Consider the following 576,716-nt stretch of genomic DNA (forward strand, 5'->3'; position numbering starts at 1 on the left):
TATGTGTAAAAGTGAAAAACCTCTACAACAACCACATGAGGTAGCATTATTATCATTAATCTCACTAGTCAACTCACCTGAGGTAGTGGGAACTACTCACAACCACCTCTCATTTCAAGATAAGAAAAGAAAGCTTATAAATTGCCTAACTTAACCAGCAGGTATCAGAGACAGGATTTAAAAAAGACCTCACTACAGGAACACCTCAAAGACATTGCTGGTTCCGACTCAGATCACTGCAATAACGTGAATTATTCTACTGAAGCGAGTCACACAAATTGTTTTGGTTCCCTGCCACATATAAAAGCTATGTGCGCACTGTACTATAGTCTACCACAGTCCATTAGGTCTTGAAAAACAATGTATATACCTTCACTTTCAAAGATTTTATTGCTAAAAAAAAAGTGGCAGACACACAAAATGAGCACATGCTGTCAGAAAAATGGCACTGGGGGCCTCCCTGGTGGCACAGGCGTTTAAGCGCCGCACTGTGAAGCTGTCCGCAGCCTCTGCAGTGTGGGTCCAATCCCAGCAGGCCAGCAAGAATCCCACATGGCACGGCAGACCTCTCCTGTCTCGCCCGCTGCTCCCCTCAGCAGTGTGTTTCATCAGTCTGCCTGTTCTGTTCCCTACTCTGTCTCTGGTGAATCCTCTCGCCCACCCGTGCATCTGGCCTGTACCCTAGCACTTGTATAAATAAAAAGGAAAAATGGCACTGATAGCATTGTTCAATGCAGGGTTATCACAAACCTTTAATTCCTGAAAAAAAAAAAAATGGAATATTGGGGAAGCATAATATAGCAAGGTACAACAAAATGAGATATGCCAGTATTAAAACTTTATTTTTACTAGGATAGAAAAAGCAAGGCAATAATGTTTAAGAAATATAATATTCACATTAGAGACACACTTTGACAATGTCTGAAATTCAGCTTTAAAATATGCCAACAGGGCCTCCCTGGTGGCGCAGCGGTTGAGCGCTGGGTTGCGAAACTGCCCGCGGCCTCTGTGGCGCCGGTTCGATCCCCGGCTGCTCCCCGGCCACCAGAGGAGGGTCCCACATGGCGCGCAGACCTCTCCTGCCGCCCGCCGCTCCCCTCAGCGGTGTACTTCGGTCCTTCTGCCTGTTCTGTTCGATCCCCGGCTGCTCCCCGGCCACCAGAGGAGGGTCCCGCATGGCGCGCAGACCTCTCCTGCCGCCCGCTGCTCCCCTCAGCGGTGTACTTCGGTCCTTCTGCCTGTTCTGCTCCCCGCTCTGGCTCTGGTGAATTCTCTCACCCTCCCGCGCTTCTGACTGTGCCCAGTGCATGTATAAACAAACAAACAAATAAATAAATAAATAAAAACATGCCTCTATTAAAAAAATAAATAAATAAAATAAAATATGCCAACAACAACAAAGTGGGGGAAGAATTATGAAATGTTGATAATTATCAAAACTGGGAAAGCGGTCCATGGGATTCATTATACTATATTCCCTATTGTATATGTTTAAATTTTCCATAAAAAGTTCACTCATATATGGCTTCCCTTAGTGCAAGGATGGTGGGAAAGCAGGGAGTTAGTAAAAACAAGGGAGACTCGCCCCAGGAACAGTGTTCAGGAGATATATAGGACCAGAACTCAGACACAAGGATTAAGAAACACAGTTAATAATACCAAAACCGAATAAGGACAACACAAAAAAGGAAAACTACAGGCCAATCTCCCTAATGAACACCGATGCAAAAATCCTCAATAAAATTTTAGCTATCAGAATCCAACAATGTATCCATAAGATAATTTACCACGACCAAGTAGGATTCATTCCAGGGACATAAGGATGGTTTAACATCCGAAAATCAATCAACGTTATCCAACACATCAACAAAAAGAAATATAAAAACCATATGATAATATCAATAGATGCTGAGAAAGCTTTCGACAAAGTGCAACACCCATTCATGATAAAAGCCCTTGAAATTCTTGGGATACAAGGAACATACCTCAACATCATAAAGGCCATCTATGACAAGCCAACAGCCAGTATCATCCTCAATGGTGAAAAGCTGAAAGCAATTCCATTAAGATCTGGAACAAGACAAGGATGTCCACTCTCACCACTGCTTTTCAATATAATACTGGAAGTCCTAGCCAGAGCAATAAGACAAGAGAAAGACATACAAGGAATCCAAATAGGAAAAGAAGAAGTCAAACTATCACTATTTGCAGATGATATGATAATATACATAGAGAACCCCAAAAACTCCACAGAAAAACTAATTCAACTTAGCAATCAATTCAGTAAAGTGGTAGGATACAAAATCAACATGCAAAAGTCAGTAGCCTTCCTAAACACAAACAATAAATCTGAAGAAGAAGAAATAAAAAAAACCATCCCTTTTATTATCGAAACAAAAAAAATCAAATATTTGGGAATAAATCTAACAAAAGAGGTAAAGGACCTATACAAAGAAAACTATAAAACACTGTTAAAAGAAATAGAAGAAGACACAAAGAAATGGAAAGACATCCCCTGCTCATGGATTGGAAGAATAAACATTATTAAAATGGCCATCCTACCAAAAGCAATATACCGATTCAATGCTATTCCAATCAAAATCTCAATGGCATTCTTCAAAGAAGTAGAACAATTATTGATGAAATTCATATGGAATCACCAAAAACCCCGAATAGCCAAAGCTCTACTGAAAAAAAAAAGAAGGAAATGGAGGCATCACACTCCCAGACTTCAAACTATACTACAAAGCCATAATCATCAAAACTGCATGGTATTGGAACAAGAACAGACATACAGACCAATGGAATCGAACAGAAAATCCAGAAATAAACCCACAGATTTATGGTCAACTAATCTTTGACAAAGGAGCAAAGACTATGCATTGAAGCAAAGAAAGTTTGTTCAATAAATGGTGCTGGGAAAACTGGGTTGCTACATGCAAAAGAATGAAGCTTGACCACTACCTCACACCATACACAAAAATCAACTCAAAATGGATTAAAGAACTAGACATAAAACCTGAAACCATAAAATACATAGAAGGAAATATAGGCGAAACACTACGTGATTTGCACATCAAAGACATCTTTACAGACACATCACCCAAAGCAGTCATAGTGAAGGCAAAGATAAACAGCTGGGACTACATCAAATTAAAGAGCTTCTGCACAGCAAAAGAGACAATAACAAAAACAAAGAGAAACCCCACCAACTGGGAGAACATTTTTGCACCCAACACTAATGATAAAGGACTGATCACAAAAATCTGCAAAGAGCTGATGAGACTCAACAACAACAAAGAAAATAACCCAGTCAAAAAATGGGCAGAAGAGCTAAAAAGAAACTTCTCTGAAGAGGAAATGCAAATGGCCAACAGACATATGAAAAAATGTTCAACATCACTTGTAATCAGGGAAATGCAAATCAAAACTACCATGAGATACCATCTTACACCAGTGAGAATGGCACATATTAAAAAAACTAGCAACAACAAATGTTGGCGAGGTTGTGGAGAAAAAGGAACTCTCCTGCACTGTTGGTGGGAATGCAAACTGGTCCAACCACTATGGAGAGCTGTGTGGAGATTTCTGGACCTACTAAACATAGAGCTTCCATATGATCCAGCAATTCCACTCCTAGGTATTTACCCAAAGGACACAGAAACATCAATTCCAAAGAACACCTGCACCCCTATGTTTATAGCAGCACTGTTTACAATAGCTAAGCTTTGGAAACAGCCCAAATGCCCAAAAATAGATGACTGGATCAAGAAGATGTGGTACATATATAACATGGAATATTACTCAGCATTCAAAAAAGATAAACACATGCAATTTGCAGCAACATGGATGGCGCTGGAAGGGATCATGCTCAGCGAAATAAGCCAAAAAGAAAAAGAAAAATACCGGATGGTCTCACTCATAGCAGGAATCTAGAAAACTTAAATAAGGGATCAGGAAAATGAATAACTATAAGAAGGTGAAAATCAAAATCAACAAAAAACTATGAACCAGAGACACTTTTTGGGGGGTGGGGGCCAGGAGGGGAGGGATTGGGGTCAGAATGGGGCATGTGCAGTTGTATGGGGGAATATAAAAATAAAATTTATTATTTAAAAAAAAAAAGAAACACAGTTAAGGGCCTCCCCGGTGGCGCAGCGGTTGAGCGCTGGGTTGCGAAGCTGAGCGCAGCCTCTGCAGCGCCGGTTCGATCCCTGGCTGCTCCCCGGCCACCGGAGGAGGGTCCCACATGGCGCGCAGACCTCTCCTGCCACCCGCTGCTCGCCTCAGCAGTGTACTTTGGTCCTTCTGCCTGTTCTGCTCCCTACTCTGGCTCTGGTGAATTCTCTCACCCTCCCGCGCTCCTGACTGTACCCAGTGCTTGTATAAATAAATAAATAAATCTTAAAAACAAACACCAATTAAAAAAAAAAAAAGAAATACAGTTAAGGACTCCCTGGTGGCACAGGGGGTTAAGCACCACACTATGAAGCAATCCGCAGCCTCTGCAGCACGAGTACGATCCCCGGCCGGCCAGGGAGAAACCCACATGGCGAGGCAAACCTCTCCTGTCTCACCCGCTGCTCCCCTCAGCAGTGTATTTCAGTCAGTCTGCCTGTTCTGTTCCCCACTCTGTCTCTGGTGAATCCTCTCACCCCCCACACCTCTTGCCTATACCCCAGTTCTTGTATGCATAAATAAATAAATCTTTAAAAAAATGTTTTCGAGCTTCAAAATTGGCAAAGATTAAAAAAGTTGATGTTTATTCTGTGAGGAATAAACTAGATCACTATGATATACACAATGAAAATACGTGAAGAAATTGAGAAACTGGAAAACACAAGTTGGGGAAATGTGTATAAGGAACTTCTTTCACCAACAGGTTTATGTTTTCCGAGGTACTACCACCAGTAACCTGCTTGTCTGCTCAAAGGTCCATGACTTTGTCTAGGTCCAGGAATGATTTTTTTTTTTTAAGATTTATTTATTGGGCCTCCCTGGTGGCACAGCGGTTGAGCGCTGGGTTGCGAGGCTGCCCGCAGCCTCTGCGATGCCGGTTCGATCCCCGGCTGCTCCCTGGCCACGGGAGGAGGGTCCCGCTTGGCACGCAGACCTCTCCTGCCACCCGCTGCTCCCCTCAGCAGTGTACTTCGGTCCTTCTGCCTGCTCTGCTCCCTGCTCTGGCTCTGGTGAATTCTCTCACCCTCCTGCGCTTCTGACTGTATCCAGTGCGTGTATAAATAAATAAATAAATAAATCTTTTTTAAAAAAAATATTTATTTATGCATAGAAGAACTGAGGTACAGGCCAGAGGTGCGGGGGCTGAGAGGACTCACCAGAGACAGAGTAGGGAACACAACAGGCAGATTTACTGAAATACACTGCTGAGGAGAGCAGCAGGCAAGGCAGGAGAGGTCTGCTGCACCATGTGGGTCACCTTCCTGGCTGGGGATTGAACTCGTGCTGCAGTGCTGCAGTGGCTGCGGGTAGCTTCAGAGTACTGCATCTTAACCCCTTGAGCCACCAGGGAGACCCCCAGGAATGATTTTAAAGAAACTATAAAAGTCACATGTTTATTCAACTCCAGACTGAAGTTAAGAGATTTGAAGGAACAAGACACAATGGTGAATATCAACAGACTAAACTGAGGAGTACCTGAAAACAGACCTTTTAATGTAAACTGATGTTAAGGATATAGCGCTTTGTAAACTTAGCACAGAGTACATGCTGTTTTCCATCTAGTAAGAATCCAATTCTTAGAAGATGTGAAGAATTCTTTTACAACTTAGCTATTCAAATCAGCCTACAATCTTTTTATCTTTCAGTGCTAAACTTTTCTTAAAACTTCAAAAAAAACAACTGATGTTTAGTGCTAGATATATAAACTTATAAAGTAATTTGATAAAATCTAGGAAAATTGTAATCTTTGACAAAAAATCCACTTGTAGGAATTTATCCTAAGAAGCAGGTATAGAAAGAAGTATACAATGTCCCGCGCTTCTGACTGTACCCAGTGCTTGTATAAATAAATACATAAATAAATAAAAATAAATCTTAAAAAAAATAAAATAAATAAATTTTAAAAAATAAATTAATTAATTAAAATATACAATAGATATATGTCCTAAACATGGGACAGTTGCCCAAGATAAAAGCATTAAATAAAAAAAGTTGGGCCTCCCTGGTGGCGCAAGAGGTTGAGACGCAACCTATGAGGCAATCCGCAGCCACTGCAGCACGAGTTCTATCCCTGGCCAGGGAGCAACCCACGTGGCGCAGCAGACTTCTCCTGACTCTCCTGCTGCTCCCCTCAGCAGTGTATTTCAGTCAGTCTGCCTGTTCTGTTCCCCACTCTATCTCTGGTGGATCCTCCCACCCTGCGCACCTCTGGCCTATACCCCAGTTCTTGTATGCATAAATAAATAGATCTATAAATAAATAAATAAAGTTACAAAGAGTAGATATATTATGATCTCACTTCTATAAAAAAAGAATTATTTCTGGACCTCCCCTGGTGGCGCAGTGGTTGAGTGCCACGCTGTGGAGCTGTCCACAGCCTCTGCAGTACCGGTCCCATCTCCGGCCACAGGTGAGGGTCCCACATGGCGTGCAGACCTCTCCTGCCGTGCCCGCAGCTCCCCTCAGCAGTGTATTTCGTTAGTCTGCCTGTTCTGTTCCCCACTCTGGCTCTGGTGAATTCTCTCACCCTTCTGTGCTTCTGACTGTACCCAGTGCTTGTATAAATAAATAAATCTTAAAAAAAAAAAAGAATTATTTCTCATGTTAGTATACACAGTAGAGGAAAAAAACTTTTGGATAAATATAGATCAAATTCTTAAGTGTGGTTAACACTGAGACATGGGGTTATGGGCGGTTAACACTAAGACATGGGGTTATGGGTTCCTTATTTAAAAACAAATGAATTTAACTGTGTTCACATATTACTTGTATAACTGGGGGAAAATGTCAAAAAGTGAAGGACTCAAAATCAAGAGATTCTGAGTGACAAAAGTATTGTAAAAGAAAGCGGAGAGGGATTAGGAAACAAATCCTAAAGTGAAGTCACAGGTCAAGAAATGAAGGAGATGGAGAGGCCTAGGAAAATGAGCCCTAGGAAACACACCAGCAGTTTCTGTGGGAAGTGGGACCCTGAGAGATGGCAGCACAGAAGTACCCTCAGGGGCACAGAGAGCTGAACACAAGTGTGGCAGTGGAAACTGACTTCTTAGACTTCTGACTCCCCAAAAACATTGAGCAGCCTACAAACAGTAAAAGAAACTAGAGGTGGTAGCTGGCATAACAGAGTACAAAATCAGACCTGGAGGAGGCAACACTGAAAACCATGGACCATGGCAAACTGGTATCCATGATAAGGTGGAAGATCTATAAAACAATGGGGAAGAGGGCCTCTCCGGTGGCGCAGCAGTTGAGCGCTGGGTTGCGAAGCTGCCCGCAGCCTCTGCAGCGCCAGTTCGATCCCCGGCTGCTCCCGGCCACCAAAGGAGGGTCCCCCATGGCACGCAGACCTCTCCTGCCGCCCGCTGCTCCCCTCAGCAGTGTACTTTGGTCCTTCTGCCTGCTCTGCTCCCTGCTCTGGCTCTGGTGAATTCTCTCACCCTCCCGCGCGTCTGACTGTACCCAGTGCTTGTATGCACAAACAAACAAACAAACAAATAAAAAAATCTTTAAAAAAAAAAAAAACAATGGGGAAGAGAAAATTAGAGAGATGGGGTGGGGGACATAGTGGGATCAGAGGAAACAATGAAACCAAAGAACTTAAGTTCAAGTCAGAATCACACCTAAAGGATTTTTTCCCAAATGTTAGTTTTTCTTCCAATTTTTACATATCATCATATTAGGAAGAAAACCTCTACTTGTGTCACTGAGTCTCATCACAAAATCACCTCATCCTGGTTCTGGGTTTTTCTCTTTTTTTTTTTTTTTAAAGATTTATTTATTTATGCATACAAGAGCTGGGGTACAGGTCAGAGGTGTAGGGGGTGAGAGGAGTCTCTGGAGACAGAGTGGGGAACAGAACAGGCAGATTGAGCGAAGTACACTGATGAGGGGAGCAGTGAGCGAGTCAGGAGAGGTCTGCTGTACCGTATGGGCTGCTCCCTGGCTGGCCAGGGGATCAAACTCATGCTGCAGAGGCTGCAGACTGCTTCACAGGTTGCGTCTTAACCCCTTGCGCCACCAGGGAGGCCCCTGGGTTTTTCTCTTGACCACTAAGTGACCTGTGAGGAGAGTGGGGCTCCTTCTAGGTTCCTCACCCATCCATCTCTTCCAGAGTTAGTGGGCTGCTATTAATGGAGCAGAAGTTCTCCCTGTGTGACTCTGCCTTCTCTGTGTGCATCCTCTACTGGCCAAAAGTTTGGAATAAGGGGTAACTGTCACTCCAAACTGAAGTAATAGCCTATGAGGGCATAAAAACAGCATGAAATTAGAATCAGAAAACCTGGCATTAAGTCCTAACTTTTATCATTGGCTTTGTGCACTTGAAAGTGAGTCACTGCGGGCCTCCCCGGTGGCGCAGCGGTTGAGCGCTGAGTTGTGAAGCTGCCTGCAGCCTCTGCGGCGCCGGTTCGATCCCCGGCTGCTCCCCGGCCACCGGAGGAGGGTCCCACATGGCGCGCAGACCTCTCCTGCCACCCGCTGCTCCCCTCAGCAGTGTCCTTCGGTCCTTCTGCCTGCTCTGCTCCCCGCTCTGGCTCTGGTGAATTCTCTCACCCTCCCGCGCTTCTGACTGTACCCAGTGCATGTATAAACAAAAAACAAAACAAAAAAAATAAATAAACAAACATGCCTCTATTAAAAAAAAAAAAAAAGAAAAAAAAGAAAGTGAGTCACTGCACCTCTTTGTATTTGGTTCCTTATCCGTGAAATGGGGATATCTGTCTCAGAGTTGTTGGCAAGGTGAAGTAAAGTAAATATATGGGAAAGTATTTTATATCCTATACCATACACATGCAAGGTATACATAGGCCAAAGCAAACATTTTCCATTTCCACCTATACTAATTGTCATCAATGATGCTATAAAACTGTAAGCACTAATTACCTCTAAAGTACCTATGTTGGCTGAAATTGTCCATGCCCATATTGTAGTTAACTTAAATTATAGCAATTTCCCTTTCACATCTTAATACTGCTCACGAAATGTTTAATTTTACAGTTGCTTGCCACATATAAAGTACGTTATGCTTTGCCTCAGTTTTCTTTTTTATTTCATATCAATTTTTATGTTTAACCTATCTACAGTTTCTCTTCATAATTTCCTTTTCTGCAATCTGAGATGTGTATCACCTGAATAAAGGAATAACTGCATCATGTAAGTTTCAACAACATCACTCACAACTAGCTTTGTGGGACTTCTATGTGGCCTGACCAACTGTGAAAATTAAATCAAAGTAATACAGAGTGTATTCTCTCAACTTACTTTACCACTAGAAAGAACCATGATAGTAACTAAATGAATCAACACAATTCCATAACTTCTAAATTAATAACTCAGACACACAGCCTCCTAACAAAGAATTAATATTATCAATTTCAGTGTCAGAATAGTACTAGGTTGGACAAAGAACCAATACATATAATTTCAGAGCCATTGAGTTCAAATTCCTGAGTTAGTCTAAACAAATAATCTTATATCTGGCCCAAATCGTAACATCCTAGTGTTAGATCCATTATCCATTCTCCAGCTGGTCAGGACTTGTCTGGAGACCTTGTGGCCCAAACTAGTCACTCTTTTCCACACTTGAGGGCAAAGCATTCAGAGAAATAAATGGCCAGTGGAAGATCTAGACAATACCAATGAAGAACTGTCACATTCTCTTCCAAGGGAGACCCTAACAAGACCAAAAGAGAGCAAGTAACAGCCCCCCAGTCTCAAAACTATTAATGTAGTGCCACCCCTGGTGGTGCAAGGGGTTAAGACGCAACCTATGAAGCTGTCCACAGCCGGGCCTCCCCTGGTGGCGCAGGGGTTGAATGCTGGGCTGCGAGGCTGCACTTGGCCACTGTAGCGCCGGTTCTATCCCCGGCCCCTGGGCGAGGGTCCCACATGGCGTGCAGACCTCTCCTGCGCCCGCTGCTCCCCTCGGCAGTGTGCTTCATCAGTCTGCCTGCTCCGCTCTCTGCTCTGACTCTGGTGAATTCTCTCAGTGTGCTTCATCAGTCTGCCTGCTCTGCTCTCTGCTCTGACTCTGGTGAATTCTCTCACGCTTCTGACTGTACCCAGTGCTTGTATAAATAAATCAATAAATCTTAAAAAAAAAAATTAAAAAAAAAAAAGCTGTCCACAGCCACTGCAGCACGAGTTCAATCCCCAGCCAACCAGGGAGCAAGCCACATGGTGCAGCAGACCTCTCCTCTCTCACCCTCTGCTCCCCTCAGCAATGTATTTCCGTCAGTCTGCCTGTTTTGCTCCCCATTCTGTCTCTGGTGAATCCTCTCACCACCACCAACCCCACACACCTTTGGCCTGTACCTCAGTTCTTGTATGCATAAATAAATCTTTAAAAAAAAAAAAACCTATGTACTAAATAAACAACATATTTTCTTTCAGCAACCTGGAACTACAAAGGTAGAAGGACTACTTCAACTAGAATCTAATTCTTATCACACCATCAGCTCCACAATGATTTCCTGTCATTTCATATGCAGAGGTCATTCATTTGTTCACTCAACATTTACTGAGTAGCTACTCTGTGCCAAAAATGGTTAGGCACTGGGATATAAAGATAAACAAGTCAAGGTCCTGCCCTCAAGTAGGTCACAACCTAGGAATGGAAAACACAAAAATACCACAAGACTATAGTGTGATTATGAAAGATGCTTGCACAGACTTCAATGGTCATACAAAGGATAGACATTCAGCTTAATATGGAAAGAATCAAAAAAGGCTTTTGAGAGATGGGGGTGTCTGAATTACTGGTAAATTCAAGCCTAAAAGTCAAACAAGCAATAGAATGGGGGAGAAAATTAGCAGGAGGAATACCCTGAATATACTGAAATCTTCAAGGAATTCACTATAAGGGGAGTCTCAAATGCCTGTGAATTGGTGCAGAGGAGGGACTAGAAGAAAAGACACAGAAGAGGCCAGTCATAAGAGGTCCTTGTGGGCTGCTGAAGTCAAGACAAACCAGAACCTAGATATTCATGGTATTTTTGAAGCCAGAGGAGTACGACTTACTTCTAACTGGAGTTAAAAACCATGTTGAATGGAAAGAGTAATTTGACAAAGGCAAGACTGGAAGAGATTTAGGGTTAGTTATTTCAAACCACTCCTGGCTCATACTTATCTTTCTTCTGACTCTCACAGGGCAAAAAAAAAAAAAAAACTGAACAAACTCATAAGAAAGCCTGTGAACCTTCTGTTCATCAAAAACATCTCTAAACAGAGTGCTAGATTCAATCAAAGCAGCCCAAATTAGAAAAAGATAACAAACCTCTCCAGCATCTGGAACCCTTCAGGGAAAAAGACCAAAGCAGACAACACCATTGGCATAGCCTAGCACTATGTCAGTGGGAATGTCCACAGTTCCCAGCATGTCAAATAGTTACCTCCTGGCTTCTCCATACAAACTGCTGGGGGAAAAATCTACCAGTGCCAAGAATGACCTTGGACTTTACAATGTGGAATCCTGCCCACCAATTCTAGATAAAGACTGTCTCTCCAATTCATCTGTCCAGAGTGCCAACAGGTACAGACAGAGTGGCCTGACTTCCTCAGCAGACAGGAAACTGGGTCTCTCGTCCAAGTCTACACCCAGTTGCAATCCTACTACCAATACTAGAGAGAATAGTGCCCCCTATACAGCAAACACTGACCACATATGAGGCAACTTTCACAACAGGCCTTCATCTCCAGTCTTCACTGGAACATGCAAAGAACGTTATATCACTTTTCAGATGAAATATAGTAAAATCCAAGTTCAGAATGGTTAACAGCTTACCCAGGTTAAAAGAAAGCAAGAGGAAGAAGTAAGAAGACTTCAAAGATCATGTTTTTCCCACCGTACTAGACATCTCAGAATTTTTCTGAAGAAATAAAAAACTCTAAGCCTTCTTTCCAATAGTTTCTAAAGTTTATACATTAGACTAAGAAGTAGTCAAAAACATTTCAGGAGCAGCAGACCTCTTCTGACTCGCCCGCTGCTTCCCTCAGTAGTATATTTCAGTCAATCCAACTGCTCTGTTCCCCACTCTGTCTCTGGTGAATCCTCTCACCCCCACCACCTCTGGCCTGTACCCCAGTTCTTGTACGCATAAATAAATTATGAATCTTTTTTTAAAAATTTCAGCAATCACTTTGCCTTCAAAGCAACAAATAAATCAGTTTTTATTCTATTTGATCAAGTGAATTGCAGCTGGAAAATGAGAGCTATTTCACAGAATTTATTAACTAAGTGCATTGATTTTAAATGTCTTCATTTATTTCTGACCAAGATATATGCACAGAAAGATAGATAACACAGGAAAGGATTTCATTTTAATATACTGGAAAGGAGTTTAACAATTAAAGCCAAAAATTCAAATTTACACTGTATTTTATGCATAAAAATTAAGAGGTAAGCAATTTCAAATAAACTGAGCATTACCTCAATCTTATTCCTCCTGTTCTAGGGGACAGCACACAAACTGATGTGCTGACACTCAGCTTACATACAATGAACCAGACAAAAGAGGAAGAAATGCCTCATGTTCACAAAATCACAGTGGGAAGGAAAGTGGGATGGCTTCCTAGAGAACCTGAGTACATACACAGTATTTATATATCACTGCTTATCCAAACACATGCAGAAACAAAATGTTTACATGGCTCATCTACAGGAGTAAAGCTAACAGTTACATTTAAATAAAATAATGTAGGGCCTCCCTGGTGGCGCAGCGGTTGAGTGCTGGGTTGCGAAGCTGCCCACAGCCTCTGCGGCGCCGGTTCGATCCCCGGCTGCTCCCCGGCCACTGGAGGAGGGTCCCACATGGTGCGCAGACCTCTCCTGCCGCCCGCTGCTCCCCTCAGCAGTGTACTTCGGTCCTTCTGCCTGCTCTGCTCCCCGCTATGGCTCTTGTGGATTCTCTCACCCTCCCGCACTTCTGACTGTACCCAGTGCATGTATAAACAAAACAAACAAACAAATAAATAAAACATGCCTCTATAAAAAATAATAAATAAATAAATAAAATAATGTAAAAACAATCGCATACTATTGTGAACCATTATAGTTAAACTTTTTCAAAGGAAACATACCAAGATATTCAATTGTATTGATAACACTTTAAAAGATTTATTTACTTATGCATATAAGAACTGGAGTACAGGCCAGAGGTGTGGGGGGAGAGAGGATTCACCAGAGACAACAGAGTGGGGAACAGAGCAGGCAGACTGACTGAAATACACTGCTAAGGGGAACAGAGGGTGAGTCAGGAGAGGTCTGCTGCACTATGTGGGTCACCTCCCTGGCCAGGGATGGAACTCGTGCTGCAGTGGCTGCAGATAGCTTAATAGTTCTATGTCTTAACCCCTTGCCCCACCAGGGAGGCCCTGTATTGATAACACTTTATATAAAAATTTTATTCTACAGCTTCACTGATTAAGTTTCTCTTTCTTCACTCACTTCTGAAATAAGAAGTACTACTATTAAAATGTCAAAACTATCATCACTGTGGAAGTGCTCAGCACAGTGCCTGGTATAATTCATATATAATATATTGGCTTACAAATGAATTTATTACCTGAGAAAATTTGAGAGAGGCAGAGAGAAAAACAATACATTTCAAGGGATATAAATGATTTCAAGTCATTTATTAAATGATTTAAGGAAAAAAATCCCCAGAACTATCAGTGCAACCGCAAAGTCAAGGATCACCTGAAATTTTATAGTAGATTCCAGCCCGAGAGTATTTCCTAATTCTCTAAACTCAGAAGGTGCAACCACTCTGATACTGTTGTTGTTATTTTTTTTTCATGTAGGTTTTTTTTTTAATTTTCTAGAGGCATGTCTTATTTATTGTTTGTTTGTTTGTTTGTTTGGTTTATACATGCACTGGGTACAGTCAGAAGTGCGGGAGGGTGAGAGAATTCACCAGAGCCAGAGCGGGGAGCAGAGCAGGCAGAAGGACCGAAGTACACTGCTGAGGGGAGCAGCGGGCGGCAGGAGAGGTCTGCGCACCATGTGGGACCCTCCTCGGGTGGCCGGGGAGCAGCCGGAGATCAAACCGGCACCGCAGAGGCCGCGGGCAGCTTCGCAACCCAGCACTCAACCGCTGCGCCACCGGGGAGGCCCTCATGTAGGTTTTGACATCTCATCTACAAACAACATGCACCAACTTTTGCCTGAATACATCCAGAGTTCTGGTGCACAGCTGCAGGTCTCAGAGTTTGCATATTATGCCTTTCAAAGACATATATATGAAAGTGTACAGACTAAATTCATTGAAAAAGAATAACATTTCTAGTGAAGATAATGTCCTGCGAGATGATGAAATGACAGACTCAAATTTAACACTTGCAATGTAATGACTCCATGGCAGTAGGCGAAAATGAGGTTTCGTGTATTTAGGGCTATTAAATAGTTTTTGAATAACACAAACTGTTAGGGTTTTCACAATCCTCTTTAGAGTTGCAAGAATTAAACAATGACACAAAAATTAGTGAAAACAAGCTCTTAAATTTATAAAAATTGGATTGAAAACCCCTAGAATTTACATATATTATGGTGTCTGTTTGTCTATCATTATAAACAATAGCTACAGTGCTGAAAAGAAAATGAGTCACTATTCAAAAACAAAGAAGGAAAAAAATGAACAGAGGAAAGCTTTGGCTCCAAATGCCACAAAGAAATTATTTACTTAAAATATTGTCAAGGACAGCTACCAGTCTAACTTGAAGAAGGAACGACTCACACTGTCTTCTACTAGGAAACAAACTTACTCAGTCCCCAAAAGTCCCTCCCAGCCCCCTCCATCTCAGAATTCAGCCAGATATAGTCAGCCACATCCACTAGCAAGCAACACGAATTCTAACAGATCTGAGTCACCTACTCCCCCGCAGTAAGAGGTCATTCTCTATCAGAAGCCCACTCTACAAAGTTCCCTGATCATCTCCTAGGCTGCCACCACCACGGTCCACATAAAGCTAATCCTCCAATCTCAGAAGCCTACCAATCGTCCTCTACATGCCTCAAATCACAACTCTGCCCTGACCCTAATGCCATGGTAGCCAACACAATGCACACCGTGACACTCTTGTGGCAAGTTCCCTGCATGAGAACTACTCCATAGCAAGTTGCATCTAGGCCCAGAGAACCCTGTTCTGCTCAACTCCCCTGTGCCCAGTTGAGCTCCTGCCTTTCCAGGAACTAATCAACGGTTACCTCAGAAAAACTGAACTCTCAATGCCTCGACGCCCCAACCAGACCCTGATTTGCCAATTTACTGACCTCGGGGGAAGAAAAAGGAAGAGATGCAACCCGATGCGCCTTGGGGACCAGGCACACGGAGGTCCCTGAAATTCCAAACGTAACCCCCACCCTCGACACACACAAACACACACACACACCCCGCTATGATCAGCCTCCAGGGCGTCTGCACCAAGCGCCAGGAGCGCACGCCGGTAAAGTCTCCGCTCCATTAGACTCCGTTTCTCGGCTACAAAAACCCTTAACATCGAGCCACCGAGGCCCCGGGTCCAGGGCAAGACCGCCGCCAAGCCTCGGGCCACCGGAGTTTCCAGCGTCCGATCCAGCGCCCCAAAGCCCGGGTCGGCAAGACCTCGGCTTGCTGCCCCAAGCGCTGAGCACCAGGGGTCCGGGCCGAGTCTCCGCTCGGCCCCCATTGTTGCGGGTCCCAGTGGCCCGAGAGGGGAGTCGGGGGCCGGCACCAGCACTCACCTCCCGCGCCGCCGCTCCGGGTCGCGCCGGGCCGGGAAAGGCCGAGGGGCCACGCGTTCTGTTGCGCCCGCCTCGGCGGTGTCTGTGGCGTCGGGGGCGGGGGCGGAGGCGGCGGCTGAGGCGGGAAGCAGCCGGCCAGGCCCCGGCGCCACGGACTGGCTCTGACCAAGCGTCGGTCTTCTCCGGCGGCGGCGCTCGCAGCCTCCGCTTGTGGTCCGCGCTAGAAAGCTTCCCCCTCTCGGCCCGCACGCCCGGCAGCCCGGACGGGAACACGAGCCGCGGACAGGAAAGTTCCGCTGAGCGTCTGCGCGAGTCCCTTCTTCCCCAACGCCTGCTAGAGTGAGACTCCTCCCTGAATAGAGTCGTCCTTTGCTGCTGATGACTGTTTCAAGATTGCGGCACGGAAATCCCAGGCCTAAATCTGGATCCTAAGTGTGGGTCCGCCAGAATAGGTTTGCACTCCGCCAGCCACCCGAGAGGCACGCTGGCCACTTAGTGCTTTATTTGAATCGTGGTTCCTCCTCTTTGCTCTCCTGGGGACAACATGGGCTTGTTAGGATTGAATGAGATGATACCAATGCCTGTCGCAGAGATATGGAGCTCAACATTGGGGCACAGTCATTGCTGATGCTACCAATGACGACGACGACGACGACTACTACTACTATCGTCTCTTAGAGAGGTTGTGAATAGCTCCTCAGGGACTCCTGAAATTGATGCGCACCATTTAACTCTCAGTTTTCCACCTTCCTCTCCCACCTCCTGTTGACTAAAGCTGTCTTCAGAACTCCCTGACGGAGAGACAGGGACAAGAAGGAGCTTTCTTGTCACCTACTGAGGAAAATGAGGATGTAGACCATCCTTCTCCTCTTGCTCCTCCTTCTCCCAGTAAGTGAATGTTGCTAAGATGATGAGAAAAATATGAAAATGAATCTTTTTAAATAAAGGTTTGGTTTTTTTCCCTTGTACAATTAAAAGTATAAAATCCGTTCTCCCTTTTCTTCTGGACCTTCATACGTCAAGACATAGTTATTTTTGGAGCAAATTAGGTTATAAAAATACAAGTGTGTGTTCCCAACCTAACCATGGGAATTTAGATCTGCAGAAAGTGCTCCAAATGCTATCATGGTTTTAACTACTTCGCAAATCTCCATTCTTTCGGCCCTTTGACTTCTGAGACTCAAAAAATTTTATCTCAGTATCCTTCTGCCTTGTCTGAAGAGCCTTTACAGAAAGGTTCTGATACCGGTCACTTACTACTCACTGAAATTTTGTCAATGTGTCATACACATAAACATATGGATTAGATTACCCACTAGAATTAAGGAGAGGACTTCTTGGTGACGCAAGGGGTTAAGACACAACCTATGAGGTTATCTGCAGCCACTGCAGCATGAGTTCCATCCCCGGCCAGGGAGCTATGGTGCAGCAGACCTCTCCTGACTCACCCGCTGCTCCCTTCAGCAGAGGATTTCAGTCCATCCACCTGTTCTGTTGCCCACTCTGACTCTGGTGAATCCTCTCACCCCCACACCTCTGGCTTGTACCCCAGTTCTTGTATGCATAAATAAATCTTTTTAAAAAAAAAAAAAAGGAGAGGGATCTGCTCTTCAAATGGCATCTGGAAATGGCAGACTCATGGGTTGAAAGCAACAATCCCAAAGCCTCTAGAGGGTTTCTGCTTCCTCAACTAAGGGGAATTCATTTTAAGCTCTTAAAGTACAAAGGATCCTTCTAAAACTGGTTCACTTCTCTCAGCATTTTGAGATCAGATCGGCACTCTGACTCCTCTCTGGACCAGGTCTTGCATTTCCCCCAATTGATCTATTAGTTTAGACTTCGTGTCACACATAAAAATTGAGCTCAAGGGTTGAAGCAGTGAGAGTCCTAATGATGTCCAAAGGGAGGAGAAAGAGATCATTGAAACTGGACAGAAAATTAAAAGGAACTGAACAGAGACTTGAGAAAGAAGTCTTATTATTTACCTCCCTGTCCCTCCTACAAAGACCCAATAAAAAAACCTACATTTACCTTCCTTCTCTGTCAACTAGGACCAGGACTGGCTCCCCTGGTGATAGAAACCTCTTCCATTCCTTCCTCGTAGGATTCTATTGTCTGTCTGTGACATCACTATTTCCCTGCCCTCAGAGATCTTCCTGACTACTTGTATGATATTTTGCCTGCATAAAACCTTTGGGGTTCATGCTACCCCAAATTTGCCTATAGGAAAATGAATTCTATTAAAAATCCCTGGGATGATTTACACTCATAACTGACTATTGATGGCTTTGCCTTCAAGTAAAGTTAAAAAAATCTGGGGTCTTCCTGCTTGAATTAGACAAGATTCACCAGACTCTTAGTAATCAGATATTGGAGCTAGGCCTGCTCCATCACTGAACTTACACCTGGAAAAACTTTTTTTTTTAAAAGATTTGTTTATTGATTGATTGATTGATTGATTTATACATACAAGCACTGGGTACAGTCAGAAGCACGGGAGGGCGAGAGAATTCACCAGAGCCAGAGCAGGGAGCAGAGCAGGCAGAAGGACCGAAGTACACTGCTGAGGGGAGCAGCGGGCGGCAGGAGAGGTCTGCGCGCCTGGAAAAACTTTTTTTTCCACCAATTTTTTAAAGATTTATTTATGTATACAAGAACTGGGGTATAGGCCAGAGGAACAGGGGGTGAGAGGATTCACCAGAGACAGAGTGGGGAACAAAACAAGCAGATCAACTGAAATACACTGTTGAGGGGACCAGGGGGCAAGACAGGAGAGGTCTGCTGCACTGTGTGGCCGGGATCGAACTCGTGCTGCAGTGGCTGCAGTTAGCCTCATAGGTTGCATCTTAACCCCTTGCACCACCAGGGAGCTCCTCCAAAGTCTATTCTTAAAACAATGCAGTGAAGTGAATGAAAAAGTATTTCCAAATTAAGCTTGGAGGATTCTGGTCTGTAAAGTGTGACTAATAAAAACAGGTCTGCCCCAAGTGGAGATTCATTTAGCACACATTTATTGTCTATACTTTAAATGCTGCCCTAGGCCCTGGGGGACATAATACTGAACAAGAGAAAAATAGGACTCTACCCCACAATAGCTTACCTTCTATATAGGGGAGACAAATAGTAAAAAAACAATTTTAAAGTCTAATGAAAGCTAAAAAGTGTGTTCCAAGGGGTTAAGTCTCAGCACTATCAAGCTATCACCAATCACTGCAACATGAGTTTGATCCCTGGCCAGGGAGCTGACCCACTCGGCACAGCAGACCTCTCCTGTCTCACCCGTTGCCCCCCCTCAGCAGTGTATTTTAGTAGATCTGCCTGTTCTGCTCCCCTCTCAGTCTTTGGTGAATCCTCTCACCCCTCGCACCTCTGGCCTATACCCCAGTTCTTCTATACATAAAAAAATAAATCTTCAAAAATAAAAATTAAACAGATACCATAGAAACAGTTGTTTTTTGAAAGTCCTGCAGAGAATAATTCCATTGTTTCCTAAGTTCTACCAGCTTGATCAGAGAGGACCATGACTATCTACCCAATAAAAGTAGCTGTTCAGTCACCATTATACCTCCATATTTTCTCTATCTGCAGAGAACTTAATGCTATTTCCTTCTTTTTTTTTTTTAATAGAGGCATGCTTTATTTATTCGTTTGCTGGTTTGTTTGTTTGTTTTGTTTATACAAGCACTGGGTACAGTCAGAAGTGCGGGAGGGTGAGAGAATTCACCAGAGCCAGAGCGGGGAGCAGAGCAGGCAGAAGGACCGAAGTACACTGCTGAGGGGAGCAGCGGGCGGCAGGAGAGGTCTGCACGCCATGTGGGACCCTCCTCCGGTGGCCGGGGAGCAGCCGGGGATCGAACCGGCGACGCAGAGGGCGCGCGCAGTTTCGCAACCCAGCGCTCAACCGCTGCGCCACCGGGGAGGCCCGCTATTTCCTTCTTAATTATACTTTTTTATCTTTTTTATCATCTCTCTCCCCTCACAAGATTATGCAGTGCATAGTACAGGGATTTTGTCAGTCTTACTCACTAGGATTTCTGAAGACCTAGAACAGGTATAGAAGAGCACAATAAATTTGCATAATAAACATAAGTATGTGTTGAGCCCACCGTTATTGCAGGCCTGTGAGACACTAGGAGTACAAGGAGAGAGTAGGGGGTAAAGGCCCTTGGAGCTTTTGGATGTCTAGTAGAGCTTACCTGAATTGTGATACCCTATAGAATGACATCTTTTTTTTTTTTTTTAAGATTTATTTATCCGTACAAGAACCGGGGTACAGGCCAGATGCGCTGGAGGGTGAGAGGATTCACCAGAGACAGAGGGGGAACAGAACAGGCAGACTGATGAAATACACTGCTGAGGGGAGCAGCGGGCAAGGCAGGAGAGGTCTGCTGCACCATGTGGGACCCTCGCCCGCTGGCCAGGATCGTACTGGAGCTGCAGAGACTGCGGACAGCTTCACAGTGCAGCGCTCAAACACCTGCGCCACCAGGGTAGGCCCTAGAATGACATCATTTTTACAAGGATGGTACAAATCATGGGCCATGGGAAAGTAGAGGGGGGAGGGAAGCACTCCCTTACACAAGGCAGGGGTGTAGTGCAATGGAAGAAGACTGACTGAAGAATGACTTTGGATTAAGATGAGGCCCTGGACAGTAAAACAGCAAGGGGAGAGACATGGATATAGAAAAGACTAGAAAGAGATCATCCTAGCTGTAATTCAGGATTCATGTGGGCAGGCTGAGCTTCTTAGTATATAATTCCTGACAGCTCAGTCAGCGGTCACGCCCAGATCATTTCAGAATCAACATTTTGGTGGATTAGGTTCCATTTTAACCCACTTTCTTTTATTACGGCTGGTGAGAAATGTGAGGGCCCTTATGCTCCAGAGCCATGAGGATTTTCCCATTTTCTCCATATATGGATACTCCAAGAGCCAGTGCTGACTGTATGGCACAGCAGACTTCCTGTCTTGTTCCCTGATCTCCACAGCAGTGTATTTCAGTAGATCTTCCTGTTCTGTTCCCCACTGTCACTGGTGAAGACTTTCACTGCCACCCCCTCCCACCGCTGGCCTGCACCCCACTTCTTCTATGCATAAAATAAATCTTTTTTAAAAAGAATTTATATATGTATATTTTATATATATATATATATATATATATATTTGCATGGTTAGAAAGTAAGAGCATTTACTTGTTCCAGGTGTAAATGACTCTTAAGCTGGTGCTTTTCTGGGAGCAGATTTCAAGAGGAAGGAGGAATTATGCCTTTACAAAGTAAGTCCTTAGTACATGTTTTGTTTTGTTTTGTTTTTGAGTAGGGGAAGAAAATGGCCCCCACTTACAGGCTCTGAGGTCTTTAGGGCACTTGGAGGGTCTGGGAAGAGCTGTAACTCCCTCCAAGTAACGCAGGGTTCTTCCTAAGGATGATGTGTGTGTGTGGCGGGGGGCAAGGAGGATCAACTCCTTGAAAGGAGTTGATGCTATATGACCTTTGGCAATTATCTTAGCCTCCCTGAGATGGATTCTTCATCTGCAAAATGGGAATAACATTCTTGTAATATGAGAAAGTAATGAGAGGTTATAAATGCTTTTTGAAAGTGCAAACTGGGGCCTCCCTGGTGACGCAAGGGGTTAAGCACCGCACTATGAAGTAATACTTAGCCTCTGCAGCACGAGTTCTATCCCCAGACGGCCAGAGAGAAACCCACTCGGTGAGACAGACCTCTCCGTCTTGCCCTCTGCTTGCCTGTACCCCAGCTCTTGTATGCATAAATAAATAAATCTTTTTTAAAAATGAAAGTGCAAACTACATCTCAGGTTTATTTAGTTCAGAGAAAATTTAGCTACTATCTTTGCTATCTTATTTTTTCTTTAATTTTATTTATATAAGCACTGGGTACAGTCAGAAGTGCGGGAGGGTGAGAGAATTCACCAGAGTCAGAGCAGGGAGCAGAACAGGCAGAAGGACCGAAGTACACTGCTGAGGGGAGCAGTGGGCGGCAGGAGAGGTCTGCGCGACATGTGGGACCCTCACCAGGCGGCCAGGGATCGAACTGGTGCAGAGGCTGAGGGCAGCTTCGCAACCCAGCGCTCAATCGCTGCGCCACCAGGGAAGCCCTGTCTTTTCTATCTTAAATCCATTTCACCACCTCCTTCTAGAGAATATTACCAGCTCTTGCCTCTATGTGAACTTGACTGAGGTTCCACAGACTCAGTGGCATTTTTGCAATTATCTTGGCTACAGCTCCTATGTTTTTCTTATTGGAAATGTGTCTAACTCCTCTAGATGGGACCAGGTTGGTCCTTCTTTTTTTTTAAAGATTTATTTATTTATGCATACAAGAGCTGGGGTGCAGGCCAGAGGTGCAGGGAGAGGATTCACCAGAGACAGAGTGGGGAACAGAACAGGCAGACTGACTGAAATACACCACTGAGGGGAGCAGCAGGAGAGTCAGGAGAGGTCTCCTGAGCCATGTGGGTTGCTCTCTGGCTGGCTGGGGATGGAACTTGTGCTGCAGAGGCTGTGGATTGCTTCACTGTACAGTGCTTAACCCCTTGAACCACCAGGGAGGCCCACCAGGTTGGTCCTTCTTAGTAACCTCAAAGTCTAGTAAGGATTGGGTTGCTCAGCATGTATTGAACAGAATATTAGGTTGTCTACAGGCCTCATTTGCCAGAAGGGAATTCATTTTAATCCAAAAGACCCTGGGGATTTGTTATACAAAGCTGAAAAGCCCCTGAGACTCCTGGGGTATATACAGGCTTACAAACATAATTACCATGCAGCCTTAACTGAAAATAATCTATCTGCAGAGGTTCAGAGGAGGAAATATTTTGTTCAGACATTCCAGGAATCTAATCTCCCCTCCAGTCTCTGCTCATGCAGCACCATTAGCCTACTCCAGAGCAGTCACCAAAAGTGTTGCTAATCACTGGATGTTCAGTAATGTGTGGCTATAAGGTAATCCCAGTTAGAGGCCTACCATTACTTCTTGCTACCCATCCACTCCCAGTTAGTAAACTCCCTCTGCGTTAATGCCTGACCCAAATGTCATCTTCTCTGAAAGCCAATCTTTATTATGGGTTTTCTTAGCACTTCATCCCACAAATCATTATTGGGCATGATCTATTTCAGCCCTGGAGAGAGTGTTATACATCTTGGCTCCTCTCCTAAGGGCTTATGCCCACTAGGGAGGCAGACTAGTTAACACCACTCCAAGAGGAAAGCACAGGGTAAATACCCTGAGAGTTGCAGGAGACAACTTTAGGTTCTACTTAGTTCATATTCCCTTCCAAAACTGCCCACCCACTCGTGAGTAAAGTCTGGAGATTATGTTTGTACTATGTCTCAGTCTCTTAGCATTAGTTGATTGGCCCAGGGGATACCTAATTTCAGATTGCAGCATGGGTTTGATCCCCTTGCCGGCCACGGAGCAACCCACATAGCGCAGCAGACCTCTCCTGACTCGCCCACTGCTCCTCTCCCCAGTGTACTTTGGTCAATCTGTCTGTTCTGTTCCCTAGTCTGTCTCTGGTGAATCCTCTCATTCCCCATACCTCTGGTCTGTGCCTCAGCTCTTGTATGCATAAAATAAAATAAATCTTTTTTTAAAAAAAAAAAAGAGTGTTGGCTATCATCACAATGATCCGACCTAAGGCTGTAGTGGCCAGGTAGTTTCCCAGCTCAGACTGGGCTGAAGGGAAGGGTGGAGGTAAGCAGCCCAGGCCGGTAAAAGGAGTGGGAATTGGGTAAAGGATGAAGAAGAGGATTCTGAGTAGTGGGAACAGCAGTGGCAAAGGCCAAGAAGTGAAAACTGCATGAGTACTATGTAAAAGAGATGAGGCTGAAGCTAAGTTTGTTTCTTTGTTTGCTTATTTTTAAAGATCTATCTATTCACGCATACAAGAACCTGGGTACAGTCCAGATGTGCGGGAGGGTGAGAGGATTCACCAGAGACAGAGCAGGGAACAGAACAGGCAGACTGACTAAAACACACTGTGGAGGGGAGCAGTGGGAGAGACAAGAGAGGTCCGCTAAGCCAAGTAGGTATCTCCCCAGCCAGCCGGGATCAAACCCGCGCTGCAGAGACTGCGGACAGCTCCACAGCGCTGCGCTCAACCGCCTGCGCCACCATGGAGGCCCGCAACTTTAATTTAAATTGCAACAAGAGGGCCACACTGGTGGTGCGAGGGGTTAAGACACAACCTATGAAGCTAACCTCAGCCACTGCCACACGAGTTCGATCCCCAGCCAGGGAACAACCTACATGGCGCAACAAACCTCTCCTGACTTGCCTGCTGCTCCCCTCAGCAGTGTATTTCAATCTGCCTCTTCTGTTCCCACTCTGTCTCTGGTAAATCCTCTTACCCCCCTCCCACCCTGCACTTCTGGCCTGTACCCCAGCTCTTGTATGCATAAAAATAAAATAAATCTTGGGCCTCCCTGGTGGCGCAGTGGTTGAGCGCTGGGTTGCAAAGCTGCCCACAGCCTCTGCAGCACTGGTTCAACCCCCGGGCCACCAGGCGAGGGTCCCACATGGTGCGCAGACCTCTCCTGCCACCCGCTGCTCCCCTCAGCAGTGTACTTCGGTCCTTCTGCCTGCTCTGCTCCCCGCTCTGGCTCTGGTGATTCTCTCACCCTCCCGCGCTTCTGACTGCATTCAGTGCTTGTATAAATAAATAAATAAATCTTTTAAAAAAAATAAATAAATTGCAACAAGAGTGGAATCTAGAGGATCACATGTTGGTGGGAGGGGGGAGGAGCGGGATTATGCAAAAGGTCCAAGAAGGAGAAGTTGGTGGTCTAAATGGAAGGTGGGGGGAAACACAAAAGCAGTCTGAGCTGTTTAGGAAATGGCTAGGTCTTGGTAATTGAAGGTGGAGATAAAAGACAGGGAAGAGCTGGGGTGAATACCTGCCTGCATGGGGGTTGCCTTTTGTGCGGAGGGGAACTTTCCTGAGAAGCAAGAGAAGCATAGCTAGAGAGGGTACGGTGGTTTAGAGTCACGTTGCTCAAAACTTAGACTAGATGCAATAGCTCTGGCCTAACTCAGGGGAACTTGTTAGAAATTCATATGCACAGGGCCCAACCCAATCTATTAAGAAGGTTAAAGTTCAAGAGGCTTTCAATGATTAAGCATCTGATGAGTTTTCAGTGTAGGCCCCATTCCTTTTTTCTTTGCTTTTTCTCTACCTAGTTTAATCTCTCATGAACCACTGGGAATTTTAAACCCTTTAGCACCAAAATTTATAAATGGAGATCCTTGGGTTTTAGGGGATTGTGGAGATCCCAAATGTGTATGCAGACTTTGATGTATGTGGGCAATATTCTGGAAAGAGGATCCATAAGAAGGTAAGGACCTATAACATAAATGAAATAAAGGACAGAAAGTGGGGGGAATTAATGAAATAAAAAGTTATTTGAAAAGTTAGTTATTTGAAAATAAAACCAACAAATAGTTTGATAAACTGACCAATTAAAACAGAGAAGATTCAAATTACTAAAATCAGAAATTAAAGTGGGGGACCTCCCTGGTGGTGCAAGGGGTTAAGTCACAGCATTATGAAACTGTCAGCAGCCATTGCAGCACAAATCCCTGGCCAGGGAGGTGACCCACATGGCACAGCAGACCTCTCCTGACTCGCCCGCTGCTCCCCTCAGCAGTGTATTTCAGTGAGTCTGCCTGTTCTGTTGCCCACTCTGTCTCTGGTGAATCCTCTCCCCCCCACTACCCATACCTCTGGCCTGTACCTCAGTTCTTGTATGCATAAATAAATAAATCTTTAAAAAAAAGGAATTAAAAAACAAAACAAGGGCCTCCCTGGTGGTGCAGGCAGTTGAGCACTGCACTGTGAAGCTGTCCGCAGCCTCTGCAACGCGGGTTCAATCCCAGCAGGCCGGCGAGAATCCCACATGGTGCGCAGCAGACCTCTCCTGCCTCGCCCGCTGCTCCCCGCAGCAGTGTATTTCGGTTCGTCTGCCTGTTCTGTTCCCCGCTCTGTCTCTGGTGAATCTTCTCACCCTCCCCCACATCTGGACTGTACTCCGGTTCTTGTATAAATAAATAAAATCCTTAAAAAAAAAGAAAAGGAATTAAAGCATTCAAATTGTAGAGGAAGAAGTAAAATCTCCTTTTGCAGATGATAGGCTCTTTTATAGAGAAACCCTTAAAGAGGCCCAGATTAGCAGGATGCGGCAGAGGACTCTGTGGCACGACATTAGTGACCACCACCTCCCTACCTGGCCACAGCAATCCAGACATAAACAGCACAGCCACGTTTTGGCAGCAGGCTACCACTCTCTGCTGTACGCACCATCAGCCAACAATTCCACTTACGTTCAGTTTCCTGTGGCCAATTACACCAACTCCTCGCAGCCCTTCCAAGTAGGGGTTACAGAGGGACACACCTTCAACCGGTAGTATGCCTACATTTATACCACCCTCCTCATCCAAATGAGACCCTACCTGGCAAGCTGGGCCCAGCAGCATGGGGTCAAAGTAATGAAGCTGTGGGAGCCGCTGCATGAGAAGTGCTATGTGGTGGGGACCCCCTTCAAGGCCAGGCTGGTTCAGCCATTCAACTTGCAGTCAGCAAGGAGCACCACCTGCTTCCCCAGTCTCCTCAGAGCAAATATATCCACCCAGATGATGAGCTGGTCTTAAAGATGAATTGCAGTAAATCAAACTGGAGGGCACAACTGTTTGTATACGCTATAGGTTTTGACAAATGTGTAAGAACACGTGTAGTCTTATTTTTCAATACAATTTTATTTTTATTAAAGTAGTACAAGCTCAGTGACTTCAAAGTCAGATTACAAAATAGGCTTATATGAAAAACCAATTTCTCTTCCCTGCCTTCCCCACCCTTCCTAACCCCAGGGGCATCTTTCTCAAGATCTCTTCATCTTCGACAGGGCACACCCTTGGCACTGAGGGAATAAACCTCTTCTCTGGGTCAGGAATGTCAATAGAGGGAACAAATAGCCCATATGGGGCCAAATGACTGGACTGTCTGAACATACCTTCTGCCCTTAAAGTCAACCAGTCACCTAAAGTAAGACATTCTTCTACTAGTATTTTGAAATCCCTGCTTATTTTTTTACGAAACCCCAATAATCCTTTTCTGAGTTTTGCTGAATGAGGAGAGCTAAAACTCAACACACAAAGGTGACTTTGATGCTAAGCTCCCTGGGAGGAGGAGTCAGGCTCCAGTTAGTTGGATAGCCTAAGGAAATTGTTCCCTCTGGACTTTGAGGTCTTGTGAATAACCAGGGGACTCGACAGATGATCACTACGCCCTGCCTATGCTGGCAGAGGGAATCTGGGGTGCTGCTGCTACTGCTTAGCTGCCCTATCTGTGGAACTCTTCCTGTGAGCCAGGTGCTTCATTGCACCCACCCAGGTGACAAGCAATATTGACCCATTTTACAGATAAAGACTTGTGACTCGAAAGGGTCACACAGCTAGAAAAAGAGGAGGGTCAAGATTCTAAACTAGGGTGTGCGATCTACTTCCCTGGGGCTGGATTCCTGAGCCTCTGTCCTGCTTTCCCTGCAATAGATACTCTGGCTGGTGTGTGGGTGTGTACGTAGCAGGGAGGGTCCCACGGCTCCAGTAGCAGCAGGGTGCGGCTTACGAAGGCCCCAAGATTTCAGGCTTCTAGGTCCACCATAGGGTGAAAACCATCTTGCTGACATCCTCTTTAATGCTAGTCGCTCCTGTATGACTAGTGATTCTCTACGTTGGCTGTGAATTAGTCACCTGGACAGCTTTGAAAAACGATGATGCCTGTGCCCAATCTATAGAAATACTGATTTAATTGATTCAGAATAATCTCCTGGCACTGGTAGTTCATAAAAGCATCACAGGTTATTTGAATGTCCTTTCAGGTTTGAGAATCTCATACTAGCCTACAGGCTTACCAAAAGGCCTTGTTTGTTCACTCTGACCCTAAGGAATAGCTGCTCTTCTTTGCCCTACCTCCGCAACCATAACAGCAGAACAGGCTTTGTTCTCAGCTACAATGCAGTTTATCTTTCCCTATAGCAAGGATCACAGCACCATTACTTTGCTCTCCTGCTCTTCAAGGCCATGATGCTTCTCATGGATTCTTTGGATCAAAAGTCCCTGGAATCCAGCCTTGCATAACTTGTAGGATGGGGACCCAGCTATGCTGGTATCCATCTGCTCTGTATCTTAGAGGAAAAGAAATGGGGCTAACAGGGTTCTTTCTCCACCCAGGCTGTCCTGGGCATCTTCTAGCTCCCAGGTAAGGCTGGCAGTCCCATGAAGTCAAATTTGTCCTGCATTCAAAAAAAGACAAGGACAACTCCTGGGCCTCCCTGATGATGCAAGGGCCTAAGTGTTAGCACTATGAAGCTGTCGGCAGCCACTGCAGAATGAGTTCAATCCCCAGCCAGGGAGCTAACCCAAATGGCGCAGCAGACCTCTCCTGTCTCATCTGCTGCTCCCCTCAGCAGTATATTTCAGTCAATCTGCCTGTACTGCTCCCTACTCTGTCTCTGGTGAATCCTCTCACTCCCTGCACCTCTGGCCTACACCCCAGTTCTTCTACACATAAATAAAAAAATCTTTAAAAAGAAAGAAACGAAAGAGAAAAGCAAAACTGGGAGCAGAGGAGCAAGAAAGAGGTGGGCTAGGGGATGCACTAATACTTGTGAACAAGCTGAACCAGACCAGGAAGTCTAAGTGGTAGTGGGGGAAGATACCAAAGCAGGACGCTAAGGTGGTCATTAAACATGTCATTCCTTGGTCTGTTTTCATCCAGCATAATGTCTGGGCTTTGTAGTTACAGATTCATGGCAGGCTACACTTGGAAGGGTCTAGAAGCTGCTTGGCACATGGTCTTCAAACTGTGTCCCTTGGAGCCCTAGGCGGTTCCTCAGAATTGGTAAAGACTTTATAACCCCATGTCCTTTTATCTATTTAATGACCGGGTTTGCAAGATTTCACAGAGGAAAAAAGGATCTGTGGTTAAAAAAAAAATACTAACAAAATGTGAGACCATCAATGCTTGTCCCTGGCCTCCTTGGGCTGTCCTCCTAGCTCTGGGGGGCTGCCATGGCCCCAGCTCTGGGACTGGCTGCTGCCTGAGCTCCCATGGGGATTGCAGGTCCCATGGGTGCTGGCGCCAGAGCTCTGGCTCCCATAACGGTGCCAGTGGGCAGCAGTCCGGAGGCTCTGGCTGTGGCCGAGGCTCTGGGGGCTGCTGCTGACCTGGACTCCTGATGCTGAGAAAGGGATCAGAGGAAGCAGCTCCAAGGGTGATCCTTGACATGTCCTTCACAAGACCCCACTGCTGTGCCCCCTGCCTGTGCTGAGACATTGCTGGAGTGTGTCCAGCTTTCCTTAGTGATTTCCCTGAGGAGTTCCCAGAACACACCGTGGTGTCTGTCAGAACTTACAATATCTGCCCACCTGAGTCATCTTCACATCTGAACCTGAAAAAATAAATTTTTTGCCTTGAAAGAAAACCCAAAAGCCAAAAAACAAACAAGCAAACAAAAAAACAAAATGTGAAAACCATAAATTAGTAAACTTTAAAAGGATGGATGGGGGCTTCCCCGGTGGCGCAGCGGTTGAGCGCTGGGTTGCGAAGCTGCCCGCAGCCTCTGCGGCGCCGGTTTGCTCCCCGGCCACCGGAGGAGGATCCCACATGGCGCGCAGACCTCTCCTGCCGCCCGCTGCTCACTCCCTGCACCTCTGTGTACTTTGGTCCTTCTGCCTGCTCTGCTCCCTGCTCTGGCTCTGGTGAATTCTCTCGCCCTCCCGCGCTTCTGACTGTACCCAGTGCATGTATAAACAAACAAACAAATAAATAAATAAATAAATAAAACATGCCTCTATTAAAAAAAAAAAAATAAAAGGATGGATGGGAAACTTACCCATAGTCACCCCTGTCTCTTACTCCTCAGACCAGGCCTGTACCCATAGCATACCTGCTGGCTTCACAGATCAGACAACAGGATGCCCTCTGTTGGAAGCATGGCTTGACTATATAAAAAATGGCCAAGAGGGACCTCCCTGGTGGTGCAAGGGGTTAAGATGCAGCACTATGAAGCTATCCTCAGCCACTGCAACATGAGTTCAATTCCCAGCCAGGGAGGTGGCCCACATGGCACAGCAGACCTCTCCTGTCTCACCTGCTGCTCCCCTCAGCAGTGTATTTCAGTACATCTGCCTGTTCTGCTCCCCACTCTGTCTCTGATGAATCCTCTCATCCCCTGCATCTCTGGCCTGCACCCCAGCTCGTGTATGCATAAATAAATAAATCTTTTTAAAAAATGGCCAAGAGAGGAGTTACATGGGCTAACATCACTCTCAACAGAATAAACATCCCCAAGATCCAGACTCGTAGATCCTCAGAGATAGTAGGAAGCTATTTTGGCTTACCTGTCAAAGCCCTCAAGATTCTAGTCTATTCTTCAGGGTTCCAGGCTGCCCCACCACTTCCTAGAATAGCAGCTTTTTCTCTAGGGGCAGTAGCTGGGCACAATCATTCAGTCACTAGACCCTGGGCAGTGAGGGCAGGGCCTGTCTTCCCAGCTGTGTGCTACAACCTCCATAGCCCAAGGGACAAGGGGTACAGAACTTCTGTTCACTTTTTAAAAAAAGATTTATTTATTTATTTATTTATACAAGAACTGGGGTACAGGCCAGATTCGCTGGAGGGTGAGAGGATTCAGAGACAGAGACAGAGTGGGGAACAGAACAGGCAGACTGATGAAATACACTGCTGAGGGAGCAGCGGGCAAGACAGGAGAGGTCTGCCGCGCCATGTGTGACCCTGGCCGGGATCAAACTGGCGCTTCAGAGCCTGTGGACAGCTTCACAGTGCTGCGCTCAACTGCCTGTGCCACCAGGGGAGGCCCTGTTCATTTTTTTTTAAACAAGACTTCCATCAAGTGGTCTTGCCTTCACCCCACAATTTTGACCTTCCACAATGATGACTGCATTTCCACACTTTAGGTAGCAGTCTTCTCCTCCCTCGTTTTTACTCTCCTGGGTTGGCTGTTCTGGCAATGACAGTTTCCATACCCTGCAGAGTGAGTTCTGGGCACTCCCACTATTCTCCCTAGTCCTTCTGAGAGTCCAATAGGTGAGGGTGCTCCGAAGCCATTGCTGCTGCTCTATCTACTCAGCTGGGGTGGGTGCTCTCCTCCCCTACTTACCTGGGTCTCAGCGACAAGCCAAAGACCAGAGCCCCAGGCCCCAGCTGATCTTCCCTCCTGGCAATGACCATGATGTGAGGAGCTGTTCCCATTCTTAGATCTTCCACAGATCCTCTCATCTCCCCTGACTTGAGGCTGAAGGAGAGCAACTCTCCTCCAGGAAGCCTCTCCAGACCCTACATGCCTCTCCACATCCAAAGGCCATCTGAAGCCTTCCCTCCCCCAGATCAAGCCTACTAGTCCCTGGTTGTCCTGTGGGGAGGCAGTCAGCTTTGTGACTTCATAAAAGGCTATCATGTGACAAGGCTGGGCCTGGTAAAGCAGGAGCTGGGCAGAAGGGTCTTTCCCCAGGAACATCATGTGACTTTTCAAAGACAGACACTCTTACCTCTGAGGGAATGAAGGAACTACCTCATGGTAAGAGCCCAGGATACTCTCTCCATTGAAAAACACTCTCCCTTGCTGACTTCAGCTCCCAGCTCTAACTGGGTGCCCCTGCCTATAACTGGTAATACCCTCAGAGGTCCAGGCCCATCGACAGCCAGGTATGGGAAAGGACAGGAGAAGGGGGTTACTCCAGGTAGTAGTGTTGTGTCTCTGACTTCTGAATTGGGGATTAGAGGGTAATTCTGGAGGCTACCAGTCTACTAGTGCCTTAGCCTCCTTAGACAAATGCCATTCTTCTCTAGGCTTTTCAGAGTGAAAGAATTGGTGGAGTGAGCAGAAAGCTTTATTTGACCTGAGTTTTCTTTTTTTTTCTTTCAAGGATTTATTTTTATTTATTTATGTATACAAGAATTGGGGTGTTGGCCAGAGGTGCAGGGGGTGACAGAATTTACCAGAGGCAGAGTAGGGAGCAGAACAGGTGGATCTACTTAAATACACTGCTGAGGGGAGCAGCTGTTAAGACAGGAGAGGTCAGCTGTGCCAATCCCCTGGCCTGCTGTGGCTGCTGATAGCTTCATAGTGCTGAGACTTTAACCCCTACACCACCAGGGAGGCCCAGAACTCATTTCTTATTTAACTAAGGAAAGCCTGAGGTCTTCCAGCAGGCAGTACCAGGGGCAAGGAGAAAGTATCAGGGATAAAGTAGTCCTGAAGAATCCCAGCAGGGACAGCCACAGCCAAAAAGTAATCAAAATAGGTATAGCCATGACTTATCAAGCACTTACTGTGAGCCAGACCCCTGGCTAAGTATTTTATATGCATTATCACATTGAATCCTCAGAAGTTCCAAAAAGGAGGTGATATAACCATTTTCCAGCTGGGGAAAGTGAAGCTTGAGAGTTGACAAGATTAAGTAACCAAGGTCTCCCCCAGGTGTTAAGTGGGAACAACAGTACTTGGACTAATGTGGGTTTGTTTACCTCCAAAGGTGCACTAACTACTGACCTGTCTCCTTCTGCAAACTCTTCTCATTAAGAGAAAAATAAACTATTTTTTCCTCCTTAGTCATTGGTCATAGAGTTAAAGAGAGAAGGGCAGACAGGAAGAATTTGATTCTAATATCATCCGGGTCATCAGCTTTTAGATAAGGGAGCCTTGACTACTCATCATGTCTAATCTTTAATGAGACTCGTTGGGGGAGGTGATTGTTCTGATTTGCTTCTCTGAACATTCTGCAGATGAGTTAAGTGAGGTCCCGGGGGCCACAGGAGGGGAGTCCTCAGGGTTAAGCAATGGTTCTGTGTAGGGTTGCCAGATAAAATACAAGATTTTCAGTCCAATTTTGATTTCAAGTGAATAATAACTTAAAAAATATAAGTTGTCCTAAATATTGCGCAGGGTTCCTCACTCTGGATGGGACCCTGGTAAACAGGAACTGGGTGAAGAATTGGACTTCCCTGTTTGTCCAGTTTGGGATTCTCAGAACCTGGCAGCCCTGAGCTTCTTCTTGGTGGCTCTTGGAACTCCTGGACACTGGCAAGATAGCAATCTTGTTCTTCCAAGTGGGAGAGAATGTGCAACAGCGCGCCTTGCTCCTGATCCTTGAAAGTTGCTGGAGGAGGCACAGGGGCTATGGGGAGACTTTAGTGTGGGGATGGTCTGGTGGGAGCACATGGGACAAATGAGCCTGGAAGGAGGTGATGGGAGAGAAGGAGTGGTGGGAAGATGGAGAGGGCAGAGAGGAGGAAGGGGAGGGGCATCTTGAGGTCCCAGATGACTTGGTGCTATCAATTTTCCTAATCCAGTGAGTGGGCATGCTTGGGAACAAGAGCAGGTGGAAAATGTCTAAGTCCATAGTTTTTTTTTTTTTAAAAAGATTTATTTATTTATATATACAAGCACTGGGTACAGTCAGAAGTGCGGGAGGGTGAGAGAATTCACCAGAGCCAGAGCTGGGAGCAGAACAGGCAGAAGGACCAAGGTACACTGCTGAGGGGAGCAGCGGGCGTGGCAGGAGAGGTCTGTGCGCCTAAGTCCATAGTTTTTGGTGCTGGGGTCAGGGTTGGGTTGCCCTTGTCTTTTCTCTGCCACTAGGAAGCCCTGCAAGAACAACTCCTTGTCCTCTCAGATGGTGGGTTTTTCTTTCTGAGCCACAGCACAGAGCGGGTGGGTAAAGACAGGGCAGATAGGGACAGAATCTAGAGATGTTCTTTCAAAGAGGTCAAGGAATCCCTTTCCATTCATTCAAGAACAATATGTCAGGCCCAGTTGGGCGAACGAGCCTGAGCTATCTGTGACTCTGTGCTTGTGCATACTTAGATCTGAAAATGTTGACCATGGGACTGGTGCCAATGCACTGGTGAATGTGTCACACGTATGTGTCCTGTGAAATGTGTCACTGAACATGCTTGTAATGTGGATCTGGGTAAGGGTGCTCTCTCTTCCTAGAGTAGGAGTTTACACGTGTGTGGTTGCGTGTGTGTTCGTGTGTGTGTGCGTGTGTGTGTTGCCAAGGGTAGGGGAGCTGCAGGCATTACAAAATAGTGATTCTGGAGTGAGCAGCTGCTAGACAGGCCCTGTATAGCTCCTGCTCTAATCCCCAGCTTCTTGGGCCTTCCCAGATGCCCCTTACTCCCTTCACTGATTCAGGCCCTAGGCTGGGGTTCTGAAGAGGAGCAATGCCATCTGGTGGCGGGCTGAGGAGGTGCCAGGACAGGTGAGCTGGGCCCTGTATTCTCAAGGGCTCTGCCTTCAGGAACTAAACTAACCTGGAAGTCACCACTGCGTTGGCTAGATGGTGGACAGAGGAGGATATTTAATGCTGTAACATTCATTCCTCCTGTATTTTAGGCTCATTACCGAGAAAGGCATGGCAGGAAAGTCAACTGAAGGAGTAATGAAGGACAGGTATAGGGAAAGTTGTGTGGGGCCTCTGGACCCATGACCCTGGGCCCTATTCCTTGGACCACCTCTCTGGTCTCAGATTTCTCATGTGTATGGGTGGCTAGCCACATCTAACCTGTGGGGTGGTAGTGAGGATTATATGTAAAAGTGTGGGTAAAGCCATTGGCTCACTGCCAAGCCTGCTGTCAAGTTAAAGGAAATGGTAGTGGCTATTATTAATATAGGCTAAATTCTAGAAGTGCAAAGAAACAAACAAGAGTTGTGTGTCCTGGCAGGTGAAAGTGTTGCAGAGAGGTAATATGTCTGCTGTGATGCCATTCCACATTCTAGAGTTTCGTGTTTGGGTAGCTGCTCTACATCTGGACATCCAGGTCTGACTTGCTTCTTACCAGCGGTGGAATCTGAGCATGGTAGCAGGGTTACTTTGCCCTTTGTTCCTCATGTGAAAGTGTTTGCTGTGAGGACGCCATAGAAATGCATAGAAGTTTGCATAGGGCTCCCAACGAGCAGGTAGGATCGTGTCAGGGAGAAACTCTGGGAAGTTGTGGGGCACATTTTATCGTTCATGTCCTCTCAAAGGGATCACTGACTAAGAGTCAGGAGTCTTCCTACCTCTGCTACTGGGTTGTGTGTGTGTGTGTGTGTGTGTGTGTGTGTGTGTTTTAACGTTAGGCAAGTTACTCTCTCTGGGCCTTAATTTTCCCAGCTGCAAAATAGAGGAATTAAATTAGATGCTCTCTGAGGTGAGCCCTGCTTCAATTATGGCCTTTGGATTTTTCCTATTCTCTGCTTTACAAATAATACTTAAAAAAAGATTTATTTTTATTTATTTATGCATTCAAGAGCTGGGATGTAGCCCAGAGATGCAGGGGGTGGGATGTGGGGTAATGGTGTGGTGAGAGCATTCACCAGAAATAGAGTGAGGAGCAGAACAGGCAGATTGACTGAAATACACTGTTGAGGGCAGCAGCCGGTGAGACAGAAGAGGTCTGATGCCCCATGTGGGTTGCTCCCTGACCGGGGATCAAATGCCTGTTGCAGTGGCTGTGGATAGCTTTATAGTGCTGAGACTTAACCCCTTGCGCCACCAGGGAGGCCCACTTTACAAATAATACTTAAGAAAACTATTTGTTGATCCCAGATTTTGAACAGAAAGACAAAATCTGGTGCCTCTGTTGAATGACTTGAGGTTTCTGATAGGATGTGGGAACTATTTTCTCAGATCCTGGTATGTTCTAGGTACCAGGGTCAAACGGGAGAATAAACAATGGCTCTGTCATACAGGGCGAATCGAGGTACTGAGACGGTATCAAGCTATTATAGCCCCTGGTTGGAGAGGATTGGGTCCCTCACTTTTCCCTTCTGAAGCAGCCAATCCATACATAGTAGTTCGCGTTTTTTCCTGAAAACTACAAATCCCAGAGATCTTTGCGCAGGGGATGAAGTGCTCATGCACCAATCAAGATTTACAGGGTCCTGTCCGAACTTCATTTCCCAGGCGTCCTCGGGACTCGTCGATGTTCCTCCGCTGGCGCTGGCGTTCTTCTCCCGCTCAGCTCGCGAGCCTCGCGCCAAGTCTGTGCGCGCGCGCGGCACGTAACACGCGAGTGACGCATAATATGTGGGCCGCTCTGGAGCCGTAGTCGCGCTGTGTGTGAGTGAGGGAGAGTGAGTGCGGGACCCGAGGCGGTGTGCGTGAACTGTGGCCGCTGGAGGGGTCAGGGGGGAGCGGCGGAGCCGCCCGGGAAGGTGAGTGGGGAAGGGAGGGAGCCGGCTCTCTGGGAAGGGCGCGAGGAGACCGGGCGCGCGGACGAGAGAGTGGGCGCCGTGCTGGGGGAGGGGCGGCACCTGCCTGGGCCGCCGGCGGGGAGGGGGCGGGCCGGGGCCGTCGGGGAGGCTGGGCCTGGGGCCTGACAGGACTTTTCCTTCTCCAGATTCTTGGCTTGGGGGCGGGGCCTCCACGTTCTTCCTGCTATCCCCAAAAGACGCTTCCTGAGAGTTAACTCTTCCGCCCCGAGTGGGGGGCATGGGTGTGCCCGCCCCTGCCCGGAGGAGGGGGTGCCTCTCATTTCCCTCGTCACCTTTTCCCTCCCAATCCTCCTAGCCTCCATTCCGTACGGGCTGGAGGGCTCCATCTTCCCTACCGTACGGCGGCCCCCTTCCCAGACTGTCTCCGCCTCCAGCTCCAGCCACCTGGGCGGGTTCTCCCCTCCTTCGTTCTCGTGCCACCTCCCCCTGCACCCGTCGGGCTCTCGGACGGGGCGGTGTGGGGGCGGAGCTTTCCGGGCACTCCTCCCACCTCCTTGGTTGAGGGGAGAGGGTGGAGGGAGGTGTGCGCGTCCTGCTGCGTGGAGCCAATTCTTTGAGTGCCCGCCAACTTCCCGGGAGCTTAGTTCTTAGGGTTATTAACATTTTCAACTGGGTGGTCAGAGACGTTTGCTTAACTCCCTCTTCCTATGCGGTTTCTGTTTCGCTTCCTCTTATTGCAATGTTAGCTCTCGGGCTTCTTCGCATTTGTTGAAGTAGTTTTGGAGCGTTTGTTGTACTTTTCGAGTCCCCAAAATTTTCGTTCTTGTCCATGTCACATTGATCTCAGTTTTTCCTTATTCTGCCTTTCAGTGGAGCCCTTTAATTAGTCCGCATGATTTAATTATTTATATTAGCATCTTCCTGTGCTAAACGCTTTGTTAATGTACAGAATAAGAAGTTCATTGCCAGTGTTGTCCTATAATTTTCTTTTTCCATTTTACTGGTGTTTACCTTTGAAGTTTATTCAGGCTTGCATATTTAGCTCTTTAGGAATCTGTTTTGGTTTCTTCTTGATGATGTCAAGGTTTAGTTTTGTATTTAGCGGTTACTATGCATTTTCCACTGGTGATGTGTTTTTGGGTGTTATGGAGATAATGGGTACAGAATTTGGGGATTAATAAAGGAACTCACTTTATGGTCAAAATCTCACATACTTCGTGAGCACATTGGTACTGTTGTCAAATTTAATAATCTGGTAGAAGATGAACCACATGTTAATTTGAAGTGACTGATGTTGGTGTATTGCTGGTTTTTTGTTTTTAAGGAGATGGTCTTGGATCTAAATTAAAATTTAGTATTTAACAGGAATTGTTACACATGATCTCACATGTCAAACCAGTTGGGATTTACTTGACGCTATATTGAAGCTGTATACATGGATTTTATTTCAGTTTTTTTTTTTTTTTTTTTAAAGAAGAATGCTCAGACTTGGGATTTGTAACATTTTGGATTTCTCCTTAACATGGACTTCATTTTAGACTTTGGGATAGTTTCTGACCAATAGGCCATTCAGTATTGTGTATTAGAGGACAACTTTTATGGTTAAATTGCAAAGTAGTTGGGAAATGGTTGCTCTAGGATAATAATGTATAGTGAAAAATCTTTTTTTTTTTACCTTTATCTCTCAGAAAGTCAGTTACCTGCCAAAGAACAGATATAATCCATGTTTTGTTGTATTCTTCCAGGAATATTTTATTCTAGGGAGAGACACACACACACTTTACTTTTCTCAGTTGACAGTATATTTGAAAGTGGACCGAAGTTAGGAAAGGAAATATTTCAAAATTTCTCCCAACTTTTAGTATAAAAGATTTCTTTTTCTTTTTTTTAAGATGTGTTTATTTATTTACACAAGCACTGGGTACAGTCAGAAGCGCGGGAGGGTGAGAGAATTGACCAGAGCCAGAGCAGGGAGCAGAACAGGCCGACTGACGAAGTACACTGCTGCGGGGAGCAGTGGGCGGCAGGAGAGGTCTGCGCACCATGTGGGACCCTAGCCTGGCGGTCGGGGATTGAACCGGCGCTGCAGAGGCTGCCGGCGCTCAACCACTGCGCCACAGGGGAGGCCCAGTATGATGGTTTTCTATAGAAAAGTTGAGAGTAGTAAATGAACACTTGTTTATATGCCCAGATTCAACAGTTAATATTTTGCCACATTTTCCTCCATAGGTGTGTATTTCTTTATTTTTTGGAACTATCTGAGAGATAAGTATAAGTTGCTGACACATCATTCCTAAAAACTAAACACTTAGGCAGGCATCTTTAGGATAATATCATTGAACTTTTTTTTTAATAGAGCTTTATATTATCCCATTGAATGGTCAACATTTTCACTTAACCCTCACAACAATCATTTCCGTTTTACAGATAAGGAAATTGATATTTGGAGGCGTTAAATAACTTGACCAAGATCTCACAGGTATGTTGGCAGAGTTGAATAATTGAAACCCTTTTCCAACTACCAGTTGTTAGTCTTGGGTACTTCTAAGAGTCCATTTTCTCATCTGTAAAAAAAGATAGGGTGGTTATGAAAATTCAGAATAATGTACAGAAATTACTTGGCCAAATATCATTCCATGTTAATATTCACTAATTAGTTACTGTTTTGTTACTATTGAACAGGTTATAAATTCTGCATACCACTTAAAGGACTCACTTTAAAATGTGAATTGAGTAATGCACTTTTACTATGTTGTGCGTAACAAACTATATTTTTTGTATATTTTTATATTTTGTATAATAGCCTTTCATTGATAAATCAGTTACCAGTATAATTGAAAACTGGTAAAATCAGTTACCAATATTATTTTAGTCTATTGTAAGTATATTTCATCTGGACAAGTGATTATTCCCAAGTTATAATTACCTCAGGCATAATTAATCAGAAGTTTTAAAAATAGTAACAGAAGTACATATGTGTTTCTAAATTGGAATAATAGAATTTTAGTATTTAAATACCCTTGAATTGACCTTTATTAGTAGTAATATTTTCTTTAACAATGTGTTCTTTTACACTGATAGTTATTCAAGAAGCATCCCTTCTGGATATTTTTTCATTCCTAAAAAAATTGGTAAAATTCACATACCATGAAGTAAGCATTAGTCATTTAAAAATGTACAACTATATTTATTGAATATAAACAAAAGAAAAAAAACTAAACATTTAACATTAAAAAAATAAAAATGTACAATTCAGTAGCGTCCATAGATTAGTAATGTGCATCCATCTTAGTAATAATGTATCTTCTAAACCACGAACACAGCATTTTTTCCCCCCATTATTTAGGTCTTTTCTAGTTTATTCTGGCAACGTTCTGTAGTTTTTAATGTAAAAAAGTCTTGTGTTTTTAAAAAATTTTTTTTTTAATTTTATATATTTTTTTACATCATTTTTCATTTTTGCACAATGTATGCATTTTCATCTTGGTTATAGTCCCCATACAGTTCCCACCCCCACTTGTGCTTTTTTGGATTAAATTTCTTTTTTTTTTTTTTTTAAAGATTTATTTTTATTTATTTATATAAGCACTGGGTACAGACAGAAGTGCAGGAGGGTGAGAGAATTCACCAGAGCCAGAGCAGGGAGCAGAGCAGGCAGAAGGACCGAAGTACACTGCTGAGGGGAGCAGCGGGCGCAGGAGAGGTCTGCACGCCCTGTGGGACCCTCCTTCGGTGGCCTGAGAGCAGCTGGGGATCGAACTGTTGCTGAGGAGGCTGCGGGCAGCTTCGCAACCCAGCGCTCAACCGCTGCGCCACCGGGGAGGCCCTGGATTAAATTTCTTAATATTAGTGCTGTTGTAGGGCCTCTCCGGTGGCGCAGTGGTTGAGCGCTGGGTTGCGAAGCTGCCCGCGGCCTCTGCGGCGCCGGTTCGATCCCCGGCTGCTCCCCGGCCACCGGAGGAGGGTCCCACATGGTGCGCAGACCTCTCCTGCCGCCCGCTGCTCCCCTCAGCAGTGTACTTCGGTCCTTCTGCCTGTTCTGCTCCCTGCTCTGGCTCTGGTGAATTCTCTCACCCTCCCGCGCTTCTGACTGTACCCAGTGCATGTATCAAACAAACAAACAAACTAAATAAATAAAGCATGCCTCTATAAAAAAAAAAAAAAAAAAAAAGGGAAAAAAAAATATTAGTGCTGTTGTAAATGAAATTGTTTTCTTAAATTCCTATTTGGATTGTTCATTGCTAATGATTTTTGTGTGTTGTAACTGTTGATTTGTTAACTCCAATATTATTTTTGTGGATTATTTAGGATTTTCTGTATATAGGATCATGTCATCTGCGAATAAAATTAATTTAACTTTTTTCTTTCCTACAACTTGGATGCCTTTCTTTTTCTTGCCTAATTATTCTGGCTAGAACACTAGAACAGTGATTAATATAATTGATGAAATAGGGCGGCTTTTTCTTATTTCTGATTTTATTTTATTTTATTTTATTTTATTTTATTTTTTTTATAGAGGCATGTTTTTATTTATTTATTTGTTTGTTTGTTTATACATGCACTGGGTACAGTCAGAAGCGCGGGAGGGTGAGAGAATTCACCAGAGCCAGAGCGGGAGTCAGAGCAGGCAGAAGGACCGAAGTACACTGCTGAGGGGAGCAGCGGGCGGCAGGAGAGGTCTGCGCGCCATGTGGGACCCTCCTCTGGTGGCCGGGGAGCAGCCGGGGATCGAACCGGCGCCGCAGAGGCCGCGGGCAGCTTCGCAACCCAGCACTCAACCGCTGCGCCACTGGGGAGGCCCTTATTTCTGATTTTAGAGGGGAGACTTTCATTCTTTTATGGTTGAGTATAATGTTAGCTGTGGTTTCTTTCCTTTTTTTTTTTTTTTTTTTTTAAGCCCTTTACCATGTTGAGGACTTTTTCTTCTGTTCCAAGTTTGAATTGAATTTTGTCAGATGGTTTTTCTGCAATGGTGAGATGATAGTGTATTTTTTTTTTCCTTCATTCTTTTAATGTGATGTTATACTAGGTGTATGTTGAATCACCCTGTATTGTTTTAATCCCACTTGGCCCTGATATTTAATCCTTTTAATATGTTGTCATATTTCACTTGCTGGTATTTTGTTGAGGGTTTTGCATTTACTATATTCATAAAGGATGTAAGTCTGTAGTTTTCTTGTGATATTTTTATTTGCCTTTGGTATCAGAGTAATGCTGCCTTTATGGAGTAAATTAGGAAGTGTTCTTCTTCTATTTTTTGAATTCGTTAGAGATTGGTAGAAAGTTTTCTTTAAGTATTTGGCAGAGTTCACCAGTAAACCTCTTTCTTGCACTTTTTGGACGTGACTTAAGCGATTAGTTTTGTTGTTATCAGATCTTACTGCTTTGTCCAGTCTTGAGATGTTTTACTTTAGCATAAAATTTTTCTGTTGAAAAAAATTGGTTATTACCCTACTTTACCCCCCTGCCTAGACTCTTTAAGATTGTCAAGGTCGAGCCTCCCTGGTGGAGCAGGGGTTAAAGACACAGTACTATCAAGCTGCTGCAACAAGAGTTCCATCCAGGACACCCAGGGAGCTAACCCACATGGCTCAGCAGACCTCCCCTGTCTTGCCCACTACTCCCCTCAACAGTGTATTTCAGTATATCTGCCTGTTCTGCTCCCCACTGTCTCTGTTGAATTTTCCACCTCCACTCCCGCATCTCTGGCCTATAGTATACCCCAGTTTTTGTATGAATAAATAAATAAATCTTAAAAAAAAAAATTGTCAAGTTCATGAAAAACGAAAGACTTAAAAAACTGTCACAGTCCAGAGGATAGTAGGGAGACATGCTATCTACATGTTATGTAGTATCCTGGATGAGCTCTTGAAACAGAAAAAGAACATGAATGAAAAAACTGGTGAAATCTGAATCAAGTCTGGAATTTAGTTAATAATACCCCATTGTTAAGAAGGTAATATTGGGGGAAACTGAACTGTGTGAGGAGTTCTCTGGGAATTCTCTCTACTCTCTTTGTAACTTTTTGTAAATCTGAAATTATTCCAAATTATTTTAAAAAATTGCGTAATTAGTGGATTACAGTAAAAAACAACACACAACACAGCCTGCATTTCCTCAGGTTAAGGTCAGAAGTCCATGTAAGTCTGTCAGACCTGCATCATTTCCTTTTTGTGAGTTTGATTAGAAAGTCTGGATTCTTCTCTGCAGAACAAAAGACTTTTAATTCTGTCTTCTTTCTTGGGAAATATTTGTTCTCCTTTGGAGTTATTGGGTAGTACAGGTAACATGAGTCACTACTTACTATTAGAATTCCCTGTACTTTAGTAAGCTATATTTACATTTTAGAAATATATGTGTATTTCTTTTGGTCTTATATTTTTAGAAGAGAAAGCAATGATCCTAGGTCACCTACCCTTTTTTTTTTAAATTTATGCATACAAAAACTGGTGTGTAGGCCAGAGGTGCGGGGGGTGAGAGGATTCACCATTGACAGAATGGGGAGCAGCATAGGCGGATCTACTGAAATACACTGCTGAGGGGAGCAGTGGGCGAGACAGGAGAGGTTTGCTTTGCCATTAGGGTCAGCTCCCTGATCAGGAATTGAACTCATGCCACAGTGGTTGGTGACAGCTTGATAGCTCTGAGACTTTTAACACCTGTACCACCAGGGAGGCCCTAGATCACCTACTCTTTATGATATGAAACTTTTTATAGAATGATTGATATTTCTATGAAAATGCAAGACCTGACATTTTGTTCCTTAGGATACATTGACAAAAAAATTGATTTTTAAACCATCTAATTATTCAAATGTCATTTATCATTTTGGAACCCCTTATACAACTCTCTTATTTGTATGGATGTTTCATGAAGCTCTTCTAAAATCTCTCTCAGTTACCTGTCCTTCTGTACCCCTAGACTCACCACTGGACCCAGCACCTTTCTTTCTCTGCCTCTCTCAAACCTCTTAACCTACTTGCAGGAGATCAACTGTGAGAGAGGTTAGTTAGAAGGATAAACACGTCCCACTTTAGTGTTGGTAGTGATGTCCATTTTAGTTCTTGGCCTTTTGTTAAGAATTAGCAGTAATGTGTTGTTTATCTTTCATAGAACTTCCCCCCGAAGACTTGCAGGAGCCAAATATTTTTGCTTTTATTATATTTTTCTTTCTTATTTGAATTTAAGAGCAAATATTTTAGAGAGTAGTTTTTGCTACATTTTGTATTTTAGAAAATGTGGCATCAAAGTTTTGGATCTCGGAGATCTAGGCCTGGGATTATTATGTGTATATGTGGTATATAGGTAAATGCATTTTTTAAAGATTTATTTATTTATGCATACAAGAACTGGGGTGTAAGCCAGAGGTACGGGGTGGGAGGTGGGGGTGAGAGGATTCACCAGATTGAGTAGGGAGCAGAACAGGCAGATCTACTGAAATACACTGCTGAGGGGAGCAGCGGGCGAGGCAGGAGAGGTCTGCTGCGCCATGTGGGTTGCTCCCTGGCTGTCCAGGGATCGAACTTGTGCTGCAGTGGCTGGGGATAGCTTGACAGTGCTGTCTTTAACCCCTGCGCCACCAGAGAGGCCCCTGTAAATGCATTTTTTAAGGGAGAAAGGAGCCAAAGCATTTGTCTGATTTTCAGAGTTGTTCCTAATCCTTTTTTTTTTTTTTTTAAAGATTTATTTATGCATACAAGAGCTGGGGTACAGGCCAGAGATGCAGGGGGTGAGAGGATTCACCAGAGACAGAGTGGGGAACAGAACAGGCAGACTGACTGAAATACACTGCTGAGGGGAGCAGCGGGTGAGACAGGAGAGGTCTGCCTCGCCATGTGGGTTTCTCCCTGGCCAGCCAGGGATCGAATCGTGCTGCAGAGGCTGCGGATTGCTTCATAGTGTGGTGCTTAACCCCTTGTGCCACCATGGAGGCCCAGTTGTTCCTAATCCTTTGAAGGTTAAGAATCATAATTTTGATTTAGTTCCATGTCCCATTTGACAGTTGAACAAACTGAGTTTGAAAGGTGAAAGGACTTGTTCATTCTCACTTGAGTGTTAGCTCAGAAACCCAAGCTTCCCACTGTACCACAAGTAAAATTACCTTAAAGATCCAAGGAGTAAATTTTTTTTTTTAAGATTTATTTATTTATTTATTTATACAAGCCCTGGGTATAGTCAGAAGCGGGAGGTCAAGAGAATTCACCAGAGCCAGAGCAGGGAACAGAGCAGGGTGAAGGACCGAAATACACAACTGAGGGGAGTAGCAGGCGGCAGGAGAGGTCTGCGCCATGTGGGACCCTCCTCAGGTGGCCTGGGAGCAGCTGGGGATAGAACCGGCGCTGCAGAGGCTGCAGGCAGCCTCACAACCCAGCGCTCAACCGCTGCGCCACCGGGGAGGCCCCAAGGAGTAAATTTTCTTTGCTTTTTTCCTTTTGAGTTCTTATCTTTCCCCCATCCCCCGCTTTTCTTTTTATAGGAAATATGTCAGGTTTATTTGTCTGTGTTCACTTATTTATTTTTGCTTCCTTAGGCTAAGCCATGACGACAGTAGCGGTACATGTGGACTCCAAAGCTGAGCTCACTACCCTGCTGGAACAGTGGGAAAAAGAACATGGCAGTGGGCAGGACATGGTACCTATCCTTACCAGGTATGAACAATTGAGTCTTAAAAGAGATTAGTTTTTTTTTTTTTTTTTAAGATTTATTTATTTTTCATTTATACAAGAGCTGGGGTACAGTCCAGAGTTGCGGGAGGGTGAGAAGACTCACCAGAGACAGAGCTAGGAGCAGAACAGGCAGATGGACTGAAAACACTGCTGAGGGGGGCAGCAGGCGAGACAGGAGAGGTCTGCCTTGCCATGTGGGATTCTTTCCTGCCGGCTGGGAATTGAACCAGCGCTGCAGAGGCTGTGGACAGCTCAACCCGTTGCGCCACCGGGGAGGCCCAAGAGATTAATTTTAATAAAAGGAAAAGCTAAGTAATAGCATGGGAACATTTCCACCTTGAGTGAATTGTAGATTCATCTTTTCCCTTTTAGAACTGGTCTTTATCGCCCTACTTTTTTTTTTTAAAGGACTTTTTTGTTTTAATGCATACAAGAACTGGGGTGTAGGCCAGAGGTGGGGGAGGGGTGAGAGGATTCACCAGAGACAGAGTGGGGAGCAGGACATGCGGATCTACTGAAATACACTGCTGAAGGAAGCAGTGGGAGAGACAGGAGAGGTCTACTGTGCTATGTGGGTTAGCTCCCTTGCTGGGGATCAAACTCAGGCTGCACTGGCTGGCGATAGCTTGATAGTGCTGTGACTTTAACCCCTGCACCACCAGGGTGGCTCTGGGACATAATTTTATTGAATGAATGTGTTGAGGAGAGAAGTTGAAAAGACCAGGGAGGAATGTTCATGGTTTTTCTAAACAGGAGGTCACTGGAATGTGGGATGTTTAACATCCAATCTTTGATACCATAGCAACAAAAAGAGCTTTTTATTTATACAGTGATGTATTTTTTTTTAAAAGATTTATTCATTCAAGAACTGGGGTACAGGTCAGAAGTACAGGAGGGTGAGAAAATTCACCAGAGCCAGACCGGGGAGCAGATAGGCAGACAGACTGAAGACACTGCTGATGGGAGCAGCGGGCAAGGCAGGAGAGGTTTGCTGCGCCATATAGGGTTCTCCCTGGCCAGTGGGGAATTGAATCGATGGGGAATCTAACTGGTGGTGCAGAGGCTGCGGACAGTTTTCACAGCGCGGCACTCAACCGCTCGCCACTGGGGAGGCCCACAGTGATGTATTTTTAAGGGATAATGAAAACATAATGATCTTTTGATAGCTTAAACAGGGGCCTTACCTGCTGGCCTCAGGGTTAAGTCTCAGCAGTATCACCACTACAGACTGAGTTTGATCCCCAGCCAGGGAGCTAACCCACATAAGGCGCAGCATACCTCTTCTGTCTTGCCTGTTGCCCCCCTCAGCAGTGGATTTCAGTAGAGCTGCCTGTTCTGTTTCCCACTCTGTTTCTGGTGAATCCTCTCACCTCTCCACACCGCTGGCCTACACCCCAGTTCTTGGATGCGTAAATATAATAAATCTTAAAAAAAAAAAGAACTGTGAATAACATGGTATTTGAAATGAAGCCATAGTGAACGAAAGAATTTAAGTGTTATGCAGTTAACATGTGAATTGTTGATGTAACTGAATGGAAGAATGTCATGAATGGGATGAAAAGTTGGTGGTAGATTCACTTAATTGCTCAAAAAATATTTATTGGGTATGTATACTAGAAATACTCAATAATTTTATTGTCTAGATTATTTCAAATTCATTTTGTGTTTGACCTACAACTTGGTCATTATGCTATAATGTTTAGCAGTGCAAATCCTAAAATACATGTCTTTAAGGAGATAATTATCTGGGAAACAACTAATGGGTAAGACATGCTAAGTAATACAGAATAGTATTTTTTTTTTTTTTTAAGATTTATTTAAGCATACAAGAACTGGGGTACAGGCCAGAGGTGCGAGTGGTGAGAGGGTTCACCAGAGAAAGTGGGGAGCAAAACAGGCAGATATACTGAAATACACTGCTTAGGGGAGCAGTGGGTGAGACAGGAGAGGTCTGCTGTGCCATGTGGGCTGCTCCCTGGCCACCGGGGATCAAACTCGTGCAGCAGAAGCTGCCAGCTGCTTGACAGCACTGTCTTTAACCCCTGTGCCATCAGAATAGTATTTAATGAAATATAAATTGGACAGTGTGGTTTGTAAATATTATAAGGGTTATAAAATGGAAAGGACTTGAATGAGTCAGTTTTAATCAACAACTGTTTGTGTTCCTTTTGTGTGAGACATTTCCCTGAATGTCAGCTTCTCATTTGTTGCTGAAAGTATCACTGAGAACAGGCACCCATCCTCAGGGATACTTGCAGAAGACTATATATAGCCAACAGTGGAAGGTTAGATTAGAATCCTGAGTTTTAACTTCGATTATGGGGTGTGGTAAAGCTTCCTTGGGGCAGGGATTGAAAGATAGTAAGAGGTAGTTTAATGAATGGTGCAAAATAACTAAAATGGTACTGAGAGGGGAAGGAACTGGGATATGGACACCACCCGAGTTCAGGGTGATTGTAATAAGAATAAAAAATAAAATTTTATGAAAGTTCTTAAAAAATATTCAGAATTAGATAGGGAGTTTGATAGTAGGATGAATTCAAAGTGCACAGTAGCCCCCTCATAATCTGTGGTTTTGCTTCTCAGGGTTATAATTATCTGGCATCAACCGATGTCCAAAAATGTTATGTACAGTAAGATATGTTAAGAGAGACTGAGAACACATTCACAGCACTTTTGTTACAGTATATTGTTATAATTGTTCTGTCCTCAGTTATTCTTGTTAATCTCTTACTGTGCTTATTATAAATTAAACTTTCATTGTAGGTATATGTACATAGGAAGAAGTATAGGGTATAAAGGATTTGGTACTATCTGCAGTTTCAGGCATTCACTGGGGGTCTTAGAAGTTGAATACCAGAAGACTCCCTCCTGCACATTTCGATCAATATTTTCCCTAATTTAGTTGTTTTTCTATTCTTTATTTCTAGTTTTTCACAGTGACACCTAAATAACTTCCATGTCAGGCTTTGTTCATAATAGAGTATGTCAATTTAGTTAAACTGCAAGGAAATTCTTTAAGGTAGGGACTGTTATATTCATTTTTATAGATAGGTCACAGAGAGGTTAAGTCGCATAGTTGCAAGAGCTATGATTTGAATCAGCTCCAGTGTTATATTGAGTAGTTTTTACTGAAGATGCTAGTAGATTCTATGTGATTCAAACATTTTTTTGTGTTATTTCCCGTTGTGAAAAAGAGAATTTTCAGAGTTTAGAGGGGAAGGCGGAAAAAGTAGAACTACTCTACAGGTTAATAAGAAAAATACATAGAGAGTGGGCAAGAATTTTTGCAGGAAGTTTAACCCTTAAGTCTAGGAAGTATAATTTTGTGGAAAAAAGCATAGAAGAGAGTTTGACTTAGGATAGAGCTCACTAGATATTAGAAGGTATGATAGCCTTGTATTTGAATTGTAATAGATTAGAAAGTCAGATTTGCTTAGGGTGCTTGTCAATAAGTGATTTTTCTTGTTTCAAAAAGAGTGCATGAATAAAAAATCAACTGTCAATACATGCAGCAACATGGATAAGCAAAACATGCTGAGCAAAAGAAGCCAGGTATAAAGACTATATAAGACTCCATTAGGCAAAAATTAATCTGTAGTGAGAGAAAGCAGGTGAGTGGGTGCTTGGGGGCAGGGTGGGAGCTTAGATCAGGGGAAAAATGTTTTCGGCTGAAGTAATAGCACATGGAAAGGCCTTGAAGCATATATACAAACTTGAACTCTTCTGAAGAGCAGAGAAGACCATGTGACTGAAGCTTAATAGAAGAGAGTAGAGGAATAAAAGTGATCAGAGATTCAGGCAGGAGCCTGATTATTGTAAGCCATGGTGGTTTGATTCAGGTTACTGTGTTAAGTCAGACGTTGGAGGACGAATTTTGTCTGGTCAAGCAGGGAAGCAAGCAGCAGGGAGATGTGGGAAAAAGCTGTTGCATGTAGACCAGGCAGTTGACGATGGTGGTCTGGACAAAGGTAGGAATGATCACAATTTAGAAAAATGATTAAAGTCAGGAAATATTTTGTAGGTAGGGCTCATAAGAATTATTGTTGTGGGAGATTACGAGGAAAAGGAAAGTTTAATGATGTTGCCTTGATTTGGGGCTTCTGAGAGGGGTGGTGTTTTTGAGACAGGGAAGTGGACAGAGGAATGACTTTGGGAGTAAAAATTATTTCCCGGGATGGCTATTTAGATCTCTATGTTCATCAAGAAAATACTATATTTTGGGCCTCCCCAGTGGCGCAGCGGTTGAGCACTGGGATGCGAAGCTGCCCGCACCTCTGCAGCGCCGGTTCGATCCCTGGCTGCTCCCCGGCCACCGGAGGAGGGTCCCACATGGCGCGCAGACCCCTCCTGCCGCCCACTGCTCCCCTCAGCAGTGTACTTCGGTCCTTCTGCCTGCTCTGCTCCCCACTCTGGCTCTGGTGAATTCTCTCACCCTCGCGCGCTTCTGACTGTACCCAGTCCTTGTATAAATAAATAAATAAAAAATAATAAAAAAAAAATCTTTAAAAAAAAAAGAAAATACTTTATTTTAACTTACTGTTTTTATTTTACACCTTGACTGTTGACTGTTGTGGAAGCAGTGCATTTTTTGGTGTGTTTGTCTAGAGTTGACCCTGCTTCCTTTTTTTGCTAGGATGTCGGAATTGATTGAAAAAGAAACTGAAGAATATCGTAAGGGGGATCCAGATCCATTTGATGATCGACATCCTGGTGAGACTTGTGTTCTTTTAAGCCTGGCTCTGATTTTCTTTCAAAACAAATTTGCTTAATAGGAGTATTTTTTAAATGAAGTAACATCTTTTCTGCTAAGTTTTAAGACCTTATTTTGTTAGTTTCACAAGGTGGAAACAGTAAGGAGAAATAAATATCTGGGAAAGTTGAAATATTTATAATATTTATAGATTAAATAGAACATAACTAACTTGAACTAAATTGATATGATTACAGAAACAGAGAAAAATACCTCTGTCTTTTAAACTGAAAGGTGTTAGCCTCTTTGCCTTCATCTTTTTAACAATGGTAATTATCCTTTTACTGATAGGGAAATGTAATTAAGAATGTCATCAGTGTCTTGCTTTTAGTTATGAAGTTGATACTTGGAAAATTTAATAGTAAAGAGACTTTCTTGATGTCTACTTTAATGTCTTTATTACAGTATGTGATATCATGCTAGTTTGGTTTTATTTGGGGCTAATTTAATAGGGACCTTGATAACCCAGCCTGCTTTGTCATGGAATTTGCCATATTACAGAATTATGTGGGATTTGAAACTTTGCCATTTTATGTTCTAAGGTAGATTACCATGGGCAAAAAAAAAAGTCATATATGGGTCCACCCTGCACATTAACTTTCTCTGTATAAATTGGTCCTTTGTGGAGGGAACAGTTTGAGATTTTATATGTTGAGTGATAGTGAGAATGAATGGGAGTTATAAAAATTATATTGTAAGTTTACCTGAATGTTCCAGGGCTTATTTTTATCTGAGCTTTTAAGGTAGGCGTGTCATTTAGTATCCAGTTGTTTTTGTGATTTACCTGCTGCTCTTTTCCTCAGCTTCCCAACTTACAACTTCAGGGGACAATTTATTTAACCCACATCTTCAGTTAGGCTGTTAGAGCATGAAGTGTGAAAGTGAATGTGAAATAAGAAGTAAAGTTAATGTATGGGGTTATGAAAAGAATTAAAAGAGAAATGGCTTTACTTAATGATATTGCCTTGGAATGGATGAAATGCTAATGAGGAAAAAAGGAGAGGATGATCTATGTATTTTTTCATTAAATATTTAAAGATTATTTTTCTTTTTTACCTCTTATGTTAAACAGTATTTTTTAATAGGCATCGTTTTTATTAATAAAAATAAGGTCTTGCTTTCATCATATGTAAGCAGAAAAAGCTAGGTAATCTGCAGTTATTGGTTGTTTTTATGATAACTGTCTTTTAACTTTTTGTGAATTACTTTGCAATACTATTTCGTTTGGTAAAAACTTCCTGTTAGTAGTTTGCATATTTTCTTCATCTTAAATTGTACCCTTGACTAAATTTGCCAGGCTAATGCCCTGAAAAGAGATGAAATAAAATGGATGGTACTTGTCTTAGAAACAAACCCCTGTTTCTCTCAGCCGTTGACAAATTCTTTTACCTTCAGGCCCTGTGTTGAGGAGATCCTAGGTTTCTTGGCATCATCTCTTTTCCTAGCTGCTCAGAAATTAAGATGGCCATGGTTACTGTATCTTAGAGTTGGTGATTGCTTAGTGGGATCCTTCTCCTTCTAATGTAGATGGCATAGGTTTTCGGAAGTATCTCTGCTGCTGTTGCCATTATAGTTGAAAGAGACTGCATTTGGAGCTAATCTTCTCCAGGCCACACATCAAAAGAAATTGTGCTTCCTCCCTTTCTCTGCCTGGAAAGTCAGGGATTTTCTTTCTCTTAAACTTTTTATAACTCTTTTGTAGACCATATATACTTAGTGATGCTGATCTGGGTCAAACGCTCATTCATTTAATTCAGCATTGCTATGTAGGTATTATGCTGGGAGATGGGAAGGTTAGAGAGCAGTGTCTCAGGTTTTTATATTGTCACTTTTAATTTAAAAAAAGTTTCTTATGAAATCGAATTCATTAAAATAATCTTTTCCTTGTTTCTGTTAATTTTTGCTAGCACTTAGTAGTACAACAATGTGACTGCCTTTCCATAGGTCTAAGTTGCTTGACTGGGATGACTTACTCATTCCTTTGTTCCTCCTCTTTTGGTAGGTCGAGCTGATCCAGAGTGTATGCTGGGCCACTTGCTGAGAATACTCTTCAAGAATGATGATTTCATGAATGCAGTAGGTTTGCTTCTTTCTTTTTTCCAGATACTGTCATTAGCAGGCACTGTACCTTTATTATTTTTGTAAATGGTTTGCTTTCTTCTGAGGCTTTGATCAAGTTGGAAATAGTGGGTAGATTTTTTTATTTGGTATTGGTTCAGTGATATAAGACTAAGTATGGGCTTCTTACCAAAGTCCTGGCTATTGCCAAGGTGTTTTATCTTTGGTGTGTACTTTGTTCATTTGAACATTGGTGAGGGCTCCCTAGGAAGCTATGTTAATCATTGGGCAAATATGATTTTGAGTTTGGGACTATAGAATTACTCTTGGGTTCCTGGATGGAAAATAAGAACAGTATAGGGCCTCCCTGGTGATACAGGGGTTAGTGTCTCAGTGCTATCAAGCTATCGCCACCTATCAGCCTGAGTTTGATCCTTGGCCAGGGAGCTAACCCACATGGCGCAGCAGACCTCTCTTGCCTTGCCCACTGCTCCCCCCAGCATTGTGTTTCAGAAGATCTGCCTGTTCTGCTCCTCACTCTGTCTCTGGTGAATCCTCTTACCCCCTGCACCTCTGGCCTACACCCCAGTTCTTGTATACATAAATAAATAAAAACAAATCTTTAAAAAAAATAAGAGTGGTGTATACAGCATGATTCTGCAGTGACACTGGTATATGTGCTGGCCATATACTAACTAACAGTTGTTGAGTGATAAGGGAGGGAGAGTGTGTGTGTGTGTGTGTGTGTGTGTGTGTGTGTGTGTGTGACAACTCTTGAACATAGTTGCTCAGTTAATTGTGACTTTATGGAAGTGGAATGGCATGGTGCTGTGTTGGGGCTTTGTCATTGCTCAATGACACTTTGACCTTAAGGTATTTTGAGCCTCTAAGCTTTATTTTCTCCAAATTTTGTTTTCCAAATCTATAAAATTGGGGTGATAATTCACCTTAAAATGTTTTGTAGTCCTTGGATGTAATAAAGTGTGAAAGTGCTTAGCAGAGAACTCGGCACATAAGGACTCAGTATTAACTATAAATGTATTAATTTCCACATTCATTTCTGTATTCCAGTATCCTTTTCTCAGCTTCTGATCACTTCCATCTGCCTTGTAGACATTGCCACCTGGACATCCTCCACAGGCGCCTTGATTTCCACATATCTAATAGTTGCTTCACAGCCTGTTTTTCTATTTGCTAGTCTAATAGTAGTGTCCTTGTCTGTCAGGTAAAAGCTATCCTTTATTCCTCCCACCTCTCTCCTTCAGTATATAGGTCTTGTTCACTTTCCTTAAATCTTCACAAATCCCCATACTACTTTCTGTCTTAGTATAGCCACTATCATTTCTGTCTTGGTTACTGTAATAGCCTTTTCACAGGTTTTTCTTATTGTTTTGTCCTCCTCCAATGCATTCTTTACTTCAAAACCTAGAAATCTTTCTGAAATGCAAAAAGTGATCAAGGTATCCTCTTCCTTAAATCCCTTTGTTGTTTCCCATTGCTCTCAGGATACATTTTCTTAGTTTGGTATATAAACTAAGAACTAAATTCTTGCCCTTTGGCCTTTTTCTCCTTCCCACTCTCCCTTAGCTACTCCTACTCTTGTCCTTTATATTTTGATTTAGAATCCCTTATGCTTTAAACCCTTTTCTAATTCTTCTGGAGTGTGTGGCCGCCTGCATGCTTCTCTAGCATCCTGTAGTCATATTAATTTTCATAATTCCCTGTTGAATTACAAATCTTTTTTTTTTTTTAAGATTTATTTATTTACATATTTATACAAGCACTGGGTATAGTTGAAGCTCAGGAGGGTGAGAGAATTTACCAGAGCCAGAGCGGGGAGCAGAACAGGCAGACTGATGAAGTACACTGCTGGGGGGAGCAGCAGGCACGGCAGGAGAGGTCTGCGCGCCATGTGGGATCCTCACCGGCGGCCGGGGATCAAACTGGCATTGCAGAGGCTTTACAGCCCAGCGCTTAACCACTGCACCACCGGAGAGGCCCGAATTACAAATCTTTTGATGTCTTTTTTTTTTAAGATTTTATTTATTTATTTTTGCATAGAAGAACTGGGCTATAGAGACAGAGTGGCATTCAGAATAGGCATATCCGGGCCTCCCCAGTGGCACAGTGGGTTGAGTGCAGCACTGTGAAGCTGTCCGCAGCCTCTGCGGCGCAAGTTTGAGTCCCAGCTGGCCAGGGAGATTCCCAGATGGTGCGGCAGACCTCTCTTGTCTTGTCCACTGCTCCCCTCAGCAGTGCTTTCTGTCAATCTGCCTGTTTTGCTCCTCACTCTGTCTCTGGTGAATCCTCTCTCCTCCCCTCCCCCCCACTCCCCCCACCCCGGCGCCTCTGGCCTGTACCCCAGCTCTTGTATAAATAAATCATTTTTTTTTAAAGATTTATTTATTCATTTACACAAGAACTGAGGTACAGGCCAGATGCGCGGGAGGATGAGAGGATTCACCAGAGACAAAGCGGGGAACAGAACAGGTGGACTGACCAAATACACTGCTGAGGGGAGCAGCGGGTAAGACAGAGGAGGTCTGCTTTGCCATGTGGGACCCTCGCTGGGCGGCCAGGATGGAACTGGCGCTACAGAGGCTGTGGACAGCTTCACAGCGCTGCGCTCAACCGCCTGCGCCACCAGGGGAGGCCCTAAATAAATAAATCTTAAAAAAACAAAAAACAAAAAACAGGCATATCCACTGCTAGGGGGAGCAGCAGGTGAAACAGGAGAGGTCCACTGTGCCATATGGGTCAGCTCCCTGGCCTTGGATCAAACCCAGGCCTTTGCATTGGGCCTCTGCTTGGTAGAGCTGAGACTTAACCCGTAGGCCACAGGGAGGCCCACTTTCTGATGTCTTAGTCACTGTTGTATTCCAACACAGAACACAGTGCCTTTCTATAGTAGCAATTCAATAGGTATCTGAATGACAAAAGGAGAGTTTTATTAATATGTTAATAATGTATGTTTATATATTATAAATAATTTATAAAATACAAAATTAAAGTTTTTATTATTAACCATTTTTAAGACTCAAGTGGGAGCTTATCCTGCTTTGTTTTATCCTTCTGAAAAAGTATATATGAGGATTGGAGGTGATTTCTTTCTGTGAACTTTCATTTGTATGGTTGCTGAGTTGTTTAGGGGATGGGGGATTTGACTTCAAAGCTGCAGAAGAAATTTTATCGTCATGACTCAACAGGATCGTAACTATTTATAGTAAAGATTTAGTATGTAGTATTAGGCACAGTCTTCTTTAATATCCTTTAAGCAAGCAATGGGCATTTATTAAGGATTTATTAGACTTCATTAATTTGACTAGCTTGAATTTCAGATGAAAAGTATTCCTTCTTTACAGCTGGTGAATGCATATGTTATGACAAGTCGAGAGCCCCCTTTAAACACTGCAGCTTGTAGACTCCTTCTGGACATCATGCCTGGGCTAGAAACTGCTGTCGTCTTTCAAGAAAAGGTACTTATTAAAAAAAGAAAAGTCATTTTTGTTTTTTAATTAAATCATCATCTATTTGATTTGTGTTTGTTAAAATGTTCAGTAAAATGTGTAGAAGTTCAAGAAGTCAAGACATACAATAAGGAACATTCATGTGTTTTCAGAATGGAGTTGTGACCTTATCCAAACTCTTATTCTTTATGAGTCTCTATTACTGTAAGAGACTTACTACTCTGAGGAAGGCCATTCTGTTATTGATCCTAGTTAAATTAATTTAGCTAATAAATGAAAACCTATATTGTGCTGTGTTTTATACTAGGTACTGGGAAATTTTTTTATTTTTTAAAGATTTATTTATACAAGAACTGGGGTACAGGTCAGAGGCATGGGAGGGTGAAAGAATTCACTGGAGACAGAGCAGGGAGCAGAACAGGCAGACAGACCAAAGACACTGCTGAGCGGAGCAGTGGGCGAGGTAGGAGAGGTCTGCCGCGCCATGTGGATTTCTCCCTGGCTGGCCGGGAATCGAACCCGTGCTGTGGACAGCTTCACAGCGTGGCACTCAACCCGCTGAGCCACCGGGGAGGCACGGGTACTGGGAATATTTTGTTAGCAGGATAGGAGCTTAAATTCATATATGTGTTTGGGAGGGCAGTCACAGGTAAACTTATAATCACAAATAAGTGTTCTGAGAACCAGAAAATGGTAGTGGTTGTATGTCTACTTCAACTGTCAAAAATTAGTTGCTCTATTTTAAAAGCAATACAGATGTATGTCTCAGCATTAAAAATTAGCTGTGTGAATTTGGTATGCCACATACCTTTTTTATTTTTAAATATGTTAAGAATGTAATCTGAAAAAATCTGGAAGTCTTAGTGTAGTTACATGTATAAACCAAATGAAAGATCTGGAAACAGATTTTTATTTAACCTTTAAGGAAATTTTATTATGGAATTGTGCCACAAAGTATTTTAAAGAATAACATAGTTCTGTATTTTACAACATTGTATACAGGCTTAAAGATTTAAAGATTTAAAAATCTTGTTAGCTGCCACCCTTGGAGAACCCCCCCCCAAAAAAAAAATCTGTGTACTTGTCAAAAATATTTTAATGTAAAGTCTTTCAGAAACCAGCATGACAATGCGTTTATAGCAGTGTATATGTATATGCAAGAATTATAGAAGATTTTACTTGTGCTTTGTATAAGTTTCCTGGTTGTCATGGTACAATAGAAAAATTATCTTTGGTTCTTTATAGTTTTATTGTTTATTTAGAATGAAGTGAATACTCTGGATTTCAGGAACACTAAAACATTTTGAATAATAAAACTTTTGCAAGAAGTTTTCGTTCTTAATAACTAATTTCTCCTAAATTGAGTGAAATGAGTTTATTCAAGTCTACTTGTGTATTAGGTTGGAAATAATAATGCCTTGAATCCAATGTCTTAGAGCACAGATTATAAACCTTTTTGATGTTTTCAAACCACACACCATTGAATTACTTGTAAATCAAACTTTTACTTGTTTTATATATATTTTTTAAGATTTATTTATTCATGAATGCAGGAACCAGGGTACAGACTAGATGTACGGGAGGGTGAGAGGATCCACCAGAGACAGAGCAGGGTACAAAACAGGCAGACTGAAATACACTGCTGAGGGGAGCAGTGGGCGAGACAGGAGAGGTCTGCTGCACCATATGGGTATCTTGCTGGCTGGTGGGGATTGAATCTACGCTGCAGAGGCTGTGGACAGCTTCACAGCTCTGTGCTCAACTGCCTGCGCCACTAGGGGAGGCCCAAACTTTTACTTGTTTTAAAAGTCATTTGATTCTATCTTGTAAATTAATGTGTCTAATCATTTATGGACAGATTGATACTGGTGTTTCACAAAGCTGCTGTTAAAACTCATTGCCTTGTAGCACTCTTTTTTCAGATTTTGTGAAGTATAGTACCTAACAGGTGTTAATTTTTTTTAAACTCAATTTTAAGTCTGTTCAGGTTTTCTGTTTCTTCTTGAATCAGTTTTGGTAGATTGTGTTTCTAACAGTTTGTCCAGATCATGTAAGTTATGTAGTTTGTCAGTGTATTCATACTATCCTTTTATAATCCTTTTTATTTCTGTAAAATTGGTAGTAATGTCTCTGCTTTTATTTTTAATTCTAGTAATTTGAGTTGTGTCTCTTTTTTCCCTTGATCAGTTTACCTAAAAGGTTTGTCAGTTTTGATGATCTTTTCAAGGAAACATCTTTTGGTTTCATTGATTTATTTTTTCTATTTGCTACTTAATCTCCACTCTATATTATTTCCTTATTTCTGCCAGTTTTGGATTTCCTTTGCTCTTTTTTTAGTTTCTTGAAATGTATGGTTAGGTTGTTGATTTGAGGCTTCTTTTTAAATTATATTTGCTGCTCTAAATTTCCCTTTTAATAAAGCTTTTGTTGCATTCCATATGTTTTGGTATGTTGTGTTTTTGTTTTCATTTGTCTCAAGATATTTTCTTTTTCCCTTGTGATTTGTTCTTTGACTTATTGGTTGTTTAAGAGTGGGCTGTTAATTTCCACATAGGAATTTCCTTGGTTTATTGATTTCTCATTTCATTCCACTGTGATTAAAAAAGATTATTTGTAAGAATTCTTTTTTATTCAGTCTTATTTTGTAACCTATGTGGCCTATCCTGGAAAAGGGTTCATGTGTATTTGAGAAGAATATATTCTGCTCTCATTAGGTGGAGTGTTCTCCCAAATGTTTATTAGGTTTAATTGGTTGATAGTGTTGCTTAATTGTATGATTTTTAAAAATCATTGTCTATAGAAGAATGAATAAGAACTCTTAGAAAAGTCCAAGACTGAAAGGAAAAAATGACTTTTTGGAAAAAGAACCAAAGAACTCTTGGAAATCAAAATTTAAAGCTAATGAATTTTCATGTTTTAAAAAATTTTTAAAATTTTATTTTTGTGTAGAATAACTGGGATAGGCCAGAGATTTGGGAGAAGGGGCAGGTGGTGAAAGATTCACCAGAGACAGATTGGGGGAACAGAACAGGTGGATTTACTGAAATACACTGCTAAGGGGAGCAGCAGGTGAGACAGGAGAGGTCTGTGGCAGCATATGTGGGTTAGCTCCCTGGCCATGGATCGAGCGCAGGCCTTTGCGGAGATCATGCTGAGACTTAACTCCTAGGCTACCAGGGAGGCCCCTAGTGAATTTTCAAAGTTATTAGAGGAGTTAGAGTTTTAGACAAAGTTGAAGCTAGAATTAATAACTGAATGATGTGACAGGAAAAACAGTAATGAAGCTTATAGAAATAAGAAATGAAAATTATGAAAGAAGTTGAGATAGGGAGACTAGAAGGAGAATGATCAAAATGTGTCTAAAAGGAGGTTCAGGAGAAGAGAATAAAAAATAAGGTAAAAGGGCCTCCCCTGGTGGTGCAGTTTTTGAGTGCTGGGCCGCGAAGCTGCCTGTAGCCTCTGCAGCAGCGGTTCGATCCCTGGCCTCCAGCAAGGGTCCCACATGGTGCAGCAGACCTTTCCTGCTACGCCTGCTGCTCCCCTCAGTAGTGTATTTCCTCAGTCTGCCTGTTCTGTTCCCTGCTCTGGCTCTGTTGAATTCTCTCACCTCCTGCGCTTCTGACTGTACCCAGTGCTTGTATAAATAAATAAATAAATCTTAAAAAAAAGAATAATAAGGTAAAGGCACTATTCAGAGAGATGAGGCTAGAATTTTACAAATCAGTGAAAAACATCAGATTAACAAAGTCTGATGAAATATACCAAAGACAAAGAGACAGTATTAAAAGCAACCAGAGTAAAAAACATTCCTGCAAATAAGCAAGCAAAGCAAATTTACCATACCATCAATAAAGGCCAGGTAATAGAAAATGTCTTCTGAGTACTTCTGTAAACTAGAAATATCACCAAAACAAACAATTTTGAAGCAGAAAGGTGGTAATAAAAATTCTGGGCAACATATGGATGGTAAAAGGGTAGTTTGATTTAGTATATAAGTTTCTTATATAGTTTGGGAAAAGGAAACAGTAAAGGATACTTATTATAGATGGTAAATATATTTACATAGCAATAAATATTTTAAAACAGAACTCCTTAAACTGAATTTTTCAAAGTGTTAACTTAAAAAAGTTTTAAAATGTTTAGAAATAGGTAGGAGCATGACTTGACCCTAGGGAGATTTTTTTTTTTAAAGATTTATTTATTTGTACATACAAGAGCTGGGGTACAGGCCAGAGATGTGGGGTGGGGGTGAGAGGATTCACCAGAGACAGAGTAGGGAACAGAACAGGCAGACTGACTGAAATACACTGCTGAGGGGAGCAGCGGATGAGACAGGAGAGGTCTGCTGTGCCATGTGGGTTGCTCCCTGGCTGGCTGGGGATTGAACTCGCACTGCAGAGGCTTTGGATTGCTTCATAGTGTGGTGCTTAACCCCTTGCACCACCAAGGAGGCCCGTAGGGGGATGTTTCTTAAGGTATAAAATCTATGGAGTTTAATAGAAAATATTGTTATACATACATAAAAAATAAGTTTATCATACAACATTAGTAAAAGATATGAGTATTTCACATAAATGGATATGAAAAAGCTGAATGTCATTATTAAGGAAATTTTATTAAATGAAATATTTTTACGGGCAGTAGACTGCATGCAAAAAGTAAAACGTCTGATGGCGACCAAGCATTGACGAAGGCGTAGAAAAGATAACTCACTGTTCGTGGAAATGTGAATTGTTGCAGTCACTTTGGAAAATAGTTCAGCCACTTCTAGTAAAGTTGAGCACGTACAACCCTGTGACTTAATCCTTCTGTTTCTAGTTGTTTAGGGATACTCTTGCACAGAGTGATAGTTACTTAAGTCTGTGAAATAGCGGCAGCAGAATATGGAGGTGAAGAATATCTGGAGGTACATTACCTGGGATTAGAATCCAGTTCTGCTGTTTTTTAACTTTGTGGCTTTTGATAAATTACAACTTCATTGTGAATCAGTTTCTTTTTCTGCATATATATTACTTCTTCCATTATAAGTTATTCTATATAAAGTCTGTCTTTGGTTAAGTTTTATATAAGTGAAAATTAATGATGAATGTAAGAATGTAATGTTGAGTAAAAGAAACAAGTTGCAGCACAATGCAGTTTATACAGTTCAAAGCTTATAACAACATTTAACAAAAATTTAACAAGAAAATTGTTGGGCCTCCCCTGGTGGCGCAGCGGTTTAGCAACGGGCTGCAAAGCTGCCCACAGCTTCTGTAGTACTGGTTCGATCCCTGGCCATCTGCGAGAGTCCCACATGGCGCGACAGACCTCTCCTGCCATGCCCACTGCTCCCCTCAGCAGTGTATTTCCTTAGTCTGCCTGTTCTGTTCCCCGCTCCGTCTCTGGTGAATTCTCTCATCCTCCCGTGCTTGTACCCAGTGCTTGTATAAATAAATAAAATTGAGAAAAAAAAGAAAGAAAATTGTCAGATTTTCAGGAATGTGGATGTCCTTGGTTTTTGGGCTAGAAGGTATACCTGGGAGATTTATATTTCTTAAGCTTGGTGGTAGATCATCGGTGATTGTCACTTCTTTGAATGGATTGTGTGTGTTTTTATGTATTGTATTTCATAGTAAAAGCTAGCAAAGTAAGTTTAGAATATGTGGAGTGAAGCACTATTTTGATGGAAGATTTCTTAGCATTAATGTTAATTGTGCATTGTGAACTTCAAAGAGGGATATAGAATTTTTAGCGCTCCCTTCTTGGTCATGGGACCATTTAGGGTAATAATAGAAAGTTAGGATTATATTATGTGATAGTTTATCTTTAGTTTGAGTTTTAATTGCTAAACAGAATTGTTTTACAGAGCAGGAAATTTATTTGACTAAACCATCTACTATTGAATATTTAATTACTTGCATTTTTAATCTTAACAAACAATACTGAAATATTTTATTAAAAATCTTTTTCACTAGACTGAAATCTTTTATATCTTTAATTATGAAAATGGATTCCTTTTTTAAAAATTGTATTTCATTTCCTTTACTGTAGGAAGGAATTGTTGAGAATCTTTTTAAATGGGCCCGAGAGGCTGATCAGCCGTTGAGAACATATTCTACTGGACTGTTAGGAGGTGCGATGGAAAATCAAGACATTGCTGCCAACTATAGGGATGAAAATTCACAACTGGTAAGGACCATGTTAGAATGAATTTTTGCATAAGATAACTTGAATCGGTAGAGTTTAACTAGCATATGAATATTCTAGTTTCCCTTGGGTTGTTGATTTCTCATTTAGTTCCATTATGATTAAAAAAGATTATTTGTAAGAGTTCTGTCTTTTTTAATTTATTAAAAATGCCTATTATTATATATTGCTTTATATTGGAATGTAGTTTTAATTTCAACATTTCTAGGTTTTTATAAGAGCATGATTTAGTTTTTTTTTTAAAACATGAAAATAGGTGTTTAACTTGACAAAGATCCTGATAGCTTATATCATATAAAGAATAGTGCCAGGCCTCCCTGGTGATACAGGGGTTAAAGTCTCAGAACTATCAAGCTGTTGCCAGCCACTGTGGCATGAGTTTGATCCCCGGCCAGGGTGCTAATCCACATGGCGCAGCAGACCTCTCCTGTCTTCCCCACTGCTCCTCTTAGCAGTATATTTCAGTAGATCTGCCTGTTTTGCTCCCTACTCTCTCTCTGGTGAATCCTCTGACTCTCTTCCTCTCCCAGTCCCCACCTCTGGCCTACATCCCAGTTTTTTTTTTTTTTTTTTTTAAGATTTATTTGTATTTATGCATATAAGAACTGGGGTATAGGCCAGAGTTACAAGGGGTGAGAGGATTCACCAGAGACAGAGTGGGGAGCAGAACAAGTGGATTTACTGAAATATACTGCTGAGGGGAGCAGTGGGCAAGACTGGAGAGGTCTGCCTTGCCATGTGGATTAGCTCCCTGGCTAGGGATCGAACTCATGCTGCAGTGGCTGTCGATAGCTTGATAGTACTGACTTTAACCCCTGTGCCACCAGGGAGGCCCACATCCCAGTTCTTGTATGCATAAATAAATAAAAATAAATCTTTAAAAAAACTATTTAAAAAAAAGAATAGTCCCATTTGCTTTGCCTCCTCAACATTTGGATTATGAAAATTTTCAAGCATATAACAAAATTGAAAGCATTTTACACTGAACAGCTATATATATACCACTTAAAGGTATCAGTTTACTGTATTTATTTTAATATACAGTCACTCATTCCTGCTTCTTTCTATCCATTTACCATTCATTCTCTTTAAAAAAGTGCAGTTCATAGTAAATTGCAGGGCCTCCCCGGTGGTGCAGTGGCTGAGCGCTGGGCTGCGAAGCTGCCCGCAGCCTCTGCAGCACTGATTCGATCCCCGGCTGCCAGCGAGGGTCCCACATGGTGTGCAGACCTCTCCTGCTTCCCGCTGCTCCCCTCAGCAGTGTACTTCGGTCCTTCTGCCTGTTCTGCTCCCCTCTCTGACTCTGGTGAATTCTCTCACCTTCCCACGCTTCTGACTGTACCCAGTTCTTGTATAAATAAATAAATAAATCTTTAAAAAAAACAAAACAAAGTAAATTGCAGATATAATTCCTCTCTTTATTTTTTTTTATTTTTTAATGTGTTAATGGTATGTATTTTATTTATTTTTAAAAATTAATTAATTTATTTATTTATACAAGCACTGGGTATAGTCAGAAGCGCGGGAGGGTGAGAGAATCCACCAGAGCCAGAGCGGGGAGCAGAGCAGGAAGAAGGACCGAAGTATACTGCTGAGGGGAGCAGCGGGCGGCAGGAGAGGTCTGCGCGCCACGTGGGACCCTCCTCCTGTGGCCGGGGAACAGCCGGGGATTGAATCGGCGCTGCGGAGGCTGCGGGCAGCTTCGCAACCTAGCGCTTAACCCGCTGCGCCACCAGGGAGGCCCTCCTCTCTCTCTTTTTTTTTTTAAGATAAATTTTTTTTAATTTATTTTATTTTATTTATACATACAAGCACTGGGTATAGCCAGAAGCACGGGAGGGCGAGAGAATTCGCCAGAGCCAGAGTGGGGAGCAGAGCAGGCAGAAGGACCGAAGTACACTGCTGAGGGGAGCAGCGGGCAGCAGGAGAGGTCTGCGCGCCATGCGGGACCCTTCTCCGGTGGCCGGGGAGCAGCCGGGGATCGAACTGGTGCTGCAGAGGCTGTGGGCAGTTTCACAACCCAGCGTTCAACCGCTGTGCCACCGGGGAGGCCCGCTCCTCTCTCTTTTTAAAAACCAGTATACTAACGACATTTTTAGGTTAACTGAAAAAATAAACACTTAGCAGGAAAAGTAGGAGATAAAAGAACCTGAAAAATAGATTATATAAATATGTATAATGTATATAGCATTATATAATAGTACAATTAGAACAGATATAAGTTTGAGCAACCATGTTATTTCAAACACACTTTCTAAAAATTGTTAACATATGTAGTTTCCGCCTCTTCAAGTGTGATAGTCTAGCTCAGCTTGATCCAGACAGATCAATTGTGAAAGCTTTGTTTTCATGTGCAAATCTTCTGGTTGGCGTTCTCTGGGAAATTTTATGGGAAAGGAGACTTTTAGCCATAGTTAATTTTGTCAAGTTATAGGAATCATGTCAACATACATACTAGATTTTTACTAATATTTGTCATTGGAATAGCTGCATGAATGTCCAGTTCTCCTTAAGTGGAAATAAGAATTATTAAGAATCACTTAAATTGTGATGCAAAAAAGACAACACCTTTTATTTCACTGTCTATTGATAGGTAGCAATAGTGCTTCGAAGACTGAGGGAACTACAGCTTCAGGAAGTGGCTTTGCGGCAAGAAAGCAAGCGACCCAGCCCACGAAAGCTGTCATCTGAACCCCTTTTGCCTCTTGATGAAGAAGCTGTGGATATGGACTATGGTGATATGGCTGTAGATGTAGTGGATGGTGAACAAGAGGAAGCCTCTGGAGATATGGAGATCTCCTTCAATCTTGATTCAGGCCACAAGACGAGTAGCAGAGTGAACTCAGCAATCAAACCTGAGGAAGGAAGATTGAGAAAAAGCAAGTCAGCAAGACAGGGTGACAGGGAGAACTTTAGGAAAGCTAAGCAGAAGTTGGGTTTCTCGTCATCCGAACCAGATCGCATGTTTGTTGAGCTATCTAATAGCAGCTGGTCAGAAATGTCCCCCTGGGTCATTGGCACCAATTATACCCTTTATCCTATGACTCCTGCTATTGAGCAGCGACTTATTCTTCAATATTTGACCCCTCTAGGAGAATATCAGGAGGTAAGCTTATTGGAGAGTAATGTTCACACACTACTGTGTTTATTTCTGGGATATCTTATTGGTAGCATTTTCTACATTAATGTGCTTTTACTCTTATAGAGAAATTTTTTTGCTCCAAATTGGTAATGAAGTCTTATTCAGATCAATTCTGATAATGCTGATTTGATCGAACTGTGTTCTTACATTTATCTTCATAAAAAGGGGGGGAAACAGTACCTCATTTCTCTAATCTTGTATCCTTATAATGGAATAAGAAATAAATGAAAATAAAACCAAATGTTAAGACTTGTTTTGATCTTCATTTCAGTTACTTCCCATTTTCATGCAACTTGGATCACGGGAGTTGATGATGTTCTATATTGACCTGAAACAAACTAATGATGTCTTGCTTACGTTTGAGGCACTCAAGGTAAAGTTCTTAAAAATATTAGGTCACTGAGCATTTTACTGACATGGCAGTACCTATGCATTTTGGTGTACAGCTCTGGGTTTTACTGCTCAGGACATTTCTGTTGTCAATTCTGTTAAGGTAGTAATAAATGAAAAATTCTTTCTTTTTTTTTTTTTTTTTTTTAAGATTTTTATTTATTTTTGCATAAGGAGCTAGGGTGTAGACCAGAGGACCAGAGGTGGCGGGGGAAGGGGGGGCGGATAGGGTGGGGGGGGGGGTGAGAGGATTCACCAAAGACAGAGTGGGGAGCAGAACAGGCGGATTGACTGAAATATACTGCTGAGGGGAGCAGTGGGCTAGACAGGAGAAGTCTGCTGCTCCATGTGGGTTAGCTCCCTGGCCAGGAATCGAACTTGTGCTTCAGCGGCTGCTGATAGCTTTTTAGTGCTGAGACTTAACTCTTTGCACCACCAGGGAGAACCCTAAATGAAAAATTCTTACTTAGGTAGAAGAGATGAAACTTACTGAGTGCCTCTGCAGAAATTCAGGGCTCAGTCCTGGATCTAGACCTGAGAGTGGCTTCAGTTACTGCTAAATAGAAGTAGAAAACTGTGTATAGTACCTTATATCATACTTCCTTTTATATATTTCCTCTGTCAACCAACAACACTTTTTATACATTCTTAACTATTCACATATTGTATGATGATAGATTATCTAAGGTGATAAACAAAATATAAACCAGAGGATGAGTAAAGAAATGGAAGCAGACCCAAATTTAGAAAAGATAAGTGATGTCCCGAGTTGCAAAGGGACTGAATGTGGGAGGGTAGATAAGCCTAACCCACCAAGTTCATCCCTATCCAGTGAGAAGGAATAATTAAGAACCTCTGGAGAATGAATAATAATCAACATGACTGTCATGTAAAGTTCTACCTTCTGTGATTTTTTTTTTTACAGTATTAAGCAAGTCAGTGTCATTTCTTTAGGTATTATAGATGTTATGGAAATAGTGTGGGGCACAAAGGAAGGAGTGTATATTCTCCCTGAAAATGAGATGATACTCTCTCTAGGTCTTTAAAGTCACAAGTTCAGGGCCACCCTGGTGGCGCAAGGGGTTAAGCGTTAGCACTATGAAGCAATCTGCAGCTACTGCAGCAGGAGTTAGATCCCCAGCCAGGGAGGTTACCCACATGGCATGGCGGACCTCCTGTCTCACCCGCTGCTCCCCTCAGCAGTGTGTTTCAGTCAGTTTGCCCGTTCTGCTCCCCACTCTGTCTCTGGTGAATCCTCTCATCCCCTGCACCTCTGGCCTACACCCCAGTTCTTGTATGCATAAATAAATGAATCTTTAAAAAAAAAAAATTAAGTCACAAGTTCATTTGATACTCCAGAGCTGTCAATTACAACTTTGTGTGATGGTGGAAATGTTTAAAACCCTGTGCCAACAAGGAGACCCAGCAATATTGATTTTCTTTGTTGTGAGGGAGTAGTTACCTTCCTTGAAGAACTTTGAATTTAGCAGTTTAATGATTTATGAAGAGCTTGTGTGATTTTTCTAGATTGTTCCATGGTAACCTGTGTCCCTTTTGTTTAGCATCTAGCATCTCTCCTGCTCCATAACAAGTTTGCCACAGAGTTTGTTGCTCATGGTGGAGTACAGAAATTACTGGAAATTCCTCGTCCTTCTATGGCTGCAACTGGAGTATCCATGTGCTTGTATTATCTTTCCTACAACCAGGATGCCATGGAAAGAGTAAGTCAGTCCACTTAGGTATATAGGAATGGGATTGGGTGTGGGAACACTAGCACATTCATAGAATGACTTTTGGGTGAGGAAAGGCTGAATAGTTGCAGTAAATTTTAGTGAAAGAAGTAAGGAGCATGAATGTTTGGTCTTCACAAAGCATTCTAAAAATGTAAAATTGTTTAGGTCTTTTTTCCTCCTGTATATTAAAAAAAAAAAAGCAAGCTGGATTGGGATCTATGAGCTTTTTTTTGGCCATTTGTGTTGTATCAGGGTTAGAATTAGCATTTATGCTCTTTTCATATATCCCTTAGTGGAGTTATATTTTGCATTTTTAAGTCACTCTATTATAAAAGCAACAAGTGATAGTTCGTGTATGTTAGCAAATAGTTTTTTTTTAAGATTTATTTATTTATACATAGAAGAACAAGGGGTACAGGCCAGAGGTGCGGGTGGTGAGAAGATCCACCAGAGACAGAGCGAGGAACAGAACAGGCAGATTGACTGAAATACACTGCTGAGGAGAGCAGCGGATGAGTTCAGGAGAGGTCTGCTGCACCATGTGTGTTGCTCCCTTGCCGGCCGGGGGATCGAACTCGCGTTGCAGAGGCTGTGGATAGCTTCATAGGTTGTGTCTTAACCCCTTGCACCACCAAGGAGGCCCTGTTAGCAAATAGTTTTCATAGAAATAGAGATAGTTAAATCATTCAGTTGTTCTTGGGACTCAAAGATTCTCTGTCTGGTTCTATTTTTCTGTTTAAGACTTTTTTACTTAGTGATTTTAAAAAAAAATGTAAATGGGGCCTCCCCGGTGGTGCAGCGGATGAGCGCTGCATTGCGAAGCTGCCCGCAGCCTCTGCAGCGCCAGTTCAATCCCTGGCCACGGGGTGTGGGTCCCACATGGTGCGCAGACCTCTCCTGCCGCCCGCTGCTCCCCTCAGCAGTGTACTTCGTCACTTTGCCTGTTCTGTTCTCCGCTCTGGCTCTGGTGAATTCTCTCACCATCCCGTGCTTCTGACTGTACCCAGTACTTGTATAAATAAATAAATAAATCTTTAAAAAAAAAAATGTAAATGGGTTGTACATTTGAAAAATCCCTCAGTGCCCCTAGGGAAGCTCTTTTTTAATTCTTAAAATTTTTTTCCTTCAAGATCAACGTTATCAAAAAACGTATGTGATCATTCGAGAATAGTAACCTAATCTGTGTACACTACAGTGTTAATAATGTCTGAGAAAGAGTAAGAGGTACCAGGAAATCTTCGGGAATGCTTTAGAATTCATTATCTGAACCATAGGAGACATCAGAATGTGTGTGACTGAATCAGTGAGTGAATGGGTAGTAAAGTTGTAGACCGTAGAAGCAGAAGACTCAGCGACTTTTTAGCACTTTGAGGAAATCCCTTACCTCTCTGAACCTCTTGCTCTTCTAAGTGCAAGTCCTGATACCTACATAATAGCATCGAAACATAAAGGATTTAAGCATTTATACAGTTTGGCACTACATTAAATATAGGTTGAGGGCCTCCCCTGGTGGCGCAGCGGTTGAGTGCTGGGCTGCGAAGCTGCCTGCAGCCTCTATAGCGCCGGTTCAATCCCTGGCGGCCGGCGAGGGTCCCACATGGCACAACAGACCTCTCCTGCCGTACCCACTGCTCCCCTCAGCAGTGTATTTCGTTGGTCTGCCTGTTCTGTTCCCCGCTCTGGCTCTGGTGAATTCTCTCACCCTCCTGCACTTCTGACTGTACCCAGTGCTTGTATAAATAAATAAATAAATATTTTCAATAAATAAATAAATAAATAAAGGTTGAATTTAAATATTTATCTAAATTTAAGTTGTTTAAGCTTGGAATGACTTGATCAGGAGTGACCATTGTATTCTGCAAGCTAGCTTTCTATACTGGTGAATTTTTTTTAAAAAGATTTTAAAAATTTATTTATGCATACAAGAGCTGGGGTATAGGCCAGAGGTGCAGCAGAGTGAGAGGATTCATCAGAGACAGAATGCAGCACAGAACAGGCAGATTTACTGAAATACACTGCTGTGGGGAACAGCAGAAGAGATAGGAGATGGTCTGTTGCGCCATGTGGGTAGCTCCCTGGTCAGGGATTGAACTTGTGCTGCAGTGGCTGCTGATAGTTTCATAGTGCTGAGACTTAATCTCTTGCACCACCAGGGAGGCCCTACTGGTGAATTTTTCATCCTTGTCAAAGTTTCATCCTTCGCCCAAATTTTTAAAAAATTATGTTTTGTTTTATCTTTTTTGCAGGTGTGCATGCATCCCCACAATGTTCTCTCTGATGTGGTAAACTATACCCTGTGGTTAATGGAATGTTCTCATGCCTCAGGATGCTGTCATGCCACCATGTTTTTCTCAATCTGCTTCTCTTTCCGGGCTGTGTTGGAGCTTTTTGATCGATATGATGGTCTTCGTCGTCTGGTGAACTTGGTGAGGTTCTTCAGTCACTTCTTTTAGTGAAGTGTAAGGGTCCTATTGCCTTGACTGCCCTTCAGAAGCTACTGATTGGAGGAGTTTTGCTATTATTCTTTGCAAATGAAGTCTTTTTCCCCCTGCATTCACTCACCAGTGGGTAAAGATGCCACTGTAGATTTGCCTTGTATATGTAACCTAGGAAGAATTGCTGTCAGTTAATCTCAGTCTTCCTAAAAGTAATGGTTTTGTGCCTCTGTGTTTTTCAACATGATTGAAAGTTATATGATTTTGCAATTGGGTTTAATGTTTTGCTTTCATATGACTTTTAGTACATTGTGTACTTCATTGTATCTGTCTTGTTAAGTTTACCAAAATCTTTTTCTTCTTTATACTTTTTTATTCCTATTTGTACTTATACACACCCCTACCCCCTTTTGCCCCATTCTTTTGCCTCTTTCTTAATAGATCAGTACTTTGGAGATTCTAAATTTGGAAGATCAGGGTGCACTTCTGAGTGATGATGAAATATTTGCTAGCCGCCAAACAGGGAAACATACCTGCATGGCCTTGCGCAAGTACTTTGAAGCTCACCTGGCCATTAAATTGGAACAAGTGAAGCAGTCACTTCAGAGAACTGAAGGGGGTATTCTTGTCCATCCTCAACCCCCTTACAAGGTGAGTGAACTGTCTCAAAAGGGAAAGTTGTTAATATAACTGTGGTATTTTGGGCTGAAATTCACATTCAGATCAGTGGAGTCTGCAGATTACACAGTGGAGTACTCTGTTGGATTATCCTTACCCTATGTGGAGATAGAATACTTAAAAATTGATATAGTAGGTGAATTCCAAGGACTTGCTCTCAATTGAAAGTTGTTACATAGGATACTAGAACTGAAACATAAATTGAAGTGTGAGTAAAAGGGCTTTTATGAGAAGTATTATCTTGCTTCCATCTGTGTGAAATGTCGTTTTTGAAAGGGTATGACTCTAATTCCACTTTTCTATCATTTTTGAGCTTACTTGATATGTTTTAAGACAAAGGTTAGTATCTTCATGTTTTGAAAATCACAAATTGAAAGGAAACTAATTTTCTGTGGTATATTTTTTTCTCTATTTAATCTGTGAAGTATGTGCACCAACAAATTGAACATTTATCTTTTTTGACAAGATGTATTGTGAGTCTAGCTATACAGAAAATGAAAGATTGAACATTATATATTCATTATTTCACAAATGGACTGTTGACTCAAAAATGTGGGATTTGGGCCTCCCTTGTGGTGCAAGGAGTTAAGTCTCAGCACTGTGAAGCTATCTGCAGCCACTGCAGCATGAGTTCGATCCCCAGCCATGGAGCTGACCCACATGGCGCAGAAACCTCTCCTATCTTGCCTGTTGCTCCCCTCAGCACTATATTTCAGTACATCTGCCTGTTTTGTTCCCCACTCTCTCTGGTGAATCCTCTTACCCCCTACACCTATGGCCTGTACCACAGTTCCTCTACGTAAAAATAAATAAAATCTTTAATAAAAAAAGAGGGCCTCCCTGGTGGCTCAAGGGGTTAAGCACGGCACTATGAAGCAATCCGCAGCCTCTGCAGCACGAGTTCCATTCCCCGGCCAGCCAGGGAGCAACCCACATACCGCAGCAGACTTCTCCTGTCTTGCAAGCTGCTCCCCTCAGCAGTGTGTTTTAGCCAGTCTGCCTATTCTGTTCCCCACTCTGTCTCTGGTGAATCCTCTCACCCCCCACATCTCTGGCCTATACTCCAGCTCTTGTATGCATAAATAGGTAAATCTTTCAAAAAATAAAAGAAGAATGTGGGATTTGAAAACTTATTACTTCATTATTAAAACTTTTGGCCCATTAGCTATGCTAGAGAAGGTAACAGGCAGATGATAATAGTTCTTGAATATATTTCTCTTTATAGGCATGTTCGTATACTCATGAACAGATTGTGGAAATGATGGAATTTCTGATAGAATATGGCCCAGCACAGCTTTATTGGGAACCAGCTGAAGTCTTTCTCAAACTTTCTTGTGTCCAACTTTTATTGCAGCTTATTTCTATTGCCTGCAATTGGAAGACCTATTATGCAAGGTGGGATCAGAAAAAAGGTTTCAAATGAAATTAGATTCTGTTTTTTTGCTAAAGTTGATGTTGGTTAATGCATAGTGTACACTTAAACATTTATTGAACTGATTTGAAATTTTGGACACTTGGATCTGAGAAACTAGATTAAGTATGATATTTTTAATGTTTATGTTTGTGATCTTGGAGATTATAAATATTGCACAATAGGCAGGGGTCATCATGATGTGTACTCTTAGAGAAGTTACATAATGTTCGTAGTTATAGTGGCAGAGGTGAGGTTGAAATCATGTCTTAAGACTAGAGTCCACTGCTCTTTGGGACTTAGACTTTAAATGTTTCTCTTTCACATAAAGCTCTTTTTTTTGCTCTTGTTATCGATATTTGCAATTCATTTAAAGGCAGTCATCACAGCTTGGTGAGGCTAAGAAACGGACAGCTGATAGAATTGGGGTTGACTGAGTATTATTTGAAGATGATGCAAAAGCAAAACTGTATCTTAGAAAAGATGTAATATGAAGAGAATAGTAAGAGAGTTTATAAGTAGTGGTTCTTTACTTTCTTTTGCTTTTCACCCACTGCTATGAAAACAAGGACTTTTTTTAGGGTGTGGTGCATGTAGCTTCTTTGCTAAATCCAGGATACTAAATCTCGAAGGATACTTTTGAAACAACCATTTTCAACCTTTTTAATCTTGAACCCTTGTACTGTATTAAAAGTTATTGAGATCCCCATATAACTTGTTTTTGTGTTATAGCTATTAATATTTACTATGTTAGAAATTGAGAGTGAGGAACTGTAGAAACATTTATGAATTTATTTAAAAATAACATGAATCCAATGATGTTAACTTTTTTTAAATGGAAAATTTTCAAAATAAAACCAAATGATTTCAGCAAGTTTTTAAAATGTCTGGCTTTAATCAATGTCATATATGCCTCTGTGTTCAACCTTTTGTGATGCCACATTATCATATAGCATCTAGACAATACCACCTTTACCATGCAATGAAAGTGAGAAATGAAAATAACATCTTAGTATTATGAAACAATTTTTATGTCACAGGACTTCTGAAAGGGTCTGAGACCCCTAACCACACTTTGATTACCATGTTTTAGAATATTAAAGTAGTCATTATATTTACTTGGAGAATTTTGTTTAAAAGATGATGAAAGCTCAAAAGATAACTAGGAAGTTTTAAATACATTTTTTAGCCTATTAAAATGCTTATTTGGACTAGTAAGAAAGCATAAATATTTAGAAAATGTCCTTTAAAAGTTAATTTTTTTAAACTAAGAACTTGTTTCTGCTTCGAATATACAGAAACTCATGAATATTATTCTGTGTTCCTATTAATTCCATCATACTCTTTTTTTCTATAACATACAAATATACACAAATCAGTTGTTAGAATTTAATCAAAATATTTTTTAATGAAATGTTTCAAAATACAGTAAGATACAAAGAATAGTATAAAAGCTATTTTCCAAGGCTGGCATTTTGTTGTATTTCCTCCTTTTTCAGTTCAGTCTTGCTCGAGTAACCAATCTTCTGAATTTGAAGTACATTCTCTCCAAGTTTTTATATTATATGTATTTGTGTCTATATACACTATCTTTGATATTATACAGTGTATGATGTGTGCAACCTGGATTGTAGGGTATCTGCATTTTGTCTTATTGAATACCAAATTGCTTTGAAAATGATCATACTGTTTTCTTTTCCCACTAGCAGTTTTCATGCCAATACTTGGTAAAGTCAGATTTAAATTTAAAAAAATAATCTTAGTTTCTTTTTTATTAGTGTTGTATTTTGGTTTTTTTTCCTTATCCTTTAGAATTTTTTGAAAACAACTGTCGACGTCTGCAGAATATTTCATCAGTGTTCCATAATTTAGTGCATGTATGTCTGTTATTTGTTTTCTAATTCTTTGTTATTTTAAATAATGAGATAATGGACATCTTAATATATAAATACTAGTTTATACTTCATGAGGACACATTCCTCGAGGTGAAATTCCTGGACTGAAGGTTATTAACAAAAGTAATTGTTTTATATTTCCAGATAATTTTCTAAAAATAATGTCCTAATGTCTACTACCAAAAGTTTGAAAGCATTTGTCTGTATACACTTACCAGCACTTGGGGATTATCCTTTGTTTTTAATCTTAGCAGTGTAATAGATGAAAATTCACCCCCACATGTTTTGAAATTAATATCACAGTGATTTACAAATCTTTGGATGCCATGGCTAGGGACAGAGCTATGCAGGTAGTGGTTATGATTCATTGTATCTGTTTCCCTTATTTTTAGCTGTTTTTGTTTCTTGTGGCCAAATCCTAGTTTCTCTTTGACTAATTCTTTTTCCTATCCAGGAATGACACTGTGCGCTTTGCTTTGGATGTTCTGGCTATTCTCACTGTTGTGCCAAAAATCCAGCTCCAGTTGGCAGAATCAGTGGACGTTCTGGATGAAGCTGGCTCCACTGTCTCCACTGTAGGTAGGTTGTAACTTGCCATTTTTGTTGCTTGGTCTGAATTTGTTTTCCTTTGCTATTCTGGTCGTGCTAACTTAGGTGAACCCACGAAGTGGTATTAGAACAGAAGGTAGAAAGGAGGGTACCTTGTCTCTCCCTTGTCAGTTGTGCCATACAGTTTCAGAAAAGGGAATTGTATTAGTAAATTCAAGATTCTGAGTGGTACAGGTGCATTCCTGAGAACTTTGTACTCTGGAAAGTCTTGCACTATCATAAGATTTATGGGGAAAATGGGTTGGGGCAGACAATAAAAAACTTTATTAACTTCGTAATCACAGACTTAAAATCAGTAATGGGCAAGTAACTCAGAATGGATAGATGCTATCATATCCAAAAACAAAGGGAAAGTATACTTTGTTTGAAAAATATACTTCATTAAGAATACAATTGATGAAGGCTGTAGCTAAGACGAGCATGGAATTTAGTGTGACTGACCTTGAGTCCTGTGGCTTACCACTCTTAGGAGAAAACCCAAGGCACAAACACTTCTTTTTCATCTTTTTCATATATAGCAGAAAGGTTTCTTGGCTGTCACTGTAGCAGCAAGTCTGAGCGCTTTTTCCTTTCCTGCAGAAGGTTTTAATTTATTCCCACTATTTTTGCTTCCCTTACCTAGGAAAAATTGCATATGAACCTTGGTGACTTCTACATAATATTGACCCTCATTCCCTTATTTAATAACTGCATGAGGTACTGCATTGTAAAAATACATTGCGGTAGAACTGATTATATGTTATACAGACAATTCTTTGTACTTTAGGGGGAAAAGTGGTAGTTTTAAGTGGAACAGAATGAATAGACCCCTACTTTTTGGCTCTAGAACAACTGTTGAAGTTGGCCATTCGTTTTATGAGAAATGTCTTTTTCCCTCAATAGGTATCAGCATTATTTTGGGAGTAGCGGAGGGTGAGTTTTTTATCCATGATGCTGAAATTCAGAAGTCAGCACTTCAAATTATCATCAATTGTGTATGTGGTCCAGATAACCGAATTTCCAGTATTGGCAAATTTATCTCTGGAACTCCTCGGAGAAAGCTGCCTCAAACTCCAAAAAGTAGTGAGCACACCCTGGCCAAGATGTGGAATGTGGTTCAGTCCAACAATGGCATCAAGGTGCTTCTGTCCTTACTGTCCATCAAGATGCCCATCACAGATGCAGACCAGATCCGGGCCCTGGCCTGCAAGGCCCTTGTGGGCCTGTCTCGTAGTAGCACTGTTCGGCAGATCATCAGCAAACTGCCCCTTTTCAGCAGCTGCCAGATCCAGCAGCTGATGAAGGAGCCTGTGCTGCAGGACAAGCGCAGTGACCATGTCAAGTTCTGCAAGTATGCCGCTGAGCTCATTGAACGGGTGTCAGGAAAGCCACTTCTTATTGGCACTGATGTGTCCCTGGCAAGGCTGCAGAAAGCAGATGTTGTTGCCCAATCAAGGATCTCCTTCCCTGAAAAAGAGCTGCTTCTGCTGATACGAAACCATCTCATTTCTAAAGGGCTGGGAGAGACCGCAACTGTGCTGACTAAGGAGGCTGACCTGCCTATGACTGCTGCCTCACATTCTTCTGCCTTCACCCCAGTCACTGCTGCTGCTTCTCCTGTCTCTCTTCCCAGAACTCCTCGCATTGCCAATGGCATTGCAACTCGACTGGGCAGTCATGCTGCTGTGGGTCCATCTGCCCCTTCTGCCCCTACTGCCCATCCTCAGCCACGACCTCCCCAGAGTTCACTAGTTTTGCCTGGCCCATCTTATGCCGGCAATTCTCCTTTGATTGGTAGGATCAGTTTTATCAGAGAGAGGCCATCACCCTGTAACGGCAGGAAAATGAGAGTGTTGCGGCAGAAATCGGACCATGGCGCTTACAGCCAAAGCCCAGCCATAAAAAAGCAGTTGGACAGACATCTTCCTTCCCCACCTACTCTGGACAGTATCATAACAGAATATCTTAGAGAGCAGCATGCTCGCTGCAAGAACCCAGTTGCCACCTGCCCACCTTTCTCTCTCTTTACTCCTCACCAATGTCCTGAGCCAAAACAGAGGCGGCAAGCGCCAATAAACTTTACCTCAAGGCTAAACCGCAGGGCATCATTTCCAAAGTATGGAGGGGTGGATGGCGGATGCTTTGATAGGCACCTTATCTTTAGCAGGTAAGGAGATGGGAATTGGAATGATTCTTCTAAGTCAGAGTGTTTAGTCAATATAAGCATGGAGTGATTAGTCCAGAAAGCCATTTGTTGGTCTGAAATACCAAAGATGGTCTCTTTGTATGAATACATGATCAGTGTAACCCCTTTTGTCAACCATGGGCTCCTTCTGTGATTCTTGACAATACATTGATATGAGATACTCTGTTTATGTTACAGCTAGTATATTTTCTAGAACTCATGCTGCACACTGTCCCTGACTAAATTCCCAAACTTATTTTTTTGTGCTAGTCCACGTTGTCTCCTGGTAGTCCAACAATGGCATCAAGGTGCTTCTGTCCTTACTGTCCATCAAGATGCCCATCACAGATGCAGAGCAGATCTAGGCTCTGGCCTGCAAGGCCCTTGTGGGCCTGTCTCGTAGTAGCACTGTTCGGCAGATCATCAGCAATCATCAGATCATCATTTTTTTTTTTGCAGACCTTACATAAAGGTCGTGGGATCACAGGTTTTAAACATGGGGATTTTTGCTGCTGTTCAAATTTGTGGGTGGAGATCCTTTTCTCATTTGAAATGAAAATGAACTGCTGAAGGTCACTGTGATGTTTTAGGAGAACCTATTTGAAACATAAATGCTCTTTTTTGCTATCATCTTTACTGCAAAGTTTTCCTTTTTCCAAATCCCTGCACTTTGTCTCTGATTCTCTATTTTTGCTTAGGTTTCGTCCTATTTCAGTGTTTCGAGAAGCCAATGAGGATGAGAGTGGCTTCACTTGCTGTGCATTCTCAGCACGGGAGCGATTCCTGATGCTTGGCACCTGCACAGGCCAGTTGAAGCTCTACAATGTGTTTAGTGGACAGGAAGAAGCCAGCTATAACTGTCACAACTCAGCCATCACACACCTTGAACCTTCCAGGGTAAGGTCTCTTCATAGATGTTTCAATCCTTTTAAGTTGGGTTGGTTAACTGTGGGTAAATTGGCTGCCTATATTTGTATACAAACTCCAAAAGCTTTTGGAGAACAGCCATGCTCAGAGGCTTATGTAGTATCTATGGCGGTTTCTGTGTTACTTTGGTATAGTAGGTGCAACAGAGACTATTTGGACTGTCTGGCCCTTTAAGTAAGTTTGTTAATCCCTGTTCTAAGACCTGTTTTGTTTGATTCAGGTGGATGCTGAGATTATCAGTTATGATCATAAAAGTTTGCTTTTTATGTCAGAAATGTTAAAGTACTATAATTTCTTTTTTTCTTGAAAATAAGCTTCTATGATTCCATTGGATCATAGTTTTGTTTCTTTTTATTTTAGGAAGGTGTTTTTTTTTTTTTTTAAAAGATTTATTTTTATTTATTTATTTATACAAGCACTGGGAACAGTCAGAAGCACAGGAGGGTGAAAGAATTCACCAGAGCCAGAGAGAGGAGCAGAGCAGGCAGAAGGACCGAAGTACACTGCTGAGGGGAGCAGCGGGCGGCAGGAGAGGTCTGCGCGCCCTGTGCGCGCCCTGTGGGACCCTCCTTCGGTGGCCGGGGAGCAGCCGGGGATCGAACCGGCACTGCAGAGGCTGCGCACAGCTTTGCAACCCAGTGCTCAACTGCTGCGCTACCGGGGAGGCCCTTAGTTTTTTTTTAAGGTCTTACTATAATTTTCTTTTTTTTTAAATGGATTATAGTTTATCAATACTATTCTGTGAATGGAAATGGCACTTTGGCTTTTTCTAAAAGTTAGGAATGTTAAGATAATGCGAGGATAATTTTCCTGATTTTAGAGTATAAAATTCACTTTTTATTGGGCTTTCTATATGAAAACTCTTTAAGAGTCCTTAAAATTGAACTGAGGTTTTTAGTTGACTATTATTTCATATGAGGGTCACTGAGGAATATGGCCAAATATTAAGGAAGGAGGAACCGTCTTTGACAGCTTTTCCGTTTCCTCCCCACTCTTGGAACTGTTGTATTTTATGTTACTAGTTCAGGAGGAGTTAATATTTTCTTAAGTTTAGTTTTTAGTATACTGTAGGTACAGATAGTAAAATCCTAGCAACTTCTGATCATTCTTGATTGTTGGAAGTTTTTGTTTTCTCTTTAACCCAACAATATTTTTTAAACTGGTGTTTTAAAATGCTAATGGCAGATAATGATGCCTGCACTTTTATAAAAACATAGTTACCCACCTTGGGCCTCCTCCTCCTCCTTTTAGGATGGGTCCTTGCTGCTGACATCTGCTACTTGGAGCCAGCCTCTGTCTGCGCTTTGGGGAATGAAATCAGTATTTGATATGAAGTATGTATTTACTTTTATAATCTAGTTCCTCTGTTTTCCGTTTTATCTGATTAATACCCTCCATCTGATTTTTAGGCTCAAAAGCTTTTGGGGAAAGAAGGATACTGTGAATTATTGCTAACTTCTCACTTTCTTATAAGTGGCTCATATTTTTATCTTTCTTAACCTAGATATTCTTACCAGGCATATACATTCTCATTACATAGTAGATGCTTCACTAATCAAAATCACACATCTTTGTATTTTCTTAGTTCACATGAAAGTTGTACTCTTTGATGGGACACATTTCAAAAGCCCATGTACTCTATTAACCATGACTATAATCAGATAATGTCCATTAAATATGTGTCCTATTAGTCATTTCTTTAATCAGGTGGTCTCCATTAATTTGGATTTACTTGGACAAACTGGCGGGGGAAGGAATTTTCTTTTTAATCTTAAGCGTGCATTTATATTCTCTTTGGGAGAAAAAATCTTCAAGTGAGTATGGTATGGTCAGCAAGAACCTGAGGATTATCTTTATATTCAGTTGGTTAAAGACATATGCCTTGGCAGTCTGTCACTTTCATGCTTCTGTTGTTTGTCTATAGGCATTCCTTCACAGAAGATCATTATGTTGAGTTCAGTAAGCACTCTCAAGATCGGGTCATAGGCACAAAAGGAGACATTGCCCATGTGAGTACCTAAGCATCCACTGCCTTCAAGTTGATTCTGCCTAACTGGGAAAAATGTAAAAGAACTGAACATGAACTTAATCTGGCAGCCTGAGAAAGATGTCATTTATATAGTAGATATTTTCAAATATTTAATAAGCTTTAGATGAAATGGCATCCTTGCTTTTATGGTGCCATACTGGAGAGATAATAAATAAAAAAGCAAATACATAGTATATCAGGTGGTATATGCTGCCTAGGAAAAGAAAGCAGGACAAGAATAAGAGGAAGTGCTTGTTGATGGTATGGGGGAATTTCTGTTTTATATGTTAATGTCACTGATTCGGTAATAAGGTGCTTTGAAAGAAGTGTGAGTTTCATGCAGAGAGCTGTGGAAAGTATTCTAAGATAAAGGGAATGGCAAGGGAGAGGAGAGATTGGGAGCTGAGGTTGATGGGGAGAGGGGTTGCATATCATGTAATATCTTTATAGGCTATTGTTAGGATCATTGGCTTTTTCTCTGAGTGAGTTGAAGACATTGAAGAGTGATCAGAGGACACTTGACTGGCTATGAAGTCTTTAAAGTGTGAATCTGGTTTCTGTGAAAGAAGCAAGAGCAGACTTTCCAGTTTGGAGTGTATTTTGCCAGTCCACATGTGAGAGCTCCAGGATAGGAGATATAAATAAAGGAGTTGTCTATAAGTTGATAGAATTTGGAAGTGTGAACCTGAATGAGATCATTAATGACACTAGAGAAGAGAAGTAGTGTGGGGATAGAGTCCTGCCACATGGCCAATATTGAAAGGTTGCTAAGTGAGGAGGAATATGGGAAGGAAGCCAACAAGAGTGGGCCAGTGGGCCAGTAAGGTAGCAGGAGTCCCCAGGAAGGAGATGTACCCTAGAAGGGCAAGGTAGACTCTTTTGAGGAAGGATTGATAACTGGGTCAGAAACAGTCAATTGAATAAGATAATTGAGAGGTGACCTTCAACACTGTGGAGACCATTATTAACCATGTTAGGAGCTAGTTTGGAACATGGGTGAAAATCTGATTAAAGTGGATTCATAAGAAAAGAGGAAAGAAAAGAGACTGAATATACACAAGTCTTGAAGTGTTTTGCTGAAAAACAGAGCAGAGCAGTGGGGATAGTAGCTGGCTATGAGTGGGTGAAGGGAGTGTTTTCCCATAAGTTTTCATATGAAAATGCTACAACATCTAAAAAGTTGAAAGAGGGCCTCCCCGGTGGTGCAGCGGTTGAGTGCTGGCTTGCGAAGCTGCCCGCAGCCTCTGCAGCGCCGGTTTGATCTCCGGCTGCTCCCCGGCCACCGGAGGAGGGTCCCACATGGTGCGCAGACCTCTCCTGCCGCCCGCTGCTCCCCTCAGCAGTGTACTTCGGTCCTTCTGCCTGTTCTCCCCGCTGTGGCTCTGGTGAAATTCTCTCACCCTTCCGTGCTTCTGACTGTACCCAGTGCTTGTATAAGTAAATAAATAAATAAATCTTTAAAAAAAAATGTTGAAAGAATAGTACACATACCTGGATTTCATCGGTTTATTATCTTGCCATACTTTTCTCCTGTGTAAATATGTGTGTTTGTCTGAATCATTTGAAAGTAAGTTGCGTGCTCGCTTCGGCAGCACATATACTAAAATTGGAAAGTAAGTTGCAAACATCATGTAGCATGTATATCCTAGCAATAAGGACATTTTATGTCATAATCATACTCTGTTTTCAAATTTAAGAAAATTTATAGTAATTCCTACATATCATTTAATAACTGCTCCATACTTGGCTTTCCCAGTTGTTACTGATACATTTAGCTTCATTTTTTTTTTTTGGAATCAGGATCCACCCAAGATTCACTTACTGCATTTGGTTGTTATGTCTCATTAATGTTTTAAAGCCAAGACATTTCTGCAGTTTACATGATGTGGACTTTTGAAGGGACCAGGCTAGTTGTCCCGTGATCTGGATTATTTGATTGCTTTCTTGTGGTGTCTCTTTATTCTTCTATTAAAGGAGCGAATTTTATTTATTTATTTATTTATTTATTTATTTTTTTAATAGAGGCATGTTTTTCTTTCTTTCTTTCTTTCTTTCTTTGTTTTGTTTGTTTATACATGCACTGGGTACAGTCAGAAGCGCAGGAGGGTGAGAGAATTCACCAGAGCCAGAGTGGGGAGCAGAGCAGGCAGAAGGACCGAAGTACACTGCTGAGGGGAGCAGCGGGCGGCAGGAGAGGTCTGCGCGCCATGTGGGACCCTCCTCCGGTGGCCGGGGAGCAGCTGGGGATCGAACTGGTGCCGCAGAGGCCGCGGGCAGCTTCGCAACCCAGAGCTCAACCGCTGCGCCACCTGGGAGGCCCAAGGAGCGAATTTTTTTTAAAAAAATTGGAAATGTTAAAAATATATCTGTAAGCTGGTAGGGAAGATCTGGTCTCTGTGTGGGGTGTACAGTGTATACTTTGGAACTTTTAGTATTGTAAGGGTAAAATATACATAATGGGAAGATTGTAAGGAGAAAGGGTTATTTCACATTGATACCTTTTTCCAAAAAGTAATCCTTGAGAGTATGCTAGGGTTATCATGTTGGTTGATTCACATGGATTATTTTTCAATTTTAATCTTAGGAACATTTCTGTTTCTTAAAAAGGCGGGTAGGGTGGTTAAGAGGGTTTCCCTAATCCTGTTGCAGTCTCACTTCTCATTTTTTTTTTTTTAAGATTTATTTATTTATTTATACCAACACTGCGCATAGTCGAAGCGCGGGAGGGTGAGAGAATTCACCAGAGCCAGAGCAGGGAGCAGAGCAGGCAGAATGACCGAAGTACACTGCTGAGGGGAGCAGCGGGCACGGCAGGAGAGGTCTGCGCGCCATGTGGGACCCTCACCCGGTGGCCAGGGATCGAACTGGCGCTGCAGAGGCTGCGGGCAGCTTTGCAACCCAGCGCTCAACCGCTGCGCCACAGGGGAGGCCCTCACTTCTCATTTTTTGGGGAAAGAGACTTCCCATTATTCATTTTTGTGGGAAAGAGATTTTTCAAACCTTATTTGGGAACCAGAGCACTTAAACTTTGCTTGGATGGGTGTGATCTTTCTACTTCTAGTTAATTTACAACATTAGGGCTTTTGTAATTTTGATGGAATTTGGAAGCATGAGAGAAATACTTTGCACAGCTTCTCTTTGAATTTGTAAATGGATGGATTGGTCTGATTTTTCTCTTCCCCACCCCTTCTTCTCTAAAGATTTATGATATTCAGACTGGCAACAAGCTGTTGACTCTGTTTAACCCAGATCTTGCCAACAACTACAAGAGGAACTGTGCCACCTTTAATCCTACAGATGATCTTGTCTTAAATGATGGCGTCCTCTGGGATGTCCGCTCTTCACAGGCCATCCACAAGTTTGACAAGTTCAACATGAACATCAGTGGTGTTTTCCATCCAAATGGACTAGAGGTTATCATTAATACTGAGATTGTATCCTTTATACCATCCATGTGTTGTTATCTAGTTGGTAATGCAGAAATAATTTACCTTTCTTCCAATACCTGGTTCAAGTATCCATAGGTAATACTCTGGTTCCTCTCCTTTGATTTGAAGTTTTAGTGAATTGCCATTGGACTCTAGTTGATGTTGGAAATTACCAGTGATTTTGAATAGCATGTTTTCTTGTTTTGGGAAGAGTTACTGGATAGATTATTGTCTTCTTCTTAGCTATTGAATTCATCTTTCTCTGTCTTCATAGGGATTGCACTTTTGTGCTGTATAAATCAGTTGGTAGGTCAAAGAGTAAAAGTGAAGTGATATGAGAGGAAGGGAGCATATGAGCAGTAAGTAGCAATACCACATAACATTATCAGGGACATTATTCAGTAATGCATATTTTACATGCTTTAGTTTTACCTGATTTCACTGATTTTTAAAGTATCAGTACCGGTAGTAGGAAGGTAAAAAAGTGTTATTTTAGAATTTCCCCCATGAAGTTAGATAAGTTTTGTGTAAAAATGGTTTTCCTTGACCATTCTCCTAGTGGGACCTTCGTACTTTCCATCTTTTACACACTGTTCCTGCTCTAGATCAGTGTCGTGTGGTATTCAACCACACAGGGACAGTGATGTATGGAGGTAATAAACTTTTACTTTTTTTTCATTGTTCTCTTTCTCGTGCCTTACATAGTTTCATACATCCTTTTTGGAAAATCTCTCTCAAATGTGAATTTGAAACCCCGAAAGTTGTAATAAAAATGAAAATGATAATATAAATGGTGGCAAATGAGAAGATGAATATAATGTTGATTTAGGATGAAAGATCCCTGACATTAATGATAACAAATAAATCCTGCATGGAAAGAAATTTTGTTCAGTAATTTGCCATGTGTATCATTACATAATGAAGAAGAACCCTTACATTTGTTGTTGTCTTGTGATTGTTGTAAGCTTTCAGCTGTAACATTTGTTGGGAGCTAGTTGAAAGAATGAGAATATTTGTCACATTAGTTGGGTTATGAAAGGATGGTACTTAGAGAGGAACTAACTAGATGCAGAGTGAATTTACAAGAAAATTCACTGAAATTTTGATAATCCTTTAATATTTTCTGCACTTGTCAATAGAGGATTCTGATTCTAACAGTGTTTTGCTGCATTTCCTCCTTTCCTCTTCCCTCTCACCTAGCTATGTTGCAGGCAGATGATGAAGATGACTTAATGGAAGAGAGGATGAAAAGCCCATTTGGATCATCCTTTCGAACATTTAACGCAACTGACTACAAACCTATAGGTAACCAGGAAAGGGCAGACTGGTCATTTTGTCATCTTTTACATTCCTAATTTGAAATCCTTTTTTTTTTTTTTAATGGAAAAGCTAAATTTTGATTGGAAAGCAAAGGAGTAACAAAAATATGGACAATCACCTTGAATTCCTCTTGGGGGCATGTTTTATGGTTATAGCAGTAGTCCAATCCCAAGTCTTGTCATACTCTGTTTTCCAGCGACCATTGATGTGAAACGGAACATCTTTGACCTGTGTACAGACACCAAAGACTGCTATCTTGCTGTCATTGAGGTAAAGGGAGCCAGCAGAAATGTTGTTTTGGTCTGATATTTAGACCATTTTCAAGTTATACTACAGGTACTTTGTCTAAGATGTGTTCTAAAATTGATGCAGGTCTGAGGGTAGGTTATTGATAATCTACCATTGGTTTGGGAGACATACTATGTAAGAGAAGTAATGAGAAAATCTCAATATATAAAACATCACTGAGCATTCCATTTCCTATTGTCCTGAACTCACACTGTAATTCCTATTTCAGAGGAGTCTTGATCTCTTGCCCGAGCAGGATGTGTTTGTTCCAAGTATGGTGTCACTGTTTCCCTTGTTGCTCAAGCCTTCTCATCCGCTTTTCTTTCTTTCTGTTGTCCTATGTATATATTTTCAAAGTCAGGTCTTTGAGGTATTGGAATCTCTGATAGTTTACAGGGTCAAGGTACATGGTACCAGTTAGAGCTGAGGTGTGGAAGTGGGCCTCCTGAAAACTAACCGCTCTGTGTGGTATGATGTTCTGTTTCAGAACCAAGGCAGCATGGATTCTCTAAACATGGACACGGTGTGCAGGCTATATGAAGTAGGCAGGCAGCGTCTGGCAGAAGATGAGGATGAAGAAGAGGACCAGGTACGTGATCTTTGAGACTTCTTTCTGCTCATCAGTGCTGTATAGATTATGCTCATCTGCTTTCCACTATAGGGATTTTTTTTTTTAAAGATGAACCTTTGCTATCGGTTGCCATATTATGAAAGCCTGTTATGTCTCCTTGATTACTGAAACTTAGAGAAAGCAGATTTTTGTTATTACAAAACTTTGACAGTTCCTTATGGTAAGTTAATTTGCAGATTAACTGATCTCTTTATAAGTTAATTTGCAGATGAGCAATTTCTGATTTTGTTTCAAGGATATCTTTGAGCTCATGCTTAAGACCAGTGCCCTGTTTGACTTTAGGATAATCAGCTTCTACTCTCCCAGTACTAATAAACAGAAAAATCACTCTGCTGAGATGGATCATAGAAATGGCTAAATCTTTGTAAAGTTCTGGTTTGTATCTCTTAAGTTTTGTAGTTTATTTCAGAGTAATAGAGTGGATCTTATAGGTACAGAGATTTTAATGCTCTTGAGAAATTAAGAGTTTATAAAATGGGGGTATGTAGTACTGTGTCTAATGGGTCTTAGCTTTTCTTTTTTTCATAGGGGATTTTAATTTATGATCGTAGTTTCTACGTGCTTGCCTGTGTGGCATTCCAACTTCAGTTTTGAAGCGTTTCTCAAACTTTTGGGTTTCGGCAGATCTTTCCTGTCTTCTGGGCTCATACCACATTCTCTTTCCAGGTGTATTCTCTCCAGGCCAGGATCTTTTGTCTAATCTGAGAAATATTTAAAGTATTTTTTGATGCAAATCTAATATTATGGGCAAAGGACTCATATTTTTGTCTGACAAAAGTTAGTATTAAGTAAGTATGGGTGTTTGTGCCAGTTTTGAGTTTTAGGTGTGTATTCCACTGTTGTACTTCACAGGTATAAATCTGTAAGTTTGTCCTCTAAAATGGATTACTGACTACTTTTATTACATGGGAACAAAAAGCTAAAACAAACATATTAACAGTTCTCTGTGTGTGCTTTTTTGATTTCCACAGTGGTGTACTGTTCCAACTGGTTAAGCACGCATTTTATTAGAGCCTGGAGATGATTCACCATCCCCCAAAATGGGTTTCTGAGCAGACTAAGGAAAGGAAACTCTTGTGAAGTACTTGGGTTGAGTAGTTACAATGTAATCAGAGCAGAGCCTTTTTCAGGGTTTGCTTCTTGACCTAGAGGCACTATGCTTTCAGTGCGCTGTCATCCCTCTTCCCTCACACAGAAGAAAGTTGACATTATTTTTTTTTGGATACCATGGGAATATTATTTTTTAAAGTACTTCAGTGAATATGACATCCTCCTACAATAGTTTTTTTCCCCCTCTTAAATAAACTTTATTTTTCCAAAGCAGTTTTAGATTCACAGCAAAATTAAGCAAAAGTGATGAGTTTCCATATATGCTCTGTCTCCACATGTATAACCTCCCTTATCCCTAATCAGAATGCTACATTTGTTATAATTGATGAACCTATCTTGACATATCCTTGTCACCCATATTCCATAGATTACGTTAGAGTTCACTTTTTGGTGTTGTATTGAATTATACAAAATATAACATGTGTATCCTCCATTATAGTATCATACAGAATATTTGGCAGTTTCAGTGCCTTAAAAACTTTCTATGTTCCAAATATTTAGACCCTCCCTCTGCTTAGCACCTGACAATAATTGATCTTTTTGTTGTTTCAATAGATTTGCCATTCCAGTGTGTCATACAGTTGGAATCATATGTTATGTAGCCTTTTCAGATTGGCTTCTTTCCTTTAGTAATATGCATTTGTTCCATGTCTTTATGATTTGATAGCTCTTTTTGTTTTAGTGCTGAATTATATTCCATTGTCTGGATATACCAGTTTATTTAACCATTCATCTACTGAAGGACTTTTTTTTTGCAATTTCAAGTAATTTTGGCAATTATGCTTTTTTTTTTAAAAGATTTATTTATTCATGCATACAAGAACTGGGGTACAGGCCAGATGCATGGGAGGGTGAGAGGATTCACCAGAGACAGAGCGGGGAACAGAACAGGCAGATTGACGAAATACATTGCTGAGGGGAGCAGTGGGCGAGACAGGAGAGGTCTGCTGCGCCATGTGGGATTCTCGCCAGCCAGCCGGTATTGAACCAGCATTGCAGAGGCTGCGGACAGCTTCGTAGCACTGCGCTCAACTGCCTGCGCCACCAGGGGTGGCCTGGCAATTATGCTCTGACATTAATTTTGAATAAAGTTTTGGCAATTAGAATAAAGATCCTATAAAAATCCCTATGCAGCTTTTTTTTTTAATAAAAAGACTTTATGCATACATGAACTGGGGTGTAGGCTAGAGGTGCAGGAGGTGAGAGGATTCACCAGAGACAGTGGGGAACAGAACAGGCAGATCTACTGAAATACACTGTTTAAGGAAGCAGTGGGTGAGACAGGAGAGGTCTGCTGTGCCATGTGGGTCAGCTCCCTGACGGGGATTGAACTTGTGCTGCAGTGGCTGGTGATAGCTTAATAGTGCTGAGACTTAACCCTTGCACCATGGGGAGGGCCCTAGATTGCTTGTGTTTTTATGATGTTTTAAAAGTTCTTTGAATATTTTGGCTAGCAGTCCTTTATCTAATATGTCATTTACAAATACTTTCTCCTAGTTTGTGGCTTGTTTTCTGTTCTCTTGACAGTGGCTTTCTTGGAACAAAAGTTAATTTTTTGTTAAAGAAGTTCAGCTTATCAATGATTTCTTTTATGGATTATGCTTTTGAGGTTGCTTCTAAAAGTCTTTTTATTTTCCTTTAGAGTTTTTTTTAATTTATCACCAAGCCCAAAGTCATCTGGATTTTCTCCTGTGTCATCTGCTTATAGTGATCCATTTTGAGTTAATTTTTGTGAGGGTTATAAGGTCTCTGTCTAGAATTTTTTTTATATATTTTATGTGGATATCCAGTTTTCTAACAGTTTATTGAAAGGACTTTTTTCATTGTGTTGCTTATGCTCCTTTGTTAATTAGTTGACTGAATTTATGTGGGTCTATTTCTGGTTGAGCTATTTATTTTTTCTCTAGTACCACACTATCTTGATTATTGTAGCTTTGTAATAAGTTTGTGTTGTTTTCTTCTGTTTCAAATCTAGAAATATTCAAAGTAGTGTCAGTTCTACTTTGTTCTCCTTCAGTATTGTGGTGGGTCATCTGTTTCTCCATACAAACTTTAGAATCAGTTTCTGGGTTTTCACAAAATAACTTCCTGGGATTTTGAATGACTTTGCTTTGAATTTGTGGATCAAGTTAGGGAGATTTTGACAATGTTGAGATTTCCTATTCAGGAGCATGCAATATCTCTCCATTTACATTCAGTTCTTTGATTTGTTTCATCCAAGTCTTGTAGATCTCTTCATCTATATCTTGTACCTTTTTTTTTTTTTTTGATTTATACCTCAAAAATTTGAGGTATTTCATTTGTATTTCAGAGTATTTCATTTGTTTGGGTGCTATTAAAGTGATAACTGTTATTTTGCCTTTTAAAAGGACAGGTTTAGGGCCTCCCTGGTGGTGCAAGGGGTTAAGACACAGCCTATGAAGCTGTCCGCAGCCATTGCAGCACGAGTTTGAGCCCCAGCCAGCCAGGGAGCAACCCACATAGCGTGGCAGACCTCTTCTGACTCACCCGCTGCTCCCCTCAGCAGTGTACTTCAATCTGCCTGTTCTGTTTCCCACTCTGTCTCTGGTGAATCCTCTCACCCCCCACACCTCTGGCCTGTTCGGCCTGTTCCTCAGTTTTTGTATGCATAAATAAATAAATCTTAAAAAAAAAAAAAACGGACAGGTTTATTAGGGAAAGGAGAAAGAAAAAAAGGCATCTGCAGGTGGGCAAGAGAACTGCTTCTGTTTTAATGTTAGTTTGTACTTGTTTGTTGCTGGTTTATAGGAAAGCAGTCTATAGGTTGTGAATTAACCTTGAATCCTGCAATCCTGCTATAGTCACTTAGGGTTCCAGAATTTTTTTGTCAAAATTATTTTGGACTTTCTACATAGGCAGCCATGTAAGGTACAAAGACACTTTTCTTCCTTCCTTCTTAATCCTTTCATACTGATGTTGACAAATAGTGATCCTGATCTTGATTCTCATCTTAGCAGGAAAACTTGGAGTTTCTCACCATGAATTAAAATGATAGTTGTGGTTTTCTATAGATGTTCTTTTTTTAGTTGAGGAAGTGTATTTCCATTCCTATTTTGCTGGAAGTTTTAAATCATAGGTTTTGTTAAAATAGTTTTAAATCACTGAGCTTTGTTAAAGTCTTTTTCTGCATTTATTGATAATGATCATGTGATTTTTCTTTAACCTGTTGAAGAAAGGAAATACATTAATTGATTTTAAAATATGAGCCGGTCTTGCATAGCTGCTCTATATCTTACTTGGTTGTGGTATGTAATTCTTTGTATAAGTTGTTGAATTTGTTTTGCAAAGATTTTCTTGAGGATTTTTATATACGTGTTCATGAGAGATATTGGTCTATAGTTTTCATTGCTTGTAATGTCTTTGACTTTGGTATTAGGATAATGCCGGCCTCATAGAGTGAATTAGAAAGTATTCTGTGTGCTTCTATCTTCTAGCAGAGATTTCAGATTAATTTTTTTTTAAATAATAAATTTTATTTTTATATTCCCCATACAATTGCAGCCCCCCCATTCTGACCCCAATCCCTCCCCTCCCGCCCCCGCCCCCCTAAAAGTGTCTCTGGTTCATAGTTTTTGATTTCAGATTAATTTTTAAAGTAATTTGGTAGAATAATCATTAAACTCATATGGACCTGGTACTTTCTGTTTTGGAAAGTTTTGAATTATTGATTTAACATATAGAGGCCTATTCAGGTTGTCTGTTTCTTGTGTACATTTTGACAAAATGTGTTTTTTCCCAGAATTGGTCTCGCCCCTCTAGCTTATCAAATTTGAGGTCATGGAGTAGTTCATAGTCTTCTTTAATATTCTTTTTTTTTTTTTTTTAAGATAGATTTATTTAGGCAAGCACTGGGGTACAAGCCTGAAATCAGGGAGGGTGACAATTCACCAGAGACAGAGCAGGGAGCAGAACAGGCAGAAGGACCGAAATACACTGCTGAGGGGAGCAGAGGGTGAGACAGGATAGGTCTGCCGTGCCATGCGGGAATCTCCCTCGCCAGCTGGGAATCGAAATGGCTCTGTAGAGGCTGCGGACAGCTTCACAGAGCTGTGCTCAACCTGCTGTGCCACGGGGAGGCCCCTAACATTCCTTTTAATATTTCTTTTTATTTATGCATACAAAAACTGGGGTGCAGGTCAGAGGTGTGGGAGGTGAGAGGATTGATTCCTCAGAGACAGAATGGGGAGCAGAACAGGCAGATTGACTGAAATACACTGCTGAGGGGAGCAGCGGGCGAGACAGGAGAGGTCTGCTGCTCCATGTGGGTTAGCTCCCTGGCTGGTAATCAACTTGTGCTGTAGTGGCTGCCAATAGCTTGATAGTGCTGAGACTTGACCCCTTGCATCACAGGGAGGTCTCTTTTATTATTCTTTTAATGTTCATGGGATTTATAGTGATGTTCCTGCTTTCATCTCTGATGAAATTGGTAATTGGTGTCCTTTCTTTTTCCTTAGTTAGCTTGGCTAGAGCCTTAGGGATGTATTCTTTTCTTTTTTAGAGATTTATTTATTTATGCATACAAGAACTCTGGCCATAGGGGTGCAGCAGAGAGAGGGAGGTCCTGTTGTTCTTTTCAAAGAACTGACCTTTGGTTTGTCAGCTTACTGTTTATTTCCTATTTTCAATTTTATTGATTTCTGCTCTTTATTTTGGGTTTAATGAGCTCTTTTTGCTAGTTTCCTAAGATGGAAGCTTAGATGATTGATTCTACATTTTTCTTCTTTTCTAATATGTGCACTCAAAATTTTTATAAATTTCCCTCTGTGCACACTGCTTTTACTGCATCTCATGAACTTTAAGTTGTGTTTGGAGTATTTTTTCATTTAGTTTTGAGTATTTTTATTTATTTTTTAAAAGATTTATCTATTTATGCATATAAGAACTGGGGCACAGGTCAGAGGTGCTGGGGGTGAGAGGATTCACCAGAGACAGAGTGGGAAACAGAACAGACAGACTGAAATACACTGGTGAGGGGAGCAGCGGGTGAGTCAGGAGAGGTCTGCTGCGCCGTGTGGGTAGCCCTCTGGCTGGGGATCAAACTCATGTTGCAGTGACTGCAGATAGTTTCATAGTGCTGTGCTTAACGCCACCAGAAAGGCCCAGTTTTGAGTATTTTTAAATTTGATGTTTTTTTTTTCCCCTTTGATCCATGTGTTATTTGGAAGTGTGTTGTTTAATATACCAAGTATTTGGGAATTTTTAGAATTTTTTTGTTATTGATTTCTAGTTTAATTCCATTGTGGTCTGAGAGCAGTCATTATATGATTTCTTTCAAAGAAATCATATTCTTTTAACTATGTTAAGGTGTGTTTTATGGGTATGTTTGTAATGTGGATGAGTTATGATTATTTCTAGAGTTCTCTGATAGAGGCACATTGCACTATACTCGTTATGAATACCATAGTCCTTGTGGATTACATAGTGCATTTCATGTTTGAAGGACATCTGTTAAAAAACAGTTTTTACTCTCAACTCCTTTGGCGTTTTTGAGTTTTCATTAAGAGATATGTTAGTGGGATTATACCATATCTATTTAAGCAAGTTTCCTTTGTAACCTTAATTCTGTTGATTCATGTGTTTTAGCATCTTACAGTAGTGTTGCTATATTTACTGTTTGCATCAGATTTCTCCTCCCCACCTCTTCCTGTGCCAGCTTGATTTTTTTTTTTATATCTGTATCTTCGAGAGTACTGATTCATTCTTCCATTATATCAAATCTGTTTTTGTTGCTTTTTCCAAGATTTCTTTTTTTTTGTTTTTCCTGTTTACTTTTTTTTTTTTTAAAGATTTATTTTTATTTATTTATTTATACAAGCACTGGGTACAGTCAGAAGCGCGGGAGGGTGAGAGAATTCACCAGAGCCAGAGCAGGGAGCAGAGCAGGCAGAAGGACCGAAGCACACTGCTGAGGGGAGCAGCGGGCGGCAGGAGAGGTCTGCACGCCTTGTGCGACCCTCCTCCAATGGCTGGGGAGTGGCCAGGGATTGAACCGGTTCTGCAGAGGCTGCAGGCAGCTTCACAACCCGGCACTCAACTGCTGCGCCACCAGGGAGGCCCACCAGCTTGATTTTTTAAAAACAAACTCTCTTTTATGTGCTCTACCTGATTTTAAAATGGAGACTTCATTTTCATGAATCATTTGCTATTCAAAGTTCTGTCCTAGTCTAGATATCTGCTCTCACATCTTCTGCGATGTTCCAGGCGTGACTAAACATAACCCAGGGGTGCAGGCACCTGTTACCAATTACCAACACCTTTGAATTTGCCTTTCCACTTTAGTGAAATTAAGAAGCTTAAATGGTCATCTGCTCGCCTATAAAATGGTCCAGAAATAAAATGCCTATTAAATGGTTATTTATTTACTACAAAGTTTTAGAGATATAATTTATATGCCATAAAAACAATTGGCTTTTGCCCATATGTTTAAATAAATTTGGAGATTAACTTGAAGAGATGAACTGTACCACTATATTATTGAATGAAAACATACACAATCTATTTCAGCCATAAATATTTGGTTCCTGGGGTTGTGAGGCTGCCTATCGTAAGGCTTTTGATGAAAGCAAAGATAAGTCACTTATATTGAAATTTTGGTATTTTTTTTTTAACTTTTATTTCTGTATTGTTTTAGGAAAACAATTAGGAAACATTTTTAGGAAAAAAATGGGTAGGTGCGTGATGTGGATGAGTTATTTCTAGATTTCTCTGATCAAGGCATGTTGACGATTATTTCCTATATTTTGAAAAGCCAGTACATTTCAACTATTTGTAGTTATATTTCAATTTATTGAAAGAACACAGGGAATAATGTTCTTTTTCTCCACTCCAATTTGAACTCTGGATGCACTATGTGCTGTGCTTCCTGTATGTTCTCCACTGCATAGAAGTGGAGAGTGTAAGAACCTTTATTGGTACATACTTGCTGCAAGCCTGGTTAGTCATTCCTGAAAGGGCTTTATTGCTCTCCCCAAACACTGAAAATGTATGTGAGCTAGATGCTGCCAGTGAGGGAAAAAAAAATACAAGTGTTTGTGACCCTGAAATGAACATTTAGGTAGATTTCCTTTTTCCTGTCATGGTCATATAGGTTTTCATGGGCTTCTGGGAATAGATGTCAGCAATTTCTTACGCTAAAGATTAAGTAAATGTTGGATTTGTGGAACCCTGGAAGAATTTGGAATAGTATCTATAATTCAAAGCTTAGATCTTGGTTGACTTGTTTTCTAGAATTGCTCTTGATTTGGGAACTTTTTTCTTAGTTATCTTGAATTAGTTAAGCTCGGATGTTTTTATAGAGAATGACCTTCCTAAATTTGCTGGTTATTATAGATAGCTGTTTGAACCGTTTACTCTAAATTGTTACCTATCCTTTCAGCTGTGGGCCTTTAAAAGTTCTGCTATTCTGAGATATTGAAAATTTATGTAAATTGCCACAGTCACATAATTCATAATTGGGACAGTCAGGGTTCTAAGGCCAAGCTTGTTTGACCCCAAAGCCTGAGCATTTTCTCCTATTCCAGACAGTGATGAGTGTGCATGTCAATAACTATGCATTGATGAATTAATTTCTGAATCAAAAATAAAAGCTATACTGTCTTAAATTTAAAGTGTAATTATTCTGAGGCTTTGGAGACACAGTGCCCTTGATGCTCTTTTCTTTAAAGTACTTGTTTTTCACTGTGGTACTTTGTTAATGGATTAGAACTAAGTTTGGTCAAGGTCATGAAATACATACCTGGAAAAAAAAGAGGTAAAAAGTTGTAATCTGATAAGCACTTTGGGCTGTTCTCTGGATTTTAACCCTTTTGCCCTTGTACAGTTACTTGCATGAACTGATGTGCTTATAGTGACCAGGAGTTGTGTCTTGGTGTATCATTACTGCCTTCCAGACTCTCGGCTGCTTCCAAGTAGATGACTGCTGCGTTAGTCTCTCATGTGGAATACTGTGCGGTCCAGACTGTGGAACAGTGGATAGAGGTGCATGCGTGCGCACACACTCTGGCATACACAATACACAAGTTAGAGGCACTGGGGGTATTTGTATTTAAAGGGATCAGTCTTTCCCATACAACTGACCAGAATTGTTGAAGTTTTAATCACCAGGTCAGACAGCATATGAAAAAGTCTCTGAATGGTGTTTCCAAAATAATTTAAAGCCTGTAAAAGCAGATACCCTGCTGAATGTGAGCCTTGCATGCATTATAGTGGATCAACACTAGTGGCTGGACAAGCATGAAAGTGGTTGGCATGCAGCAACACTTTAAAAATGTTTTGAAAATATTTTTTCTTATGTTGGACTTGTTTCATCTATACTTTCTTCAGTATGTTAAATATATGTGTTATTGCAGGAATTAGAATTCTTTTGTTCCTGACATGGCTGACAAGTGATGTTTGAGCAGAAGGATAAGTAACTGAATGTTGGTCACATTGATATAAGGACACCTGTCATCATCCTCAAAGCAGATGCATCCTTGCATCCTCTCCTACTTGAAACAGGGTAACAGTTTAGATTCCAGTGCAGAGTTGGAATCTGGCAGATGTTAGGAAACATCAATTTGAAAGCCCCACAGCTAAGTATTTCATTGGTTTTCATGCCTCCAGGAAATTCTCTTAAGAACACAAGGATGGATGACTTCTCTAGCATACTGTTTTTTGGCTTAGAACAGAAATTGTGGGTATCTCTTAGTGTTCTCTATTGTAAAAGTCTTTTATTGACTGTTTGGATTATTGGATGCTTAAGGTAGCACTGTTAGAGGTTTACCCACATCCTTGGTTACAAGAATTTGAAGGGCTTGGGAGCCCTCCTAGGCAGACGTGTTCCTTTGTTTTGTTACAGTGTTGCTTTTTAGATACCAAGTAGGAGGAGCTTTTGTTCCAGTGTTTCAACTGACTTCACTTGGTTTGGTTGATGCAGGAGAGAGATAAGCACCTCCTAGGATCCATTATTAATTAGTTATAGACCTAGACTGTTGATGGCAGAGACCTCTGTGAAGCAAGTTGTCTGCTTCCTTGGATAAGGTGTGCCTGACCTGTAATTTTTTTTTTTTTAAAGATTTATTTATTTATACAAGCACTGGGTACAGTCAGAAGCGTGGGAGGGTGAGAGAATTCACCAGAGCCAGAGCGGGGAACAGAACAGGCAGACCAATGAAGTACACTGCTGAGGGGAGCAGCGGGCAGCAGGAGAGGTCTGTGCGCCATGTGGGACCCTTGCCCGGCGGCCGGGGATTGAACTGGTGGAGGCAGAGTCTGCGGGCAGCTTCACAACCCAGTGCTCAACCGCTGCGCCACAGGAGAGGCCCCCGACCTGTAATTGTCTGAGTGCTTGGGGAGCGTTTTGGGATATTGGTCATTGAGAAATCTAGTTGGCCCATGAAGTCTGTGTTAAACTAGATCACCACTCTTTACTCACGTTTCCGCCCTTGCCTTTGAGAAAGAGGGACAGACTGCCTTGGTAGCCTGTGTGGGTCAAGCTAATGAACCTCATGTTCTCTTACCAGGAAGAGGAAGAACAGGAGGAAGAAGATGATGATGAAGATGATGATGACACCGATGATCTAGATGAGCTTGACACGGACCAGTTGCTGGAGGCAGAACTGGAGGAGGATGACAACAACGAGAACGCAGGGGAGGATGGGGACAATGACTTTTCTCCCTCTGACGAGGAGCTAGCAAACCTCCTCGAGGAGGGAGAGGACGGGGAGGATGAAGACTCTGATGCAGACGAGGAAGTGGAACTGATCCTGGGGGACAGTAAGTCTAGGGCTGACCATGAGGCTGAGCCTTGGCATCCAGGGAAAGGTCCCTTTGCTGTGCCAGCCCAGCCCAGAGGGCAAACCACACCAGGGCTCTGTGTCCTATAACTATAGATTCACCACTCTGGCCCCTTGAAGACAAGCTACTTCATATCTCTTTTTCTCTGCTCTCCCATCAGACTCTGTAAACCGAATGGCTGTTACCATCTTTAAAACAGAGGTTGGCAAACTTTTTCTGTAAAGGCCACACAGTAAATAATTTACATTTTATGGGCAGTGTGGTGTCTGTTGCAGCTGTTCAGCTTGGCTGTTGTAGTGTGAAAGCAGCCAGAAAATAGGTTGTAAATTAATGATTGGCTGTGTTCTAATAAAAAGTTATTTACAGAAATAGGTGGTGGGCTTGGTTTGGCCCATGGACTGTAGTTTGTCAACCTCTGCTTTCGAGTATCGACCTTAGAATGGAAGGTTAAAGTGTAGTTCTCTCTGAGGGGCAGCTGCTCTGGGGTGCTGTACCTGCTCCTTTCTAAAGTGATAAAGAAATAAAGTCCTCTTGTGGAGGAGCCCTTTCCTGCTGTCTGCTTTTCCTAATCCCGCTTAAGAACAGGGGGCAAAGGTTTCTCTTTGGCTGCTGTTTTGTTCCTTTTTTCCTTTCTTACTCCAAGTTATGAAAAACAAACTCCAGTTTTTTCTAGTAATTTTGCATTAGGATAGCTTTCTGAAGTCAAGTTGTCCCCTAACTTTGCTAATGAATCCTCATAAACCAGTGAGTAGTTCTGAGTCGGCTAGTTCTTCAGCTATTTTCTGCATGTTTCCAGGACCTATTTGACAGTATCGCTGTGATGTATGTCACTGTGATGGGTGTCACTGTTGACAGACTCATGCTTGCTGTGGTCCTGGTTCTTCCTAGTGCTGCCCTGCCTGAATGGGGAGTAGTAATCCCTGTGATATCCAGCCATTTTTCATGTAGCTAACCTGACCAGCATTCTCACAGTCACAGTAGGTATTCTGTCTAATATGGTAGCTGCGAACCACATGTGGCAATTAAACTTAATTAAATTAAAAATGCAGGTCCATATTATATGTCATGAGAAACACATTTGAGTCCCATATTTTCATGCCCACATTTTACTTTCCCTATTTTAAGTAGTAATGTGGCTACCATATTGAACAGCACAGATACAGAACATGTCATCACAGAAGATAATTCTGTGCTGACCTCGACCCAACAAACGCTGTGTTTCTTCATAATATATGCTTATTTTTTATAATCGCTGATGTTTGGTGTTAGAGTGTGTGTGTGTTTTTGTATGCCTGTTGTGTGTGTAAGGTGGGTGGCATGTATATTTAAACATCTATAAAAGATTCTCCTATTCTGCAGTGACCTGAATCTATTTTCTTTGGGATCAATCTTATATGTGTTTCTAACCCACAGGGTTGAAGGCCTTTGGCTTGGGGAAGACTTTCTTATATAAGTCCGCTTGTCAAAGTTGTGTGTTGAGGAAGGTCTCTGGAGACTGGGAGGGGGAGTGCCTTGTGTTTGCCCATCTACTGTTTATCAGCTTCCATTTTCCCATTCTTGGAGGTTGAGGTGATTCATCGGAGGAGGACTTAGCTTGTTTCTAGCCATGGTCAAAAAAGCCAGGTAAGGGGGACTGAGGGGCAAGAGACGCCTGACAGTATTGATGTGAATAAAAGGACAAGTTTCATTGAACTTTTTTTGTGTCATCTATGAATAGTAAGATGTGGGGTGGAAGTGCTATTCACTTAGGTAGGCCAGGGAGACAGCAAGCCATAGTCCAACACGGGAGAGAGTTTCACTTTGATGTTTAATTTGTATATAAAGCCACTAAACTTGTATTTGGCCTGTAAAATGACTGCTTCATTTAAGCCTTTAAATCTTCAGTTTAGGAAACGCCTTTTTTAAGTCCAAGAGGTAACCTGGAAAACTTATGAATGAGAATGTTACTTTAACTTGGTGGGAACATCTGATGTGAAAATGTCATAAGATGACAGCTTGAGCTCTAGAACTGAGGTGCAGTGTGGAGGTGGCACCGGCAGTGTGCGCGCGGTTGCTTTCTATATTTTAGAGACACCCCCCCCTCCCCCGCCCGCCAACAGCAGCTTGAAACAACAGGGAGAGCATGCTGTGCCCTTGGTTTGCTGACATTTTTGTCTCACAGTAATCCATTAGAGGGTTACCTTTGAAGCCCTTTTAGGATATGATGGAAGTCATTGAGACTGTAGAAAACCACACCCCGTGTGCCTCCACATAACTTTGTCCAGGCCTGGGATCCCACAGACTCAGTGACTGATTGCAGATGCAGAACCCCAGCCCTCGAAGAGAAAAACCTTGACTCTTGTGATAGGTTTCACTCGGTTCTGTCCCCACATAAATCCTGCTTGTTGTAGAGAAACAGGCTTAATAGACACTGCAGGGATTGATTAAATTCAGACTGCCAATGCTAAAGGGTTTTTCAGAAGGGGTGGACCTGCCCGGGGTTCAGATTGGGTCTCTTCAACACTTGGAGAATGAGAAGCAGCTCGGGAAGGTAGAGGGGGAGTTTGCCACCTGAGTGCCCAGATACGCTGTGCTGATGCTCACACCAGCTGCATTTACAGCCCTCAGCTGCCTGCAGACTTTCAGGTCTTAGCAGCTGCACAGCTGATGGTTTGGCATTGTTGGCTTCTTGACTGCATGATAAAGGAAGTGTTTGGAGGTCTGCCCTGGGCCCAGGACACCGTGCTCTGCTTGGCTCTGGGTTGGAGACCTTACCCTTTCCTGCTGGAACTGCCTTTTTGATCTCTTGAAGCAAGAAAGCTGGTGAAGCTTAGTTTGATTCAGCTGTTGGGTATTCATTCTTTGACCTCTCCATCCTGTTCTCCATTCCTAAGTTGAAAGGCCATGTTTGTGCCCTTTTAGACCCAGGAACCGTTTTTTCCAGCCATCTCTTTCGCTTTCAGGACTTTCTTGTATGTATCACGGCCATGTTTTTCCTTGGTTTTACTTCCATTTTCTTCCTAAAGATCATAGTGACTAAAGGAAGACAGAACCTGAGAACATGCGTTGTTCTTCCTCTGCTTTCCCCAGAGTTGGTGTCTTGGCTATCTGGGAAAGGCAGGTAAGGGATTTCTCTGGACCCACTGGCTGGCTCTCTCCACATGGGAACCCTGTAACTTAGGGGCATTTGTGGGGCTCCAGCTGAGGTTCTTATGTTTACTTCCTGGGGACCTTGTTCAAATTGTTTGCTGTGTTGTAATCACAACGGGCATGAAGACCTTTCCCTTCTCTTCACTCGGTAAACTAGAGTCCTCATGAGCAAGGTGCTGTATTTCTGATTTTGGTCATCCAGAGCCGCCTCCTGAGGGTTCTTTTTGCTACCACCTGGTTTTACTCCTTAATGGATCCTGTCAGAGGTATTAGTGTGGTCTGTTTACTGCCTGAGAAGGCACATGGCCCAGCAGAGGGCTGCTTGTGTGCCAGAGATGGTCTTGCCTTCCACGACATGGCTGCTCCTTGCCTCCAGCCTAGAATTCCTAGGCACTCCTTTGGCATTGCTGTAGGCTGGCCTGTACATTTTTTGGAATTTGTTCCCTGTATATTACGTTCAGAAATTGCATAGGAATAGGAATGAATCCTATGTTAACTAGTCTCTGCTTATGAGAGTGGACAAAGAATTTAAGAAAAAACTTACTATCGCTGGGCCCTCCCTGTCTTTCTAGTGGTCTGTGGGGTCAGGCAGGCCTGTGCTCATCCCTGAAGGACTCCAGAGGCCAAATGAGCCACAGGGGCTAATTCATGGGTCCCTTTAGCTGTCACTGGACATGCATGGGTGAGAGTTACAAAAGGGGCTTGACTGGTCCTTTTTGGGCCTCCCAGGCTGGAAGAATCTCTTGGAAGCAGAGGGTACCACATCCAGGCCCTTTGAAAGGTAAGAGAGTAAGAGATCCCAAGGGTCACCTCTTTGGCAACAACAAGTATTCTCCAGAGCCAGCTCCAAGGAGTTAATTGATGTGTTTTCTTTCTGGAAGCTGGCAATTAGCCTTGTTCAGGTAGAAATGCATGTGTATGCAGGTACTTCCTACCTGAAAGCGTCCTAAGCCTAGTGCATAATCTAGTTTCTCCCTTTTCTTACCTTTCAGCTGACAGCTCTGACAACTCTGATTTGGAAGATGACATTATCTTATCTCTGAATGAGTGAGGAGCCATCACCACACGGAAGAGATTCTTGGCAGGCGAGAAACTGAGTCAAAAGAATTCAGAACACCTTCCCTTCCCTTTTCCCCAGGGCTGTCTGTCTTTTAAGGAACTGCATGCCCTGCATTCAGAGGATTATGACTTATAGTCTCATTGGAATCTGAGAGTCCTTCCAAAAACAATAACAAACACAAAAAAGACTACAGGGGTTAGGCCCTATTCTGCTCCCCCCCTTCTGAGATGGACGTATCTTTCCTCAAGGGAAAAAAAAGGTCTCTGGGGTTATTTCACAATATATTTTCTTTGTATAATGTTCTTTACTTAAAGAACAAGAAATAGTTTTTTATAAAACTTAAAAAGGAAAAAAAAACAACAACAGGCATTTATAACTGAGGGTATGAACTTACATCCACCAGGTGTCCCGTCCCTGTACTTCATTTTCTGTGAAAGGAAATGATGTCTAAAGAACAATATAGAGGCATTTTTACACACATATTTAAATGAAAAGGAAAATCGTGGTTTCTTAAATTGATAAGGATTAAGAATATTTTATTATAAATATAATATATGATTTTTTAACCTGTTTTGTTGCCTCATAAGCGGTCAGGTTAGTTTTCCTTCGTGCCAGAGGTGGGAAGGCGCTGCTTGCTGGCTGAGTCGGTACCGACAGTCACCCTCCTGCATGGTTTGGGGGCAGAGCAAGGTCTTTGGATATTGGTTTTGTGGCGTTGAGGGAACTTGGGATATAAGTTCACACCCTCTGTTTTTCTTTGTGATTTAGTTTTTCAAAGATCTTTTTTTCTTCCCTTTCGCCCCAATATGGAAATTACAAATCAAAGGCCTTTTTCTTTAATGTAAAGTGTATTTATTTAAAAAAAAATACAAAATAAACTACAAGTCTGTCTTTGTTTATGGCCTTTCCCTGTTCTCTTCCTACCAAAGTGGGGTCTGTCCCCCCTTGCAGGTCTAGCTAGGCAAGAGGACTCCTGCCGGGAGAGGCGGCCTGGACAGACCCTGTTCTGCCCAGACGCAGCTCTCCGGGAGGAAGGGCAGAGTGTCTTCCTGGCTGTCGCTCTCAAAGGGAGCATCTACCCATAAGTGCCGTCACGCAAGGGGCGGAGGGGTGAGTTCAGGGCGCTGTCTGCTGTGGGCGTATTTCTTTTTCTGGGGTCTGAATCAAGAAGGCAGCTCCAGAGTCCAGATTTGGTAGAGGCGGAGTTAGGGGGCTGGGGCCGCTTTGGAGGAATAACGTAGGGAGAGCGAAGGACTGAAATTATCCAGCCTCCCTTGAGGTCGGGTGACTGTCCTTACTCTCCCCAAGGGACAGCTCGCCGGAGACTCGAGCGGCTCCTCAGCTGGGGCAGTTGAGGGGCAGCTCAGCCTTGGTCGGGCTGGCTCTGCACATACCCCACGGGTTTCTGAAACTGACCTGTGGTTAAGCTGCCACCACCGGGTAAGTGCCAGGTGCTCGCTCTCTTCACTCCCCTTCCTGCCTCACTACGTTTCCTTCCCCAAATAAATAGAAGACCCATGTTTCTTCCTTCTTTTGATTTTGCCCAATTAACGGCTTTTTGGTTTTTATCGTATAGGTATTCTGTAGCTAAAGAGAATGCTCTGCCTTTGCCAAGAGAAGAGGGGATGAATTTGGTCGTGGGGTAAACAAGCAAGACGAAACAGCTAAAACTCACCAGGGGCTGGCAAAGCCCTGCTGGGCTTCGGAGCACCACGCAATTTATCACACACTGACGTGGGCCGGTGTCACACGGGTACCTCGCGGTCCTCTACAGAGCAGAGGTCTCAGCGCTTACGGTGCTTCATGCCTCGGCTCAAACGGGCTGCTAGTACCTAACCAGTGAAGCAGTCTGACTGCTGGCGCTGAATGCGTTAAGAGAAAACAGGTTAAAAAATAGCAGTAGAGACTCGAAGTCTAGTTACTAACTCAACTGAGCCACTGTCTCCCTGAACTCTGCCCAGAGCTCTTGGGAATGCCCGCTGGTCTCTCAAGTGGAGCCGAGGTCTCCAGTCGGAAAGCAGAATTCTGGTTGACTTGACAACACACCCTTAGGAAAGTACCCTGGGAGGCTAAAGAACTATCAACCTTCTTGCTTATTCTACCAGGGCTGAAGAGCTGAGGAAACACACAGGATAGCAGCAGACCAGCCGCCAGGCAGCCTGCCTTCATTTGATCTCTGCTCTTAAGCAACACCTCAGACAGGACTTGAGCCCCCTGTGGAGGCGCTGGCTACACGGGGTTAAATCACTCTCTCTGGGACAGTCTCATAAATCAGCCAGGACCTTGGCCTACACACACTAGTGCTGGCCACGACCTTTTTGGATAAGGTCACGGGACTGGTGATGTCTCAACAGCCAAGGGAAGGAAGTGGTTAAGAGGGTCTGCGGAGGAGGAGGAAGGTCACACAGAGGGTTGTGGTTCTTCACCAAAACTGCAATTCTTTTTTGGGGCCAGAGAGGACATGCCCCCGGGGTGGACAGGGAACAAGTGAAGTACTTTCTCCCATCGGGCATTCTACGGGTCTCGCGGGAAGCTAGCAGGTGTATGTATCCTGGGTCGCGCGCATCCTCTCTGGGAAGCTTTAGACTCGACACAAGGCAGATCTGGCCTGTGACCCGGGCACTTGGGGAGATCTGCAATGTGCCTTCACACCACCCCATCTCATTTGCTCCAAGTGAGAGGCGGCCACTCCTGCTCTAGGGGTACCCAGGGGCCTTGCAAGCCTTCGACACCCCCCATCCCCGCTCCCTGCCCCAGTTACATGGCAGCTGTGGCCAAAGCTCAAGTACAAACAGGCAAACACATTTAACGCTTCCTTGGGTTCATGTTTTGTTAGGAACGTGCTTATTCTCTCATGGGCACCAGCTGAAGCCCCCAGAGCAGCACTTGCCCAGACACTGCCCCTTGTCTTAAATCTCAACAAGGTATCATTAAAAAAAAAAAAAAAAAAAAATGCTCCTCACATTGTGGGAGGGGCACGTACTCTCCATACAGCCCACGCCGAGCCCCAGCCTGCAGCTCGGTCTCTCCAGACACCTCAGTGGTCAGTCTGGCTGCTTTGCGACGGTAGCAGACCAGTCCTGGCATGGCCAGTAGACCCTGAGGTTCTGGACAGGTCATTTGAAAGCTTTCACTCGAGCTGTTCTCCTCAGCCCTGACAACGATCCTTTTGGAACATCCAAATCCCCACACATCCTGAAGATGGTAACTGGGCTGTGTTCTGCGGTGACAATTTCTCTCTGCCCTGGTCCCTGACACTGCTGGCTTCCACTGCCGGAGCCGGCCGTGCCGACTGCCTGACGAGAGCCAAGTGAAGACAACATTTAGCAAGAAAGGCTCTTTGAAGCCACCTTTCCCTCCCGGCGCAAGGATGCCTCCCGAGCTTAGCCCGAATGGCTTTAGCGCGAGCACTGCCCAACCCTCAGCGGCCGGGACCTCATTTCCTCACAGAAGCACCTGTTTCCCGGTGCTGACACACAGAATACCAGGCAAGAGGCCCAGGCGCACAAGCTCACCTGGGAACCACGTCAGTTAACAAAGGCATCTTCCTAACCTGCATCACAAGAGTCCCGCGTCTTAGGTTCTTCATCCAGGGAGTCAGTGTCTGCACAAAGCTCTTGGTGTGACTGGGCACTACAGGCCTGCCCCGCGGACACATCAGCCCTGAACAAAGGATGAGCCAGAATTCACACACACCAGGAAACGTTCAAGAATGATCAAGGACAGGCCCTCCCTCCCTCCCTCCATGCTAGCGTTTGGCTTCCAGCGGCCCAAGGAGTCAGGACAAGGGCGGCGGCCCGACACCAATACCCCAATACCGCACCTCTTCTCCCCAGGCCTACGGGGCCGCACCCCGCCACCACGGGCTTCCCCACCTGGGCGCTTTGCCCAATAGCAACAGCTCGAACTGACGGACACGCGCATTGTTGCGGGCAGGAAAACAGAACCCCACACAGCCGTAGCTGCAGGCTACAGACCTGAAGCTCACCACCTCCTTTCGCACGGGCTCTGCTCAGGCTGGCATCCCAGGGTCCAGAGCACAAACCGAAGCCCACCTGCTCTCAGTTAAGATTAGAAACTAATGTGATCACGGTCCCGGCTCAGCCCAAAGAGCTGAGGGGCTGAGAGCCACGAACGCAGCAAGGACGTTTGCGATCCGGCGGTGCTGGAAGAACCCCCGGCATTTACCGCATGCAGCCAGGTCTTCTATTCTTTGAGGAAAAAACACTTGATTAAGCCAAGACTCTGAACAGGATTAAAAATCCATCCTCTGACAAAGGCTTTACTGACAACTTTCCATACAGTTAGTCAAAAAATAAAAAAATACAGAACACAGCAGACAGTATCTCGTACACTAGAAATCAACATGACAAGAGTCCCTTCTCATCGCTGTAAAAAAAACCCCAAAACCTAAGAACTCAGTTTTGGTGGCGGACAGGACTTTGGTCGTCCACCCAAGGAACCAAAATAACCCAGCAGAGAATTCGAACCAAGGGAGAGGAGGGGAGCGGACTTTAAAATAACTGCTTTTGTGACACAAACATGGAGCTGGAGCAGACAGGCTCTGGGCTAGGCGGTGTCCCTCACTATGACTATCACCATGTGTTCTTCTTCTAGCTTGCCCAGTGTCCTCAGTGCTGACTGGAGGTACTGCTGTGAAAAGTCGCAGGGCGGGAAGGCATAGAGCATGCCCGTGCTGTCTCTGCCCTTGGACCCTCCCACCGGCAGGCTGATCACCCCCGCTGCCTGCTTCTGTTTTAAGTAGGAGACCAGGTTCCTGAGAAGCCGCCTTTGTAGGCCTGGCTCCACCGCGGGCATCCCCTCAGTGCCGGGGCCACTGGGGGCGGCCTGGGTGGCAAGGAGCACCGCATAGCCATTGGGGCTCCCCTGCTTGATGCGTCGAGTGACCTCGTCCAGCTTGGGCTGGTCCAGCCGGAGGCGCTGCGCGATCTTCAGCTGGGTCAGTTTACTCCCGGAAGTGTGGTCTTTGAGGAGGCCGCTGATAACACCCTGGTCTCCCTCTAGGATGTGCATAGATGTCGGGAAGCAGCTGTTTTTCAACACCAGAAGCCCATTCCAACCCAGCTGCAGTGTCTGGGCATATTCTGAAAGATTCTTGAGCTTTTTGGTCTCATGTTTTGGCTCTTCCAGAGGCTTGGGCTCGGCCTCAGTGGTCCGATGATTGCGCTCGCTCTCCCGCGTCTTCTTCCCGTGTGAAGAATCCGGAGCCTCGTGGTGGTGGTGGTGGCTCCGCTCCTCAGCCCCATGTCTGCTGTTGCTGAGGGAGTTGCTGCTCGACTCCTTGGTCCCCTCGCTGGAGTGGTTTTCCTTGCGGCTGCGCTCGGGGGTGCGGTCCGAGCCCCGGTCGGCCTGCTGCCCACCACCCTTGGTCCTGCTCCGTTCCTCGTAAGGAGAGTGGGTGGTCCTCCCACGGTCACTGGAGAGGCTCCTCCGCTTCCGCCTCTCCTCCCAGGGCTTGGGCAGGCCCCGGTCCCCATCGCCCCAGCGCTCACCACTCCGGCTGCGCATGGAGCGACTGTAGCCCTCCAGACTGTTTCTGCGGTCAGAACTTTTACTGGGGCTGGTCCAGTCCCCTTCCAAAAAGGTCCGGTCTCGGTCGGAGTACAAGAGATGCGGAGGGGTCCTGTCTCGGACTCGCAGGTCAGCATCCAAGTTCCGGTGCCGGGTATATCCATCCGGGAGCAGCTCATAGTGCACAGGGAGAGGGGAGGGCTGGTACTGCTGTGGATACCTTGTCTCCTCCGCTTTGGCAAAATCCACCCGCAGCCTGCGGTCTGGACCACCTAAAGGAAAGCCCCGCATCTTAGCACAGGCAGCCTGGGCTGCGTCCAAGCTCTCGTACTGGATGTAGGCAAAGCTATCTCCTTTGATGTGATCAATGGTCCGAATGCTCCCAAAGCGGTCAAACTCCCGGGCTAGAGCCGCCAGCGAGGTGTTAGGTCCCAGGCCACCCACCCAGAGGCGAGTGGTGGGGTTGGCCTTGCCGTAGCCAATCTTAATGGGGTTGCGGCCAATCACCCGGCCCGACATGGCCACCTTAGCCCTGTGAGCCATGTCCAGGTTCTGGAACTTGAGAAAGGCATAGGCACCACCCTGGCCACGGGCGGGCCTTTTGATCACCACCTCCTCAATGATGCCGTATTTCTCGAAAGCCCGTCGCAGCTCCACCTCAGACACGCTGTGGTCCAGGTTCCCGATGAAGAGGTTGCGCGTGGCCCGCTGGTCGTCCTCAGGCATCAGGTCCTCCTCACAAACCGCCGGGTAGCCGTAGGGGCGCCCGCGATCGTCGTACAGTCCGTAGTAGTCCAGGGCCCGCTCCCGGGACAGACCTACCGCCGCGGCAGCTGCAGCATCCAGGGCGAAGGCTGCCGCGGCGTGGCGGGCGCGGGGCTCCCGCAACGGCGGGGCGGCCACCGGGGACAGCGAGCGCTGTTTGTACTGGTAGCCGCCGTGCAGAGGCAAGTAGCCCAGAGGGTCGGCGGGCGCGGGCGGCCCCGGGGGCGGGGTGGAGGCCGCGGCGCTGCTGCTGCTGCTGCGCCGGCTGCTCCCGCCGCCGCCGCCGCCGCCGCGCAGGTACACCGGTTCCACCTTGAGCGGGCGGTCGTAGAGCAGCAGCTGGCGGGCCAGGGCGTGCTGGCGGGCCTCGCGCGCGTCCTGCGGGTGCCGGAAGTTCACGTAGGCCACGCGGCCCAGCTCAGGCGTGTGCGACAGGCGCAAGCTGATCTCGCCAAAGCGCTTGAACTGGTGGAAGAGCCGGTCCTCGAGGTGCTCGGCGGGCAGCGCCGGGCTCAGGCTGCTGATGAGCAGCGTCTTGTACTCGGGCGCGGCCGCAGACGAGCCGGGACCCGCAGATTCAGCCCCGGGAGGCGGCGGGGGTGGTGGCAGCGGGGACGCGCGGGGCGACGCACCTGAGGCGCCCGGGTCCCCCGAGGCCTTCCCGCCGCGTCCCCCGCCGCCGGCGCCGGAGCCCGATGAGCGGCCGCTGCTTACACGGTGATTCGCGTCCCCGGCGCCGCGTCCGTCGCGATGCCCACTCCCGCCGCCCCCGCTACCGCGGGGTTTGTCGCGGGCCCGCGTTGGAGCGGGGTGCTTGGCGCCGCCCGAGGCCTTGTGCGCCGCCCGCCGCCCGCCCGCCTCCGCCTCCCGTTCGCGCTCCCGCGGCCGCTTGGCGGACGATGACGAGCCGCGCCCGCTCGGGCTGGAGTCTCGCTCGCTCTGCCTCTTCATGGCGGCGGCGCAGCGGGCGGGCGGGCGGCCCGCAGGCCCCTCACAGCGGCGGCGGCGGCGGCCGAGGAGGCAGCGCCCCCGGCGCCGCCATCTTGGACAAAAGGACTCGGCGCGGCGGTGGCGGCGGGGCGGGGCGGGAGAGGCGCCCAGGGGCTGGGCGTCGCGTTATCAGGCTGCGCCGGTCGGGCCACGTGACCCCTGGCAGGCGGGGCGAGAGCCGCGCCGGGTGTACGTCATCGGGCCGCGTCTTCCTCGGCCACGTGACCTCGAGCGCGGCGGAGCAGCGAGCTCTGGCGTCACCATGCGGCCACTGTGGCCGAGACTCGAGATCGGAACCCTCGCGAGAGCCGGGATGGCCCTTAGCGCTGGAATTGCTTGGTCTTGTCGGAGCGGCAGCTTCCGTGGGTGCTAGGGCTCTGGGCCTTGATACAGAGGCGTCTTTTGGTGGTGAACCCCCCCAATTCTAGGGCTAGGTTTAGGCTGATCCCCTATCATCAGCTACAGGGTCTCCTGACCGGAGCCCAGGATTGTCAACCCCAAGCATTTAAGACCCCATCCAAGTCTCTCGGCCCACATCTCCAGCATTCTCTGCTTTTAGGTTCACTTGCTGCAGTCCCTGGAAAGGCCATGAGGACCATAGCCATGCATGCAGGCAAGACTTGCCTGGGCTCAGGAACGGGGTCTAAATAGGTCATGGGCGTCCAGTTAGCGGGCTCTAAAGGCGGGGTCACAGAGCAAAGGGCCAACAGGCTAAACCAGTTCACACAGCTTCCAGCACTTACCTCTTGCTGACCAGTGCCCTCTTGTCCACCTCCACGGGCAGGCCTGCTTCTCCCAAGACAGTGATGGGAGTTCCTGCCCAGGTGCCCAAGTTCCTTAGGGTGGCTCCATTCACTAGGGAGGGTTGCTTGAACCACTGCAGAACCAGACCCAACTTCAGCCACAGAAACTGTGGAGGGAAAAGAACACACCCAGCCCTTCCTCCCACAAGGAGAAAGCAGCAAAGACAGCTAAGAGGGAAGGTCTTGGCCGGAAAAAAATTCTAGCTCCATCCATGGATTTTCCAAACATCTTTCAGAAGCTCAAGACACTTCTATCAGGTTTTAGTGGCCCATCTAATTCTCCAAACAGAAAGTCTTGTTTGTGGCTCAACATTCTTGCTTTCTTCTTACAAATGGTACTACACAAATGTTAGGATTTTGATTAGCTACTGCCAGTCACTAGTGGGCTGACAGGCAAACACAATGATGTGCATAAATGATGTGACCTGAGATCTGACAAATTTCTTAGAAAGCACTGCATCTTAGCATGTCCCTTCAGGAGGTCTTTGCGCACCAGAGGCTCAGATCAGGCCACAGCTCAAGCCAGCAATTGGGTTTCCCAAATATCAACCTCAGAGAGAAAAGCTAAAAAAGTGGACTCTGGGGGGGCCTCCCTGGTCCCACAAGAGGTCGAGCACAGCACCGTGAAGCTATTGCAGCCTCTGCAGCATAAGATTGATCCCTGGCCAGGGAGCTACCCACATGGCACAGCAGAACTCTCCTGGCTCTCCCGCTGCTCCCCTCAGCAGTGTATTTCAGTAGATCTGCCTGTACTGATCCCCACTCTGTCTCTGGTGAATCCTCTCCCTCCGCACCTCTGGCCTGTACCTCAGTTCTTGTATGCATAAATAAATATTTAAAAAAAAAAAAAAGCAGACTCTGAGGACAACCCTTCCGGACCTCAAGTATCATGCTTATCTTGGGTAAAGAAAGGCAAAAGGCAGCCGTTCACTTCCTCTTTGGCAAACAGACTCCTACCAGTATTGCAAAAACCCAATGAGGTAGCAGAGGCTACAAACGCAGATCACAGGTTGAGGGCCAGAACAGGACAGTGATCGGTGGAGGCAACCAGGCCAAAAGCATCTTTAGAAATGTGACAGTTTTAACATGCAATTATTGAAGACATCATGGCAGACAACCATACCAAATATACCCTCAGTCCTGCTATTACTGAGCCCCAACATAAGTCTCTTCCACATGTATCAGACTCAATCCCCCATGCCTCCCAGCAGCTCTGGGACATCCTGTACAAGCCTCAGCCCATCAGGTAGTGTTATTTCCAGCACTGGTAGTTGAGGGACAGATGTGAATGCCTGAAAACTCTTTGAAAACTGGAAAAACCTTCATTAGGGATAAAACCCTACTTCAGTATTCACTTTAATTCTCAAAGAACAGCTAGAAATTTTCTTCCTTTAATAAAAAAATCCCAGACACACTTCAAAGTCCTAGAGTAAACCAGCAACAGAATAAAGTGAACCCCCTATGGGGGCGCTGTAGAGCCAGCATCATCAGGAAAGCTCCAGGTTCACACCTGACATTGTCAGGAGCCCACCTAAAAAATAAATTACAAAAGGCCATTTGGGGAAGATACAGATGAACTGTTGTTTTTTTTTCCCCCCTCAGCTGCAGCAGGGATCAGGCAGACTACAAATCAGTCCGTGAACTGGCTGCCTTGGGGGCATATTTAGGCATCAGTTCATTAATCTTCCGGATGTAGTCAGATTTTTCTGCACAACCTTTACACGACTCCCCCCAGTCATCCAGGATCTTCTTTAGCTCTTTAACTCGGAGCTTCTTCAGGTCCACTGTGCTCAGGTCGATCTGTTTGTCTGGAGGAGAGAGCAGGGAGAGTAACCAGCTGGGTAGGTGTAAATAGTTCCAGGGCGAGTCCGTCTACACTGTCAAACCATCCCTTAAAACAAGAAGCTCTACTGGTTGTAGGGGGAGAGATACTTCCAGACTCACTCAAGGTACATCAGTGCCTGCTGCCCCTCAGAAGGGGACCTGGCCCTGAGTCCCCTCAGTATGAAGCCTGGTCTCATGTCCACCACAGACAATGCAGTGTCGCCAAGGTAGTGACTACAAGGTCCATCCAGGAGGAACCCTATAGGAAGACTGTGGCTTCCATTCCCCCAAGTGCCTCTTACATAGTCAAAGTAGAAGTGAAGTCACTGCAGAATGACAGCTCCACGCTGGTGACAGAGCAGAAAGATCTGCCAGCCCCAACTAACAAACACAGGCCCTAGTCAGGCCCTTTAGTGGGGAGCTTTCTCTATGACCACTTGTAAACACAGAGACCCTGAGCCAACTGTACATGTCCCAGGCTTGACACAAATGGGCAAGCACAGGCCCTTGATCCTCATGTCTTAACATGTTGGTACTGTTTAAATTTTACAGAAAGGCCGACTATTCTCAGCCCTGACTCTGAAAGCCTGGGCCATTTTTTCTACCAGATACATATTCAGCAAGGGAGGCTTTGGTGCTCATAACTCAGGCTTGCCTGTTTGGACACAACAGTTCTTTACAAAATAATAGTGATTATCATGCCTTCAGAGCTCAATGGCCAGAATAAGCATGTTAAACCCAAGTCAGACCACATCCCTTCTCTGCTCCAAAACGAATGTTTCTAAGTTCACTCACACTAAAAGCCTCATTTTCCCCAACCTGCAGGGCCCTGTTACCTGCCCACCTATTTCCTTCACCTCCTTGCTCTCCTGGTAGCGGTCCCCCTGGGTTAATCCCCACCTCCTTCAGAATTTAGTAAATTGTCACTTGCTCAATGAGGTTATTCTGACCTCCATCCACCACGATGCTAGATCTGCATCCCCAGCACCATCTAATGGGCTTAGATACATCTTTTTCAGATGGCTGTTGTCTATCACCTCCCTCTCCTAGCTAGAAAGTAAACTCTGAAAGCCTGACCACAGACGGTCCATGGTGTTTGTTTTAAAGGCCTGGCCACACTTACCATACTTTAGTTCACAGATCTGGCTGTCCTTCTTCTTGAGCTTCTCACAGATCTTCTCCACAGGAATGTGGTGAGCCAAAGGCTTCGACACCTCATTGATGATCTTGGTGGCTGCATCATCGGTGGCCCCAATGTAGTAACACTACAGCAAGAAAGGACAATGGTCTTCAAGAAGTGCCACTCAAAAGCCGTCTCCTCCGAAAAATACTTGTATCACGAAACGTCTTCTTTCTCTACCAGGGCCTCATTTCCCTGTGCCCTGCCTGTACTGGCAGGTCCAGTCACTGTAAACCCAGGGCTCTTAATACATATTTAGTCTTAGAGCTGACAGCCACCAGATGAATTTAAAAGTCACCAGATTCAAACCTTTAAACAGAGAGACAAGAAAACCAGATACTGCCAGGGAGATGAAAGCTACAGAAGCCACTGTTCTGTTAGCATTTTGTCTTCAACCCAGCCCTCACCCATTCTTCCCCACAAACACGCCAAGCTCACTTTGGCCCAGATACACTCACACGGGCGATCCCTAGGTTAGGATGGTCTTCCCCTTGATGACCCTTCTTTAGAGATCCTTGACTATTCTGTCTGAATCAGCACCCACACTCTCCACCGTATCTTTCTGGACCATTTTCTTCATGACATCCATCTCACTGCACTGCCTGCTGTCCTGATGACTACCCTCTCCCCTAATACTTCCAGTGCCCACCACACTGCAGGGGCTGTAATCAATACTAACGGGACTTAAAAAAAAAAAAAATCACTCTCAGTCCACCCAGCTGGCCTCCTGGGTGGACAAGTGGGCAGGGTCATCTGCTACTCACCAACCGATTCTCTTTGCTTCTGGCATCTCGGCAGAACTTTATAAGTTCTTTTTCAATAGAGGCTGGTGAGAATGTGACATCTCTGTCTTTAAGGTCCTGGTAAAATCTTCCCAGATAAGAAATACAAACTGGAAAAGAGAGGGAGGGGAGATGCTCAGCCATCACCAAGTCGCACCCCAGCCCACCAGAAGGAACTCCGCCAGCAATTTTAACAGGAGACACGGAGAGGCAAGTTTTTCCATCACCGGTTTTCTTCAAGTGCCCACTGGTGGGCAGAACTGAACGTCGCTGGGGCCCCCTGGTCCACCCAGGGGATGCGGGGATCGCGCATCACCCAGTGACCCACTTGCGGCTCCTCCCTGCTCTTTCCAGAAAGTTTAAGCCGAGATTGAACGTGTCCTTGAGAGGGACTCACTGTGACCTCAGAAAGGGGCACACTGGAGCCGAACAGGAAAACGCTCAAAACGCTGCTCATTCCCAATCGCAGCGCGGAGCCTGAGGTGTGGGTGGTCTCGCAGCGCCCCCGCCCAGGCGCGGTGCCCGCGGCCGGCCCCGGCAGCTCCCGAGCGCCTTTGCCCAGTGGGGGGGACGCACAGGAGCCCCGGCGTGACTCAGTCTCAGGCCAAGTTTTCATCACGATCCAGTCCCGCCTTTCCCCGTCGGGCCGCGTCTCCCAGGCCGCGGCGGCCCCTCCTCCGGGCCCCGCCGGCCGCCGCCCCCGCCGCTCCGCGTTTGGTTAGCGTTCGGCCCCGCCGCCAGGCCGGCCTCGGCGCGCGGACCCCGCCCCGCCGCACCTTCGCAGTCGCCGGGCCGCAGCGCCCGCCCGCCCGGCAGCACGCTCAGAGCCAGCGCCACCGCCAGCCCGTGCGTGGCCAACATCCTCCACCGCCGCCGCCGCCGCCGCCCGACTGCACCGCGCCCGCCGCGCAGCGCTGCCTACCGGGTGCCGGCCGCGCGCCGTAGCTCCCTATTGGAGGGGATCCTGAGCGTCATCCCGCACGCTGGGGCTCTATTGGTCCACGCGCCGCGGAGCCCAGACGGGCGGCTCCACGCTGCCCTTCCCCATTGGCTGGCGGCGTCGCCCGCCCGCGGCCCTAGACAGTTGTCGGCCGCTGATTGAGCCAGGGCGGTCCGCAGGAAGCGGCCGCGGAGGCGGTGGAAGCTGCCGGGGCCGCCATCTTTGGTAGGGGCACGGCGCCGGCTGGGGTGGAGCGCGGGGGGCTGAGGTGGGGTTCGCTCCCCGCCCCACGCCTACTGAGTGGTCTCGTGTATCCCCTGCTCTGGGCCACACGCTGGCCGGAATAGCTTCCCGGGCTCCCCGCTCGGGACCCCAACTTGGGGGGCAGGTCGGGGCTTCTGGAGTGGGCCGCAAGCCCACAGGGTTGGCGGGGAGGGCCGCCGGCCTCGCGCGAGTCTCCCGAAAGTTTTTCTCCCTTTCCCCGGGTTAGCGGTCACGTGAGAGTCCTCGGGGCGCGTCCGCGGAGGCTCGGCGCCCGCCGGGCGTAGCCGAATCTCCCCGTCAGCTCAGCCGCCCGCCGGCTCCGCTGCCCGTGCGAGCCGGGCCGCCTTGCCCGGCTGAGGGGGCGCCGGCGGGGTCCCTCGACGGGAGCACCTCCCGCAGGCGGTCACGTCGGGGCTGCCGTCCTGGACCTCAGGGAGGCTCCGGGCCGGGGGTGGGCGCCCGGGCTGCGGGATCGGAGCCACCTCGCCTCAAAGAGGGGAGGGAAAGGGTTTGGAGGGTGGCCTCCCACTCCTGCGAGAGCTCCCGTTTCCTCACCAGCCGCGGAGCCCGGCCGAGGTGCTGGACCGCCGCCTCCGGTTTCCCAGATGAGCGCCCGGGGCCCTTGGCTTCGGCTCTCCTGGGTCAGCGGGCAGACATCCGTCTCCTCCGACTGCCCTCGCGTCAAGTGCGAGGCTGGGCAACCTGTCCCGGTAGGCAGGGCGTGTGGAAGGTTGGTTCTGTGCTCTCTGCCGAAGGGAAGTTTCCGTGGGGCTACAAGAGCGCGGAGCCCAGTGGCAGGGGTTGGGGAGGGGCACTGCGCTGTGCCATTCAGTGAATTCAGTGGGTCAGTATCAGGTATTCATCTTTAATGCACATCACAGCAGTCAAGGGAGTGGGGGAAGGGGGAAAATCAAGTGGCAGATATTTACATCTAAAATTCACATTACTGGTTGGATTTAGAACATGCTACCACAATATATACAGTAAAATACCTCTTGGGACACTGGTACAAATTTTTTTCTTTCAACTTTGCTTTCTGGTACAGGTAAGATCATTTTTAAATCACTTTTTTTTTTTAAACATAAATACACAAAAGATGGTTAGAAGTTTTGTTATTTTAAATAAGCACAGAATGCTGGAGGTTAAAAACACATTTATAGGGCGAAATACCAATTGAACATCACACTCTATACATTTTTTGCTCAAATTCCTGTACAAATACACAGCATTCAAATAGGTATTTACAAAGAAGCTTGAAACAATGAAAAACAGTATTTCACAATCTAGTCAGAGGATTCTCATCTATGGCCTCCCACTTCCCCTCAGACTGGCTGATTCTCCAATAAAAGGGGTTTGGAATATGTCCTTTTCATCCAGTTAGGGAATATATAGAGAGAACACACAAACCTGCCTCACCTTACATAAAAGCAAGGCCAAATAAATCCACACTCCCCTTCCTACCCTCCCGTGACACCAAGTGGAGAAGGTAGATGTGTGTATGTGATGACTGTCTTTCCAGGGATTGAGGTTCAGAAGTGCCCTAAAATCTAAATATGTCCTCCTATCTAAGAATCAGATCCAAAGCTAGCCCCCCAGCCCTCTAAAGTTCACGAAGACCAGATAGTTCCAGCCTGCCCTCCAAGACCGAGGGCTGCCAAGACAGGTCTACGTCAGCCTTACACTATCAACACGGACAATAAACACTTCCAGCAGCCCTGAAGGTATCGTGATCCTCCATCTTTCCTAATAAATTACTTGCTGGCATTCCTGTTAACAAAGTTGGCATTTGTTTCTAAGAGGAAAAACACCCTGACCATGGCCTTTTCTGTTTGGAAAAGGGGGCTGTGATGGAGGGCCAGGGCCAGCCATGGAGGCCAAACAAGCCAGCAGAAGAGAACTAGGAGAACACGCCAGCTCAACAAGGAGAAGGCAGCCTGTGACCATCAAAGTTATGAACTCAAGCAAATGAAAGAAACAAATTTTGTAGACATGGTTTTTTTTTGTTTGTTTTTAAGTAACTTAGAAGCACCCTGGTAAAATACTATTACCACCCCACCCTATCCTCCCAAATAATAAACTAAGAGGAAAATCAGTGCCCTGACCTGAAAGAGTTTCCTATAAAGACACCACTGCGCTCTGCCCAACAGACAGGGAGGCTGGAGAAACTGCCCACCTGCCTGCCCTGAACCCTGAGTGGTGGTCCCCACAGGCCTGGAGGGGTGGGTGAGGGGGGGCCCTGCACTTGTCCACTTGGGAGAGGATAATTCAACCTGTGTGGCTGTTTCCAAAACAGAAAGCTCCCTCACACCCTTTTTACCAGGGAGCTTGTCGAACCTGACCACATTTCCTCAGGGCTTGGAAGCCTGGCTGGGCAGCCAACCCCACTGCTAGGAGGTAGTGCTGAAAATCCCTGATTCAGGAGCTGGATGACAGATATTCTGGCCACTTCTGAAAGCTCAGAGGATTTCCGGCCCCTGCCGTACCCCAGCCTCACTCCTATACCAGCTCACCGTTCAACACATGGCCTCCTGGGCTGCGGGGAGGAAGGTGGCTAGGGTAGTCCCTCTGGCTCCACACCTCACTTAAGCCCCAGAAGCGAGTAACCTCTGCAGATCCAAGGTGGTTCCTGCAGGGCATGAGGTGTTTGCGAGTGGAAGAGAGTAAATGGTCAGAAATAAAAATGATGGAGAGAAAATTCCAAGGTAGGTTAGGAGGCAGGGCTGGCCCACGGAAGCCTGGCCATGTGCTCTGGATATACAGTTAGGCCAGGTCACATGCCTGAGCTGGCAGGTTGGCCCAGCCAGCCCTTCAGTTGCACACTCCCGGATGGAAGAGTGAGCAGGTGGGCAGGTGCAGAAATGGCTGTAGCCCCGCTGTCCGCCTGTGACATGGAGTCCGCGTGGTTCTTGCAATCCCTGAATACAACCATGAGCTCTGTCCACAGCAATGGAAGAGGTCCTTAGTGCAATTTCCATTCTTCTGTGCATCTCTATCCTGGAGGGAGGGCCTGGGCACCTACCCCAGGGGCCTGCAAAGCTGCAAAGCAATTCTGTCTGTGCAATATCTCCACATAGCTCCACGTGGGCTGGAACTGCAGGAGAAAGAAAGCATCTACTGCACAAAGAAAGGAAAACCCAGAGAAATGGAAATGTAGAAAATGAAATAAAAAGAGAAGCCACAACCCTTCATGCTGCTGCAGCCTCTGTACATGGCAACACACGAGTTCACGGCAGTAGAACGTAGACTTGGGGTGATTTTCTCTCCTGAGTGCCAGGCCTCTCTGGCTCCCTGGGGAAGGGGTCTTGCTTTTCAGACCTGCGGCAGCTGCGCAAGCTGCTCACTGAGGGTGCGTCTGAGCCGCCTCCCTGCCCCTCACTGCTCCCCTCTGCCATGCTCCCAGCTCATGCGGGCCTGTTCTTCTTTGATGCTCCCAGGGGGCAGAGAGGGCTTGCGATGCAGGCCCCGAGGCCTATCAGCCTCTTCTCGAAGCAGCACACCCTCATCATGCTCCAGGGCTGGCAGGCGGGGGTGGTAGGGCTTGGGGGGCAGCGCAGGCGGGTCCATGGGGTCCTGAGGGATGACACATCCTGGGGCTGAGTGGCTTCGGCATGGTTGGGCCTTGATGGAGTCCAGGACGGCGGACTCGGAGAGACTGTAGTGGACAGGGAGGTAGGACGGCTCAAGATCTTCATCAGCATTCCAGGCCTGACTTGGCATGGAGTCCATGGTGTCGGTTCGAGGTGGAGCCTCTGAGGAGTGCCCAAAGTTACTCTCACTCAAGGAAGACACACCGCTGCTGGCACTGCCGGACAGCGTAGAATTGCTGCCGTCCAGGCCTGATTGGGGACTTGTGGGGGAGGCCGGGATAGGGTGAAGAGGAGACTGCAAAAGAAAGGGTGTGCATATTGGCATTCCTCTCCCCAGACAGGCTGACTGGCCCTCCATTTGAAGAGAAGACCATGAGTCTGTTCATTAATGAACTTGAAAACAACCCTCATCAATAGCATGTTTCCTGTTTCCTCAGTGGAAACCCCTTAGTTCCCTCCTGCCCCCGCAAAGTAACCTGCTTTCTATGCACAAAAGATTGTCCTGCCCTGGCTGCTGGGCATTTCTGCCCCTGAGGCCAGGTCCCAGGCTGCGGGCTGTGGCTCTGGGGTACAGACAGAGGGCCTAGGTCATCATGCCACTTGGGGAGCTGACAGAATCCTACTGGTGATGACCCAGATGAATGCATTCTTCTGCCAAAATATTTTGAGTTTTTTCCAGTTTGCAGGAAAATTAATGTTTTTTTTTTTTTTTTTTCATAAAGCTTTGTGCCTGATACTTTGCTTTGACTGGACTCTAGTGTAAAATGCTCTATGATCCACCATTGGAATATTTCTTTACCTCTTGAACTGTGTGGTATGTTGATACATTGTGGTGTTGGCAGAGAACTCCCCACTCCTACCCCACCCCACATTCTAACTATTCACCGCCCATACATTCTGGATACTCTGTGTTGCTGTCTCCAGGATTCTCTGACTGCCCTGGCCCCCACTGCATTTGTTGTAGGACACATTGGTCATCGGCAGTCTGGGTATGACCTGGCCACCCAGCGTCTGCCAGGATGGGTTCTTGGGACAGAGCAGCAGGGGAGGACTTGAGTTCTCTCTATAGGCCTTATGGGTGATTCTAGAGCAGAGATGACTCATCTCACAGCCTTGTAGGGCTGTCACTTCAGTACATTACCTTACGCAAGGTCCGGGCAGGGAGGGCCGGGGGGGTGTCACCCAAGGGGTGGTGGAAGGCATCAAAGTGTAGGGAGTAATGACCTGCAAAGGGAACAGAACCAGAGCCTCAGCTGGGTGCCTCCTGGGCTGCATGCCAGCACATCTTGCTGGACCAACTGGGCAGATGTGGGAGGAGTCTGCTGGGGACCCCTCAGCATTGAAGGCCATATGAAAAGCATTCTTTCATTGAAGTTTTCCAAAACACAGGCTGATGAGTAGAAGATACCCATTCCACACAGGTGGTCAAGAAGTTCAGTTATGCCAGAACCCAAGGAAAAACAGACCATAGGCAGAGGCAGCTCTCTGGCCTACTGTTGGGTGATGATAGGCTGGTGAGTATCAGTTTCAGCGTGATCAGTTCCATTGTCTTCAGTCTCCCTGTTTGGGAGGCCTTTCTGAGTTCACCTGATATGCTCAGAAATCTCACTGACCCTAAAAGCTCAGCGGGGTCCTTCCTGTGGCAGGGGTGTTTTTTCCTTGATTAGTCAGCCCAGAGAATGGCCCATCTTCTCAGTCTGGAGGGCCACTGCCCTAGACCCTGAGCAGAGTGAGTCTGAGACCAGGGACTATCTGGGGGACCCACTGGAGGTCTTCTTACCATGCAGCAGGCTTCGGGGAGGCACTGGGGGGGCCAGGATGCACCCCATGTGGGCAGACAGGAAGGGTTGGGCCTCTCGGGCTCCGCTATCCAGGCTCCAGCTGCTGGGGGCTGCTGGCACCGCTGAAGGGTGAAAACAGATGGCATGAAGGGAGGTTACTTCTTGAGCCACTCTGTGGGAGAAGCCCATCCTACAGTTTATGTCTTCTTCAGGTGTGTACTATGTACCCAGCACATGTGGGAATGATATGCTAGCCCCTGGGAAGAAAAATAATGGCCAAGTAAGATGCTAGCCCATTAGGGAGAGTGGCCATGACTGGAAGTCACTCAAGAGGATGGCAGAAGAATGGCATTTTAAGAGTGCTCAGGATGAGGCAAGCTGAAGGAGTGAGGCAAGGAGTGAACATCCACAGCCTCTCGGACTGTCCAGGAAGAGAGAACAGGAGAGGAGACTGCAACAGACTGATGTAAATGAGAAAATGGAGAGAGACTGTGGGTCACAGAGCTTCTTACCAAAGCATCAGGGCTCTTCTACTGGCCTGGCCCAATGGGAAAGCAGAGAGCAGGACTGGTGGGGGAGGGTAAGGCAGAGATTGCCTCCTTCTATAGCTGGTGTATGGCCAGGGGGTGCACAAGAGCTGCCCCCAAATCAGGCCCCTTAAGGGTCTGTGTTAACACATAGAAGTTTGGCTCATCACCACTGCTTCTGTGCCCACTGGCTGCACTGGGATGTTCGGGAGTTTTTTAGGCAAGGACAAGGTGTTCACTGTGCCCATCGGAGGAAAGAGCCTTCCTTGTGGCCCAGGTTTAGCTGAATGCACTGCTGCCTGAGAGGAGGGAAGGCTGCTTGGATGCTCTGGGGTATCTAGAGGGGCCCAGTTGGTGGCCGTCCACATGCCATGGTTCCAAATAGAGCAGGCCTTGGACAAAGGGAAACAGAGTACCCACCTCCACTAAGGAAGGAGCCCAGGTGCCAGAATGCCGGCCTCTCAGCCACCGCTGGGGTGAATGACTTTGCAGGAGGGGAGAGGCTGGGAGGCATGGCTGGACCTTGGGGTCCAATGGAGCCACTCTGCTGGAGCAGCAGAGGACATGTGAATCCTGTTGGTCTACTCTTCCTGGAGAACAAATACCACTGAGAAGAAATATGCGTTTTCTCTGAAGGAAGCCAGGCAAGCATAATCTCCCTTTTGGGTTGTCAGCAGCAGGAAAGCAGCTCACAACCCAGGGGCCTACCTAAGGGCTTTGTTCTGGAGGCAGTCACAACTAATGTGGGCCTGAGTACCTGGGATTTAAATTCCTCTTGGCTCAGGTATGTTTGTAAATGCCGGGGCCTAATGGGATCTGGGAGGTTCTGGAAGGAAAGCAGTTGAGGGTCTAGCTTTTGAGGAGGATGTGGGCAAGAAGGTCTGGGTTCCATGGTGGTCTAAGGATAAAGTAATGTCCACCCTCTTCCTCATTATTGGTCAGGAGCTGTCATGTGCTCGTACCAACACACAGGCCAGATAAATTCCACCAGATTAATGGCCTCAGTTCTAAGGATGATTGCTTAGTCTCACGGGATGGTTGGTGGTTGGTGGCAAGAGGGTGGGTGTGACAGTGACAGGGTAGGGAGGTACTCAGTTGTCACCGAAGAGAGGAAAGAATTCTAATCTAGGCCCCGGAAGAATTGTGGGGCTGCAAGAGGACACCCACAAGGGCCCCAAAGAACTTGTGGGCAAGAAGGTTACGGGGGAAGAAAGCTGGCAAAGCAGCAAAGGATCACAAAAGGGAGCCTGTTTGAGCTACTCATTGTGAGCAGAAACCATCAAGTTTGCCCTGTAGCCTGGGGCTGGTGAGCATGAGACTGGTGGACCTCTGCAGTGCAGCAAGCACAGCAGAGAGGCGGCAGGAAACCGAAGATGAAATGATTTATCCTGAGGGGCAATTCCCGCTGTCCCAGTAATCTCAATTTCCCTTTTAACAATGGTCCAGCACTTTCCCTTGGTGCCCAGTGCTGAGGCCCATAGCCCTGAGGCAGATGTGCCTGATTTGGGAGTCCTTGTCTGGCAAAAGAGCTCACTGCAAATGAGAAGTAGAGTCCTCGTGGAACTTGGAATCCTGCTGGCAAGAATAGAGACAAATACAGATAGTTCCTACCCTGGAGGATCAGACAGAGACTTAAGAAGTTATTATTCTGGCTTATATGTTTCCACTAGGCAAGTGGCTAATTTGCTGCCCACGAAGTGCTGGCCTTGTAGTATGAACGCGTTTGTTCTGGGTTCAGTCTATTCTGAGACAACCCTTTTTCCTTCTCACACCTGGAGGCAGGTGTGTCCAGCTTTTGCTGCAACCTGTTCTGAGGCTTGAAGCTCTTCTGTGTCCAGTTGGCATAGGGTTCTGGTCTGTCCACCAGCACCTATTTGAGCCCATTTGTGCTCCTGGATAGTCCTGTGATTGCTCCACATCTCAAGTGAAGAAAAGTCACTGTGAATTCTGGCTTTTGAAGCCGAAAGGGCACTCTGTTTTGGGGGCACAAGAGCAGAGGTCCAGGTAAGTCCCTTGTTTTTGGTATGTGCAGCTTTGAGGCATCTTCAGTCAGAATTCCATGCCCTTTGTGGTTGAGCACCCAGCGTTGATGCATGCCTGAGGTTATGGGTTTCAGCCATGGGGCTGAGGTCATGGGTTCAGTGTCTGGTCCCCTTGAAGAGGACAGAGACATATCCTCCATGATGAGCAAGGGAGGAACAATGACAGCGGGAAAGTTGACAGCACTTGGTGGAGAGGTGCAATGACAACACGATGACAGCTTTGTTCTGATGGGACAGCAGATTATACTGTTGTGAACTGAGTGTGCCCTGAACTCCAAAAGATAGAGGAGAGGGAAGTGGAACCTATTGGGAGAGGGGCTAATATGGGGTCAGGGTCTGTGTGACAGATAAATTGGCACAGTCCCCATAAATATATTGCTCTGTTAAAATTAACTCAGGTCTTCACTTCTGGGGTTTCGGACCAGGGTCACACAGTTTTTCCATCCGCCTGCAGGAGCTGAGACAGGGCAAAGGCCCACTCTCTAAACAGCCTCTATTCTAAGGATTGCCTAGTCTCATGGTACAGCTTTAAATCCATATATCTTTGCCAGCAGCTGCTGGCCAGAGTGGATCCAGGAGGACTGGAATCCCCCTGTGCACCCAGGGCTTCCCTTGGAGAGGACTGTTTTTGGGAAATTCACTTTGCCATGGCCTGTCCTTCCCAATCTTCTTGGGACTTGCTTGGTCACAGGTCTGTTCTGCGGTCCAAAGACAGGTCCCTGGAAGGGATAAAAGGCTCACAGGACCGGCTGAATTCTGGGGCTGGTTGGATAGAACCCAGAGGAATGGTTGCTCACAGTTTGCACAGTCTAAGTTTTCATAAAGGTGGGCTCATGGTAGGTGGCAGTTGGGGTCTCTTTGCCCTGGGGAGGGAGAGACACATACAAACTAATAGGATCCAAACATTGGCATCAAGCCAGACGTGTTAAACAATGAGCACAGTAATTGGTCAGGACTCTGGATAGATAGACAGACTGCATGTTGAAGTGTGCCTTGGCCAGCTAGTACTTGGGAACAAGTCAGCCACTTGGGGACAGACACAGGGGAAGCCACCTGCTGAAGGGAATAATACCTTTTTCAGCCACAGACAGATTGGGATCACTGCAGGGTTTGCAGGCTCCAACCACTTGCTGGAACAGGGCCCGCTGGAAATTCGGCAGCTGAGGAAAGGAGAGAAACATCAAAGAGGGTAAAAACAACCAGGTGTAGCTTGGGGGACAGTACTGTAGGCCATAGGAATCAGGACATTCCATGATCAGACAGAGGGAAATCAAAGCAGTGGTATGTCTCATGCCTGAGATTTGTTGAAAACTTCAGACCAGTTCTAGGAAAACTGTCCAGTGGTATCTGGCTCTGAGTACTGCCATGTGTAGTGTTAGAGGCACTGGCCTCCAGTGTCTGACTGGGCCCCAAGCCCTCTTGTGCATGGCCAAGAAAATACATGTGGCACTGCTAGGGAGACCCACCGGCAGAAATGGTTAAGGAATGCTTTTCACCCATAAGCACTGAAGTTTAGTCTCCTGGAGATCTTCCCCCAAGCCCCACAGGCCCATGTTGTACTGAGGGTAGGGGAAAGGGCAGTGCCCCAGTAGACCCACTCTCTCTACCTGTCAGGATGATCAGGCCCAGGGATGTGGCAGTGAGAAACCCCTGGCACTCAGGGAATAGGTAATAGCTGCTTGGAGGTGATTTTCATGGACTCTGAGAGAGGGGCGGGGAAGGAGTTAATCCCTTCCCATTCGAGGCCCCAAGCAAGGTATTTGGAAAGCTATGCAAATAGTGTGGAGGGAAGTCCCCAGAGGGTTAGGTTAGGGTCTCTAGACCCATGTCCACCACAGCCTTCTTGGTACAATAAAGAACCAATGTCCAGACAGCCCTCTGCCAGATTGTTCAGGGAAAAGGAGTCCAGGAGAAGGAAAGGTAGTCACACAAACAATGGTGGTTCCAATCCTGCTGCCTTTCTACCCACAGCTGCTGTCTGGATTGTTAGTCCTCAGATTCACTGCAGTCCCATCCAGAGCCTAACAGCCTTCTGAGACTCTTAGGACTGAAGGAGGGAGGCACAGAGGTCAATGCAGACTGCCCAGCAAATGCAACGAGGGAAGGCTAGGCCAACACACTTGCGGCAGAGGGCAGTCGGTAGGCAGGGTCTACCTGTCCATTCTCCAGGATGGCTGCTGGATACATGGCACTGCTTGGGCGGTCCCGGTGTGTGGGCAGCAGCAACATCATTTCCCGGGTGTGGCGGTACTTATCTGGCAGAGAGGGAGAGCCTGTAACCAAGTGAGAACAATCACGCACAGATGACAAGCCACAGATGGAGGGCCCAGTGGGCAAGCTTCCCAGGGAACCAGGGCAGGTCTCCCCTTGCAGTTGAGGTGAGGATGAGCTCAGCAAGCACAGGAGGAATGAAGCAGAGCCTGGTGGTTTGATGGTGGTAGGGGCTGCACCCGGTGTCCTGTCAGACATACAGCTGGACACAGTGACACAGACCCGCTGCCAGAGCCTCGTCACCACATTCAGAGGCAGAGCGTGGAGCTGGGTTCCGTCACCACATTCAGAGGCAGAGGACTGGAGCTGGGTTCCGACAGACTCCTTGAACCCAGCACTCTCAGGAAATGGGCTAGATACCGGGCTCTCTCAGGGGGCCCAGGCAGGGGCAGAGACCAGCTTGCAATGGAGCCACCACACAGAGACAAGAGACAGTCGGATAACATAGCAGCACAGTTCTTACTTTACATACTGTGTCTCCACAACTTACCTTCTCCAGACACCACTCAGATGGCCCCCACCACCTTTTCCTAGAGGTTCCTTCCTCCCAGATTCCAGGCCCCCAATGTCTGGTCTCTGCTTTCTGGTCTTCCTAATACAGCCCTAGACCTTCATTAGGCCCCAGGCTGGCTGGGGGCCCAGGGCCCTGCACATAAGTGATTCTCTGTCCTGTTCTTCAGAGAATTCAGGGTTCATGAAGCTTATCTGGGAATTGCGGGGGCTCTAAACCAGGCTCTCGAGTTGACTTGGTTCATGCTCTTCTCCTGTGAGGCCTCTATGGTGATCTCTGGCCTGATGAGCTCTTGTGGAAGCCAGACCATGACAGATGTTGTGTGGCCCAGTCCCCATCAATGCAGGGAACCTGTCAATCTGTGATCTTCAATGAAACATTCCACAGAAGCAGTGAGTTTAATTCACTGGCTTTCATGGGGATGGATAGTTTCGAAGGCCCTTCAAAAATGCACCACTCATTGTGCTAGACACCAGCATGTCCATGAGAAACTAGTGGGGTCTTCTGGATCTCTTAGAGGGGGTCACCTGGACACCAGTGCTCCCTTACTTATCCACTGGCAGCCTCTGGTTTCTGGTTGAAACTCCTCTCTAGATAGAGTTGAGACCATCCCATGGGCTGCATCTGGATGGTGAACCTGCAGCTCTGGGGGCTCTGGGTTCCTGAAGCCCAGGGTTTCTGGATTCTTCCTTTGAGTATGATGTGTAGACACTGTCAAGGCACATTAAGAAAGCTCTTCTTCGACCAGCTTACCCTAGGAGTGCTTGAGAAATTCTTGTACTCATTTTAGTCCAAGAAAATGAGGCATAAACACTTTGAAGAAGTCAGTATAATAAACCCAGTAATGCAATTATTATTTATGCAACTTCTTCCACAGCTGGTCTAAGAGATGAAATTTGTAGAACCCCAGGGCTGATTTCTAAGATCTACTCTTAAAAAATATTCTTTGTGGGTAAGGGGATGAACATATAATGAGTCTTTTTTTCTTTAAAAAAAAAAAATAAGGCCAAGTTAATTATCTGCATATGGTTAATGGTTTCAATGTTCTCTTCTAGAACTTGTGCTCTGAAGGAACCTTAGAAAAGATGGCTGCGTAAAGAAAAAGAAGAGCTCCTGATACCACTGACTTTTATAGTGTCTTACCAGCAAGAACTGTGAATGCTCCCTGGTCACAGCTCTGAACAGGTCTGCCGCCCACTCTGTGTGCACAGCAAAAGATACAGCACTGTCACCCTGACTCAGTTACATCAAACTCACATCTTACACCTATGCCACACTGGGAATGCAGCTACAACATGGCATATATTGCCTTATCACGCCGGCCATTGTCCTTGACCTCACAGTCCAGCTCACCTGGCTATGCCCAGACCAGAACATTCAATATCCTGATACATGCTGGGAGTCTAGGATGGAGGGACGGCAGACTGCAGGCCCCAGGAACTCCACTAGGGTCTGCATCCAGATTATGGAGTCACCTCTGGTGCTATAACAAAGAGGTGTTCTGGGTTACCCCTTTGCATTTCCCTCCCACTGCCTTCCACCCTGCACAGCCAATCTCATTTTAAGAGAGAGTGATGGATAATTTTCATGAAAACATTGGAAACCACAAGGGCTTTTGACACCCAGGACGTCTAAACTATTTGAATTGCAGCCTGGTAAACCCCAGAGAGGGTATGACCCAGCATGACTGATTTATTCAAAATAAAAATCCCCTGCTTTCTGTCCCAAGAAGTCTTTTGACCACCAGGGGGAGCTACTGACTTATAAGAGTTCAGACTGTGACTTGCTGGCCATTCACCTTGGAGTTTTCTGAAACAACAGAGACCACAGCAGAGTGTTACTGGGCAATGCGAGGAAGGTTACTGGTCTCATGACCACTCCTGGGGGTGGGAGAAATGACTCCAATACAAGGGACTCTCCTAAACACCTTCTCCAAGTACACCCTTCCCCAAAGGCATAAATCTCCAGTTGCCAGCTCCCTTCCTTCTATGCCCCTAGGGCACTACTAATGTAGCTATAGCATTTATCTGAAAATATCAGTCTTCCTCTGTGACACTGGATCTAAATCTTCTCTCACAAGGTCTAACAACATACTTAATACATGTTGGGCCTGCAGTTTTCTCCAGAGGGGCCTGCACATGAACTACATGAATGTTGTAGCTTAACAGTAATTTCCTGCTCTTCCGTAATAGCCTGAGCTCACCACCACTGCCTGCCTTGGGCCCAGTTCTCTTTAACCACTTTGTTTTCATTTGTATGTAATATCTACCCCAGAAAGGGAAGGAACTTCTTTTCAGTGTTTATATGAGATTCTGGAGTTTGGCCTTTGTGAGTTTGTCTTCAGAGATGATAACCACCTTTTTCTCCCCAAACACACATGCCACTCCTCACATCATGAGGTGGAGTCTCATTCCTCACTGTGGACTGGCCTTAGTGACTTGACTAGTCAACAGAATGTGGCAAAAGGGACCTTTTGAGACCTCCAAGGCTCAGTAATAAGAAGTCTTGCACCTTCTGCGTGGGTCTCTTAGAATGCTTGCGCTGAAGAAAGTCAATTGCATGCTGAGAGAAGCCCAAACCACATGGGAAAGATGTATGTAGAGATTCTGGTTGACAGCCCCAAACCTCCAATCTGACAGTCACTATCAACTGTTAGTCACACGAGGGAGCCACCACGTATGTCCAGTCTGGTTGAGTCTTTAGATGATTCCAGCTCCATGAGAAATTTAATGGCAAGTGAGCCCTGCTAACCCGCAGAATTGTGAGAGACGATAATACATTTTTGTTTTAGTCACTAGGTTACGGCAGGTGGTTTATCATGCTGATAGATAACCAAGTGATTTGAAATGAAGAGGGATTAGTTCCAAACAGTGAGAAAATAATTTTTTTCAATTCAATTCATGTTGCAAGAGCCAAGCAGACTCCTGACAGAGCACTCATGAAAACACGATGAATGAACACATCAGTGAACAGTTAGGTGGAAGGACAAAGGTGATCACAGCCAGATTGCAGAGTCCCTGATGTTGTCTTTGTTCTCTCGAGGGCACTGGGTCCCAGGCACAGCCTAGTAGTGTCTGGAGAATGTCAGAGCAGAATTGAGTTAAAATGTTGCTCCTTTGCTGCCGTCTGTTTTTATCAACAATCACGGTGCAGAAATCTGTCTCCAGCCAAGAATGCCCAAAGACTTAGATATGGCTGAGTATATCTTAAAGAGAGTTCAGGGTAGGAAAAAAAAAACATATCATACAACAGGTTAATTATAAAATCTGTTTTCTGCAGTTCTACTCAGGAGTATTTGCTTTAAGACACTGCAAATGCTGATTGGCTTCTCCGGGTTTCCTTCCTTTTTACGCCCAAAGTCATCTTTCAGTATGCCTTCTTTATAACACAAATCACTGTTTCTTCCTTATGTTTGCAGTCTTCACAGATCAACAAATCTTCACCATGTACCCACTTGTTGGTCCTATGGTTGTCTTTAATGATCAAAAGGTTGCTTCCAAATGCTGGCTTCCAGGGGTATAGTTCGGAGGAGACCATCTGACTACAAATGCTGGCTCCCCTTTTCTGAATGCCATAGTCCATGTGAGGAAGGCAACCGTGAGGTTTAAAATGAGCATCAGAACAAGAGGTGGTGACTATAAGACTTGTACTCTAAATTCTGCTTGGCCATGAACTGGTTGGATGGACCCTCCATGTCATAAACTGGTGCTATTTCTCTTTGTTTTCATAATAATAAAAGAGCAAAGAGATTCCATCCCTCTGAAGCATGGAAGTAATAGGCAGTGACTCTTGGCAGCTCAGACTACTCTCTTCTGTTGCTATTCTGCACAGTCCATCCTGGGACGCACTGGATCTTAGTTACCACAGCTATTTTCCATGTCACCGAAAATGTTTCTATCTAAAAGGACAGAGAATCACATTCCACTGCAGGAACTAGGATCAGAATGCAAAAAAGATGCTGGCTCTCAGAGAACAGCATTCATCCAATTGAAAAAGAAATCAAGCAATAATTGACAAAGTAAATAGAATAGCTATTTTATAGACCTATCTCTCCTGATTAAGTGTTTCCCCACTAAAGGACTTTCAGAATAACATTTTCCAGGGTTAATTTTAAACTTTGTATTTAATTTTCCTGGTTTGTCATTGTGCTTGATTCCTCAAGACAAGATTTACTCTACCTTAACTTTGATCTTTATTTTTGCAAACACTTCAATGAAAAAGAACTTTGTGTCCTCCTACTGAGGTTGAGATATGATGGCTGGCTTGGTGGTAGCGCAGCTGAACCACCACTCAGAGAACGGTCTGAAGCCAGGCAGAGAGACAGATCTGGGGACAGGAGCCTTTGAGTCTTTAGTGCTAAAAGCACAGGTGAACATTTGCTAAGTCAAAGGGCTGCTTTCAAAGACATAGCCACAGATGCGATTAGGGTAAGTGGGGCTCATGAGGCCCTCTCTTCTCCCTTCTGAAGCAGCACCCTGCTATCCTTACCTCGGGCACTGGACGGGGCAGAGGTAATCATCTGGGATGGTGCTGAGTGAGTAGAACTCAGGCTGGAGGAGGAAGGGCTTGCCTGGGACGAGGACAGAACAGAGACGTTGGTGACTGAGCCCTGGTACCTGGGGTTGGGATACGCGAGCTGCAATGGGAGAGAAATGAGCAGGATAGAGGTCTGAATGGCCAGGACTGTAAGAATGGCTTAGAGTTGGCATCTCCATGTCATGAGGTGCCCAGGCCCAGTGTCTGATGTTGTACCCAAGGCCCTGATGGGGGCCAGGCAGAGGACCAGTACTAAGGACTACCCACACCACCCAAGAAGCTCTGGTGATGGCACTCATGGAGAAAGCAGGACTTAGCCATCAAGAAGGCCAGACAGAAGGGCAATTTGGTAAAGGATCTTTTCCATGGATTCGCTAAGAACAGCTAGGACTGAAACCGGATTTTCTTCTTGGGAAATAAGGTCTGGGAACTGTGACATGGAATAGTGTGGAGGGAAGGCAGTTTTGCTACCTTTAGGTACTCTGAATTCAGGAACCAGAAAAACAGGCAGGGTTGCTGGCCCTCATACCAAACCAGCCAGCGGGGAGGCAAGTCCTCTAGGTATGGTGCCCTGGCCCATTCTCCTTTGCCATCTCTGGTACCTGCATGTGGTGGTATAGGTCCTCAGGAGCCTCGCCCATGGAGTTGTCACCCAGCATCACCATGTTTCCCGCTTCGCTAGAAGCGTGTGAGGAGAGCGAGGATGATGAATGGCGGCCTGTGCCCATCAAGTTCATGGGGCTGTGAGCAGAAGTGGGAAACAGAAAGGTGTCAGGCATGGAACTGAAAAATGGTGCTGGGCGGTAGGGGAACAGTACAGGGGGCTGTGTGAAACAGTCCTCCTCAGTGCCAGCCATTTCTGGTTTGGAGGGTTCCTCAGCTAATGCTCATACCCATCTAAGACCTGGCACAATCCTGAAACCCACCCTGATGCTCAGGGACCCCTGGTCTGGGAGGGTGGCACAGCCTCTACCTAGAGGTAGTGGCTTATGGCCACTCAGTAGGATGACATCATCACTTTCTCAAACAAGAGGAATAGGAGGAGACAGGCTGAGTCCGGTCATGGATTCCATGTCCTCCTTGACAGAGGTATTAATCTAAGCCAGAACCCACCCCATGATGGGATATGCTCCTAGGTCTGGGCTATCTTCCTGGTATGGAAAAGCTATCAAAATAGTTGGCTGTGAACCATCTGTTGGCTTCTTTCCACGTATGCACTCATAGGCTTGCCAAAAGCCTTCCTCTATCAATTCTAGGCAGCCCCTCATTCATTCACTTCTTCTTATTTACTGAGTGCCCAGTCTGACTTGCTGCTTACACTAAAAAATAAAACCAATGAAAGGCCCTCTCACTGGTTCCTTTCCTGGCCTGGCCTTCCTTGCCTAGAGATTTTGAGTATCCCCAGGGCAGAAAAGAAGCCCTGAAGCTCAGGAGTTTTGATGTCCACATCACCATGCTGTTTTCTTTCTTAAAACTGAGTGGTTATTCTTATTCTCCTTGGGATCAAGTCCAAAGGCCTGAATAAACAAGACCCATTCAGCGCTGGTCTTGGCCCCCTTCCATGGCCTGGAATCCTGTACTCCAGCCACTTGGCTCTACTTGCAGTGCTGACCAAGCTACTTCATTTACTACTCACCGCACATGTCAGTCCCTTTGCCTGGATCTTGTTCCATCATCCTCCTAACCCCAACTCTTTTCTGCCTAGTGATTATCTACTTACTCTCAAGAGCTCTCATCCCAAATGGCCCCTTCTTGAGATCTCACAATACTATGTCTACTATTCTGTTATGCAGGAGAGAGAGTGACTGGATGCAGAGTATGGGTCCCCTGGCAGGAGTTATATAAGAGTTTGCTATAGACATGAGTAAGAGGGCATGTGAGTTACACATAAGAGCTAATTAAGATTTCCTCACTCTGATCTTTGACATTTAGACTTACCTCTGTGGAGGGGACCCTCCCCAGCCCTAAGGCCTGTGTTGTGCCTGTGCCATACCTGTGCCGATGGGTCATCTTGATGCTCTCGGGGCTCATGGGGCTATGGGAAGCTAGAACATTTCCCCGTGGGGTGCTGGTGCCTGAACATGCAGGACTAAGCTTGTCCAAACCCGGAAATTCCTGTTGAGGAATGAATGCCCCTTGATCAGAGAGTAAAGAATGAATCATTAAGGGATAAGAAGGAAGAGCAGGCTGGTGATAGAAATGTAAAAGAAGAAAAAAATACCATATACTGTTGGCTAAACCTGACTGATGATTTCTTTTGGGCAATGATCCCTTCACAACTAAAACATTCTCTAACTGCACTGGCGTCTGCACTAGAGGCTGTGGGGTACCAGGCTGACCTCACTAAGGCTGTGACCTCACTAAGACCTCACAGGGCTGTGCTAACAGGCTTTCTCACCATAGAATAAGTAGAACAAGAGGTGGAAGCAGGAGAGAAAGAGCTGATTATCAGCTGTCAGTCAGTGAGTACCTCTTACATAAGGACTGGGTTTGTATTTTATTGGATTGCTAAGTGGCCCAGCTCTTGGTGACCTGGGTTAAGCTGTCTGTGACACAGTCCATAGGGAGACAGGATACAAAATGCTGATGGAAGTAATTTCAAGACAGCACAGTTCTATTTTAGCATAATTAAATTCTTATTAAGTACATAGGCATCGTGGCAGAAACTTTGATCTTAAAGCCTCCTGGGTGACAGGACATTGGTTTATACTTGTGATTATGAGGAGGCAGCATAGTTGTCCAGGTTTCCTCAAGTCCTTCACAGTCTGTGGCTCCTAAGTCCAGCAGGGATGTTTCTGAAGAAGTAACAAGTTTTCTACTTTCTTCTTCCAAAGCATACAGAAAACTAAAATATGCTTCTGCTGCTGGAGAAGACACCTCCAGTGTGCATGCAAGACCTTTATGTAAATGGGTGAGCATTTTGTGCTTTTTGCCACAGTGACCTGACTAAAGTAAAAAGCTTGAATGGTAGATATCCCCTTCTCCCTGTCCCTAACCTGCCTGGCTCGTCTGTTATGATGGGGAAGTTTGCACAGAGCAGAGACCAGTCGAGCCGGCAGAAGACACAGTGGAATGAGAGGTAATGAATACCCATTAGATCTAGTGACACTGCCAAAATCCTTAACTAAATGGACATCCTAATTTCCTAATTTTAAAGGGAAAATAAGACTTTCTCTGCATGTTCCAACTTGAAATACCATAGGGAAATCATTCAGAAAAGAGACATTTCAGGTTTTATGGGCTTCCCTCTGGAAAATGAGCCTGCTTCTCAAACTACAGGCAAGTTTCCTTTTCTTTTTTTATATTTCATGCAATTATTCAAGACCGAGGCAATTCAATCCCAAACAAGTCAGGCCTACTGAAACTGAGTGGTCCAGCCTCCTCAAGGTCTCTGCGGCCAGTGGTTATCTGAAGGGTCATCTGAAGAAACTTCTTATTTAGGATGGCCTTGCCCAATACTGAGTGGCTCAGTGTCCCTTGGCTCCCTGTCACCCATAGATAGCTATGGGTCTTGGGTAATGAGAAGACAGCAACTGGGCTCATATCCCTTGAGATCTAGTAGGCAGCTTACATTACAGAGCAGGAAGGCTCCAGAAAATACTTTATAGACTAGAGTCAGTATTATGGTTGAAAATGTGAGTGAGGATGTGTGAACTGGGGGCTCCAGATGACTTGAACCTTATTTTCAATCAACCAGCATTCTCTGTAAGACCCCTGAAGGAAACCAATCCTGGAATATATGCCCTGATTCTGCTTGTATGCTTCCCTTCTTAGGCCAAACGCTACAGTGGGGGCCTACAAGCCAGGTCAGGTCAGGGAGATCTCCTAAGGCCTACACCAGCTCCAGAACCTGCCAGACTCCTCTAAGAGCAGCCAGGACCAAAGTACTGCCACCCTAGTGACATTCTCAATGTCAGCCTGGGTCAACAGACATGTTGGAGAGGTTGCACGGAAAAGAGATGGGGGAGAGGGGAAGGGCACAGAGATGTGACAGGGAGAGAGGGTAAAGATAGTGTGGGCGAGAGTTGGCTCAGGCTACATCTTACCTCTTTAGGTCTTGGGATGAAAAATATCTCGATAGAAATTCCTACATGTGGGCCATCTACTTTAGCTCTTTCTTCATTGTATGAAAACCTCTCTTCATTAGCACAGGGCATTGAAAAAAATGTTTTTTGCCCATGAATCTGGCTCTACTTAGAGAGGTGGTGAATGAGAGGGTCTAGACATCATTTCCCTAGGCAAAGCACCCGCCTCTGTCTCTGGCCTCTCTGTGGTGGTGATGGCTTTTCCTTCACATCCCCCTTCCCTCATCTACCTCCCCCACTTTCCTTTGGTTTGCTGCACAGACATGGAGGAAGTGACACATGGTTCTTCTGAAGCAGGGGCAGGGATGAGCTTACATGGTAGAGACTGGCTCGCATCATCTGGAACTGATCGATCAGCTTTTTATGCAGAGGTCGCATTTCTGGGTGCACAAACTTCTCATGAACTGCCAGCCCCACTCCAAGGACATGAACCTATTCAGGTGACAGACAAGGTTACTTGTTAGCAAAGGAGTAGCCCTTGATAACTGCTGCCATGCAGTGTGCTGAGCCTTTCCCTGCTAGCCACGGGCCTCCAGGCCCAGCAAGACATACCTGTTCCTGCATGAGCTCCTTGAGCTGGGTGATCTTCTCAGCATCTCCTGGGTGCTTGGTGATGTAATCTTTATCAAAAAAGGCCTGTGAAAGGAAAGGGAGAGTCAGGAAGACTCTTCCCAGGACTACTACTACTAATTCCCAAGAATTTTGTCTGAGGGTGTCTCCTGTAAGTTTTGGGCCTCCTTATAGGTACACAGCAATGGGCTTCTAGCCTCACTTACTTAAACCTCCTGCAATCACCAGTGTGTTGTTTTCCTCGAAGAACTGAAGGTGACCAAGTCATTTAAGCATGGGTGTTGGCTGGTCTCAGTCCCTCATGGATCCTGGATCGCTGGGGTAAGGCAGGCAGGCAGATGGCTAGGGTGTGGGATTAGTCTCTTAGCCAATCCATAACTCACTAATTGGGAAGGGCTGGCCTCCAGGGTACTTCTTAGTATCTTTCCGTAATCAGATGGATTACCCATCCATCAGAGTTCAGAAAATAAAAGGGAATAAAGGGTTCTACCAGAGAGCTATTCTACAGAAATAGGGAGTGGCAGGGAACTTCAAGCCTCATCCTAGGACCAATCTTAGTCATCTGAGGCACAGCCAAGAGAGGGTTAGCTAGAAGTCTCAAGAAGAGACACTGGAGAACGGTCTTTCCAACCAGGCTCTGTGTTTGGTCCAGCTCACCTCTTGGTAGCGTGCGATGCCTCCATTGACAGCTGCATCAATGACACCATTCAGGCACATGCTGAGCAGGTTGATGTTGCCATGCACCTGCTTGTGTTGATACTGACTGATCAAGGCCCGCAGCTCCTGGTTCTTATTCTCAACCACTTGGATGGCATTCTCCAGAGGGCTCACCTCCACCTGGGGGGACATCCCAGGTACAATGACAATCCCTCCCTTACTTCAGTCCTGAGAGCAGGGATCTAAGACCTGTGATGCTCATCCTCCACCCTGGCTCCTTGGGCCTCCCTGGGCCCTTTCTAATTTCCTTTTCTGATTTTTAGGCACAACAAATAGAGAAGAGCACAAGTTCTGATTTCAGAATGCTGGCTTTCTGAGCCTCAGAGAATACCGGTTTCCTCATTTCTAAACTGGGAGATTAAAAATACCGACTGCTTATGGATGTGTGTGAGGAGCAAATGAAAGGTGTTCAAATCCACCCCCACTGCCCACCCCTGCCCAGGATTGGCCTGGAGAGCCTAGGTCAGACAGGAGGCTGAAGCTCTCTTTCTTCAGTCCTGAGAGGAAGGTCACCAAAGCCAGGCTGATGTAGCAGCTGTGAAGATCAGCCCCATCTGGAATGTGTCTCACCAGTTCCCTCCTCTCCACTTCGAACCACCGAGAGATGCCCGGCAAGCTGTGGGTCAGGGTCAGTGTGGTGCGCTCAATCCACAGGCTCTGCAGGGAGGGCACAGGCAGGTACAGGTGATCAAGTAATTTTTGCCATTCCTCGACTGCTTGTAGGATACGACAGTGACAAGTTCTTGAGAAAGTAGGGCTTGCCCCGACCTTGCTATAAACACTGCCCCTACTTTAGGTTTGTTCACCTTGAATTCATTCTCCTTGTCCTTGGGACCTTTGTGAAAAGGCCTGTCATACCGGAACTTCCTCACATTGTTGACACGGTAGAAGCTCTTGACACGATCCGGGACCCTATCCATCTGCAGTACATCCACATAATCTGGTATGGGCGTCACCGCATAGATCTGCAAGTCTGGGCAGGAAGTGAAGGAGAAACCCAGACTTGCCAGAGAGATGACTCTGAGGGGCTAACACTTGTCATCTCTCCAAAGGAGAGCAGAGCACCAGAGCCCCTGTTCCCAAGCACAGTTAAAACAGATCTCCCTACCTGCACCCTCCACCTGCTCCAGGGGGACTGTCCTGAGCACTTAGCCAGGCTGAGATGGAAACAGCCAAGTGTCCAGGGCCCCTTTAAGGAAAAAGGGGCAAAGGGTCAGAAGAATGCAGGTGCCCTCTCCAAAGAGTGAGAAAGTTGTCAGGGTCTGAGCCTGCCTACAAGGTGAGCCATCTTTATTGCAAGACAGCCTTTTACTACTCATTGGAGTGATTATGAACACATGGGAGTCCCCTGCCCTCCACTCTCTGAGGCGAGCTTGCCACAGTCATGGCGACTGTCATGAGGTTTCCAAGGAAGCTGTGTGAGGGGGATGAGGGGCACTGAAGGGAGTGTTTGCCTTCAGACTTCAGGTGCAGGCACTCCCCCATCTCCTTCCCCACTCAGCCCTGGGGCTCTGCCTCGTTTCTCCTGAAAAAGCAAAAACAAAAACTAGGGAGTGTGCAGACATGGAGTGGAACCAGACACAGAGCCTTGTGGAATCCCTGTGGCAGGTCTTGGTGGGACCCCACATGACCCTGGTACAGTGATTGCTCCTGGCTGCCTAGGAGGATGCCTTAAAAGGCAGGGTTGGGACTCAGGTGTTGATAGCAGACAATGTGAGGGGTAAAGGTGCCCCGCTGATGACGAGGCTCCCCCACACTCAGGGCTAACGGTATGCTGCGAATGCCTCTGTGAGGCACAAAGGCCCTGCTAAGGGTGTGGGTCAGTGATGAGGACACACTCTGGTGCAGGACTTACGTGTAACCTAGCCTATAAGCCAACAACACGGCATAGGGGCAGCTGGGCCCTCCCAGGGCCCCAGCCCTCCTTCCCCACCGAGTGCTGAAAGATACACTGGGCGTCACACTGCAGGATGGCGTCGTCAGGGTGGTTGGGATGCTGCATGGCGACGGCCTGTGGGAACTCGCTGAGCATCCTCTGTTGGAAGGCCTCCAGCCTCTCGTAGTCATGGCCACGGCACACATATTCTTTGTTCTGCCACAAACATTAGAGAACACTCTATGACTTGCCTGTAGTCTCCACGTCCACACGAGTGTTAGCAGTTACTCATGTCACAAACGTGTGAGGAGCCCTGTGGCAGGTGTGGGGCACAACACTCACTCCCTGCCCTAAGGGGAATGGTGGTCAGAAGGGAGAGGGACAGAAGAAGGGAGAATTGCACTATGAAGTGGCAGCCTGGGGGGAGGGAAGGAAGGCTGTAGGAAGCCTGGAGGCGGGCAGGGAACCTAACCCAGAAAGGGCTGCAAGGTGGGGGTGGGATTTTGGAGAAAGTCACACCTAAAAAAGGACCCAAAAAAAGACCTGAGAGGTCAACCTGGCTTAGCCTGGTAGAGAACCATGGGGAAGGGTAGTCTATGTGAGTACAGTCACTACCAGGACAATGGTCAAGACAGGAGAAGGTCCAGGTGGAAGGAAGGTGCATGTGGAGAATGTGGGAGGGTGGCTAAAGAGGTCTGCAGGACCGTGCCAAGGTGATCACTGTGGGCGCCATCAAATAATTTTAAAAAGGGAGGAGGCAACCAGTTGTGTGCTTCTGAAAAATCATCTAGGAGAAATAGTCTAAATGTTGTCCAGTCCAGTGGTTTATTGCAATGATAATAACCTCAATGGCAGCAATTCCTTTGCAAAATAACAGCAGAACAAAATCAACATCATTCTAACTACAGATTTCTTAAAATCCTGTTACCTTGTACTTGGTCTGGGTTAGATCTCAATTTTTCTCTTAAAGAACTGAAGCCGTAATAAGACATCCTCAACCCTAATGCACTGGTCACAGCTGGTCAAGAGTGAGTGGCTTGAGAAGATTCCTCTGAGCCCTTTGGTGACATCTGTCTGCCTACTCCATGGCCTCACCCAACCCACTCTGATAAAGTGATGTCAGGCATTGCCCCCTCCTACCCCATCCCTACCAGGGCCAGCCATAGGCTTCCTTCCCATCTTACTATGGGAGAACTCAGCTGAGGCTGAACTACATGTCCAGATGGATCAGAATAGAACAGTAATATCAGGAGGGAAATTAAGGTCAGGAGCAGCAGGCTGGCCTCTCTAGAAGCACAGAGACATTTCTAATCTTTTTGTCTTGATAAACAGAATAGACAAAGGTAATTGTGCAGAATGGGCTTTTTTATATAGACTCACAAATGCACAATCCTGACTAGTGTCTATTCATGGGTCAAATGAAGAGAAACAGAAATTCCCCCAAGAAGGGAAAGCTGGATGTTTTCCTGTCTCCATGTAGATTAGTAAATAATCACATTTGTGAAGCAAGGCAGGCAGATGGTCCAGGGAAATCAAGCTGACAGAGCTAAAGTAATAGATGGGCTATGTGTTCAGGGAAGATGAGGGAGGAGTAGCAGCCACATCTTCTGGGGAAGACCCAGAAGGAAGAAGGCACAGAGTATTGACCTTGAAGCTGGTTGTCAACATTAAGCTTGCTGGGATGGGAGCCTCACCAGCCACATATGACAGACCTGACTGCCATCACTCTGTACTTTGTCCTTGCCGCCAACAAGGCAGTTACCACCACTTGGACTTACTCCATTTGCTACAGATGAACTGAGCAGCTGAGGGAAGGGAAGGTAGCATGGGACTAGGCCAGGAAGATTTGTATGCATGAAACGTAGTCCTTACAGATGTTCCTTTGGTGGAGATGGGGATGGATTGACAGGTGACATTTACTACTACCCCTTGTTGTTCTTCCTCCATTACTGACACTCTCAAAAAACATGTTTGAGCATTCAGACTGTCATTTGCAAGCATTATTTAGATGGCTCAGATGCAGGTTCTATGTCAAGTCCTACTTGTCAGAAAATTCTGAAAGCCCTGAGACAGTGCTGTGCCCCGTGACATGTGCAAGGGGTGGGGGAGTCAGATGGAACATGCTGGACAGATCCTGTTTGGCAGGGATAGAAATGGGGGACATCAGGGCCTGATTTTATACTATCCAAAATAATGATGTTTTGGAAAATCTGGCTTAAGGTATACAAATTGTTTATGTAGACAAACAGAATAAAATGACAACAAAGAATAATTAACAAAGATAAAATGAGAAATTAGGTTATAAGGTCAGAATCACTAGTTTGTCAAGGAAGTTTTAGCTTCTAATTGTGTCATTTCTCCTTCCCCTTCTGCTTTCCTGTGCCTCCATTGCTGGAGTATGAGCTATGCTGATGGGGTCCACAAACATGCCACTCCTGAAAAGCCTCCAGTCCCTAGAAAGTGAAGCAGGCCCAGTCCTTCTGAGGAGGTCTTCTGCTCATTCATACCATGCTCTGGAACAGAATTAATCTCTCTGGGACCTACAATGAGGCAGAGAATACAAACTGCACCTGTCAGTGTTACTAGTTCCTACAGAAATCATTTTTACTTTTAGTCTAGAGTGATTACTGCCAAGGAAATGGGAAAGTTGACCTGTTTCATATCTACAATATGTTTAGCCTGGACTCTCTTGCTAGCAGGCTCTTTTTTTTTTTTTTTTTTTTTTAAAGATTTATTTATTTATTTATACAAGCACTGGGTACAGTCAAAAGCGCGGGAGGGTGAGAGAAATCACCAGAGCCAGAGCGGGGAGCAGAGCAGGCAGAAGGACCGAAATACACTGCTGAGGGGAGCAGCGAGCGGCAGGAGAGGTCTGCGCGTCATGCAGTTCCCTCCTCCGGTGGCCGGGTAGCAGCCAGGGATCGAACCGGCACTGCAGAGGCTGCGGGTAGCTTCGCAGCCCAGCACTCTACCGCTGCGCCACGGGGGAGGTCCTAGCAGGCTCTTTTTTTAAGCAGCCATTAAGACTAACTGACCTTTGATGTGATAGTAATCTCATTAGTACTCACTGGCTAAAGCAATTCTCTATCAAGATGGGATTGCAAATGTATCAAAGGGATCCTATGAATTTTTCCAGCTGTACAGGGAGATTTATGGACTTAAACTTTAGTAAGATATTGGAACAGAGGCCAATTAGAATTAGTCTTAGGTCTCAACTGCAGTCCCAGGGACCCTTCCTCAGCACAGTTTGGTTAAGGTCATCTGAGAATGATGAATTCCTATGAGCTACAACTTCTAAGCCCACGCTGACTCCTCCTGGAGCTTCTGTGTTGTGCTGAATAAAGAAAAATAGTAACTATTCAACTGGTACCAGTATGTCTACACTTAGTTTTCCCTCCCACTCTATCTATATCCCAGCCTTCCAAAATGGTAGAAATGACTGCCATCATCCTGGCTTAGAGATCTGGCTGTCTGAAAAAGGCTTTCCATAGCCAAATCCAAAGTTTGGCAGCTTACATGGGGCCCCAAGAGTCCAGGGGGGCTATCCTCTGGGTCCTGTCAAATCAGTAGTTCTCTATCCTGGCTTTACCATATACAGTGCAACTAGGGGAATAACCATCATCTTAGGCAACAAAACCCAAGAGGCCAGCCTAGTGCTTAGGTGAGAACTGTCCTGTATCCTGTCTGACTGAGAATAGTCATCAAGGAGGAGCAATTCCAGGCACTGGACACAATAGTGGGAATGTTTCCAAACATACCTATAGGACTATGTGAGACCCTGGTCATTTCCTGTGGGAACTCAATTGGTTTGGTAAGAAAAACTCCCTCACACATTCCAGGCAGCTACAAAGTAGTACAGCAGAATGAAACAATTTAAAGTGGGCAGCCAGTTCAGTTAACTAAAACCAGGTGCCTTTTGTTTACAGGTCAGTCCTTCAAAAAGAGGTGTTCAAAAGAAGACGAAAACAACAAAAAAAACAGGCAAGGTTATAAATTATGTATAAAATACAAGTTTTTTTGACTACCTGAATGAACTCACCCGAAGGAAGAAAGGAAACTTCCTGCCATAGAAGCCGACCCGAAAGAACTCAGGCTCTAGGCGCTGCTGTTCCATGATATTGTCATAGTAGCTGGCCTCCATTTTCTGTGAATGAGAAAGGCGATGCCTTCAGGTTGCCTTAATTATTACTGGCATCCAAAGCTGTCTTTTAGAAAGAGAACATAGCAACTCAATCTAGAGAGAAGTAACCCCTGGCCATGATCAGCCTTTCTCCAGGAGCTGAGAGATAGAAGAGGAAAACCTCCTCCTCCTCCTTCACTGCCATGTGATGGTGGGGTGAGGATAGGTCAGCCCACTGAGCCCAAAGAGGTACCTCTTTCCCAGTGTATGGATCCAGTTCCACAAAGACCCAGGCTTCCTGTACTCTCAGGGGTACATATTTAACATGAATTTTTTCCCCCAGGGATTTCTGGTTTTGACTGATATACACACTATACCAATTGACCCCTGGCTAGTAGTGTTGCTTATAGGTGTCTAACAGCAATTCTTAGTGCTGTTGCATATTATTCTAACTGCAGTACTCTTGTTCATCTATCATCTATCTAAAGATGCTAATGGAGTGAAGAAGGCTCAGTTGCCAGCATCACTGATACTGGTTCCAATTTAGATTTAAAATTAGATTTTAAACTTTAAAAGTTGAATTAATATCCATGACGTTTGGTACTACCAAGGCCAGTCTTTTTTAGTCTTGGCTCACCTGGCTTCACATTAGAAAAACTCACTGAACTTTGACTGGGAAAATAGCTCTAAAGCATTCATCAAGCCAGCCTGCCAGGGAGCAGCTGTCTTCAGAGACAGGTCAAGAAGCCAATGCTGGAGAACCACATCTGTTATACAGACCCAAATCCCAGTCTGGATCAGGGAATGCCCAGAGCTAGCCTCGTTGACAAGGGTATGGAAGGAGGATAAACTGAGACCACTGACCCCTCTTTGCCAATGAACTCAGCAGCTGTTATGATTCAGAACCCAGGACTGGCAATCAGAAGAAAATTGGTAGACACCCTCAAAGTTCATGGGGGCATTTTGTTTAATCTTTTAAAAATATATTGCTTCAAAGAAGGGAGTAAAAAGGTACTTGAAAATGATTGTAAGTGAAAGCAGAGGAAGATTGTATAAAGTTTTCACATGAAGTATCCTTGAAAAATATCATTTAAGAAAAACTTCTTCATAAAGTTGAGCTGCCACCCCCACCTTGAAGCCTTCATCCTATCAAGCTATTGCTGCTTCTCCCTTCCCTAAGCCCAGTGGCCCCTGGGGTCTGGATCATATACATCATATGTCATGTGTGTGTTTTGGTTCCCCAGTCAAACTCCAGGTGTCTTGAGGGCAAAAACCTTGGCCTCTGCTTCTTCTATACTGCCAGAGCACTAAACCAAGGGTTGCACCTGCAATGAATGCTCATTCAGAAACTGATGCCAGGAAAGTGCTGGCACTTACTGTGAGGCCTGGGGGAGGGAAGGGGTAAAACTCACCCGAATCCAGCTTAGGCTCTGGTAGTCGTAGAGGCTCTCATACTGACATGCCAGCTCCCTGCACAGTGGGATACCAAATTCCCAGCTCTGCATCAGAAACAGAAATAAAACTTCAACACCTCAGACATTCTCATCTTTCCTCCTGCAGCTCATATATCACAAAGAACATGTGCTCAAAACCAATCTGTGAGGCATAACATATAACACTGGTTTTCCAGCATAAGACACAGCATTTAAAGTTTGTACTCAAGTGTCTCCACCACTGAGAGACCTTTCCCTGACTACCTGGTCAAGAACAGGCACTTTCCTATCCATTCTTTGTTTCATTGCTCTGAAGTTATTTTTAAAAAGTGCTTTTTTTGTTGTATTAATCTCAATGAGATAATAAACTGCATGAGGGCAGAGACCCAGCTCACTTTATCCTCAGAGCATGGAACATTACCTCATCCTCAGGCATGAGCAGGTACTCAAGATTTATTTAATGAGTTAATGAAGGAATTAACACCTTTAAAAATATATACATAATTTTATTACAATTAAAAAAAACAACACTGCAACATTCTAAAATTCCCCAAATTTACTACTGATTCTATTCTAACAAGTTTGCTGTACTACCATATACAAATCAAGAAGTTAAAGAAGCCATTAAATACTTAGAAACATTTAATATGAGAAGCTTTAACATAACAAAATCTAACCATCTCAAAAACTATAATCTGCATTTAAAAAATATTGTCTCTATAAAGAAGCTCATCAGCTATACAAACATCTATAGTTTTTATACTGAAGCTACTATTGAGCTGCACTTGAATTTACTTTTATCATTACTTTTTGCAGCAAGTCTTTGGCATCATATAAGCTGACCAATAAATATTTCAATGCAAATGTTTAAACAATAAGGACTATATTTTAAAAAAATGTTATTGAAATAGCATTAGGGAGAAGGACAACACTATTTCACTCGCGAGCAAAGAAGACTGAAACAAACCAAAGAGAATTTTAAATAAATATAGTCTATTTAAAATATAATGCCCCAACATAATGTCTCTGCCTCAGTGCGCTAGAAAACTTCTTGCACCCCCGCACTGCAGCTTTTAAGGGCACACATGGCAGTTCTCTCTCCAGTTCCAAGTGCTGCTTCAGCAGGTTTCAGCCAAGGGCTCACAACAGAGATTGCCTAGCAGGCAGCTCCCTAGGGGCGGGCTAAGCAGCTGAGCTGTGTGCAGACTGCAGGCCAGCCTGCCAACAATGGCCTGTGGGGAACTGCTCATATAAGTGATAAGGGCCCCATGTGGGGCTCAAGGCACTCTGCCTGCTGACAGTAGCTTTCAGTAGAGCAGGTCTTCTCCCCACTGGGATCAATGCTCATCTGCCTTGCTGGCCTCTCTGCCCTAATTTGTACCCTGCTGCTCCAAGCTCTCCCCTCCTTCCTAAATATCTTGAGATAATGAGTCAGGACCAAGAGTTTTAAGATACTCTGGTAGCCTTGAGAGGCTGAGCTGGAGCACCTGAGGATCTGGAGGCTTTGAGAGTTGTCTCTGAAGATGGGGTGGGGGGTATATGCTGTAGGTAAAATGCATCCCCATCTACATCTTTTCTCTTGATTTACTTCTTTTGGCAGAAGGCAAAAGATTCAGATACCTTACCGGTATCTGAATCCAATCACTGCCACTAACTCTGGCAGATGTGTCTTTTACACATCCTGTTGGCCCAGCCCTCCAACAGGGATGGCATGAAAGTCACACTGACTTAGGACTCTAATCAAAGTGGAAAGGAAGACAAAGGCCTGGGGCTCCAGAATGGCAGTTTTTGTACTTGTTTACACACAACATATTAGAAGCAACATTCTTGTCATTCTTTATAGGAGTGTGGGCAATAGCAAACCCTTAGAGCAGGAAAGCCCAAACCCATTTCCACAGAGAAGGCTGTTCCAGTTCTGATGGTTTGTATGCCAGATAAACAGGGGCAAAGAGACCTCTCTTCAGCTTCCCTTCCTGTCTCCTTCTGTTCTGGGATGAAGGACCGGCTCCTAAGTTCAAACACCCACACCCTTCTTTCAACACCTCTCTGCTTCATCCTCTTCCTTTAGTTTCCCTCTCACCTTGTCTGACCTGGAGAGCTAACTCCCTGTAGCCAGAGCCTGACACATCTTAGAGCAGATTCCTAAACACCTCCTCATTAGGTAGAATGGCCCAGGATTAGGCTATGGTCACAAGTTGAACTTCTGAGTCCTCTAGGTACTCAGGATATAAACATAGGACCAGAGGGGGCTGGGTTGCCTGTCTAAAGAAGATACCAGAGAGGCTGGGAGAGTGTGGAAGCCAGAAGAGTTCTGGCTGTGAGGCAGGACTGCTGAGGGCTGAAACCCCTTTACCTACCCCTCCCCCAGACCCTTCTTTTTTGCTGGCTTGGTGCTGCCACGGTAGCTTTTCTTCTGGCACCAAGAACTACAGAAACACTTTTCCTGCTGCAGCCAAGTTTTGCTTTCTGTAGCCATTATAAAAACAAAAACAAAAACAAAAAAAAAACAAAACACAAACCCTGAATGCTTTCAAGAAGAACCGGTTAGTCTTACACACAGAGTGTATCAGGTACAGAGGCATGGGAACAAAGTTGGACCTTTTGAATAAGCCCAAGAGAATGAATCTGGTAAATACCGCCTTGAGGATGAGCCATGAAAGGCTTCACCGAGTGGTCTGTACTCAGCACAGAACCTGACCCCCCAGCAATTCACAGCAGAAGTGCTGCTGAAAGGGGTGGGAAATCCCTGAGACAGTGGTCTATGGAACCTCCCTTTCTGCTCATCTATAGTACATCATTCTCTTGTCTATACTAATCTTTAAACCTGCTTTTCTAAACATTACATGAAGAGGAGACCATTAATGCTTACATGTCCCACCGTAGGTGCAATTAGATCAGCATAACTCTCTGTTTCGTACTCTGTGCCCATAGAAAGAAAAGATAACTAATACACTAAAAGCACTCATTTAAACTCACACCGTGCTTATGCTGGATTCCCTCTGAGTGGGAAGAGCTTGCTGGGAATGTGGGTAAGTAGGTGGACTGGGTGACAGGAAGACAGGCCTAAAATTGTGCTGGTTTGGGGCTCTAAGTCCAAGACCAGCAGGAGAGGAGGCTTTGGTTGGCACTGTGGATTAGTTACATGTGGCTGGCTGAGCGCTGAGCAAGTGCCTCCCTTCTGGGCTAAGTTACACGAGAGCTTCTGTGATTTGGGAAAGTACTTACTAGTACATTTCCTGCAAGGGTGAATCGTGAATGTTTTTGACAAACACAGAAGTCATCTATGTTATGTAAAACTGATGAATATTTTCTGATGTATGGGTCAAAATCATTAATGTTATTTTTTTTATGATGAGAAAACATTGAAACAATTTCCATTTGAGTCAGGTGTTCACAGACAGTACAGTGCCTTGAAGGATCCTATTTCAGCTTTTCAAAGAAATGCTCAAAGCAGGGTAATGAGAGGACATCTCTGGCAAATTATGCAACCTCAGTCTTTCCAGCGTGTGGATCATACCCAATGGTAGGCTTGCTCAGAGAGTCCCTGTAAGGAATGGGAGCAGTATGACTGGGAAACCCCAAAGTAGTCTGAACCAATGTTAACAATTCTACAGAATCAAGTTTGGTGGAGAATAACTCCAATGAGAGAAGCCCAGGCTGTGAGGAAGGAAATGAAGATAAGAACATGCACCATTAAGAGGCAATACAGGCCTCCTTTGGCTATGGCTAAAATCCATTCATTTTTACAGTTCATATGTTCTATGGCAGATTAGAAAGCTACACAATTTTTTAAAGTAAATCTAATAAATATAAGTGGGGGCTCAGAGCTCTGGCTGTTGGAGTAGTAGCATTTATAGATATACAAAGTGGCTATGTGGGGACAACTCTTATACCCCTTATCAGGAACTGACTTCCAAGCTACTGAAGATGTTATTTTTTTTTTCTCCAGAGAAAATCATGTTGCCTCCAAATCTGACACATGTGTTTGGGCATCCACCCACTCACAGGCCCACACATCATTCTGCAGTTGCTGCCATGCCCACATTGTCAAGATGCCATGTGCACTGCAGACACTGAGGGGCTGAAAGGCTTGACTCATGCCACCTACCTTGCCTTTATTGAAGTAGTGGATGATTTTGCGGCACAGGCCCTCTTTCCGCTGCCACTCTGTCTGGGATGGGTAGTGGAGGAATTCCCGCAGTGGCCGTTCTTCCCACTGCAGTAGCTCACAATAGAGGAGCAATGTGAATGCAGCCTCTGTAGAGAGAGGCAATATGGAGGTCCAGGTGCTTTGCCTCAGGGGCCCAAGAGCAACCTGGTGCCAGGGAACTGGGCTAAGCAGAATACCAGGGTAAGGCATGTATAGTCCAGGCCAGGGACACAGATGAGAGTGAGGGCCCAGCCAGTTAATAACTCTTGACCACACCATGAAGAAGCCAAAAATCCTGACAGACAATTTGATTCCAAAGCCCAGTTACCTGTTTTGGGTTCCAGATAAAATATAGTCCAGTTATCTGTGAGTCAACACACAGGTTACCTTCCTTTGGGAGAGACAGACACATCAGAGAAGGTTCCTGGGTTCCTTTTTACTTAATTGACTATGCTAGAGGTGAAAAATGACCATGACTTCTCTCAGCTCCCCCTAAACTAACCTCAATGTCTCCAGCTCAATTTTATGCTCTCAGTACAGCCCTGGGAATGATACTTTCCCCCTTCCTCTCTACTGTTTTCTAGACAGATCAGAGAGAAGGAGTGTGAACGACGGTAACTGCGTGATGGGACCATGCTGATGCTGACCCCAGGGTGGAGGTCCAGAGACACCTTATGTTATATGTGGAAGAGTTAGAGAGGATTATATAAAATGGCAGCAGCTAAATAGGGTGGCTCCCTAAAGTCTAAGGAATGAGCCACACTGAATTATATCCATTGCTCAGGGTCCTGCTACAATCTATTCTTTCCTATTCTTTTAGATCATTTTAGTGGGTATCTCCTATTTGCAAGTTAATTAGTTTTAACTTCGGCCTGGCTTAAGGCCTCACTCAAGTCTGCTCCCCATTAGAAGAAACTCACTTCTAATTTATTTTGTGAACCATCTCGTTTTGACTAGGCCCACACTGCCTGCAGTCACTCTCCAGGCCCCTCCTCACTCTTGCTTCTTTGTGCTCTGGCCACAGAACCGTCCTGCTGGTATGCCCATGCTTGTTCACTGGATTCAGTTTGCCCTTTATCTCAGGGGACAAGTCTGTGAGGCACTCAAGGCTTCCCTTTGGAGTTCAGGGAACTATGAAGTCTTTTTCTTCCCTGTCCATATTATATTCTTTTCAGATGTCATTCCCAAGGGCACTAGACACAGGCTCAGTGTCCTCTCTCTATCTAAATCCTTGACCTAGTCTCTTAGCTATGGCCTGCCTACAGGAGTTTAGTAAATGACCACAGACACATGGAACTTATTAGAGTCAATCATTTCCTTACCCTTTCAGAGGGTTCTTAAATGAAGTAGATGCACATAATGGCAGATTAAACCCAATAATTTCAGATTTAATTCTTGCTTAACTGTGTGGCCAGGAAAGGCGGCCTCTATACCAGACACTACTTAACATCTAGAGATAAGAAAGATCCTGTGTTTCTACAAAAACCCATCTAATTTTGGTAGTGTTTATGGGTAAGAATGACTTGATTTCACTGGTCTATCCACAAATTCAAGTCCTATGGCCCAAGCGCTAAGACTTAGAGTCTGGTCACTGTAACAAAAAAGGTGGTTATTTTGGGGGAACAAGGTGATTAGACAGGGCACACACACACATGCATATACTTTCTTGTCTCTGAGTAGCTCTCAGTAAACAGTGTGACAGGCATGTTAAAATGTTTTTTAAATTTGTTCTATCAGGAAAGGCTTAGTAGTGGATTAAATTGTAGAAACAATAAAAGGGTCCCATCTGGCCTGTCAGAATGCCAGACAAATGCTCTTCATACTCTCTGCTGGGAGCTCAACTGCTGTGCGGTTGCAGGGAAAGAGTCTAGGCAGGTCTGCTAGCAAGTTCAGAAGTCCTAGGCTCAGCAGATATTCCTGAGCTATTATCTCATTTAACTCAAGCTCTCACTTAACTCAAGATCCTAAGAAAGTCTTTGCTCATGAGGAGGGACAGTGAGCACAGAGGTGCTGAACCTGGCACACCAGGTTTTCAGGTCACATTTGAGATCTCAGAGGGTGTGGACAGAAGGGCAAGGAGAGCGGTGCAGCTTCAGGCAGCAGAAGACATGACACTCAGGCACAAGCAGAAGTTCTGCCTGCTTTCTCTCCCTGAGGAGCTAGGGGGCAGGAGTGAGGTGAGGGTGCTTCATGGGTCCCACACTGCTGAGATCTGGCAGGCACCATCCCAGAGCCTTTCTTTGCCAGTTGTGCATATCACCGGGTCTGCCCTCACGGGACACATGATTCCTCCCCTCCCACTCACCTGTGTAGTTTTCAGCCTGCAGATGCATGTCACAAAGCTTATGAATGTAGCGGATATACATCTCTTCTTTGTTAATCTCAGATTTGTAAAAGTTCTGTAAGAGAGAAGGAAATAAACATAAAACTGAATTTCCCCGTTTTGGTCACACCTGCGCTCCAGGCAGTTGGTCAAAGCCATGTGTGTGCTGGGCAGGAGGAAGAGGGCAGATCATGGAGGTAGACAGCATTAGAAGAGAAGGGACCAGTCAGAAGGTATACCTACTAGGGGTGGAATTACTGGCAGCTCTGGGCAGACTGAGAATTAGGGTATGTCAAGGCTGGCAGGACCTTGCCAAGAGGACAGGCTAGAGCACTGTCCAAAAAGGACATTTAACTCCTTTTCTCAGTGGGAAGGTGGCTGATGAAGTGCAGGTCTCTGAGGTACCAGTAATGGAACTGATGCGTTGACTCAAATGCTTAGGTTTATAATCACCGCCTGTAGAAAGACCAAGCTAACCACCCATGTCCTCTTACCATCAGGTTAACAGTACAGCCGATCTTCTTATTCTCTGTTTCCTCTCCTTTCATGCAGTCTCTGGAAGGGAGAGCACAGATGAGTGTCCCATGGCATGAAGCAGCGCCTTTGAGACAACACAAATTGCAGTGCCACTGAGGCGTTAGTATAACCAAGCACCAAATTAGAAGGGCCTTTGACAGGAACTGCCTCCACAGATGACGACTGTACTGTGAGCTCCCTCTGAGCTTTAGACCCACTGTTACGGTTCAAAGATCTCTAATCAACCAAACCCACTGCTCTGCTGGCAAAGTGTAGAGCTCAGATATTTTGTCAGGGCATTAAGTGGCACCATACCAATGTCCTTAGCACAGATGAGTGTGTAGGTAAAGTAGAAAGCTGAATCCTCAAGTTACCCAAATGGGAGGCACAGCTTTTCTTAAAGGGCAAATTTCATGTTATAGGACAGTGCTGATGAGAAACCAAGATGCTCCACTCCAGGCACCAGTTAGCTTCAGGACCCTGTGCCCACACAGCCATGGCATGGCCACCACATTCACTACCACCCTGGATGCTTCTCCTTGTGGTCTCCGTCCCCCTCCAATTAGCAGCAGTAAATCTGGAGCTTCTTTCTAATTTAGAAGTAGTTCTGTCAGGGCTGAGCTATACTCGTGCTGAGTAGGGCTGAGGATAGAAGGGGTCAGAGCTGGCCTATGAGACACAAGACAATAGGGACATGGAGAATGGATCCTTTCCAAGGGATAGAGGGAATGTTCAAAGCCAAACTTCTCTGGGAGGAGAATGAGAACCAGACTGGTAAATCCAGCAAGAAACCTCCTTGTATACATAGCCAGCCAATGTCCCATTTGTACTCCATGCTACTCTGGGAAATATATAGTTCCTTATGCAGCTGTGTTATCAGCTCTAGGGAAAGGCTGCATAAGGAGATCTGGGTACCACTAGGGTCAGGTGGAGAGTGTGCCTTTGCTTTGCTCTACTGATACACACAGGGCCAGAGAAGAACATCACAGCTGGGAGTCAGGAGCCTGTGGCCAAGTCATTATGATGAACTCGGTTATCCTCACCTTCCAGCTGTAACCTTCGAGGTAACTTCTTTGAAAGAAGGGACAGTGAAAATCCACTCCACTTCTATGCATTCTGCAAAGCCAAGTGTCCTTTCTCCCACGGAGGGTTACTGTCAGAGCTAGCAGCTCTGTGGTGTTGGGAATCAAGGCCCTTCTTTCTGGGTTTGCTGGGTTAGCACATTTACCCCATAAAGCATTGGTTCCTTTGTAGTCAGATAGAGGGGTCCTGAATGTGACACTGCAGAACCTGTCCTTTAGTGCTAGCAGGGACAGGAAACTACTGTGATTTTTCAAGAGGAGGGAACTTAAGAGCCATGATTAACTTGTTCCAAGCAAACCACAAGGAGGCAGGAGGCACCTGTCTCTCCAGTAAGTTGGTACCACAGAGGCCAGTGAGATCTGGCACTTAATGATCTGCTTTTTCTAGAAAGCATCTGAAACATTTACCAAGGCATTATCTTCCGCTTGGCCATAGTCAGAACTTTGCAGTAAAGTCAATGAAACAGAAAAGCACTGGCCTCAACACTGTAATGCCAGTGGCATTCCTACACACAACTGCTCTTCCATGCACTGCTAAAAGCAGAGTCTTCTGTGTGGCTTTGTATTACTTCTGTGTGTCACCAGAGAGGACATCTTTTAAAGTCCCTGACTTGGGCGGAGTCACTGATTCCCCTTTCATTCTTTCTCTGGAGGATGCGCATGGAAGATTCTTCTTAAGCATCTGGCTGTGGCTGTGTGCAGTGGGCTGGCTGTGGCCTAGACCAGTGGTTGGGCAACCTCAGTGTGACTGGGGGGGCTTAGGAAAGGCAGGCTTTATTACCTCTAGTCACCTCTTCCAGGTGGATGGTGCACTTATGCATCCTAAGGGCTTGGCAACTCTAGCTCTGTCCCTGTTTGTTTGAGGCTCTACTTCCTAACCTGGGAAATAGAGTTGCTATTGTTTGTATATATTTTTAAACTTTCAACTACTATTTTCTTAGTAAGTTCTCACTCAGTTGAACTACACTGGGGTAGAAGAGGATTCCTTGGTTCTTGCTTGGTCTTCCACAGTCTATTCAGTATGTACTGCACATCTCACAGGGAAACATCAAGCCTCCATGCAGGGAGGCAAGATAAGGTCCTGCCCTCAAGGAGTTATCTTTCTTCTGTTGGAGGAATCAGAAAGGTGATGAATAATCATCATCCATTCATGTGCTCTTAAAGAGGTGTGCACACTGACCTAAGCAAATTCCTGGCTAGGAGAACCACCTTAAGGGGCAGGTTGGAAGACAACTTTTGGAGGGCATAGCACAAGAGATGAATGAAGGAAAGGATGTGAATGGTGACAACATCAATGAGGAGCTGGGGCATGACTCTGGAGTCACATATAGGTGATTCTGGCAATGGCACTTCCTTGTAATAGTGTTTCCTCATTGTGAAAACAGATAATTCAGTGATGCTTATGGGATTAGAGACAATGTTTCCAAAGCACAAAGCACTAGGCATGCTTTTAATAGATGGGAAACACCATAAACATCAGTGTTTCCTTTCATGACAACAGGAGCAGCACTGGGAGGTTGGGACGGAGGGCATGGGTATTGGGAACTGGCAGGTGATAGGGTGGGAGAGATGGTCAAAGGCCTGTATATGAAGAGCCTTTGGTATCTTGTGAAAGAATCTTTGTTTTATAGGTAACATCATTGAGACAAGAAATAGAGGAGAATGAAATTGGAGTTGCCTGTGCAAAGTAGGTAGAGAAATCAAACAGGCAGTTAGAAGGAGGCCTTGGGGTTTAAGCCATTTGCTGCCCTTTCTGGTAGGTCACAGCAAATAGGGCTGGCCTTTATGAAACACTGCAGTAAGGGGGAGGTACAGAGTTTTGTCCACTCTCTTCCCTGTCTGAGGGCAGGTGTGGGAGAGGATGGGGGATGTGGCATGAACAAAGGAGTTCTTTGTTCTAACAGGGGCCCCCAAAGGCCACATGTATACTCCTAAGGTCCCAGGAAAAATGAACTGAAGCTCTCACAAGCACAACTGTGCTACAGAAAAGGGGATGCTCAAGATGTAAGCACATTTCTTAGGAATTACATTTCTATATCCAGGCCAGTGTAGTTGACACCTTCTTCTGCACATGCAGGGTCTTTTGCATAGCAGAAATCTCCATATAGCAGTAGCGTCTATTCAGCAGCAACTGAACGTGACTGAAATTCCCTAATTTCCTGATCCATGGGTTGAAAATGCTCACCCTTGGTGTTTGTGTATTTTAGGGCTGGGTTCCCTCTATAAAGCCTCCCTATTTCTTATAATAACCTTCCTTGAGGCTCACAAAAAGCACCTTTAGTCACCACCTGAACTCTGATGAGAGAATAATATGGCTGCAGTGGTAGCTTCATGTCTTTTTAGACTCATTCAAAAGTCATGATGTGACTGAAAAGCATGGAATGCTTTTGTGAAAAAAAAATTTACTGAACTTGCAGAATGATCAAAGCATAAACCTCTCTCAGCTCACATGCTCCTTCCACTAATCTGCTCATGGTCAGGACCAAGGGACAGAAATAAGTATTAGGGTAAAGAATTGAGGCATGGAAAAGTATGACCCCAGTCTCTAGGAAAGCCAAATGAGAGTCCCCTGGTCATTCTGTATCATCTGCCATCTGGCTTTGAGAAGGTCAGCCCTGAACACCTATGGTTGTTCTTGCCTTTTTCTGGAGGCAGCCCTTCTCTTCCGCATGCTGTGCTCATTCTTCTCTGAGTCTTGACTTTTCCGAATGGAAGGCCAGACAGATATATATCCCTCAGATGCCTCCTGGGTACATGTGTCCATATCCAAGGGGATCCCAGGGAGCCCTTGCCTACCCCGGGAGAAGACTCCCTTTTCTCTCCTTGGCCATGACATCAGTACTCAGTTACCAGAACATTCTCCCCCATAGGGGAAATGATCTCAGTTTTAAAGTCAGGGGATATCCTTGCTGGGAAGAGTATCCTGACCAGAGACAAGGTCAGGCAGGTGCCTGAGAAGATACCTGTAGTCAAGAAGGCGTTCCATGAGGCGGGTGACTGAGGTCACAAAGGAAATGCCAGTCTCACGCCATGTTTCCTGTTCAACCTTCTCCAACAGGCTATTGGTGGAAAGACAGGGGAAACAAACAAAAACACAACTCATGAGCCTCTCCTGAGCAATACAGTAAGGTCCCAGAGCCTGTGGGGCCTGTGATGGATCTGGAGACAGCAGACTTACCACACTGCGGTCTTACCTGGGGTAGGGCCCAAACAGCTGGGTTCTACTCCATGAAGCAGAAAGCAAAGACAAGGCAATTATTAAACTGACAGCAATAATTGAACATATCTTCCTGCACAAGTTACTGTACATATTTCCCTAAACAAGTTCTTAAGGATGCCACTGAATAGAAGGGGGGGGTGGGTTTGCAAAGCCCAGCTCCTTTAGGTGTACAGTTTGAGGTCTGTTTTGAAGAAGCAGCTGATTAAGAGCCCACTGAGGGATGGACCTGGCTTTGCCAGTTTGTTGACTGCCTCTATTACTGATTAGAGGCATCCTCAGCAAACATACAAACCAACCTTTTCATGTAAATCAAGGGAAAGAATCACACCAGTCTTGAGGGCCCAGCATGAGGAACAATGAGTCCAGAGTTAAACTTAGTTGTGCACACAGCCAGGGTAAACTTCCAAGCAAAATGTACCAGAGTCAAGAGCTAACAGCCCATCCTTTTCTCACTATGAGTCCATGCTCCCGATACCACAGGGCAGCCTTTGACTTCTCCGAAGAGCCTGGCTTCTGAGATCCTCTGCCTTCTCAGGGGTCTTTCTTAGGGGGTAATGACCTGCACTCTTTTTGCTTGCTCCAGTTTCAGGTTTCATTCCTGAGTCCCTTTCACACTCTAACTCCCTAAGGTCACAAAAGTCACCTTGAGCGGAGGACCCAGCTAGAGACGCTGCACTGGGGATTCACGGCCAGCAGGGTTGCAGGTAATGTGCCACTATGATGTTGGCTGTCTTCCCACACAGAGCATCTGGCTGAAACTAGGCTTCTGGGAAGGTAGTTCCCATGTGACCCATGATGCTAGAAAGGAAAGCAGGGCCATGCACTCTAGCCTCTGAGCTCTGTGGATACAGTCACTATGTCAGCATTTCCCAAATTGTTCTACAGAGTTCTGCGGTCCCAGAGGACAGGGAGAGGTACTCGGTGAGCAAACAAGCACAGGTGGGGCTGGTCACTACACCTTTCTTTTGGAGATTTTTCACATATTTCTGCACTTTCTTTCTTTCTTTTTTTTTTTTGAGACTTATTTATTTGTGCATACAAGAGCTGGGGCAAGGCCAGAGGTGCGGGAGGTGAGAGGATCCACCAGAGACAGAGTGGGGAACAGAACAGGCAGATTGATCAAAGTACACTGCTGAGAGGAGCAGTGGGCGAGACAGGAGAGGTCTTCCTTGCCATGTGGGTTTCTCCCTGGCCAGCCCAGGGATTGAACTCATGCTGCAGAGGCGGGCGGATTGCTTCATAGTGCAGTGCTTAACCCCTTGGCCACCAGGGAGGCCCTTTTTTGCACTTTAAAGAGGCCTGTTCAGTTTTTTAAACTGAGTTTTTTCTAAACTAATTAACCCATGATGCTTTATTATTTTTTCTAGCATAAATATCTTAAACAAAACACAAATTGGGAAATGCTGCTCCATGGTTGTCAGTGGCTTTCAGTTTTCAGACTTGATTTTAGAAGAGTTTGTGAAACACTATTTGGGCAGATAATAAGTAATTACAAGTTATTTTTGTGCTTTTTCCTTTGTAGTAAAGTCATCAGCTAGTAGTTTAGAGATTTCTTTGCTTTATTTCCACAATTAGAAACACCTTCAGCTGAAAGAGGAATTCTGAAGGATGGATTCAATTTCACAAATTATAAATATTTAAATCTCAAATAAATTAACCTCTACTGCACGACTCCACATGGAATGAAGTGGACATGGTATAACAGAAAGATCCCGTCCCTCCCTCCCCGAAACTGGAAGATCTTGCTTCCAGAGCTGCTTCTTCGTAATCATGTATCTGAGGGCAAGTGAATACTTCTTTGAGCTGTTTCATCACCTATTCATCAGAATAATATCTGCCCTGATCACCTTACAGGATTAAACAGTAAGAATGTCAACATATTTTGTAGGCTATAAAGTTAGAAGCAATTATATAGTACAGTTACGGGAAAAATGTTACAGGTTTATCTCCAAAATGGTACTGAAACAAATAGAGCATCAAAGCTGGACATAATGAGTGAGATGGGAGGGGACTTTAGAGGTATAAATGTCTTAATATTTTGTTTTTTAGGAAGATAAAATACCCAAGTTCATTAACTACTGGCTCCCCTGAGTTCCTCCTTTGGACTTAGCCTATGGCAAGTCCTGTAAGGTCTTTTGGCCTCCATTAAATCAAGACAGAAGCTATGGATGCTGGACCTGGGAGAAACCTTGAGGCCATTTAGGATAGCCACCCAGTTTCACAAACAGGGAAACTGACCTGGAGAGGAAGTATGACTTGTTCTAGTCACAAGATCCAGGGAGGTGTTTTTAAGCTGATTGTACTATACTACAAAGCAAGGATTTACTCTTTTTTCTCCATAGAAGTGTCAGCATTGAGCCCTCACTGAGTCCTCATGAGCTGTTTAGATACAGTGTTTGGGTACACTGTTTGGATGCAGTGTAGGGTATGAAGATATACTTATGAAGATGGTCTCTAGGAGCTCAGAGTTATCACTTCTATCTCTTCAGTCAATGACAGCAAGCTCTCTTGCCACTTTCTTGTTGACAGAAGGTAAACACTGCTTCCATCAGAAACAACCCAATACCCATGCTCAGAAGCCTGCCCAGTACAGGCTGCACCCACACCGTTCATTAGCCCACTCTACCCCCTTCCCCAATGTGCTGTGCCTGGGGCTGAAGCAGCTTACAGTAGGCCGAAGAGCTCCCTGTAGCTCTCATCACCTTTCCCTTCTGACACCATGCTGTCCAGCTTGTCAATCAGCTCCGCCTCCACCTAGAGGGAAGCAGAGAATTTGTAAACCTGAGCTGACCTCAGAGGAAGGATGGGAAATGCAACCTCTTTGGTAGGTGAGGATGGTGGGGACTGCTTACTGATTTTGTCCATGCACCAAATAAATCCTAGGGAAGGCAGGGTCTCATTTACAGCACCAAGAAATCACAGTGCCTCCCCCAATCAAGAAGGTCTCCCACTCCACTGGTTTAAATAAGAGTGGGAACTTACAGTCTCAGATACTCTATTCCCAGTTTAGAGGCAAAAGGCAAAGATTCCCAGGAAAGCAAAATATTTTGGATCCCAAAGGGGCCTTTGTCAGGTACTTTTTAAAAAAATGTTAAATCAAAAGAATTTGTATGTAAAAATACCTTTAGTTAGAACTTTACCCTCTAGTCTGTCAGTCAAGAATGAAGTTTTCTAGGGGGCTGGCACTCACTCTAATGGCTGGCGTAAGCCTAGACTGAGATGTGCTTCCATTAGACACACTCCTTCAGGATAAAGGTACCAGTGTTTGTATCCAGAATCTAAAACCCTTCAGGTCATTGCTATTGTCACTGCTTTATTACTGGGGGTGCTCTAAATTTATTCCTGGATTCCTAAATTGTGAGGAACAATACAACATTTGTTCCAACCCCACTGATCTGCAAGGCATTCAACAGTGCTCAGCCATTTTTCTAACAATTCTCACTGGATTTACTCTGAGATAAGAAAATAATTTTAAGTGATAATAAGATAAATTTTTTAGACCATTCATTAGCCTTTAAAATGTGGTATTATGGTATTTTTTTTTAAAGAACTTTATTTTTTTTTTTAAAGATTTATTTATTTATTTATACAAGCACTGGGTACAGTCAGAAGCATGGGAGGGTGAGAGCATTCACCAGAACCAGAGTGGGGAACAGAACAGGCAGACTGACAAAATACACTGCTAAGGGGAGAAGTGGCCATGACAGGAGAGGTCTGTTGTGCCATGTGGGACCCTCCCGGTGGCTGGGGATCGAACGGGCGTTGCAGAGGCTGCGGGCAGCTTCGCAGCCCAGCGCTCAACCGCTGTGCCAGCAGGGGAGGCCCTATTATGGTATTATTTTATAGAGATTTTATATAAACAAAAAATTGCATTGCTGCGTTTAATAATGAACTATAGTAGAACCATTTTCTTACTCCTCACAGGGTCAAAGAGTCCTAAGACAATGAAGCAATGAAAGAATAATTGAATTAGGGAATTCATTGAAGCCAATTATGGTTTCTGAAATCTTATCAACAGAAAACAAGAATGGAAGAATATGGCCTTTTTTATAGTGGTCTGCTACACAACAAGGAAGAAGACCATCGCATGTTTATTGCTTGGCCCAATTAATCAGTTGCTGAATACACATTTCAGAGAAAATAAAAGTTTGAGACTAGGGGTTCTTAGGAATTGGTATCATCTGGCTCTCTGTGTGAAGAGGTCAGGAAGGACTTGCCTGGGGGTCCATGTGAAGTCAGGTAGAAATGAACCCCTTGTGGGACAAGTGATATGAAAATATTGTCTTCCAGTCTGTGGGAGGCCTTTTTGGTTTTGTGATGGATTCTTTGAGATATAAAAGCATTTTAGTTGGAAGTAGTCAAATGAAAGACTATGTTCTTCAAATAAACCATGTAATTAGTGATTATCAATTTCAGGATTGAGGAATTACCTTTATTATATAGCACTGATATTCCTGAAGTGATACCTTATTACCATTCATTCAAAAGACATTGTCTTGAGGCATAACCAACTGCCGACTCTGGACAAAACATACACCTCTCTAAGCCTGTTTCTTCATTTGTAAGACAGTAAGGGTGGTTAACAATCCTCTTCAGTGTCACTGTGCCCTAGCTCTGGAAATGAATATTACTTTTGATTTTCATCTCCATGAACTCACCATATCTAAGGCACCACGTTATATTCTAAGAAATGGAAGCACAAGAAATACTCCTTGTCCCTAATAGCTCATCATTTGGTAAGGGATGCAGGGATAACAGCTGAACAGCTCAGCATGGCCAGTGCTTGGATGGGGCACACACAGAAAGGGTGGACTGGGGTCTAAGAAGTCAAGATATAACAGTTTCAAGAAACAGTGTAAAAGTTTAAATGTTTTGCTTTTTGATCTAAAAATTACAGGCCAGAACTTTTCTTAAGAACAGGAATGGATATAGTTTTCACAATATTCACAACAGAAATTTGGAATGAACCTGAGTTTCTAAAACTAGGAGCCTAATGAAGTATACTGTGGTCAGCCATGCAACGGAATGCCAGGCAGCCTCTAAACTGATAGTGTAGCACAGAAGAGCATTACCTGATGTAAATGGAAAGTAATGACAAGGTACTACTAAAAAGGAAGATTTTAAATCAGTATATATAAGGCTGCAAAAAAAGAAACACTGTACAAGTGATTCCATGTTTTAACTTAAACTATGCATTGATAAAAATGTCTAAAAAAAGATATACCTGCCTCCCCTGCAGTTGCTAATAATAATAATATTATGGGCTACATTTTTTCATTATAGTTTATTTGCATCTAAAATACTTTGACATTAAATACATTTTTGTAATTAGAAATATTTTTTAGCAGGTGGTAAAATAGGAAAATAGTTAATAGTGTAGCACAGAAGAGCATTACCTGATGTAAATGGAAAGTAATGACAAGGTGTTACTAAAAAGGAAGATTTTTAAACCAGTATATATAAGGCTGCAAAAAAAAGAAACACTGTACAAGTGATTCCATGTTTTAACTTAAACTATGCATTGATAAAAATGTCTAAAAAAAAGATATACCTGCCTCCCCTGCAAGTTGCTAATAATAATAATAATATTATGGGCTACATTTTTTCACTATAGTTTATTTGCATCTAAAATACTTTGACATTAAATACATTTTTGTAATTAGAAATATTTTTTAGGGCCTCCCTGGTGGCACAGCAGTTGAGCGCTGGGTTGCGAAGATGCCCATGGCCTCTGCAGCGCCGGTTCGATCCCCAGCTGCTCCCCGGCCACCAGAGGAGGGTCCCACATGGCGCGCAGACCTCTCCTGCCGCCTGCTGCTCCCCTCAGCAGTGTACTTCGGTCCTTCTGCCTGCTCTGCTCCCCGCTCTGGCTCTGGTGAATTCTCTCACCCTCCCGCACTTCTGACTGTACCCAGTGTTTGTATGAATAAATAAATAAATAAATCTTTAAAAATAAATATTTTTTAGCAGGTGGTAAAAGGTAGGAAAATAGTGAATAGAGCCAAAATATGGAAACCACAGTTGAAATCAAGATCAAAGAGCCATTAGATTTTGGTAGTTAGAAAACTATGGGTAACTTTCAAGAGAGCAATTTCAACAAAAGTGAGTGTATAATGTATACTAGACTGAACTGAAAGGGTGGGAAATGGAAATGTGGGGGGGGGAAGAGTAGTCCATTCTTTAAAAATATTTGATGGAAAACGGAGGCAGCAGCAAAATATTTCTAGCAAGGTTTACATGGCTTGCTGAATGTCAATGTTTCATGACAGACTTATTGGGGTAAAGAACATAGTTCATCAACTGAGACTTGAGATGTATGAGACAAATGACTTCTAACTTAACCGTCCACAAAGCTAACTTTTTTAAAACGATTTATTTATTTATGCATACAAGAGCTGGAGGATAGGCCAGAGGCATAGGGAGAGGACTCACGGAGACAGAGTGGAGAACAAAACAGGGAGCTGACCGAAGTACACTGCTGAGGGGAGCAGTGGGCTAGTCAGGAGAGGTCTGCTGCGCCATGTGGGTTGCTCCCTGGCTGGCCAGGGACTGAACTCGTGCTGCGGAGGCTGCAGACAGCTTCACAGGTTGTGTCTTAACCCCTTGGGCCACCAGTGAGGCCCCGAAGCTAACCTTCTTTATTCTGTGGAATGCCCTGCTCTTAGTACACTGAGATGACCTATGGTGCAGTTCTGGAATAGCTACTTCTTGGTAATTGGGTTCTCTCATTAGGCAGCTTTGCATTTTGAAAAATTAGTAGGCACAGTTTGTGACAAGATAGAAAAGCAACAGTTCTTTTTCTGTTTGAAGCTATTATTTCCCTAACTTCTGAAGATATTAGAGCTGTATAGTCTAAAAATGTATTATTCTTGATAAAAAGCATCTAAAAAAGTCCTAGAGCCATTATTAGACTTAATTATGAAAAACTGAATGCTTCCCTAGGATTAAGGATAAGACAATATATCCATTATCATCACTCTTATTTATCATCACTCTTATTTATCATCATCACATCAGATGGAGGTCACAGTGCAATGAAGCAGAAAAAAATAAGAGTCATACAGATTAGAAAAGAAGAAATAAAACTGTATTTGCAGGTTACAGGGTTATCTAAATAGATAAATCCCAAGGAATCTACAAAGAAATCTAAAACTAGTGAGCTTAGCAAAAGTGCAGAAGACAAGGTTAATATAGAAAAACAATTGTATTGCTATATCCTCATCAGCTGAAAAACAAAATTTAAAAATCAGATTAATTTATAATAGCAACAAAACCCAGGAAATATTTACATATAAATCTAGCAACAGATTTGTATTATTTGTGTGCTGAAACTATAAAACATTAATGAAGGAATTTAAGAACACCTAAAGGAAACAGAGATATATATTGCCTTTATGGGTAAGAATTATTAAGTATTATTAAAATATTAATTCCTCCAAATTTGATCTATAGATTTAATATAATCCCAATCAAAATTCTAGCAGCATTTTTTGTAGCTATTGACATGCTGATTCTGAGATTTATAATAAACGGTACTATAATAGCTAATTCACATTGAAAAAAACAAAATTGGAAGATTCACTGCACTTAATTTTAAGAGTAATTATAATGCTACCATAATCAAGGCAACATGGTAATGGTGAAATATTAGATATATAGGTCAAAAGAAAGACAACTGGGTCCATAAAAAGATCCATATCACAAATATTAATTTTTGATAGGAACAATTTTTCAACCAAAGGTGCTAGACATCTATACGCAAAAAAGAAAAAAAGCCCTGATCTTTACTTCTCATCTTATATACTAACATTACCTCAAAACAGATCATAGATTTGAATGTGAAATTATAAAGCTTCTAGAAGAAGCAAAGGACACACAATTTTGTGGTCCTGAGTTATAGGTAAGATTGTCAAATATGACCCCAAAAGCATGATCTATACAAGGAAAACATCAATAAACTGAACTAAAAATGAGTACTTTTCTTCTGTGAAAAACACTGTTTAGTAAATTAAAAAAAAAAAGCTAAAGACCAGGAGAAAATATTTATAAAACCATATATTCAATAAAGGACTTAATTCCAAAATATATAAAGAACTCTCAAAACTCAACAATAAGCAAACAAACTATGCAATTAAAAATTAATGAGTTTTGAATAGTCATTTCAGCAAAGAAGATATAAAGATAATAAATAAACATTAGAAGATGCTGAACATCATTAGTTATTAGGGAAATGGTATACAACTATACATCTATTAGAATGGCTAAAATAAACAGAGATAATATCAAATGTTAGTGAGTATAAGGGATCAACTGGAACTCTCATAGCTGCTGCTTATAAAATTGACAAACACCACACAATACCCACACAAGTCCTATTCCTAGGTATTTACCCCAAGAAAAATAAAAGTATATATTCATACAAAAATCTCTAAGGAAATGTTTTTAGCAGCTTAATTCATTGTCACCAAAAAAGGAAAAAAAAAAGTGGAAATAACCCAGCTGTCTTTCAAATGGTGAAGGAATTAACTGCAATGGAAAACCACTCAGTGACAGAAAAACCAATATATGTGACAACATGGATGAAATTCTCAAAGGTGTTATACTAAGTGAAAAATCTTGACTGCAGTTGTTGCATGACTATGTGCTCGCCAAAATTAACAGAACTGTAAATCAAAAGTGACTTTATTCTTTGTAAATTAAAAAAAAAATTCAATTATAATTTGCCTGGTCTTATTATTCACTGTAATCATCTCTCACTCTAAGACCACTGGCTCATTCCAGAATCACAGGATTGGGGAGGCGCTTACTGGGAAACTGGTACAATCCTGAGGTCAGTACAGAAATGTCCTCTATAGGCTTCCTGGAAGCTTCTGTTTGAAAACCACCAGTAAAGGACTCCCTAATCTCCCAAGCAGGTCAGCTTACTATAGAGAGTTCTTGTTAGAAAGTAATTTCTTTTATTAGCTGAAATTGGCTCCCTACCACTGACCCCTATTAGTCTTAGCTCTATTCCCTGCAGCTGTAACTATAAAGGCAGAGGCCATCTCTTCTACCTTAGGGTGGCACAAGAATGGCACACAGGGATAGCCTGAAGCCACTGTCAGAAACTAAGAGCTTACACCTCCTGAACCCATCCCTCTGTGCAGAAGTCTTTGAACTGGTAGGCTACGCTGAACCATGAGAAGTCATGCGGTCTGGGCTCTCGCCTTGGAGACAGCACACCCCCAGAACCTTCTCCTGAATAAAGCTGGGAGGATCAGTCATTCTCTCCTTAATCAAAATTCCCTTTCACAAGATAGTCATTCCTTTTCTATGCTTCTTTTCTGGCCTCTAACTTCACGAAGAAATCCATAAATCAATTCTGGCTATCAAGTAAGGGAAAAACCCTGTACAGGGTTTAAGAAGGCCAAGCTATAGTCAATTCCCACTGAAACCACAGCCTGACAGAAGGGGCCCATTTCAGAGAACACTGAACACTGTCAGGTGTCATCTTACCTGTTTGAAGTTGCCGTTTTTCCTCTGCTCCCAGTCCATCATGTCATGAAAGATGGGAATCATGATATTCCGCACTTCTGGTTGTGGGACCAGGGTTACACCCAGAAAAGGACCAATCATTCCCGGAATAAAGTGGATCTTATGTTCACCTGAACAACAAAACCCAACAGGTAATAGTTTTTTTTTTTTTTAATTTTTAACATTTATTTATATATATTTTACATCATTGTTCATTTCTGTACAACATTTGCTTTCTCCTCTCAGGTGTAGTCTCCGTAAAATTTCCACTACCAATTCACCTGTGTGCCATCATGATAGCCTCTTGTTCTCTTCTCTCCCATTTGATCCCTGCCCCTCCCCTGCAGAATGTCTCTGATTTATAGTTGCCTATTAATTTTATTTATTATTATTTTTTTTCCTGATCCCTTATTTGGTTCCCCTATAATCCTCCTAAAAGTGAAACCATCTGATATTTTTCTTTTTCCTTGACTTATTTCACTGAACATAATCCTTCCCAGCTCCATCCAAATTGCTGCAAATGGCATGGGTTTATCTATTTTGATTGCTTAATAATATTCTGTTGTGTATATATACCATATTTTCTTGATTCACTCATTTCTTTTTGGGCATTTGGGTTGTTTCCATATCTTACCTATTGTAAATATTGCTGCAATAAACACAGGGGTGCAGGTATCCTTTTGATTTAATGTTTTTGTGCCCTTTGGGTAGGTTCCAAGGAGTGGAATTGCTGGATGATATGGAAGCTCCATCTTTAGCAGACTGAGGAATCTCCACACAGCTTTCCATAGTGGGTGGACCAGTTTGCACTCCCACCAGCAGTGTAGGAGACTTCCTTTTTCTCCACATCCTTGTAAGCATTTGTTGTTGCTAGTTTTTTTAATATGTGCCATTCTCACTGGTGTAAGGTGGTATCTCATTGTGGTTTTGACTTGCATTTCCCTGATTATGTAAGTGATGTTGAACAATTTTTCATATACCTCCAAACACAGGTAATAGTTTATGATTGTTTTATTTTTTCCATGGAAACTTCTGAACTGGAGTCACAGTGCATGCTTTGATCTGCACTGGACATTTAAGAACAAAAACAAGCTCTCCCCTCTGGAGATACCTGAGATACTCCTTTTCCTGTCTTTTTTTGTTTTTTTTGGTGGGACCCTCAATGGCGGCAGGGGAATGAACCAGTGCTACAGAGGTTGCAGGCAGCCTTGAGGCCCAGAGCTCAACTGCTGTGCCACTAGGGGAGGCCCCTTCTCCTGTCTTTTTAGAGGTTAGGGATAAAGATGGTACAGCCCAGTTAAAACAAATGTTTGACAGAATTTACTAGGAGGTTTCACTAACTACCTGAAAATCATTTTGAAATCTAGATTCACTGCTCCAGAATGAATGGGATTTCTAGTAATCGTTATCCCGATTGCAGACAATCTGGTCACAGCATTTATTTAGCAAAGACAATCCATATATTTCTGCTTAAACACAATGCAGTATCCCTAGGGTTTCCATCTCGAGTCCAGAAGCATGTAAGTGATGAGATGTTCATTCCCTGATCCAATTGCTAGACATCTGAAATCTATAGGTCTTTTCATTGCCTGCACTCATGCATGGCCAAAAGGCTCCCTCTCGAGTTAGTAGGAGTCTCCTGTATAGTATCACTCTGATTGAGAGGCCTAGGCTCTCTCTGCCTTGACTTCACATTGAATTTCTTATGGGAGCACTGTACTACTCCGAACAGCTCAACTCATCCCTGAACTTTCTTAATGCAGCCTTTCCATGGGAAGTGGGTCATGTGGGTTTTCCTGTGACTGGCCTGTCATATGGGGCATGTTCCCAGAAACCAAGGCCAGTCTGAGGAGTGTGGATCAGAACCTTTCTTCTTTTTGCAATGGTGAAACAGCATGAACTGTCTTCCAGAGCTCTGCTTTCAGTTCTTCAGATACTAAGAAGGAAGCAAACTGTGCGCCTTTATGATTGCTACAGAAAAAAAATCAGTTCTTGGGGACCAGAAAATACCATTTTGACCAAAAACAATGAGATAGGAATAGATTTGTCAGGTAAATTTGGCATCTTTTTTTTTAATTTTTTTTTCTTTTTCTTTTTTTTTTTTATAGAGGCATGTTTTATTTATTTATTTGTTTGTTCGTTTTTCGTTTATACATGCACTGGGTACAGTCAGAAGTGCGGGAGGGTGAGAGAATTCACCAGAGCCAGAGCAGGGAGCAGAGCAGGCAGAAGGACCAAAGTACACTGCTGAGTGGAGCAGCGGGCGGCAGAGAGGTCTGCGCGCCATGTGGGACCCTCCTCTGGTGGCCGGGGAGCAGCCAGGAATCGAACCAGCGCTGCAGAGGCTGCGGGCAGCTTCGCAACCCAGCGCTCAACCGCTGCGCCACCGGGGAGGCCCAATTTGGCATCTTTTTTAAAAAAAATTTCTTCCATTTTGAAAGCCCATCTAAGGAACAAGGCTGAGTCTGCATACTCCAGTCTTAGAACGTGGTACAGTTAATGTCTTGTGTTCCTAGAAATTTAATGATAAGATCTATGCTCAAGCTGTGCTGGATACATGGAGTAAGAGCAGTACAGATCAGTCACAGGAAAACCTACGTGACCCACTTTCCATATAAAGGCTGCATTAAGAAAGTTGAGGGATGAGCTGAGCTGTATGGAGTAGATACAATGCTCCCATAGGAAATACAATGTTCCCATAAGAAAAATAATGTGAAGTTCAAGGGGTAGACAGAGAGAGAAACTATCAGGGTGATATTATGCAGGAGACTCCGGCTAACTCAAGAGGGAGCCTCTTGGCCATGCATGAGTGCAAAGAATGAAAAGAACTATTTGGGAAACTGCATACTTTCTTATGGATTGGAAGACTCTACTGTTGGCAGGAAAGCCTTGCACCTTGCTTGCTGGCTCTAGACTAAGTGGTTAATGGAAGACTACATTTTTATGACTATCATTCCTAAAGCTTCAGAGCCATGCATTTAGTTGAAATTAGACTTTAGGAAAAGTAACAGCTTCTCTAACATCCTGGCAGACCACTCTGAAGACTATAGTACCAAGGGATGGCCCACCTAGTCCCTAGAGCAATTCAAGGATTCCACCAAAACTGATAATTTTAACTCCAAAGCAGTAAATGTCAAAGAAGCTACTAAAAGAAAGGATCTAAAATCAATCTCATCTAGAAGCTGTGATTCTCTACTAACACGCAACTGATGTCAGGAACCTGATCTGGATGCCTAATACCAGAGACGCAAGAAATATTTCAATCTTTATTAAAAGGAACAGCTTGGGCCTCCCCAGTGGCGCAGCGGGTTGAGCGCTGTGCTGTGAAGCTGTCTGCAGCATAGGTTCGATTCCTGGCCAGCCAGGGAGAAACCCACATGGCATGGTGGCAGACCTCTCCTGACTCGCCAGCTGCTCCCCTCAGCAGTGTCTTTGGTCTGCCTGCCTGTTTAGGTCCCTGCTCTCTGGTGAATTCTTTCACCCTCCTGTGCCTCTGACCTGTACCCCAGTTCTTGTATAAATAAATCAATCTTTAAAAAAAAAATAAAAGTAACAGTTTAACCCTTGTTCATGTGCTGACTATTTCCAAGATCTATGCTTTTGAGCCTGTAACTTCTGGATTGCAACACAAAGAACACAAAAGATCCTATAGGCGTGAGTTCTCAAATTGGGGGATAAAAACTATTGGAGCTCTCATCTTCTTTCTTTCCTTTTGACTTCAGTTCTCAAAAAAGGGATTGTGCATATGTATTAGTGGGGCCTTATTTCCTAGCCTAACTCTTCTGCAAGGGTCTTAGTGCACATGTGCTACACCATACATCTGAGGTGTTATGTGAAAGATTTCCTGGGTGTGAATTAACATTTATAAAACTCAGAGGAAGTCTTACCACTTCTTACATGTAATATGTACAAGGAAAAAAGGAGAGAAAAACCTACCCAAATTCTGCCACATGCTGAACAGTTCATAAGCCATCATCACGCGCATGTCCCCATACCTGAGAATAGTAACACAGGAGCCAGCTATTAGTGGGAGAAAGTTCAGGAACACAGGAACACAATGGGGCTAGTCTGTTCCTAATGCTTCCAAAAAACTAAGTTATTTGGCTCTCAACTGAACTTTCACACTCGACTCCTTGGGAATTTTGTGGACTTCTGAAGGTGCCTCTCATGGAAAAAGCCCCATCTGGTAGGGAGATGAATAAGAGACATATGTCTTACTTATCTAGAATCTTCTTCCTCTTGGCTGAGGTGATGATTTCTAGCTGGAGGCTTGGCTGGTTTATGAACAGAACTGCCAAGCTAAAATAAGAATTCCACACCTAGAGAGGCAGAGAAAGAAGAAACATATGACAACCTAAATCCTTAACCTTGCAAGGAGAGATTCTAAATTTATGCATATAGAACAGAATTCATTTTACAATTAAGATCTTGATTTTTTTTTCCTTCTAAATATTTTTGCAAATAGGACATTTTCTTTTCTTTCTTGACTCCTCTGAAGCCAATAGTGTTGATGCTGGAATAGAAAGCATACTCATGGGTATCTGGCTCCCAACACCTCCAATGGGAGGAAGGGGTTCCAAGGTCATAGTCTAATCACTACATGTTTGGAAGCTGATGCCATGAACGTTAATAAAGCAAAAACCAGTGAGTGTGCACTAGCACCCAGCCACCCAGATGAGTCCCTCTCAAATTCCTTATCTGCAAAACTGTGAGCAAAATAAAATGGTTCTTTTTAGTAAAACAAAAAAATAAGTATGGTTGCTTTTTAACTTTCTAGGGTTATTACAAAGATAGTGATGAACTTCACAAGTTCTTACCTTAAAGTCGAAATCTGTGTCTGTGAAATTCTTGTGTAATGCAGAAGACAGGTACTGGACAGTAGTAACTATAATACTGAAGTAAGGGAACAAGGCATTGATGGAGTTAAAAGACTAACACTGGCATCTAACAGCTTAGCATCAATTTTTTATGGTCTATGTGTATAGTTCCTGAGTATGACTTGCTCCCATGTAAGATATGACTCTACAGGAAAGAGCTAGATGGTGTGAACCTACAGAAAAACAAGCACAAAGAATGCCCCGTAGCTGGCGGGACAGCACAGGGCACCAGTGAGTTCTAGACTCAGCCCAGACATCACATTGCCTTAGTACTACTTTTCTTGGAGCCCCAGTTTCCCTGCCTATTAAAAGGAGGGGGGTAGAGTTCAGTGGCTCTTTAAGGTTTCTTCCAGCTCCAAGAGTGATTCAAAGTATTTTGGTGACTTGGGTAATTAACATATATTATGATTAGCAGAGGAATGAAGAATTTTATTATTTTACTTGATAATAGGAGTACATAGTTACTAAACCTCTACTTTGTCATATACTATTATTTTCCATCTGTAAGTTATTTGATTTTAGCCTTTGGCCTGGAATCAATCTCTCAGTTTTAGCCTGGGAACATATAAAGGAACAATGGGAGCCTTGTTAGATCTTGCTTGTTGGAACTGAGGGCACAGATTAAGGCAGAGAAGAAGTGAAGTGAGACAGGTAGGTGAGGATTAGATATACAGGGCCTTGACTGCCCAGCAAAGGGGCTCTGGTTCAGAAGAGAGGCAAGGCAAAACCAGTACATTAGAGAAATTAGTCTACCAGCAGAGTGGATGACAAATTTCAAAGGTAAAAGTCTTGCAATAAGAGGCAGCTCCTATAAGATGGGTTGGGGAGCCTGAAATACTCTGAAGGGCTAAAAGACAGAAACAAGAGGGATTCAAATGGAAAATTCACTACTTTGAGAAAATATCTATGAATTTGGTTATAACTATTCCTCTATTCTGTATAAAATGTTTGCAGTTTTGAACAAGAGAGCTCTATAAAAGGTATAAAGCAGAAAGAACATGCTGATACCTTGCTAATATATCTAATATAATTTCACTATGTCCTATATAAAGCCAACATAAAAGGTGGAGCAATGGGAGAAGGCACTAGGTTACAGATTGGAGGCCAAATGGCCTTCTTTTGAGTGGAGGGAGGCCAGATGAGCCAGCATATTATCACTTGCCCCACTTGTCTGGTTTGTCAAGAAGCAACACTGGTTAGATACAGGAGTGGGGCAGGCAATTTGGGGTCAACCTTAGAGTGAATTCTGTGACCAAAGTCAGAAGTGGTCAGAACTTCACAGTCAGGTACTGAGGTGGGTAGTTAGCACTTGCAGTGGGAGGCAAGCACTGTCTGGCAGAGAACACAAATCAAATCAAGAGAAGGGCTTGGGATACTGCCTGAAACTAGACAGCAAGAGAGGTCAGTGGGCACTGGGCAGGTTTTCCTGAAAGAGGAACCCTTCTCTATCCTTACCATGACATCATCTACCGGGCACTCAGACTCCATTTTTTAACAATTTTAACTATCTTTGACTATGTATTCTCCTCAATTTATGGTAAATCGCCAAGTCCTCTGATTGTGGTTCCAAATGTTTTTCACATTTACCCTCTTCTCTGTGCCCAGGGCCTTGGCCTTTAGCTCTGTCTTGCTTTCTCTATCACATACTCCTTACACACTTTCTTTAGTCTGAAAACAGCTCAAAGGATGCTCTTGCAGGGTCCTTCCACACGTACTTGCTTGTAAGAAGTCTCATCACCATCCAGTCTCGAGGAAAGACACTCATCTTCATCAGGTTCCGGAACACACAAAAAATCTTCAACAGGAATTCCTGATGAGAGAGGAAAATTTAACAGGAGATACCACCACTATCACTGTAGCATGCATTTCTTCAACAGGCCTTTCCTGACCTCTAGAAACCATAAGAATGGGTGGGACTAGGTTAGATTCTAGTTCCCTTTGTATACTGCTTTTCTGTTAGAGGGCTGCGATGAGGGAATTCAGGCATTCTCATTGGCCAAGTATGAGCAGATTTAGACTGGGCGGAACAGAGGCATCTCTGTTTCCATGCAGCCCAGCACTGAAAGCCCAAAGCAAAGGGAAGGCTTTGTCCAGCAGAGTCCAGCAGAACTGGCGTCCAACCAAGTCTGAGGGCCTCATTCTTTGGGGGCATGGGGCATGGTCCCTGAGCACCTGATTGTAAGAACCTGTTTTCTTAAATATTAAGAACACATTGGAAGGAGAAGCGCTTTAGCAATAGATCAAAGATACTCAAAAATCTGTTCCAGATAAAAGTAATGAGAATGGTGGCAGACCAAGGGTGTTATTCAAGAAAAATGTCTGAATCTTAGTAAGAACAGTGAGACCTGTTGTATTTTAATTTGTCCTATAACCATTATTTCTCTACCCCCACAGTAGTCTTGAAAACTACTATGGAACCACAACAGTAGTGAAAATCAGTAGCCCAGCAGTCACTGGATAGGACAAAATGGAGCTTCCTCCAAAAGCTCCAAACCCACAGAATTGTTACTTTTTGATCTGCTTGGCAAGTCCCTATGAAAGCCCCATTCAGAGGACTTGTATGACCTGGCTCAGTGAGAAAAGCCTTATCATTAAGGGTGTTTTTTTGAAAACAGTCAGCCATAATGATTTAACAGCCCAGCTGCATGAAGCAGCCTCATCATTGGGGCAAGCAAGGAGGGTTCAAACAAAAGAAAAATCGGGCAATGAGGTATCTAGAGGGGCTTCTGAAAAGCTCTGACATATTTCTGTGAGTCTAGAAGGCCACACATGTTCAGGGAGAGGCACATATTCTCAGGAAAGACCTAAGAAGCCCAATCTCTCACATCTGGCTGACTTTGAGACTCTATGCAAAGAAGACATGAAGGCAAACAAAGGCAGAGATGTGAGCTGCTGGAACACTCACCGGAGGCAAGCCTTAACACACATACACAGCCTCTTAGCAAGGTGTGGAAGACTTAATAATTTAAAGCACTTAAGAAAATCTGTCTAGTTATTAGCTTATCACTAAACTTACTGCATGGAAATGTTAGTGACTTCATACACCAAAGGATACAGACATTAAAGAACTGGTCCAGGAAAGTCACTAAGAAAGCCTACAAACATCAACAACAACAAAGCCTGGGGATGTTGGGGGAGGGGAAGGAAATCTGATTTTCAGAGTTGCCATACTATTCAAATTGTCCACTTTTCAACCCAAAATATAAGAAATGAAACAGGGAAGTATGGCCTATACACAGGAAGAAAGAAGGCAACAGAACTGTCTTTGATGTATTCTCAAATGTTGGAGTAGGAAAAAAATTTTAAATCAACTGTTACAAATGTGTTCAAAGAACTAAAGGAAATCATGTCTAAAAAATGAAAGTACATGTGAAACCATCCAATATTTTTCTTTTTCCTTCTGACTTATTTCACTGAGCATAATTCCTTTTAGCTCCATCTGATGTTTTCACTTATAGCAGGAATATAGGGGAACAAAATAAGACATCAGTGTAAAAAAATAATAACAATACAAACACAACAAAGCTAAAACAGACAATTATAAACCAGAGACATACTGCAGGGGAGGAGGAGGGATTGAGATCAGACGGAGGGAGGGAGGAGCACAGGGGACTGAGGTGATGGTGTAAGGGTGCATTGCTGAAGGAAATTCTATGGAGACTACACCTCAGGGGGCTGGGAAGAAGCAAATATTGTTTAAAAATGAACAATGATGTAAAAAAATTTAAAAAAAAAAAGGAAAGTACAAGGACAGTATGTCACCAAATAGAGAATATGAATAAAATGGATAGAAATTATTTTGAAAGCATCAAATAGAAATTCTGGAGTTGAGAAGCAGCATAACTGAAATGAAAACTTCACTAGAGGGGCTTAAGAGAAGATTTGAACTGGCAGAAGACAGAATGAGTGAATTTAAATATAGGTCAGGGGCTCCCTGGTGGAGCAAGGGGTTAAGTCTCAGCACTATCAAGCTATCAACAACCACTGCAGCATTAAGTTCGATCCCTGGCCAGGGAAGTGACCCACACGGCACAGCAGACCTCTCCTGCCTCGCCCACTGCTCCCCTCAGCAGTGAATCTCAGTGGATTCATCTGTTCTGTTCCCCACTCTGTCTCTGGTGAATCCTTTCACCTCTGGCCTGTACCCCGGTTCTTGTACGCATAAATAAATAAAAATAAATCTTTTTAAAAAATAGGGCCTCCCCGGTGGCGCAGCGGTTGAGCGCTGGGTTGTGAAGCTGCCCACAGCCTTTGCAGTGCCAGTTCGATCCCTGGCTGCTCCCCAGCCACAGGAGGAGGGTCCCACATGGTGCGCAGACCTCTCCTGCCGCCCGCTGCTCCACTCAGCAGTGTACTTCGGTCCTTCTGCCTGCTCTGCTCCCCGCTCTGGCTCTGGTGAATTCTCTCACCCTCCCGCACTTCTGACTGTACCCAGTGTTTGTATGAATAAATAAATAAATAAATCTTAAAAAAAAATAAATATAAATAAATATAGGTCAATTGAGGTTATCCAGAGGAAAGATAATTTCTGCTGGGGGAAAGCCTCTGGGTAGTTTCAGAGGCATGCTTTCTATCCTGGGTGAGAGGTCAGTGCTTTGTGCCTACCTTGAGTTCATCTTTGCTCTGGAAGTTGTCCAAAAGATGCTGGTAATGGGTGTCACACATCTGGCGGAGCAGAGAGAGAAGGCAGGACACATATTCGCCCTGGGAACCAACCCAAAAAACACTTAGTAGGGCCAATCATAAAGGCTGTGTCCCCCCAGATCCACATAGGGCAAGGAAAGAAGGAAGGGTCTGAGATGGCCCCAATGACCATGAAAGGGAATGTGACAACTCTAGCCCTGAAAATGAATTTTCTTTTCTGCTAAGGGAGGCCTCGATGGTTTGAGAGCTTTAGTAAGACCTCTGAAGCATGGGGCTATTTGAAAAACCTTAGCCTGTAACAAAGAACTATGATAAAGTAAGACAGATATACTAGTTTTCTCCTAGGAAACTTTCTGCTAAATTGTCCTTTTTCACTATATGTCACTACAACACCATAGTGAGTGTGGAGGAGCTACTTAGAATAGGGTGCTCGGCCTTCTTGGGAGACAATTTGGACTCTGCCCAAATTGTAAAAGGCTGGTGCAGCCTTTTGCAAGGATCAACTTGAGGATCGCCTGGACCTTACATGTGGTTACTGGACCAGGAAGATGGAACACAGCAGATCAACACAACTGTCAGGAAACCAGAGGAGTCAAAACTGATCTTTATGAGAAGAGAAGCTACGGGCTTTAAGACAAGTAAAAATTTAAGGATAAAGATGAGCCTTTAAAATTTCATCAAGTTCTAGCTGGGACACATGGAAGAAAATCTGCTTTAAGGACTCTTTTAAAAGACTTTCACCTTTTGCAATGAGGCAGCCAAGCATGGCCTCCTCTTAGAAGGTTGCCTCCTCAGAAGGGATAGAGGACAATTACTTAATTTGGATGATTTTCAAATGTTTTAAAACTCATGGGAATTTGACAACTTTTTTTTGTATCTTAAATCCATTCTAGACCCATGAAATCACTATTATATGATGGATATATAGATATTTAAAATATACATGCACATGAACCTCAGTTTTATCTGAAAAATGGGCATAATAAACTATATTCACAGATCATTGTGGGATCAGATGAATTAATGTACACAAAACATTTAAGAAAAAATTCAGTACATTAAAAGATGCTCAGGAAATTGTAGTATTATTGTCTCCATTTAATCTATATATGATGAATCACTTCATTAATATTGGTGAGTTATATTGTAAAGAACATAAATCGAGGTTTTGCTCACAGCAAGTCCTGTGTCACTGCTGGTTAGAAGCGTGGGTGTATAAAGGGCACATTAGGATGCATGTGCTCTCAACAAGCACGCCTAAGAGAGCAAATGTTTTTTCAAAGCCAACGCTCTAAAACGCATGCTTGTCCTCTGCTCTCCCAAGCATGCTGGAGCTTAGCTTGCTCCCATAGAGCATTTTCTTTAAAGAGATCATTGTGATGTCCTACCTTCCAACTGGAAGATTCCATGCAATCTGTTTATCATGTTCTAACATGAGGGTTGAGAAGTGTACTCTGGTCTAGAAGTGGAGAATCTGGGGCCCATGGCCCCATCTCCCTGACCCAGTATGTTTCCCTTCTAATTAGATCATCAACAATCATTATTCAGTAAAGCCAGTGCAATTATATTTCAACATTATTCCTGATGCTGGACATTTAGATACAAACACTATAGATAAAAGCAACTAAAATGTAAATATAAGCAAATTCTGAGAAAATCATTCTGTCATGCACATCATTTAGGAGAGTCTGTTCCTAGAGGGAACAGACTTTTATTTTTTACCTTCAATCTTTTAACTACATCTCTGCTTCATTCCACTTTATTGAAAATGACTTGGCTCAAAGTCAAAGACCAACAGATACAGTGTGCAGGAAAGCAGGACAAGAAGTGTTCCCTGAACCTGCTCTAAAGTAGACTCTTAGAATTATGAACCTAGACCTTTCAGAGTGGAGATGGAAGTCAGATTTGAGAAGGGAGAGGGCAGCATGCTGACAACCATGCAGGAAGGGAGGCTGAGATGAAGGTAGTGGGATGGTGAGATGGGGGTTGGCATGGAGGAACCCCAGGTTAGAAAAGAAAGAAAAAAACCTGAATGTTAGTTACTAACAGTGATCTCGGCTGTGCACTGCGGGCACCGCTGCCCTCTTACCGCCTCCTGAGCATGCGATTTGCTCATGATGGTGAGCAGAGTCTGCAAGAGCACATCCAGGAGGCTCTCCACCATCATTTCTACCTCCTCCATGACATCTGCCTCCTGGAGCAAGCAGCAAGAAAGCACACCATTAGCACCAGGCTGGGCTGACATATAGCTGGCAATGCCTACTAGTCAGCCACGTCAGGAGTGGTCTTTAGATTGTGTTTTCAACACTGAGCTCTAAGTCTCACTAGTAAAGAGTGTGAAGGAACCCAGGCCAGCAGCTTTGAGTGGAGGTGAGGCACACCTGCCGCTGTTAGCCTGTCAGGGTGGTTAGGCCTCACCCTAATCTAGCACTGCTGTAGCACCCAAAGTTCGGTACTTCAGGCAGATACATTGATTTCAAAGTCCAAAGTGAAAGCAAAGGTCCTGAATTAAACATTTTCTCTGATTTCCCTAAAAACGTCCAGAGAAAGCACAGCACTGTTGACTAACACTATGAGAAAATAGTATTCACAGTAACAGGCTGTGGCAGCAGCACCTCACAGCTGCCATCATACATAGAAGTTTCTCAGTCCTTCTGAGAACTGTTTTCTCCTCAGGTGATCTCAATCTTCACCAGCCCTGAATGTTGTTCAGAAAGGCTGGGTCTCAGTTCTAGCTCCTCAGCATTCTTGCTCGTGCTCCCTGGTCCACCTGGAAGACCCTGGTCTTAGCATCTTTCTCAGGCAGCCCCATAAAAATAACAGAGCATGCTTCCTCACAAAGGGCTGCTTCCCAGATGCCAGGCTCTGACTTTAGGAAATTTGTGCTTCTCTTTTACAGACCTTTCGCATTTAATCTCACATCCTGTAGATTGATCTTAATGATCCCACTAAAAGATTCCTATTGCTCCTTTCCAAGCCTCCAGTGCTCAAATGTCCATCTGTCCATCCAAACATCACCTATTAAGAATTTAACACATGCCAGTCACTGAGAACCTGGATATACAGAGATGAACAAGAAAGATAGTATCTCTGCTCTTATGGAGCTAGAATTTCATCTAATCCCCTATCCATCCACTCAATATAACTGCACTATGCCTCATTTCACTTGATAAATTTGAGTATTTCTTGGAGCCAAAGTTGTCTTATGTATTGAACTGATCAAAAGACTCTTACCTGTGCAGTCTGAGTAATTGTAAGCAACTAGTTGCACCTGACTTCTAGCCCCACAAACACAACCAGATTATCTCCTTTAGATTTCCACCAGGGCCTGTTCTGCTTTCATGGCTTCTTTCTCTTTCTCCCCCTTCAATTACTCTTTTTCCCTTAGCAATAAGTCTCCTATCCCCTCAAGTCTGACCTTGGGCTATTCTGGCAGCGGACCTTGTGTGCTTGGTGTTGCCTCTTTGAGGCCTGGTGTGAAGAAGAGCTGCCAGGCCTTGCCTGGAGCCAAGAGCCAACAACAGAGCCACTGCAACCATCACAGTCACTCGCCCAAGCTGGGCCTCTGTCACCAGATGGTATTTTAAGTCTGGACACCAAAGCACCCTATTGGGTCTCTGAATCCTGTAGCGTTTGAACCAGGCATATTCTTTCCTTTTTGGCACCTCTCCTGATTCACATGGATACACTAACCTTGAATATTCTTATCACCTGGCTAGTGACTTTCATTTTAAATGCCCTTGAAATTTTATTCTCTAAAAACCTTATCTCAATAAAATGGTATAGAGAAAAAAAACCAAACGCATTATTTTTCTTAATTATTTTCTTTATACTTTGCTGTAGTTTCCAAATTCTCTATAAGAAATATTCATTTCTTTAACAATCACACAAATATAAAATAAAAAATATGATTAAAATTGACTCATCCTTACTCATGTCTGATATAGGTCTTTCCTTCCCTCCTCCCTCCCTGTCTCCCCTGGCTCCTTCTTTTACTACCATAGATCTCCTTTACAAAGAAAAAACAAAGAGGAAAGAAAAACAGGCTAAAGCATTACTAGTTGAATTACCTCACCCTAAGTACAATTCTACCACCCCATGAGGCTCAGAGCTCTTGTGAACGACATTTCTCTCTTGCACATCCTGACCTCATCTGGCACAGTATAGGAATGCCATATGGGTGGAATCAAGCTGCCAGGAAACTGACAGAATAGTCTGTATGAGCAAGCTGCTTCTGAGTTGGAGCCCGCATCATATGCTCATGGCGGAGATCCTCAGAACACTTGAAGGAACACAGGATTAATACCTTTTGAAAGATACAGAACATGGCACAGCATTGGGCTTTCTGGTACTACATACAACTATGTTCCTGGGTGGATTCAAGGTAGCGCAACTTTTTAAAATAGCAAGACTACTGTGCTGAGGAGCCTGCTGGGCACACACAGGCTCTGTTCACTTGGGCACTCCCTGTCTCTGATGAAAGCCTCTCTGACTGAAAAGTACACAAAGCAATCTTTGTTGGTTTGGCTCTGGCTAAAGACACAAGATGAGGGCAGAGCTGAGGGAGGCAGAGTGGGTGTGCGGCCACTACCAGAGAGCTGGTCTTGACGATGGAGAAGATACTGCCAAGAATCCCTGAGCAGATCAGCAGCTCTTTCTGCTGCCTCAGGTGGAGGTGAATGTGATGCAGAACCACAGGAAGCAGGATGCGGCGGGATTCTGGGAGAGAAAACACACAGGTGAAGAAGCCCTTCAGAGAACTAGATACCTCTGGAAGTCAGTGGCAATACAGAACTAAGCTAATCTCAAATTAGGAAGGGCTGGCAATGGAGGCAAGCTGGTGGTCACCCCTTCCCTTATGAGAGCCTAAAAACCTACTCCCTGGACATTGTAAGACATCCCATAGTATACCCTTCCCTTTTTCTTTCCTTTTTTCTCATTCTGAGTTTTAGTATATGTTGTCTTTTGTGCAGGTTTAATATTTGAAGATTGTTTCCAAATGAAATCTCTTTAATGACTAGACTTCAAATGAAAAGCATAGCTTACAGTGAAAATGCCATTTAAGTGACACACCTAGTTCTATGGACGACACTGACTGAGCCCATAGACTTGATATGGACCCTAAGTGGTTCCTCTTTACAATGCTGGCAAGGGGGCCTGAAACTTCCACACCCCTAAGTTTTTACTCTGGCACTCTGTAGGCCTCTTTCGTTTTCACTTCAGGCTTGTGGGGCTCTAGGTATGTTCACGGCAATGGAGGAAAATATGGAAAACCTGTCACAGGCTTTGAAAATTATGTAACCCTTATTGCCCACCCTACTTGCATAAATTCAAGTGTTTTTCCCTTTCTTTCAGTGTAACTAGAGTAGCATTTTCACTAGGAAATGACTATATTTAGAACCCTGAATTCAGGAAGGTTGGATCCAAGTCAAACTCTTTTATTAACTCACACCAAGACCCCAGGAAGGTTGCCTTCTCCTATGGGCTTGATTTTCCCATCTGTAGAATGAGGTGCTAACAGCCTTTTCTGCATTTACTTTATAACTGTGGTAAGAAGAAAAAGCAAAATACAAGTGTGAACAAAGCACCCCTATGTGGTCAGTGATTGTGTGACCCTGTAGGCGTCCTCATATCTGGCCATGAGTAGGTTCATAACTCAGTCAGATCACCAGCAACACAAACAACCCATGGCATTTTAGACTTATTGTTCATGTTTGCCCACATATCAGTGTTCCAGATGAAATTCAGAAAGGAAGTGTTTTTCAGTTGAAGACAAATAACATGACACACAAGAGATTTTGGGACTGCCTTGTCAAATACTTACAATACGTTCAACTAAGATAGAGTGACAGCTGCTCCATGTTTAAAGGATACTTGGGTAAAAGAAAAGTGTTTACCATATTTTGTAGACCAAAATGTCAAAAAGCAGGATTTATAACAACTAATAACTGCCTACAGACAAAATAGTAGTTTGTTACTGGAACCTGCTGAAGAAGAGTCCAGTAAGTGACATGCTCTGAGAATATGTGTGTGGGTTAAATATGTGTGTGGGTTAAATAACCACTGGTGAAAATCTCCTGCTCAGGGAAGATGCTGCAATCAAGAATTCAATGAATGTGAGATGCAAATGAAAATTTGGTGGTGGCTTGTTGTCGCAAAATCCAATTACATAGTTCTACCACCACATAAAGTTTAAAAATAATTTTTAAGTGACTGTGGAAATCAGCAAGTACATGTAAAAATATTAGAAATAAAGTATGTCAACAAGGGCAGCTTGCTGCCTGGCTTCCCATATACTCTAGAAACATCTTCTTTAAGTAGCGCATAAAGCTTAAGTGTGTACAATGGCCTTGGTCATAGTGTGTCCAAATTGATAAAATCTTCAATCCAGGGACTGGAGAAGAGAGAAGTGTTTATCATAAACAACTACTGGTAGAGAATAGTTGACTTTTCTTGGAGGTAGATTTACCATCAGCAATATGCCACATTGGCAGAGTTAAGTCAGAGGGGATAACTATTTAGTACTGCAAGTAAGTACAGCACTGGGGCTGAGAAATCATTGTTGTTATACTGTAAGAGTCAAACTTAAAAAAATTCACTACTAAAAATTCTAATTATAAAAATTCTAACAATAATTTTTTTTTGCTAGCACATTTTATTTATTCCCATGTCCTAGAAGTATATTCTATGAGTGACATTTCACTTAAAGATCAGACTTATATTGATCTTAACATTTGGCCAGTAAATATTTGGTAGCACTGCAGGGTTGAACTTGATAATGTTTAATGCAGTTTTAGGAGTTAATCTAGAGGTTCCTTCTGAAAGGCAGCCTGGACTACTGATGGTATTTGTTAGGCTGTCATGAGCTCTTGGGGAGCACAAAGGACTCCGTACATCTCTGTTTAATCCTTAGAGGCGTCTTCAAAGAGATGAAAAGGGATCCATCTGACTGGTGAGGCAAGGAAATCAGTCCTCAGGGTCTACTTTCAGGGCCTCTTTTTTATTTACTGGATGTCCTTGTTTCCTCAAGCTAGAACCTTCTCTCTTGTGACCCCTCTTTCCCATCCTACTGGGGGTATGGCAGTGTTATAATTTGTTAGACTTGTGGGCCGGGAGGTTGCTCTACAAGCTACCCATGGCATGCCCCAGGGTGTGGGTCCCCAGAAAATAATTGTGAGTGAGGCAGTAGGCCTAAGTCTTGGCTGTATTCTCTAAATTTATTAAAAAAAAATAAACCTGCTGCATTTTAAGGGCCACTAGCTTCTTGTATGATGGTTGATAAAACTGAACCTTTGATTCTACCACTTGTCTGATGCCCTGAAAGGACAAAAGTAAGTCTGACTCTCATCCCAACTTCATTTACCTGAAAAAGAAAACAGGCGACTGTCCACAGTTCTGGCAATAGATTGCAGCTTTACGACATCCATTGACTGCCCAATGTGCACAGTGCTGGGCATGCTCCCCAGTGTCCCTCTCACAAATTCTGCCACTTCCTGCACGGTGAACATTTGGAGCAGTTCATCAAAGATGGTTGGGAAGGAATTGAGAAGTGCAGCCTGCAGAAGCAAGCAAAGCTGTAGTTAGCAGGGAGTGAAGTGTGTTTCTAGCTTATATGCTCAGACAATAAATTAAGGCCGTAAGAGGCTGAAGAGGGTTTCCAGAACCCCTTCCTTTAGTGTCTCCTCCCCAACCTTTGACTTCACTCATTCACACTTAGGGTATGGGGCAAGAAGAACCAGAAAGGAAATCAAGACAGGAGAAAGTGCTGGGGACCAGGTCACCTCAGGCTTTTATAACTTGCCAAGCTATTTCCTAAGAGAGGAGAACACAGAGAACTCAACTCAACATGGCTTATACTCATAGTTGATTTTGCTCAGAAAATGGATTTAAAATTTTGTCTTTATGATCAAGATTTTGATTTTTCAATTGTTGTCCCAAACCAAAACCAAAACCTATCAAATAAAGTATGGCAGAGAGAACTTTGTGCCTCCAAGCAGCCCTAGTTGGACTCCACTCACACCCTGCCCCACCAATCCAGCTTTCAGAACTGGAACATTTCCCGAGGATAACGACGTTTATTTGAGAACATGAAATCGGAGCACTTTGTAAGTTATTTCCTTCATAAGTGATGCCTGGTAGTCTCAAGTGTAAACCCAAAAGGATGGTGAATGTGTGATGGAATCAGTCATGAGGATTACTGATGATAGTGGTAGAGACCAGCGACCTAAATGGTCCTGGCAAGGGGAGTGTGTGTGTGTTTAGAGACTTCGCTGTTAGAATCTTGGCTCTGGCAGACACACCCATGGAGTGCCACTTTGAGGACACTCTGATAATAGTTCCAAAGCCTTGGGGAGACAGACTACTACAGGGGAAAGAGACAAGCACTAACCTCAAGTCTTAAAAAATTAACACAGTGACTAGAAAAAGTAAAATCCCTAATACATTCTGAATATCCACTGCAAATAAGATGTTCAAAAACAACTAACAAAATGGCAGCTAAGTAAATCTGGTATAAAGAAGTTTCCTGGGAATAAAGTTGTGCCTCTTCACCATAAAGCTGTTTCATATTTGGCAGCTGGGACATAGCTGGCTTTGAAGTAACAATTGCATTTTGTTCTATTAGGTATTTCCTTGTAAATCACACATGAGCCTGGCAGGGCTTCACTGACTGGAAACCAGAGGATACAGAAATTACCTGCTAATACAGACCAGAAAACTTCCCTGCAAGGAACAACACTTTCCAGCAACTCACATACCTGAGTGAAAAGGAGTGTTTCTGAGTTTCTGCTGTCCAGACTGAGAACAAACCGGATGGACTGGAAGAGTTCTTGGATGCTGGATCGGAACTGCTCCTCTTCCATCCCACAGGTGGCTCGTGAGTACAGGATCCTTGATTGCACAATGAACTTGAAAAGGTATTCCAAGGCCTGGAGGTGTAGGGGAAAAAAGAGATGAAAAGGTTTTAAAGACGTTTAGAAATAAACAGAGGTGAATGAAGGGCAAAGTAATGGTAAATTCTATGATAGAATCAGGTGGTAGACAATTTTAACTATGGTGTCACACACTTTATTTTTAAATTTTTCTCAAGAGGTCACTGATCAGCAGCTATCTTCTACTGAGGATCATCACATGATTTCAAGACTATTTTCTGAGGTTCTGGAATTGAGGAACCACAGCCTTCTAGAAGAAGTGGAATTCAAGAACATATAGGATCAAAAGAAAATTAAGTTTCTCTCCATTTTTTTTTTTCAGGTTTGGAAGTAAGAAGCTCCAAAAGCACTAATATAAGAACTACTCTTGAATTTATTCCAAGAAGGAAGATTATTTTAAGAAGTCTTCTGCATCTTTGAGACAGAGCTTGACAGCCTTCTCATCAGGGGTCAAGTTTGGAGAAAAGTTGCCCAGGTTGCACAGCAGCTGGCAGACTTGACATGCTGACTCTTTACCTTCCTCCAGACCAGGACACCTGCCATATACAGTTCATGATCAATACAGAAGATAAAATTCTCATAACATGTCTTGGGAGCAGAATCAGATCATGGAGCATTCCTGTAGTTTGGCCCATGCTTGTGAGTAGAGTAATTCTATTTTAAGAGAACAGATTTTAGATTCAGGACTATCTGCTTTCTAATCAAAGAACTACCATAGCTGTACCAGACACAGGAAAGGCAGAGACATTGGGGAGAAACTTCTCCAAGGATGAAATAGTGGAGCTCAGTTACTTAAAATATATAACAGGAAACAATTCCCAAGAGATCTTTCATAATCTCTCCATCTGTCAGAAGGTTTGGGAATACAAGACTTTTTTTTGTGGCCCACACAAAACTCAGCTGGCACTGGAGAATGACTAGTTAAGTGTGTCTCCCAATGTTTACAGCAGAAGGTAAGTTATAGCATGTGGCCTCATTTCCATAAATGCTGTAATTTCTGTTATAGGAGCATTTAATGCCTGGTCTGTAAAGAACTTCGAAAATCTGTGATACATTCTGTAATTTTAAAAAAGGAAAATGTTTTCCTCCTTATCAGATTTTCTCAATTTCAAACAGCTACCATAAGAGATGTATTGAGTGGCTTGAAATTAGTTTCAATGTGAGAGCCAGAACTGAACAGCATAGTTTTTTGCACCTTCTGGGCATGAGGATTTAGTTTCTCCATTAAGTTCTAAAATAAAAAACACCTTGCAGAGAAGCACAAGGATGGTGCTGAAGATGACCTTGTGAAAAACTTGGACAACCATGGAAAACAAATCTACTTCTAGTCATCTAGCATAACCTGACTTCCACTTCCCCACTCTTGATTTTTAACATCATCACCTGCTTGGCCAGGATCAGGAGACAGATGCAACTGGGGAAGGAAAGGAGACTGGAAGAAAGAGTAGAAGGTAAGGGATGTACAGAATTTGTTTCAAAGTTCAAGGATGCTCCCAACCCCACATGGAGATAATGGAACTCTGTTCTTTTCTACTTAAGTTAGTAAATCTGAGAGGAAAAGAGATCCTCAAAGTTATTACAGCCTTTCTATCATCAGGGAGAGCCACTGTACCCTCTTTCCTCTGCTTCTTGGTAAGGATCTCAGGCATTCAGAAGTGAATAGTGTGCCGTCTTCTTGGAGCGTCTTGTTAAAATCTATCCTCAAGCCATCAAGGATAACCCCCACGGGTCATCACATGGGAATAAATAATATAGCCACATAAGAAAGTAAAGAGCTTTTTATTTCCATCTTTCTTGCAGAACTTTTTTTTGAAAGCTCATGACTCAAAGTGAAGGGAAGAGATGGGACATGAGTGGCAAGATATGCTGAATCAAGAGGTTTCCTGGGCCATACGCTACCGAGTGAGAGGTGCCAGGAGCATATGCATCCTGTGAAGAAGGATGAAAATAGGACCAAGTCAGAGATATACTACTTTGGTGAAGGGGACCAAACTGAAACTCAATGAAGAGGGGATTAAGATGTATTCCTATCTGATGCCTTTCAAACCAGGCTGATGGAAGAATGAGTATGGAAAGTGCTCCTTCAAGATTATTAACTTAATGCTTCCTTTTTCTCATCCAAACCTGATCTTTTCCAGGAATTCTGCACCTCCATAAGTAACCCTGCCATCAACCCTGCTGCTCTAGCCAGAACCCCTGGGAACCAGCCTCCGCTCTCCCTTTCTGTCACCTCTCACATCAGATCTAACATTTGTAAGCTCCTGTGTCGGTCACATTTGCCAATTTTTGGTTGCTTGAAAACTCAAGCTTTTACCCACCCAGGCTTTTTAAACATGCTGTTTTCTCTGTCTTGACTGTTTCTCCCCCACCTCTTACCACTGATTTCAGTTAAAAGGTCATCTCCTCAGAGAAATTCTCTCTAAACTCTTGATATTAAGGTAAATATTCCTTTCTAATAGTCTATCCCATGAATCTATTTCCTTTACAGTACTCCTCAAATTTTTTCCCCACTAATTTTGTATATTTATCTGTTTTACATGTTTATTGTCTATCTTTCCCCCACTTCAATGGACTAGCCTGTTCTGCTTGGACTCCTACTAACTCCCCAGTGGCTAACATAGTGTCTGATACATGGCAGGTTTCAAGCAATATCAACTGACTAAATGACTCTTAGGAGAAAACAACTTCTGTGATGCCTTCTCCAGTATCCATAAGTAATTAATTTATGGAGTCACACAGAACATTTTGTATTTAACTCAATTTTTATCCCTTCAAATATTATGTAAAGCACCTGACAGGTGCTGGGGTACAGAGAAGAACAGAACCCACAGGCCCTGCCTTCACACAACATTCATATCCTTGCTCTACAGCGGTGTTTGTGCCTGCTCTCCCTTAGGACACTGAAGATATGTTCTTCAAAGGAAAGTCTTACTCCTTTTTGCATCCATGACCAATGCTAACTGCTCTGTTACATGTATTGTGTGAAAGACAGAAATGAGAATTGTGGCCTTAGAATTTAACAAAATATACAGAGAAGAGCAGGGAAAACACAGATCTATGATTTGATTTTGCCTCTTCATCTGATGATGCTCAGGGAAATGACTTTCACCTGTTACAATGTGGACAAGCACAACAAAATCACAGGTTCAATACTACTTTATGAAGGTGACATTAAAAGAGGACGGAAAAAAAGCAGAACTACCTTGATGCCATTCTTTGAATTCATTTCCAAATTATAAAGGGTGGGGAAAACATGATTACAAAACAACAAAAATATAACTCAAGTATTAGAAAAGACAGGGAGAGAAACAGAGAATGCATGGACTCATTTTAAGTGAGTTCCCAGAGGATTCTACAGCTTTTTCAAGTGGTTATCTGAAGACTTGTTGGAGCAAAAGAGGAATCAACATTCTCAGATGTGGCTCCTTACAGTAGAAGCAGTAGCCATGAAGTGAAGTTACCCTGTAAACTGGAGCTGTGCCCAACTAGGGTTGCCTTGTCATAGAGACTCTCCAAGCCAGGGTGTTGCCATGGGGGACCCTGGATTCCATCAAAGGTCAAGATTTTAAGATTATCTTCATCTCAACACAGCCACACACAGTGCATCCACTCAGCTCTTTTACTTAAAATGGTTCTAAAAAAAAATCAATGTTTAGTTATTACTGAAGATGGAAAAAGTATTGGAAGGTCTTCATTCTAATCAATGTTGCCATCTACATTGGTTTAGGAGATACAATGTTTTAGCCAGTAGAAGCAAAGATTGATCCTACTGGTAGAAATCAGGCAGGAATGATGTCCAGGAGCACTGTGCACACCACCCCTCCCTCTGGCTTTAAGACTAAATCATGAGGAAAAAAGATCTTCAGGGGCAGCATTCACACATGAATAGATGAAGAAGATGTGGTATATATACATAATGAAATATTACTCATCTGTAAAAAAGGATGAACTCTTGCCATTTGTGACAACACCAATGGAACTGGAGGGTATTATACTAACTTAAATAAGTCCTAGAAAGACAAACACTGTTGATTTCACTCATGTGGAAGATAAAGAAATAAAAGGAATGAACAAAACAACCCCCAACCCCCTATAGTATCTTTTTTATTGAGGTAACACTGTATATAATTTAGGGGCATATGTTCATACCTCTTCAGATGTGTTACCACACCACACCCACCACCAAAGCACCCATTCTCCTCCACCAGAGTCCACTGGGCCCCCTCCCCACTTTATGTCCCACACCCTTGTCCTCCCCCCTCTAGCAGACTCAATCCTATGATTATATTACTAGGGTTAGTGGTTTTTTTTTTTTTTTTTTTTTGCTTTTCCCTTTATTTACTTTTTTTTTTTTTAAAGAATGCTATTTTTTTTTATAGAGGCATGTTTTTATTTATTTATTTGTTTGTTTGTTTGTTTGTTTTGTTTATACATGCACTGGGTACAGTCAGAAAGCGCAGAAGGGTGAGAGAATTCACCAGAGCCAGAGTGGGGAGCAGAGCAGGCAGAGGGACCGAAGTATACTGCTAAGGGGAGCAGCGGGCAGCAGGAGAGGTCTGCGCACCATGTGGGACCCTCCTCTAGTGGCCGGGGAGCAGCCGGGGATCGAACAAGCGCCACAGAGACTGCGGGCAGCTTTGCAACCCAGCGTTCAACCACTGCGCCACCGGGGAGGCCCCCCTTTATTTACTTTTTTAAGTGAAAAATACGTTTTTATTTTTTTGGTAGCAATCGTTATTTATTTATTTATTTTAAAGGTTAACAAAAGGTTTATTTACAAGGGAAGGGGATCGAGGAAATGTACAACTCAGGGAGAAAAAAGGGAGATAAATTCTTAAATGTGTCCTACCCGTTCCGCCGACCTGGAATCCCAAATGACCCGCCAAGACCAAACCTGCCTGGCCAAGAGCACGAGCCAAGTGTGCCCAACCCCACTACCGTGGCTGGTTTTTATTTACAAACAGAGAAAATGGCTGCTTAACTCCGCCCTTAGGCCCTCGCAACTTCCCTTTGGGGATCCTGGGATTTGTAGTTCCCAGTGTTTTGGTGGAGTGGGGGTGGCATCCACAAAGACAGTATGGATTAGCTTAGGATATCCTTTCCCCCTAACAGTTGCCCCCTTTCACTTTTTGCCACCATTTCTGTTTTGTTTTTTTTTAATAATAAATTTTATTTTTATATTCCCCTATACAATTGCAAATGCCCCATTCTGACCACAATCCCTCCCCTCCCGGCCCCCGCCCCCCAAAAAGTGTCTCTGGTTCATAGTTTTTTGTTGATTTTGATTTTCACTTTCTTATAGTTATTCATTTTCCTGGTCCCTTATTTAAGTTTTCTAGATTCCTGCTATGAGTGAGACCATCCGGTATTTTTCTTTTTCTTTTTGGCTTATTTCATTTCTATGTTGTTGAAGGTCAAATGTATGGATGCTGGGGTACAGTTTCAGATGAAAATTTTTCTCAGGGTTCCCATTGGAAAGCAAAGCAGTCACTCCGAGTATTGTCCAGTGTGGAAAGCAAAAGTCCTCCATTCCTGGGAAATAGTTTATCAGTCCAAAAAAACCAAAAACAAACAAACAAACAAAAACCCCATCTGGAAGCATTAGCCAAAACAAAACAGCAAAGCTATCAAATCACAGGAAAAATATTAAAATTGATTCAACTTATGCAAAAACAGGTTCTTTCAACCTTGATCCCAAATTTTTTCAACAGTGTAGCAAAAGTTTGCAAACCAAATCTACTTTTAAACCGTATTACCTATTTTTGCATAAAATCATAGGGCAGAGTAACCAAACAGCAACTTTAGCTGGCTTTGTTAGAATACTCCATAAAGGATCAGCGTGAACTCTTGACATCCAGTCCATGTAGGCTTCAAGAATAAAGTTGGTCTCATCAGACTCCACCTGGGCTTCCTCTTCTTGAGGGTACCAGGGCTTTTTCTTTTTCCGTGTTGTCCAGTCCTGCCCATGGAGGCAGCTTCCTCACCTCCTTGGGGGTCTCTGGAGCCTACGGACAAAGCAGCGGGTTCTCCTCTTGGTCCAGCTCTGTTTCACCTTCCTGGAAGATTCCACTCAAAGCCACATAATGACACTCATGGCCGACCGTTTTTGTTTTAAGCAGACAAAATCTACTAGGGTTAGTTTTGGTTTGGTTTTGTCTGCTACTTTGTTTTGCTTCTTTATATTCCACATAAGTGAAATCATCCAGTATTTGTCTTTCTCTTTCTGATTTATTTCACTTAGCATAACTCCCTCCAGTTCCAGCCTTGTTGTTGCAAATGGCAAGATTTCATGTCTTTTTATAGCTGATTATTATTCCATTGTGCATATGTACCAGATCTTCTTTATCCATTTATTTCTTGTTGGGCATTTAGGTTTTTTCCATACCTTGACTATTACAAGTGGTGCTGCAATGAACATGAGAGCATATAACCCCTCAAATTAGTGTTTTAATACTTTTTGGCTAAATACCAAGGAGTGTAATTGCTGGATCATATGGTCTATTTATTTTTAATATTCTGAGGGAAGCTCCACACTGCAAAACAAAATCTCTTAAATTATGAGAACAAAATAATGGTTATTGCTGGGGAAGGAAGGTGAAGGGATGGGTAAACTGGGTAAAGGAGGGGGCCAACTTTGTTGGTAGAGAAAAACTGAACTTCTGGTGGGGAGTCATATAGAATACACAGATGTTAAATTACAATGCTATACACCCAAAACCTATATTACACTATAATGTTATTTCAATACACACACACAAAAAAAGAGAGAAATCTTCAGGGTTAAAATGGCGGGGAGGGGAGATAAGGGGAAGTATGTTGATGAAGGTACTCCTGAGAGGAGGTCAGTATACTGGGATGCCTCTACCTGTCCTGCACACTGAAACATTGAGATCACTCACAAATAGCTGCAGGTTGGGCCCTTGATGGACAGTAAGCTCGATACATTACCCTCATGGCTTCCTGAATGTGATCCTGCCGAATCAATTCTGCTGAGCAGTCCATGTACCACTTCAAACAGCGGATGAGCTCCCTGGGAAGGAGAATGGTTTTAGAAACCCCACTTTAATCCAAAAGCAATGCAGCTTGAAATGTTTGCAGCCCTGAATTAGCCACATAGGAAATAATTTCCAGCTGATAAACTACAGTATAGTGATGGATCCCTTATAGTTATGGAACCTTCAGATCATCTGAGACCAGACAACAGTCCTTACACATAAAGAGTGGCCTCATTTTAATTAGCAATTACAATCACTCTTTCTCATTCTCCCTGAAACACATTTATTTTTTGACTACAATAAAGTCTTCCCAAAGCTTTGAACTGTATATGTATTTTCGTTTTGCCTAAAATTGCTGTCTCTAGAACATACAACAATAACTAGTAAATAGCAAATTCTGAATAAAGCTGGATACTTCCACGTGTCTCTCCTTGCTCCACCTCCATCTCATCTTGGGTCCTAGTCATTGGGTAGACTGGGATGACATCTGCATTTACATGGCAACAGAGTGGAGCAATCAAGAGGGCCAGCACTGGTCAGACAGTAGGGTTCATATGTGGTCTAGCTTATATCCTTGGACATGTTATTTGGTCCCTCTGTGCCTCACTGTCTTTATTTAAAATATGGAGGAAGTAAGAATACATGTCAAAGTTACTGCGAATGTTAATGAATGACACATGCAAAGCATATAACAAAGTATTTGCTTTCCATGTGACATCAAAGTGTCAGAGTTCCAGTGACTCTAGAGCCTCACTCGAATTTTATTTATATTTTCAAAAACTAAGTACATAGAAGCAAATGATGACTTTTTTTAATGCTTTAATAATTTTATATAACCTGTGAGTGTTTACTATTCATATTATCTCTTAACTCACCCTTTTATTTTCTTTGACATTTATTTGTGGGTACTATATTTAGATATTTACATATTTCTCATTGGGAAAATGTGAAACTTATTTTTAATACCCTTGCCATCATTATTAGAAGAAGTATGACAACTATGTAATAAACTTTGGCTTAAAATGTCACCTAAAAGCCCACAAAAAACATCATAAAAGACTAAAAGCTGCTAAGATCATAAACAAAGCTTGAAAAAAAAAGGCCAGTTGAACAAGTAGTGGTTATCCCTGAACTCTTTTAAGCCTGTCTTTATATACAAATACAATTATTAATAATGATGCCAAAGGACACTTACTTGTATGCCAGTGCTCCAGCGAAGTGCTTCTGGATGTAAGTGTCCATCACAGGCCGGAAGTGGAAATACTTGATGTCTCGGAGCAGGTTGATGATGAACACCTGGGAGAGAGAGAGGGGAATCAGGCTTGGTGGAGGCCTCAGACTGGTCCTCAGCAGGATGGGGCTTCAGTGGGACTAGTCTTCTTTAAGGAATGGCAAACTATCACTGTTTTATCTAGTGCTCCCCAGGGAGGCTGAATATAAGATATCCATTCTGTGTCTATATTTCTGTCTTGTCTGTTTTACTCCTACCACTCCCAGACTCCCAATCCAGACTTAGAGCTCAGCCATTTGTGCTCGTATTACTGTAAGTCTCTCTCTTCACAATAATGTTTGTACAATACACACATGGGAAGTCAAAACAATACTGTATTGGCGCAAACACTAAAGTGACTCAAAACACTTGGAAAAGAGAGAAAGATTGTCCTCTGGGCCAAATCAGTCTACAAATGGCTGTGCCCTTAAACAGTAGGACTAGCTGGTGAGGAAAGCGAGGAAGAAGAAACACCACAAGTGCCATCTTAACTCTGGCGTCTTCACTTCATCCATCCAGAGTCTACCTAGTCTGGATGTCTACCTAGTCTACCATCTGGAGTCTACCTAGACTCCGAGTGTCTGACTCTCTTGAATATACAGCCTTCTTAGGGACTGAATACATTAAGCAGAATACACTAAACATTCAAATCACTGTCCATTCTCACTATGCAACCTTCTGAGATGCTACTTCCCAAAGAGCAGCACAGAGGGAGAAAAAGTAGTTTCCTATCAACATCCCTTTTAAAAATCCTGTTCTTAACTTGTGTAGCAGGAATACTAGGTGCTTCTCAGTTTCTCCATCCCTTCCTATCTATGCTAGGCACATGTATTCCTCTACTTACTGATATCTAATGTGTCTCATTGCTTGTCTGTTTAGTTTCATCACTTCCTACTTTCATCTTCCTACTTTATAAGTGAAAAAATGAGTTGTCTGGTTTTCTATATTAGTCCCTGGATTGATGGTGTAGCTCATTATTTCTGGGGTCAGGCAACCCTGCATTAGTGATGAGATTTAATATCAGAACTATAAAGTTCATGTCACATATAAAGGAGTAAAAATGTAACCCCAAAATTATATAGAGAAAAATAAAATTCACAATAAAATAAAAAAACAACTACAAAGTTGAAACCTGGACCTAAGTATGGTGAATTCTTTAAATTTGAACTTGTAGGAATCTACAAGTCTTCCTTAGGTTGACCTGGTGCCACTCCTCAGTCCCTTATCTATAGGAAACATCTGTGCCTTGTGCTAATTCACTCTAATAAATTGTTCCCCTTAGATTTCTAAAAATACGTGACAGGAATTATTAGTAAAAATGAAGAAATGGAGAAACTTACCAAAGACTGAAACACCAATAGGCCATATTTCTCTGTATTATCATCCAAAATCACAAAAAGAGTATCTAAGATATCTTGTAGAAACTGTAATAGCATAAAAATCAGAAGGTTCATGTCTTAGGGATTTGTACATATTGTCAAACTTCCATACACCAATGAATTTCTCTACCAATAAACAGAATCAGAGCTCTCCTAAGACCTCAAAGAGTCTAGTCCCTTACTCTACTTCACTAAAGGATAACCAGGTAGATGTGGAGGGTTTGCGTATAGACCAAGGGGCCATGAGAGAGATCTAGAGAGGCTTTTCCTGAAGGATAAGTGCTAACAATGTAAGGAAAGTATAATCACCTAAAAAATATGGGATATCCATGTAAAATTGCAAATTTGAAGTAAGACTACCTAAGTGATTCTGCCACACTCATTTTGAGAAAAAGAATTCACTTTCCTAGAGCCCCCAAATTGTGCAGGAGTCCCATACTCTCTACTGCTGTCTAATGCTATAGAGGACATTTGGATAAGGATATGGCAAGTAGACCTTACCTACAGAAACTATTTCTTTGTTTAGAAATTAGTTTCCAGGAGAAGGGAAAAAAGCAGCTGATAAGGACTATTAATGAGGATAAAAGATCTGAAAGCACAATTTTGGGAGGTTTGCTTTTTTAAGCATGTGCCTTTCTCTTTCTAAGGTACAAAAACCAAGGAGAGAATAATAAATGTAGGGAGTGTTCACAGCCCTTAAAAATCAAATCTAACATTCTGTTGGTCAAAGACAATTAAATGATACAATGTTTACATTTTATTTCAGAACAACAGAAGGTGGGAGGCAAGATGGGATGTTGATGGACAGAACTGGTCTTGGCTTGATGATAGCTGGGGTTGAGTCATAGGTACATGCAGGGTTATTTATACTATTCTGTCATTATAACACTAGCATAGTCTCTTCTTTACTGATGCTAAACTAGATATGCTGGTAGGTTGTTCTCCTGTCAGGAATATGACAACTCAGCCTTCATATTACAGACTTTTCTTAACATCTTTTCTGTTTACTTGTTAATATTTTAAATATGTTTAAAAGAAGCTAATGTCCTGACTATGAATTTATCTTATGTTTCAAAAATTTGTTAAATTGTTTGTGAAGAGTTCCTTTTAAAATGTATGATACTGTGATCAACTGATTAAAAACATTCATACAATATTTCATAAAAGTACACAGGGGTACACAGACTTTAAAATTGTTCCTCATTTGGAGACAGATGTTTTGTATTAAGTCAAGGAAGCTGAAAAATGAAAGCGTAGCTGTTCCAAGTGACTTGGTGCTTGCAATGATAGAGCTAGAACACTTTTATTGTTGCTTTCTCGAGCTTTAATCTCCATATTCCATTCCACTGCTCTTGCACCTGTATTTTTCTCAGTAGAGTTCAGTCCATTGTGTAGGATCCACCTGGTGGGCTTTCAACACCAGTAAGTGTCTAGGGATTTTCTTGAGCTAAAACCAGTTGGGCAAACACTGTATAGTGCCCTACAGAGAATTGGGATTGGTAGTGTTTCTGTGAACTGCCTAAGGTCATTAGATGGGAAATCTTCCATGGGTACCTGGAAAAAAGCAGCCGAGGCAAGGAGCAGGAAAGGTATCAACTCTAAATTAGAGAGCAGGCAAAATCAGCAGTTATAGGTCAACAGTGAACCAAGTAGGAGAGTGGCCTCAAGGGGGTGAAGGTTCAGGTGAGAGATAGTCAGGGCCCATACAAGCTAATGGAGAGAATTCAGTGACCATACTGAAAATCAAAAAGCAGAGTCAGAAAGATGTTGGACAGGGTTTGTGGTAAAGGATTACAAAGCAAGGAAATGAGAAAGAGACCCAGGGAACAGAGAGGACATCTAAAGGACTGTACGCAGCACAGAGCACTGGAACTGTTTCTATGAGAAAGCTCTCAGCACTGCCCTTTACGATTTTGCTTTCTAGGAAGAAAAATAAGTCAGAAAATAAGGCTTATCACATAAATGTAGTTTTAAATGGTAACAAATCTAATACCTAACTTTTAAAAAGCTAACTAGATTAAGAGGGGAAAAATGCTTTTTTCCTATTTATCTAACTATGTATCTTGAGAAATGACTTAGAGGAAACCAAAGAGAATTAAATCTTTCTGCCCAGATTTCTGTTCATGAAAACCATACCTTAACAATTTCTTCTCCACTGACATGCCGCAGCCGCCCTAGGATGTCCATGATCCGGTCGGGAAAGGCCTTCCATTTCAGCAGAGCAAGGAGGTCCACTAGAAAACAAGCCAACAAGATGGTGAACCCTGGCTATGCCAAGGACAACTGAAGCCCAAATTCTTCCAGACAAGACAGGTGGGACTGAGAGGAACAGAAATAGCTGCAAGTATCAAAATAGCCTCTTTGAGTGCTAAGATCAGGGCAAAGACACATCTCTACATCCTACATATTTACTATGGAGCTGTTAAAACCACTGGAAACCTCACAGGCTGCTACTGCCAGCTTTTAATAACAAAGAATGCCCTCACTATGGCATGAAAAAACAGTAACTTCTATCTCCCTTAACACACATGAGCAACATGCAACTAGCCACTGAGTGTGGCAGAGGTACCAACCTACAGGCACGATCACTTACCGTTCTGGGTGAGTTTGGTGGAAGAAAGTTGGGTGGAAATGAAGAAAGACTCTTTGGTGCTGCGCTGGAAGATGAGGCTGGAAGGGATGTTGGGGCAGCCATTGTAGTCCTCTTTGCAGCAGGGGAGGCCCAGGTACAAAGCATGATTGTTAAATGTGCTATTCTCATCACACTGTAGGCAAAAATAGAGAATACAGAATGTCTTCTGGTTTATGGTCAACTAAATCTTTGACAAAGGAGCAAAAATATGCATTGGAGCAAAGAAAGTCTGTTCAATAAATGGTGCTGGGAAAACTGGGTCGCTACATGCAAAAGAATGAAGCTTGACCACTACCTCACACCATACACAAAAATCAACTCAAAATGGATTAAAGTCTAGACATAAGACCTGAAACCATAAAATACATAGAAGGAAATATAGGCAAAACACTACGTGATATGCACATCAAAGACATCTTTACAGACATATCACCCAAAGCAGTGATAGTGAAGGCAAAGATAAACAGCTGGGACTACATCAAATTAAAGAGCTGCTGCACAGCAAAAGAGACAATAACAAAAACAAAGAGAAACCCCACTGACTGGGAGAACATTTTTGTATACAACACTAATGATAAAGGACTGATCACAAAAATCTGCAAAGAGCTGATGAGACTCAGCACAAACAAAGAATTTAAAATCAGTATTTAAAATCCTGTCAAAAAATGGACAGAAGAGCTAAAAAGAAATTTTTCTGAAGAGGAAATGCAAATGGCCAACAGGCATATGAAAAAATGTTCAACATCACTTGTAATCAGGGAAATGCAAATCAAAACTACCATGAGATACCATCTCACACCAGTGAGAATGGCACATATTAAAAAAACTAGCAACAACAAATGTTGGCGAGGGTGTGGAGAAAAAGGAACTCTCCTGCACTGCTGGTGGAAATGCAAACTGGTCCAACCACTATGGAGAGCTGTGTGGAGATTTCTGGACCTACTAAACATAGAGCTTCCATAGGATCCAGCAATTCCACTCCTAGGTATTTACCCAAAGGACACAGAAACATCAATTCCAAAGAGCACCTGCACCCCTATGTTTATAGCAGCACTGTTTACAATAGCTAAGCTTTGGAAACAGCCCAAATGCCCAAAAATAGATGACTGGATCAAGAAGATGTGGTACATATACACCATGGAATATTACTCAGCATTCAAAAAAGATAAACACATGCAATTTGCAGCAACATGGATGGCGCTGGAAGGGATCACGCTCAGCGAAATAAGCCAGAAAGAAAAACAAAAATACCGGATGGTCTCACTCATAGCAGGAATCTAGAAAACTTAAATAAGGATCAGGAAAATGAGTAACTAAGAAAGTGAAAATCAAAATCAACAAAAAACTATGAACCAGAGACACTCTATGGGGGGTGGGGTGCGGGGAGGGATTGGGGTCAAAATAAGGGGGTTGCAATTGTATGGGGAATATAAAAATAAAATTTATTTAAAAAAATAAATAAATAAAAATATTTGAAAAATAAATATAATGTAAAGTAACGATCTAAAATTATTCATTTTCCATAATTGCCAATCAGTTGCCTAATTACTGCTTACAAAGAATCCTTCCATCCACCATTAATTTGTAATGTGTACTTTACATTTTACTCTTACACAGTAAATATCACATATTCAATTCTTGAAGAAAAAAAAAAAGAATGTTTTCTGGGCCATATCTATATAAAAATCAGGTCCCTTGGGGTTTCTGAGATGTTTGTTCTTATCTTCTTGAAGCTGAAGCTTGAGCCTCAGATCCTCTCAGAAAGTGCTTTCTGTTCAGAAACTCCCCAGAATGGCTCACATACTCTTTAAAGAGAATATGGTGACGGTGGCCTCCACCTGGTATGTCGGCAACTTAGGGTGGCAGCTGTGTTGTGACAGCTGACAGAACCATGATCTCAAACTGCAGGTCTCCGAATGTTCTAGCCAATGCCACAAGGACACAAAAGGTTGGTAATGGATTTTCATTACTAGTGGAATGGGAGGTGGGAAACAAACAGAGTGCTAGCATAACTGTGGGATGACAGCCACGGTATTTAGAAGACAAAAGCCTGCCCACAGCTGTCCTGAGGTTACCACCAGCATAATATCCTGGTTCCTCTGGCCTGCATTAATAATGAAAATGCCTAACGGAGAACCTTGCATGAGTGTGACCTCAAAGGGTTGAAGGTTCAGATGAGAGACAGCCAGGCGCATACCTTGTACACATAGAGTTCATGGATATCATCTGAAAGGGTGGTGCCATCATCCCGCATCAGGGGAGAGAATGCAAAGCCAAAGAGTTTCTTTTCCCCTTTGTCTTTTGCTGCAATTAGAGCCAAATGTTAGTTGTTTGTGCCGTCTACCTCCTTTTAACTGAAATTCCCCCTGTGCTTATCAACTCTGCTCTTTACTTCTTTGTCCCTTCCCTCTTTCACTAATTAGGTAGCAGCCTGACTGAAGAAATGACGATAAATGTGTTAGACTGAGTTTCCACCTATTTTCCAAGGTACATAGGTTATCTAGACCCAAATAGAAACTAAATTACTGGTCTTGATAGCCTAGGGTTCTTTAAGAAGCAGTTTAATATGTACAAAGGAAACACCAGAAGGGGAATGAAACTGGCAACTATCCAGTATCTGGGTCAGACCGCAGGAAGAGACAGACGAACTCCACGGTTTTGAATCCTCTCCACATTATAGTCTCTGACAACATCTCATTTTTCAGTACCCATTTATTCAGTACTCCAATAATAAGAACCCTCTTAACTTGATTCCATAAAGGAAAGAGTTGCATTCATATCCTCGAAGGAATGTGGAGAGAAGTCTCACTCACTGGAACAATGTCTGAACTCGAAGCGCAGGTGGGAGCCCCGGAACCGGTCGATGGGGATGGGCAACTTGATAATCTCTCCCCAGCGAGGACTATTACTATGGTAGAGGACGAAGGAGTGGTAGGAACTTCTATTTGGCTCCCCTGAGCCCAAACTGATGCAATCCTGGAAAAGAGAAGCAAAGTAAAGTGTCACCTTCCTTGAGGAAGCCCAGGAGTTCTCTGTGTCATTAGGATACTTGGCTGTCTACTGCGCAGTCCTCATTTCCCCACCAGGCCAAATATTTAACGAGAAAATGCATCTGGAATTCAATACTTTTGGAAACAACTATGTAGATGGTATAAGGAATCAGCAGTTGCAAAGCTCCTTGTCAACCCTGTGGCAGAAGTAACCACACACACAGCTCAGTAAACCAGAGGGAAGTTGAGTAGTGCATCTGAATCACTTAGGCAGGCTCTTCACCCTCACTAAGAAAGACAACAATGAACATCAGGGGAGAAGTCAGCCTTAAGTGGTACTTTATAAGATTAGAAAAGTTACTAAAAAGAGAGAGACAACAATTAAAAAAAAAAAAGAAAAGTAACTAAATTATAAAGTGGAGAGACCTTGTTTTCTAGTCTTCCTCAGCTCAGTGTTGCACTGGCATTCTAGGTCATCCCTGCCAGACTGTTTTTGGATAGACACAAGGTAGCTTAGACTTAACTTGACCCCATTTCCCAAATCTTGCCATGAAGATGCCGCTGCAGGACTGCCCAGGCCCTTCCCGGAAGACAGGAAGCTGCAGGCAATACAATCAAGAGTAGTTCCCTGTCTGCACAGGGGTGGTGTCAGCTCTGCTGACCTTGGTATCATACTTGCAAACAAAGCACATGCCTTAGTCCTTGAGGTGGGTTTGTAAAATGACACACAAACCATTGTTTCTGCCATCATTTTAACATTCTCTATTTCTCTCTAGCTTTGGGAGTTGATCTTGACTAATTTTACCTCTTTTCCTTCTGTAAAATGTGGATGCTCATTCCTGTTCTGCCTGTCTCACAACAAGGGTGTTGTCAACATGTAGAAGTGAGGTTATAACAGATTGATTTGCTTTCTACCAAAAGTGAATGATGCCTTCTTATTTGCCAGGGATTTCATCATGACATAACTGAGGGGAAAACTGACATACTGACAGTAGAAAAACAGCACTCCAGGCCTTCAGTTTCAATGAAGAGTGACAGGATTCTTAGACTGTCCTGGCTGGAAGTAATGCTCTAGGGCCTGAGGCTGCTGTCCCCTGTCACATAACTTGGAACCAGCCAGTGATAGCCTAAGTCCTACCCTTGACCAAAGAGCAAATGTAACTTTCCATATTAGCTCAAGGAATAGAGTGGGGCTTAATAACAATCACCAAAAGTAGACAGTGATGCAAGAGAGAATGGTAGAAGAAGTAACATGTAGGACAGAACTAGAGGGAATAGTTCTAATTTGGAGCAGGAAGAATTCAGGTCAGACACTAGGAAGAATTCCTAATAAGGCTGTATGACAGGGGGAGTCATTATCAAAGTAACTATGGGATTTCCTTGAAGAAAGGACAAGGCATAGAAGAATGTATATTAGGGTAATTTGAGTTCAGTCCTATCTGAAGAGAACAGGTCTCTGGAAAAAAATCCACGGAAGCAAGAGAATATTACAGGATTAGCTGCTATCCCAAACTGACTGGCAAAACTTACCTTCAGGATTTCTCCATCGGCGTAAAGCACATACATGGTCACTTCAATATTCTTTTGTACACTCTTTCCACCTCTTTCAAAATCCCCTTTCTCCAGTGTTAGGTATAGGTCATTGCGGATGTCACCTGTGGGGAAAGAAATGCCATGTCTTAATGATGACAGAAGCCACACTGCCCCATTGCCACAGAGGACCAGACTAGCATTTGGATCCTCCTGGGTTCAGGTGGGTGCTCAGGGCATTCCAAGCTTGGTTAATAATGATGGACATTATACAACTATCAGTGCAGCAGTACTCAGGTTGGTTAGTCATGTGTTTTAAAGTCTGAATTTTAAAGGTGTTCACCACAGCTTTTCCAGGGTGGGAAGAAGCAGGACAGAGATTCTTCTCTCAAATTGTAGGCAACTGCTCAGTTTCTCACTCCTCTCAGGAGAATAGCGTAATCGAAGTCACCCAAAGAGGGAAAATTTTAGAATCAAAAGGAATAACGCTTATTTTAATCATGTCTACATCTTACTTGCTAATTGCTTCTCTTTTCTCTAAAAAAAGTAGTTTCTTTTTTTTTTTTTTTTTTTTTGGTAGGCTTTCTGTTTGTAAGCCTCAATATTTCTGAGTCTAACTAGAGCATATATTACTTCTTCCTTCTGGAGACCTGGCTTCAAATCCCATTCCTTGCTGGAGTACCAGGCAGATGTCACTGGACTATCTATTGGCTTTGCTTCCTTTTGTTGCAGGTGCTCTGGGAGCAGATAACTCTCCAGAAGCTCAGGTGCTAAAGCACTGGGACAACAATCTATTGTGCTCTTGTTGCTTCCCTGTGCTCGGAACACCAACCCACTTGGCCCACATCTGCTGCTCAAGCCTGGGCAGGAGAGATTCAAATTGCAAGAAGTGACCATAGTCACAGCTGTCTTTTTTTTTAAGATTTATTTATTTATTTTTTAGAGATTCATTTATTTATTTATACAAGCACTGGGTACAGTCAGAAGCGCGGGAGGGTGAGAGAATTCACCAGAGCCAGAGCAGGGAGCAGAGCAGGCAGAAGGACTGAAGTACACTGCTGAGGGGAGCAGCGGGCGGCAGGAGAGGTCTGCGCGCCATGTGAGACCCTCCTCCAGTGGCGGGGAGCAGCTGGGGATTGAAATGGCGCTGCAGAGGCTGCGGGCAGCTTCGCAACCCAGTGCTCAACCACGGAGCCACCGGGGAGGCTCACAGTTGTTTTTTTTAAGGGGAGGGGGTGGAATTACCTGCTGATACTCATTTGGGCTGCTCTAAGCTTCTAAATCTGTAACATGACCGGTTTTATTGATGTATTTAAAGGGCTTTTTTTTTTTTTAAATGGTAAAGGTTGTGTAGAGTGTGGGAAATCCTCAAAGGAAAAAGAATGGCACAGGAAAACAGGAAAGGCCAAGGTGAAGATGGCTGAGCCATCTGAAATCAATTGAGAGGTGATGAACAATTAGCTTGCAAAGTAACAAGCCAATTCAGAAGACAGATATTCTATTTCGGTTCTTAGAAAAACCAGCACATCTAAATATGTTCATTACCTGGAATGACAATCACAGAAACAAGATTTGTTTTGTGTTAGCAAGTTAGCTTTCTGGTTTGGTCAGATACACAATGATGGCTTGGACACTGACTACCTCTCTCATTCTGGAAGTGTCTGTGTAGCTTTTACACAGGAAACCATGACAGACCAGACTGGTGTATTATTTTGACTTTTGGGGTCTTCATGACCAGACCATTTACTCTTTAGGTCGCCTTCCTATCCTGGGAGTTCAATCCTGAAATCATGGTTAACTGGTCACATAATGAAGCTCTCAAAATATGTTGGCTCAAGTGGGGAAGAGCAGCACATGTGAAACAATTATTCTGAAAACCCTGAGAACTTCCTTTAATGTGTGAAAGCCATTATGTTCTCAAACAACCCTGAGGTTATAGCAAAGGAAAGAGGAAAATGTGTTCTGAAAATCACATGCAAATGCAACTGCTGAGTGGAACATTCTTGAGGGTGTATATCCTTGCAGTCCACAAAAATTTTCCTTTTGGGTTGAGCAAGGCCTCTATTTTGAATTTTCTGAAGAATTTGGAACTTTAAACTGTCTCCTTTGGACATCTCTGCTTAGGCCCTCCTAGCATATCATTAAAATAGCAATCAAGAATGCAGGTAGGATTGGGGGGGGGGGGCAAGTAAGGGGAGCAGGGAAACAAATTCATCAGTCTGCTACTGAATAAAATCCATCCTAAAAGTAAAATTCAAAATCAACTGGGGAACTTTACTATGGGTTATTGTGATTATAATGGGATAAATCAGTGTTGGTTATACCTTGGATTTTTAACAATTGAACCAGACATCTCAGAGCTGTCTTCTGATAAAAGCCTTTTAGTTACTCATTAGCTTTTCTATGGAATTTAAGTAATTATTCAATTTCTAGGTTGACTTGGCACAAAGTGAATAGTCTATAGAGAACTGACGTGTCTAATCTAAAGAACATGTGCTTTGTTTAAAAATTACCCTGGCTTAAACAAATACTCTCTGAAAATTCTTCTTAAGATAATTTGTGTGGCTTTTAAAAGCAGATGTTGGCTACCAGCAATAGTGTTCTAGCTTGCACATTTTTTAAAAAAAGCGAATTTCAATTTTCTTTTCTTTTACTAGCTTAATAATATTTTGTTAGATTTATACCTAAAAATCATTTGCTTTTGTAAATAATGTCACCTTGGTTTTTCTCCCACCACCATCCCTCTATATACCTTTGGCCCTCTTCCCTGTCATTCCTAGTTAATCTCAGAGCCCTCACTTTGTTAATTACTCTCTCCTAGTATTTCTAAGTATGTTACTTTGTCAAATTGTCTGCTATGTAAATGTCCAGTATTTGTCTTTGTCATTTTAACTTGTTTTACTATACATAATTCCCTCAAACTCCCTCCTTTTGTTAAAATGGAAGCTTTTCAAATCAAAACAACAATGAGATACCACCTCACACCAGGGAGAGTGGCTATATTAAAAAAAACCCCAAAATTGGCAACAACAAATATTGATGAGGATGTGAAGAGAAAGGAACCCTTTTACACTGCTGGTGGGAATGCAAATGGGTCCAGCCACTATGGAAAGCTGTGTGCAAGACCCTCAAAGTGCAAAAAATAGACCTACCTTATGACCCAGTGATTCTATTACTAGGAATCTACCCAAAGAATGCAAGAAATGAATTTGAAAGGAAACTTGCACTCCCATGTTTATTGCAGCACTATTTACAATAGCTAATATGTGGAAACAACCTCAATGCCCCAAAACAGATGAGTGAATCAAGAAGATGTGGCATATATACATAATGGACTACTACTCAGCAATCAAAAAAGAAGATAAACTCATGACATTTGTGGCAACATGGATGGAGCTGGAAGGGAAAATATTGAATGGTTTCACTTACAGGTAGAGCACAGGAAAACCAAATGAAGGGTCAAGAAAAGAACAAAACTTGTGAACTGACCATATATTTGAAGCAAGCAGCAAAGAATGGAGAGGGAGAGGGGTCAAGGGAGGGGAAAGAAGAGCACAAGGGACTATGGCGACAGTTCACAGGTATTATGGTGGTGGGAGAACTATGGGGACTACACCTGAAGGAAGAACAATGATTTAAGAAAATAAATAATTAAAAAATGACAGCATTTCATCTTTCCTTAAGGTTGAATAGTATTCCGCAATGCAGATATACCACATCTTGATCCAATTATCTATCAATGGGCATTTAGGCTGCCTCCATGTCATAGCTATTGTAAATAGTGTGAAATAAACATTTTAGAGCACACAGGATTGTTTTGCATTGATGCTTTCTTTGGATAGATGCCCAAAAGTGGGATTTCTGGGTCATACAGAATGTCCCTTTTTAGTTATTTAAGGTAAATCCAGATCCCTTTCCATAACTGCTACATAAGTTTATATTTCCATGAGCAGTGTAACAGAGTTCCTCTTTCTCTGCATCCTCCCCAGGATCCCCTGTTGGGGGAAAATGTTTTTACAAACAAGTTAACCATTTTACAATAAACGTGTCCTTTAGATTAACATTTTCCTAGCAATATGTGATAGAGAATGCTAATTCAAATTTGGATGTTGTCTTGATGATGAAAAATGACAGAATTGGTCTGTGTTTTAAAGAGTGAGCTCATAGCTTCTGGGAAGTTTCTCTAGGCCATTTTAAACACAAATGTTAATTTCAAATGGAAGGTCTAGCCCTTTGCACTCCGAACCATTTTACGATATTTTGATTTAATTTCTTGTGCCATTTCAAGATAAAACTTCAGGGAAACATGCATGTCTCAAAAAGTTGTGTTGAAATAACCTCAATTCCCCGTAATCACTAATAAATTGCAATGTCCCCTGAGAGGGGACATCCGAGTGATATGCTAGAATTCCGATGTCCCCTGAGAGGGGACAGCGGAGTGCAAAGGGCTAGATATTCCTACAGTTTTCATTCTTTTAAAACTTTTTATTTAAGAAGAATGCTTTTGGTGATTGTCTAGCTAAGAAAATTTATCAATAAAAGCAACTGTACCCTCTTAAGTTACAAATGGAAACAGCTTGGTTTCATCTGATCTTGGCTGCTCTTTATTTAGAGAACAGATCTACCTAGACCAAGGCTGTTCTTAGTCAGAATAGGTATTAAACTGTCTTATGAGTTGCAATTTTGTAAATTATGGCCTCAATTTTGAAAATGGCATGTTGTGAAAGTTAATGTTCCTGGGGCCTCCTTTTCAAAAGCTCTCTGGGGAATTGTTAAAATTGAATTTTCCACTAATTCTCTTGAAACTAGGAGAAAACATAAGAAAGAGCAAATGTGAAATGTTTCAGGGACTTAACAACTCAGGCTCTCCTGACAGATAGCCCCCCCAGGGTTCCCTACCCTCTGGCTGTCCCTACTGCATGTTCCATGATCACAAGCCTACCAATGGAATCATGACTGGCTTAAAGTATTGTCTTCAGGAGGCTTCAAACTGTAGCACGAACTTTCAGAAAATATTACCAGGAAAAGGATGTGGACAGGCACATTACAATGGGGATGGGGAAGTGAAGTCCTGAGCAGTGGTTTTAAAGGTTAGTTTGCAGACTAATGCCTGGCTGATGGTATTTGAAACACCTACGGAGCTTACTAAAACTAGTCTTCTATAATAATATCTGCCCCTTGAGATTCTAATGAGTCTTGGGTGGGTAGGGGTTCTGAGAAGATGCTGATGAAGTTTGGCTGAGGGTAGGGGGTTGGGTGGCTCTTAGCATGGAGGCATTCTGGGAGGGGTATGAAAGGGGAGGCTTTTCTTTGGCGAGTGGGAGTAGGTATTATTGAAGGCAGTCTTGCCCTCCCTTGTAAGATGTCCTCTTCCCGAGTTGGAAGAGTATCTTATAGTATCAGTAATGCCTTCTATCTCTGAGGGCTTAGTGCTTAACTGACATACAAGTGAGTTTCTTGAATGGAAAGATAATGAATGAAGTTGTTCTTGTTAGAGGAGCTCAGAATAAATAGTCTTTGTACCTTTCACAGTTTCACACAAAAATTAATGTCAGATGTTGGTAAAGCTGCAGGTCAAGGAACTAGTGGGCTTATGAGTAGGCAGAGGTTGGCAAACTTTCTCTGCAAAAGGCCAAACAATACATATTTTAGGCTTTTGTGTGTCACACAGGTCTCTAACATTTGTTCTTGGTTTCCACAACTCTTTAAAATGCAAAAAAAAAAAAAACAAAACTCCACAACATTTTCAGCAGACAGGCCATAAAAACAATAGGCTGTTGGCTGGATTTGGCTCAAGGGTAATATAGTTTGCTAATACCTGGGTTGGAGCATTTATGTATCCAGAACAGCCCCACTACACTGAAACCACACACCAAAATCCAGATTATTATAAGTCTATACATACAGCTGCTGGGAAGGAGCAAGGCAATGCATTTGAGGATATCTCATTATGACAGGCATTGGAACGAAACATTCTGGGGGTCTTACAGAGTGAGAGATCTTAGATGGAATCAGCACTTTTCTGCTACCAGAAATCTTGGGGGCTAACAGAGCTGCTATGTGCTATGGTCATTATGTTCACTAGTATCAGGCAGATGCATGCCTCAGTGGTCAGGTCTGATCTTCCAATGACCTACATTCTAGCATGACTCTCTTTTAAACTAGAGTTCACAAAGTGTTTGTAATTCTCTTCTGAGAATTGTGAAAGAAGCCTCCATAGAGGTTTAAGAACTTCTAAGGTCCAGCTCAGGCCCAGGCTATGTGTTAGAAAGAGAATGTCTTACCAGACATTTCAGTCTCACTTGCAGTTTTGTTGGCACGTGGTTTCAACCCATATGATATTCCACCCCAGGAGAAATGGTCCAGGACAGTCCACACAGGTTTGGCACTTAGTATTATTTGGATTCTTTATTCATTTTCCTTCTGCATAAATTATACTACTTATCAAGAAGCTTTGGGTTCAAGGATAAAAGTATTTTATATTATAGTTTTTATACCTTAATTATTTCTAGATATGATTAGCACTTCGTAGATAGTGCTTTCTTTCCCTTAAGACCTTGTGAAACAAAGACTTTCTACCAGCAAACACAGAGGCCTGCTCTGGATGATGCCAATTCTGTCTCTTGACAGAACAGGGGTGCATTTCCTGATAGTGTTCATGGGGATGTGGGGACATTAACCACCATTCAATTTAGACAGTTTCAGGTATATGGCCTATGTTTTATTTTGTAGTAGCTTTTATTTTGAGGAAGAGACCTCCAAAAAGGACTATTGGACAGATTTCTGTAGAGTATCCAGGAAAGAGAGATTCTTTATTTTTCTAACCATTTCTTCAGTGACAGATTTTTACTGATTTCTATTGCTCCAAATTCAGTGAAATTCTCTGACAGGATGACAGTAATGGGCACAGTGTGATTTCACTATATGTGGTTATTCCTTTTTGGGCCACAGATGTGATGATCATTCAACTTACTAGAAGCAGATATGACCATTCCTAAACCAATCCTTAGAGAAATGGCCAAAGCCTGATTTGATACCCCTACTGACTGCAACACTGTGAATCGACTTGTAGTAAATACTTTCATCACTCTCTTTGAGGAGAGTTTTCTTACAAAAGTCATGTCTTTGAGTTGCCCTTTGTATGAGATGTGTCAAGCAGAGCTGAAAAAGAGAAGCTTTCTGCCATTTTGATTTTTTTGTAGTTTGGGATAAGCATATCTTCTTTTCAGTGGTACTAGCTGATCTGTTTCATAAAAATTCCTTTTATGTATCTACACACTTTGGACTTGTCAAGTTTTTTAAACATTCCAATATGTCTTTAGTTTCTTCAGTTCTTCATGAACACCCAAAGAAACTCACAGTCCTCTAGTCTGAGTTGGTAGCTTCTCTTTTTATGTCTTGTGGTTATCCCAAAAGGTGAGGTTGATGAAGGATTAATAATGTATATGACACCCCAACCCAGTATTGCAACATTCCATGAAACAAATGAAGATGGAAACAAAGCAGGCAAAAGGCAGACAGGACACACAAAAAGCAAGAACTTACACCCAACTATCTTCATCTCTGCACCAGAAAGAAAGGGGCGAGAATAAGAGGACAGCACAGAAAGAAACAAGAACAATTAAGACAAACAGGAAAAGAGAAAAAAACATCACTTGCAGGTCAGTGATGAGGCATGCACTTCTCATCAGGGGTCAAAGCAAAGAACAGAGTGCATTTTTGAGCACAAGGGGAAGTGTGAGAGGGTCCCCTAGAGGATGCCATGCCTGCACAGTTGCCTTCTGAAGGGTAAGTTCAGGACAACCCAGAGAAGAGCAGTACTTGTGCCAGGTCTGGCCGAGGGAGAGGCAAAGCCCACATTCTCTAGGACCTAGTTCTTAAAATGGGGCCCAGACCAGCAGCATCACCATCATTTGAGAGCTTGTGAGGAATGCAAATTGCCAGCTCCCACTCCAGTCCCACCGTAGCAGCAACTCTTGGGGTTGGCCCAGCCATCTGTTTTTCCAACCTCTGCAGGTGACTGTCATATACTGAAGTTAGAGAACTACTCTTTAGGAAAAACTGAGTAATTGACTAGAACTTACTAAATCAAAGGACAGACTTTTTTTTAAACTTTATTTATTTATTAAAGATTTATTTATTTATTTATACAAGCACTGGGTATAGTCAGAAGCGCAGGAGGGTGAGAGAATTCACCAGAGCCAGAGCGAGGAACAGAACAGGCAGAGTGATGAAGTACACTGCTGAGGGGAGCAGCGGGAGCGGCAGAAGAGGTCTGTCGTGCCATGTGGGACCCTTACCAGGCAGCCGGGGATTGAACCGGCGCTGCAGAGGCTGTGGGCAGCTTCGCAACCCAGCGCTCAACCACTGCGCCACCGGGGAAGCCCAAGACAGACTTTTTTTGACAAGACAGAAGAACACTTAACTAATAGGAAAGTTGGCCCATATGGCTCATAATAAATGATACTTAAAAATTCAAGTCTTAGGGGGCCTCCCTGGTGGCGCAAGGGGTTAAGTACTGCACTATGAAGCAATCCGCAGCCTCTGCAGCATGAGTTGGATCCCTGGCCGGCAAGGGAACAACCCACATGGCACAGCAGACCTCTCCTGACTCGCCTGCTGCTCAGTCAATCTGCCTGTTCTGTTCCCCACTCTGTCTCTGGGGAATCCTTCTCACCCCCCACATCTCTGGCCTGTCCCCCACCTCTTGTATGCATAAATAAATAAATCTTTTTAAAAAATTCAAGGCTTAGGAAGTAAGTTAAAAATGTACTGTCCACAAAATCAGGATAGAGCTCCGTATTCCTACTGATTCTGGGAACAAACTTTCCAGGAAAACTGTGCGTTTGAGAGGGACACAGAAGGTGGTGTCACATCACTGCTGGCTTACACATGGTCTGGAAGAAATGTGGTCACTTCTCAAGCAAGAGGATTTTAAATAATTCAGTTTAGTCTCCTGGCTGACAATTTTCTTTGAAGTTCATTTTGGCTAATCCTGACAAGTAACAGGGAAAAATGTTAACTTCAACTTGTTCACCTGGGACACCTGTCCTGTTCCAGTTTTTCTCACCTGTCTTCTTGAAAAAAATAGAGGTAAGAAGTAAAAGTATGCTACAGAGTTATCTTTTGGGATGAACTAAAATAAGTAGGGGGAAGGAGGAAGTAACCATGGAAATATGGTGATTAACCAATAAAAGGCTGTTAAACGCCCAGTTTCCAAATCAGGCTTAAATTAAATTAGGCATACCTAATCTCTTCTATAATCTAGAGTGAAATTTCTTGGGTTAATGTGCTTTATCTTGGACCGCCCAAAACAATAGCAATGGTGTTCTTGGCTCTCATTATCATGAGTCATGAGCAGAACTAGAAAGCTGCACAGTCAGGGCCTGAGCTGTGACACAGAATAGGACATATGCTGGCAGAGCAGTCGTGAGTGTATGTACACACCCATGGAGAGCAATGGGAGACTATCAGAAAGATATTTTTTAAAATGGTATGTTGGATACTGGTGTGGTTAGGATCTTATTTGAACTCTGTAACTGCCAGAGTTACAGCACTGATGATATGCTTTGACAAGGACCTATCTGGGCAATCCCAGCAACAATAAAGAGACCTCTCCAAGTGAGCATTTGGTAGTTGCTGCCAAATGCTGGGTAGTTTTAAAATAAGGATCACAGTTTATAAGTAATTCTAATTTTTCATTTACTCTAATTTCTCCAATGTTAAGTGTAGAAATGTTCATAGTTACACATAATTTATTTCCTTTTTCATTTTCCCTATGTCCATAAGTCAAGAAGAAGATGTAAATTCCTATAAACTTGGTTATATAGCAATGTAAGGACTGAGGGACTGCTACAGCCCAGGCACAATATTCCCATAAGTGAAGGGTGGACGAGCTGCAGGTGGCAGGGCAGCCAGGGTTTGAAAAGACTCACCAAGGTCTTTTTTTGCCAGAGCCAGTTTTCCAAGACAGGATAACTGCAATATAAAAAAAGCTGCACACTTTTCCTGTTACTCCTGTGGGCCAGCCAGCTCTCTTACCTAACCCAAAGAGGATAAACCCACTTGGTGATATCTTAGCTCGCAACCCTGGTGGTCTGTGAGGAAAGCTTTTTACTTATGGGGAAGAAAAGTAAAGGGGGAGGGGTAGAACATTAAGCACAAAGCACTGCCTCCTGCCTATGAAACAATCCTTACTTTCAGCTCCAATACTTAGAATTCCCAAGAAAGACATCTCAGCAAGCAGCATAACCATAGCCCCTACTTGGTTTCCCAGATCATCAGATGATTATCCCTTAACTGCCAGGAAAGGGAGACCCCCTTAGGTTCGGCTGGCTTCACCAATGTGTGATACTGCTGATTTCTATGGTCATATCTAGCATACCCAGAAGTCTTTTATATGCCTGTGTACCAAATATACAAGAGATGCAGAGTGCTCAATAAAAAGACTTCTTTCCCTAGATAAAATCTGGACAATGTAACTCTTGCGATCAGTTTGCATAAAAACTTTTTTTTTGGCTGAAGGTGTTCCTTTCTAGTTTCTACTTACTTGGTTTGAAGTCTATGATTGTATGACGGCTATTAAGAAAGGAGCTATCTAAATCTCAAATAAGTAAGTTCTCAAAAGAAGTAAGGATTGTTAGTGTATCTCTTAGTATATATGACTCCACCTCATGAGCCTGGATAGCTAATTAAAAAAAACGATTACCAGATCAATTTTGATAACACTTATTCTTTCTTCAATGGTACATTGCCAAGAAGACATGCCAGGGACTATGCCTGTGCTCTTCTCCTGATTATCAGGATGGGAGAAATGTCCTGTGAAGGACATCACCTTTCCAATAGCCAGAAGGGGCCTTCAAATTAGCTCGAAGTCTCCTTAGCATTTAAAGATAAACATGGGTTGACTGGGTGGCATAGATTTGCCATCCCAAAGACCCTACTGTGTACATGAGCAGGAGAAGCAGCTTGTTTTACATTCACAGTTTCTATAGAAAGGAAATGAAGATAAAACAAATCTGAGCATAGTGTGGGAAGTTGAAGGATAGCTGGAATCTATTACATGGGTCTTCTCTATGCTCAGGTTTGACTCCCCTTTGGGTATGTGCTGGCAAGTATTTCCAACAAGAGAATTTAGAGCACCATGAATAACTTTAAATAGCTGATACTTAAGAGTGGTCACAATTAGTTCAGTTTAGGTTGGCCTGGCCCTAAAAACAAAAACAAAACAAAACAAAAACCAAACAAACAAACTTTTGTGGAGTAAAATTCTCAATGGCAAGAATAGGTCCACTTCTATAATCCATCCAGACAACCAGGTAATTTCCTGTTTTGATTCTTCTTCTTGTTTGCATCATCTTTGGTTATCAGAACCACTGCCATCCATCTGGGCCACGACTCTACTCGTCACTCACTCTCTACAGCCCCTCAGCTCTGGTGTCCTGTTTAGATCCACATCTATAGCTTTGCCAGCATCAGCCTGGCTAGCAAACATAACCCTGAGACTGACCTGCTGGAACCACACTTGAGGGTCAAACCCATTCCCAACTTACTGCCCTGGCTCTCCACTGGGCATTAGAGGAGGAGGGTGAGACAATTCCTGAGAAACTTGCCAGGTGGTACTATAAACAGTGCCTAATTTATACCTTTTGCCTGATCCATTAAAATGTATCTGCTATTCTTATATAAATTGGAATTCACTGATACTACAGGTACTCATATTGGTATATTCTTCTCCCTGAAGAGGAACTTCTTCAGTTCTCTTTCAAGAAAAGTAGTGGAAGAGAATAGTGTAAAAGGCATACCCATGAAAAGTTCCATGTTAGTTTCTACTACCAGATTTCCACAAGAGACAACAAAACCCATGTGCTGGACTGCTGTGGTGCACTGGTGAATGTGATATGGTGGGGCGGTGGGGTACTTGTGGAAAAGAACAAATACCACCAAAAGCCAAGGACTCACTGGCTACAGACTGCAGTCAGCAACCTGACCTGGGACACAGCATGGTTCACCGCCTGTGCACAAGAGGAACACTGAATTCTACCTTCCTAACCTTTTTCCACCCCTGCCCCAAGAAGTTCTGCTTACCTGGCATGATGACATCTGGAAATCCCAATTTTCTTGTAATCGCCAATCCCCTACTAAATATCATGGGATTTTCTCTCCTAATCTGCTCCATGTCACCACGAAGAAGTTGTAGAGAAATGATAAGACCTGCAAAAACAAAAGCATTTTCTTACTCAGAACCTGCCATCCTGTATTACTAGCAAAAAACAAAAAGCCATATTTTTCAGACCAAAATATGTGAAGTTCAGCATTTTTCTTGAGAAAAATTTTGAAGCACAAAGTATGCATTATTCTGAAGAAAAATTCTAGAGAAATGAAGAAATATAAGTCAAAATGACCTCAATGACCCAGAGAACCAGTCTACTGAACACAATCTGAGATCTAGAATATGGCATTGTCTTCCTCTGTTCTCCAACATCCAGCCAAGGACATGGCTTGGTTGTAGTAAATAGTGAATAGGAAGACTGCATAACCTAAACTGTACTGCTGGGACTCAAAGAAGTCTACAGAAATAATGGTAGACTAGAAACAAGTATGGCCAAAGAAGACCTATGTTAGGGTGTTCACTCTGACACAATGAATGAACTAAGAGGTACTGTGTTTTTGTACTAGCAGTATGCCAAAGTATGGAAAGCAACTTGCTGTACTGGCTTGTGAAAAAAGCAGAAGAGCACATATCACACCACTCTTACAGGGAACCACTGCACTGCAAGTAAAAGAAGGGGTATTTTTTGTGCAGCAAACTGTAATGACCCCTCAGATGAACTCATTACTTATATCCTAGGAGTTTTACACAAATAACAATTTCCCCAAAACCACCTCGACTTTGTCCCCACTGTTAAAAGGTTGCAAGGTCAATCCAACAGTCAGGAAGTTCCTCTGAAACGCTTGAATAATATTAGCTATTAACAACATGATGAATTTAGGTGTGCTCCGTGGCTCAGCAGGAAGCATCCTTGTTGATCTAGAAACCCGGAGTTGAAACAGAAGAGCAACATCAAGAAATGAGAGAAGATGTTATGATAACTAGGACAATCAGAAGAGTGGCTAGAATGGACACAGTAACAAGCAGAGTTGTAAAATAAGGAGGACCTGGAAATAAGAGGGGAGATGGGATTGCAAAGCGGAGAAAGAAAGCAGTCAAAGAGAAGTCACATACACTGTATCTGTCAGATCAAAGTGATCTGGTGTCTAGGAATATGCACTCCCAGAGCTCAGTTAGGGAAGGAAACAATCCAATAGAACCTCAAGATGATCTCATTGCTTCAGCTAAATTCATGATCCCCTGGTTCTACACATATGATGTCCCAGCTTTCATCAACACAAGGATTATAGTGCCCTGTAAAGCAGATATATGGCATTCCAGTTGGCATTCTGGTTAGATAATCTGTGTTTGGGACTTTGCGTACTATAAAGTCATTTTTTGCAGCCTGACTACTTGGTAGACTCCCCCCAACCTAATCCCAGCTCATTTATCCACAGTATCTTTACAGAGCTACCAAATCTCATCCTCTAGTTGTATGGGAACCCACTGACCTAGGAGCACACAGCTCAGGATGAGGAAGTTTCTAGAATTTGACATGGGGGTTGGAGATCCAAGGGGGGAAAACATCAACAGGCATACTCTAGTAATATGTATTGGCAAGGATTTATTCAAATATTCCCTGGCTTTCATCTCCTCAACTTCTGCGCAGCCAAGTTGGCCTAGAGATGCAGAACACAACTTGTGAGGATGTAGAAGATGCTGGGCAAGTCACATCTAGCTTTCAAAATATCCAAAGGGATCCTAAGCAGCTGCCCTGTACTTCTAAACATGACAAATAAGAGGAGAAAGCTTCAGTTTATGCAGAAGAACAAGGAAAAAGGTACACAAAAAATGAAAGGCCTCCACCAAATGGAGGCCTTTCTAAGTGCATAAAGACCTCTCAAATAGGCCATCCTCACTGAGCCTCTGAAGTCTACGGGGACCCCAGGTAGAGGGATGGGTGACTTCTAATGGTGTTTAAATATCCAGTGTTTCTGAGTCCTAGACAAAACCCACAGAAGTTGAAGATGCCACAGTCCCTGCTTACTCTGGACAGTAGCCAAAATTCAACATCTTAATCTGGTGAGGTAATGGTGGAAACTGCTATTTCAGTTGTTTCTTTAATGTATTGTTATCACTATCTCTCTTTGAAATGTTCTCCATGTTTTAAAAACGTCATATCCTACAACCTGTAGCCAAGGGAAGCTCTTTATATATCAAATAAATAAAGCAAAAAACACCATAAATATTGATGTGAATGATAGTTTTTCAAATTTCTAGTAACTTTTCTGTATTTTTAAAGTAAGGCTTTATTTGCTTTTTGCTTTAGTCTAGTTTTAGGTGAGGAATGTGCACCCTCTTCCATTTTCAAGCAAATGCATGGAGCTCCTTGGCAGCTAGGCACAACATTACAGGGAAAACAATCATTTCAAAACAGTGAGAAAAGCTCTGTGTATCCGCATGCTACAGAATCTTAGAGGAATCAACTACTCCCAATTGAGGGTCCCCAACTTTGCAGCCTCTGGTAAGGGGTTCCTCTGATGACCTTCCTTGGTGATTACCTGCTAACCCTGATAGAGAAAAAAAGTTCTCAACAACTTTAAAAAAACTGCTATAACTATTGTCATTTAAGGCCTACTTTTTATTGACAGTAAGTCTATGTAAGTTAAAATAAAGGTTACATAAAAGAGGCTATGAGATAAGTTAGAGGTAAAAACTGTAAGCAGAACACGGTTCTGTAGCAATTTTACAGCTATTTTCAAAGGTATATAAAAGCACACAGGCTTTTAAATAGTTCGTCTTATTTACTACAACAACTAATATTTATTTAGAAAACACATTCTTTCTAATGTGTAGAATTATACTAATATTTAGATAGACATTATTTAAACAAAGATTTAAAAGTAGGGAAAATGAAAAGGAGAACTTGACTAAGATGAAAGCTATTTTGAAATAAAATTTTCTAGACTATTTCCAGAATGACTGATATTGGCAGACTCACAATTAATTTTCATTAGTGTCAGGCTTTTGTGATGCTAACACTAAAACATGAATAGAAAAAGTGATATTAGTATTTGTCTTTTTTTGGGGGGGAGGGCTATGTGTAATATTTGTTCAGAAAACGTAGACTTTACAATGTGACAAACCCAGCAATACTTTTTCCCCTCCGACGTTAAATTGGAACTCAAGTTACCTATTAAAGCACATAGAATCCATCATAGATAGAACAGAAAAGTATTGTGGTCACAATTAGAGAATGCCTCAAATTATCCAAAAAGAAATAGCAGAAAGTGCCTGAGCAGGAGAATAAATGTCTATAGGGAACTGAACTTTACATATGGCAACTGATCGATGAGCAAAGTCAATGGAGACATATATGATTAGCAACTGCCAACGCAACACATAGTTTTCTATCCAGAGAAGGACATCACCATGGCTGGCGCTGGGGGCAGAGTACTTGGCACTGGACTTGCGGATGATATTCTCATGTATCTGGGACCACTCACTCTCGTTGTTACACCTGCAACAGAAGGACAGGAGTTAATGATCAGCTGAAGCATTTTAATCATCTGGTCTCATGATCCAATTTTGAAAGACAACTTCAAATTCCCTTTCTTAAATATATGAACCAATGGTTTACTAAATTAGACAAGGTTTGATTCTTGTTAAGGCACAAAGAAGACACACACTTGAGGAGGGAAGGGTAGAAAGACCAAACTGAATCTCTACAAATATTTTTAAGTGGCAAAATATCCTACTGTCTAAAGTAGCTCTCCCCCACAAGAAAATTTTTATTTTCTAGTGCCTTAAAAACACGTGCACATACACACACCTGTAGGCCTTGAAGGAAAGTTCCTGATAGGAAAAAAACAGGTCCTCAAGTACTGCTATTTAGAAACTTCCAGGCCTTGCATCATTCACTTAATACTGTCATTCTATTGTCATCATACTAGCCCCAGAGAAAATCTTGCTAAGTTCAGGGCAAAGTGAGTATTATTTGCTTATGACTGTATTTCAGCCACACCAATATAAGTTTAGAAAAGTATTGGGTTTGATTCACTGTCAAATCCTCTGTAGTCAAGGGGAAAGAGGACTGGGCAGAGAAGGCTAGATGCCTAAATATGTAAAACTAAAGTTCTTTCATAGGAACTTTAGGATTAGGACAAGACAGAGTAACAGTATTGCACCCCTTGCTAATTTCTGCTATTTCTGAGTTTTACCTCCCAGAGGGCAATTTTAAGAGAGCCACAAGCACATCGCCATTTGATATAGTTTAGTAATACAGACTAGGAATTCCTCATCCTAATACAGTTATGTTGATGAAACAACTGGAATGAATCATTGGAAACAATTGGGTAATCTCTTAAAAATTCCATTTGACACAGGGAGTCCCCATAGGATGGCACCCCCTTCCTCTGTTGGATAGGAAGAAATGGACCCACTGACCCCAGAATGAAAAGGAGAACTTGACTAAGATGAAAGCTATTTTGAAATAAAATTTTCTAGTCACTCAAAGGAAAACCCACAGAATCACATGGTTACTCAGAAGTGTCCAGTTCAGCACAGCACAGCCACTCCAAGAGAAAACCCAACTAAGTTACATAATTTGCCATTCAGCAGTGGGAAGCCAAGCAGATTTCTAAATGAAAAGATTTGTATAGAGGCCAGAGATAAAGGTTGGTCGCTAGTTTGATTTTGTCACTCAATTAGTAGCTCTTCAGACTTCTAAATTAGTATAAATAAGCCTCACCTACTCAGTGATATTGCAATGAATGATCAAAGATCAGGTCCTCTCCAGAGCTGTGAGGATAACTTCCTGCTTGCAGAATTCCTTCCAAACAAAGGAAGGAGGAGAGAGAACTTTAAAATGATCACTTGTGATTTAGCAACTCCGTTGGAAATCAAAAGTGAGAAGTGCTGGCAGCAGCACATCCAGCCCTCCATGTCTGACATGCATACTGCCTCATCTTTTGCAACCAGTCAATACATCAGAGAAGGGCCCAGCTGGTGAGAATTCAGACTTGTCTTGCTGTCAGGTTTGGGTTGTTGTTTTTTTTGTCACTTTCTAGGTTTATAAGATCAGTAGTTACTTTAACAGAAATCTGACTACAATTTGTCCTCACATTTCAAGTCTGGATATTAACTCTCTCTCCCTCCAACACATGGCATAACTTCATTACTTTCCCAATAAAACACCGGTTCTTTAGGTAGTATAGAGGAGCTAGTATTTTGTGAACCACATAAAATTACAAGGTGTATTATTTCACTCACATGTACCTTTTCTCCCAACACATACAATTCAGATGCCAGACAAACAATGATTTGTTCATTACTTCTCTCCCTTCTTACCGCTTTACCTTTCAGTGGCCTTCACAGTTGTTTTTTTGTTTTTTTGTTTTTTTTACCATTTTCTTCTTACCCTACAAGTTTTCCTGGGCAATCTCACCTACTCCCAGTTTCAATCCTCAAAGCATTGCTTCCAGCCCAGACTCAACCTTAAGATCTTTAAGATATGTAGGGTCACAAGAGAGCTCACTCACCTGTTTGCTCCCAGACATTCCCTCTCACTGAGTAGAACCTATCAGTTCACTAAAACCAAAACCCTTCCAGCTGTTACCAAGTCCTATGGATTTTACTATTTTAAAATCTGTGACATCTGAGCTCTCCTCTTCATGGCCATGGTTTAGCCATTGTCAACTCTCTTCTGGACCAGTATAACTACCTCTTAACTGGTCTTTTGAATATTTTCCTTTCTAAAATTGCCAAGATGAGCTACTCAAAACATCCGTAAAGTTAGAGGATGTGGTATCATCAGCCTACTTTAAACAATCACTAGGATATTTTGTTTAGAAAAATTATAATGTAATCATTTATTAAATCAAATGAGCTATGATTATAATGAAGCATGATTATATCCAATCAAATTAATATTTAGAGCATGATTAATGATGCTGACAGTTTATCCTCAATCATAAGATGCCTGAGGAGCTGTGATCTAAAAGAGGGCTGTGTGCCACTACAGCTGTCCACTTTCCCCAAAGCAGAGATAATAAGCACAGGCAATGAAGTAGCAGTTCAACTACTACATATCCAAGGATTTTATTCAATCAATAATACAGCAGTGATGAGAGGTTTTAGGTTTTTTACATGAGGTCTCCATTCGCCCAAAAGCACCAGAGCAGGTGGGTAACTCAACAGAATTCTGGATAATGTATCATTCACTCATGTATAGGGGCACACTTTAGCATCTGTCTCTTCCCTACTACCACCTTTTTTTCTGGATTTCTGATGGGTTACCCAAATTTCTTTCTCCAAGGTAGGTGATCCAAAAGAATATTCAAGAAATTTTAAAGAGTTATTTGTAAGATCTTTACGTTTGCATTTTTAGAATGCAAGTAAAGGAAGCGTATTTTCCCATATCCCACATACTTCTCATAATATACCATCTCATACTATCTCATATGAGACGGGTATTACGTTCATTCTACAGATGAGGAGAGTCTACACATAGATGTGTCTGGTTCCAAAAGCAGGGTGGGGTGGGTAGAGTGGCAGAGGCTGCAGAGTATATTCTAACCCTAATTCCTGCACCAGGCTTCAGGGTACCTGTCTTCTTGATGTTAGGGAACATATCTGTGGTGTCTGCCTTTTCCTAGCTGCAACTCTTCAGTGCTGACTCTGACCTAGAACTTAATTTACCATAAGTGCTCCAAGTTAAAATTCTCTTTGGGTGTGATCTGCTTTATTTTGGCCTTATTTGGTTCATCCTAATTGAACAATCTCTAAGACCAAGTTGACAATTCAACCAATCTGGTTCTGAATGGTGCTATGGACAATAAGAAACTGCTTTTTATTTATGAAAAATTTAAATTATTTTTAATTTTACAACATTTAAATGATTATTTTAATGCAATTAAAAAGACAAATAGCATGTACATAATTATAGTGTTTTAGCAGGGATATTTATTTCTATTCCCCTCTTCAGGTAGTAGAAGGGCTTACATGTGTAGGATATCTGCCCCTTCATTCACTCTCCTCACAGAGGAATGACTTGTGACTTCTTGGCCTAGGAGAAACATCTGAACCTATGGGAAGCATCTGGGCATGAACATCTCAGTTCTGTCTCCCCACTCTCTCGGGACCAACCTGTTAGCAGAGAACACAAAATCTCTGCACCACCAGGCTTCATAATCACTATGATTCTGAAAGTCTTTTTAACTCAGGGTTCATGTTAATTGCAAGTTGTAGTGGGTTGAATGGTGGTCCTTAAAAAGGTATGTCCTTATCCTAATCCCTGGAACTTGGGAGTATTACTTTAGTTGGAAAAAAAGGTATTTGCAGGTATAATTAAGTTAATGACCTTGAGATAAGGAGATCATCCTGGATCATCTGAGTGAGCCTAACTTCAATGACAAATGTTCTTAGAGAAAGGGAAACATAAGAGACAAAGAGAAGACACAGACAGAAGAAGAGGAGGCAATGTGACCACAGAAGCAGAGACAGGAATGATGAACCCCAAGTCAGGGCATGGTGACAGTCACCAGAAACTGGAAAAAACAAAGAACAGATATTTCTTAGGAGCCTCCAGAAGGAATATGGTTCTGTTGGCATCTTGATTTCATACTCTGGTCTCCAGATTGTGAGAATAAACTTCTGTTGTTTTAAATCACCAAATCTGTGGTAATTTGTTATAGTAGTTATAGAAAATGAACAAAATGTGGTTCATAGATCTAAACCATGATCTCAAATTTAAATTATGCTATTAATAAAGGTTATAAGATTATATTACTTACAAATACACACACACTATAAATATGTTATCTATAGTACTCTATACTCACTTGAAATCTATAGTTTGATTGTTACTGATCTCAGAACCAACTTACTAATATCTATTAACCCCTCAAACTGCAATAAACAGTATTTAATTAAGATGAAATTGTTAAATAATTGGGAACAAAGATTGACCTTTGTGCAGTATCTCTTTTGATACCTAGACTTTATGGTTTTTCTCTTTTGGATAACTAATATGATGCAGTGTATGCTAACTGTACTGGGATCAGTCTGGCTTGTGCCTTAAGGGATTTATGGGATTTTTCTATGAATAATATTTATAAATGTCACATGGGTGATTGAAAGATGTATTCTCTTTCTTGGACAAAAATTTGTTTAGAGTCGGGAGGATCATAAACCCTAGTAAGCTGGGATACTCTGTTTAACCTCTATCCTGGCACCAAAGACATTCCTTTTGACTATCAGTATGTCCTAAGGTAGGCAAGAAATTATGCCCACTATATCAGAGGTAGGAGAACAAGTGGCTAAAGAGCATGATCTCTTAATCAGGTTGCTAAGCACATGCCCTTGCCCTGGGATTTCTGACTTTTTAAATGCTTGTATACAGCAGATTTTATACTGCATGGTCTATGCCTAATATGCACCTTTCTGATGAATGGTTATACATCCTACATTTATTTCTATTAGAATTGCCTGTTGGTTAGAAATGTCCAAGCTTTTATTAACAGAAATATTAAATCACTTTTTGACCTATATTTTGACTTTGTCATTATTGGTTGATAAAAAGTATGATACCTAGCAACAATAAAAACTAAATATTGACAACAAAAATTAACATTTTAAAAATAACACAAAAAGCTTATGATATGGAGTCTATCTCTAGCTTAGCATTTTTGTTATTGATGCTGTTTTTGAATTATTACAGCCTAAAACAAAAATTTTAAAATCATATTGGATTACTACCATTCTCTTGTTCTTTCAAGAAATGTCATTAATTTGGTGAGTCACTTACTGATAGCACTTGCCATCATCTCTTTGCTATAAGATGATGAAAACTCACTCAGTATACAGCATTGGTATGAGATTTCAATGTGATTACATTATCAAGAAGAGCACAAAACACTAAATAAACGTACACTGCCACTGCTCTCAAAACAGGTGACATTTTATTTGACCACCATGGAGCAATTAAATTATTATTGATGGAATTATATTGGACCTGTAGTTCAGATATGAAAGTGGGACCTGTCAATAACCAAGAGTCACTAGTAAAAAATAAAACAAAACACAGGACACTCCTTTCAGGTGGCAGGCAGCATGCCCGTTACTTGGCTACATCTCATTTCCTGAGTTATCTCACTTATCTTTCCACTTTTTCTGTTTTATTTACTACTTCATGTGGGATCTTTTTTTTCTGTTGCTCATATATTATTTTATCCCCCTTTTTCAATTTTGTAGATGAGGAAATTGAAGTCTACAGAAGTAGGATGATTTTTAAAAGTCTAACAGCTTCTATCTACTTATCATGTCATATATCTTCATCATCTGTCTGTCTATCTATCTATCTATCTATCTATCTATCTATCTATCTATCTATCTATCAAAGTATTACCACTCTGAGCTTGGGAACATACATACTACTGACAGACTTTTGAGATAACAATATTGTTACTGTAAGACAGCTCTGTTTGTATGTTCTTAGAGCCACTGTTCTTTCATGTAACTCTTCCTGGTGGAGAAGCAGAATGAAAAAGGGAAGCAAATGCAGATGTGTTTTCCAGTCCCGTGTAGAGAATACTTGGTACTTCATGCCAACACCTAGATCTGTGTTTTTTTTTTTTTTTTAAATAGAGGCATGTTTTATTTATTTATTTTATTTGTTTGTTTGTTTTGTTTATACATGCACTGGGTACAGTCAGAAGCGCGGGAGGGTGAGAGAATTCACCAGAGCCAGAGCAGGGAGCAGAGCAGGCAGAAGGACCGAAGTACACTGCTGAGGGGAGCAGCGGGCGGCAGAAGAGGTCTGCGCGCCATGCGGGACCCTCCGCTGGTGGCCGGGGAGCAGCAGGGGATCGAACCGGCGCCGCAGAGGCCGCGGGCAGCCTCGCAACCCAGCACCACCGCCGCGCCACCGGGGAGGCCCAATCTGTGTTAAAGACTCCTGTCATGAGCCTCTTACCTCTGCGAGAACAGAAGTCATTCTGAGCTTTCTTTACTCTGGCTCATTACTTAACGAGTTCTGTTTTTACAGCAACACTAACACAGAAATCCAATTAGGCACTGAGGCTAGAGAGTGGGCACTGAAATTCAAAACAGAGCATTCCATGGGCTTTGAGTCCTTCTTGTCTATCTGTACAGACATTTGATACCAGTGCTAAAACACAGCATATCTGAACATCGATAACGAACACAGAAATGATGGTCCTAGATGGATGATGGTCCACTGAAAACTGGGAAGACCTAGGCTAGGAGAGAGAGAGAAATAAGCCCTGCTTAAAGTTATTATACATAAAGACTTGAATCTTTTCTCTGTATCAAAATGTGGACATCTTAATGGGCCCTTTACCCATTCAAGAATGAGTTTCCATTTAAGAATGGCTCATAAACAAGTACCTCAACTTAAGAAATGTCATGGATAAGGTGGCTATGAAACAAAAAGCACAAAGGTGATGTTTTATGGAATTGCCTATGTGTGTCCCAAATATAAGAAGAGGTTTCCTTCTAGTCCACTCACATAAGAGGTTGCCACTTTATGCTGCTATCTTCACCAAGCCTTTTATGTTAGGGGGCATTCTTTGGACGCATATCACAGCACTCTGTTGGTAAGTTACATTAGTTTGAAATTACCTCACTCAGTTCAAGTTTAATGTGAACTTCATATTATGAAGTTAATTTGACAGAAGAATTGGTGAAAAAATTTTAAAAGCAAAACGACACAGATTTAGTAATTATTCTTGGGTATGATATCTAAATTGAAGTACTAGATATTATTGTAAATCTCACCTTAAAAGCAGCACAGTAAGTAACTATCTTTAAGGTCACATGCATGAGTCTATAGGACAAATGAAAACACAAAAAAATCAAGTGTGCATCTGCTCAGCAAACATGTAATTGGACCTCAGGATGACTTTTCAGTGAAAGCATCATCAAAGATTCAAAGTGTGATGTATTGAAACCAATTTGATGGATATGAAAATAATGAGCCTTAGAAAACTGTCAGATGACTCGGAAAGTGGTTCCAAAGATGACAAAGACCTGATGGTATGGTGGGATATGGAAAATGTGAAGAAAATTTTCTTTTACCACGTGAGAGTGAAGAAAAAAATCATATACATCTGATTGAGTACATAATATATAATATTCAACTTATATAATGATTTAAAATATAACTGATATATTTAATGTTCTAAGTAGTTATTACGTTAAGGTTAGCATAAAAAAATATTTGGGCTTTTTTGTGTGTGTGAAGTTGGAGAGGGGTCACCATGATCTCAGAAGCATCGTGTGATTTGTCACATGCATTATTTATGGACACCCCCCACTACATCCTGACACTGGCTTTAGCTCTTTGGCTTTCCTCTCCTTTTTTGCCCAATGCTTGTGAACCCATCCCCCCAGCTAAGAGATACATATGATGTCTATATCAGACTGAACTGCACATAGTGTTTTATTTGTGATTTTCAAGGCTCTTGGCTCATTAGAAAGCGCCCTAGTTTTCATGGATCAGCTTTTTGTTGTGATTTTCTTTAAAGGATGTGGTATCTTCCCACACACACATAATATTAAACAACAACTATAAAGCCAGATCAGTGAACATGGCAAGAGATATACAGGAGACTGCCTTTTCTCTGGTTGAGGCCAGCTCTGAATAATGAAAGAAATGATGAGAATTTCAGCAGTTAATAAGATATTTTGCCAATTCATTGATTAAAATTATACAAGATGTTCTTATTCTTGCAAAACCCTATCCTAGCAAAGGCTAAAGCGCTTTCAGTAGCAATGATTAAACCCCTTAAACTTTCCACTCAATCTAACAAACATTTCCCCTGAAACTTATTGTGAAATATTGCTTCTCCTGAGGGTGGATTGACTGTGCTGATGTGGATTTAAAACACTAATCCTAGAGGATCTTATACTGCATACAAAACCAATTTCACAACATGCAGTTGAAATCTGTTTGAAAGTCTCTTAATATTTTCAAGTAGAGAAATTATCCAATATTTTACTCTATTAGTTCTTCAAATTAAAAAAAAATTACCTTCTCCATTAAAAACATCTTCCTGTGACTCTTTAGAACTTAGAAAGGAGCTATGAAAAAGCTACACACAAATCTCACTTCTTGCAAAGTGATATGTTGGTACTGAAAGCTGTTGTTTTAGAAGTAATTAAGCCAATTAAGCCTGACAGCATGATTTCAAGAGAGATGTTCTGCAGTCCCTATCCACAATGAGAATGTGCACTGAAGAAAGGAACGGCTGATACATGCAAAGGGATGCAATTCTGGAGTGTGCCCTATGAACACCCTGCTCTTGGCATGGATACAGTGGCGTAAGATGCTAATAATGTTAATTCTGGACTCTTGTTCAGTCCTTTTCAAAGGGAGGAAGATATATCAAGAAGCAAATCCCACCACCCATCAATGAAGAAATGTGGTATATGGACAAAATCTGTGACTGCTGCATGAAAGGAACTTGCCAAAATATTCTTTGTAAGTTACAATTTCAAAGGAAACTCCTTATCCATTAAAGTCCACAACTTTAAACAGAACACAGCTTAGGCAAAATAGGTTAAAAGGAGATCAGGCCTTTTATTTTGAAATTAATAAACTGGAAGATTATATAAAAACCTGTATTAAGTGTAATTGTGAATTAAATTCACTTCATTTCTGAATAAGATGAAACAAACAATACAGAAAAATATCCACACAATATTATGGTGATGATACAGTAACATAATGATCGACAGTATAGATTTAATCAAGAAAAGAAATACTGGATTAAAACCAAAAGAAGATAGATTTTTAAAAAATTCAGTTAAAATAACTTGCTTTAAAAAGTTACCAAACTTAGCACTGATCATTCTTTTCTCAGTGCTATTATTCATGCCTAAGTCTTTATAAACAGAGAGAGATGATATTACCTGGATTCTATGTTTGTTTTCTTCATTCTGTTTCTTTCCCCCCCAGTGCATTACAAATCAGGAGATGCACTGCTTCTAAAAGGTAGACCCCTTGCTTGACAAACAATAAAAATAATAAAGCTGTGCCTGGTCGTATGTAATTTAGAGATTTGTGGTGGCAGAAGTGAAGTGTGAAACCTCTTCAGAAAAACTGGCTTTTTGTCAGAGAGAGAGCAACCCGACTGATCATTTTTTGAAAAAATCTGCATCAGTAGCCAGTTCAGTTACAATAGTTGGTCAAAGTATTAAACACGAAAGACATTTTTATATCCAAGTCACATGAGAAATTATATTATTAGCTTTTCTGTAAATATGTAAGGTTGATTAATCCTGGACAGAAGAAGAAACATGCGCCATGGGTCTTTTATTTTAGGATAGAGAGTTCCAAACTCAGCTGCTTCAGTATCACCTGGGGGAAGCTCATTAAAAATTCAGCTGCCTGGACCCCATCTTAAGTCTTAGATCAAAATCTATGCTTTTAAAAAAAAGAACTCCCTATCCTACATAACCTGATGATTCTGTGTTCCACAAGGTTTGAGAATTACTGCTCTCAAGGGCAGAGCTTGGATGTCTTATGCTGCACGTCATTAACATTTCTATGTCCATTACTCACGTGTAAACCTTAAGAACAAAATCCTTTTCTTCCTTTAATTCTGTGAGTGACTGTAGGACATCCAGGATACTTAGGACTGCACAGCCATATGGTCGCCTGTAGTGCAGGTGAGCAGGGCCCTTCTTTGAGTCATTCAGGAGCATCCGGCCTGGGGCATAGCAGAAAACACAGTCAAGATTGAGAACTCCATGCTTCTCTCCAGCATCCACTGGTTGTCACCCAAGGATGCCAGGGCTGCAGGCATCTTAGAGCTCCTCTAAATTGAAGACTACTTTAGAACTGAGTTAAGCCATCCAAGAATGATATGTATGTAGTGGCAAGCCAAACAGGCATCTGCCCAGGGTTCTTCCCTGGTACTACATCAACCAATCATCCTTATTATCTACCTTAAACAAACACTAACAGACCTTTATTAATCATATGAGAATAAAACAGTGGCTTCATGAATTTCTTTAAAAACTATTTTGCTAATATATTTAAACTTCTTAGGCATATTAAGGATACAAAGTTTAGTATTTTTAGCTGCCAAGTAAACTCTACGTATACATAGCTAAAGAGGACAATGAGTTATTCCCGAAGCACTACTGGAGCAAGCAGAAAGTGGACGGGAACTTGCTTTTCCTGCTTATCAAGTGTGTGCCTAAAGTGGTAAGAAGACCTGCAAATGTAAAACTGGATGGCAAATATGGCAAAACAAATATGGCAACAAACAGAGCAAAACAAGAAAGCACAACAAAAAATAGTTTGCTGGCAAGGGATTAAAAAATACTGTTTGACATTGATTCAAAAGAACACCTGTACACCTATGTTTATTGCAGCACTATTTACAATAGGTACAACCTGAAAAACAACCCAAATGCCCAAAAACAGATGACTGGATCAATAAGATGTGGTACATATATACAATGGAATATTACTCAGCAATCTAAAAAGATAAACTCAAGCCATTCACAGCAACGTGGAGAAGCTAGAAGGAATTATGCTCAGTGAAATAAGCCAGAAAGAAAAAGAAAAATATCGGATGGTTTCACTATAGCAAGAATATAGGGGAACCAAATAAGACATCAGTGTAAAAAAAAATAACAGTATAAAACACAACAAAGCAAAAACAGACAATTATAAATCAGAGACATCCTGCAGGAGAGGAGGAGAGAGAGCGATCAAAGGGAGGGAGGGAGAAGCACAGGGGACTAAGGTGATGGTGCACTGGTGTACTGGAGAAGGAAATTCTTTGGGGACTACACCTGAGGGGGTAGAGGAAGCAAATATTGTTTAAAAATGAACAACAATGTAAAAAATTTTAAAAAGTTAATATAAAAAAAGAAAAAATATTGTTTGATTAAAAATGTACAAAATATGCTAGAACCCAAATCAATGAAGGAAAATTTGGTTAGTCATATACCCCAAATTATCTTATAAACTGGAAATAAGGATGTGCAGAACAAAAGCAAAAATCACTTTTTTCATCTTCGGTGGAATGGAAGTGAGATATGTATCTACTACAGTAATGACAGTAACTCTAGTTTTGTGGAAAGTAGCATAGATACATATTTTTGGATACATAACACTGCAAGGGCCATTTACCACCTATTAAAAGCTGGCAACGCTAGTAACCTATTATGATATCTCTGAGGCAGAGGGCTGGCCCAGAGTGAAGCAATTATGAAGAGACAATGTCAAAAAGTAGACCACTTGAGATTTGGTTCAAAATACAAATATGGAGCACGAGATTTCAAGTGAGAAAACAACTCAGCTATTGTAGCATGTGAGCTTAAGTTCTAATACAAACAGTAATAATTCCAATACTGAAATAACAAAGCTTATACAAGGTAGAAATTTTTCCGAGTTTGTTTTAGTCACACAAATAGGTAAGATAGACAGTACCTATTCGTATCACATGAGCAACTATATATAAATCTCTCTTCATATCTTTGCTGCTCAGATCCTACAAAAAAGAAAAAAAAAAGTAAATTAAGGCAATGAGTACACAGAAAATTACTAAAATTTCAGTTTGAATCTTATAATGGTTTGTTTTTGTCACTTTTAGCCTGTATAGGTGATAAGGGAATTAATGCATATAGCAGTTTAGCATTTATAAGATATCTTACATGCCTTTAGATGTTTATTTTATTTACAATATTTTCTAGCTCTTATTTAGATTACCTAATTAATCAAATATTTGTAAGAATTCTCACATTAGAAGTCTTCATGATAGCACTTTCTCTGTGATTTCAACGTCATATAAAAACATTTTGTAAAAAAGAAATGATCAATGCAGAAAAGGATAGGAAAATACCAAAAACTCATTAATGACTGAAATTCTAAAAGTTTATTCTCTACTTACTTTACATTTATCCTACTGTCCACAAATGAGTTTTACATACTAGATATGTTCCCTCGAAAAGATTAATTTGGTCTTAGTAAAACCTCAAATTTGATCTCTATTTCTAAATGTAGATATGTATCATTTGTATTTAATCTTAAAGATAAAAATATTTTATTTGCAAAATTTTAAGGGCTTCCTTTAAACAAATCTGATTTAGAATAAGAAACTTTAAACATGAATCATAAAAAGAATTTTATACATTAATTTATGTTTGGAATACATTTTGAAAGAGAATGGTGATGAATATATAATTATATTTATATAATATGTAACATATTGCACTTGAAATAATAAAACTTTCTTTAACATATAATGTTTCAGACTTTTCACTAGATCATCAACTTGCTGCTCACTCCTAGCCCTTGTTGTGAATTGACGATTAGTGGGATAATTATCACTGTACTTAATGGGACAGGTTCCCATGATTGCCCTTTTGCTTCTAGGAAAAGATTCCTTAATTTCACTTCCTTTTTATTTTTCACCTTTTGATAGGTTTTCGATGTTTGTCTCTTTTCAATAAAGCAGGAAAAGGGAAAAGCAAATGGCAGTCACGATTTTGAAAGAGTTTTGAGATCTAGAGTGCCCAGATTTGCTTTATTTTTAAACCCTGCTGCAAGGTTAGAACTACAGTGAGGCAAGCAAGGCATCTAAGGTGTGAATTTAAAGGGGCCTCCCTCTTGATCCTGTGATTTTGATCCCTCAGGATCCTCTTCAGGATCCTGTGATTTTATTCATCACTGTAGAGTGGCCCTGAACATATGAAAGGAGACATTAAAAAGTAATGCGTAATGGCGAAGCTGAAGCTTTCAGATTTTAGGTTGTTATAATATTTTGCCAAATTTTTGATGAAATAATGAAATGCTTACAATGAAACAGGTTACAAAATAACATACAATGATATCTCTGGAATCACAAAGATACATTTTTATACGTAAGTTTTATTTTTATATTAAAAAAGATGTTTCAGGCTCTATTTCACTAGCTCTTTTAAAAATGGAATTTAAAATGATATCTTCAAAATAGTACTATATTTTGACATTTATTAAGATGACTACCATTAAATAACAGAAATTGAAAAGCAGATTACTATTTTTAAATATCTTTTGAGATTGAAACATGTCTATTACTGAAGCATATAAACATTTCAAAGTGAAATGGTTTCTTCAATATACCTTGGATTGTGTTAATCCAAACTACTCAAATGATCAGGATAATTATCCCAATATACCTAGAGAATTCAAGCCAGTTGCAAAAATGACCAAACAGTAATCAGATAGGTTGTACACAAGGTTACAGGACTATGTCTGCTGGTTCTATCTAAGTGAATAAAAGGAAGTAGCCTTAAGTGTAATTTATGGCATTATCCTAGAAGGGTAGGGGCTCTTCCTGATTATGGTTCTACATGGTACTCAGAACTTTCTATGGTATTTACTTGAGGTCAACAAAAATAAGGTAATAATCAGTACAAGAATTTTTTTTTTATTTATACAAGAGCTGGGGTATAGTCCAGAGTCACAGGAGGGTGAGAGGATTCACCAGAGAAGAGCTGGGTGCAGAACAGGCAGATGGACTGAAAGCACTGCTGAGGGGAGCAGTGGGCAAGACAGGAGAGGTCTGCCTCGCCATGTGGGATTCTCCCTGGCTGGCCGGGAACCAAACCGGCGCTGCAGAGGCTGCGGACAGCTTCACAGCTCTGCGCTCAACCTGCTGCACCACCGGGGAGGCCCCAAGAAAATGTTTTTAAATAAAATTATCACTCGTGAGTTCCATATAATTTCAATGAAAAACTGCCTTATTAAATATAGGTGCATGATTAAGCACAGTTAGCACAGTTACTAAACATACACTCTTTAAGGCTAACTACATCAAGTGTGGAGATCCACGTTAAAAAGATTCAGAAGACCTGTAAAATCAAGATGGAGAGAGGGGGAATTTAGCCACCATTCATCTGGTGAACAGGGTTTGAACTCATAATTACTCACTGGAACATACCCTCCAATCTTACATCACTAGGAAGCTGGCTCCCAACTAGATGGTGAACAGAGAGGGCAGTCACTTAGTGTTCAGTCTTTCAGACTCAGTTACTGATGTTTCACTTGAAAAATGAAAAATTCAGTTCACTTCCCTGTGCCTGGACTGTCTCCTTTCTGTCAAAATAACAGGATTTACAAATTTAAAACAAAGCTAATTTAGCCACGTTTACTGCAGGAAAGGAGGCAATACTTTAATATATAATGTTATTACATTAATAAGTTGGTACTTACTAATACCAAGGAATCACTACCTAAAATTCTATTTTGGGAGAGTATAAATAAATTTAGGAAATATAATGCCAACTTATGCAAGGAAAACAACACAAGACAATTCTCTGAGTCACTTAAGTATAGTAAAAAATTAACATACTCATATATTCATGTAATTGCTGAGATCTTAGTGTTCGCTGGGCACTGCGTGAGGCACTGGGTATCTGATAGTAATGAGTAAATACACACTCTCACATGATCATACATGCAACCAATGTTTATCATGGAAGTTAGCAAAATCCTCAGACATTCTCAGAAAAATAAAACACCTCTTTTCTAGATAAAATCCTGCTTACACAGGAACCTCTGAAATCTACAAAGTCAGAAAAAACAGGTTTTATAGAAAACAGGACTATGCCATGGATAATATGAATCTGAAGTCCACCTGAGTAATCCTGCTCAGTTTTTCTGGTCCTCTTTATTGAAGGTAAGGTATGTTAATGGGCTGGCACTGATCACAACTGTGACTGCATTTTCTTTGAAACTTTGTGTGCATATGCCCAACTAGAAAACTCAAGTCTTATATAATGAAACGAATAAAAAAATTCCATCAAAATTATTATTTCATATAGCTAAAAGTAAAGCATGAAAATCCTGGTTAAGATAATCTTGCTAAACAATTTCTGTGGTTTTTAAAGAACTCTAGGATTGTACTGAAAAGGGAACTATAGAAGTAACATTTTTAGCAGCTTTGTGCCTTCCCTTTGAGGCAGAATAGGAGCATATCATGCATGTTGAATGTTACGTGTATCTTTGATTTGTAAAGTTAGAACTACAGCTTAGGCCCCTGGGCCCTTCTCATTAAAATCCTACTAAATGAAAAATTTTGATCTATTGTAATCACATTCAAATATCATCATAATTAAGTTCATTTTTCAAGAGAAAAGGACTATACTCAACATATTCAAGGACAGAGTATGCACACACACGTGCACACATACACCCCACACTCAGCTCCGTTCTCATAATATCAAAGAACAAAAACAGTGATTTATCTCCCTCTTTAACCAAATAATATCAGAGATCCAGGATCTAGAAAAAAACTTCCTCAGGTCACTAAGACATTTTAGACTGATGGGTATCTCATTTCTTTCTAATTGTTTTAGAAAGACAGCCCCAGAGAACTACCTGTTCAGGCACTCTCACCTGAGAAGTTCTCCCACAATTTTCTAACATAACCCCCTGACATTTTTAGCTTCAACAAACTTTACACAAATATTTTAAATTTAACAGATAATTTCATAGACCTTTTTATCCTTTCAAACAAACTCCTTATTCATAATAAAATGCTTTCCTTTTTCACACACAAAAAATAAACCCCATTAACTGCAATTTTCACTCTTTTCCTATTTAACAGAGAGCACTGATTTTCCCAGACTAAACAATCTCAACTCTTTTAACAGTCTCCATGGGTCAGCTTTTCCTGCTCTTTCTTCCTGCATATCTTGTAAGCGTTCAATGCTGAGTTCAAACAGACAAAATATCATTTTAGTTTAGCCACATTTATAAATCTTTTAGATATTTGGAACATTTCCAATAAAAGCTATTTCTGTGAAAGTGGTTTCTGATTCTGTAATAACATCGCTTGAGGTCTTGAAAGATAAAGTTGTAGCAAATGAACAAATAGGTCAGATAAATAAATCTACTTTTATCTTTCAGAGGAAGCCACATATCAGACTCCTAAATAATCTCATTTATATTTAAGAGGAAGACCATAAACTCTGATAGACCTATCACCTACAATCATGCACTACACTAAGAGTTGTAGCACTGTTAGATCATAACACCTCCCTGCCAATAGATTTTGATGTATCTCAGTATCATTGCTAAAGATCAAAGAACATACAATAGTTAAAACTGGTTTAAAATTATGATACGATCTTGTCTTCTTCTTCACCAAATAAATTAACTCAAATAAAGCTGTGAAGTTTAATTGGACAACAAAAATTAGTAAATCAGAATAATTTGATGAGTACATAAGGCAATGTGTTACTGTGAGGCTTAGAAATTTCCAATACACAGATTCTTTTTTTTTCCAATACACAGATTCTTAAGTGTTCTCTGATTTGATGAATCCATGCTCTCAGCTATTATGTATAACAGCATGGGTGGGTATTCAGAAAAAAACTAGAGGAAAAGATCCTCTATTTGGTATTTGAAAGAGTAAAACTATTTTGTTTGTCTCTTTATATGCACTCAACAAAAAACTGTAAAGCTGCAAATTTGTTGGATGCCTTTAGAGAAACTATACACATCAGTGAAACTCTCAATTGCCTTGAATAATAATTGTAAGGAAGATTTTTTGCAGGTATTAAGTGTTTATTATATTAAATACCTTATAAAATTTACATCAATAAAAGATATTTAAATGTGTCTTTAATGAAAAATTCAAATAAAAACTATAGCCAAGTTCAGTTTTCTTTAAACATTTCATTTAAACCTGACAGAAATATAAATCAAGTGCTGTTCTCCCCCAAGCATGGAGAAATAAAGATAAATGTGTGTTTCCAGGGTGACAATGTCCACATAATAGGTCCCTGGTTAGTCAACAGTAGAGAAGGGAAAGAGAATTTGCACATACTGTAAAAAGGGCACACATTCGTTCTATCTTCTCTGGGTTCCTTGGCCCACCATTCTTGTTCAGTCTCACCAGAAACCGCTCACTGAAATGTAGGAGAGAGAGAGAGAAAGAGAGAGAGAGAGACAGAGAAATGTAAGGGACCATATGCTCCAGAACAAATAAAAAGGGCAATCATAGAGAAACCCTAAACACTTTCAGAACAGCTCACAGTGACAGGTAAGGCCAAGGTGCATGTCTAGTGGCAGGACACTTTCTTGCCAAGCAACATGCAACAGACATTACAAACTACGCAACAGGTATTGCTGTTTATATGCTGGTTGTCTCTCTTATTTTCCCCGAAAGGTATGTGCTCCATGAGGGAAGCAATGAAGATTATATTTGAAAATTTCACCAAACTCACTCAGAACTCTAGGCATAGTGCTAAGTCCATAACAAGCACAAACATTCTCTGATGTGAACATTTAGATCATGATAAAAATATTCCTCATAGTAGATCTCAAATAATCTACATTACTCAATTTACATCTTCTTATGAAAATCATTATAGGGCTAAGAAAAACTGTTACAGGGACTTACAAAAATTTGGATGAAGGATTAAAAAAGAAATGATGTATTATATATAACTAAAGTTGAAATTACAGTTTAATAGGGTCATTAAAATATTTTATTCCCTAAATAACACATGTTAATTCCTGAAGGAAATTTTTAGATTAAAAAACTTCAGAAACAGTGTCTGCAACATTTGAAGAAGTGTCTCCTTGCTATCTCATCTCCTTCCTACCCCTGCCCATAGCCTCATGTTTCTTCTTTTCTCTTCATCTCAAAGTTCCTTACCGATTGCCACAAAAATAAACAAAGAAACAAAAAACCCTGAGCCATAGCAATTCTAAATGCAATTTACTTATTCCACAGTCATACACTCACTACTCATATGTGATATAAATGAGTAAATATTAAATTACTGTACTAGAATTACAAGCTATCTTATAATATCAATTGCACAGGTTACTTAGTATTTCATATAGACATCTTTTTATTGAGTCAGAAAATAGTTATTAAGTTTGTATGTTAAATATGGGAATACAAGTGTGAACAAGATACACTCATGTTCATGGTCCTTGGAGAAAGATAAATATGCATAAATGAAGCTCAGAAAATATTTGTGCCAGATATAAATCTGAGATCCTTTAGTCAGGAGATTTCCAGGGAATAATGAGGAATGTGGAAAGGATGAGGAAAAAAAAGAACTTTGGTCAGAATCCTGAGAGATATTGATAATTAAGAAATAGGCAAAAGCAGAACTAGCAAAGTAGACAATAGGGACAAAAAAATTAAAAGCAACAGAAAAATAAGGATATAAGTCAAGGGAATAAAATGCCTGAAAGAGGGCCTCCCCGGTGGCGCAGCGGTTGAACGCTGGGTTGTGAAGCTGCCCACAGCCTCTGCAACGCCGGTTTGATCCCCGGCCACCAGAGGAGGGTCCCACATGGCGCGCAGACCTCTCCTGCCGCCCGCTGCTCCCCTCAGCAGTGTACTTCGGTCCTTCTGCCTGTTCTGCTCCCTGCTTTGGCTCTGGTGAATTCTCTCACCCTCCCGCACTTCTGTCTGTACCCAGTGCTTGTATAAATAAATAAATAAATCTTTAAAAAAAAAATGTCTGAAAGAGGAGGGAGGGGTCAACAAGGACCACTGCCACCGAGTATCACACGAGACAAGGGAATAACAGAGCCTACTGGATATTAGAACAAAGATCTTTGTAGACCCTGGAATGGTAGAGAAAAACTGACTATGAAGTGTAAAAGTGGGGAAGCAGAAACAGTGGGGTTTTGATCATTCTTTAAAGAATGACTCTCAAGAAGTGGAAATGAGACTTTGTAGTTAAAATGGGCATGTTGATGGATGGAGCTGCAAGGAATCACGCTCAGCGAAATAAGCCAGAAAGAAAAGAAAAATACTGGATGGTCTCACTCAGGCATGAATTTAGAAAACCTAAATAAGGGACCAGGAAAAAGACTGATTATAATAAAGTAAAAATCAAAATCAACAAGCAACTATAAACCAGAGACACACTACGAGGTTGGGGGGAGAGGAGGGATTAGGGTCAAAATAAGGGGGATGGGAATTGTATGGGGAATATAACCAAGATGAAAATACACACATTGTGCAAAAAATGAAAAATGATGTAAAGATCATATAAAATAAAAAAATACTTCTTTAAAAAAATGGGTATGTTGACACCATGGAATATTACTCAGCATTCAAAAAAGATAAACACATGCAATTTGCAGCAACATGGATGGAGCTGGAAGGGATCATACTCAGCGAAATAAGCCAGAAAGAAAAAAAAATACCGGATGGTCTCACTCATAGCAGGAATCTAGAAAACTTAAATAAGGGACCAGGAAAATGAATAACTATAAGAAAGAAAATATCAAAATCAACAAACAACTATGAACCAGAGACACTCTATGGGGGGTGGGGGGCAGGGAAAGGAGAGATTGGGGTCAAAATAAGGGGGTTGTAATTGTATGGGGAATATAAAAATAAAATTTAAATTAAAAATAAATAAATAAATAAAAATTAAAAAAATAAAACATCAAAAAAATGGGTATGTTGAGTTGAAGGCGATCTTTTGTAAAAGATGAAATAACACAATTGTATACACTCACTTTTTAGAAAAGGTAGCAAAATTCAGCAAAGCAGCATAGCAGCTTCAGAATGGTGCTGAATAACACATGTGGGAAAAGAAAGAAATTTGACCCTTGCCTATAAAAAATAAATTTGAATGAAGCATAGGATTAAATACAAAAGCTAAAAATACAAAATTCTAAGTCTGTGTTTTAAATATGGAAAAGGAGAAACATGAGGGAAAAAATGAAGACAAATACCTGTGCATATCCTGTTCACATCTCTATTTCCATATTTAATACATGGTAGTAAAACTATGGTGATCCTAGATTACTGTGGGAATAACATGAATCAGAGAAACACAGTAAGCCTGATTTCATCAAAATTAAAATCATCTTCCTAGCAGCAGGAGCAGCCTAGCCAGTCTGGCTACCCAGATTAACAACTATGTTGGTGCTGGTGACTGGAGTCACTGGGCTGTGGGCCAGCCCTCCTGAGAGAGCAAGTCACCCTGAAATCATAAAGATTGTGATAGAAAAGATTTTTTGTTTCACTTGCAAGAGGAACAACTAACAATTAACCAGAGGGACACTACATCAAGAGTTCTGAAGCTTGCAGGGTGAGACTGAAGTACCCTCTTGCACTTCAGAGACCAATACAGATTGTACCAGAGAGGACACAGAGAATATTCGTGCTTCACTGAACAGAAGATGGATATAAAGAAATGCTGGAAGGTTGTGGTTGGGGTCAGGGGAACACAGATGGTAGGGATGCTCAGAAGGGGAAAATCAGAAATCATATGGAGGCACATGTCCTTGATATAGGTGAAGAATATATAGAGGAACTGGGGTGTTCCACACAAAGTGGGACTCCAATAAGGTAAATAGAGAAGGTTCTTTAGATTATATTATCCCTCCCTCACCCTTTGGGACTAGTACTGTCCCCCTGAAATGCACTAACAAAGGAAAGACTAGTGTCAGATCTGGGACCCCAGAGAGGAGGGATACTGGCAATGCTACAAACATAAACTAGCATCCCCATGCCCAGCACATTCATAACAGCAGCAGGACCTCCACAACCCTCCCCCATTCTGCTGACACAGCAACTGCAAATACAGGTTTCAGAACTTACAGAAGACAGGACAGGTAAAAAAAAAAAAAAATCAAATCAAATATAGGCATAGTACCATGTGCTGGAAAAGTCAAAGTAGTTCAACACCTAAGTTGTGATACATATATTAAAAACAAATAGGGAAATTTAAAGTAAATAGTGGGCAGAGAAAAAAATATAAAACATGTCAACTTGAGACCTCAAGGAAATATGATATCAAAAGGAAAGATTAACTTTTCAGGATCCAACCACAAAGACATGGATTATTATATCTCCTATCAGAGAATTCAAAGTTGCCAGAATAGGGCCTCCCCTGGTGGTGCAACGGTTGAGCGCTGGGCTGCGAAGCTGCCCGCAGCCTCTACAGTGCCAGTTGGATCCCCGGCCCACATGGCGCAACAGACCTCTCCTGCCGTGCCCGCTGCTCCCCTCAGCAGTGTATTTCGTCGGTCTGCCTGCTCTGTTCCCTACTCTGGCTCTGGTGAATTCTCTCACCCTCCCACACTTCTGACTGTACCCAGTGCTTGTATAAATAAATAAATAAATCTTTAAAAACAATAACAAAAACAAAATTGCCATAATAAACTTAAGAGATAGAAGAACACTTAGACAAGTCAAAGTGACACAACTCAGAAAAGCTAACTAAAGAGATACTACCAAAAAAAAAAAACTCATAAAAGGAAATTAATGAATTCAGGAATAAAATTAATAAACAGAAGGCAGAAAGTGAATCTTTAAATAAGAAATATCAGACTCAGGTTGTAAGAAGCTCAACAGATATAATAAAAATTCTAGAGAAAGCTACAAAGCATAATTGAATAAATGACTTGGGTAGAAGAGAGAAATAAGATGTAAAAAACTATGAAGCAGCACTACAAGAACTATTTGACTCAATTGGGGAAAAAAAAACATAAAAATAACAGGTATCCCAAAAAGGGAAGAAAGGTAAAAGGGAATAGAGCTTATTTAAAGAAATAAAGAGAAAACCCTCCCAAACCTGGGGGAAAGAACTGAATATGCAAGTATGAAGCTAGCAGAATACCTGGCTATCTAAATATGAAGTGATCTACACTGAGACATATACTAGTGAAACTATCAAGGGTTTAAGACAAAAAAAATAATAAAAGGCAAAGCAGATAAAGGCAGGTAATCCACAAGGCTTTCACAGATTTCTCAGAGTCACAGCACTACAGGTCAGGAGAGAATGGAATGAAATATTCAAAATTCTCGAAGATAAAAACTGCCAGCCACGAATACTGTACCCCAAAAGACCTTCTTTCAGGTATGGGGGAGAAATAAAGGTATTTGCAGAAAAACAAAAGATGAAGAAGTTTGCCAAAATTAGGCCTTTCCTACAAGAAATGTTGAAAGGAGTGCTCTAATCTAACAACAACAAAATCAACAATAACAAAATGAACAAGGGAATAAAAATAGCTAGGAAAAAGATATTTATAGATAAATACAGGCAAAAAATAGAAAACTAAAGACAAAATGCAATAGCAAGTCCTTGTATATCAACACTCACCCTTAATGTAAATGAACTGAGCTCTCAATCAAAAGACATGGAGTGGTCAGATGAATTAAAAACCAAAGCCCAACTAAATGTTGCTTACAAGAGGGTCACTTAATCTACAGAGACAAACAAAGTGTTATTAATTAAGGTGAAGAAATGGAAAGTGGTACTCCAAGCCAATGGAAAATATAATTGGGAAGTGCTTTAATCAACTAAAATGGGCTTCCAGTCAAAAGGACAGTAACAGACACACATGAACATTATATAGTAATTAAAGGATCAAAATAATAGGAAGACATGATAATTATCAATATATATGTGCCCAACACAGTAGCACTGAAATATTTAAAGCAAATATTAAAAGACTAAAGAGAGACATTGACAGCAACACAATAAAAGTAGGGGACTTTAACACCCCACAAACACAACAGACAGATCATCTTGACAGAAAATGCCCAAGGAAAAAATGAAGAAAGGGAAAAAACACAAATCTGTGGAGAATTAACAGCATGCTATTAAATAACTATTGGGTTAATGAATAAAATATTTGGAGATGAATTAAAAATCCCTATGGGATGCAGTAAAAGCATTACTAATTTATAGCAAAACATTCACATTTCAAAAAACCAGAATCACAAATGAGAAATGTAAGTTTGTACCCAAAAAAGCAAAAAAAAAAAAAAGGGGGGGGGGGGAAACACAAAGTCAGTAGATGGAAGGATATAATAACAGAGCAAAAATTAATGAAACACACATCAAAAAGATACTCAAAGAGATCACTAAAAGAGAGTGCTAGTTCATTGAAAAGATTAACAAAATAGACACACCATCAACCAGACCCACAAAGAAGAGAAAACACAAGTAAATAAAATCAGCAATGAAACAGAAGTTACAATTGATACTACAGAAATATAAAGGATCATAAGAGAGTATTCTGAGCAATTACACGGCAACAAATTGGAAAACCTAGAAAAAATGGACAAATTCTTAGAAATACACAGCATTCCAAGACTGAATCAGAATGAAAAAGAAAACCCAAAGAGACCCATCATGAGGAACAAAAGTAAAACAGTATAATCAAAAGTCTCCCCCAAAACAAAGCCAGGGACCAGATGGCTTTAATAATAAATTCTATTAAAATTTCAAAGAAGAATACCTACCCTTTACAAATTCTTCTGTAAAACTGAAAAGGAGGGAGAATTTCCAAACACATTCTATGAAGTCAACTTACCAGAATTCTAACACCAGACAAGAACAGCATATAGAAGACAACTATAGACAAGAATCTCTATGAACACAGATGTAAAATTTCTCAACAAAATCTAGCATCTAGCATAAAGAGTTCAACAATACATTAAAAAAGAATGATACACTATGATCAAGTGGGATTTACTCCAGGGATGCAAGGATGGTTCAATATATGAAAATCAATAAACATGATAAAACACATGAACAGAAGGCAGGCCAAAAATCACATGATTATCTCAATAGATGCAGAAAAAGTATTTGACAAAATTCAACATCCTTTTATATTAAAAATCCTTTAAAAATAGGTAGAGAAGGAATGCACCTCAACATAATAGAGGCCATATGTGATAAATCCACAGCCAGCATCATACTCAATGCTGAAAAACAGAAAACTTTTACTCTAAGATCACGATGTCCACTGTTATCATTACTGTTCAATGTAGTGTTACAAATCCAAGCAAGAGCAATTAGACAATAAAAGTATATAAAAGTTATCCAAATTGGAAAGGATGAAGTAAAACTATCATTACTTGCAAATGACATAACATAACTAGGAAATCCCAAAGACTCATAAAAAACTACTAGAAATAATAAGTATAGGAAAGTGGTAGTTACGAAATTGATACACAAAAATTTATTGTGCTTCTGTATGAAAACAGTGAACTAGCAGAAAGAGAAATCAGTGAAACAATTATGGTAAAAAGAATTCTATGCCTTGGAATAAATTTAACCAAGGAAATAAAATGCTTGCACATTGAAAACTCTAAGACATTATTAAAAGAAATAGAAAAAGACACAAAGAGATGGAAACGTATCCTGTGTTCATGGACTGGAAAATTAAACATCATTAAACAGCTACATTACCTAAAACAATTATAAATATATATATAAATTTTCTTTTTTTAAAAAGATTGATTTATTTATTTATACAAGCACTGGGTACAGTCAGAAGCGCGGGAGGGTGAGAGAATTCACCAGAGCCAGAGCAGGGAACAGAGCAAGCAGACCAACAAAATACACCGCTGAGGGGAGAAGCGGGCTCGGCAGGAGAGGTCTGCGTGTCATGTGGGACCCTCGCTGGCACCCGGGGATTGAACCAGCGCTGCAGATGCTGCCGGCAGCTTCGCAGCCCAGCGCTCAACCGCTGTGCCACCAGGGGAGGCCCTATATATATGTAATTTCCTATCAAAATTCCAATGAGATTTTTCACAAAAATAGAAGAAAAAGTGATGAAATTTATTTGGAAATACAAAAGATCCCAAAAAACAAGAACACTCCTGATTAAAAATAAAAAATGGACATATCATGCTCCTGGCTTCAAACTACCCTATAAAGCAAAAGTAATTAAAACAGCGTGGTCCTGGAATAAAGACACACAGAAGGGAACAGAATGAGAATACAAAAATAAAACTACATACATATGGGCAACTGATTTATGTCAAAGAAGCCAAGAGTTTGAAGTGGAGCAAAGAAATTCTCTTCAAAAAGTGATACTGGGAAAACTGGATGTCACATGCCAAAGAAAGAAATTACACTAACATTAAACAAAATACACAAAAATTAATTTAAAATGAATTAAAGACTTGGATGTAAAACCAGAAACCATAAAATACATATAAGAAAACATAGGCAGGATGCCCCTTGGCATCATTCTTAGAGAAGTATTTAGGGACTTGACACCGACAAAGGACAAAAGCAAAAATAAACAAATAGGACGATATCAAACTAAAAAGCTTCTGTATAGTAAAAGAAACCTATATAAAACAAAAATAACTTACTAAGTGGGGAAAAATATCTGTACATTAATATATCCAACAAGGGGTTAAAAGGTCACTACATAAAGAACTCATAAAACTCAACAACAACAACAAACAACCTGGAGGAGGGGAAGATGGCATCAGAGGAGGTTCCCTGCTTTGCTCCCGGGAGAATAAGCTAAAGTAGTCCAGAGGGCGACGATGAACCCAAAGGGCGCAAAGGAAAGAGGAAAGGCCGATGCACCACTGCTCTCACCATAATACTACCACTCTCTGATTGTCTCTCAAGGGAAGATGTACACCAAGCAGGCCACTGTTTGGAGCTGCTATATAGCCATGGAGAAGGGTGCTATTTGGAGGGGCTACATTAAGCTTTAGTCCAGAGATAAAGAGTAAAAAAAGCCAATTTCTGGGTGTAAAGGATTGCTAGCCTAGCAGAACACAAGCATTTCTCTTTCTCCTCTACAGTAAAAGGAGGCTCCTATGGCACAGTGTCTATCTTTACACTCCCTAGAGTCCTTCATGCTTCTGGTTCCCTCTAGCCTTTGTAATAATTTGTGAAACTTTTCTTACTAAAAAAAAAAGCTAGGTATACATCTAAAGATTTCCTGTTTTGCTAATTTTGCAATGGGTAAGATATATAAATGTTGCTTTCTGCTAAAATTCAGAATGTTTGAAGACAACTATCTATCCAGTATTTCCTGACTTGGCAACAGATATTATACAAAATAAGTGATTAAATATAGTTGGGAAATAATGCATTAAACACAGACAGGTTTCTACCCTCTAGGATTTCTCAGAGGCTTAAAATGTTATGTGTTTTAAGTACCAACAGAACAGGTGATATCTTACCTCACAATCTGCTTTTGTGTACAATGGAGTCTGTATGAACAATTTGATAAATGCTGATCAAATTTATTTGCCAACCAGAGCTAAAGCAAATACTATTTCCCACAGATGTGCAAAAGAGAAAATTTTATTCATGAGATATTACAGACATTCACACCTCTATATGAAAACAACAGGTCAGTTTTTCTCTTAAATAATCTGGTTGAGAAAATTCTTTCAAGAGAAAAAAGAGATGGTGTTAAATTCTTCTTCAATAAGCAACATAATAAAAGAACTGCTCTAAATTTAATTGTCTTTATGACAAACTATGCAAAAACAGTATAAGAAGTTACATCAGTCTTTTTCCTGGTCCCTTATTTAGGTTTTCTAAATTCCTGCTATGAGTGAGACCATATGGTATTTTTCTTTTTCTTTCTGGCTTATTTCACCAAGCATGATCCCTTCCAGCTCCATCCATGTTGCTGCAAATTTCATCAGTTTATCTTTTTGATTGCTGAGTAATATTCTATTGTGTATATGTGTACATGACACTGTGTATATGACTTCTTGATCCAGTCATCTATTTTTGGACATTTGGGTTGTTTCCATAGCTTAGCTATTGTAAATAGTGCTGCTATAAACATAGGGGTGCAGGTGCCCTTTTGAATTAATGTTTCTGTGTCTTTTGGGTAAATACCTAGGAGTGGAATAGTAGGAATTTAGAAAACCTAAATAAGGGACTAGGAAAAAGACTAATTTTAATAAAGTAAAAATCAAAATCAATAAGCAACTATATACAAGAGACACACAACTGGGGTGGGGAGGAGAGGGTAGGATCAAAACAAGGTGGGGGTCCCCAGCCGCCGGTGAGGGTCCCGCCAAAAAAAAAAAAAGATCACTTGCTTTTATGAAAGTTCATTTACACTCTTCTCCACTAATGGTAATTGGTGAATCCCTACAGTCAATATTCAGTAACTGCCAATGAGGTGGCAAGCCCATGTCAGGAGCTGAGTCAGAGATAGTCTTTGAACCTCAGGGAGGGTACTTCCTGAAGATTCTATTTTGGAAATATAAGCAGGCTCCTCAGATAAATTCAAAGGAATTCTCTCAACTCTCTGAATTTAATCTTCTTGTTTCTCTTTTGGTCTTTTGTGGAGATTGATGCCAAGTATTAACATCACTCATGATAACCTGCCGGTGCTTAGAAATTGGTAAAGAGCCCCAAGGCCACACTACATGGCACAAACCAATACATTAAGAAATATCTACTATTTCCTCACAGATTCATTTTCCAATTTAGATCACTGGCCTTTATTCCTCAAGTTTTTCTACTTTATTCTAAAGCACAGAGAGCAGAAATGCACAAAGGGCTTTCATAAATTCAAATCAGTGCTGTGATTTTCAAATTTATTTATTTTTATTTATTTTTATTTTTTTTAAGATTTATTTATTTATGCATACAAGAGCTGGGGTACAGGCCAGAAGTTTGTGTGGGGGGGGGTGGTGAGAGGATTCACCAAAGACAGAGTGGGGAACAGAACAGGCAGACTGACTGAAATATACTGCTGAGGGGAGCAGTGGGCAAGTCAGGAGAGGTCTGCTATACCATGTGGGTATCTCCCTGGCCGGGGATCGAACTCGTGATGCAGTGGCTGCGGACAGCTTCATAGGTTGTGTCTTAACCCCTTGTGCCACCAGGGAGGCACCTTATTCATTTTTAGTATCAGCTTTTTCCTTCCTTTCAACAAACTCTTACTCAGTTTACCAACAAATGAAAAAATTTAGAAATTGAGCTACTTTGGTTGAATCAGAGCTTGGAGAGGTAGGGGCAGGAATCTGCCCTATTGAGGCCTCTCACTACCTAATCTTGAGAAACTTCAGGGTTCCAAAGAACATATTTTAGTGACTAGTACAATGAAGAATTCCTTTCAGCCTCCCTTCCTCCCTTTTATCCATTCACTAATGAATTCCTACCATGTTCCTAAAACAAGAGCTAGATTCTAGGAACACAGTAATGAAATAGTCTCTCTCCTCAAGTCTCTGAGTCTACTGGGAGAGACACAAACCAAAAACTAACACAATGTAAAAATGCTAAACTTGCACAGGAAGTGTCTGAGAAGCTCAATTTGGGTGAGGGTAGGCTGTCCAAATGAGATTTTAAAACATAGTATTGCAATATTTCTAGGTATATGGCATTTGGAGGAGAATGCACCGAGTGCAGATCGAAATATAAAGCTGCCTGATGATGTGGAAATTCTGTCCATGAGTTAAGAGGGTGGTGGAGAGCCAGGGAGTGTCAAAGGTGCCATGTAACAAACAGAGGCCAAATCCAGATTGTAGACTTATATGAGAGAGGTTTCAAAACTTGACTATCCCAGGAGTACCTGGAAGCTATTTTAGTCAGAAGTGGTATTTTATTCAAAATTCATAAGGAATTCCATAAATCTTTTAGGGAAACCAGAAATGCATTAATGCATGTAATTAATATTAATGTAATTAATAACATCTAATTGAAATGAAGACCTAATTCTAAACAGGAATTAGTTAACTACTGAAGAGTAAATGCAACTCAGTAAATCAAGGAAATCAAAGATTCCATTTACTAGCTTATTAGCTTTATATTAGGGAATTTATTAATATCTGGTTTTTATTTATTTTTAATTGAGGTTATATTGGGATTCCTCCATCAGGTATTACCACCATAGTGTACCCACCACCAGCTCACCCATATTCTACCACCAGACCAACAGTGGAAGCTTATTTTAAAAATGATTATTGGCTCTATCCCAGATCTTCTGGATCAGAGTCTCTGGAGGGAAGGACTCCTAGAATTCCATCCAAATAAATACATTTGAAGAATCTGTATTTTAAAAAAGGTCTTGGTTGGCTGTTAGGATTAGCAAGTTTGGAAAACCCTATCAAGGGCTTTAGAGAGGCCCTGAAAGAGCAACCATGAGAAGCTAATTTCGTAATTCCTTAGAATAATCACCTGGTAACAGAAACTACTCCAAAGACAACCAGTGTTGCTATAGTAAGCTATGATGCAATTCTGGAACAAAAGGGAGATGAATGGATGTCAGATATATTTAAAGAGACTGAGCTGACCAGATTTAGCAGTTAATTAGAGGTAGCAGTCTATCAGAGAAGAAACAAAGGAAAAAGTAGTTCAGACAGCATGCCGAATTTGAGGGCTCTCTGGGATATATAGATGAAGAGAAAACAGGCAGCTGAAAATACAAGTCTGAAGCTCAGGGGAAAGATGTGGGTGGGAGATACAGCTCTGGTACTCATCAGTTTTCTACAGCAGCAGCAACAGAAGTCACTTAATGAGTGTCTTTTGTGTACGAGGCATTATATAAAGTGTGTATTTTCTTGCCTAATTGCATTTAATTCTCACTCAGGTATTTCACCTCTAAAGAAACGGAGAGTCAAAGGGGCCAAGTTCTTGGCTTGAGATGAGGATATAGAGAATGATAAAGTTGGAACTCAAACCTGAATCTGTTTTTTTTTAATTTTTATTTATTTTTTTTTTTAGAGAGGCATGTTTTTATTTTATTTATTTATTTGTTTGTTTGTTTTTTGTTTATACATGCACTGGGTACAGTCAGAAGCGCGGGAGGGTGAGAGAATTCACCAGAGCCAGAGCAGGGAGCAGAGCAGGCAGAAGGACTGAAGTACACTGCTGAGGGGAGCAGCGAGTGGCAGGAGAGGTCTGCGCGCCATGTGGGACCCTCCTCTGGTGGCCGGGGAGCAGCCGGGGATCGAACCGGCGCCGCAGAGGCCGCGGGCAGCTTCGCAACCCAGCGCTCAACCGCTGCGCCACCAGGGAGGCCCAAACCTGAATCTGCTTTACTTCAAAGTGAATGGTTTACATGAATTTCATTTTATGAAATGAACATTGGGAGAAAAAAGTATGTGGTAGTGGTGGTGGTGGTAGGGGAAGTGGTTTCATGGGCAAATATATCTGGGAAATTCTACATACCACATCTTGCCATGGAGACACATAGTCAGTGTCTCCATCGCATAGGTTCCCAGTTACTTCATGAAGGAAGCCAAGCTAGACCCAGGATGTCTATTATCCACCTGGGGCACCCTGACCCTTCTGATCAGAAAGTCTGTGTTGGGCTCCCCTTAGAGCTTTGCTGGTAGTATACCTAATCTGTTTGAAGTTCACGGCATTCCCACACGGAAGATGGAGAGATGATGGCAGCAAAGTTTTGCGTGATTAGAACAAGTAGAGGTTCTTGAATGACAAACACACCCCCCAAAACAGGCTCTTTTTATTTTTTCTAAAGCAAAAGAGAGATTTATATGAGTAAACATGTTACCACAAAAATTTCAGTTATAATAGCATTTTTCTAATTGTACTACCCCTAGAGGGCACTTCTCATGAAAATCAATGAAATCATAACATCAGTTATATGGGAAGCTCCATAGTTGTTTTTATACTCTCACAGTCATTTTACACCCTTACACATTCTGTTTTTATGCTTTCACTGTAGGATTAGGCTCCCAATTCTATCAATAAAAGGCAAGTAGATGAATAAATGGGAGTGAAGTAAGAATCTGCTGACAGGCCAGCACAATGCTGAGACAGTTCATCTTTGCCATCGCCAACATTTAAGTTGTAATGTTTCTAAGGCAGATGGACATCTATATTGGGTACCTGGGGAGCAAGGGGGATTGACCCTACCTTCCATGTGTTTTTTTTTAAAGATTTATTTATTTATACAAGAGCTGGGGCACAGGCCAGAGGCATGGGAGGGTGAGAGAATCCACCAGAGATAGAATGGGGAGCAGAACAGGCAGGACTGAAAGCATTGCTGAGGGGAGCAGTGGGAGAGAGAGGAGAGGTCTGCCGCACCATGTGGATATCTCCCTGGCTGGCTGGGAATCGAACCCGCGCTGCAAAGGCTGCGGATAGTTTCATGGTGCTGCGCTCAACCCGCTGTGCCACCAGGGAGGCCCATTCCATGTGTTTTGATAATCATGCCTATAGGGATTACAGAAATGCCACATTTTTATACTTTTCAGCTGAAGGTCATGCAATCTAAAGTATTAAAGAAAAATAATCATGCTAGCCTTTGATGCAAAAAATGCAAAGCTAGTGGCTGCTTCTACGTATTCAGCAACTCTGTTGTCTGGGGTAGACAAATGCACCTTTTGTAGGTGGATCCTTCATAATTTCTCAAGGGTAACCCAGACCTAGTAATTCTGAAGTTCTGAACAAATCAATAAATGAAAGAATAAAACAAAAATAATTTAGCTAAGTACTCTTTCACCCAGTATATAGAATGCTACCTCTTAATTTATCTGACTTTATTTTAGAGAATTACATGACCAAGCACTATCATTGAAAAACAAAGCAATTAAGAGCAAATCTCTGATAATAAGACCTAGTATTTTCCTTTTTGTTTATTAAAATGTTTCCCAATTTATTTACTATACAAATTGGAAAGATTCAAACAAAAGTTAAATTGTGCTTGCTCTCTAAAGCCTCATGATAAAATACTGTCTTGGCAATAATAACATTGAAAATTAAATTTTCATGAAAGAACATATTCAACATAATGGTCATGACATTTCCTAATGGATATTCTAGTTACGGGAAAAAGGAACCTCAAAAATTCACTCTTTCACCAGCAGGATCTGATTGCAAGTAAAACAAACTATGAACAAACAAATATCACTCTCTTTGGAACTCAATTTCCACAATTTTCAAAGTTAGACTTTGAAATGTCTATATAGCATGACAGAAATTAACACCAAGGTTTTGAACAGAAAACAGCAACAACCAACATGTATACTACATTTTACAGTTTAGCAGTGCTTTCTCTTATAGTATACGGAATGTAAACAGCAGGGAAGAAATTCTCTAAAGTTTTCATAGAAAGGATAACTTCCCAATCTCATTTCCTTCCTCTTTCATTATCCATACATATACTGGTAATATTTTTGTGCATTTCAGTTCTTCATTCAAAATGTGAACAGTTTTGCTTTTCAAAATTTCATTCCTTTACTTCCTATGCATGCTAACCTATGTTCAGCATAACACAGGGTAAGAGGAATATGTATCACAGATGGAACAAAAATCACAGTATTCATCAAAGGTTTTTCTTGGTATGTCATAGAGAATACACATATACTCTTACTGATCTGGCCTGTTGTAACTACTTTAAATTCTCTGACTAAGGATAAGGACTATGTATTATTTATACTTATTAACTTGTTCTTACCACTTTTTTTTTTTTTTTGCTATTTCTGTGCCTTAGCAAGGACAAGTTTTGCTGTTTAATCTATTCTATGTCATGAGGGAATCCTGCTAGAAACAGCAAAGCTGACAGAAATACACACACTGACAGAAATACACACACACACATACACACACATACACACACACATAAGAAATAGAAAAATCTTGACTATTTTCTGAATGGAAGCAGAAAATTCAGCCAACCTGAAAGTTACATCAATATTTAAATCTGGGGGGGTGGAGCAACATGGCGGCAAGGAGACGCTGCGAGTAAGATCTCCCATTAAAAAAAGTTAATAGGGAGGAAAAGCGGCAGGTCCCAGTGAGAACTGGGACACGGAAGATAAACGGGTGACTCCAGCAAACTACCCGAAGAAGAAAGTGGCCATAAAAGAGGACTAGAAGGGAGGGAAGCGCAGAACCCTGCTCCCCTCCCCCGCCCACAGAGGCGGCACTCTCCAACCGGCAGAGAGGAGGAAAACAACAAACCAAAACGGCCAACAAGAACAAAGGACGCAGCAAGCGGGACTGTGAGTGGAAAGGAACTATTGCAGCCACCACACCCCGTGAACGGGAGCTGAGGCGAACCCTGCAGGATCCGCCGCGGAGGTGAGCTCCAGGCGCCATTAAAGAGAGCCCCGCCCACCAGGAGGAGACCAGCACCAGCACACAGCCCCGGCCGCCCGGTAAGCTTGCGCGAAAGCGGCGCTCGGATTGCAGCTGCCCAGGGCCCTGCGCCTGCGACCTAGGCTCCTAGGCTTGCGGGGAGACGGCGGAGGCCCTCCCTGAGTGAGCAGGAACAAGGTGCCCAGGCAGGGGAGCGGGATTCAAAAGGCGCCATTCCCTCGCCACTGATCTGGGCTACAGCCCGCGTCCTGGAACTGAGGGCTTTGGAACTGAGACCCGGGCGGAGGCCCTCCCTGAGTGAGCAGGAACAAGGCGCCCAGGCAGGGGAGCGGGATTCAAAAGGCGCCATTCCCGCGCCACTGATCTGGGCTACAGCCCGCGTCCTGGAACTGAGGGCTTTGGAACTGAGACCCGGGGCACGAAATTAGGGGCGTGGGTTCCCCACGACGGTGGGGCACAAGGAAGACACAGCACCCCAAAGCCGTTGAGGTGTACCCTACCATCCCCGCTCTGCTCCCTGTCCCACGGGGTGGAAAATCAGCTCCCCAAGGGCTCTAGGAGAGATCTCTGGCGCCACCTAGCGACTTGACCCCAGCACAGGCTACTGAAGGAGCTAGTGGCCAGCTGGGGAGTTAGCCCACAGGGAGAACAAGTAGTCTGAGCCCACAGGGAGAGCGAGCACCCACAGCCGGGGCAGACCAGGCGCGCAGAAGAGTGTGCCTGAGACCAGAAGCGCAGGGAGTGTGTCCCACATCACCATTTTAGAACAGGGACATTTCTTCAGTAAAGACTACCTGCAGAAGGCTTCCTCAGGAGCCAGAGGTGAGCGGGGGAAGTTCGCCCACGCCAGACCCCCTCTGGCCTGCAGTCCAAGCCCAGAGGGGAGCAGGAACCCACCGCCGGGGCAGACCAGGCGCACAGGGGAGTGTGTCCCCACATCGGCATTTTAGAACAGGGACCTTTCTCCAGTAAAGGCTGCTTGAAACTGACAGATGACTCCTGGAAGAACCAGAGGGGAACAGAGAAGCCCACCCAAGATGCCGGCAAGTCCCAACAACACAGTGTCCCAACGCATACGGCAAATTAGAAAACAGACAGTAGGGAGGAGAAGAACCACACGCAACCTAGCAACTCTCCAGAGAAAAAGCACACCACAAAAAGAAAGCCAGCCCCCAGATTGCAACGACAATAACTTGGAAGAATTTCTGAGCCTTCCAGAAAGAGAATTTAAAATTGCCGTGATTAAAAAACTGACAGAAGTCATAAAGGAAAACAATGATAAGGGAAAAATAATCAACGATCAGAAGAATGCAATTGAGTCCCTAGAGAGGGAAAACAATGGTCAGAAGAAAGAAATTGAGTCCCTAAAGAGGGAAGTAAAAGAAATGCAGGAGATCAAAGAATTAATGGAAGAACTAAAGAATTCTGGGAAAAGCAATGAAAGCAGAATAGATGAAATGGAAGAACGAATAAGTAATCTTGAAGACACAGAAATAAAAAGAACCAAAACAGAGAAGGAAAGAGAAGTACGAAGGAAAAAGAACGAAGAAAGACTTCGGGAACTATCTGACTCCATGAGGAAAGGAAATATAAGAGTTATAGGAATACCAGAAGGAGAGGAGAGAGATGTAGGAACAGAGAAAATATTCAAAGAGATAATTGAAGAGAACTTCCCAAATGTGAAGAAGGAGCTGAAAATTGATATACAAGAAGCAAGAAGAACACCAAACTTCCACGACGAAAGGAAAAATACAGCAAGACACATAATAGTAAAGCTCCCAAGAATCCAGGACAAGGAAAAAATAATGAAGCTGGCAAGAGGGAAGAAACAGATAACATTCAAAGGAAAACCAATCAGGCTGACATCAGACTTCTCCGAAGAAACACTACGGGCAAGGAGAGAGTGGAGGGACATAGTCAACAGACTCCAAGAAAACAGATGCCAACCAAGAATACTCTATCCCGCAAAGCTCTCCTTCCTCTTTGAAGAAAGAATATGGACCTTCCCAGACAAACAGAAACTCCGGAATTTCATTGCAACTAAACCCCCACTCCAAAAAATACTACAAGGAGTCCTAAAGCCAGAACCTCAGAGCGACGAATAACAATGAAAGAAGGCCCAAAAAAAAAAAGTTATTAAAAGAATAAATAAATAAAATCAAAGGAAAGACAAACACAATGGCAAATACAGATGTTAACATATCAATATTAACTCTAAATGTAAATGGACTATATTCTTCAATAAAAAGACACAGAGTTGCAGCCTGGATTAAGAAACAAAACCCAACCTTTTGCTGTCTCCAGGAAACACATTTAGCTACAAAAGATAAAAATAGGCTCAAAGTTAAAGGATGGAAAACAATCCTACAAGCAAATGGACCAAAAAAGAAAGCAGGAACAGCTATACTTATATCAGATAAAACAGATTTCAAACTCAAAAAGATAAAAAGAGACCCCAATGGTCACTACATTATGATCAAGGGGACAATACTTCAAGAAGAAATAACACTCATTAACATATACTCACCAAACGAAGGAGCACCAAAATACATCAGACAACTGTTGTCCTCTCTGAAAACAGACATCAGAGAAAACACATACGTAGTGGGAGACTTCAACACACCACTATCAACAATGGATAGATCAACAAGACAAAAAATAAGTAAAGAAACCAAAGCTCTAAATAAAGACCTAGAGCAATTGGGCTTAACAGACATCTATAGAACACTAAACCCCAAAAAAACGGAGTACACATTTTTCTCAAGCGCACACGGATCATTCTCCAGGATCGATCACATACTGGGGCACAAGACAAACATCAACAGATACACCAAGATTGAAATCATATCAACCATCTTTTCTGACCATGAAGGCATCAAACTAGAAATAAACCATAAAAAGAAGGCAAGGAACTTTCCTACCTCATGGAGATTAAAAACCACACTACTGGAAGACCATTGGACTAATGAGGAGATCAAAGAAGAAATTAAAAAATTTTTTGAATTGAACGACAAGGAGGACACCAATATCCTAAATGTATGGGATGCAGCAAAAGCAGTAATAAGAGGAAAATATATAGCAATAGAAGCTCACATCAAGAAACAAGAAAGAACGCAAAGAAACAACCTAATCTGGAAGCTCAAAGATCTAGAAAAAGAACAACAAGAAAACCCCAAAACCAGTAGAAGAAAAGAAATAATAAAAACCAAAGCAGAAATAAATGAAATTGAAACTAAAAAAACAATCCAAAAGATCAATGAAACCAAGAGCTGGTTCTTTGAAAAAATCAATAAAATAGACAAACCCCTAGCCAGGCTCACAAAGGAAAAAAGGGAGAAAGCACAAATAAACAGGATCATCAATGAAAGAGGAGAAATCACAACGGACACAGCAGAAATCAAAAGAATAATCAGTAACTACTATGAACAGTTATATGGAAACAAGTTTAACAATCTAGAGGAGATGGACAAATTCCTACAACTCTACAATCACCCAAAGCTAGATAAAGAAGAAATAGAACACCTAAACAGACCAATTACAATTAGCGAAATTGAAATGGTAATCAAAAACCTCCCCAAAAACAAAAGCCCAGGACCTGATGGATTTACAAATGAATTCTACCAAACATTCAGAGACGAATTAGTGCCTATCCTTCACAAACTCTTCCAAAAAATTGAGAAGGAAGGGACAATACCAAACACGTTCTATGAAGCCAACATTACACTAATACCAAAACCGAACAAGGACAACACAAAAAAGGAAAACTACAGGCCAATCTCCCTAATGAACACTGATGCAAAAATCCTCAATAAAATTTTAGCTATCAGAATCCAACAATGTATCCATAAGATAATTCACCACGACCAAGTTGGATTCATTCCAGGGGCACAAGGATGGTTTAACATCCGAAAATCAATCAACGTTATCCAACACATCAACAAAAAGAAATATAAAAACCATATGATAATATCAATAGATGCTGAGAAAGCTTTCGACAAAGTGCAACACCCATTCATGATAAAAGCCCTTGAAGTTCTTGGGATACAAGGAACATACCTCAACATCATAAAGGCCATCTATGACAAGCCAACAGCCAGTATCATTCTCAATGGTGAAAAGCTGAAAGCAATTCCATTAAGATCTGGAACAAGACAAGGATGTCCACTCTCACCATTGCTTTTCAATATAATACTGGAAGTCCTAGCCAGGGCAATAAGACAAGAGAAAGACATCCAAGGAATCCAAATAGGAAAAGAAGAAGTCAAACTATCACTATTTGCAGACGATATGATATTATACATAGAGAACCCCAAAAACTCCACAGAAAAGCTAATTCAACTCATCAATCAGTTCAGTAAAGTGGCAGGATACAAAATCAACACGCAAAAGTCAGTAGCCTTCCTATACACAAACAATAAATCTGAAGAAGAAGAAATCAAAAAGACCATCCCTTTTGTTATTGAAACAAAAAAAATCAAATATTTGGGAATAAATCTAACAAAAGAGGTAAAGGACCTATACAAAGAAAACTATAAAACTCTGTTAAAAGAAATAGAAGAAGACACAAAGAAATGGAGAGACATCCCCTGCTCATGGATTGGAAGAATAAACATTATTAAAATGGCCATCCTTCCAAAAGCAATATACAGATTCAATGCTATGCCAATCAAAATTTCAATGTCATTCTTCAAAGAAATAGAACAATTATTGATGAAATTCATATGGAATCACAAAAAACCCCGAATAGCCAAAGCTCTCCTGAAAAAAAAAGAAGGGAATGGAGGCATCAGACTCCCAGACTTCAAACTATACTACAAAGCCATAATCATCAAAACTGCATGGTATTGGAACAAGAACAGACATACAGACCAATGGAATCGAATAGAAAATCCAGAAATAAACCCACAGATTTATGGTCAACTAATCTTTGACAAAGGAGCAAAGAATATGCATTGGAGCAAAGAAAATTTGTTCAATAAATGGTGCTGGGAAAACTGGGTCGCTACATGCAAAAGAATGAAGCTTGACCACCACCTCACACCATACACAAAAATCAACTCAAAATGGATTAAAGAACTAGACATAAGACCTGAAACCATAAAATATATAGAAGGAAATATAGGCGAAACACTACGTGATTTGCACATCAAAGACATCTTTACAGACACATCACCCAAAGCAGTGATAGTGAAGGCAAAGATAAACAGCTGGGACTATATCAAATTAAAGAGCTTTTGCACAGCAAAAGAGACAATAACAAAAACAAAGAGAAACCCCACCAACTGGGAGAACATTTTTGCACCCAACACTAATGATAAAGGACTGATCACAAAAATCTGCAAAGAGCTGATGAGACTCAACAACAACAAAGAAAATAATCCAGTCAAAAAATGGGCAGAAGAGCTTAAAAGAAACTTCTCTGAAGAGGAAAAGCAAATGGCCAACAGGCATATGAAAAAATGTTCAACATCACTTGTCATCAGGGAAATGCAAATCAAAACTACCATGAGATACCATCTTACACCAGTGAGAATGGCACATATTAAAAAAACTAGCAACAACAAATGTTGGCGAGGGTGTGGAGAAAAAGGAACTCTTCTGCACTGTTGGTGGGAGTGCAAACTGGTCCAACCACTGTGGAAAGCTGTGTGGAGATTTCTGGACCTACTAAACATAGAGCTTCCATATGATCCAGCAATTCCACTCCTAGGTATTTACCCAAAGGACACAGAAACATCAATTCCAAAGAACACCTGCACCCCTATGTTTATAGCAGCATTGTTTACAATAGCTAAGCTTTGGAAACAACCCAAATGCCCAAAAATAGATGACTGGATCAAGAAGATGTGGTACATATATACCATGGAATATTACTCAGCATTCAAAAAAGATAAACACATGCAATTTGCAGCAACATGGATGGCACTGGAAGGGATCATGCTCAGCGAAATAAGCCAAAAAGAAAAAGAAAAATACCGGATGGTCTCACTCATAGCAGGAATCTAGCAAACTTAAATAAGGGACCAGGAAAATGAATAACTATAAGAAAGTGAAAATCAAAATCAACAAAAAACTATGAACCAGAGACACTTTTAGGGGGGCGGGGGCGGGAGGGGAGGGATTGGGGTCAGAATGGGGGGGCTGCAATTGTATGGGGAATATAACAATAAAATTTATAAAAAAAAAAAAATAAAAAAAAAAGAACTAAAATGTACAAAAAAAAAAAAAAAACATAGAGGATGCACTTCAAGATACCTACTGTAAAGGCATATTTGGGGGACACAGCACCAATTGCAAGGAAAACAAAAGCAAAAATAAACAATTGGGATTACATCAAAATTAAAAGCTTTCGCACCTTCCAAGGAGCTATCACAAAAGGGAAAATGTAGCCTACAAACTGGAAGATGTTCGCACAGCACACATCTAACAAGGTGCTCATTTCCAAAATGTACATAGTATTTAATACAGTCCAGCTATAGCAGGGTGGTCCCCAGGAAAAAGGGAGGTTTTAGGTTTCCTGTCCCACCCAGGAAAGTATGGAACTGAGCAGGGAAGAGAGAAAGCTGCTAAGGGGTCTGGGAGAAGGAAGGGAGAAAGATGGGGAGCAAGGAGACTTTGAGGAGGCACGTGGTACAAAGAGGCATGTGAAGAAATTGCATTTGTTTTTTGGTGTTGGACTCGTTGAAACAGATGTGGGTGAGAGATCCATATGGAGGTTAACAATGGTAGCATTTATATTGATTTGATTTTTTTTCCAGACTTTCTCACCACTTTTGACCCTTTCTCATGGTCCCCACAAGGAGGTTCCTTAAGACTTGTGGCAGGTTTTGGGGCCTCGGTGGCCCTGTTTTGGACCAACCCTCTTTGGTTGGGCTTTTACCTACAAAGGGATGGGTAACTTTGGGTGGTTAATTTGGAAACTTTTTTTTCTTTTTTGTATTGTACACCAATTGTATTAACTTTTTTTATTAATTAAAGTTCTTATGCAAAAAAAAAAAAAAAAAGAGGTAAAGGACCTATACAAAGTAAACTATAAAACACTGTTAAAAGAAATAGAAGAAGACAAAGAAATGGAAAGACATCCCCTGCTCATGGATTGGAAGAATAAACATTATTAAAATGGCCATCCTACCAAAAGCAATATACAGATTCAATGCTATTCCAATCAAAATCTCAATGGCATTCTTCAAAGAAATAGAACAATTATTGATGAAATTCATATGGAATCACCAAAAACCCCGAATAGCCAAAGCTCTACTGAAAAAAAAAGAAGGAAATGGAGGCATCACACTCCCAGACTTCAAACTATACTACAAAGCCATAATCATCAAAACTGCATGGTATTGGAACAAGAACAGATATACAGACCAATGGAATCGAATAGAAAATCCAGAAATAAACCCACAGATTTATGGTCAACTAATCTTTGACAAAGGAGCAAAGACTATGCATTGGAGCAAAGAAAGTTTGTTCAATAAATGGTGCTGGGAAAACTGGGTCGCTACATGCAAAAGAATGAAGCTTGACCACTACCTCACACCATACACAAAAATCAACTCAAAATGGATTAAAGAACTAGACATAAGACCTGAAACCATAAAATACATAGAAGGAAATATAGGCGAAACACTACGTGATTTGCACCTCAAAGACATCTTTACAGACACATCACCCAAAGCAGTGATAGTGAAGACAAAGATAAACAGCTGGGACTACATCAAATTAAAGAGCTTTTGCACAGCAAAAGAGACAATAACAAAAACAAAGAGAAACCCCACCAACTGGGAGAACATTTTTGCACCCAACACTAATGATAAAGGACTGATCACAAAAATCTGCAAAGAGCTGATGAGACTCAGCAACAACAAAGAAAATAATCCAGTCAAAAAATGGGCAGAAGAGCTAAAAAGAAACTTCTCTGAAGAGGAAATGCAAATGGCCAACAGACATATGAAAAAATGTTCAACCTCACTTGTAATCAGGGAAATGCAAATCAAAACTACCATGAGATACCATCTCACACCAGTGAGAATTGCACATATTAAAAAAACTAGCAACAACAAATGTTGGCGAGGGTGTGGAGATAAAGGAACTCTTCTACACTGTTGGTGGAGTGCAAACTGGTCCAACCACTGTGGAGAGCTGTGTGGAGATTTCTGGACCTACTAAACATAGAGCTTCCATATGATCCAGCAATTCCACTCCTAGGTATTTACCCAAAGGACACAGAAACATCAATTCCAAACAACACCTGCACCCCTATGTTTATAGCAGCACTGTTTACAATAGCTAAGCTTTGGAAACAACCCAAATGCCCAAAAATAGATGACTGGATCAAGAAGATGTGGTACATATATACCATGGAATATTACTCAGCATTCAAAAAAGATAAACACATGCAATTTGCAGCAACATGGATGGCACTGGAAGGGATCATGCTCAGCAAAATAAGCCAAAAAGAAAAAGAAAAATACCGGATGGTCTCACTCATAGCAGGAATCTAGCAAACTTAAATAAGGGACCAGGAAAATGAATATAAGAAAGTGAAAATCAAAATCAACAAAAAACTATGAACCAGAGACACTTTTTGGGGGGTGGGGGGCGGGAGGGGAAGGATTGGGGTCAGAATGGGGCGTTTGCAATTGTATGGGGGAATATAAAAATAAAATTTAATATTAAAAAAGAAAAAAAAATATTTAAATCTGTGGGCCTCCCCGGTGGTGCAGCAGGTTGAGCACAGTGCTGTGAAGATGTCTGCAGCCTCTGCAGTGCAGGTTCGATTCCCAGCTGGCTAGGGAGATACCCACATGGCATGGCAGACCTCTCCTGTCATGCCTGCTGCTCCCCTCAGCAGTGTATTTAGGTCATCTGCCTGTTCTGCTCCCTGCTCTGTCTCTGGTGAATCCTCTTACCTTCCCGTGCCTCTGGCCTCCACCCCAGCTCTTGTATAAAAATAAATAAGTCTTTAAAAAAAAAAAAAAAAGATCTTTGAAGACCCTGGTTCTCCTTTGGTTAAGGAGAGGCTCTCTTTTGGTTTCTAGACTGAAAGCACTGCTGAGGGGAGCAGCAGGCAAGACAGGAGAAGTCTGCCGTGCCATGTGGGAATCTCCCTGGCTGGCTGGGAATTGAATCTGCATTGCAGAGGCTGCGGACAGCCTCACAGTGCTGTGCTCAACCCGCTGTGCCACTGGGGAGGCCCTTCAAAAATCTTTTTTTCTAGGTATTGATTTTGGACTTCCATGTCTTCCTTTGCATTGTCTAATTTTAGCAAGAATTCTGCTAAGTTGGTTTTGCTGAATCAGGAAGACTGTAGCAGTCATTTAAGTGATCTCTTGGCCAGAGTAGATGGAGTGGATCCTTTGAGAATCATCTTCTGCTAACCAACAACTAGTGGGAGAAGGCATCCAAGGCATGGACTCAAATGAGTACTGGGGATAGGGATGGGAGTCACTAACCTGCTTGACTCACTCTACCTGTGCCTTTGGTCTTGAGGCAGGAGTAGAAAGGGGTAAAGGAGAGCCATTAATCTGAATTCAGGCAGATTCAATACAAAGTCATTTTTGCAATTATAGACTTAATGCTTAGAAGTCCATCTTGAGAAATCTAAAAAGCCATTTGTTCATTTGATACTGCAGGCCCTGTAATCTTTTTGCTTACACATATAATACTCTAAGAAAAAGAACTGAGGAAAGAATTAGCATGTATATATTATGGCAATTTTCTATTTGTCATTTAAGTTGAAAAACTTATTCAAAAGTTTGCTCCCACTTTAATAACAAAGAATTTTCCTTCAAACAGAAGTTGTCTTCTTTTCCAGAGTCTTGGTGATTTCACCCTCTACTCTGTACTGATTTTCTAAGAGAGGCTAATTAAATTTAACCATTAAGGAAACTCATTAACACTTCTTAGTAAAACCTAAAATTATACTCTCTTATAAGAACTTGGCTCTTTTTTTTTTTTTTTATAAATTTTATTGTTATATTCCCCATACAATTGCAGCCCCCCATTCTGACCCCAATCCCTCCCCTCCCGCCCCCGCCCCCCTAAAAGTGTCTCTGGTTCACAGTTTTTTGTTGATTTTGATTTTCACTTTCTTATAGTTATTCATTTTCCTGGTCCATTATTTAAGTTTTCTAGATTCCTGCTATGAGTGAGACCATCCGGTATTTTTCTTTTTCTTTTTGGCTTATTTCGCTGAGCATGATCCCTTCCAGCGCCATCCATGTTGCAGCAAATTGCATGTGTTTATCTTTTTTGAATGCTGAGTAATATTCCATGGTATATATGTACCACATCTTCTTGATCCAGTCATCTATTTTTGGGCATTTGGGTTGTTTCCAAAGCTTAGCTATTGTAAACAGTGCTGCTATAAACATAGGGGTGCAGGTGTTCTTTGGAATTGATGTTTCTGTGTCCTTTGGGTAAATACCTAGGAGTGGAATTGCTGGGTCATATGGAAGCTCTATGTTTAGTAGGTCCAGAAATCTCCACACAGCTTTCCACAGTGGTTGGACCAGTTTGTACTCCCACCAACAGTGCAGAAGAGTTCCTTTTTCTCCACACCCTCGCCAACATTTGTTGTTGCTACTTTTTTTAATATGTGCCATTCTCACTGGTGTAAGATGGTATCTCATGGTAGTTTTGATTTGCATTTCCCTGATGACAAGTGATGTTGAACATTTTTTCATATGCCTGTTGGCCATTTGCTTTTCCTCTTCAGAGAAGTTTCTTTTAAGCTCTTCTGCCCATTTTTTGACTGGATTATTTTCTTTGTTGTTGTTGAGTCTCATCAGCTCTTTGCAGATTTTTGTGATCAGTCCTTTATCATTAGTGTTGGGTGCAAAAATGTTCTCCCAGTTGGTGGGGTTTCTCTTTGTTTTTGTTATTGTCTCTTTTGCTGTGCAAAAGCTCTTTAATTTGATATAGTCCCAGCTGTTTATCTTTGCCTTCACTATCACTGCTTTGGGTGATGTGTCTGTAAAGATGTCTTTGATGTGCAAATCACGTAGTGTTTCGCCTATATTTCCTTCTATATATTTTATGGTTTCAGGTCTTATGTCTAGTTCTTTAATCCATTTTGAGTTGATTTTTGTGTATGGTGTGAGGTGGTGGTCAAGCTTCATTCTTTTGCATGTAGCGACCCAGTTTTCCCAGCACCATTTATTGAACAAACTTTCTTTGCTCCAATGCATATTCTTTGCTCCTTTGTCAAAGATTAGTTGACCATAAATCTGTGGGTTTATTTCTGGATTTTCTATTCGATTCCATTGGTCTGTATGTCTGTTCTTGTTCCAATACCATGCAGTTTTGATGATTATGGCTTTGTAGTATAGTTTGAAGTCTGGGAGTCTGATGCCTCCATTCCCTTCTTTTTTTTTCAGGAGAGCTTTGGCTATTCGGGGTTTTTTGTGATTCCATATGAATTTCATCAATAATTGTTCTATTTCTTTGAAGAATGACATTGAAATTTTGATTGGCATAGCATTGAATCTGTATATTGCTTTTGGAAGGATGGCCATTTTAATAATGTTTATTCTTCCAATCCATGAGCAGGGGATGTCTCTCCATTTCTTTGTGTCTTCTTCTATTTCTTTTAACAGAGTTTTATAGTTTTCTTTGTATAGGTCCTTTACCTCTTTTGTTAGATTTATTCCCAAATATTTGATTTTTTTTGTTTCAATAACAAAAGGGATGGTCTTTTTGATTTCTTCTTCTTCAGATTTATTGTTTGTGTATAGGAAGGCTACTGACTTTTGCGTGTTGATTTTGTATCCTGCCACTTTACTGAACTGATTGATGAGTTGAATTAGCTTTTCTGTGGAGTTTTTGGGGTTCTCTATGTATAATATCATATCGTCTGCAAATAGTGATAGTTTGACTTCTTCTTTTCCTATTTGGATTCCTTGGATGTCTTTCTCTTGTCTTATTGCCCTGGCTAGGACTTCCAGTATTATATTGAAAAGCAATGGTGAGAGTGGACATCCTTGTCTTGTTCCAGATCTTAATGGAATTGCTTTCAGCTTTTCACCATTGAGAATGATACTGGCTGTTGGCTTGTCATAGATGGCCTTTATGATGTTGAGGTATGTTCCTTGTATCCCAAGAACTTCAAGGGCTTTTATCATGAATGGGTGTTGCACTTTGTCGAAAGCTTTCTCAGCATCTATTGATATTATCATATGGTTTTTATATTTCTTTTTGTTGATGTGTTGGATAACGTTGATTGATTTTCGGATGTTAAACCATCCTTGTGCCCCTGGAATGAATCCAACTTGGTCGTGGTGAATTATCTTATGGATACATTGTTGGATTCTGATAGCTAAAATTTTATTGAGGATTTTTGCATCAGTGTTCATTAGGGAGATTGGCCTGTAGTTTTCCTTTTTTGTGTTGTCCTTGTTCGGTTTTGGTATTAGTGTAATGTTGGCTTCATAGAACGTGTTTGGTATTGTCCCTTCCTTCTCAATTTTTTGGAAGAGTTTGTGAAGGATAGGCACTAATTCGTCTCTGAATGTTTGGTAGAATTCATTTGTAAATCCATCAGGTCCTGGGCTTTTGTTTTTGGGGAGGTTTTTGATTACCATTTCAATTTCGCTAATTGTAATTGGTCTGTTTAGGTGTTCTATTTCTTCTTTATCTAGCTTTGGGTGATTGTAGAGTTGTAGGAATTTGTCCATCTCCTCTAGATTGTTAAACTTGTTTCCATATAACTGTTCATAGTAGTTACTGATTATTCTTTTGATTTCTGCTGTGTCCGTTGTGATTTCTCCTCTTTCATTGATGATCCTGTTTATTTGTGCTTTCTCCCTTTTTTCCTTTGTGAGCCTGGCTAGGGGTTTGTCTATTTTATTGATTTTTTCAAAGAACCAGCTCTTGGTTTCATTGATCTTTTGGATTGTTTTTTTAGTTTCAATTTCATTTATTTCTGCTTTGGTTTTTATTATTTCTTTTCTTCTACTGGTTTTGGGGTTTTCTTGTTGTTCTTTTTCTAGATCTTTGAGCTTCCAGATTAGGTTGTTTCTTTGCGTTCTTTCTTGTTTCTTGATGTGAGCTTCTATTGCTATATATTTTCCTCTTATTACTGCTTTTGCTGCATCCCATACATTTAGGATATTGGTGTCCTCCTTGTCGTTCAATTCAAAAAATTTTTTAATTTCTTCTTTGATCTCCTCATTAGTCCAATGGTCTTCCAGTAGTGTGGTTTTTAATCTCCATGAGGTAGGAAAGTTCCTTGCCTTCTTTTTATGGTTTATTTCTAGTTTGATGCCTTCATGGTCAGAAAAGATGGTTGATATGATTTCAATCTTGGTGTATCTGTTGATGTTTGTCTTGTGCCCCAGTATGTGATCGATCCTGGAGAATGATCCGTGTGCGCTTGAGAAAAATGTGTACTCCGTTTTTTTGGGGTTTAGTGTTCTATAGATGTCTGTTAAGCCCAATTGCTCTAGGTCTTTATTTAGAGCTTTGGTTTCTTTACTTATTTTTTGTCTTGTTGATCTATCCATTGTTGATAGTGGTGTGTTGAAGTCTCCCACTACGTATGTGTTTTCTCTGATGTCTGTTTTCAGAGAGGACAACAGTTGTCTGATATATTTTGGTGCTCCTTCGTTTGGTGAGTATATGTTAATGAGTGTTATTTCTTCTTGAAGTATTGTCCCCTTGATCATAATGTAGTGACCATTGGGGTCTCTTTTTATCTTTTTGAGTTTGAAATCTGTTTTATCTGATATAAGTATAGCTGTTCCTGCTTTCTTTTTTGGTCCATTTGCTTGTAGGATTGTTTTCCATCCTTTAACTTTGAGCCTATTTTTATCTTTTGTAGCTAAATGTGTTTCCTGGAGACAGCAAAAGGTTGGGTTTTGTTTCTTAATCCAGGCTGCAACTCTGTGTCTTTTTATTGAAGAGTTTAGTCCATTTACATTTAGAGTTAATATTGATATGTTAACATCTGTATTTGCCATTGTGTCTGTCTTTCCTTTGATTTTATTTATTTATTCTTTTAATAACTTTTTTTTTTTTTTTGGCCGAACTTGGCTCTTAAGACACCATAAACACGTACTTTAGAAAGTGGGGAAAGAAAAAACCAAAGCCGTTCCAGGAGTATTGCATTACTGGATATATTTTAGAGTTCCATTTTAGTTATATCTACTCTTTTTAAGCTATACCTTCAACATTATCTTACATATCCTTAACTTTTTAGTCAATTTAAAATTAGTATTTTCCCAGGTTATATAAAATGTAGAAACCTTGCAACTGTAGAGGTGAAATTACCACCCTCACCTCTCTTTCTGCTGCAGTTATTATGTGCACACATGTGCATATTTATAATACCTTCAAGAATATGTTACTTTTGTTTATGCATGTATTTTTTTTAATTAAGAGAATAGTCTTTTATATTTACCAATGCATATATGATTTCCAGTGATTTTCATTCACTCCTGAAGAGGTGAATTTCTCTCTCATTCTTTCTTTTTGCCTTGAAGAGCTTCTGTTAGCATCTCTTGAAGTGCAATTCTGCTGGTGACAAATCCTCTTATTTTCCTTTATCTGAAAATTTCTTTATCTTCCTTCTTGAGAGATTTTTTTCACTAGATATGTAATTTTGAGTTTGCTTGTCTCTTAACACTTTAAAGATGTTTTCCTACTGTCTTCTGATCTCTATAGTTTCTGATTAAAAAAACTTCATGACCATTTGAATTGTTTTATCTTATATGCAATATGTCATTTTTCACTGGATACTTTAAAGATTTTCTTTTTTTGTTGATTTTAAATAGTTAAACTATTATGTACTGGGGCCTCCCTGGTGGCTCTAGGAGTTAAGACACAACCTATGAAGCAAGCCGCAGCCAGTGCAGCATGAGTTCGATCCCCGGCCAGGGAGAAACCCACATGGCGCAGACCTCTCCTGACTCGCCCACTGCTCCGCTCAGCAGTGCATTTCAGTCAATCTGCCTGCTCTGTTCCCCACTCTGTCTTTAGTGTATCCTCCCACCCCCCATACCTCTGGCCTGTACCCCAGTTCTTTATGCATAAATAAATCTTTGAAAAAAAATAAACTATTATATACCCTGTTGTGTTTGATGCGCTTCTTGAATCTCTAAGTCTGTCTTTCACAAAATTTGGCAAGTTAACATTACTCAAATGTTTTTTCTGCCCTATTCTTTTTCTCATCTCCTTCTGAAGTGGGTCTTTTGAAATTACCTCCTTAAGGCTTTGTTGCTTGGTTTGTTTCATTATTTTTTTTCTCTTTTTCTTTAGACTGAATAATTTATATTTGTCTTCAAATTTACTGATTCTCTCTGCTATCACCTTATGAATCAGTAATTGCATTCAGTGATACTTTTATTCCAGATACTCTTCACACAAATACTGTATTTTTCAGTTCTAAAATTTCCACATGGTATTAAAATAATTTTTCCTTTCTGTTGAGGTTTTTTTTGTATTTTTTCATTTAACGAACATACCTACAATAGCTGCTTTAAATCCCTTGCCTGATAATTACATCTGCCCTATCTCAGTATTCACCTTGGTTGTCATTTTCCCTGTAAATAGATCACATTTTACTGGTCTTTGTATGTCTCATAATTTTGACTTGTATCCTGAAAACTATTATGTTATAGGTACTTTGGATTCTCTTATATTCTTTTGAAGAGGTTTAGTATTTTTGTTTTAACCAACTTAATCTGTTATTTGTTTTTCTTGTGGAATCTCAGCCTTCATTTAACCTCAGCTGCTAGCTGTTTTGTGTTAACCTTGTGGATGTGTGTTTCAGGGAGCAGTTAGTGACAGGGGATGAGTTCATATATTGAATTCAGGATTCTTCATCTCTTGCTTCTCTCCAGGAATGCCATTCGGTAGTCTTGCTTGCCCCAGGTGCTGTCTTTTTGTTCCTTAGGCTAAGAAATATGGGAAGCTTTTCACTGGAGTTTTAGCTACCCTATGCTATAGTGAGTTTACAGTTCAGATCAAAACCACTAAAGCAGGAAATTCACAGTGTGTGAGAGTTCCTTTCTCCAAGGTTTTATTCTCTAATATCTAACTGCTTTTGTTCATTCTGCAGAATCTTCAGGTAATAATTTTTTGAATTTTACCCAGTGTTAACAGTTAATTTTAGGAGGACTGGTCTGTTAGGAGCTCACTCAACCATACCAGAAACAAAACCAGCACAACATACCCTTTAAAAACAGTCCAAATCTATCTGGATCATTGCAAAGGCTATCAATTTCTGTATTTATTTTTAAGCGACCAAGGATGAGAAGGCTGACTGTAAGTTCATCCACAGGCTCCACCTCATTAATTTGGAAGTCATTTTAAGACCCAAAAATGAAAGGACAGTAGAAAAGAGGTCTTTGCCCTGCAAAACTGCTCTATGGTATGCGTACTTTCTCAATAAAGCCTAGCCTGATTAGTTTGTTCACAATAGGAATTCTCCCCCATACTTAATTTTTTCCATTCTATAACATTTATCCCTCCAAATATCTTCTTCGATTTACTTATTTATTTATTGTCTCCTCCTACTAGTTTCATGAGGGCAGGGGATGTTTGGGAGTTTTATTCATCACCATATATCTGGAATCTATTAAGTGGAAGCACATAGGTGTAAAATAAATATTGGATTTATATATAAATGACTATACCAATCCACTATAACTTCTACCTCTGATCTCCCTTAATTCTTCAAGTTCCACAGTAGACAAAGGATTTTAACTTTGGCATTTTATTCTACTTCTGTTTTAAACAGAAGTCAAAATTCTTATATACAATGAATTTCTTTAAGAAAAAAAAAAAAACCCTGATAATTTCTTTTACCGTTTTTATACAGATTCCATAGGATATAGCATTGAAGTTTTTCTCTGACCTGACAGACTTACAACAAAGAGATGGCATATACAGGAGAGCAATATCTGGCTTTTTAGATAAAAAGACAGATTTAACCACAGGTCCAAGTAGCTAACTAAAGTTTCACTTTGCCTATCATTCAGCGAATTTTCACTCTAAGTTTTTGAGTAAGGTCTGGTGCCTTGGCATATTTCTAGAAGAATGCTGGGTTGGCCTGAACATTGAAATGAAATATATTTAATTTCAAACTGGATTTGCATTTATTCTATTTTCAGTTTTGTATTATATATGAAAATATATTAATGAGAAAACTTATAAGAAAATAGAATTATAAACAGTTTCATTTAAATAACCATGTGTTGACATCTCTATTCACAGGGCACAGATCCCTGGCTCTGTGTGTGTGTGTGTGTGTGAGTATGAGTGAGAGAGAGAGAGAGAGAGAGAGAGAGAGAGAGAGAGAGAGAGAGCGAGCACACACGTGCATGTGCGTGTGCTAATTTTTAATTTCCTTGCACCTTAATCTCCAGGGAAAATATGCCTATTGACAATGACAGACAGAAAAAGTGATATTGGCAGTCACCAAAGCCAGGGTTTTAACTACTCATTTCTGCTGGGATTCACAAAAATGGTAATATTAGGTAGTGAGATTATGTCTATGTCCCTGAACAAGTTAAGACAGCTAGACTATACCATGGGACTCTGAGTGAAAGGGTTGAGACTGAGCTGCAGGTCCATTACTGGCTGCCTAAGCATCCACAGATAAGCTCTGGTTGCACTGTAAGAAATGACTTCTTTTGCAGAGGGAAGCAAAACTGATTTAATAAACAAAGTTCTCACCCATCCTTTAAAAAGAAAATTTCTCTCCAGGTGCTTGTGAGATTTTCAGAGAGGCAGATTATCTCATCTGGGTAGAATGCTTGACTTTAAAGCAAGCCCTCTACTTCAATTACAGAAGCAGCTGATTTTCAAGAAAAAGTTTATTCCACACAAGGGTATTTTAATGCTGAATAAACTCCAGGAGAATAAGAAATGAGGCTTTTAAGCTTGCTTTGCAAAGCATCCATGAAAGGATGGCTAATGTAAGTGTTTTCACGTGATAATCAAGAGCAGTTGAGTTTTTGAGGGCAATTTTGTATCACCAAAGCCTAGCAGAAAAACCTGGCATAGAGACGATTCCTTGGGGAAAGCCAGTTGAGTGATGAAATCAATCATGGTGCCCTGAGGTTTTAGAGTACTCTGCTAAATTTGTAGAGGGCTAACATGAGAAAGGCATATTAACCGGCCAACTACTGGCATAGGAGAAAAACAAAAGCAGTCAGAATCTACATCCATGCAGTCCTGGCTAGAAGTCTTCTCTATGCACAGGAACTAAAAGTACTATCACTGCTACTACTTCCTTCTCTACAATATATTTCCCAGAAGTGCATATTTGGAGCCAATAAATTGGGAGCTTCTTTATTCCGATACCAAAGTGAAGTACATGCTTAAATTTTTCTTGGGGTCATCAAGATCAGAAGCACTGTGGAGCATGTAAATCAACCCTTTTTCTTTCATATTCTGTTATAATTTCCATTTTTAATTTTCCCACATGAAACATGCAATTGGAAAAGTAATAGCAGTTCTTTTCAAATTTTAAGTAAAAAAACCATAAAACACTGAACACAGGAAGTTTCCAAGCAATATAAGAGTATTACAAGATTTACTTTCTCTCTGCCCCAATTAGAAGACAACTACAGAAAAACGTTTGGATTCCTTAAAATTTCAAGCTGGCTACAAAAATCATCTCATCCTATCAGACAGAGCTAGAAGTCTAGACTCTCCTTGACTTCTTGCCTTTCAAAGGGTGAAGCACTGTTGCAGCTGCTTATGATAAAGGGCCTGATTGCTCTGCCAAAATAACATGGGCTATTGCACGTCAGCCCCTTTTGGGGCTGCTCTCTAATCCAGGGCCTAGAGGAATGGAGTTAGGCAAACCTCCTCTTGTGCCTGGAAGACGCTGTCCCCCTTATAAGGCTGGAACGGCACTGATGGCTGGGGCTGACCTCAAACAGGACATTATCCTATTTCCACACGGATTCTCTCCCCCAGAAGAAGAAAGGCACGGTCCAGTGCTTCTTACACTCTAACGCTGGGCTTTTCTGGCAAATAGACTTTGTTTTAGGTTTATCCTATGTGTTTCCTTTGGCACTGAATACATGTATCCACTTCTCTCCCTGAGTTCATGATATCAAAGAGTGTGATTTGACCTTCCATGTGGAAACAGTCATATGATAATAAAGAGGCCACACAAGTTATCATTTAGATGACTTTAGGGTACATTGGCATTTGAGGCAAAACTCCCACTTAAAGAGGAATTTGCGTTATCTTGTTTTGCCCCTATGCATCTATTGTCTCTGAAGGCCAGAGATACCTATGATCCAGACCTAACACAGTCTCAACCTTACTCAACTTCTAGTGACTTACCTGATCTGTTTGCCTTCTCTCATATCATATAAAGAAAAGAAGACATCGGTATCTTCCCCAATGGTGTTATAGGTGAAACTCTTCAGGCTGAGGAAGAAGTGATGTGGCACTGGCATCCGGCAGGTTTCCCCATGACGTGGGCGCATTGTATCTACCTAATGAGGGAGGCCCAAAACAGTGATTTCCATTATTCATTCTATTGATCATAAATAAACTGAAAACTAAATTACTAATTCTCCTCAAACTGCTGAAGAGATGATTTAAGTGAAAGAATAAAGGTGATTTCTCTTCTACTAAGGGGTGCTGTATCAATATGCTTGGTTTGAGGTGTGCAAATATGCAGCTGGGAGAAGTAAACAGAGTGAAGAATATATGGGAACAATAATTCCAATGTATGAGTAAACTCAAAATCTTCACCAGATTAAAAACATCTAAATTCTCCAGGGAACCATTTTCTCTATCACGCTGTCATGACCTGATGTATTTGATCGTAAGAGTTACCATCCTAAATGACATTTTTATTTTCTCCCAGAGAGATTCATTTTAGTCTCTTGGTCTACTATCTTTCAATTGTGCTTGTGTAAATTTGCACAGAGGAGTTGAGACTTGACAAATATGCTTGGAGGTAAGGGCTCCTTAGGTCAAAGGCATCTCACGATCAAGAAGTTAGTGGTGCCTGTCATTTTCTGAGGCATCCTGGTGCACATGCTGTGACCTACTAAAGGAAAGAACTGAGAGATAAAATTGGGAGGTCTGGTTAAACTGCTTACCTGGGATGTGCTTTGCTGTACACTCTGTCGGCTAGATAAATGCTATGGAAAGAAAGAAAGAAAAGAAAAAATTCACTCAACTCGGAAGGAAACAGACTTTTATTAAGCAACTTCTATATGCTAGGCATCATGCTGTGTCTTTCACATTAACAAGGTTAATTCTGATAACCTTGTTAGACAAATGTAATTTGTGTTTGATGAAAAAAATTAAGCCTTAGTGTAAGAAAGTGATTTGCTGAGGGTCACACAGCAAGAAGGTACCAAATCAGGATTTATGGCCAAGTCTCTCCAGTTCAGAGTACTGGTCAAATCACAGGTGGGGGCTTGCTAATGGATTTTGCTTTGGTAGTGTTCTCTACACACACTGCACCACATACTGAGCCGTGTGTCCCAGCTTCTCTAGGTTATCCACACTGACCAAAAGGGGCTCCATCTCAAACACCTCTCCATTCTATTCTTTTGCTGCTGGATGAAGTTAAAAGCAACGAATCCCAATTCCAGCTACACATACTCATGGGTTTTAAAACTTCAGAGAGATCCTCAAGGGACATTTTCCTCAACTGTAAAAGTGAAATAAAAGCTTTTATTGCCTTCACAGGGTAATTGTGAAGCTCAAATTATATAACAGGAAGTAGCATGACACAGTTAGGAGCCTACATGCACAGTTGGACATCAGGTTGTGTGTGTGTGTGTGTGTGTTTGGCTATACCAATTTTATTATTTTTTATTAAACATTTTTACATTGTTGCTTATTTTTGTGCAATATTTGATTTCTCTGCTGATGTGTAGTTTCCATAAATCTACCGCTACATCACCTATGAACCATCACCATAGTCCCGTGTGCTCTTCCCTCCCGTATTTTGACCCATCTCCCTCCCCCTGCCCTGCTATATGCCTTGGATCTATAGTTTGCCTGCAAGTTTTGTGTCTCTCTCTTTTTTCTGACTCTTTGTTTGGTTTCCCTATATGCTTCCTGAAAGCAAAACCATCTGATATTTTTCTTTTTCCTTCTGACTTATTTCACTGAGCATAATCTCATCTAGTTCCATCCATGTTGCTTTGAATGACATGACTTTATCTTTTTGAATGCTGAATAATATTTCATTGTGTATCTATGCCACATCTTCTTGATCCAGTCATCTGTTCTGGGGCATTTAAGGTTGTTTTCATATCTTAACTATTGTAAATAGAGCTGCAATAAACACAGGCGAAATCACCTGGTTTTTAATACTAACTCCCGTGTTTCCTCATCTGTAAATTTGAGGATAATCTTGTTCTGAACTCAACCTCAAAGTTTTTGTGCAGATTAGCCCACCATAGTATCTATCACATTGTAAGTGATTGATAATTGTTGTCTATAATTAGTATTATTAGCATTATTATTGGTTTCTTTTTTAATACTTATTGAAGAAAATTCAACCACATTAAGAAATAAACCCTAGAAAGGAAGAGTGGTGGATTTACAACAATTCAGCCCCTAGACTTGGTAAACTTAACAGACGAGTTTCTATCCTGCTTCCTTTTGAGCCCTAGTGCTGTGAAGCATGCTTATTTGGTGAACTCCACATAAAACATGGGTAAGAAGAGTGGTTGTTAGTTTAATTTCTTTTCTAAACACACACTTTTAACCCTAAAAAAAAACTGAAGCAAAATTAAATATTAATTTAAATTATATCTCACTAGCTTTACATGCTATTTATTAAATATGTATGTGTATTATTAAAGTAATTGTTATTGACTATTAATGTTCATTCATGAGACCTTATGTTCCTATAATACATGTTAAATATAATAAAAAACAGGCCTCCCTCCACCATCAGGTAAATCATCATATACTGTATCTGGCACAAATGAAAATCTCATTTGTAAAATGGGCTTTAAAAATCAGGTTTTCAAAAAAAAAAATTAGATTTTCTATGATTTACTGAGTCATTTCCCCCTGGGAAGCTACTGGCCTAAAATGCTTCCCACTGCTTTATTCAAATTCCAGGACATGAACCAAGTCACTCTTCTCAAGTAAATTTATTGACACTCTTTAAAAAGACTACCAATCTTAAACATAAATGTTCAATTATAACTTTATGTGGAGTTTACAGCTAATTTCAGTGTTATACATCTCTGCTGATAATAACAAATGTCATTCTAGATTTCATAGCATTGAGTTTAGGGATAATTTTTCAACCTAGTTTAGGGATAATTTTTCACACCATCGAGTAGCCAGAGAAAGGCATAAGAACATGGCATTTTGGTAAGTCTTTCATGACACTGTAAGGAAAAACCACTACCCTGTTGTCAGGCAGCCTTCAGCTAACTAGCTGACACTGCACTTTGCAGAGCTGTCACCACCTGTATTAGTGCTATAGTGATTATGTTTCCATGTTTCTACCTAGTTCTAGACTTTGCTCTCCTAGGAAGCAAAGTACATGTTTTATTCATCTTTACATCCAAAGTACCTAGCAATGTACATCAAAAATACAAATTAATTAGGAAATGCATGGGCTACATTACTGTCTCTGTCAGAGATGGAGTTTTCAGTTCTTTGAAGTTTCTGGCCCATTTAGTCTACAAACATCTACCACTATGGAAAAAAAAGTGCAGCTTTAGATATTCAATTGAATAACAACATTAAATTGCTTGGTATGTAAGTCAGGAATTTTCTCTACCCAAACCCACAAATATATGGGATAAAAAAGACAGAAGAATTAGCATAATGAAACAAGATAGAAGGGAGCTGAACCTTAGGTCTTTGTGATAAATCAGTATTTTTAATTAAAATTTAAATTTACCAAATAAAAGCATATAGTTAAAAAAGTTAAATAGCCCTACAAGGTTTGCAATAAAATTACTAATCCTTGCTCTTCAGATTTTGTATAGAATTTATCAAATACTTTGAAACACTGTATTTATACTGCTCTTTATCCAACTTTAAAATTATCCATTGGTTTCTTATTATGGCAACTGAAGTTTTCTGCATTTGTGTATATCCATTTCCCTTCATCTATCTTCCTAAGACCTCACAAGTTTTGGTTTAAACTTGTCTATTCTACTGCAACTTTTAAATACTGTTCACATATTTCAAGCACATTTCCTTTCTACTACTTTTGTATTGGAGATAGTTTTATTTAAATTATATAGCTGTTCCATGCCCTTGAACAGCTATATAAAATACCTTTCCAATAGCATTATCCACATGGTAAAAATTGCCAGGTATCTATGTAGTTCCCCCCCCCGCCCCCAAATATTCAAGTACATCTTTGTGGCTGATCCAGGAGTGTATTGCTATGTTTTCTTTTATGTATTTTATGTTTTTAGGTCTTAGATACAAGTCTTTAATGCATCAGTCAACACAATACATTTTTTATAATAACCAACAGACAGCTAAAATTTTATCAGGCTTTATTTCTCCTAGAAAGACTGATACATTATTTCCAGGTTTAATCACTACATTAACCTATAATTGGCTCTTTTCAATTTCAAATACCTTCTCTTCCTAGGAGGTGGAAAGATACAGAAATTTTATAATCACTGCAGAATGAAGGAGCTCTGTTCATTAATAAATCCAACAGAGAAATCACCCGTAGACATTATAGTAAACCCAATAGTTCCCTATATGATTCTATTTAGAAAGCAAGTATGATATGTACTGTCAAAATAAGGAAGACCCCTTTTATATACTGGGACAAAGACAGGAACATTTTTGGGCAATAGTTTCATAATATAATTTAAGGAAAGTAAACAAACAGAAAAAACAAGGTATGCAAGAACAAGCGACTCTGTGTTAAGATTTCTTACCATTTTATAGAGGTCTGAGACACTAATCTGGTCTGAATCCACTATTTCAAAGTCCTTTCGAGGCACCAGGTCCAGCCCCAAATGCCTGGTAAAGAGAAAGACCACACTCAACATGCCATGCCCTCAAGATGTTCACCTCTCTTTATGTGCCTGGGAGCACATACCTGCCATGACTGTGTGGACAGAGGGTCAGCCACTGCCCCAGCAGGGATATGCCTTTATCCAATGACACCTAATTGTGCTCACCTTTAAATAAATGAGGGTAGAGATTTTAGGGTTGTGACAATTTCAGTAATCAAACAGTAAGAAAGCTTCCATTCAGTATGAAGTTATAAAGAGATCTCTTGAGTTCATTAAAAATGGTTTTTCTACAAATCATTAGTAAGTTATGTTTTCTGTTTCTCCCCATCCTGTAAATACACTCAAAGCTCAGTCATGCATTACTGTCATTAGGATGAAAAAATTATTCAGGGTGCCAGTAGATTTATAATTCAAAATCATACACATAAAAACCACCTCCTAAAGATACTAAACTCAAAGAAATGTATGTTTGGTTGAGTTCTATTGTATTTTTAATTTAATTAATACTAAATTAGGCTATAATAAAGATCTTATCACATATTAGCCAATATTTTAAGAAATTTTAGATAGAAGTCTAGCCAAGGAGTACTTCTACTGAAGAAAAACTGTATTTAGAAGATACAGTAAAACTTGGACAGGAAGGAATAATGGTGATTAAGGTTGATTAGGAGACATGATGAGGCAATGGAAAGTAACTCGGAAACAGAAATCTTGGTTTCAAATATAGTATACAATTTATTTTCAATAATTGTTAGTTCCTTTCTCATTTTCTATTAATAGAACAATAGCTGTTAAGCTGGAGTCCAATGGAGCTGAGTGGTTGTGGAGTCCAGAAACTGCTTATAAGAGTATGTCAGTGTGTTCATGTATGAATTTTTTTTGTGAGGAAAGGGTCTACAAATATCATCAGGGTTTCAAAGCTGGTCTGTGACCACTCTATTCCAAAACAAGGGTTATAAATTATTGCGACTAGTAAAAGTATTCCATCAACAATGGAAGAAGATTTTATTTTCTTCAACTAGACTCTGAACTACTTTTTGAATATGCTATAAAGAACTAATTCTGGGGCCTCCCCTGGTGGCGCAGTGGTTGAGCACTGGGCTGCAAAGCTGCCCGCAGCCTCTGCAGCACTGGTTCGATCCCCGGCCACTGGCGAGGGTCCCACATGGGGCGACAGACCTCTCCTGCCACGCCTGCTGCTCCCCTCAGCAGTGTATTTCGTCACTCTGCCTGTTCTGTTACCCGCTTTCTGACTCTGGTGAATTCTCTCACCCTCCCATGCTTCTAACTGTACCCAGTGCTTGTATAAATAAATAAATAAATCTTAAAAAAATTTAAAAAAAAAGAACTAATTCTGTAGGTTCTTTACGTGCATAAAATTCCCACTCATTTAACATAAAGCTATACATACATTCAAACTGGATATTTATTTTATTTAATGTATAATTTATACCCAAGTTTAGGAAAAGGTAATGTGAGCTTAAAGAAATTACAATAATAAAGAGAGCCCCGCCCCCCAGGAGGAGACCAGCACCAGCACACAGCCCCGGCCACCCGGTAAGCTTGCTCGAAAGCGGCGCTCGGATTGCAGCTGCCCAGGTCCCCGCGCCTGCGACCTAGGCTTGCGGGGAGACGGCTGAGGCCCTCCCTCAGTGAGCAGGAACAAGGTGCCCAGGCAGGGGAGCGGGATTCAAAAGGCGCCATTCCCGCGCCACTGATCTGGGCTACAGCCCGCGTCCTGGAACTGAGGGCTTTGGAACTGAGACCCGGGGCACGAAATTAGGGGCGTGGGTTCCCCACGACGGTGGGGCACAAGGAAGACACAGCACCCCAAAGCCGTTGAGGTGTACCCTACCATCCCCGCTCTGCTCCCTGTCCCACGGGGTGGAAAATCAGCTCCCCAAGGGCTCTAGGAGAGATCTCTGGCGCCACCTAGCGACTTGACCCCAGCACAGGCTACTGAAGGAGCTAGTGGCCAGCTGGGGAGTTAGCCCACAGGGAGAACAAGTAGTCTGAGCCCACAGGGAGAGCGAGCACCCACAGCCGGGGCAGACCAGGCGCGCAGAAGAGTGTGCCTGAGACCAGAAGCGCAGGGAGTGTGTCCCACATCACCATTTTAGAACAGGGACATTTCTTCAGTAAAGACTACCTGCAGAAGGCTTCCTCAGGAGCCAGAGGTGAGCGGGGGAAGTTCGCCCACGCCAGACCCCCTCTGGCCTGCAGTCCAAGCCCAGAGGGGAGCAGGAACCCACCGCCGGGGCAGACCAGGCGCACAGGGGAGTGTGTCCCCACATCGGCATTTTAGAACAGGGACCTTTCTCCAGTAAAGGCTGCTTGAAACTGACAGATGACTCCTGGAAGAACCAGAGGGGAACAGAGAAGCCCACCCAAGATGCCGGCAAGTCCCAACAACACAGTGTCCCAACGCATACGGCAAATTAGAAAACAGACAGTAGGGAGGAGAAGAACCACACGCAACCTAGCAACTCTCCAGAGAAAAAGCACACCACAAAAAGAAAGCCAGCCCCCAGATTGCAACGACAATAACTTGGAAGAATTTCTGAGCCTTCCAGAAAGAGAATTTAAAATTGCCGTGATTAAAAAACTGACAGAAGTCATAAAGGAAAACAATGATAAGGGAAAAATAATCAACGATCAGAAGAATGCAATTGAGTCCCTAGAGAGGGAAAACAATGGTCAGAAGAAAGAAATTGAGTCCCTAAAGAGGGAAGTAAAAGAAATGCAGGAGATCAAAGAATTAATGGAAGAACTAAAGAATTCTGGGAAAAGCAATGAAAGCAGAATAGATGAAATGGAAGAACGAATAAGTAATCTTGAAGACACAGAAATAAAAAGAACCAAAACAGAGAAGGAAAGAGAAGTACGAAGGAAAAAGAACGAAGAAAGACTTCGGGAACTATCTGACTCCATGAGGAAAGGAAATATAAGAGTTATAGGAATACCAGAAGGAGAGGAGAGAGATGTAGGAACAGAGAAAATATTCAAAGAGATAATTGAAGAGAACTTCCCAAATGTGAAGAAGGAGCTGAAAATTGATATACAAGAAGCAAGAAGAACACCAAACTTCCACGACGAAAGGAAAAATACAGCAAGACACATAATAGTAAAGCTCCCAAGAATCCAGGACAAGGAAAAAATAATGAAGCTGGCAAGAGGGAAGAAACAGATAACATTCAAAGGAAAACCAATCAGGCTGACATCAGACTTCTCCGAAGAAACACTACGGGCAAGGAGAGAGTGGAGGGACATAGTCAACAGACTCCAAGAAAACAGATGCCAACCAAGAATACTCTATCCCGCAAAGCTCTCCTTCCTCTTTGAAGAAAGAATATGGACCTTCCCAGACAAACAGAAACTCCGGAATTTCATTGCAACTAAACCCCCACTCCAAAAAATACTACAAGGAGTCCTAAAGCCAGAACCTCAGAGCGACGAATAACAATGAAAGAAGGCCCAAAAAAAAAAAGTTATTAAAAGAATAAATAAATAAAATCAAAGGAAAGACAAACACAATGGCAAATACAGATGTTAACATATCAATATTAACTCTAAATGTAAATGGACTATATTCTTCAATAAAAAGACACAGAGTTGCAGCCTGGATTAAGAAACAAAACCCAACCTTTTGCTGTCTCCAGGAAACACATTTAGCTACAAAAGATAAAAATAGGCTCAAAGTTAAAGGATGGAAAACAATCCTACAAGCAAATGGACCAAAAAAGAAAGCAGGAACAGCTATACTTATATCAGATAAAACAGATTTCAAACTCAAAAAGATAAAAAGAGACCCCAATGGTCACTACATTATGATCAAGGGGACAATACTTCAAGAAGAAATAACACTCATTAACATATACTCACCAAACGAAGGAGCACCAAAATACATCAGACAACTGTTGTCCTCTCTGAAAACAGACATCAGAGAAAACACATACGTAGTGGGAGACTTCAACACACCACTATCAACAATGGATAGATCAACAAGACAAAAAATAAGTAAAGAAACCAAAGCTCTAAATAAAGACCTAGAGCAATTGGGCTTAACAGACATCTATAGAACACTAAACCCCAAAAAAACGGAGTACACATTTTTCTCAAGCGCACACGGATCATTCTCCAGGATCGATCACATACTGGGGCACAAGACAAACATCAACAGATACACCAAGATTGAAATCATATCAACCATCTTTTCTGACCATGAAGGCATCAAACTAGAAATAAACCATAAAAAGAAGGCAAGGAACTTTCCTACCTCATGGAGATTAAAAACCACACTACTGGAAGACCATTGGACTAATGAGGAGATCAAAGAAGAAATTAAAAAATTTTTTGAATTGAACGACAAGGAGGACACCAATATCCTAAATGTATGGGATGCAGCAAAAGCAGTAATAAGAGGAAAATATATAGCAATAGAAGCTCACATCAAGAAACAAGAAAGAACGCAAAGAAACAACCTAATCTGGAAGCTCAAAGATCTAGAAAAAGAACAACAAGAAAACCCCAAAACCAGTAGAAGAAAAGAAATAATAAAAACCAAAGCAGAAATAAATGAAATTGAAACTAAAAAAACAATCCAAAAGATCAATGAAACCAAGAGCTGGTTCTTTGAAAAAATCAATAAAATAGACAAACCCCTAGCCAGGCTCACAAAGGAAAAAAGGGAGAAAGCACAAATAAACAGGATCATCAATGAAAGAGGAGAAATCACAACGGACACAGCAGAAATCAAAAGAATAATCAGTAACTACTATGAACAGTTATATGGAAACAAGTTTAACAATCTAGAGGAGATGGACAAATTCCTACAACTCTACAATCACCCAAAGCTAGATAAAGAAGAAATAGAACACCTAAACAGACCAATTACAATTAGCGAAATTGAAATGGTAATCAAAAACCTCCCCAAAAACAAAAGCCCAGGACCTGATGGATTTACAAATGAATTCTACCAAACATTCAGAGACGAATTAGTGCCTATCCTTCACAAACTCTTCCAAAAAATTGAGAAGGAAGGGACAATACCAAACACGTTCTATGAAGCCAACATTACACTAATACCAAAACCGAACAAGGACAACACAAAAAAGGAAAACTACAGGCCAATCTCCCTAATGAACACTGATGCAAAAATCCTCAATAAAATTTTAGCTATCAGAATCCAACAATGTATCCATAAGATAATTCACCACGACCAAGTTGGATTCATTCCAGGGGCACAAGGATGGTTTAACATCCGAAAATCAATCAACGTTATCCAACACATCAACAAAAAGAAATATAAAAACCATATGATAATATCAATAGATGCTGAGAAAGCTTTCGACAAAGTGCAACACCCATTCATGATAAAAGCCCTTGAAGTTCTTGGGATACAAGGAACATACCTCAACATCATAAAGGCCATCTATGACAAGCCAACAGCCAGTATCATTCTCAATGGTGAAAAGCTGAAAGCAATTCCATTAAGATCTGGAACAAGACAAGGATGTCCACTCTCACCATTGCTTTTCAATATAATACTGGAAGTCCTAGCCAGGGCAATAAGACAAGAGAAAGACATCCAAGGAATCCAAATAGGAAAAGAAGAAGTCAAACTATCACTATTTGCAGACGATATGATATTATACATAGAGAACCCCAAAAACTCCACAGAAAAGCTAATTCAACTCATCAATCAGTTCAGTAAAGTGGCAGGATACAAAATCAACACGCAAAAGTCAGTAGCCTTCCTATACACAAACAATAAATCTGAAGAAGAAGAAATCAAAAAGACCATCCCTTTTGTTATTGAAACAAAAAAAATCAAATATTTGGGAATAAATCTAACAAAAGAGGTAAAGGACCTATACAAAGAAAACTATAAAACTCTGTTAAAAGAAATAGAAGAAGACACAAAGAAATGGAGAGACATCCCCTGCTCATGGATTGGAAGAATAAACATTATTAAAATGGCCATCCTTCCAAAAGCAATATACAGATTCAATGCTATGCCAATCAAAATTTCAATGTCATTCTTCAAAGAAATAGAACAATTATTGATGAAATTCATATGGAATCACAAAAAACCCCGAATAGCCAAAGCTCTCCTGAAAAAAAAAGAAGGGAATGGAGGCATCAGACTCCCAGACTTCAAACTATACTACAAAGCCATAATCATCAAAACTGCATGGTATTGGAACAAGAACAGACATACAGACCAATGGAATCGAATAGAAAATCCAGAAATAAACCCACAGATTTATGGTCAACTAATCTTTGACAAAGGAGCAAAGAATATGCATTGGAGCAAAGAAAATTTGTTCAATAAATGGTGCTGGGAAAACTGGGTCGCTACATGCAAAAGAATGAAGCTTGACCACCACCTCACACCATACACAAAAATCAACTCAAAATGGATTAAAGAACTAGACATAAGACCTGAAACCATAAAATATATAGAAGGAAATATAGGCGAAACACTACGTGATTTGCACATCAAAGACATCTTTACAGACACATCACCCAAAGCAGTGATAGTGAAGGCAAAGATAAACAGCTGGGACTATATCAAATTAAAGAGCTTTTGCACAGCAAAAGAGACAATAACAAAAACAAAGAGAAACCCCACCAACTGGGAGAACATTTTTGCACCCAACACTAATGATAAAGGACTGATCACAAAAATCTGCAAAGAGCTGATGAGACTCAACAACAACAAAGAAAATAATCCAGTCAAAAAATGGGCAGAAGAGCTTAAAAGAAACTTCTCTGAAGAGGAAAAGCAAATGGCCAACAGGCATATGAAAAAATGTTCAACATCACTTGTCATCAGGGAAATGCAAATCAAAACTACCATGAGATACCATCTTACACCAGTGAGAATGGCACATATTAAAAAAACTAGCAACAACAAATGTTGGCGAGGGTGTGGAGAAAAAGGAACTCTTCTGCACTGTTGGTGGGAGTGCAAACTGGTCCAACCACTGTGGAAAGCTGTGTGGAGATTTCTGGACCTACTAAACATAGAGCTTCCATATGATCCAGCAATTCCACTCCTAGGTATTTACCCAAAGGACACAGAAACATCAATTCCAAAGAACACCTGCACCCCTATGTTTATAGCAGCATTGTTTACAATAGCTAAGCTTTGGAAACAACCCAAATGCCCAAAAATAGATGACTGGATCAAGAAGATGTGGTACATATATACCATGGAATATTACTCAGCATTCAAAAAAGATAAACACATGCAATTTGCAGCAACATGGATGGCACTGGAAGGGATCATGCTCAGCGAAATAAGCCAAAAAGAAAAAGAAAAATACCGGATGGTCTCACTCATAGCAGGAATCTAGCAAACTTAAATAAGGGACCAGGAAAATGAATAACTATAAGAAAGTGAAAATCAAAATCAACAAAAAACTATGAACCAGAGACACTTTTAGGGGGGCGGGGGCGGGAGGGGAGGGATTGGGGTCAGAATGGGGGGGCTGCAATTGTATGGGGAATATAACAATAAAATTTATAAAAAAAAAAAAATAAAAAAAAAAGAACTAAAATGTACAAAAAAAAAAAAAAAACATAGAGGATGCACTTCAAGATACCTACTGTAAAGGCATATTTGGGGGACACAGCACCAATTGCAAGGAAAACAAAAGCAAAAATAAACAATTGGGATTACATCAAAATTAAAAGCTTTCGCACCTTCCAAGGAGCTATCACAAAAGGGAAAATGTAGCCTACAAACTGGAAGATGTTCGCACAGCACACATCTAACAAGGTGCTCATTTCCAAAATGTACATAGTATTTAATACAGTCCAGCTATAGCAGGGTGGTCCCCAGGAAAAAGGGAGGTTTTAGGTTTCCTGTCCCACCCAGGAAAGTATGGAACTGAGCAGGGAAGAGAGAAAGCTGCTAAGGGGTCTGGGAGAAGGAAGGGAGAAAGATGGGGAGCAAGGAGACTTTGAGGAGGCACGTGGTACAAAGAGGCATGTGAAGAAATTGCATTTGTTTTTTGGTGTTGGACTCGTTGAAACAGATGTGGGTGAGAGATCCATATGGAGGTTAACAATGGTAGCATTTATATTGATTTGATTTTTTTTCCAGACTTTCTCACCACTTTTGACCCTTTCTCATGGTCCCCACAAGGAGGTTCCTTAAGACTTGTGGCAGGTTTTGGGGCCTCGGTGGCCCTGTTTTGGACCAACCCTCTTTGGTTGGGCTTTTACCTACAAAGGGATGGGTAACTTTGGGTGGTTAATTTGGAAACTTTTTTTTCTTTTTTGTATTGTACACCAATTGTATTAACTTTTTTTATTAATTAAAGTTCTTATGCAAAAAAAAAAAAAAAAAAGAGGTAAAGGACCTATACAAAGTAAACTATAAAACACTGTTAAAAGAAATAGAAGAAGACAAAGAAATGGAAAGACATCCCCTGCTCATGGATTGGAAGAATAAACATTATTAAAATGGCCATCCTACCAAAAGCAATATACAGATTCAATGCTATTCCAATCAAAATCTCAATGGCATTCTTCAAAGAAATAGAACAATTATTGATGAAATTCATATGGAATCACCAAAAACCCCGAATAGCCAAAGCTCTACTGAAAAAAAAAGAAGGAAATGGAGGCATCACACTCCCAGACTTCAAACTATACTACAAAGCCATAATCATCAAAACTGCATGGTATTGGAACAAGAACAGATATACAGACCAATGGAATCGAATAGAAAATCCAGAAATAAACCCACAGATTTATGGTCAACTAATCTTTGACAAAGGAGCAAAGACTATGCATTGGAGCAAAGAAAGTTTGTTCAATAAATGGTGCTGGGAAAACTGGGTCGCTACATGCAAAAGAATGAAGCTTGACCACTACCTCACACCATACACAAAAATCAACTCAAAATGGATTAAAGAACTAGACATAAGACCTGAAACCATAAAATACATAGAAGGAAATATAGGCGAAACACTACGTGATTTGCACCTCAAAGACATCTTTACAGACACATCACCCAAAGCAGTGATAGTGAAGACAAAGATAAACAGCTGGGACTACATCAAATTAAAGAGCTTTTGCACAGCAAAAGAGACAATAACAAAAACAAAGAGAAACCCCACCAACTGGGAGAACATTTTTGCACCCAACACTAATGATAAAGGACTGATCACAAAAATCTGCAAAGAGCTGATGAGACTCAGCAACAACAAAGAAAATAATCCAGTCAAAAAATGGGCAGAAGAGCTAAAAAGAAACTTCTCTGAAGAGGAAATGCAAATGGCCAACAGACATATGAAAAAATGTTCAACCTCACTTGTAATCAGGGAAATGCAAATCAAAACTACCATGAGATACCATCTCACACCAGTGAGAATTGCACATATTAAAAAAACTAGCAACAACAAATGTTGGCGAGGGTGTGGAGATAAAGGAACTCTTCTACACTGTTGGTGGAGTGCAAACTGGTCCAACCACTGTGGAGAGCTGTGTGGAGATTTCTGGACCTACTAAACATAGAGCTTCCATATGATCCAGCAATTCCACTCCTAGGTATTTACCCAAAGAACACAGAAACATCAATTCCAAAGAACACCTGCACCCCTATGTTTATAGCAGCACTGTTTACAATAGCTAAGCTTTGGAAACAACCCAAATGCCCAAAAATAGATGACTGGATCAAGAAGATGTGGTACATATATACCATGGAATATTACTCAGCATTCAAAAAAGATAAACACATGCAATTTGCTGCAACATGGATGGCGCTGGAAGGGATCATGCTCAGCGAAATAAGCCAAAAAGAAAAAGAAAAATACCGGATGGTCTCACTCATAGCAGGAATCTAGAAAACTTAAATAAGGGACCAGGAAAATGAATAACTATAAGAAAATGAAAATCAAAATCAACAAAAAACTATGAACCAGAGACACTTTTAGGGAGGCGGGGGCGGGAGGGGAGGGATTGGGGTCAGAATGGGGGGCTGCAATTGTATGGGGAATATAACAATAAAATTTATAAAAAAAAAACAAAGAAATTACAATAATATTGCTAAAATAAAAATGAAAAATCAAACCTATATGAAAAAGGTAGAAGCAAACAAACTAATCACATAGACTAACATGATTACTATGATTAAGAATTGAAATTTAAACAACAGTACAAAACACAACCAAGCAAAAACAGGCAATTACAAATCAGAGACATACTTCAGGGGAGGAGGAGGGAGAGGGATCAGAGGGAGGGAGGGAAGAGCACAGGGGACTAAGGTGTTAGTGCACAGGTGCATTGGTGAAGGAAATTCTATGGGGACTACACCTGAGGGGGTGGGGGAAGCGAACATTGGTTAAAAATGAACAATGATGCAAAAAATTAAAAAAACAATTGAAATTTAGATGTATACTATCCAGCATGGAGGAAAAAAGGAGGAACTTACTTTTCTATTAAAGAATAAAAACCCAGGGTTTTCTACTATCACTGTACCTTATTATCCTTTAATAGAAAAAAACCTGAGTTTTAAAAAGAAAATATTTTTTGGTACTAAGTGCTAAAAAAATTTAAAACCATTATATCTTTGCATTATGAGAAAACCAATACTATACTTGGGATTTTAACTATCTAGTTTTGCAATTTAATGTTAAAACTATTGAATCAAATCTGACTATTGAAGTGAATGCACTTACATTTATAAGAGATTTTATTTTTCTACCACTAGGATCCTGTATATTATATATGAAAGAAATGCTCCATTCAATCACCTCTTAATAGCTATTCTTAATTTCTCTGAAGTTATTTCAGGGCTCTGGCTTCTAACATTTATAGCATGTAAAGACAACAGTGTCAGGGAGAGCAGGATAACTAAAGCGCATCCTTGCTATGAATTCTTCATAAAATACAATTTACATTAAAGATAATTTTATACATGACTTCAATTTAAAATATTTTTATATGCATCTGGAAAAACCAAAACATTAGTATTTGTACTAGGGAAGTGGAATTGTAAATTGATTATTTAAAACAATTTCCAAATTTTCTGTAGGCATGACATTGACATTTTTTTAAATATAAAAAGAGACAAAATTTCACACATATTCTTTAACTACTGGATGTCACAAAATATATGACTAGTCTAAGAATTACAATTAAGTAACAAAAAAGGATAGTGCAAATAGTCCAATCAAGTCAACATTTTCAATACAACAGCTTAAGAAAAATACAGGCGGATTTAAGTCAATTGAGCTGGGACTGAGTATATGTGCTCTGTGGTATTATGCCCCACACCGTGATAGGCCTTTCTGGAGACTGGCATTTATGCAAATTCTATCTTAGCACTGTGACACCCTTGGCTTGGTTGTCCATTCAGCTATCCACCCATATACCCATTCACTCACTACCTTAATGACCTATCATGTACCAGACTAGTCATGCTGGCAACAGAGAACACAGCAATTTCGAGTCAAGCAACTGTTCAGACTCATCATGCTAATACTCCCCTGAAAACAGAGTGTATTCTCTTCCTAAAAGTTATTAGAGTATAATACCTTTGAGTTTCTTAATTTCATTAATTTAAGAAATAAGAGAATTACTGACAGGTGATTTGATAAAGCAGAAGATTGAGTTCCTTTTACTAAGGTCAACTTCAATGGAGAAAGAATGGCTTTCAAAACTGAAATTTAAGGACTGCACGGTGAGAAGCAAAACATGTTCACTACAAATTTCACTCTGAAGTATTTTCACTCTAGTTCTTTTTACTATGAAGAATATTCCTTAATCTAAGAATAGTGAACAGTAAGTGTAGAAAATGGTTTACTCAGTCTTTTCAATACAAAGGGAGGCAGAGCAACAGAGTAAGAAACATAGGTTTTGACATGAGATTGCTTGTTTTTTTTTTTTTTTGTAAGGATATACACTGGAGTTTTATTATAAATACATTTTATTTCTTCATATAAAATATTTTTTAAATTTTATTTTTATATTCCCCATACAATTGCAACCCCCTTATTTTGACCCCAATCCCTCCTTTCCCCGCCCTCCATCCCCCATGGTGTGTCTCTGGTTCATAGTTGTTTGTTGATTTTGATTTTTTCTTTCTTATAGTTATTCTTTTTCCTGGTCCCTTATTTAGGTTTTCTAGATTCCTGCTATGAGTGAGAAAGTTTGTTCAATAAATGGTGCTGGGAAAACTGGGTCGCTACATGCAAAAGAATGAAACTTGACTACTACCTCACACCATGCAAAAAAAAAAACAACTCAAAATGGATTAAAGAACTAGACATAAGACCTGAAACCATGAGATTGCTTGGTTTTTATATCAGTTCTTCCACCAAGTCACAATGTCTTATATACTATCATAGGCTATTGTAAAGATTAATTCTATGTAAAGCACTCAGCACACTGCCTGACATGTTAACTGCTACTGCTGTTATAATTATTATCATTATGTGTTACATCATTAGCTAAAATATGGCTTAAAGTACAATGATTACAATAAAAGATTTCAGAGTCTGGAAAAAAGACTTCTAAACAGGCAGACACGGGCAGAAGGCATATATCTACACATATTTACATAAGAATACAGTTTAGAGCTGATTTTTCAAAATTGGTCTTAATGATTACTTAGAATTTCACAAAAAGTCTTTTCTCACTACCTGACACTGATTGCTTCTTCATTCATTTTAACAGTTCAAAACATATTTATTAACATCTACTCTGTGCTAGCTTACACTGAACGTGGGGACAAGTAGTGAATAAAAAACATATTCTTGGTCCTGTATTCTTTCAGGTACATCTAAGGGGTCCCTAAATCTCTGTATCAAATTCTTGTGAGTTTTGTGTTCTTTTGAATGTTCTACATTCTACTATCTCTTTCTTCTGGGGATCCTCATCTGAGCCAAGGAACACAGAAAATAATTTGAAATTAATTAACTACATACAATGGATGTTTTAAGGCATCAGAACTTAGTTCTCACCCACCCAGCATTGGCTGAGAAAGGCTGGAGATGTTAAGATTTTCTTTTCATTAGAAAAGTTCTTTTTTCTAATGCTTACAGCAAAAGAGAGCATAGAGACAATAACCATCCTGTGAAAGGATGGTATATTTATAGTTCATTATAAGAAGTTATAACTAGTAGCTACCCTTTACTAAATGTTTACATGAGATAGGTATTTTAACTGTATCATTTCTAAGCACTATGGGGAGTAGACTGTATTAGATCCATTTTATAATTAAGGAAGTTGAAACCTAGAGACATTAACTCCCACTAAGGGAGCAAAGTTGCTTTTGTCTCAAGCTAGGTTTGTATTCTAAACCAAAATTACTTCCACTATAGTTGCTGCCAATCTACTAATAAATCATGAAAGTTAAGTACAAATAGCTAGAAGTGATTTTACTCAATTAGTCATAGTATTTTGAGGGATGATATTGTGTCCAATCCAGAGGGAAACAATACTGATTGGTGAATGAGTGACCAAGTGTATGAACAAGCCCATTTTATTAGATACATTCACAAAGTCTACTAAGTGCAAACACTGTGCTAAGTGCAGGGCATGATGATGATGATCAGCAAAACAGATACACAAAGAGTGAGTATATGTGTAAATTAATCATTTGAACATGATAGCTTGATAGAAAGATTATGGCACATACACACTTTAAACATAGTTACCCCAGACTTCTTGCATATAGCAAGGCATTGATTGGTGGGCACAACATTCTGTGCCAGAATAAGAAGTCGTCATTGGAAACTTCTAATTTCAGTTGTCCTGAAGCTGGAAAATATCACCATATGCTTTAAGGGAAAGTACTAAGCCATAAACCTTTCTGAATTCTAGCTAAAAGTTTACTCAGAAAGAACTCGGTGGGGAGGAGGAGGGGGCAGCACTCTCTGCATACTACAACCCAAACTACTCTTTGTGTTGCTTCCTCTAAGAGCAATTTCCACGGTGAGGTATGTAAATTAAGCATGAAAAGAGGGACATGGTGGGTTAGGGTACAGGAAAATCTGACAGAGAAGGGAGAAAGAGAGAGAGAGTGGGGGGTATATGATAGAGCAAGAGGAAAAGAAAGAATAAAAAACTAGAAATTATCTATTGGTGAGTCCTTGTAAACAATGATACTTCACAATAAAAAGAAACAGTCATCTAATTTGTTACTGGTAAATTATAGAAAAATCATTCTAATTCAACAAAAGCTTATAAAATGTTTGTTTTATTCGAATCTGTACTTTCTATCTAAAAATGCAAATATTCTATAAATTGATTCAAAGCATAAAGTATTTCTTGCTTAGATATTTTCTTTTTTTTAGATTTATTTATTTATTTATACAAGCACTGGGTACAGTCAGAAGTGCGGGAGGGTGAGAGAATTCACCAGAGCCAGAAGGGAGAGCAGAGCAGGCAGACTGGCGGAAGTACACTGCTGAGGGGAGCAGCGGGCAGCAGGAGAGGTCTGCGCGCCATGTGGGACCCTCTCCCGGTGGCATGGGATCAAGCTGGCGCTGCAGAGGCTGCGGGCAGCTTCGCAACCCAGCGCTCAACTGCTGCGCCACCAGGGGAGGCCCTGCTTAGATATTTTCTAATGCAAGGATCAGTGAGGCTGAGTTGGTCCTGGGTCAATGCAATTTTACCTAGCTATTCTCTATTACAGTAGTGATGAGATTAGGGAGAAGAAACGTTTACCAGCATCTTAATGGAAGGTGTTGAAAACATTAAACTGACACATTAAAATTACAATGCTAGACAAATTATTTTAAAATTTGAATAGCAGACTTGAGCAGAAAGATTTGAAAACAACATTTTTTAATACTCCTCCTATATTTTAGTTCTTAAAGATAGAAGAGCATAATAAGTGCTGGTTTCTATTTTAATTATTTTTACTTATAGAATGAGTCCATGCAAATATGAATAGGCCAACAAGTACTGCCACATAAATTTAATGTCTGAATCTTCAAAATTTTGGTCAAATAATAAATCCTCATTTTAGGATTTAAAAGATATTGTTGTGGAGAGCTCTGCATTTAATTTAAAATTTTTTTTATTAATTTTTTTTTCTTTTTTATAGAGGCATGTTTTATTTATTTATTTGTTTGTTCGTTTGTTTCGTTTATACATGCACTGGGTACAGTCAGAAGCGCGGGAGGGTGAGAGAATTCACCAGAGCCAGAGTGGGGAGCAGAGCAGGCAGAAGGACCGAAGTACACTGCTGAGGGGAGCAGCGGGCGGCAGGAGAGGTCTGCGCGCCATGTGGGACCCTCCTCTGGTGGCCGGGGAGCAGCCGGGGATCGAACCAGCGCTGCAGAGGCTGCGGGCAGCTTCGCAACCCAGCGCTCAACCGCTGCGCCACCGGGGAGGCCCTCTGCATTTAATTTAACAAAAGAGTACAGTACCAGTTTTTCTTTTATTTATTTATTTTTATAAATTTTATTGTTATATTCCCCATACAACTGCAGCCCCCCCATTCTGACCCCAATCCCTCCCCTCCCGCCCCCACCCCCCTAAAAGTGTCTCTGGTTCATAGTTTTTTGTTGATTTTGATTTTCACTTTCTTACAGTTATTCATTTTCCTGGTCCCTTATTTAAGTTTTCTAGATTCCTGCTATGAGTGAGACCATCCGGTATTTTTCTTTTTCTTTTTGGCTTATTTCGCTGAGCATGATCCCTTCCAGCGCCATCCATGTTGCTGCAAATTGCATGTGTTTATCTTTTTTGAATGCTGAGTAATATTCCATGGTATATATGTACCACATCTTCTTGATCCAGTCATCTATTTTTGGGCATTTGGGTTGTTTCCAAAGCTTAGCTATTGTAAACAGTGCTGCTATAAACATAGGGGTGCAGGTGTTCTTTGGAATTGATGTTTCTGTGTCCTTTGGGTAAATACCTAGGAGTGGAATTGCTGGATCATATGGAAGCTCTATGTTTAGTAGGTCCAGAAATCTCCACACAGCTTTCCACAGTGGTTGGACCAGTTTGCACTCCCACCAACAGTGCAGAAGAGTTCCTTTTTCTCCACACCCTCGCCAACATTTGTTGTTGCTAGTTTTTTTAATATGTGCCATTCTCACTGGTGTAAGATGGTATCTCATGAGTACCAGTTTTTCTATCCTTAAAAATATTCTATCAATGTTAAGTCACACATATATTTTGAAACATGTAAGTATTGACACTAGGAAAATAGAACAAAAGCAAAATAACCTATGACTTAGAAATATTAGCAATAATTTGCCTGGCTTAGTGATCTGTTCCGATACAAACAGTTCTACTGTTCAATGCAACATTAGAAAAAAAATGCCACTGAGCCTCAGTTTCCCCATTAAGGAAAATGAAGTTTTTGTCTTGGAAGAACATAATAGCATTTCATAATAACTCTGCCTATAAGTTAGACCATGCACTTGCTTCAGTGATAGAGATAGATATACTCAATCAAGTACCAAGTAGCTGTTATAGTTATGAGTACACACATATATGGTTATCAGTGCCCATCTGTTGCATATAGAAGTCTCCTTTACACAATTTAATGACTTCATTTTTGTAGTATACCACCGATTTTTTCAAAATTGGAAAATTTTGGAAGAAATTTTAAAGTGTTCAACTGAGACTGAGAAACAGAGGGAATAATCCTACCAGATTTAGAGAGCAGTATGTTTTTCCTATAATAAAGGTAGATTTACAAAAGTTGGGGAGGGGAAGGGCTTTTATTCATTTAGTAAAACAAATGTATAAGTTCCTCCCTCCCCCTTCCCACCACACACACACACAGGCCCATACACACTTTATTGAGAAAAAGAATGTGTAATTTATTGATTAGTACTTATGATCTTAACCTTTTCAAATATAATTTGTACTTGCTTACAAGTTACAGACAGGCTCACAGCACTGAAAGCAGTAATAAACTTTGGTGCTCTAGTGGAAGTTTTTATCTCTGAAGAAGCTGGAATGTTCCAGAGGAAACTTAATGAAACCACCAAATTAATCAGGGAGCTCCAGGAAACCCGGAACAGAGTCTGAACAGCAGACCTCTGGCAACATAATCTGTCTCTTGGGTTCCTTGTATAGAGAGAAATGCATCTCATTGAACAAGTGACCAATAATCTTAAAGAACCTGCACAGCAAGTAACTCCAGGTGATATCATATGCATGCACTGAGTTTGGAAAGCAAAGCAATGGGGATTTCCTTTCTCTCTCCCATTCTAGAAAACAACTTTGTAGATTTAACAGATGCTAAAGAACCTAAAAAGACTGATGTGAGTGTGGACCTGATGGTATATGAATCTAAATTGATATTTGATTATCATTATGTATATACATATATTTTTTCATTCTTAACTTGGAAATGCTTTTCAGAAGATATTATTTGTAAATTGTATTTTAATTAAGCTTTGGAACAATTAATTTAATGTTTCAGAGATTGGACTCTATTAGATAATAAAGCTAAACATGAGACAATGAAAAAAAAGTCTTCAGATTTGATAAAACCAAATTGATTGAACAATATGATTGGTCTGTTTTCCAAGTTTTATTATAAAGAGATAACAACATTTCTAAAATATTTCTCTTCTTCATTTCTAAAATATTTTTCTTCTTCATTTACTGTATAGGTATAGTTAAACTGCAACATAATGATCTATACAACTGTTAGTATTCATCAGTTGAAGTGTAACAATTTACTTGGCTCATTAGAAATGTTATGTTTCCAATTATTAGTATTATTGACTTTTTAAATAAATATAGTAATATTTTATAACACAGTACAGTTTACTAAAATTTGTACTCCTCGAGTTAGATTTAGAGAACACTGTGATCTATGGTACACTTGAATCCATGTTACACCATACAAGGAGTCCATGGTATGGGTCAAAGAATCAAAAGTTGAGAAAAGGTGTAACTTAATGAAAACAGAGACAGGATGTTATCATTTCAAAAAGTTACAAATAGCCAATTTGGGGTTGTATTTTTTCTTTTCTTTTGTTGAGCAGTACCACTCTGGGTTGGATCTATGTTAAGAATTTATGTTTCCCCTTTCCTGATTTTGTCTTCTACTTCTGCAAGGACATATTCTCTAGTACCTTCAGGAAAAGAACCATGCACGGTAACTTCTGCAACCTTAATTATTTATGCATACAAGAGCTGGGGTACAGGCCAGAGGTGTGGGGGGTGAGAGGAGTCACCAGAGACAGAGTGGGGAACAGAACAAGCAGACTGACCGAAGTACACTGCTGAGGGGAGCAGCAAGCGCATCAGGAGAGGTCTGCTGCGCCATCTGGGTTGCTCCCTGGCTGGCCGGGAGATCAAACTCGTGCTGCAGAGGCTGTGGAAGCTTCATAGGCTGCGTCTTAACCCCTTGCACCACCAGGCAGGCCCAACCTTGAATACTTTAAAGTGGCTTTATTTACCTTACACTTGACAGCTAGTTTTGGCTGTTTATAAAACTCTAGTTGCAAATAATTCCTTGATAGAATTTTTCAGACACTGCTTCATTATATTCTAGAATCCAGTGTTACTGATAAAACTTCTGAGACTGGTGTGGTTACTAGTCTTTTGCAAGAAGACCTGTTTTGTTGTCTGAAATATTTTTGGACTGCTTCATCTCTGGAATATTGAAATATCTTAATATGCCTTGCTTTGGGTCCTCCCATGTCCCATTCATTATAGTAGGCCCTTTCAACCCTACAACTCCTGTTCTTTGGCTCTTGGAAATTCTCTTCTGTCATTACTTTAAAATTTCCTATTTATCAACTTGTTCTTTTTCTGGAAATTTTAATGTCTACTGTTGGACTTTCTGAATTGAATCTCTGTATTTCTCTTCATTCCTCAGCCATTACCCACCTTTAAAAAAAAAAAAACGATTGATTGATTGATTTTTTTAAAGATTTATTTATACAAGAACTGGGGTATAGGCCAGATGTGCGGGAGGGTGAGAGGATTCACCAGAGTCAGAGCGGGGAACAAAACAGGCAGACTGACGAAATACAATACTGAGGGGAGCAGTGGGCAAGACAGGAGAGGTCTGCCGCGCCACGTGGTTTTCTCACCGGCCGGCCGGCAGGGATCGAACCCACATTGCAGAGGCTGCAGACAGCTTCACAGCGCTGCGCTCAACCACCTGTGCCACCAGGGGAGGCCCGATTTATTTATTTATGCATACAAGAACTGGGGTATAGGCCGGAGGTGTGGGGAGTAAGAGGATTCACCAAAGACATACTGGGGAACAGAACAGGCAGATTGACTGAAATACACTGCTAAGGGGAGTAGCAGGCGAGTAAGGAGAGGTCTGGTGCGCCATATGGGTGACTTCCCTGGCCGGGGATTGAACTCATGCTGCAGTGGCTGCAGATGGCTTCATAGGCTGTGTCGTAACCCCTTGCACCACCAGGGAGGCCCTGTTTTATTTTTCTGGACATGAAAGTATCTTACTATTTTGTTCCTGTTTGTCTTATTTTGGAAATCACATTCTCCCTTCCTTTTTGTAGCATTTTATTTTACACAAAGGATCTTTGTGATTTCCTTTGTAGTTACTCAGAGACTTCCTTTTGAAGTTCTTTATTAGTCTCTAATTCTCCCTAAGGCCAGATTACTTCCTCTGGAGCAAAGGCACTTTTATTATTTTGGTCTCCTTTCTATGGAAGGATTCTTCAAATACCTGGTGATACTCAATTGTCTACTTGCATTTAAAAGGCACTACAAGAAGTGTGGGCTTTTTTAATGTATGGATAAGTTGACTAGCAAGCTTCTCTTTCCCAGTAAGTGGAAGAGATCTGGTTATTACACTTGGAAACCCTTAAATGCCACAATATGGAGGACTTTGCAATAAGGTCCCACTTTATACTCTTGCTGTCCAGTTTCTTCCCAGGCAGCTGATCTTGTAAATATTTATCAGAAGGAAAATATGCCAGGCTTTCTGTTCATGACAATAGCTTATTACTTTTATATACTTTTTTTTTTAATAGAGGCATGCTTTATTTATTTAGTTTGTTTGTTTGTTTGTTTGTTTATACATGCACTGGGTACAGTCAGAAGCGCGGGAGGGTGAGAGAATTCACCAGAGCCAGAGCAGGGAGCAGAACAGGCAGAAGGACCGAAGGACACTGCTGAGGGGAGCAGTGGGCGGCAGGAGAGGTCTGCGCGCCATGTGGGACCCTCCTCCGGTGACCGGGGAGCAGCCGGGGATCGAACCGGCGCCGCAGAGACCACGGGCAGCTTCGCAACCCAGCGCTCAACCACTGCGCCACCGGGGAGGCCCTACTTTTATATACTTTTAAGTAATCTCCCCTTTTAAAGTTTCAAGGCACATTTCCATCCTCCATGATTCTGGGAGCTGCAGGGTAAACCAGCTTCTCTATCAGCTTAAGTTTTATCTGCATATACTGGGCTTCCTCTGTTCCTCATCCTCCATGTACTTTCCAGTTTCTAGAAATGAAGTCATATATTTCATATTTTTCTGGGTTGTCTCCCATTCTATTTTTCATTATTTTCTTTTAATTATAAGACATTTCAATATCTTCAGAAGGAAAGGAATTAAAGATACTAAAATACACTTAAGGTAAAGGTTTATCTTAAGTAAGATGTAAACTGAAAAAAAAGGAATTACTTCAAAGTTCAAGGGACGTAATTTTAGGGAAATGAGATAAAAGCATCTGGGAATTTTATCAATTGCTAAATCCAGGAAAAATACAATCTGAATATTATTTATGCTAGCTTCCCATGTTAGAATTATAGAATTTTACTTGTATGGCAAGAGTAAAAAATCATGCCCTTTGCATAAATGTAGGACTGTCTTTGAATGACTTACTTAATAATATTCTGGACCTTTAGTGTTGAACTTAATATAGTACTTATATATTGATTTTTAACAGGTGTGGACAATTCCCATTTGTATTACATACTTATTCAGAGTCATTGTATGGCTATAAATTGGCTATAAATTGTAAAATTGTAAAGGAAACTGAATTCACATAAAAAAAAAGCAATAAAAATTTGAAATTAAAGCACTAAAAGGTCAAACAAAAGTGCATTCTGATTACTAAGGTCTAAAATGAAGGACTATGATCTGGAAGAGACCTCAGAGGATAATGTAGCACAATTATTTAATTTTCCAGAAGTGAAAATGGAGGCTGAGTTTCAGTGAGTAGAAGCAGAGTATTCTTTTCTAGACTAAAAAATACTACTACTCATAGTAAAAATGATCAAATTTAGTAGAGAATACAATGTCTTTAATCATTAAAGAAAAGCTTTGATCAGGTGCAAACTCCATGAGGACCTGAGTTATCATAAATGAAAGTAAGAAATGTCCAAATCATATTCATACTTACTCATTCCCCCAGTCCAAGCGCACGGTGATATGCCGCTTAACCTCCCGCACCTGATCCTGAGTTAGGTGACCAGACAGTAGTTGCCTTCGAAGGTCTATAAGTTCATTCATCACATGGCGTAGTTTGTAGAAAAGATCTACTTTGTGTTTCTGGGAAGGCATTTTGGGTATTGGGTGAAATAAAAAAGGGATGAAAAAAGAGAAATAATTAAACTATGAAAATATTTATTTCTCTAAATCTCTTTTAAAAGATACACAAAGAAGAGCTTAATAATCTTAACGTTCTTAGTTCCTACTGTCTAAAAATCCATACATAGTGACATATAACAAGTATTATAATTAATTTGGATCATGCAAAGTACCATTAATCTCTACTCATTCCTGGACTACTCACTTTATAGTAAGTCAAAGTTACAAAATGCAGTCAGAACAGAAAGTCCTGTTAACACAGGACCAAGAGCTGTTTCTCTGACAGAAGTTACTATGTACAAAGCCAACAAAGGTTTTCAAATCCAGCAACAACTCTGGTTTCTCCTGGAGGAATACTGAAGTTAAGGGAGGGAAACAGAATCACTTGCCCTATTTAGAAGGAACTAAGGTTTTAATATAATGCCAGTCTCTGGAGTGACATTCACTCCAGGCCTCATCTAGCTTTAATTAGCTTTTGTAAACTTTATGCATCCCTGATGTCAGAAATTTGTACTCTTTTCAGTTTAATAAAAAGTGTCACCTTTGTAACAGCTAAGTGGAACCACCTTAATGAACTAAATTGTGAGCATCATAGTGGTTTTGACCTTACATTAAAAAAAAAAAAAACCCTAAGTGCCATGACAGCAGATGCTTACACAAAATAAGAATATAAATTTAAAACCAAAATCCTATTTATTCATAAGTGAAATCTTGATTTCGGAATTTCTAGATTGTTGTCTGTTATAGAAAAGCATAATTTTATATGACAAATAAAGTTCTTGCAATGTAACTTAACCATAAAGTATACTTTTTTTTTTTAAAAGACCTGTGCCATAGTGTTAGTATAAAAATCTCTATCTGGGGGCCTCCCCGGTGGCGCAGCGGTAGAGCGCTGGGTTGCGAAGCTGCCCGCGGCCTCTGTGGCACCGGCTCGATCCCCGGCTGCTCCCCGGCCACCGGAGGAGGGTCCCACATGGCGCGCAGACCTCTCCTGCCGCCCGCTGCTCCCCTCAGCAGTGTCCTTCGGTCCTTCTGCCTGCTCTGCTCCCCGCTCTGGCTCTGGGGAATTCTCTCACCCTCCCGCGCCTCTGACTGTACCCAGTGCATGTATAAACAAAACAAAAACAAACAAGCAAACAAATAAAGAAAAAAAAAAACATGCCTCTATTAAAAAAAAAAAAAATCTCTATCTGGGATTTCTCCTAAAAAGAATCTTGTGAAAATAAGCTGATTCAAGTGGCTACAAACAAAATTAATTATAAAGCATATTACAAACCGGTAGACTCAACTAATGTTTTAGGTAGCAGTGATCTTATTAAAATGTCAGAACATCATACTACTTAAATGTAGCTAATGGAACATTAGATTAAAGGTCCATCTTAAAGAAAAATAACTTATAACTAGAACAACTTAGGAATCAAGCATTCTAAAAGCATTCTAAATGCATTCAGGTGCTGTCCTTTCCTCAGTTGATGACTATATGACGAAAAGTGAAGTGCCTTGATAGCACACAATGCTGGCAGAAAAGCAGACTTCACAAATTCTTGCCAGTTTTAACAAGCAACAAAGTCTAGGCAAATTGCAACATCTAGAGAAATGAGCTCTTGAATACTAGCAACAGAGGTAATATGCTGCATTTATTTATTTATCATAAAACAGGGTCACCTAAATTTAAAGATTATTTTCCTATCAAACTACAAACAATGATATACTGTATACATTACACAAGCATGTACTCATTTGCTCAATTAACACTTACGGAACACCTGCTGAGTGCTAACACTTTACTGTGATCAAAAGTCCCTACTCATGGAGTTTTCATTCCAGAGTTCAGAGAAAGGCCATAGAAAAGTAGATAAATGATGGTGGTAATGAATTCTAGGAAGAAAAACTGAGGAGAAGGGACAGTGGGCGGCCAAGGGTGGGTTGCCTGGAATGTAGGAGAAGGCAGAGTTGTCAGAAAAAGGCTTTTCTTGGGAGTTGAACTTTGAGTAGAAACCTGAATGAAATAAACACTTAGGAAAACTGGGGAAGTTTTATTCATTCATCTATTTTTATTGCGGTAACACTGGTTTACATAGTCGTTTATGTTTTACATGGATAGGGTCTCTTCATCAGGTATTGTTACTACACAGCACCTGCTACCAAGACACCCATAGACCATCACTGTAGTCTGTTGGGTTCCCTGCCCACCTTGCTCTTGCCCTTTACCCTTACAGTCCCTCTTGTGTAGCCTCAGTGCTTATAGTAGCTTTCTAGGGTTAGTTCTTAATTTGGCTTTGACCTTTGGTTTCTCTGTATTCCACATGCAAGTGACACCATCCGGTGTTTCTCTTTCTCCTTCCAGCTCCATCCATGTTGCAGCAAATGACTACAGTGTATCTTTTTTAAAAGCAGAATAGTACTTTACTGGGTATATATACCATATCTTCCTGATCCACTTATCTATATTTGGGTACTTAGGTTGTTTCCATAGCTTGGTTATTGTAAATAGTGCTGCAGTGAACAGAGGAGTGCATGTTTCCATTCAAATTAAATTAATGTTTTTGTAGTCATCGTGTAAGTATCTAGGAGTGGAATTGCTGGGTCATATGGCATATCCATTTTTAATCTTTTGGAAAACCTCCATACAGTTTTCCACAAAGGCTAGACGAGTCTACATTCCCACCAACAGCCAAACAAGGTTCCTCTTTCTCCACATTCTTGCCATCTTTTTGAGATGTGCCATTCTTACAGGTGTGAGATGTTATCTCGCTGTGGTTTTAATTTGCATTTCCCTGTATTTCATATGGTTGTTGCCATCTGTATGTCTTCTTTAGAGAAGTGCCTATTTAGCTCTTCTGCTAACTTTTTGACTAGGAAATGTTTTATTTTTCCTGAGTTGTTGAGACCTTTGTAGATCTTGGATATCAGTCCCTTGTGAGATACATGGTGTGCAAATATTTCTCCCATCTATTAGGGTGTTTTTTGTTTTGGTTTGTTATGGTTTCCTTATCTGCACAGAAGCCTTTTAGTTTGATGTACTCCCAATTGTTTATATTTTCCTTGCTGATGGGGAGTAACCCACAAAAACATTTCTGAGGCCAATGTTGTCGAGTATTTTGCCTCCACATTTTTTTTTTTGTTTGTTTCTAAGCATTCTGTTGCTTCAGGTCTTACATCCAAGTCTTTTATCCATTTTGAGTTCACTTTTGTGTAAAGTGTGAGATGGTGATTCAGTTTTATTCTTTTGCAAATAGCAGTCTAGTTATCCCAACACCACTAATTGAAGAGGTTTTCCTTGATCCAGTAGTATGTTCTTGGCTCCTTTGTCATACATTAACTGTCCATATAAATGCGAGTTTATCTCTGGGCTCTCAATTCTATTCCATTGGTCTATCTCTCTGTTTCTGTTCCAGTGAAGTATATTTTGAAGTAATATGTTGAGAATAAATCATAAAAGGCAATGAGCAAAGCAGGAATTCCAGTCAGGAGGCTATTTATTGCAACAACCCACAGGTTGAGATGGTTGGATGGATGAATGTATGCACGTGTATGGTGTGGAATTTCTGCATTTTATAGGTAGAGAGCTGTAAGGATGGGCTAAAAAATTAACATAAGGGTTACAAACTGAGTTAAGGATTATTCCTTTTCCTGGCCTGAGGAGCATGTCTAGAAGAGGAAACCAGATTCAATTTTGACATGTTAAGTATGACACTGAATTCCAAGATTTAGAAGTCGGGGAAACAAGGTGCATTTAGCACAGGAAACTAAGAAGGAATTAGTAATGAGGTAAGAGGAAAAGCAGGAGACTATTAGAAACATGGTTTTATGGAGAACTTTCTCAAATGCACTTAAGAATAAAATAGAGGCTGAGAATGGGCCACTGGACTTGACATCGCAATATCCATGATTAAATTCTATAAGGGCAATTTTGATGGAATGACTGGAGTAAATTCAAGAGAGAACAGGAGAGGAAGGAATGGAAAAAAAGCATAGACAATTCTTTTGTAGAATTTTCAGTAACTGGAAGGAGAGAAATGGAGTACCAGAATCATATTGTATAATCAAAGGAGAGCTGCTTAAAACTCAATGAGATTTTAGATTTGTATACTGAAAATTAGCTAGTACAGAGGGAAAATTTGATGATGAAAGTGTTAAATCCTCAAGTAGCCAAAATATAGTAGTAGTCAAAATATAAGGTTTCACTGGATATTCTATTCATTGTCACAGAAAGGTAAGGCATAACATATGGTTAATGATGCAGATAGTTGGGAGATTCAGTGACAGGAGACTTAAATGTTTCCTCTGGTTGTTTTATTCCCAAGGAAATAAAAAGAAATCTGAGAGGGGGTAGGATGGGAGAGGATGTTAGCAGTTTGAGAATAGCAAAACTGTAAAATAGTTTTATAGGAAGAGGTAACACAAATCAAGCAGGGAAAGGTAACTCAAATATCAAGATGATTTTGAGATTTATGAATGCTAATTCAAAGAGTACTTGTGTTTACATTTTTTTAAAGACAAGTACAATGAGGTATATTGATAAACAGTATGTGTGGATTGTATGTCTTATGTATGTTTATTAATAAGTACATATACATACGTATAACATCTACAAGCACATAGACTTACATGCATATACATATAATATCTATGCAAGAATATACTAATAATGTCTTTTTATTATACAGCAATCTATTTTACATGCATATACATACAGTATCTATGCAAGAATATACTAATAATGTCTTTAATTATACAGCAATCTATTTTATTTTTTTTTATAGAGGCATGTTTATTTATTTATTTGTTTGTTTGTTTATACATGCACTGGGTACAGTCAGAAGCACGGGAGGGTGAGAGAATTCACCAGAGCCAGAGTGGGGAGCAGAACAGGCAGAAGGACCGAAGTACACTGCTGAGGGGAGCAGCGGGCGGCAGGAGAGGTCTGCGCGCCATGTGGGACCCTCCTCCGTTGGCCGGGGAGCAGCCTGGGATCGAACCAGCGCTGCAGAGGCCGAGGGCTGCTTCGCAACCCAGTGCTCAACCGCTGCGCCACCAGGGAGGCCCAGCAATCTATTTTTTAATGGAATTTCTAACAGATTGTATTTTCAAAGATGAGAACAGTATTTCCCATTCCAAGTGCTTTTCTGCAAAAAGGTGATTGTGATACTCCTCCAATATGAGGTAGAATCTGTTTTTTCACACTCTTGAATCTAGGTAGGGCCTAAGACTACTCTGACTAATCAAACATGATAGCAGTAAGCTAATTCTAGGTACAGCCCTTAACTAGTCTGGCAGCTTCTACTTCTTGCTTCTGGGAGTACATACTTTAGGGACTTTCTCCCTCAAAGCCAGTTGTGATGCTATGAAAAGCCAAAGCTACCCAGAGAGGCCACAAGAAGGCACTCCAGTCAGCAGTCCCAACTGGCATTTTAGATGCCAATCCTAGCTCAGCTCACTTTTCAGAGAACTATAGCTCCTACCAATATCTGACTGCAACAAAAACAAATGTCTTGCCATGAATACTAAAAGCTTTCAATAGAGATCAATTTAATGAAAGTTAAACACTGCATCCAAATTTCAAGTTAAGGGATCTCTCCCAGGTCTCCAAGTTTCCTCTTACTTCTGAATATTCTTGTATTTTTATATAAGTAGGTAGCTTATTTTCTCATTTCAATCATTAAAAACTTAAGTTTATTCAAATTTCTCCAGTATTCTTTTTTTAATTGCTATTACTAGTCAAGGCTCTTACCATGAAGTAATCTCTACTCTTATTCAAAATGTTTATATTATACCAAAGCTCTAAGACTCAACCCAGGATTATATAAAAATATCTAAATTGCAATATTTGCAACCCCAATGACCATACTGTCAAAAATATCTTTAAACCCAGCAATTTAAACTTTCATTTTAGCTTGCTGAATGATATAGCTATTAGCAAAACTTGAAATTGAGGTCAAAAGAGAAAATTTCTGTGTAATAAAACAATATCTAAAACTAAGCTATTTCGTATTGATCTTAAAGTACATATTTGTAAGAGATAAAAATGTAAAGAAGCAATGTGGAAATTCTTTTTTTTTAAGATATATTTATTTATACAAGAGCTGGGGTACAGGTCAGAGGCATAGGAGGGTGAGAGGATTCACCAGAGACAGAGCTGGGAGCAGAACAGGCAGACGGACTGAAAGCATTGCTGAGGGGAGCAGCGGGTGAGACAGGAGAGGTCTGCCATGCCGTATGGGTATCTCCCTGGCTGGCCAGGAATCCAACCCATGCTCTAGAGGCTGCGGACAGCTTCACAGTGCTGTGCTCAACCTACTGTGTCACCAGGGAGGCCCCTGTGGAGATTCTTTTCAAACTATTTGCTAGGACAGGAATGTGCCTATACAATCTATTTGCTTGGCATACATATATAGTTCTTCAACTTTCAGGGGCCAGGATATCTTCCTCATTCCACTCCCAAGCCAAATATATTCTCCCTTATACACTTCTTGATAGCCAAAATAACACCCTTTATAGCTTTAATTCTCTTTTACAAAACAAGTATTTTCAGGAGAATGGAATTAATTAAAACTGTATTTTTAAGAAAGCTGTCTTTCCCTAGACAGATAAGAATCTTGGTAATAAAAGACCAAAGTCAACTGAAATGTAGGGGAAATAACAGTGATATGAAAAATGGAGGCCTCAGTTGCTGATGTCAAGGACATCCATTCACAATTCTGAACAAAGTGGGCAGTTGAGAGCTGAGGCATTCTCAGGAACAGAATTAGCCCTTCTATGCAAGACAAACAAGTCTCCATTTTTAATTTACTATATATATATATATACGTTAAATAAACCCAACACCTTTATACTTGTATATAACACAGCTATCACAGGATACATGAATTAGATGAATATATACTGACAATAATTGAATTAAGACATACTGTTCAGCAAACATAGAAGCAATACTCATTAATTTGACCCCCAATAAACCCCCACACCAAATCATGAGACCATATTATGTTGACAGGAAAAGAATTGGAGGGATATCCATTGAAATATAACAGATTAATTGGAGGCGAGAAGGAGATGTAGGAAAAGTTAGCTGTTTATAGTATACATAATAATTTTTAGAAATAACAACATAATAAGTAACACTACATAAAACCTGGCAGAGGAACTACAGAGTTTAACTGGTATAGCCTCAAAGTTCCAAAATGTAGCCGGAAATTAATTTCCAGCCTATAAAGATTTCATTCTCCACTCTGGTGCTGGTTGTGAAAGATGACTTGGTCAGTGACTACCTGGCTGTCAGGGGAGGGCAGAGACTCGAGGGCGTGTTCAAAGATTTATGGTGGCTCAGGTGATCACTGAAAGTAGGAGTAATGCCAACGCAATTGCAGAAGAGCTCACTAGGGGTAAAATGGCGACCTGGGTCCTCACTAACCTGTACCTTCAGATAGGCATGCTTCACATCTTTGGGGACAGAGGAGGTTGGTTTGAGGGAAGAGCGATATGGTGGAGGATAACATATATCAGATAATATGCCAGAGGCTGTGTCATGCTGAACCATTCCTACTTTCATTAGGTCATTGTGATGTGTCTTGTTCACCAGTCAAAGACTGGTAACTTTGCTCTTCTCCCAGGGCTGGCTTTAACTCAGTCAAAATGGATCCGCCTTCAGTCATCCTCCTCAGGGGTGGTTCAAGACCCACAGGTATATTCCATTCCTTTTGGTCTTCATTTTTCCAGTAAGAGAATAAGAGAGAGCTTTGAGGCCATACCCCACTCAGAGTTCTGAAGTCACTGGTTTTTCAGCTAATGTTCAGTTCCTTTTAGACTAGGACTAGGGTTCTTTGGAGAAATGACTGATTCTTCTGATGTATCAGGGAGGGAGAATAGCAAATATTTCAGTTCTGCTCACAAAAAGGTATAATTTATCAGAAGGCAGCAAGTCATAGCTTAAAAAACAAACAACAAACAAACAAGTCAAAAATGGAAAAGGTTTTCTTTAAATCCAATTCTCTTACAAGTGTCTCTTTCCAGGTCCCCAAAATCCCTGTTACAAGTCCAAGACCAAGAAACAAGTGTGGCTTCTTCACATGTCTTTCTGCTCTATGTGCCTCCTTGAGTCTTCTCCATCTCTCCCCAAGTCTCTATTTAAAGACATCACTTGATCTGTCTCCCTTAGGTAACTCTTCTTAACGAGACTAATAGGAAACTAGCCCCAATCCTCCCCATGTACAATTGTCCCTTCTCCCAAATGTTAAAGTTAACTCTGGACAGTAATCTGGCAAAGAAATAAAGGACTATATCCTAGGGAAAGGGTGTGGAGGACAAAGGGAGAAGATGGGAGGGTAGGAAGGAAACCAGTAAGAATCAAGCCTATTATTTCTTAAGAAAGACTCGAGAGACTGGAGGTACCAGGAACCCCTAAAGATGTTTTTGTGTATGAATGTGCATGCACATATATAGTGGGTCTGGAGAGTCTGATTGGGGGGATGAAAACAAAAGAATTGGTTAACAGTCTTTTAAAAGGCTGTAAAATCTTCAGATCACTACCCCTACTCTATCCTGTCAGGTTTTCTCCACCTGAGAGCTTTGTCCAACTAAGGGTTTATTCTCTGCAGAGATTAAAGCAAAGTCTATACACAGGAAGGCACCAATTAGGGCTGATGATGTTAAAAATGGATATTAAGTCAAAAACATGTAGTATACAGATCCTTAGTGCCCTTCCCCACACTGAGTTTTCAATGTTTTGATAGCGAGGCTTCTATTTTCCTAGGAAGAAGAATGGAAGATTGCTTACTGAGAAAACTCAGTAAAATGGAAAAGACCCAGGAATATTGATAGTTGCCCTGCTTCTCTTATGAGAAGTCAAGTCTTCTCCTGGACATTCTAGAGTAATGTCTACCAGCTAGTAAACACCAGTTCCATTCACAGAACTTTCTGTCAAAATTATAATGCTTCATTCTTACATGAAAATAGAGAAGAATAGCATATAATGAGGGCCTCCCCGGTGGTGGCGCAGCGGTTGAGCGCTGGGTTGCGAAGCTGCCCGCGGCCTCTGCGGCGCCGTTAGATCCCCGGCTGCTCCCCGGCCACCAGAGGAGGGTCCCACATGGCGCCAGACCTCTCCTGCCGCCCGCTGCTCCCCTCAGCAGTGTACTTCGGTCCTTCTGCCTGCTCTGCTCCCCGCTCTGGCTCTGGTGAATTCTCTCACCCTCCCGCGCTTCTGACTGTACCCAGTGCATGTATAAACCAAAAAACAAACAAACAAATAATAAATAAATAAATAAGACATGCCTCTAGAAAATTAAAAAAAAAAAATAGCATATAATGAAGAAAGTTTCCAACATGAAGGAAAGCGACTCTAACAGTCAGGGAAAAACAACAACAACAAAACCTGGAGGAAGGAGAAATAATGCCAAGAGTAAAAGTTCAAAGAAACAGTTTCTATTCTGGAGAACAGAAAGACTATAATGTATCCATAATATAAGAACAGGATATAACAGTAAAGGAAAGAAAGATCCAGAGGCACAAAGGGCTTTTGGAAGTTAGAAACAGGATGGCTATAATCTAAAACAAAATCACTGAAAAATGAAAGAACAGGAAGTTGAGGAACTCTGACAGAAAGTAAAACAAGAAGTAATACAATGGATAAATATAAGGGGCAAGAATACAAGTAAATTAGTGAATCATTCTAGAGTGTCCAATTCTAAATAAAAGAGTTTTAGGAAGAAGGAAGTGTAAAAACACAGAGGAAGAAACTATTAAGGAAGTAATAAAATAAATGTCACAGAACTGAAGGAAATGTATTTCCAGGTTGATAAAACTCATGAAGTAGTCAGTGTAATCAACTGGAAAAGATATAACTAAGACACATCATTGTAAAACTGCAGAATACTAGAGACAAATAATTTTATGGGGAAAAAACAAACTTATCAATAAGTGTCAGGAACTAGTGTGACATTGAACTTCTCAGTAATAACATTGGAAGCTAGAAAATAATGAAGCAATTCTTTAAAAACTACTGTACTTTATTTTTTTACAATGTTTGCTTTCTTTCCTCAGGTGTAGTACCCATAGACTTTCACCACCAATTCACCTGTGCACCATCACCTCAGTCCCTTGTGTCCTGGTCTCTTTCCCTCCCCACCATCCCAGGCAGAATGTCTCTGATTGTAGTTATCTTTTTTTATTGTGAAAAAATACTGTACTTTATTTGTAACCAAGAATTTTATATCCAGCCAAACTATCAATGAAGGATAAAGTAAACTAAAAATAGATAAGTGAAATCTTGAAAATGTTCTCCCACCTTTCAGGAAGCTATGGAAAGAGTGACTCATAAAAGGAAGTAAATCAAGAATAGGGTAACATTGGCTTTACCCAGAAAAGAAAGGGACCAGAGAGAGGCAAAGAAAATTATCATACTGGATTAAACAGGAGGCGGAAGGTTTCATGCAGGATATCACTGAGAAAAGAATTTAACTGGTAAAATACCTAAAGTGTTAGAACATACTGAAAGGAGATTTTCATCTTTTTATTTTATTGTATTTTTTTAATTGATGTAACATTGGTTTACAATACTGTGATTAATTTATAGGTAAGGGGTCACGCCTCTTCAGATATATGTTACCATACCACACCCACCACCAATGCAGCCACGATGCTCCACTGAGGCCCCTCTCCCATTTGCTCCCCACATCTACCATCCACTCCAATAACCTAAATTCTACAGTTAGATTTCAAGGGTTTGTTTTGGCTTAGTTGCATCTCTCCCTTTATTTCTTTATATACCACACATGGATGAAATAATCCTGTATCTTTTTCATTCTGAGATGATTTTCATTTCTGCTACACAGAACACAGAAAATAGAGGAAACAAAACAAATGAAAAGAGTATTATTAACTATAAAAACAAAGTTACACAAGAAAGGAAATTTAATCTTAGTTCACTTACTATGTGCTCAGTATGAAAGTAGTTACATAGGAATAGCAGCAAGTGCACATTGATTTAACAACAAAAAAAAGATGATTTAACAATTTTGGAAAAGTGTATTTAGTGTTAATTCTTATCTAATAAAAGATCATTAAATGATACCTAAAATAGAAAAAAATCAAGAGATACATTAAAATATTATTATTTAGAAACATGAAATGCCAGAAGAGATAAAAGGGCTGCATAAAATGAGTATGAAGTGGGAATCATGAATGGGGTCAGCAAGCACCAAGAACTACCTGGTTTTTGTTTTTGTTTTTCACTAAAGGCCTAGTTGTCTTCAATATATTCTATAAAGATCATATATACATATAACTTCAATTGTTGTTTCTTCAAGATGAAAATAACCCCTACTATAAAAGATCCTCTTACATTCCTACCCCCAGTCAGTGCTCTGAGTCACAAAGTTGAGCAGACCCTCAAATGAGCTTCACTGTTATTTATTACTTTAAATAATAAGAAATGAAGTCAGCTAAACCTGCACTAGAGCAACAATCTCCTGTCAGGCTCAATACAAAAGCCAGACCATTATACATCTATTCCCAGAGTGAATGAGAAATGAAACACATTCCACGGCAGAATGCCCTGGAGAAGGCTCTGTTTCTTGACTACAGCACAGCGTCTGTCAGTTCACGGCTTCTACACCGTGGTGACAGTATACACAGGGCAGAAATGACAACAGCTACCCTGCCAACCAAGCCACTTCAGGATATGAGTCACCCTGCTGCAGCAAAGAAAAGGAAAAAGCAAAAAGGTGTACATTCACTCCCAGTTTCCCAGAGATGCACCATGAGCAGTACTTTCACACAAGGCTATAATTCCAAGGGCCTGCAAGGGATTGTGTTGTGCTCTGAAATCCTATTTTTGGTTGCTTACCTCTGAAAACAAACAAATCAGTTGGGAACTTTAAACAAAACACAAACTACTCATGCTGCTTCCTTGCATTTCCCCCATTTATTTCTCAAATGTACCTACACCTTTAAAATACCCAGCCTATGGTTTCACTCATAGCAGGAATCTAGAAAACTTAAATAAGGGACCAGGAAAAAGAATAACTATAAGAAAGAAAATATGAAAATCAACAAATAACAATGAACAAGAGACACTCTATGGAGGTGGGGGGCGGGGAAAGAAGAGCTTGGGGTAAAAATAAGGGGGTTGTAATTGTATGGGGAATATAAAAATAAAATTTAAATTAAAAAAAAATAAATTAAATTAAAAAAAAAACCCCAACCTATGAAATATATCCAAACCATCCCTGCTTTTCTACTACTGATCCTTGCTCTGGAGAGTCATAATTCCTTAATGGAGAGATCACGTCCCTTAATAGGCAAGTGTATTAACTTTAGAGTCAGAATGCTTATGCTTTCTATTTCAACTCTGCCATCTGTGGTGCCTTGGGTAAATTTACCAACCTCTGTGTGACTTCAGTCGCCTTATCCTTTTACCAACAAGGATGATAACAACAAAAAAGCATCCTTCTAAAACTATTACAAAGGCTAACCATGCCTGGAACTTAGTAAGAGTTCTCAAGTGTAGTTACTACCAAAATTCTTTGTCCTCTGAAAGACACTCTGCTCTGGATTTGGTTCCCAAACATCTCCACATCTTTCAGATGTGCTGTGTCTTGTCTTTGTACTAAGTCTTACCAAGTGCACCTTCCAAATTATAAACCTTTCAACCTCCTACAGGTAACCACAGTCTTGATTCATTCCATTTGCTCTTTCATATATTTTTTTAAAGATTTATTTATTTATACACACAAGAACTGGGGTACAGGCCAGAGTTGTGAGGGGTGAGAGGATTCACCAGAGAGAGTGGGAAACAGAACAGGAGGATCGACTGAAATGCACTGCTGAGGGGAGCAGCGAGCGGGTCAGGAGATGTCTGCTGTGCCATGTGGGTAGCTCCCTGGCCAGGGATCAAACTCATGCTGCAGTGGCTGCAGTGAGCGCCACAGGTTGCATCTTAACCCCCTGCGTCACCAGGGAGGCCCTGCTCTTTCATATTTTTAACTACTTATGCATAAAGTACTTAAACAGTATTGTTTCGTTTTGCCTGAAGTCCTAGGCCTAAAGCTGCTGGGCTACCATCACACTGCTGCACAGCAAAGTATACAAAACAATATTTTAATATAAAATAAAATGTTTTCAATCATTATTCTTATTAACAATATATGTGGATACCAGATGGCCTCATTCATAGCAGGAATTTAGAAAACCTAAATAAGGGACCAGGAAAAAGACTAATTATAATAAAAAAGTAAAAATCAAAATCAACAAGCAACTATAAACCAGAGACACACTACAGAGGGGGAGGAGGGTGTAGGATCAAAACAAGGGGGGGTGGGAATTGTATGGGGACTATACAAGATGAAAATATATATACATTGTGCAAAAATGAAAAATGATGTAAAAATATATAAAATTAAAAAATAAAAGATAATTAAAAAAACACATGTGGTTACATATAATACCATGATTCTCTAACTCTCGTGTATCAATGATGATATTTACTGAACAGAATACTGGCTTTAAACCACAAAAAATTAATATTAGTATTTAATATTTTGTTTGAAATTCAACTGCATATGTTTTATATTTTAAGTAACATGAATCTATATACAGTTTATGAGTAAACTATATTTGTGTGTGTGTTCACAACTTTCCATGGTCATAATGTTAAATGGAAAATGTTTGGGATCCAGTACTCTAAATCACCTCTAGCACAAACAAGTGTATCCAGTCCTATACATTGTTCACTTGAGTCATTCTGAACTCATCCTCTTTTCTGTACTTTCTAGAGGCTAGAAGAGGCAGCCCCATTTCCTTCCATCAACACAACTTCAACTCTAATGAGGATCAGCAGAAAAAGGCTCACATATGATAATGCAAAGGTGTGTTGCCTGGGGAAATTTATCTGGCTTACTAGAAAAATTCCCTCCAAAAGGATAAATTACACAGTAAACTCACAACTAATTATCCAAGGTCTGGCTCCTAGCACCGATAGGATCTTGACCACATACTGGAGTTGAATGGATTTCAAAATAATGACCAACCCTAGCAAAATTTATTTTTTTTAAAAGATTTATTTATTTATTTATGCAAGCACTGGGTACAGTCAGAAGTGCGGGAGGGTGAGAGGATTCACCAGAGCCAGAGCGGGGAGCAGAACAGGCAGAAGGACCGAAGTACACTGCTGAGGGGAGCAGCGGGCGGCAGGAGAGGTCTACATGTCATGTGGGAGCCTCGCCGGTGGCCGGGGATCGAACCGGTGCTGCAGAGGCTGCGGGCAGCTTCAGAGCCCAGTGCTCAACTGCTGCGCCACCAGGGGAGGCCCGCAAAATTTATTTTTTAAATTCTATTATTCTTTACAGAGATAACACTTTAAATGACTTAGGGGTAGCGGTTCACCCCTTCTCAGGTGTACGTTACCACACGATATCCACCACCAAAGCACCCATAAACCTCTAGCACAGTCCAGTAAGCCCTAGCCTCAATTCTGCACTCAGATTTCTAGGGTTTGTTTTCATAACAAACTTCATAACAAAACTTTTTATTTATAATGGCAGAACCCAAAGTAAACAATTAAAATCCATATTCTATAAAAATGAAGCTGATAAATCTTAAAATATAAACAAAGTAGATACAATTCTAGGAAAATACATAAAATACATAAATTAACACAAATATAAATAGAAAAATAGATGTTAAAGAAACTGAATGTTTAAAAAGAAAATATATTGAATGGTTTCACTTATAGGAGGAATGTAGGGGGACCAAAAAAGGGGTCAGGAAAAATAATTATAATAATTAAAAAACAAAATTAATAGGCAATAATAAATCAAAGACATTCTTCAGGGGAGGGGGAGGGAGAGGGATCAAAGCAGGGGAGGGAAGAACACAAGGGACTAGGGTGATGGTGTACAGGTGAATTGGTGGTAGGAATTTTACAGGGACTACACCTGAGAGGAGAAAATATGCATTGTACAAAAGGGAAGAATGATATAAAATATATATATAGATATATATATAATTTAAAAAAAGAAAAAAAATGAAACTGAATGTTAGTAAAAACTCCCAGCCACTGAAAGACCAAGTGTAGAACTATGAAGTATTCAACAGGCAATTTCTATCCTGTTTTTCAAAAAAACAGGAAAATAAGAAAAGATATCCAACTCATTATATGAGAGTAAGCTCACTTTAAAAATTGAAGTAACAGTTTCAAAAAGCTAAATTATATACTCGTTTCTATTATGAACAGGTTCAAAAACTGTAGCTATCACTCAGTGCTGTGAACTGCTTTGAGCCCCCACCCACCCCAAATTCAAATGCTGAAAGGCTAACTAACCTCCAATGTGATGTAGTACATATTTGGAGACAGGATCTTTAGGAGATAACTATGGTTAAATGAGGTCATAAGCATAAGGTAAGAACCCTAACTCCATAGGGTTGGTAGCTTTGTAAGAAGAGTGACAGCTCTCCTTCCACTAATACACAGAGAATATAAACAAAGCAAGATGGCAGTTACCTATAAACTAGGAGAGCTCGCACCAGAAACTGACCATGCTGGCACTTTGACCTTAGGGGTCCATTCTCCATAACAGTGAGAAAATTAATTTCTGTTGTTTAAACCACCCTATCTATGATATGGGAAGATTCAAGTTATCTGAAATGTTATTTTATGTAGGGGACAAATATTTGCCCCTTTATGTTTCTAGATCTTATAAGCAAGAATCTATTGTATTTGATGAGCCAGAGTATACTAGATTTAATGATGCTTTTCAGAATAAAAATTAATCACGTTTTCTAATGATCACATACATTTATCTAAAGTTAAGAGACAAGTTATTTTTTCTCAAATACTTTGAGGTTGCAAAGGTCAAAGATACAACAGAAACTGTTGGATCAAGTGGTGATGTTATTTGTCCAGGGTCATCAGATGGGTAAGAGAAGAGCTGCTGGCTTTTCCTGATGCCAATATTCAATAATTGACTTCAGAAGGAGACAGAACAGATACACTAGAAAAGAGGAGATTTCTCTTTCTTCCCATCCCTATTATTATAGTCCATGGGACCAGTGATCAACAGATGGTACTTCTAGCCATGGACCTACCATGATCCTTCACTATTTCTCCCTTCCCCAAAAATCAAGTCAAAAATAATCACAAGAGAATGAGACCACTGAGACATTTTGGCTTTAAATCAAGCAGTCCAGTGCATTTTATAATAATTCTGCTATCATGTAGATTTAGTTCAGCCATTTAGTTAGCATCTATTTTGTGTTAAGGCTTACATGGAATACAAGTAGAAACCAGGGTGGTTTAATAACTTATTATTTGAGTGGACCAAGAAATATATAAAAAAAATGACAAGGGAGTAATCACTAGGAGGGTTGATAAGGTTGAGCACAAAGAAGAGGTTTTTTTTTTCAGCAAACTGAATTTACTTAATGTTAAGTTCCTCTAACAAATTACTTTGAAACAACTATATATTCAAATACAGAATATGACTAAACCTTGTAACACATAATAATCAAATCAAAATGGATCATATATCAAAACACAAAACTATAAAACTTTTAGAAGATAACATAGGAGAAAATATTACCTGTGGAAAGGCAAAGAATTCATAGTCATGATATCAAAAGCATAATCCACATATGAAAACATCAATAAATTGGACTTCATCAAAATTTAAAACTTTTATTCTGTGAAGATTCTAAGAAAACAAAAAGACAAACTACAGATGAGAAAACACCTGCAAATCAGATAACCGAAAAAGGATATTTTAATATCCAGAATGTATGAAATGTCAAACAACAAACTAATTTTAAAATGGGCAAATAACTTGAACAGATACTTCACTAAAAAGGATACACAATTGGTAAATAATTCTTGAAAAGATGTTCAACATCATCAGTCTGTAGTAAAATGTAAATTAAAACTTGCTAAGATATTATACACCTATTAGGATGATTAAAATAATACACTGACAATACTAAGTTCAGGTGAAAATAGGCTGCAACAAGAATTCTCATATAATGCTAGTTGGAATGTAAAATGTTACAACTTTGGAAAACAGTCTAGCAGTTTCACAAAGTTAAACATACATTTACCATATGGTCAAGTCATTCCACTCCTAGATATTTACCCAAGAGAAATGAAAAGATAGATCTACACAATATATTTATAAGATGTTCATAATTGTATTAGGGTGGGCTCTGAGAAACAGAAACAACAGGATGTGTGTATATATCCAGACAGATTTATTCTAAGGAACAGAAATTGATTCACACAATTATGGGGCCTGAGAAGATCAGTAGTAGGCAAGTTGAAAACCTGAAAGAGCGATGTTATAGTTCTAGTGCAAAAGATAGCCAGATTAAGACCCAAGAAAAAATGTTTTTGTCTGAATCCAAAGGCAGGAAAAGACAGTTATTCCAGCTCATGCAGTCAGGCAAGAAGAGTTCCTGTGACTCATAAGAATACCAGTCTTCTGTGGTATTCAGATCTTCCAATGAAAGGTAGATAAAGAGTCACCCACATTAGTAAGGAGGACAAACTGCTTTACTATCAATAAAGTCAAACACTAGTGTCATCCCAAATACAAGACAAACCTAGAAATGTTTGACCAAATGTCTAGGCATCCAATAGGCCAATCAAGTTGACACAAAAGCTAACCTCCATAATTGCTTTATTCATTATAGCCTCAAATTGGGAATACTACAAATGTTTACCAACATGTAGATTAAAAAAAAATTGGCATATCCACCCACTGGGTAACTGTTCAAGATAAAAAGGAATGAACTGTACGACATTATGATAGAGTTGACAGCTACCCACTCCCTCATAGGAACACTGAAAAACAAGCAAATAGTGTCAGAACCAACATTACAGAACTCTGGAGAACAGTCAAAGGCTTATAGAAACCAAGTAAACATTGAACCAAGAAAGAGTAACTTAAAAAAGGGAAGGAAAGTTTTGTGGCATTTTTATCTGCCCCTTCTTACCTCCTTTCCAGTATGGTATAATCCTAAAGCATTGGCCATCTTAAAGCAGTAGCAGGCTGTGTTCCCAGTAGGGAGCCCAGAACAGACCTATTCACAAATAATTGTGTATGGTATTCTAACTGACTAGTAGATTCCTAGAACTGGTACAAGGAATTGTCTCTGTTTTGCCTAACATGGACATAGGCTGAAGTAGTTGGTGAAAACAGTATGAAGTGAACTAATAAACCACAGATACCTGAAGCAAAAATTTATGGTGTGATATACTATATATATCATAAAATAGACCACTTAAGATCTGGGAGCAAAGTTTGGGGGAGAATTTTTGGAAATCATGGCATTCAAAATTACCCATGCTAAGAAAACATCAGAGAAGCCCCTTAGCTTTTATCTTAGGCTGATTCTTAGGTTCACTCCAATCCTAGCTAAGTGCTGAATGAGCACCCAGTACAGGACAAATGTGCAAAGGGAGGGACAAGTATTTGGTTTTCTTGTGTGTTATTTTATGTCTGTTAAGCAACTGACATTCAAATAAATCTGTAAAAATCATAGCTGAGCCACAACAAAGGAATACCAACTCCAGTGATCACAGATGACAAGGAATAGTCTTTGTAAAAATAGTTTGAAAAATTAAAGAGGCTATAATGTTTGGGGCCTGAGTTATTAACATTACAGAACTGCCATTTATCAAGATGGGAAAGACTAAGTTGTTTTTTTGGTGGGGGGTAGCGGGGAGAAGGGCAAGGTAGAGGGTTTGTATTGCAATCTCAGCTTGGTAGAGAGGGAGGGCTATTCCATGTGGGGAATTTTACACTGTACCTATAGTCTTCTCTGTCTTTACTATTCATATTAGGGGAATAGACAAGACTTTTATTTTTATTGCCCTTTATCACCTCTCCTGTGTGAATCTTTCTTTCTCCAAAGTCTGTAAGTACATGGAAGTCTGGTACCATATTTTATACTTAAGTGTATTCTCCACACTTTATCCACCTCCTGATCCCAACTGCAAAACACAGACCTGGATTAGTAGCTCAAAAAATGATGCCTGATCACAATTTTTTTTGTTCCAGATCTAATGGTTTGTTTTCTGCTACTGCTTCACTGTCACAGATAACTCATGTCATCCTTTTTGCTTCACTGAGTCCTAAAAAGTATGCCATCCATATCCCCTACCTGCAGAGTCTACTCTTTAGCTACTCAGTAGTTTGGGGGATTTTTGTAGCCTGGCCTCCATCTTTTCACACAGGTTAAACTGAACAAAGCTATGAGTAGCATTTCAGTGCACTCGACATTTCAGATCTTTATTGCTAAGGACTGTGCCTCCTCATTAAATATTAAATTAGCTCTGTAGATGGTACTGACTAAACTGCTAAAAGAAAAAACTGCATACCTATTCCCCAGCTACCTCTGTCACAACCCTGGCTGCAGCACCCCAAGTGCCCTCACACTCACTGCTGCCCACCCCTCTTTCCTGCTCCCAGTGCCAAATATCCAGAGCCAGAGGCACAACAAAGCCACAGGCACAGTCACAGGCACTATGACTTCTAGAGTTACAGTGAATGATGAAGTCATCAAGTTTTTAAAGATATGAAAGTAGGGAAATCTTCAGTGCAAGAGGAGATTTTTAAAAAGCAGTTCTTTCTCTTTAGATGACAGAAAGCATGTAAAGGAAGCAAAGAGACTTTGGTGGGTGACACCGGCAATAATCTAGATGACCCCGATACATCTTTTATGAAGTTGCTACCTCTGAATGATTGCCAATATTTTGTATGATTCCACATACAAAACAAGAACCTAAGAAAGAAGACATAGTATTTATATGCTGGGCTCCTTTAAAAAGTGAGATGATTTATGCTAGCTCTAGAGATGCCATCAAAAATAAATGTATAGATTTTAAACATGAATGGCAAGTAAATGGCTTGAATGACATAAAGGACTGTTTCATATTTGGAGAAAAATTGAGAGGCAACATGGTCATTTCACCTGAAGGAAAATCCTAATAAAATGATGGTCAAGTGTCATCCGGATCTTAAGGAGCCTCCATATCTCCCAGTCAACTGGTAGAGTATTAGGCGTTATGTTTTTCCTTCCCTCTTCCCACTGGGTCGTTCCAACACAATGAATGAAGGAAACAGCATTCATGTAAACAGTCTATCAGTGACTGCCATTAGACTTTTATGTAGAAACCAAGGTCTGTGTTCCTGTCATAAGGTTTAATCAAAAACAAACAAACAAAAAAAGAAAACCTGGTTATATTGTCTCCCTTCCAGTAAGCACTACAGTGAACATGATTACCACGTGAATACTCTGAGGTAAGGTAATTTAATGATTTGAAGGTATTATCCACTGGTCAGTTGGTGAACTTTACTCAGTATTATTTATTTTTGCACTTGATTGCAGTTCTGTGAGGTCCAAGCATTCATACACCTCACCTACCTTGACAAGCCTATTTTCTGTGACATGGCACCACAGGTCTAACACCATGCACTGAAAACACTTTTTGTAATGACTTTAACCCTTCTACCCTCAAAAGTAAAGTCAATTAAGTTTTGTTAACCATATCATCAACTTATTCTAGTACTTCAGTGTTCATTCCTGTTCGCTGCATCTTGAGAGAAATAGCTGTTACTAATTTCCTTTTTGTTTTCCATTGAGTGTATACTGCTGAACAAGTGTAGGAATTCTGTTTGCTGTGTTAACTCGCAACACTAAAAATATTTTGAGTATCAGTCATGATGGCAATTTCTGTATAAGAGTGTCTTAAATGGAACATCATTTTTGAGATTAAATCCCACCATCACAAAATGGCCATGTTGCAAAAAATATGGAATATATAAAAAACTACCTACCTAAATGTGTTTTAAAAGATAAAAATTACTAGCAGTCACTCCTCTGCCAGACAGTTATAACTTAAGCTCCTTATTACAGCAGTTAAGTCAGCTAACTTTTCACAATGAATTTAATCACCTGAAGGAAGTTACTTCTCCTACTTAGACTATTTTAAAAAGTGACATTAATTGTTATGCACAGTGAGATAAATGCAATATAAAAAATAATACTGAAGACGAGCATCCAAGCCCTTTCAGCTGATTCAGGAATATAGTTATTTATCTCCTATAGAATGATCTTTCAAAGCATACCTATGATAACATTATAATTCAAGAAAATCATGCTATATATGTTTAATATGATATCAAACTTTTGCTGTGCCTTCGTCCTTACTTTCCTCTTACACTATACAATAATGACAAGAGGTGATCTTTACTGATTTCTCAGCATGTCCATGCTCTCTACTAAGGGTTCTTTACATGTGTTATCTAATTGAATCCTCACACCTTACCAGCGGGTCATAATTTCTCCTTAGGCAATCTCTGGCCCTTTTATGGCTCTACTCATTACTGAATGATAATTGCATAATCGTGTTCTCTAATTCCATTCCCCCTTGGGAAATCCACACCCACACTCCCTACTATTCATGGTTATCTTCTCCTAGGTGTCCAGAAGTAAACTCATCCTCTATTTTCCCACTGTGTTCCTCATCTTCAGACATTATGCATATTTGGTCCTCAAATTCTGTTTCCTTCCTTATGCTCTCTTAGCTAACACAACCACTGTCCACTGGATTTCTCAAGTGAGAATTACCATAGTTTTGAAATCATACTGTCCAGGTTTGAAATCTTATCTCAAGTACATGATAGCTGTGTAAAATGGGCAATCTTTCTGTTAGAGTTTCCTTTACTGAAAAAAAATGAGGATATTAATAATACCAAATCCCATAGGGTGATTGTGAAGAATAAAAGAGAATGTACTAAAGTGCTTAGAGAAGTGTCTAAGATATAGCAAATGCTTGACAAATTTACATGTGGAATCTTTTACTGTGATTTTCTTTGGCTTTTCCTTTTCCCTCATCAATCAAATACATTAAGTTGCTAGATCTGGGCCTCCCCGGTGGCGCAGCGGTTGAGTGCTGGCTTGCAAAGCTGCCCGCAGCCTCTACAGCACCGATTCGATCCCCGGCTGCTGGGTGAGGGTCCCACATACATGGCGCGCAGACCTCTCTTGCTGCCCGCTGCTCCCCTCAGCAGGGTACTTCGTCAGTCTGCCTGCTCTGCTCTCCGCTCTGACTCTGGTGAATTCTCTCACCCTCCCGCACTTCTGACTGTACCCAGTGCTTGTATAAGTAAATCAATCAATCAATCAATCTTAAAAAAAAAGTTGCTAGATCTCACTAGTTCTTCTTTGTTTCAATTTGAAAAGTTATAATAAAGTTTACATAAAGTATGCCAAAGAGGATAAAAATGTACAAGCGGAGACAGACATAAATTTTCTTTTAATTAAATCTTTCTTAAAATTAAAATAAAATCTTTCTTGAATGCAAACTCTTTTTCTTTGGCCAGTCTGATTCAGGCTCACACTATTTCTCATCTTTGCAGGTTCCTCAACCTTGCCACAGCATCACTGATGCTCTAAAAGTAGATATATTTATATCTTTTCACTGCTAAAAAAATTTTGTAGCTCCCACAACCTTTTAAAAAAAAAAAAAAGCAACTTCAAAATATGAGAGACCAATTGACTTTCCTAGTCACATATTATTCAGACCTATCACTGAGGCCCCGTGGCTGGAGACAACACAAACTTGACCCTACAAATGCCTACTCAATAACAATAAGGATGTGGGTGGGTACTCTGAAAGTATGGGAAGCAGGGATATTAAATCAGGGAAATGGGATGATCTAATTCATTTGTAAGAGATCATTTTTGCTATTGGATAAATATTACCTCAGTTAAAAATAAACTAACTAATCAAAAAAAGAACAGACTATAGCAGCCTGAAAACTGAGGTGTAAATTCTACTATAGCTATTTTGGTGAGACATGATGGATCAGGATGGAAGCAACAGAGGTGGAGATAATAAAGAAATATTTAGTAGTAAAAACATACAGAATTAGGCGATGAGTTCATATGGATTTCTCACATGCACAAACAATCTGACAAGCACTGAGAAAAGACCAAGCTGGAAGAATAGAGGGCTGGAAGTCTTGTTTTGTAAGTGCCAGATTTGAGATGTCTTAAGATAATCCAAGGGAGATGACAAGTGGTAAGATTTCCATTTTCAGTTATTCCAGGCTAAGTTATTTAAATCTTGCTGAAAATACCTAAAATTGATGCATAAAATATTTCAAAAACCCAGTTTCTTAAAAGCAGCAAGAACAAAAAAATATGGTAAGAAATTATCAAGCCAAATTTGGAAAGAAAGCAAAAATCCAAGGAATGTAGCTAAGCAATCTAAACTGCTCTTTCCCTATGGACAATTGCTAATCTAGACAAAACCACAGCTTCCATAATCTTTCTGGGCTGTGAGAACTCACCCAAATGAAGGGTCTAGTAGGAGATACTCCCACATTAAACTAGGACCTTAGAGGGCAACAACTCAGGTTATAAAGGAACTAGAAATAAACCATATTACCCCCATGGACCTTAGAAGATGGTCAAGTGCTAAGAAGAGATAGGTTGCAACCACCACCACAGTGCCTTTGTGTGAATTTGATGTTCAATATATATCACTGGTATAGTCCAGAAAACATGAATTTTACTTTTGTTGAAAGTGATTCCAGATCAGTACTCTATAGATCTACAGAAATGCAAATACTTTCTAGAAGAAAATCCTTTTATCCTAGACCTCAAAGCATGTCCCCAAATAAAATTTCAAAACCACATATATATATATATATATATATATATATATATATATATATGGAAACAGGCTAAAAGCTTGAGTCATTGGAATTATCAAACAGATTATAAAACAATTATGCATATTATATTTAGAGATGGCAAGTAGGGAGCTGTATATTTGGATCTGAATGTCATAAGTCAGGGCCAGAGATACAAATATGGTAGATACTGGTATACAGATAGTAACCTATAGGTATGATCTAGAAAGGAGTAATGAGGAGAAGACGTTGGATCCAGGACCAAACCCAAATTCCCAAAGTTTCTGAGTTTTGAGCATTTCAAATTTTACTGGGCTCCTATGTGAAAAACTTCCAATTCATTAGACAATAACCAAGAGGGTCTATTCCTGGAAAACAGAAAACCTAAATAGAAAGATGAACTGCCTCTGTTTCCCCTTCACACATCAAAAATTATGCTACACAAAACCACCTACAAGTTTTGGAATATCCATGTACTTTCAGATTTTCATGTCATAAACTTTCTGTTTAGAAAACTTTTCTGTTTTCTTCGCTAGTCAGATCTAATTATTTGTAATCTAGTTAATGGTTTGCTTCCTTTAGTATCCATCCTCCTTTATCACTTCCAGACACAATTAACCCCCCACCCCTGCCACATCCTTTCCTCATACCTCTTTAACAGCATTTGTCACACAGCACTACTATCTGCAATTCTAGTTTCTGTAGTAAGAATGTGGGCTATCTGCTGGCAGGGACTAAGAGGAAGTTCCCAGCAAAGAGTTGGTGCTCAAATAGTTATAAAAAATAATACAACAGAAAACTTCCAGATGACACTAATAATCCTGTATAAAAGTTGCTGTTAATTTTCATTCACACTTTAAATCATCACTTTTTTATTAAATATCACATGAATATGGTTTTATTGTTTTGCATGTAAATATCTCTCAGATTCTAATGTTTGGCAGCCACACACAGACAAAATGAAAATCTCAATTTATAAAAATGTCCAAGAAAAAAATCTATGGATAAACTGTTAATAAATGTCAACACTTTGATAATCATGAGAATGAATAACAAATCTCAACTGAATACAAGTTCTAGTTAATATAAATCTATGAAATATTTCATTGTTCTTTTCTAGTTTCTGGATGAGTTAAATCTATTAAATGAATAAGGTTATTCCTACTCAAGCCAGATAACAAAAACCACTTTGAAAAAGCTCAATTTTGAAACAGTATGACTTATTAGAAAGGCAAATTAGACAGCAAGCCTTAAATAAATGTTATTCTTCTACTTAACCTTAACTATGATAACAATTTTAAATACAAGACTAAGAGGTTTATTGGCTTTTTCTTACATAAATAACCCACTATATGACTGTTCGCTTAAAATCATTTTCTTTCAAGGAGCACGGGGAATTGTGGGGAAGGTGTATGGGTACATTGGTGAAGAAAATTCTATGGGGACTACACCTACGGGGGTGGGGAAGCAAATATTGTTTAAAAATGAACAATGATGTAAAAAATAAATAAATTTTAAAAATCATTTCTTTCAGCAGGAGATAGTAAAATAGTAGAGGAAGAAAATTTAAGAACATGGGATTTTAGGCAGAGTTATAAATGTTGGAACCACAGTGTACTTTGTTATGTAGTCTTGGAGAAAGACCTTCTCTGAAGCCATGTTTCTTTTACCTATAAAAGGTTATTATTAAAATAATGTAGCAGCACCTTGCAAATCAATTCTCTTTAAATTGTAAACTGCATCCCATTATTAAGTCATAAAATTTATTTAAAGGGTCATGACAAGCAACTACTAAAATATACCAGAATAGATACATGAGAATGACTGCATTGATTAAATATTGTTCTACTAAACAATATTTATTTCAGTATATCTATAGAGGTGTCTGCATATATAATCATATACAATCACACATATATACACATATTTATGGATTTGACTGCAATGTGAAATATACTCCTTACTGTGGTTTGTAAAAAATTTTAAAGTCATAAAATGTTAGTGATAAATGTGATTCTGACCATGTTATTTAACCTTTATGTGCCTCAGTATCCTCCTCTATAAAATGGAACAACTCATAGACTACTGTAATGAGAAATGGGATCAGGCAAACAATCAAAATAGGATAGTTTTAAATAGTAACTAGCAGCTATCTTTACATTAAACTAAAATTAAAAGGTCAGGGATGATATATTTCTAGAATATAGTCTTTATTTTAATCAATGTTTTTTTAACTTAGTCAATGTAAAAAGAAACACTTTTTATATTGTGTTTAACGGCAGAAAAACACTGTTTTGATAAATAGACTGTAAAGAAACAAAAGGAATCAAGAATGCACCCATCACTTGTCATGAGACCCTCTGGGAGATAATCACAGTGATTTTGCAATATTTGCAAAAACATTAACATTTCAGTAGCTGTAAAAGAATAAATACCAAGAGAGACACAATGGACTGAAGATGGGAGAACATCATTTAAAGAATGTCATCTAAGAATGGACAAAAACCACCTTGCAAAAGTATCCTAAAGTTGTTCAAATATAGCTCTTAAATGCTGGATTAGTGAAAAGTATCATTTATAGGAACAACATACTGCTGTAATCCTAAAGTGCTACAGCCTCGAGATTCATTTCTGACCAACCACAGGCTAATGTTGCTGATTCTTCAGACAGTACTTTGTAGACAAACTACTCCAGTCTTCAGTCCATTATTCTGTCTCTCCTGGTATTTCCTCTTTCACAGCTATTGACATTTTAATATATGTATTACAAATTACTGCTATCTATCTGTAATGTAGTACAGATAGATTCCATATTTGCATGTCTTTTAAAATAGTCTTTATTATTATTATTATTATTATTATTTTACTCTCTTCATCTTGCAAAACTGTAACTCAATATGTATTTTTTTTAAATAGAGGCATGTTTTATTTTATTTTATTTTATTTGTTTGTTTGTTTGTTTTGTTTATACATACACTGGGTACAGTCAGAAGCGCGGGAGGGTGAGAGAATTCACCAGAGCCAGAGCGGGGAGCACAGCAGGCAGAAGGACCGAAGTACACTGCTGAGGGGAGCAGCGGGCGGCAGGAGAGGTCTGCGCGCCATGTGGGACCCTCCTCTGGTGGCCGGGGAGCAGCCGGGGATCGAACCGGCGCCGCCGAGGCTGTGGGCAGCTTCACAACCCAGCGCTCAACCGCTGTGCCACCAGGGAGGCCCTCAATATGTATTAAGTGGTCATTCCACATTCTCTCCTTCTCCCTATCAAGTCCCTGTCAAAGATTATTCTGCAATCTATCTTTGAATTTGACTACTCTAGCTACATATACTGTATTTGTGTTCTATGATTGGCTTATTTCAGTTAGCATAATGTCTTCAAGGTTATCCATGTTGTAGTAAGTATCAGAATTTGCTTCTTTTTTAAGGACTGAAAAATATTCCACTGGATGCATGTGTTTGTGCACATGTGCATGCATACACACCATGATTTTATTTATGTCTTAAAATAGATTTACTTTAAAAGAAGTTTTAGGCTCACAGCAAAATTAAAGGGAAAGTATAGATATTTCCCATATATCCCCTGCCACCACACATATGCAGCATAGTCTCCTCCATTATCAATCCCCCACCAGAGTAGTCATTTGATACAAATGATAAACCTACCCTACATATTATTATCAACCAAAGCCCATAGGATTCTCTCTTGGTTTTACAAATTCTATGGGTTTGGACAAATAGTTAATGATATGTATCTACCACTAGAGTCCCACAAAGAATAGTCTCATATCTCCAAAACTCTCTGTGCTTTGTCTATTCATCTCTTCCTCCCTCATAACCACTGATAACTACTAATCTTTTAACTGTCTCCACAGTTTTGCATTTTGCAGATTATCACATATTTGGAATCACTTAAGTATGCAGCCTTTTCAGATAGGCTTCTTGTACTCAGGTATGCAGTTCAAGTTCCTCCATGGGTTATTTTGTTTGTTTGTTTGTTTGTTTTTTCCCCATAGCTCAATGGTTTCTTTCTTTCTTGCCACTAAATAATATTCCACTGTCTGGATGAACTACAGTTTTATTAATCCATTCACCTACTGAGTGACACTCTGGTTGTTTCTGAGTCATGGCAATTATGAATAAAGTTGCCATCAACATCCGTGTGCAAGTTTCTGTCTAGAGATAAGGTTTCAACTTGAACAGTTTTTCTTAAATAAGTTCATCCAGCTATCTCTTCCACAACTCTTTAACCTCTCTAGGATATAAATCACAGGCCTTTTGTCTTTGCAGTCTCAGATCCTAATATAAAGAAGGTTTGAACCAATGATTGGTTGTGAACAAATGTTGGCCAAAAATGACAGACTGAATGAGATTAACCCTATTCATGTAAGTAGTCTATTGGAAGTACTGAATGAAAAGTTCAGAGTCCAAATATTCAGGGACTGGAGAGTGACCATATATATAGTAGCGAGAGTTAATAAAAATAAGCATAAGATTAAAAGCAGCACATCATGTCTGAATTTTTTCTGGGTGGGATCATAGCAGTTGTTTACATTTAATATCGCTATCTATTCAGCGCCAGCTGTAAATGTTGATACTCTAATATTCTTTATTTCTATCATTTCTTCATTTACTACTTTAAAAAAAATAAAGAGACACTTCCTGATTTAATTATCTACTGAGAGAGGTCACAGAAAATAGGCATTATAAATGTTTGTACCTGTCCACAATTTTCAGGAAATGTATGTAAAGATTTGATATCATCTTATTCTTAAATTTTACATAAAATTTACTAGTGAAGCCATCTGCAACCAAAGTTTTCTTTCCAGGAACATATTCAACTACATATTAAGTTTATTTAATCACTATAAAGAGCTATTTAGATAATCTATTTCTTCTTTTTTCTTTGTTTTTGTTTTTTTTTTTAATTTTCTAGAGGCATGTCTTATTTATTTATCTATTTGTTTGTTTGTTTGGTTGGTTTATACATGCACTGGGTACAGTCAGAAGCCGGGAGGGTGAGAGAATTCACCAGAGCCAGAGCAGGGAGCACAACAGGCAGAAGGACCGAAGTACACTGCTGAGGGGAGCAGCGGGCGGCAGGAGAGGTCTGTGCGCCATGTGGGACCCTCCTCCGGTGGCCGGGGAGCAGCCGGGGATCGAACTGGCGCTGCAGAGGCCGCGGGCAGCTTCGCAACCCAGCGCTCAACCACTGCGCCACCTGGGAGGCCCTCTTCTTTTTTCTTTGTAGTTTTATTTTCATGTGCTTATTGGCTATCTGTGTGTCTTTTTTAGACAAAAGTCAATTTAGCATTGAATGGGTCAACTGCTTTTTGTTGTTGTTGAGTTCCATGAATTGTTTATATATTTTAGATATCCAAAATTCTACAGGTAAGAATATATATGATGCCTGAAGGACAGGAAAGAAAGAGGAATCTACAGGGGGGAAAAAGATGTCAATACCAAATATATATATATATATATATATATATATATCACTAAGCTGCAAGTAAACTTTCAGACAAAAAGAATAAAATAAAATTATGGTATGGAAAATGTGGCTTTAGGTACTTAAAATAATTAACTAATAAAGTAATTCTAAATTAACCTAATAAAGTCAATTTACTAGGAAGAAATCCAGCATAATTCTAACACATTGCTCAGTTGTATGTTTTAATACAAATATTTAAAAATTTAAAAAGACTTTTACAGAATGATACAAACAATCTGGCACATAGGAGAAGGTTTCTGGATGAAAACCAGAAAGTATCCATCTGGTGTATTCTGTATTCATGCAGGTGTTCAACAACACAAGTAGTCCTTAAAATATTTACCTGAGTGCCACAGATTTAGTAAACAGAAATGCTATTTATCAAAAAAAAAAAAAATCCCTCCTGGAAATATTGTTCTACTCAAATTATGTGTTACTGTAGAAGTGCTCAGAACAAGGAAACAAGAATAAGCTGGCACTCTATTTTTTATCGTAGTAATACCCAATGGAAAATTGTCTTAGCATATGGTTCTGCCAGACTAGCAGAGCAATTTTCTGAGTACACCCAAGATATGAAAAGTCGACTAGGTTAAGACTAGTTATGGAGACTAAGGGAGTAATACTCACAAATGTCTGTTTTTAAAAAAATGTTATTTTATATTAAATATTAATTTGAAACCATATTAATTTCATTATCAATACCTAACAAATACCTATCTCTCTGTTGTCAGAAAGCTTTTGTTTACGTATTTAAGCAATAGTTGCTTTTTTGTAATACTACAGATCAAACTTTTCTTAAAGTTTTAAACACTTGAAACAAATATATAGGGCCTCCCCAGTGGTGCAGTGTGTTGAGCGCAGTGCTGTGAAGCTGTCTGCAGCCTCTGCAGCGCCGGTTCGATTTCCAGCCAGCCAGGGAGATACCCACATGGCAGGGCAGACCTCTCCTGTCTCGCCCACTGCTCCGTTCAGCATGTACTTGAGTCCATCTGCCTGTTCTGTTCCTCACTCTGTCTCTGGTGAATCCTCTCACCCCCAGCACCTCTGGCCTGTACCCCAGTTCTTGTACAAAAATAAATTAACTCTTTAAAAAAAAAAAATATTAAGGAAAAAAACTTAGAACTATATTATAATTTGCCCCTGTGTCTGCATTATACAGATGTTATAATGAAATATTGACTAATATAAAATATCAATTTTTTTATTTAAAAATATCTACTATTAATAGTTAACAAGTGAATTTTTTTGAGTCTAAATCTCTTAGAATGGAATACTTGGAGTCAAAGCAGGATACCTAGATTCTAATACTGTTTTGCCTACTCAGGTAAACTATCTCCTTCAGCAGGGCTGAATTCTCTAATCCTCAGTTTCTTTCCACCACTGACCAACCAAATGACTCTGAGTCTATCACTTTACCTATCTGAAACCTAGCTTTTTCTTTTGTTATTGTAGAATACTGATAAATAAGATAACATGTAAAAAAAAAAATTTAAGTCCTTCTTAACTCAAAACCAAGCTATTTTGAGATCAAAATCTATCTGCACAGCACAGTCTAACAGTTAAAAGATTAAATATTTATCTATTAATATTTTATTATAATTTACTTAGAGCACAAGACAAATCAAACAGTACAAATATTTAATAAGTGGCTATATTTAACCAGTGACTCAGCAGGAATATCATTACTAATTAAGTCAGTAAAATATTCCTCAAGCTTAAAGGGGAGTTATGAATTTCATGTGCAGACCATACAAATCAAGTGCCACTGAAGCCATAACATATTGTATTTATCTATTTATCTAGCTTACCTACACTGGTGGTGCAATACTTATTCACAAGAAAATCAGCAAGGCTTAGTTATATTTCCTAAACTCTCTATGGATTTTTAAATAATCATCAAATAGAAGTATCTTCAAATATCAAAATACTTCTCAACAAAAAAGGACTTATTCCATAAGGTACATACAAAAGACAGACTGATTTGTCAAAAGACCATTCAAAAACCTAGTTTTATTAATTTGAATGTAAGGATCCTGAAACGGTTCTATCCTAAAATCAATCTGATAACCTATAAATAAAAAGGTTTACATAGTAACACTGGGCCTCCCCGGTGGCGCAGCGGTTGAGCGCTGGGTTGCAAAGCTGCCCGCGGCCTCTGCACCACCGGTTCGATCCCCAGCTGCTCCCCGGCCACCAGAGGAGGGTGCCGGGCCACAGGAGGAGGGTCCCACATGGTGCGCAGACCTCCCCTGCCGCCCGCTGCTCCCCTCAGCAGTGTGCTTCGGTCCTTCTGCCTGCTCTGCTCCCCGCTCTGGCTCTGGTGAATTCTCTCACCCTCCCGCACTTCTGACTGTACCAGTGCATGTATAAACAACAACAAAAAACAACAAACAAACAAGCAAATATATAAATAAAACATGCCTCTATAAAAAAAAAATAAAATTACATAGTAACATTTACTCACAAATGAGCTAAGTAAAAATATGGTTTAGCTTGTTCATCACAGAAAATGATTATTTTTTGGAATATGGGTCATAGGAATTAAATTTTTTTTAAGGATTTATTTATTTTATTTATATAAGCACTGGGTACAGTCAGAAGCATGGGAGGGTGAGAGAATTCACCAGAGCCAGAGCGGAGAGTAGAACACGCAGACTGAAGAAGTACACTGCTGAGGGGAGCAGTGGGCAAGAGGAGAGGTCTGTGCGCCATTTGGGACCCTCGCCCAGTGGCCAGGGATTGAACCGGTGCTGCAGAGGCTGCGGGCAGCTTCGCAACCCAGCGCTCAACCGCTGCACCACGGGGGAGGCCCAGGAATTAAATGCTTTAAATTGAATACCAGAACATAGGTATTTTATTAAAAGTGAAAAGGGAATTTTCCAAAAGTAGAGAGTCTGATATGTTACACACTCAGTAATAAATTCAAATTCTATTTCCATCTCTGCAAATAACTGGACACTTAAGTAATTTAACTTCTCAGCATGTCAGTTCCCTTGCTACCAAAATACCAATTGGCAACCTCTCTTATAGGTAGTGTGAGGGTTAATAAATGCACTTCTAACAAATTCAGCTTCCTTAAGGAATGCAGAAGAGATACAAATGCTAATAAAGAACATCTGTATGTATCCACATTTAATGTTATAAGACCTTTCACATACAACACTGACATGATTTTTGAAGTTTTTGAAAAAACTCAGGATGTTTTTTTCTTTCAAATCAATAGTCCAGAGGGGGCGGAGCAACATGGCGGCGAGGAGATGCTGCGAGTAAGATCTCCCATTAAAAAAAGTTAATAGGGAGGAAAAGCGGCAGGTCCCAGTGAGAACTGGGACACGGAAGATAAACGGACGACTCCAGCAAACTGCCCGAAGAAGAAAGTTGCCATAAAAGAGGACGAGAAGGGAGGGAAGCGCAGAACCCTGCTCCCCTCCCCCGCCCACAAAGTCGGCACTCTCCGACCAGCAGAGAGGAGGGAAACAACAAACCAAAACGGCCAACAAGAAAAACGGACGCAGCAAGTGGGACTGTGAGTGGAAAGGAACTATTGCAGCCACCACACCCCGTGAACGGGAGCTGAGGCGAACCCTGCAGGATCCGCCGCAGAGGCGAGCTCCAGGCGCCATTAAAGAGAGCCCCACCCCCCCGGGAGGAGACCAGCACCAGCACACAGCCCCGGCCGCCCCGTAAGGTTGCGCGCGGAAAGCGGCGCGGAGCCAGACAGGATCGCAGCTGCCCAGGTCCCCGCGCCTGCTGCCCAGGTCCCTGCACCTGCAACCTAGGCTTGCGGGGAGACGGCGGAGGCCCTCCCTGAGTGAGCAGGAACAAGGCGCCCAGGCAGGGGAGCGGGATTCAAAAGGCGCCATTCCCGCGCCACTGATCTGGGCTACAGCCCGCGTCCTGGAACTGAGGGCTTTGGAACTGAGACCCGGGGCACGAAATTAGGGGCGTGGGTTCCCCACGACGGTGGGGCACAAGGAAGACACAGCACCCCAAAGCCGTTGAGGTGTACCCTACCATCCCCGCTCTGCTCCCTGTCCCACGGGGTGGAAAATCAGCTCCCCAAGGGCTCTAGGAGAGATCTCTGGCGCCACCTAGCGACTTGACCCCAGCACAGGCTACTGAAGGAGCTAGTGGCCAGCTGGGGAGTTAGCCCACAGGGAGAACAAGTAGTCTGAGCCCACAGGGAGAGCGAGCACCCACAGCCGGGGCAGACCAGGCGCGCAGAAGAGTGTGCCTGAGACCAGAAGCGCAGGGAGTGTGTCCCACATCACCATTTTAGAACAGGGACATTTCTTCAGTAAAGACTACCTGCAGAAGGCTTCCTCAGGAGCCAGAGGTGAGCGGGGGAAGTTCGCCCACGCCAGACCCCCTCTGGCCTGCAGTCCAAGCCCAGAGGGGAGCAGGAACCCACCGCCGGGGCAGACCAGGCGCACAGGGGAGTGTGTCCCCACATCGGCATTTTAGAACAGGGACCTTTCTCCAGTAAAGGCTGCTTGAAACTGACAGATGACTCCTGGAAGAACCAGAGGGGAACAGAGAAGCCCACCCAAGATGCCGGCCAGTCCCAACAACACAGTGTCCCAACGCATACGGCAAATTAGAAAACAGACAGTAGGGAGGAGAAGAACCACACGCAACCTAGCAACTCTCCAGAGAAAAAGCACACCACAAAAAGAAAGCCAGCCCCCAGATTGCAAAGACGATAACCTGGAAGAATTTCTGAGCCTTCCAGAAAGAGAATTTAAAATTGCCGTGATTAAAAAACTAACAGAAGTCATAAAGGAAAACAATGATAAGGGAAAAATAATCAACGATCAGAAGAACGCAATTGAGTCCCTAGAGAGGGAAAACAATGGTCAGAAGAAAGAAATTGAGTCCCTAAAGAGGGAAGTAAAAGAAATGCAGGAGATCAAAGAATTAATGGAAGAACTAAAGAATTCCGGGAAAAGCAATGAAAGCAGAATAGATGAAATGGAAGAACGAATAAGTAATCTTGAAGACACAGAAATAAAAAGAACCAAAACAGAAAAGGAAAGAGAAGTACGAAGGAAAAAGAACGAAGAAAGACTTCGGGAACTATCTGACTCCATGAGGAAAGGAAATATAAGAGTTATAGGAATACCAGAAGGAGAGGAGAGAGATGTAGGAACAGAGAAAATATTCAAAGAGATAATTGAAGAGAACTTCCCAAATGTGAAGAAGGAGCTGAAAATTGATATACAAGAAGCAAGAAGAACACCAAACTTCCACGACGAAAGGAAAAATACAGCAAGACACATAATAGTAAAGCTCCCAAGAATCCAGGACAAGGAAAAAATAATGAAGCTGGCAAGAGGGAAGAAACAGATAACATTCAAAGGAAAACCAATCAGGCTGACATCAGACTTCTCCGAAGAAACACTACGGGCAAGGAGAGAGTGGAGGGACATAGTCAACAGACTCCAAGAAAACAGATGCCAACCAAGAATACTCTATCCCACAAAGCTCTCCTTCCTCTTTGAAGAAAGAATATGGACCTTCCCAGACAAACAGAAACTTCGGAATTTCATTGCAACTAAACCCCCACTCCAAAAAATAATACAAGGAGTCCTAAAGCCAGAACCTCAGAGGGACGAATAACAATGAAAGAAGGCCAAAAAAAAAAAGTTATTAAAAGAATAAATAAATAAAATCAAAGGAAAGACAAACACAATGGCAAATACAGAAGTTAACATATCAATAATAACTCTAAATGTAAATGGACTAAACTCTTCAATAAAAAGACACAGAGTTGCAGCCTGGATTAAGAAACAAAACCCAACCTTTTGCTGTCTCCAGGAAACACATTTAGCTACAAAAGATAAAAATAGGCTCAAAGTTAAAGGATGGAAAACAATCCTACAAGCAAATGGACCAAAAAAGAAAGCAGGAACAGCTATACTTATATCAGATAAAACAGATTTCAAACTCAAAAAGATAAAAAGAGACCCCAATGGTCACTACATTATGATCAAGGGGACAATACTTCAAGAAGAAATAACACTCATTAACATATACTCACCAAACGAAGGAGCACCAAAATATATTAGACAACTGTTGTCCTCTCTGAAAACAGACATCAGAGAAAACACATACGTAGTGGGAGACTTCAACACACCACTATCAACAATGGATAGATCAACAAGACAAAAAATAAGTAAAGAAACTAAAGCTCTAAATAAGGACCTAGAGCAATTGGGCTTAACAGACATCTATAGAACACTAAACCCCAAAAAAACGGAGTACACATTTTTCTCAAGCGCACACGGATCATTCTCCAGGATCGATCACATACTGGGGCACAAGACAAACATCAACAGATACACCAAGATTGAAATCATATCAACCATCTTTTCTGACCATGAAGGCATCAAACTAGAAATAAACCATAAAAAGAAGGCAAGGAACTTTCCTACCTCATGGAGATTAAAAACCACACTACTGGAAGACCATTGGACTAATGAGGAGATCAAAGAAGAAATTAAAAAATTTTTTGAATTGAACGACAAGGAGGACACCAATATCCTAAATGTATGGGATGCAGCAAAAGCAGTAATAAGAGGAAAATATATAGCAATAGAAGCTCACATCAAGAAACAAGAAAGAACGCAAAGAAACAACCTAATCTCGAAGCTCAAAGATCTAGAAAAAGAACAACAAAAAAACCCCAAAACCAGTAGAAGAAAAGAAATAATAAAAACCAAAGCACAAATAAATGAAATTGAAACTAAAAAAACAATCCAAAAGATCAATGAAACCAAGAGCTGGTTCTTTGAAAAAATCAATAAAATAGACAAACCCCTAGCCAGGCTCACAAAGGAAAAAAGGGAGAAAGCACAAATAAACAGGATCATCAATGAAAGAGGAGAAATCACAACGGACACAGCAGAAATCAAAAGAATAATCAGTAACTACTATGAACAGTTATATGGAAACAAGTTTAACAATCTAGAGGAGATGGACAAATTCCTACAACTCTACAATCACCCAAAGCTAGATAAAGAAGAAATAGAACACCTAAACAGACCAATTACAATTACCGAAATTGAAATGGTAATCAAAAACCTCCCCAAAAACAAAAGCCCAGGACCTGATGGATTTACAAATGAATTCTACCAAACATTCAGAGACGAATTAGTGCCTATCCTTCACAAACTCTTCCAAAAAATTGAGAAGGAAGGGACAATACCAAACACGTTCTATGAAGCCAACATTACACTAATACCAAAACCGAACAAGGACAACACAAAAAAGGAAAACTACAGGCCAATCTCCCTAATGAACACTGATGCAAAAATCCTCAATAAAATTTTAGCTATCAGAATCCAACAATGTATCCATAAGATAATTCACCACGACCAAGTTGGATTCATTCCAGGGGCACAAGGATGGTTTAACATCCGAAAATCAATCAACGTTATCCAACACATCAACAAAAAGAAATATAAAAACCATATGATAATATCAATAGATGCTGAGAAAGCTTTCGACAAAGTGCAACACCCATTCATGATAAAAGCCCTTGAAATTCTTGGGATACAAGGAACATACCTCAACATCATAAAGGCCATCTATGACAAGCCAACAGCCAGTATCATTCTCAATGGTGAAAAGCTGAAAGCAATTCCATTAAGATCTGGAACAAGACAAGGATGTCCACTCTCACCATTGCTTTTCAATATAATACTGGAAGTCCTAGCCAGGGCAATAAGACAAGAGAAAGACATCCAAGGAATCCAAATAGGAAAAGAAGAAGTCAAACTATCACTATTTGCAGACGATATGATATTATATATAGAGAACCCCAAAAACTCCACAGAAAAGCTAATTCAACTCATCAATCAGTTCAGTAAAGTGGCAGGATACAAAATCAACACGCAAAAGTCAGTAGCCTTCCTATACACAAACAATAAATCTGAAGAAGAAGAAATCAAAAAGACCATCCCTTTTGTTATTGAAACAAAAAAAATCAAATATTTGGGAATAAATCTAACAAAAGAGGTAAAGGACCTATACAAAGAAAACTATAAAACACTGTTAAAAGAAATAGAAGAAGACACAAAGAAATGGAGAGACATCCCCTGCTCATGGATTGGAAGAATAAACATTATTAAAATGGCCATCCTTCCAAAAGCAATATACAGATTCAATGCTATGCCAATCAAAATTTCAATGTCATTCTTCAAAGAAATAGAACAATTATTGATGAAATTCATATGGAATCACAAAAAACCCCGAATAGCCAAAGCTCTCCTGAAAAAAAAAGAAGGGAATGGAGGCATCACACTCCCAGACTTCAAACTATACTACAAAGCCATAATCATCAAAACTGCATGGTATTGGAACAAGAACAGACATACAGACCAATGGAATCGAATAGAAAATCCAGAAATAAACCCACAGATTTATGGTCAACTAATCTTTGACAAAGGAGCAAAGAATATGCATTGGAGCAAAGAAAGTTTGTTCAATAAATGGTGCTGGGAAAACTGGGTCGCTACATGCAAAAGAATGAAGCTTGACCACCACCTCACACCATACACAAAAATCAACTCAAAATGGATTAAAGAACTAGACATAAGACCTGAAACCATAAAATATATAGAAGGAAATATAGGCGAAACACTACATGATTTGCACATCAAAGACATCTTTACAGACACATCACCCAAAGCAGTGATAGTGAAGGCAAAGATAAACAGCTGGGACTACATCAAATTAAAGAGCTTTTGCACAGCAAAAGAGACAATAACAAAAACAAAGAGAAACCCCACCAACTGGGAGAACATTTTTGCACCCAACACTAATGATAAAGGACTGATCACAAAAATCTGCAAAGAGCTGATGAGACTCAACAACAACAAAGAAAATAATCCAGTCAAAAAATGGGCAGAAGAGCTAAAAAGAAACTTCTCTGAAGAGGAAATGCAAATGGCCAACAGGCATATGAAAAAATGTTCAACATCACTTGTCATCAGGGAAATGCAAATCAAAACTACCATGAGATACCATCTTACACCAGTGAGAATGGCACATATTAAAAAAACTAGCAACAACAAATGTTGGCGAGGGTGTGGAGAAAAAGGAACTCTTCTGCACTGTTGGTGGGAGTGCAAACTGGTCCAACCACTGTGGAAAGCTGTGTGGAGATTTCTGGACCTACTAAACATAGAGCTTCCATATGATCCAGCAATTCCACTCCTAGGTATTTACCCAAAGGACACAGAAACATCAATTCCAAACAACACCTGCACCCCTATGTTTATAGCAGCATTGTTTACAATAGCTAAGCTTTGGAAACAACCCAAATGCCCAAAAATAGATGACTGGATCAAGAAGATGTGGTACATATATACCATGGAATATTACTCAGCATTCAAAAAAGATAAACACATGCAATTTGCTGCAACATGGATGGCGCTGGAAGGGATCATGCTCAGCGAAATAAGCCAAAAAGAAAAAGAAAAATACCGGATGGTCTCACTCATAGCAGGAATCTAGAAAACTTAAATAATGGACCAGGAAAATGAATAACTATAAGAAAGTGAAAATCAAAATCAACAAAAAACTATGAACCAGAGACACTTTTAGGGGGGCGGGGGCGGGAGGGGAGGGATTGGGGTCAGAATGGGGGGGCTGCAATTGTATGGGGAATATAACAATAAAATTTATTTAAAAAAATATAAAATAAAATTACAAATAAAAAAAAAAATATGTTGAATGAATTAAAAAAAAAAAAAAACAAATCAATAGTCCATCCAAACATACATAGGTAATCTGCATGAAATGAAAGCACGTGAAACAAAAAACACAAACATAATCTTCCAAAAATTAAAGACACTATATTTAAAAAATTAAATATAAAGAATTTAAAGAACTGTGCCTTACTTCTGGTAAAATCTAGTAATTGTTTATTTCAGCTGCTACAAAGCACGTCATCTTCATAGCTATGTTCTAGTAGAAATATGTTTAGTATCTTCCTATAATGTGAAAATACTGCTATACTACGTCATATTTCATCACAAAGGAAAAGCAAACAATAGGGTAAACATCACAGATATCTGCCCAAATGAAGGTGAGTTTTTAACAGAAAAGCAAAATTTTTAATGTCATGTAAAATAATATAAATAAATGGCATAATAATTTAACTATAATTATAAAAGGCTTCAAGTTATACATTTGATGAAAAATTCAGTTTAAAATTAATGTTTAAGTACACACACCTTCACTATTGACCTTATAGCATAATTTTAATGAATACTGACATTAGACATTGGAACCGCTCATGGAAAAACTACATAATTTTTTGATGAGTTCTCAGATCTGTAACAATCTAAATGCCCCAAAATAGATAAATGGATCAAAAAGTTGAGATACATTTATACAATAGAATATTACTCGGTGATCAAAAAGAGAAACTCATGCCATTTTGCAGCAACATGGATGGACCCGAAAGAGATTATGCTAGCCAAATTGGTCAGAAGGAAAAAGATAAATACCAGACGATCTCACTTATGTATAAAATATAGAAAAACCAAATGAAAGGTCAAGAAAAAGTCAAATCTAGCAAGCTGACCATAAAACTGAGGCATACAGCAAAGGAGGGAGTTGAGGGGGGGCAAAATAGGGAAAAGAAGAACACAAAGGAATGTAGTGATGGTTCACTGGTAATAAGGTGGTTGGAGAACTATGGGGACTACAATGATGTAAGAAAAAATTCAATTAATAGAAAATAATTTTTAAAAGAAACGACTTAAGGGACTTAAAAAGAAAAAAGAAAAGGACTATGATGTTTGGAATTAAGTAGGGAAAACAAATGAAGAATGTTTAGCTCTCTAACTCCAAAAAATTATTTGGAGAAGACTTCTATTCACCTGAATTACTTCTTTAACAAAAAAAACTGAGGTAACATTAGTTTACAACAGTGTATGTGATTTAGAGGTACAGGACCAGCCCCTTCATGTATTAAGGTACCACACCACACCCACCATCAGACTTTACTTCTTAGATTACATTATCTCATTTAAACTGTGCCTGCCCAAAGATAAACAGCTGAGACTACATCAAATTAAATAGCTTCTGCACAGCAAAAGAGACAATAACAAAAACAAAGAGAAACCCCACCAACTGGGAGAACATTTTTGCACACAACACTAATGATAAAGGACTGATCACAAAAATCTGCAAAGAGCTGATGAGACTCAACAACAACAAAGAAAATAATCCAGTCAAAAAAATGGGCAGAAGAGCTGAAAAGAAACTTCTCTGAAGAGGAAATGCAAATGGCCAACAGGCATATGAAGAAAAAGTTCAACATCACTTGTAGTCAGGGAAATGCAAATTAAAACTACCATGAGATACCATCTTACACCAGTGAGAATGGCACATATTAAAAAAACTAGCAACAACAAATGTTGGCGAGGGTGTGGAGAAAAAGGAACTCTTCTGCACTGTTAGTGGGAGTGCAAACTGGTCCAACCACTATGGAGAGCTGTGTGGAGATTTCTGGACCTACTAAACATAGAGCTTCCATAGGATCCAGCAATTCCACTCCTAGGTATTTACCCAAAGGACACAGAAACATCAATTCCAAAGAACACCTGCACCCCTATGTTTATAGCAGCATTGTTTACAATAGCTAAGCTTTGGAAACAACCCAAATGCCCAAAAATAGATGACTGGATCAAGATGTGGTACATATACACCATGGAATATTACTCAGCATTCAAAAAAGATAAACACATGCAATTTGCAGCAACATGGATGGCGCTGGAAGGGATCATGCTCAGCAAAATAAGCCAGAAAGAAAAAGAAAAATACCGGATGGTCTCACTCATAGCAGGAATCTAGAAAACTTAAATAAGACCAGGAAAATGAATAACTGTAAGAAAGTGAAAATCAAAATCAACAAAAAACTATGAACCAGAGACACTCTATGGGGGGTAGGGGGTGGGAGGGGAGGGATTGGGGTCAAAATAAGGGGGTTGCAATTGTATGGGGAATATAAAAATAAAATTTATTACTAAATAAATAAATAAATAAATAAACAAACTGTGCCTGCCTGGTAATTCCTGTATTCTGCCAAATGAAATCTGAAATATTGAAAGAAATCTGCTTAAAGCTATGATAATTTACTGGAATTCAACACTAGAATAAAAATGATTTATGTTTTGAATTTAGTTGGCTACATTCAGAATAGTGTAAGAATAATCATTTGAAATTTGTTATATGAACAACAGATTAAAAAGAATTAAACAAAACTTTAATTGCTCGAATAGTTTCTCTGGCACTTTCTTTGCCTTCTGATATCCCCATATTGTCAATTATTCCTCTTGATGCTGTCCCAGGATGCCTTAAAGTATCTTCACTTTTTAAAATTCTTTTTTTCATTTTGTTGCTCTGTCTAGTTATCCAACTCATCTGTTCTTCCCTTCATTCAGTCTGCTGTTGAAACAGTCTATTTTATTTTTTAGTTTTATTATATTCTATATCTCTATGACTTCTCTTTGGATTGTAAGTTTTCTAGTGAGTCATTCTCTTAAGATGATGATCATCTTTATAATTATTACTTTGATGTTTTCAACAAGTACTTTACTTCTGCTTCCTTGAGGTCCTTTTTTAGGTTTTGTCTTTCATTTGGGACATGTTCCCAATTCTGACCAATTCTCTGTGTTTGCTTCTGTGTATTAAGCAACTTTGCCTTCTCTCCCACTGAAGAATTAGCCTTTTGTAGGTGATGTCCAATGGAGTCCAGGAGCACATGGGCATGCACCTTGAGCTACTTACTCAAGGTGCATGGCCAAGGAGGTGCTATGTTGGTCCACCCAATGAACAGGGCTGTCAGGTTGGCCTGGCTGTGGCACAGTGTAGTTTGGGTGGCAGACTGTAAATGTGGTGCACTGAATATATGGTGATGTGGAGCATAAATCAGCCATGGCATGCAGCTACTACACAATGAGTGAATTATCCTTGTTACTGCAGGTGGGAGGAAGGGTGTTTATGAACAGAGGTCTGGCCATGGATTCTACTGTTGCAATGCCTGTCAGGATGGGAAGGGGTGTAAATTTTATTGTGATGTTTTCCTAAAGAATAAGCAGGAATAGTTAAAAAATTTGTCTTGTTGGGCCATCCTTTAGATGGAAAAAAAACAGGCTTTCCTTGGAACAATTTTTTTGTCTGTACCCATTAGCATTTCTAGGTTGTCAACCTCTCTAAAGCCCCGGCCAGGATATATGTGAGGCAAATCAGAGAACTCACTCAATCCTTGAGCCCCAAGGTCTCTAGTCAGTCTACCTTCTTTTCCTAACTTTCAGAGTTTTCTGATAGGTGATCTATGGGTTTTATCCAAGATTTTTGTTATGGTAAATAGAAGGAATAAAATGAAATGTGTTTGCTCCATCGTTTCCAGAACCCAAACCCTGTCACTTATTTTTTTATTCTAGATTTTTTGTGGCATATCACTTTCTATCTACTCTCTAGTTTTTGTTTTATTTTTTTTCCCCCCCAGAGGATATGAACTGGGTTTTTATTAGTCTTTCTACTTAATGTTGGTGTAGCAAAAAGTGTATATATGACATATTCTTTAAGATTAATTGCATTAAAAAAAAAGTAGATAAAATTTCCTGGTCTATATCCTAGAAAAACTTGGTAGTTTATGAAAGATAAAAGTTAAGTAATGCAAATTTGTTCATTCACTGAGTAAACACTTGTTTTATGAAAGCTTCTAGGGGTACAGTAATGAGAGAGACAGTTAAAATCAGAAACTGCATTCTACTGACTAGGAGAGGGTAGAAGAACTGCAGGCTTATGAATAATGTGTATGATCTTTGGGTTGGAAAGTCAGTCTACTAAGTTTCAGGTAATATTAAGAAAACGTTTAAAAAGTCAATATTCAGAAAACTAAATAGGTCAGCTAACTTTTTTCACTTGGTAAATAGAACTTTAATGATAGAGTAAACTAATTATCAACTACTTACCACATAGAGTTGTTTCCACAGACTGGCCCATTCTTGTAGAGTTGCTGTAACCTCACTCACAATAGAATCTTCAAGTGGAACCACAGTTTCATACTGCCTAGAATTAGAGTCATAACAAACAGCCACATTATCTTTGATAAAATATAAGAATACTGTCTACGGCCCTTTATAAAATATTTAACTCAAATTTTAAATTCATGCTAATATGTAAAGTTATAGCTAACTGACTGAAGATCCTTTGGCAGAAACTTACTGCAATAGTGTAACTGAACTCTGAATTAATTAATGTATAAATCTTTTGTTTTGTTATATAAAAATTCTCAAATTTGCTTTTAGAAATACTGTGTCTAAGGACATTTTTTAAAGATTTTTTTTTCCTTTAGGCCCTCCCTGGTGGCGCAAGGGGTTAAGCACCGCACTGTGAAGCAATCCATAGCCTCTGCAGCACAAGTTCAATCCCCAGCCAGCCAGGGAGCAACCCACATGGCGAGGCACTACCCTGACTTGCCCACTACCCCCCTCAGCAGTGTATTTCAGTCAGTCTGCCTGCTCTGTTCCCCACTCTGTCTCTGGTGAATCCTCTCACCCCCACACCTCTGGCCTGTACCCCAGCTCTTGTATGCATAAATAATCTTTTTTAAAAAAGTTTTTTTCCTTTAAGGAAAGCCCATGAGACTTCTCAAATCCTGCTCAAATTAATTTTTTAAATTCTTTGTGTCCTTTAACATTTATCAGTAATGCACATTAGTTCATGCTCTTGGTAATAAAGAGCTGATGAAAATGGATATAAGGGGGGGTGCAGGAACCAGACAATGGGTCTTGAAAAACTTCAGAAGTTCTTCCTTACATGGTGTTCCTTGTATTGGTATTTTCTTAGAAACTACTGTCAGTCAAGGAATACTAGGACTGATAGAGGAATTCTGACCTGTGAAGAGAAAGGTACTGGGTTTCTCTCAGCCTCATAAGTAGCATCTACTATAGTGCTGGTCCCTGTGCTAATCGCCAACAATTTATTGATGAATAAAAGTCAACAGAATTTCTAGTTACAGAGGACTCTTGTTCTGGATATGGAATCAGAAAGACAAATAATAACAACCAACAGATGCAGACAGTGATGTATATAAAAGGAAATTAAAGTGCACAGAGATTTTAGCTGGGGGGGCATAATTCAAAATGAGAGGATTAGTAAAGTCTTTTCTGAAAAGGTGGTAAAGTCCAAAAGACATGAAAAAAAATCATGACAGAAAAGAAATGGAAGAGGAAGAGAGGAAACAGTATACAAGAAGTCAATGAGATAGAATTTCCCAAGTTCAAGAACTTAAGGTTGATGCAGTCTTTTCAATAATAATAAGAATTCTACATCTTAACATAAATAAAAAGAACAAGTAGTAGTTGAAAGGTTATTGAAAGTAGCAGTACGCTTTGATAATGTTTCTACAATTGTGTATGCCAATTTTGGGGAATGATGAAAAATTTTCAGTGACTAGAGTTTTTATATACTGATATGCGGAGGTGATTAGAATCCATATTCTGATTTGTTAGTTAAAAAGAACATCTTCCACCTGGAAATAGCAAAGGAAAATGTACTTCACAAAATTAGCATTAATTATCATTTCTTTACACAAGAAAAAAGCTGAAAAACTATTAAAAGATGACTCTATATTAATATTAAGCACCAATTAATATGTTACATGTTTTATGACTTTATTAGTAAGTGATAGTTTATGTGATTTATTTCAGCAGATATCAAAAACATCTTGGAATGATGCCAGAGCATAATAATCATAATCACCAAACTTATAAGCTGGGTAAAATAAAGCTTTTATCAAGGTCTTGTTAAGAATAAAATGTGAATTTTTCCTTTTGTCATGAGTATTCAAGGTAGTGATTCCCAGACTTAACTTTACCAATTATTTTCAGTAATTTTAAAGTAATTTTGGAACAGTTTAATTTAAACTTTAAAAATATGCCATACTAACACTCTCAGATAAAGAATAAGGCAATGATAAATGTCAGGTCTGAGAATGAAGAAGACTTTACTTGCAACTGAATTAAATAAGGAGACATCTTTATATTTTCTAGATGACTGGGTATAAATTAGAATTTCTGAAGCTATTTGTTGATACCACCTCTTAAGAGTACTACTGAGATAATAAGGAGATTAACTGAAGCAATCAGGGGATCACTATCATAATAACAGAACTGAAACATCATGTACAAGTAGATGCTGCATGACATCAACTATAAATTTTAGTTTCATGGGCCTCCCTGGTGGCACAGCAGTTGAGCGCTAGGTTGTGAAGCTGCCCACAGCCTCTGCAGCGCCAGTTCGATCCCCAGCTGCTCCCCGGCCACCGGAGGAGGGTCCCACATGGCACGCAGACCTCTCCTGCCGCCTGCTGCTCCCCTCAGCAGTGTATCATCAGTTGCCTGTTCTGTTCCCCGCTCTGGCTCTAGTGAATTCTCTCACCCTCCCGTGCTTCTGACTGTACCCAGTGCTTGTATAAATAAATAAATAAATAAATAAATAAATAAATAAATAAATAAATAAATCTAAAATAAATAAATTTTTGTTTTGTTCTGAAAAGAATGTCTACTGTGAACTATTTACTATGAATTAGACAAAGCTTCATGAAGGAAGTGAGGCTCCTAAGGAGCATTGGGTTTGAAAGGCAAGGAGATGGAGAGAGTGCCGGGGAAGATGCAATATGCTATGAAGAGAGGTACAGAGAAAACGCTGAGCAAGCTGAGGACACATGAGACATGTGTTTGAAAGACAGAATGATGTCACTGCAAGGCTATAAGAGAGGTAAACTTGACACTGAAAATAGAGACACGGAAGATGTTGCAAGCCTTGTTCTTAGTTAAAACTAATGCAGAATTGATGTACAAGATAAAATGAAATAAAATGTCTTGAAAGTTTTTTTAGCTACTTTAATCATGAAGAAATACAGTAAACTTACAATGTTCCTATTTTAAAGTTCTAATACTTTGAACTTACCTAAATTTATATTACCCAAAGTCTAAACTAATTCTGACTTAGCTTTCTTAGTATAATACACAACCAATCCTGAACATTCTTAAAATGTGAATATATATGATTTAAAAATACATTGGTCCACATGCTAAATAGTATGTAGTCAAAATACTAGGAAAAAATAAAGTGAATTAGCAAGCAATTCTGGATTCATACAGAGTAGAATTTATGACAAATAAAATTTGGTTGTGAGAAGAGAGAGGGTCCCTTCATAAGAGAGGGTCCTTCAATTCAATGGATAATGCACATAAATGTAGCTGAGACAATTTGGCCTCAATTTCTAGTTTCCCTACTTGCCAAGTTACTTTGGTAAAGGTACTTAACTCTCAAAACCTAGCCTACCTCATCTGAAATAAGCAGATAATACCATCTTAAGCAATCTGGGACTCCAAAGTGCAATGTGAAGAGAAGGAAATAATGTAGAGTTTTTTAAGTAAGTTTTATAAATAACAAGAATCAAGGTTAAATGTCAAAAAAGGGGGGGGATAATTTGGGCTGCATGATCAAAAACAAGAGAAAGAAACCTGGCAACTGCTGACCTATTGATTTTTTTCTTTAACTCTATTCCAAACTAACAGTTAAACATAGGGCCTCCCTGGTGGTGCAAGGGGTTGTCTCAGCACTATCATGCTATTGCTAGCCACTGTAGCATGAGTTCGATCCCCATCCAGGGAGCTGACCCACATGGCACAGCAGACCTCTCCTGTCTTGCTCGCTGCTCCCCTCAGCAGTGCATTTCAGTAGATCTGCCTGTTTTGCTCCACACTCTGTCTCTGGTGAATCCTCTCACTGTCTCCCCTCACCCCCTGGCCCCCACACCTCTGGCCTGCAATCCCAGTCTTGTATGCATAAATAAATAAAAATAAATCTTTTTTAAAAAAATTTTAAATATAAATAAAAATAAAAGTTAAACATAACAGATGTAGAATGGATGGATTAGACAATCTGACATACTCCATAGTATTTAATTGGAAGGACAATCGCTAGCCAAGAAACCAGATCTAAAAACAGCTGAATATTCGCTTCACTAATATTCTTTATCAATCCTGTCTTTTAGTTTCAGTGCTAAAATAACCAAAAACCAAATTCTAGTTTTTATTGTAATTAACTGCTGAATTACATAATTCATGAATTCATAAACTTCATTAACAGTAAGGTAAAAGGCAGGCTACTGGCTTGAAAAGAATGATGGAATGATGTCTCATGACTTCAGTCAGTTTCCCTTCCCAGTCACTCCAAATTGAATGTGGTAAAAGGAATAGCAGTTCTGCATGAGCTAAACTCCATCAAAGTTGATCTGGTATCACCAGTGTTCAATCAGAACTGGCCAATACAGTGGGTAACCCTGAGTATAATACTGTACCATGCACTAAATAGATTTGCCAACCCCATTAGGCAAGTACATTATACTGGGTCCCATTCATCATGAAAGAGATGAAATTTGGACTTTCTTTCTCTGCCTACTTTATCTCTGGAAACATGGCCATCTACAGACCACTGAATATTTTATCAGCCATTATGTATAAAGTTGCAGCATGAGCAGTATGCCATTATGTATAAACTCACTTTAAACTATAAGAAATAGAAGGGACTGATACCCACAGTATTCACTGATGTTACTAAGTACTTCATCACCCAGAGCACTACGAATAAAAAGGGCCTCGTGCTACATTTTTAAAATTGGATGCTAGTCATTTGATGTGATATGTAATATGAACCAGCAACCAATATAGTTTTTTGTTTCTCTGAATACATGGTTCAAAAGAGAAGAGGCAGAGACAGAATGGGCACTTTCCAATCTCAATCATAGTAACTCACTTGCAGAAATTTAGCTTTCTATCTCTGAGCACTGACTCTGATCATTTAGAATCCAAGGTAAATATGAATATTACCAGAAGAGAAACATAACTCAATTATACTGAATCTGAGATTACCATGAAGTCATTTCAGGTTCAGGTTCTATCACTGGGCAAACAAAAAAAACTAAAGAAGGAATTTTGGTATTGGCCAGTATGATTAATTTTTATTAGCCCACAGGAAGAAACAGATTTGCTGCTGCACAACAGAGATGGGGGAGAAGTACAAATGGAACCAAAGGGATCCTTAAGGAGCATCCTAATATCACTATGCTCTGTGGTAAAAAATAATGGAAGACAATAAATATACAGAACCAAGAGCTTAAATACAATAAGTGAAGTATTAGCTACAGCAAGGAGATTATAAAAAGGGTAATAAAGAAAGGAAGAAATTAAAACAAATTAATACCTGCAAGACAGAAGGGAAACATATCTGTAACATCTACTGCATATTATACCTTGCTATCGTGTGTATGTGCATATACACACACATATTTATAAAATTTACTTCATTGATGTTTTTCCTTTTTCCTCACCTATTTTTTCCCTAACTATTTTTAAAGGTATGGTGATGAGGTTTTTTTACATTATGGTCACAAATTATAGAGGAGCAAAAGAGAAAACATCATGGAACTAAAGAAGAATATTCTATAAATTATCAATTTGGAAACATACTATGAATAAAACATTGTGTAATAAAACGAAAGCATTATATAGAGAGAATTCTATGATCTTCAATTCCTGTATTAGAAAAGACTAAAATAAATTTGCTAAGTACCCAAACCCAAAAAATGACAACTTTTTTTACTTACCAAAAAAAAAATCAGAGGTCACGAAAAAAATAGAAACTAGAAAATATTATTTTTGAAGACTGAGAACCAAATTAATGGAATAGAATACAGAGATAATAGTGTGAATCAGCAAAGTAAAAGGATAGGCTGTTTGCAAGATCAAACAAATTTCAGAAAGGACTGATGTGAAAATGAAATTTTTAAAAAATGGTATTAATATACAATAAGGGATATACACTCAAGATTTTCAAATATCCTAAGAAATATTATGAAAATACCTATGCCAAAAACATGAAAAATGAGATGCAAACATTTTCTGAAAAACAGATGTATTAACAACAATATTGACTAAGAAAAAAAAAAAGAACATTTGAATAATTCAATAACCATTAAAGAAACTAAAGTAGTAATCAAGTTTTTCTCACTTACCCAACCAGTTGACTGCCCAAAATGTAGCAGGCCCAGATCTTTTTAGGAATGTCTCCTGAAAACATTTCCCCCTCAACTTTATTGAGGCATGATTGACAAGTTAAAACTGTATATATTTAAAGTAAACATATTCTTGGCCATTGAGGCCTCGTCTGTTTTAGGAACTTAATGAAATGGCACTGAATATATGCTAGTCACTGATGAGACAAATCCTGGGGCTATAAAAGATTCCAATCTGCTGCTGACCTACACATTCTCTAATCCAGAGACTTCCTATCACGCAGCAACTGAATGAAATGATCTAGAAATATAAGTTCCCCTCTGGTAACATTTTCCCCCAAGAGTTCCCATGTCCCCTTCTCCTTCTGGATCATGGCCATGCCCTGCTTTCTCTAGAAGGTCTCTGGCTACAGGGGACTTTATTTTACAACCCATCAAATTTCTGCCAATATAAAGCTCATTGTGGGCTATTCCTATTTAGTAGTGGTTATGTTTCTTTCCTTTATTAGCCCTGAAATCCTCAAATTTACTACAAGTGAATAATTTTTTCAGTGAAACTTTATAAAAGTAGCTACTATACTTGAATCATTTTAAGAATGAAAAATCCGAGGGCCTCCCCGGTGGCGCAGTGGTTGAGCGAGGGGTTGCGAAGCTGCCCGCAGCCTCTGCAGCGCCGGTTCGATCCCCGGCTGCTCCCCGGCCACCTGAGGAGGGTCCCACATGGCGCGCAGACCTCTCCTGCCGCCCGCTGCTCCCCTCAGCAGTGTACTTCGGTCCTTCTGCCTGCTCTGCTCCCCGCTCTGGCTCTGGTGAATTCTCTCACCCTCCCGCGCTTTTGACTGTACCCAGTGCATGTATAAACAAAACAAACAAACAAACAAATAAATAAATAAAACATGCCTCTATTAAAAAAAAAAAAAAGAAAAATCCTAGGTATCAAAAAATACTTGGAAAGTAAACTGAATGAAAAATTTAATATGAAAAATTTTAAATTTCCCATAGGAAAATTTCCACAAATAGCCTACCCAAGCAATTTTACTCCCTGTCAATCAAATAAAAAACAAGCACTTCCACACAAATGGCACAAGTTATAAGCACATGATAAGTCCTAAGAAGCACTGATAATACAGGATCATGTTCCCCAAAAATGTGGCAGGTTGTAATGGAGAAGGTACATGGGTTAGAAACTCAACGCATGTTCTCTGAAAAACCCCCACACTGGCTAATACCTGTTCAGATTTTAGAGCCCTAGGTCCCAGTCCTGCTAACCAACCGCTGGGAAGACATCCAAAGAAACCTGACCACTTTAATCCACACTAGTGCTCTCCAGAATGTTTAAGCTGAATCCAATCAAAAATTTAAATATAGACAGATAAACATTTAGAAAAATTTTGCAAAAAGCAGGCCTGGGCATTTAATAACAATGTCAATGTTATAAAGGGAAAAAGAAAACCAAGGTTGGGGGACTGTTCTGAAATAAAATATTACAAATGATGTGACAATGAAACACAACACTTAATTCTTGATTGGATCCAGAATCACATCTTCTAAGGAGATTTAAAAAACATACAGCATGCTTAATTGTTTTTATAAAATTCACAGCCCAGGCCACCTTTTCAGTACACAAAAAATAGATAAAAGTAGTCAGAGTCTTTTAGGAAAATTATGTCCTCAGAATTATACACTATAAAGCAAGCATGTTTTTGAAAGAAAAACACATCACTACCATATTTTCTACTATGAAACAAAAAGAAAAATGCTTTTCTCCACAACTACAAAAATTGTAAATAAATTTAGTAAGGCCAATTACTCACCCTCTATTACTGACAATTGCTTTTTTCAAGTGAATATAATTTGCAGGAAAGATCCCCTGTAAAAGAGAAAATTATTTCTCATTAGAAAAAGTAATTTGTGGTTAACATTTAATATATACTAAAATAGCAGTTTGATTTCAGTACATAAATACTCTCGCAACACCACAGATCTATAGATCTTTAAAGTAGCAATCACTTTTCATATTAACCAAAAATACAGAATTACACAAACTTAATATTAAATAGAAATTTCATTGTCACTTGTGGTCAGGGTCAACCCTCAGAGGAAAACTGATATGCAGCAATTACAAATAATTTTAAGTTATAGATTAGAAATGTTCAAATCATTCTCAGAATACTAAGTACAGACTTTGTCATATTAACAAAACAAACTACATCATCTGACCAACAATTTAGAAATTATCCAGCTCTGAGCTGGAGAAATAGTTCTTAGAGTCTGGCTAACTTTCGCATTGATGAGAACAAATCAATTTGGAAGTTTCTAAAAAGATTTCTTCTTTTACTCTTTCTCAATGTTTTCTACCATGCTATCTACAATAATGTGATTTCAATTCATAAAAGATAAAAAAGTACACTCTCTCTTAAAAAACAATTAAGTGTCCCAATTAAAGTTTCACTTCTTTTCCTGAAGTATGAAATTCCTTTCAAATAAAATATAATCGGCCTAATTATTTTTTATATGCTTTGCTCCATCCCACCACCATTAATAAACTTAAGGTATACCATGAAAGGCAATTAGGAGCTGGACTATAGTACTGCAATTTACAGCTATAGGTATATACATATTTCACCTCCATGGTGAAAATGGAAAATTCGTAGGTGCACACAACCTTTCAAGACTGAATCCAGAAGAAATAGAAAATCTGAACAGAACAACACAAGAAAATGAAACAATATTATAAAGCCTAGGACCATATGGTTTCACTAGTGCATTCTACCAAACTCTCAAAGACAAATTAATACCTATCCTTGCTTAAAGTCTTTGAAAAATTGAAAAAAAAAAAGGGGGGGGGAGGGAAACACATTTCAGAAAGCTAATATTACTGATACCAAAAAGCACACAAAGACAAGTATAGTAAATCCCACTTGGTCGTGCAGTATGATCCTTTTGATGTATTGTTTAATTTGGTTGCTAAAATTGGTTGAGGATTTTTGCATCTATGTTCATTAGGGAAACTGGTCCATGTAAATCTCATTTTGTGTGCTGTCTTTATCAGGTTTTGGTATCAGATGATGTTCACCTCATAAAATGTCTGGAAGATTTCCTTCTTTCTCTATTTCTTGGGAGACAGAAGAGACTGGTCACTGAGGAGCATACACAAATGGCAAATAAGCATGTAAAAAACATTCCATGTCATCAGCCATTAAGGAACTGTAAATTAAGACTACAATGAGATACCACTACACCTAGCAGAATGACTAAGATAGAAAACAGTGACAAAGTCAAATGCTGGCAAGAATGCAAATAAACTAGGTCTCTCCTACACTGCAAGTTGGAATATAAAATGCACCACCTCTCTGAGAAAGAGCTTGGCAGGTTCTTTAAAAACTAAATCTGCAACTAAAATGACAAAAAGGATTATGAAAAAAAACTGACCAAAAAAGAAAACAAAAATAATAAATCTGCAACAAGCACATAAGCCAAGAAGTACACACCTGGGCATTTACCCCAAAGAAATACAAACTTTTATTCACATAACTACCAAAACCTGTTTATAATGTTTTTAACAGTTTTCATTTTTATAGCCAGCAACTGGAAACAACTCTTGATATCTTTCAAAATCTGAATGGTTAAATAAGTAATAGTATATCCATATAACTGAACATAACTCAGGGAAAAAAGGAATGGACTACTTATATATGCAATGCCATGGATGAATTTTCAGAGTTATGCTGAGTGAAAATATCTAATACAAAAATGTTGGATACAGTATGATTCCATTTACATAACATTTATAAAAGACAAAAACTGTAAATTATAAGAGATCCTCATGGTGATAGAAATATTTTGTGTTGTCATTGCATTAATGTCAATACCTTGGTTTTGATATTGTACTCAAGTTTTCCAAGATGTTATCAATGGTAAAGGGTATCCTTTATATTATTTATTATAAATGCATATGAAACTGTAATTATCTCAAAAATGCAAAATCTAACCAAAAAAAAAAAAAACCCAGGATCTGTTCTCTGTCCAAAGCAACTAAAAACCACAACAAAAATCTATGAAATATCTGTTTTCAGACAGTAAATGTGAATATGATCTCCGGGAAAAGGGAAACAAATGAGGTGAGTCATACAATTTTCCAATTCTTTTTGCCTAAAGGCCTTTATCAATCAGAAAGGGACAGCAAAGAACAAGGCATTGCTGCTAAGATTAAAAGTCAAGCATTAGTAGGAGAAGGCTGAGAATGCTGGATTTTGTGGAGCATAGAAAAGAAAGAAATTATAAAGAGAAAGAAGTACAGACTTTTTCGTAGAGATTCCCTTGAGGATTTGGCTGAAAACTAAGCTATAATTGCATCAAGTCAAATTCCAGGAGGCCAGGAAAAGAACAACTAATGAGCAGTTATATGCTGAAATATTCCTGGAGCACACATAAGATTGGTACACATTCAAGTCCTAATCAACCAGAGTGGAAGAACTCAGTGAACACACGAATCTTTCAATAAAGATCTAGTAAGGTTGTGTATTAAGAATAAAGTCAAATAAACCTACACTAAAGGTTACTCTAGGCATACTCCACAAACTCTAAGGATCAAGCTGAAGTATAAGCAAATTAACTGCCTTCCAAACTCAATTCACCTTTCTTTAAAAGATGAAAAACTTTACAACATAAATTCAATATTTTAGAAAACAAAGCAAGAAAGGTTTTCAAATGGCACACAGTGCATGAATTTAATAACAAACATACAAGAATTTTAGCGACCATTGTCTCCACATTGATCCTCAAACACTAGTATCAGAAGTAAGGTGTGGGGTGGCCAAGATCACCAATATTACTGAAAATAAAACATAAATGACAGCTTTCCAATAATTTGTAGGACTTAACTAATTTAAGTTCAAACTTTTAGACAATTTTAAAACAAGACAAAAACACTCATAAAATATATGTAGAAATTATTTCCACCTAGGCATTCCTGAAATGGAAATAACACCTGCAACTGTAAAGAACAGAACTGAACTTTCAATGATGAACCTAATGTAGCATACACAGACGCTGGTTTATAATGATGTACACCTGAAATTGTAATGTAATGTTCCTTCAATAAAAAAATTTTTAATAGAAATACAAGGAAAAGTTACCTATAAATTTTGATTCTCCACCAGAGGCAATTTTAGCACAACCACCAAAAACACCCAGACCTTTAGCAATGTCTGCAGACATTTTTCATTATCACAGTGTGGGGGGGGGGGTGAGGGGGGAGTGTTACTAAAATCAAGTGAGAGGAAGTCATATATGCTGCTTAAATATCTTACAACTCACAAGATAGCTCCCCCCCAAAAGAACTATCTGACCCAAAATGCCAGCAGTGCCACAAATGAAAAGCCCTGGCTATGAGGAATTCAATTTGAAGATAATGTCTTTTTATAAAGGAATGGTTGTAAATATAAACAATTTTCTTTATGAAAATAATTATTTTGGTAAAAAATATTTTAATAATATAATTTTGACATTTTCCTATACAATAAAAGCAAAACAGTTTGATGATTAAGCTAACAATATTAATGATATGAAAGAGTAAGCATAGTTTTTTCAAATGTGTTACTGAAGAATGTTCCTATTGTTTGAACAAATTACTACTAATAACAGAATAAAACTAAACTCGTTCATAAAATTACTCTGCACTATATATTGTTTAAAATTCATATTTTAAGAGAAAGTTATGGTGAACAGACATATTTAATTGAATATTATTGGAAAGTGTTTTCTATTTTTTATTTTATTTTATTTTATTTATTTATTTTTTGACACAGAAAACCAAGCTTCTTTATTCTAAGTAAGGAATTGAACTCCCAAGGCTCAACTCTATTAGGAAGATAAAGTTTAACGGTCAGAGAGAGGGACGGCCCAGAGGCTGAAGAAGGGTAAGATCAATTCTCTGGTGCCAGTAAAAAGTCACTGTCTTAGACTCTCCTTCCTGGCCGAAGTAAAAGCTAAAGTTTTGAGATATGCAACAATAGGTCAAAATAGCATTTTGTGTTCTGCACACCATATTCCAATTCAAGCAAAACATCTATGGATTTTTTTTTCTATTTTAGAAATAAATTCATCTAACTAATTACATGGTTCCACAGGAATAGACTATGATAAATCAATTCAATTTCTGTCAAATATTTGAAGGAAAAATATGAAATACCCTAGACTTTTTTTTTATAATTTATTTATTTATTTATACAAGCACTGGGAGGACCAAAGTACACTGCTGAGGGGAGCAGCGGGCGGCAGGACGAGGTCTGTGCGCCATGTGGGACCCTCCTCCGGTGGCCGGGGAGCAGCCAGGGATTGAACTGATGCTGCAGAGGCTGTGGGCAGCTTTGCAACCCAGTGCTCAACCACTGTGCCACCGGGGAGGCCCCCTAAATAGACTTTTTTAAAGTAAACTTTATAGCTATGACCATACATGTATTTTCTATCCTTTTAAAAACTCTAATACTGCTAAAACAGCAGAGTCTGATAGTTCTATAAAGTGTGACTTTTGCGAAAGATTAAAGATTGATAAAATTGTTTTTATATTAAACATAAATACTAGGCAAAAAGTATAAAAGGTAACAATGAACTTTTCATTACCTTTATATTTGGCTTTTTTGTTGAAACTCCTCTGTACCAACCTAAAACAAAGCATACAAAGGGTAATTAAAATCTATTGTTGTCATTTTCTGTAAGAGATAGGGAGAAGAAAGATAAATGAATGCAAAACTTTCTAGTAAAAGCACATCAGAAAATGTGACTTTGTTATGAACAGTATACTCCAAAAGGAACAGACCTACAATAAATACAACATTCCCAATTTTGAGCAAAAGGCACAAAGCTCTTTCAAGTGAGTAAAAACACAGTATTAGAGAAGACCTCAAAGGACATGTAATTCAAATCCACAAAAAATTCCAGATGAAAGTTTCACAGGCAGGAAAATTCCCAAATTTTACAGCTTTTTTGATGTAGACAGGGAATACAGTCCAGCCTTTGGTTTTTAGTCTCACTCAATTACCCATGTAATAACCAACACTATCTCATTTCTTGGCTTCCCTAGCTGCTAAAACTGATGTCTTTGCTTCAATTATTTCCTCTCAACATTCATACAGCAATAATAACAAAAAAATATTTTTCTGATAAAGAAATTTTTATTGCCAACTTTTCTCAATTCCAATCTTTTTTCCCCCCAGAGTTTCACTATAGTTTCTCTTCTTGGGTTTAAGAGGAAATAGCTTAAATAATGAGGGGAAGCCAAGAGTTCTACTTCAAGATAGAAGATGAAGAAAAGAACAGTGAGATTATTACAATGATTGGTATTAATTGAGGATTTACTGTTCTTAATTCCATGAAGAATCAACTTTTTCTCCCCTCAAAACCCTAACACACAAAGTAATTCTTGCTTCTGTTTAGTACAACCGAGATCATAAAATTTGAGTAACTCAATTTTCATGAATCTCCATTTCTTTTATTGCTCACAAAAATACCAACATGACACTTTATAGTATCTTAAGAAACAGAATAGAGAATAATATCAGTAGGTATCACAGAGTAAAGATTGTCAAAAAACATCACCTCAACAAAAGCAATGAGAACAGTGGCAAAACTGTCAAAATCTACACTTTTCTAGAGTTCTAGAAATGAACCAAAGATTTGAAAACATAGAAAGGACATTTATTCAAGAAATGTAAACCTTGGTAAAAACAATTATCTTTTTAACTTGCCCTATTGCACATATCCCCTTATCCTCAGTCCTATGATAATCTTGAAAATAAAAAGCCCCACATTCATGGTAAAAAAAAAAAAAACTAGAAAATTAACAACCCCTAAAAAGAACAGAACAGGGGAAATCAAAGCAGGTTAAAGGAAATGAGAGTATTACTAAGATGCCAAGTATCCCCAAATTAAATTGACTAGGAGAAAATTTTTGAACACAATACTACTGATAAAGGACTGATCACAAAGATCTACAAAGAGCTGACATGAGGCAACCAAAACAAAGTAAACAACCGAGTCAAAAAATGGGCAAAAAAGCTAAAAAGACACTTCTCCAAGGAAGAAATGCAAATGGACAACAAGCATATGAAAAAATGTTCAACATCACTGTAAGTAGGGAAATGCAAATCAAAACAACAATGAGATACCACCTTACACCAGTGAGAATGGCTCATATTCAAAAAACAGGAAGCAACAAACGTTGGTTGGTGAGGATGTGGAGAAAAAGGAACTCTCCTACATTGCTGGTGGGAATGCAAACTGGTCCAACCACTATGGAAAGCTGTGTGGAGGTTCCTAGAACTACTAAAAATGGAGCTTTCATATGACCCAGCAATTCCACTTCTAGGAATCTACCCAAAGGACACAAAAACATTAATTCAAAAGGATACCTGAACTCCTATGTTTATTGCAGCACTATTTACAATAGGTAAGATACATTAACAACCCGAATGCTCAAAAATAGATGACCGGTTCTAGAAGTGTGGTATATGAAAACAATGGAATATTACTCAGCAATCAAAAAAGATAAACTTACGTCATTAGCAGCAACATGGATGGAGGTGGAAGGGATTATGCTCAGTGAAATAAGTGAAAAGAAAAAAGAGAAATATGGAATGGTTTCACTTATAGGAGGAATGTGGGGACACCACATAAGGGATCAGGAAAAATAAAATAAATTAAAAAACAAAATTAACAGGCAACCATAAATCAGAGATACCCTGCAGGGAAGGGGGAGGGAAAGGGATCAAAACAGGGGAGGAGGCCTCCCTGGTGGCCCAGCAGGAGTGCAGCCTCTGCTGCAGCGCTGGTTTTGATCCCCAGCCAGTTGGTGAGGGTCCCACATGGCACGCAGACCTCTCCTGCAGCGCCCGCTGCTCCCCTCAGCAGTGTATTTCGTCAGTCTGTCTGTTCTGCTCCTCTCTCTGGCTCTGGTGAATTTTCTCACCCTTCCTCGCTTCTGACTGTACCCAGTGCTTGTATTAAAAAAAAAAATCCAGGGGAAGGAAGGGTACAAGGAATTATGGTGCACTAGTGAATTGGTGGTGGGAATTATACGGGGACTACACCTGAGAGGAGAAAGCATACAGTGTACAAAAAGGAAGTATGTTGTAAAATATATAAAAAATGAAAAAAAAAAGTCAAATAAAAATATAGTAACCAAAAAAAAGAGCAAAAATATATTAAACTGGACTCAAAAAATGACATATTATAAACTATGATTGAAGATTAAGGTAGTAATTAAAGCTAAATTTTATTTTATACTGAAATGACTATGGATTTTACACTTTAGGAGCTATTCAAAGTATATTCTATTTAAACAACTAGTCCACAAAGGAGATGAAAAAAATTTAGAAACAAAGATTTTTTAAATCAAATATAAGCACATTAAAGAGCAAGAATCAAATGGTAGATTTTAGAAAGACGGGGATTCATTACACTTTCAAAGATTATAAAACTTAAGTATCACTATACTTTGTTTAAATGCAATTAATGTACAAAATTTGACACTGAGAACCCTACATAATTTTCACAGAAGTAGGAAGGAAGCACACTAGCATGTGTGTGTGCTCACCATCACTAATGTAGCATGCTCAGTAAGTACTTACCATGTAAAGGAGAAAAGTGTAAAGGTTTACATCTATCAACTTAACTCTGGCTTATACCCACCAAGATTGGTTGTACTAACCTTATTCTGTATAAAAATTTTATTTATTTATTTATTTATTTATTTATTTATTTTTTGTGGGACCCTCGCTGGCAGCCGGGGAATGAACCGGCGCTGCAGAGGCTGCAGGCAGCCTCGCAGCCCAGCGCTCAACCGCTGTGCCACCGGGGGAGGCCCTTTATAAAAATTTTTAAAGCCCTGATATTGTTTCTTTAAAAGGAAACTTTAAAACAAATTTAATTCCATTAAGGCTAGAAAAAGATTCAATAAGAAGAGAAATACAAACTAATAAGAGGAAAGACATTGAGGAAATATTCTGGATCTTGTGTGTAGAGATTAATTGTATGTTAAAGGTTAATTCATTTGAAAACTACAATTATTTAAACATTTAGACAAAAAAAATAGTAGTCACTAGTCCTGCACTAGGTGTTTTAACGCCTATCATCACAAACACTGCTGAATATCACTTTAGCATTACTTAGACTATTGGAATGTCCTTGCCAGTCACCCAATGCAAGTGAAGCTATACTATCGAAAAGAACCAACAGCACACTTAGAATTGCTACTGAAAGAGTCTTCAGAACAGTATCGGCAGTGTTAACCCAAAAGAATGAAGTCTCTATATAGATCAGGCCATGTGACAGTAAACAATCAGCAGTCCTTTACAAAGATCTGGGTGCAAACCAATCAAGCCAGATCAAAAGCACCAAACAAAAAGTACCCTTCAACAAGAAGTGTCAAACTTTATTTCAAAGGTGTAACATATTCTTGACAAAGGGGGTGACCGGAGCAAGTTTATTTACCCCCACTCCCAACTCCTGACTAACAGCAACACAGAAGTAGAAGCAGATAGGTGGCAAGCACAATTCTTTTCCATCCCGTAACACAATGTACAATAGTTTTTTAAAAAATAGTGGTAGTGAGGGCCTCCCCGGTGGCGCAGCGGTTGAGCGCTGAGTTGCGAAGCTGCCTGTGGCCTCTGCGCCGCCGGTTCGATCCCCGGCTGCTCCCCGGCCACCAGAGGAGGGTCCCACATGGCGCGCAGACCTCTACTGCCGCCCGCTGCTCCCCTCAGCAGTGTACTTTGGTCCTTCCGCCTGCTGTGCTCCCCGCTCTGGCTCTTGTGAATTCTCTCACCCTCCCGCGCTTCTGACTGTACCCAGTGCATGTATAAACAAGCAAACAAACAAACAAATAAATAAATAAATAAAACATGCCTCTATAAAAAAAAAAAAAAAAGTGGTAGTGAATTCACTACCATAATTGTATGGTAGTGAATGGAAACTAGACCTCTGGTGGGATCACAATATATACAAATGTCAAACTATAATGCTGTACCTATCTAAAACCTACATAATGTTATAAGCCAACATTAACACAACTGAAAAACAAAAGAAATAAACCTCGAAACTTCTACCAAGAAGAAAGAGGATCAGCAAATGAGATAACGGTATATCCAGAGGAAGGTAGACTAGAAATGGCAATGAATAGGTAAGATTTGAGAATACATGGGGAAGAACAGCTTAAGGTATCTATGGTAATGCATCAAAACCATGTGAGAAAGACATCACTCTGAACCCCCCTTGGTTTCAAATACATACACAAAACTACCAAAAAAAAAAAAAAATACAACCCTCTGCCTATCTGACAGGCCATCTCCAAGGCCCTGAAGGAGGCAAACATATCTACACAAAACTTCAAACTCATTTCTTAGTAATTTAACAAATGCTCACATAATATTCCATGAAAGAAAACTTTCCTGGTAACCAGAAACATTTAAAATCTCTGGTGCTCAACTGTCCAATTGTAGAAAACCTCTAATTGTTAAGTGTTCATTCATTCACTTATTAAAAGTAACCTAAAGCAGAGGGGCGGAGCAACATGGCTGCGAGGAGACGCTGAGAGTAAGATCTCCCATTAAAAAAAGTTAATAGGGAGGAAAAGCGGCAGGTCCCAGTGAGAACTGGGACACGGAAGATAAACGGGTGACTCCAGCAAACTGCCCGAAGAAGAAAGTTGCCATAAAAGAGGACCAGAAGGGAGGAAAGCGCAGAACCCTGCTCCCCTCCCCCGCCCACAGAGTCGGCACTCTCCGACCAGCAGAGAGGAGGAAAAAAAAAAAAACAAACTAAAACGACCAACAAGAACAAACTACGCAGCAAGCGGGACTGTGAGTGGAAAGGAACTATTTCAGCCACCACACCCCGTGAACGGGAGCTGCGGAGACCCCTGCAGGATCCGCTGCGGAGGTGAGCTCCCGGCGCCATTAAAGAGAGCCCCGCCCCCCAGGAGGAGGCCAGCACCAGCACACAGCCCCGGCCGCCCGGTAAGCTTGCGCTTTGCTGGAAAAGCAGACGCGGATTGGGATCGGGATTGCGCGGATAAGCTGCGCGGATCGGAATCGGGATGCGCTGAAAAGCAGTGCAGTTGAAAGCAGACACGGATCCAGATCGGATAGCAGCTGCCCAGGTCCCCGCGCCTGCGACCTAGGCTTGCGGGGAGACGCGTGGAGGCCCTCCCTGAGTGAGCAGGAACCAGGGGCCCAGGCACGGGAGCGGGATTCAAAAGGCGCCATTCCCGCGCCACTGAACTGGGCTACAGCCCGCGTCCTGGAACTGAGGGCTTTGGAACTGAGACCCGGGGCACGAAATTAGGGGCGTGGGTTCCCCACGACGGTGGGGCACAAGGCAGACACAGCACCCCAAAGCCGTTGAGGTGTACCCTACCATCCCCGCTCTGTTCCCTGTCCCACGGGGTGGAAAATCAGCTCCCCAAGGGCTCTAGGAGAGATCTCTGGCGCCACCTAGCGACTTGAAACCAGCAGAGGCTCCTGAAGGAGCCAGTGGCCAGCGGGGGAGTTAGCCCACGCCGGGCCCCTTCTGACCAGTAGTCTGAGCCCACAGGGGGAGCGAGCACCCACAGCCGGGGCAGACCAGGCGCGCAGAAGAGTGTGCCTGAGACCGGACACGCAGGGAGTGTGTCCCACGTCACCATTTTAGAACAGGAACATTTCTTCAGTAAAGACTACCTGCAGAAGGCTTCCTCAGGAGCCAGAGGTGAGCGGGGGAAGTTCGCCCACGCCAGACCCCCTCTGGCCTGGAGTCCAAGGCCAGAGGGGGAGCAGGAACCCACCGCCGCGGCAGACCAGGCACACAGGGGAGTGTGTCCCCACATCGGCATTTTAGAACAGGGACCTTTCTCCAGTAAAGACTGCTTGAAACTGACAGATGACTCCTGGAGGAACCAGAGGGGAGCAGAGAAGCCCCCCAAGATGCCGGCCAGTCCCAACAACATAGTGTCCCAACGCATACGGCAAATTAGAAAACAGACAGTAGGGAGTAGAAGAACCACACACAACCTAGCAACTCCCCAGAGAAAAAGCACACCACAAAAAGAAAACCAGCCCCCAGATTGCAACGACAGTAACTTGGAAGAACTTCTGAGCCTTCCAGAAAGAGAATTTAAAATTGCCGTGATTAAAAAACTGACAGAAGTCATAAAGGAAAACAATGATAAGGGAAAAATAATCAACGATCAGAAGAATGAAATTGAGTCCCTAAAGAGGGAATTAAAAGAAATGCAGGAGATCAAAGAATTAATGGAAGAACTAAAGAATTCTGGGAAAAGCAATGAAAGCAGAATAGATGAAATGGAAGAACGAATAAGTACTCTTGAAGACACAGAAATAAAAAGAACCAAAACAGAAAAGGAAAGAGAAGTATGAAGGAAAAACAATGAAGAAAGACTTCGGGAACTATCTGACTCCATGAGGAAAGGAAATATAAGAGTTATAGGAATACCAGAAGGAGAGGAGAGAGAAGTAGGAAGAGAGAAAATATTCAAAGAGATAATTGAAGAGAACTTCCCAAATGTGAAGAAGGAGCTGAAAATTGATATGCAAGAAGCAAGAAGAACACCAAACTTCCATGACGAAAGGAAAAATACAGCAAGACACATAATAGTAAAGCTCCCAAGAATCCAGGACAAGGAAAAAATAATGAAGCTGTCAAGAGGGAAGAAACAGATAACATTCAAAGGAAAACCAATCAGGCTGACATCAGACTTCTCCGAAGAAACACTACAGGCAAGGAGAGAGTGGAGGGACATAGTCAACAGACTCCAAGAAAACAGATGCCAACCAAGAATACTCTATCCCACAAAGCTCTCCTTCCTCTTTGAAGAAAGAATATGGACCTTCCCAGACAAACAGAAACTCCAGAATTTCATTACAACTAAACCCCCGATCCAAAAAATACTACAAGGAGTCCTAAAGCCAGAACCTCAGAGGGACGAATAACAATGAAAGAAGGCCAAAAAAAAAAAAAAAGTTATTAAAAGAATAAATAAATAATATCAAAGGAAAGACAAACACAATGGCAAATACAGATGTTAACATATCAATATTAACTCTAAATGTAAATGGACTAAACTCTTCAATAAAAAGACACAGAGTTGCAGCCTGGATTAAGAAACAAAACCCAACCTTTTGCTGTCTCCAGGAAACACATTTAGCTACAAAAGATAAAAATAGGCTCAAAGTTAAAGGATGGAAAACAATCCTACAAGCAAATGGACCAAAAAAGAAAGCAGGAACAGCTATACTTATATCAGATAAAACAGATTTCAAACTCAAAAAGATAAAAAGAGACCCCAATGGTCACTACATTATGATCAAGGGGACAATACTTCAAGAAGAAATAACACTCATTAACATATACTCACCAAACGAAGGAGCACCAAAATATATCAGACAACTGTTGTCCTCCCTGAAAACAGACATCAGAGAAAACACATACGTAGTGGGAGACTTCAACACACCACTATCAACAATGGATAGATCAACAAGACAAAAAATAGGTAAAGAAACCAAAGCTCTAAATAAGGACCTAGAGCAATTGGGCTTAACAGACATCTATAGAACACTAAACCCAAAAAAAACGGAGTATACATTTTTCTCAAGCACACATGGATCATTCTCCAGGATCGATTACATACAGGGGCACAAGACAAACATCAACAGATACACCAAGATTGAAATCATATCAACCATCTTTTCTGACCATTAAGGCATCAAACTAGAAATAAACCATAAAAAGAAGGCAAGGAACTTTCCTACCTCATGGAGATTAAAAACCACACTACTGGAAGACCACTGGACTAATGAGGAGATCAAAGAAGAAATTAAAAAATTTTTTGAATTGAACGACAAGGAGGACACCAATATCCTAAATGTATGGGATGCAGCAAAAGCAGTAATAAGAGGAAAATATATAGCAATAGAAGCTCACATCAAGAAACAAGAAAGAACTCAAAGAAACAACCTAATCTGGAAGCTCAAAGATCTAGAAAAAGAACAACAAGAAAACCCCAAAACCAGTAGAAGAAAAGAAATAATAAAAACCAAAGCAGAAATAAATGAAATTGAAACTAAAAAAACAATCCAAAAGATCAATGAAACCAAGAGCTGGTTCTTTGAAAAAATCAATAAAATAGACAAACCCCTAGCCAGGCTCACAAAGGAAAAAAGGGAGAAAGCACAAATAAACAGGATCATCAATGAAAGAGGAGAAATCACAACGGACACAGCAGAAATCAAAAGAATAATCAGTAACTACTATGAACAGTTATATGGAAACAAGTTTAACAATCTAGAGGAGATGGACAAATTCCTACAACTCTACAATCACCCAAAGCTAGATAAAGAAGAAATAGAACACCTAAACAGTCCAATTACAATTAGCGAAATTGAAATGGTAATCAAAAACCTCCCCCAAAACAAAAGCCCAGGACCTGATGGATTTACAAATGAATTCTACCAAACATTCAGAGACGAATTAGTGCCCATCCTTCACAAACTCTTCCAAAAAATTGAGAAGGAAGGGACAATACCAAACACGTTCTATGAAGCCAACATTACACTAATACCAAAACCGAACAAGGACAACACAAAAAAGGAAAACTACAGGCCAATCTCCCTAATGAACACTGATGCAAAAATCCTCAATAAAATTTTAGCTATCAGAATCCAACAATGTATCCATAAGATAATTCACCACGACCAAGTAGGATTCATTCCAGGGACACAAGGATGGTTTAATATCCGAAAATCAATCAACGTTATCCAACACATCAACAAAAAGAAATATAAAAACCATATGATAATATCAATAGATGCTGAAAAAGCTTTCGACAAAGTGCAACACCCATTCATGATAAAAGCCCTTGGAATTCTTGGGATACAAGGAACATACCTCAACATCATAAAGGCCATCTATGACAAGCCAACAGCCAGTATCATTCTCAATGGTGAAAAGCTGAAAGCAATTCCATTAAGATCTGGAACAAGACAAGGATGTCCACTCTCACCACTGCTTTTCAATATAATACTGGAAGTCCTAGCCAGAGCAATAAGACAAGAGAAAGACATCCAAGGAATCCAAATAGGAAAAGAAGAAGTCAAACTATCACTATTTACAGACGATATGATATTATACATAGAGAACCCCAAAAACTCCACAGAAAAACTAATTCAACTCATCAATCAGTTCAGTAAAGTGGCAGGATACAAAATCAACACGCAAAAGTCAGTAGCCTTCCTATACACAAACAATAAATCTGAAGAAGAAGAAATCAAAAAAAACATCCCTTTTGTTATTGAAACAAAAAAAAATAAAATATTTGGGAATAAATCTAACAAAAGAGGTAAAGGACCTATACAAAGAAAACTATAAAACACTGTTAAAAGAAATAGAAGAAGACACAAAGAAATGGAAAGACATCCCCTGCTCATGGATTGGAAGAATAAACATTATTAAAATGGCCATCCTTCCAAAAGCAATATACAGATTCAATGCTATTCCAATCAAAATTTCAATGTCATTCTTCAAAGAAATAGAACAATTATTGATGAAATTCATATGGAATCACAAAAAACCCCGAATAGCCAAAGCTCTCCTGAAAAAAAAAGAAGGGAATGGAGGCATCACACTCCCAGACTTCAAACTATACTACAAAACCATAATCATCAAAACTGCATGGTATTGGAACAAGAACAGACATACAGACCAATGGAATCGAATAGAAAATCCAGAAATAAACCCACAGATTTATGGTCAACTAATCTTTGACAAAGGAGCAAAGACTATGCATTGGAGCAAAGAAAGTTTGTTCAATAAATGGTGCTGGGAAAACTGGGTCGCTACATGCAAAAGAATGAAGCTTGACCACTACCTCACACCATACACAAAAATCAACTCAAAATGGATTAAAGAACTAGACATAAGACCTGAAACCATAAAATATATAGAAGGAAATATAGGCGAAACACTACATGATTTGCACATCAAAGACATCTTTACAGACACATCACCCAAAGCAGTGATAGTGAAGGCAAAGATAAACAGCTGGGACTACATCAAATTAAAGAGCTTCTGCACAGCAAAAGAGACAATAACAAAAACAAAGAGAAACCCCACCAACTGGGAGAACATTTTTGCACACAACACTAATGATAAAGGACTGATCACAAAAATCTGCAAAGAGCTGATGAGACTCAACAACAAAGAAAATAATCCAATCAAAAAATGGGCAGAAGAGCTAAAAAGAAACTTCTCTGAAGAGGAAATGCAAATGGCCAACAGGCATATGAAAAAATGTTCAATGTCACTTGTAATCAGGGAAATGCAAATCAAAACTACCATGAGATACCATCTTACACCAGTGAGAATGGCACATATTAAAAAAACTAGCAACAACAAATGTTGGCGAGGGTGTGGAGAAAAAGGAACTCTTCTGCACTGTTGGTGGGAGTGTAAACTGGTCCAACCACTGTGGAAAGCTGTGTGGAGATTTCTGGACCTACTAAACATAGAGCTTCCATAAGATCCAGCAATTCCACTCCTAGGTATTTACCCAAAGGACACAGAAACATCAATTCCAAAGAACACCTGCACCCCTATGTTTATAGCAGCACTGTTTACAATAGCTAAGCTTTGGAAACAACCCAAATGCCCAAAAATAGATGACTGGATCAAGAAGATGTGGTACATATATACCATGGAATATTACTCAGCATTCAAAAAAGATAAACACATGCAATTTGCAGCAACATGGATGGCGCTGGAAGGGATCATGCTCAGCGAAATAAGCCAAAAAGAAAAAGAAAAATACCGGATGGTCTCACTCATAGCAGGAGTCTAGAAAACTTAAATAAGGGACCAGGAAAATGAATAACTGTAAGAAAGTGAAAATCAAAATCAACAAAAAACTATGAACCAGAGACACTTTTAGGGGGGCGGGGGCGGGAGGGGAGGGATTGGGGTCAGAATGGGGGGGCTGCAATTGTATGGGGAATATAACAATAAAATTTATTATCTAAAAAAAAAAAAATAAATAAATAAATAAAAGTAACCTAAAGCAAGCCCCACACAACCCAATATATTTTAGAAATGAATGTGGATCGTGGTTTGTCCAAATCCAGGTCTCAATGAATTCCAAAAACTTAATACTCATGGCAGAATAGCAAAATCCTCTTTCTGCCAGAACCACCTATGTTCTTTTCAACCGCTTAGTTTCTTCAACTAAATATGGAGACAGTAATATCTCATGAGGTTATTTTGAAATAACCTTATGATTATCTGAAATAATGAATGTATTAATAACTATTACTGCTGCCTGAAACATCATGGGTAAATAAAACTCTTACTTTCAAACATTACCTTAATGTTTGAGGTAGAGGCATTTGAGCACAGCACTGTGAAACTATCTGCAGCCTCTGCAGCGCGGGTTCGATCCCAGCCAGCTGGGAAGCAACCCACATGGTGCAGCAGACCTCTCCTGTCTCGCCTGCTGCTCCCCTCAGCAGTGTATTTCATCAGTCTGCCTATGCTGTTCCCCACTTTGTCTCTGGTGAATCCTCTCACGTTCCCACACATCTGTCTGTACCCCAGTTTTTGTATAAATTTTAAAAAATAAAAATAAACATTAGCTTAATGTATAAGAATAATGGAAAATCTGCTAAAGGCATTTAAAATTAACACTGTTTAATGTTTTGAACTATGTTATGCAAATGTCCACTAAGTATCCTGTGACAATTTTCACATATATGTAATTGCATAGTTACCAAAAAATCTTTCTTACCAGAAAGATGCAAATTTTTATTATCCATATAATCTCATAAAACAAATTTTTAACTGTCATTACAAAGTGGCAGAAAATATTTACCCAACAAAGTTCAACAGAAGACAATAATGACTCAACCAACTCAAATTTTTCATTAACATTAGTAATAACAAAACAACTTTCATTTCTGTGTGTGTATCAGAAAGTCACCCTTTCGCTGATGCTGATACTGATTGTTACTATATGACAGTGAGACAAGATAAGAAAAGAAAACCCAAAGTTAAAAATTTAAACAAATGGAACACTGCCACAAAATAAACTAACTGGTTATACTAAGTAGAAATCAAAAATTAGAAAATGAAGCCAGGAGATTTCTAGATGACTTAACCTAACTGACCTGGTATACTCACTGATAGCCTCACTCACTGAATAAATTATTTATTTTCTGCCTCTGAAAATGAAATAATTATGGGAGTATTTAAATTCATTCTGATAACAAACTACAATAATAAATATTTATATTATTTAGATCTCTTTAAATATAAGATTCTGCTTTTTTTTTTAAAGGAGTATTGAAGCCTCATTAAATCTGACATTAAATTTTTTTTAAGATTTATTTATTTATTTATACAAGAACTGGGATACAGGTCAGAGGCGCGGGAGGGTGAGAGAATTCACCAGAGACAGAGCGGGGAGCAGAATAGGCAGTGGACCAAAGACACTGCTGAGGGGAGCAGCGGGAGCAACAGGAGAGGTCTGCCGCACCATGTGGGAATCTCCCTGGCCGGCCGGAATCAAACCCGCGCTGCAGAGGCTATGGACAGTAAGACCATACATGACCCGAAAGTCAAAGCAAACTATGGACCATGAATCTAGATAGTAGGGCAGGACATAAGATTGTTTCAGAGAAACATGCAGACAACAAATCTTCAAACAGATGCACTGTGATAACTGGCATGAATCTTATAGCACAGACCATATGTCATAAGCAACAAGTAGTATTTCAATATTGAAGCCAGAGAATTTTTGTCATCCTTTCATTTAGAAGCATGAATCCAGCCAGTGAAGTCAGTGGAATTCTGTCTTAGAGGTGATGTAATGAAGACAGGTTAATGACTTGAATGGTCTCTTGAAACAATCAGATTCTCGCATTACTTACGGTAGGGAAAGTGACATTAACCAACCAACATCAAGCAATAGTCTGAGGCCATCTGACTGCTGCCACAAAACAATTTCTAAATACTTTAAATATCCATCAATCTCTAAAGCCTGTTGAGCTCCTCCTTTTTCATGGCAGTCCAATACCAAATATTTATAAAATCTTCTCTGCTCCTCTCCCCACCCCCTGTCCTGGTAAAGACAATGTATCTTATTGATACAAGTGCATGATTTTGAAGAACATGATATTTTGATTAATACATGAATCTTAGAAATGCCCATACGTGTCAAAAAAAGAGGATGGTAGTCAAGTCAAATTTCACTTGAGCACACTACTACCTCATTTTAATTATATCATGTGCAGTCAATCAGACAGAAACACACAAATGAACTGATTATAATTCAATTCTATCAAAATGCAGCTAAGCATAAATGGAGCCAATCTGAATGAGAAAATAAAAACAATAATTTGACATAGTATGTAAAAATCATATTTAATTGTTGCTTGTAAATTAGAGCCAAAGAGTGTATAGCTTTGTGCTGTACAAAGATTAGAAAAGATTTTATACTGATACCACAATGCAATCAATTATGGTATCAAAATGGTTGCTTATAACCTATTACTACAAAATAAATATACTGCCTGAAATAATCACTCTTCTGTGCTTTATAAATCCATACTCACCTTCACATTTTTCAAGAATCTGGACTGTTTCTCCTATTTCTAAGACCAACCCTTGAGGGACAGATCCTCGAAAGCTGCATATCACTAGAAAAACAAACATAAACATTAATTAGCATTTTAAAGTCAGTAGCCTTCCTATACACAAACAATAAATCTGAAGAAGAAGAAATCAAAAAAACCATCCCTTTTATTATCAAAACAAAAAAAAATCAAATACTTGGGAATAAATCTAACAAAAGAGGTAAAGGACCTATACAAAGTAAACTATAAAACACTGTTAAAAGAAATAGAAGAAGACACAAAGAAATGGAAAGACATCCCCTGCTCATGGATTGGAAGAATAAACATTATTAAAATGGCCATCCTACCAAAAGCAATATACAGATTCAATGCTATTCCAATCAAAATTTCAATGCCATTCTTCAAAGAAATAGAACAATTATTGATGAAATTCATATGGAATCACAAAAAACCCCGAATAGCCAAAGCTCTCCTGAAAAAAAAAGAAGGGAATGGAGGCATCACACTCCCAGACTTCAAACTATACTACAAAGCCATAATCATCAAAACTGCATGGTACTGGAACAAGAACAGACATACAGACCAATGGAATCGAACAGAAAATCCAGAAATAAACCCACAGATTTATGGTCAACTAATCTTTGACAAAGGAGCAAAGACTATGCATTGGAGCAAAGAAAGTTTGTTCAATAAATGGTGCTGGGAAAACTGGGTCACTACATGCAAAAGAATGAAGCTTGACCACTACCTCACACCATACACAAAAATCAACTCAAAATGGATTAAAGAACTAGACATAAGACCTGAAACCATAAAATACATAGAAGGAAATATAGGCAAAACACTACATGATATGCACATCACAGACATCTTTACAGACACATCACCCAAAGCAGTGATAGTGAAGGCAAAGAGCACCAGCTGGGACTACATCAAATTAAATAGCTTCTGCACAACAAAAGAGACAATAACAAAAACAAAGAGAAACCCCACCAACTGGGAGAACATTTTTGCACACAACACTAATGATAAAGGATTGATCACAAAAATCTACAAAGAGCTGATGAGACTCAGCACAAAGAATTTAAAATCAGTATTTAAAATCCTGTCAAAAAATGGGCAGAAGAGCTAAAAAGAAACTTCTCTGAAGAGGAAATGCAAATGGCCAACAGGGAGGCCCAACAGGGAGGCCCAATAAAAATGTTTTTTAAAAGAATCACCAAATAACCAAGATTATGCTTTAAGAAACAGGATCCCCATAATAAAAATGGAAACACAAATTAATGAAATACAAAGCAAATGAACAAGAGAGAAAATCCAGATGCCAACTTATAAAAATTGATAAACTGATTCCAAAATGTATACAGTAATACAATAAATCAAGAATAACCTTGTCAACTGTACAGGATTTATACTACTATACATCAAGTCTTATAATCTAAAATTGGTTCTTTGTAAACATTACCACTGATAGACATCTAGACACTGATCAGGAAAAAAAAATGGACCCAAATCAACACTCAAAACACAGTTGAGATGAATGTGATTAATAATTACATGATGTATATAAGGATATTACAGAAATATACCAAAAGATTTGCAAATTTAGGATACATTGACAAATTTAAAGAAAGTTAAAATTTACAAAATATCTAAATAGGCACTTCCAAGAATTACAGATGGCCAACAGGCACATGAAAAAGAAAATGTTCAACATCACTTATCAGGGAAATGCAAATCAAAGCCACAATGAGATACCATTTTACTCCTATGAGAATGGCCCATATCAAAACCATAGGAAATAACAAATGTTGGCAAGCACGTGGAGAAAAAGGAACCCTCACACACAGTTGGTGGAGTGTAAACTGGTCCAGTCCTCATGGAAAACCTGGAGGTTTCTCAAAAGATCAAAAACAGATATACCATACGATCCAGCAATTCCACTCCTTGGTATTTATCAAAAAAATGCAGAAAAACAATAACTTGGATAAAAGCAATAAATGCACTCCTTTGTGCATTACCAAGCTATTGACAACAGTCAAGTTAGGGAAACCACCTGAGTGCCCAAGGACAGATGAGTGGGTAAAGAAGATGTGATATATGTGCAATGCAATACTACTCAACTATTAAAAAGATGGAATCTTACCATTTGCAACAACATGGATGGAACTACAGGGGATTATACTCAGTGAAATAAGTCAGAAGAAAGACAAATGGAGTATTACAGGAATAGGGGTATTTTAACTATTTGCACGGAATAGAGAGAAATAAAAGAAGAGACAAAAACTAAACCAAAATAAACCCTAGAAATCTGTCTGCAAAATTGAGACTACCAGGGAAGGTTGGGGCAGGGAACAAAGGGTTTAAATCCCAATGGTTTGTGGTGGATTTAACTGGTGCCTTCGTGGTGGATGTGGTGTGGGTAACATCTATCTGAAGAGCCATTCCCTTGAATCATAAAGTGTTATTATCCAATGTTACCGCAATAACATATAAATAAAACGAATAATACTGAAAAGCAATATGCAATCTCTAAACCATGGTTGGTGAGTAAAACTACAATGAATTGTATGAGCACTTAACAATTTAGAGTCTCAATTCTACACCCTAACGAATTCTTTATTGAAGCCTTTGTTATTATTTCAAACTTTGCAGCTTTCACTACCATCTTCTTAAATTTTGCCACTGACTGACAAGAATATTAAAATCAACAGTAGTCTTCATTGTTGGAAATTGGGTATTGTATCCATATCATATGCAAACTTCCTATTATAACAACTACCTTCATTGTAAACTAAATTTCAAATGACTTTTTCAAAAGTTAATATAAAAAAGAGAGAAAACAAGTCTTTGCTAAAAAAGCAAGGTTTTCTTTTCGTTTTTAACATTTTAAAAGGACAGGTTTATTAGGAAAAAAAAGAAAGAACAAGAGAGGCGCCTGCATAGTCACATGCAGACAGGAGAGCTGCTGAAAGACAGTTGTCTCCCTATAATCATGGATCTATATTCAAGCCTGTATTCTATTTGTAGGAACAGCACAAAGAATAAACCTGTTAGTAGATTATTTCACCCTAGTCCCATTGTGTCTGACAGATACATAAAAAGATATAGGATAGTGTCAGTTTTACAACTATGCCCTTTATCATTGTTCTTTTCCTTTTCTACCATCCTTAACTCCAAGTTATTAAGAGTTTCTCAGTGGCAAGGATTGAAGACCTCTGAAAAACAACATAAGAGACATATATACTAATTTTATTTTACATATTGATATATTTATCAACGTGAAGTTTTTTTATACTATGTTAAGTAAAAAAAAGATTTAAATTTATGATTTAAAAAAAGGGAATATAAATGCTTTTCCTTGATTTTTGATGAACAAACAGGTATTACTGATATTGCTCATATATTCAAGGAGTTAATGCCAAATCTGAAGTAAATGAACAAGCTCAGACAACACTAGTACAATACAAAGTGGGATCTATTAAGATATGTTAAAATTACATACATGGAGCACAAAAAGGCTTAGTTGGGCAAGTTTACGAAGTTTGTGACAATGTAAGATGTTTAAAATCTATGGTTAATAGGGCCTCCCCTGGTGGCGCAGGTTGTTGAGCGCCACGCTGTGAAGCTGTCCATAGCCTCTGCAGAGCCAGTTAGATCCCGGCTTGCCGGCGAGGGTCCCACATGGCGCAGCAGACCTATCCTGTTGTACCCGCTGCTCCCCTCAGCAGTGTATTTCATCAGTCTGCCTGTTCTGTTCCCTGCTCTGTCTCTGGTGAATCCTCTCACCCTCACATGCATCTGGCCTGTACCCCAGTTCTTGTATAAATAAATAAATAAATAAATAAATAAATAAATAAATCTTTTTAAAAAATCTATGGTTAATCACTCACTGTACTATTCCTTGGCAAGCACTCTGCAAAAATTATATAACTTTATCATGGCAGTCTACTATTATTCAACACTAACTTCATTTGCTCTCATGCACTTATTCATCTTCACTTCTGTAAATTTTTATGAAAAACAGAAGCTGAAAATTTTGATTTGCCCAAGTGTACAGCAGCAAGATAGCTGAGTAGTGTCAAGGTATACTGCAATTTTATTGACTGAGCTTAGAGTTATGACTGAAATCTTTCTAAATGAAAATGTCCCTCAACCACTATAATCAAACAATTAGATATTAGCTTTTTCTTCAGTATTGACAATGTTTCTTAATGCTAAACTTATTTCTACAGTAGTTATTTCAGTAAGTTGAATTATAACTGTCAACTACTTTATACATTTCCCATGTGCTAAAGTTAAAATAGGAAGCAGAATCTCCATTCTCGAATCTGCAGCACATACATTTTTGTGATCAAGGTACAGTTCCTGAAGAGTATTTTAAACCTCAATGTAATTGCAAAGGAAATTTCCATATTTCAAAATCTATTTAACAATGCAACTGAGGGATTTCCACTTAACCATCAGTTGGAAGTACTTTAATCTGCAATGTAATGGCATGCCAAATTGCAAACAAAAAATGCTAATAAATTCCAGAAGTGCCTTCCAAATATTCTCAAGTTAAAACATTTGCCTACAGACTGACATCAGTATTTGGCAACACCTATCTGAGAAGGTATTTATAAAAAGTAAGTACATAAAATGTCATTACAGATCAGCATTAATGAAGATTTGCAACTAATTTTGATCATATGGAATATTAACATTGAATATCAAACAAAATGCTAATCAAAAAAACCGTTTTTCTCATTAAATGTGTATTATCAAAAATGTGCTCAATTATATTTTGAATTTTATCAATTAGTAATTTATGGAAATTTGCTTCCTCTCTTTAAAAATACCTACATAATAGTCTCAATTTTTCCCTCTTGGCCCATAAAGCTTACAACATTTATTATCTGGTTCTTCATGCAGAAAATATTTGCCAACTACCCAGTCAAAAGCAAAAATAGTACCAGTAAGTTGGTATTTGTAGTATTTTGAAGTGAAATGTGTGACAAGAGTAGTACCCAGTATGGAAAGAAGGATTTATAATGTGGGTCATTATACTACATGGAAAGTAGTTTAATATTTATTCCCTGTCTGCCTCCACTTTATGATTACTGAGTAATCTTTACCTCTTCATTAGTATATTTTAAAACTACGTAACACTCTCTGAATCATATTCAATATTATAAACCAATGTTGCCTCAACAACAAAAAAACTATATAATATTTTTCTTACGAACAATTCACAGTTTCCTATGACTTATCATATTTTCCATTTGACGGCTTCCTTATGGATGAGGAAGGAAAAGTAAAAACGTAAGAAACAGGGCCTCCCTGGTGGTACAAGGGGTTAAGCACCGCACTATGAAGCTATCCGCAGCCTCTGCAGCAAGAGTTCTGTCCCCAGCTGGCCAGGCGGCAACCCACATGGCGAGGTAGACCTTTCCTGTCTTGCTCGCTGCTCCCCTCAGCAGTGTATTTCAGTCAGTCTGCCCGTTCTGTTCCCCACTATCTCTGGTGGATCCTCACCCCCCGGGTCTCTGGCCTATACCTCAGCTCTTATATGCATAAATAAATAAAATCTTTTAAAAAAAATGTAAGAAACATTATGGGTTCTGGGTTTATTTTGAACCATCAAAATTTAAGGAATAGAAAGTATAATCATTATTATTCTTGCACATATAGTTAAATGGTGCTATTTCATGGTACCATAATAATATCAAGATGGAAGGTCTACTATAAATTTCACTTAACATTTATCTACATAAACCGTAATAGCTGTGCAAGATTGCACTAAAACTGCTTATTAAAAAATGATTTTTAAATCTCTGCAGTAATCATGTTACAAGTCCAAGGACACATGAAAAGTCAAGGGCTTTCATTTTCCTTAAAACAAGTTTTACCACAAGTGTACCTTATTATCATCTTAGTACCGCTTTAGGGCCCCAGAAATAATACTATCGGTCCTTATATACCTTATGTTTTCTGTTCTTATTTCTAGATTAAAAGAAAATATATCAGGAGATTACATTTGAGACATTATTGCATTGCTATTTATTTTTTATATTATATTTTTTATTTTTTTACATCATTGCTCATTTTTAAACAATATTTGCTTCCCCCCAAACCCTCAGGTGTAGTCCCCATAGAGTTTCCTTCACCATGCATTGCTATTTTTTTTTTTATTTTTTATAGAGGCATGCTTTATTTATTTGTTTGCTGGTTTGTTTGTTTGTTTTTTGTTTATACATGCACTGGGTACAGTCAGAAGCGCCGGAGAGTGAGAGAATTCACCAGAGCCAGAGCGAGGAGCAGAGCAGGCAGAAGGACCGAAATACACTGCTGAGGGGAGCAGCGGGCGGCAGGAGAGGTCTGCGCGCCATGTGGGACTCTCCTCTGGTGGCCGGGGAGCAGCCGGGGATTGAACCGGCGTCGCAGAGGCCGCGGGCAGTTTCGCAACCCAGCGCTCAACCACTGCGCCACCGGGGAGGCCCTACCATGCAGTGCTATTTAAATTAACCCTAAAATTATGTTGAGAAGGTGTGCTAACAACAGTAATTTTTGTATTATCCATACCAATCAAACGAAAAAAATTATGGCTCCAAAAAAAAAAAATTTGGTTGGCTTTGAAATGCATGATGTCTTAAAGCTGGTATGTCTTCTTAATTACATTTTGCTTGGGCCAATAATGAAATTAGTATCTATTCCTTAAATGGATAAGACAGTTACACACCCTAGGAGTAAATGGATAGCAAAGAAAATCTGGCTTAAGGCACATGAAGTTTTGCGATGAGTAAGTAACCCACACATCTTTCCCAGTTGGTAACAATTTTAGCACTACCTCACACCAAGCAAGTGAAGCACTCAATACAAAGTAAAGGGTAGGTCGTATATTCCTTAAGGCAAATTGGAAACTGGAAAAGGCCAATGTGTCTAATAAATTAAGAACAGAAGGGAATAAGAAAATTAACTATGGATCTGGACTCCAAAAAAAACATTATTAAATGCCACCTGAGTGCAGCTGGAATGATGAAGTTTACATCTGGCCCCAAACTTCTCTCATCTCTTAGTAAAAAGTAGATAAACTAATGTATTTGTTTCTATCAACAGAGAGACTTTCAGACAGACCTTTTTTTTTTTTTTGGAACAGTTATTGGGTAACAAGGAGTTCTTATGAAAGGATTTTTGTATGAGCCACATACTTAATCCATAGAGATAGTCAATGATGATGTCCACTGACAGCATTGAAAAAAATAACATGTATAAAAAACATGTTTGCAAAGGAATTTTGACTATAGATAGATACATAAAAACATTTATTCCTAGGGCCTTCCCAGTGGCGCAGCGGTTGAGCACTGGGTTGCGAAGCTGCCCGCAGCCTCTGCAGCGCCGGTTCGATCCCCGGCCGCCAGGCAAGGGTCCCACATGGCACGCAGACCTCTCCTGCTACCTGCTGCTCCCCTCAGCAGTGTATCATAGTTGCCTGTTCTGTTCCCTGCTCTGGCTCTGGTGAATTCTCTCACCCTCCTGCGCTTCTGACTGTACCCAGTGCTTGTATAAATAAATAAATCTTTAAACAAACAAACAAACAAAAAACATTTACCCTATAGGTCAATCCAGTTTTAAACCAAACATATCCAATTACAAATAAGCTCTTTACAAGACCAGGTAGAAAAGTAAACCTTATCTTTTACTTCTTTTCTTTCAATTCCCCTCTGCCACAAACATAATTATTCCTTCTCTATTCCCACTCTCCTCTGCTATGCTACACAACAGAAATGTACTTCCAACTGAACCTAAATGATGAAAAAGCATGAATTATCTATAGCTACATTAAATGCTAAACTGCCTTAGGCTGTGAAGCAGAACAATATGTTCATTAACTGTTTGGAATAAGGGAAGACAATTTAAAGCTGCATCTATAAAGGCTAATACAGAAAGGACACGAATGTTGACAGAAAAAAAAAAATGATAAAGACCTAGTCCCACCTCAAAAACTTTCCTAGGCATATCACTCATTAACCTATTTAATCTCAATTTTTTTAAAAAAAAAAAAAAAAGGGAGGGAGGGGGCCTCCCGGTGGCACAGCAGTTGAGCGCTGGGTTGCGAAGCTGCCCGCAGCCTCTGCAGCGCCGGTTCGATCCCCGGCTGCTCCCCGGCCACCAGAGGAGGGTCCCACATGGCGCGCAGACCTCTCCTGCCGCCTGCTGCTCCCCTCAGCAGTGTACTTCGGCCCTTCTGCCTGCTCTGCTCCCCGCTCTAGCTCTGGTGAATTTTCTCACCCTCCCGCGCTTCTGACTGTACCCAGTGCATGTACAAACAAACAAAACAAAACAAACGAACAAATAAATAAATAAATAAAAATACATGCCTCAAAAAAAAAAAAAAAAAAGGAGGGAGGGAGGCATTATCTGCAGGAGAAATCAACATGGTTGTCTTCTAAAAGTCCTAAATGACAGCTTTACTTATTACAATAAATGAAATGACATTCCAAGAGAGTTCATCTGACTCACAGTAGTCATGCAACCTATCCCTTATAATCAACACCCCCCAAAAATTCAACCTACCGAGAAATTTCCAAGAAACTTTTAATTCAGAGCTTTCTCAGCACCAAGATGCTGATATGCCCTATTCAAGGAAATACTACTGGTAGCAGAATATGCCAGTAGTATGTGAAGGGAGAGGAGGGACGGGGGGAAACACTGTGAAAAAGAGTGGAGAGGGTTTGAAATAGATATTTCATCCCAGTCACGCAAAGCCTAAAAACACCAATACTGTGGCACCATAAGTAGCATTATCTCCAGGTATTATATTTAGTTCCAAAAAACACGTTTCTCTTCTTTGAAGAGCACACAAACACTACCAGTAACTGACTTCTTTAAGTTCTCTTTCCCATTTTCTTGATTACAACCTATATTCATTCCTTCCCCAGTTTTGACCACACTGCTCCACATAAAAAACATTTCCAAACCCTTTAGCATCATACATAATCAAATGTTTCTCTCTCTCACACACACACACACACACACACACACACACGTACGTCACTGATACCCATTGTGGGAACTCACTAATTTAATTTTCAGATGTCAACTTCACAAGACAGAATTCTTTCCCTCTAAGATGAGGAAAAATAATACATCCATTCTCACCAATTTCAAAATTAAATACTGATTTCAACCATATAAGAAAACTAATTTACCATAGTTTACAGATATATAGATATATAGATATATATACACATACACACACACACATATATATAGTTCTGAATAAGGGAAGGCAATTATGTCTTCCCTGTGTCATTTCCCACAATAGGTCGATGAAAAACTAAGACGGCAAGAAAACAGCCAAGACTCCAAGAAGTGACTGCTAGGGAAAATTACAGGATTTGAAAATATTTTAAAATCTACTATATCCAATTCTAAATAAAATCCCCAAAGCTCAAGTGGAAGAAAATGACTTAAAAGTTAGTACAATGACCACAGCACTCAATCTCAACACACTATTTAGTTGGAAAACTGTCATTATACAGAATTATAATCAGATTGGTTCTGCCTATAAGTACAAAAAATATGATTATTGGGCCTCCCCGGTGGCGCAGTGGTTGAGCGCTGGGTTGCGAAGCTGCCCGTGGCCTCTGCGGCACCGGTTCGATCCCCAGCTGCTTCCCGGCCACCGGAGGAGGGTCCCACATGGTGCGCAGACCTCTCCTGCCGCCCGCTGCTCCCCTCAGCAGTGTACTTCGGTCCTTCTGCCTGCTCTGCTCCCTGCTCTGGCTCTGGTGAATTCTCTCACCCTCCCGGCTTCTGACTGTACCCAGTGCATGTATAAACCAAACAAACAAACAAATAGATAAATAAATAAAACATGCCTCTAGAAAATTAAAAAAAAATAAAAAAAATTAAAAAAAAAATTTTAAAAAAATAAAAAAATAAAAAAAAATATATGATTATTAAAAAAACCTAACAACCATAAGCTGAAATCTGATATATGATCATTTAAGACTACTGATGCTAAGTCACAAACTTATGAAATTAACATAAACCAGGCTCAGTATGCATAGTAAATAAACTAGAAACAAGTAATAAAAGATAAGTAATGTTGACTTTAAGGCAGGAAAAAAGCTGTGATTTTTCCACTGTGATTTGAAGACAGTCCGTCACTGTAATTGACTGAGTCAAAGGCCAATATTGAAAAATACTGGAATTCAAAGGGTGAATCACTCTCCACCTATGATAGAAAACATATCACTTTCTTTTAAAACCTAACTTCATGCCTCAAGGAGAGAAATTTCCCTGAGAATTTCATGAAGCTGTGGCCATTCTTCGGGAAACATGTACCTAAGTTAACTGCAATCCATGGAAAACAGCCAATGTTTTCTAAAAAGATTGTAAGCACTTAGCACTCTGAATATGAAATTCCTGGGACAAACATTCAAAAAAGTGGGACTTCATGATTCTTTAGGAAGAAAACCTCTTCACACCCTACACTCCACTAGTAGTAGTATGAAGTCTCCCAATACCTAAGAAAGAATTCCCTGAAGTACTGAGTTTGCTGAGAAAGTTGAAATCACTACTTTCCCTGCTCCAACAAAGTTGAATCATAAAAATTATAAATATAATAGAAGGTGCCAAATAGAGGCACCTAATTTCATTCCCTCCTAAAACTACACTTAAGGGGAAAAAATTACTTCTGTAACCCATCAGACAAAGTAAATGGGAAAAGAAACAAAATCTAAATCATTTAAAAGGCAGCGGGGGAATAGCAAGTTTGAGAAAATCAAACTCGTACCAATAATAGAAAGAACCAACCCAATTTATACCATAAAATCCTTAACAGATTCAAGAATTGGCAGTAATGGGTAACTATGGGAAGTGGCGAGGAGGAGGTAGAAGAGTGAAAGGGAGGTGGTAAAATAAGAAAATACTGGATTTTAACTGTCTGGAGAGCATTTAGGTAATTAAATTCACCTCCTCCCAATCTATATCTCACTCTAGCTCCTTTCCTCCATTCAGGAAAATACTAGTTTATTGTCTGGAATAAATAGAGTGGATGGGGCTTCCCCAGTGGCGCAGCGGTTGAGCCCTGGGTTGCGAAGCTGCCCGCAGCCTCTGCAGCGCCGGCTTGCTCCCCGGCCACCGGAGGAGGGTCCCACATGGTCCCACATGGCGCGCAGACCTCTCCTGCTGCCCGCTGCTCCCCTCAGCAGTGTTCTTCATCAGTCTGCATGTTCTGCTCCACACTCTGGTGAATTCTCTCACCCTCCCGCGCTTCTGACTGTACCCAGTGCTTATATAAATAAATAAAAATAAATCTTGAAAAAAAAATTGAGTGGATGACAACAAGGCACATCTGAAGACTTGGGATGAGCACAAAAAAGCAGAGGATTATATGAACATATGCAGATAAATACCCCAGTCCTCTTTCAACTTAGGACTCTCAGGACACCGATATCTAAGGCTTCTTACTGTCCAGCCCTTCTCATGCTCATGCTATCCATTTAGAGTCAAACTGAAAAAGTCCCTATGGACCTAATATATTGACAAACGTAAATCCATACAAAGAAACATATTGTGAAATTTCAGAACCCCCGGAATAGAAATATAATTTTAAAATCTTCCAAACAGAAAAATAGATTGTACCCAAGAAATCAAGAATCACAGACTTAATACCAATACAACGAGAAGACAATGAAAAAAAAACCTTCAAAATACTGAAGGAAAATTATTTCTAACTTAGTATTCTATACCTAAACTATTAATAAGATGAAGACATTTCATACATGCAAATGTCTTATATACTACAGAAAAAATGTAAACAAATTGTTTTTTGGAAAAAAGTTGGCATTATCTTCTCCAGTTGAACTGTACATATGCCACAACTCAGTGATTCCCCTTCTAGTCACATACCTTAAAAAAAAAAAAACACATGTACGCCAGAAAGAAAAATAAGAAGGTTCATAGCAGCACTGCTCTTATTTACAAAAAAGCAAAAATTTAAAAAAAATCAACTGAAAGAAGATTGGATTAATGAAGTGCAATATATAAGAGCAACACAAAACACTGTTGAGTTTCAGATTTACATTAATTTCATACATATACACCACATTTTAGTCATCTATTCACCACTAGATTGATTCCATGTCTTGGTTGTTGTAAATAACATTCTAATAAACATAAGGGTGTGTTTCAAAACAGTGATTTTATTTCCTTCAGGTATGTACCCTGAAGGTATATATAAAACTTACAAGGCTCTTTTCCTTATATTTCCCTCATAGTATTAGATAATGAGACATTTATTTCTAAAGTGAGAAAAGAAACGAGCCTGGTTTTTTTTTTTTTGTTTCATTTCATTCCATTTTTCTGGTCTCATACTACTATAAGGTGTTTGAAAACATTTCCCAGAGTAATCTTCTTTTAAAAAGCTTTAATTCTGGGGCCTCCCTGGTGGCACAAGGGGTTAAGACACAACCTATGAAGCTGTCTGCAGCCTCTGTAGCACAATTTGATCCCCAGCCGGCCAGCGAGAGGCCCACATGGTGCAGCAGACCTCTCCTGACTTGCCTGCTGCTCCCATCAGCAGTGTACTTTGGTCAATCTGCCTGTTCTGTTCCCCACTCTGTCTTTGGTGAATCCTCTCACCCTGCCCTCCCATCTCTGGCCTGTACCCCAGCTCTTGTATGCATAAATAAATCTTTAAAAAAAAAAAAGCTCTAATTCTGAAAATCACAAATACAAAGGAATATATGTAATGTGTATGTGTGTGTGTGTGTGTGTGTGTATATATTATGAGATGTGGTAATGAAGCAAACACCCATAAATCAAGTTAAAAACCAGAGTATTAGAAGTCCAGAGTTCCTGTTTTCAGCAATGACAATTAAGAACCTTCTGCATAACTATCCTCTCAAAAAAAAAAAAAGAAAGAAAGAAAAGAAAACACTATTTCAACATAACAGAAAAATCATCTATCTAAAAGAACTACAGAGGGCACAGAAACCAGAGTCTGATGATGTGGTATACACAAACTGAGGAGAGAACTCTACAAAGGATTTTTTCATTTTCATGGTTATTAGGAGGAGAGGGCATTACAGGGATGGCACCTGCCAGTGTTTTTGTAGGGATTGTCTCAAAAATTTCCTGCTGCCTGGGCCTACATGGTAAGAACACACCTCAAGTAGAAACACAAATACTGGGCCTCCCTAGTGGTACAAGGGGTTAAGCACAGCACTGTGAAGCCATCCACAGCCTCTGCAACATGAGTTCAATCCCCGGGCCTGCCAGGGAGGTACCCACATGGTGCAGCAGACTTCTGTCTCGCCCACTGCTCCCCTCACCAGTGTATTTCAGTCAGTCTGCCTGTTCTTTTCCCCACTTTCTCTGGTGAATCCTCCTACCCCCCACACCTCTGGCCTGTACCAAAGTTCTTGTATGTATAAATAAATAAATCTTTTTTTAAAAAAACCACAGTTATATTTGTCCATTTAAATCATCAGACTGCCCTAATCTGAGTGAGTCACGCATTCAGTTGGCTCTCAAGGAATAGAATATTACATGCACATTTGAATTTTGAAATATCATACCTGCTACCATCAAATTCTTGAAATATCTCACTTGGCACAAGGTAGAACAACATATCAAGGAAGTCAACTAGTTTGCTCAAGTAAGAGACAGGCCCTCTGCAGAACTGCTTTTTAGATAAGAAGGCACCTTATCTCCACAGAAAGAGACCTTAAAAGGGATGGGGAGAAAAGCTGAGAAAACTGGAAAGACTGCAGAAATTTTAACATTCCATTTCAGGGTTTGGGGTTTTTTTTGTCAAGTTGTAACTTTTAACAAGATTCTTAGAAGACTTAAGTCAAAACCTCTGGTTAGCAGATTATTACTGCTAATAATTACTGGTGGATTTAAGTGCCTTAAGATTGCCAAGTTGGGCCTCCCCTGGTGGTGCAGAGGTTGAGTGCTGGGCTGCAAAGCTGCCCGCAGCCTCTGCAGTGCCAGTTCAATCCCTGGCCACTGACGAGGTTCCCACATGGCGCGCAGACCTCTCCTGTTTTCAGCAGTGTATTTCTCCTCTCAGCAGTGTATTTCTCAGTCTGCCTGTTCTGTTCCCTGCTCTGGCTCTGGCGAATTCTTACCCTCCCGCGGTTCTGACTGCACCCAGTGCTTGTATAAATAAATAAATAAATAAATAAATAAATAAATAAATAAATAAATAAATAAATCTAAAAAAAAAAAAAAGATAGTCAGGTTGCAGAGTTTTTATAAAAAGAAACCATCTCACACATTTTTCAAACAATTGCCAAAACTACCTCAGAAATACCATTTATCCTGTGTTGAAAACCACAGTGAGAATTTGATTGGGCTCTCCAGTTTACAGTGCACTCCACTAGAATCTATATGCTCAAGAACATTTTGAGTTTCATTAAAATTACCTGAAATCAGTATTTTTTGTTGGTCAAACTTTAAAATGCTGAATGGGCTCTTAAAGCGACCAGCAGATTGTTCACCACCAGAAAACAATATTCTTTAAAAAAAAAAAAAAAAAAGTGATATATCCTCATGAAATTTGTATAGAAAGACTGTAATCACCAGTGTCACTGAAAGCTAATAAACACAAGAAATACCAAAAAAAAAAAAAATTTCATTTACAACAGCAACCGAAAGATAAATATCTAGGAGCAAAACTAGGAAATGTGCAAGATCTATATTGATAAAAACTTTAATCTCACCACTAAAGGGCAAATCAAATGCACAGATCGAGCATCTCCAACATCTGTGACTTTTATCATACAGATATACTTGGCACAAGTATAAATGAGGGTTGATAAGTATATGCAAAGTCATTCACTATAGCACTGTTTCTGTTAGGTCAACGTAAATAATTCAAATATTTATTCACAATGGACTGGTTCATGGATTATAGCACATTCATATGCTGGAATCCAATGCAGATTTTAGTAAGGTCTCTATGCAGAAAGATCTCTAAGAAATATTGTTAAGTTTGGGGTGGGAAGTGCTGAACAAATAGTATAGTATATCTTAGTGCAAAATAAAAAATAAATAAATAAATAAATAAATAAATAGAAATATACATTAATATTTGCTTGCACCGTGTATACTGTAGAAACTCTAGAAGAATATGTAGGAAATAACTGTGAAGAGTGAAGGACTGAGTAGGCAAGGGAAACATCACAATAGTAATTAGCCTTTTATATCTTGAGATTTTTAAGCCACCTATTAACTATTCAAATAGATGAATTAAAAGAGATCCAAATAGACAAATAAGTTAGAATTAAGAGCCAAACCCAAAAGAATGAAGTTTACTAGGAATAAAAAGGAAACCCATATTTAGGCTTCAAGGAATCAACTAAAGAAATACGAAATATATTCCAAATGGTCCTTGTGAAAAGTTTGGTGAACTCTGATGATACAATAAAAACAACAGGAGGGCCTCCCCAGTGGCGCAGCGGTTGAGCGCTGGGTTGCGAAGCTGCCCGCAGCCTCTGCGGCGCCGGTTCGATCCCCGGCTGCTCCCCGGCCACTGGAAGAGGGTCCCACATGGTGCGCAGACCTCTCCTGCCGCCCACTGCTCCCCTCAGCAGTGCACTTTGGTCCTTCTGCCTGTTCTGTTCCCTGTTCTGGCTCTGGTGAATTCTCTCACCCTCCCGCGCTTCTGACTGTACCCAGTGCATGTATAAACAAAACAAACAAACAAACAAATAAATAAATAAAGCATGCCTCTATAAATAAATAAATAAATAAATAAATAAATAAATAAATAAATAAATACAACAGGAAATGGTTATGGTTATCCAAAAAAATGTTAATGTTATTGTCAACTTCTTAACAAAAGTTCAGGACAAAGAACAATAGTAAAAGTTCTATTCTCTTCTGAAATGACTGATCAGGATACATCTGGTCTGCTGCTTAGCTGGGAAGCCAATTTCTAAAAGGCACTGATAAGACTATAACCAAAACTAGCACATATAAAGCTATACCAAAACTAACCTAAATTCTCTGTGAGATACAGAGAAACATAATATACAAATCCCGGCTTTAAAGAATGACGATCCTACATAGAATATAATTATAAATACCAAATATGTCAAGATAAACAAGGTACCATCCTTCACTCGGTTCAGACGAAATTTAGCTGCCAGAAAGAAGATTGTTGTGACAGTAAATGAAGTGATAATACATTTTAAGATAAAAACCTAAGACACAGTAAGAGTTTAACGTTATAACTCCCTCCTTAACATGAATGGCCTTTACAAACAGCGTTGTCCAAAATATCCTGCCTCTCATCACTCTCACCATCGCTGCAATCTCCTGAAAACTTTTATTTTTCAATCCCCAACCCATGTATTTCTTTCTCTTTGAAACATCCCCTGACCTATCCTATCCAAGCAAAGTTAATTATGTCATTCACTGGTCAACATTCAGTAAGCACACAATGAGCATCTTCCACATGCCTGGAGAGATGCCAGGTGCTGTGGATACATTAGTAAACAAAACAGGCCTAGATGCTGCCTTTTCAAAGTTCATAGTTCAGGGGAGAAGAAAAGCAAGTAACCCCTATAAAATGTGTTGGAAGCTGAGTTAAAATACATATAAAGTACAATGGGTATACACAACAGTGAACTAAAGCTGGTCTAGGGGGTCAAGGAAGGCCTCTTTGGGGGAAACAAGTTGAAAACTGAGTAAGTATATAAATAAGACAAAGAGATAAAAAGGAATAAAAGTGTTAGAATAGCATGTGCAAACAGCAGAAAGATAAAAGAAATAACTCTTTTTTAGGAGCTAAAATATGCTTAATTAGTTGGATAACAGAGCTGAAAAGAGGAAGGCCTATAATCCAAATCTTCAACCTTCATATGTAGACTTTCCTAAAACAAATCCACCTGAGAACACAAGGTTGAGGCATTTTGTCAATTCTCCTTTCTCATCTCCTTTTGCATAATACCTTTTGTCCCTCCTGAAACTAACCAAGGTGCGTTGCCCTGAACTGTGAAAACATTCATCCAGAGCACCAAAGGAACCACTCTAAGCACTGGGAAAGAATCAGGATGCAGTTTTACAAGTAGTTCCTACTAAGATCAAAACATGTCATGTTTTAGGAGTAACAGACAAAAGACACCATTTTAAAACAACAGAATATTCTTGTCAAGAGCATAAGGACAGAGCTTATTCCATGCCATAAAACAAAATTCAGTGAATTTAGAAGGACTGAAATACAAACTAAGTCTTTATCCACAGTAGATTATAAATCAATAACAGCAGGAAATTTGGAAAATTCACAAGATATGCAGAAATTAAACAACACTCTCCTAAATAACCAATGGGTCAAAAAATAAATCACAAGGGAAAATATAAAATACTTTGAAATGAATGACAATTAAAACACAACCTTTGAAATTTTATAGACATTGCACAAAAATGAAAAATTATGTAAAAATATATAAAATATAATAAAAAAGAAATTTTATAGAAGATCAGTTAAAGAAGTAGTAAGAGAAGTATTTGTGGCTGTAAACATCTCTGTTTGAAAAGGAAGAAAAGCCATATCTTCTGTATTCATCCACCAATGGACCTTTAGGATGTTTCTGTATTTTTGCTATTGTATACAATGCTGCAATGAACACAGAATAACATACATATTTCCAAATTAGTGTCTTTGTATTTTTCAGACAAATAATCAGAAGTAGGATACCTGTATCATACAATAAGTCTTAATTATTTGAGGATATCTCCATCAGTGGATACACCAATTTACATTCCCAAATACAGTGTACAAGAGTTCCCTTTTCTCTATATCCACATCAGCACTTGCTACTTCTTATCTTTTTTGATAACAGCCATTCTAACAGGTGTTATATACCTCATTATGGTTTTGATTTGCATTTCCTTAATAAGAGATGAATACCTTTTCATGTGCCTGCTGATCATCTGTATGAATGGACAAATAAGATGTGGCATATATACACAGTGGAATACAATTCAACTATTAAAAAGATATGATATGAAATCTTGCCATTAGCAACAACATGGATGGAGCTTGACTGGATTATGCTATGTGAAATAAATTAGGAGAAATACAAATACCGTATGATTTCATCCATTTATGGAAAATAAAGAAATCAAATAAAAAAATAAAGCAAAAACAAACTATTAGATAGAGAACAGACTGGATGTTACCAGAGGGCAAGGAGTAGGTGAAATGGGTAAAGGGAGTCAATTGTTCAGTGACAGATGGAAACTAGACTGTTGGTGGGGATCATGATGTACAGTTTACAGACATCAAAGTACAATGCAATAACCTGAAACTTACATAATGTTATAAACCGATATTACCTCAATAAAACATTGATTAAATTTTAAAGTAAAAAAGGTACTGGGAAAAATTAGGAATAGGAAGAGAATAAGAATTTTATTTTTTTTTTAAAACGATTTTTTTTTTTAATAGGGGCATGCTTTATTTATTTGTTTGCTGGTTTGTTTGTTTGTTTTTGTTTATACATGCACTGGGTACAGTCAGAAGCGCGGGAGGGTGAGAGAATTCACCAGAGCCAGAGCAGGGAGCAGAGCAGGCAGAAGGACCGAAGTACACTGCTGAGGGGAGCAGCGGGCGGCAGGAGAGGTCTGCGCGCCATGTGGGACCCTCCTCCGGTGGCCGGGGAGCAGCCGGGGATCGAACCGGCGCCGCAGAGGCCGCGCGCAGTTTCGCAACCCAGCGCTCAACCGCTGCGCCACCGGGGAGGCCCAGAGAATAAGAATTTTAAATGAAGTAAATGAAAAAGAACAAAAATAAAGAAAATCAACAATGTCAAAATTGATCTTTGAAGACATCAATAAAATTCAAAGACCTTTTGCTAGACTGAATGAGAGAATTCAAATTACTAAAATCAAGAATAAAGATGGGATATCACTACCAACCTTATAAAAATAAAAAGGATTATAAGTGAACACTCTGAACAACTATACCCCAAATTAAATAACATACAAACTGGAAAAATTTCTAGAAAGAACAAATTATTGGAGGAATAGAACATCTAAATATGCTTATGACAAGTAAAAAGATTAAATAAATAATTTTAAAGCCTCCCACAACAAAAAGCACAGTCCAGATGGCTTATTTGGAGAATTCTACAAACATTCAAAGAATAATTAGTATCAGTCCTGCATAAACTCTTTTAAAGCACTGAGAGCTAATTCTGAGACCGATATTAGTCTGATACTAAAATGTGACAAAGACATCATAAGAAAAGTACAGAGCAACATCCTTTCATTAATACAAACACAAGGGCCTCCCCGGTGGCGCAGCGGTTGAGCACTGGGTTGGGAAGCTGCCCGCAGCCTCTGCGGCACAGGTTCAATCCCTGGTTGCTCCCTGGCTACCAGAGGAGGGTCCCACATGGCGCGCAGACCTCTCCTGCCGCCCACTGCTCCCCTCAGCAGTGTACTTCGGTCCTTCTGCCTGCTCTGCTCCCCCTCTGGCTCTGGTGAATTCTCTCACCCTCCCGCGCTTCTGACTGTACCCAGTGCTTGTATGTATAAATAAATAAATAAATCTTTAAAAAAAAAAAAAAATACAAACACAAGAATCCTGAAAAAAAAAAGTTACACCAAACCAAATTCAGCAACATTTTTTAAAATGGACTATACATTACCAGATAATACTTATCCCAGTAATTTGCAAGACTGCAATATATGAAAATCAATTAATGTAATATACACTATTAATAAAGGACAGATCATACAATCATAATAGTATACATTGAAAAAAAGCATCTGACAAAATTCAACATCCTTCTATGATTAAAATAAAACTCAAGAAACTAAAAATAGAAGTGAACTTTCTCAGCCTGATCAAGGACATCTATGAAAAACTCATAGCTAACATCATAATTATTAGGCAAAAGACTGAAATGCTTTCCCCCAAGACCCACTATCACTTCTATTTAACACTGTAGTTGAGTTACTGGGCAGGCAGGGTGGGGTGAAGGAGGCAGGGAAGGAGTGATGGGGGGGCGGGGAATAGAAGGATGGGGAAAAGGAAAGGAAGGAGAAAAGGACAGAAAAAGAAAAAAAAAAAGAAAAGAAATCTAGATTGGAAAGTAAAAAACTATCTGTTAGCAGCTATGATACACATATATAGAAAATCCTAATGACACCACTAAAATGTCTCAGAATTACTAAACAAGTTCAGCAATGTTGCAGGACACAAGATCAATATATAAAACCAGTGTATTTCTATAAACTTCCAATGAACAATCCAAAAATAGAATGAAGAAAACAATTCCTATTATAAGTAGCATTCCATTTATAATAGCATGAAAAACAATACTTGTGCATAATTTTTTTTCAAAAAGTACAAGACATACGCTGAAAACTTTAAAACGACGATGAAAAAATCAAAGAATAACTGGAAAGACAGCCTATGTTTATGACTTACAAGATTTCGTATTTTTATGAAAGATGGTAATATGCTATAGATTGATATATGGATGCAACACAATCCCTATGAAAATCACATGTGGCCTTCTTGCAGAAATTGACAAGCTGAACTGAAAACACATAGGAAAATACAAGGGTCCAGAATAGCCAAAATTACCTGAAAATGAAGAAAATGGAAGGGCTCACACTTTCCTGTTCCAGGGATATAAGAGTGAATCAACATCCACAATTCATCAGTGTGATATATCACATTAACTAAATGAAGGATAAAAATTGAATCTTCATCTCAACAGACACAGAAAAATCATCTGACAAAATTCAACATGCTTTTTACTTTTCAGGTTAAAATGAGTGAGATTCAGTTACCCAGAACACAACACACCCCCTAGTAAACATTTATTAATTTTGCTGGGTTCCCCCAATCCCCCAAATGTAACTTACAGTCTGCTGCCTCACTGGCCTAAAAAGGAAGTTGCCCAAGTCTGCTAAGAGGCACCACAAGTATGAAAGATTCCAGGCTGTTCATGAAAATTACTTTCCTTGTCAGAAGCAAAGCCTCCAAATTGACATGTTCTGGTTCCAATTTCCTGTGGTCTACACCCTTGCCACTAAACAGCACTGGCATCATCTGGGTTCTCCCATCTGGGAGCTTGCTAGAAACAGTATCTCAGGCCCCGGAGTTTCTAAATCATAATTTGCTTTTTTTTTTTTAATAGATTTATTTATTTATTTATACAAGCACTGGGTACAGTCAGAAGCCCGGGAGGGTGAGAGAATTCACCAGAGCCAGAGCAGGGAACAGAACAGGCAGAAGGACCGAAGCACACTGCCGAGGGGAGCAGCGGGCGGCAGGAGAGGTCTGCGCGCCATGTGGGACCCTCCTCCGGTGGCTGGGGAGCAGCCGGAGATCAAACCGGCGCTGCAGAGGCTGCAGGCAGCTTCGCAACCCAGCGCTCAACCGCTGCGCCACCGGGGAGGCCCCATATCTTTAAGTGATATGTTTGGTTGTACAATAGAAGTTCAAAATTAGTTCAACTCTGGAAAATGTCAAAATAGGACAAGAAGTTACTGAGCAATAAATGGCGGAGACACTGGCCACACAGTGGTATTGTTTAAATAGACTAGTAAAGTCCTTCCTCATTTTATCCTGTTTATTTAGTCTCTTCCCTGCCCTCAGTTTCCTGCCCTTTAACTATAAATCTAAATTTAAGTCCTATTTTCACTTGCAAAATAACTGAGTTACATCTAAGTAATGATTAGTGAATCAATGTCTAAAACACACATAAGAATCAGCAATTACAGCTTGTGAAAGAATTCATTAGCACTGAAAATGGACTTAGAAACAAAGATGAGCTCTCATCTGTGAAGGTCTTTAGATTTTGCACAGACAAAAATAATTCTCTTAGATAAACAATGTTTGGGTGGCAAATAAACCTCAGTCTCCATTAAAATAACATATGACAATCAGTTCTTTACAAATGTTTTGGAGGGCAGAAAGAAACCTCACAAGCTTTCTTCCACCTAAGTCACCACTCATACAGGCTCTAGCAAAGTGCAAAGTAAATATTTTATTAAATGCTGTGTTTGGTTTTTGAATCTTAGAATATTCAGATTTAGCGTCCCTGATTCTATCTCGGGTAGAATGATTTATCTTTTGAGATTTCAAGAACTGTGAATTGGTGCTGTTGCTGCTGCTGCTGCTGTAGCTAAAGCTGATAGGCAGTATCTGAAAGAGAAAGATCATTTCTTTGAGGTTCGCCCTGAAGGTTATTGAACAAGTTTATGATGGCATGGGGGTAAGCAATGTGGAGGTGAAGTAGGTAAAGACGGAAAAGGGAAAGAAAGTCTGTGCTCCAAGCAAAATCAGTAGCCCATCACAAAGGTCTGCAGCCTTATAAAAGGCTAAAAATCAACTAAGGAAGAAAACAAAAAAATCAAAGATGGGCTGCCCCAACACCATGACCAGAGGGGCATTACACCCAGAGAGTCTTGTGGCTTAGGACAAAAGTAGAACACCCCTTGGACATCGGAGATCAAAACAGAGGAGACAGAGAAGAGAGCCATGCTTCAGTGAACAGGGGGAAGGTGAAGAGAAATGCCTGGAGGCTTTTCTTAGGCTAGGGGTACACTGGCAGCTGCCAGCTTAACCAAGGGCCCTTGGGGAGGGGAGAATGAAATGCTGTGGAGGCACACACCCTGACCTGACTGAAGGAAAACACTGGTGGAGGAAATAGGGGGCGGGGGGGGGGGCTCTCCAGGGACTGAATTCCTGGTAAGGAGATCAGAAGCTGTGCTCTGGACTGCATTACTCCAACCCACTCTCCTCAGGGGGGCGGTGTATGGGCCTTGTGAAACATACTGACAGCATGCAAACTGCACAGTTTTGGGTTTGAAACCCCAGAAAGGACAGCATCAATGATACCACAGACATGATCCAGATCTCTCTTTCTCTCTCTCACTCACACTCACACACACACACACACACACACACACACACACAGCACATTCAAACTAGCAGCTAGACACCTCCATGTACCTCCCTCACCCAGCACTTGTAAAATTAGGTTTCAGTACATACAGAAGCTGACAAAAGTCAAAAACTAATAAAGTCAAAGTACCACTGGTTGGAAAAGTAAAAGTAGTGCAAATCTGTAAGTTACCACTATAGATACTTTTTTTTTTTTAAAGATTTATTTATTTATTTATACAAGCACGGGGTACAGTCAGAAGCGCGGGAGGGTGAGAGAATTCACCAGAGCCAGAGCAGGGAGCAGAACAGGCAGAAAGACCGAAGCACACTGCTGAGGGGAGCAGCGGGCGGCAGGAGAGGTCTGCGCGCCATGTGGGACCCTCCTCCGGTGGCCGGGGAGCAGCCGGGGATTGAACCGGCGTCGCAGAGGCCGCGGGCAGCTTCGCAACCCAGCGCTCAACCGCTGCGCCACTGGGGAAGCCCTAGATACTTTTAAAACATAAAATCTAAAGGCAAAATGGGCAGACAATAAAATCAACACAAACAAGCATTTGATGAGGTTAAGCAACCATTTGTAAGAATTCTAAGATGGGACTACAAGGAACTGATGTCAACATAATAAAGGTTGTATCTCATAAAACAAGAGCCAAAATAATACTCAATAGTGAAAAATTGAAAGTTTTCTAAGATCAAAAACAAGACAAGGATGCCCTCTGTCACCACCTCTGTTTAACTTAGTATTTACAAGGGATTATGGCATCCCAAGGAGCGAACTCATCGGAATTCAAGCACAAAAACATAGAAATTTTTATCTACCAGATAGAGAATGCAGAAAACAAAAAGCAAGTCAAAATTATAGAAGAGAACTCAAAAAAGCTAATCGAAAAGATCAATGAAATTCAGAAAAATAAAGGAATGACCTGAGAAATATAATAAACAGAAAATAGAAATTGAAGCCATAAATAAGAAAATAACAAATTCAGGATACAAAAAGCTCAATAGATGAGATTTAAAAATCATAGAGAAAGTTAAAACAAAACACTGCTAAAAATCGGACTGCAGAACCGAGGCTACCAGAGGGGAGGCTTTGGGGTGGAAAAGAAATAGAGCTGGAAGCCCAGTGGACCTTGCTGAAAGACTATGGGTGCTTTGGTGGTGGGGGTGGTGGGATTAACATACATCTAAAAGTGTGAATCTAGGGGCCTCCCTGGTGGTGCAAGGGGTTAAGCACAGCACTATGAAGCTAATGCAGCCTCTACAGCACAAGTTCGATCCCCAGCCAGGGAGCTACCCACATGGCACAGCAGACCTCTTATGACTCGCCCGCTGCTTCCCTCAGCAGTGTATTCAGTAGATCTGCCTGTTCTGCTCCCCACTCTGTCTCTGGTGAATCTTCTTACCCCCCACACCTCTGGCCTGTACCCCTATTCTTGTATGCATAAATAAATCTTTTAAAAAAATAAAAGTGTGAATCTATACCCCTAATCATACATGGAGTTGTAAACCAACGTTACCTCAAAAAAAAAAAAAAAAAGAGTGCAATTTAAAAATAAAACAACAAAAAGTACCAGCTGAAGACTCTGATGATCACACAACATCTTCAATAATCTTTAAAAAAAAAAAAAGATTTGCTTTCTCAGGTCCATGCTCTGAGACAAAATTAGTTCTGTTCTAACTTAATGGATAGAAAGAGTTAGTACTTGAGGACAGAGACTCCAAAACCAGAATACTTAGGTGAAATCAGTTCCATCACTTAACAGTTGTGTGACCTCGAGCAAGGTGCTTAGCCTTCCTGTGCCTATTTCCTTAGCTTTTAAAATGTGGATAACAATACTGTGTACTTCATAGGAAACGAAATGTAGAATTCAATATTAAAGTTTACTTTCCTCTATATGAAGTTAAATACACCACCATTCTAAATCTTTTAATACAAACACTAGTATCAGAACTGAATTCTGAGTCTCCACTTTAAGATGAAAATCAGCTGCTTATAACTTAGAGGCATTGGGTTATCGGTCGGCATTTCTAGATAAAGGCACTTCAAGTTAGAGACTATCTTTTTTAATGTGTTTCAAACACACTACAAACAGAAATTTTTAGATTATTTTTTTATTTTTTTAAAAGATTTCTTTATACAAGCACGGGGTACATACAGTCAGAACCTTGGGAGGGTGAGAGAATTCACCAGAGCCAGAGCAGGGAACAGAACAGGCAGACTGACGAAATACACTGCTGAGGGGAGCAGTGGACACGGCAGGAGAGGTCTGCGTGCCATGTGGGAACCTCGCCAGTGGCCAGGGATTGAACACGCACTGCAGAGGCTGTGGACGGCTTTGCAGCCCAGCGCTCAACCGCTGCGCCACTGGGGAGGCCCAGATTTTTTTTTTATTTATACAATAGCTGGGTACAGGCCAGAGGCACAGGAGGATGAGAGGATTCACCAAAGACAGAGTGGGGAGCAGAAGAGGCGAATATACTGAAATACACTGCTGAGGGGAGCAGTGGGATTAACAGGAGAGGTCTACAGTGCCACGTGGGAATCTCCCTGGCTGCCCAGGAATCGAACCAGTGCTGCTGAGGCTGCAGACAGCTTCACAGTGCAGCGCTCAACCCACTGTGCCACCGGGGAGGCCCAAAACAGAAATTTTTAAAAGGGTGTGTATGTATTAAAATAGATAAGCGAGGTATCCCAACTGAGACCCAAATGAAATTCAGTCATGAGGTCAGGAGGGAAGCATGTAATGTATGATGAGTCAGAGGAAAAAAAACTTCAAAGAAGTGGTTTGCAGAGTGGGAAAGGGAAAGCTAACAGTAAAGGAACAGGGAATAGATGGAAGCGGACAGCAAGTAGGTGTTCTCCCCACAAAGCCACAGAGACAGTGAATTGCGGGAGAGATGCTGAAGAGCTGAAAGCATTTTCTCTCTAAGAATTTGAGACCTAGGGACATAAGGAGTGCACAATAGCAGTTGCAGCACTATGTTAGGGTACAGACGTCAAAAATCCCAGTTATAAAAGCAGTTTTGAAAATTCTTAGTAATTAAAAAAAAATTGTAAGACTAAACAGGGAAAAAGATTAACACATAATGCTAAAGTTTCATTTCAGAATTGTTTCTGTCATTTACCTAGTAGAAATAGAATTTAAAAGAAAATGCTGCCCAAGGTATTAATTCCATATGCTTTATGAACTAATAAAATGTAACTGTCATTTCCTCAATCAGTAATCTCCAACTACTACACAGAATATACTGATATGTATCAAAGGTAATAAAATCATTTATAAAGCAATAACGCCTACAACACTGATTTTACAATTTTACTGAAATTATATGTAAACTTCAATCTCATGTGAGGAAATAGAAGTATATTTATCTGAAGAGGAAAATAGAAGGTAGTTAAGTATCATTTGTTCACAAAATACCAATTTTCCACGTTAGGAAGAATATTGCCTAGTTCCTCTGGAAATAAATTCCATTATTCTTTTATCTAGTTTTCAGAATCTAAAATCACTCTTATGCACCTCCATTTACTTTCCTAAGATACTTTTTCTTCCCTAGATACTTCCTTCCCTTATCAAGATGTTTCACAGCGGCTCCCCTCAGAATAATGGCCAAACGCCTACTCTGACATTCATGGCCCTTCACATTCACCCAAATCTGCTGTCCCAATCTTTTCCCAATCCCACAGGACTTGGTCTATTCACAGCTCTCCAAATACACCTTTCATAAGCCTGCAGTTCAGACTTCACTGTTTCCTACTGGCCTGGATCTCATCTGATGCTTTCTCTTTGTTCACAAAAATTCTACTCAGGGGCCACCCTGGTGGTGCAAGGGGTTAAGCACAAAACTGTGAAGCTGTCTGCAGCCTCTACAGCACAGGTTCAATCCACAGCCAGGGAGATACCCACATGGCACAGCAGACCTCTCCTGTCTCGCCAGCTGCTCACCTTAGCAGTGTATTTCGGTTGATCTGCCTGTTCTGTTCCCCACTCTGTCTCACCCCCTGCTCCTCTGGCCTGTACCCCAGTTCTTGTATGCATAAATAAATAAATAAATATTTTTTTTAAATCCTACTCAGGTATCAAGACTCAGTTTTTACAGTTCTAGGAATATTTCCTGGTACCCCAGCCTCTAACCTCTTATTGCACATTCTACTTCTACCATGTTTTGTGTGCACAGTATGTACGGTGTCTATATGTTATCAGATGGTTTTATCTCCTTACTGTTCTGCGTGCCCAGGATTCCAAATCTTCACACCTTTTACAGAAATCCTCCCATGCCATGGGATTTCAGTGAGGCTGTCAGTCAGATTCTCTAAACCACAGATGGGTATATGAAACAGAAAGGGCCATAATATTCATCCTTTTATATCATCAATAGAAAACAGTTCTTTCCTGTCATTATGCATTGTAAATCCGAGCCATATGACTCTGAGTAAGTCATATATGTCTCTGACCTTAGTGACCCCACCTGAAAAACAACAAGGCTGAGCTACAATATTATGGTTCCTTCTTCATCTAAAATGCCATGAACATATATTTCTTCATTTAAATTCCCAATACTGGTACTGTTTCAATTACTATCTTTGTAAGATAAACTTCGTAAATCTGATTTACACAATTCTCTAGATTAAAGATCTAGAAGGTAGGTAGACCTGTACCTTCTTCCTTCATTGTTTCACAGAGCCTAGCAACATACTTTATCTTCAATAAATGTCTATTAAATCAATAAAGAAACTTCAATGAGGTACCGTAACTTTCCAAATATATTTTTAACTTCATGTTATTACCTTTTTTTCATTACTTAAAAAAAACTGTTCTTCTACTCTTGCCAAGAAACAAAAATTAGGGCCTCCCCTGGTGGCACAGCGGTTGAGCGCTGGGCTGCGAAGCTGCCTGCAGCCTCTGCAGCACCAGTTGGATCCCCGGGCGCCGGCAAGGGTCCCATATGGTGCGCCAATCTCTCCTTCCGCACCCACTGCTCCCCTCAGTAGTGTATTTCGTCAGTCTGCCTGTTCTGTTCCCCTCTCTGGCTCTGGTGAATTCTCTCACCCTCCCGCACTTCTGACTGCACCGAGTGCTTGTATAAATAAATAAATAAATAATTCTTTAAAAAAAAAAAAAAACTAAAATTAACTTTCCTTTCCTTCTTACAGTTGATATCATATTGCCAAACTTTATAACATGTAATCTCAGTACACTTTACCTCCCACCTCCTAATGATAACTAAAAATCATTTCAAGTTCTCTATATTCAGAACTGAATTGTTCTTCTCTAATTTCTCTCAATGTATATGTTCATATTAACTCGCCTTTAAATGCTTCCACTAATCTCCAACCACCACAATTACATGAGCTCCTTTCTTCCAGTGTTGGAATTTATTTTAAACTACACAGTCTCTGTGAAATGAACAACTAGGAAACATGCAGTTAGAGTATCCCTAAGTGAAGGCATATGTGAGAACCACTCTAATATCTTGACTCAAGAAGAGTGACTGACTTTAAATAACTTATATTGAAGTTCATCTTTCAGATCATTTTCCATTTGATTAGAAGAGACAGGTGTGGGGGAACCATAAATGAGACTTTGGCTAAGTAAATTCTTTTTAATTCTTCCTGTTATTTTTTCTAATAACAACACACTAAATTGTGTAATATTAAGTTCTTAAAAATTATGCAAATAAGTTTTTATATTTTGATGTTAAATATTAACTAATACGGTAAAGAGGAATGAATTGAGATTGGTGAAGAACACAGAACTACTAGTAAAATGGGTCGTGAATACCAGAGAGTAAGAAAAAGATAAAATGCCCAGATACATGTGATACATACTTTTACAGACAAAAACAATGGAAACTAATTTTGCTACAAAAGAAAGAAACAAATGAATATAAAAACCCACAGGTTATCATCATACTCAATGACAAAAGACTAAGAGCTCTTTCAATAAGATCAGAAACAAGGATGCCTGCTTTCACCCATTCAACACAGTACTGAAAATTCCAGTTAGAGCAACTGGCCAAGATAGAGAAACAAAAAGCATCCAAATTGGAAAGGAAGAAATAAAATTCTCTCTCTTTGCAGATGACATGATTTTATGTAGAAAATATGACTACACACACATATACTCACACACAAAAAAAAAAAACCCCACTGGAACTAACTGATGAATTCAACTGTTACAGGATATAAAGCCAACACAAAAAAATCAGTTGTATTTCTGTACACTAAAAATGAATAATATGAAAACAAAATCAAGAAAATTCTGCTTTTTTTTAAAAAAAAAAGAAAATTCTGCTTATAATGACGTCATAAAAAATAAAATACTCAGGCATAAATTTAGCCCCAAAAGTGAAAGGTTTGTGCACTGAAATTCACAAGACACTGTTGAAAGAAATTAATGACAACCCACATAAAGACATCTTATGGTCACTGACTGGAAGATTTAATATTGTTAAGATGACAAAACTAGCCAAAACCATCTACAAAATCAATGTAATCCTCATCAAAATCTCAATTGCATTTTTTGAAGAAAAAGAAAAAAAATCATTCTAAAATTCAAGGGGTCCAAAATAGCTGAAACAAGCTTGAGAAAAAAGTTGTAGGATTCACACTTCCTGATTTCCACACTTACTACAAAGTTACAGTCATTAAAACACTGTGGTACTAACATAAAGACAGAAATATGCAGTATAGCAATAGAGATATAAATCCTCAATATTTGGTCAAATGATTTTCAAGCAAAGACACTAAGACCATTAACAGGGGAAAACAGTCTCTTCAACAAATAGTGCTAGGAAAACTGTATATTCACAAACAAAAGAATGAAGTGAACCCTTATTTTACGCCTTATACAAAAAATTTACTCAAAATGGATAAAAGACAAGGGGTAAGCTTCATGATGAATTTGTCCATGATTTACTGGATGACAGCAAAACATACAGGCAACAAAAGAAAACAGATAAATTAGACTCCATCAAAATTCAAAACTTTTGTGTATCAAAGTACACTACAAGGATGAAAAGGCAAACCATGAAATGGAAGAAAAATTTGCAAATTATCTATCTGATAAAGGATTAATAGCTATAATATATAAAGATTTACAACATAATAAGAATCCATTAAAAAATGGGCAACATACTTGAATTGACATTTACCCAAAGAAGATTTTCAAATGGTCAATATGCTCTTGAAAAATGGTCAATATGCTCGACATCATTACTTATTAGGGAAATGCAAATAAAAATTACCATGAGATACCACTTCACACTCACTTGGATCACTGTTATAAAAACACTTATAAAAACCTAGAAAATAGGGCCTCCCTGGTGGCACAGGGCTTAAAGACACAGCATTATCAAGCTATCTGCAGCATGAATTCAATCCCCGGCCAGGGAGGTGTGACCCACATGGCTCAGCAGACCTCTCCTGTCTCATCCACTGCTCCCCTCAGCAGTGTATTTCAGTAAATCCACATGTTCTACTCCCCACTCTGTCTCTGGTGAAACCTTTGGCCGCACCTCTGGCCTACACCCCAGTTCTTGTATGCATCAATAAATAAATCTTTTTTTGAAAACTAGAAAGGGCCTCCCCAGTGGCGCAGCGGTTGAGTGCTGGGCTGCAAAGCTGTCCGCAGCCTCTGTAGCACCAGTTCTACCCCTGGCCGCCGGCGAGGGTCCCACATGGTGCGCAGACCTGCCCTGCCGTCCCCGCTGCTCCCCTCAGCAGTGTCCTCCATCTGTCTGCCTGTTCTGCTCCCTGCTCTGACTCTGGTGAATTCTCTCACCCTCCGGCGCTTCCGACTGTACCCAGTGCTTGTATAAATAAACAAATAAATCTTTAATAAAATAAATAAATAAAAATAAAAACTAGAAAATAGCAAGTATTGGCAGATATAAACTGGATTTTTTGTGCATTCCTGGTAGAAATGTGAAATGGTGCAGGTACTATGGAAAACTATTCCTCACATATAATTAGCATCTAATAAGCAATTCCATTTCTAGGGATATACCCTGAGGATTTGTAAACTGGAGTCAAATAGATATTGACATGCCATATGTTCATTGCAGCATTATTCATAATATCCAAGAGACAGAAACAACCCAAGTGTCCATCAACAGAGAATGGATTTTTATTTATTTTATTAATTTTTTAAAGATTTATTTATTTATGCATACAAGAGCTGGGGGTACAGGCCAGAGGAAGAAAGGATGAGACGATGCACCAGAGACTGAGTGGGAAGCAGAACATGCAAATCTACTGAAATATACTACTGAGGGGAGCAGCAGACAAGACAGGAGAGGTCTGCTGCACCATGTGGGTCACCTCCCTGGCTAGGATCAAACTCATGCTGCAGCAGCTGGGCTGTGCATAGCTTCACAGTGCTGAGACTTAACCCTTTGTGCCATCTGGGAGGCCCCAAGAATGGATTTTTATATGTGGCATATACATATGTAGACTATTTCTTCTAAGAATATATACAAATGGCTAGTAAGCTCATGAAAAAATGTTCAATATCACTAATCATTATGGAAATGCAAATCAAAACCACAACTACTTCACATCCACTAAGTGAATATTACCAAAATAAGGGGGGGAAGAAGTGTTAAGGATGTGGAACCCTTTACTATGGGTGGTAATGTAAAATGTGAAAAAAGTTTCTCAATTTCTCAAAAAGTTAAAGATAGAAGTAACAATTTGATACAGCAATTCCAATTCTAGTTACATACTCAAGAGAAATGAAAGTAAGAACTCAGATTCCTGCACATTAATTTTCACAGCAGCTTTTGGAAACAACTCAGATGAATGAACAAATGTGATACACACATACAGCAGAGTATTATCCAGTCATAAAAAGAAATTCTGATACATGGATGAATCCTGAAAACACTGCTGAGTAAGTCAGAAGTAAAAGGACAAACATTGCATTATTCCATTTATATGATGTATCCACAATAATCAAATTCACACAGACAGAAAGGAGAATGGAAGTTACCAAGAGCTGGGGAGGTGAGGGTGTATAGTTTCTATTTGGGATAATTAAAAAAATTTTCTGGAAATAAATAGTACTGGTGGTTATACAACAATGTGAATGTATTTAATGTTGATGAAGTGCAAACTTTAGGGTAAAATGTAAATTTTAGGTATATTTCACCGCAATAAAATTTAATTTTAAATACGGAGGTGACTAGGGCCTCCCCTGGTGGCGCAGCGGTTGAGCGCTGGGCTGCGAGGCTGCCCACAGCCTCTGCAGCGCTGGTTCGTTCCCCGGCCACTGGCGAGGGTCCCACAAAAAAATAAAATAAAATAAAATAAATAAATATGGAGGTGACTAACCAATTAAAACAGTTACTCTATATAGCTAACACAGAAACTTGCCGTGGTTTGTGAAAAACAAGTCAATAAAAAGAATGAGTGCTTTGTGTGAGATAGCCGCTACCTATAGTCATATACCACTGTTTCACTAGAGTTTACTATTTCAGTATGTCTAAATGTAACAAAATATTCTCTTTTTTCAAGATTGCTTCACTACATCCAGAGTGCTCCAAGCACCTTTAAGTGTGTTTTCCCTATCCTGTACCAAGAACAATCAAATAAAACCTCCCCCTTCATGACTCTCCTCGAGGCAAGATTGCAGCAGCAAGAAGAGATGTCTCATCTACATGCACCCATCCTGAAGGGAACAGACCAAATTTCCAGCAGGCTCCCTCACTCCCAGATCACTGCCTTGTGCCAAAGACAGGCATTCCTACAGAGACACACCTTGAACAAGTCAGGAAGTTCTTTTAAAGGAACTGAGTCTATTATAAAAGGCAGTGAATCTCACTCCTAGGGAGAGGAAAGGAGTCACTTCAGTTTTTCACACAGTTGCTCACCCAGTATCTCTTGAACCAGTCAATTAGGTCTAGCTTGCAAATGCATGGCTAAGCAGAGGCAAATAACAAGTGGCTGGCAAATAGGGAAAGAAGAGAGTAATACTCAAAGTAACCACAAAGAACAGAAGTGTACAGAAATAGAAAGAATACCACATCAAAACAAAAATACCATTTCAAGTCATAGGTGGTGTACCAAGTTGTCCTATTATTGCACTGTCCTGCAAATTCCCTGAAAGGATTGCCATCAGATGAGAAAATTAACAAACACCAGGCCACCAAAATGGAATTATTGACTTTCCTAGGGATTTCAGTGAGGAAGCAAGCAAGCAATCCTGTTTTAATGTCATAATCACTTGCTTGCATTAACAATATCAAATCATCAGAAAGTTCAGCCAAACAATTGATGCCCAGGCAGCTGGACTGGTAATAGGGAACACTTATTTTCCTAATGCTTGAGGGTTTATTTTTCTCAAGCACATAGAAATTTTGGAGTTTTTCAAAATGCAAATCCTGGCAAAAAATAATGCCCTGTGCTAAGAAGAGTACAGAGAAACAAGTACCCTCACTGTCCTGGCAATAATTTCAAACAAGAAGCTGCTCAGAAGTAGATTATGTAAATTATATTACATCCATATTAGGAAAGAGCAATCATTAAAACAATGACCATATCAGACAAAAGAAAATGTTCATAGTATAACAGATTTGAAAGATCATAAAGTAACACATACACTATGCTCCTACATTTTAAATGTCTACTTGTATATGTATATAAAGAAAACAGACTGGAAAGATATTTCAATATGTTGAAAGGGGTTATAGATGAATAACAAAAATACCACTCATCTTATTTTGGTATATTTTTCTATATATACTGAAATTTCTATAATGAGTATGTATCTTACATAAGCAAAAGGAAAATGTTACACAGAAAAAGAAAATGCTCAAATATATTCAAAAAACTGAATTCACTATACAGGGAAGAATAACTATTTTAGAAAAAACTCCAACCGGAAAAAAAGACAAGACTGCTTGTTGGGGCTTTTAAAGGTTTAACCTTGAGTTCTCTGGAAAAGTCACTTATCCAAAGCACAGCTTCCCCCAAAGATGCCTAATGAAAAAGGGGTTAAGTACAAACTGCATCCTAATTACCTGCTATAATATTTCTGAATCATTGTTGTGACAGCTATGAAACTCCAGGTGAAATGGATTCATACTGAAATCCTAAGGCTCCCACCCAAAATGAATCACTTGAACTCTTCCACCAGCAGGAAACCTTACCAGGTTTAAGAACGAGAAAGGCCAATGGAAAAATATACATGAAATCACAAATTTCTAGCAATCAAATATTATTAGATCAACAGTCTCTATCTTTTAACAAAGGATTAACAACGCAAAATAAAAACTCTTCAGTAGGATGGACTCTTGATTAAGCATTTACTGATCACTCACTATGTGCTACATTCTGGGGATATAAACATGAAGACAGAGTTCCCTGTCCTTGAGAAGCTCAATGCCCTGAGGCAAAGCAATGCAATTAAGCATGACCTAAAGGGAGAGTGCCATGACAGAGGCTGGCACCAACTGTTGTGGGAGTAAGCAGCAGCACCTCTTTCCATCAGGCAGAGTTGGGGTAAGTAGCAAGGAAGAGATGAAATGTGAATGCTTTAATGTGGCATTCCCAGGCAGAGAAAGTAAACTATGGCATTCCTGTCATATTATGACATGAGCAAAGTGACAAAGGTAGAGGGAAGTTCCAGGTCTGTCTGGAAAAAAGGGAGTTGTCCAATTTTTGTAAAGTGTAGGGAATCTGGAGAGAATGCTGACAACAAAATTCAAAAATAATTTTGTGCCATCCTTCCCCTCACGCATGAAGATGAAAATGGACTTAACGTCTTTTCACAGCTAATGTTTGTCACTCTTCAAACTTGAAAGTCTCCAAAGACCTGTTAGCAGTATCGATCTTCCTTGGTGATACACCATGGCCTAACCCCAAACACTATCAGCTCACTAAGGTAGCATAATTAGCAAGCACTATCATAAAATGTTCAATAAGTCATCCAAATAATTTGTATTCAAATCATGAGACAGCAAAACCTACTTGTTTATAAACTAGACATTGCCCACTAGGTAATAAAATGTTTCCCTATTCTGTTCAACATTTTATCAACCACTATGCAAAAGACAGAAGAGCAGTTGTTCTTTAAGCTCTGTAATTGAAAAACATTCTATAAAAATACAAGCAGAAACAAAAAAAAGAAAAAGAAAAAGACAGAAGACACGTTTATCAACTGTACAAACAAAGGTTCAAGGAAAACATAGTAATATGTGAGATCAAAAACTCAAGCTTCAAAGAGAACTGACAGATTGTCAAATACAGTAAGCTGAAATGCAATGGGGGAAAAAAATATAAAATCTTTTTAAAATAAAATAAATTTCATCAGTCAATCGTATAAACTCAGGATAGGGAAGATTTAACTTGACTTCAGAAATAAAACGTAGAGTATAGTTATCATAAATTCAGTATGAGTAATTAGTGTGAAATGACAGCCGGAAAGCCTCTAAAAATCAGGCTTTATACTAAATTAACAAAAAAGTGTCCAGTTCAAGATTATAAATATTTGTATAAAACCTTCTACAGGTCTGGTGCTGAATTATGTCTGTCATGAATGCAAAGATAAATATGGCACAATCCGTACTTTTAGGAATTTATAGCCAAAAGCAGTGTTTTTTTCCAATACTGGGTTACAAAATCAATCAAGTTGCCACCAATATTTTTTAATGAATAGAAAGTATCAGAGTACACTGTACAAGGTACACAGCCAGTATTATATCAAGAAACTTTCGTTTAGGGCCTCCCTGTGGCGCAGGCGGTTGAGCACAGTGCTGTGAAGCTGTCCGCAGCCTCTCAGTGCCAGTTTGATCCCCTCCGGCTGCGGAGCAACCCACATGGCGAGCAGACCTCTCCTGTCTCGCCCACTACTCCCTTCAGCAGTGTATTTCGTCAGTCTGCCTGTTCTGTTCCCCGCTCTGTCTCTGGGTGAATCCTCTCACCCTCCCGCACATCTGGCCTGTACCCCGGCTCTTGTATAAATAAAATATTTTTTTAAAAAAGGACATTTAAAAAAAAAACTTTCATTTAACTTCTTCCTATACATGTATGTATGTGTATATATACATGAGATAATTTAAATATTTTTATTGTAGAGCATAATCAAAAGTTGTAAAGAAATTAGTCTAATGGAAAAGGATAAAATAAATATACCAGTATGAGATACAAAAGTATTATAGAATTATATGGCTAGAGGGAAAAAAGAATGGTCAAAGACTAAAGGAAAAAAAATAACAATATATGTAGGAGACCTGACAGCTAGGAAAGTAGTTGAGAGAGAAAGATGTAGAGGAAACAATATAAACAAAGACATGATGCAGCAAATAATAAGTACTTAATAGGTGGCAAACAGCAGTCCTGGCACATGGCAGGTGGTATAATTAAGTCCAGATGGAAGGACTTTGGGAAAGTTCAGTTTGGCTAAAGTACAAAGTACTCCTAGGTCAGCAGATGAGGCTGAAAGACCAAATGCGATCCTACGTGAAAATGCTGGGCACATAGTAAACACTTAGTAAATGTTGGCTCTTCCATTTAGTCTTAGCTCTGGAAATTAAAACCCTATTATCTCTAAGATTCCTTACAATTCTAAAATATTATGAATTACTGAAGGGCTATTACACAAATTATTTATAAGCAGGCATAGAATATGGACTTGTAAAAAATCACAGGGAGTCTAATTTCAATAAAGAAGAATGTTCTAATCACAGCTGCCTAGCAATAAAATGGGTTGTCCCAAGAGTGGAAAGGACCCTGTCACCAGATCTATTTGAATAAAGGCCAAGTACACATCTATTATAGACATAAGTCTATTATACAGAGTTCTGCATTTGTCGTACACTATTTTGGTTCTCACTCATCAATCAGCAAGAGCTCATGCATACGTTTTGAAGACAGAGAGAAAAACAGATGGAAGCAGGAGGTTGAGATTTTATTCCATTGTAGAAATGCAGGAAAACAGAAGCTCCTGAATGACATTTCCCAATACAGTAATTATCTTTACTAGAATAATATCCTAAGGTGTAATACTGCTAATCAACTGCAAGTACTTGGGTCACAGCTAAAATAATTTGGCAACATATTTTTTTTAAGTACCCAGAGTTTTTATGTGGAAAAAAAGTCTTGCTTTTGCATACAAAACCTGTCGAGGGGATATGAAAGAGACTTCAGAGCATAATCATGAACAGGTTACAAAGCATAACACTGGAATTAAAATTTCATCTAGCATACCCAATAATGCTTACGTATTGAGAATAATTTCAGACCATTCTTATCATCAGGGGAAAAGACACAAAAAATTCAAAGTACAAATGATTAAAAATTAAATTTCAGCACCAAAGTGAAAATAGGAATAGAAAGTACTTTCAACCTCAATGACCATTCTTTTGAGATTGTCAAGCTTCAGGATGTGTCCAAAAATGCTACACAGAAAAATGGTACCATGTTTACAATTTAGTTTCATGTTTCTAAAGCACATTCTCTTAAAACAGTGCATGATAAAATGAACTGTAACATTTGAATAGTCTTAGAATGTTGTTGCGCATTGACTTTGCTATTTAAAATGTTGATGATTTCCTGCTGAGTGTTCTGTTTGTTCTATAGAATGACAGATGGAAACAAATCCCTCTTGGTCTAAGAAAGCACTCAAATGTTTGCTAAGTTCAATTTCTTTCCCCCTCACTAACAATGTATTAAAAAAGGGGGCAACAGTACCCAACATACTTGTCAGGGCAGTCCAAAAGCCTGCCTTCGACTATTTGTGCCCTGAATCTGTGTTCATTATCAATGCAAATCATGACATTCAGCAGCAGAGCACTAAGCACTAAGCAGTCTTATAAAAGTATTTATTATAGAAATAAAATTCCATATATAGATATATATATAAAATTACATACATAGATATATACGTAACTATTCAGTTATATAGGGACTAATGAAAAGCCTGTTAAGTATGCCTTATCTTTTCAGCCAGACATATATATACATTGCTGACAAAATTCTAATGAAGGGAGCTGTGGCTTAAGAACTCCAGTACTAGGTTCAAGTCAGCACTTACAGACTTAAGTACCTTAGTCACTTAGCCTCTCTCAGCTAAAGTTTCTTTCTCAGCTGTTTACAAGAGAGAGAGAAGTAATTTTATGCTGTAAGGCTCAAATACAATCATGAATGCGGAAGTTCCCATAAACACTAAAGCCCTAATCACAAAACATCAAGAGCACATCCTCACTTTTCAGAAGAAAATTAAGTCCTGGCTATATAACATACTCTCTTAGACCCCCTAGAGGATATCTTTACCTCTAAGATAGGTATGAGGCCCTTCCAAAGGCATTAAAAGCTAAGACTCCCTCATGGAGCAAGTAACTAAAGAGCCCAGAGCCCTCACACTATTTTCAATGAATCTTAACCCATTTACCAACAGATTTGATAAAATTTTGTGAACACTTTCAAATCTGATTTCATACACCTATTCTTTCTCCACCTTCAGATGCATCTGCACCTCTGCACCAAGGATCTTTATAAATTACTTTTAAAGTGGGGGGTTTTTTTTTTAGCTTTTTTTTTTTTTTTGAGTGTTTCCCCCCCTATCTGGGGAAAACCAAGCAGAAGGAAAGCAGGTAAAACGTAAAGCAGGAAAGAATCACTTTTCAAATTAGAAAAAATTAAACATTACAAACTCAAATATAAGGTATTCCTATTAGTAATATGGAAAATTTTTCAGTGTACTAAGTGGGGATTAGGAAAGAATAAGCAATAAATGTCTTGAATTATTAAAAATTTGCCTCATGACAGCAGCAGAACAAGATGACCTTCTGAGGTAGCTTCTTCTTCTAAGATGTCAAACTAATATTATGTGCTCAAACATTTGCTGCTACTCAAGTTTAATTTCAAACATCCTTGTTTTATTCATTGGTGGTGTTTGTTGCTACTGTTTGTTGCTACTGCTTGCTTTAGTGAATGGGGAAAGTATTTTCTTGGTCTTTGGCTTCTGTATTTGTTAGTTTGGGAACATTCAAAATGGGGAAAGACAGGTGTTTTACAAAAATAATTGGATTTTTCTATCTAACTAATGCACCTAGTTTCTTGGAAAGATAAAATAAAGAATAAAGGATGCCGGGCCTTCCAAGCTTTCATAGCAATAGAAAGTACAAGAAATAAAAAATTCTTTAAGAAGGGAAGAGACATAAGGAGTCAAATAAGTTACAAGTTTCAATAGAGAATGGCTCCTTGTAATACTTCAGCAGGACAGAAAGACAGTAAGAACATTAAGGGTAATATTCAAATGCTGAAGGACAAAAAAGGACAAACAACCTCAGAGATCCTGTTTCTTCATCTGTATAAGGAAGATAATATTAAGACTGCTCGGGGAATCTACATGATGTAACATAAGTGAGAATCCCCAGCACAAATTGGCCTGTCATAGATTCTCAAAAAAAGGCAGTTTCCTCCATTGCTCTAGGTCAATCACAGAATATTGTAACGGAAAGGGAAGCTCAAATATCACCTACTCCTAAAAAAATCTAAAAAATGTTTTAAACTGTACAGGTTTTACAGGATCTCAAGACCCTTACCAATGTTAAACAGAGATGAAAAGCTGCAGTGGAGGAAAAATTCCCTTTGCACTACTGCAACAGAAGACTCCTCACCAACATCTGAGCAATTTCTCCATATTGGTGGGAAGCAGGCATAAGTTTTCCCTCCCTGCTGTAAGCATTGTGAGTTAGCAAACAGAAATAGAAATCTGTGCTCCAGCTTGGGCATAAAAATCAAAGCTGAAATGCAAAACATTTTCTCAGAGGAATAATAGCGGTTAGATTTTCAGGCTAGCAATTAAACAAATAATGAAGTGTCATTTTAAATGACTTTGTCTCATAAATATAATATATACGCTACTTTATAGGTTGAAGTGGATTTTATGAAAAGGCTTGGTTGGGCATGCAGCTTTAACATGCTAAAGGAGGGAGAAATGTATCCTGAGTTTTGAGCAATTTATACAAGAACTTCTGAATCATAATTAAGGGGCATCAGAAGGCAAACTATGACAGAAGAAGGTAGCATTTCCTTGTTTAGCAGAAAGGGAATCTACACTAAACTGTAGTTCCTAATGAATGTCTTAAAATAACCACTTCTCTCATTAAAAAGCATTTAAGTCCTGCCCTGTGCCTAAATCTGTGCCCCCCACATGAAATAATTTTTCTAAAGCTAAACTCACAGTCCTAAGAATGCAAGAATTTCATCCCATGCTCCCCAGTAGATCATGCACCAAATCCCAGTGCTCTGACAGGCATATATGTCATCTTGACTACGTTGCATTGATTGCTTCCTCCGAATACCCGAGGAAATACCTAGTGTTACTACCCTAAGTAGGAAGGGGAAAAGGAGAAATTAACACTTATTAAGCACTTGGTATGCTCACTTGAATTTTTTACAACCCTGTAAATATTTTCCCCCACTTACACATTAAGAAAATGTTAACTTTCCCACAATACCAGAAAAGACTCAGAACTCTGCCAACACCACTACCCAAGGGATCCTCCCCAGAAGGAAAGAAATTATCACTTTGGTGCCACTGGACAGTTGACCAGTTTCACTTCAATTACTTGTTTTTCTAGTTAAGCAGTTCTGAGAGCAAGCTGTAGAGAAAATAAACCATCATCTCTTCATTTCCCAGAATCTATTTAGTATTTAGGGAATGCTCTAAGAGAAAGGATAAAATAAAATGTCCCCAGAGGTGAATCCCAGCTCTTCGCATCATTTCCCAATTTCTTCTCAACAGAGACTCTAGGATTTGAGCTCATTTTATCACTTCCATCCATGCATGTTATTATGCCATTAGTGCATAGCTAATTAAAATGTTCAGGAAGTTACCTTTCAACCAGATTTTCTACCAGCATTTACGCTCTCTCTGCAGGTCCTTAAATTTAAATTAATTTTCATGTAACTTGCCTAGTGGTGAGCCTAAACGTTTGTCATCACTGTCAGCTTAAAAAGTTATTTTTAGTGAATTATGATCTTGATAGAACTGCAGGGCACGTGGGAAACAAAAATCTATGTTTAGACAGAGTCCCCATCTATATTTTCCATTACAACTTGGGGGTGGGGGGCCTGTACACTCAACATTTTAAATGTTTCTAACTGAAAAATAAGATGACAGGTGACTTTCAATAATTCAATGTGACTGAGCTCTTCTATCATGTAATTGCCACAAAACACTAACACTATAGAAGGAATACATTCAATTTCTTAAGTTATTAAAATTCCTTTAAAGAAACTGAATGCTACAAGAATGAATTAGCTTCTGGAGTTTGGTCTCATCTAAGAACATTTTGTTTTTATGAAACAAAACTGTAACTACATTATACACTAAACATTAAGAACATGTCCAAAAACACTACCCACTGTAAGGCAATTATTTCAAATACTGAATACAAAACAAAGTTAAGCAGAGCAAACATCTGCCGTCAGATGTTTGCAAAATTTTGAACTGGAAAAATTAAGACAATGTTTTTATATATATTTTTCTTTTGTAAGTCCAAAAATAAGTCTTCGGGTTCATTAAGTCAGGTGCGGAAAGTCATTAAGATTGAGGTTTGGGAGCGGGGGTGGGGGGAGAAAAAAAGATTCCCAGAATTTGGCCTCTTGGGTTAAGCTGCCCTGTGCCCCACATCAGAAACCTCCGGCGGCCCCTGGGGCCCGGCCCTCCAGTCCTGCCGGCCGCACCTGCGGAGACTGCGCCGCCAGCGCCCCCTGCCGCCCACCCGGCGCCCGAAGACCCGCTCCCCACCCCCGCACCCCGCGTCCCGCGCCCGCGCCGCCCCCACCCGCGCTCGCCCCGCGCAGAGGCCGCGCAGCCTGCGGGCAGGGGCGGGGGCGCGCGGGCGCGCGTCGAGGCGGGGCTGGCCCCGGGCCGGGAGCACGGGCGCGCCCCCCGAGCTCCCGCCGCGGGCAGGCCGGAGCCTCACCTACCTACGCCGTATTTCTCCTCCTCCGTGGGGGTCCACATGGCCGGGTCGGGCGCGGCCTCGCGGGCGCGGCGGCCGGGCGACGGCGCGGCGGGGACGGCCGCGGGCCCGGCTGTGGCGCACCGCGAGCCGAGGCGGGGGCGGTCAGGCGGCGCGGGGCAGTGGGCGGCGCATCCCTCACAGGCCGTCCGGGATGCCGCCGCCACTGCCGCCGCGTCCGGACCGCGAGGTTCCGCGGGCGGCGCAGCGGTCCCGGGCGGCGCGGGCAAGGGCTCGCCACCGGTCCGTCGCCGCCGGGGCTCTCGCTGCTCGGGGGCTCGGCTCCCGGCGCCGCCGCGGCTCGGCTCGCCTCAGCGGACTCGCGGGGCGCCCGCGCATGCGCCACTCCCCAGCGCGCGGGGGCTCGCGCCGCCCGGGCTCGCGCCGCCCGAGCCCGCGCGCGAGCCCACGCGCCGCCGCCGCGCGCCGGCGGAGGGAAATCCGCGAGAGGCGATTGGACCTGCAGGCGCGGTCGGGACCCGCTCCTGGGCGGACTCCCCGCCTCAGCGGCAGCCTGCGCCCGGAGGAAGGAGGGCTGGGCAGGGGGGAGACCCTGGGACACCCGCCGTTTCCGCGCCCAGTGCCTCCGGCCGGGCATGCTGCGATCATCGCGAGCCCCTGGCCCAGAGAGGACGGCAGGGAAAGGAGAGAAAGATGCCCTTTTCAGATCCACTCCGGTGTCGCCCTCAGCCCTATCACGGCCCCATCCCTGGAAAGCCCCTGGAACTACCCAGCACGTGTCTCTAGACCTTGGGTCTCTGGGTCACCTTCTAGGACAAAGCAATGACACCCCCTTGGTTGGCCTGCGGGGATAAATGTTTGGGGCCTGAGCAATCACAGCAGCCTTCCTCGTGAAGCTTCCGCGCTGGGATCTGGGGTTCCTACTGCTCGGGGGCTTGGCAGCGTGGTCGTATCCCTGACGGCCTAGGCACCACCTCTGCTCCCCCTAGTTCTCTGCCTTCCATGCTATTCTGAGTTTCTGGTTTGGCCCAAAAACTTTCCTCCTTTCTCTCCTCCCTGAAAATCTGTTCGCTATGACTCCTACAGATACCACTTTGTGACCCTAAACCAACCACTCATCCAAAACCAGCATAGTCATGGTGACTGCAAGACTTCTTTCCACCCACATCTGGACCACGTGGTATTCAGCCCTAATCCGTCCATCTCCATCGCGAGCACTACCAGGACAAAACCCTGGTGTTATCCCTAATCATAATTCTTGGATGTCCCCACTCTTCAAAACCCTGCTTAGCACCTTACCTCCAGGAAAACTTCCTAATCCTGCAGTTAGCAAGCCATATCCTTCCTTCTTTGCTTGGAATTCTGGCTATGTGCCTTTGTATCTTGTTTCCACCATGAAACTGTCAGCTCTCAAAAAGGCAAGCTCCAGAAGAGTTACCTTTCTGTTCCCTTAGCACCCAGCCCAGCACCTGACACATACTTGTTGAATACAAAGCGAGATTAACATAAAAATATATTGGTAACCAACAGATCTTGACTTTTTCCTCTACAATATTCTTTTTGATTGGTTACTCCTCTCAGGCCTGACTGTGCTCACCTGCATTATTGACACAGACTCCCAGTTCCTGACCTATAGACTCCTCCTCCCACTCCTGCCCCAGGAAGTTGTTCTGTAAATGGTTGAGTTCCTCAATAGCCAGATACATACTTTTGGTCCAAGAACATCATAAAGGAGACTTCCTGATTTATGTAGCTAACTGTTCCAGAAGACAAACCCCCACCCAATGGCCTCCATGGAATGAAGCTTCTCCTGGAAACTACTATTTCAGACCTTCCGAAAAACCCTCAAGCTCTTATTTCATTCTTTAGTTCTGCTCCATTGCCTTAAGTATGTGATACTGTCACAGAGTCTAAAGACTGGTTTTCCCAAAGTTTACTCTCATGTGCCCAGTCTGAATCATCTGCAATGATTTTCCCTAGACAAAGTCCCAATCCATGACTGCACACCTCAGCTCAGGGGTGGGAGGGCATTAATACCAATGGGTGAAGGGAGAAGAAAGGGTGCCCAGTGAGAAGGAGGCCATCTGATAAGTCCCAGACTTCTACAGTCTTCCCCTTTGTACTAAATATAGTTAAAGCAACGGTGCATAGTACACATCATCGAGAATCCACATTCAGCAAGACTATATACCTCCTCTCCTATACCCACAGTATCTTCTCTGAATCCTTCCTCAGGTTCTCAGGCCACTCAACTGAGTGAGAATCTCAATCTGTTCTCACCCCATACATACACACCTCTCCCTGCATGCGAGCTGACCCTCAGCACCCTGCCCTCCCTTCCTCTCTACCCATTCTTCTTGTGTTCTTACCACTTCCTAGGCTCACTGCCTGTCTTTCTCAAGATCTTCAGGAACCCATCTCACCATTGTTGCTCCCTGTCCCCCATTTTCACTCTGTTATGCTCCACAGACTCCTTCTGTAACCCCAGGCACACCTACTCTGTTGGTCCACACACCAACCCTCATCCCCCCTAGCCTCCATCATTCCCTTTCTCTTCTCTTCTCACCATCTGACTTTGGAGGAGAATCATCCACTCCAGATCCTTTATTTCAATGCAATTCATTTGACTCTCACTGTCTAAAGGTCAGGTTTCTGATGCTGTCACCTCCCAGGAACTTCTCCCCCAGCAGTCCCCAGGGCCATCCCAGCTCCATACACAAGCATCCCTGGCTCTGGCTAGGCTTAGCTACAGTATCCTTTAGCCCATATACTCTCTGCTCTTGAAATCTATGTCTTCCAAAGGCCACTTCCCCCAGGAAAGTTTCCTTAACTGACCTTGGCTGAGAGGATTTTGCTCATTTGCTTTCCTGTAGCACTTACTCATCCCATCCTCCTTTAACAAATCAAATGTGTCCACCTTGCCCATTGACAAACATGTTTCTTTTTTCAGTGGTAAAGATTGCTCTTCATTTATTTTTACCCCACACAGATTAATTTAGTGCCTACCGCCTAACAGCAATTCAACATATAATCTTGGGTGAATAATCTGCCTGTATGTTTCCTGAAACCATAATGAAATCAGTTGGAAAAAAGAACTGGGAAATTTACTCCAGCAAGTCACAGATCTCCAAATTCAGAAATAACTGAGTTAATAAGAGTAAATTTCCTTGATACAGGTACATTGACTTTAATTAAAAATTCATTGTTGCATCTTACCCAGTCACTGTACTCAAAGATAAACATGGTGTAGCCATTTATCTAGGAAGCAAAAAAAGTGCAGTTTGACTTAACATGTCACTATTACTTTGAACTCATTACCTGAGAAGATAAATTGCAACTTGATGAATGAGAAAGGGATCAAGTTTTCAAGAGGAAATTCTTTAAGACTGTGGCTATTAAAAATAGCCCATAACCAAGCAGATATTGTACATAACATACAAGAAATACAGACAGCATCTTCTTTTTCTCTTAAATGGAACTTACGTTAATCAGTAGCATTTTTAACATAAGCAAACTCCGTAATAATCAATCCCATCACCTTCAGCAAATGAAACTGGCCCTCTCCAAAGCTTGATGACCCGCACTTCATATCTTCTCTCCTTATTTTCTGCTGCCTGGAGAATCAGACAGTAGCATTTGAGGAGCCAGCCAGTCTGATGACTCAGCTCATAAAACAATGTGTGGCCACAAAGATGATGTTTATCCAAGAGCATGCTGGAGGCTCTTGCTACTGAAATCAGCAAGCAGTGGGCAAGTGGCACAAGATGCTCATTTCTCCCAGGAGTTTCTGGCCATGGTGCCAAGGCTGCGCTGACCTCCCTCTCCAATCAATTGATTTCTTAGGATGCTCTGTTTAAGCAGAATGGTAGGAAGCCTTCAGAGATATGCAGTGGAAGTAGAAGCAAATCTGAATATAGAGGAGAAGAGGTGATGGTGGTAAAATTCTTTCTTCTCAACCAGGAGGTGCCTGCAGCTAGAGCTTACGACCACATGAAGTCCAGGGGCAGGAGGCTAGAAGACTTGGGAACATGTGTTACCCTGTTGGATTTCTCTACAAGTGGGTTTGCTCTGCTTAATAAAGCATCTACAAAGTTAATTTTCTTCATGAGATAGCCCAGCAAGTCTCACTTCAATACCACCCCTTCTGTTTCCCCCAAAATGGCACCTTTAGGCAACATTGGAATAAAGGGTTAACAGAATAGGTTAACAAAGAGATGGCTGGCAAGGCTAGGGTCTTTTCAGGTGAAGAGACCTAAATAACCAGGAAGATATTATTAGTGTTTTGCCTTAAATTTTGTTGCATCTGAATATCTTTGTGGTGGGGAGAGGATAGAGAAGAGTGTGAAAAAGAGCCAGATTAAGCAATGTAATATTTCATTATTTCCCTAAAATGACAAACTTTAGCCATCTGTTTCTATTTTATCAACCCATTCAAAATATTATTAAAATGAAGATTCCTTGCAATTAGCTAGGGTCTTTCAAATGAAAAATGACCAAAGCTTCCCTGATTTTACCCCTGAAGACTGATGTGGCACTTCTGGATGGGCTGTAGCTATCAAGCCTCACCCCTAGAAGCACCCCCAAGTATGTTGCAGACTCCATGGCATTTTTCCTTCCTGCCCACTTCAGACTGTGAGTTACCTGGAGACAGAGCCATATACTTTTTTTTTTTTTTGGCATCTTCAGTGCCTAGCACCCATAATGCATAGTAGATAATACATGGTAGCTAATCAGTAAATATTGCTTGATTGAATTCACAGTGAATGAGTGCTCTTACTTTTTTCTAGAAATTTATAGCTTTGTTTCAGTAAGTCTTTTGTTTATGTATTGCTTGTGGGGCCTCCCCGGTGGCGCAGAGGTTGAGCGCTGGGTTGCCAAGCTGCCCGCAGCCTCTGCGGCGCTGGTTCGATCCCCGGCTGCATCCCGGCCACCAGAGGAGGGTCCCACATGGCGCGCAGACCTCTCCTGCCGCCCACTGCTCCCCTCAGCAGTGTACTTCGGTCCTTCTGCCTGCTCGGCTCCCCGCTCTGGCTCTGGTGAATTCTCTCACCCTCCTGCGCTTCTGACTGTGCCCAGTGCATGTATAAACAAAACAAACAAACAAATAAATAAATAAATAAACATGCCTCTGTTTAAAAATAAATAAATAAATAAAATAAAAAATATTTATTGCTTGTGTTCTGATCAAGAATATGGGAGATTCAAAACAAGGCACCCCCTGGAAGTAAGGGCAAATAGATAGAAACTTGGCATTAGTAGGTTCTCCTTTCCCTTCAGGGAAAATAACTATGCCCTTGAATATCTGCTCTAAGTCACCAAGGAGGAATTGAAATTAAAAACCTTGGAGAATAATTAGCAACAAAACATTCTAATGTCAAGAAATAAATTTTATGGGACCATATTTGTAATATTAATTGGGCCTCTGTGTAGTCCAATGGTGAAATTATTGCTCCAATACAAACAGGCCCAAAAGACAAAAACAGCCCAAAATAGCACAGATATTGCAAATGAGGACAGAGGTAATTTCTCTACACATAAAAAGCAACCAATTGCAATGCCTTCACCAATTCACTTGAGTTAAGTGCAGAACAAAGACTGTTTGTTCAGTGTAGCACCGCCTAACCTATCCCTGAATTACTATAGGACTGAGGCTAGAAAGGGAACTAAGACTTTGTCTCCACCCGCTCCTCATACTTTTCACCTTGAAATGCAAGAAAATTTAATCATTCATTCACCAAATATTTATTGAGCACCTATTGTGGACCAGGTTCAGGGAATATGTCCACTTACAGTCTTTCCTGAGTTTACCATCCAGTTGGGGAGGGGGAACAGGTGTGAAGGGGATACATTGAACCAATTATCACACAAGCAAATCTCTAATTAGAGATACAAGAGTCTCTAATAGGACAGAAGAATATTATCTACAAAGGGAGCATCCTCCAAGGGACCTGACCTAGTTTGGTAAGTCAGGGAAGACTTCCTGGAGGAAATGTTTAAATTAGAACCTGACAGTACGGACAAACCAACTAAGCAAAGAAGAGAAAGTGCTGTAGGCAAAGGGAGCAATACATGAGGAGGTTAGCCGGGTGAGCAAGGAGCTTGATACATCTGAGGAATGGAAAGTCCATTGTGATGAAAATGTAATGAGTGAGCAAACAAGTAAATGGGGAGTAGGGAGACATTTGGCTGGACTGGGAGGCATGGCCTGGTCTTGGGGCTGTGCAGGGTCCCGTGACTATAGGCACAACTATTGCCAGGCCTTGGGTCACAAGCAGAGATGAGAGACATGAGTAAAGCCACGCCCCATGAGGAGATTCTGGATTTGTTGGAGAAACTACTAGGCAAGGGTCTGTTTCGTTGAGTGCTGGGCTCAGAAACGCTGCTGTACATCCCCGATTCCTCAAGCACAGAACAAAAGCTGTGCAAAACCACTCCTTACCCAGGACCACTTTGGGCTTCCCTCTGCTCTTGAAGCCAGTCCTTCAAAGTGTGCCACACTCAGATGGCACACCTAAGCATAAGCTTAGCCCTCAGCCCTCCGTGTCAGGGTAGAAGAGCAGTTTACCTACTGACAGAGTCAACTCTGAAGGCTTCCAAGCCCTATTGCTTCAACTTCCGTTTCTACACTTCGTCACCCACAGCCCTGCCCATGCTAAGGGACCAGGGAAAGAATATCACCAAGCATTCTAGAACAACTGGTCGTGGGTCCAATTAGGGATCACTGCTAGTCTCTCCCATGAGGAACATTTCACAAAAGAAGCAAAAACAAACAAATGCCACTCAGAACATGCAGAACCTTCACCTCCTGTACTGAGGGGCACAGCAGGTATTTACCCTGCCACCACTGAGGAAGAGCAACTCTGAGAATGGAAACTATTTTGTTATCCAGTTAGCCCCGAGGGTGATGGATCGGGATTTATGAAATGCAGTAATGAATTATGGAATGATCGGGGAAGTTATCCTGATCCAGAAACCCATGCTAGAAGCCACAGCAATTTTTCTTGAGGATGAATCAAGGTGGTCCCCACCAAAACCACACCCACCTACACCTGCCCCAGCTCCAACCCTCAGATTCTCTCAGTGTGTTCAGCTGCTCTCAGTCCTTGGACCTGGCAAATTTTAAGTGACCAAGCAACAGCTAATAGAGCTTAAGGGCTCTAGATTCACATCCTGGCTGGGTGATTCCAATCAAGTAACTTGACCTCTCTGATCCCAGTCTCTTCTATCAAGTGGAATAATAGCTTTCACAGCAGGGATGTTTATGAGGACTACACCTGCAAAGTTCTCAGCACAGAGCTTACTTAGCACAGGGCAACTGTTCACTCAGCACTGGAACTCACTCCCTTCCCCCACAGGCTCAGATTGCTTCGCAGCACCTCTCTGCATTTGGGGAACCTGTTTCCCTTCAGAGTCAGCCTGTGAGAACTGGTTCTGTCACCTGCATTCAGCTGGATTGGCCTCCAGTGCCTGCCTCTCACCAGCCAGCACTTAACTCAGCACCAGTCCCTTCTCTCTATTTAACGCCAAAAGGTATTGATTTCCCAGAGCCACTTTTATGATGCAACCCCTGAGAACCACATTTCCAATCGGTTCTCCTCCATTTTCCCTAGATCGCTAGGTCCTCAGCTGCCAAAACTTAGATCAGCTTCGTTTTGCATTAAAGGTCAAACATGAATTTCTCCCCATTATTGTACTGTGTCTTGTCACACAGACTCTCTCTGTTTCATGCATTAGTCACAGTCTTGCTCCCAAATTAAATATTCCTCGGTGGTTATTTTTAGAGAAGTCTTTTTCTAACTCGATGTGGTGCAATGATGTGTGTGCACCCACAGTTCTGGAATCCAGGCATTACCAGGTGGGCTCCAGATTGTGTGAGGTGGTTCAAAGTCCTCTAGAAAGCAGCAACCAATGGAGCAGTGGAGTCTGTGATCTGGCTGTATTTGTGGAATCCCCTGCCCAGCCGAAAATAATCCCCCAGGCCTTAGATGAGCTGATCATTCATCAATCAATCCAGGAAAGGCCCAGAAGAGGCTCTTAGCATAATTGTGAGTTAAACAAAGCATAACTTTGTTTACTTAGCCATCCCAACTGCTTGTTTAACTCTCTCCTATTCCCAGTTACTGATGCTAAGGGTCACTGTGCTCCCCACTCCACAACCCCATGGAGAGCTCATGGGGTTACATCCCTGGCCACTCCCAAAGGGCCTCCACCTATTTTGGCCAGCATCAATGGAAAAATGAGGCTTTGGAATAAAATCTCAGGCTTAGCTTGGGCGGGCCTTGCATGGGGCAGGAGGCATTGGCTAAGAGCAAATCATCTTCACCCCCTCAAAGGCATTGTGAATACCTTAGTCTTAAGGAGGTTTCAGTGGAGTTGAAGCAACAAAACCCACAAGAAGTAATTAGACAATAATTCAAGACAGGATTCAGCACCTCTCTCTGGAGTAGAGGTGGAGGGTGACCAGATTTCTCACTCCTGATGCTCCTTCCAGGTTCTGGTCTCCACTAGCTGTAGTATCCTAGGTCTCACTCATCCATAGCATGAGACTCTGCAGGGATGGGAGAACATTGGCCTAAATCTGGGATCTGGGCTCAGTTTACAGGCTCCTTTGGCCTCACGCTAATCCACTGCCCTCCCCCTCAGACTTCATCAGTGAAGAAGGTAATGCTTTGGCCTTCCACCTGGGTTTTTATTTCTTGCTCAGAAGTCGAATGGGGGCAAGGGGACACTTACTGAGGGGCCATCTAGGCCATAAATGCTCTGGATAGCCTGAAGTAGAGCAGGGGAAGTCTCAGAGCATGTGTGACGGAACGTGGCTCAGGAGTAAAGGGAGCATTCTTTTTTTTTTTTTTTTTTTAAAGATTTATTCATTTATACAAGAACTGGAGTACAGGCCAGATGTGGGGGAGGGTGAGACAGAGTGGGGAACAGAACAGGCAGACCGACCGAAAGCACTGCTAAGGGGAGCAGTGGGCGAGACAGGAGAGGTCTGCTCACCATGTGGGTTGCTCCGCAGCCGGCGGGTATCGAACCAGCACTGCAGAGGCTGCGGACAGCTTCACAGCACTGTGCTCAACTGCCTGAGCCACCAGGGAGGCCCCAACGGAACATTCTTGATGGATTTTTTATGAAACAAGGTACAGAAGGAAAAAAAGCAAAGATATGTGGGAAGCAATGACAAAGCCAGAGTGACCAGAATCCAAGAATTCTTTGTGGGAGGTTACAGGTGAGCAAAAGCAGACAAAAGAGAATTCCTAGTGGTCTGTTGAGACTAGATTAGTCAGTTGGTCGAGACTTGTTTCCACAGACTCTCCTAGGTTTGGGGAAGTATGGGGCAAAGTCAGTGATGGCTTAAAGGAGAATCCACAGGCCAGTTTTGGAAGCTTGAATAGAGGGAATTGATAAGGTTGCTATGGGAATCAAGTCATAAGACTATCGCCTTGACCACTACACATTCTGTGCCAAAGGTCAACACCCAGAGTAGCCATTCCAGCAGATAACAGGTTATAAAAGAAAACCTCAAAGGACCTCCCTGGTGGTACAAGGGGTTAAGATGCAGCCTGTGAAGCTGTCCGCAGCCTCTGCAGCATGAGTTTGATCCTTGGCTGGCCAGGGAGCAACCCACATGGCACTGTAGACCTCTCCTGACTTGCCCGCTGCTCCCCTTAGCAGTGTACTTCGGTTGATCTACCTATTCTGTTACCTGCTCTATCTCTGGTGAATCCTCTCAACCCCCACTCCTCTGGCCTATACCCCAGCTCTTGTATGCATAAATAAATAAATCTTCTTGGAGCACAGATGTATGTCTATACTGCAACCCTGCCTTCTTGCAGGGAATTTCAGTAAGTCCCCCCTTTCACTCTGTCTCTGGTGAATTCTTTCACCCCCATGCTTCCACCCTCACCCAGCTATTAAACTGCCACATCTTATGTAATATTCAGTGAAAAATAATTTGGTAAAATTGGTAAATTAGTAAAATACACCAAGCAAACCTTTCCATTTTGCAGTTTCCTATTGAGTATATGCTGTTTTATGATAAATTTATCTGTATAAAGCAGTGTGGCTTTATCAGGAAAAAAATACACATAGGCGGGACATGGAGCTGGGCAGCCTTGGTTTCCCTGCTCTCTGGAGCTCATGCTCCCACGGTCCATGTGTTAGCACAAAACCAAGGTGTACCCAGGGACACCAAAATGGTAAGGGGTGCATGTTCTAAGGGGATCTGGCCACCTATACCCACAAAGACAAAAAAAGCATATTCTTAGTGTGAAATATTTATAATATAATTAGTGCACATAGAGAGAGAAGAAAAGAAAGGATATTTCTAATAACAGTTTCCCAGTAAACCACCCCCCAAAAATATTATCCATCCCCTTGTGGGCAACTGCCTAGCCAAACAGCACCTTTCTAGCTGAGGCCTGAAAACTTGACACAAGTCGAAGATACCTTCTGGTAGGCAACAACAAGAAAAGGGTCAGGCAGGTCTTAGAGAGCTGGGACAGGAGATCCCACATCAAGATAATAGTTGCCATTGTCATCCTTCCCACATGTTTCTCACTCACGTGTCTATTCCAAGTGTCTGCATGTCTCTCCTCCACATTTCTCCTTCTAAGTGCCGGGCCCACCTACCTTCCATGTTATAGCCGCTCAGCTCTGCCCTTAGGTCTCAGTTGCAACTCTGCTCAGGAAGTCTAGTTCATGTCACACTGGGACTTGCAACCCAAGGTGGCTGCGTATAATTGGGGTGGGGTAAATGGAAACCCCCTTCATCTGTAACACTTGTTGCTCATCCCTCCTGGATGAGCTTAGAGGATTTCTTGCAAGTGGGGTCTCCTGATAGAGCTGGGGAGAACAGAGCATGGATTCCTGCTTTCTCCTCTTCTCTCCTACCCCTTCTCCCACCTCCTACCTCCACCACTCCTGTCCATCTCATCTACTCATCCATTCTACCTGGCCCAGGCTCTGACTTCCAGACCACAGGACCTGTTTTTCTCTTTCCCCGTGGCCAGTGAGGGCCCCTCAGCCAGTACCTAGAGCACCACAAGGCTTCTCACCGGACTGCCTTCCCACTTCATTGCACTCACTGCCCCACTTCCACATCGGCAGTTCTCGCCTCTCCAAGTGGGTTTCTAGTCCTATCAGTCCACTGAAATGCCCATGTTAAAGCCACCAGTAGAAAATCTGATAGTTGTTTCTCTGTCCTTGTCCTACTTTTCCTGCTCAGCAGCCTCCAACACAACGACTATCCCTTTCTTGGAACACTTTCTTGAAGAGACTTCCAAGAAATGATATACTTTTGGTTTTCCTCCTCTCTCACTGACCCCTCTCAGTCTGCTTTCCTGGCTTCTTCATGTCTTGCCAACCTCTGCCCCAGCATTGTGTCTTTTTCTTATTCCTCTCCCTATTCTGCCCCCCTCTTTCTTTGGTCATGTGGCTTTGGATTCATGCTGAGCCTCAAGCTCTATCACTCTACCTACGCTCCTGACAACTTGGATGTCTAACAGTATCTTAAAATGAAAGTGACCAAAGCTGTGCCTCCCACCCAGTCTTCTCATCTCAAGAGATAGCACCTACATCTCCCCAGCAATTCAGGCAACACTCTAGCAGTCATCCTTGGTGCGTCTCTCCTTCCCCCACATCCATTCCACAGTGAGCTCTGTGACTGCAACTCCAGGCCTCCCAGATCCCATCACCCGAGCCAAACCACATACCTGTCTCACTTGGAATTCTGCAGCTTTCTTGTTGGTCTCCTTGCTTTTACAGTAATTCTAAAGAATTTTATTCCTACAATTCTTCCCAGGCAGCCAGAGGAATCTTTCTAAGTTTAAATCACAGCATGTTATTCCTCCAGTCAAAAGAATGACTTCTCAAGAAACACAGCATCAGCTGCTTATTCTGCCTTACTCCAATCTGATGACTGCTATTCTACAATGTATTAGAAGTCCCAGCCAGTGCACGGGCAAGAAAAATAAAGGCATAATGATCAGGCGGGAAGAATAAAGTGGCTATTCACAGATAAAATTAAAATGAATATAGAAAACTACTAGAGCTAATAAGTAGTTTTAGCAATGTCCTAGAATATAAGATTAATAGAAAAATCAATTGTATTGTCTTAAACTAGTAATAAGTTATTGGAAAATTTAATAATTTTAAAATTTGCAATAACATCCAAGAACTAAAAATTAACTGAAACTAGGAATTAATGTAATGAAAGATATGTTAGATTATAAAATATTGCTGAGGAAAATTAAAGCAAGCCTAAATAACCCAATGTTCATGATCGAGACAATATTGTATTGGCAAATATGTAAACAATTAGGTGGCCAAGGGAAGTGATTAGAGTTCAGAACTAGATCCACACATACAGAGGCAAGTGATTTCAGATGAGTGAACCAGCAATCAACAGGAATGGAAATATTGATATTATTCAAGAATGGTACTGGAGTTACCAGAAATCCATCAGGAAAAAATCAAACTTGAGCTTCCACCATGCTCAAAAATCAATTATAGATATGGGGACTCCCTGGTGGTGCAAGGGGTTAAGACACAATCTATGAAGCTATCCGCAGCCATTGCAGCATGAGTTCGATCCCTGGCCAGGGAGCTACCCACGTGGCACAGCAGACCTCTCCTGACTTGCCTGCAGCTCCCCTCAGCAGTATATTTCGGTCAATCTGCCTGTTCTGTTCCCCACTCTGTCTCTGATGAACTTCTCATCCCACCCCACACCTCTGGCCTGTACCCCAGTTCTTGAATGCATAAATAAATCTTTTTTAAAAATCAATTATAGATAGATCATGACCCTAAAAGTAAAAGCTAAAATTATACAGACTACACAAACATGGGGGAAAAAAGGGTTAAATTTGTGACCTTGGCATAAGTAAAGATTTTTTCAGAGAATAAAGAAAGTGATATATTGAACTTTTGAAAGAAAAAGAAAGAAAGAAAGAAAGAAAGAAAGAAAGAAAGAAAGAAAGAAAGAAAGAAAGAAAGAAAGAAAGAAAGAAAGAAAGAAAGAAAGAAAGAAAGAGAGAAAGAAAGAGAGAAAGAAAGAAAGAGAGGAAAAGAAAACAACTGCTCATGAGAAGCACCATTAAGAAAATGAGTAGGAAGTCATAGTGTGGGAGAAAACACCCCCAACACCTGTCTATGACAACGGATGTAGATCCAGAATATATAAAGAACTCCCACAACTCAATAATAAAAAAGCAATTGATCTAATGTTTGAAAGTAGGTTAAGTAGGTTAAATATACAAGTTTTCTATATACAAGAACTGGGGTACAGGCCAGATGCGCGGGAGGGTGAGAGGATTCACCAGAGACAGAGCGGGGAGCAGAATAGGCAGACTGACAGGCTGATGAAATACAGTGTTGAGGGGAGCAACGGGAGAGACAGGAGAGGTCTGCTGTGCCATGTAGGACCCTCGCCGACCAGCTGGGATCGAACCGGCCCTTCAGAGACTGCGGACAGCTTCACAGCGATGTGCTCAATTGCCTGTGCCACCAGGGAGGCCCTGAAAATAGGTTAAAGGCTTAAACAGATCTATGAATGGCCAATAATCACATGAAAAAGTTTCCTTTTTCTTTAGTCACCAGGAAAATGCAAACTAAAACTGCAGTGAAATACTGTTGCAGAAATAAATTCTACCCTTTTACCCAGGCAGGGGATGAACAAGCAGTACTTTAGGAATGGTGAGGTCAGGAAAGCTTTATTACTCATGCATGAGGTCTCAGACCTGGGTAGTCCCATAAGGTCTGAGCCCTGGTCTAGAGACAAAGAGTTTCTTTTATACACAGGCATCTTACATTGATAACATTGGTTAGTTAGCATACAAATTCATGACACAGGAAAAGGGGAAGGATACAGATCTTCCAGGATGGCTTGGGGGATCAATCAGCCTAGCAGACTGCCAGACCTTGTTTAGATATGTTTATTAAACAAACTTATTATTTACTTTACATTTTCATTCAGGTCTATGACTCTTTAACAGGGAAAGATTTCTTTTTCTTAGCAGTTCCCTTCCAATACCACTATACATTGATCAGAATAGCTAAAATAAAAAAGACTGATAATGTTAAATGTTGATGAGGATGTGGAGTAAAGGGGGGACTAGTATGGGCTATGGAGCTGAACAGACCTGTGGGGTGGGTCTTACCTAGGAAACGGGTAAGAAGGGAACCTGCCTCTTAGGATTGCTGCCAGGGTTACATGAATTGTAGTTTCCAGCATCCACCTACCCATAACGTGAATTTTTATTCCTTGTAGACAGGAATCCCAGGTCAGGGGCAACCACAGACCTGGCACATGAGACTTCTTACTCCCCGGAGCTACAGACCTGGGGCTTCTTTAAGAATGCCCTAGAGGATGAAATGTACATCATAGGGGCTATAATTAATAATATATTATATATTATTATAATATTATAAATGTTATAAATAATTATAATTAATAATATAATTGATAATATGTATTGAATTTTTGACAATTACTGAGAGTAGATCTTAAAAGTCCTCATTACGAGAAAGTTAAAGCTTTGTCACTACGTAGGTGACAGATGTTTATTGGATCTATTGTGATTGTTTTATAATGTATACAAATGTCAAATCACTATATTGGACACCTGAAACTAGCATATGTCAGTTATACTTCAATTTCAAAAAAGATGCCCCAAGGAGGACTTGTTGAAAAGACTCTAACTGGGCCTCCCCTGGTGGCGCAGCTGTTGAGTGCTGGGCTGCGAAGCTGCCGCAGCCTCTGCAGCACCAGTTCGATCCCCAGCCACTGGCGAGTGTTCCACATGGCGCGCAGACCTCTCCTGCCGCCCGCTGCTCCCCTCAGCAGTATACTTCAGTCCTTCTGCCTGTTCTGCTCCCCGCTCTGGCTCTGGTGAGTCCTCTCACCCTCCCACATTTCCGACTGTACCCAGTGCGTGTATGAATAAATAAATAAATAAATCTTTAAAAAAAAAAAAAAAAGACTCTAACCAAGGGTAGGTGTCAGCCAGGGACTGATGGTGACGTGTAGGAAACACCCTGGGCTGTCCCTGAACATCCAGACTCCCTACCCCGAGTCTTCCCCCCACCATCCTTGGAGAGGAACTCCTGCCCTGAGGCTATGCCACTTCAGTCCAGAGAGATCATTAGAGGAATACCTCCACTCCTGCTTCATTTTTCCACCCCTAGGTGAAGCTACCTCCTTCCCTCCATCTCAGGGGTCCCCAATGCCACATTGTTTCCTCTAGAGCAGTGTATGTCCACACTCAGCCTGGCACTTCTTATCCATCCCAGGTAGGATGCTTAAGACTTCAGAGAGACTCTGCCCTCCAGCCGTCTGCTCTTCCCTGACCATACCCTGTATCTCCTACACCTAGAAGCAACAAGGCTATTCTCATTGCCTTATTGTGCCCTCTCTTCTCTGACCTTCCAGAAGTCCCATCTTCATACCAAATCCACCTTGAGTCCCAAGGCCAAGTGAAGCTCCCATGACCTCCACAGCCTGATTCTGTAAAGACATCCTGGTAAGGAGGAGGCTGCTGAGTATAGCCACATCACTGGCTAGACAGTGGGGACCCCAGACCAAGCAGTTCATGGCTTCCAATATGTCCACAGCTGCAGCCCCTTCCAAGCCTCAGGGCACAGCCAGGAAATCCCTGGTGTATGTCCAGCACACCAGTTGCAGCCCTGGAAGTGGCAGAGAGGGGGGCATCTGCTGCCAGCCCAGGAGCCATCACAACCTGCACAAGTCAGGGTTGGGGCCTGAAAGCCCACCCTTCAGGCCTCTAGGTTCTCTAGGTACTGGCAGCACAGCAGCCCCTGCAACAGCCCCCCTGCACACCTACCCTTCTCCCTGTGCCACAGGCAGAGCCTTACAGCTGTTCCCACTCTCCCCTCATGTAGAGTGCTCTGGAAAGGAAACCCAAGCCTAATTAAGAACTACGAAGGGCCCAAGCACAGTCACAGATAAAGTTCTATTTAAGAACAAACACAAATGGAAAATAGCTCTGCAGAAGGTAAGATCCAGGCGAATCTGAGGCCCGGAAGGGAAGGAGGGCTAACCAGAAGATAGGGAGGCTGTGTGTATCAGGCAACCTAGACTGAGAGGCTGACTGGTGAGCCTGTTTTCTCACTTATAAAATGGGAATTAAGTGAGATCAGGCATTTTCTAATTCTGACCTATTATGATTCTATTTGTAACCATACACCCATTCCCGCTCACAAAGCCATGTCCGGAACCACACTTGGGCAGACTTCTGCTATTCCAGGATCCACTCCCATCCTTGGAGGGCTGGGTTTGGCGGGTCCAGCAGGGCACAGACAGAGGTGAGAAAGTGAAGAGGCCCAAGAGGGACTTTTTCCACTGGGTATCTGCACTCTGAGGAAGTAGCATCAGAAGCCGTGAAGCTGAAACCCACAGCTCTTCTAAATCCCTCCAGTCCTGGTACCTTCATCCACTACCCACAAATCTAACGCCATTTCTAGGGAGCCTTCTTTTGTTCACAACTCCAGATACTAACCTTCTATGTAACCTTGGACAAGCCAGCTTATCTCTGACTACCTTCTTCCCGGAGAGTAGATCCTAACTGCCTACCCCTCCCCTAAATTTCCCCCTACACACTGCATCTTTGCCTCATCTAGGCAGCCCTCCAAGCTTCAGACCGCCTGACCAACTAAAGGAAGAAAAAAACCTTTCATTGAATCCCAGTGGGAGGAGGGGTGCCCATCCCAAGAAGAACACCTTAGGGTCCCCTCATCCTTGGCATCCTAAGTCCTGACCTGCATTCACTCATGGACTGGAGGGAAGAGGGCCTTGTCTTCTGCTGGCTGAGATGTGCTGTAAACTTGCTGAGAATCTCTGCACACCTTCTATCCAGGGTTCTCCCAATGGAGCACTCGCATAACTGCAGTAAGATTGAACCCCAGTTATAGGAGCTCACTAAGAGTAATCATCCCCTCTCTCCTGGGTGCAGACTGCAGGATCCTATCTCTACAATCTACCTCCAGGGGTAAATTATATCTTATAGCATGTTCTCTGTGTGGAAACAGACTCAGTCAGAAGCTTTGATAGTGTTAACAGCCCCAGAAAGTTTAATGGGTTCAATATATTGCCTACAATTAGATATTAAAGTCACCTCAGGAGCTAAAGTTCAGGCATCTGTAGAGTAGAGGGCCAGTTGACTCACATCTGGCCAAACTGTCCTGAGCCCTGGACCAGACCCTGTTCTGGCTGGTCAGTAGCAGAATGTAGAAAAAGTTACCAAAAAAATGTCTGGGGCCTCCCGGGTGGCTGTTGTTGAACGCCGGGCTGCGAAGCTGCCCACAGCCTCTGCAGCGCCAGTTCCATCCCCGGTCGCCGGGAGAGGATCCCACATGGCACACAGACCTCTCCTGCTGCCCGCTGCTCCCCTCAGCAGTGTATTTCGTCAGTCTGCCTGTTCTTCTCCCTGCTCTGGCTCTGGTGAATTCTCTCACCCTCCTGTGCTTCTGACTGTTCCCAGTGCTTGTATAAATAAATAAAATAAATCTTTAAAAAAAAATGTCTGATTTTCTGGTGTCCCATAAGACTGCCCATATACTTACTCATCTCTGTCTGAGGAAGGCTGGACTAGTGCTCTCCTGGCATTACTGTGCTCATTTTTGCTTCTCAGATACTTAAAGTCTTTTTCAGTCCCAGGGCCTTTGAACTTGCTATTCTCTCAGCCTGGGATGCCCTTCCTCCTGCTCTTCCTATAGCCAACTTCTTGTCATTCATCCTAGAAGATCTTCCCTGACCTTCCTGTCCCAGTCTGTCACCCCAGTTTGGCGGTGGGATTTGTCATTAGAGGAGTCCCATTTTCTAAGCTTGTGCCAGCTAGTAAGCCAGGAGGCCTGCTCACAGCCACACTCTGGGTCAATCCAAGCCTCCATTGGTTGATGTGGTGACCAGCCCTGTCCCCCACGGATCCCTTCATGACCCCAGGAGGAGGGTCTGCCAGTGGACAGAACCTCCTCTGCCTCACCCAGCTCCCCCAGTGGCCTTGCCCAGTGCACAGCCCAGCCTTCTAGGCTCTGGCCTGGCAGGGGTTTTCAGAGAGGGGGTGCTCCAAGGGCAGGAGGGCAGTACTCTCAGAATCTGTGACTGCCATTTCCCCCAGGAAGACAAGCTCCTTTCTTAAGGCATTTAGCATACAACTCAGGATACTACCACATACCGTCATACCCAGTATCTTAGGTGAGGTGACATTTTTCAGGACCTGTGAAGTGCTGAGAGCTCTGTAGTGTGGCATGCCTGACCTTTCATGGTCTCATAGTCCAGGGGCCAGTGTTGCTAGCCACATGTCCTAGTGAGAAGATGGAGTCAGCAAAGTTAAGAGAGTTGTTCAAGGTCACAGAACAGAGCTGGGAGGGCATCCTAGGCTGAATGACCAAATCCAATTTCCATTTCATCTGCAGCAAAGTGCCCTTACCTTAAACTATCTTGAGAAGTACCTGGCACTACCTGCCAGAGAACATGGAAGGTCACCACCAAGAGCCTTCCCTCTGGCAGCCAAGGATACAGAAGATCAGGGAAAGGGAGGGACAGGTTTGTGATACCTCCAGCTAGGCCAACGCAGAGGAGGGGTCAGATAGGGTTGGGCAGGAACAGTCTTCCTCTTAGGGAAGGGATTATAGAGACCCATTCTCCTGGGTTCAGACCCTGGCACTGCCACTTGCCACATATAGATACTTGAGCACTTTATCCCTATGCCACTTGGTTGCAGCCCACTAGAGAGGAAGGCATCTCTTGCTCTGCCTGTCCCCAGAGCACCTGGACTCTCTAAGGCACAGAGTGGGAGAAAAGACATTATTGAAATCATTTCACCATGTCAGAGCCCAGTCATGGTCCTTGGCAAGCCACTTAGCTCTTCTGAGTCTTGGTTTCCCAATACTGACCCATAGAATTTGAGATAAATTGTGTTAAATGTGTAATTCAGTGGTCCATAATCTTTTTAAAGCACAAAAACTCTTTGTTCAAATTAAATCTCAGAAGAAACTCTAATATTCAAAATAGCTCTGCTGGAAGCAGGAGTGGAGGACCCTAGGACTGCCTCTCAACCCTAGGGCCCAGGAAGTTAAACGTGAAAAAACACTGACAACCTGACAACCAGCTCTAGAGCCACCCGAAAATGCCACCACAGCAACAGGAGGTGAATGGATTGTCTGACAAACTAACATTAAACACTGACTATATCATCAGGGGAGGCAGATGTGATGGGGATGGGGGAAGGGGAGTGCGTACACCTTACAGGAGATTGCCCTGGGGGCACTAGGGTAGAGAGGCTTCCACCAGTGCTCACATTTCAGTCCTGAGTCCCCCACCCTGCCTTCCTGCAGGAGATGGATGAGGCCATGAGAGACCTTCTGGCCATGACTGCCTCTCACCCATTAAACAAACCTGTTCTCTGATTTTCACACAGGTCTGCCCCATTCCTGCCTCCTCACCTTGCCTCACCCAATACCTGCCAGCTGGAATGTCATTTTCCCAAATCTGTGTCTATCCAAATCTGGTTTACTCTTCAAACTCATGTCATCACCTCTGGGAAGCCTTCTATGATTATCACTAGTCAAAAGTAGTATTCCTTCCTCTGACATACTCCAGCAGAGGGCAGAGGCAAAGAGCTTGGGGTACAGTTTCTCCATCTGTAAGATGGGAATGTGGAGACTGAGTGACATGATCCATGTAAAGCCTAGCACAGTCCCAGTGGGCACTCAGTAAATGCCAGCTGCTCATTATTATGTTGTGGTCTCTCCCTCTACCAGACAGGACCCGAGGTACCCCAGACTGGCACACGAAGACATCTACCGAACACTTATCTGGGTGACCAGCAGATGGCTCCACACCCAATTAACCTGCCCTGACCAGCTGCTCTGGCCTCTTGTGTCACTGACTGCCTTCCCCTGGTCAGGGCAAACCAAGAGAGGACAGAACAGGCAGAGTCTGGCAGCTCCGTGTGTCACCTGGTAAACACAGGCTGCATTGGTGACCAAGGTCTTTGGGCATGGCTACCCCTCTCCCCTGCTCCACTGCTGCCTTCTCCCAACCTATGGGAATTATTCCCATTTAATAGACAAGAAAACTCAGGCCCAACAAAGTGCATGATCTGCCTGAGACATAAAGCAATCTCACAACACATCAGCTAGGAGCAGCAACTCTGCTAAGGGTGCCAGAAAGATTTGGCCCTGATTAGTTGAGGTCTCATTTTACCGATAGGGAGCTACAAAGAGCATTGCCCAAGGCCTCAAGTAAACCAAAGCTCAGATCTCCTGGCTCTAAACTAAATAACCCCTCACACAGAATGGGAGGTGGGGTTCCCAGACTCTTCTCTGCCTGCTGGCCTTGATTCCAACACACTGAACATGCTGACTGCCCAGCAGGACAAAGGGAAGAATTTAACCCTGTTGAGCTGGAGGGGCAGCTGTGAAAACCCACTAGGGGTACAAAGACTCAGCCCAAGGCAGCTAGGTCTAGAGACAACCATTCAGGCCCTATACCACCACCCCTTTCCTGTCAGAGAGAGTTTTAAGCAGACTTGGAAGCACTGAGACCCCTGCAGAGGTTGCAGCAGGCTGCATTTTGAGGTTCAATTCTGATGCTGCAGTGGAGGGGCTGAATAGAGGGCGGAGAGGGGCTGGTGTGGAATAGCAATGAGCCAGGCTGCTGGAAGCCTGCCAGCACCAGGTCTGCAAGACAGAGAACTCTGCTGTCGGCTGGGTCGGGGGAGCATCACTGGGAAAAAACGACCCACATACACATGCACGTGCACGTGCACATGCACACACACAGTATCACTGGGAAGAAATGTCCTATATACACACACGCTCACTCACACAAAGCACTGAAAAGAAAGGTCCTACACACACACACACACACACACACACACACACACACAAGCACTCACATATCCACATGTGTGTATACACCTCTAATAGCCTTCAATGAAAGGTCCCATGGAACCACCATGGAATTCATACCAATGCCTGTGTCTGAATAGGCTGCTGTCAATCTATGGCTCACCAGATGCCAGTTAATTATCAGAGATTTGCTCCCATTTCACAGAGGGCCACACTGAGGCCAAGTGTGACTTGGCCAGACATCCGGTCTCCCAGCTCTGACTTGTGAGAACTGTGCCTCATGCCAGAATCAGGGTGGCAAGCCCTGTACTGCTTTGCCCCTGGGCCAGGCTCTGATGGGCCCTTAGAAGTGGCCAAGTAAATGTAGAAAATATGGGGGCAACCCTCCCATTTCCCCTCTGCTACCTGAGCCACCTGAAAATGCCACAGCAGCTAAGGAGATGGTTGCAGCAACCCCCCAAGACCTAGTCACAGAAGGGTCATGCCCCTCCCTTACAACAGCTATAGGCCAAGTATGACCAATAAAAATCTTTCCATGGCACTGGCGTGCAGACACCTTAGCAGGTGCCTCCCCACTGAAACTACAGATGATCAGGGCCAGTCCCAGAGAGAAGCAGATATGTCGTTCAGAGTCCCTCTGTCCCTGCAGTTCTGCCTTTATCCCTGTAACCTGTCTGGCACCTTCCCCAGCCACCAGGGTATCTAAATTCCCTCTTTGGTTAAACTACCATGATACCTTGTTTTAAACCCTGTGCTTCCTTCATAGACCATATCAAACCTACAACTCAGCATGTATATGTGTGCTAATTTGCTCTCATGAGTATAAATTCCCAGAGGTGACTCTCTTGTCCAAAACTTTCTCTGCTGCCTCCTTTGTACCCGGCAAGGATTCTCAGCACAGTAGGTGCTCAGTAGCCAAGTGAAGGAGTCTGTCTTCTCCTCTGCAGCTTTATGACCAGATACTCTCTTTGTGTGTAGTCAGCATTTCACTGGATAGAGTGCACTACATAGGTTGGTCTGAACCACAGGCTCCATGAAGCCCCCAAAATTCTTTGGGAGTGTTCAGGGGCCCTTCAGAAAGGTGGGCCCAGAGCTGGAACCAGGGTCCATGAAGTCCCACATTACACTGTTCCGGAGAGCAGGCCCTGTAGAATGAGACCCCATGGTAGAGAAGGTCTGATTTTCTGGTAGGAAGTCCTGGGTGGAGGTTTGAGGTGAATGGCTTTTCCCTTGAGCAACTTCAGGTACCTCTCTTCTTGCTGACAGCTAAAGATGCTGGGGAACAAGGGAGTGCTGGGCACAAACCATGTACCGGGCACCCCAAGAAGGACTTCACACACATCCTCCCAGATCCCCCACATGACTCCATATGGTGTCACTCCCACCATGTAGTTAGGGAAATTGAAGTGGGAAAGCTGGACTAGGGAGCAGCACATATCTCAGGAGAGCTCGCCAGTCCCAGTCTCCAAAAGCTAGGTACCCTCCCCCCATACCCTAGGGGAAGCGGGTGAGGAGGGAGCTCTGAGGGTGCTGGAAGAGCTTTTGGAAAATGGAGGTTTTGAGATAGGAGCTGAAGGAATACGTACAGTCAGGGCCCCCCCTCAAGGCTGCCCGCAAGGGCTCCTGAGGGCTGAGGGTGCTCTGTTGCTGGAGTAGTCAAAAGACAGTCTTCCAGCGTCCCGCCCCCTCCCCTACCCGACATTCTTGCTGCCAAATGAAATCTGGCAGCTTCTGAAAATAGCTCAGCGCAGCAGCAGGCACTCTGCCCGCCCTTCAGCAGGCTGGCAAGCAGCTGGGGGTGGCCACTGTGGGCAGACACTGGCACACGCGGGGCGTGGGTGGGTGTCACACACACAGTGCACTGAGGAGGCAGAGCTGGGAGCACGGGGCAGCTGCCATCCCTTGGTTCCTCTGACCTTTCCACACCTGGAGTCAGCCTGGCACATTTGGCAAGCCTGAAGCACACTCTCCAGTAGGGGTGAAGTCACTGGTGAGCAGTTGCCCTTGGGCCACTTTTATCCACTCATGGAGATAAACAGAAACTCAGGAACAAGAGGAAAACGCTAAAATGGTGTTTATTAATATCTGGAGGTAAAACCCAGTAACGTCCTATCTGCTGTGGTCTCGGGTTTCCCAACCAGAGAGGTGTCAGGAACCAAGAACCAGGCTGGGTGTTAGGCACTTGTCAGGCCCATACCAGGCCCTCAGCACCCTAAGGATATCCTGGGCAGTGTAGGGATATTTAAGCCCAGACCAGTGAGAAAGTGACCCTCTCTGCTCCAATTCAGGCTGAAGCCAGGACCAGACCTTCTAAGCACCTCTCAGCAGCCCTCCACCACCTCGGGTCTGACCTGGAGTATAGAAAGAGACCCCTGATTAATGGGGGCCCTCTGAACCCTGCCCCCAGTCATCTACTTTCACAAAAAATATACTAAGAGATATCCCCTTCCATAACCAGGTTGGAGGATGAACCGTTAGGGTTTTCCTGCCAGGGATGCAATAAGCAGGTAGGGGCTGAAGAACTGTACTGGCTTTTGTCACAGTGACATTTCCAAAGTAGAAAAGGGTTAAAAATACCTTCCACCCTCAGCTGAGATGAGAGAGCACTCTGGGTAAGGGGTAGTAACAAGATGACTGGGCCCAGAACTGTGGAGAGAAAGCTCAAGGGCCCTGTGGGATGGGGTTGCAGCAAGACAGGCCCACCTAGGGAGGCAGGCAGACTGGACCTTATGACCTCAGGAAGAGGAAGGACTTGAGAAGTACAAGCCAAGTGAGGGAGACACGCCTCCCCAAGAAGACAGAGGCAATCCTCAATTGCCCTTCTTCCTCCCTAACTCACTCACTTAGCATTCATAGATAGCAACGTCCCTGGTCACCATGGCAACCAAAGGCCAGAAACCTTTCTCAAGGCCTTACCCATCTGCAGGGGTGGGGGTGGGGGTGTGGTCTTCATAGTAGAAGGAAGCCCAGACACAGTTCCCAGTGGCCTAAAAAGCTGAGGCCATGCCCCAGTGCTGACACAGCTGTTACTCCAGCCAAAGGTGCTGTCACTGCCACAGGTAGCTCCCTAGCCCCCAGACTCTGGCCTCATCGGCCAAGACCCTAAAAGAGGCTTGGAGTCAGGCTCCTCCATCCTGAAGTTCAAAGTGATGAATTAACACACAATAAAGTAATCATTTTGTTTAAAAAACGACCCTGTGCCCTCCGGCTCAGGGCCTCAGTGCATTCCAGTCTCCCCCAGGCTGAGAAGGCAGGCTCCTCCAAAGTCCCACGAGCTACTGGTTGTTGCAGCCCTGTGAGGTCAAGGAGCTGCCTGCCTGCTTCTTTCTCCGCTTGTTGAGGAGTCGGTTGTTGGAGGTCTTCAGGTCCTTGATCTTCACCTGGTCATAATCTACCCGCATGGTTGCCAGGGCACTAGTCATCTCCTCCTGGGGACAGATAGAGGGTGGGTGACCAGGCAGTACTGACCTCAAGCGCTGCCAGCCTCCATCCTGGGCAGCCCCTTAATAATGCCTGAGATGGCGGTAACCTTTACTGCCCAAGTACCTACTGTGTGCCCAGCATTGGGCCCCTCCCAGATATAATCCTCAGTACAGAAAAAGGCACAGAAAGGGGCTATACCAACAGCAAGTAGGACAGGGCTGCAGCAATGTCACCTGCTCAGAACCATAAGCTCTGCAGAGGACACTGTCCTGCTGGAGGACACTGGATACCCGGGACATGAGGGCCTGAAGGTTGTGCCCCAGGAGCCCCAGCAACTGCCCTAATGCTCAAACCTGGCCCCTCCTGAGTCTAAAACCAGGCTGAACACCCTTCTAAATGTTGTCACCAAAGGGGTTTATGACCAAAGCCCTTCCATTGAGCCCCTGGCCCAAAGCCTCTTTCATTGAGGGAGCATCACCCTGAACGGGGTAGTGTGGCCCAATGTTCTGAGTGTCATGGTGGAACTGTTGGTGCAGTCATCATCCTTCTGCTCCAGGTGTGGGGGAGGGGCAGAGTAGCCATCACCCTGGAGCTGCAGCCCTGTGAAGGAGTCCCTATTTCCAAAACCCTGCGGGGAGACTGAGGCCAAATCCACCCACCTTGACTTCATCCCAATGGTCTTTGTCCTCTTGCAGCACTCGGGCCGTGTGGAGTGGTGTCTGCGGCACCACCATGGATTGCTGGAAGGAGTCCAAGTCATAGATTAGAACCTGGGACAACAGTGGCTCCCCCGACCAGAGCCCTTTCTTCTATTTTCAGATGAACCTGAAAGAGTTTGTCTGGAGCAGTGGCATAGTCAGGCTGAAGTTGCAGTGGCAAAGTCAGGCTCCAGAGCAACCCCTTCCTGCTGACAGCCACACCCTGGCTCACCACCCTGGCTGCTATGGCACAAGGAGGCACTCACGTTGATCCAGGGATGGTTCATGAACTGTGTGATGGTCAGCCTCTCTGTGGGGTCTGTCTTCAGCAGGAGGCGAATGAGCTGCTTGGCTGGGGAAGAGGGGGGAGTGGTGAGGTGGCAGAATTCCTCAGAGCAGTCTCCCCACAGTCCCCCACAGACCACAAGCTCTGCAGGGGTAGATGCCACATGTGCTCCTGAATTCCTAACTCACAGAAGCAGTGAGCTAACTACTTGTTTTAAGCCACCAAGTGCGGGGGTTTGCTAAGCAGCAATAGATAACTAGTACAGGGCAGACTTGTTTGTGGTCCCCAAAAAGGGAAAGTATGAATGAGGGACAGGCATAAGGGGGAGCTTTGAGGAGGCAAGTTTTGTACCCATTTATAGAGACTAAAGTTGAGAAGAGTAGATGACTGGCCTGGGGTCACATAGTGAAGAGGCATGATTTGAATACAGGTAGTTTAAGTTTAATAACAACATAGTGACCCCCAGAATGAAGGCCAGGTGGGGCAAGCTAAGGTAAAAAGGTTCACTCACCATCTTCGGAGACCTCTGACCACTCAGGTTTGGGGAAGCCATACTGGCCCAGGCGGATCCTCCTCTTCATCCCTGGGGAGATGGCCTGGCCGGTGTTGGAGTAGAAGGGTGGGAAGCCACATAGGCTGGGGGAGGAGGGAGGTGATTTGGCACAGGTGTCGGGGGCAGTCTCAGGGTAGGCCCCTTCTCCACCCCCAGTCCCTGACTGGGGAGGCCGGCGGCCAGATCTCTGGACTCCAGGGCATGTGCCCTAGGCATGGGGAGGCCTTCAAGCAGCCTGAAGGAGGGGTATCCCTTGACCAAAAGGGAAGGGCAGCCTGCAAGAGTAGTAACCCACTTAAGCCCCTCACCAAGCAATGGAGGGGTAAGAAGTGGCACTGGGGGTACATAGTGGAGGGTGAGAGGTACAGGAAGCGGAGGTGGCGGTACTCACAGGATGTACATGATGACGCCCAGGGACCACATGTCACATGACTTGTCATACTTCTCTGGACCTAGGACCTCAGGGGCTACCGGGGCAGAGGGCACAAGAAGATTCTCAGCCCCAAGAGTCTTGGAGCCCAGGTGGAAACCTGGAGCCTGGGCAAGATGGGGAGAGGTGCCCGGGTTGGGGGTGGGGCAAGCAGACTGGTGTCTGGCACCTTCAGGGAAGGAGCATGTGTGCGAAGTTGAGGGGGGGGAAACAACTCCCAGCAAGAAAAGAAAAAACGCCTGCTTTTAGTCTGGTCTGTAAGAAATGCTAACCCTTTAGTTCCTTCAGGCCTTGAGCCCCTCTGCTGGTCTCAGAAGGCCAGTATGGGGTCTGAAAGGGTCTTGCCATAGGCAAGAGGGCCTCAGCCCCCCACGGCCCTGGGTTCCTTGCCTGCCTGAACGCACAGGTCATGGGGAAAGAGAAGCTGGAGTAGGGCTCTGGGTTCCACTGCCGGCTTGGCTACCACCCCATGGCGCTTTGGTCTTCCTGTCTGTTCAATAAGGTAGGTAGGCCAGAAGATCTCTTGCTTAAATTACTGCAGAATATATCCGGAAAACACTATGCCGTTTCAGCTTTCTGGGGACTTCCCACCCCCTAAGTAGCTTTCTCCGAAGGCCTCTCCTGGCTCCCTTCTCCTGAGGGAGAAAAGCCTTCAGTCAAGCGAGTCATCACCCTGCTCTCAAGGGACACTTTCAGCAAGGGTGTTTCTAGATCTGGGAGCTGCCCATTCATAGGGAACTCACAGGGGAGTTTTTCCAGGAAGCTTGTGTATGTGCACACCCCTAGGTCCCACCCAGGCCCCGGCCTAAGGGACCTTCTCCCACAGGCAAGAGGCTGGTGCCCTGTATCCCTCTAATGTAGGTGGAAGGACCTGCCCACTTTCTGAATATGAATCCCAGGAAGATTAAAAACTAGAGAAAAACAACCACGGTTGGGCTCCGTCCCAAGCTGATGGCAGCCTTTTATCACGTATATATTTAGAGCTGCTGTGATGTCATTCAGCTCACAGGCCACAGTCAGAATTTTCCTGGATCTATTTTCAAAAGCAGAAGCTCAAGTTTGGGAGAATATTTTTGCAGGCTCTGTGCACTCCCCCCTACACCCCCCACGTCACTGCCAGCATTCAGATAGAATTCTCCACCTCCTTCCTTACTGGGCTTTAACCCTTTGATTTCTGCAACTCACCAGCTGCCCCACACCACAGTGGTATCTGATTTGGGTCGGGAGGTATAAACCATGTCCCAAGGACTCACCCACATAATAGGGAGTATAGCAGGGAGTCCGTAGAGCATTTTGGGTAGTCTCCTTGGCAAAACCAAAGTCAGTGAGCTTCAGCACTGCATCTCTCTCCTTTGATGTGTACAGCAGGTTTTCAGGCTGGGTCAGAAAGAGAAAGCATTGGTCTGGAGTTAAGTACCAGGTGGAAGCTGAACCCCAAGGTGATCTTCAGCCAGGCTTCCTCCCTCCTTCAACCTAATACAGGAGAAGCAGGAGCCATCTCATTAAAAAGACCTGAGCCTTGGCTAAATTGGAGAAGACCAAGGTGGCAGGGAGGTCACATCTCCATTTGCGGAGGAGAAGGTGAAGCAGGTGTTTAGCTGAGGCTGTGAATAACCAAGTGCCTCAGAGAACCAGGGGCAGGACCTTCTAAGCAGAGTTGGTGATGTCATGAAAAGACAAAATGAGGCCTCTGGGGGAAGGCAGCTCATTTGGCACTGTACATCCTATAGCCAGCTTAGAATGAGCCAGCAGAATAGCCCCACCCGAGGATGCCCAAGGAGAAGTCCCCCTCTGCTTAGACTCCAGGGGCAGTCCTTCCTGGTAGAAGAGCAGAGAGGACTGAGGGATGAGGGCAGAGGGGAGGTCTGTATGGAGGAAGTGGTCCTGAAGCTGGCTTTTAATGAATGGGTAGAATCTAGGCCCATGGAGAGCGGTAGGAGGGAGCCCCCAAAAACAGCAGGGGTAGAAGGGTGTGGCATTGGATGAAGTTTTGATTTGAAGTCAATGAAAGTTATTTCCCAGGTTCTTTTTGAGATGGTTTGACTTTTGCGTGGAATGAAAATAGGAAAGCAGGTTTAGTCTACACAAGAGAATCGCCTTTGAAGAAAGCAATTTTCTCCCCTTAGGAAAAAAGGAAGCCAGGGCCAAAATAAAGTGAGGATTCAGAAGGTGAGTCTGCTGTAGTTGCCTGTGTATCTGAAATCAAAGGACAACTATATGACTCAGTGGTATTCATCCAGAAGAAGGACCTGATGCAGCAGCTGGACCTTCAGTACTACCTCTGCCCAGAATTGAAGGAAATAAGCAGGAAGGAGGGAAGGGGACCATGCTCTAGGCCGGACAGAGGCCCAGGAGTTGCAGATTCTGCTGTGATGCTGACTGGCATGTATGTATAAGCATGTGTGCTCACACGTGTGTGCATGAGTCTTATGTGGGCTGCCTCAGTTTGCATTTCATCCATCTGATCCTGATGACCTTCCTGGATAGGAATTTGGAAAGCTGAGACTCCAAAACATCACTCAAGCTTATCTACTAACGGGGTAAGCAAGACCAGCAACTGGGACTATCTCTGCTCCTTCATCCAGTGCCCAGCAAGTGGCTTCTCCCCTTTAAATGATGGTAGAGGGGTTAGTACTATTGCGACTATGGCTGTTATTTCAGAGCTGCTCCAACATGTCAGGCAGCCCCGACCTAAGGCCAGGTACACTGCATGTTCATAAAAATTCTTGATGAATAAACAAATGAATGAATGTATCCCATGCAATAACTGCATGGCCTCACTTTCCCCCATCTGTAAAATGAGACAAGGCTGGATGAGGATTAAATGAGATGCGAGTCAGGGCCTACTGGCTTGACAAAGACACTCAGTTGTACTTATTGCTACTAGAATCACACATGTTTGAAGCAAATAAGACTACAGCAGGGTAAGTATGCTTCTCCATGGGAGAAGAGGCTAAGAATAGGCTGGGCCAGAGGACAGAGGCCTTGAATGCCAACCAAGGAACTTCATCTCCATCCAGTGGATGCTGGGAGCCATCAGTGGTTATGGACAGATTCCTTCCTTTCCCCTCAAACTGGATCCTGGAGCCTCACCTTGACATCTCGGTGGGCAATGTTCTGGCTGTGCAAGAACTGGATAGCCGTGCCAATATCCCGCATGATCTCTGCAGCTTCTGCACAGAGAGAGGAGGTCAGGGATGCCAGTCAAAGGTCAGATGGCCTGAAGGCTCTCAACCTTTCATGCCTCTCGGGCCAATACAAGATAGTAGCAGCAGTCCTCCCACCCAGGATCTGCATCCCATACCCCCACCCCAATCACCCTAGCTTCCTCTGGGGACGCCTCTACTTCACCTGGACCTCTTTCCTCAGGACAGCGCTATCTCCCCCCAGCTCAGAGGCTGGTTGGCTCCAATAGACCTCTACCTCAAGGCCAAGGAGAGTCCATCTCCAAGAAGCTGTCACAAACTCACAGAATCCCTTGGAGGATGGATATCCCACCCTCTCTTGTCCTAGGGAGATTGAGGCATAGAGAGGAGCAGGGCCTCACTTAGCATCACACAACTCTGGTCCATCCATACCAGCCCAAATCCTTGCAATGGTCCAGCAGCAGGAACATACCTCTCTCAGTGAAAGCCTGGTCACCACGCTCTTGAATCCTGCTGAACAACTCACCACCTTCCATGCTATAAGAGAAGGTGACTATGTTGGGAGGGAAACAATCAGGTATCAACTTGCCCCTGCCCCAAATCATGGGCCCAGGTCTCAGGCCCAACTGTTCTTCCCATGGGAACAGTCACTGTCAACCTCCCTATGCAGAACCTGTGGCATGGTGGACTGTGGGCTTGAATGCGCTGAACTGAACTCTTAGAACTAAGGAGGGTGGGGGCTCAGATCCTTGCCAGGTGTTCCCACTGACACTATTTCCACCTGGCTGAGGCTTGGACAGCCGCACCCCCATGCAAGCCTCAGTTTCCCAAAATGTGGAATGAGATGTCAATATCATCAACATGACCAGTTTTCTGAGTCTCTACTATGTGCTGAGCCCTGCACAACCCCTTTGTGTACACTGCTACATGACCTAGGACTGGCCCCTTCACCTCTCTGTAGCTCAATTTCCTATTTTATAAAACAGGGATTATAACACTAACCTCACAGAATTGTAAAGAGCATGTAGAGAAGAGCCAAGCTCAGGGTGAGAGCTACATTAAGATCTTTCTCTACATTTTACATGTGAATTACAGAGATTCAGCTGCCCAAGGTCACACAGCTAGCGAGCGGCAGAGCCAGGATCTGTCCCTGAAATCTGACTTAAGAACTGGCTAACCTGAAAGACAGACATGGAAGAACAGGAGGCATAGACCCAGGGCCCAGAGTCTGAGGAATATTAGGGCTGAGCCACAATGCTAGTGGTGAAACCCAGGTGGAGAAGGCTGCTGGCTCCTGGTTCTAAGCCCTAGTCACTCAGCATCGAGGGGGCCACAGGAACAAGAGGGTAGGAAGGAGAAAGCCAAGGGAACTATGCATGTCCTACTTTCCTGTTAGTGTCCTCTCCCCTACATTCTCTGGCAGCTCTTTCAACCCCTCTTCACAGAGCAGAATTCACACCCCAGGAAGCCATATCAGAGCCCCTGAAGTTTCCTTCACCCCTGTGGGATGTACTCCATGGGCAGGACTGGCAGCTGCCCCCTCCACTACCATTCAGGGGCTGGGGTGCCTCCTGGGCCACTAACTGAAGAATGGAGAGAGCCCCAGAAGAATGGTGAGGAGCCTAGGGGGCACAGGAGTCTTCCTGAGGTGCCAAGGTAGGGTGGGTCTGCTTACCATTCCATGACGATGAGGAGACAGCGCTTGCCGTGGTGCATGTTCTCATAGACGTCCAGGATGCGCACAATGTGGGGGCCACCCGAGGCCTGCCAGTGGTGGTCCACCTCCTGCCGGGCCTTGGGACTGTCATATAGGAGCTGAGGGCAGTGGGCACAGAATGTGTCAGGCTCACAGCCAACCTCCCCAGCAGCCAACCAGATAATGCTGCTTTGCAGACAAGGCCAGTTGAGCTCAGAGAGGTCTGTGCTGGGCCCAAAATCATGCAGCTTAGAAGGGGCAGAATGGATTCAAGTCCAGGTTTCCCAGCCTTGGGGCCAGTGAGCCTCAGACCTGATAGAGCATCTAGAGCATCAGCTTCAGGCAGTCTGGCTGGTAGCTCAATGAGAGCCTGCGAGAGAAGGGAAGGCCAGGGAAGCCCCAATTCTCTTCTCAGGGGCAACAAGGGAAGTAGTTTTGTAGTTCCACCAGCTGTGGGACCCAGTTCAGGAGCCACATATCCCTTGAGCCTCATTTTTACGATGGGGTGAAACAGTGGCAAACAGGATTGGGAACTGTACATGTAAAGTGCACGGGATGGCACCTGGCACATAGCAGGACACTCCCCTACGGTCCTCCTCCTGCACCTCTAGGGGAAACAACATAGAGGAGGGTGCCAGAGGAAGGGCTGGGGAGAAGGAAGGGTGCCCTGCAGACCTCAGCATGACCAGAAGATTGCTGAAACATAAGGGAAGGCTTCCTGTAGGGGGTGCTGAGGGCTGTGTCTGCCAGTTCATCCCATCAAGGAGCCAGGCCCTGAGTGGAGGGAGTCAACACCATGCTCCTCCTGCAGAAGTGAGGGTAATTAAAACTTCAAGTTCTCTGGGAGTGGGTACAGAAATAAAACTGTCACCACCAAGAAAACTGCTTCTAAAATGAGTTGCTTGGTCACGACCACCCAGTCAGTCCCCAGCTTCTGAGGGATTTTGCAGCTTCCCAGGAGCTGCTATGCAGGGCCGGGGTGGCAGTGCTGCCTTCACTGATGGCAGGTTGGGGTTGCCTCAAGGTAACCAGGCTAGAACCTACAGACCACAGCATGAGGGGTGTAGACCCAGAGATAGTCCGGGGTCAGGAAGGAGTGGGAGAGGTGACAGCCAGAGTGGTATGATTTGGGTTTGAGACTGAATTCCTTCAATGACGTGGTGTGACCTTAGGCAAATATTCACAGCACCAAGCCACAGCCCACAGCTCTGTAAAATAGAGTAATAACAGACTCATCCCCACAGGATGCATCACAGCAAAGCAGGCATCAGGTAGGCGGGCGTCAGGCTCCTCGCTCAGGTTTAACTCAGCCCTGGGCTACAGCTGCCAAATATAAGGCGAATCATAGGAAATGAGCAAGCGCTGCAGTGGTCCAGCTGCGAGGCGGTGTAGGAGGAAGAGAAGCCAGCATGGGGGGGCTCAGGATGGGGGAAGCAGGGACAAACCATTCCCAACAGAGCTGCTCACCCAAGGCTAGCCATGTTTGTTTCCTAGTTGAGCACAGCTGAGGAGCACAGTTGATGCCCAGACTGGGGCTTCAAACCCGCTACACCCTGCTGGGCAGCTACAGGACCCTGGGCTGCCCCGGCCTTCAGCCTTCACTTCCTCCTCTGAAGGTGGGGAAAGCCAGGGCACCTTGCAGGGCAGGCTCCAGGGCCAGGCTTTCCAGGCAAAGGTAATATGGGGCGGGGCAGTATCTGGGGGCAGGGCGGGAGTGGTGAGGGAATTGGTAGGTTCCACATCTGCTACCCCTATGCTTATCCTCTGCTTCTGGAGCACTACCAGCCGTTACCCTAGGCTGGGAAAGGAGGGAGATGGGCAGTTCTGGGGTCCCTGCTCCATTACCCAGTCCAGACTGCGACTGCAAGTGTACACAGAGGCTGCTGTACACATACACCCCCAGCCTAGAAACCATAGATCCCTTGTTCCTGTTGCATTTGCCTCCCAAACACTCCTCAGTGCCCACACATTTCTGAAGACCAGCTTCTTGCTCACAGTGCTGGGGGCAGAGAGGCTTATTTCCCCTCACTCACTGTACCAGCTGGTCCCCACCATGTCCTAGGTGTCTCTAGCCAGGGGTAGCCCAGTCTGTAGCTGCAGCACCCATGATAGACTACTCTCCCTCCCTGCTCTGTCTTCTCTGCACCCTTTTTTCTGTTTTGTTCCTTAAGCCTTCTCCCTCTCCTCAACCCCTGTTCTTCCCTAGTCTGACTTGACCATGTCCTGTTGGGGGCCGCAGGCTGGCTCCTGAATGCCTTCTTCACTTTGTCCTGCTCCAGCTTCTTAACGTTGCATTAAAGTCCTCTCTCTTCTCATAAAATCCCAAGACCACACAACTGGAAGGCTTTTGGTGGGGTCTCAGCCCCATCTCTCAGTCTCCCTGACCCTTCTTCACCTGTGCCCCTGCACTCTAAATCCCACCCCTACCCTTCTCCAGATAAAAGGCTCCTCCTCCCCCGGCATCCAGGGCTGGCCCTGCTCTCCCACCTCATTTCCTGCTACCCTGGCCCAAAAACACTGTTCTGACCAGAATGATGTGCTCTGGTCCCAAAGAGATTTTGGTCTCTCAAGTCTCTCTGCCCAGGCCACGTGCACCCTTGCCCTGTCTCCTCCATTGGGGCACCTCCTGTTTGAGGAACATTCTGAGCTCAGATCAGATGTCTCCTTCTCTGGAAGACTTTCCTCCCAGCACCTCCCTGATTGTTTTTCCTACGTACTTCTTGTGAGACTGGAAGCAGCTTGAGGGTAGAAGTGGGTCAGGTTAACCTGGTGTCCTCAGCTGGGGTCTAGCAGTAAACACTAGGCCCCTGAACGAAAAGGATGGGAGGATGGGCATGGGGCTGGAAGGAGACAGGAGGCATGGAGGGAGAGGAGGAGGAAGATGGCCTTGTGGCCTGGGCCAGCACTCTGGATTTTGCGGAGGCGGAGGAGCAGGTGGAGCTGCCCGGAGTTGGAGACACTTAATGCCTCCCACCATACTCAATGCATGAGCAGGAACCCATTCCCCGTACCAATTTAAATAGCTCTTCTCTGAGTGCAAGGTCCTGAGGACAGACACAGGTGCAGGCAGAGGGCTGTTCACAGAACACACAATATTTGCCCCCACTGGCCTCTCTGTAGGGCAGATCACAGGGGCCAAAGTCTTGACCTCGCCCCACTCAGACCCAGCTGCCAAGAAATCACTCTTATCTCTCAAGTTGACCTTGAACATGGCCCCAAATCTCCGAGAGCCTCAGTTTCCTCATCTTTCTTCTCCGAAGCTAGAGTCTTATTTTCCCCTCAGTGTCACCCCCCAGAAGCCCTCCCTGCGTGCCCTCTCTAAAAAGGGCCTCAAGGGCCCCTTTTTCTCCCTTTACCCTGTATTTCTCTTTCGATCTATGCCATGTTTATTGAGGAATACTTTACAGACTGCTAACATCACAGGCCTCAAGAGTCCAGTGCAATGAGTTTCGACTACTGTACACACCCCTATGACCCACACGCCCATCATCATAGAAAACACTTTCAGCTCCCCAGAAAGCTCCCGCGTCATCACCCTTTTTCCCTCCCCTACAGCACTTGCTTATAACCTACAATTAGCTTGTTCCTTTGATAACTCTTTAAGCAAACACACACATATAGATATTGTACTTTCAATGTGCCTGGCTGTGTTCTGAGCACTTTACAAATATTAGGAAGAAAGGACTTCATTATCCCCATTCTTCAGCTGAGGCACAGAGCAGGGAAGGGACTGGTCCCAGATCAGGCAGCTGTTCCCCAACCCAGGCCATCACCATGCTGCCTCTCACGTCAGACTGTGGGCTCACCAGGGCAGGGCCAGTCTCTCTGGTCACCTCTAGGTCCCAGCACTGGGACATGGGGTCTGGCACAGTGGCTCAGATGGTATTTATAGATCTAACAAACAACTCTATAAAGTGTGGATGAGGGGAAGAAACCCTCACAACCCATCATAAATACAGAATAAGATTAAACTGAGGAGGATCCGGGAAGACTCGCCAAATGAGAGACATGACAACCTAGCCAAGCCTGCTGCCCGCTGGATAACTCACCCACCCTCTGGAAAGCCAGACTTTACCTCCTCTTCCAGGGACCCCGCCCTGAATGCTCAGCTCAAGGCCAGGGCTACAAGTTGGCTTCACTCATGCAGGTAGAGGACACCAAATGCCCTTCATAAAAGATGTCCCCGTCATCCCAGCATGGGACTGAGCATGTGGCTAGGAGACAGGAGGCCTCGGCTATACTTCTACTCTCACTATGACCTTGGTCCTGGCCTTTGTCTCTCTGGACTTCTGTTTTCTCATTGTTAAGCTGTAGGGTTTGGGCTAGATTAAGGGGCTGGGGAGGGAACCTCTGGACAGGGGCTCCTTGCAAAGTACCTACTATAGCCATATCCCCACATCATGTCCTGCATGAAGCAGCCCTGGGTCTCCAAGAAGCTCCTATCCAAGTGTCTGAACCTGATGGGAGTCACCTGGTATGCTGGTCCCTAGGCACAGCTGGGAGAAGGTGGCTGACCTGAAACCCCAACCCTTATACCCCACTCCCACCCTACATCCCCTGGACAAGCCCCCGTCCCCAGGGGTCTGCCAAAGCTGGAGAGTCTAGAGGCGGTCCAAGGTTCTAGCTACTGCCTGACGGTGCCCTCCCCCTCATCACCAGTGAGCTGGAGCCCTGGCTCTGCCCTAAGGACGGGGGCTTCTGGCTGCACTGCCGGCGCGGGCCCACTAGAGTTAGACAGGCGTCAAATGACATTTCATTGAACAAATGACACTGCTCTGACCTCAGGCTTTGAAGTGGTTTCTACTTCTCCCCTCATTCTCCTTACCCACCCTAGCACCCCAAGCGAGATGGCTGAGACCCCTGCCAACACCACTGGATAACAGACGCCAGCCAAGGTGGTGGGGAAAAGGGTCCATGTCCCAGACAGACATCTGCCTGCACCTCACCAGCATCACCAGGTGGAATGGGAGCCCCAGAACTGGTCTGATTGTCTCACTCCCTCTATTCTATGCCCTTCCCATCCATGGCAGGATTTACGTGAAGGTGGAGGAATTACTGACTTCAGGAACTGGGAAAACAACAACAGCATTTGCCTATTTGAAAAACAATTTGCAGTTTACAAAACATTCTCCTTTCCCTTATCTCATGGGAATACTGGTGCCACCCTGTGAGGCAAGCAGGGTGGGGACCATCAGCCCCAATTTACAGATTGAGGCCAGAGAGGATCCAGGAGGATGAAGTCATTGCCCTGGGGCACCCTGCTCAGAATACGGCAAGGCAGCAACCAGGAGGAGGACAGCACTTGACAGAGAACATCCAGACAACTCCTCCCTGAGGGAAATGAGAGGAGGGGGTGGCCCCAAGCTGGAGATGGACAGGACAGGTCAAAACCACTGCTTGCACAAGACTCGGGAAACTTGTTCTGAAATAAATGCATGCATAGATGTATGGGTGTATGCAAGAGCAGGGGTATGTGTCCGGGGGTGGGGATGGGGTGGAGTATGTGTACATGTGAACATGGTACATGTGAACATGGTACATGTATGTAGAGGGCTGCATGCAAGGGTGTGTATCGATGTAAGGGATACGGGGGTGAGGGATTTTAACCATGGGTATGCATATGTCTCCAGCCCCTGCAATGTTCCCTTTGAACCCCCCAGGGAGGGGGACCCATTCATCTGTTCATTTATTCACCCAGTATTTTCTATTTCTCTGAAGTGCCTCTCTGAAGGGCACAAGAGGAACCCAAGAAAGACTAGGGGTCTTGCTGACACAACTCAACCAGTTACAGTCTTGCCCAGGCAGGTAAACAAGCCCAGACTCCTCTGCTCAGACGGCCTCTCCCACTAAGGTCCCATCACCTTTTGCCCAGGGCTATAAAAAGACTGTCCTCTGCCTTCTTAGAGCCTCAAAATGAGCTGGGATGTCAATGTTGATAAAGACACAGCCTTGGGACCTGCTCCCAACACCATTCTCCAATCACTTCCCCGCTCAGGGAGGGTGATGTAGCCAGAACCATAAGCCAACCTCCTCTGCCCTCCAACCTCCACATTCCCAGTCAATTAACCTGCAGCCCTGGCCAAGCTACTCTGTAGACTGTGCTGGAACACCCACTCCTTCCGGGGGAAGGGAGCTGGTTTGTAATCTTTCCCATCAGTGAGGCAGTAGCAAATTAGGGAACATGAACTGTGGATTTCACAAAACCCACAGCCTGAGAGACATCAGCCCTGAAATAAAGAGAAGCTCCTGGAGACAATTGATCCCCCACCCCACCCCATACCTTTTCTACTCCATGGGCCACCACAAGGCCCATTATTCCCACATGCCCTGATCATGGACAACAGAATTTCTGGAATTTTATAATTCTAAGATATGGTAGAGGCCAAATAAAATTTTAAAAAATGTCAGATTCTCTTTAGAATGAAAAGAAAGATAAAATGTACTAGAAAGCCAATTAAGTGCATAACTATGATTGAATACAAATTTTAATTCTGAGTTTCTTAGAAGTCTTGGCAAAAAAGGAAACCAGGTAGGGTTTTGCTGCTTTTTATCACCCATGAAGACAGAAGCACAGACATTCATTGAACTTTTTTCCAAAATCAAACTCTAAAAGAGATTTAGCAGCAGAACATAGATGAGGGGAAAAGCTAACATTCTGGCAACATCTTCAACAGTAATTTCATGAAAGATACAGAAAGATTAAAGCGGACATATCTAATATGGGTCCCCCACAAAGACTGAGGCCACCACATGGCACTGAATTTGGCACACCAAGATATTATTTTACCAGGTCCTTTAATTTCTTGGGGTTCCAGCTTTGTTCTGTGCCAGCGGATGGAGAGAAGAGGGGCAGGAAGAACTGACGTGTCCCCCCAACACCTTTTCTGCCATCTTATGGGTCTCATACCAGCTTTAGGGCAGGGCATGCTGAAATGCCCAAGAGCAGCATTTCTGGGCTGTGGATGAAACTGCAGTGCACGTGCTCAGGAGGCAGGACGAACAGGGTTAGAGAAAAACACAGGTCTGCAACTCATTTTTAATTTGTTTTGGAAAACCCCTATTCTCGACAGAGGGAGGTTATGGGTAAAAAAAGTACCCAGAACCTACCATACTCCCAATCTTTTTTTTTTTTTTTTTTTTTTTAAATAGAGGCATGTTTATTTATTTATTTGTTTGTTTGTTTTGTTTATACATGCACTGGGTACAGTCAGAAGCGCGGGAGGGTGAGAGAATTCACCAGAGCCAGAGCGGGGAGCAGAGCAGGCAGAAGGACCGAAGTACACTGCTGAGGGGAGCAGCGGGCGGCAGGAGAGGTCTGCGCGCCATGTGGGACCCTCCTCAGGTAGCCGGGGAGCAGCCGGGGAACGAACCGGCGCCGCAGAGGCCGTGGGCAGCTTCGCAACCCAGCGCTCAACCGCTGCGCCACCGGGGAGGCCCACATACTCCCAATCTTTGACAGGAGTTTTCAACTAAGCCATATCTAAGATCCCTTCTGGCTCCCAGCTATGTGGTAATTCAGGATTATTTTCCCTTGGGGGACATGCTTCTAATTTTATGAGACACCACTGGAAGAGCAGGATTCATTTTATAGTCAGTTGTTGAGACCACCCCTGCCACGTACTTGGCACCAATGAAGGTTGTGAACATTCTTCACCTAGGCCCCAAGCCAGCCAGGGTGACTTGCTGGCTGTTGTGCTCATCCAGGGCAGAGCACAGAACCACAGCCTGGGAGCAGATGTCAGGGGAGGGAAGTTCAGGGTTCAGAAGCAGGAATTTCCTTCTTCAGGCCTCAGTATCTTCCTTTTAAAGCCAGAGTCATCTCCCCACCTCCACCCTCCCTCTCACTGCAAGGGCACAGGTGCTATTTGAAGAGCTGCTGGTAGTGTCAAATGTAACTTTTTAGCCACAGTTTCAAATTAGAGCCTCAGATTTGTGCCATTATTCTCTCACACACTCATTTTCCCAGCTTTAGTAGCTCATTAAGGGAGCTAATGGAACCAATTTTACAGCTATGGATTAGTTGGCCTCAAGCCAGAGAGCTCACTTCATTAAGTTCAGACCAGATCCTGCCCTCTCTGTCATCCTGCCCATTTACCTCTCCTCCTAAGTCCCAGGAAGGTCAGCTCACGTGGTATCACTAACCCCAAATGCTCAGGCCACAGTTGGATGCTCAGGACTGATGGAGCAAGGTCAGTGTTCGTGGCCCCTTCCCTCCCACTGGTACTTTGTCAGTGCTGTGCTGGCCACAGGGCTGGGTCAGATATCAGTTCCAGCGGTGCTCACCTGAGAACCAGTGTCCTCTTTTTAGCTGTGGGGAAACTGATTCTGAGAATTTAAGTGACTTGCCCAAAGTCACACAGCTGGATCGTGGGCTTCAAGACTTAAACTCAGACCTGTTGGCTTCTAGGCAGTGGGGACCATGCCGATAGCGCCTTAGCCTCCTGTATCTGCAGTCACAGGGCCTGGAAGGGCTCTTTTCTGTGTCACACAGTTTATGTGAGTCCGGAAGTCCTTTGGGCACCAGAATTCAAACTTTATCCAGGGAGACCTGCCCATTTTACAGATCCCATTCTGACTCCTACAAATCTTTGCTAGCCCTGCCTGGGGGTCAGGTCTGGGGCTGGGGCTGGTACTGCTGTCATAGGCACTGTCTTCAAGAATTTGGGGATCTGTTTTTGAGTTACTGCTGATTAGGGTGCTTGATGAAGGTGTAGGCCCATAGGAAACTGTTCCTGTCTCCTCTTTCCCTCTCCTTTCTTTGCAGAGCTAGAAACTTGCAAACCAGACAGACTGGGGAAGGCCCGCTCCTCCAGAGTGAACCTAGGAACAAGGAGGGCCCCAAACAGCTGCTCTCCTTCCAGGTCAAGGCCTAGTGTTGGGGGTGCAGCCTTATTGCTCTGGGGGTGCAGCCCAGGGCCTCTCTGACCCCCTTATACCAGAGTGCCGGGAAGGAAGGAATAGCTGTGCCTCCAACCCTGTTCTTCCCAGGAAGCCCTGTAGACAGGAGAGCCAGCACACATTTTGAAATTGTCATATCTCAGGAACACAAGATTCCTTCAATTTGCTAAATTTTGGTGGCCTCAGCCTGCTTCCCAGCAGCCCCAGACAACCTAGAAATAGATAGAAGGACCAGGTCTAGGGACTGGTGGAGAGAGACCTGCTTCCAAAAAGAGAGAACTGAGCTCGGTTCAAAGGCAGGGAGGGAGAGGGGGCAGGGGCACATAATGCTAGTTGGAGCAGGCTCCATACCCGGGGTCCCAGGACAGGGTCCACTCACTACAAAGACCCAGCTCTGGCCACAAGGCTTCAGGTCAGACAGACCTCCGATACCAGACCCAGACCTAGAGGCCAGTTCCATCCTCCACTGTCCTGTGGCTTCGGGCAGTTCAACCTCTGGGTCTCACTGGCCTACTCTGGAAAATGCAGACAACACCAGGCCTGTGTTCCCAAGTGGCTGTGATGGTGGAATGAGCACACAACAGAACTCAGGCTAGCACAGTGCCAAGTACATCCTGCAGGTATTGGGGCGACTGCATTATCAGCTATATAACTGGTGAAACATTACTTCTATGATAATATAAAAATAGGACTGGAAAATTTTAGCAAGCACAAGTGTTTTGTTCTAATCTCAGAAATAATGTCCCCTCAACGATCCCTGCTCATGAAGAGGCACACCTCAGGCATGGAATCCGTGTTCCCAGTTGGCCAGTTATGCCACAGTGATACCTGAATAGCCAGCACAGGGCTACAGAGGGCAGTGCCCAGCCTCCCTAAGCAGTGTGTGACCAGGCCAAGCAAGCCACGCCCAGGGAGCCCCTGCTGAGCTACATATCAGACCATGCCTCTGGCCAGTGCTAGAGAGAGGGGGTCAAACACCTTCTAGCTCTTAGAAGAATGACAGCTGGTTTCACTCCCCGGAAACCACAAAGATGACAAAGAAATAAGAAGTGGGGGCCTGGGAGGATGGACTGGACCAGTCTCAGAGGCAAGGCACAGAGACCCTAGAGAAGCTTCTGACTCCATCCCTCCCCACCCCCCAGACTTGCTCTTCCTGACGTCAACATGTTATCTGCTCCACAGCTCTCTTCATCCATGTCCCTGCAGCTCCCCACACAGGCCTGGGTGAGCTCAGGCAGCCATCAGCCTACTCAGGCTTCTCCTAGGGGACACAAGGGCACTGGCTATCTAGGCTTCCAGCCTCCCTGGCCTTTAGCCCCAGGTCCCAACTCCCTGTCCTGATCATGTTCAGTTAAAGGGCTCCCAAGATTTCAATACCCAGCTAGCTCCTGGGAAGCTTTCCTGGTCTCTAATAATAGACATAAGGAAGGGGAAGAAAGCCCAGCCCTCTGGGAGACCAGGGTGGCAGCCTGGCAGCACTGAGGGACACCGCTGCTGAGGAAGTTGGCTACAGTGACTCATCACCACTTAGACCTCCCTAGGATAAAGACACGCCACATTTTCAGCCTGATTCAAAGATCTAGCTGGTCCACAAAGCACAGTGCAGAGGGTCTTTTCAGACCTGAGTCATAACCCCTAAGCTCCTGCCCTTAGGAGAACACAGACCACCGATGAGTGCCCCCTCTGGCAACACACCATCAGTAGATGCAAGCTTAGGTGAGGCAAGTTGGGGCAACCTGTAGCCAACCTCCACCCCCCTACTTATAACAGCAGCCCCAGCAGGAGGCAAGGTGGCCCTACCTCCTTCCGGCTTCCCTGGCACTGCCTACAGCCACTGCCCATCAAAAGCCACCAGAGGGGCTCTTGTCAAGGAGAGCCAGCTCTTACCATACAGATAGTCGGACTGTACTCTGGTGGAGGGACCAGGCTGAGACTGGCACAGGAGGGATGGCTGAGAGTTGACTGCCAGATGATCTAGGGCTCCAGCCCAGCCTGGACAAGTCCCTGCTGTGTCACCATGCGTGAGTTACTTGGCTTTTCTGAACTGCAGTCTCTCCATCCACAACATGGAGTGATAAAATCCACTTATAAATTCTATTGTGCTCGTGCCTGGCATACAGGAAGCACCCAAGGAAAAATGGGTACTCTTATCTTCATCCCCAACCTCTGTCCCCCAACCACGACACTGCCTGCCAGAGAGCACAGGAAACACCTGCCAGTCCCTCTGCCAGATCCTGAGAAGGGGCTTGTTAATGTTGGGGGAGCAGCTACAGAACAAGCTATGAGTCTCTCATAAAGACTGAACCCTTAAGAATGGGGTGACGGTGGGCCTCCCCAGTGGCGCAGCGGTTGAGCGCTGGGTTGCGAAGCTGCCTGCGGCCTCTGCGGCGCCGGTTCGATCCCCGGCTGCTCCCCGGCCACTGGAGGAGGGTCCCACATGGCGCGCAGACCTTTCCTGCCGCCCGCTGCTCCCCTCAGCAGTGTACTTCGGTCCTTCTGCCTGCTCTGCCTCCCGCTCTGGCTCTGGTGAATTCTCTCGCCCTCCCGTGCTTCTGACTGTACCCAGTGCATGTATAAACAAACAAAAACAAACAAATAAATAAATAAAAACATGCCTCTAAAAAAAAAAAAAAAAAAAAAAAAAAAGAATGGGGTGACGGGTGTGGCCGACCAAGGCCCAGTCCCCTCACACCTCTGAATATAGCCTCCGAGTTTCCCTGAGGTGAGAGGGTCAAGTGTAGGGTACAGGACAGAGTCAGCTGCTCTGGGGTGCTCACCCAACTAGTGGGGGCCATGCACATTCAGTTTTGCCCTTTGTAAAATAAAGGCCAGTTGCACCTTACATCTTCAGACATCTCAGCTTTTCCACAGGCTTTTCTGGCTGGCTCTGAGGTCGCATCACAGGTCAGACCAGAGCCTCACTTCTTCCCAACCTCAGTCAGGGAACCCTTGGGAGTCATAATGCTCCTGGCCCTGCACTGTGTGTCCCAAGCAAAATTCTCAGACCACTGAGCCATAAAAGGAGAGCAGACAGCAGGGGCAGCAGCCATACCCCACAGGGCACTCCTCAGGTTACGGCTTGACCCAAATGCTCCTGACTCCACTGCTCTGGCTGCCAAGGCCACCAGCACCTGGTCAAGACCGCCAGCAAGAGAGGACAATGAATAGCATGGGTATAGTCAGGTGTTTCTCCTTCCTGCTCCACCCCCAGACTACCCAGGGTTGGGGGGACTTGCAGAGTGACCAGGATGAACCCCCAGTACCTGGCCAGCTCCCATCTGTTATCCACATGCCCTCGGCCTGCCAGGCTGCAGAGAAGGCCCAGCCAAGCTGAAACCCATGAGGTAGATATTGAGTGGCAAGACCTGAGAGAGGGAAGATGGAGTGACAACAGGTAAAACAGAGCTGGGAAAGAAGAAATGAGAGGAGCAAGGAGGCAGAGACGACAAAGCACCATAAAGAGAACGCAGCAAAGAGAAGGCCCATGTGTAAAGAGAAAGTCAACCCTAATACCAAACACACACACACACACACACACACAGACACGAATCAACATTCTCAGAATTTCCAGCATGTCCAGTGCTGAAAAGGCTTCCTAGGGCACCTTGTTCCCCCCAACAGAGGCCTCATACTCCTGCTCTAAGTAAAACCCTCTCAGTTCCCATACAGCAAGATTTTAATCACAGTTGCACAGGACCTAATCCACTCAGTTCCAAAAGGCAGGAGGTGGGGGTAGAAGCCCAGACCCCGGAGCTCCCTTGCTGCCCAGCAAGGGGCTGGCTTCCCCAAATGCAGTGGGAGTCCAAGCACTGGTCCTCATACAGGCCAATAATGTATCACCAAAAAAATAAAAAGGCACCCAGACCACCCCAAATGAGAGTTCCACCCTCTGAGAGTACATGCTGGCCTATGCTACCTCAGAGCAGGAACATTGGGATAATTATGGCCACCAAGGCTGCATCCTGCCCCCCATCATATCTTCAAACCCAGGGTGCAAACCACACTACAAAGACGATGGTTTTGCAAAGAATTCTGAAACTACCTTTTGTCCAAGGTCACTTGCAGAGAATGCAGGGGGATTTCATCGAACAAATGGAAGCAACGGCAGTAGAACCAGTGTTTTCCTGGGAATACATGGGACTCCGTGGGAAACATGGTCTCGTTGCCATGAGAGCAGCGGCCCCACCTACCCAGGAAGGCCTTGCTGCATGGAGCACTCTTACCCTGACGGCACAGGTGTGCTGGAAATGCCCCTGGCCTAGGGATGACCACCATCCTCAGTCCCTGCCTGGTGGCCATCACCTTCAGACACAAGGAAGCCAGTCACCAGGTTGGGACCAAGGGGGTGCTGCAGAGCCAGAGATGCTCTAAGGGATCTCCCATGATGATACCCCAAGGAGGCCCTGGAGAGGAAGACAAGGGATCCAAGTAGGAAAACAGCTTCTCCAGCACAAACCTCAGCAGAGACACAACAGAAATCTGTTGTCATGGAGACCAGACCCTTCCCCCACAGCCTGAACTGAATAATGACAGCCCAGGGAACCTAGAAGTGCTTGCAACACCCCCAGTAATAGTGTTCCACAGGGCCCTGGTGATGCCATGAAAGCAAGCTCTGGAGGAAGGCAGGAGATTGAGGCATGGAAGACAGACAGAGACTTCTGTTAGGGTGAGGTGTAAATCTTAGCTGTGGGCAAACAGAGAGGAAGAGTCATCACTGATTTTTTTTCTTCTTGTCCTTCAATGCCCTACACAAACATGTCTTCTTCAAGAATCCACCCATCCCTCCCTGGTTCCCCAGGGTTTGTCTGGGTTTGGGCCCCACTGAGATCAGCCACATCCTGCAAGTCAGGAAGTGGTACTCCAGAGCAGGTCTGAGCTCTCCAAACCAGCTGGTCATGCCTATGCCCTCCTTCGTCCTCCACATCCTTCTCAGACTAGAGAAACTGCCAGTCTCTTTCAGGAAGTTTCCCCTACCCCAACCTAGACAGTTTCCTCTTGCTCACTTGCTAACCTGACCTCCTGCCTGTGGACTCTAGACTCTGTGGGACTGGGCTTATCTGAGACTCACAGGCTGGGGGCAAACCACACAACTTTTCTGAGGTGGCCCCAGAGTCATCACAGTCCTTGTATGCTGACCTAGTGGGGCCTCCTCCTGTCCCCTCACAGGCATAGAATCCCGTACAGTACGGCGGGCTGAGCAGAGGGGCAAACCTCAGCAGCATCACTTAAGGCCCAGCTGTGGCTGCCAGGGCTGACGATGCCAGTATCCTTCCAGAGACCAAGTCTAAAAGACCCTCCGACATCCCCAACGACTTGCATGAGGCGTGGAATGACTAAAGTGCTAAGACTCAGGCATCAAACCGCCTAGGTTCATCTCTACCCCTGATGCACCTTGGGCAAGTCTCATTTTGAGACTTTCTGAACATCAGTGTCTTCATAATAATGGCGGTTAGGTAAGATTGCACATGCTGTGCATTGGGAACAGGACCTGCCAGACAGTTAGCAATTTAAGAGAGTATTAGAATCCATAACACCAAGGCTGAAGCCTGGAGAGCTGGTATGTTTCTGGATGAGATGGGAAAAGAAACTGGAAGTCCCAGCAGAGGGGATCCTGACAGTAGGCCAGGAAGACAGCTTCTAAAGCTGTGAGCGAGGCCAGCTGGGCAGGGTGTGAAACCTCTCAAAATAACCTACTTCTTAAAAACTCCACACTGCATTTTCTGGAGGATCCCCGGGATCCTCATTTAAAAAGCAAATTGCTCACCTTGACAATTCAGAAGGCTCCAGCAGTGCGGTACATGGGAGCTCCTCAGATTCTTCCTTTTCAGGAGAGGGGCAACCAGGAGAAAAGCTGGGGTGCAATCAAACCATTGCTGGGGTTTCCTTTGTATAGGTCTTCCAGGCCCTCCACAAGCCTCCTGATTATTGACTTAGTTACAAGTAGCCCTTTGGAGGCTGATCTGACAGGTCTGGAGATAAGAGGGGGTGGCAGCTGACAAATGAGAAAGTACCTGGCCTTGATGGCAGCCCCACCCAACCTCAAATCCAGCTCATAGCACCAGCTCTGACAGGCCAGCCCAGCCTGTGCAGCAATGCAGGGATCTCCTGGCATACGGACGCAGCACCCCCCCCAGTTCATGCACCTTGACTAAGAAGGGAAAAGGAGACACTGGGAGCCCCAGTGGTCAGAGGGAAGGACCCTCAGTTTCTAAAGCCCAGAGAGCAGGGGAGGAAGACAGCTACCTCTCCAGTCATGAGCAAAACCCTGCTTTCTCTTCAAGGCTTTTATTGTTTTTATTTACCTAAGTGCCATGATCACTTCTGCCTGCCAGTGAGCCAAGGAGCACAAGTGTGCTGGGTAGGAAGACATGAGGGAAGGATTCTGGCCTCTGCTACATCCCCCCCCCCCCATAAGGGTGGGGTGACTGGTAGGGAACAGGTCTAAAGGTGCCCAGTTTGAGAGAAGCTGAGGGGTGTCATCAGCCAGTTATGTCTGAGTGAAAACAGTCCCCTGCCCCCATACTTGGCAGACAGTTCAATTCCTGCCAAGGGGACAGCAGCCAGTGCTTAGGGTGGAATGCAAAGCGGATGACTCCATAGGTGGCAGAAGCTAGCCTTGGGAGGGAGCTGCTGAGTGTGAACAAAGCCAAGATAGACCAAGTCCGTGGTCAAGAGTTTGAGGGAAAGGAAGAGGCCTGCTCTCTGAAAAAGAGAAACCTGATCCTTTAGGGCCCCCATACAAACGCAATAGCTACAGGGAAAACAACCATAGCTCTTGTTTTATGAGTGCCTGCTGCATTCCCAGTTTCATTCTAAACAGTATCTGCCATTTGGGCACGAGAACTGAGGAGTGAGGCCAGGGGACTCAGTCTGGACCACCAAGAATGGCAGAGATGACCCGAGCAAGTCCAGGCTACAAGATGAGGGCAGGCCGACAGGGAACCTAGGGTGTAGGTCAGGAAAGACAGAACTCAGGGCTTCTACCTAAGCTAACCTGGGGCAATTGGGGTTAGAGCTGGGCAGAAAGAGAGCTGATACCAGCTCATGAACTAGGTGAGCTACCAGGACCCAGACCTATGTGCTGAGGTCCCCAGGTGCTGGCCTTCCTGGGCAGGGGAAAAGGAGAATGGGCAAATACATGAAGGTATTGGGGTGGTGCCATAGCTAATCCATGTTCCCTTTGAGGACCAACTTAAAGCCAGGTCCTGAAAGTCCCAAGCCAGTAGCCATAACCAAGTTCACCCTTAAGGTCTAATGAGGTACAGTAGGGGAATCTGTTCTAGGACTAGTTCCCAGTCTAGAACAAAGAAAGCATTGAAGCCCTAGATTCTAGAGGAGATGCTTTGGAAGTTGTTGCAATCTGAAGTTCTCCCGAGTCACTTGTCAGATACTGAAGCTATGGGGAAGGGCCTAAGCCTAGCCCTACTTAAAGCTGGTGTTGCCCAGGCCCACAAACTCTGGCCTCCCACTCCATCATTGCCTTGCTCACGGCATTTGCAGCACCATGGGGCTGATCAGAGCTCACAGAGCCACACTTGGTATTAAGATGAGGTTCTCTGGCTTCAGGTGCCCATCACCCACCCAGACTGTCCCCTGGACCTAGCACAGGAGAAAGGGCTAAAATGATGCTGAGGGAGTGGTGAAGAGTCTCACGTCTACTTCCTTTGTCCCATCCCCCCTCAAAAGAGCCACCTTTTCCTTGAATGACTCAGAGATTTCCCTGCCTGGGGCTCCAAAAGCCTCCCCCCTCCCACTCAGGGGTTAGTAGGTAAGGAAGCTATGCCTGAGACTGAGCCTGACCAGCCCAGCCTTGAGCCTCCTCTGTCCCCATCCTCAGGATTGTCTCTGAGACCATCATAGGTAAATAACTTTCTCTCTCAGCCCTAATGCCCTTCCTTGGGAAAGACAAAGGCCCAGGTTCCTGCTCAGATACTTGCTGACCCTGTGCAGCCTCCCCAGGCCTGCATGAGTCCTTGCACCAATAACTATAAGTATCATCTTTTTCCAGATTCACACCAACCCCTTATCTATCCCCCTGAACAGGAGCAGAAACTTGGTTTCATGAGTCTAGGATCTAGTCTAAGGTCATGAAATTGATAAACACAGGCCAGAGATTAGAACTATATCTGTAGAACTTAGCACTCAGGATCTCTATAAAATGGCAATCTCTATAAAATGGCAAGATTCTTTGTTATAGTCTAGCCTCCAAGAGTCACTCTTCTTGCCATGCTCTACCCACACAGGTAGCCACTAGTACAAGCTGCAGTTGAGTAAAGTTCCCAGTGATGACAGATTCAAGGGATTCTGGGTATGGAGTGTGGTCTTGGGCTTAGAACTATATGACTTAAGCCAGAACTGTGTGGCTAGATCAGTCACCCCCAGAACTCCCTGGATTCCACCTGTGTTAGAGATGTTTCAGTCAGGCTTCCAGGGAGCCTGTGATGTGACAGGGATATATGACTAGTCTGCCCTCAGCCCAGGAACCAGAGGGGGTCATGCTTGGAACAGAGCCTGCTACTTTTAAGATGAAGCCAATGATTCAGATGGCGCCAGCAGCAGCCTCTTGTCCCATGGGTGAGATGGGGATCAGCCTTGCCCACCATCTAGCCCTGAGAGGCTCCCAACACTACAGCCCAGGCAGGAAGGAACCACAGAGAAAGTAGCTCCACCCCAAGCCTTGGTGGACACTCAGTCTCAGGTGGAGAGAAACTTAGACCCATTCTAGTCAAAAGAGCTTCCAGGGAAGGGCAGCCAAGATGAATGAGGGCCTCCCTTTTTGGGCCTGAACATGCAGGCACAGTCAGCACTCCAGAGTCAAGAGCCACTCCTAGCCTCTTCCGGGTAGAGCAGGCTCTAACCATTCTGACTCCACCTCTTGCTCCCTGGGAAGCAAGCTTAACTAGGTTAAGCCTTGGTTTCCCCATCTATAAAGGAGGAAGGACCAGGAGCCTGCCCTTATAAGGGAATAAGAGGATGAAACGTGAAGCAGAACATAAAAAGCTTAGCAGGGGCGCAGGGAATATTCTGCACCCACAGACCTCTGCTGTGGGGCCCTCTTGGGCACCCACGTGGCAAAAAGGGTCACTGACCTTCAGAGCACACTTCTGTCCGGTGCGCAGGTGGAAACACTCCAGCACCTTGCCGTTCACACCCAGACCCAGCACTTGCTTGGACAACTGGTAGTCATCGGTCACTGCGTACTTCTTGGGCTCCCACCGCCCCCCAAGAGCTGGAGCGCCGGGAAAGCCAGGTCCGCAGGGTGCATCTGGCGGAGGCGCAGGGACGCCCTGTTCCTCCGCTGTCTCTCCATCCATGGCCCCCACGGGGCGCTCAGAGGTGCCCCCAGCCTGGCGCGTCCAGGGCCACCTGGGTGAGAGGGGAAGAATGAGTTCCACCCAGACTCCTCCAACACATCCCAGGTCGGGGCCCCGAGCCAGACTGGGCTGCGGGCCGCAGCCGGGGAGAGTAGGAGGCAACTGCCTGAGAATACTGACGCGCGGCCGAGGGCGGTGGTCGGGCGCCCGGGAGGCAGCAAGTACAGATCGGGCACCTAGGAAGAGGGAAAGTGGCCCAGCGTGGAGTGGCCGTGAGGTGGCGGGCGCAGGAGGCGGAGAGGGCCCGGTGAGGGAGTACCTGGTGGCAGTACACCTGGCGGCGGCGCCGGCAAGGGGCAGGGGCGGCGGTCTCGGAAGCCCCGGGCCGCGAGCGCCCTAAGCCGAGAGCCCAGCCGCCCGTGGCCCACGTGACCGCTCCCCGCCCCGGAGCGTCCGGGACTTTGGGCAGGGCTCGGTCAGCCTTAAAGGGCCAGGCGGGCCCCACAGGCCCCGCCCCAGAGCCGGCTCAGAGCTGGGGGCGTGGCTTCCTGGGAGGCCGGAACCTCTTAGGCTCGCGGGACCCGGCGAGGAGACGCTTTCGCGCCAGAGCAAGCCCGACCCGTGTGGGCTGTGAGATCACCCGAGTCTCCCAGTGAGCTAGGAAATCAGAGCGCAGGAAGTCTTGTTTCCTTGGAGCCTCAGGCAGCCACTGGAGTTCGAGTGTTTTCTGGGCCCTCCAGAGTGGCTTGTGAGGCTTCCAGCTTCCTTAGCGGTGCCCACCGCCAGCGTACCTAAGTCTCAATTTTTGCAAAAATGAGGAGTGAAGTGGCATCTCTTTGTCATTCACATCTCTAGTCCCTGGAGGCTCCAGGCTTCTGTGCATCCACTGGTCATACCCTTAATTTACATTTCTTCTTGGGATACTGCACCTTTCACCAGATATCCTAAGTTCCCATTTGGTCAGATCCATCAAATTTTCGTTTTACTTTTGGTGTCATGTTTTAAGTCTCCCCCCCCCCCATACCCCCGTGACAGACATTCTCTACTAGCTTTGTGGTTTTTCCCTTCCACATTAGGTCTCTGAGGCCATCTTAGATTAGCTTATGTATTCTGGGCTGGTTTTCTCATCACAGCTGTTAACAACTCTGATTTAATAGATGAGGAAACTGAGGTCCCCTTTGAGGAAACAACTTATCTAGAACCCCAGGGGGTGCAGCTATGTCCGAGGACAAACCCACACTACTCCTGCAACCCCTCCCTTCCAATCCCCAGCTCAAGGCTGAAGGACAAAAACAGGTGGCTCACTGGAGCTGGAAAGCTGCCACTTAGGGCTGCATTCCTGTGCTGGCCTCTGCTGGCATCTACAGGTCACTGGCAGGACTGCAGGCACTTGTGGCCTTGGTCCCACCTCTAAGTGCCTGAGAGCCTTTCTTCTGCTAGCTTCCTGATAGGGGCCCTGCAAAGGTACCCCCCAACCCCACCCCTGCCCCAACACACACACTAACATAGACACGTGGGCTGCAGTCCAGGCTCTTCAGAGCAGTAGCTCCTAGACAGTGAACACCTTCTGAGAGCAGTCATTGAGCTGGATGGAGGGTGAGGGGGCCTCTGCCCTATCTCCTTGAGAGAGCCTTCAAGCTAGAAGGCTTCAGTGAAGTAGGAGACCCTGATGATAACCTCAGTTTGTTGTACACCCTTATTTTGGGCTAGATGCTGGGTGGGGTGCTCTACCTGGGCATTCCATGGCCTGACTGGACTGGAGGAAGGAGCGCCATAACCATCCTGTGTTCCTATACACAGACACACAAGATAAGAGAAAACCTGAGAGGTCAAGCAACCTACCCAATGTCAGCAGCTATCATGGCCTGACCCCAACCACTGAAGAACAACTTCAGGATCCAGCTCTCGCACTCAAACTAGGCTCTCCTATCATGTGCCTCCCTGCCCCCACCCATATCCACACATTTGAATATACTCACACACATTCACATATGCACATATAAATACTCACATTTGAGGTGATGATCACATGGACCCAGGACCTTTTACCCTGAGCCCCACTGAGAACCTGATCCAAGATCTCAGAGCCTTGGAGGAAAATCTGGAGGTTTCTGCTGCTTGGAGGCTGGAAAAGAAGTCTCCCTCCAGAGGTCACTGGTTTGAACCAGGTGAGCCTGAAGCTGTGCGCTCATTCTGGACAAGCAGGGTCCCACTCATAAATAGAAAGCTAGACAACTACAACTGCATGTGAAGGCTGGTTCCTCGTCCCAGCCAAGAGCTGAAGATATTTTCTGAAAATCAAGTTATATTACAATTGTTCCCAAAAATTTTTAATTGTATTTTAAAAATTGTTCTTTTTACTAAAAATTTAATTGTATAAGTAAAATTGCTTGTTATAATAAATTCAAACCATACAGAAATGTAAAATGTAAAAAGCAGTGGTGATGCTTCTTCCCTTACAGTCTCCATAATGCCAATACCAATGCTTATACAAGCACACACATTCCCAACATGGGTACATCAAATATTTTGTAACTGCTCCCTTAACTCAGGAGAGTGAGCGTGCATGTTTCCCCTCAGTGTTCATGTTTCAGCAACCATCTGCCGCATTCACCTCCATATTGATGGGAAGATTCGGTATTTCAGATGGTTGAGCTAGAACAAGGGTGGCAGACTTTTCCATATGTTGCTCCATGATGGCTGTTTTTCCAAGGGGATGGGGATCATGGCCTTTAGAAGGGGTCCAATGAGTATCTGGAGGCTGTGTTTATATGTGTGTACAGAATCCCCTCAACCCTAACACACACATGCACACACACATATACACACATGAATTGTCCTTCAGAGAGAGGAGAGGCTGCACATGGTGAGAATATAGATACCAAATGAGTCAGACTTTGAGGAGGGCCCTAATTTGTATTCTTGTGATCCATTTTGTGATTGTTCTGGGTGAGCCAATCCTTGGGGCTTAGGGGAAGGGTTATTCCTGGATGGGAGGCTATGAGGATCTGGCAAGCGAAAAAAATGAGAAGAATTGCCACTGGGCGGCAGTGTGGGCCAGCAGTCAGAGCAGTGGTGGGTGGGGGAGCAGTCAGGACAGGAGAGGTGATGATGAGATGATCTAAGGGACCCACAACATCTGGTGCTGGCAGGCACCTGGGCAAAACTGGAGTACACCACTGTTGACAGCATGCATGTGAGATGCATAGATTCACAAAGGGTGGCTGGAAGGTAAAACCCTTGAGGCCCTTTACTTTACATACAAAACTACGCAACTTTCAAGGGGACACCCACAATGCCTGGATATTGACTGGCCTGAGAGCAGGGAATCTTCAGTGAGGAAACTGGATCCTGAAGGATGCTTAGGAGTTGGCACATCTGAGGTCCTAGCAAGGAAGTGGAGGAGGGGGTAGAGAGCTACGCTCCAAGGCCCAGTTAACTCCCTGCCAGTGTGAAATCTAGGGTATATTGTAACCTCTCTGTGCCTTAGTTTCCTCAGGCACAGATATGTGGAAGTAAGAAACAAAATGAGACTATAAATTGCTGACAGTTCCTGGCATATAGTAAGCATCATTAGAGAGAAGGGGTAGAGTCTTGATGTAGAGAGCTTGGGAATTTTTTCCCTTTTTTTTTTTTTAAAGATTTATTTATTTATTTATACAAGTACTAGGTACAGTCAGAAGCGCGGGAGGGTGAGCGAATTCACCAGAGCCAGAGCGGGGAGCAGAGCAGGCAGAAGGACTGAGGTACACTGCTGAGGGGAGCAGCGGGCGGCAGGAGAGGCCTGCGCGCCATGTGGGACCCTCCTCCAGTGGCCGGGGAGCAGCCAGGGATCGAACCAGCACTGCAGAGGCAGCGGGCAGCTTCGCAACCCAGCGCTCAACCGCTGCGCCACCGGGGAGGCCCTCTTTTTTTTTTTTTTTTTTTTTTTTAAGAATAATGCATACACTCTCCTCTCAGGGAGCTTAACATCTAGTTGCAGGCAAACATTTTTTTTTTAAAGATTTATTTATTTATGCATACAAGAACTGGGGACAGGCCAGAGGTGGGGGCGGGGGAGGAAGTGAGAGGATTCACCAGAGACGGAGTGGGGAACAGAACAGGCAGATTGACTGAAATACACTGCTGAGGGGAGTAGTGGGCAAGTCGAGAGGTCTACTGTGCCATGTAGCTCCCTGGCCTGGGATCGAACTCATGCTAAGGTGGCTGCAAATAACTTCATAGGTTGTGTCTTAACCCCTTGTGCCACCAGGGAGGCCTGAGAATTTTTTTTTTTAATATACTTTTTACAACGTTGTTCAATCTCCTCTCAGGTATAATCCCCATAAAATTACCACTACCAGAACACCTGTCAACCATCACCATAGTCTCTTGTGCTCTTCTCTCTCCTGTTTTGAGCCCTCTCCCTCCCCCAGCTGAATGTGATTTATAGTTTGCCTGCTAATTTGGTTTTTTTCTCCTGATGCCTTGTTTGGTTTCTTTATGTTACTCCTATAAATGAAACCATCCGATATTTTTCTCTTTCTTTCTGACTTACTTCACTGAGCATAATCCCCTCCAGCTCCATCCATGTTGCTGCGAATGGTATGAGTTTATCTCTCTTGATTGGAGAGCTTGGGGTTTGAACCCACGGACACCCCGGCTCAAAGCCCCTTTGTCTTCATAGTAATAGGGCAGTGGACAATTTTTGTTAGAAGGACAGCGTCCCATACAAGCTGAGTTCTTCGAGTACCCTAGTAATCAAAATGGGTACTGAGGTCACAACCACCTCCACCTCAAGAAATCAACTTCTGATTTACTCAGGAGGGGCTGTCAGGGCTACACTGAAGATCAACTTCCCTTTAGGAAATTTACAGATAAATGGGTCCCCTGAAGTCATTTCTCATCTTAAACCAATAATTTTTTAAGGGCTTTGCTTTTGGGTCCCATCTTCCACCCCTTCCTGGGCAGGGCAAATTCAGCTCCGTGTGCCCTGGGCAAAGCTGGATATTATTATTATTATTCGGGTCTCTGAACACTACCAGGTGTCTGTCAACTCTGCTCAGGGACCTGAAGCTCACCTTTCTGGGAACCTAGAGCTAAACACTGGGCAGTGGGGGAGTGAACCCTGCCACCCCTCCAAATCCTTCCCTTCACACACATACACCTCATTCTAACCCAAGGGCTAGATGCTCCCTGATGTGCCCAGTGAACTGTGAAAAGATAGAGGGTTGAAGCATAAACTTCTCACTCCGTTGGGATCAAATTCTGGCCCTGCTATTTCATAACAAGGAATTTTGTTCCCTGGGGCTCAGTTTTCTCATCTGCATAATGGGGACAATATGTAGTAAGTGCTCCATGTAGATAAAAAGAGATAACACTGTTCTGCCCCCTTATTTTTATTACCCTACCTTCAGTTTATCTCTGGGTGTTTGGAGCTCCAGGTCTCTCTCCTGCATTTTGGGACGCTCGCCAGCCCAGAGATGCCCCTGGACTCTTGAGGGGTTAGCTGGGGGCTATCATCCCTCTCTGCCTCACCAAGTTGGTAATCACCTCTTCCTTGATTGGTGAGACAGCCGGCTTGGAATGGCCCTGGATGGCCGACTTGTGCTAAAGCTTGAGATGTGCTTTCACCTCCCACTCTGCCAGAGAAAACGTCCCCACCTGGATCCTTTTGAATGTGGTGGCTGCGCGCTTAACCCTCAGGGACTTGTTGGAATCTGGGGCCTCCCTCTTCTCCCCTTCCCTCCCCTAACAAATCTCTCCAAACCCCAACCCATGCCACCTCCAGTCTCACAAGAGTCCGGAGGGAGCAGGTGCGGCCCACACGGGGTCGCTGGCACACCAGACAGACCTCGCGGGGCAAAGGCCGGCTAGAGGAACAGACGCGCGTCCCAGCCCTCGCGCGGCCGCCGGTTCTAAGGAGAAATTGGGCGCCGGCCCCCGACGGAGAGGCGTGCCGGAAGGAAGTCCAAACCCGGGTCGGCAGAGCCCCAGCCCCTCCCCGGTCGGCTCCAACCCGGTCTTTCCCTACTGGCCTCTTGGACAAGCACCACCCCTCCCGGTCACGTCACTTTGAGCCCTTGTGCTGCCATTGGCCCTTACTGGCCGCTCGGCTCCGCCTCCTTCGCTGCGATTGGTCGGCGCTCTGGGCCCCGCCCTATTTTCCTGGAAAGTTCTTGGAAATCTATCAAAGGCGTTTCCTTAAGTGGCCCACAGCCCCAGACTTTGGAGTGGTCGCCCCCGCCCGCGCCCCTCCCGGGCCCGGCCGCGCAGCCTGCGGTTCTAGGAAGACGCTGCTTCCTGGAAGGGCTGGGACACAGAGGACAAAAGATTAGGACGCTTGCCCCGCCCTACCGGCCCGCCCCCTGCGCCCTCCCAGAGCGCCCGCGCCGCGGCTTCTCAGTCCCGGCCCGCGGACCGTGCGCCCCGGGAGTCTGCCCTCAGCGCGACCCGCGCCCACTGCCCCCCGCAGCCTCCGCCGGCCCCTCGAGCCCAACTCCGGAGCTGCCGCTGCCGCTGCCGGGACATGGTCCTTTGCGTTCAGGGGTAAGCGCGACTCTCGGTCCCCACCCAGCCTCTGCGCCCGCGCGCGGAAGAGTAGCCGCCTGGTGCCCGCTGCCGGTTACTGAGAGGGCTTAACGGACCGGAGGTGACCGAGCGCGGAAGGACCTTGGGTAGGGAAGCTGGGAGTAGGCTGGCAGCACAAGGAACACTGGTTAGACTACGCCTTGGTTCTGACTGGGGCAGACGGACACCCGCAGTAGCATGTCTTGGGGAGTGGGCCCCTCCAAATCATGGCTCACCTCCCCAGACCCCCTTCTGGCCCATAGTGCTCTAACCTAGGCTGTCGGCAACAGGATCTGCTGATGACCTTGGACTAGCCCCTGCCCCCGTCTGCCCTGTCATCCACACCAGCTACCAGCAATGGGCGTCTTGGGAAGACAGTCTGAGTTCTCTGCCTCGTCCCAGACAGGCAGCTCTTGCGAGAGCCTGGGTTTGATCTGGCCCTGCCTGGAGCATCTCCACAATCTCTACCCCTCCTCTCAGCACAGCCTGGGTTGCAATGGAAGGAGGATCGTGGCTCCTACGTCTCTTTTCCAAGTTTCCCAAACACTAGCCATGGTGGGTGGGGGCTAATAAGACAGAGTCTTGCCCTCAGCTGAGCATTCTTGGCACATTCCTTTGACTGATAGCCTCAAACAAGTCTAGTGCTTTCCAGACAGATCTGATAGGAGCTCAGAAAACTCTAGGGAGAGAAAAAGGAGCTGAAATGGGTTCTCCACACCCAGGCAGAGCTGGGCGTCCCAGAGACTGGCTTATCAAAACTGGCAAGGTACCTAGTGAGGAAGGATGGAAGGTGGGGCAAGCCTCAAAGTGTCCCTTGCTCTGAGCAAGAAAGAGACTTAGAAGTGCTAGAATGATTGTACTCCTGTGTAGCTCTAATTGTCTCTAGCCTCTGAATTTTGGGACTCCTGAACACCCCCTCCACTGCCAGCGCCCCCAAATTGAGTTCCTGGAAGGGCTGGGACACAGAGGACGAAAGATTAGGATGTGGGATTCTGGAATCCCATATTCTCTTTCCCTTTGAAGGCCCCCTTGGAACCTCGGGGCTAGTGTTGGGTGTTGAGGAGCAAGATTTTTAAGACTTTCATACATACAGAGCCACAGGCCAGTTGGTGCCCTCCTGGGGTAGAGAGCAGGGATTCTCAATTGTAGGTTTAGGCTATGAGCTTTGCTGAGGAGACACCCCCCCACCCCAGCCCAGGGCTGAATTTTCCCCAACTGGCATGTGTCCCAGGTGGAACTGACACACTGGGTTCCACAGCAGGCACACACATGTACAGGGCTACCCACACCTGAAACACCAGCCACCACCCCCTCCATGGTGATGACATAGCCGTGGGCACACCCCTCTCCATATATACAGTCTCTCATCTGGAGTTTGTGGGGACCCATATAGCCCACATGTGTCCTGCTAAGTTGTTTGAACATGGCCACCCTCAGAAGCTTTGGTCTAGCCTAAGCTAGCCATCCACCTTGCTGCTGGAAGTTTCCTGGGCCTGAATTGAACTCTGGACCCCTACAGGAAGTTCACTAGCCAGTTTCTTGGAACTTGGCCTTTAACTCTTGAGTGAGATTCCAGAGCTCCCAAAGTACTTGAGCAAAAGTGGGTGTGAGAAAATAATGAGTAGACTCTGGTCTTATGGCCTCTTCTCCTGAGTGGGCCCTGATTTGTCAAAATCTTCTAAAGGTCACCTATAACCTATACTGTCAGACCTGGCTCTTACCCACTTCTCTGCCTCATAAGCAATACCCAGCACTCTTTGCCTATGTTGTCATCTCTACCTGGAATGCCTTCCCCCTATTCCTTCCTTTGACCTGACAGCTTCTGTGCATGACCAGGCAGTTGCTGACTCCCCCATGATACCCTTTGCTTTTAGGGCTTTGGGTTATAAGTATTCTTTGTGGGCAAGGCCCATGGCTTCATCTTGGCTTCCTGAGGCCCAACAGGGACTGGAATTAGAACTGAGGCCTGAAAATGTGTTTTGTGAGGACTGAGAGAACACTTACCTCTGTGGTCTCTTGCTTGGGAACTAGGATCATACACTGCCCCCCCTCCCAAGATTACTATGCTGGGTGGGCTTCCCCTAGAGGAAAACTACAGCTGAGATTGGGGCTGGTTTAGCAACTAACGCTAGCCAGCTAAGAATATGGCTGAACCTCTCAGTATCTGAGCTGGCAGGACCACTCCATTGAAGGCAGGGAGACTGAGGCCTAGTGAAGAGCGAGATTTGTATAATATCATAGGGCATAGTAGGGCTGGCTTGCTAGCATGGGATCTGGAATGCTGGATGAGGACCCTGCTCTTTTGTGGGCGCTCGTATTTATGGGAGATGGAACTTTTCAGTGCCTTTAGATGCCACTGTCCACACCTCAGCTAGGAGGGGCAGAGAACAGGATGGGAGATTGACCTGTTTGGGAAGATTATTCTAGTCTATAAGCCCTGGCCAGTGTGGACCCAAGTTTCTTCAACAGACTTTTCAATCCACGAGGAGACAACATGACCTCAAGTCTCCTACCATAATCTTGGCACCTCTCTGGAGGACCACACACAGGCCCATCCCATGACTCAACCAGAACCAGTGCCATTTAATCAGCCCACCTCAGCCAGGAGGGCACCAATGTAAGACTTCTTTGTAGTGGGTCCTATCAGTGTGGTGGGACACCAAATGACTACCGTGAACTAGAAATGCCAATAGGGAATGATCTGTGTTTTTGATTGATATAAAATAGAGAAAGAGATTAATTGCTGATTAATAAATATAGGAGGTTAAAAAAGTCTTTTTCAGGGCCTCCCCGGTGGCGCAGCGCTTGAGCACTGGGTTGCGAAGCTGCCCGCGGCCTCTGCGGCGCCGGTTCGATCCCCGGCTGCTCCCCGGCCACTGGAGGAGGGTCCCACATGGCATGCAGACCTCTCCTGCTGCCCACTGCTCCCCTCAGCAGTGTACTTCGGTCCTTCTGCCTGCTCTGCTCCCCGCTCTGGCTCTGGTGAATTCTCTCACCCTCCCGTGATTCTGACTGTACCCAGTGCATGTATAAAGAAAAAAAACAAACAAACAAATAAATAAATAAATAACATGCCTCTTAAAAAAAAAAAAAAGAAAGAAAAAAAAAAAAGTCTTTTTCAAAAGAGGACCCATATATGGGAGAAGTAAACAAGGGGCCTTTTTTTTTAAAGATTTATTTATTTATGCATACAAAAACTAGGGTACAGGTCAGAGGTGCGGGGGGCCGGGTGAGAGGATTCACCAGAGACAGAATGGGGAACAGAACAGGCAGATCAACCAAAGTATACTGCTGAGGGGAGCAGCGGGCAAGTCAGGAAAGGTCTGCTGCGCCATATGGATTGCTTCCTGGCTGGCCGGCAATTGAACTCATGCTGCAGTGGCTGCGGATAGCTTCATAGGTTGCGTCTTTTTTTTTTTTTTAAGTTTTATTTATTTATGCATACAAGAACTGGGGTACAGGCCAGAGGCGTGGGGGGTGAGAAGATTCACCAGAGACAGAGTGGGAAACAGGACAGGCAGACTGACTGAAATACACTGCTGAGGGGAGCAGCGGGTGAGGCAGGAGAGGTCTGCTGCGCCATGTGGGTTTCTCCCTGGCAGGCCGGGGATCGAACTCGTGTTGCAGAGGCTGCGGATAGCTTCATAGTTTGTGTCTTAACCCCTTGCGCCACCGGGGAGACCCTTCATAGGTTGCGTCTTAACCCAACAAGGAGACTTTTGTGTTGACAAGTGAATGCTGGGGTAGTAGTGTCATTGCCCGTGGGAGAGCAGAGGGGAAACTGAGGTTCATAGTGAGATAGACTAGCCAGTCTAGAGTATAGGGAATCTGGAAATGGGGGGAACACAGGGCCTCTACTCACTTTCCATCCATTTCCCTCTAGACCTTGTCCTTTGCTGGCTGTGGAGCAGATTGGGCAGCGGCCCCTGTGGGCCCAGTCCCTGGAACTGCCTGAGCCAGCTATGCAGCCTTTACCTGCTGGGGCCTTGCTGGAAGAAGTAGCAGAGGAGACTCCAGCCAGGCCAGAGAGTGAGCCCAAGGAACTGGACCCCGAAGAGGATCTGCTGTGCATAGCCAAGACCTTTTCCTATCTTCGGGAATCTGGTGAGTCTGAGGAGGGAGGTTGGCCTTGCCCTGGGAAGTCTGATGGGGAAGCATAGCCTGCCTGTAGATTCTGATTAGAGAGGCATGATCCTGCATAGGAGAATCAGATGGGGAAGGTACAGGCTCCCCAAGGGAAGTGTGAAAGAGAAGGCAGAGCTCTGCCCTGCCCTGAATTGGTGCCCTCAGTTAATTTCCATTGTGACCTGTCTCTCGGCCTCCTCTCCACTTGCCTAGGCTGGTATTGGGGTTCCATTACGGCCAGCGAGGCCCGGCAACACCTGCAGAAGATGCCAGAAGGCACATTCCTAGTCCGTGACAGCACTCACCCCAGCTATCTGTTCACGCTGTCAGTCAAAACCACCCGTGGTCCCACCAACGTGCGCATTGAGTATGCCGACTCCAGCTTCCGCCTGGACTCCAACTGCCTGTCCAGGCCGCGCATCCTGGCCTTCCCAGATGTGGTCAGCCTTGTACAGCACTATGTAGCCTCCTGTGCTGCTGACACCCGAAGCGACAGCCCTGACCCTGCCCCCAGCCCGGCCCTGCCTACTCCTAAGGAAGATGCTCCCAGTAACCCAGCACTGCCTGCCCCTATGGCCACTGCTGTGCACCTAAAACTGGTGCAGCCCTTTGTGCGCAGAAGCAGTGCACGAAGCCTGCAGCACCTGTGCCGCCTTGTCATCAACCGTCTGGTGACCGACGTGGACTGCCTGCCACTGCCGCGGCGCATGGCTGACTACCTCCGACAGTACCCTTTCCAGCTCTGACCCAGCCGAGCATTCACCTTGCCCCACCCAGCCACACCATGGAGGGGACACGGGCCCCAGCTGTACGTGGGCTCCCACTATCTCTCCAATTATCCTGGTGCCTGCATGCATCTGGCAGCTGGATCAGGAAGAGCCAGAGGAACAAGGCTAGGGGCGAGGGGTAGTGCGAAATTTCATAACTTGGAGGTCGTGCTCCCAGTTCCCCTATAGTTCCACGTGGTAAGCCATGTGTCAGAAGAAAGGGAGATAGGCAGGACCTTGTCTCACCCTGTGGGCTGGGCCTGCCCTGGCCTCCTGAACTGTACAGACTTTCCCAGCCTGGTTTTTCAGTCCACAGGGTGGGGCAGGTCCCCTCCTTCCAGCTGGTCTCTCTGGATAGCAGCCAGAGAACTGAGGTTGACGGTGGCAGTCCCCTGGTAGGGGAGCAGGCCAGACTGGGGAGCTGCACAGTAATACAGTATTTATTTATTTATTCTTGTTGGCATTGGTCTTGGGATCAGCCAACCCCACCTCCCTGCCCTGACTGCTGAGTGTTCAGAGACCTCAGCTTCTCTGGTTCCTCCCTTTGGAGAGCCCATCCTGAGATGTGTAGCTGAATCCGAGGCAGACCTGGATGTCCTGGAGCTGACCCACCACCTGTGAATTTGTCCTCTTCTGCCCCCAGCCCGGTTTTAGGAGGATGGGCCAATGGACACGAATATGGAGCAAAAGTATATGCCTCCAACAGAGCCTGCTGCCTACCCCTTTGCAGGGCAGAGCCCTGTCTGTAGAGAGCTGGTCTCGCTGTGGCTCAGGTCCTGAGGGAGTGTGTGTGTGTATGGCAGGAAGGGGGGTGCTAGTTCTAGGGCTGCTGACCAGCCCTCCTGGGTCCACTTCCTGGCCGGGAAGGTACCTGCATGTGAGATAAGGAAAGAAATACAGTTCTGATAATACTTTATAAAATAACTATTATAGCAGAAAAACAGTTTGGTCATCTTTTTTCTTCCACTGACTTTTCTTAATGACAATAAAATTGTACCTTTTGTTTATGGAGCTGTCGGTGGGGCCTCTTTTGAGTTCTGTCCACCATTTGTCCTCTTTGATGTTATTATTGTTATCCCCCACCTTATGTCTGTGTCAGCCGAGGCCTTACGTGGCTGAGCAGGCTGTGTTTGGGAAGGTGGGTGTACTGACTGAAGGCTGGAGGGGCAGGAAGCAGTCTTTCTCCTCTCAGTTTCTCTGGGAGATGGCAGGCAGGAAGGTAGAGTTCAGCTGAACTGCCTGCAGAGTTACCGCCTGGGCCCTTTCCAGGTACAGGGCAGTGACAAAGGGGCGCCTCACCTGAGAGCTGTGTAAACAGGGGATGCCAATTAAAGATTGAAAGTGGAGAATTCTGGGGGAGGGATGCTGTGGCCCACTCCCGGGGCAGCATCTTTTGAGGTAAGGAGGCCAACAGTCAGAGAAGTCCGGACGGGTCTCTCAGGGAGAAGGTACAGGAAGTGTGAAGATCCCAGGGCGTGATTGGGAAGCTCATATTCCTGACCACAGGGAGGTTTCGGGAGGCCTCATTCTATGCAGAGGGGCAAAACAGTTGAGTGGGGGACAGTGGCCAGTAAACTGGCAGGTAGGCCTAAAGTTGGAGCTGTTAATGTTCTGGCTGAGTCTGGCTGGGGTTGGGGGGACCTCTCTTCCCACTCAGGGCCTTGCACACCAGAAGTGGGTGCAAGAGCTCTCTCTACTCCCTGATGAAATGGAAATGAAAACTCTTCATTATCTCATGGTCTGATTTTAGAACACTTCAGCTCCTGGAATGCCGCTGTATCCTGAAGTTTTTGGCACCTTTGCCTGAATGCCACACAGAAAAGCTCCTCAGAACCTCATTCATAGCCTCTGACCTTTATTTTGGAAATGGTTCTAACCATCCTCTTTTCTAAGTCCTTAGACAAATGAGAAGAGGCAAATGCTGGCAGATTGAGAGCAGGAAGCTATGAGGAGTGACATGTTGATGACAAGAAGGAGGCAGGCAAGGATAAAAAGAATTATGAGGCCCGGGACACGGGGACATGGAGATAATTGTGGCAAAAATGGAGCTGATTTGGGGTGAGATTGAGCAAGATGTGGGTGAGGGAGTGAGGGCTTTCTTCACCAGGAATGATGCCCAGGCACAGGTGTCTAGCTTGGCACCTTCCCTGTTGCTGGCTGCAGGACCTGACAGCACGTCTTCCAGGTCACCCTGGCCCTGCCAGGGATGTCGTGCTTCTTTGGTTCCTCATTCCTTCAGCATGAATCTCATCCCTCTGTGACTCTCAAAATGCCTGAGATGACCCCTCCATCCCCACATCTGAGTCATCTCCTATATGGGTGGCAAACACAGAGGGCCACCAGAGGCAGGCTGTTCCCTCACTGGTGCCATGACCTGGACAAAAAGTTGCTGTTGGAAGAGGAAGTGCAGAAAACTCTATTGACACAGAAAGGCAGATGTCTCCAGGTGCCTGCTAGGTGCTGGCACTGGACAAGGACTTTTATACCTCATGAGGTGCTCACCACCTGGGAATAGGTCTAAATATTACCCATATTCCATGGATGAGAAAACTGAGGCCCAGAGAGGGCAAAGGACTAGTTGAAGAAATGTTACCAAAAAAAAAAGAAGTGAGTTACAGAGCTAACCCTGAGGCGTCCTGATTGCCCAGCTGCCCCTGGACTGCCACATGGTGGGTGACAGCCTCCAAGCAAGTTACTCATGGACACTGTATTATACCCCTGCCTCCTTGCCTGCTAAAGGCTCTGGGGTCATTGGCCTGCCCATCAGGGTTCTATCCACCCTCACCCTTGGCTGAGCTGAAGCCAGCATCAGGTCTGACCTGGGGAGTGGCTGCCAGCCACTTCTGACCCCTGACAGTTTTTCTGCTTCAATCTTCTTTTCATATTTCCCTATCAGGGGAGTGAGTGGTGCAGCCTAGAACAGGAGCAGTGGAGAGTGTGTCATGGAGCCTGAGACCCAGTCAGAGACCCTGTCTAACAGCTCCAGACAATGCAATCAACTCTGGCATGCCCTGCCAGATCTGGCCACAGAGAAATAGGAGAGCTGTCTCGTGGGTGCAGGGGACCCTACAACCAACAGGCAGGAACAGATGGTGGCTGTGCACCCATCAAGTTCTTTTCTGGCACACATGCTCCTGGGCACCAAATGGACCAGAATCCATCTGGGGACACAGCAAAGAACAAGACAGTCATGGTCCCCATCCTCAGGAGGCTCCTGGGCTGGTGGGTGAGAGACAAACAAGTGAACAGGACAAGTTTTGAGAGTTTAAAGAGAGCAAAGTAGGGGCAGGGCAAATGTGGCTTTGGGTTTGGGGACACTGTCACAGCTGAGGGGCAGGGAAGCATAGTGGCATCAAGCCTGGACAGCTGAGCAAAGAACAGAAGTTGCCTATGCAGACAACTTTGGGAAAGGCTCTGAAGCAGGGACATACTTGGCATGATCAGAAGGAAGGAAGGAGTCAGGCATGGCTGCCCGGGCGGGCTAAGGGACAGACGAAGGGTGGAAAGGCAGAGGGGCCATGGATTTCATTCTGGTGTGGTGGAGGTTCTTGGGCCTCTAGAGTTTAACAGGGAAATGTGATGACCTAATACTCATTTCAAAGGGGTGAACCTGTGAGCTGGGTGAGAATGGACCCAGGAGGCCTTGGGGACAGGAAGTCAGAAAGGAATTTTGAGAAGTCTAGGCTATGGTGGGGAGCAGGAGAAGATGAAGGCTGCAACTTCATTATCCTGGGCACTGGGTGGGGTTTGTGCCCCTTGAGTTCTCCCTGAAGCCTCGCAAGCCAGAGGAGGCTGTCCCCATTGACAGCTGCAGAGATAAGACTGAGAGAGGTGGTAGCTTTTTCAGGGTTGCGCATGTTGCAAAGAGCAGAGTCAGGGTTCAAGCCCTGATTTGGGACCTTGTACATGTAACCACCACTCTGCTCTGACATACAAAAGCTGTGGCACCACAGGGTACTGAGGGCGTGCAAAAGGGGTGCGAGTTACACCAGGGCTTTCTGGAGGAGAAGGAGCACTGGAGCTGAGCCAGGCCAGGGCAGGTAGGGGAGAGGTTGACCCTGTATAATGTCTCTCCCTGGGCTCAGTGCCCGAGGTCATCTAGTTTCCTCTTATTCATGAAGTTCTTGCAGGGGTGCTTAAACCATCACCACTGAGAATCCTCACCTCCCCCGGATCCGTGGGAGCCCTGCACCTGGGACTAGTTTTTAATCTGCCAACTCAAGAAATCCTGAAATGCTGAGGCAGTGTGGGGCCAGAGCAGAGCTGGGCAGGCGCCTCTCACCCATGGGAACCCTCTTGACCTGTTTAGCTGCCCAAGGAAGTGGAGGGGCAAGGGTCCTGAAATAAGGCTGACCAGGAGAGTCAGAGGACTTTGGGTACCTTACAAAGGGTCCTCTTCCTCCAGGAGAAGTGGATCCAGTGCAGGCCTGGGCAGCTCTTTCGCACCAACCTGTTATACCAGTTTTACTATGAAGCAGGTTTAAACTTTGCCAGAAATTCAGCAACCTCCCATGGTGAATGTGTCATCCCCAACCCTAACTCAGGGTCCAGAGCTCCTTCCCCAGATTATACGGCATAGCCTGCTACCCAAAAGGTCATTGCATGGCCTCTCTGCGTAGCAGGCTGGGGCTCCCATATCTGAAACTCTTGATATAAGGGGTCCCGGGTGATTTAATTCTGATTAGCACCCCCTTGCTCCCTGTCCTTTTTTTTTATTAAAGATTTATTTATTTTTATGCAAGAGCTGGGGTACAGGCTAGAGGCACGGGAGGGTGAGAGGATTCACCAGAGACAGAGTGGGGAGCAGAACAGGCAGATGGACCAAAATACACTGCTGAGGGGAGCAGCAGGCGAGACAGGAGAGGTCTGCCGTGCCGTGTGGGTAGCTCCCTGGCTGGCCGGGAACTGAACCTGCGTCACAGAGGCTGCGGACAGCTTCACAGCGCTGCTCTCCATCCGATGCACCACCAGGGGAGGCCCCTTGCTCCCTGTCTTACCCCCACCCTTCCCCTCCAGTCTAGATTGTGTGACATGGCCTTTGTTCTGGGGAATTGCCTTCAACCTCATCGAACCTTAGGAGATTCAGTTGGCTATGAAATGAGGAGAGAAACAGGATCTCTCCAAGGGGCGGGGGGACTGAGGAGTATTTATGGGGTGATGTGAGGAGCATCTGATAGGGTTTAACCTGGCAGCTGCTGCACCTCTCATTGTCCATTCTTTTTTTTTTTTAAGATTTATTTATTTATGCATACAAGAGCTGGGGTACAGGCCAGAGATGCAGGGGGGTGAAAGGATTCACCAGAGACAGAGTGGGGAACAGAACAGGCAGACTAACGGAAATACACTGCTGAGGGGAGCAGCGGGCAAGACAGGAGAGGTCTGCTCGCCATGTGGGATGCTCCCTGGCTGGCTGGGGATCGAACCCATGCTGCAGAGGCTGCAGATTGCTTCATAGTGCCATGCTTAACCCCTTGTGCCACCAGAGAGACCCCTTATTGTCCATTCTTTGTCCATTGTTTTCATTCCACTTGAAGTGAAATGGACCAGTCAGGTGTTAATGTCCCTCCCCCCACTCTCTACACCCCACCCCTGTCCCCATAGAAGATGCAGGGGAGCTGGGCTGGAACTCCAAGTAGCCCCTCTCCCCATCAGTTCTGAAACTGTCCTCCAAGCTCCAAGCTGCCCTAAGCACCATGTGTTGCTCGATGCATTGGGTTCTAGTTCTGGTGAACAAATCCCTTGGTCTGGTCTCTACATTGGGTCAGAGTGGGGGCAAGGCCAGTTCAACTTTCTAATGACTTCTTTCCCAACTCCAGTAAAGGTGAGGCCATCCACTATCTGTGAAGGAGGTCTCCCTCACACATGTTACTCTTAGCCTCGGTGGTCTGTGCCCTGAGAAGTGAGTTACAGTGAGGAGGTAAGCTGGACAGGTACCTCTGGGTCAGCCCCATTTCAAAGATGCTCACCTGAGATGCAGAGAGGCAAAGTAGCTTGTCATCAATCACCAGGGAGGGATTGGGCATATGGAATTGGAGTCTAAGGCTTTGAATCCCAGACCAGGGTTATCTCCTTCAACTTAGAACTCTTGAACTAGAGTCTGCTGCCTGCTCCCCGGCAGTGTCACCTGGTTTAGGACCCCTCAGGCACCCAGTGCCCAGTCCGATGCTTTATTGCCTCCTCGACACACCTCCACTCTCCTGCCTTGGAAACAACCCCCACACTGACTCCCAGCCTATGGGTCTCCAAGTCTGTCCACCTTGCCCTGGTTCCTCCCAAGCAGCCCTCCTGCTGCTCCCCATGGCTTCCTTGCTCAGATCTAGCCTTACCATTGCTAACTCAGCTGACTAGACCATCCTGATGCCCCTTACTACCCACCTCCATCTCCAGAGTGAGGTCCTTGCCAGCTAAGCTTTACCCCTACCTTCCCCCATTTAATGATATTCACAGATACCCCCCATATCTTGTCAGTGCCTTACCCTAGGCTCCAGGATGTGGCTTCCCAAACTGCCATGCCATTCCACGCCAACAACCCACGACACTGAGTCATTCTCCTGGAATGTTCTTCTACCTCACTTCTGCCAGGGTAAACTCTTACTCATCCTACAAAGCCCAGCTCAAACACTCCTTTTCTGAGAAGCTTTCCCTAACTTCCCCAGCATTTACTCACAGGCACCTACTGCATTCTGAGGAATCTTCCTAGAACCCAAGTTTTCCCTAGTCTCTTCAGCTTGGGGAGAAGAAAACATATTTTCCACAACAGATTCAAAATCATCATTCTTTGGTTTCTTGTAAAATCTCTGTTTCTCTGTCTCTGTCTCTGTCTCTCTCTCTCTCTCTCTCTCTCTCTCTCTCTCTCTCTCACACACACACACACACACACACCATGCTTCCCATGACAGATCCATGAAAGATAGTGGATGACCTCATCTTTACTGGGGTTGGGAAAGAAGTCACTAGAAGGTTGAACTGGCCTTGCCCCCACTCTGGCCCATGCAGAGACCAGACTAAATTATTTGTTCACTGGAACTAGAGCCCAAGGCATTGTGTGATAAGTGGTGCTTATGGCAGAGAACTGAGCTTGGAGGACAGTTTCAGAACTGATGGGGCGAGGGGCTGCTTAGAGTTCCATCCCAGCCTCCCTGCACCTTCAATGGGGATAGGGAGGGGGTATAGAGGGTAGGTGGATATTAACACCTCACTGGTCTGGTGCCACAGACCAATGGACTGTTTGTGTTTGAAGAGGCATGTTAACTTAGTAGGAAGAACATAGAGAGGTTTCTAATCTCAGTATTCCAGCCCCAAGTACTCTGGGACTGCAGAACCTCAGTTTTCCCCATCTGTCTAACAGAGATAGCAGTAGTGCCAATGGCATGAGGTGCTTGAAAAGTGGCTGAATCTGGTTTTGGGAGAACAGGGAGTGAGTGGAAGCTGACACTGACCTACGAAGAAGAGAAGCAGCATGCCTCGGGCAGGGCGAGCCATATTGGTGCGGCCAAAGCTTCATGCTCAAAGGAAAGACAATTGCTTCTGTGACCCCGGAGTGGCTGAAGCAGGCAGGGCAGGGGGTGTAGGAACTTGGGACTGCCATGATTCCTTCCCAGGAAGTCCCCTAAGGTTACCCTACCACTGATCCCACTAGTGAGATTTAGACCCCGATAGTGTGACTACAGGGGAAGCGGTACCCACTAATGCTCCTGAGGCAGAATCCTGCTGCAGGGACTTTCCCCACACCCAGAGGAGCCAGACTGAGCCCTTCCTGTCACCAGAGCTGGGCACGTCCTCCATCAGAGGTGAGGGTTTCACTCAAAGTCTGGGTTGGACCAAAGCTTTGTTCTTAAAAGTACCTCTCAGCCCCCAGCTTCCTCCCAAGAAGTAACCTCAAGGCACCCCTCCCCCAGCCCTACATCTAAACACCGTCACTGTGTGTGTGTTTGCGTGTGTATGTAGAGAGTGAGTTGACCTTTCCACTTGGCCAACATTCCTGTTTTTCTAGCTCCTTTGGGTGTATGGCCACGGCAGGAGTTGCAGCTTGGAGAGCAGGTTCCCAGGAAATTTTTTCCCTGAAGCCCCAGAGACATGGAGCCCAAGGACACACCAAAAGCTTATCCAAAGCGAGCTGGGTTCCCAGGGCAGTTAGTGCAAGTAAGAGACAAGGAGGGGCCTCCTAGCAGAGAGCACCTGAGTGCCTGCGGGGCTTGCCCCTGGCATCCTGGACAGCTCTGCATTGTCAGCCTGGCATCCAGTGGGCTGAGCTCAGGCCGGAAAGCTGGGTTATCCTGGGTGGGTTGCTTTATCGCGCTGAGCCAGGCGTGGCTCAAAGCCGCCCCAAAGTCTTGGGTTTGCGTTCAGACAATCAGCTTGCTAGCTTCCGGCCCCCAGATGTGCCCAGAAGAGGTCTCTACAGCCCTATGTCTCTTCACTCAGAGTCAGCGGGTGCCCGAACAGGGCTGCAGGCTGTGGGGGCAGTTAGCACTCCCTCTCAGCATCTTGACAATCACCCCCTTTCTTCTCTGGGTCTCAGTGTGTAAGCCGGGAGGGTGCTAGGATCCAGGAGGATCCCTCAGCCTTGCAGAGGGCAGGGAAGGCCTGGTGCAGCACCCCTGCCTCCACTCTGGGTGAGGTGTTTTCACTAGAATTGCAGCAGCTGGAGGCCTCTTCCCAGGAAGAGCAGAGTGCCTCTTCCAAGAACTCAGAGGAGGCCTGCAGGCAGGGAAGGGGGGAGCCGGGGAGTTAATTTTAAACCAAACAGCCTTCAACGCTTCTCAGGAACTGGTTGCTCAACTTGATCTGGCAGGTCCCAGGCGGGCAGGCAGGCCTGGTGCCAGCTCAAAGGTGGTGGGGGTAGAAGACACACCCCAGAGAGGGAGGCCCAGTGACCTTGAGGGAAGTTGGGTGATGTCCTTGCCCAGGAACCAAGGCTGTCACTCCAACCTCCACCTACCAGACCCAATTTGCTGGGTGTGTGTGGGAGGGGAGGAGGGGTGACTTCCTCTGTCCTAACCAGACAAGGTGACGTTATAACAAAGTTAATAATTTAAGTGTTCCTTCCTTCCCAGGGCCCCAAGATAGATTGTCCCATTGCTCTCCCTCCTCCTCCTCAGAACCTACCACTTCGGTCCCCTGGTGTGTCCTTCTGGACATTATCACACTGGGTAATGAGGCGAGATTAAGGCCTGGGCTGTTTGCGTATGGGATGGGACCCTGCGATGTCAAACTACAGTGGAGAGGAAGAGGTAACAGGTAGAGTCCAGCAAGCTGGTAAAAATTCTGGCCCCCCAAAATGAGTCTCCCGTGTGTACAAGGAGCCTCTGAACTGAACTCAACAGGTTGCTCTCCATGGCTGGCCAAGAGTCAAGGCATCTACACACACTGACCTCCTGACCCCCACCCAGTGTGGCCACCCCCTCAGCTAACAACCTGCATCTACCTCTCTGAGAGGTCCCTACAGACACCCCACTTAGGGTACCTCCTCTTCCACTATGCCCACTGGCCACCCAATGAGACCTCAGCAGCCCAGGTGGGGCAAGGTCTACATTCTAAGAAAGGATCCTGAACAAGTGGTGCCAGGAGATGCAGTTCTTGGAACCAGCCCCACAGAGCAAGGAGACGCTTCCTGGAACCTGCGGGCACACCAGGGAGAGGGAATCAGAGGATGGGCAATGACCTGGGGGGTGGGGGTGGGGTGCTGAGGCCTCAGTTTGGGTCCTTGCCTCCCAGAAAAAGCATCACGTGCTTTCTTAGACTCCTCCATCTGTGTGCTGAGTCTGCTGGGTCTCTACAGGCTCTGCCAGGGCAGAGCTCCTGTACAGCAATGGTGGTACCCTGAGTCTAGTCCAGCTATGGGCACTAGAAACAGTAGGGCAACAAGAAGACATGGTGCCTGGGAGAGGGGCAGTGTGCAGGCATGGGTACACAGGTGAAAGAGGGGTGTTGAATATGAGTGTATGGCACAGGCTGGTGAGCAGTCAGTAGTATGAAGGGAGGGTAAGGTGGGGTCAGTAAGACCAGGCCTCACTCATCGAACCTCCCTCACTGATGGACAGGCAGCCTGTGGCCAGGATGCCTTCACTCCTTCAGGTCAGTCTTTTCCCTATCAAATCATCCCCTCAGATCCCTGTCCCACAGCTGGGGTACAGGCATCAGGTCACCCAGAGTAGCTGCAGCACAGCTGCCCAGCTGCACAGTGTCGAGCATGTATCTGGCCTGGTGGAGCCTCCAGTTTTCCCATCCGGAGAACAGCAGAGATGCTGCAAATAAGTGGGCACTGAGCCCAGGTATGGCTCCTGGTGGTCCTCAGAAGCCCCCATGTCTAACTCTGAGTTAGAACCCTGTTACACTTTGAGGGAGCGGCCATTGAGTGATCTGTCATAGGGTTCCAGGGTCAGCAACCTCACAGCAGGGGCCTTGAAGTCTAGCTTGTGGGGAGAAAGTAGGGACAAGTGAGGCAGAGAGGGGAAGTAAGGGCTGGATGGCCTTGGGGCAGCCTTTTAACTACTTAGGACCAGTTTGCTTTCAGAAGAATGGAGAGCCATCCCTAGCCAAAGTTTGACAGAGGTGTGGGCAGGGCCTTGCCTCTCCCCTCATGCCCAGGCTGATTCCATGGCTCTCACTGAGCTTAGCTCCAAGTCTGCTACCTGCTCACCTTCACCATGTTATAGAGAAAGGGGGCTGCTAGTTCATCCTCCAGTGGCCAGTCCTGGGATTGAGAAAGGCTGAGACTCAACATCTGGTGGGGGCTGCGGGTGGGGCTATGACAGAGAGATCCTCTGACCCCAGCAGGAGCACAGATGGGGCAGCCTGGGGACAAAGCTTAATGATGAGCATGCACTCTGGAGAGTGGATTCTCTGGGACTACCTGAGGCAGCTGGGAGTGGGTGGAAATGCTGCATTCTCTGTCATGTGGATGCTCCATCACTCCGACAGGCTGAACTTAATTGAAAATTACCTGCTGGGGGGGACTAGACCTGGGGTCCACCCAACCTGAGTGGGAAGAGCCACTCGGTGACTTCTATAGGGATTGCAGCGGATGATGCCACAGGTGGTTCCAGAGCCAGACAACCTATGTGACTTGAGCAAATCACGAATCCTCTCTGAGCCCCACTCTGGAAAGACAGGATGATGTTATCACGGATTTTCCTTTCTCCCTGGGGTCTCCTCCACAGATCACATCCCACCCCTCTAGCTCTCTTTGACCATGAACCCATATAAATACCAGTTCCAGATGCACTCTTTCTCTGGCCCTTATTGTTGCTTGGAGTACCTGTGGCCACATCTGCTTTTTCCCAGGAATGCAGGCCTTGACGTTTGCAGCAAAGGATAAATGGGGCCCATTTGACAGAATCAAATTATTTTAAAATCATGTATCGAGCTACAAACTGCTAATAAGATGGATTCTATCCTCCAACTCAACAAATAAACTTTCATAATAATAAAAGCTGTGTAAATCTATGTTGCAGAGTGATTTAACATTATCAGAAAGTCCAATGTCAAAGATAAATGAATGTAATGATTATCTCTCTCGTCCACATGGCCAGTGATGGGCCTGAGATGTGTGTGAGAAAACTGCCTAACTCAAAACATAGCATGTGTTTATTCTGCAACATTTACAATCTTGCTTTTACTCCAGGAAAACCATTGATGATGTTGTTGATGATGTTGTTAAAATCAAGGTTTTCACATAATTACTATCTTATTGACAATAATCACTTAGAAGATTAAAACATATTCAAAGAGCACACAAAGATAAATTAAGTTAAATTAAAAATATTTTCATTGAAGTATCATTGATTTGCTACTAAACAGAAAATATTTAAGAAATGAAAGCATCTTAAACATATTCCAAAAAGTTATTTTAGAAATAACTGAAACTTATAAAATGATAAGGCAAAATACAAATGATACACCATAATGGACTGTTAAATTTTAAGTCACAGAGATTTAAAACTAAATTTTATTTAGCTTTTTGAAATGCTTACTCTTAAATCCATTTGTAGAAACAGACCTTCCCCATTCACAGTCAGATCCTCTGTGAACTCTGAGGCAGGTTCACAACATCCCTGCCTTACCCCGGGGGCTGAAGGGTGTTGTCCCGAGTGGGTGTTCAGGTCTCACACTGTGCAAGTGCTGTGTCAAGTCCCCAGTGATGGCAACACCATGTGTTCTTTAGTGCATTTATTATGAATCGTATGTTTGCAACACATTCTAAACAACACACCCCAAGCAGATTAGAAGAGAGTGGTAACAGGCCAGACACAATCTTCCAATAAATGGTACTGAAATGATTTGGGGGAAAAAATTAAGTCCAATGTCTACCTCACACAATGTCTACTCCCACCCCCTTGTTGCAACAACCCTACTGGCTTAGGATTGCTTTAGAGAGTGAGCTCACTGGCACTGTCAGTCATTGCCAAGCTGACCTCTGCCTCAGAGTACACTGCAGGCTGAGTATTGCAAGTGCTGTATGAGGGGATGTGAGCTGCTTGGACCCCACCAGACCGTGAATTCTGATGGACTAAATGCTTGCTTAAGTATAAAAACAATACCCAAGAGTCCTTTGGAGTTCTCCCTTAGGAGTCACGACAGCATTGATTCTGGGTGAAGAAACTTCTTTCATGTGGCTCCCTGCATTACTTGCAGGACAGGTCTAGAGAAAGGAGAGTCTCTGTAGAAATCCAACAGTGCCCATTTAGTGGCACTGTTTAGAAGCCATCATGAGGGCTTCCCCAGAAGTGGACTCTGGGACAAGGATCCAAATACAAAGAGCTTGGCAGGTCCAAGAAGCAGGGTCCAAGAGTGTTGGGAGACAATTCTCCATGGTTTCCTCCTGTCTCTGCACACTTGCTGGTAGAGACACTGAGCTCTTGTTTCAAATAATCCTTTCAAAGGGTGGTGATTACAGTGAACAGGCTTAGATGATAGACACAGTGTCTTGCTCCAGGGAAAATGGTAGGTTTGTTTATTGCCCAATGTAATAAAGATAATAGCTCCTTCTGGGGCGAAGTTTGGACAGGTTTGCTTGCAGTCTATTACAAAAGATGTGGGTCCCTGGGCCTCACAGCTCCTCTTCTGTAATGCAATCCACTGCATATGCAGGCACCATTTGACCATTCTTCGGTGACCCTATGGGAACTGGGGCAGGGAAGTGGTTCAAGAAAATGCTGATCTACCGCTATTACTGTAAGCACTAAATTGATCTCTTTTTTTCTGCACCAAAAGTTCTGTGTTCTCTGCCAACAACCTTGAGAATATCTTAGGTTAACTTCTTAGCTTGCAAGTTGTGTAAAGGCTCAGACCTCTCCCTGTCCCTGACATAGAGAGAGGAAGTCAGTAAAGGAAAGGAAGCCAAAACAGGTATGGTAATGAGTGGCCTCCCTCTATGAGGAACTGAGGCTCTGTCCTCAGTCCTCACGCAGAAAACACCTCAGGGTTGTCCCACCCCGTGCCTGTTTCCACCAGCTCCCACCCCCTACTGGCTTAGGGTTGCTTTAGAGAGTGAGCTCATTGGCACTGTCAGTCATTGCCAAGCTGACCTCTGCCTCAGAGTACGCCGCAGGCTGAGTATTGCAAGTGCTGTGTGAGGGTATATGAGCTGCTTGGACCCCACCAGACTGTGAGCAGGGCTCATATGATACTGCCCGGTACCCGGCGTAATGCTGAGAAGTGATCAAATGCATGCCACCTGGCCAGGAGTAAGGGCCTGTTTTCTGACTCTCTCTTTCACTAGACCATGAGCTCCTTATGCACAGCAATGATGTCAAGGGCACCAGGGGAGGCCTGCAATTAGGAAATATTCACTGAAAGTTGGTTGTATGATTGCTGCAAATAACTACGGTTCTAAAATAAACAAAATTCTGAGTCAACCAGGACAATGTGCCACGTGTAACAAGAGAAGGGCTGTCTATCCAAAATCAATAGCAAGTGCCCTCCATAGAAGGCACTAGAGGCAAATGACGTCTATGAGAAACGGATAAAATGCTCTAGTTATCACCATTTTTTCAACATTATATTGAAGGCCTTCGCCAAAACCTAAAACAATGAAAATAAATAAAAGCTAAGAATATTTAGTTTTGAAAGTCAAAATTTGTCATTATTTTCAATAGAGCCAATCCAAGAGAAGCAATAAACAGCAAGTCTAAGAGACATCAAGAAAGTGACCAGTTATAAAATAAACCACATATATTCACCGCTTTCCCACACATCAGTAAGAGCCAGTTCGGTCGTATCTCTGTACCAGAAATAACCACTGTATAACATCTGAGAATATATGAGCAGCAAAACTAACTTTTTACTAGCGGACCAGACCTGGTGTCACCCCTGGGAGGAGGGAATGAGGTAGGGAAGCGAAGCTACCCTCCTCTCAAATGTGAGTTTTACCCTCCTGCTCCCCATAACCCACCAAACCTCAAGGCCCAAAACCAAGTGCATCAGCAAGGTCCTCATGTGCACTCTGCACTAGGGCCCGGACACAAGCTGGCTGTTCCAGATTGTGCCTTGGCTGTGTACTCCCTGTGACACAAAGCTGGCAACTGTAACCTAGGATAGGAATCCCAGGCTTTCAGTCGGGAGGGGGGAGAAGAGTGAGGGGAGAACCAGATGGCAATGGGGCTCAGAGCCTCACGGGGTAAAGGCGGCCTCTTGGCCCCCATCCGGCCACCAGGTGGAAGGGAAGAGCTCTGCAAAGGGACAGAGAATTCTGTCTGGGGACCTGTAGTAAAAAAAACAGCACCCAAAATACCTGAGGGGGGTGCTCTATACTTAGTCAAACACCCACGTTACACCCCACCAAACACAGGCTCACACTGCGCACACAGTTGAGGGGTGCTCGGGGTATGGAGGGATAAACCAACGCCGCAGAGGTAAACTCAGCAGGTTAGTCTTACCTAGAGTGCAGCGCTCCAGGCCTTCTCTGCTCATATGGCCTTGCAGAGCCTTCAGGGAAGAAGCAGTTTTGGGGACAGAGGGTGACTCCGTGATTCCAGCAGAGACACTGTTTCCTCTTCTAGTTCCAGGGCCTACCCCCAGTGACTAGCAAAGGTTAAAAGGCTGAGCTGGGCTAGATCTGGCTCCTATTGTCCTAGACTCAAAGAACTGTGCCCTAAACATAGGATCAAGCTTAGGTATAGTGGGCGGGTGAACAGTGGTGGGGGCAGGCAGGGAAGGAGGGAGGGAGAGAGAGAGAGAGAGAGAGAGAAATACCAGGCAGGCTAGCATAGCCCAAGCAAAGATCTGGTGTGGGAGGACCCTGGGTGGGTCCCTAGGTAGATTTTCTGGGAAAATCTCCAGCCTCATCTCCCAGAAGTTCATGCAGTGTAGTCATGAGGGGATGCCAAGCCCAAGTGCCAGATCAGATCAGAAAGGTCAGAGATTTGGACAAGGTTCCCAGATCTGACTCATTCTCCTCCCAGATCTACCCCCAACTTACTGTGTGACCCCGAGCAAGTATGGGCCCTCTCTTGACTTCAGCTTCCTTTTCCATGAAATGGGGGCATAGTACCAAGTTCCCAAGGGCTCCCATGACTCAGATGCAGTGGTTGGGCCTTGAAGACAGAGTGACCCTCCCCTGCCGCCATACATGGTTCTCAGAGCCTGGATCTCCCTGAGCCAAGGGAGGTCCCGTGTGGACACCTGTGATCATGGACATGGACTCAAGTGCTCACATCCCATGTCTTGTTTGTACTTGTGTGTACCTGTGTTAAGGTGTGCAGATCTCTGTGATGTACAAGTGTGTTGGGGCCTGGCTCCCCATGGCTTGCTATTGCTGACCAGAGCGAGCCTAAGGGCCAGTCACTCATAAGAGGCCTGGCAGGAAGAATCTGTGTTCAGTCCCAGAGTTCATCAAGAACAGTGCCCACCACCAGGAAAAGGACTAATTAATACAAAGTAAAAATCAAAATCAACAAGCAACTATAAACCAGAGACACACTACGGGGTGGGTGGGGGAGGTGGGGAGAGGAAGGATTGGGGTTAAAATAAGGGGGGGGGGGCTGTGCAATTGTATGGGGAATATAACCAAAATGAAAACGCATACATTGTGCAAAAATGAAAAATGATGTAAGAATTATATGAAATAAAATATTAAAAAAAAAAGAGAACAGTGCCCACCTAAACCATCCCACCTCCAGACCTGGCTTAAGTGGGAGTGGCAGGAGGGAGAAAGGGCAGGTAAAGACCTCAGTCATACCTTCCCCAAGCTTGGGGAAGTAGCCTCAGAAACTCAGGACCCCTCACAGGATGCTGCCAGGAAAAAAAAAAAAAAGATGTCCCAGATACTGTGTCCTCATATGACCCTGAATTCCACCCCACCCCAGCGGCCCCAAGGGAGGTTGAGATGCTGGGCTTTTGGCTGTGACTCAGCGGAAGGAAGACAGGAAGGGGGGTGGCGGTGCTGGGGCTCTTGGGTTTTGCTTCTCATTTCTCTCTTTCCAAAGCATAGCAAGTTCTCAGAAATGCTGGTACCCAGAACTACAGAAACCCCAGGATTTCAGGGGCACCGGGTTCCCCAATACTTCTAGAGATACCAACGTAAGGCCCAGGGAAGCCCCTACTCTATCTCTTGCTTGGGGTCTTCTTCCTACTCCTAGAACCAGGGACTGAGTACCTGGAAGGTCCACACCAGAGCCAAGGGAGGGTCCGAGGCTGCTGAGATGGACACTCTTCAGGAGCGTGTGGCTTGGACAGATGCTGGTGAGAGGAGGGCTGGGGGTCTCCAGGCTGGGTAGGGGTGCAGCAGTCAGGGCAGGCTTCCTGGGAGAGACAGACCTGCCTACACCTAGAGCCAGAGGGAGGGCTCCCCAGAAGCCCCCAACTTTTCTCCCTTCCCTTCCCTTCCCTTCCCTTCCCTTCCCTTCCCTTCCCTTCCCTTCCCTTCCCTTCCCTTCCCTTCCCTTCCCTTCCCTTCCCTTCCCTTCCCTTCCCTTCCCTTCCCTTCCCTTCCCTTCCCTTCCCTTCCCTTCCCTTCCCTTCCCTTCCCTTCCCTTCCCTTCCCTTCCCTTCCCTTTCCTTATTCCTCTATCGTCCTTTCTTTCATATTTTAACATTTGAACAAAACCCAATTTAAAAAAAACACACTCAGACTCAAATAAGCACAACAACAAATTAATTAGGACACATTAGTAGCCCCACTGTATCCGGCAAACGTGGTTTATGCTGAGCCTAAAATAAGGCTTCTGCTGCAGTCCCGTGAATAAAAGAGATGGCAAGTCCTTCAGAAACACCGTCACTATTTGTAACCGCTTATCTGTGAGAATCAGGGGTCACTTGGTCCTGTGCCACCAAAACTGGCCGCTGAGGCTGACCTAAGACCACAGCGCCCATCCTAGCCCCAGTTCAGACACCTGATGCGCGGCGGCTTGCCATGGCTGTTCACCACTGGGAAGGGTCAAGAATCTGAACTTATAAGATACACTTATATTTAGATGCTGCTTTTATCTTTTTAAAAAGAGATAAATGCATATATGAGTTTCACATGATACTTGGCTTGAAAGGACAGACTCCATAGTTCTAGAAAGGCTGACAAGGAAGGCTCACCCAGATGAGGAAGACTGGACTCAGGGCCGGCAAGGAGCGTGGTAGCTATGGTCAATTCTCTTTTTTCCTTATTTTTATTTATTTACGCATACAAGAGCTGGGTGCAGGCCAGAGATGCGGGGGGGGGGGTGGCTGGGGGAGGGATGTGTATGTGAGAGGATTCACCAGAAACAGAGTGGGGAGCAGAACAGGCAGATCTACTGAAATACACTGCTGAGGGGCACAGCAGGCAACAGGAGAGGTCTGCTGCACCATGTGGGTATCTCCCTGGCCAGGGATCGAACTCATGTTGCAGAGGCTGTAGATAGCTTCATAGGTTGCGTCTTAACCCTTTGTGCCACCAGGGAGGCCCTATGGTCAATTCTTGAGCTGTGGAATGCCTTCAAGAAGGGTTTTAGGGCCTCCCTGGTGGCACAAGGGGTTAAGCACAGCACTGTGAAGCTATCCGCAGAGGTATCCACAGCCTCTGTAGCACAAGTTCGATCCCTGGCCGGCCAGGAAGCAACAGATCACATGGCGCAGCAGACCTTTCCTGTCTCTCCCGCTGCTCCCCTCAGCAGTGTATTTCAGTAGATCTGCCTGTTCTGCTCCCCACTCTGTCTTTGGTGAATCCTCTCACCACTGCACCTCTGGCCTGTACCCCAGTTCTTGTGTGCATCAATAAATAAATCTTTGAAAAAAAGAAGGGGGGGGGGTTTAGGCACATTCACTCAGAGCTTCCTCCCAGAACCTCCCAGGCCTGGGGACCGGAAATGCCCCCTGACATGACATGCTTCAAACCCCATTTTGCTGAGGTGGGACTCACTTTCCCAACCTACCTGTCAGCTAAAAACCAGAGTTTGGGAATCTGTGGGCCCCAGCTCACATCTGGAGAACAGCAGAATCTCCTTTTAGCAGCAGGCACTTTCACTACCTCCCCCATACCCCCGCCTTGCCCTACACGCAGCTCCTCACCTGGCTCCCCTGCTCTGGGGTATGAAAGCTTGACATCCAGGAGCAGCTGACAGAGGAGGAAGCTCACTCCATATCTGGGGTTTGTTTGTTTGTTTGTTTGATTTACCACTTTCCCCTTTGCTTTGGAAGTCTTGTTCAGTCCTGGGGGAGCCCTACCCGGATATGGGGCCCCTCTGGAAATTGAGGTGCTGGGCTACAGTCAGCCTTGTGGCCTGGTCACTCCCCTTCCAGCTGGGACATCAAGCATTGGTTTCAAAAACCATGGTGGCCACTTCCTTGGTTTCTGTTGTTGGGTAGGTTAAGGAACAGTCTCCATCTGTCTAGTAAGCCAAGAAAGGTGACCCTGAAGTGCAGACAGATGGATTCATGATGACATGAGTGTGGCATCTGGCACTAGCCCCCACGGAGTACCCAGCACTGTTGTTGACAGCACTAGGGCCTGAGAGTGATCCCAACTCCACCGCACCCTCTGCCTCTGGCTGCGTCCCCACATGGTCTTGGGCGGGTCTCAGGATGCCTTTGTCCATTACCCTGACACTGCCTGTAGGGTGTCCTCAGGGCATCCCACACTCTCAAGCTCACTGACTGACCCAAGCACCCCAGTCCTCAGTTTAGGGTAGTCTCAAACCCCTAAATCCCAGTCAGAGCCCTGGACCAGATGTGATCTTGGCCTCCTCCCTCCCTATACAACCCTTCAGCCATGCCCCGAAGTCAGTTCTGTTTCAGAATACCCAGTGCCATGGCTAGAGCCACTGGCTGCCTCCAGACCCTGGACAGTCACAGCTCCTGCCCCAGCCCCCTCTTCCTGGCAGCCAAAGAGAACATCCACAATGCCTACTTGACCAGTACTCACCTCAAAGCTCACTTTGTATTAGGCCTGGGGTACCCCACCTGGTGCCAGGGCCCCTCTGGGAATTGAGGGCCTGTGCTGCAGTTGGTTCCCTGTAACTACCTCATATTAAGCCCCTGGTACCCAGAAGTGCATTTGGAGCTCATCTCACCTCACCCCTACATATCCACATAGCACCCCACCCCTACATATTCATGTGCCCAGACTGTGTCCACTACTTGCTATATGCCTATCCTGTGTCTCTTCAAGCCCCAGGCCCTGGGTCACTCAGCCCAGTTCAATGAACATATGAGGAAGTTCCTTTGCTTGTCTGTTTTAGTTCCCTTATATGTAAATTGGGAGGTTTCACAGACTCGCCTTATGGGATGCCATGAGGGTTGAGTAAGGTAGTCCCAGATGCACTTGGTTCAAGGTGCACAATTCAAGTTCCACATTTTATAGGCCCTTTTACCTGGTGTCATCGCCCCAGTAGGACTTGGCTTGGGAGACTGAGATCCTGGGCCCATGTAGCGCACATCTCAGAAGGGCCCATCAGGGTAGTCATTGGGTTTCTAGAAAGCCCTCTGGGGACAGCCCTGCTTCTGCTCCAAGGATCCATAGGTCTGGGTGAACCTGTGCTCTGAGCTCTGCAGGGGCAGCCCAGGACTTGGCTATGCTGACCTCAGGGTCTCTGACAGTCAAACGGGCACTGCTGGCAGCCTCACCCTCACTCCCAGTCCAGCTATGCAGTCCGGCCCATGACTGCAGTCTGCAGGGTTATACGAGAACTAGTAAATACAAAGCGGTTCCTTGGGGCCCGGTGTCCAGGAGCTCATAAAATGATGGCAAAAAGGTAGAAAAGTAGGAGGGTAGGGAGCAGAGGGGCTGCCCAGATATTTCAGTCAGCTGCAGAGCCCGAGGGCAGGCAAGGCTCAGGCAGTTTCAGCTGTGGGTTTGCCTCAATGACTTCCAGGAACAGCAGAGGGACTGGCTGACTCTCCCAGCAGGCAGGACCCTTCCTGAAAGCAAGGCAGGGAAGGGACCTGCAGTTGATGAAGGGCTGGCGGCTGGGAACCAGAGGAGGCCACACAAAGGCCTGGGTCCTTTGCCACTGAAGATGAGTCAAGAAGACCAAGCTTGCGCCCCCTTCCCTGATGCCATTCTCTGTCTGCTCCTGAATAATCTTGAAGCCCTTTAGTATACATTAGACAGGTGGGAGTGGGCACAGGCAGCTCAGATCTCCAAGTTGAAGGTTTCCCATCCTCCACCTCTAGCCACCTCACCTGTCAGAAGAGAGGTGTTTGAAGCAATCATGCACCTCAAAATTCTTCCAGTCTGCACATTTCCAAATTTCAATTCTAAAGTCACTTTCATTTCTAGGTGTTATAGTCACACTTCACTTCAGGTACCAAAATCTGTATTAGTTTGCTATTATAAAATTTACCATCTTGTAGTTCTGGATGTCAGAAATGCAAAATCAGTTTCACTGGGCTAAAATCAAGGTGCTAGCAGGGTCGCATTCTCTCTGGAGTCTCTGGGGGAGAATCCATTTCCTTGCTTTTTCCAACTTCTAAGAGGCTGGCTGCATTCCTTGACTCCTGCGTGGCCCTTCCTTCAGCAAACTGCAGCACTCTGACCTCGGCTTCCATCATCACATCTCTCACTTGGACTCTCCTACCTTCCTTTTTTAAGAACTCTTGTGATTACAATGAGCGCACCTGACTAATCCAGGATCATCTTTCCAGCTCAAGATAACCTTAACTTAATCACATTTGCAAGTTCCCTTTTGCCATGTCAGATAACATATTCATAGGATTGGGGGTTAGGACATGGGCATGTTTGGGCCCATCATTCTGCGTACCACAGGAGGGACAGGGTTGATTTGTGAGTCCCAAGTCCAGTCCAGAAACTTATCCAGGTCTGAGGGATCACCATGGGGGATCAGGCCACTTTTCAGACCCACACTCTGGCTGGGGTCCAGAGCTCCAGGAAACCTGGCGCCTGCTGCCACTGCCGCCAAGGACAGCCTGTTCTCCTGGCACAGCCGCCATGCAGAGATCAGGTGCATTTGAGCCCTCACAGCACCATGGCTCAACTCAAACAGCTGCCTGGCTCGGGTGGGACGCCAGGCCCTCATGGTTTCCTCTCCCTGCTGACTAGAATATTTGAGAGCTGCTATCAGGTCACATATGAACCACATGGGAAGTCCCAGGTTAATTCTAGTAAACACACAGAGTTGGCTTATTGGTGGACATTTACTGAGTGGTATGCCAGATCCACATGGGACCCCAGAGACATGAAGGAGACAGGGAGGTTTCCAAAAGTGTAGGGCAGAATGCCATTGGTGCTGGCAGAAGTATGGGCAAGGGGCAGGTGGAGACAACAGAAGTCAGGGCGGGTGTCTTAGAGGAGGCAGCCTTTGGAGCTTGAAGGGGAAGGTGATTTGGATTGGCGGTGGTGGGCAAAGGCATCCCCACTTTTGGGACTAAGGGGCGGAGTGTTTAGGGAATGGAATTCTGCAGGGAAGCTAGAGTCCAGGGCAGTGAAGGAAAGAATCCAAAGGTGGATGGAAAAGGACACGCTGAACTGCAGAGCTTAACAGGGTTTCTCACCACAGGTCAGCAGTTCTCATAGCTTGTCAACGGTGGAAACTTTTGCACTGATGGAAGCTTACTCCGAGCACAAACGGGGCCTTGGGAGGGTCTCCAGGTCCTTTTCCATTGCCATCTTCCCTAGCTATTCAGACCTGGACTCTGCAGGACACAGAGGCCACACTCAGGTCACGGGGAGCCAGCCAAAGATTGAGAGCAGGGACTGGGAGCAGTTAATGGCCAAGGGTCCAGGTGGGAATAGGGGAGCATAAAAGGCCTATTTCTTGAGGTTAGGAGTTTTGGGGGAGGAGGGCACATTTCATTAAAGCAGCTCAGTAGGACTCTTGGAAACCCATGGGCAGCTAGGTAAAGTATCCAAATGTGGGGCAGTCTCAATTTCCTCAAGTGTCAGAAGAGGGATGGAATTGTTGTTCGAGAGTATGTGGGTCAGGGTCTCTATACCCGCTGCCCATGCTGAGCTGGGCTGAAGAGGCTGGTGGGCAGCATGCACATCCCTCCAGGCCTCAGGGGCTGCGGAGGCTGGATCCATCATCAGCTCCACGTTCTCCTGCCCTTCGTCCTACAGGGCTCCACAACACCTGCTACAGAGAAAGCTCCTCTCTAGTCCTGGCCACTGGGAGGGTGGAGATAGGGCCGGTGAGCCTGGCTTTCCCTAACTTGAAACACCTGCTGCTATGGCCTGGATTTTGGGGCACTCAGACCCTGGAGAGAAGGGAGAGGTGCTGAGGGGAGATCCGGAGCTGCTGCCTGGCTACCAGCCTCTTGGAGGCTCCATCTCCAGAGGGCAGAGAGAAGAGCCCAAGATGGAATCCCTGCCTTCCCTCCTTCCCAGACTGCTGTGCTTCTGCCTGCCTTGTGATGGTGCCAAGCACCAGACAGGCCCATAAGGGTGCAGGGCCCTCCCTACGTCTGCCCTCTGAGGCAGGCAATGAAAATACTCTGCCCCGTGAAAGGTGCATCCCACAGGATCCTCACAACTACGCTATTAAGCACAAACACTTTTTTCCATTTCTCAGGCTTGTAAGTCAAGGCTCTGGATGGGAGGCCGTGTAGAGGAAGGCACACAGCTGCTGCTTCGGGCTTATACAGCCAGAGGCCTGGCTTGCCCACGTTTCCCAGGCTGTGTCCCAGCTTTGAGCAGAGAAGCTGCATCTGAGTTTCAGCTCAGGATGACTGTCTGCTTTGGGGAAAGGATGGGGCTGAGGGTCTTTTCTGCACAATTCTGGGGTCACATTCATTTACCTGAAGATTTAAACCAGTGAAGGGTGAACAGGGCTTTTGTTTACAATTTTATCCCCATAACTTTTAGCCAAGTTGACCTTGGGGTTTCAGATAATCCATCTGTCCCTGGGGAGAGTGAGAAGCTGACATAGAGTGGCCACCAGGTTGTGACTTCCATCCAAGCTCTGAGCTATGCAGACTCGTTGCTGCCTGGAGGCCTGAAGGCCCAATCCTTCTGTCCATAGTAACAGGAAACATCCAGGTTGGCAGGTGCTGGGGTGAGGCTGTATCAGGGTGGGTCCTGAGGAACATGCAGCGGAAGCTGGCTCTTTTTGTCACTCTTCCCCTCCCCCATCCTGGCACTTTCAAGGCTCTGACCTGGTAGTGTGGTGGCCAGAGACAGTGTGGTCACTTAACCTGCTCCAGTTGCATGGACCGCAAGTTGCCCCAGGTCTCCCCTGAGTCCAGAAATTCTATCTCATGGCTATTCCAGAAGGAATCTGGAAGGGCAGAGTGGGGTATCAAAGCTCTTAGCTTTCTGACCTCAGACCTTTTTGCCTATTGCCCCTCCTCTCTTCCCACCTGTGTTCTTACAGTCTCCAGTAGCATCTCAAAACAGCTGCCTGAACCAATTAGGGGTCTACTGCCCCCTTGTCCCACAGTCTGGGCCATACCTTAGTCAGTACCAGTTTCCCTTCTGGCCTCAGGCCCATTACTGAGGAAAGACCTTGGCAAGCGTGTGGGTATGGCACCTCAAGAGACCTTAATGATGGAAAGTGACAATGTAGGGGCAGCTAGGGTCACTGGAGCAGGTCTTGGAGACAACTTCATTCCCAGAAAAATGTGAGACTTGACTCTCCCGGGGAAAGAAGTCCAGGCCAAGTAGACTAGCTGGGCAGGGCCTCAAGTCTGTAGCGACAGGCTTGGTTGGCCTTGAAGTTGAGCTATGATGCTGGAGCCAGGCCAACCTGTGAGATCTCAGCCTCTGGCCCTCAACAGGATGTGACCTTGGGCCTGATGGCAGGTTGGGCAAAAGGAAGATCTTACCTCCAGCATAGCCTTGGTATGAGAAGACAGGGGACACACAAATCATACTAACAGGTCACTACTTGTAGGTCTCTCGATGCTTTATTAGCCATAACTCCTAACATCACAGAGGCAATTCTACCCACCGAGGCTGAGCCACCGGCCTGGACACACCAACCTGACAGAGCTAGACTGGGAAGCTGAGTCTACTTAGCTCCTGAGCTGGACTATGGATGTCCTTGCTCTTTGCTGCCTTAGGAAGGACACCCTCCCTTGCTTCTACCCCCAAGTATCCTTGCAACATAGAGCATGGCCAATCACAGAGCCATAGGAAATAGTGCAAGCATCTGGGGTTCTGCAAGGCACCATCCACTTCCCTCCAAGTAGCATTCCAGGAAGAAGCATCAGCCAGGCACTTTGGCAGGCTGGGGCCCTGGCCAGACATCCACAGGGAAGTCACGCTGTGGCTCAGACCTCTGGATATGCAGGAACCGAGGCCTAAGGAGACAGGGACAAGGGGCCAGTTACTGCCTGCACCCTGGGGAATGAGAAGGGAATGGGAACAGCACATCACCCACAGCTGGAGTTGTGCAAGCCCTCAGTAGAAGGATGAGCAAGAGTGTGGGGGACTAAGGGGAAGCAAAATCTCACCTCCCACAGAAGTCCTTGCGTATAGCCGCGAGACTGAGGGACAGGTCAGTCCGGCCCTGGAGCCAGTTGCCAACAAGTTCTGGGTGTCTTGGGTCCACTTCTAAGAAGATGCTTCTATTTAAGAAAGAACTGGGTCAGCTCAGTGAGGCAGGGCTGGACCTACACTCCTGGGTGGCCTGGGCTGGAAGGGGCAGGAGCAGAATGACGGCCAGGCAGGCCCAGCACATACTGACAGAGGAGAAGACTGCTGAGGACAGACCCAGGAGACCCGCCCCATCCATACCCAGAGTCCTTCAAGAGCCGAGATGCCAGGGTCAGGATGTGGATAATGACGTCCATGCCCTCCTCTCCACCATCCAAGGCTACTGGATCTTCATAGCTGAAGGATAAACAGTGGAAAGTGAGAACCTGACACAGGGGATGGGCTTGTGGAAGAGCAGAGCAGGGTCTCCGTGAGGGGGCCTCATGGAACCTACACTCTGGGACACGTCAAAAGTCTGAGGACCCAGAGGGTCCTACTCCATTACCTCCTACAGGCAGTGCCCCACTAGGCAATTCCATTGACTTGCAGCTCCCAGAACAAGAGCCTCTTCATAAAGAGGCCATTCTATTCTTGGCCTGGGGAGGCCTGGAGCTGGCCCTGACCACTCCTAAGGGCCCAGAAAGGACGCACCAAAACTCTAACCCATTCTCCCTTTGTCTCACCTAGGGGCTCACTCCTGGTTCTCAGCTGGTTTGAGAGCGGGATGTCTCAGTGTAAAGCCTGAGTAGGGTATCAGTCCCAGCTTTCCTAAGCACCCACATGACCTTGAACAACACACCTTCCCTCTCTGGGTCTTCCATAAAATGATGCACTATCTGAGTACCTTTGAAATATTTGACTGCACGGCTGATACTGTGGAGTTGGGACCGAGGCCTCCCCATGGCCCTGCAAGGCTTTGCCAGTCTCTTTTCAGAGGCAGGAAACCGAGACTCAGAGAGGCTCAGGGGTCATCTAGTGGTCTTAAGTGGGAAGGCAGAAGCTGAACCAAAGAGGTCCATGAGCTCTAGAGTGAGCCTCTGTCAACACCACCACCCCTTCCAGCACCTCCCCACCACCACACTACCCACCTCCGGATCTCAGGGGCCAGCTGCTCCATGTCCTGGTGGAAGACGTAAGGAGGGTTGCTGACAACCAGGTCCACAGAGCCCCAAGGCAGAAGGTGTGCCCAACTCCCCTCTGGGGTAAAAAAGAAGACAAAGCAGAGCTGGGAGGTAAAGAGTGGTAGATCTACCCACCACCAAATCCTTTGAGCAGTCTCTCCCCTGAGCCATGGTGTGAGTGTCCCTGGGTCTGCTACGCCAGCCTTGCAGATTATTGCCTGGCTGGGAGTGTATATGCTTGAATGTCCTTACTCTTTCTTCTTTCTGCCAGAAACCTCCTCAATAAGCAAGACTCAACTCAAGTGCCACCTTCAAGAAGTCCTTCCTGATCACTTGAGAAAAGCAAGAGCCTCTGTCCTCTGCAATCACACTGGCTTTGTCATACTCTGCCTCAGCCAACATGAAGTATGAACTTTGTGTTGAGCATATTGAGGACATACCTGACCTCAGTCAGTCAGTTCCTTGTGGCTCTGTTTACAGGGCTCACCCTATGGCTACTACAGATGTACCACATTCCAAGAAGGAGGTAAATGAGGCTCAAGGATCCCACAGGTTTTAGACAGAGCCAGAACCCTGAGGATAGCCTGTAAAGGCTATGGCTGAATTGTGCTATGCCTGGGCCAGCAGGCACAAGGGGGTCACTCAAGTATTTGGGTCCTAAAGGTTCTCTCTTGAACTTCTTTTCCTCTCTAGCCAAAAAACAAGCCCATTACACTCTTACGTTATGGGGGAATAAGAAGGTAAGAAAGACCTTGTGGTTGGTCCCCTCATAGGTTAGGTGAGCCTAGAGGCAAGAGAGACTTGCCAGTCTTCAGTGAGGATTGGCCTGAGATACCCTTTATGTGTCTGTGCATGTGTGAATGAATTTGGGGACACCCTTCTCCCCAACCCTGCAGACTGCTTCATCCACCCAGCAGCACATGCGGCAGGATTCCCACTCCAGGGAAGAGGGGGAAGGTACCTAAGGTGACATCAAGGGGGATGATCCGAATCCTGTCCTGCAACCACAGCCTGGAGAGACGGGAAGATTAGCATGAGCACTAGGGGCAGACCCCTATTCTCCACCACAAGGACTAGGAGAGTAAACCCTTCTTGAGCTGACAAGTATCTGGTGCCCACCACCCATTCATAATCCTGGGGGACCCGTACCAGGCTGCCCCCCACTGAGTTCTCCTCTTGGAAGAATAAATCAGATGTCAGTGAGTTTATACCTGTAAAGGGGTTGGGGTCAGGTCCCAAAACTCCCTCCACCCTGACCCTCTGGTCCCCCCCCAGCCTGTCTACCTCTGAGCGTTCTCACGGGTCAGGCAGATGGCAGCTTCTTCTTTATCCACAGCGATGACTCGGCTCTGTCCACAAACAAATGAAGAATATTTGGGAAACAAGGTTCTGAGAGGCCAGACTAGAAATCAGAACCCTCCTCTAATCCCCTACAAGAAGAGGAGGGAAAGACCCAACAGCTTTCCCCTCTTTGACCAAGGTCTGGCCAGCAGAAGGGGATGGAAGTTAGAGGTTATGATCATGGTGGGCTGGGGATAGCCCACTACCTGCTCACTTCCCTGCAAGTGCTTGTAGCAGACATGGTGGAGAAAGGATAAATCAGAGGGACAGTGAGTGCTAGTCAGTCGACCCAGAGAGGGATGCTGAGGGGGCTCACCTGGGGGAGCTTGCTCAGCAGGCTGAGGGAGATGGCCCCAGATCCACAGCCTACCTCCAGGATAAGGGGACCACCTTGGGCTCCCACCTCACAGGACCCCTGTGTCACCTCTTCCAGCACCCATTCAACCAGCTCCTGCAAGGCAGAGGAGTCTGCATCAGACTTGGTGCCAACCTGGCCCCTGGGGTTCTTGGCACAGAAGCCCAATCATAGTTAGCCCTTGTGTGAATAGCAGATAGGGGAGTTGCTAAAGCCAGACTGAACCTCACATCAGCTGGGGCCATTAGCAGGTCACTTTCCCTCTCTGTGCCTCAGTTTCCCCATCTGTAAACTTGAGCACAGTTGAGGGTAACCTATCTTACTGGGATTTAATGGGGTTTAGACAGTACCACACTTGTGAGGCACTGATACACAAAGGGTAAGTGTTTGGTAAGCCCAGCTAAGCCCTTTACAGATATCCTCTTGTTTTGTGCTCACAGCAATGCTAAGAACCATACCTGGTCATTCCCTCTGTGTTTAGCTCTCTTTCCAGAGCTTTCCCTGTATTAATCTGTTGGGTCCTTACAAGTGGCCTATAAGGAAACTGAGGCCCATGGGTCAAGGTCCTCCCTGGAAACTGGCCTGCAATTCCTGATGGCCAAGAATCAAGGGCCAATGTATCCTCAGCTGCCCCAGAGAGCTGAAATTAGGAGGTCCCCAAGGAGACTCCTAAGGGCTGAAGGGACAGGGAATTTCCTCCATAGGAAGGGGAAAGGAAAATTGTCCTGCCTGAATACCCTATCTAAAGGGTACTGGGACATATACAGGGCATAGGGTGAGTGAGCAGAGAGGTTCCTGGTTATATGTTCACACCTTGGTGGCAGGGGAACACTTTCACACTGTCACTGTGGAACAACAGGGATGAGTCTCAACTGCCCATCTGTCACTTGCAGGGACTGTGCAGGGAAGCAGAGAATGAAGGTGAGTTGTAGGGCTGCTGCTTTCCAAAGGCCAAAGTGTTTCTAAACAGCAGTGGAGTGGGGGGGGCCTGTGCAGCCAGGCAGGGTGCAGGGAAAAGGCAGTGTGGTTCCTTCTCAAAACCTTTGGACGAGAGCTGGTGATTCCCTTCCCCTCCCTGCCCAGACTTGGGACTTAAGGGACTCTTGGCTCAGAATGCAAGGGAGAGGTCAGCATGTGGGGGCTTTCCTCATCTGAAGAAAGGCCTACACTCTCCAGAAAGACTTCCTCAAGACCCTGCCAGGTTCTCTACCACGACTTTCCTGACCATGAGTTGAAGGTCTAGAAGAGGGTTTGCTTCTCCCAACAGATTGAAGGCTCCATGATGGCAAGCCCAGGATCTAAGTGAACATGGTGTGTCCCAACTGGTAAGGTTTGGCCCATACAAGGGCCAAAACTAAGGCTTTTTCTCAAGTGCTGAGCAAGTTCTCAGTGGCCAGGTTCCTCCAAATCCCAGTCCCCCAGGCTCCTGTGGAGCAGAGGGGTCCAGATCACTCAGATCCATTCTCCACGTAAGTTCCTCAGTGTTGAGTCCTGAAAAGCATTTCATCCTTCTGGGCCCCCCAACCCCTCATCTTTTCCCAGGGTAACAAGTCCAAGGCAGGCAGGACTTGGCCAGCAGATTTAACCCTTCCTGTTCAAGCCCCTTCAGCACCAAACAAGCTACTGCCTACAAGTGAGGGAGTTGCTTCAGCCAGAGAGCACTTCCCTTTGCTAGTTGACTGGTTCCCACCAGCCCTGTACCAGATACTACTGGAGATTACTGGGGTAGTGGCAGCAAGTGGGCCCACAGTTAGGACTGGCACAGAGTAAGCTGTGGCCAACAACCTGTGGTCTCAGTGGTGAGGCCACATGCTGAGCGACTGGTGGGATAGCCAAGACTTGTCAGGAGGTATGAATTTCTCTTGGTTTCCTCACCGCAGACAGACCTACCCTGGTTGGAGAATGACCCCTCAGCCAGCCACACTGGCCAGTCACCTCACAGAGACATCCCCAACCTCAGTGACACACAACACATAAGTGAATGGCAACCCTAGGCAGGGTGTGAAGGTGAAAGACTAGGTCCTGATACCCCCAGTGCCTCCTAGCCTCCTCCTTACATTACTAGAGGATCACCTTTGTTGTGGAATGACCTGGGGGTAGAGGCAGAGGCCATCCCTAAGTCTAGAAACTCTCTTCTTCCCGCAGTGCAGTGTCCCTAACCCTGAATCTGTGGCTCTGTGGGGAGGCTGGAAGAAAGCTGGTCACAGTTCCAGGCACATCCTCCAGATGAACAGGGAAATAATCTAAGAATACCATGGGGTGGGAGCAGAGGGAAGGAGGCAGGGATCAGGCAGCTCTTGGTTCTGTGCAGTTACTGCCTCAACAGGACTCCACACTCTCTCAAGAGGTTGGCCCAAGGCCTCAGCAGTACCTGAGCACCAGGAGCCCCTTCCATTAGGGCAGCTCCAGGAAGGCATTTTCTCCTTCAAGGCAATCACCAAGGCCCTGAGCCTCCCACAGTCCAGAGCCTCACCTCACCAGACTGGGTGGGAGCGGCTCAACTCTCGGCCTCGGGTTTTCCACTGTACGCAGTGCCAGGCAGGAGACTCAGCCACCTTCCCACGCCCAGGGAAAACCCAACTCGTCGGGCCACATGCCACCTACAGCATGTAGATTTCTGTCCCCATTATCAGAAGCATCCTTTAATGATGGAGAGAACACAGGCACATGACCCCTCCCTTGCACCCATTCTCCCTACTCTGCCACAGGCCACGTCCTCTCAAGTTCTTGGTAAGGCACCCCCTGATGTGGCTTTACATTGGGGTGAACCTGGAAAGTTCTCAGAAATGTCTGTACAGTGAGGCAAGAACACAGCCTCCTAACCACAGCCTCCTCCCTCCCTCTACCCAGTACAGAGCTGCGCTCCTGGCCCAGACCCACCCAGGAGAGGGGGGCCTACATGGGAACCGGAAGACCACACCTAACAGTCTGAACATGGCTGGTGCTAAGTCAGCTCTGAGGGGGGACTCAAAGGTCATCACGGTAGCTTTTTTCCCATGTCCTTCCCATGTCACACACTTAGGGGAGCCATTGGGTGGGTTCCCAAAATCATGTAGATGGCAGGCCATATCCTGTTCTGGGCCTGTGCATCCCATTTCAGCTCATCCAATCCCAGATGGGATAGCACCATGTGAGGTGTGGGGCCCTGACCCAGAGACAGGAAGCCCCAGTGCTGTCCCTCTGCTCCCTACCTGGGCAGTCCTGTGACTTAAGCAAAATCTCGGATTCCCTACTGTCCCTGTCCTAATGGTGAACAATAAGGCGAGGACCTGGTCTCCCAACTGGATGATGTGGGATCAGAGGGTTTTTTGGTTGAAGGACAGGGGCTTGGAAAATGAGGAGGGGCTTTGGGTTCCTGGTTGGGGCCTAATCTTTCCCAGGCAAGTTTGTGTGCCTGGACATCATTCTAGAAACACCTTTTCTCAGAACCTGGAGCCCTCTGGCTTGCACAGTGGCCCCCACTCAGCCAACCCCATCTGCTTCCTTATTCTTTTAGCTCTGCTATCTACAAGGTCAGCAGGAAGTCCAAGAAGAGTCAGAGAAAGTATCTCTCCTAGGATCAGGGTACTACCAACCATTCCCCAGTCCTAGTAATTTGAGGGACACAGGCAGTTACTTGACCAGATACCGGATCTAAGAGAACCATCAACTCACAGATTCCCTGGTCTGGAGGCCCAACCCTTTTTTCATCTAGGCCCAGAGGGGACAGTGACCTTCCAGAGGTCACAGAGGTGTACTGGGCCTCTGAGTATTCAGCTGGAGTCCTCTGCACTTTTGCGCTTGCCTCCTGAGAAGGAGGAGGGCATTGTTTCCTGTGAGTTGGTTAGCCATGGCCTACAGGATAGCTCTTAGGAAAATAGGAACAGGATGAGCAGATGGTAGGCAGCACCAGCTGCCATACCCTGAGCCACTATCAACCCTCAGGGTTGGGAGAGTAGCTTGGAATGTGAGAATAGTCAAGGAAGACAGCAAGAGACCTCTGCCTTCTTGACCCCACCTACCTAGCTGGCCAGGAGACAAGAGTATGGAAGGGCACTGTCTCTGAGAGCAGTCATGGAGCCCCAGCGGCCCCTGGAGGAAGTCTAGAGTAAGACATGTGCCTGAACACCCCCCCCACCCCCCCCACCCCCCCCACCCCCCCCCGACTCCCTGCCTCTAGCTGGCCTTGTGCTGGTGGCACATACCTACCTCTGTTTCTGGGCGAGGGATGAACACTGGGGGCACCATCTTCAGACTGAGGCCCTGAAAGTCCCACTCCCCAAGGACGTACTGCACAGGCATCCTGCAGAGGGAACAGCTGGGTGATGACAGAGCCAGCGACTGACAGGACCGTGGCTTCGTTGAAGAATATCACTTATAGGCACAAGTGTCAGGTAGGGTCATGTCTCCTGCCTCCCTGGGGCCAAGGCCTGCCTGCCTTCCCTTCTTCCTATCCTGACCCCATGCCTCCCATCACTCCCTCATCCCAACACCTCCCTAGTCCATGGACAATGCCCCCTCCCTTCACCAACCATGAACTTGGTGGGAAGCTGGATCCTCACTCCCCACACAGAGCCTTCAGGTTTAGTCCACGAGTGCTCACCTTTGCAATCGGCGGTTACTCAGCTCTTGGATGTGCTGAAGCTGCCAAGGGGTCAAGGGCTGGGTCCGAAGTTCTGGCTTTAGGCTCTGAAACTGCCCCACAGAGAATGTGAGTGGCTCTCCTCACCCAGATTTCTTTTGTGGGCAGTGCCTATGAATCTAACACTGGCCACTTTGGTTATCCTTGGTGCTTGGTATACACTGTAACAGTTTGTTGGAAGAGTAAGTATCATCCCAAGACATTCCTTTTTTTTTTAATGTTTCTAGAATATTTTTACAATTTTTTTCATTTTTTTTAATTTACATATATTTTACATCATTGTTCATTTTTTAAAAAAATATTTATTTATACAAGAACTGGGGTACAGGTCAGAGGTGCGGGAGGGTGAGAGGATTCACCAGAGACAGTGGAGAACAGAACAGGCAGATGGACCAAAGATACTGCTGAGGGGAGCAGCAGGTGAGACAGGATAGGTGTGCCGCGCCATGTGGGCATCTCCCTGGCTAGAATTGAACCGGCGCTGCAGAGGCTGCGGACAGCTTCACAGCTCGGTGCTCAACCCGCTGCACCACCAGGGAGGCCCCATTGTTCATTTTTAAACAATGTTTGCTTCCCCTCCTCAGGTGTAGTCCCCATAGAATTTCCTTCAACAATTCACCAATGCACCATCACCACAGTCCCCTGTGCTCCTCCTTACCTCCCTCCAATCCAAGACATTCCTTTAGAAAAATTCCATCACTCTCAGCTCAGTACTCTCAGTGGGGCAGAAGTCTAGATGTCTCCCTGCCAGGTTTCTCCCTTCCCCCATCTCCTGACCCTCTTGATAACACTGCACTTAACTGTTTTAGCTCCAAGGACATGAGCCACGATGTATTCACTGGATTCCTGGGCCTCAGGGATGCCCCTCTTCTCAAAGACTGCTGTCCAGTGGCTGACAAGCTCCATGGCATTTGACAACCCAGCCAGAGGCAGATGGGGTAGCCATGAGCTGAAGGCCCAGCCCTGGGTGCTTCCCCTTCTCCCTGGGCCAGACAGGAGGACCCGTAACATTTGGCCCCAGAGCTCCTTGTTTCAAGAGGTGGCTCCCCTGAGTACTCCCAGGTCTCCAAGTTCTCCTTGTATCAGCTGCTGAGGATGGTCACTGGCCCCAGCCAGGTGGAGATGGAGAGGTCAGATGTAACTGGCACGCTGAAAGAGGACGAGAAGACCAGTTGAGCCTTGTAAGGCCTACCCACCTCTGCTCAGTCACTATCTGAGAGAGGGCATGCTCTTGCTCTGCCACCTCCTTCATTTACCTATTTGACCCTCATTCACCTATATGATTTTTCTTATCTTGGCTAGTTATGTTTTTGTTATGCTTTTAGCTGAACTGGACTACATCCATAGCTCAGTAACTGATGGTAGATCAGGGTCCAGGCTTTGAGGTTGTACAGATCTGTTTGAACCAGTGTGTGTAAACTTGAGAAAGTCATTATTTCTGAGTTTCTGTTTCCTTGTCCATAAAATGGAGAAGAAAACACCCACTCCAAGAAAACACTCACTCCAAGGTGAGCAGAATATTTATCTATGAATGTCAAAGGCCTGGGAGACAGCTGAACACACAGTGTTGCAGAAATAAATTCTAGCCTTTTACCTAGGCAGAAGAACAAGCGGTACTTCAGGAATGGTGAGGTCGGGAGAAGCTTTATTACTCATGCATGAGGTCTCAGAACTGGGTAGTCCCGTGAAGTCTGAGCACCAGTCTGGGGACAAAGGGTCTCTTTCATACACAAGCATCTTACATTGATAACATTGGTTAGTTAGCATACAAATTCATGACACAGGGAAAGGGGAAGGATGCAGATCCTTGAGGATGGCCTGAGAGATAAATCAGCCTAGCAGGCTGCCAGACCTTGTTTAGATATGCTTATTAGGGAGGCAAACTTGTTATTTACTTTACATTTCCAGGTCTGTGACTCTTTAACAGGGAAAGATTTCCTTTTCTTAGCAGTTCCCTTTCAACAGGAGGGACTCAATGTTACATGTTCTTAACTAGCATTACATGGGAAGGAATCTATCTTTGCCCTGGACATTTGCTTTCAACATTTTGAGGGTACTGTCAGTGATTTGTATGCTGAAACGCCACACCCCCACCCCTTAACCTAACTCATTACAAATATCTTGCATATTACTGCCAGCCAAAAAACTGACAATATTTTGTTAATTTTATATTGAAGTTATTACAAACAAGTTTAGCTAAATGTTTAAAATCGGTGGTCCCCTTTCCTTCCACACAGACCAACGTCCAAACTAGCATTTATTAAGCAATTGTTGGGTGCCACATTTCAGAGACAAGCAGCGTTGGAGGGACTTGCGCAAAGTCATTAGCTAGAAACTGTTTCAGGAAGGACACAAACCCAGGTCCTTCGGATTCCCAAGGAGGCTCTATCCACCTGAGCGCTACCCCAGGAGCCCGAGCCTGAGGTCAGGAGTGCGGTCGCCTCTCGGTTTCTCAAGGCATCGCTAATGACCCAGGCGAGGTGGCCTCTCCCACGTCTGTTTTCCCAGCTATACAACGGGAGACAGGGGTATCTCAAGGGTGTTGCTGGGGAGGTAACCCATTCCCGCTCCCCATCTCTAATGCATACCTGCCTGAGAGGCTGCCCTAAATGGCCGATGGCCAGGAGAAAATGCCAGGTCTAGGCTCCCGGACGTGCGGGAACCACCTCGCGAGCCCCGCTTCCGGGGTGGGCGCAACTGAAAAAGGGCCCGGGCGGATCCCGTGGCGCAGCTCCAGGGTTCCTAGGAAGGCTCCTAAGGCCTATGGGGGTAAACTCAACGCCGTGCCCCCCGGGACTCAGCCTGTTATAGGACAGGGAGAGGGGTAGCCCAAGCCCCGCAAACCTGCCTATTCTAAATGGGTTCTGCCATCCGCCGCATCAACACAAAACATAGGAGACTTTAATGGGAAGGAACTTTAATAAAACTAGGAAACAATACAGGTAAGGCAAAGAGTCTAGTTTCTAAATGAAGCACCCAAAGTGACCCGTCCCCTCGTGGGTAAAAGTCCATCCATATGGGATTGGCCCAGAACAAGGCCCCAAAGCCTGCCACAAGTCTAAAGCATCTTCCTGTGGGGACCCACAGAAAAGGGTCACAAACAACCGGACAAGCCCGGAAGGAAAAGAGCAAAATCAACATCAAGATAAAAGCTGCCATTGTCACCTCCCCATGGGTCTCACCCACATCTGTGTCACCCAGTCCACGACCCAAAGACAAGCGCAGTTTCTTCACGTGTCTCTAGGCTCCATGTGCCTCCTCCAGGTCTCCTTCTGGCTCCATCCTGCTTCCTTCCTCAGTCTCTTCTGCAGCTTCTCCTCTTCCTGCTCAGCTCCACCCTCCCTTGGGTGGGGCAGGGAACCTCCCCCTTTCCTGGGGACCACCCTGTTACAATCCCCCCTTTTAATTTTTATTCCACCATATCTATGGTGGCACAGATCTCCCTGTTACAAGCCCACTGCAGTGAAGTGCGTGGGTGTATGTGTGGTTGCCCCTGGAGGTCCGAACTGGCCAGTTTTCCAGAAGATCTAGGCAGGGACATGGCGCCAACCACATCCCTCCCGGGGCTGCTCCAAGATGGTGTCTCAGCACCCGGCCAGTCGGCGTGCGGCCCGCGCAAGCCCGGCCGCGTCAGCAGCAGGCGCCGGCTCCGAGACTGGGGCGCGGAGTCCCGCGGCGCGATCTGGTTTAGCCTCGCGCGGGTGGGTCTGCGTGGGGGCGGGTCCCAGGTTGAAGGTGGTACCAAATTGGGGGGCAAATCCCAGCGTCGGGCGGGCACCTAGCGGAGGGAATAGTCGGAGCCGGGCAAGCGGCAGGCGGGCGGGGCAGAAGGCGACAGGACCCTAAGGAAGCCCTTGAATGTCTCCCAGGCGTTTTAGGGTTTGGAGCAGGAAGCGCAAACCCCGACGCTGGGGACCTGAGTTCGAATTCTACCTCTGTCGCCAACTCCGCGATGCTTTGTTCACTTACCCGGCTCTCCGTGAGTTGCAATTGCTCCTTCTCCAAAATTCACGACATTGACCTCACCGCAACCAGAATCGATTGTTAACTAGGTCGCCGTTAAATAAACTACTATGTAAACACGCAGTTTCCCGGCTCCGTATCACCGGGATCTGTGCTTGTAACAAGCTACTCCGGGGATTCCCTTAAACTCCTTTGAAAACCTGCGGATTCAAAGGTACCTGCGGTGCCTCCCCCGGGATGCTCGCGCCCTGCCTGAACACACCTGTGTGTCCCCGTCTCCGGGTGCCCGGGAGCACTGCCGTAATATCATCCCGCTCCCGACTGCTCGGGACTGAAGATGCTGGGCGAGGTGTAGTTTGTCGACAGCCCTCACACCCGAGCCTCTCTGGCAGGAAGCCGACACTCAAGGAGGGGAAACATCGTTCCTTAGGTCGCTGAGGCAGTGGAGGGTCGAGCCAGGGTTCAACGCAGACCCAAGGACTCCTAGTCTAGTGCTCTCACCAAGTCTCCTCTGTCCGCCTGCGTTTTGGGAGCGCGAATCCGACTAGGCGGAGGTGGAGCTAGGGCTGGCCAGGGGCCCGAGTTCTTCTCTGGAAAGGGCCTGACCACCCACAGCCCCCGCCTGACTTTGGCCTGGGTCGCCGAGGGGAGAGAAGGGGTGGTCTCGGAGAGCTTGGACCCGGTACTCAGCCCCTGACGGGGGCGGAGCCAGATCCGAACGACAGGCAAGCAGACCAATGCTGGGTGGGCTCCGGGCTTCACAGCCAATCCGAGGTCAGGGGCGCGGAGCCCGCAGGGAGGCGAGGAGCCGAAGCGTCGGGGACCCGCGAGGTTGGTCGCCTCGGCCCCACCCCCGCGGCGGGTCCTGACCCCTCTAGTCCTGGCTCAAACTGGAGAAGCCAGCGCTGGCGGCTGCGGGCGGTGAACGACAGCCGGCCCTGGCCGCGGCTCGGAGCCTTTACACGGAAGGCGGCCCTCGGGTCGGACCCGCCGCCCACTACCCCCCGCTTGGGGGTTTCCCCTTTCCCTGACCTCCTGCTGGTCGTCATCACCCCTAGCCTCTCCGACTGAGCTCTGCGCCCCAGAGAGGATTAAGTAAGTGCTGAGGTCGCTGCTTCTGTGCAAGAAAGGAGCATTCACTGAGTCTTGGAGGCCGGGATGGGGATTGGGGCGGGAGGACCGAGGAGCCTGGTGGAGTGGAGAACGGTATGCGGAATCTCGGAAGTCGTGGTTGACCCCTTGCGCCCCAGTTGCTTTCTTTCTCTTGACCTTTGGATCCTGAAGCAGTCCCAGAAAATGATGAGCAGGGCCTTTTCTCTCCTTTGGACAGTGGAGTAAACAGAACCCCAAGAGTTAAGGGTCTGGCCCAAGGTCACACTTGGGATCAGTGTCAGAGCCAAGAAAGAACCTGGGACTCCCAGATTAGCTGAAGGGAAAGGGCAGAGAGGGATGAATCTCTCTCACCTCAAGTGTCTCTGCCAGCCTTACCCCTTCCTAAGGGACGGATATAGATGTGAGCATACCTCACCCACACCTATGCACCTGCTCAGGGAGACACCCCCACACACACACGCCCATGAGCTAGTGCAGAAAGGCATGTGTGGAGTCACAAACTGTGTATCTCTCCTCTCCTTTGGGCTGCCCTTCTGCAGTTTGGCAGGGACCCGGTCTCACCCTATTTTACCCAGGATCCACTAGCTTGGGAAGACCTAGGCCACCTGTGGGACTGGACATTCTCCCACCCTCTACTCCCAAGGAAGGAGGAAAAAGGATGAGAACCATCTAGCCAGCCCCCCTCATCAGAATAGGAGCTCAATTCCTGCCTCTGAAGATATATCTCCCTGACTTTTCTCCTTGTCCCTGGCAGTCCTGGATCCCTTATGGGGGGCTCAGTGACCCCCAAGAGCCTGCAGAGAAACTGCTAGAGGACCTCTCTTCTTCCTGCCTTCTAGTTTCTCCATACTTGTGCCCATCCCCACTCCAAGCACAGCCTAGATCACATGACTGGCTGAATCTGGACACTTCTGTGACTCTCCCTTTCCCAACTGGGTTAGCCAAGGCGGAAAGATCTAACATTTGTGGGGTACTAACTGTGGAGGGGGGGGGTCTAGGGATCAGCAATTTCTGACATTCCAGTGACCCTATATCCTGTAATGGAGATGTTCATAATATCCCCACTTAGACTCAGGAAAATATGGACCCAGAGATGTGGGGTGACTTGCCAGGGTCATCCAGTTAAGTGGCTGAGTTGGAATTCAAAGACAGACTAGTTTGGCTTTTGAGCAAGTGCTTACCCCAGGAAAGGAAAGGAAAGAGCTGCAGTATTTTTTTCTCTAAGCAGGAGGTGGGGGATGCATGGGGCAGGGAGTGAGGAGGTGGGAAATGTGGGGTCTTGGGGGTAGAAAGGGGGTATTATGCAGAGGACAGACTATTTCTTTCAAACCTTCCATTACCTTTCACATCTCCCAAGCTTGATCACAACTATCACCTTAACCACAAAGAGGAGGCAGGGCTTCATTGTCATGTTCCTAAGCCCACAGGGGTACCACAGATACATAAAATACATGTCGTCATGTCCTCTGAACTTGCCCTTTACCCTCCAACTTTAATTTTATTTTATTTATTGTCCAATACCTCAGAACTTAGAGGAAACACATCTGACCACTAAACCCTTGTCCCCAGCCTCATGTTTTTTCATTCTTTCCTTTCCAGCACCCCTATCCAAGGAGGTAGCTACCTGCATGGGCAGGGGCCACTGACTGGGACACTCCTGATGCAGAAGTGAGTGGCAGGCTGACTGACCACAGGCAGTCTCTCAGCCAGGGTCTTCTCAACGTCAGTATGAGCTCCAAGATCCAATCTGCTAGGGACTGGTTCAGCAGCCAACCACCCACATCTCAGCCTGACCTGGAGCCTGCCACAGATGTGCCAGCCTCTGAGACCACCACCCTCAGCCCAGAAACCACCAGCTTTAATGACACCAGAATCCCTGATGTGGCTGGTGGCACAGCTGGAGTGGGCACAATGCTTCTGTCCTTTGGGATCATCACAGTGATTGGCCTGGCTGTGGCCATGGTGAGAGCTGGGGCAGGCTAGAGCTGCCCCTGATGCCCTTATTTGGGGGAGAGTGGTCAGTGTTTGAGTTTTAGAGAACCTAATTAGAAGATTATTGTCTGTTAATGATAGTGCAATGCTCCCCTTCACCAGGAATCTGTTCATTGGAGTCCAGAGAAGCTGCCATTGATTGAAAGACCCAGAGAAGTTTCTGAGGAATGCATGGCATTTTGAGGTGGGCTGTGAAGCCACATAGGAGTTGGGATGGAGGGTGTTCCCAGTACAGGTTTGGAGGCAGGCAGGAAGCTCTGTGAGCAGCAAGCAGGAATGTAAGACAAGTAAGTTTGGGGGTGGGGCAAGAGAAGTAGAGGGCAGAAGGTGAAATAGATCCTGGGCTGCGGAGTCTGGGTGAGATGAGTCTCTGAGCATGGCAGGCTACTGACACTGTTCATTCATTCATTTACTTGGCAATTATTTCTTGGGCACCTGTCCTGCACCAAGCCTTTGGGACCGCAGTGACTGGGGACATATGGTCCTGTCCCAGGTTCTTATAGGAAATGGAGAAAGATAAAACCAAGGACACCAAGGAAATTCCATAGAGATTGGGTTGGGAAATTAGGCCTTTTAGGGCTTGGGGAACTTTTAGGCTGCATGGTCAGGGACAACTGAGGAGGCAGTATTAGAGCTGAGACTTCAAGGTAGAGGCCTTGTGTCATGAGAGGGTGGCGTTGGGCATCAGGATACAAGGGTGCAGCTGCCCTTTGCAGGCTCTGATGACTGACCTGAGACTCAGAACATGTTGCTCTAACAAATAGGGCTGTGGATGGTCCATCCAAGGCCTGGCTAGAGCTTTTGTTAAATCAGGATCGCCATATGGGCCCTGCAGGCTCAGGATCACAGCCAGGGAACAACTGCTGCTCGGCAAGCAAGGCCAGGATGTAGTACACAGGGTGGGGTTGGAGCCTGCATGGTCTCCTGGGGCGGGGACAGGACAGAATGCCACTTTCCCCTTGGCACCCATGCAGCAGGTAAGCAGACTGCGATATCCTAACCTTAGGGGCAAAGCAGGGCCTAGAATCTGCCTCGTAATTCTCAGTGAAAAATTTTTGTCCCAGGATCATGGGAAGACTCCCTTGCTCTTCATTCTCGAGGAACATTTGGTGGCCAGGTAGAGAGGTTATGGGGCAAAGGCAGTGCAGGGCATTAAACAGTTCCTGGGTCCTAGGGGAGAGGTCCAGACAGAACTCTATCCTGAGTACTGCTTCCTCTCCCCTCATGCCAACCCTGAGCCAGGCATGCTTAGTTCAGGAAGAGCAAATATACTCAGTTGTGTGCCTCTCCCAGGAGAAGCAGTGAGGGAGGTCTTCCTGGAAGAGGTGGGGCTGCAACTGGATAGTGAGGGATGGGAAAGGTTGGAAAGGAAGGTATGTATAGGTGGGGGTGTCGATGGTTGAAGTGGAGGGAACAGCAGGGGCAAGGTATGGAGATTGGATAAAGGTTTTGGACTCACTGGAAGATCCTTCTGCATCATAGGGTCACAGGGCAGGGAGGAAAGTTTGGGGTGGGAATGACAGGCAAGAATGTACAGGGTGCTGGTGCTGGAGCCAGTGATTCAGGATGGAAGGTGCTGAGCTGAAATACCCTGAAGCTCCCAGGAGAACAAGGGGCACTACCCCACATGTGACTTCCCAGAGAGGGTGGGGGGACTAGGCACCTCAGTTTCCCTCCAGGTCTTTGGAGTAAGCAGCTTCAAGCTGTGAATGGGCCACAAAGAGTGTGAGAGCCACAGGGGCGTGGGACAGAGTCTAGGGATGTGGCCTTCCCCCAGGCAGAAGTGTTCATGCTCCTTAGGGGAGAGTGAGATGGTGGCAGAGGTCCCTGGATCCCTGCCTGGGTGATCACCCCAGTCTTGACCCCTTCCTCCCTTGACTCAGAGACTCATATCCGGATGTGCTGTTCCAGCACAGAACACTTGGCTCATGGGTGTTTTCTCAGGCTGCCTGGAACGTCTCTTCAAGTCTGTAGGATGGGGGTTAGGATCCAGGGTGCTTCCTAGGTTCTGTCAGCATCAGGGTTCTGGAGTTTGTCTGGGCTGTTATCCAGGGGCTTGGGCTCTCCCCCCAGGCCCTGTCCACCAAGGGTCATCAGTCTCTCATGACCCAGTCAGTGCCTAGGGCCACTGCCCTGCAGTCTGGCCCTTGTTTTTCTTGCCCATACATGGCTTTGGGCCTTTGGAGAGTGAGAGAAAGGGGTATGCTGAAGTCTTCCCTACTCCTGTAGTCCTGAGGAATCCCAGTGGCCAGTGACTGGAGCCACAGTCATTATTGGCAGAGGTCGGTCCCAACAGCCCCCAGGCCAGTCTGATTAGGTGGTCTTCCCAGGCCAGGCTCCTGGAGGGCAGGCCTGCTCTCTGCTCTGAGTCCAGACACTGTCAGCAGCTGATAAGCATCAAAGGGAGGTACGGAGGTGATTGCATGCATCCCTGGGGTGTGGTCCATGTGGACATGGAGTCCCACAGTTTTCCGGTTCGTTAGCCTAGCATATCCCGCATCCTGAAGAACTACTGGGTTAATCAGGGCCTCCTTTCCTGGCCATCTGACACTGCTTCTTCTCTTGCAGGTTTTTTACATCAGGAAGAAGAAGAGGTAACTCCCAGCTGCCACCTGACACTCCAGTCCAGGAAGTGCTGGGCTGGACTCCAGAGAATGTGGGTGGGAAAGAAGAGTCCCCCGAACATCAGAGTCCATCACTCTGGTCAGGGAATCAGGGCCTCTTTTGCCTACTTGGGGTTAGGAGTGACCATCTCTGTCAGATCGTGCTGAGCTACTTGCCCTGCTACCCCAAGTTACCTGCCACTGGCTCCTCTCCCTCTGCCCAGTGCCCACAGAGGCTATGGATCATACAAGGCCCTAACCTAGACAGGCCCCACAGAGCCCATGGGCAGCAATTATGTGGCCTATGGCCCTAACTGATCCTAGAAGTGGGTAATTACCCCTCCCAGGCCACCCTTCTGCAGGGTAGAGCTGGTACTGTAGGTACAAAAATGTCATTCATTTAATCCCAGGGGAAATCTTAGGACCTTAAACAGGGTTGTCTGTTAAGGCTCATCTGGTCAGCCGGCAGGGCCTGGAGGGCTGAAGGGTGGGGAGGGACTTGCCCTGCTCCCAGCAACCTCTGCACCCCCCACCCTCCCCAGGCTAGAGAAACTCCGCCACCAGCTCATGCCCATGTATAACTTCGACCCTACGGAGGAACAAGATGAACTGGAGCAGGAGCTGCTGGAGCATGGGCGGGATGCTGCCTCTGTGAAGGCTGCCGCCTCTGTGCAGGCCATGCCGGGCAAGGTAAGCACGTAGGGCAGGGTAAGCACAGGCCAGGCTCCTCCCATCCCAAGCCTGCAGTCTGTTCATGACTCTTCCACCCCCACCCTCCTTTCTCAGGCAGTTTTCCAGCACCTGCCATGTGGTCTGGTGGCGCTCTTGGGTACATGGGCTTGTTTGAAACTGGTATAATTGCTCTGTGGCCACCCACAGACTCAGTGTGCAAGGTTGGGCTGCACAGCCCTGGGGCTGAGAGTCAGTGATCTTGGAAGCCCCACTGACTTCTCAGATCTCCAATTTGCAAATGAAAATCCTAATTCTTGCCTTGCATGTCTCCGGCCCCACCCTCCTGGATGGAAAAGCAGGAGAGGACTGATGGGAGAGATTGTTAGGAACTGAGACTCTGGGTCCTCTGCTCCCCGAGCATCCATGGTCCTGAGTGGATTGTGGCTGGGGTCAAGCTCAGGGGTGGTGGTACCTCTGACTAGACTGGTGGGCTCCTGGTAACCAACAGACCCCAGGCATATGGAGACCCCAGCCATTCTCACCTCCTATGTCCAAAGGCACCTGTGTCATTATCCTGCCAGTCACCAGGCTACCTGGACCACTTGCCATCAGACCCAAAAATCTCCAAGGGCTAGAGGACCATGAAGAGGCCTGGCCTCCCCCCGCCCCATGAAATCCCTCTGTATCCCTCCTTGCCTTGACCATGCAGGTTGCTGGAGGGTCTGTCCTGCCAGAGGAAGAATTGGGAAACTGAACTCAGGAAAAGCTCAGGATGGGAGTCTGGAGACCCCTTGGTTTTGCCACCAGTGAGTCACCTGGCTCAGGACACATTCCCCATGTTGGGATATTCAGAAAAGCGGGCTCAGAACCACCCAGCCTATGGCACTGTAGACCATTTGACAGTTGTTTCCTTTGACCTCCCTTTGCCAGCCACTGTGCTGGGACTAGAGGGCAGAGTTGAACCCACTCTGCTGGGAGAGGGTGGTATATAGTTAATCCAACCCCTGGGCCCACAGGATAAGTACCTGGCAAACTGGGGATGGTTGTAAGAAGGAGCTACTTGAGCCTACTTCTAGGCAAAGTGTGCAGGATGGCATTCCAGCTCAGGCAAAAAGCATAGCTGGTGCCAAGAGCAAGCAGGCAGTGAGGTGGAGGTGGCAGCCAGAGTGCATGGTCTTGGGGCGGGTCGCTCACACCCCCACCTGTCTCTCTGCAGACCACTCTCCAAGCTCAGGGCCCGCTACAGAGACCCAGCCGGCTGGTGTTCACTGATGTGGCCAATGCCATCCACGCATGAGTGGCCTGGGACAGTCCTGGCCCGCTGACAAAGACTCCGCCATAGTGCCCACAGAGCTGCCCACTCTGTGACGTTAAGACCTACTCTCAGGACCTGCCCTGCAGAAGACCCAGCGGCTCTGAGGACTCACCTACTGACTCTGAGGCTAGGCTGGGCATCTGGCCACTGATGTCCCCTGATCTGAGGGCCCCGGCACAGAAGGCATCCTTCATGCCATGAAGGTTGAGAGCACTATTCCCTTCCTCGTTTCCTGCTGGGACCCCACACATCAGGGTCTGTTTCTCTGAAGTGGAAGAAATAGGGGGAGACGTGCTATGGAAGGTAGAGGGGTTCTCCTCTGTCAGAGAGAGACCTGTCTTTGGAACTGAGGGAGCCTCCTCTTGGGTAGAGAGAAGCAACCACCCAGATCTCTGGGATGGGATGGGGGTGGCTGCCCAAGAGAGGCCCAGGGATAGAGATGACACTTCCCAGTAGGTAAGGACATCAGGAGGAAGGTTGCCCATACCCAAGATCAGTCCACATTACAGAGATTGCGTGGGTCTCCCCTGGCATCTGTTGGCTGGGCCCAAGCCAGGATGGGAGCTGACAGGAAGGAAGCATGAGAGCAGGTCACAGAATACCCGGCCTGCTAAAGGCCTCATGCACGTGCACACAGTGGGGCAGGATGGACACCCCTCCAAGTTGCCTGACCTTGTGTGTCTAGAGAAGCATCGTACTGGGCTACCTTCTCTGTCTTCTAGCTCAGGGGCTGAAGGGAGAGGGACGTGTCCACTGCAGCTTTTCACTGGGCTCTGCACTTGATCTTAGCCAAAAGGCCGAGAAGCGATTTCACTGGGCTCTGAAAGGCAGGTAACCACTTCCAAAGACATTCCCCTGTCTTGCTGTATAGTGGGATCTGGGGAGACATTGGGAGAGAGGCCATCTATCTGAGGGCAGCGGCTACAGGCTGCTGGCGAGTGGAGGGAGTTCTGACAACCTGAGGCTAGCCCCTTAGGAACAGACCTAGGAAACCAGTGTTTCCTCATGGCATAGCCCACCCCTTCCTTGTCTTCTCATCCACAGTCCTTGGCAATTTGCTAATCTGGGGCATCGGAAAAGGCATTCAACCAAGCCAGACCCCAAGAGCTGGGCATCTTTTCCCCACTGGGTATGCATGCACACAGGAGCATGCACAGAAGCATGCCACCCCACCCCTGTGCCCAGCCTTGCACCATTACTGCCCTTGCTGGTTGGGGGGCCAGGGAGCCGCATGTACAAATCTTCTGTTGGACAAATACCACGTGTCAGGATGTGAGGGCCTCAGAAGCCTGTGTGGGGAAGGTTCTGGACTTATTTCCTTCTCTGGATGCTATAAATACCTTAGCAATTGAGCTGACTGGAGGGCTGTGGGTAATTTAGGATGCACAGAAGCTGTAATTTAACTCACAGCATCTCCAAGTGAACACATTAAAGATGTAATTAAGATGTTTACATGAAAAGAGCGTGAGCCTGTGACATTCAGGGTGTGAAAGCCCAGGAGGGCCAGGATGGGTGAAGGGCTGGGGGTAGTTGCTTGGATCCCAGCTATGAGATGCAGCCCAGCCTGGTTTTCCTTGATTTGCCCGGTGGCACAGCTCCAGTCCTGAGTTCAAGGCTGCTCTGGGGTCTTGTGTGTCAACTGCAAAGTGGGCTCACAATACCTGACATCTCCTTGGGTGGAATGGCCATGCAAACAGGACCTTGCAGGTCCAGGGAAGGGACAACCCCAAGGCCGCAAAACACACATACTCTGAATGTCTCTATGTTTGTAGCCACATCTAATGAAAATGAGGCAGGAGTCAGCATAGGCCTGGGGTTTGCTCATGAGAGCCAACTCCCCCATCCTGTTCAGCTGCACCCCTCAACAGGCCTTGGTGTGGAGGGCCTTGGATCAGGATATCTGAGGGGACCCAGAAGCTGTTGGTCTGACATCCCCACCCTGCTGGTCTCTGAGGGCTCAGGACAGGGGGCCACCAGAGGTGGTCCCAGAGGATACGCTTAAAAGGCCAGAGATGCTGAGAGACACGACAAGAAGTGAGCATCAGGCACAGGGAGAGGAGGGAGAAAGGAGAGCATGGAGAGCCCGTGGGTGGGGCAGTGAGATGAGCCCAGGAGACCATTCTACCTGGGCCTGGGGTCGCCCCAGCACCTCTCTCCCCTCCTCCTCAGAACTCCTCGGCAGCAGTTTCCACTGTGAAGGGTGCTTCAAGGTGGGTTTTTAGCTTGGTATGGCCTGGCCCCAGGGCCCACAGTCTACGTGATCCAGGCCAAGCTTGACATTAAACCTCTGACAGCAGCATTGCCTGCACCTACTAGGGTGGCCCAATGTGTTCCAAGTCCCCACATTGCTAATTTCTGGCTTCCTTTTAGCCTGGCAGGGGGCTGGGGACGTCCCTAGCCCCCTGTGCCTAGGCATCTCAAGGGAAAGGGCCATAGAGCCAGCACAGCTTTCCAAGACCAGGCCTAAAACCCAGTGTAGGGTCAGAAATACCACAGTGCGGGTTTTCTAATCCCATGCAGACCGGGTAAAGGAGGAGTCAGAGTCCTCAGTGGCTTTTGCAGATTTTTTATTTAGATCAGCAGGTACGCAGCAGGCAGGGGTGCTGGGGGGCTGGGAGGCTGGCAATCCTCCCAGCCCCCAGCAAATCCTCTATCTGGGCTCTCTGGCGTTCTCTCTGCTCTCGGCTTCTCTGCTTCTCTTTCGGCTTCTATTCGTTCTCGGCTTCTTGGCTTCTGCTGGCGTCCCTGTGACGCCAACCTTAAAAGTCCAGTCTTAGCCCAGGTGAATCCCATCTACCTCTGCCCACACCCTACTCCAGGTGCCCGCCATCAGGCATGCATTCAGGACCACAAGGATCCATCATCTATCCTGATGGCGGGAGGGCAGAAAAGCCTGACATTTTTCCTTACCCTACACCAGCCTCTGAGGCTCCTTGACAACCTGGACCCCACACTCCACACATGTGCGGTGCTGAATAGGGACACCCTTGGCCCTGCCTGCAGCCCTCTGTTCTGATATATGGTTGCTGGGTCATGGCCAAGGCTCCACAGGTCCCCATCAAGGACACCCAGTCTCCCCATCGCTCACAGCTAATCCAGATCCTGCCCTTCAGGACAGCAACATGAAAGACTGTGCTGCCTGCTGGGGCTTCTCCAAGGTGTCTGTAAGGGCAGAACTGGACACAGTGCAGGTTTTCTGATCCCATGCAGACTGGGTAAAGGAGGAGTCAGGGTCCTCAGTGGTTTTTTGCAGGTCTTTTATTGGGATTTAGCGGGTACATGGCAGGCAGGAGTGCTGGGGGGCTGGGAGGCTGGCAGTCCTCCCAGCCCCCAGCAAATCTTCACTCTCTCTGGGCTCTCTGGCATTCTCGGCTTCTTTCTCGGCTTCTCTTTCGGCTTCTGCTTTGGCTTCTCCTGGCGTCCCCGTGACGCCGCCCTTAAAAGCACAGTCTTAGCCCAGGTGTACCCACTCCATGTGCCCGCCATCAGGCATGCATTCAGGATCACAGGGTTCCCTCATCTATCCTGATGGCGGGAGGGCAGAAAAGCCTGATATTTTTCCTTACCCTACAGTGTCCCTGTAACATGCAGACTGAGGCCCAGCCAGCCACCTCAGCTCTCCTATGCCCTGCTGTCCTTGAGGTCTGGCCCAGGAGGATGTAGAGAGGGAACAGCGGATGTCCCAAGCTTGGGACTGATGTGTGAGCCTCCTGTCCTCTGGCCACTGGTCAAACAAGAGCTGACCAAGAGCTGACCAAAGTGACAATGGCCATCTGACCTTAGCATGCTTCTGTTAGAGGCCTAGTGGCCTGAGTTAAGTGGGGTAGTCAACTCTATTTCCTAGGGGTTCAGTGAGAAACAGAGGGGCTTGGGGCAATAAAATAACAATGATAGCAATAACAGTGATGTGTGATTTATGGAGCTCATGCCACATGCCAGACACAGGGTGCCACTCATGAGGGCAAGCCTAGGCAAATCCCAGCTGCCCAATCAGTGCTTTTCACCTTTTAGGTGTTCACAGCTGGTCAGAGGCCTTAACAATGGGCCCTAACCTCCCAAAGGGCCAGAATGAAGCCCTGATGACAGTTAGGACATAATCAACCCTGCCTGGGGAGATCCCAGCAAATCTCCCTTTGTTCCCAGTGCCCACCTTACAGAGATGAAGTTCAGATCTACACACTGGGGTTAGCAGGCTCAAAGCCAGGGGCTGACCTTCTTTGACACCATGTGGAAGAGTCTCAGACCAGACCTAGAAACAGAACAGAGCAGGGCCCTGAAGGTGCACCTGACCATCACTGCCTACTTGGCACCCAACTGGGCCTCCCAGCCTCCAATGCTGGTCTGTGGTGCCACCTGCTGGCAACTATAGGCATCGCAGTGGTCTTCCCACCAGCCACCCTCAGTCAGATCACCTGTGTCCTTTCCAAGGGCCCTGCTCTGGCCCCATCCTCTAATTCCCTGCCTACACTGAGCCTTTCCCCCTGTGATGTGGAGAGAATCCCCCCACCACCACAGGCCCTTACATGGGGGCTCATATGGCAGGACCCGACTAGGTGAGTGGGACTGAAGTTTCAAGACGTAAGTAGCTGCCCATGCGGGCGCTGACATTGAGCAAGAAAGCCTCCTTAAATCTGCACCCCAGGTGCCTTGTCCCTCACCCTAGTGCTGGACTTGTTTCTCAGGCCCCTGTTGGTTAGGGCCCAGGCACCAGACCCTGAGTGCCTACCCCCGCCTCCCCCCCCCCCCCCGCCACTCTCATGCCAACAGGCTAGGGACCCCAGAGAGCCAAGTAGTGAGAATATTGGTCCTGGCCAGAGGTGTTTTATACCCAGATGAGGCTGAGAACACCGGATTATGAGAGACTTAAGGGACTTAGCAGCAGCTCAATAACCAGTCAATAAAGCGACAGTCTGAAACCCTGGGTGAGGGAGGAGGGGAGGATTCCCGCTGTAAATCCCTGTACTGGGTAAGACCCAGTCTACGTGCGTGGACCTACTGGGGCACTGGAAGACAGTGGCAGCCCCCCAGGCACCCTAGAGAATGGGCCCATATTGCAGATGGGGAAATTGAGGCATAGAGTAGTAGGGTTGCCTAATATGCAGCTGGGCCTGGACTTGACCTTGGTGGATTAACCTCAGAATTCACACACACTCCCCAAGAAGGAAAAAATATTCTTTGAAGACAGAACTGTCTCCTCCTCTCACCACTCATTCAAACACCCCCAACTCTTCCACACCAGGCCCTCTGCTGGGTGCTAGAGCCGAGGGGCACTCAAATGGGGCGGCCCTGGGAGATTGCCAACCAGCTTGAGAGCCAGAACCGCAGCAACATACCTCTCACCAGGACGTGACAAGAGATGTGGGTGAGGGCTCGTGGGAGAATTCGGGGAGGAGCCGACACTCTCGACTGGGGGCAAGGTAAGGCTTTCATTGCGATGGACTTTATGTTGGGTCTGGACATAGGTGATGGGAGACGCTTCAGGCTGGGCAGTGTTCCCGGGATGACACTAAGGATGGCGATCTCACCAGGTGACCTCTGCAAACCGACTACTTAGCGCCAGCCCTGTGTGCCACACCCACGTTGCCTCAGGGGAACTGAGCGCCCCCTTGCCTTCCACACTAGTCCTGGAAGGAGAGCAGACCAGTGGGTAAGTCCTGGTGGGCCACTCAGTTGCAATTTCTCTATGAGGAGGGAGGCCAGGGCATTCTGTCTGGAGCCCATCCCAGTTTGACCACCAGGTGGCGGTGCAGGCCCAGATTAGAGGGTAGGTATGCCAGGCTGGGAGGGGCAGGGGTCACCTGGGTGAAATTTGGCCTGAGGCCTTTTTCAGTAGTCTGGGAGTCTGGAAAAAGCACATGGAGGCATCAGTAACTGCTTGCCATTATTTGTACTTTCATAGAGGATGATTCTTTCTAGGGCATGGAAAGGGTCTCCAGAATCTCTATCCTTCTTGGACTTAGTGGTTCTGAGTTGTGGGGCCTGACCTGGGCTCTAGAAAGCCTTTCCCAGTAGGGGATAAAGCCCACACTCCAAGGCCTCACCCTGCAACACAGCAGCCCTGCTGGGTGTTTGGGGACAGAAGTCTTTGCCAAGCGCTGAGGGTGGCACAGCGACCTGGCCCCCTCAGCCTTACAGTTGGCGTCTATGGGAAGGGAGAGAGCTAACCTCTCCTGTGCCTGGCAGTGCTGGCCCACTGGCAGGCTCAGCTGGCTGGCAGTTGGTGGGGAGGCGGGAGGATATGCCCAAGCTCACAGAACCCCTCCTGGGGCTTCCTCACTCTACCTTCAACTGTCCTGGGACCTCCACTGTCCCACCTTTACCTCTAAGCCTAGGTCCTTTCAGTGCCCACCAGTATAAGCACAGAGGTGGGAAAGTTCTCTCCCCAACCTCTACCAAGGACACCAACTTCTTTCTCCACTGAGCTCTCAAGAGATCAGTCTCTGTCCCATCTGTCCCAGTGAGATTCAGTGAGGTTGAGTGACTTGTCCGAGGTCACACAGGATTTGAGCCCCCAGCTCTGTTGGAGTTCTAGGCCAAACTCTGCTTCATGCCTGTATCCCTCCTGGTGGGTCCCACTTAGATCCTGGGCTCTGGGTGTGTTTCTGGGGATATCACTTAGAGGCCCCTCCTTTAAGCTTCTGCATCCCCACAAGTGAACACATAAGATGGGGCTGTTGGGCAGGAGCTGCCCCGCATCCTTCGCATACGTCATCTCCAGCAAGGGGTAGCAGGAAACAAGCCACTCCTGCAAGTGATTCTGGTGACAAGTGCAGCGGGCAGCAGCCTGACTCCCAGGAGAAGGAGAGATTGGCCCCAGAGCCTCTTCCAGCTGTCAAGAGAGCCTCTGACTGACGGTGAGTCAGCTGTGCCTCCCACTGTGAGTGCTGGTGCCAGGTGTCCCAGAGAGCCTGGGGCAACTGGATTATCCTGAGGCCGCTTGCTGTGTGATTTGGGTCCAAATCCCAGCTCAGCGCCTCTGCCACCCCCTGTCGAATCCCTGAACGTCTCCCCTCGGTTTCCTCATCTGTAAAGTGGGGCAGACGGGATGGCAAGTTCAGATCTGTAGAGAGCCAGCCACACTGGAAACACGGGGGCTGTATTTGCTAAATAAGCAACATGATAAAGGGTGGCCCAAAGGGTACTGGACCTCACAGAAATGGGAGTCTCTGTGTCCCAATCGAAAGCCTTCTAGCCTTTGGTAGTCCTGGGGTGCATGGAGGCCACAGGTCCACTGGTTCAGGTCATACCTCCTGGCTCAGTCTCAGATCTTGCCCTCTAAACCCTCCTGAGTGGCCCATGCTCTGAAGTCACCTTTGCCCAGTCGTGTACCTGGCCCCACCAAGTCTCCCACTGCCAGGCAGGGGCAGGGGCAGGGGCAGGGGGTTGACACCTGCTTCAAGCCTCACCTGACCTGGGGCCTCCTGGAGACAGCCCAACCTCGGGATCTAGCCTGGATGTGGGCAGCAGCTGAGGAAGGCCAGGGAGAATTGAGTGGGCTCTGAGTTCTGGGCCCAGAGAGCCCTCTGAGATGCCTCAGGCAGCTGCCTATAGTATTTTCCACTGGGAAACACGGATACCCCTGGTTTCCCCAGGGTCTGAAAAGCAGTGAAGGTGGAGGCTGTTTGGATGCTCCCACATCCACTCTCCTACCAGACCACAGGGCAGGCTCAGGGCCATGAGGTCTGGGGGCACCACTCACTCCATTTCATTCTCTGTCCAGCTCAGGGATGTCCACTGCTCTCCTAATCCCCAGGCCAGAAATGCGGGTCTTCCCCCAACCTTAGGTCACTTACTTCTCATCCCCCAAGTCTTACAAGCATGTCCAGAATGACCACCTGGCTAGTTATTCCTGGGTCTACCAGACACTCCAACGAGGTTCCCCACCACGCCTGACTCTCCACTGCCCCCACAGCCCCTCTGCCCTGCCTCACAGGCCACAAGCTCCCACTGAACTCTGGAACCCCTAGTCTGGCCTCCAAGGCCCTCAGCCTGCTGCCTCCATTCTGCCCAAACCATCTGCTCACACTATAGTCAATTTTCTGCCTCTGCTTCTTGCTCAGGCCTGGGCCAGGATTAAGGGTTACACCCCACCCTGCCCCTGACTGGGCCTTGCCCCTGGTGGGCAGTGGCCTCCCTCCCTGTCTTCCTCCCAGCTCCTTGGCAATTACCTGAGTGATTAATATGGTAATTAATTTGGCAATTAATCATGCTTCAGCTGCTCAGGACACTTCTCTTCTGGCGGCCTGGCCTGGAATATAGACCTGCCCAGCTCTGCTTTTCCTGGGAAGGGGCCTGAGCCCTGGAGATAGGAGGGATGGGATCTACTCTGAGTCCAATTGGGCAAGACCAGGCACCTAGGAGTTTCTTGTGAAGGTGGCTGGGGGAGATTTAGAACCCCTAAAGAGAGACCCAGGAACTAGGTTGTGGCTCAGGGGGGCCCCAAGGCGGCCCCGGATGCACTTTAGCAGCGTGTCTCAGTTTGGCTCCAGCCAAAGGAACTCACCACAGCCCCTTTCACTGTCCTCCTCCAGGCTCCTGCAGAAGGGGGTGGAGGGTGGGGCTGAGTGAGGGATGCCAGTGGCTGTGTGCAAGGCCCTGGTGGGGAGACACAGCCCTGTCTCAGTGAGCTTCCAGCTTTCGGAGGTGCCATTTCAGATGGACTTTGATCAGGGGCAGAATTGGCCCAGGAGAAACCGAGTGCTGGTGCTTGGTGGGGCTGGGGCAGGTATAACCCAAGTGGCCCTGACCCTGGTCTCCAGGGGAGCTAGCCACCAGGTGTGTGGCCCTGGAGGTACAGCCACCAGATGCACCACCAGGACGGGTCTCTTGGAGCCAGTCTGGTGGCATTGATTGAAATGCCCCCCTGCCAATTAGGACTTTTAAAGAAATGTATAATGATCCCTAATTGGCATCCTCATTAGGTGCCAATTAAACACTTAAGCATTTCTTACAAGTTTAACACATTAATAAGGCAGCTCATTACATGGTAACGAGATTTATTTCTCATATTTATTATATTGTTCCACCACTGCTGACAGCAGAGTTATTTTTAAAAACACGACTTCTTGCGGATTACACATAGCCCCTTCCTACCATGCCTCAACCAAAGCCAGTCCTACCAGGCTCTCCCCTGAGTTGATCCCCAGTCCCCTGGAGCCCCCCAGCTTCTTCTGGTCCAGTCTCCCAGTGAAGAATGAAGGAGGATACCATCTTTTCAAAGCCTGGAAGGACCAGAGCTGGGCCCTGCAGCAGAATAGACTCTGAAGGGTTTCAGAGGTCAGATTCCTGGGGAACCTCTGCCCATTTAGCCAAAGCCAGTGTCCCAGGAGCACCTGTGGGAAGCGGGGAGGAATGCTCCTGCTTTCAGCCCCTTGTCAGAGCCTGGCCTGGGAGCAGGCATCACAATGGGGGCTGACACTGTGAGGGCAGGAGCACAGCAGCCAGCAGATGACAAGAGGTCCTGTGAGGCGGCCCCCGGGGTAGCAAGCAAGAGAGTTGCGGCTGAGCGAACTGTGCTGAGACCAGGGGTCTGAGAGAGGTTTGGAATGGGGACTGGTGGGAACAGCCTCTCGAAAGACAAGGTGAGACCTTAGGGCTTGGCTCTGTGGTGGTATCTGGCCTCTATCCAGGGGGCAATGGATAGCACAGCAAGTTTTGAAAAGGGGTGGGGGTAAGGGCGGTGATTTTAAAAAATCAAGAGCAAGATGAAATGGGAGGGGCCAAGAGAATAAACAGGACCTCCCCTTCCACCTACTAAACGGGTGGGCCACCGTGGGCCACACCCAGCACAAGAGGACAGAACCAGTTGGTTGCCACTGAGCAGCTCGACTTCCTGGGACAAGGGTGGGGATGAGGGGCCTGAGGGGGCTGAGAGGCCTGGAGAGCACTGGTAGTGTTCCAGAACACGTACTCTTTTTTAAAACACATGAGGTTAACATCCTGTAATATACTACACCTTGTTATTATATCACTGCTTGTAGCGCTCCTCAGCCTCATCTGTCTTAATAGCTCACGGTATGTATGGTGAGGACTCCACATTATTCAGCCAGGCTCCTCAGGGTAGGCTGTCTCAAATCGATTACTCTTAGAAACATCACACCGTGAATACCCTGGGGCATAATTTCACAAGAGTGTGAGTTTATCTGTAGGATAAATTCCTAGAAGTGGGCAGAGCTAGGTCAATGGATTGTACATTTTTAACTTTGATAGATATTGCAAAATTGTGCTCATGGAGGTTCCAGAATTTATCCTAGGAAAAGCACCTACAAGTTTCTGCTTTCCCCCATGCTCACATGCACCGACCTCTCACAGCTTCACCTATTTCATTTGGATTTCTCTGAGAGGAATGAGGCTGACTTGGTTGAGTGGTTGAGTGTTGGATTTTCTTTTGTGTGATCTATATGACCATCTTCTCTGCTCATTTTTAAACAGGGTTATTGGTCTTTTCCTTCTAGATTTTTAGTGACCCTTCAAGTATTACTCAATTTTGATTCCCACCCCTGCCAGCCCCCCACCCCAGCCTGTTGTCTCTAAACTCACACTGCTGAGGGGAGCAGCGGGCGGCAGGAGAGGTCTGAGCGCCATGTGGGACCCTCCTCCGGTGGCCGGGGAGCAGCCGGGGATCGAACTGGCGCTGTGGAGGCTGCGGGCAGCTTCACAACCCAGCGCTCAACCGCTGCGCCACCGGGGAGGCCCAGGACATGCAATTTTCTTAGTGGTACATTTCCCAAACTCTCAATAATTCAATCAAGAATAACCTCTAGGAAAGATGATGTTGAAATTGCTAGAAGAGAGCAGGGGAGGGATGTTAAGGGGGATGGAAATTAGCCAGATCCCTACCTCACACCTTAACCAGACAATTGTAGTTGGAGGAAATCCAGAGGGACTAAAGACTAAAGAAAAAAAATCCTAATGAAACATGGCATTTTTTGTATAGGTTTAATTTGATATGGCTTTTTAGAAATACAACAAACGACATAAAAGCCATAAGAAGAAAAAGTGGATACATCTGACTGCATAAAAATAAAATATTTCCAGATGGGAAAAAAGTCAGAGTTTAGAGGGCCTCCCCAGTGGTACAGCGGTTGAGCGCTGGGTTGCAAAGCTGCCTGCGGCCTCTGCAGTGCTGGTTCGATCCCCGGCTGCTCCCCGGCCACTGGAGGAGGGTCCCACATGGCGCGCAGACCTCTCCTGCCGCCCGCAGCTCCCCTCAGCAGTGTACTTCGGTCCTTCTGCCTGCTCTGCTCCCCGCTCTGGCTCTGGTGAATTCTCTCACCCTCTCGCGCTTCTGACTGTACCCAGTGCTTGTATAAACAAATAAATAAATCTTAAAAAAAAAAAGAAAAATAAGTTTAACAAAAAAAATAAATAAAATAAAAAGATACAAACTAGTATTTAAAAAAAAAAATTGCATGTCCTGTGATCTGGTGGATGCAGGACAGAGTGATGAGGTGGGATAAACCCATTGGAGGTTGAGAAAAGGGAGAGAAAAGCCCATGTGAGGGTCTGCATTTAATTTTTGCCCTGGACTCCAGAAATGGGCATTTTTGGTATCTAGTTTTAACTCTGCCTGTCACATCCAAACTTCTTCAGTTTATTTTGTGACCTTGACATAACCTTGATGTAGGCAGAATGCTGAGGAATTGAGGGGTAGCAGGAAGGCAACTCTGTTCCCTCCTGAAGACCTTCTCCTGGAGGCAGTGGGCAGAGGCCTAAAGGTTCCAAGTAACTTTCCTCCCCAGCACAATAAGTGGGCAATTGCAGGGTGAGGAGGAGAGTCTCGGGACTGCAAAGAGAGAACCAGCTGCATTCATAATAAGGCAAGGACAGGACAGTAGGGTTTTGGGGGGCACATCTCTGTTCCCCCTTATCCCTGCTTCTCTTAGACTGCCATTCACTTCCTTTTCTCTGCCACAAAGGCCCGTTAGGCGTGGCTCTGGATTTCATTTTGGCCTTGATGCAAGATCTGCTTTGCAAGCATACTGGAAGTTTCTGACAGCACCTGAGATGCTCAAGTCAAGTCAAGTGAAGGCCCAGTTTTATGGCCAGGATGCTAGCTTGAGGGCAGGGGGTTGCATATACTATCCCCGGCTGTGCCTCTACCAGCTCTGAGAAGCGTTCACTACCTTTTGGGACTTGGACTAGCAGGTGATTTGCTGCTTTCAGTCACCAGGTGGCAGCAGTAGAAGCATATTCTGCCTTACTCCGTCCCTTCTCTTTGAAGCTGTGGACTTGACCTCCAAAGAGACACTGAGGTTATTTGGCCCTGGATCTGAAAGATGGGGCCACACCCCCTCCAAGGCATAGGATCTCTTTCCGTTCCTTTCCTTCCCAGCATTACCCTTGTTGGGGCTACTGGGGTAGTGGCCTGGAGGGAGGACTGGGGTTACCAGGGTGGGTCTCAGGAGTTCGACCATCCGAGATGGCCACAAGTCCCAGATGGTTAGCAGAGATGGGGCCTGAGGATGCTGGGGGGTAGAGGGAGAGAGAAGAGGGAATGGCAGGTGCAGAGAGATGCCAGGACCATTGGGTGAGCTCCCACTGTCTGCGGCCTAGTCCTCCACCTGGATCAGCACTGAGATGGCATTAAAGGCTCTGGCACTGACCCTGCCTGGGCTCAGGCTGAACTGGGTCCCACAGCCATGCATCTCCGACCGGTGGAGCACATCCTCTCCATGGGTCAGTGTCCCGGGAGTTTCATGTTTCTCTTGGGAGAGAATCCCCAAGCTCTACATCACCCAGGCTGCTCCAGCCTCCTATTCACTAAAGCTCCAGACACCTCTGCTTTATTTCCTTCATGTTGGGGGTGGAGGCTCCCAGACTTGATGACAACCTTCTCTGGAGCCAAGCACAGGGCCTATCCTAGGCAAAACTGCTTTCTGGGTATGTAGGGTCCTTGAGGTCCTGGCCACCTGGGCCCCCTCTATTAGCCAGGATCTGAAGCCTTAATCCTTTATATGGGTCCTCAGCGATGGCAGCCCATTCATTGGCTTGACTCTTAGGGGAGACTACTTTGTGAGGGAGCTTCTCCTTTGGGCTCCCGATGCCTGGGGAGACAGATGATAACAGCCAATGAACAGGGTATTTTTGTGTCTTGTGAAGGAAACAAACAAACAAACAAACAAACAAACCAGATCACATGGAAATAAAAACTGGGGGAGGGGATAGCTTCGAATGGGCAACCAAGTGTATATGGGGGGGCACCTAAAGCCCTGCTCTGGGACCTGAATTCAAGAGTTGCTAGATAGGTGGCACCTGGGGCAGGATGGTTCCAGATAAGAAAACAAACAGCAAAAGTAAAATTCCAGCAGTTTCTGGAGGAACAATCAGGGACCGATGTGGTAGGAGAAGAGTGGCCTGGGCAAGGAGACACCGGGGCAGAGGGGAGGGGAGGCCTCACTGGGCCTCCTGGCCAACCAGAGGGGTCCTGGCCAACCAGAAAGGACAGCAGGGACAGGCATGGGAATGAATGAACAAGTGAGGCCTTGGACCAGGCCCTTCCAGCAGCCCAGCCCTGGCCCTGAGCTCACACAGGAGGGTCTTGGTCCACCTGACAAATATGCCCAGGAACACACACCACTTCCTGCCCTGGCTGGGGCTTCGCCCACTGGGTGACTGGGCCTCAGCCTCCGTCCTGTGACAGGAGGGGCCAGCCTCCCTTGCCCTGTGCTCTCAGCCCCTGTGGAGGTGGTCCCGGCAAGCTGTGAGCAGCTGGGATCTTGTGACCAGGCCAGATACACTGCAGGACGCCTCTGGACTTCTGGCCCAGCCTGGAGTCATCCATCAGGCCCAAGGCCACCTTACCCCACTCTGACCCCCTCCCCGGACAGAGACCATATTTCTCCATCAGCTGCTCCTAGCAGCCAGGCTCCCAGCCAGCAGGTCGTATATCCATCCCATGGGGCTGACGCAGGGCAACCCTTCCCTGACTCCCGATCTCATCAGTGGGACTTCCCCAGGGAGGAAACTACCTCAGGCTTGTCCCTCTACATTCTGCAGGGGCCTAGAGGAAGGGCCCTTCTCACCAAGCCCCGGCTTCTAACAGTTCAGGAGTCATCACCGCAGACATCTGTGAGTGCCCACCACATGCCCATACGTGTTGAGTAACAGGCACAGCACGGTGAACAAGGCCAGGTCCCACCCCCACCCACATGGCACGGGTTCCGCTGGCCAGAAGGGACTTGTTTCTCAGGCCCAGCGCCCTGGGCCGCCTTGTTCTGCCTTTTGGGGTAGAGGTCTGAGGAGGGGTGTGCTCAGAATCTAGTCCTGAGGATGATAGCATGATGGACAGGGCCTTCTCCTCACCAGGCCCAGCCCTAGCCTGCCTGGAAGGGGCATGTCTTCACCTAACCCCAGGTGAGAGGTCACAGGCACCAAGCAGAGGGTGGGAGTCCCAGACCATGTGTGGCCATGAGTGTGAGCACACGGTGGCACAGGTCACATATGGGAAGGGTCGCCCGGCTCCACCAGGCCAGGGACAGCCCCTGTTGCATCCTGGGCTGGCATGCACACCTGCCAGGGTGTGAGCCTGTGGGCTGCAAGTGGGGGATGGGCCAGACCCATGACTTGTCTTCTTTGATTCTGTGAGAGCCTGGAGCTCAGGGGCTCTTCCATGCTGCCCCACCCCTCTGGCCTGCCTGGGTCTGAGGCCTAGACCTGTATATTTCACTGGGCACAGGGGTAGTGGTTGGGGGGGGTGGGCTGGGGGGGTGGTGTCTCTCTCATTGCTCCCCAAGGGCACAGGGGTTCCCGCAAGTGGGATCCCTCTTCTCTTCCCTCCCCTGTCATAAAGACAGCCTCCCTTCTTCTTGCATTTCCACCACAGGCGTGGGACAGGCCCTTGGAGCCCCTAATCCCTGCACTCCATCAGCTGCCTGAGTTTCTCTCCCCAACCTTATCTGTCTCCTGCAGCCTTGGTTGACTCCCCTGCGGCCAACCTCCCCCAGCTGCCCCTCCTGCCAGCCTCCCTGCAGGTCAGGTTGATGTGTCCTCCCCTCCCATTCTCCTCCCATCTCCTTCCTCCCTGTCCCCTCCCTCCTCCTCCCTCTCCCTCAACCTCCCCCTCCCCCCATTGATCCTCTCCCTTCTCCTGTTCTCTTCCTTCCCCTCTTTCCCTCCTCTTTCCTCTGCCCCCTCATGTCCTCCCTTAGGGAGAGAAAGGATTTGGGGAGAGAAAGGATTTGGGGAGCTGTGGACAGTAGCCACTGTACTCATTCATCCAAGGTCAGCCTTCAAGGGCCCTTGGATAAAGACCCCTTCAGTCACTTAGAATGGGAGGAATAGCTAATGACACCCCACAAAGAAAAGCCCCTGGGCGCAGTTTTATTGTGGACTTAGGAAGGCCTAGTAATGAGTACATTACCAGATGCAAATGTAAGCTGTGGCCTGGAAGGGCTTGCATCCCTCCCCAGCTGCTAAAACACACTCCCTGCAATAGGAGTCCACTCCTCTGGAAATCCTCAGGAGACAGTTTTGGCCTCCAGCTTGGAAAGAATGCCCTGCACTGAACACCATGGCACTGCCTGGCCTGCCATGTGCCTTGGGGCTTCAGTCTTCTCAGTATGGAGGGCATGGGAGGGTCAGTGGGCCCAGTGGTGACCTGACCCAGGACCAGTTCCCTTCAGCCACTTGCTCCTCCGAGCTCCCTAGCAAAGTTGCTTAAATGCTCAAGGTCTCACTTTCCCCATGTGTAAAATGGGGTCAAATACCATTTGCTGCTATAGGATCTATGAGGACCTCAGCCATTGCTGAGCATAGAGATAAGAACAAAGGTGCTCACTTCCCTTTCCACCCTACCCCTGTGTGGACACCCCCCCCCAAGCCTACACCCCCCCCCAGAGAAGACATGCCAGTAGGATTTAGCCCTCATCTGGCAAAAACAGCCAAGGAACAGTCGAGAGGGTACATTAGGGGACTTGGGAAGGGCACTCCCTGAGGAGCTCATTCACACCTGTGAGGGGAGGGGATAAGACGACTATATTATGACAAGAACCAGTGCAATAGCAGTTTAAAAGCACATAGTAGGTGGTGAGGGAGGGCTCGTGTTCCTGAGTTCTGCCTCCTCCAGCAGGTATCCTCCTGCCACGCACTCCTTCCCCACGGTCTAGGTTCAGCTCGGAGCAGGACAGAGTCAGGTGCTGCCCAGGACAGGGCTGAGAGAAGAAAGGAGATGGTGAACACCCTCTTGGGTTCAGAGAAGTGTCTGTAGAGGGAAGCTCAGAGTCTCTGCCCTGGGGGGGCTCCCCCAAAGAAACTGGCACCTCCACAGACACACAGACAGACTGATGGACAGAGATGGACACCACCCTAGCTCTGGTCCATCTCTGGTGTGTCCAGGAGGCGTGGCAGCCAGAATCTGTTAAGGCTTGATCATGAAGGCTTTGAATGCCAGGCCCAGAAGAGATGTTGGTTGCAGCTGGAAGCACAGCTGTTGTCTGCAGCTGGAGGCACAGTGAGCTGGTGTGGGCATGTATGCGGGAGACAGTGGTGCGGTGTGTGCATGGTCCTGTGGGACGGGGGGCACGGCTGGGTGCACGTGTTTATGTGTGGAAGTGCAGCAAGGAGTGTGAAATTGCACGTGTGTGCAGTTCTCTCCTGATGCCCTAGCCTCTCCATGGCTGTGCTCCGGGGAGCACCTAGCCACTGTGACATCCCAGCTGTTCACCTGCCCATCTCCTCAGCCACTTCTGCCCAGTGCCCCATGGCGATGAGCACATCAGGTAATTAAACAGCAGATCAATTCAACTTAACTTCTTCGAGGAGAGCAACCTTGTCGGCTGAGGGGTGGCAGGGCTGCAGGAGATGGAGATTGAGCAGGGGCAGGAGTGGGAGCTGGCAGGGCTGGGTGGGAGCCAGGTAGCCAGAGACAGCTGGAGACTGCACCCTGGGGAGGGGAGCAGAAGCCAAGGGAGGAGAAAGGCACTCTGACTAGGGTCACTGATCGAAGGACCATGTGGTAGCACGGCACCATCAGGTGTGTAGTGCGGGGAGCAGTCGCCAGCAGGCCACTTGCTGGTGAGGGGCTGCCTCGTGGAGAGACGCCTGGGCTTTGGAGGGAGTTGCCTGGACAGGGCCTGGCCTGTAGCGGCTTTGGGACTGGGAAAGTAGAGCACAAGGTGTGGATACCTCAGGAGAAATTTAAGGGAGATGAACAGCTGGACAGGGGACACTGGGGACCACATCCTAAAATGGAGGTGCTTTGGGATGGGAGCAGGGGTCTGGTAAAGGAACGATGCAATGACACAAAGAGCAGGATAGAAGCACCTGGACTTGAACATGGATTGTATTCTTGGCCAATTCCCTTCCTCAATTTCTCTACCTGTACCACGAGGAGCCCCCCATTACTTGTGGTCTCTGGGGATTTCATGGTGAACAAGCAGCCTGGTTCCTGCTGCTGGGCTCAGCTCACAACCCCCTGGAAAAAGTCATCAAGGAAAAGAAAGTTAAGACACTGTGTCAGCTAAGCAGAGCCTGGGCCACTCACAGGCGCTCATTCCTGGTTGTCCTTGGGGAATCCCTGACCCCATCGTTCTCTCTCCATGGGCCCCAGACAAGCACGTGCCCTCCCCCTACCGTCCTGCCTTAGCACAGGCTGAACAATCCACTTCCTCCATTCCCAGGACCACAGTGATTTTCTGAGATGGCCTTGTGACTGGCTTGATGCCAGGGCTTCAGCCAGGACACTGAGGGGGCACCATGAAGAGCGGCCTATCCAGGCATGAAACCCACACTCTGGGAAGTACAAGGTAGAAGCCAGGTTCTAGTAATGATGTTTGAGCACCTGTATCCAGCCATGCCTGAAGCTCATAGATCTGGATGTTTCAGTCCTTGTGCCAATATATTCCATTTTGTCAGTGAAGGAACATGAGTCATGTTTCCTACCTCCTGATTCACGACTGCAAGGGAGAGGGTACCCCCTGCTCTCCATCAGGCCATGTAAGGAGGGAAATTTTTCTTAGCAGAGACAACAGCAGAAGCAAAGGCCCTAGGGTTGAGAAAAGTTTGAGGATGTTGAGGAATGGAAAGAAGCTGCCAGGGCAGGGAGGGCAAGAAAGGAAGCAGGAGACCAAGCAGCCAATGGAGCTGCTGCCTCTGTGAGAGAAGAGGTGTACGTGGGATGAGAGATCAGGTGCTGGACCCAGCATGGGGAGACTGCGGAGTCAGGAGCACTGAAGACCAATCAGCAGGGGCTCAGGGAAAGGGAGCCTAGAGGGAGGCACCAAGCCCATCACTGACTGTGTGGCAAGAGGTAGTGAAGGGGGTTGTTTCAACAGTCAGGGGCCTTAGGAGAGTAGCTAAGTAGTCACCCTAGCGGCAGAACTGAAGAGACATCAGGGTGAAAAGGGAGGTCCTGACTTCCACTGGTGCTCTGGCCACCTTCTTTCTTCTGTGAAACGGGGGTGCACCTAGGGATCATGAGGGGAGGGGCAGGAGACCCAGGCCCCACCCTGAATCAAAGCTCCCTCAGGTCTCACCCCACCCCACAGGGTGGCTAAAAATAAAAGAAGCAATAATTTCCCTAAATGAAACCTCCACTTAAACACTTAAAAAGCAATAAAAACTCAATTTTCTTTCTCTCAATTATTTTACTTATTCCATTTTCCAAAAGGTTCACCCTGTTATGAAGATGTATTTTTCCCCATCAGCAGCAACGTTCTCCGCCATTACTCAAACTGACTCAGCCTCCCTCCGCCAGGAGGGTCCCCTGGTCTCGGCGGCAACTGGGCACCAAAAGTGCTGAGACCTCACCAGCATTGCCTTGTAGGGGGGGACCCTAAAGGGGTCATACCTGCTCCCCACACTAGCGCCTGCCTCAGTTTCTCAGCCTTCCGGCCCTGTCCCCAGCGCCCGTGCCTAGACCAACAAGCCTCCCCAGCCCCATGTCCTCTGCCGCCTGGACCCTCATTCACACCCTCTGAGGTAGTGGAGGTGAGTGGAGGGAGAGCAAGTGCGCCGGCTGGCCACCAAATAACAGAGGCCCCATTCAGGGGAACGGCCGAGGTGCTTCATCACCCAATCCTGACACTGAAAAAATTAGGTTTCCCAATGTCATTAGTGTTTTGTGATCAGCTCCATTTGTATCGTGCCTGCCCTGTTGCCTCATCTCTGCTAATTGTTTTTACTCATTCTGTCCATTTTTAAACTGCTGTCTTGTTGCCTTTTAATTTTTAATTATTGCTGCCTCCCCTTCTTTCCTAATTGGTCCAGGTCCTACTGTGGATCCTGGGGCTGTGACTGCAGCTGACTCCCTCTGGGTGACCAAAACTCACTCATCTTCTGCTCCCAGTTGGCTCTGGAGGGGTCACAGATGGGCTGTCAGGCCATATATGGTTCTGGGCACAGTGAGAGTATCATACTCCGGGTCCATCCTCTAGACACGCATGGGGCACCCACTATACAGGGCAGTGGGTGCCGTGATCCCTGTGGGATGTGAGTGACCCGGCCACCTGGGAACTGCCTTTGTCCTGTTGTGGGAGGTCTGCCCATAGTTGGCAGGAGGGGGCTACAACCACCTCCTCTCCCACCTTCCCACCACTCATCATGGCCCTGAGCTTCTGAGACTTATTAAAATAAAATACCAGGGCCTCCCCTGGTGGAGCAGCGGTTGAGCGCTGGGCTGCGAAGCTGCCCGCAGCCTCTGCAGCGCCGGTTCAATCCCCGGCCGTGGGTGAGGGTCCCACATGGCATGACAGACCTCTCCTGCCGCCCGCTGCTCCCTCAGCAGTGTACTTCGTCAGTCTGCCTGTTCTGTTCCCCGCTCTGGCTCTGGTGAATTCTCTCACCCTCCTGCGCTTCTCACTGTACCCAGTGCTTGGGTAAATAAATAAATGAATAAATAAATTAAATTAAAATAAAATAAAATAAAACAAAACACCAGCCTCTACTCCCACTGCCCAGAGCCGGAAGTCACTCTTGGCTGCACTTCTGAGCCTTTGCACACACAGGTGCTCCTGCCTGGGATGTGCTTCCTCTTGGCTCTGCTGAATCTTGCTCTGTGCTCTCTCTGTTATGGGTCTGTCCATCTGTTTAGCCATCTGTCCATCGTCTGCCCATCGATCAGTGCATCCCTCTTTCTACCCATCTGCCTGTCTGTCTGCCTGTTCGTCAACCTGTTGATGGGTCCCCAGTCTGATTTTCTGCCCCTCAGTCTGTCCAGGCCTCTCTTTTTGTCCGCCCTACCCTTAATCCTTCCCTCCTGTCTGTCCCAAGGCCTTTGGCTTTCCCCTTTCCATAAGACACAACTCCATGGAGGCCTCTCCCAAATTTTACTTGATCACAAACAAGTCACAGTCAAGTCCGTGGGAGATTTCAAAATTCACCCTGCTCCCCCTTTTCCCCAGCCTGTGCCACACACATTTCTGCCTCCAGGCCTTTGCTGACAACAGACCTCCATGCTGGGTGTGCCTTCTCTTCCCTTGGCCCAGACAATGACTGCAGAGCCCTAATCCGGCATCACAGGCCTGGGTCCTGTTCTGGGTCTCCCTTTCTCTTCTTGTGTGACTTCCCTTCCCTGAGCTCCCGCTTTTCTTACCTGTAAAACAGGAACAAACAGTTTCTGCAAGGGCTGTGACGCTCATAGAGGTTCTGGGTAGATGTGCAACCATAAACACAGCGGCAGGGAGGCCAGGGACCCAGTTGTTACCCATTCTTTGGACATTTAACCCAGGCTCACCCTTCCCCTCTCCATGCCCCTCTATCTGCTCTATCAGTTGAGTGACTACTGGGTTTCCTCATGTCATTTTATCCTGAGCACAACCCTATGAAGCAGGGACCCGCAGTAGTCCGTTGGACGCTGGTGAGCATGGGTGCTCCTGAGGGTTGGGATGGACACTACCAGCTCTGACCAGCAGTGTTAGAGCACCTGGGTACTAGACTGATGTTCCAAATGGAGACAATGAGGCCCAGAGAGGAAAGCAACTTGTCAAGACCACATGTGAAGACTTGCCAAGACTCCATGTGCAGGCTCTGGAGTTCCCTGGTGGGAACTGGGAGATGGGCCCCCTCCTTTCTGGGGGAGGCCTTGCACCACCAGTGCACCTGGGGAATGTGTGAATCATCTGCAGTCACAGGTGAAGAGGCCACCTCCCTCTCAGTTATCCTTCCTCCCTGCCTTGGTCTTCTTTCTTGGGGAGAGAGGGTGGCCAAGGTGGGCATGGGCAGGAACTTTTACTGAGACAAGCACAGTGCTGGTGAGGCACCTTGCTTGGGAGAAGTTCTCCTAACCCCCTTACCAGATGGGGAGGCCACTCAGAGGGGTCGTGCCCTGCCCTATTCCCCTCTCTCCACCTGATGTCTGAAGTCCCACCCAGCCCTCCCAGAGCGGCTCCTGCTGCATGACAGCCGGCTGCCCCAGTCTGAGAATTACCTCCAAGCAGCCCCTTCTGAGGAAAAAGCAGTCCTGGGCCGGTGGTGGGAGCCCCTGAGCAGGGATGTCACCTGCACACCCTCCTCCCCGCCAGGTTTCCAGCCCAGGGCCCGCTCAGAGCAGGGGCTCTGACACCTTTGGTGACTGAACGCATCAACGGAAGGAGGAATGACTGTCCCGGCCCCACTTGGCCTCTACTGAACGCAGCCCCAGGCACTAATGGATTTCAAGGAGCACCAGAAGCACCTGGACTTCAAAGGAGGATCTGGAGGTGGTGAGGCATCGCTAATGGAACTGCAAGCTGGCGAGAGTGGGGAGACGGCTGAACAGATTGCCTCCCCGGTACCCCCGCTCCGCCGCCCCCCCCCGCCCCCCATGATTCAGATTCCTGCTCAGGTCCTGTCGGTACGACGAGCTCCCGCTCCCCGTGCGGCCGCCAGGGCCGCGGGTGTCCTGCCGACTGGGGGCCGCTGCGCGCCCGGCCCCCCGCGCCCCCCCCCACCGGGCCGCTACCTGGACTGACGCACATGCGCGGAGCCCGCGCCCCCCCCCCCCCCCCCCGCCGCCGCCCGCGCCCCGAACGGCGCGAGAAAAGCAAACAAAGACGTATTGGTTTCTGCTCTATTAGAGGCGCAGGAGGGGGGAAATCAATGTTTAGTAAATGGGAAAAGAGAAAATCGTTCAGGAAAGACAGTCTATTTCCAAGCCGGAGAGGGGTTCGTAAACAGCACAGGCCATTGCGGAGGAAGCACCGCGGGTCATAAACTCCCCGAGCAGGAATGTTCCCTTAGCCAGCCCGCGGCGCCAGCGCCCAGCCAGGGAGCACGGCCGCCAGGCTGGGGCGGGAAGAGGGCTTGGCACCGTCCTTTTAAAAGCCACACCCAGGTTCTTTGCGTTGGCGGCTCGGCTCACCCTAACCCCTTCCACGGCTCCCCTCACCATGCCCGAGGCCCGGCCATCCTGACGGCCTGGACCTCGGCTATTCCCAAGAGGGCGGGCTTCCTGGAGCAAGGTTATTTGCCTCGGGCCTGGAATCAGGAGTCCCCCAGGTTGAGAAGGGAAGGAATGAGGACCTGGGGTGAGAGTGGCCCCGGCCCTAAGGGGATGGAGTGCAGGCTGGGAGAGAGGAAATTTTGTTCCGGAAGGAATGGCTGGGGGATGGAGGTGGAAGAGGGGAATTGTGGTCGGGGCTGTGTTTCCGGGTAGTTTGAGGGGTCTCAGTTTACCCCTGGTAAGCCTGCATTGACCTCAGAAACCCTGAAAAAGACACAGCAGTGGAGAAGGACCATCTGAAACCCTGGAAGACTACAGATGGGAGCTTGAAGACAGAGTTGTTCCTGTTCTGGCCCCTCCTGTGTTGCTAGACAGCTACAGCCCAATTCCCAGGATGGCCAGGACATTCCCTGCTTCTTCATCCCAGCCCCTCGTGGCCCGCGTTCTGTTGTTCCAGAGAATGGAGTTTGGCAGGCATGTGGGACTGAGCCTTTGTCCTCTCAATTCATCAAGGCCCAGCGGGCCGCACTGGAAGTATTGAATTTTAGCTTAAGATGGATGGCACAACTGGAGTCTCCTTTACAGATGAATTATATTCTGTTTACCGTGTGTGTGTGTGTGTGTGTGTGTGTGTACCAACTGTGGCTGTGGATTTCTGGTCTATTCCCATAAGGGCATGTTCCCTTGGATGGGCATGAATGTGCAGGTGTATGTGTATGGAGAAGAAATTGGGGAGGGAGACGGGAGTGCAGGCAGTTCTTCCAAGAAGTTCAAAAGAGAAGAAAAGATCCTTGCAGGTGAGGCCAGAGGGGGGATGCAAGGAAGGACAGCACCTTCACTGTCATCCTGGCTGTTACTGTTGGTACAGGACCCTGTTCCCTTCCAGGTGAGTCACTTCTAGGTGAGTCTTTCAACTGCACAAAAGCAGATGAGGCTGTGAGGTCAGCTCTGTTGTCATCCCCATTTGCTGAGAAATGGAGGCTCAAAGGTGAGATCACCTCCCTGAAGTCACACAGCAGGATCCTGGCACTGGGATTCCAGAATAAGGCTGGGGACTGAGATAATTTCCTTAATGGGGAGGTGGCCTTGAGAGGGAGCTGGGGAGAGGAGAGAGTGGAGGGCAGGGGTTGAGGGACATGGGGGTGGGCGTTGTCAGAGTGCCCAGGTTAGAGCACTGAGATCTTCATTGCTCTGGGTAGGAAACAAAGGCTGAGAGAAAGTGTGCCCAGGCAAATGGCACAGCAGAGAGATGTGTTGGCACATGGTGGAGGCCAGCTGGACTCCTAATCTCTCTCTGGGTCTCTATAGCCCCAACTCCTGCCATGGTGCCTCCTTCCATTCAACTCCTCTAGACCTCTGATTTGCCATCTGTACAACAGGGTACAGCTGGGCTGCGTTAGGGGAATGGAGAACTTCTCGGCTTATCTGGGCTCTGACCTCTGGAGCTCTGTGTTGGGCATGTGCACATGTAGATGGATACATGTTTTTAGGGGAGAGGGTTGCAAACCCAAAGGGGAGCACAAGTACAAATGGAGGTCCAGAGGATTGTGGGCATATGCTTAAGTAGGCTCCAGCCCATGGGGTGGGGAGAGAATGTTCCCACAGAGGAGGGGGCATCCCAAAAGTCTGCTAAGTCAGCTCATCCCAGGATGAAAGGGGTAAGAGTGGGTTTGAGCTGCAAATTGCGTTAGGCTAAGTCTGTGTCTGGGCCCAGGGGTGTTAGGGAGAGGGCTAGGGTCTGGGTGCAGAAAGCGGGTGTAGAGAAAGCCCTTGAATCTGAGGGCTTGAATTTCCACCCACCATAGCCCTTTCCTATCCCTGCATCCACTCTGGCCCCACTGCTCAGGGCAGGCACAAAGAAAGCAATTTTGTTGCAGCTAAGGTCCAGCAGGAGATGAAGATAGTGATAAGGGAACTTCAAGGTGAAATCAGCTAGCATGGCCCCTGAGCTAGACAAGAGAGGGATTCAGAGGGAAGGGGTTAAAGGGGGGGCTCAAAAAGCTCTGGGGTGAGTGAGTCTAAGGAAGCAGGCATGAGAGGAAAGACTGCCTTGGGGGCCAAACTACAGGGAGGGGGAGATGGGCTCAAGGACACCAGAGCTGGATGGACATGTTGACGCTATGGCTACTCGGGACGGGGAATTCAGCTCTGCTCCTTGTGAGGCCCTTGAGGTTTCACCCGAACAAGGCAGCTCCTAAGCCCTGCAGTTGTCATCCAGTGTGGGCATCCAGTGCAGCTGGACATGGGCTGCATGGTCAGAGGAACCCAAGTGGCAAGAGGAGCACTGGGGAGAATCAAATAGCCTCAGGGCTACTGAGAGGGGAAGTAGCTAGGGAGTCTTGGCACTATGCACTGCTCCCCAGCTTTCATCCCTGGTACCAGGTAGGCACCATCATGAGAGGAGGTATTCCCAGACAGGGGCCCAGGCCACTGCACACCTGGGCCTTCTTACTGATGGGGCCATGCCAGGGTCCTTCCAGTCAAACTGCCACTTCCAGGCACACTTTGAGGTCAACAAGGACTGGGAAGTGAGCTCAGGAAGTGGGAGCATGCAGCTGAGCAAAGCCAGGGGCAACAGATGAGGAAAAAAGGAGAGGTTTGGGCAAGCGTCCTGGTAATGAAGTGTCTCACTTCCAGCAACCCCCGCCCCACCTCTGGGCAGGACCCAGCTCCAGCCTTGTCCAGCTATGCAGCCCTTGCTGTGCCCTGTTCATCTGTCTCTCATGGCAAGACCCTACAGGTGCCCCTTCCTGTGATCCCCTCTAGAGCAGGAAAGGGAACCTGGCCCGACCAACTTGGGCCTCCCTCCTCCTGTGCCCGTGGGGGGTGTGTAAGAGCCCAGAAGCTGCTGCTAAGAGTGGAATGTCCTTTTAGTGCATTTCACATGCTCATTGAAGAAACAAATAGGTCCCCAACCCAAGGCCCAGGAGCTTCTAGAAAAAATGGTTACAGCCTCAGAATTGTTCTGGTCTCTCAAGGGAAACCTTCTGGAAGTTCAGGCAATCAGGTGAGGGTGGGGGGGATGCTTTCTGCAACTCCAGCACTCATCAGCCACCACTCTCAGGGGCTTCTTCTGTTCCTCTAGGCCTGATACCACCCCTGTGCTCTGACTATCCTCCCGGCCCCAGCTCAGCCCACCAACCCAGGGGTATAGGGATGCCAGCTACATGGTCTTGGCCTCAAGTGCTGTAGGTCTGGGATCTGTATCAGATTCCAGTGGAAAATGCTGCCTGCCATGGAAACATGTGGATATGGTCCATCGGCTGGGCAGTCAGGGCCTCTGTTCATCTTTCAGTCTATCATTTCTGCCCTTGTTGAGGCAATCTTGGGAAATCTGTCTTTCTCAGTAGGAGAGGAGAAGAGAGTGAAGGCCAGGGACCAGGAGAGGAGTGTCTGCAGAGTGGGGACTGGGTAGGGTGGGGCAAAGTAGGCCTCCCTCCAGACCCAGGCCGAGAGGGAAAGGCTTGGGGTTCTCCCTGGGCAAAGAGGGCAGGTTGGGCAAGAACCCTCTTGGTACTTGTAAGCCAGTACCATGGAGAGCTCCCATGGTGCTCTCTGGGTTCCCCGGCCCTCCACCACCCACCTGCCCCACCCTGCCTGTGAGTCAGTGCCTGGGTCCCTCCTGTTGAGCCTCATAGGTCTGTTGTCTCCCCAGTGAGCAGTGTTGCATATTGCCTGTGTCTCCCCAACACTGGCCTGGACAGGCCAGGATCTCAGTGTGTTTGCTGATGTGGTTGTTGCCACCTGAAGCATGGTCTCCCAGACCACCTCCACCACACTCCAGGCTACTCTCCAGTCTTAGGGACCATCTTCCCACACTCTCCTTCCTCTCAAAGTTTTAATTTAGCCAAGCCATCCTTTCTTCTCCCTGAAGAATCAATATTTTCTCTGTCTTTTGACACTTATTTTATTTTATTTTTACATGCGGCCTCCCAAAGGCTATAATTTACAGCTAATACCATGCAATCAGAGACAATGGCTGGGCGGCTGTGAGCAGGAGCAGGCAGACTCCCTGCCAGGTGCCCCCAGCACCCCCCACCGCCCTCACCCACTTACAGGGGTACCCATGACTATGAGACCTCTGGGTGCAAGGTCCATGGGGAGGCTGAGAGAGGCATAAGCCATCACCTTGGCCATTATCTGCAGGGCCTAAAGTTGGAGAGGAATTTTGGAACAGTGCAGGGTGTGGAAGGCTGGTCTGTATGGAGCAGCAGGCAGGGTGCTCAGGGGCTCCCTGTTAAACCGGCCTCAGCGGCAGAGAGCCCCCCGCTGAAGTGCCAGGGCAATACCTCTCTTGGTGCAGGCCTCCTTTCCACTCCCCTCCCACCCCTCTTTTGCCTCTGCAGCCCGCGTGGCAGGCGCTGTAATCTATGGCGCTGTTACTCTGTGTCAGTGATTTAAATCCTCTGATGGAGCTTGTGACAGCTTAAATGGCTGCCATCCCCTCCCAATGCCCACAGGGCCCTGATGAGGCCTCATAGGGGTGTTTGCTGAGGTGGGATTCAGACATTATTTCCCAAGCTTGAGGGTGGTCAAGCTACTGCTCCTTACCACTCTGGAAGGGGGGGCACCAAGCCCTCTCCTTCCCCTCACCGGTGATCAAGAAGGGAAGATAAAACCCTCCATAAATTTCTGGGTAATGGAGTATCTGGAACACGTTCAATTCCACCTGCCCGCAGGTAATAGGTGCAGGGAGGGAGCAGGATGCTCCATGCCCAGTGGTCCTTCTCTGTGGCCTTGTGGTCTGTGGCCATAGGTGAAGAATAGTTCTAGAACTTAACCCTATGTGGCCCCAACCTCACCAATCACCCCAATTGTGATGATGCCCAAATCCAACCTTATTCCCAGGTCCTCTTTCCTATTCTGTTCTTCCCCTCCATTCAAATATTTGACCCCAGTTCCATCTCTGTTCAGCTAACAGGTGGAGGGACATTGTACAGATGGGGAAACCGAGGCACATAGAGGTAGAGCTGGTTGAGGTGCCAGGAAGTCATCAGCAATGCCTGACTCCCTGCCTGTCCTGGGTTTCTTGGTGGGTATGGGCATCCTGAGAGCAGGGCTGACTTTCCTCCATGGCTCCCTCCCTGACAGCAGAGCCAGAGCAGGGCCCTGGGCTAGGAGTACGAGAGAGTTGAGAGGTCTTGCTGCTGGGTGGGGTCTGGATCAAGAGTGCCTATGAGGGTCCAACTTTGTCTGGTCCTCTGACATGGGGTCCTGGACTCTCCCCCACACAGCCCAGAAGGAATAGCCTGCTCGGCCTAGGAGAGTCCAACACAGGGTCAGAATGTGTCTCACATGGGAGGAGGGTACGAGATCTCAGCTCCGCTGGTCTGGGCTCCACTGTCAGGAACAGGACTTGGCCCTTCTGGGGGCATGTCTAATGTGAGCAAACACACACTGTGATGAAAGAAAGCATTCCACGGGCCATGGGAACACATAGAGGCCCCATTTAGATTCTGGGAAGGTAGTTAAAGCAGAAGCCTGAAGGAAAGGTGGGTAGAATTCTCTAGAAGGAAGTTTTATAGGAGGGTGTAGGTCTTTCAGTCAGAGGGAAGAATAGGTAAAAGAGTCCCTGCGGGAGGGGCCAGAACTTTGCCTTGATGGCAGAGGGAAAGGGGGTGATGTGACAGAGTTTCAAATTAGGAGGGTCAGGCAGCTCTTGTGACTGTTCTTGTCCCGAGTGAAGACACAGGCAACAGCAACCCTTATTCTCCAGGAACTGAGGTGCAGCAAGGTTAACTGACTTGTGCAAGGTCAATAGTTTGCATGCAGCTGACCTGTGACTTGAGCCCAGGTCCTGTTGCTGCCCCTCATCTCCCACCCAGCCAGACTCAGGCTAAGCTGGGCTTTTCGCTTGCCAGAATTCTAAACCCCTGCAAATCCCTCCTGGGAGTAGAAAGTGTCAGAGGAGTAATTAAATGATTGAGTGAGCAGGGCTAGCAACTGGAACAAGGCACCCGACCACACCAGGTGTCCTTCCAAATAAGCACATGTCCCCAGTTGGGAGCTTCTGTAGCCCATACTGGTAGGAGGGGCCTGTCTCCCGCCAGGGGTGCCAGGCCACTGGACTCTCAGCTCTCTGTAGGGCCATTGCAAAGTGGGCTCAAAGCTCAGAAGGACAGCTTGCTCCCAGAAGTGACCCTTTACTGCCGCTGCCCTGTTCTATGGAGCCCACAGCCCGGAGGAACAGACAGATGGCTGGATAGGCGCAGGGTGGGATTGGTGGGGTGGGGAAAGAGTCTGATTTCTTAGGACCTCGTTTCACCTTGAATAGGCTCCTTGGTTAGAGGCCAGGCTTGGGAGTGAGGCAGACCTGGAAAGCTCCTGCTTTCAGAGCCCCCTTAGCCTATTACCCACCCCCAGATCCACAACCCTGACTCAGCGGCTTAGCCTAGATCTCCCCACCTCCTACCCCAACCACCTAATGACTTTTTAATAAATTGAAAAATTGTTTCAATACAAAATGCGATCCTGGGACATTGTTCGTGACTTTATTGAGCTTAAGTCAAACGCTTTGCATCCCCAAATCCGACTGATTAATAATTACAAGGAGCAAGTCTGTCTTTACTGTAATGTGTTTAGGAAAACTGATGGATTTAATTTTTTTATCGGCCAAAGTAAGAAAATGTAATCTTTCTGAAAGTATCTAATACAACAATGCACCATAATTAGTTTCTCTGGAAACAGGCATAATGGAATAGAATAATAAATCATTTCTCCTTTCGTCCCTTTCTTCTGATGGAGAGAGATTTCCCATCCTTGGGGCTGGGAATAGGACAAGAAACAGAATTGGGGAACCAGATGGCCAGGGCCTTGTAGCTCTGTCTCTTCTCAGTTGAACTTGCTGGGCCTGGGCTTGCCCCAGCCTCCAAGTGCTGGAGTGTGCCCTCCATTCCCAGGCCAGAAGCCGAGCATCTCCCAGGAGCTGGGACCCGGGAAATTCCAGCCGGCAGCAACGGCTACCTGTTCCTCCCTCTGCAGACCCATCCCTGCCCCCATCCAGACCAATGTCCACACTCTCAACTGTTGGGGCAGCCAAGACAACATGCTCTCAGGGGTAGTGGTGACAATGATTATTTTGGCTGAGTGTTTAGGAATTCTGAGATTCAGGAGGTGTGATAGGCAGGCAGAGGAGGTGCTTAATTTGTGTCTGCGATTGCTCAGTTATCCCCTTCCCTGATATATTCCCTTCCCCAAGTTTAGGCTCCGGGGGAAAAAGGAGGAGAAAGATTACTGGAGGGGAGTGGGTAAGAGGATGGGCTACCTCCTCCCTCAGCCACAAGAACCAGCCTATCTCCCACCTCAACCGAGCTCAGTCTCCCTCCTCTGCTGGTTCTGGGTAGTGCGCCTACTCCTGGGAAGCCCTGCTTGGCAGTCTCCATAGTCCTCATCCCCGGCACCCCTTCCACCTGAGCCAGGTCCCCCAGTGTGGGCTGTCCTCATCAGACACTCCTCACAGACCCCAAGTTTTCCCCCCTCCCCACTGTCCCTGCCCCAGGCTTGCTATCAGTAATGACAGGATAATTGTTTGTTTTATTGATCATAACCAACTTTCTGCAGGCAGTGATGGATGATGTGGGAAGAGGCACACTTGCCTTGGCATAGGCCCCACGGCACCAGGAGAATCAGATGTGGCTTCACCTGGATACAGATCCTCCCCGTCCCGCCACCTCACCATCTCCCTCCAGCCCTGTTCCATGGTGTGGAACAAAGTGAGCACTGACTTGGGAATCTAAGAATCTCAGAATTCCAGACCTGATTCCAAAAGGCCCCAAACAGCAACCCCCCATCTGTAGCTCCAGATTTCCTCCCGTAGTCTAGTCCCTGGGAAACCAGATTGCAGTTTAGAGGTTTGGAGTATCAGTGTATGACTGGGTGCCCCAGATGGTACCTTATAAATGCCTGTACAGACCACAAGGCTCACAGCTTACAACCAGCCTGCCAGCTGGTCACCCAGAACCCCTGGAGGCCTCACTGGCTACTCACTCATTATTTTCCTCTGCCCTGGCCTCTCTGAGGCCCTTGTATGAGGTTCCCATTCTCAGTCAACTCACCCTCTCCCTTTCTGAGTCCTTAGAAGATTCTACTGACTGGTCTCTGCCACATCCTTTCCCATTCCAACTGTCACCTCACCCATAGCCAGAGTCTCTGGCTGAAGTCCATTTCAGACCCTCCCTCCCTTTTCATCAGGACTCACTGGGGTAGAACAGGCTCCCGGGTCCTCGTGGTTCACCCAGCCTCATCCCCAGGAATCCTTGCCTGGAGAATTAAGTATAGCCTATCATCCTCGGGGGACTATAAAGCCTCATCTCAACCATTGAGGTCCTGCCAGATCAGGGGGTTGGAGATGTGGGTGCATGGGGCTAGGATGGGGAGGCAGGGAAAGAGGAAGAGAAATTTAATAGCTAATATTAAGTTGCCAAATTTCCCTTTTCTCCCTGCTTTTTGGGCTGCTGGAGGTTGGGGACAGAGGGGTATGTGTCCGGTTTTGGCCAGTGAGTGGCAAGCAAAGCAGCACTGCCAGTCCAGAGCGTTTGATTGCTGGTGTGAGGCCCTTCAGGGTCCTCTCTCCCTCTGCCATGACAATTTCCCAAACTTCAGCTATTTAGCCAGCCTGGTCTCAGTGTGGCTGCAGTGAGTCCAGGTGCCAGGAGCAGAGCTTCGGCTATGTAGTTGCATGTCCTATGAAGGACATGTAGCAGAGGGGGGAGAAAGTCCTTGTTTTAAGTCACTATGAGTTTAGGGTTGTTATTGCAGTATGAATCCATACTGAATGATACAGGGAGGAAGGGTGTGTTCCATGAGCAACTGGCACTGTGGGAGAGGGGAGGCCATATGCCCAGAGGCCAAGTTCTCTCCCTGGTTTAGCCCTTCTCTATGTCTCAGGCTCCCCAACAGCAAGTTTCCTGGGTATCTGTTAGGACTGGGGAGAATTGAAAGTGTCTTAGGGCCTCCCTGGTGGCGTAAAGTTGTCCCAGCGCTATCATCGCTGCAGACTGTGTTCCATCCCAGCCAGGGAGCTAACCCACCTAGGGCGCAGCAGACCTCTCCTGTCTCGCCCGCTGCTCCTCTCAGCAGTGTATTTCAGTAGGTCTGCCTGTTCTGCTCCCCACTCTGTCTCTGGTGAGTCCTCTCACTACCCTCACCTCTGGCCTTCACCCCAGTTCTTCCATGCATAAATAAATAATTTTTTTTTGAAAAAGAGATAAAGTGTGTCTTGACTGGGAAAAAGTAAGCACAGGGTGAAGGGATGGTGACAGTGAGTTCCTGGTTGGATACCGATGTTGTGACAAGGGCGACAGTGATGGTGACTATAATGGTCACCGCAATACTGAGCTGCAGGCAGCAGTGTTTGTGCTGGCTGTGGGGATACTGACAGCATGGAGTCCATCAGCTCACACAGCGCTGGCTTCCACCAGGGCATAGACATGGTGGTGATCAGCGCAGACCCGGACGGAAGGCCTGGGACATTGATTAATTACCTCCACTGGGGCTGGCTAATTGTCTGCTGATCTCTGCTCATCAAATACCCTGCCTGCCTGACCCTGTGAACCTTCCAGAGCAGTACTGCATGGTGTCGGGCAGAGGTTTACCAGATATGCCAGGCCCAAAATCCTCTTCATTTTCCTTAGCCGAGCACATCCCCACCAGGCGCAACACAGGTTCCTCCTGAGGAACGGGTGCCGGGAGCTGGGTACCCAACTGGGCAGCTGTACAAGGCATCAGATGGTGTTTTCCTGACTCTTGATGAGCACAATATGGAGTTGCCATGTGTCTATAATATGTGTGGGGGTGGAGGGAAGGCTGCAGAGGGGGCTTCCAGCGATTTGGCTAAAAGAGTCAACTCTTGGACACTCCTTGCAGACGTCAGGGAAGTAGCCCATCAGCAAACATCTGTGCTCCTTCTATGCAGGGCCTTGTACTGACCACCGGGGGCACCAGGGACTCAGCGTTAACGCTGTGCTGGCTTGCCAGCTTGGAGTCCCAGTCTGATGGAAAAAGTAGTTCTGGATCCAGAGACACCCATTGGGACGAGATTGACCCGGATAGCTGGGTGAGGGACAGTTCTAGCTCCAGCTCACCTTTCTCCTGGCACTGAGAGCAAACTGAGGTCAGAAATGGGTGAGGTTGGACCCAGGTCCCACAGTGCCTCGGGAATGAGCTGGGTCAGAGGCATGTTCTGGCCTCTAGGCCAGGTCTCCTCACACTCCCCAGCTCCTCATTCTGAGCACTGTTTTCACTGGAAAGTACAGATGAAGATTAAAAAAGAAAAATTCCTCCATTTTGTATTTGCTGAATCTGCACTTCTGTCATCCCAATCTGAGGGGCTTGGCTTGTCTGCTGCGAGGGTGGGGGAATGCCTCCATTTAAAAGCAGAACTAAAAGAAAAACATCTACGGGCCCCATTTCACTGCAGCAGACATGATGAGCAAACCATGGTCGTTAACATGATAAAAGTCACTTTGTCTGGGTGTAAAATTCATTTTTCCCCATTTAGCACATGGTGCATTTGCATCGTGCTGCAGTTCTGGGCTGCAGCCTCCTCCCAAGGATGTCCTGAAACTGTTCCTTTTACCCAGGCAGCAGCCCCAAACCAGGCCCTTATGAGGCCAGGGCCATGACCCTGGGAGGGGCCCTCCTGCAGGGGTTCCCTTGGTAACAAGACTGTTCCAGTAGCCTGGAGGGAGACCTTGAACCTCTACGCTCTCTGGCTGGGCCTAAGGGGACTTGGTGTGGTGGGTGAATGGAGCATCTGAGGACCCTGAGAGCCCAGCAGCCCCCTTCCTCCCTTGGCTGTCGAAGACCACCAGACTCCTGTCTCTCAGAGAGGGAAGGGAGATGCTTAAGGTCACCTGAGCAACTGATCCAGGGCTCACTCCACTCAACACACCAGGGTCAAGGGTTCAAACCCCAACATCTCCTGCACCAGGGCCCACAAAGCACAAAGGTCAAAACCAGGGCTCTGCCTCTGTCCTGTCTTAGAATAGAGCCTTGGTGCTGCCTTTCTCTTGCAGTCAGTTTCCCCAACCACATAGTGACAGGTTCCACATGCCAGACTCTGAGGCTCCCCCAAGTCTATCCTTCCCAGAAGAGTGTTCAACCATTGTCTGATGTTCAGTCTGAGCCCTTAGGGAGACCCACCACCAGAGAGCATCAATGCTTTGGATTGAGGGGAAAGTGGACCAAGGGCACAGGAAAGCAGAGCCCTCTGTCCCTTCACCTGGGAGGCTAAAGAGGACCCTTAGTCTCCCCAAAGTTCCTGCCCTGGCTCTTCCCCACAGAGGCTTTGCTGACTCTAGGGGGAAGGTGGCAAATGGCTATTGCCCACAGTGACCCAAGTGGGACTAGCTGCTATGGACAGCCCCCATGTTTGGGCCATGTGTAAGATATAGCCCCAGAGTTTTGGGGGGTTAGAGGCTTCAAACTTGGGAAGAGGGAGAAAGGCCAGGAACCCCAGGACCCTGCCCTCAGTTCTGGGGGTTTTATCAGTAACTACATAAAGCTGCCAGCTGTGGTGGACAAGGAAACAGAGAGCAGATTATGTTTAGAGGCATAGGATAGAGGCAGGGGGCCCACAGGTAAAATGCTCAGCTGGCCCTGGAGCGGCCCTGGGCAAAATGGGTTCACAAAATGCACAGTGGACTAACATCTCTGTCTGCCCCCTTGATTGGAGGCGGGGTGGGGGGGGGTAGGGTGGCCTGAGCAGTGGACCGGAGAAGTCAGGTCACAGGCAGGGAGGGGGTGGAGGCCCTTCAGAGATGGTGTTGGGGTGCCCACATAGGCTTTCCTGTGACAGGCAGGACATCAACAGCGCCAGGGTCTCATCTTGAGGAAGGTCTCACTGCCCCTGTCCCTCAGGGGGAGACAAAAGAGCGCCTTGCCCCACTCCTCAGGCTGACAACCTGCCATTGGAAGAGAGTCCCTGACTGCTGGCCAGAGCAGAGTTCTCAGGGACTCTGGGTGCCTGGAGAGGGGAGAGAGGACCCCGCCTGGTGAGAGGGTGCGGGAGGCGCAATGCGCATGGCGGGCGGGGCCAGCAACAGCTGTTCACTTACTGAAGCTATTTTATAATATTGCCAGAGCTTTTAAAATAATCCCATTTCTGCAGAATATTCCCAGCTAATTGGAGCTGTCTCTTTCTTATTAAACAGAAAGGTTATAAAAATGTGTGTTGAGGGTTTAAGAGCAATACCTCTCGGCTGCTCTGATTGTTATGACAAGGATAACGTACCGGAAGCCCGTGTTTGGGGGGCTAGGCGGTGCAGGCTCTGGTGGCTGAGCAGGGGCGCGCCAGGGGCAGGGCCCTGGCAGGCCCTGACCAGGACAGGGGCAGGCCGGCTGGCTCTCCCTGGGGTACCTAGCACAGGCAGGCTTGAGGAATGGCAGCCTTCCCCAGAACAATTGCTCTCTAAACACTTAGGCTGCTGTGACAGGGCTGTCCATCACCCAGGCCTCTGACTGGGGGAATTCGCATAATTTACTGAGAAGCAGAGGAGAAAGGGGGAAGTGATTCCAATTAGCTGAACCAGTAGGCAGATGAGTTCGCCAAGACCTCAACACTTGGGGAGAATGAACAAATACACCCCACCTTCCACAATGGAGAAGGGGGGAGGAGCAGCAGGAAAGAGAGGTCAGAACTGAGAGACAAACAGGACTGGGGTACTAAGAGCTCCCCATTGTGCAGATGGGAACATGGGGCCCATGGCCATAAAACCCTTTCCAAGGTCATCCAAGGAGGGTAGATACTACAATCCAGACCCTGTTTGGAGCTGAGGCCTTGTGTCCAGCACCCAGCCCAACATGTGCCCCCCTCCTGTGTGGGGTGTGCACCCAGACCTGGGAACCTCTCTTGCCCCTCCCCCACTGGCCATCTTCCGTCACAGCGTCACAGCGGCTTCACTTCAATACGTCATAGATTGGGGATTAGCATCACACTTGAATGAATTCCTTGTTGCTTAAAAAATAAATTCGAAATCCAGTGTCCTGGGAGAAGCCAGCAGCTCTTCCATGGAGCCCTTCCCTGCTTGGAGGCTGCCCCATCTCACCAATTCAATGGAAGATCTGTTTAGTCCCTGGGGTCCTTCGTGGGACCTCTCTAATAGCAGGTAAGATTCCAGATTGTCCTGAGTCACCCACCTCCTGTCCCTGTTGATCACATTCCTCCACGGGGCCACCGGGTTCTCTCTGGGAGCCTTAGCCGGTGCTGGGAGATCTACCCCAACCCCACTGACTTGGGGCTCTGAAATAGCTCTGTTCCGAGCTGTCTGCGGCAATCTGGGCAATCTCAGGTGTCCCAGCCTGACTCACTGCCTCCGCAGATGGGGTGTGCAGGTGAGAGAGAGGGCAGCACTTTCCCCACTCCCTCCACAGCCCAGAGGCCCACAGGACACCCGTTCCATGAATGTTTCTGACTCAATAATAGGTCCAACTCCCAGAGGCTCCCCAGCTGCTCTGAGAGGAAGATGAGGGGGTTTATTGAACCCATTTTGCCTTCAAAGAGACTGAGGTGCATGGCAGCAGGGAATGAGCTCAAGGTCACTTGGGCCTGGTGGATGTCCGCTGCCTCCCAGCTATGAATCAGGCCAAGGCACTGGATGACTGTCCTTTCCACCCTGTGCTCATGGGACATTTCTCCCATGATTTGCGGCCACTGCTTATATCCAGCCCCAGCACCCCCTCCCACCCTCGCGGCCTGCCTGCTCCAGTGCCATGGGCTCTTCCATCATAGAGAAGCCTCCCTTCTGCAACAGAGCAGACCTTAAACGCTTCACTGGCTTTCCGTGGAGCGGATCCTCCCTTCACACCTCCAACCAGCTCTCCACTGATGCCTGCACCTAGAATGTCCTCTCTGCCTCCAGATGTAAGCCTTCCCATCCCCCTGCAACAGAAAGCCAGGTCTGGTCCTCATGCTCCCCAAAGTGCAGCTGTTCAATGAGGCTGGGCCCCAGGGGGCTGTGGAGGGGATGGGGTTGAGGGGTTTTGGCTCACCTGTGGGATCCCAAGTCGGTTCATTGCCACGTGGAGATAGACCCCCCCAACTGTTTCCTACAAAACCTCTTGGGTAGGGCTGGAGGAACATAGAGGTTCAGTCCAAGCAAGAGAGAAGAGACCCAACTATTAGATATTGGTCAAACCAAAAGCAGCAAGGCCTCCCTGGAAAGGGACAGAAAGTGCTACTTTGTATGCGATGTGCATGACTTTGCATATTGAGATAAGATGGGTTTATTAAAACAATGTTTTAAAGATTATAATATATTCCTCATTCCTCAACCTAGGAGGAGCTGGATTCCATCTTTGCTGTTTCCCAGCCAGGGGTGCCCACTTGGCACCCCGGAGCCTGTTTTCTCATCCACCCAGCAGGGTTAATGCTGCCTACTTGGAAGTCTACTGTGAGAATTGTGCTTCCGGTGCCCGCCTGGTATGTAGAAGGGCCGGGAGGTGGAGGGGAGGGTAGTGTTGATGGGGGTCATGATTCTCATTCACTTTCGGAAGGAAACTTCAAGCGTTCTCATTTCAAACTCACAAGCCTCAGTGACGGCAAACTCTTCACCTCTGTACAGTGGACATAGGGTCTCAGTCCCCAGGAGAGGTTGAGAGTGGGGGTTCTCCAGTGTGGGGGGAGGCCTGCCCCCTTAGTGCCTTTTTACCAGGAAGCTACAGCGAGACCCTCAGTGAGGTGGAAGTGTGGTTCCTGGTTTGTGCCAAGCAAGGTGAGGGAGCAGAGCCTGGGTGAAGAAATTCCAAACCTGTCCAGTTTTCTATAAAAGCAGCTCGGCCAGAGTTAGGAGGCCAGCCTAATGGGGCAGCAGTTGCCCTAGAGTGTCCATATAGGGGGGTGCTGAGTGGGGATACTAGGAGGCAGTGGGCCAATGGAAGACACGTGGCTGATAGAGAACAGCATGGGAGACTGGGAAGAAATTATGTGGAGGTCTGAAGGAAGGGTATTCCTCAGCTCCAGAGATCTGACCTGCAGGAATGGCAGGGGTCACATGGAGGCCTGTCCATGTGACTCACGCCATGGAAGCAATTTTATTTTACATATTAAATCACCTCTTCAATACTTACAACATCTTACCCTCTGAGGGTCCTGAGCATGCCAAATGCACTTATTGCCCCTGGGTTTGAACATCACCCCACACCTGCCCCATGCCTGACTTATCACCTGTCTTTCCTAGCCACAGCCTGCTCTCAACCACCTGATAGCAGCCGGATTGGATTTTCAGGCAAGACCTGAGTGGCTTGTTGCAAACTGCTGAGTCCACATCCTGATCCTCCCCAAGGTCTCTCTGTGTCTCTTTCAGCATGTCTCTCCCTCCGCCTCTGCCTCTCCAAAGCTCCTCCTTGGTCATTTAGAAATTAAGACCTCAGCAAGATGGTGCTTCGGAGCTGCCAGACTGGACTCAGGGAGGCTGTGGCTTTAAGTACAGGGAGAGCCCTTCCAGCTGGTGGGAACATAAGCAGGCAGAAGCCTCTTCACCCTCCTCCAGACTCTCACTTCCCAAGCACCCCTTATGCCTGCCTGGAGCCCATCAAAGCTCTCTAATGGCCCTACTCCACAGCGAGAGGGCTTGGCTCTGCCTGGGAGGCTCCTGGACCTCCAGGGTCTACCACCAGGCCAAGGAGGGGTCCTCTGCTGTCTGCCTTTGTTCTGGCACCTGCTGGCCCTGTTGGTCACAGCACTGGTCCTTAATTGGCATGTGAAAAGGAGATACCCAAGGTGGGGACATAGCCAGCCCTAACCACAGAGAGTGCCATGGATGGCCACAAGCAAGGACCTGGGATGTGGGTTCTGGTCTCAGAGGTGCCACTGTTCACTTTAGGAATTTAGGCCCAGTCCAGAGCATCTCTGAGGCTCAATTTGCCCATTCATGGAGTAGAGTGAGGAGTCCAAGAAGTCCTGCTATCCTTTGAAAGGCAATCTGGGACTTGGTCATCTGCAGAACAGCCAGGTCATATTTTACCTGCCTACACTTTGGGTCCAATTGGGAAAAGATCTAGAATCCCTGCAAACCATGGTAAACCTTCCATTCCCCATTCCCCATCTTCTGGGCAGTGATGACCCTCCTTCTCTTCTAGCCCGCTAAGAAGAGATCCCCTTCATTGCGTGTCCCCTACTCCTTGCCAGTTCTCATCTCTGCCCCATTTCCTGCCACACCAAACTGCTATACCTTCCAGAAAGATCACATGATCCTTTCATTCACCTAGCTGGCTATTCATGCCGGCAGAGAGAGAGCAGAGTGTTTCCACCCAGGCTGAGGAGAAGGACAATCCTCCTGCTTTGGCTCTGTCCGTGGCCTGAGGAGATGGAACTCCTAGCCCTGCCACCTGCCCAGCTTAAGCCCATCTGTCTTGGGTGTCCCCTCTCTACTGTGTCCCTCGGCAACTGGGTATCCTCGAATCCAGCATGATCTTCCTCAGCAGACCCTAATGTCTTACTCATGTTTCCCATGTCAGTGCCACTGTAGATTTCACAGGGCACTGGCTAGAAAATACCCTCCTCTGCCAAGAGACCTGGCAGTTACTGAATCATAAGTGCCCTTGGATTATGTTTGAGGCTAGTGGCCTGGCTTCTGGGGTAAGAGATCCAGATTGAAAAGGGCTACTTCAGGGGACCTCCCTGGTGGCACAAGGGGTTAAGCACCGCTCTATGAAGCAATCACAGCCTCTGTAGCATGAGTTCAATCCCTGGACGGCCAGAGAGCTACCCACATGGCAAAGCAGACCTCTCCTGTCTTGCCCTCTGCTCCCCTCAGCAGTATATTTCAGTCAGTCTGCCTGTTCTGTTCCCCACTCTGTCTCTGGTGAATCCTCTCACCCCCTGCACCTCTGCCCTGTACCCCAGCTCTTCTATGCATAAATAAATAAATCTTTGGGGAAAAAAGAAAAGAAAAGAAAGGGCTACTTCAGAGTCTACATCCCCAGGCCACTCCAGGAGAGGAAACCATGCCTCCTCCCTCCATGCCCCAACTCACTCAGGCCCTGGAACAGGCAGAAGTCTTCAAGGCCCCAGCCCCAGGGACAGTGGCAAGGGCGGTAGACAGTGCGTGATTCTGGAGTGGAGAGACCCACACCGAGTACTAATAGGAAAGCTGGCCTCCCCTGCAGAAAGCCTCTCTTCCCCTCTTTGCCATGGTGTCCAAGGATGTCAGAGGGAGAGTCCCGAGTGCCAGACTAGCCCCCAGGTGGCAGGAGACTCATGAATGGGAGAGGCAGCCTCCTAGGGGCTCTCACAGTCTGCTTCCACTGACCCTGTTCCCCCTTGCACAGCATCAACTGCTTTCAGTAATCGAAGAAGAACCACCTAGCCTCATCCGTCTTCCAGGCTCAACAGACGAAGCGCTAACTGCCCCTCACAGGAGCAGCAGTCATCAGTTACATTAAGTGATGGTGGAGCCAGGTCCTGCCCTCCTCTCAACCACCTAGCAGAGGCTAATCCCCTCAAGAGCAAAAGCCACGAAATGCTTTTAGCAAAAGTAGCCAAAGATTCAAGGACTTTCCCTAGCCCATTACTTGAGGAGATATTTCTGGGGTCTGGCTTTGCTCTCTCCTGCCATTTCATGTCCATCAGCAGTTGCACCATCACTCAGATGCTTTCTGCTGATTTGGAGGGGAACAAGGATCAGGGACTTGCCCTCTGCTGATTTGGAGGGGAACAAGGTCAGGGACTTGCCCTCAGAGAGCCCCCTCTCTGGAAACAGATCTTTGCTCTGCCCTCATGTTGAGCAGAACCAACTCATTCAGAAGTCACATTCCCAGCCTGCTGGTTTCATTCACAAGTTGCCACAGCCCTCTGTCCCTCAGTTTCTTCATTTGCAGAATGTTCAAGTTAGGGACAGGTTATTTACAGAATTATCAACAAATGGATTCCAGCAGTGGGAAGGGAAAGGACCTGCCAGGAAGCTCTTTCCCTGTTTTGGTGGGGGAGATCGGGGCCTGTTCTTCGTTCTCTGAAGGCCTGAAGGGGCAGCTATCAGAGGAGGCAATTTGCCGTGGCCATTCCGAGGAGGCGCTGAGGGGCGTTAGGTGGTGATGGAAGGCCGTCTCCCCAGAGCCTGACTTACCACCACCAACACTCTCCACTTCCACCTGGAGGCAGAAAAACATGTCTCGTGGAGAGTTAGAGCCACTGTCAGTGATGGCCGGAGGCTCTGAGGAGACTTTTATTTATTTGGAAGTCGTTCAGACACCTAATGCTCTTCTGAAGGGAGAATTTCTCTCTTTTATCTTTCCTCATTTTCTCTTGCCACGATGGGATATAGGCCTCTGGGGAGGGGCAGACCCAGCGCGGGAGGCTTATGTGCCACGCACCCTTGAACGTGGGGCACAGCGATGACACAAACGGCCTCCCACTCCCCCAGAGCAGACGTTCAGGTCAGGGACCTCCTGTGGCAGGAGTTGGGGTGTAGTTCTGAGGCCTCTGAAGACCCCACTGCCTGGGAGGGGGCACAGAGGACAGGACCTAACCCTTTGCCCGGAGTCTGATTCTCTGTTCACCAAAACCCTGAGAGAGGCCCTGCCCCACCTTGGGTCTCAATTTCCTCATCTGTAAAATGAGCAGGTTGGACCAGATCTCTCTGAGGAAACCTCCAGACTTTCCAGAACAGCTGCTGGTAGGAATGGGGACATTGAGATGGGCTCCTGTGGGAGCAGCCTCTGGCCTGGCCCTCATGCTTGTTTCCATCCTGCCTGGGAGAGTTCGAGCTCCATAAAGGCAGCTGAGGCAGGGAAGCTGACACTGTGCTTCCTTGTACTCTCACAGCCAAGGATCCTCTCCAGGGATGAGGTCACTTGGGATCCTGGAATCCTGGGTGCGGGGCAAACAGGTTGTTCTGACATTTGAGTTGCGCCTTGCCCCATGCTGCCTGTGAGGCCACACCATCCGCCTCCCTGCCTCAGTCAGGATCCCCCCAAGGGGCTGTGTTCCTCCTCTTTCCTAGTGAAAAGGTCCAGTGAGGAAGAAGTGGGGGGCCTGGGAAGATAGTGTCCTGGTGGTTTCCAGCAGTTCCCAACCAGTCCTGCCATAAGCCTTAGCTCAGACCCTCTTCGAGGGATGCTCTCACGCCTTCCCCTATAATCATTCATTCATCCAACAACTCCCTGTCCTATGCTAGTTTCCAGATCCCTTCCTCCAGCAAGCCTTCCCTGACCAAGCAGTCCTCACAGCACTGAGTGACCATATACTGTGCCACTCACATGAGCCAAGTGTGCGTGGTTTGCAGTATTAACTGTTTTCCTGTATCACATTCTCCACTAAGTGAAGCGTCCCCAGCAGCCAAGGATCAAGCCTCTTATACTACTCAGACCTACCCCATTAACCATGGTTCTCTTTCAGTCAAATAATCTGAGTTCAGTGATCCTCATGATGACAGGGGTCTAATCAGGAGCTCCCATGAAGTGTAGTAATCTTACTTCCCCTGAGGAGTCCCATGCTGGGTTCTAGTCTTTTCTGATGGTGACAGTCTGGGATGAGAACACCAAGTCCCAGCAGCTGAGGATTCTGACTCTCACTCTTGGTTGTGGGGGACAGATCTAAGATGATAACCTAGGTCTCTAGATCGGAAGCTCCACAATTTGATCCATGCCGTGCACTGGGTGATCTTGAGTAGGTCACCTCCCGATTATGGGCCTCATTTTCCCCTTTAGTCAAACAAGGTGTGTGTGTGTGTGTGGGGGTACAGTCTCTAACCGTCTGTTGCCTGGGACTTGACCATAACTTAAGTGTGTAAGTGGTGACACTTACACTGCCTAAAAGGGTTAAACTCCAGCCCCCTCCATTTATTACAATAAATAGCACTAAACTGATTATGGTTGATAACTGTGTGGAGGCTCCTTGAAGGATTTCTGATGCATTTGGAGGTGGGGTCCCCGTATGATTGCGCCTGGAGACCACACCGCATTTGTGCCATGCTCAAGCAAGAGTGTTTGTGGTAACATTGGGTCCCTGGATATCCCCAAGGAACTAGTGGGCAAATATAGTGGCTGCTGGCAGGTGCAAGCACTGGCAGTCAGCCCATACATGGAATGTGTCCTGGCAGGGATCCTCAAGGACCACCGAGTCCAGCCCAAAGAGGGCAGAGAATAGATACATCAAGGGGGCTGGATGAGGCAGTAGGGCCTCCTTCACAGGACCCTTGCCAAGGCTAGAGGCAGCTCAACTGGCCCAAGTAGAGGTGGGGCTGGGTCAGTGGTCTCAGAAGGACAGATCTTGGCTTAGGTCATGCTTGGTCCTGAAGAGTCAAGCCTACCTTCCGTCCTTTCCTAACATGTCCACTGCATCCTGTTCATCTTTCAGGGCCAAGCTAGAATCCCTTCTCCTTTTCCAAGAAGTCTTCCTTGCCTTCCCTTCCTGGGTGTGCCTAAAATTCTCCGTGTTTTCCATTCATTAATCCCTTGTTAAGGGCCAAGTCCTGCCCTCAAGGTGTTGACATGCTTTAGGTCTTCAGACCACCCCTGCAAGGTGGATAACATGTCTCCCATTATATGGACAAAGAAACAGGCTTAGGAGGCCAAGTGACTTGCCTCTACAACCTGTGATGCCTGATCCCAAAGCTGACACTTCCTATCCCAGGCCAGACCATTTGTTCTGGGCATTCCCCAGATGCCACTCAAAAGTCCTTATTCCAACACTTCTTTGCACTCTCAATGGCTCTGTGAGGGTCCTGGAGGGGGCTATAGAGATAAAGAGACTCAAAACCCAGCTTGACAAAAGCCCAGGTTTTTTTCTCAAGGCAGAGGCTGTGTGTGTGTGTGTGTGTGTGTGTGTGTGTGTGTGTTAGGGAGAGAAGGGGACAGGAGAGTGGGGACTGGGTTGGGAAGGCCTATCTAATTGAGGGGGTGAGTGAGAAAATAGTGGACATAGTGGAGAAAATTCCTGGACATAGTGGCATTTATGGGCCCATAAACATCCTGAGGTGTTTGTGGGCAGCACCGAGGGAGGTGGAGGGAACTGCAGCCCTAAGAAAATAAGGAGTTGCCCAGTCCCTCGGATTGTAGAGAGGGAAAAGGGATATAGGTGGGAGGCTAGTGGGTGGCAGGCTGCAGTGGCGATCTTGCTGTTCCAGGTATCCCAGGTGTTCCTATTCCTTTGTGTGGTATCACTGAGCCAGGACTTGCTTGGCACCCAGCAGGTTTTCCGTAAAGATCATTGAGCTGACCTCTCCTAAGCCCACATGCAAAATTGGCACCTGCCAGGGCAGGGCCCATCTCTGCTGGCTGCAATTTTACCCACCCCTAGGCCCCACATCTTCTCCAGTAAGGTGGGTAGCCCCAGACCTTTGCTGCTGAACCATAGATGTGGCTGCCATGGAAGCCCCCTTATTCCCTGAAGAGGACTGATTTTTCCTCCCGTGATCTTAACCTGTGGCTGAAGCCAGCCGCTAGAACCCGAGGATGTTGTGAGCCTCAGAAGTTAACATGTGTATACTTACTACCCATTTACTCTTAATTACCTCCCCTCCTTATTTGTCTTCCTTTAACGGCCTGTCAACCAAAATCTCCCGCCTTTCCCTCAGCGCCAATGGCCTCAATTAGGTGCACATCTGTGGAGGCTGGAGCTGAAATGCCCTACTACCAATGCCCACTCACTGCACCCAGCCTGGATACAGGTGCCTGATGGTTTGGGCACTCTTTGGGGACAGTACTGTCATCCTGGTGTCAGAGGGCAGAGAGTCTGCCCCTGACATTTCCCCACACTGCTACTGCAGAACCTGCCCTGAGAAGACATCCACTGAACCCCAGGGGGAACTCCGAGGGCACCCAGGAGGGTTGACACCCTTTGTGCTGGTTCCCTGGGGCCACGAGCTGTCATTTGTTCAGCAAACAAATGGAGGAGACCCTAGCCAGCCTTGCCCTGATCATGGGGGAGCCAGAGATGCAGATGCTGGAGACAGGTATCAGCAGAAGGGGCTAGTTAGCCAAGGCTGGACTCCTTTGTTCAGAACCCCCTCCCCTCATTCTGTCCATCCCGGAGGGACTGCCTGCTTGGCAGGGGAGAGGGGGGTCTGGCACAAACATCTGACTCAGTGAAGCCCCTGCTTGTTCCCCACAGAGCTTGGCCTCTCCTGTTCACCAGGCTCTAGGCCTGTCAGGTGTTGGGGCTTAGAGCCTCTGGCCCTTGCACTGCTTTCTCCTGATAATGTTTTTGGGGCCTCATAGTTGGGGCTCATTGACAAACCTCAGTCAGGAGAAGAGGAAGTGCCAAAGCTACTCCTTCATAAAACCCTGGCTTGTGAGGTGGGGCAGAAATGGGCATAGCTCAGACAGGACTAGGGAGCAGGTGAAGACTGTTCTGAGTTCTTTTCCTCTGTTCCTTAGTCCCCTCCTCTACCACAAATCCTCTTCAAGCCGTCTTGTGAGTGGGAGGTGGAAGACTCTTCCTGAGTCTCTTGACCAGGTGGTGACTGTCCCTCACTTCTCATGTTAAGTCCAGGCTGTGGGCAGATACCGCGCAGGGCGTCTTGCCTTGTGCCAGGGCCAGAGCAGGGTCCCAGCGTCACTTCTGGAGGATCTCAGGGATGCCCACTCCCAACTAGGAGTGTTTTTGGATTATCAAGCAATTCATTCCCATTCTCACTCTATCCTGGAACTAGGGGTGGGCACCCGCGCCAGCTTTCATAAGGGAAGAAACTGACACCAGCCGGGTCTTCTCCCTGTGTCTGCAAAGAGCCAGGGGTCTCCAAGACAGAGGATCAACTGTGCAGGAGTGAGCTTCCTGGCATTGGAGGAGTCTAAAAAGAGGCTGTGCAAGCCTTGGGGGCTGGGGCTTCGCCCAGCGCCTGCTTAGCCCAGGGAAGCGAAAGGAATGTCTGCAGGAGACTGTGTCTGCCATTCTCAGCCCCTCACACTGTGCGACTGGATCCAGGTTCAGGCAGCCAGGAGACCCAGGCCCTTTCTTTCCGTCAAGATCCACACCGGCCCCCACCCCCCACCTCGGCTCTCCTCTTTGGGAAAACTCTTGAGGGTAGCTGGAGCCCCTGGGGATGTGAGTTCACTACCGTTGCCTTCTTTGGTGCCTTCGGAAGCCTGCTAGTCCACCATTAAACCGGTGACTCCAGCCCTTAAGCCTGTTGAAGGTCGAGCCCCCGGAAGGGTCACTGAAGCGCCTGCCCCGGACGCTGGGCGGGAGAGCCTGCCGGGCGCTGCGAGGAGGGGCCGGGGTCTGAGACCTCGGGGCAGGGGCGCTCGTCGGGAGCTTGGACTCGGCTGGGCTCGAGACGCGCGCGCACGGGCTCCGCTCGGCCGCGCGGGCCGGCAGGGCAGGCTCGGGGCGGCGCGGGGACGAGGGGCGCGCCGGCACGGGTGGGCGCGTGGCCGCGGCGGGGGCGCGCGGGGGCGGGCCGGCCGGGGAGGGGAGGGGAGGGGAGGGGAGGGGGAGGGGGAGCGGGAGGGGAGGGCGGCGCCGGCAGGTTGGCGGCGGCCGCTATTTGAGCGCTGGTCCCGGGCCGGGCGCGCAGAGCGCTTGGAGCCGGCGCGGCGGAGACGCCGTAGCGCGCTGCCCGCAGAGGCGCCGCGGCCCGCGCAGCCCGAGGCCCGGCGCGAAGAAGGCGGAGGACGCGGAGAGGCCGGATCGCCGCCCGCCGCCCGCCGCCCGCCGCCCGCCGCCCGCGCCCCCGCCCCGCCGCCGCCCCCCCTCCCCGCGGCGCCGCATCTTGAATGGAAACATGGCGGTGCCGGCTCGGACCTGCGGCGCCTCTCAGCCCGGCCCGGCGCCCGCCGCGCTCGCCCGGCCCGGCCGGGGCCCCCGGCTCGGCCCCCGCGCCCGGCGCCCGGCGCCCGCGTCCCCGCGCCCGCTGTTGCTGCTGTGGGCGCCGCTGCTGCTGCCGCCGCTGCTCGCCGCCCCCGGCGCCTCGGCTTACAGCTTCCCCCAGCAGCACACGTAAGTGGCCGCGGCCCGCCCGGGACCGCCAACCCCGCGCCCCTCCGCCCGCGGCCCGCGCGGCTCCTTCCTGCGCCCCGCGCCGGCGCGCGGCGCCGGGTCCCGAGGCGGCCGGGGTGGTCGCAGGGGCTGGTCCCGGTCCCGGCGCTTCTGGCTGCGTCGCGAAACTTCCCCGCGGTGCCCCTTCTCCCCACCCATCCCCCCGAACGGGGCAGAACTGGGTCTCCCAGCCTCGGGATGGGCTGGGGGTCCCACCTTGCCCCCGTTCCCGGCGCGCTCTCCGCGTGAGAGGAGACGGGGTTGAGTGAGGGCTTGGCCGGCGACCCCTGCCCAGCAGAGTTGGAACCTCGCGTTCGCCCGACGTCTCCTCTCCGGTGGGAACCTGGCGCGGTAGAGCCGAGGTGGGGACACCTCCACACCTGTCTTCATCGCCTTTTCCTCTGAGGGAGAGGGCTGGATGCCGAGGTTGGGAGCACCTTGTAGCTAGTGCCACAGAGGGGGTCAATGTCCCTGTTCTTGGCCCCCCTCGGTCCGCATGGGGGAGAGTCCATTGGAAGGTGAAAGTGCTGGGGCAGAAGGTGAATGACAGGGAGGACCCCTGCCTGCGCCTGCTGCCAACAGGGTAATAGCACCTCCCAGCCCTGCCAGCTTCTGCTGGTTCCCTGGTCCTCTCCAGCCTCTTTCTTCCCAAGAGCTGGAAAACTCAGGTATCCTCTTCAGTGAGCTTGACCCTGTGTGTCTGGGACCTGGAGTGAGTATCCAGCGCATGTGGTCTCTAGGACAGCATAGGTCTTCCTGTCAGCACCGTGTTCTGGCTTTATGTCAGTGCCCAGACACCACTCTCGCCCCTGGTTTTGGGGCGTCTTGCTATCTGCTGTCTGTGTCTGGGGCCGAGAAGCCACCTGTCCCTGGACTCACTCGCCAGTGGCCAGGCCTGGGGTTTGGGAAATGAGTGGCCAGGCTGTCACTGGCCAGGGGGAAGGGTCTGGCCTCCGGGGAGGGGAGAGGCCGGCTCTGCGTCATTAGACTACTTCCACTCAAGGGTGGGAGCCCCGGGTTGTGCCTCAAAACCTGCCGAATCCAGCCTGCAGGTTTCCCCAGAAGAGGGAAGAACGAACTCAGGCTCGGCCTGCCCTGAATCTCTGTCTTGTCATCTCTCTCCTCACACAGCCTGGCTGTGCTCAGGCGGGTGATCAGTTGGCAAATTACAGGTGCCGCCGGACGTGTCCTCTGTCAACCGTCTGGATTTTTCGAGTGTGTGTGGGGGGTGTGCAGGGAGAAGAGGATCGTGTAAGTTCGGAGCTTGTGGGTGCCTTATTGTCCTTCATTTGCTGTGATGAAAACGGTCTTAAGACACAATGTTTAAAAAGAGCAAAAGCGTTATTTTTTTGTTGTTCTTTTTTCCTCAAAGCCAAGCCACAATTCTTTTTTTCCTAGCCGTTTCATTGCGTGAAGCTTTAAGTAGACGGCTCTTTTCACCTCTTCCCACTTCACTCCCTCTCCTGGCAACCTGCAGTGGGTCAGACGTCTTCTGGGCCTGCAGGGGTCTTCCTTGGTAGGCTATTGTGAGACCCTGACCAGAGTGGACACCTGTCTCTCTGTCCCCAGCCAGGGGATGGTGAGGCGGGTGTGACGGTAGCAGCACATTTCCAGCTGGACGCTCTTCTCTTGTCAATATAGTAGGAGCTAATTTGAGGGTTTGGGACATGTCTTGCAAACCATAATTAGAGAATGAGAGGGGGGTGGGATGGAGACCGCGCAGCTCCGAGGGTCCAGGGGGAGGCGACTAATGGTGCGACGACACGCAGGTTCGCCGTGACAGCCAGCGCCCTTCAGCTGCCCTGGTCCCGCAGATGCTGACGCCCGTTGATCTTGGAGGGAGGAAGGGGAGGGAATGGAGTGAGCCGCCTCCCCCCCACCCCATGACCACGGCTAGTTGGAGTTGGGGCTTTTGTTAAACTGACATGAAAGGCTGAGGCTGCTGCCAGTGGGGCTGCTTGGGTGCGGGTGGCCTCCTTAAACTCTCCTGGGTCCCCATGGCCAGGCTAGCATGAGACTGTGACACAGGTGACTTCTGAGGTCGGAAGTAAGACCCTCACCTCATGGCACTGGGGTGATGACCCCTCGGTGGAGAGGGTCCTTGAGGGGAAAGTCATTTCCTCATTCACATGTGGCGGTGCAATGGGGCCCAGCTTCACAAGCTGCTGGGTTTTAAGCAAGTGTGGGTTTGGGGTCCGCTGGCCAGCCGTTATTTCTGTCGTCGCTCTGGCGCGTGGCGCTCTGCCCATGAGGTGTAGCGGACCAAGGCTGCCTCTGGATGGATAAGGACAGAGACTCACTGCTGGAGGAAAGACAGGGCTTTGGTTTGGGGAAGGGACTCGCTCACCCCATGCTGTCCTGGGTCAAGCTTTCAAACAGGGAGGAGGCCACATGTATGCAAGTGCATACGTGTACGTGTGTGCATGTGTGTGGGGAGGGGTGAGGTGGGGGATATGAATCAGAGCACACACTCCCTTTCACCTGCTTCCTCCTCTTTCCAGTTATGGCCAGGCCTTTTCGGCTGCTGCTGGCCGAGGGGCAGTCCTCGCTGTTTTGCCTCCCCGATCCCTGTCATTCTTCCCCTGCCCCCTTCTTTGGGTCTCTCATCTTTTTGCTTCCCCCCCACCCCCACCCTTCACTCCTTCCTTGCCCACCCCGCTCATTTCTGTGCCCACTCTGTCATCTCTGTTGGCCCTCTGTCCCTTGTTCTCCAGCATCCCTGCATTTCTCTTCCCCCCGCTTGGTGGGGTCCTCACTGAGTGTGGGTCTAGCACTGGCTGAGCTCCTGGCTGGGTGTACCCTCTTAGCCCCACTCTACCCCAGAGATGGTGCTGGCCAGGGCCACTATTCCTCTGGGCATGGGCAAGTGGGCAGGGAGCAGAGAGGAGCCAGAGGTCTGGACCCCCCACCCCCAGCAGATAAATGACAGCCGGAGTACGCACTCCTTTTTCTGAGTGCCCACGATGGGGCATGCGTCAGTCTAGCTATGGTTAATGGTGGGTGACGTGTGTCTGTCTGGGCCTCCGAGCACACGTCTTTACCTCCCAGTAGCTCTCCCTATTAGAGGAAGGCAACATCACACATCTGGGTCCCCCTTCTCCCCAACAACCTGCCGCAGTTTTAGCAGGAGGGAGGGGGTGAGGCTTGGCGGCCTATTGCTGCCACCACTGTCATACAGAGCTGCCAGGTGCTCACATTCCTCCGCGTGTCGAGGATTTGAGAGGGGGTCCTTGACTGCTGTCCCTCCCCAAAACCCACCTTTAGTGGGTACCTCCGCTTGACCATCTATGCAAGATGGCCCCTGAGAAGTGAGGAAGCCTATTTAGGATGAGTCCCTCCTAGTCTGTGGTGAGTCTCATTCCGATTCTCTGTCACATTGGCATCCCCAAGGAGTGACTGACTCATGAGTGAAGTGAGCGCTTCTGCACCCAGTCCTTCTCCCCTCTGCCTGCGTGCAGGCGTACACACCCAGCTCTCTGTGCCTCAGAAGGATATGGGTGGACCCTGCCGGCTCCCAAAAGGAGGCAATTTGGGGTCCTACTGGGTATCAGGCGTATGTCCTGTGGGCTCAAGTTTAGGTTGCCAGAGCTGACCCTCTCCATTGGAATGACCTTGCCTCAGTTTCTCTAACAGAGATAATCGAATCTTCTAAAGAGGCTGGCGGTAAGAATTAATTAGAGAGGGTATAGCTTCAGGTGGGCAGGTGGGGTTCTGTGGGTGGGTGCCTTGGCAGCTATTGTTAACGTTAGCATCAGACCCTGATGCTACAGCCTGATAGTCCCTACCCACCAGTCTTGTCACATTGCTCCCTGGGGCTGAGTGCCAAGATTCCCATGCCTTCCTGTCTCCCTGCTCTACTCATGCTGTCCCCTATCATTGCATGTTGTTCTCAGGGGTTTAGATACCTCCTTGAAGGGCTCACACACACCTTCCAGTGGCCTCTGGGTTGTCTCTAGCTCAGACTGTTTCCAGCCACGTGGAATATCGGCTCTTTGAGGACCGACACTGGGCCAATTCCCTCCCTCATCCCCTGAAAGTCAGCTTGGCCGTGTTGGGGGACGTCACCAGATGTACCAGGTGGCTGACCTTCCCTCACTGAGCCCACTCCAGGCCCGCTGCCCACATCACCGCCTTCATCTCAGCACCCACGGTCTTGCCCTTCCCACAGGTGGGAGACTGAAACTCCAAAAATGAAGGGAACTGTCCAAATCCCCACATCTACCGGAGGCAGGACTGGAAGAGAACGAATCTGTTAGACACTTATCTGCCCTGCTAAGGAGGGGGACCTGGGCACATCAGGTCAGTGGGCCCCGAAAGTTTGGGGGGTAGGACTCAAAATCTGGGTCTTCAGGGCCTCCCCTGGTGGCGCAGCGCTTGAAGTGCTGGGCTGCAAGGCTGCCCGTAGCCTCTGCAGTGCCAGTTCGATCCCCGGCCACCAGCGAGGGTCCCATATGGCGTGACAGACCTCTCCTGCCATGCCTGCTGCTCCCCTCAGCAGTGTATTTTGTCAGTCTGCCTGTTCTGTTCCCCGCTCTGGCTCTGGTGAATCCTCTCACCCTCCTGCGCTTCTGACTGTACCCAGTGCTTGTATAAATAAATAAATAAATAAATAAATCTTTAAAAACACAAACAAAACCTGGGTCTTCAGAAGAAAATGAAGAGAACTGAGATGTCTGAGGCCCTCCTAGGCCTCCCAGCTGTAAGCTTTCCTAGCTGTACCTCCGTCTTCCAGGTCTCAGCAATCCTGAGGAGGCCTTTCTTGGTCAAGGGCTGCCCTGCCGGCCCTAGTGCTCATAGCTCTGTACCCACCTCCACCTACATCACTAGCAACCATGGTGCCCCCTTAACAGGTTTTTCCCTTCTCTGCGACCTGGTGTGGACCAGGTCTAGCATGGAAGGGTGGGAAAGGACTCCATCTTGAGGTGCTGAGATGCAGTCTCCCTCTCCAGATTCCAGTAGGATTCTAGAAAGGTCATGAGGGTAGCAGTTGTTGATGGAAACCTGAGGCTAGATCCGCAAGTCCCTCTAGTTTTGCTGGGTCTGATGGAACTGAAAAAGACCTTACAGACACTTGGGTTTTCATGCTATCTGCACCAGTGGTGCCTGGGAGACTGGGGTCCTCATTGTTAGGGACCTAGTGAAGGGGCAACTAGAGGCTTGTGAGTCTAAGCAGCCATCATGTGGCATGGACCCTATCTGGCATGATAATGTTGGGAGGCGGGGATGGGCTCTTTCTCCTACTTCCAGTCTTCCCCTCCAACCCAGCTGCCCTCAAAGGATTCCACTTTCAGGCTCTGCCTCTGGAACTGGTGATTCATGTCTTCCACCCCTGGGGAGGAAGCCCCAGGACCCTGGTACTCTAAAGGAAAGGGTGGGGGCTTTCCCACTGCCGGCCGCATCCCTCCAGTCAGCAGGCAGGCTTCTCTTCATGTCAAATTGGTTTTTTTGTTTTTTGTTTTTTTTCTGGTGCCTACTGTCTAAACAAGAAGCTACAGAATCAATATTCGTATTCCCAGAGGGAGGTGTATGTGTGGTTTTTGCTTTTTTCCTTTCCCTTCCTCTCTTGCCCCGTTTAACCTGAAGAGCCTCCTGAGCTCTGCCTGTGGCTAAGTCGGGGAGCTGGCCGGACAGGTGACCACATGGATTGAGATGCCCCTGGGGGCTTGTAAGTTCCCCACGGCAATCTTAACGGAGTCACTGAAGGACTTGAGGATGTTGTCATTCACACCCATAGTCTGAGCCTGATCGTGTGGGGACAGGGCCTGGGGGCGGGACGCGTGCCTGTCTTGCCTGCCACTGAGAAAGTAGTTTGGTGTTCCCAGGCCTGGTCCTCCTCACAGCCCACCTCACCCCACACCCGCCTGAGTGGCTCAGCCCCTGGCCACTGCTGATGCTGGTGATTGAGCTTGTGGGGGCTAGCCTCACAGAGTAGAAGATCCTGTCTAGCTGGGATTAGGTGGGGGTGGGGAGGGATCTTCATACAAGGAACCTCAGGGCTCCCCACCTTGGTTTGACCTGGTCTTGGGGGGCATCTATCAAAGGCAATCCCATTCCAGTCCTCTTGTTATAGGGCAGCCCCGATATTGAACGGGTTGCCTGGCTGTGGGTCCTCATCCACGCGCTTTAAAGGGACTTATTAATACTCCACTACAGGCAAAGCCTGTATGGAATTAGCTTTAGGACATCCTTTTCCCCCTAATACTCTCAGCTGGGTAGCTCGCATGGTGATGACCTTTGACATGGTCCTTCCTCCCCTGCGGCCTCAGTTTCCTCTTTTCCAGGGCCCTTCTGACTCTGACATACCACTCAGAACACAGGTCTGCTATGTTCTCTAGTGGTGGGGTGAGGCTGACTGCTGGCCTAGCTAGGCCTCACCTCCTCCAGCGTGAGGAGCCTGCATCTCCTGTACTGGCCTCTGGCCACACTTGGGTGTCTCAGAGTCTTTCTCTGACCCACTTTGGGATCTGAACAGCCTAATTATTTAGCAGAGTATGAGGGTCACAGGAAGTCTTTCCTGGGATCATTGACCATCTCTCCCCACCTTGATAACAGCTCTTAAAGTAAGGGGAAATGTGTAGGTAAGATGGGGAGAAGTCACCCCCTCTGCCTCTCTATCCCCTACCCACCTGAAGTTCTGGGCCCCTTGCTCCCCACTTGATGCCTTCATCTCCTCCTGGTCAAGTCTTTCTGAATGAGGCCCCCTCTTGGGGTACACTGAGGCTCTGCCACCTCTCTCACCAGCTGTGTGACCTTGGGAGCTTCCTCTGCCTCTCTGGGCCTTGGAGTCTCATTTGTAAAACAGTTCCCTTAATGGAGTTGCCTCATGAGGATTGGAGTGTAAAAGGGATAGGCCTGATCCCGTGCATGGCATAATCAGGGCTTGTGGATCCTGCTGGATCTATGAGAGCCTCTGCACCCCGAATGCCAGGCACCTGCTCCATAGCATATAGTACCTACTGCACAGCCAGCCCTTATAGGCACCTGAGACTCAATTATGGTTTCTGAGTCTTTCCTCTTGTGCCTCCCTTGGCCTATGTGCTCATGTAATTTGGTGTGTGGAAGTGTCTACATGAGTGCTCTTATGTGTGTTTATGCACATGTGTTAGATGTTCCTGTGTGCATGTTCCTGAGTGTCCACTCGTATGTGAAGAGATTGCAGGTGTGTATGTTTGTGTGTTGTGTGTCGACATAAGTGCAAGTATATGTGTGTGCATATGAATGTGAATGTGGGCATGTGCTTGTGTGTGTGTGCACGTGAATATGTATGTGCGAGCATATGTGTGGTTTATCTGTCTGCACCCAGAATGTGCTTCCAGTGCCCGCTTTCTGCACCTGTCTTTGAAGTTAATGCCAGGGCTCGGCTGGGTAAACACTGGCAGGGAGAAATAAAGCCTCTTGGTTGTTAGGACCAGTGTTTTGCAAACTTTTATGTCAGGAACAGCCTGAGTTAAAGCAGAGCTGGAAAGTTTGATCATCTACCAACTGGCTCTTTGACAGTCTGCAAAGGAAACACACAGAGGCTGCGTCCTTGTAATTCAACATTTTGCAAATTGAATGGTATTTAGATGCAGTGGAAGTCTTGTGAATTCTTTGTGAAGCTAAGCATCTTTGCAAATAATCCTTCCCTTATAGAGTCTGGAGGGCGGGTGGGAAGTCTGGGACTTGGGCAGAGTAGAAATCCTTACTGTGTGACCTTGGGGTGGCAGTTCCCCTCTGAGTGGGTGCTTTTCATTTGCAGTGATGAGCGGGCGACTTGCCCTTCTTCCTCGGAGCAGCTGGTGTAGGCTTAACGTACTCGCTCCCAGCAAGTTGTTGGTATACTCACTTTCAGGTGTGATTTGGGGTATAAAGCTTCAATTTGATGATCCCTGCATGTTACTCTGTTTGGGGAACCCCCCAGTGAACCTCATTTCAGGGATGACTTATTATCTGCTGGATCTTCATGCAGAGACTGTCTGGGTGCCCTGTGCTGGGTGCTGGCCCTTGGAGTTGCTGTATGGACTCCATGCAATCTGTAGGGCCAGTGAGGTTGTTGTGGGGGCAGGGAGCCTGGATGGGACCATCTCTTTGGGGAATATGGGCCTTGCATGGTTCCCTGACTTGGGGAGGACATATTGCAGCTACAGAAGCCTTTGGGAATCCAGATACCTCATTGTACAGATGGAAACTGATGGTCGAGGTGGCAGGAGGGAGCCTGTAGACAGGAGTCACTTTGTGATGACCACGGACACTCTGGGCAGGGTCTGGTCCCCAGTGCTCAGTGCAGGATGTTCCCTATTCGGCTTTCCTTGCATTATGACAAACAACTGACTCTTTTAAATAAAAGTTTCCCTGGCATGAGATCTGGGAGCAATTTGAGACCTCCTTTGGTCTCACAGAGCAAGATACCCCAGCTCCTTGTGTTTCTCTAGGGCAGACCTCAGTGTTTCTGTGCTGCTTTCTGGGCACCCACAGGAGGGACAGCTTGGTCCCCAGGTGGGCATGAAGGGGCTGGTGTGTTCCCTAGTTGGATAGAGGTCCCTGCTGTGCAACGGGTTTCCAGCCTGATGTGGCATTTTAGCCTTGATAACTTCCCTCTGCAACCCGTGTTCTCCTCCCTCCCGTGCTGCCTGAAATGCTGCATTTGAAGCCTTAAAGGTCAGGACTGGCGCTGCCACTGGTTCCAACAAACACAAAACAACCCACCTCAGCCCTGCCCCCAACTTCATTTATTAGAAAAGAGAAATGAGCTGGCGGAACAGGCTTCAGTGTTGAGGGTGCTCACAGATGGACATTTCTCATTTCACCTTTCTCCTGTGAGCTCAGGCAGAGTAGGCATGGTGAGAGCCTGGGAGTCTTCCCTTGCTGTCCTGGATCCCCCCCAGAAGTCTGCCATGGGTGGAATCCCACATTTCAGTCTAGAATTTGAGGCCCTGCCTGGGCTGGTTTCTGTCTTTGGGACTAGCCCTGTGGATATCCAGGCTCTCCAGCCAGGCCACACCATTTTCAGGTCCCAGTAGGAGCTCTGGCCTGCACCCCTTCTGGCCTTTGCTCATGGTGTCCCTCTTCCAGGCTGACCTGCCCGCTCTGGCTCCCTTACCTTTGTGGCCTTTCCTACAACCTTTTGGCCTCCCTCAGCTCTGTGCCCAGTTCACAGGGGCCTTTCAGAAGTAAACACTGATGTGATATCCTCAAAAGTTGACCTGGGGTGTGTATTTGGTTGCAAGAAAAAGAGGCTGTACTGCACACACCTAGGTCAGCCCAGCATGATGTTTTTTTCCATCATTGTTATACCTTTCATCCTGTGACAGGACCCCAGAGGTGGCTGAGTATAGGCTGTCATGAGGATCCGGTTCTCACCTGCTCTCTACCTGGCTGGCCTCACTTTTGGTATGGCTGGCTGGCTGTGACTGACTTCCCTCATGGCAGCAAGATGGTTGCCACTGCTCCAGGCATCTCATGTACCACAAATTAGAATTAGAGAACTGTTTCTTCTGGGTTCCTCTTAAGAGGCTAGGGAACCTTGCCCAGAAGCCCCTAGCCAACTTCCTTCACACTTCATTGGCTAGCACTAGGTCACATGTCCACTCTAAACCAATCACTGGCACTTGGAAAGATGCACTGTGATTGGTTCAGGCTAATCAGGATTTACCCTTGAGCTACAGATGGGGTCACCTTGGGGCTGGAAGCGGGCAAAATTCTTACAGATTTGGATTTTTCAGCTTTAAAAGCAGGAAGTGGTAGAGAATTGGGAGGCAGTGTCTGCCCTGGGTGGGACAAGACGCCTGAACGTGGGGGTGGTGGCTGAGGAAGAAGGGGACATGAAGGGAGGGTGTCCACGGTTGAGCAGACATTTGTAGAGAAAGTCGTGACTTGACCAGGTGGTTGATCACTATGAGCTGGGCCCAGGTGGTGTGTTTTCACACATGCTAGCCAATGAGAGCAATCCATTTTCATTCCTGTTTCACAGGCACGAAAAAGTGAGGCTCAGCAGGCCTAGGGGGTGCTGAAATCACACGTTGGTGAATGGTAGAGGCAGGATTTACCTGGCGCTGGGTGTGAGCACTCAGCCACACCCCACACTCACCTCTTCCTAACAGCCCCCTGACCCCAGGACCCTCAGGGTGCCCCCAACACCCGTGCCCTTTCTCCAGACCTATCCCCCTACAAGGGCTTCCTATCTCTTGAGGTCCCTGAAATGTGATTTTGTGGGACCACTGGCTGGCTTTCTTACCAGGCCCCCTTGGAGGACAAGGGAGGGGGGCTGAGAGGATGCTGACAGCCGGTGGGAGCAGTAGAGCCTGCTTGGCCTTCATGCACCACAGTTAAGGACGTGACCCATGGCCTTCGCCAAGGGGAGGGGCTGAACTTGGCTGGGTGCTTCCTGTGAGACTTCATTCTCCTCTTGGGCTGGGGTGGCTGTGGGTATATCCACTCACTACAAAGAGGTCTAGGGTTCATTGGGCAGCTCCCCTGACAGATATGACAAGGCCCATGTTCCAGCAGTCATGTTCTCATGACCTGGCCCCCGGGCCCTTCCTTCTGTCTCTGGGCTCCTTGCCCTGTGCCAGTCTTGGGTCCAGTCTGGACACCTGTGGCCACCAGGCGTCAGTCAACCAAGGGCACAACTCCTGGGAGAAGCCCTGGGCTCTATCTGCTAATGGGCTGGGGTGCCCCTCTGGCTGCTGTTCCTCCCTGTCACATGAGGGGAGAAGTCTTTCTGGAACTGGCCTTCACCGAGCAAGGAGCTCTTCAGACAGGGACAGACCTCCTCTGGGCTGAGTCTCCATCTGAAGCCGTCTACCAGTCACCTCCAGAGAACCAGCAGTGCCTTTGTCACCTGTGCACACTCAGAGGGAAGAACAGGGAGGAGCAGATTCACTCCCCATCCCCCACCCCGCCATCCCTTCACTCTCCATCCTCTTCTCCACCCCCTCCCCTGCCCCTGGTTACCAGTGCAGGGGGACTTGGAGGGAGAAGGCAGCTTATTCAAGTATTAAATTGACCTTGACAGGTACAGACCCCAGAAACTCCAAAGGGATTATGCTGCAGGGTCTGGGCCTCCTCTCTGCACTTCCTCCTACCTCTCCCAGCCTTGAACCCTGCCCCACTCATCATGGATGAACCACCTGCCCTCCTCTGTCAAGACTCAGTGTCCTCATCATATCAGGACCCCTCCAGGGTGAAGGGTCCTTCCACAGCTGCTGCTGCTGCTCCCCTGCCTGCCCCATCTGTGGTGCTGTCATCTCCAGCCTTCCCTGTGCGCTGGTACTGTAGAAACCCTAGCTGGGGTGGGGGTGGGGGGGCTGCTCCAATAGATGTACGTGTCCTGGAGGGGCTCTCCACCCTCAGGGCTGACTACCTACCAGGGCAACAGCCATCTCCTCCCGTGGGTGCTTAATAAGCACCTATGCACTAAGCAGGGAGTAAACGGAGAGGTTGGGTGGATTGCAAAGGCCAGCTCCAAGCAGGGCCCACCCATTAGTCTGGTTGACCTCTGCCTGTCCTTTGGTACTTAACTGGTAGTTACTGTCCCCTAAAGCCTCCCCCGACTTCTCTGTATCCATCAGGGACTTCCTAGCCACCCCCTCCCCATTCTTGATATTCAGTAAACCTTGAGCCTCCCCTTAAGACTGAGTGTCTTGGGTGGGGTCGGGGCCGTGGCCATCTGCCCTTGACTGGGACTCCAAGCTAGCACACACCAAGTGCCCAATAAGTGCTTGCTGGGCCGGGAATGTGCACAGGCTTCTGCAGGCCAAGCTGATTGTGACTGTGAAGAGGAAGCAGCTTTTACATGGTCTGGGACAGTGCTCCATTTGGGCCTAGATTTGCTGGTGCCACAGGGGAAAGGCCCTGCCATACCCACTTCTGCTGCTCTCCTACAAGGGCTTTCCCAGCTCAGGGGCTGCCTCAAGGACTGCTCTAGGAGAGATATGAAGGTGGGATGTAGGGCTGTGTTATTTAATTGGGTGGGGGAGAGCCTGGGCCTCAGCATTTTTCCAGTGCCAGCCACATACATCAAGGTAGAGAACCATGGCCATGGGGGGGTAGGAAGGTAAACACAGGACCCTGTCCCTGCCCAGCAAGGGGGCCCTGGGGTTTCCAGGGAAGTGGGCTGCAGGCTGGCATAGTGGTTCCAGGCCATCTCCTCTCCATGAAAACTGTCCCCAGTAGGTGAGAAGCTACAGCCTGTCCTGGGGGATCACCAGGTCTCTTCAGCTGTCTGCCCCCTCCTTCTCACTTCCCCCTGCTTTGACACTTGCTCATGTAGCCACTCTTCTGACCACTCCATAGCCTTCTTCTCCACACCTTAGCTGTGTGCTGGGCCTGCTTTCTGGGCTCATAAACTGTGGGGGAGGTAGACAGTGAAGAAGGAAAGAAGCAAGTCCAAATAAATAATAACTATGCATGACTGGTACCCCAGGCGGAATCCAGGAGCCTCTAAGCCCCCTCTGGTGAAGGGAAGAGGCGGGTGGGGCATGTCCTCACAGGGTCGCTGGCCATCCCCATGGTCCTTTTCCTCCTCGAGTCAGGGCTGTGGAGGCCCTGGGGATCTTGGCCTGCACCCAGTCCACCTTCCCGAGGGTTAAGTCGCTGATGGGGCAGAGCAGGAGAGGGCACTCACCCACTTTGATCTAGTCCCAGTTCCTGATGCTCCAGCCCTGTGCTGTACCCCTGGTCCATGCCTTCTAGCATCCCAGCTGCCTTGGGCTGTCCACAAGTTATGAGTAGGGCCCCTGGGGTCATGTAGCCCCAAGTTCCTTGGCACAGAGTGACGTGAGAAGGATGGCAGGAAACAATCCCAGAGTCCATGAAGTTAGGTGATTACATGGCTCCCGAGCTGGCGCTGGGGGAAATATGATGTCCAGACTGGTGGCATATGGAGGAGGCCATTACCCTAAAATGGAGAAAGGTGGGGACTTCCTGGGGCCGTGAAGAGGGACACAGAGCCTCGGGCTCTGTTGGCCTCATTGAGCCTGCCTGCTGCCTGCCGGAAAGCCTGGTCCAGAGGATGGGGGTTGGTTAGGGGAGGAGCTGGGAGTCCTAAGGAGGGCCTATTTGTGACCTTATATAAGTAACTTTGTGCCTTAGTTTCCTAATCTTTAAAATGGGGTCATATCGCTTATATTTTGTAGTTGTGAGGATGGAGCATCCAGTTGCTTTTTGAGCAAATTAGCAGGAAAATTGTGAGTGCGTGGTATTTGTGGTTACCTCTACCTATGACTGCAGCAGGGGAGTCTTCTGCTGGAGCCCCCAGCTAACAGGGGGAGGGGAAATACTAATATCTGTTGCCCCCCCCAACCCCATCCTGGGGTTCAGAACCCAAGTTACAGGGGCGTGCCCAAGTTCTGCACCAGGGCCCATCATGATTGGGTAGTATCTGGAATGAATGAATGAATGAATGCATGCATGCAACTGAGGACTGAGCTCCTCCCTGCCAGTCTGCTTCCCCTTCTTCCTTCAGAAGGCCCACCTTCCCTTGGTACTCCACATTCAGGCCCCTCTCCCCAGGTGGAGAGTTCCTACAGGGTAGGGGTCTTGTGTTCATAGCTTCCTCCAGCAAGGCAAGCAGTGGGTAACTTTGCAGTAAATAAAATCTCCAGAGCTAATGGGCAGCTGCTCTGAGCCTTGCCTTTCTCATAGGAGAAGCGGGGAGCTCCAGCCTGTCCTATCGCTTTGCTCACAGACTGGCCTTAGGGACATATGAGCGGGGCTGGTAAACAGAGGTAAACACCATGGGTGAGGGTGGTCTGAAGGTCAGTGCAATAGGGGGTGCAAGGACCTAGAGTGGGTTGTGGGGGAGGGCTGGGTGTCACGCAGGGCTGTGGGGCATATAGCTTGGCCATACGGCTGTGCCCAGAGGAATGCTGACAGCCTGAAGCTCCCACCTAGTCCTTCTCTTCTAGTCGATGCCTTCCCTGCCGTGGCACATTTTTTCGTTCCTTCCACAGACACTGTCACAACCTGCTGTTCACCCGTTCACTCAACACTCGTGAGCATCTGCCAAGAACCAGGTGCTGGAGGGGCCAGGCAGGCAGCATCCGGGGGAGACAGGCAATGGATGTACTATGCTGGTCGGTGATAAAGTGCCATGGAGAAGGAGCAGGATGACTTGAGGGGAGGTTAGAGTTGAACTGGGGGTGGAGGGGGAGGTGTGTGTCAGCGTGGCCCTCACTCTACAGGAGACATTTGAGTAAAGGCTGGAAGGAGAGGGCAGGAGCCACATGGGTGTCTGGGAGAGAGTCTTCCAAATAGAGGAACAGCCAGTGCAGAGGCCCTGGAGTAGATGTGTTTAGGGCAGAAGGACAAGAAGGAAATGAGGGCAGAGAGCAGCAGGTGCCAGGGCAGGCTGGGCGTAGCATTTGAGCGTAAGTTTGAGTGAGGTAGTAGCGGCCGGACAGGTGTGAGCAGAGGAGTGTGGTGTAAGGAAGGGAAAGGGGTCCAGGTGACCCCAATATGTTTGACTTGAGCAGCTGCAAGGACAGTTGTCACCTACTGAGCTGGAGGAGCCTGAGGAACATTGGGCCTGGGGGACGATTTGGTAGTGGGCATGTTGAGTTTGAGATACAGACCAGGCATTGGAGTGGAGATGTTTCTGGAGAGGTGTTGGCTGAGCTGTACTACCCAGGCAGGCCCCAGAGGACTAAGCAATACCCCACTTTTCAAAGCCTTAGTTTGCCGTTTGCTGCTGACGCCTTTTCCTCATGTCCCTACTGTCCGGAGCCTCCCCACCTCCACTGTCCTGCACATGCTGGTGCTCACCAGGTACTTGAGGTTGGACCTCTGCAGCTGTCAGTGTGGGAACAGCCTGCTTCTGTGCCTCTGGTCTGTTTGTGGGTGTTCACAGGCCACCACCACAGCAGAGCTCCCTGCTTGCGCTTACTGTACCCTGTGTCTGGACTGCCTCCAGATCAGGTGTGCAATCTTCACCTGGCCAGACCAGGCTGGGCTAGGCCCCTCGTCATCATACATCTCCTTTTCTCCCCATTCACCAACCTGGGCTCCTCTTCCCTCCACTCATCGGATCTGGATCAGATCAGATATCTGCTCTGCTTGAATTCCAAGCTCCCAGAAACAGGCCTCTATTTCACCTGCTCTCCGGCCTGGAAGCTGGCTTCAGGAGATACTCAGTAACCATCTGAATGAAGGAATAGATGGAGCTAGTTGGGAATTCATGGTTTGTCTTCCGTGATTATTGCTGGGTTTGGCACACCTACCTCTTGTCAAGCCACGCCTGAGGACAACCACTCAGGCTCACCAGACAGAGTGGCTCCTCTTGGCCTGGCCACACGGGAGCTCCTCAGAAGGAGGTGGGGGCCAGTGAGGTGGCTCCTGAAGCCCACTCCTCACAGCAGCTCTGGATCCCACACTGCTGGCGGGCAGGATTTGCATTGCTAAAGGATTCACCACAGAGCTGGGAGAGTAACCAGCCCACGGTGCGTGTCACGGCAGGTCGAACACTCACATTCGATTTGCATGCAGCTTGGTTCTCAGAGAAGCCAGACACTAGTGAGAAGCAAATCCCCAGGGGAAATGGGCATTTTTCCCCTACCTAGTCCAGGATCCCTAGTTGGGGGTTTGAGGGAGCTCAGGCTCTGTACTGCTAAGGCAATATTCCTACAGCACAATAGCTCTCATGGGGTATAAGGCGGGACTTCCTGATTGCACCCAACTATAGCTTGCTTGGGGAGGCACTGGGAGCCCTGACATGGGGTGGACCCCTTTTTAAAGCCGGAAGACATAAATGAGGGAGTGACCCTCTTCTGCACCTGTTTCCTAAATCTTGGCCATTGGAGTCTACCTGGGATTAGGGGGGCCTCATGGCCTAGTTTCAGGCCTGGGCTCTGGAGCCCTACCTTGCTAACTGCAAATTCCGGTTCAGCACAGACTGGCAGTGTGACCTCGGGTCACCTGCTTCACTCTCTATACCTCAAAATCTTCCTCATGAAGTGGCCTGTGTGCCTGCACCTAGCCGAGGGTACTGCGTGACTTCAGTGGAGATCACACACAAAGCACCCAGCGCATAGTAGTTGCTCCTTTCCTTGGGGCCCTGCTGCTTGCTGAAGTTGTAGCCTCTTTCCCAGCCCTGCCCCCAGGACCTCGCCCCCTGCAGAGGAAGATAGGCAGGACAGGCACCAGTCTGTTGAGAGGAGGATATTCAGGTAAATCTAACTCCAAGTGTTTCCAAAAAACTCTTCTTTTCAGGCTACAAGCTGAGTTCTTCGGAAAGCTTGATGATGGGAGCAGGCTACAGCCCCAGCTGAAGGCAAGGGTTGGTAAAGTGGGGCAATGACTATGGACTTGAAAGGGGCGGGGGAGAGAGAGAGAGAGATGGGAGAAATCTAGGAAGACTTCCTGGTAGAGGTGACTTGGCTGGTAGAGAGGGGATAAGACCAGAAAACAAAACTGGCCCTGATGGGTTGAGTTCTGAAATCTTTGCTCTGCCACTCCTTCCTGACTGGGTGTCTTCAGGGCCCTGCCCTCTACAGAGACATCTCTGCCCTGAGAAGAAACAGAGGACCCTGAGGGGGAATCTCTGTCCTCCTCAAGGCAGGAAGCCATGTTGAGGACACACACAGAGGACAGCTATTTGTGGCTCATGAGGATTTGACTCATTCTGGGGGTTGGAGAGGATGTGCAGGAGGGGAGATGGGGACATGTGAATCAGAATCTGACCAGAGTGCCTGGTATCACGTGGACAGGGCCTGTCTTGCCACCTCCAGTTAGACTTCACCACTGGTGTGGGGCAGGAACTGGCAACTGGAGCTCCTGGGTGCCTCTCTAACTCACCTGGTAACCTCCACACGAGCCTCAACCCTTCTATACACCTCCTGAGACCCAGCTTGAATATGACTCCTGCCCATAGCACCTGGCTGGCCACATAGGGGCTTCATCAGTACAACCTCCTAGGAGCCAGTCTCACTGAACCTCAGTTTACCCATTTGTTAAATGGGCATGGGCAGGGATTACATTCCCATTGTGCCTGACCACCTGGGGAGTATCCTGGGAACAGTGTACTGCACACCCCAAAATGTCCATGATCTGTGACTAGGGGCAGGTGGCTCCTGTCCTGGGGAGCAGATGGCTGATCCTGGCAGAGTAGATGGCAGATACCCAGGGTCCCTGGCCTGGATCCTTTGCTTTTATCTGGGGAGGCCTCAAATGGTTCGTGAGCTCATTGCTAAGTTCCAACTGTGGACTTCCAGAGACTTCACAGTAACACTGGGTGTTGGCACTCCCTAAGCCTTGGCCCTCAGGAGAGAGAAGATGAACAGTCCCGCTGCCACTGCATTTTGAAAACCACCATCCACAGGTGGGAAACCAGGGCACAGAGAGAGGAGTGGGTGTGTGTGCAGAAAGCCTATAGATTCCTGCACCAGGAGCCAGAATCCAAGTGTGTAGGGGGAGGTACTGTGGGGCAGGGGTAGGTGGAGGTGCTGAAGTGCCCAAGCTGGGGACAGGGTGACAGAATCAGGGGGAGGGCAGTCTGGGTCTGGGCCATTCCTTCCCTGCATTTTCTTCTTGCTTCCTGGAAGAAGTGGCTGCTCCGGCACTGGGCCTTTCTGGGAGAGCCATGAATTATGCACGGGAGTCGCAGACCTGGGCAGGCCCATCATAAATGAACTTTAATAATTCATCCAGAGAGGAGCCGGGGAAGGAGAGGGCCTTCTGGGCTGGCTAAGGGCAGTCGCTGCACTTGCAGCCCCTCCACAGGCTTCCACTGCCCAGCTCACCTCTGCTGCTGTGGGCTGGGACAGGATGGCAGAGAGGGTGCCTGGACTCTGGGGAGGGCCTGTTCTTCCAGGCTGGAGAGCAGGATTCTCTTCCCTCAGGGCTCACGCCCAGGGCAGAGTTTGTCTGGGGGAACAATGACCAAAACAGGACATACAGGAGGGCACATGGAGACCAGTTGCCACCGAGGGGGTGTAACTTAAAACGGGGGTTGGGGAGTACAGGTGGACTTCATTTCACATCACAAAGTAATGGACTTTGCCTTTCCTCTAGTTCCATGGGCTGCAACGTGGTATTGACAGAGGAGGGACATGATTCCAGCAGGACACTGGGGGTGCATGGGGAGGTGAACAAATGGGGGGAATGGGTGTGGGGGCAGAAATTGGAAACCAGTGAGCTGTCAGTGGCACTTGTCCTGGAGAGATGATGATGACCCAGGCCAGCTGGGGGCCAGGGGCTGGCAGGCGGTGGGCACTGTGGGCATTGTGAAGGTGGGGCCAACAGGATTTGCTGATCGGTTGGGTGTGGGTGTGAGAGATGTCAGTTCTGGTCACTCTGAGACTTTCAGCCTAACAGGGGAGCTGCCACCTCATGGGAGGCAGGGAGAGAAGGGGTTTGAGAGTTCAGAGGGAGGTCAGGGCCTTGACTTGAGACCCATTTAGTTAGAGAGGTCCATTCAACATGCAGGTGGCTTTGCCAGACCAGCACTGTCCTTTGAAGACTGGCATCCTGGGGAGAGGCGCGTGTCACCCTGATTGGCGTTCATTACTTGGATGACCATGGTACGTTGCTCCGTGGCTTCGTACCTCAGTTTTCCCCTCTGAAGACTGGGGGTGGTGATCTGACTGCTGGGAAGCTGAATGAGGGTGCTGCAGCGAGCACCCTTGCCTGTCACCACCGTGGCTTGACACCTGGCTTGTGGGCACAGGCCCCAGACAGGAAAGCCGCTTTCAGACCTAATGGTAAACGGACCCCCAAATGGCCACCACACCTTGGGGGAAGAGGAAAACTGAGGCCTGGAGAGGTCAAACCACAGAGCTGGCTGTGAGTTTACAGAGCAGGGACTGGTACACAGCAGGCGAGGGAGGAATGACCCATCCCCAGTGCCCTGCTCAGCTAGGCTGAGCCTTCCTACCTGGGTCTGGGGTCTCCGTCCCCACCTCTTCCAAGACCCCCCAGTTCGTTCCTGTTGCACACCTCCTTGCTCTCCCCTGTCCCTGGTCCTTCTCCAGCTTGCCTCTCAGTATTGCAGTGGCTGCCTGGGCAGAATTTGCTCCTATAGAAACTGGAGTTGTCCCCCTCAGGGCTTCTCCATGCTGCTGGAAAACCCCGGACCACCCTTGGGGAGGAGGGTCCTGCTGAGGGGCTGCCTAGCAACCCTGTGACTATGGGTGTGACAGTGCCAGCCTATGACCACCTCCCGCTGCCTCAGTTCACTTTCTCGATGAGTTGCCTGAGGCCCAGAGGTGAAAGGATGAGGTAACAGTTAACCGCAGCAAAAACAGAAGTCCTGCACCTCTTCTATGCTCTTGTCCTTACTCCCGGAGGAAACCTCCTTCCCTTCTTGCCCTGTCCCTGCCTGAGGCTTTGCCTCATCCATACAGTCCTCTTTGACTGCTACTGCCTGTGGACCCTCCATCCTGCACTGATGGTGGAGAGTGAAGCACCGTGCTGTGGCCACTGGCTGTGGGACCCTAGAAACTCTTCATGCCTCTCTGGGTGATACTGGGCTCTCCCAGTCCTGGGTGATGCTGCTCCTGGCTCCAAGCCTTATACCCTCATCTCTTTCCTACCCCCACATCAGCCTGTTAGGAATAAATACTGGGCTGGACCCAACACCCTAATTAAAGTTGGATGACTAGTCACCATTAGTCTGAGGGGGGAGAAATAGGCTCGCACCTCCCAGCTCAGAGCCAACTAGAAGGAAATGCTTTTTCCCTCAGCAAAGAAAGGGAAAGGACAGCCCCACAATTAATAACCTCATGAAGGAGCAATATTTGGGCAGGGTCCCAAGCTGTGTCGTTGAGGCTGATGATTTGGACTAATTCAAACTTCCAACAGCACTGACCCCTCCCCTGCTCTCTGTGTCTCTACCGATCCTATGTGATACGTGGGCTGTCTCTGTCCCTAGGAAGGTGGGACGGCAAGTGGGGATAGCAACAAGGCTCCTCGGGGCATTTGTTGCTCACAATAGAGGTCTCTAGCTGAATCACAAAAGTGGAAAATGGGTCAATCCCTGTGAGTCCTGCACCTCAGTTTGCTTGCTTGTGAAGTGGTGGATGGCTAGCTGGGGAGCCTTGGTCTACCCCAAGTCAGCTGGACCAGCATGATCCCCTCACTGTCACCCTGGCCTGTTTCCCTTGGCGCTCTGTGCAGGGCCAGGTCTGTGCTTCCTCACCAAGGTCAATGACCTCGGCTAGACTTTTGTTCCCCACTTGCCCTGTCATTCTTGGGAGGCTGTGATCAAATTGGGATCAGATTTGTACCCTGGGCTTTGAGCCCCAAAAGATGCTGTGGTCCTAGAGTCTTTTATCATGAGCAGCCAAGCAAGTAGGATACTGTCATCACAGGAGGCCCTAAGGGAGGGGTTCCCCCAGAGTCAGGGTCTCCTAGGCATGCAGGGAAGGGCTGCAACCCACACGGAGGCCCCAGTCTAAGGTGGAGGCACAGACACCCAAGCTTAGGGCATTGCAGGTCTGAGGAAGGTTAGACTATGGGGGACAGCAGCCCTGCTGCCAAGATGGGCCTGGGTGGACACAAGTGTGAGGGGCAGTCATCATTGCCGGCATCCCTTCCATAGGTAGTAGTTTCCACCTGCCTTCTCTTAGGGTTCTGGAAGGTGCACAGGCAAGTGGTGATTTCTGTCTCCATTATCCAGATGGGAAAACTGAGGCCTAAGAGAGCACAGCTAGTCCAAGACCTCAGAAGAGCCAGAACTAGATCTAGGTAGAGGGACATCTACCCTAGTGGTCTGAGGGGACTTCATGGGGGAGGTGGCTCTGGAGAGGAGCTTTCTGTCACTTGCAGCAGGATGGTGCCTAGAGGAAGGGCTTTGGCAGGGGCCACTGCTGCTCCCTAAGCTTTGGGTGGCTCTTGGGGGAGAAGAAGGCTCTCTAGGCTGCGATGGGGGAGAGGCCCCCTTACACATCCACCCGTTCTCTTCCCCAGAGCAGCTTAGCCTAACACAGAGGCCCCCTCAGCTCTCTTGGGCTTTCTTCCTGTGTATCTCCTTCTGTCTCTCCCATACACCTCCCCCTCCACCCCAATCTTTCTTTTTCCCTTCAGAAGACGGTGAAGGCACTGAGGTGGGAGGTGGCAGGCCATCTGAAATATAATCAGAATAATTAAATTGCACTTTATTTTAAATCATTGCCTCCCCCAGAGCTGGGGGAGTGATTGGCCAGCCTGTCACAAGAGTAGCAAGAGACCTGTGGGCCCTCGCCATTGCCAAGCTTGGTTTGCAGCACCTTTGGCAGCAAGTGGTCTCATTGTGCTGCTTCCCCACAGGCCTACTTCTGGACTGCAGAGAAGGGCTGTGCAGAACGCCCCTCCTGCTGTTCCACCCTGGCTACCATGGGTCCTGGGAGGAGAAGGCTGGAGGCTGCTCATAGGCCCCCAGTAGAACAGAGCCTATCCAGGCAGTCTGCCTGGTGGAGGCATCCTGCACTGCTGCATCTTTGATGCAAAAAATGCCTCCATGGAAGTGGTGAGATGGCCTGTGGAGGCAGAAACTGGGGGTCCCAAGGCGCTTGCCCCTACTAGGCCTTGGCCTCTGCTGTTGAGCAAAGCCCTCCCCCTTCCCTTCCTGCCCCTCTTCAGGGTCCAGCCGCCCACACCCACCCATGCCCTCTGAGGGTGAGTCTGCAGTGTCACCTGTCTCTGGTTTTTTGATTTGTTTAATTATAGATGAGTTTTCTGCATAATTTATTCCAAAAGCCTGGATTATACTGTACAATTAAATCACATTCTGATCAACAACTTCACGTATAAAATTAACAACTGGCAACAGTTTAATCTATGCTGCTGCATCTGCACACAGACTCCTGCCCCCCATCCTTTCCTACCCCCCTTGCCCTCCCTTCCCTTCCTCTCTCCTCCCCTCCCCCTTCTACCCCTACTCCTCAGGTGAGGCTATGTGCCTGGCCTCAGAGCTGGAGGCCCTGTCTGATGCTCTGTAGTTTGACACCAGGCCTCCCCAATCTCCTAGATGGGCCCTCAATGGTCCTGTCTGTTAAAGGGGTCCTCATCCTCAGCTCCTCACCTCACATATATATCCTTGCTCTCTTGCTTGATGGTGACACCCCCTCTTCCCTTGCATACTCCTCTTGGTTCTGAAATGTGCCCTGGAGACCAAGGCCCGGCATCCCACAGCAGCTGGGGCTGCCCTCAACCTGCAAGTCCTGGGAACATGCACCTTGGGCTGTGCCCATTCCCGGCCTCTCATCCTGGGGAGCGGAGGGGTTCCAAAAGGAGCCATTAGGGGACCCCTTTCCAGAGCATCTTTCCCCCAGTACTTCCAGGCATTCCTGAAAAACTTCCTGAGCACTAGCAGGGACTGTCCTGGATGAGCTTCTGGCCCTCAGTGGACCCCCCTATAATAGCAGTACCCATCAAAGCGTCTGTGTGAATTTGCCCCCTAGAGCTATTCAGCCAGTCATTGGTACCCCTGTTTATAGACAGAAAGACTAAGGTTCTGAGGAGACAGAACTCTCAGAGGTCACACAGCTGGTAGAGGCAGCCTCTCGCTGAGGCTTTCCAGAGGCTGCTTTGTCCTGGAAGGGTGGTGTCATGGGGTGGATGGGGTCTGGGGAACAGCTCTGGCTTCTCTCTGCTTTTCCTGCACCCATCCTCACCAGGGGTCTGCTTTTCTTTTTGTGGGTAGGGTGCCTGTGCATCCCTGGGTTCAGGCACATTGGAGCACATGGGGATTGGAGGTTCTGTCACCAGCCTCTCACACCCACACCAGTCATCATGCCCGCTGCAGCCCCTGGCTGCACGTGCTCCCTCCCAGACACGCTCTTGCCTCACTGTCTTGCTAATTTGGTACTTAGAGACACTTGGAGATAAGCAGTGTCATCTCAATGAAGAGCTTGGAAAAATCACAGGGATGTGGGGAGACAGCAGATAGGTGCACCCCATTGGCAGGGTGCCTTAGGGGCAACACTGGCTGGCAAGGGAGGCACCGGCAGAGTTAGGCGCTGGGGTCCAGGCTGATGGGAGCCCAGGCAGGAAGTAGTGAGTTTACATTTGACTC

General features: G+C 44.4%; 9 protein-coding genes across 15 annotated transcripts in view; 4 read left to right on the top strand and 5 right to left on the bottom strand.

Moving 5' to 3' along the window:
• Positions 1 to 43,439: 43,439 nt before the first annotated feature.
• Positions 43,440 to 99,425, top strand: DCAF1 (DDB1 and CUL4 associated factor 1; the record flags this gene model as incomplete). Of its 4 annotated transcripts, none has more annotated exons than XM_084248268.1 (23): positions 43,440 to 44,778; positions 49,433 to 49,509; positions 51,552 to 51,625; positions 54,970 to 55,083; positions 61,105 to 61,242; positions 63,854 to 64,366; positions 64,674 to 64,775; positions 66,355 to 66,513; positions 68,772 to 68,951; positions 69,402 to 69,611; positions 70,864 to 71,033; positions 73,399 to 73,523; positions 74,436 to 75,699; positions 76,416 to 76,614; positions 77,896 to 77,978; positions 78,569 to 78,653; positions 81,874 to 82,107; positions 82,661 to 82,754; positions 83,302 to 83,406; positions 83,618 to 83,691; positions 84,197 to 84,298; positions 94,972 to 95,224; positions 99,367 to 99,425. In XM_084248268.1, exons 1-23 carry the CDS (start codon positions 44,669 to 44,671, stop codon positions 99,423 to 99,425), a joined length of 4,524 nt encoding a protein of 1,507 aa, XP_084104394.1. In that variant the 5' UTR covers positions 43,440 to 44,668. The 4 variants fall into 4 exon arrangements, with proteins under 4 accessions (XP_084104394.1, XP_084104395.1, XP_084104396.1 ...); XM_084248269.1 differs by having other exon boundaries at positions 51,552 to 51,622; XM_084248270.1 differs by lacking the exon at positions 66,355 to 66,513.
• Positions 99,426 to 103,692: 4,267 nt separating this feature from the next.
• Positions 103,693 to 106,697, bottom strand: RBM15B (RNA binding motif protein 15B). The gene has a single exon (XM_084246741.1). It carries the CDS (start codon positions 106,680 to 106,682, stop codon positions 104,004 to 104,006), a length of 2,679 nt encoding a protein of 892 aa, XP_084102867.1. The 5' UTR covers positions 106,683 to 106,697; the 3' UTR covers positions 103,693 to 104,003.
• Positions 106,698 to 109,142: 2,445 nt separating this feature from the next.
• Positions 109,143 to 112,171, bottom strand: MANF (mesencephalic astrocyte derived neurotrophic factor; the record flags this gene model as incomplete). The annotated part of the gene is made up of 4 exons (XM_084247198.1): positions 109,143 to 109,332; positions 110,472 to 110,613; positions 111,293 to 111,420; positions 112,087 to 112,171. 4 exons carry the CDS (start codon positions 112,169 to 112,171, stop codon positions 109,148 to 109,150), a joined length of 540 nt encoding a protein of 179 aa, XP_084103324.1. The 3' UTR covers positions 109,143 to 109,147.
• A 3,715-nt stretch (positions 112,172 to 115,886) lies between these two features.
• Positions 115,887 to 402,830, bottom strand: DOCK3 (dedicator of cytokinesis 3; the record flags this gene model as incomplete). The annotated part of the gene is made up of 53 exons (XM_084248035.1): positions 115,887 to 116,396; positions 117,243 to 117,325; positions 121,524 to 121,611; positions 122,606 to 122,724; positions 127,722 to 127,869; positions 128,372 to 128,510; positions 129,763 to 129,884; positions 132,170 to 132,286; positions 132,407 to 132,490; positions 133,082 to 133,261; positions 133,712 to 133,798; positions 133,948 to 134,114; positions 135,092 to 135,233; positions 139,057 to 139,161; positions 140,550 to 140,636; positions 144,679 to 144,827; positions 147,026 to 147,119; positions 147,538 to 147,598; positions 151,605 to 151,700; positions 151,836 to 151,862; positions 154,530 to 154,615; positions 161,357 to 161,505; positions 165,311 to 165,369; positions 165,593 to 165,693; positions 166,192 to 166,267; positions 167,967 to 168,061; positions 170,857 to 170,955; positions 172,943 to 173,089; positions 175,487 to 175,614; positions 178,259 to 178,451; positions 179,652 to 179,822; positions 186,774 to 186,855; positions 188,016 to 188,116; positions 189,431 to 189,514; positions 191,606 to 191,703; positions 192,063 to 192,234; positions 194,299 to 194,405; positions 194,915 to 195,077; positions 196,622 to 196,746; positions 208,709 to 208,834; positions 212,144 to 212,232; positions 222,298 to 222,445; positions 224,182 to 224,242; positions 229,568 to 229,649; positions 264,837 to 264,991; positions 265,607 to 265,648; positions 269,399 to 269,483; positions 290,797 to 290,945; positions 334,154 to 334,250; positions 342,081 to 342,136; positions 346,891 to 346,931; positions 360,918 to 361,001; positions 402,794 to 402,830. 53 exons carry the CDS (start codon positions 402,828 to 402,830, stop codon positions 115,887 to 115,889), a joined length of 6,093 nt encoding a protein of 2,030 aa, XP_084104161.1.
• A 24,102-nt stretch (positions 402,831 to 426,932) lies between these two features.
• Positions 426,933 to 452,101, bottom strand: MAPKAPK3 (MAPK activated protein kinase 3; the record flags this gene model as incomplete). Its single annotated transcript, XM_084247078.1, has 10 exons — positions 426,933 to 427,085; positions 427,740 to 427,820; positions 428,045 to 428,130; positions 428,576 to 428,700; positions 429,009 to 429,084; positions 430,301 to 430,424; positions 432,141 to 432,220; positions 432,666 to 432,730; positions 433,869 to 434,008; positions 451,877 to 452,101. 10 exons carry the CDS (start codon positions 452,099 to 452,101, stop codon positions 426,933 to 426,935), a joined length of 1,155 nt encoding a protein of 384 aa, XP_084103204.1.
• Positions 452,102 to 458,609: 6,508 nt separating this feature from the next.
• CISH (cytokine inducible SH2 containing protein) lies at positions 458,610 to 463,521 on the top strand (the record flags this gene model as incomplete). The annotated part of the gene is made up of 3 exons (XM_084248275.1): positions 458,610 to 458,629; positions 462,534 to 462,754; positions 462,989 to 463,521. The coding sequence occupies 3 exons, from the start codon at positions 458,610 to 458,612 to the stop codon at positions 463,519 to 463,521; spliced, it is 774 nt and encodes a 257-aa protein (XP_084104401.1).
• Positions 463,522 to 488,114: 24,593 nt separating this feature from the next.
• Positions 488,115 to 496,832, bottom strand: HEMK1 (HemK methyltransferase 1, mitochondrial release factors N(5)-glutamine; the record flags this gene model as incomplete). Its single annotated transcript, XM_084247685.1, has 10 exons — positions 488,115 to 488,208; positions 488,362 to 488,475; positions 488,645 to 488,740; positions 489,472 to 489,580; positions 490,466 to 490,515; positions 490,789 to 490,853; positions 491,162 to 491,296; positions 495,389 to 495,482; positions 495,783 to 495,874; positions 496,623 to 496,832. The coding sequence occupies 10 exons, from the start codon at positions 496,830 to 496,832 to the stop codon at positions 488,115 to 488,117; spliced, it is 1,059 nt and encodes a 352-aa protein (XP_084103811.1).
• A 5,745-nt stretch (positions 496,833 to 502,577) lies between these two features.
• Positions 502,578 to 507,461, top strand: LOC311180495 (uncharacterized protein C3orf18; the record flags this gene model as incomplete). 2 transcript variants are annotated; one of them, XM_084248380.1, is made up of 4 exons in its annotated part: positions 502,578 to 502,859; positions 505,458 to 505,483; positions 506,035 to 506,182; positions 507,381 to 507,461. In XM_084248380.1, exons 1-4 carry the CDS (start codon positions 502,626 to 502,628, stop codon positions 507,459 to 507,461), a joined length of 489 nt encoding a protein of 162 aa, XP_084104506.1. In that variant the 5' UTR covers positions 502,578 to 502,625. The 2 variants fall into 2 exon arrangements, with proteins under 2 accessions (XP_084104506.1, XP_084104505.1); XM_084248379.1 differs by having other exon boundaries at positions 502,595 to 502,799.
• A 45,840-nt stretch (positions 507,462 to 553,301) lies between these two features.
• The window catches only part of CACNA2D2 (calcium voltage-gated channel auxiliary subunit alpha2delta 2), a gene marked incomplete at its 3' end in the record, with an annotated part of 132,570 nt that continues 109,155 nt past the window's right edge, over positions 553,302 to 576,716 (top strand). For all 3 annotated transcript variants that reach the window (XM_084248085.1, XM_084248086.1, XM_084248087.1), the window contains exon 1: positions 553,302 to 553,711. In XM_084248085.1, coding sequence (XP_084104211.1) covers positions 553,497 to 553,711 — 215 coding nt within the window. In that variant the 5' untranslated portion in view covers positions 553,302 to 553,496. The remainder of the gene's footprint in view (positions 553,712 to 576,716) is intronic.

Source organism: Talpa europaea, assembly GCF_964194135.1.
Source record: "Talpa europaea genome assembly, chromosome: 11".
In the NCBI taxonomy this organism is placed as follows: Eukaryota; Metazoa; Chordata; class Mammalia; order Eulipotyphla; family Talpidae; genus Talpa; species Talpa europaea.

What these genes read in the sequence shown, in the direction of transcription:
- RBM15B (XM_084246741.1), bottom strand. Translation starts at nt 106,682, where the DNA reads ATGAAGAGGCAGAGCGAGCGAGACTCCAGCCCGAGCGGGCGCGGCTCG.